At 44.2% G+C, this 569,710-nt stretch overlaps 9 protein-coding genes and 5 non-coding genes across 27 annotated transcripts; 2 read left to right on the top strand and 12 right to left on the bottom strand.

The window, feature by feature from the left end:
* Positions 1 to 28,369: 28,369 nt before the first annotated feature.
* Positions 28,370 to 58,069, bottom strand: MCCC1 (methylcrotonoyl-CoA carboxylase 1). 3 transcript variants are annotated; one of them, XM_030575481.1, is made up of 19 exons: positions 57,965 to 58,069; positions 55,442 to 55,488; positions 54,828 to 54,967; positions 54,150 to 54,245; positions 52,272 to 52,393; positions 51,213 to 51,360; positions 50,173 to 50,294; positions 48,709 to 48,820; positions 48,109 to 48,190; positions 47,170 to 47,297; positions 43,750 to 43,933; positions 43,080 to 43,189; positions 39,812 to 40,028; positions 38,761 to 38,847; positions 38,109 to 38,158; positions 32,375 to 32,512; positions 31,512 to 31,619; positions 30,877 to 30,948; positions 28,370 to 29,315 (listed from the first exon to the last, which is right to left on the bottom strand). In XM_030575481.1, the coding sequence occupies exons 1-19, from the start codon at positions 58,024 to 58,026 to the stop codon at positions 29,196 to 29,198; spliced, it is 2,145 nt and encodes a 714-aa protein (XP_030431341.1). In that variant the 5' UTR covers positions 58,027 to 58,069; the 3' UTR covers positions 28,370 to 29,195. The 3 variants fall into 3 exon arrangements, with proteins under 3 accessions (XP_030431341.1, XP_030431342.1, XP_030431343.1); XM_030575482.1 differs by lacking the exon at positions 32,375 to 32,512; XM_030575483.1 differs by lacking the exons at positions 28,370 to 29,315; positions 30,877 to 30,948; positions 31,512 to 31,619 and having other exon boundaries at positions 32,420 to 33,962.
* Positions 58,070 to 66,735: 8,666 nt separating this feature from the next.
* On the bottom strand, positions 66,736 to 101,329 carry LAMP3 (lysosomal associated membrane protein 3). Of its 4 annotated transcripts, none has more exons than XM_030576088.1 (7): positions 101,009 to 101,329; positions 90,194 to 91,041; positions 89,042 to 89,161; positions 79,424 to 79,481; positions 78,967 to 79,131; positions 71,376 to 71,536; positions 69,013 to 69,100 (listed from the first exon to the last, which is right to left on the bottom strand). In XM_030576088.1, exons 1-6 carry the CDS (start codon positions 101,052 to 101,054, stop codon positions 71,397 to 71,399), a joined length of 1,377 nt encoding a protein of 458 aa, XP_030431948.1. In that variant the 5' UTR covers positions 101,055 to 101,329; the 3' UTR covers positions 69,013 to 69,100; positions 71,376 to 71,396. The 4 variants fall into 4 exon arrangements, with proteins under 4 accessions (XP_030431949.1, XP_030431948.1, XP_030431946.1 ...); XM_030576086.1 differs by having other exon boundaries at positions 89,042 to 89,164; positions 101,009 to 101,326; XM_030576089.1 differs by lacking the exon at positions 71,376 to 71,536 and having other exon boundaries at positions 66,736 to 69,100; positions 89,042 to 89,164; positions 101,009 to 101,328.
* Positions 101,330 to 107,855: 6,526 nt separating this feature from the next.
* Positions 107,856 to 403,911, bottom strand: MCF2L2 (MCF.2 cell line derived transforming sequence-like 2). Of its 4 annotated transcripts, none has more exons than XM_030575473.1 (34): positions 403,514 to 403,911; positions 331,847 to 331,930; positions 307,789 to 307,903; positions 301,589 to 301,679; positions 299,548 to 299,667; positions 288,748 to 288,864; positions 282,826 to 282,975; positions 276,783 to 276,907; positions 273,739 to 273,853; positions 272,827 to 272,946; positions 270,958 to 271,149; positions 268,034 to 268,225; positions 267,000 to 267,177; positions 253,507 to 253,610; positions 248,696 to 248,784; positions 171,103 to 171,169; positions 168,064 to 168,179; positions 165,162 to 165,231; positions 149,361 to 149,453; positions 148,699 to 148,791; positions 142,605 to 142,730; positions 137,765 to 137,986; positions 135,156 to 135,248; positions 134,582 to 134,660; positions 132,864 to 132,936; positions 129,203 to 129,312; positions 126,829 to 126,924; positions 122,124 to 122,213; positions 119,581 to 119,652; positions 117,633 to 117,719; positions 114,505 to 114,623; positions 112,612 to 112,724; positions 110,382 to 110,485; positions 107,856 to 109,385 (listed from the first exon to the last, which is right to left on the bottom strand). In XM_030575473.1, the coding sequence occupies exons 1-34, from the start codon at positions 403,590 to 403,592 to the stop codon at positions 109,285 to 109,287; spliced, it is 3,795 nt and encodes a 1,264-aa protein (XP_030431333.1). In that variant the 5' UTR covers positions 403,593 to 403,911; the 3' UTR covers positions 107,856 to 109,284. The 4 variants fall into 4 exon arrangements, with proteins under 4 accessions (XP_030431333.1, XP_030431334.1, XP_030431335.1 ...); XM_030575474.1 differs by having other exon boundaries at positions 299,554 to 299,667; XM_030575475.1 differs by lacking the exon at positions 126,829 to 126,924.
* On the top strand, positions 203,920 to 245,790 carry B3GNT5 (UDP-GlcNAc:betaGal beta-1,3-N-acetylglucosaminyltransferase 5). Of its 3 annotated transcripts, none has more exons than XM_030575478.1 (2): positions 203,920 to 204,039; positions 240,933 to 245,790. In XM_030575478.1, exon 2 carries the CDS (start codon positions 241,277 to 241,279, stop codon positions 242,411 to 242,413), a length of 1,137 nt encoding a protein of 378 aa, XP_030431338.1. In that variant the 5' UTR covers positions 203,920 to 204,039; positions 240,933 to 241,276; the 3' UTR covers positions 242,414 to 245,790. The 3 variants fall into 3 exon arrangements, with proteins under 3 accessions (XP_030431338.1, XP_030431337.1, XP_030431339.1); XM_030575477.1 differs by having other exon boundaries at positions 203,921 to 204,043; XM_030575479.1 differs by lacking the exon at positions 203,920 to 204,039 and adding an exon at positions 238,253 to 238,364.
* Positions 403,912 to 413,366: 9,455 nt separating the features above from the next.
* RFC4 (replication factor C subunit 4) lies at positions 413,367 to 432,844 on the top strand. 2 transcript variants are annotated; one of them, XM_030575833.1, is made up of 11 exons: positions 413,367 to 413,451; positions 413,694 to 413,835; positions 414,916 to 414,994; positions 420,909 to 420,988; positions 423,592 to 423,711; positions 424,606 to 424,749; positions 425,017 to 425,137; positions 426,490 to 426,615; positions 428,317 to 428,397; positions 429,815 to 429,931; positions 431,975 to 432,844. In XM_030575833.1, the coding sequence occupies exons 2-11, from the start codon at positions 413,705 to 413,707 to the stop codon at positions 432,068 to 432,070; spliced, it is 1,095 nt and encodes a 364-aa protein (XP_030431693.1). In that variant the 5' UTR covers positions 413,367 to 413,451; positions 413,694 to 413,704; the 3' UTR covers positions 432,071 to 432,844. The 2 variants fall into 2 exon arrangements, with proteins under 2 accessions (XP_030431693.1, XP_030431694.1); XM_030575834.1 differs by having other exon boundaries at positions 413,413 to 413,504.
* Positions 432,845 to 438,378: 5,534 nt separating this feature from the next.
* Positions 438,379 to 446,919, bottom strand: EIF4A2 (eukaryotic translation initiation factor 4A2). Of its 3 annotated transcripts, none has more exons than XR_004001912.1 (12): positions 446,812 to 446,919; positions 445,737 to 445,782; positions 445,515 to 445,647; positions 445,087 to 445,226; positions 443,591 to 443,759; positions 443,047 to 443,156; positions 442,510 to 442,653; positions 441,933 to 442,070; positions 441,463 to 441,552; positions 440,970 to 441,049; positions 440,026 to 440,133; positions 439,122 to 439,189 (listed from the first exon to the last, which is right to left on the bottom strand). XR_004001912.1 is itself a non-coding variant. In XM_030574671.1 (11 exons), exons 1-11 carry the CDS (start codon positions 446,838 to 446,840, stop codon positions 439,045 to 439,047), a joined length of 1,224 nt encoding a protein of 407 aa, XP_030430531.1. In that variant the 5' UTR covers positions 446,841 to 446,919; the 3' UTR covers positions 438,379 to 439,044. The 3 variants fall into 3 exon arrangements, 1 of the variants encoding a protein (XP_030430531.1); XR_004001913.1 differs by having other exon boundaries at positions 439,174 to 439,189; positions 440,030 to 440,133; XM_030574671.1 differs by lacking the exon at positions 440,026 to 440,133 and having other exon boundaries at positions 438,379 to 439,189.
* On the bottom strand, positions 441,628 to 441,755 carry LOC115658146. The gene has a single exon (XR_004002179.1). It is a non-coding gene; the product is annotated as a small nucleolar RNA SNORA63 (small nucleolar RNA).
* LOC115658166 lies at positions 442,270 to 442,450 on the bottom strand. Its single transcript, XR_004002199.1, has one exon. It is a non-coding gene; the product is annotated as a small nucleolar RNA SNORA81 (small nucleolar RNA).
* LOC115658147 lies at positions 442,874 to 442,997 on the bottom strand. The gene has a single exon (XR_004002180.1). It is a non-coding gene; the product is annotated as a small nucleolar RNA SNORA63 (small nucleolar RNA).
* Positions 443,248 to 443,318, bottom strand: LOC115658169. The gene has a single exon (XR_004002202.1). It is a non-coding gene; the product is annotated as a small nucleolar RNA SNORD2 (small nucleolar RNA).
* LOC115658168 lies at positions 445,304 to 445,372 on the bottom strand. The gene has a single exon (XR_004002201.1). It is a non-coding gene; the product is annotated as a small nucleolar RNA SNORD2 (small nucleolar RNA).
* A 25,791-nt stretch (positions 446,920 to 472,710) lies between the features above and the next one.
* Positions 472,711 to 500,747, bottom strand: KNG1 (kininogen 1). Its single transcript, XM_030575666.1, is given in 25 exon segments — positions 472,711 to 472,785; positions 472,788 to 472,819; positions 472,822 to 472,907; positions 472,909 to 473,050; positions 473,053 to 473,076; positions 473,079 to 473,105; positions 473,108 to 473,196; positions 473,198 to 473,288; positions 473,291 to 473,359; positions 473,703 to 473,795; positions 473,798 to 473,885; positions 473,887 to 473,928; positions 473,930 to 473,956; positions 475,372 to 475,407; positions 475,409 to 475,456; positions 476,832 to 476,939; positions 480,805 to 480,977; positions 483,189 to 483,270; positions 486,811 to 486,918; positions 488,640 to 488,693; positions 488,696 to 488,817; positions 493,097 to 493,181; positions 493,729 to 493,839; positions 497,051 to 497,198; positions 500,716 to 500,747. Coding segments are annotated over 25 exon segments (1,992 nt in total).
* Positions 500,748 to 529,401: 28,654 nt separating this feature from the next.
* FETUB (fetuin B) lies at positions 529,402 to 546,823 on the bottom strand. Its single transcript, XM_030575665.1, has 7 exons — positions 546,602 to 546,823; positions 541,757 to 541,867; positions 540,043 to 540,130; positions 535,603 to 535,769; positions 534,409 to 534,522; positions 530,509 to 530,598; positions 529,402 to 529,959 (listed from the first exon to the last, which is right to left on the bottom strand). Exons 1-7 carry the CDS (start codon positions 546,821 to 546,823, stop codon positions 529,402 to 529,404), a joined length of 1,350 nt encoding a protein of 449 aa, XP_030431525.1.
* Positions 546,824 to 551,870: 5,047 nt separating this feature from the next.
* Positions 551,871 to 561,960, bottom strand: AHSG (alpha 2-HS glycoprotein). The gene is made up of 7 exons (XM_030575785.1): positions 561,706 to 561,960; positions 560,142 to 560,252; positions 557,420 to 557,504; positions 555,350 to 555,513; positions 554,947 to 555,057; positions 553,493 to 553,567; positions 551,871 to 552,369 (listed from the first exon to the last, which is right to left on the bottom strand). The coding sequence occupies exons 1-7, from the start codon at positions 561,922 to 561,924 to the stop codon at positions 552,097 to 552,099; spliced, it is 1,038 nt and encodes a 345-aa protein (XP_030431645.1). The 5' UTR covers positions 561,925 to 561,960; the 3' UTR covers positions 551,871 to 552,096.
* Positions 561,961 to 569,710: the final 7,750 nt, after the last annotated feature.

The raw sequence follows: 569,710 nt of genomic DNA, 5'->3' as shown, positions 1-569,710 counted from the left end.
CCCAAGGAATAGCTGAGGGTCCCGTCCCCCCAGTGCCATCGTTTCCATGGGGTGTGGTGGGAATAAGCGAGACACCCGCGGGACCCCCCCCCCCGGTGGTTACTGGAATGCAGGGCGAATAGGGGAGGCTCCCCCTGTCCTCCTAACTCAGGGCTCAACCTTTCCAGGCTACTGGCCCCCATGCCGAGTCTGATGTGTCTTCCCGACCCCACGTTTCACCTCACTGAAAAGCTACCTGCTTCCAAAATCGGACATAAACATACAAAAGTGTCCCAGCACACTGCTACTGAGACGCTGCTTCCCTTCTCATTTTTACCACATCATTAGAAAATGCCTGGATTGGAATATAAATATTGTACTTACATTTCAGTGTCATCCTTGCACCTGTTTTTCACTTGTGAACCGTTTTTGAAGCCTACGCCCCAGGCGGCAGGGCTGAAACATGTAACTTAGCTTTGTGGGGTCCCCAGTAGCATGGGGTTCCAGGCAATTGCCCTGCTTGCTTCCCCCTAATGTTGGCCCTGCACTTGTGATGGGGACACACTCTCTCTCTGCAACCCCCAGGTTGAGTAACACTGATCTAGTTGAGCTGAGTATCTCCTGGAAGACCTCTGAGTATCCCTGGAGGTATGTGTACCCCTGTCGAGAAACACCATTCTCAATTCTTAGAATCATAGGATCATCATAGAAGATGAGGGAGGTCATCTAGTCCAACGAGGATGACCAGATGTCCTGATTTTATAGGGACAGTCCCGATCATTGGGTCTTTTTGTTATATAGGCTCCTATTACCCCCCACCCCATCCTGATTTTTCACACTTGCTGTCTGGTCACCCTAAGTCCAACCACCTGCTCAAAGCAGGACCAACCCCACCTAAATCATCCCAGCCAGGGCTTCGTCAAGCTGGGCCTTAAAAACCTCTAAGGATGGAGATTCCACCACTTTCCAGGGTTACCCATTCCAGTGCTTCACCACCCTCCTAGTGAAATAGTTTTTCCTAATACCAAGCCTAGACCTACTGACTGATTACTTGATTACTGGGTGCTGGGAAATGGGAGAGAGACATTCACTGATGATTATTGGGGTGTAATGGGAACAGAGGGACCCTCTGAATACCCTAAAATGATTGTTGACTGCAGCGGAAAGGACATCCCCTAGAGTGAGTAATGGGTTGCAGGGGGCTGAGTGACAGATATCTCTTGTCTCCCAGAATGATTACTGTGGTGCAGGGAATGGATTAGGGTCACCTCACTCCTAGCATTGTACTGGGGTACAATTGGAATAGGAGAGGAACATCTGTTAGGATACAAGGATAGAGAGGGACCCTCCAGGGAGCTGCCCCTCCCAGCCATAAGTAGTGGTTATATGCACATGAGTTGAAGGGGACATCCACTTCTCCTGTTGATGTGAACTTGGAGTACATATACCCAGAAATGCTAATCAAAGTCATGGCTGCCATTTCCCAGCTCTCGGAGCAATGGGTGCCTTATCCATCTGCACTTTCTTGCAAGAGCTGCAAACCTAAGAGCATGAGGCTGTCATTTAACTGGTTCTGCAAAAACTTATTTTATTTTTAATAAATAATTAAAATAAAACATTTGCAACTGTTGTCTGAGGACATGGGTGGGGGAAGTAACTGCAATCTCAGACATCTTTCTGTTCTCAAGAATATTTCTGAGTATTTATTGAGGGCTGACAGTTTGCTTTGCTCTGTACAGAAGGAGAGCCTGCCCCAAGGTGCTTACCATTTTTAAGGCTTGAATTTACAGAGAGGTTAGTGGGAAATGTGACTAAATGAAAATGACATCTTCTCACCCAACATATCTACTCCCTGTGTGTATTCAGAGTCAGAGCTCCTTACATTATTGACAGAAATAAGTTTGCACTACTTTTGCTACTGTTAACTCTGCAGATTGAACATTCATAAAGAAGAATGAGCTGAATTATCTTGTAACGTTTTTATGATCAACAGAATTGTTAAATAAGTTTGAACAGCAGACTCTTTTTTTATTATTGGTGATAATGCACGATCCAGAAAGAAAGCAAATTGACTTTTGGATCTCAGGGTGAGTTTGCAGATCAGGTTGGACACATTTGCACTAGAAACAGACAGAATGAAGATGGAACCCCCTGGTACCATTTTTACAGTCACTTGTTAGCTTGCTCCTGAAGGGCACAGTGAGATTACAGATCTGTTTTTCTGATCCCTATTCTTCCATCCAAACTATACAAATGCTAAACAGATAGAGACATTGGGCTGAGCCGCTGAAGGGAGTTTGATCACACAATATTAGGAAGAGAGTAACATCCCAGAGTTGGGAACTAACAAAATATAAAGGAAACCTGGATGGATCACGTAGTTGGACACTACAATTTAAAATATTGTACAGAATATATAGACTCTTACCAGACTCAAGAAAGTTTGTCTTTTGCCAACAATGTATCTTGAATGTTCAGAGATGCTACATGTCCTTTGCACATATAGCATCCTCTCACTTAATCCAAAATAATTTAAGGGGTGGGGAGGGCTCTAGTGGAATCACTGGCGTTAAACTGATATGAAGGAGAGGAGAATCAGACCCTATGATGGAAAATGTAATGTTCCGGAATCGTACAATTGAGGGTCAGTTTGATATTACAAGTGGATATGGAGTTGAGCATGAAGTCAGTTATCCTGGGAGACACCAGTTGCCTGGTTACCTTTTGAGAAGCTTGTTTGTGACACCAGTGGTTGCTGCTAAGAGACTAACTCTCTCATAATGCAAACAGCCCTGTACACGGCACAAGATTAAAGTACATTTGAGCAGTAACTTGGTAGCTAAGTTTGAAAAACTACTTCATCAAATTAGCTAATCACCATCATTATAACATCATGTAGCAGCCCTTATGCAGTCTGGATACATATAAATTAGGCTTTCTTGAGCATTACTGCAACAAGTAACATAATCTGATAGATGAGTTTGAACTGAAATGTGTCCTTTAGGACAGAAACAGGCTCTGGGTGTTTGTTAGGCATTTTCTTCTCTCCCATTAGTGGGTTGTTGTTTCTCCTTGATGCCCATGATTCTTCTTTGTGTTTAATAGTACTTTGTAATTTTGTTTGCTTTTCTGTTTGTTTCCTCTTAATTAGTAGCTTAGGGGAGCAGAGGGGTGATCCTGAGGTTGTTATGTAATACAAATATTCAAAAATATAGAGCTGTCAAGCAATTTAAAAAAATTAATCGTGATTAATGGCACTGGTAAACAATAATAGAATACCATTTATTTAAATAGTTTTGGATGTTTTCTACATTTACAAATATATTTATTTTTGATTACAAGTATTTGCACTGTAAAAAAACCCAAAAGAAACAGTATTTTTCAATTCACCTCATACAAGTACTGTAGTGCAATCTTTTTATCATGAGAGTTGACCTTACAAATGTGGTTCCCGGGCACATGCGTCCATCCTGATGGTGGGTTCTGCTCGATAACAATCCAAAGCAGTGCAGAATGACGCATGTTCATTTTCATTATCTGAGTCAGATGCCACTACCAGAAGGCTGATTTTGTTTACTGGTGGTTTGGGTTCTGTAGTTTCCACATCGGAGTGTTGCTCTTTTAAGACTTCTGAAAGCAAGCTCCACACCTTGTCCCTCTCAAATTTTGGATGGCACCTCATATTCTTAAACCTTGGGTCAAGTGCTGAAGCTATCTTTAGAAATCTCACATTGGTGCCCAGAGGTGGCAGGTTTGTAGAAATTTTGGTGGTGGCCAGAACCCGCTGCCCCCAAACTTCGCCCTCCCCCCAACCTGCCTAAGGCTCTGGGAAGGAATTTGGGTGAGGGGAGGAGGTCCGGGGTGCAGTCCCTGGCAGGGCTGGCACTTCCATTGAGGCGAACTAGGCAATTGCCTAGGGCACCAGGATTTTCGGGGGGCAGCATTTTGCCGGGGGGGGGGGGCGGCAGGCAGCTCCAGTGGACCTGCCGCAGTCGTGCCTGTGGAGAGTCTGTTGGTCCACAGCTCTGGTGGAGCTGCCGCAGGCATGCCCCTGCAGATGGTCCGCTGGTCCTGCGCAGCTCCGGTGGACATCCCGCAGGCACGGCTGTGGCAGCTCCACCGGAGCCGCGGACCAACGGTCCCTCCACAGAAATGACTGCGGCAGGTCCACTGGAGCCGTGGGAGCAGCGCACGGGGCGGCAAAATGGCTGTGTGCCTAGGGCGCGAAAAACTCTAGCGCAGGTCTTGGTCCCTGGGCTGGGGCAGGGAATTGGGGTGCAGGAGGGGTGCAGGGTGCAGACTCTGGGAAGGAGTTTGGGTGCAGAAGGGGTGAGAGGTTGGGCTCTGGGAGGGAGTTTGGGTGGGGGAGGGGGTCTGGGGTGCAGGCTTTGGGGAGCTTGGGTGTAGGAGGGGGCTCCATGCTGGGGTAGCGGGTGGGGATGCAGGCTCTGGGAGGGAGTTTGGGTGCAGAAGGGGTGAGAGGTTGGGCTCTGGGAGACAGTTTGAGTGGGGGAGGAGGAGGTCTGGGGTACAGGCTCTGGGAGGGAGTTTGGGTGCAGGAGGGCGTGGGGATGCAGGCTCTGGAAGGGAGTTTGGAGGTGGTGCAGAGGAAGGGGATGTAGGGGTGAGGGCTGTGGGGTTGGGCTGGGGATGAGGGGTTCATGATGCAAGAGGGCTCAGGGATGGGGCAGAGGGTTAGGGTGCAGGAGGATGAAGGCTCTGGTTGGGGATGGGGGGGTTAGGGTGCTGGAGAGGCTCAGAGCTAGGGCAGAAGGCTGAAGTGTGGGGGTGAGGGATCTGGCTGGGGGGTGCAAGCTCTGGGGTGGGGCAGGGCTGGGGATGAGTTTGGGGTGCAAGTAGGCTGCCTCAGGGCTGGGGCGAGAGAGGAGGACTCCCCCCAGCCCTTTCCCCACCAGCAGCAGTGAGCTCTGGGGAAGGGCCCTCTCCCCTTCCCGACAGCACACTCACCCTGCACCACTGTCCCTGCCTGTGCTCCTAGGCCTCCTCTCAGGTCCAGGAAGCCCCCTTGTCTCCCCTCTAGTGGGTGCCAGGGTGGGTGGCTGCCATCACATGTGCACCGCCTCCCTGCTGCTGCCCCTCACCATAGTCTCACTGGAGGTGGGGCTGCCACTTGCCCAGTGTGGGGCAGGAGTGATAACTGTGGGGGGAGAGGGGCTGTGCTGGTGGAGGGTCCCACCGGAAAAAGGAAGGGTCTGAGGTAGAAGGGCAGGGGTAGGTCAGCCTGCGCTGCGATTCGTGGATGGGGGGCACTGATGCCGGGAGCCCGCAGAGCAGCCCAGAGCTTCAGGGGAGAGGCAGGGACACTCTGGGACCCTGGGAAGTGCACAAGGGCAGCAAGTGGGGGCTGGGGGGCACTCAGGGGAGGCGCATGGGGCAGAAGGCGGGGCCACGGGAGAGTCTCAGCCCCAAACATTTGTGGAGCTGGGTCTCCAGGCCCTAAACATTGCTGGAGCCCGGACACCACGGGCCCATACAAGCACTCGCTCCTGTTGGTACCTTCTTTGCATTTTGTCAAATCTACTGTGAAAGTGTTCTAAAATGAACAACATGTGCTTGGTCATCATCCGAGACTGCTATAACATGAAATATACGGCAGAATGTGGGTAAAACAGAGCAGAGGACATACAAAACTCCCCAAGGAGTTCAGTCACAAATTTAATTAATGCATTATTTTTTTAATAAGCCTCATCAGCATGGAAGCATGTCCTCTGGAATGGTAGCCGACGCATGAAGGGTCATACAAATGTTTAGCATATCTGGCATGTAAATACCTTGCAATGCTGGCTACAAAAGTGCCATGCGAATACCTGTTCTCACTTTCTGGTGACATTGCAAATAAGAATTTATCTCCTGTAAATGCAACCAAACTTGTTTGGCTTAGCGATTGGCTGAACAAGAAGTAGTGAGTGGAGTTGCAGGCTCTGAAGTTTTACGTTGTTTTGTTTTTGAGTGCAGTAATGTAATAAAAAAAAATCTACATTTGTAAATTGCACTTTCATGACAAAGAGATTGCACTACAGTACTTGTATGAGGTGAACTGAAAAATACTATTTATTTCACTTATCATTTTACAGTGCAAATATTTATAATAAAAAAATATACACTTTGATTTCAATTACAACAGAGAGTACAGTATATATTAAAATGTAGAAAACATCCAAATATTTAATAAATTTCAATTGGTATTCTATAGTATAACAGTGCAATTAAAACTGCGATTAATCACGATTAATTTTTTGAGTTAACCGCATGCATTAACTGTGATTAAACGACAGCTCTAATATTCACCATTACATACTAGAGATGATTTTATGATCTAATTCTTTTGTGTGAGCTTTCTGTATAGTCATAAAATGGTCAGTTTTCTTAAGGGGACACTTGCCAGCCCTTCTGTATGAAAATCTTTTACCTGCGTTTCTTAAAAGTGATACCTAAGGTTCTGTAACTGATAGAATGTAGAGAAAAATAATTTTATCTGTTTTTCAGTTTGTGTTTAAATTGTTTAGCTTTTAAAAATTCACTATAAGCTGTTTCAATGTTGTTACACTTCTTAAACCTCTGCTTAGTTAAAACCAGTAATTTCATCTTCAACTCAGGTTATAGCATTAGGTGCTTATAAATTAGCTGCAGTTCTAGCTGAATCTGCTTTCAGTAATTCAGTGCAGAAAGTCGCAGATAGAAAACAAAATATATCCAGTCCATTCATAACCATGATGTAACTAATTTCTCTTTTACTTTGAGTTAGCATACTACAATAGATAAAGTACATAACTGTGAGTCTATTTCCACTGACTTGCAGTTTGACCTTCAACAAGTCACTTCACATCTCTTCAGTACAGTTTCCCATCAGGTAAGATAAGGCTAAAACTACACGCCTGCCTCACAAGGTGTTGTGAGGCTAAATTTAATAATAATTGTAAAGTACTTTGAAATCCTCCAATGAAAGTAGCTATAGAGCCACAGAGTATATAATTATTGCCAGGATGTAATTGTATTTTCTGTTTAAATTAGGCCTGGTCTACACTAGTTGGTTATTTCGGAATTAGCCAAGTTAATTTGAGGGGAAAAAAAGATTCCATCTACATGACCAAACCAGTTTTTTCGATTTAAAGGGCTCTTTAATCTGATTTCTGTACTCCACCTCGGCAAGTGGTTAAAGGTATTGTGGATGCAATTCAATGTTATTGGCCTCCGGGAGCTATCCCAGAATGCTCCCTTGTGACCGCTCTGGACAACACTCTCAACTCCGATGCACTAGCTAGATGGGCAGGAAAAGCCCCGGGAACTTTTGAATTTTATTTCCTGTTTGGTCATCATCAGCACAGGTGACCATCAGCACCAGGGCCGGCTTTAGGACGTGCAGAGCCTGATTCAAAAGAGCTGCTCAGAGCCTCATTGGAGCCAGCGGTTGGTGCAGAGGAGTTTGGGGGTGTTGTGTGAAGTGATCATCCCAGAGAGTCCACAGGCCCTCCTTTTATATGGCAAACCCACCAGGCATTGCTTGCTATGGGAAAGAGGCCCCAGCAGTTTGAAAGCATTGAAACGAATGTGGAAGAAGCAGAATGCCGCGTGTCCCTAGGGCTTTCTGTGGCTCCCTGCAAGCTGAATTCTGTTGCCCACGTGTGATGGCTTACTCACACCAAAGTGGCAGACGCTTCAGTATAAGAGGCAAAATGCTAACTTGTACAGAAAGAACATGTGCTGTGTACTATGAATTGCCTGTTTCACTGAGAAAGAGTGTCCCCTTTGTTCTCTGAAATGTATCTTTTAAAATACTACCCCCACTTTTTCTCCTCCCACAGGTGCAAATGTTTCAACACAGCCCCTACCTACTCCATCCCAGAAACTGGTCCAGATTAGAAGGCAGAAAAACTCGGGATGACATGTTCGCCGAGCTCATGCAGTCCTCCCATACTGATAGGGCCCAGCTGAATGCTTGGAGGCAAACAATTGCGGAATCCCATAAAGCATTACAGGAACATGAAGAAAGGAGGGACACGTGATGAAAGCAGGCAGGATGCTATGGTCAAGCTCATGGGGGAGCAAACTGATATGCTCCACTGTATGGTTGGTCTAATGCGGGAAAGGTAGCAAGACCACAGACTGCCGCTGTAGCCCCTGTATAACTGCCCTCCCTCCTCCCCAAGTTCCATAGCCTCCTCACCCAGACACCCAAGAACAGGAGGGGGGAGTCTAAGGGGACCCACATACTCAACCCAAGAGGATCACCCAATCAGCAGAAAGTTGGCATATGTGAACTTTTGATTTGGTTTCTGGACTTGTCCTTCTCTCCTTTTCCACCCCCCCTAAACACATATCCCTCACCCTCACCCCCATCCCGGTCTACCTTCTGATTTCTCTCAATGTGTTGTGCAACAAATAATAAAGAAGGGTTTTTAAACAATTGTGACTTTATTTCCTTTCATATATATAGGGGGCAGGTAAGTTCAAGAGACACAAACATAACTGTCACACCGTACCTTGGCCTGTCATAGAACTGGCTTTCAAAGCTTCTCTGATGCACAGTGCACCCTGCTGCACTTTTCTAATTGCCCTGTTGTCTGGCTGTGTGAAATTGGCTGCCAGGCAAGTTGTCTCAACCTCCCATCCTGGCCCTGCCATAAACGTCTCCCCCTTACTCTCACAGATATTGTGGAGCACAAAACAAGCAGCAATTGCAATTAGAATATTGGTTGTGCTGAGATCTAACCGAGTCAGCAAACTGCGCCAGCGCGCTTTCAAATGTCCAAAAGCACATTCTACCACCATTCTGCAATTACTCAGCCTATCATTGAACTGCTCCTTACTACTGTCCATGGTGCCTGTGTACGGCTTCATGAGCCATGGCATTGAGGGTTAGGCTGGGTTCCCGAGGATAAGTGTAGGCATTTCAACATCCTCAACAGTAATTTTCTGGTCTGGGAAGTAAGTCCCTTCCTGTAGCTGTTCAAACAGACCAGAGTTCCTGAAGATGCACGCATCATGCACCTTTCCTGGCCATCCCATGTTGATGTCGGTGAAATGTCCCTTGTGATCCACCAGTGCTTGCAGCACCATAGAAAAGTAGCCCTTGCGGTTTACGTACTGGCCACCCTAGTGTGCCAGGGCCAAGATAGGGATATGCAGTCCATCTATCGCTTCACCGTAGTTACGGAACCCCAGCGCATTAAAGCCATCCACAATGGTCTGTACATCTCCCAAAGTCACTACCCTTGATAGCAGCTGGTCAATGATTGCATTGGCTATTTGCAGCACAGCAGCCCCTACAGTAGATTTGTCCACTCCAAACTGATTCCTGACTGAGCGTAGCTGTTGGGCGTTGCAAGCTTCCACAGTGCTATGGCCATTCACTTCTCAACTGTGAGGGCTGCTCTCATTTTGGTGTCTTTACGCTTCAGGACAGGGGACAGCAAGTCACAAAGTTCCATAAAAGTGGCCCTATGCATATGAAAGTTTCCCAGTCACTGGGAATCATCCCAGACCTGCAACATTATGCGGTCCCACCAATCTGTACTTGTTTCCTGGGCCAGGAATTGGCATTCCACAGCATGAACTTGGCCCATCGCCACCATGATCTCCCAATCGCCACATGCCATACTTCTAGGAACATCTGTGTCCATGTCCTCATCAGTATACTAATCATGCTGTCGTCACTTCTCTGACCGGTTTTGCAGGTACTGTACATACTGCTGGATAATGTGTGAGGTATTTATAATGGTCAAAACTGCAGCGGAGATCTGAGTGGGCTCCATGCTTGCTGCACTATGCCGCCTGCATGGGTAATCCTGGAAAAAGGGCGCGAAACGTAGGAGAGCTGTTATGTTCAAGATAGCCTATAAAAGGCGGTAAATGGTTGTCTTCTGTAGCTTTCACGGAGGCAGGAAGCTCACTAGAGCTGCAAGAGTGGGAGAGCAGAGTTTGCGGCAGAAACTGTGTGGCTCAGTTCACGATGGCTGAAAAACAGTGGGAAATTGTTGCCTTCTGTAGCTTCCACGGGAGCCCAGGACAGACAACATGGAGAAATTAACTAGCGCTGCAAGAGCAGAAGAGCAGAGTTTGCAGCAGAAGCTCTGTGGCTCAGTTCATGGTGGCCGAAAAAAGGCAGGAAATGTTAGATAAAAGAATAGATAGAAAGACGAGAGGACGTGAGGTGGAGTCATAGTACCAGGAGACAGGCAGTGCACCGTACTGCACCATTTGCTGGCAGTATGGCATCTGCCGTAGCTTTCACGGAGGGAGGAGTGAGTGACGACACACACCCAGAAACATCCAGAAGAATATTTTTGCCCCATCATGCACTGGGACCTTAACCCAGAATTCCAATGGGCAGCGGGGACTGCGGGAAAGCTACCCACAGTGCACCGCTCCGACATTCAATGCTAGACTCAGTACTGTGGATGCCCTCCGCCAAATTCATGCACTTTAGCGGGGACACACAACACCAAATGTATAAAATCGCATCCAAAATTTGGAATAGAATAATTTTGAATTAATTTTGTACTGTAGACATGCCCTTAGATTGGCGATTGGAGCAGAATTAGGAGCACCTACTGCCAGTTAATAAATGGGATTTTTGCCATTGATTTCAGTGGGAGCACAATCAAGCCCCTTTATCTTAATTTCTACATTGTCTGAAGTGCTATGTACACTTAATATGCTGTACTAAAATAAATACAGTATTATTCTGTTAAGCAAAGGACATCACGAGATGGAAGACCGATTATACAGAGTATATCTGGAAGACAGGTGTATACATTCAAAATGTAGTGTCTAAATTGAATTGACTCTGTATTATACTGCTATAGCTTCAAACAATATATCAAACAAATTCAGACGTGGTACAGGAGTATGCCATTTGCAAACAAGATGTGCACATCAGAGGTATACACGGTATGTAAATAGTGCATTATGCAATCTGTGCACTATATACTCATCATGACCATTGCAATGTTATGATTGCTCTTGCCTAAGATAGGGCAAACACCTAGACACTCGTTGTTTACTGCCTGACCCAGTCTTGTTTTTATCATTTTATATGAAAGCCAATTGAGGTTATTCCAGAACCAGTTTAAATGAATTTCAAATAAAAGTGAGTGTGGCTAGTGACAAATAGATAGCCCTGGATAGGGCATGGACAAGGCAAGCTTCTCTACATTGACTAACCTGGACTTTTTACTTCAAGGGATGACAGAGTAGTATGGAACATAGGAACTGTCATGCTAGATCAGCCCAGTGGTCTGTCTGCCCAGTTTCCTCTCTCTTAGTGTCCACTACCAGATGCTCCAGAGGAAAATGCATGAAGCCCCATAATGTACAATAACTTATCCTAGAAGCACTTTCCTAACCACCATCGGTTAGTGCATGGCTTATGCCTTGAAGCACGAGGGTTCATAACCATGTCCAGGGCCTAGTCAGTTCTTGACCTCTCTATTAAGGCCAGTTAGTGGTGTGTGTGATGTGACTACCTGACCACTAGAAAGTGAACTGAAACTACCAGTTCATTTTATACAGGGCAAAGGGCCATAAGACCTAATGACTTTCGCTTAGTATTGACTCTGGCATCCATCTTCAGACACTTGCCACGTGCTTAACTTTAACTTAACCTCAGAGCACAAGGTCCTATGGACTGTCCTCCAGTGAGAAAGCTGTTCAGCAGAGAGGCCTCAAGGTACCTGATTCCCCAATGTTCACAGAGAGGCCCAGCTGGCCTACTCCCCCAACCCCACTCCTACTCAGCTGACATTGTTAGAGTAACCCTTTTGAATCCAATAGCTGCTGTTTTAATGAAAATGTCTGAAAGTTTATAGGATAAGTAAGGAGGAAGAAAACAGTCTGTTTTTTCCTGTTGTAGGAGTCTGAGTGATTTTACAAGGAGATTGGCTATAGCCCATATGTGAAGGTTGTAATTAGTAGGTCACAGACAAGGGTGTTCACTCTTTATTAGGTTCCTCATTGTCTCTGCATGACATAAGAGCTTGACATAATTTATGATAACTGGTTTGTGGCATTGTTAGGAAGCTAATATTATCAGTAGATTCCATATGACAGAGTCACTGGGAGAGAGCAAGGCAGATCAGTATGACGTAGTGACAGAAATCAGGTCAATGAGTCTAAGATCTAAGAAGATGTTTAAAAGCCTCTTGTCACGCAGCTAACTCCTCATCAATTTAAGGGGACTTTATATAGGATGTGAATAAATCCAGTCTTTCTATGACAATATACTGAATACTTCCTAGAATTGATTAGCCCCTCTGAAGTGAGAAATCCATCTGAAAATCAAAACACTTCAAGTGGCTAGGTAAATTGTGAGGGGTTAAAGAATTTGATATGATAGTGATAAATCCTCATAGATGTTATCTGAAGCTGTAAATAGATCTGAACTTTTTTTACTTTAGTTCAGAATTCTTGTAAGCAAGCTGCATCTAAAGGAATATCACAAATCTGGGAGCCAGAATTTCTTGAGCTATATTCCTCGCTCTGCCTTCACACCTATGATTGTTTTCTGTCTACTATACATTTAAAATGTAGACAGTCTTTCTTCCTCTCTGCCAAGGGAGTAGGCTTGGGATGGGAAAGGAGTCAAGATAGAGGATCTTGCTGATGGAGAGACAGTCTATTTTCCATGTCATGGAGGTTTTACACTTGTACTTTCTTCTGTTGCTTTCCTTACTCTAAAATAAATCATGCATACTAAAGGTGCATATTTTGCTCTTTGTGTACAGGAAATATAGTAACTTCATTGGGAGTTATGCACATCATAACTCCAGTCTGAAGATGCGTGTTCAGGATTCTGTTAATTCTGTAGGAGTTGAGTAACACAGACACTCAGAGCAGCAGAGGGGCAGAAAATTTCTGAGCACAGTCATGAGGTCCTGCATGGGTGAAACAGATCCCACACCTGTTTTGGCAGGAAAAAGACCAGAGAGTTAAGATATGCCAAAATGGATACTTACATTCCTAAGCTATTCCCTCCAAAAATATATGGGACTTTATTTGCACCTACCTCCTTTAGCTGTGTGAATACACACACACATAATTTAACATTAAATAAGAACAGCATATACACAACAACAAAAATACATCTAACAGATACTATAAATATATTCTTAAACAGAACATTCTCTTTCATAAGTATCCTCTTTTGTTTCTAGCAACAAAGGTTGATATAGATGAAGCACATAGCTTATCATTATCTTTATTTCTTAAACCTCCATAATGGGTGCCGTGCTGCACAAAACTAAAAGAGATGTTTTCTGTTCTAATGAGTTTACAATCTAGAACCCTGAATCTGCCACGCTTATCCTTTTTGAGTAGAACTTTATGATGAAAATAATCCCATTGATTTCAGATAAAAGTTGCAGATGACAAAGATTAGTAGAGTGGTAAACAATGAGGAGGACAGGGGAGTCAGATACAGTGGTCTTGATTGCTTGGTAAGCTGAGCCTATTCAAACAAATGAGTTTTAATATAGCCAAATGCAAGACCATACATCTAAGAACAAAGAATGCAGGCCATAGCAACACAATGGGGAATTGTATCCTGGAAAGGATTTAGGAGTCATAGTGGACATATAACTCAACATGAGCTCCCCGAGTAAGCTTTTGGCAAAAAGGGCTAATGTGATTCTTGGATGTATAAACAGAGTAGTATTGAGTAGGAGTAGGGAGGTGATGTTATCTCTATATAAGGAATTTGTGAGACAGATGCTAGAATAGAGCGAATAGTTCCAGGGCTCATGTTTTTTAAAAGATGTTGACAAATTGGAGACGGTGCAGAGATGAGCAACAGCAATTATTCCAGGGGTGGAGAAAATGCCTGAAAAAGACTTGAAGAGCTCACTTCGTTTCCCTTTTCAAAAAGAAGGATGAGAGTTGATTTGATTACAGTATATAAAAGCATCTTGGGGGGAGAAAATATTGACTACTAAAGGGCTCTTTAACCCGAATGCAAAAGAGATAACAAGAACCAGTGTATGGACGTTAAACCAGACAAATTCAAATTAGAAACAGGCACCATGTTTTAATAGGGAGAGTAATTAATTATTGGAACAAAATACCAAAAGAAGTGGTGGATTCTCCATCTCTTGATGTCTTCAGACCAGACTGCATGCCTTTCTGAAAGATATGCTATAAACAAACACATGATTTTGGGTTCAATTCAGGATGAACTGGATGAGATTCTCCAGCCTGTGATATCAAGGAGGTCAGACTAGATGATCTAAGTGTCCTTTTGACCTTAAAATCTAGGATTATGATGTGACAGAATCAAATCTCCAATGGACAGACTACACAATCAGATACAACAGATAGTTACTATCCTAGAGCATTTTTTGCCACCTGTCCTGACTTTTTCTTTTGTTGTCTAGTTAGTGATATTCTGAATTGCTCTTTCAGAACTAGAGCTTACAGAGCTAGCTTGGAACATCATTCTTATAATTATTTGACACAAGAAGATTCTGGCCTGTGACAAGTTACCCATATTCATCTGTTATAATAATTGAAAGGTGTTATAACAACCAGCATTGGAAGTTAATATAGGAATGATAGATTTGAAGATTTAGATTTCCTCTAATTTTCAACATGAAGACAGAAATTTATGCACTGAACTGGCACCCATCAATAAACACCATTATCCTCTGGGAGCCACTTTTGAGGTACTCTGAATTAGAATTATGCCCTGAAAATCTATGTCCTGCAGTAATATTCAAGATGGACAATCATGAGATACGGAATGTTTCGAGAACACTGGTTTTAAAAAGACACAATTGATTATGGCAGGATTTTCTAAAGCTTTCAGCAACGGTCTACTCTGCTTCTGTTAAATCAATGGTAAAACTTCCCATTGACATCATCAGTGGGAACAGAGTTAGCCACATAATCACTTTTGAAAATACTTCTTCTGGTTTCTCTTGTACTTTTTAAATTTTCAAACTGATGCAGGTTTTTTAGATAACACACAATACACATCTTGTAGTCCATCGATTCAATGATGACAAATCTGTGCAGATCATCTATTGTTGGTCTCATAGTATGCCCTCTGATGATTATACAAGCCAATTCTACAGGTGCACATTTTGCTGCAGATGGTGTATGCACATACATTATTGGGTCACTGTTTGCAATTCTCATAGTTAAGGTTGAGTTGAGCTTTGCCCTTAAAGCAGTGGTTCTCAAACTTTTGTACTGGTGACCCCTTTCACACAGCAAGCCTCTGAGTGTGACCTCCCCCGCCATAAAAACTCTTTTTTATATTTAACACTATTATAAATGCTGGAGGTGAAGCGGGATTTGGAGTGGAGGCTGACAGCTCGCCACCCCCCATGTAATAAGCTTGTGATAATAACCTCCTGAGGGGTCACAACCTCCAGTTTGAGAACCCCTGGCAAAGTATATTGCCTATTTGCCAAGCTGTGACCGCCCTGCCTCTTCCCGCCCCATTCCCACCCCCTCCACTGAGCATGCCATGGCTTCGCTCCTCTCCATAGAATCCGCCATGCCATGAACAGCTCATTGTGGTGGGTGGAGGCATAGGGAGGGAGGAGGAGGCACTGATTTGGCTGGAAAAAAGTAGAAAAGTTACTCCACAGGTAAGAAGCAGGAATGGACACAAGAAGCAGGACTGAAGACAAGATGGAGATAACGATGCAGCTGCCTTTATAGTCCTTTTGCCCAGTGTCTGGTATTCCTTTGTCCAAACAAACTCACAGCACATGGCATTGAAAGGCCTTAGAATTCTCTCCATAGTAGGCCCCTGTACGTCTTTGCTGAGTCATAACGGTGTAGTCCCTGGCCCTTTTCAATGAGTTCATTGTACAGTTGATGTCCCTGATGGGCCAATAAGCAGGCTAGGCCTTGCTGATGCCAATGTGTCTGGGGGTGTTACCCAGATGCACAGCATAAATTTGGAAAATACAGATATGCCCCACATATCTATAACTTACATACACAAGTGATACAACCACCTCAACAAGATTATCATACTTGGATAATTATAACCTTTTTTGCAGATATCTCACATAGCATTTTATAATATCGATATCAACCATATCATAAAGTGTCCCACCATATTCCATGCAGTGTCACACACACCAATAGCTGATTTTTGGCTTATTGCAGGTCAGTTTCTCATTTGCAGTAGAAGTCAGTGATGTGGAGTCAGAATATTTTCTTAGTGGGAACTGTTGATTTACAAAGATACATATGCTCTATTTTCTTGAATGGGGGCAAGGGTGTAATAATCTGCATCCCCTTTTGCAGAAACCTGAGATCAGACACCAGAAAGCAGCTGTCTAGGGTTTCCTACAAATCTAGAGACTCAGCAAAACAGTTTTTCTCTTCCTGCTTCAATCCCTGAGCTTTCCATCTGGGAAAACTTTAGCTCAGAACTCCATTCTAGGACCACCATGGCCTTCAAAGATGAGCCTGGATGTGAACCCCCCCTTTGTGCTTTCTATTACAAAGGAATCTCAGTGAAGAATGCTTTAATTCACATATTTCCTGCAGAAGGTCTGGGTTGTTCATACATCGAGTGACCTATAAAGGGGCAAACTATTAGTAACTTTTGGCATAACAATGTCTATATTTGCATGTTCATACATGCGTACACAGACTTGTTTGTTCTTGTAACCAATTTGGTTTAAACAATTGATTACAATTCTCTAGAACTTCAAGACGAAATATTACAGGGATTAACTGTACTTTTCTTGCCATTTTTAGTCACCACAAATACATGAAAGGGTAGAAATCCAGTGCCAGAACTACATGCAGTTTTGCTAAAGGGGCTAATATGAAATAAATATTTTATAGTACAAAGTATTATGTTTCATTTTAAATTGGTTTACAGGGTTGGACATTTGACCAGTCCAAAATAACTGGTCAGTTGACTGGTCAAACATTATCGATGTCAAAAATGGTCAAATATTTTAATACACTAATGAATTAGAACAGCAACAAAAAAGAGTAAGACTTTATGGTCTCCAGTAGGCTTAGTCTTAGACTATGTCTACACTATAGCCGTATGCCGGCAAAACTTATGTCCCTCGGGGTGTGAATATTCCACCCAGTGCTTAATTTGTGCCAGGGCTTGCCAGGGCTGAGCACCTCTGGGCTTGGCAGTTCATAGCCCCGGCATCTCTGGGCTTGCAGCATCAGTTATTATTATGAATTAGGGCTGTCAAGTGATTAAAAAAATTAATCGTGATTATTCGCGCCGCTAAACATAGAACACCATTTATTTTAAATATTTTGGATGTTTACTACATTGTCAAATATATTAATTTCAATTACCACACAGAGTACAAAGTGTACAATGCTCACTTTATATTTATTTTTATTACAAATATTTACACTGTAAAAACAAAAACATTTTTTTCAATTCACCTCAAAGTGCAATCTCTTTATCATGAAAGTATAACTTACAAATGCAGATTTTTTTGTTTACATAACTGCACTAAAAAACAAAACAGTGTAAAACTTTAGAGCCTACAAGTCCACTCAGTCCTACTTCTTGGTCAGCCAATTACTCAGACAAACAAGGTTGATTACAATTTGCAGAAGAGAATGCTGCTGCTTCTTGTTTACAATGTCACCTGAAAGTGAGAAGGGCTTTGCCTGGCACTGCTGTAGCTGGTGTTGCAAGATATTTACATGCCAGATGTGCTAAAGATTCATATGACCCTTCATGCGTCAACCGCCATTCCAGAGGACATGCTTCCATGCTGATGATGGGTTCTGCATGATGGATCATGATAATGATCCAAAGCAGGGCAGACTGACACATGTTCATTTTCATCATCTGAGCCAGATGCCACCAGCAGAAGATTGATTTTCTTTTTGGTGATTCGGGTGTCTGTAGTTTCCGCATCAGATCGTTGCTCTTTTAAGACTTCCAAAAGCATGCTCCACACCTCGTCCCTCTCAGATTTTGGATGGCACTTCAGAATCTTAAACCTTGGGTTAAGCACTGATTCCACCCAGTGTGACATGAATGACACCAGCATAAGCGCTCGTGTGCACAACACTATGTTGGTGGGTTAGCTTATGCCACTCACAGATGTGGGTTTTTTATGCTAATGGGAAAGAGCTCTCCTGTTGGCATAAAGTGTCTTCACCAGATGTGCTGCAGTGGCACAGCTGGTATGAGAACAGCTGTGCTACTGCAGCACTGTACATATAAACCTGGCCTTAGGTAGGTACTTATACCTAATTCTAAAAACAAGTTACTTAACTGATTATTTAACTCAGAAAAATACAACACAATAAAATTAAGTTCCGAAAAACGAAGGAATTATTACCTTTTTTAGCAACATTAGGTGAGCATTTAAAGGTGGATGATATTCAAGACTGAACAATAGAAAAGAAAAAATGAGCTAAGCAGAATTAAAACAAACAACAACTATAAAAAGAAGAAAAGTAATTTTTAAATGCACTGATGCTATGTAGGCAGCAGGCCAGCTCTTCAAGAATGTTGCTTTTCATTCTCTTCTTTTTCTATGGCAGCTTCAGCTATTTTTCTCACCATCAAATCAATCTATCTCCTCCTTCCTTTTCACCTGCTGAATTGAGTCAACTTTCCATCTACCATTTTCTTTTCTAATTGTAAATTGTGACACAGTTGTCAGCTTCCGAGCAGTGGTTCTTCAGTCTATTTCTGGTTTTGGAATGGATAGTTCCCTAAACCCACTGATTTCATTCCACACATGCAGTAGCACATGGAATTGTTAAAAACATTTCTGCCACTGTAGCTAAAGTGCAAGGAAGACACAACCCTTTCCACCGTCATGAAGGAGCAAGCTGGGATCGTACTCCACATTGCTTTACAACTGAATGGGCTGCTTTTTCCTTTAGAATTTGCTACCTCTTTTTTGTTAATTTATATATCCTTTAAAATTTACAACAGCCTCCATGAGGTCGAAAGCTGAATCAAAGTAGTCATCAGAAAGGGCTTGGTGTGGGAAGTGTTGATAAAGAAATTAGGCAGCATCATGTGTTGGAGTGATTGATTTTTTTCTGTTATATATATTGTCTATTCTCTTTTTATCTTTAGCTTTTGGAAGTAGACTGTGCTCCGTATTCTCACAAATACGTTTCTTAATGTTCAGGAATTCATTCTTGACATCACACAGTGTATAATTATCATTGTTCATATTCTGAATGGTCTGAGCTACTAATTCAAGAAGTGAAATTAATTCTGAGTTTCATATCCAAAATACATAAAAATGTCAGTGTGGATTACTTGGGATCAATACCCAACCACTGCTTCTTCAACACCAGCTGATTGAAGAGTCTTCTTGCATATTTGAAGCTCTGCGATATTAACAAAAGATGCCCATCCACAATGACAAGGCATACTCAGTGTGGTTGAAAGACTGAGGTACTAAATGACTCTGAAAAATGACTACTGGTATGTTTGTTTGGGAAAAACTTGACAGTGTTTCTCACTTTTGACACGTGATGAGAAAGTAGTCAGATCTTCAACATCACCAATGAAAAGCTGCATCGTATGGGCAGCAAGTCCATAACACAGGAGATGTGGATGCTCATTTAGCAACAAAGCCTGAGCAGCCTTCATATTAGCCACGTTGTTCAGTCACAACTGAAATAACTTTCATTTATTATTTTTTAACTGATCAACAATATATTGGGCTAGGTGGTGATGCTCAGTTGTGCACTGAAATGAGTAAAGCACTGGTTGTGGAGGTGTTACCACGAAGTTGAACACCCTCATTGTGAATATTTCTCCACCCATCACACACTAGAAGCATGTGAGAAGCTTGCGATATGGACACCAACTCTATTTTTCACATCGTCCACTTTGCCATTCAGAACGCTTCCTGCAAGCAGTTTTCTACTTAATACTTAAACTGGATGCATCATATGAAAAATTCTAGCATATAAGGATATGACTATATGACATGGTGTATTGCTGGCATAAATTCCACTAGCAAACATACGATCAGGTTAATTTTCTGATCATGGGACATTCTATCCAAAAACCTAATACCAATATGATGAACATCTGAAGACTTTCCAGGAGTGGGAGTTTTTGGGGCTGACGCAGATGGAGTGGCAAAATTCTGATTAGAAGATGAAGAAATGAAATTAGCTTCACTTTCATTATCACTCATATCACTATCTTCATCAAGAGATTCTGCTTCCTGATGCTGCTCCTGAAAATGAAGGAGAAGGCACAGAAGAAAAATTTGGTGCAGACCAGTTTTCCCTTCTTGCTGTCGACTCCAGTAATCTCTCTCTGATAATAGCTGGATACATTGCAATAATTCAGCACATTTCTTCATGCTATCTTCATGTGTCACATATTCACAAGAACAGAACTTGCATATCTTTTAACAGTTTTTCTATGTTCCTGTCTAGTAAAAATTTCCAACAACTGATTTTGGCTCTCCTGACTCTGTATAATTTATTTCAGTGTTATTAATATCTTACTGCTTCTGGAATACTCTCTAGATAATGAAGTATCTCTTGTCTTTCAATCAACCAATAGCCATTCACTTTTATTTCTAACCGCTGCTGTTCCCAAAGATTTCGGCCAATCAAAGTTTTTGGTGTTGCTGCCTCCTTCCTCTCAGAACCCTTTCAAACTCCCAAATCCCATGCAGAGCGAGGGCAGAGGCAGTCCCTCCTCCCATCAGCAAACTCAGTGGACTCACAACCAACACCAGGAGGAAGAACAGTGCAGGAAGGGAGAGCCACTACAGAGATGTGATGTCATTAGCATAGATATTTCAAGGTTTGGCTGGGGATACGTGTTTGTGATGAGCGATGAAGGGGATTTTTGTACAGAAGGGAAGGCATGGGGATTATTTACATGAGCATTTAATGTAGGTTGTTTCCTTTGTTGAGGGTGTGAGGGGGATAATAGCTGTGATATTTGTTTATTAAGGGAGAGGCTTAAATGCTGTGCATCTTTTCTCTTTGTATTGGGGACAAAGTTTTCCTCTCCCTCCCGAACTCCCTTCTGAGTTAATTTCTGTATGTTTATATAGTCAATTTAGATTGTAAACTCTTCAGGGCAGACACTGTGGCTGGTGTTTGTAAACCACCATGTTCACTGATGACCTAGCATATAAATAAATATACATATATACATACGTTTGTTCTAGAAGATTCCAGCCATTCAAGATGTTCAGGTTTCAGTTAGTTCACCTTCCCTCCCCGGAAAGATGTCATTAGCACATAGTAAAATAAGTGATCAAGACATTTAAGTAGGCTTGCTAACAGATGGGACCATGATGCAATCAAAAAGGTAGACTACGGTCTACATTAGGGTATTCTTGCTGAAATATTGACAATATTTGACCATTGTGAAATAACAGGTGGTCAGCTGACCTGCTTGCCAAGCCTAAATTGGTAGGGCCCAAACCATTAAGGTTTGATAAAAAAGTCCATTCTTTTCTCAGCTACAGAAATGAAATTCTCATTCATGCCAGTTAAAATATCCACAAGAGGAAAATGATTATCATGAAAAATAGACACAGCTATTGTAGTAACAATACTACAAGTATAAACAAAAATGCCTTACATTTGCCGCTGAGGGAAATTTTCGATTAATTTAAGAACATATGGTTGTTATCTATTAGACATTTTTTAAAAAATTTACTGTAATGTTTAAGAAGAGTTAAAATTACATGAAAGACAGTAGAGGGACAAGGTGAGTGAGGGAATATCTCTTATTGGACCGACTTCTGTTGGTGAGAGAGACAAGGTTTTGAGCTTACACAATAAGCTCCAATAAAGCTATTACTTCACCCACCTTGTCTCTCAACTATCCTGGGATGGATGTGGCTACAATAATTGTGTACATGAAAGAGAGCAGTTCAATGTAGTATAGAGGTAATCTAGAATATAAACATAGCCATAGTAAGCATGTGAACTGTTCACTTATGTCTATATATTTATATTAGAATGCCATTCAAAGCCACAAAAAGAAACAGTAAATTTAGAAGTTCCATGAAGTCCAAACATGACTGCTCTCTCCTGGAGATAAAACTGCCATTGGATAATGACCTGAACTGAGAAGTCCAAGAAGTGATGGAACAAGTAGATACTCCCACAGAATCGTAAAAACAGCATCTAGATTTTACACGCACAGGCAGATGCAGGGCTGGCCTTAGTGGGTGGGAGATGGGTGACCGTCCAGGGCACTTTGGTCAAGAGGAAAGGAGTGGGGCAGGTTTAGAGTGTGAGGCCATGGAAGGGAGCTTGGGGCAATGGGCAGGGAGGCAATGGGGGTGGGGAGCCGAGGGAGGCAGCAGGGGTCATGGGTGATGGGTGGGGTGCCAAGGGAGGCAGCAGGACCCTGGAGCGATGGGGAGCCTAGGGGGGCATGGGCACCAAAATACAAGTTAGCCCAGAGTGCCATTTTCCCTAAGGCCAGCCCTGGATAGATGGTCAGATCCAGCCCCTTGTGAAATCTAACATGTTAAGGAATACAAACCAAACTTTTAGATTCAAATATTTTAAGGCCATATCAGAATGGAAAGAGGTTATTGACACACACACCCTTCTTCTGTCCCCCAAATTGTTGGATACGTGGGTGGTGGGTATTTTAGGTTATGCAGCATAGATAAAGGCCTGATTTTCCTCTCACTTAGGATCTGAGCCACAGCTCACTGCAACCAGCAGGACTTTCTACTGATTTCAATGGGCTTTGGATCAGATCATTACACTAATGTAATGGACTGAGTTATTTGGGATTTACACCATTGTATGTGAAATCACAAGCTCTTTGGGAGTGAGGAGACTGTCTTTTTGTTCTGGGTTTTACAGGTTCCAACACAATGGAGTCCCGGTTAATGACTGGGGCTTGTTGGCACTACAGTAACACAAATAACAATAATAATAATTATGCCCTGAGACTTATTGAAGGCTGTGTTGTGGGATAGTAGGGACGGGAAAAAGAATGTTTGCAGAAGTTGGCCACTAGAGAGAGCACAACATTTGCCAGGGAAATTTTTGATAAATGTAACTTACAGAGGACAACAACATCAACAAAATTTTTACCTTTAATTTAAGGTTATCAAATGCCAATATGGTGCATTCTGGAATGCTTTCAAAACTCGACATTAATGCAAAATGTCATAAAATACAGGCTTGGTTTTGGACATTGGCTTGAGAGGATGGTTTACAGTCTAAACATCAGGTTTCGAATGCAATACATAGATTCCTGGATGCTACATGTTTAAATCCCCAAAGGGCTATATTAGCTCTTCATCTTTCTTGATCACCTTGCACTTTACTTTATGGGTGGGCCCTTGGGTCTCATATGCTTCGCATGTGCTCTGATGACTATCTGACAACTTCTGGAAGAATGGGGTTTTCCCCCATATCTTTGCCCAACCTTCCCCCTCTTTCATATAGTCAACAGGAACTTGTTTGGGGAGCAGATCCATACAATATCACAAAGAATAGTTCCCCATTTTTGGCATAATCATGGCAAAAAGTAACCTACCTTTCTTGATATGACACGGTAAAGGTGCTGAGCCTGTAAAGAGTTAACATGTTCCACTGGTCACATGACTGCTTGGGGCAGTGTACAAAAGGAAAGAGAAGCCAGGTCAAAGGAGGAGGATCTCCTCTCCCCTCTTGGCTGGCTAATGTGAGGAAATCCTCTGGAGTATATTGCTCAGCGTTCTTTGTTAATTTGCTTTTGTCTCTACAACAAAGAGGTGGCAATTATAATGGGAACGTGGTTACATCGTAAGACTGATTCTGATCCCCAAAAGTGGCCTCTCCAACACATCCTCCTGTCTTCAGAGGGTCAGGAAGAGGGAAGCAGTCATCAGCAGCCTCTCCGTCACAAACATTCCCTGGAATTCTGCCTGGTAGCGCATACCACCTCCTGCTTTTCTTACTTCCCATGTGAGCAAGCTGGCTGTCATTTACAAAGAAAGCAATTACATTTCAAAAATAACTTTTGGCAAAAAATACAGCTATCTGGAGGACAGATTAAAGATAAATCCAACTATCATTATCACTTCAAAACCCAGGGGTATTAGACATACAAATGTGCTCTAGTTAATTATTAAATGCTATAGTAAAAAATATCAGGGTTTTCAATCAAACACCCTGTTTAGCTTACTGTGGATTCCCGTATAATAAACAGTGTTAACCCCACAGGTCTCAAAGAAGGCACTGCATTTTTTTTTAAAAAGCTTTTATTTAGTAAAATATAAATAGTCCAAATAAAACTGAATATAGTGGTCTCCATTAAGCATCATTTCTTTATTGCTGCCTTCAAAAACAAACTAACCAGAAGTGACACAAGCCAACATTAGTTTAACTAAGCAACTGCATTCAGCTTCATCATACTCAAGGACAAAACCTCAGTGTATTTGACATTACGTTCCAAAGAGAATCCTTATTGCAGAAAGCTGTCCCAGCATCATAAAAATGGTATGTGGCATCTGCCTGCATATCATGTGCACCCATCCGTTATACAAACACATTTACTTTATACTAAGCAGCTTAGACATCTATTAAGAACATAACATATTTTAAAGCTACATGCTCAAACGTTATAGGGTTGCTATAAAATGCTCCAATAAACTATTATGCAGAATACTGTCTAACCCTTTACAAAAAGTAACAGCAATCACAGTAAAATAATTCTTGACAGTCAGCTCCAGAGAAAAATAATCAGCAGATACCAGTACAGCTGTAATAAGTACATTGGTAGGTCTTCCCTGTAAAATGGCAATGTTTTTGCTTTGAGTATTAAACTTCATGCATTTATAAAGGAAGATGAGACTCTGCTCAGGGACAACCCCCTCCTTCCCACTGTTGGTGGAGCTTTAAAAGTCCCTATCAAAACCACTCAGGGTTCACTTTTTAATACTCTTGATGCTGGGAGCTGGGATTTACTGGCAACTGGAGACTATGACCATTACAGCCAAGGAGTTAATAAATCTAAAGAAGGGAATTTACAATTCACTAGTTTAGTTTTTTTTTTTCCTAAATAAAATGGCAAAAGCTTAAAGCTCTACAAGTAATGATGAAGACTGCATCTGAAAATTACAATTTTACCAGCACACATGCAAATAAGTACTTAGGCACTTCTATAACACATTTCTTTAAGGATCTCAATGTGTTAAGTATCATTATCTCATTATATATGAGGAAGTTGAGGCAAACTTTGGTTAAAATGACTTACCCAAGGCACACAGTGAATCACAATGGCTGACGTGGGACTAGAATCCAGCTTTCCTGCCTTCCATCCCATGCCCTATTTGCGAGACCAGTGTGAGTTTTCTGCTATTGCCTTGTATAGGAGTGAGCACTACAGGGCAAATTGTTAGCTGGTATAAAGTGACTGCTCCACTGAATGGAGCTATGACAATTTACACCAGCTGAGAATCTGCCCCTCTGAGTATATGCAAACGTTGCCCCGTGCTGACCAGCTACAGCTTAACAAAGGTATTTCTATAGCTGACAAGTAGAGATCTTCCTTAGCTAAGGTACTAGAACAGGGGTGGCCAACCTTTGGCTCCGGAGCCACATGTGGCTCTTCAGAAGTTAACATGCGGCTCCTTGTATAGGCGCCGATTCTGGGGCTGGAGCTACAGACGCCAAACTTTCCAATGTGCCGGGAGCTGCTCACTGCTCACCTCCTGGTTCTGCCACAGGCTTGCCTCCACTCCATCCCTTCCCACCCCCTCCCCCGAGCCTTCCATGCCCTCGCTCCTCCCAAGCCTCCTGCATGCCACGAAACAGCTAATTGGGAAGTGCGGGGAGGGAGTGGGAGGCGCTGATTGGTGGGGGCTGCCGGTGGGTGGGAGGCCCAGGGAACAGTGGGGGGGCTAATGGAGGGTTGCTGACGTATTACTGTGGCTCTTTGGCAATGTACATTGGTAAATTCTGGCTCCTTCTTAGGTTCAGGTTGGCCACCCCTGTACTAGAATCTCATGTTTATGAAGCTAGATGGCCTGCGTTCCAGCCCTGTCTCTGCAGTTAGGTTTCTACTACAAAGAGGTGGCAATTAAAGTTGTAAGATTGTTGCCTAAGATTGATTTTGATCTTCAAAACAATAAAGAAAATCCTCATGGTTTCAAATTTTTTAATGTCAGCTAGAATATTTTCTGAAAATGTGACTAAGTATGGCTCAAAAATGGCTCATTTGTGACTTTTTTTTGCAAGTGTTTCTCTACCTGCCTAATTAAATCACATTAAAGCACAACACTGGACAGATGGATAGATTTTGACATTGGCTCATTCAGGAGGCAGTTTAAGGGGCAGAAATAATAAAATGTTTAAGAAATTGCCATCATTTGAAAACTAGATAAGATTCTCTGTCAATGAAGCTTATGGAGAAAAAAAACATATCAACAGGGAATATTTTTGCTGCTAGCCTCCAAAAATCAGACAGGGATCATTTTCAGAAGTGAAAGAAAACTCTTGGATCTAATTAAAAACGTGTCCTTCTTCATTCCCCACCCAAATGCCCCTTTGGTCTATGAAAATGTGCACGTATCCATGTGTTAGATGGAGTAACTGAGGAACGAACGGCTGAGTAACAGCGCAAAGTGAATTAGTCAGACAGGAGAAGCTGGCTCAGAGAGTTTAAATGACTTGGTAAAGATTCTATAAGAGGTTTAAATGCAGAAATAGGAACAGAATCCTGGCGTATCTTACTTGCTAAAGCACAAAGCCTCTTATAGAGATTACTTCAAATTTCTGTATGTAGGTTCCATCCTGTGGGTCCCATTGAAGGCACTGAAGACACCTAACTGGAAGTAAATAGGACTGCCTACACTATTAGTAACCAGGCCAACATACAACTGTCCTAAAAGTCTGTATTCTAACATGTTTTTTGTCTGCATTGTGGACAGGTCAGCAGTCACCGAATCATGTTAGCAAACTCATCATGAGGTAGTGCAGTGGTTCTCAAACGTTTGTACTGGTGACCCCTTTCACCTAGCAAGCCTATAGTGCGACAAGTAAAAACACATTTTTATATTTAACACTATTATAAATACTGGAGACAAAGCAAGGTTTAGGGACGCGGCGACAGCTCGTGACCGCCCCGTGTAATAACCTCGCGACCCCCTGAGGGGTCACGACCCCCAGTTTGAGAACACCTGAGGTAGTGGCTTCCGCCCACAATGACTTCAGAGAGGCTCCACACAGGTACAAAGGCCATCTGCACAGATCTTGTCAGGATTGAGCACCTTCAGATGAGTGAGCCTGAGGACTAGCCAGGCTGATTAATGAGTTCAGCTGGATTGCGGTCGGACCACCTGATTGGCTGAAGAGAGCCTGCAGGCCTGCTTTCAGCTTAGCAGCAGGTCACTGGTTGCTCAATGCTAGGCCTGCTGCTGTGATCGCTCAGGATCCAGTCTTGCCTCCAGCTCACATCCCCTTCCTTGGTCCTGACTCCATCTCTGACTCTTGGCTCTGGTTCTCAACTCCTGATTCTGGCTCTGGTTCCTGGCTCCTGACTTTGGCCTGGTCTACACTAAGGGGGGGGATCGATCTAAGATATGCAACTTCAGCTACAAGAATAGCATAGTTGAAGTCAATGTATCTTAGACCGACTTAGAATCACTTACTTTGCATCCTCGTGGTGCGGGATTGATGACTGCCGCTCCCTGATCGACTTTGCTTCCGCCTCTCGTACTGCTACAGTTCTGCAGTTGACAGGAGAGCGATTGGGGATCGATTTATTGCGTCTACACTACAAGCCATAAATTGATCCCCGATAGATCGACCCGCTACCCGCTGATCCGGCAGGTAGTGAGAGGTACCCTTTGACTCCAACCCTTGGCCCCCAGTTACAGTTCCTGCTCCCATAGTCCAGTTTTAACCAGTGAGCCAGACTGCCAACACCTGGACCCCTGAGAAATCTCTCTGCACGACTAGAGTCATCATGTGTATGGTGATTCTCTAACATGGTTCTGTAACAACTATGTTGTCCTGTCTACAGTTCAAACTATGCCAGATAACCACAATGCACACATTCACAATAACCTGAAAGTTCATATGACAAAAAGCACTTCACATTGTATAAATTGTGAAAGGAATTTGAAAGGGCTTAATAATTAGTATGGACATTTTTATTAATAATGTGTCCTTTTCCTTTACCCAAGCATTTGGGGTTCAGCATCAACAAGTTAAAAATAAATTACAGTGTATAGCCAATATGTAGTATTCCGCTCACTTATACTGCATTCGTGTATAAAAGAACCACACATTTTTCTTCATGAAGAAATGTACACATGAAAGTAGCAATAAGTATTATCATCAGTCAGACATTTCATATCTTTATAATGATCTTGGGAACACCACATTCTGGCAAATGAACAAGATATAAGGTTCGGAGACTGAAACATGAAGAGATATGTGAAAAGTAATCTGAATTTTAAAATACATATTTTATTATGGCACAAACATTTTAATATTAAATAAATGTACAGTTTTTCTGTATTACACTCTGAGCTCTCAAGATAAATAATCCATCCTGAAACAGATTCAGTTTTGATTAATACAGCAATAATATTTCTTTTCCCTTCTACAACACCTTTCATCAGAGATCTTCAAAGTATTTTACAATAATTATGGAAATTCAATCTCCCTCACACACCCTGCCCCTCAGTGACATAACTCAGCACTATTATCCCCATTTACAAATGGACAAACAAGAGGCACCAAGAGATAAAGTGACCTAGCTAAGAGTATATGTGATGGGACCAATCCTGCATTCAATACTCAGGCCATTTATGGGAGTTTTGCCTCAGTAAGGATGATATCATTCTTATGCACTCATTTAAATTTGCCTATCACGGACAGCTTTCAAACTGCCTGACAAGGAGTCTGAAATGTAGGAAACTTTAAGGGCAAAAATATGGCAAAATGGCAGCTCACAATGACAAAGTAGGCAAGAACCAATATTTTGGAAGTTGGTCTCCAATCACTACAAAAACACCTATAAATACCAATTTAAGGACAGATCCTGCAGTCACTAATCAGGCAAATGTAATTGCTCAATAGGAATTTTACACTAAGGATTGCAGGATCAGATCCTTAGCTGTTTATCTTTTATTACAATTCAGTAATGTCCAGTTTTTAGGGGAAGTGGACATAATCTGCCATGTAACTATATCCATGGAATGCTGAACAAACTATAAAGACACCTTCTTTGAGAAAACCAAGAAAGCAAAAAATAGCACCTTCCTTGGAGTTCAATTTGATTCCATGTCTTCATCCACTAACTCAACTAGTGGAGCATGTCTGTTGGCCTGAGAGCCTTCTTGGTAATTAACTTTCTTTATTATTCCTGCCTTGGGAGCTCTTATGGTATGCTGCATAGAAATAAGCACACAGATAAATCAATAGACTATTTAAAAAATTCTCTCTTTTTTTAATAACAATCAAGCACATAAATCCTGAGCAGAGGTGAGATTAGATCAAATCAACATTTACCACTTCTTTTGACACAGTTCATTCTTCTAAAATGTTATTTTATTCTTGAAAGAACCTCATTTTCAAGTTACTTTGGTTTTTCCTCCTCAATATTTAACCGGAGAGGAAAACAAAACACTATTTGGGGTTACATGCTGAAGCACAGATATTTCCATCTTGTTTTACTTCATTGTTCCTTCTTAAAAATAAATTAGACATCTGTTAAAATAACTCAGTTTTAGTTCAACAATGTTAACCATTTAACAGGTCAGTTCCTTTGAAGGGACTGCTGATGCATTTAATATATTTTTGTTTGGTGGACAGGAAATGTTTTTATTTAACAGATCTTGGGCTAAATTAAGATGTGATTACCAACTGCTTACACACCAAGTCCAAATTTGGCTCATAGGATTATTATATCATGTTCGTTTTCCATTGTACCTTTTGTTGCCCCGATAGTTTCTAAATAGGATTAGTCTAATCAAAAACAAATACTTTCTTATATCTTAGCAAGGATTCATTTAAATTAATTTTGCAATTTAACCTTTTTATTTTAAATAGTAGCACAAATATTTAGGAACTACTCAGGTAAACTGTCAATGAAAGACACAAAGAGCCACACATGTAACATGGATACCAATGTTACAACCACCTAGCGATATACAATTACCAAAATAAGTTTTAATAATTTTAAATTTGAATTAATTTTCTTAGTATGCAGGATTTTACACAATGTTATCAAAATTTATAAATTATTTCAAACACTAGCTTAAATCTGTTACATTATTTAGTTCGGCTCCCATACACTGCACTGTAAAAATAAATCCAAACCCAACCAGCTCAAACTACAGAAACTGGGATAGTGCCGGCAATTTTAGCCAATGCCAAACAATGTAACAAAACATGACAGAACATCCCACGTGCTGCTACATTACATTTAATGTTGACCCTTACAAAGAATCTTTAGTCTACTTTCTGTAACGCTTTATGTAAACAATAATCAACAGGATTACACACAAGAAAACGCCGGATATATATTTAGAGAAAGAATCACTGCTTGCTGAATTTCAGCATAAAGTAACTGCAGATAGTAATATCATGTGTTTAAATCATGGCGAGAGAAAGTAAAGTAAAACATCCAGATTATGAAAGATGGTTTTGTATTGAAAATAATGGATAATTTATATCTGAGGCATTTAAAGAGCTAACAAAATGAGCATTTACAAAAATTACAGATAAAAATTATACATGAAAATATTATTTGATGATAATGTACCAGTAAACATAATTCTCTGAAATCTAGTCAAATAATATATTAGTTTTGCAATATTTCAAGTGGTGTTGATGATGAAACAAGACTGAATTGTACAATATTCCAATAAACCAATCCTGGATTCATTTCAGTATCATTGGAGTTTGTTTTTTAATTCCCAGTAATTAAACACTTTTAATGTCACTCACCTCCATTTTCATAGCTATCATAACCATTAGAGGGTCTCCAGCTTGTACAGTGTCCCCTGCTTTCACAAATACCTACAAATTCAAAGCAAGCAAGGATTAAAAAATCGCGTATGTCCATATAATCCAAATCACTTGGGCAGGATTTCTACCTGGACATCTGGCTAGCAAAAGAGGTGAAAGTTTCCTTCAGAGAAAAGCTAAAGAAGAGCTGAATAATAAAGGCTTCTTCTGGACTTGGGGATTGGTCCTGCTTTGAACAGAGGGTTGGACTAGATGACCTCCTGAGGTCCCTTCCAACCCTGACATTCTATGATTCTATGACTGGTACTTTTCAGTAGGCTTATCTGCCATGAGGGAATAGATCAGAGAGCCTCTAAGGTTTCAGCTCTAGAGACATGTGGCTGAAAAGCCAATTAAAAGGAAGAAATTTAATTAAAATGGCAAGTTTAGTCAAATGCTTAGAATTTTTAAAGAGCTCTTCCTGCGTTCTGCAGAAACAAGACAGGAAGTCTGGAAACCATCTGCACAGGTGAACAAACTGAGGGATTTTCTCCAACTGGAAGGAGCCAGGGCTGTGTAGGAGATGTTTAAACAGGTTTCCTTTCCCCTCTCCATCCCACATTTGTAACAATCACCTTTTCAATTGTCCCAGTCATAGGTGCTATAGCACCTCCTTGAGTTCCTGTTGCACTCGCTCCAGATAAGTATTTAGGTATTGGAAGCCCAATTTGTGCACTGCCTTTCTACAGAAAATTAATAAACCAAGATTGAGTTATGTCATTAACACATTACAATTGTACAAACCTTGATTTATATTTATAGTGACAGAAGTTAATACATTTGTTACTAAGTAATTAAGTAGTTTGTTTATTCGTGTGGATTTCATATGACATTTATCACAAAGTCATTTTAATTTCCTTTAATCACTTTTACTGGAAAAAATGGACCAGCTTTACAATGGAAACAGGGACATTTCTTCTTCATAAGTACTACTGCTAATGCAATGCAGAGAATGCCAAGGTAAGTTGTCATGTTAATCTGAATTTATTTTTCAAGGCTAAATTGGAGTTCTCCTCCTCAAGCTCCATCTTGATTACTTTTATTTTTCATTATTTTATTTTAAAAATGAAGTACATTAAAATAAAAAAATCATAATTACACTCTTCCTCATACATACTTTTCAGCTGCAAATTATAAGCAGTGTTCTAGGGAACCATTTTAAAGTATTTTTTTTCCAAATATCATTTTAATCTCTTTTGATTTGGTTAACTGCAATTAATTTACTCAGTTGTAGATTATTAGTTACCATCCTCCAATTATAGTTATAAATCTAGCAAGGATCTGAAGATTATGGGCTGCTACAAAATTGAAATAGTGATACATCTCACCCCCCTAAATTTAAGATTACTCGTCTAAGTCCACTACACTCCATTTCACAATCCTGCTTACCCCCCTCAGCTGGGATTTTAAATCTCAGATGATGAAAAAGAAACTTTACCAGTGAGAAGAGGCAAATAGTGTTGTCCAAAATGACCAGCTTAGCTTTACAAACACTCCCATTTACTGTACATCTCAGGTAAGTCGAATCTCCCTCATTAGAAATATCTCCAGAAACATGGAAAGCTTTATCTTTTATCTGAAATACAGTTGTTAACTGTTAAAAGATGTTATAGGCACAGAGCCTAATGTAAGTTTGTAACCAGTCAGCGGCACAATTACCTTGTGGGTTACAAGCAACATAGTTCATTTTGTGTCCACAAGAGTTTTTCTCCCATTCTCAGTTTGTGCATCTACCTACTATGTATCAGTGCATTGTGGAAAATGAGGGAAGCTATCTCATAGTGCTGCAGCTGTGGAACATGACCAGTGTTTCAGTACTCAGGGCTAAGAAGAAAGAATGGCCAAACCGATTAATACAGGCAGGATAAGGGGGTCCTGTCTGTATTGTATGACCCAGTAAGCCTAAATGTTATGCTGTAGTCATACAAAGGAGCATTTACAGTCATAGCACACATCTAAACCATGTTGCTGATGATTGACTATAACACTGCATTCTCGCTTTAGAATAGTATTTCCAGGGCAAAAATCACTGTTACAAATGGACATGCTAGTAACCATTTGCATTAAAGTGTTAACATACATATTTAAATATCCTTAGTCACTCCAGTCTGAGGTGGATAATATTCAGTTATATTCTACCATGTAGTGTCCCCCCCCCCAAATATTCTGTTTTGATTTTTTAAGGGTTTTCCTCACCGTAAGTGCAGATTAATTTCTTCGGTATCTCTAGAGACCCTAAGCGGTCATAACCCTATTATCTCCCAGGTAACATTAAGGGGACAAGACTTGCTTAACAATGCATGGTTAATTTCTTGAACAAAAAGTTTAAAAAGAAATTGCTAGAAAGAACTCCTAGTTTATGAAGAATGATTTATAGGCTGAATGAACTCCCCTTGGGAAGAGATACAAGTTACTCTCCATAGTAAGTACCACTTGTCATCATTCTCCCCCTCCCACCCACGCTTATGGGTGGCTCTGCCAAAGTTAGAGGAGGAAAAGGAAGGTTGCACTTGAAGGAGGAATACTGACAATGGAGGCTCTGAGGAGAACTTCTGGATTAGGGAAAGTGTCACAGATAAAACTTCCAAATGAAGTTAAGGAAGGACTGTAGAATCAGACTCTAAAATTGGATTATTTATGCCTAGAAGTCCTTGGTTATTAATGAGAATCCAGCCAAGGTTAACAGTAACCCAAATTAGTTACCATATGATGGCTGTTTGATATTCCACGTGAGTAAGATGATGGTCTCAGTTCAATTCCAAATGGACAGGCGTCCAGATTAAATAAACCTCCATTCCTACAGGAAATAAGTACCACCACTGTTGGGAATCGCAGCAGAGAGGTTAGTGATTGGTTCATTCTCCACAGCCTGTTCAGTCTGGGGCCCCTCCTCTTCCTAAGTGATCCTTCCACAACAGGGTTGAGACAGCACGGAGAATCTTACTGTACTTTTAGCATGCTATCCCTGTTCTGTACATAGAGGATTCAACTTTTCAGAGATGTTAATCTTGTACTTTTCCAGAATGCTAAAGATGAAAAATTGTGTACACGAAAATATTTCTTGGTTAACAACAGTTTCTCTCAGTCCTGTTCTTATGTTAATTGCATTAAAATTAACTTACTGAGCCAAGAGATCACACTTGTTCAAGGCCTAGATGTGCAGAGGTATTGGAAATGGACATAAAAATGAATATCTACTGTTCTCATTGCATAGGTTTTACTTCCTTTAAATCCTTCTTCACCTCAGACTCAGCAATTTGCTGTTCTAATATTAAGTTGTAAATTATTCAAGGAACTTGGCTGAGCTGCCTCCATCTGTATTAAAGATGGTGCTACGGAACAGAAGCAGTCTGTAAGATGTTCCACAAGCCTTGAGAATCTATCATGTCTAAAGAGCGAAAGAGAGAACACACACTTGTTTCAGTGTTCGCTTGTGATAAAACCATGTAAGAATGGCTTACATTTTGCCTCAATTTACTGCTTGATTTTGTATGCCCCAAATCATGTTGTAGATCTGATCAAGCCCTCTCGCCCACATGGGAGTTCACCACTAAAATTGATGGGGAAAACAAAACAAAAAACCCCCACAACCACTGTTCTGCTGCTGATAAAGCACCCCCCTCTCAGGAATTTCCCTAACGAGTTATAACCATCAAGGTTGTAAAGTAGACACACCCAGCACTGGGAAATTAGGGAGGAGACAGAAAGAGACTCAATACATGGTAAAATGAGCGCTAACCAGTGTTTTTATGCTGACCATCTGCATAAACAGAGAAGGTCACATCTAAGTTACAATTTGAGCGTGAAAGATACAAATGTAAAAAACTTGGGCAGCAAGGAGGACACCTAGGTGCCAGTATGTAACTGGTTAACATTTTTGTTATTTAGGAGTGTGGGATAATGTAATAGGATTAGTACATTTGAAGGCGGTAGCTAATTTTACCTATATAATGTATATGAAAAACAATGTTCTTTGGGAACCGTTTCCAGACTGCAGTTCAACATCAAGCTGCTGGAACTCTGATCTCTCTGCATAACCATGACATGTAGAGGTATTGCCGGGAACCCCCAGATGAATGGATCCTGACCGGCCATCGGGTGAAATAGATGTTTAGAGCACAACTGTGTAAAGCTCTTTCACTGGGAAAAGGTTCCATACACCCATAGAGCCCTGAGCCTGGTGGGTAGGAGCAGGTACTTAAAACTGACCAGGTTTCTTCCTGAGCCACGTGGGTAAGGATAAGTACCTTACACCCTGAGCTCTCGGAAGGGAAAGTGTGTGGGTCCTTAAATTGACCAGGTCACGTCTCGAGCCCTCGGTAGGGTATAGGTGGTGCGCCCTAAAGTGAGCAGGTAACAATGTGAACTCTTCTTGATTATGAGGGATGCTGGTGAGGGAGGGGTGACATGTTGGCATTTCAAAATGCTCAACAATGATAATATGAGTGTCATCAGGTGGATTCTTAAATTATGTGGTCCTGAGATACAGAATCCACAAAATAACCCTTGTATGTACCCTAAAGCAAGACTGACTAAGTGGCTACCCTACTATATGTAATTATGAACTTGAAGACTATGTCATACAGCATATGCAAAAGAGAGCCAAATTAAATTTGCACAAGCAACCTTAATAATGGCGTTTTCTAGCTTTTGAGTCCTTTGCAACCTTAATAATGTTCTTTAACATGATTTTTGTGTATTCATTTCCTAGGTTTTTAAACAAGCAAACTGAAAAAAACAGCAATTCCAGCATGTGGTGTCATAGTGACACCTACATGGGTCATCAGCAAGTTTGGAACCTTTAGACCAATCACACAGACCTCTGCCACTTGAGATAACAAAGAACTGATAGCAATAGTAGGTTGTCATCCTTTATGTGGGCCCGCCCTTGACGGGGAGGAGACACACACAATTTGACAGCGTGTTTCACAGATTTCGGTGGCAGCTCAGGAATCTTGGATTACATTCCTGACTCTAGAGTTGATTTTGCTCCAGTGGGCACTGACTCTTCTACCCTCTCCCAGCACTCAGGACATCTTCTGCTCCATTTTCTCTAATCTGTCCTTGTCCTAGTTCCTTAACCCCAGCTCCTCATACTAGTTCTATTCTCCTTGCCAACCCTGTCCCACTCTCCACTTATCATGCTTCTCATCGCAGTCCTAGTCTCCTTCGCTGAATGTCCTTCTCTGGACTCCCTCTCCCAGTCTCCTCTCCTCCAACCTTTTTTGTCCAGCCATTCCTACTTCCTCTCCGCTCCTCATCAAATCTGTCCCTCTCCTGCACCGTTCCAGTCTCACCCACTCATGTTCTCCACCCCAACTGATTTGATTCTCAGTCCCAATCTCTCTGACACACTCCTCATCCAATCTCAGGGTCCACTCCCCAGATCCTTGTCCCAATCTCTTTTCACAGCCTGTCCCAGTTTCAAAGATCATAAAGCCAGAAAGGACCATAGTGGTTATCTAGTCTCATCTTCCTGAATTAATTTCTATTTGAACTAGCGCATATTTTTTTAGAAAAACATCCAATCTTGATTTTAAAATTTCCAGTAATGGAGAATGCATCACAACTCTTGGTAGCTTGTTCCAATGGTTAATTACCCTCACTGTTAAAAATGTGAGTCTTATTTCTAGTCTGAATTTGCCTCGCTTCAAATTCCACCCATTGGATCTCGTTATATATTTGTGTGATAGACTGAAGAGCCCTATGACTGTGATCAAATCCCCCTTAATCTTCTCTTTGATAAACTAAATAGAGAGAGCTCCTTCAGCCTTTTACTGAGGAATGTTTTCCAAACCTTTATTTATTGGCATGGCTCCTCTCCCTCCATGTCCAAGCTTTTTGTCAGAACTGTCTCCGCTCCCCTCGATCTTCCTTCCTCACACCCCACTCATTTTCAGTCCAAGTTTCCTTGACCAGCCAGTCGCAGTCTTCCTCTCAGCCACTCCTCTGATTTAAGCATACACCTACTGGCTCCCAGTACGCACTCCCCATTTCCCTTCCTTGCTCATAGTCTCAGTCTCCTTCCTTAGCTAGCCCCAGTCACCCTCCCACACCAACTCCCAGTTTCCCTCTCCCATCCCACTAGTCTCCAGTCCCAGTCTTCTCCCACCCCACAACACCAGGCTCCTTGTCCCATTTTCTCTCCATCAGTTCAGCTCTAGCTCCCTGTGCATTTAAATGAGGCAGCTTCCTCCCCCACACTGCCTGGGATCAGCAGAGAAGGTCACTGAAAGGACAGGACAGACAGGTTCCTTGTTTTCCATTCAGATGTGGTTAAACACTGGAATAAATTGCCTAGGGAGGTTGTGGAATCTCCATCTCTGGAGATATTTAAGAGTAGGTTAGATAAATGTCTATCAGGGATGGTCTAGACAGTATTTGGTCCTGCCATGAGGGCAGGGGACTGGACTCGACCTCTCAAGGTCCCTTCCAGTCCTAGAGTCTATGGATCTATGCCTGGACCTGCCATTGCAGGGAAAATGCTACTCAGCCCTAGACAGAAACTTCAGGGAATTTAGTTTCTAAACATAAGAAGTCTCTACTAAGCATGTGAAATCCGTGGTTTTTCAAAGGCTTATAATATGGCCAAATTTGTTTGGATTTTTGTTGAGATGGCAAAAGGTACATTCCTGACACAGGCCACCTCTCAGCCACATATCAAGTCCCGCTCCAAAGCATGGGGGAGCTAGAGTATTCAACGATAAGACCGACAGACGTGTTTTTCCTTAGCCTTGTCCTCAGAAATGACAATCATTTTGGCTGAAACTTTAAAAAAAAAACCAGCATGAGGCAGACACCCAACATGGAAAATTTCAGACCAAACATATTAGATTGGCACAGTTAAAAGCAACTAAAAAAGGATCTTATAATGAAAAGTGTTGGGCAACATTAATAATAGGTGATGCAATCAGCCTACATCTAAATAAGAAACATACAAGTAACAGAGGGGTAGCCGTGTTAGTCTGTATCCACAAAAACAATCAGGAGTCCTTAAAGACTAACAGATTTATTTGCGCAGATGTATCTGAAGAAGTGGGGTTTTTACCCACAAAAGCTTATGCCGAAATAAGTCTTAGTCTTTAAGGTGCCAAGAAACATACAGTAAATTAACCCTACTCATCATTATGATGAGATCAGTTACTAAAGAGTATGAGAAAATAGAACTTTACCTGCATGTTATATGAACCGTCATGATTGTAATCTATAATTATGTCCACATCTGTTTAATAAAATATTAAAAAAACAAGATTTACTTGACTTAGAGAAAAATTAAACTTAAAAACAGAGTTCAGGGCATCTTTTTCAACATAAATATAAATTTCCAAACGAGAAGGCCAACAAAAACTGTCAGACTAGCTCAGCAAACCTCGTAGAAGGTTGTTCTGACATTTAGAGCAAAATTTTCAAAGCTGGGTGCCTAACCCTAGGTTCCTAAATCTGTATTTAGATACCTGAATAAACTAACTAGAGTTTCAAACCATCCATAACCCAGTGAAGTCAATGGGAGTTGCAGGTGCTTAAGTCCTATGAAAATTCAATCCTTTATTGAGGTATCTAAATATGGATTTGGAATCCTAAATTTAGGGACACTTTTAAAAAAATCTGGCCAGTGTCTCCAGGAATCTGAGTGTGAAATTAACCATGATCTTTGAAAATGCTGACTGGAGCATGTGATCTTTGCAGGTTACCCCTCCCCCATCAATCTCAAATAAACTTTTTCCTATATACGTTTGCTCTTCCCTCTTCCAAATCTTTACAACTTTATGCGTGTGCATGTTGAAATAACAGTCTCAAACACGTTACCCACAGCTAGTCACTTACGGTTTTCACCATCTAGGAGAGTCAGGTTTCTGGTGTAGGATATATTTATTCTTCTGCCACTGCTGGATGCAAATGGTGAGAATTTATCTACAAGACCAAATACACAAACAATTGATGCTGCATTTACTGTATTACAAATAAAGCACATAAGAATGCTTAGCATGTACTTAGTGTTTTACATCTTCAAATCACTTTATTAACATTATGAATTATTATATTGTTATTATATATTTCTGTTGCACCAAAAGGGCTGAACCAGGTTGGGGCTCCATTGTCATAGTTACTGTACAAATACATAGTAAATGACAGTCCCTGGTCCAATCAGCTTACAATTTGTACGACAGGCTATAATAAGTGGATGAGGGACAGAAGTAGACTGAGGGTAGGACGGGGGGACGAGATAACAAAAAATGGTAGCATAGCACACACTAGGTGCATGTACAATTCTCAGTCAATCATCGAACAGCAGTCACAATTTGCTACCAGTCTAGCCATTATCAACCATTTTAATCCTCTAATGTATAACTGTAAATATCCTCTCTTCTTAAGAGATATGAAAACAGATTTCAGAGGTCACTGAAGTCAATGGAAGGACTTCCATTGATCCAGATCCTGTCTGGGATCCAGTTGGTGTTTTAATCTGAAGGTCCCAGGGTTGGCTGAAGAAACAGTATTGATGGACATTGAAAAGACTGTGAGCTAGCCCTTCTCACTGGAGAGAAATTTGCAGACATTTTGAAGATGACAGGAGCAAAGTGGAAATGACGCACACATGCAAATGAAAAGTTGTGTTTCTATCTGAAATACATTAGAACAGTCTCTTTTTACCTAATTAAGAACACATGCATCACAAAGGTGTTATACTTAGTATCTGTCACCTAAAGAAAGCTATGTCCAGCCCTCTCAGTCGATGGTAGTAACCAGATGTCAGGAGGTTAAACAGTGAGGCAACAAGGGAGTACAAAATCAATGAAATGGACAAAAGCTCTGATTTCTGTCTCACCCCCTCAAAGGAAAAATAAACTAAAGGAAAGGGAAACAATTATCTTACCACCAGACTGAACTCTAAAAGCATCTGTTATCATTTTCTCTTTCAGTATGAGTCCCAGAGCAGCCTGACACAAAATTTCATTTGGGGTTGCCTGTTTGGCTGGAAACAGTTCATCATGGTGTTGAGAAATGAAATTGGTGTGCACGTTTCCAGCCTCAAACTGTGGGTGTCCTGACAGGCTTAGTAAGAAATCAATATTGGTGCTTAGTCCTACGATCTGTCAAGAAAAAGAAAGACAAGGTGGGTGAGATAGTATCATTTGTTGAACCAACTTCTATTGGTGAAAGAGACAAGCTTCCGAGCTCCACAGAGCTCTTCTTCAGGTCCATAGAGCTCAAAAGCTTGTCTCTTTCACCAACAGAAGCTGGTCCAGTTAAAGATATTACCTCACTCGCCTTGTGTGTCTCATATCCTGGGACCAACAGAGCCACAACAACACTGTGCCAAAAAAACAATGAAACAACAAATCCACACACATTCCCAAATGAAAACAAAGAGCTGCTAACGGACCTACAGCTGTCTGCTCCACTGATACCGAAAATGTCTTCTTAAAAAGTGACATCAGTGCAGTACAGCACTGAGAAGAGAAAGAGTAAACATTTCAATTGGTATATATCCCGTTATTTAAGAAACTATCACCTTTGAAGAACAAGGGTAGGATTTTCTAAAACACTAACTTTTGGCCTAACTCTTCCTTCGCTGAAGTCAACAAGAGTTTAACCACTGATGTTAATGGGAGCAGACTGAGGCCAGTGCTGAATGCTTTTGAAAATCCTATCTCAAGTATTTAAGAAGACTCAGTCAACCTGAAATGTAGTCAATTTAAAAATAAAATTTAAAAAAGTCTTTCAGGTGCTATCTCTGCACTTGACTATTACATTTTTTTTTAATTATTAGAGTCTCCCTCTTCTGTTGCTGTGCAAAAGACCCACACAAACAACAGAGGAAATGGATTAGTTAGGGGAAATTAGTGAAACTGAATTGTTACAATGTGCTGTCAAACATATAGACTTAATGAACTTAAAAAACAAAACAAAAAACAAAACAAACTTAGAAAAACATATTTCTCTGATCTCTGTCAATTATAATAATCTTCTGTGTTACTTCTAACAATAGCAGACAAAACATTTTCAGATGCATGATTTTTAAGTTGATTGTGTCCCTTAAAATTTATTTTTTATATCAGTAAATGTAAATAAACTACACACTGCAACTGGCTTCACTTCAAGTCAAACCTTTCGCATTAGAAATGTTATCTGCCTTGTCAATCTGGTTTGTTTTGCTTTGTTAAATAAGTTATAGTAAAATTTTAAATACTGAACAATCCTTTATAATTTTAGGAGTTACTACTTGACAAGGGCCTGAACGAGATGCCAATAGCAAAATTTTTTGAATTTTGAAAAAGTGCAGAGTGGAGTTTAAAACACTACAGTTTGGGCTCACCTCTTCAATAGACCCAAACAGGAACACCTTAATAATAGCCACACCGGGTCAGACCAAAGGTCCAGCTAGCCCAGTATCTTGTCTTCCAACAGTGACCAGTGCCAGGGCCCCAGAGTGAATGAATAAAACAGGTAATCATCAAGTGATCCATTCCTTGTTGCCCATTCCCAGCTTCTGGCAAACAGAGGCTAGGAACACCATCCCTGCCCATCCTGGCTAATAGCCATTGATGAACCTATCCTCCATGATTTTTTTGAACCCTGTTATAGCCTTGGCCCTGACAACATCCTCTGGCAAGGAGCTCCACAGGTTAACTGTGCATTGTGTGAAAAAATACTTCCTTCTGTTTATTTTAAACCTGCTCCCTATTAATTTCATTTGGTGACCTCTAGCTCTTGTGTTACAAGGAGTAAATAACACTTCTTTATTTACTTTCTCCACACCAGTCATGATTTTATAGACCTCAATCATATCCTCCATTAGTCGTCTCTTTTCCAAGCTGAGAAGTCCCACTTTTATTGCTCTCGCCTCATACTGTAGCTATTCCATAGCCCTAATCATTTTTTTTGCCCTTTTCTGAACCTTTTCCAATTCCAATATATCTTTTTTGAGAGGGGAGTGACCTCATCTGCACGCAGTATTCAAGATGTGGACATTCCATGGATTATATAGAGGCAGTATGACATTTTCTGTCTTATTATCTATCCCTTTCTTAATGATTCCCAACATTCTGTTCACTTTTTTGACTGCCACTGTAAATTGAGTGGATGTTTTCAGAGAACTATCCACAATGACTCCAAGATCTCTTTCTTGAGTGGTAACAGCTAATTTAGACCCCATCATTTTATGTGCATAGTTGGGATTATGTTCTCCAATGTACATTACTTTGCATTTATCTACACAGAATTTCATCTGCCATTTTGTTTCCCAGTTACCCAGTTTTGAGAGATCCTTTTGTAGCTCTTCGCAGTCTGCCTGGGACTTAACTATCTTGAGTAGTTTTGTATCAAATGTTGCCACCTCACTGTTTACTCCTTTTCCCAGATCATTTATGAATATGTTGAATAGGACTGGTCCCAGTACAGATCCCTGGGGGACACCACTATTTTCCTCTCTCTATTCTGAAAAGTAACCATTTATTCCGACCCTTTGTTTCCAATCTTTTAACCAGTTACCAGTCCATGAGAGAACCTTCGCTCTTATCCTATGACAGCTTATTTTGCTTAAGAGCCTTTGGAGAGGGATCTTGCAAAAGGCTTTCTGAAAATTTAAGTACACTATATTCACTGGATCCCCCTTGTCCACATGCTTGTTGACCCCCTCAAAGAATTCTAGTAGATTGGTGAGGCATGATTTCCCTTTACAAAAAACATATTGACTCTTCCCCAACAAATTATGTTCATCTATGTGTCTGACAATTTTGTTCTTTACTATCGTTTCAACCAGTTTGCCCAGTACTGAAGTCAGGCTTACCAGCCTGTAATTGCCAGGATCACCTCTGAAGCCCTTTAAAAAAATTGACGTCACATTAGTTATCCTCCAATCATTTGGTACAGAAGCTGATTTAAATGATAGGCTACCGACTACAGTTAGTAACTACAATTAGTAGTCCTGCAATTTAGCTGTAGCTAAGTTAAACCCTTTCAAAAAAGCCGTTTTTGTTCTATAATAGCATTTTGCTACTATTGTGATAGGAGCTGTGTAAACAGCTTATGTAGAAACAGACTTGAAATCGTATTAGGTTCCTTATATTATTTGTATTTCTGTAATACCTAGGATCCCATTGTGGTAGGTACTAAACAAACAAAGAACAAAGGATACTTACATTGTACTGATGGAGGCTGTACTGCAACTTTTTCAATGCTGCTTGGCGATCCTCTGCCCAAACAACTAGTTTAGCAATCATTGGATCATAATGTACAGAAACTTCATCACCTAAAGTATAAATATATAGGGAATGATTTCTAAGGACACTGACACTCACCTTCACATAGATATGTTTGATGGTATGCTTTATAAAGTGGTACTAGCACTATGGTAGCAAAATGATCTGAGACCCCCAATGGGCAGTGCTCCGCAATGGCCACGTAGGAGACTCAAGTTTGATTTGTGGACCAATCTCTCAATTCCAAGGCCAGCCTGAGTATGAAATGTTACAGAGGTGATACTATTCAACATCAACCTTCTTTGCTGAATTAAGGCATAGTATTGACAAGCTTTGAAAGAAATCCAATTTGCCTATCCCATAAGGGCAATAATTGGAGTGGGAAGATGATGAGATATTTAGGGATCCAATCAAGATATAGTGGAATTCTCAGGGAGAAGAATTCTGTAGTTTTTTATAATTACGACAATATCCTCTGGGGCAAATTCTGGCCTCAAGCTAAGCACAAGATTAAAAAGCTGCAGCCAGAGGGAACTTGCTTGAGAGCACATTTGTAATGAGCTGTTCTTTTTAACAGATATTTTCAGTTAATACTGTCTTCAAATTTTACCTTGTCTGACCCCAGTTTCTATCCTGGTAAAACTGTCAGGTGGTGGTGTAGACAAGTGGAGTAAGGGTCCAGCTCCTGGCATGAAGTTATTATTAGGATCTTCGGCATATATCCTGGCTTCAAATGCATGGCCACTGAGTGCAATTTCTTCCTGCATTAGGGGAATTTTCTCTCCTGCTGCAACCTGTAGATAGTAGAGTAATTTTCTATTCACCGGGGAGCAACCCTAACAGTTCGGGTCAGAGCACTAGCACATGGATGCAGATATCTTGTGTGTACAGACACACAAACTTTTGATTGTAACAAATGACAGATGGAAGCTAAATATGATAAAATTATACATATGCGATCTGCACAAAGGCAAGGTACTATTTACAATTACACAATAAGAACAGCTGTAATCTTCCATGTAAGACAATAGGTCAAGGAGCTACAAAAAACACCAAGTCAGGTGGTTTGGCTGTCCTGGCACGTGAATAAACATCGTTGAGAAAGGATTGCAATATATTGATCATTTTTGTCTTGTTTCAGGACTAGGTTTTCTCCATGACCAATATATCTTACATTTTGATGTATCAGTTGCCCAACCAAGGAATACAATGGCTGCAATATCAAGTAGGAAGGAACTTATACATTGTAACCAACTTAAAAAAACATTCACACACAAAACAGGTTAGTTCACTAGCCATTTTCTGTACTTCCTATTTCAAATGTGTATATTTGGATAACAATTTATTCCTCCAACTCAGCTTCTTGTTGATCCAGAGAGAACGTCATGATCCTGTTTGTGATATCAGTCTACTGTCCGGGAATGAGACCAACGCCACAAATTCTATATTGCTATCTGATAGCAGGATCAAGGAGAAAGAGAAGATGGACTGGGGAAGAAGGACTCTTCTTCTGAACACAAGTAACCTCACAAGTGATGAGAAACAAGTGATGGGTGAATAGTTTTAGGTTTTAATTCTGATAAATGTTAAAGTTATTCCTTCCTATCTCCCCAGGAAGAAAGTCACAATTTAAAGGATTTTGAAAGAGGATTATTTCCAAAGTTCTATTACCGTAAGATGATCTTACAACATTCCACAAAACTGAATCACAATAAACAATGCTTTTTCTTCCTCTTACTGCTACGGTCCAATAAAAAAAAATGTGAGCCTATAAAGCACTGAACAATAAAAGCCTGCTCATCTGGAAAACAAGATTTTATTAGGGAGAAGAAAATCCTTCTAAGTGGCTGGAAAAACTTACTAGCTGCCACTATTGCTAGACTCTAGTCCATCGCTCCCTTCTTTCACATACTCTGAAATCTGTACACAAGTTTAAGAAAAGGTTTCACAGGAGGAGTTTCTAATTACTCAGGATTTTTAAACTAATAGGTCAACAGGGACCTTTTCACTCCCTTGAATTCAGGAAAGAAAGCTAGAAAAGTAAGGGAAAATACACTAGTTTCAGGGTAAATCCAGGAAACATTTTAAGGTTAAAATGCCGTGGAGAAATCTGTAGCAGGGTCATGGTAACCAGCCAGCAAGGACAGCCACAATCAGACCCCTCTGCCCACACTGGTCTCAAAAGCACACACAATTTCCATCCACAAGGGGGAAGAAAACGCCTGATGATCCAAGTTGTAGGTATTTATTGTTCCTCTAAGGCAGTGGTTTTCAACCAGGGGTCCACAGACTCTCTCTTAAGACAGTGGTCCCCAATCTTTTTGTGGCCAGTAGCACACTCATGTTTTCAGCAGAGTGTGGCGGGCGTCAACAATTTTTCAAGGCTTATTTTGTATTTGTACATTAAATAATACAAAAAACATCATATTTAATATTACATAATATATGAATCCAGAGAGAAGAGAGAAGCCGGAGAGAAGCTGTGAGGACAGAGAAGGCCGGTGCCTGCAGCCCCGGAGTACTCTGTCCCCAGCAGGCGCGGGGCCACGGCTTCTCTCCCCTGCTGGGCGCTAGGCGGGTCCCATGCCTGCCTGGGACCGAGAACACCGGTGCCCGCAGCCTGCAGGCCCGGAGTTCTCTGTCTCTGGCAGGTGAGGCACCGTGACTTCTCTCCAGATTAAGCTGCGGCCCCGCGCCTGCCAGGGACCGAGAACACTAGCGCCCCCAGCGTGCAGCCCCCGAGTTCTCTGTCCCCGGCAGGTGCGGGGCCACAGCTTGTCTCCTCTGCTGGGCACCAGGTGGTGCCCCGCACCTGCTGGGAACAGAGAACACTGTGCCCGCAGCCTGAGTTCTCTGTCCCCGGAAGGCGCGGGGCCACGGCTTCTCTTCTCTGCTGGGCACTACGCGGGCGCACATAAATGCCCCGGCGGGCGCCATGGTACCCATGGGTACAGCATTGGGGACCACTGTCTTAAGATTTCAGAAAGGATGCCTACCTCCATTTGAAATGAAAAAAGGTTGAAAACCACTGCTCTAAGGCATAGCAGTGAACCCTGGATCTGTGTAATGCTTTTTCCCCTCTCTGGAAATAACATCCTTTTCTTTACACCTCCACTGGTACCTGACCATAGTCCTGACTCTTCTTTTAGTTCTTTCCACCTTCCCTCTCCTCCAGCAGAGTCTGACTTCTGTCCCAGGTCAGCACTCTTCAGTTCTCAACTCCCATTCCCAGATTAGCAATCCACAGCCTTCCATTTCCTGCCTTAGCATCTTTAGATTAACTGCCACTTTGGCTTTCTTTTCCAGCTTTAATTCGCCCCAATCACATGCACCATTTCTGAACATTGACACAACCCAGCTTCCCATTGCCCAACACCTGTGTACCCAAACCCCGACGCTCCCCACAGTAATCCCTTCCATCATCCATACCCTCCCCCCCCATACACTTGAAGGTTCAAAACATCTTACTGTCTTCTGGCAGATGTGAACAGAACTGTGCTTATTACATGTACGGTAGAATTGTCAGGCTCCTTCCCACATGAACTTCTGCTGGGGTAGAAATACACAGAAAGAATACCACCTCTACTCTCTGGAAAGGGTTTCTGTTTCTCTGACTCTGCGCCATGCATGGTTCCTGGGCCAAAGAAACACTTTGCATGTCAAAAATTAAGCTTCTAAAGCATATTCAGAAATTCAAGGATAAACGAAGAATCTTCTCCTCTCACTTCCCATATTCTCTATATCCCAGTTAAAGGCCTGAAGATCCCCCATCTCTACTTCTCCCTGAGACTTTGAAGCCCAATACTGCGAGGAGGACTGTGTGGGGATTCTATTCAAAGCCTTTCCACAATGCTCCTTTATTAAACAGGGAGAGAGGGAGGCTGCTGTGGAGCAATGGGAATCACTCCCAACCATGGAAGTGAGAGAGCAGCATCCTGCACACAATAACGCCAAGCATTACCACACTAGACCACTGGATAGACACCATCCATCCCTGCTACCCTTGCAACTAAAATTAGTTATCCCTTACCCTCAGCTGCCACTCCACCAAGTCAGTCCCTGTGATCATCTCAGTAACTGGGTGCTCCACTTGCAGCCTGGTGTTCATCTCCATAAAGTAGAAATTATGTTGAGAGTCCATAATAAATTCCACAGTTCCTGAAATATTTAATAAGCACACATTTCACTGAGACAAGGAGGCTTTCTACCAGGTGGCCACCTAAAGATATTTAGTGATTTGCAGTTTGACAAAAACATTTTGACAAAACTGGAAAGGTGTGTTAATGGTTGGAGCATCAGCTTTGAAACACCTAAATTGCCTGAAACCACTGGATCTTATCCCATCACACTTTTATTATCCCAAGACGTTCTGTGCTGGTGGACTGCTACTCTTCTCTCCAGAAGCAGCTGCATTTCAGTAGTGTTGTATATATGATATTTATAAAGTGCTTCAGGATCCGTCAGGAAGAATTGTCCTATGCTAATTTAAAAGACTTCCCTTCCAAAGAATATCTTAAAAAGAATCAGAGTTGTTAATATTTTTCTGAACTGATTTTCAACTAGTAACTATACTAGAAACTACAGCTGTTTTCCTTGGGATTATTTTTAGAGCAGGCCCTGAAGTTAGAACACTGACATTTTGTTGTTTGCAAGGTGAATGATAAATCACTTTGCACATGTAGTCTGATGTGCATTCAGAATATTCACCTTCAAATCTCAAGCTATTCAGCTGAATTATTTGCTTTCAGACTTCTTAGCTTTTTCTCTTCCGTAGTTCTATACTACTCTGCGCAGGGGATTCATGCTAAATTTCGCTAGCTTAGAACTCAATAACTATGTGACAACTACATGAAAGTTAAAAAAAATGCTACAAGCGTGTATCACATTCCAGAACAAGAAAATGTCATTTGACTTGAGGCTCAAGGCTCTATTAACTTAAGAGGAAGGCACTAGAAGGAAGTTAATGTACCTGCTCCCACATAGTTCACGGCTTTGGCTGCTTTGACAGCAGCTTCTCCAAGTTTCCTTCTCACCTCAGGCTCAATTCCTGGCTGTGAATGTAATGATAAAAAGAGATTGCACATTACTGAGAGTCTCACAGATATCATGCCTACTGTATGTGAATACTATGCCATCTTTAAAAAACAGCAGTAAAATCCTGAACCATGTTATATTTAAAATCTTTGCTTCCTGACCCAAGTAGCAATCAGCTTATGTCCTAAATCTTGACGGTAGAGAATCTTTGATAAATTGACTGAAATAAATAAAATATGCAAAATGTTGGACAACTAGAGGTTAAGAGGGAGTTTTTTCCCTTCTTCTGAAACATCAAGTACCGGCCATTTCCCAAAGTAGGACACCAAGCTAGATGCCACAATGTTTTAATTCAATATTGTAAAATCCTACGTTCTAACCTTCAGTTTTGTCTCTGGAGCTCAAAAAACAAATAAAATAAAATGCAAAAAGGTTCTGAGATTTATTTATTTAAGTAGCAGAAAGCAGACAGATATGTACAAAAAATTCAAAATAATATTACTTTATAAACTCCATTTAGGAACCCTCCACTTACCCCAGGAGCTTCTTCAATGATTTTCTGGTGTCTTCTCTGCACACTGCAATCTCTTTCAAACAAATAGACTGCATTGCCATGCTGGTCACCAAACACCTGGACTTCAACATGCCTGTTTCACAATAACAAAGGTTTCAATGTATATTACTAAAGATCGCTAAAGCCACAATTTTGCAATCCGTTCCACCGAGGCAGACACTTGCACAGCACCCCATTGACTTCAATAGGGTTTCATACAGCTGTAAGGGCCTGCCCTCTTGGTTCCAATTGCAGATCAGCATGATGCTGTTAAGTGATTCAGTGAAACATATTATAACTCCGAAAGCCACTAGTTCAAATGGGATTTTGAACTTCATGATCATCGTATTGAAACTTCATGAGTTTAAAAAAAAAAAAAAAAAAAAGAAGAGAGAGAGAAAAAAATATTTAGAGTCCGCTACTTCTATATTAGTTTTTGGACTCAAGATTTTTTTCTTTTTTAGTTTTAAATCTGTGAATTCTGCAACTTACACATAGGCCCTTTGACATCTCCTAGCCTTTGATGTGCTCAGGGGTAAACCACTTAATCTGTAAAATATTATTCCAGGAGGCCAAACACCAGCTTGTGGCAGTTCTACTTATTGATGAGAGAGGCAGACTTTTAGGTATTACAGTAATTTACCAGGGTCTTGATTGTCCCATTGTTTGCTGACACATGCAGTTCCCAAAGAAGTCAATGGGAGCTGCACGTGCATAACGGATAAGATAAGCAGGTCTATGTTTCTTTTTACAATGTAGGTGCTTTAAAGCTATATTTAGAGATAGGTCAGTCTAATCTCCTGGTACTTTCAGCTGAAAGTATTTATATGTACCTACCTACTACATGTTCAACAAGGTGTATGCCAAGAATATCACTGCTTTGCAATCTATAACACCTTGTATCTGTCTATGTCAAAAGAGCTTTATGAAAGTTAATGAGCTCAGTTTACAGCATAAATGTAAATGAAGTATTATCATCCCCATTTTACAGACTGAGGCACAGAGAGATTAAGTGACTTGTTTGAGTACATACAGGACATCTGAGGTAGACTATGGTTCTCCTCCTGACTCCTATTTCTGTGCTTTAAGCACTGCTACCCATTGCTTCCTTTAGACCTAAAAGAACGGTGAGGTCAGAAGGCTGATGTATTGACTAGGCATGTCATTGCCATAACATAGTATGCAATATCTAGGTGTCTCTCCACACCACCACCATTAGGATGCTGCCAATATGTCACCAAGACAGCTAGATTTGTTATAAATTATCATTCAAAGTCCCTGTCATCCACTTCACACTTTGTAAAATTAATAATTCTGCCCTATTTTATGCAAGTGCAGAAAGTGTGTGCAATGCTGTATAAGACACAAACTATCATCTTGCATAAAAATGTTGTGCTGGTTTTTTAAAATATTTTAAGTATTAAAAATATAATCCACTTCTCTCACCTTGGATTGTCTACAAATTTCTCTATCAGCACTGCATCATCATTGAAAGACTTCTTTGCTTCTCTCCTGGCTGATTCTAGTTGGTCCAGGAACTCCTTTTCTGACCGAGCAATTCTCATACCCTAAGAGACAACATAAGGATGTCTAAATAGCTACTAAAGAACAAGTAAATAATAACAGTTACAAAAAAATCTCCACTTGTGTGAAAACTGGTGAATGATTAAAAGAATAATTACAATATGTGTTTACCAATAAAAGAATTCCATTCCTTCTTATGCATCAATAGATTATTTACTAACTTCCAAACAGTTAATCTTTGCAAATCCCACAGAAAATAAAAGTGTCACTAAGGCTATAAATTAAAGATAATGTTGTTGCACTGGTGCGGTTAAGGACAGAACTCAATATGACTTTTGGATCTCATGCTAAGTTTTCATGGCTGGAAGACAAAACACTGTTTTTCTTTACAAAATATGTACATTTGTTATGGAAATCATGGAGACAAACCTGGAGCTCTATCATGAAATTTTTCTGCAGGCTCTTTTCACATTTCATCAGGGAGGTCATCAATTAATAAATAATAGCTATACACTGAAGGTATCCAGATATTTCAAAGATTTCTAAGAATCTATTTATGCAACACTCACAAATTTAAAACCACCATTAAAAAATATAATCACAACAGACATTGTCATTAAACAATGATTCAATCTCATACAACCTCACCAATACAACATAACGGACCAAACGTTCTGCTAGTGTATATTGCTGGAACTCCATTTGAGTCAATGCAGCTCTACCAGTTTATACAAGCAATTTGGCCCAAGAATGACTAAATAAAAGGAAAGCACAATGAAAGTGCTGGACATTATTTTATTAACTTCAAATTAAAATAATTTGCTTCCGATTACCTTTCTGATAAGATTCCTTTTATAGAATTCAGTTACATAAAACAGAAGGTACGATGTAGTAGTATTAGTACATATCTTAGTAGCATAACTTCAAATCAGATAAAACAAGTTTGCGTAAGTTTTCCTTACCTTTCCTCCGCCTCCACGAACTGCTTTAATCATTACTGGATACCCAATACTCCTGGCATGTTCCTTTAGACATTCATCAGACTGATCTTCACCATGATAACCTTCAGTGACAGGAACCCCAGCAGCAGACATTATAGCCTTGGAGGTGCTTCAAAAAAAATATTTTTTTGATATTTAAAATAGCAATGATAATAGCTGTTTCTTACAAGAGGCCTCTGATCTGTAAATACCGCATACACGCTTAACTTTATTCATGTGACTGCTTCCATTTACTTCAATGGGACTACTAAGATGAGTAAAGTTATGCTGGTGCACAAATGTTTTTAGGATAAGGACCCTAATTTGGTGTAGTTCAGCATGCACATAATTTTTTTTATACTTAAGAGCATAAAAGGAGCAGGGATAGAAAACATGCACATAACACTAGTTAAATCACACAGTACATTAATACACATTGTAAAATTAACCTTTATGCAGGTACCAAATTAATTTAGATAATGTGTTTTATGCTTGATTAATAATGTTGATTTATTTGTCAAAGGGTTATTGATTAAGCAGTCTTTAATTTCCACCATTCTATTTATATCTCATGCTCTGGCAATTTTCCTTTGGCCCAAGAACGGGGCATAGGCTTCTCTTCCCATCAACACCATTCAAGAACAGCTACAAGTCACTGCAGAGACATGAGATGCTTCCTTCCACCACCATTGAGAGCTATCAGTAGAGCTCCCACAGCGCTTTCTGACCTGAAGTCTAAAGACCTGGGTATTGAACCTAGGTCCTTCAGTATGATAGTGCAAAGCGTTAATCCTAGAGGATCCTAGACCAGCCTATGCAATTATTAAAATCTTATTAATGGAAGAATCTTGATTGTTCCTATATTTGTATTCATCCCAGAACTATGAACAGTTTGGAGCATTGTACAACAGGCTATGTAGAAAAATCAAGAATAATGCAGGGAGCAAAAGAGCTAAGTAAAAAATCTTCATTAATAATGAAGGCAAATTCACTGAACTGTAAGTTACACATTGAAGTGAGTAACAAATCAGAAAGAGATACCTCTTAATACCCATATCTCTGATAGCAGATGAAGGAGGGCCTATGAAGATGATTCCCTCTTGCTTGCATAGCTCGGCAAACTCTGTGTTTTCTGAGAGGAAACCATACCCTGGATGAATAGCCTAAAACAGAATGAAGGTTACCAGCCTACTTTACACCAGTGTAACCCATGTCACCCTAAAACTACAGGTTTATATAGAAGGCTTTCTGGGGGGACGGAGGGAAACATGGGATGGAACATACCATGCACAAAAAACATCAACCACCAGGAATACAATTAAGAAAAACTAAAGGGTAGGTGGGTAGGTTGGGTCGAGCAGTTAAGGAATGGGTGATAAGTAATTATAACAAGACTAGCAATCAATGGTTAATCTGAAGGAAATGTTTTATGTTGCTTCATTCCGCTGTGGTTTTGTGCATGCTGTCTATTTAGCACTTGATCCTGCAAATAGTCACACCCATGAGTATAGTTAGGCCAGGCAGAATATGATTTTTTTTTTAAATAATTTTAATGGATAATATCAATGTTTGTTTTAAGCATATTTTTATATTTTATCAATTTATTTTTTCACAGCTGCAAGAAACTATAGGGGGTATCAGGCAAGAGGGTGGGTCAGACCACTTTTAATGATCATAGATGTTGGTTTCAAAAAGTTGAAATTTATAACCATTAAAACAAATTCTCAACATGACATCAAAATATACACAATAAATATCCTTAAATCAAATTCTAATAGGTTCTCAAGCAGCATTTTTCTTACTTTGTCTATCTATAAATTTCAATTATTATTGACGGGAATTTTTTTTTTGGTCAATTTTTATATGGACGGTGAAATTGTTTACTGACATTTACCAATAAAAATCTGATCCCTCGAAGCCTAAGTATAGTTAGTCCTGTGCAGAGTACCCCTGGTGTCAGTGGAACTCTGCTCAGAAGTAAATATATCCGCAGGAATAATTAATTGCGGGACCAAGTCTTTAGATTATAATTTAAGCAATCTGGAGCAGGGAACTGGGCCTAATCCTGCAAATATTTCCATAGGAGAGTAATAATATTTAGTAAGTAGTCCCATTGAGTAAAGCAAACTAGGTACGTTTTGAGCTTCAGGTCCTACGTGAAGGGCCTACAACACTTTATGCTGCTTGGACAACATTTTCAAAAGTGCCTGAATGACCGAGGAGCCTAAGTCTCATTTTCAAAAACAATGTCAGAATTTAGGAGCCTAAATCTTATTGACGTTGCTTTTGAAAGTAAAACATTAGTATTTTTGAAGGTGTTACCTTATATAAATGAAATAATATCTCATGCATATAAGTTTTGATCAAAGCAGACAACCTTTAATTTAAAATGTCATTATTTTAACTATCAAAAGAAAGCATCTTAAAACTACATTGTGAGGTGAAAGATACAATAAGCTCAGAACAGACACAAAGAGGACAATACTACTGTATGTGTTGTTTAGAACAAAATAAGCTGCACCTTACATAAGAACAACTATACTGGGTCAGATGAAAGGTCCATCTAGCCCAGTATCCTATCTTCCGACAGTGGCCAACGCCAGGTGCTTCAGAGGGAATGAACAGAACAGATAGTCATCAGGTGATCCATCTCCTGTCACCCATTCCCAGCTTCTGGCAAACAGAGGCTAAGCACACCTTATATGAACAAACATTTAGAGCACTTTCCTCTGTAATTTTATCTTTATTTTTTAGCTCAAACCCAAAGGTTAAATTGGAAATTGAATTTTCCCATGTACTCAGAGGAACCCATTTAACTGTTCTCAAAAGCACAAGTACAGTTTTTCATAGGGAAACCACAGTACAAGGAAGGCCAAATCAAAGTGCGTAATTTGGTAGGGGCAGTGTAGTTATATTTACCTGTGCTGTTGATATTTTGGCCACTTGTATTATTTTTTCCATGGCTAAATAGCTCTGCTGAGAGGCAGCTGGACCAATGAAATATGCTTCATCTGCCTATTGTAAAAGAAATATACATTACTATTAGATCAAGTGTTAGACAATTGAACAACAAATTTAAATCTTAACTGGAGGCCCATTTTATCATTTATAAAAATGCTAACATGCAGCAATTTAAATTGTTTGCTCTTCAGAAAAGAACTCAATTGGGTGAACTTAATTATGTCATTTTTTATAGAAATAGAGACCAGTGGCCACTAACCTGGACCTTTCTTGAGTTTAGAAAGCGAAACTGTCTGCTGTTTTTGTGATGTCTTCAGAAGTCTAGAATAAAACTCAACATACTTTTCTTTGTGATTCAAGCAGAACCTGAATCTAGGTCTTCAGAAGTGAAAATCTACTGCACTAGCCCACTGGCACCACCTTTGGTACTGACAATATTTAACAAAACTCTTCCCCATGCAATTTAACTTTCATTTAATAATTAAAGGCCTGATCCTGCAAACTTATGCATGCTATTAACATTATTCACATAACCAGGCTCATTTAAGTCAATGGAACTATTCATATGAGTAAAATTACTTGTGTGCATAACTGTTTGCAGGATTGGGCCTTATGTTTTTAACTAGTATACTTCACCATTGCAACATGCATGGAATTCTTGTCTGCATCACTGTAAACTGCTACAGACTTCACACCCATCTTTCTGGCCGTCCGCATCACCCTGCATGCAATTTCTCCTCGGTTTGCAATGAGGACCTTCCCTATGTTTCTTCTTTCTATTAAAAGAAATAAAGTCAGGTTTTACATGTATATGACCAATCTATACCTTTCTATGTTACATGATATGAAAATACTGTCACAGTTTACATAATATTACAAACTTCTATTACAATATTTAGTATATTATTTAAATACTATATTGTTATGCTTTTTTAAAAAAATTACTAGCTATTGCATGGATTTTGTACCTTTTGTATCAAAAAGGGTCTTTGAAGAAAGAAAATTACAAACCTAAATATAACTAAAGGCAAATAAAATTCCATAAAATCTTTTCATGACATATTTCCAGGTGCTTCTAATTAGATCTAATATATTGAGTATTTCTTCGGAAACGTAATCAATCGAGCACTTATAAAATAAACTCTAACTTTCTAATTTTCCCTATAACTAATGTTCTCAAGTTAATTTCAATGCTATTAATGTTCTTAACATATTTACAGCATATATGGATAGAGAAAATAGTTTAATACCTGTTGCTGAAGCAAATTTCAGGCATCTTTGTCTCCAAATCCATTTTCTGCACAAAACAGTAAACAAATAGAATTATAATAACGAAAAAAACATTACAGTAGGGTATAATTGAGCTATTTCTATTCTTGGGTGCAGCAAGGATACTAATACAGTTTTGATGTTTTTAATCACTTAGTATTTATATAGTACTGTCAGGAGTATATATGAAGTGATATGCCAAACAAAAACAAGTCCCTCTCTAAAGGAAGTTACATGAACAATAGATCACAATCCAATCAAAATAAAAACAAGGTGGTAAGGGGCATTAAGACTGAAATACTTTGAGGATTAGGGTTTTTTTTTTAAAGCTTTTAAAGGACAGGGTGGTCAAAGTGTGGTTATTGAATAGGAGGTGTTCAAGGTACACAGCAGCATGTGAAAGAACACATGAAGTCCACAGAAAAAGGGTTAGGTGGAAGGTCACGGTGGACTCAAGAGAGATGTTGCCAAGAGAGAAGAAACAAGCAGAATAGAGTTATGAGAACTTTGATTCACAAACCTGCTATTCTGTTCCAAATACAGAAGTAGTGAGCAAGGCAAATTAGAGATATTTGAGAATGTTACATGGGCAGAGAGACATTTTAAGTAGTTCACTTAAGTGTTTTAATTAGCACATAAATTAAAAATTAGATTGGATCACTGGCAACAAGGTGAAAGAGATACACTTGAAACAGATGACTAGATCATGGTGGTTCAACTTGGGCAGTGAGTTTAAGACATAACTTTTGTTAATAATCCACACGTTTGCTAAACCACACCAGCTAAGGGAAATGAACAAAATTTTGGCAATCCCCTCTGCATGTAACCAGATACGAGATAGGTATAAACCATTGTTTAGGAATTGTCTACACAGCAACTAGACACCCATGGCTAGCCCGTGCCAGCTGACTAAGGCTCACGGGGCTCAGGCTGTGGTCTGATTCATTGCTGTATAGATGTCTGGGCTCTAGGACCTGGTGAGATGAAAGGGTCCCAGAGCTCAGGCTACAGCCCGAGCCTGGAAGTCTACAAAGCCATGAAACAGCCCCGCAGTCCAAGACCTAGCTGGCTGGCATGGGCCAGTCACAGGTTTTTGTTTGCTGTGTAGACATGCCCTTAAGATACCACTATGAGAGATGTCTTAGTAATCACCCAAGAGAGATACAAAAGTAATCACTGGGGGTGAGTTCTAAAACTGAGCTTGATGTTTTATGTTTTCTTTTGTCAGCTGTTAAACTATACCTAGAGGATGAACTGTACTGAGTTTTTATCACAGGGCTTTTAAAAATATCCTTGGTGAGGGGATTATTTGTCTTCACTGGAGAGAGCTATTTTGTTTGCAAATGTTAATGTTTTATTGAAATGTATCATCAATGGGCACATTACATACATTCAAGAAATAAAAATTTGTCTATATGAAACCCCCAATTTAATCAGCATCCCATTTTATCCGTTGAAGAAAGCAAGAACCTAAAGATGCTAACATGAACTGATTGAATCCATCACTCATTACACCACCACTAACATATGTGCTAGAACAGTTACGTGGTATTATGAATGGCCTTCAATTTTCTGCATGTACTTCCCTTTCCATAGTCAAACACACTTTTTATGCAAAAGTCTGTTTTATCTCCCTGATATGTCCTGTGTCATGTCTGCACGACAGCTGGAAGGCATCCATTCCAGCTCCAGGAGACATGTTCAGGATAGCTTGGGTCAAACTAGTGCACTAAAAACAGAAGTGTGGCCCTGCTGATGCCAGTATCAGGAGCTAGCCAGCCAGCCCATGGAGCCTGATCCCATCCAAGACCCTAGGTATGTACTCAGGGTGGCTGGTCCCTCCTGCCACTTAGGGTGACCAGACGTCCCAATATCTGGGTGGTTGTCCTGCACCCTGACCACAACTTGTCCTGATATTTCACTCCACCGGCAACACTGGTTGTTGTTGTTTTTTGGGGGCGGGGGGTTGGTTTTTTTTTTTTTGGGGGGGGGGTGGCTCCGCCAGCAGCACTCAGCTTTTTTTTTCGCAGACCCCCGTCCCCCTCCCATGTGTCCCGATATTTTCTTCATCTCCTCTGGTCCCCCGCGTCGCTACACTTCTACTTCCAGCGCACTAGTCGGATCAGGGCTGGCCTGGGTAGGTCTCCTCCAGCAGGAGTTTACACCTTCCAGCTCCAGCGCTTCGGGACTATTCTCCTCGGTCCCGGGGTCCCGGCGTGAGGGGGGCGGCGCAGGGCTAGGCCCTGCTGGCAGCTGCGCGGGACCCGTCACCTGTGCTGAGCGCTCCGCGCGCTCCCGGCAGCGGGGAGGCCCGCTCCGAGGGACGCTGAGGGGCCCCGGCAGGGCAGCGTTCAGCTCTGGCCCGGCGGGCTGGGGGCGGGCCGGGCACCTGCAGGCAGGAGACCGGGTCCCGAACCACGGCTGCTCTGCGCTTGGGGGGGGAGGGGACTGTCCAGAGGGGCTCCGGGCCGGGGCCCAGTGGCCGCCCCCCGCCCCGCACTCACTGGCATTGCAGCGCCCACAGGCACCGGCGGCCCCGCTCGCTCGCTAGCACCGTGGCCGCCATGTCTGCCCAGGGATGGGAGCCGAGCGGGCTCAAAGCAGTTGGAACTCGGAGTGGGCGCGGGGGCGGACCCGTGTCTGTCAGTCAGTCCCGGGGGCGGGGCGAACGCACAGGGCCAGTGGCCAGTGGCTGAGCATCGGGAGGGGGCGGGGCCTTGCGGTAGCTGGGGGCAGTCCTGGGCAGGGAGAGCAGAGGTGTCCCCTAGTTTCCAAGTCCCATGGAGCCTGAGGTGGTGCAAGCTGATGGGCCAGGGCTGAGCATCACAGAGCCATGCATTGCTCCCCAGGGGTCAGCCACCCCCAGGCTGGCAGCGGGAGTCAGAATGAGAGACAACTCCCAGGGCTGGCCTTGATGGGTCAAAACCCAGCCAGCCCCAGTAGCTGTCCTGATTTTATAGGGACAGTCCTGATTTTTGGGTCTTTTTCTTATATAGGGTCCTATTACCCCCCAGCCCCTGTCCCGATTTTTCACGTTTGCTGTCTGGTCACCCAACCTGACAACCAAGAGAGCGCCTGACCCACACTAAGAACTGGGTTCCCTAAAGAGATCAGTGCCCCGGTAGGAACCAAACTGCATGGGTGGTGAGTTCTGAGCCATTTGGAAAATTGGACTGTGGGTGCTGAGCCCTTTGGAGAGAGTTCACACCTATTCTTGATCCAAATTGCAGCCCTGAGCCCGTTTCCCTATTACACATTGGATTTTCTGCAGCTAAAACTAGGCCTTGGTGCCAGGTCACTTGGCTCTTCTGAGTGCCATCAGGCAGATCAGCATTTAGTACTCTGCCACTTCTCAGGTCATTTTTTATTCACACCGTAAAAAGCAAATTTTTTTTTCTCCGTTACTTGCTATGGGTAAATCACCTGTAGTTTCAGTGATCATCTGAAATACCTCCAAAATCTCTACCTTCCTGGTGCTTATTTATATTGCAGTAGTGCTCAAAATACATGTTAGGTGCTCTCCAAACACAGAGGAAGATGGATCCTGACCCAAAGAGCATACTTGCCATTAATTAACTTCTGATTATTTTTTAACGAGATATAATGGCACTGAAAACCTGGTTTCAGGTTTCTGCTGTAATAATTTGCATTGTGGGTGATCCAGGGAAGCTGCATCAGCTTTGGGAATTTTTATGGTCCCTCAGACGGAACCCAAAAGGAGGACCAGAGCACTGGCTATGTAGTTGGGATTATTTGACCTATCTATCTGTCAAGGCTGTTAATTTGAGCATACATTTATTTTATTCTCTTTAAAACACAGTGCTTTGTACTACATTATATTGCCTTAGAAAATCCTGAGACAGATCTATCATGTTTTTAATTTGCTTCTGAACACTAGAGGGCAGCATTTTATTAAGTTTATCATAAGTGGGTTTTAGCCCGTGAAAACTTATGCCCAAATAAATGTGTTAGTCTCCCAGGTGGCACGTGGACTCCTCCTTGTTTTTGCTGATACAGACTGACGTGGCTATCACTCTGAAATAAATTAAATATATATATATATATATTACAAAGCCCAAGTTATAGGTGGTGAAGTACAGAATATATTTTTAATCATAAAAGTAATGGAGATATACCTATCTCATATAGCTGGAAGGGACCCTGAAAGGTCATGGAGTCCAGCCCCCTGCCTTTACTAGCACAATTAGGTACTGATTTTGCCCTAGATCCCTAAGTGGCCCTCTTAAGCATTGAGCTCACAACCCTAGATTTGGGGGGGAAAGGCTAATGCTCAAACCACTGAGCTATGCCTCTCACTCACTCGCTGACCCACATCAGTGGCAGCCTAGTTTATTCTGCATTTCTTTGCTGCATGGATTAATTAATGTATCACCCCAGCATGTTTTTAAGTTATAACAAAATCAAGTGTATTATCAGGCATGGCTGCTCCATGACAACCCCAGCTGGCACTGCTTGCCTCAGTTTTCTTCCCTCAGGTTGATCTCCTCTGTTTTCTGCTGCAGATATGGCTTAGCCCTCTGGCCAAGGGAGAAACTTTCAGGGAAGCAAAAGTCCATCTAAGGAGTCTCAGCCAAACAAAAAAGGCTCCTGTGCTCTGCAGGGCTTTTCTTCAGCCTGCCTTGTGTGCCCTGTTCCCAGCTCCTGATGGGCTACCTTGAAAGTCTTCTCCCCTGTTCTGGTATAGAGCCCTGGGTCTCCAGGCTTTTCTGGCCTCCTGCAGACCTGGCCTCAGGGCCTTCCATAGGAAGCTACCTATCCCCCTGTAGTTCCACACCCACACTGATCTCTCTCAGTTCTTTTATAAGGCCCAAGTAAGAACATAAGAATGGCCATATTGGGTCAGACCAGTGGTCCATCCCACTTAACATCCTGTCTTCTGACAGTGGCCAATGCCAGATGCTTCAGATGGAGTGAACAGAACAGGGCAATTTATCAAGTGATCTACCCCTTTGTCATCCAGTCCCAGCTTCTACCAGACAGAAGTTTAAGGCCCGCTAGAGCATGGGGTTGTTATGCTTGACCATTTGGGCTAATAGCCATTGATGGACCTACCCTCCATGAACCTCTCATTCTTTTTTGAACCTAGTTATACTTTTGGCCTTCACAACATCCCTTGGCAATGAGTTACACAGGTTTACTGTGCATTGAGTGAAGAGGTACTTCCTTATGTTTGTTTTAAATGTGCTGCCTATTAATTTCATTGAGTGACCCCTGCTTCTTGTGTTATTGTGAAGGGGTAAACATTTTCTCCACACCATTCAACGTTTTGTAGGCCTGTCATATCCCCCCTCAGTCATCTCTTTCCCATGTGAACAGTCTCAGTCTTCTTAATTTTTCCTCATATAGAAATTGTTTCATACTGCTAATCATTTTTGCTGCCCTTCTCTGTACTTATTTCCATTTCTAATATATCTTTTTGAGATAGGGGTGACCAAAATTGCATGCAGTATTCTAGGTGTAAGCACAGTATGGATTTATATCATGGATATTTTCTGTCTTATTATCTATCCCTTGCTTTATGTTTCCTAACATTCTGTAAGCTTTTTTGACTGCTGTCATAAACAGATAGTTACGGGTTAATGTCTCTTTCACCTGTAAAGGGTTAACAAACAGTGAACTTGGAACACCTGACCAGAGGACCAATCAGGAGACAAAATACTTTCAAATCTCGGTGGAGGGAAGCCTTTGTTTGTTTTTTGGGGGGTTTTGTTTTGTTCTCTCTGGGTTCTGAGAGTGACCAGATGTGCAACTAGATTTCTTTCCAATCTCTCTGATACAGCCTCTTATATGTTCAGAATAGTAAGTACTAGGTAGATAAGGTGGTTTTAGTCTTTTGATTGTTTTCTTTGTTTGCAAATGTGTATTTTGTTGGAAGGATTTTAATTTGTATTTGTGCTGGGGGAAGGCTTCTCTCTAGTGTCTATAAGCTGAAAGACCCTGTAACATTTTCCAACTTGATTTTACAGAGACAATTTTTATTTTTTCTTTCTTTTATTAAAAGCTTTTCTTCTTTAAAAGACCTGATTGATTTTTCGTCTTGTTAAGGCTCAAGGGAATTAAGTCTCTACTCACCAGGGAATTGGTGGGAGAAAGGAGGAAAGGGAGAGGGGAAGGTGGAATTCTTCTGTGTTTTAGATTAACAGAGCTTGAATTTGTATTACCTCTTGGTGAGAGGAAAAGAGGAGGAGGGAAGGTGACATTCCTCTCTATTTTAAGATTGAATAAGTTTGAATCACAGTGATCTTCCAGGTAAACCCAGGAAGGGGAAGCCTGGGAGAGGCAACGGTGGGGGAAAGGCTTTACTTTCCTTGTGTTAAGACCCAGGGGGTCTGGGTCTTGGGATCCCCTGAGGAGATTTTAGGGAGCGGGACTAGAGTGTACCAGGCACTGCAAGTCCTGGTTGGTGGCAGCACTACAAGATCTAAGCTGGTAATTAAGCTTAGAGGATTTCATGCTGGTACCCCATCTTTTGGACGCTAGGTTCAGAGTGGGGGTTATATCATGACAACTGCCACTGCACTTTGAGCAGATATTTTTAGAGAACTAGCCATGTTGATTCCAAGATCTCTTTCTGGAGTGGTAACAGCAAATTTAGACTCCCTCATTTTGTATGTATAGCTGGGATTATATTTTCCTCTGTGCATTACTTTGCATTTATCAATATTCAATTTCATCTGCCATTTTGTTGCCCAGTCACCCAGGTTTGTGAGATTCCTTTGTAACTCTTCACAGTCAACTTTGAACTTAATTCTGTTGAATAGTTTTGTATGATTTGCAAACTTTGCCACACCACTGTTTCCCCCTTTTTTCAGCTCATTTATGAATATGTTGAACAGAACTGGGCCCAGTACAGATCTTTGGGGGAACCCTGCTATTTTCCTCTCTCTACTATGAAAAGACTATTTTATTTCCATCCTTTGTTTCCTATGTTTTAACCAGTTATTTATCCATGAAAGAACCTTCCCTCTTATCTCATGACTCCTTCCTTTTCTTAAGAGCATTTGCTGTGGGACCTTGTCAAAGGCTTTCTAAAGGTCCATGTGCACTCTATCCACTGGATCACATTTGTCCTCATGTTTGTTGGTAACCTCATTTCTAATAGAATGGTGAGGCATGATTTCCCTTTACAAAAGCCATGTGGACTATTTCCCAACATATTGTGTTCATCTATATGGCTGATAATTCTATTCTTTAATATAATTTCAATCAATTAGCCTGGTACTGAAGAGGAGCCTGTAAGTGAGATGATTACCTCTGGAGCCATTTTAAAATAAATCAGTTTACAATTGACACATCAGACTGGGACAATTCCTCAGATTTATCACCTACAAAGAATGGCTTGGGTGTGACAATCTCCCTCACCGCCTCTGCAGTGAAGACCAATGAAAAGTATTCATTTAGCTTCTCTGCAGCAGTCCTAAATGCTCCTTTAGCAACTTGATCATCCAATGGCCCCAGTCACTGTTTGACAGGCTTCCTGCATCTGATGTACTTTAAAAAAAAAATGCTGTTTTTTTGCTAGCTGCTCTTCAAATTCTTTTTTGGCCTGCTTAATTATACTTTTACACTTGACTTGCCAGAGTTATGTTCCTTTCTCCTTTCTTCGGTGGGATTTAACTTCCAATTTTTAAAGGATGTCTTTTTGTCTGTCTCTTTTATGCTGTTGTTTAGCCATGGTGCTGATTTTTTGGACCTCATCCTGTTTGGTTTTTTTATTTGCAGTGTGTGTGTGTATATATATATATATATATATATATATATATATATATATATATATATATATAATATAACTACCATAATAGAGGCTCAAACATTATATATATATATATATATATATATATATATATATATATATATATATATATATATATATATATATATATATATATATATATATATATATATAATGTTTGAGCCTCTATTATGGTAGTTTTTAAAAAGGTTCCATGCAGCTTGCAAGCAATTCACTCTTGTGACTGTTCTTTTAATTTCTGTTCAACGAGCATCCCCATTTTTGTGGTGTTCCCCTTTTAAAAGTTAAATGCTACTGTGGTCAGTCTCTTTGGTATTCCCCCCCCCCCATACAAGGATGTTAAATGTAATTACATTATGGTCACTATTACTGAGTGGTTCAGCTATACTCACCTCTTGGACCAGCTCCTATGCATCACTTAGGACTAAATCAAGAATTGTATCTCCCTTGCTAGGTTCCAGGACTAGCACCTGGCATTGGTCACTGTCAGAAGACAGGTTACTGGGTTATATGAACTTCTGATCAGATTCAGTATGGCCGTTCTTATGCTCCAAGCAGCAGTCATTAATAGCTTAAAGTTTCAATTAAGCTGTCACCTGACCCTTAGTCCTGCCCCCTCAGGCTGGAAGCAGCTAATTAATTATGGCACAGGTATGGCAGGCCCAGTTCCCCTTAAAGGAGACAGTCTCCCTGAGACCCCAAGAAATTGTGCATGGTACTGAAGTTGAAAGTGGAAAATAGTAAAATTACAATGTAAATAATTTTTAAACGCCCACAGGGTGCTTACCACTGTATATGACACAGATAAGGACATAGTTGCAGAACCAAAGGCTTTATACTCTAACTAGAATTGGGAGAATTAAGAGGGGGAGGAGAAAAGTTTGGCATATTTAGAGAGTTGGATTAGATTAATAAGGAAATCCAAATACTAGTCCCCTCTTCCCCCACACATATTTATATGTGTGGACTGTTAGCAGCATAGTCCATTTGAACTTTGAATACATTTTCCTTAAGAAGAGGAGAGATACTAAAACTTGTCATGTCATGATAGGGTAGACAGTATTAGAACTTTTAAAATATTGGTCAGCCCCATATGCATTATACATTAGAAACTTAAGGGAAACAGGAAAGTCTCTGCAAAGATGTGTGCCAAAACCACATTTCTGTGGCCCTGATCTGTATGGACTTTGATTTTCATGTTAAAAAAGTTTCCTGTTTTTTTCACAACCTTATATTCTTTGTGAAAAACAGGAGTGTAACTGCAACCTATTCATTTTTAATTTTTTTTTAAATAAACAGCGAAGTAAGCATCTGAACAGATGAGACAATAACGTGTTTTAGAATGCTCAGGTGTGAGGATCAGGAAGTTACATGGGGTGTGGTGAAGGAAGGGGCCAGTAGAAGAAAGGAAGTGTGAACTCTTGGATGTTTTGTGGCTGGCTGGAAAAGCACGGCTACCAACAGAGTTGTTCCTGTGGCCCAACACGCCTGCAGCAAAAGTACATCACTGCATCGCTGACAATGATCTGCAGAGACCACTGACCTGAGGAAGGCTGAGAGGAAGAGTGGGGGACCCATAAGCAATCCTTTATGTAATCTCTTTTGGCATAGACCATACTTCTTGTACATTGGCATAATAATTTTTTGTTATATGATTAAATACAAATCCATTCAAGTATTCATCTGTGTGGATCCCACTGTATGTATGAATGCATGCCGTGTGCATGAGATTGAAATCTTTGCATAGCTGTATCCATTGGACCTATATTCTGCATGTCTCCCCTCCACAACCTAGGGCTTAAACCATGCATCAGTACCTTGTCCCTGCCCATGGCAGCAAGACAGAACCAGGCTGTGTCTGCTTGCTACCCTTAACGCATTCACCAAATCCAGTTTTATCTAGCTAGATAAAACACTAGATTCCTCCCCCCTTTGCTTTTTTCCCTTTCTTTAACAAAAAAACCCAACCCCCTATTTTTCTCTCATTACTCTGCACGAAAACCACTCAAGTGACAGATTTGAAACATTTGGGCTTCAACCCTGTGACATTCCGCTTACAGATGATCATAGCCCTTGTTTAGTTATCTCAGAGAGAGCCATGTGCCTGACTATTGCTCCATCTGCCATTTGTTCTCCTTAAAATGAGGAAAATCTAGAGACATCCAGCTAATATGTCTCTAAAAGAACTACTTCAGACTCAGAAGAACAGGCATCAAACTCCCAGGTGGGAGCTTCTACCTCTAAACCCCAGTTTGTGTCTGCATCCGCAGCTGCTGAGAAGTGACTCTCAAGACCAGTACCAGTAAGAAGTCTGATCTGGCACCTACAGGCCATGAAGCAGCCACCAAAGAGAGCTCAGCACTGATAGTTGTCCAAAGACAAGGTAAATCCGACCACTAGATCATATATGGTTACTGGCACCAATCTTCCCCCCTGAAAAAGGAAAAGTCGAGAGGCTGAAGAAGAGCTATTCACCTTCTCTTTCCTTCAGAGAACTGAGCACAAAGCTCTTACTACAGGGATAAGTGCTACTGGTTCAGCTTCTGGCTCAGTGCTGAAGGGCACTAAGAATATCCTGGTCCCTGTGTCCAGTACAGATTTGTCAGCCCTGAAAATGGTAGTGTGGACATTGGAGCAGGCACCAACAATCAAGCACTAATGGTTCTGGCTGACTTATTGCTGATGGAAGTTGCCTCCCCTAGTACCTTCATCTAGCACTGACTCCAACATCCAAGTTTAGTAATCACATTACCTCACAGATTCACACTGCCATTGGAGGAGATCTATTTCTCCTCCCACACTCCTGACCAAATCTTCTCCCCTTATGGCCATGGCTCAGCAGTCTCAGTCTTGGGATGGCCTTGCCAGGTAATCTGAAGGCCTAGTGGTCAAGTTACAGTCTACCATCCCCTAATGCTCCCCAGGTTCCTCTGGTCAGGCAGAGCCTCTGGGGAAAAGGGGACGGGGGTGTCCCAGCCCAGGAACCAAGAGGGAAGGGAATCCCTAGCTGGTACAACTGCCCAGCTTCCTCTAGGCCACTTCCTCCCTAGCCCATTCTCTCCTGAGTTTGGGGCATGGTCATGGCACTCAGCTTCCCTCTCAGCAGAGGATCTCTCCGATGCCTAAATAGTTAAAACAGTCAGTTGGTCTTTCCAGCTCACTTTCCAGTGTCCACTTGCTCCCCCTTAGCAGGGGTGGGAAAAAAAGGGGGTCAGGCCCTTGGCCTCCCAGTTGGGACTTACCCAATCTAGACTCTTCCCATGTAGATCCCTCTGTCCTAAAGGCTTCAACTAGCCTCTCCTTCCCAGTCCCCCTGCTTGCCTCTCACAGTCTCCTTTTAAGCAGAACCACCGTTTGGAGCATGCTTTTCAGCTGCTGAGGGGCAGGGCCTTCTTCACCCAGTACTGCCCCATTACTCTTTAGTCTTAGTGAGGGGTCTGTAAACCCCATCACAATGTAACAGCACTCAACAGATGCAACAAATTCACAAAACACACACACTGAAAATGACTGAAAACAATCTTTATTACAAAAACTCCAACAATGGAAAAGTACAGAGCATACACGATTTTCATAACTGAGTAATTATGTTGGGACCCATTGATAATGGCAGGATAACAGTTAAGGAGATAAGTCTATAAGCTAATGGTGTCTGTAGTCTCAAGAAGTACATTTAAATCTTCCACCACTCTCCTTGCAGCACTTCGCAGCCAATTTTTAGATTGGCCTTTATTTGCCCTTTGTGGAAAAATAAGGGACAGAAGGAAATAAAGCTTTGCATTATGATCTTATTGGCCTTTTGGCTAAGAATAAGTATGGGTTTGGTATAATATGTGATACAACTTAACAAGAAAGGGGATATGTTGCATTTGCAGTAGGATGTAGTACATGATCTAGGTTGTGATTTTCAGTGGTGCCTAAAGGAGTTAGGGATTTTAGCAGAGTGTTTTTGTTTCTAGCATCTATGATCCTATACTGTGTGCTAGATGTTGGACAAGTGGCAGATGTTGGCAATGAACAACTATGACAAGGAGGAGTGGGGCCACTAGGTTAGGTAGCATTGTCAGCGTTGATCACCCATACGTATGAGCAAAAGCAAATAGAAGAAATGGATGATGTCAATAGTGGTGTTAGTGTGACAGCATGTCCAATATACAGAGTATTATATGGTAAGATTGTAAAAATCTCACTGCATGTTCCTCCTTTTCAACCCATACTTTGTATGGAATATTTCCTCAAACAGAACATTTGACAACAAAACCTTGCAACCAAGACCCACTAAATCTGTAGATTTCCCCCCTCTGAAGCTGGAAGCTCCTAAGAACAACATTATATGAACAATTTCTCAGAAGATAAGCCACCCACCAGTATTAAGCTAAATTCTGGCAGGAAATGAGCATGAGCAGCTGTCAAAAAATTGCATGTAGCAACTCAGGCAGCAAGTTTGCTGCCTGCTCTTACTTCCCATAAAACTCAACACTTCCTGACCAAGCAATTTCCTCTATCTACATCTCTACTGCCATTTGTTCATGCTGCTTGAAAACATCTGTTCATGGGATTGGGTTGATAGGGTGTTACTGCTTGTCAGAGAATAGATTCACATCCTCAGCAGCTGTAAAGCAGTGAAGGTCCATTGACTCCTCAGCTGCTGTAAAAATCATTGTATCTGCACTGGCTTTAGTTTGTGTAAATGGCCATAGCTCCAATGGCTTCAATGAAGCTTTGCTGATTTTACACCAGCTATCGATCTGGCCCTATGGCTGCATTTGTATTGTACGCCGCACCAGTGCCAGGTAGCACAAATCTATCATTTTACTCATTGCATGGAAAAGGATCGCATTTAGCTTTTTTTCCTTTTTTTTTTTTTTAATTTTAAATAAAAAAAGACCTTCCCCTTCCCCCACACACACTAGGGGAAAAAAAAGATAAACATGAATTCAAACATTGTTCACCACTAATAGTTTGATTTATAATTCTAGGCCAAAATATGCAATAAAATGTATTTATTATGCATCATCCATAAAAATGGCACAGGGCACTGCACAATGAAATTATTGTGTAATTAGTTAAATTATTAGTAATTAAGACCTGTTAAAGCAAGAGTGAATAGATCTCTCTTCAACTGGATATCAAATGTTAAGACTGAATAGTAACAGAGTTTCCCAGGTAAGGAACATAACAAGAAAATGCTTTGGTTCCCATTGATAAAAGATTAAAAACTGGACAGACAAGGAAACCCAATATTTGAGATTCTAACAAATGGCTAGGAACATACAAGAAAGGAGATCAGTTAAATACGCTGCACTGCAGCTATTCACGGCCTTAACTGTGAATAAAACAAACAAAATTTATATGTTCAAAACTTTAAAAGGACCCAGTCAGGAAAGTTTACAACCTGATCCTGTGAGATGCTACACTCCTTCAGCAGCCCTCAGGATTATGCCCTTAAAATGCCAGTAACGTGCTGAGAGAGTAATAGTTATATTGCATGTTCTTTATAAATTCAGTTTTCAAATTTACGCTCTTCCTTATATTAACTCATTTCCTACGTATGATCCATAAACTGTGTTGTAAAAACAAACAGTTGAACTGAAATAGAACAATGTAAAATGCCACAGTATTTTTAGTGGCCTAACAGTGTTATTAGAAGGAAAATTATGGTAGACTTGAAATTCTAAAATCTTTTCATTAAATGCTTCTCATTATTTATATGAAATTATTTTGATCCGCTAGATTCTCTGGTACACAGGCGATTTACACTTAAGGCAGACTGCATATAGGATGAGTGCCAAGATGCCGGCGATAAAGATCACGAAGAAACCAATCGCAGGAAAAATGATGTTGAAGTCAGCTGCGCACTCCTCCACTAGAATGGGAAAAAATATGTTGGGTAAAATTTAGTGATGCTGACACTGACTGAATCTTTCAGCCCTTCATGAAGTGATCTTTGAATACTGGAACATTAGAATCATTTGATCAGTTGCAGTCATTTGAAAGGACCATATCTCTTCTGCTTATTATGCTATTTTACAAAGATATCCAAGTACCTCTCCTTTTGCTGACTGGTTTTAAATTTAGTTTGATACTTTTGTGGACTTATGAGTGCTGCAAAATAGTCTTTCATTTTTACAGTCAAACTGAGAGAACATTTCTGGTAATGCACTGTTACTTTCATAGACAGATTTTAAGGCCAGAATGAATCATGATGATCATCTAGTCTGACCTTCTGCATAACACAGGCCAGCCCCACATCTCAGCATCCATGTGGAGGGAATTTTTCTCCTCCACTGTGTAAGTGAGTAAGCAATAATGGTTTAACTAAGCAGTAGTAAAATATCAAAACAACTTTTAAACTTTAAACAAAATGGGCCAGATATTGATTTGAGTTACCCTGGTGAAAATCCAGAGTGAGCCCACTGCAGTAAATGAAGTTACTCCAGATCTATGCTATTACTTAACGGATATAAAATATTGGCCCAATGTTATCTATTTATTATTGCTTTTTTTTTTCCAAACTAAACTAAGTGATGAAGAATTCTTTGTACAACACATTTTCTAAGATCCCATCCTGCAGTCCTTACCCAGGCAAAACTCCCACTCACAGCAAAACTTAGCTTGTTACCGTTATTAGTAGGGAGGATTTTTACTGTTCTCATATTTTATACTACTTTCTCATTTTAAAATATTTTCATATTTAATTTCTCCTCACTTTGATGTGTTTTGTCACAGGGAGTCAGGTTTTTTGGTTTTTGTATGTTTGTCTTTTAAACTTGGTAAATCTTTTGTAAGATGAAGATTTAAATCAACTAAAACCCACTTTAAAATAATCTCAAAATCAATTACTGTATATATCTCTCAGTCACCTGATTAGTAGGAAACAGAGACCAAAGCATTACGTACAGCATGCTTTAAAATTAATCTAAATTATCTCCATGTGCAGACCCAGCACTTCAGTTCACAAGCATGAAATTCATCCTTGTGCAGAGGGCCTACACCCCATTTAAGTCCCACAAGAACCTTCAAAAAGTAGCTTAAGTTCATCTTCATTTGTTCACAGACCTTTGTGGTCCCTCTGCAGCTGACACCATTTAATATTAAATATTCACTGATGGTGTGTTTTTAATAACCTTAGTGTCTTCCTATACTTAGAATAGGAAAAAGTATCATCATTACCTCAGCATGGCAATTGTTGAGTTTTGTGGCAATGACTGTAACTATTCTGAATAGGAAGTGATTTTACTCATGAGCTCCCAAGAGAATATTAAATATTGGTCTAATTGGATCCTCAAGCCCACTTGAACTCACCCCAACCTCAACCTACACATGCTCAGTAAAGTCTCATGACACTAGCCCATGTTTTCTGCCCTTCTGTATTAGATCTCTCTATGCTATATTGTGACAGAGGGTTAATACTGACATGCTCTTTATAGCCACAGATGGCTCACTCTATCCCCCTAGAGCAGACATTTTAAAAGAAATCCACTGTCTTAGATATATTTCTTATTCCTTATTATGTTTTTTTTTTAAATGGAAATAAAGCTCCTTAGAAAATTATCCAGGATTCACTCTGGAGTGGGCATCAAAGCAGCCCGATCTGTCTGTGAAAGTGCAACAGCACTAATATGTTATATCACATTGCCACAGCAGGACCTGTCACTCTGTTTCGCCAATGGAATTAGTAGGAAAGGGAAGAGATTAGTATAATACTACCCCTAATACTCATAAGGTGAGTGTGCACATTTTTGTGGAGGGAAGCAGAGGCAACCTGTCCAACCATGATGATACTTGTCCCAGGGCTTCTACACACATGGCTTCCCATAAAAGCATCACCAAGCACTGGTTCTACAGAATCTCCTGTGAATATAGACTTAGTCCTGTGAGAGAGTGTCTTGCATGCCTAATAGTTAATCATCTCCTTAGACCCTAACAGCATATCCCTAGACTCATCCCTTTATCATTTGTTCTGTCTTCTGAGCACCCATAATTTTGTTGGCTCTTTTTCAAGAACACATAAGATCTTAAGTGTTACCTTGTGCATGTGCATTAAACACATGGCCTCATCCCATTTAAAACTATAGGTCTTTGTATAGGTTTCACAACGGGAAGCCAAGATTCCCAAGGCCTCTATACTTGCGACGCACTTTTTGAAGTGTGTGGGCAATTCAGATGCGTTCATATCCTCTATTTGGCTTTCTTCTGGAAATTAGCCCCAAGGCAAGCACAATGACAAACAATCCCAGGATGCTCAGGCCCAATGCAATAGGGATTGTTCTCCTGTTTCTGTCAAGAGAACATTCTTCCTCTGCAATTAAAGTTAGAATATAGAGTAGGCATTAGATCAAAACAACACACTGCTAGAATGCAAGCCGATGCAGATACTTTTAGAACATAGCTACCAGGACAACCCAGAATTCTATGTCATTGCTGAACGCTGTATGTTTTTCTTAATGGAGGGATCACATCTCACAAAAATATACTTGCCTACATGGAAATAGCTATATTCCTTGTGGGGAATCAATTCTGCTTTATCACATACACACACACGGAAAAAAAAATCTGTTGATACACATTTACCTGTGGAGCACTCCATGCATACAGTGCAAGGTTAAAAATAATGAGTAAGACCGGTATCTGACATGAAGGAGAACCTCTGCTGTGCATCTTTCAATTACTCCTGCCTAATAGCCTGCCTGGTGCAAAGGTTGCAGATCTCTTGAGGTATCTAGATAGACTTATGTAGTGCTGGAGAGGAGCCGGTGGTCATTGTACATGTAGGTACCAGTGACATAGGGAGGGATAGGAGAGAGATCCTGGAGGCTGCTAGGTAAGAGATTGAAGTCCCGGACCACCATGGTAGCAATCCCTGAAATGCTTCCAGTTCCACACACATGGCCAGTTAGACAGGCAGAACTGCAGGGTCTCAATGCATGGATGAGACGATGGTGTAGGGAGAAGGGTTTTAGATTTATTAGGACATGGGGAAACTTTTGCAAAGGGGGAGCCTATACAAGAAGGATGGGCTCCACCGAAACCAAAAGGGAACCAGATTGCTCACACTCAACATTAAAAAGGTCCCAGAGCAGTTTTTAAACTAAGGGCTGGGGGAAAGCTGACAGGTGTGGAGGAGCATGTGGTTCGGACACAGGCATCCCTTAGGGAGGATCTATTAATGGAGATTCTCTATGTCCCAGAAAGAGGAGAGGATGGAAGACGATAAAATACAGATAGGATCTGATGAGAAACTGTCAAATGAAAAAAAGTCCCATTCAATTACATCATATAATGGCAGACAGCTAAAAAGTAGCAAGTTTTAAAAATGCTTATATACCAATGCTAGAAGTCTAAATAATAAGATTGATGAAATAGAGTGCCTCATATTAAATTAGGATACTGATATAATAGGCATCACAGAAATTTGGTAGAATGAGGATAATCAATGGAACACAATAATGCCAGAGTACAAAATATATCGGAAGGACAGAACAGGCCGTGCTGGTGGTGGAGTGGCACTATACGTGAAAGAAAGTGTAGAATCAAATGAAGTAAAAATCTTAAATGAACCAAACTGTACCATAAAATCTTTAGGGATAATAATTCCATGCTCTAATAATAAGAATACATCAGGAGCAATATATACGGCGGCCCACCTGTCCAGAATAGTGAAGTGACTGAAATGCTCTGGGAGATTACAGAGGCTATTAAAATTAAAAACTCAATAATAACGGGGGATTTCAACTATCCCCATATTGACTGGGCACATGTCATCTTAGGGGACAGGCTGCAGAGATACAGTTTCTTGACACCTTAAATGACTGCTTCTTGGAACCTCTAGTCCTGGAACTCACAAGAGGAGAGGAAATTCTTGATTAAGTGGAGCACAGCATCTGGTCCAAGAGGTGAATATAGCTGGACCACGTGGTAACAGTGACCGTAATATAATTAACTTTAACATGCCAGTGGCGGGGAAAACACCACAGAAGCCCAACACTGTAGCATTTAATTTCAGAAAGGGGAACTTCACAAAAATGAGGAAGTTAGTTAAACAGAAATTAAAAGGTACAGCACCAAAGGTGAAATCCCTGCAAGCTGCACGGAAACTTTTTAAAGACACCATAACATAGGATCAATTTAAATGTATACCTCAAATTAAAACACACAGTAAGAGAACCAAAAAAGAGCCACCGTTGCTAAACAACAAAGTAAAATAAGCAGTGAGAGGCAAAAAGGCATCCTTTAAAAAGTAGAAGTTAAATCCTAGTGAGGAAAATAGAAAGGAGCATAAACTCTGGCAAATGAAGTGTAAAAATATATTTAGGAATAATAGTTTAGTTATATACAGACTTAAATTAGAGTGAATGAATGAAGACTCGGCACAGCGCTTCTGAAAGGTTGCCAAACCCTGAACTAGACAGTTATAAGTCACCAAAACCAGATGGTATTCACCCAGGAGTTCAAATGTGAAATTGCGGAACTACTAACTGTAGGCTGTAATCTATCATTTAACTCAGGTTCTGTACCAAATGACTAGAGGATAGCTAATATGATGCCAATTTTTTAAATGGGCTCTAGAGGTGATCCCAGCAATTACAGGATGGTAAGCCTGACTTCAGTACCTGGCAAACTGGTTGAAATGATAGTAAAGGACAAAATTGTCAGACACATAGATGAACATAATTTGTTGGGGAATAGTCAACATGATTTTTGTAAAGGGAAATCATGCCTCACCAATCTACTAGAATTCTTTGAGGGGGTCAACAAGCATGTGGACAAGGGGGATCCAGTGAATACAGTGTACTTAAATTTTCAGAAAGCCTTTGACAAGGTCCTTCACCAATGTTTCTTAAGCAAAATAAGTAGTCGTGGGATAAGAAGGAAGGTTCTCTCATGGATTGGTAACTGGTTAAAAGATAGGAAACAAAGAGTAGGAATAAATGGTCAGTTTTCAGAATAGAGAGAGGTAAATAGTGGGTGTCCCCCAGGGGTCTGTACTGGGACCAGTCCTATTTAACATATTCATAAATGATCTGGGAAAAAGGATAAACAGTGAGGCGACAACATTTGTAGATGATACAAAACTACTCAAGATAGCTAAGTCCCAGGCAGACTGCAAAGAGCTACAAAAGGATCTCTCAAAATTGGGTAACTGGGCAACAAAATGGTGGATGAAATTCAGTGTTGATAAATGCAAAGTAATGCACGTTGGAGAACATAATCCCAACTATACATATAAAATGATGGCGTCTAAATTAGCTGTTAGCCCTGAAGAAAGAGATCTTGGAGTTATTGCGGATAGTCCTCTGAAAACATCCACTCAGTGTGCAGCAGGAGTCAAAAAAGCAAACAGAATGTTGGGAATCATTAAGAAAGGGATAAATAATAAGACAGAAAATATCATATTGCCTCTATATAGATCCATGGTACATGCACACCTTGAATAGTGTATGCAGATGTGGTTGCCCCCTTCTCAAAAAGGATATACTGGAGTTGGAAAAGGTTCAGAAAAAGCCAACAAAAATGACTAGGGGCATGGAAAAGTGCTGTATGAGGAGAGATTAACAAGACTTGGACTTTTCAACTTGGAAAAGAGACGACTAATGGGGGATATAACAGAGGTCTATAAAATCATGACTATTGTGGAGAAAGTAAATAAGGAAGTGCTATTTAGTCCTTCTCATAGCACAAGAATTAGGAGTCACCAAATGAAATTAATAGAGAGCAGATTTAAAACAAACAAAAGAAAATATTTCTTCACACAACACACAGTCAACCTGTGGAGTTCCTTGACAGAGGATGTTGTGAAGGCCAAGACACTAACAGGGTTCAAAAAAGAACTAGATAAATGCACGGAAGTGGGCAGGAATGGTATCCCTAGCCTCTGTTTGCCAGTATCTGGGAATGAGCAACAGGGAATGGATCACTTGATGATTACCTGTTCTGTTCATTCCCTCTGGGACACCTGGTATTGGCCACTGTCAGAAGACAGGATACTGGGCTAGATGGACCTTTGATCTGACCCAATATGGCCGTTCTTATGTATGGCCAAAGAAGGGAGTCCATAGCCAAGCACTTCGTTAGCATGATAAGGATCACACCTAACTCCATATTGCCTCAAACCTACTAATTCTCCATGCGCAGAATCCCATATTTAACTCTGAACACTTGCGAGTGAGGAAATTGGGGGTGGAGGGTGAGAGTTTTGGACATAGGACAGAGGATTATGCCTAATGCTGATTCTTACTTGGAGTCATACATAGCATCCACTATCATGGAGGCTAGAGCACAATAGCCCATAACAGAGGGACTTGCAGTATCAAGATCTTAGCTGATAGATCCATTTACTAATTAAATTATATTTGGGAAATTTATTATATATCTGATGGGACTCCACAGGCTTTTGTAGGCAAGTAATGTATATCTTTTAAATGTGCCTAAATATTAACTCCAAACATACCTCTTACCTGTAAAGAAGGGAAACAAATCTCGAAGTCCTTAGTCAGTCCCTAAATAGGCAAAACTCCCATTGAAATCAGTCATCGTTTTGCCCGACTGAGGACTTAGGGATTGGGCTCAATGAGACGTTGGCCTGAGGAAGAACTGAATAAAGACTGCAAAATTTAGGACATTTACTTGAATAGGACTTAAGGATCTGGCTCATTTAAACTTGCACTACAGTCAGAATAACATTAGAGATGAGAGGATAGTCTGAGTTTCACCATTGCCCAGTGCTAGCAGCTGCAGGAAACTGATCATAGATCCACCTGATCTTAATGCACGAGCTCACTCAGTGCTCCAGAGAAAGGCCTCTTATGTGATGCTTTGAGTACAGTAGTTTCCTCTGATCAATTAAATCCTTTATATATGATCACGAATCATCACAGCTCAGCAGCCAATCCAATTTACACCCAAAATATGCTCGGGTCCAAGTAACTTTCTTCCACTGTGAATTATGCCTAATAACTTGGGCACAGCAGGAAGGTCAGGTGTTGACTGTCCTCCAAGAAAGATAAAGTCTCTCCATGTCTGTGACATACAATATTAAATCTTAAAGTGTTAGTAAAACTGTATGATTCCTTTTCCTGCTGTTAATCTTATCTTCAATTCTTTTTAACCTCCTGGTCTGCATTGCTACAGGTTGTGGTGAGTTGTGGCTTGGTTTAATCTTCTTAGTAGGGGGCAATCATTACACCAGCAGCATTTAACTAACCTTGAGCATATTCTGGAGTATAAAATGTCATCTATAACTCCAGAACTACCACATTGCTTACCCTGCTCCTGATGCAGTTTTTACCTAGCTCAGTGGTTTCATCTAGGGCTGGGTGCTGCTTTTTTTAAAAGTAAGCCTTTGGCAAATTCAGGATTGTGGTAAAGCTACACAGCTTCTGTAATCTGCATTCAAACTCTCCACAGGTCTGCGGCTGTCTGGATCAGGGATGTTGGTTTGGGGGCAACTTTGGGTTGTGAGCACTGAGACCTATTTCCAGTGTATGGAAGTGTGATTCAAAAGTAACTTTTAGGGCTTTCCGAACACAGTAGAACAATCCAAACTCCTCCTTGATGTAACTCCATTGTGGCTTATGCAAAACCATAAGTATCTTGAAACCCACTGTCATTGCTGCTGGTGTTTTCTTTCTTTCTTCCTTTTTTTTTTTTTTTTAAAGATAAGCAAATCTGGTGCAATGGAAGTGAAACTCCACTGTCTCAGAGATGTGACGTAAGAAGGCCATTTGTGTGGCTGCTTTACAGAGCCAGCTTTCACTGGGGATTTTTCATTCATCATCTGCATACAGAACAGTATGTAATTTTCTCGTAACTTTCTTGGCCATTGGAGGAGTTCTTTTAACCAAAATTACCTGCCTTCTGGCCTTTTGGCTTAATTCCAATATAACATCATTTTGGAGATGTCCTTGATTAGCAGGCTATCTCCTGTTATAGGGAGACAGATTATGTGATCTAATAGGCCTTTTCTATGTGTTACCACTGGAGATGGGGCCATACCAAAATCCCAGGTCTGAATAAACCCATTCTTTTAGGAAGTTCAGATCTGAATTTGGAGACCAACTATGATCCACATCAGCTCAGTTTTGTTGTATGGAAGAACCCTTTGTGAGAATGTGTTTACATTAAAACAAATGACAACTAAATCTTGCAAATTCAGCTTCAATATTAAGAACTTTTAAAAATATGTATAGGGGAAAAAACATGAAGAAGATGATGTCATGAGGAACTGCAGGAGGTCTATGGAGAACCCAGTATAGTAAATGTAGTGAAGTCCCAATCACTTCATTGGACAGAGCATGTTGTTAGGATGATGGAAGACACACCAAACAAGGCATTTCTTGGAAGGACATCCTTGTGGTGTCCAACCTCATGGCTAGTAAGGAGAAGATGGAGGGATAACAGTGAGCAAAGTCTAAGAGCTTTTAATGTGAATTACCCTCAACTGGAAAAATATGCCCTTGAAAGAAAGAGATGGGGACAAATTCTGAGAATGGCCAAGGTTCTCAATAGTCTACAGAGCCAGGAAGCAGTAGTAGAGAGAAAAAAAACAGTTTCCCACTATATTACCTTCTGTGCATAATGAGACGTACTAGCCTGCCAGGAGGAGGAGAAGGAGCTGAAATGCTGAACTAGCAAAGGAAGAACAGTTCAGTTTTAACAGATTCAAAGGAGAGAATTAGACAGGGAAGGGTAATCAAGGAAATGATCTTTTGAAAGCAAGAAGAACATCAGAGGGTAAAGGAAGAGCTATGCGCCTTTTCTTTTAATGTGTGTAAATGGCAGGAGAAATGAGAAATCTGCTTGACTACTTAGGTTCGGGTATGGTGCCATGACCATAGAATATGCGCACCTTATACGAATTAAAAGCAAAAGAAAATATTGATCATCCTCTCTCTTTCTTCTGAGTCGGTAGCACTAAGCTACTTGACTGGCTTGTGTTTGCATGTCTGTATGCAAGAGGAACTTGTTCAAGGAAAGCCAACTTGAAGAGATGAACTTTGCATTTAGTGCTGAATATGGGCAGGCTGGTGGTCATTCTTGCTGCACCTTTTCTGATAGTGAGTTCCATAGTCTCTAAGTCAAGACCCACTAAAAGTTCCATCTCCTGCATGCCACAGCGGTTCCCTACTGGATGGCAATTTCATCATTCCAGTGAAGTGTAGTGTTGTGGGAGATCATGGTTCTAAAGGGGCAGATGTTCTCCCAGGTAACTAGTCCCAGGAACAGCTTTGACAACAGAGACCTTGAATTAGACTCTGTAGACAAAGGCCTAGAGGGCAGGAAGCTAATGCAATGGTTGTAAATACACTTTCAGTAGCATTGGGAAAGCAAGAAGAGGTGAGGGATACAACGGTCACTGAGAGACAGGTAGGGTCGAGGATGGTGAGTTTTTAAGGATGAAGGGGAATGGAGCATGTTTATAGGCAGAGGGAAAGGAGCCAAAAGTCATAGAGAGGCTTTCTCCTTCATGCCCTGGCCTGATGTGTGACTGGGAGAGACCGATGACACCAGCAGCTAACAGGTGGAAACACTGGGGAAGCAGTTTAACTTAGAGAGCCATTACTTTACATTGATTTTCCACATACTTAACAGAGCCACCATATTTCCAGCCTGCCAGCCCGCAGTGAGAAAAGCCTCCTTGCTATATTAATAAAATTGAAATGCTGCCCAGTTGCAAATCTTTAGCTCCTGGAGCCACAAAATAAGCCTGGATGAGCTAACTCTCTAACGTACCTTTCCCAAACTGGTCACCAACAATGGCAAAGGCTTGGAGTTGGGTGTTAACAGTGAGCAGCTGGAAGTTGTCTGCCAGGTTCACCATCTGTTTGCTGAGACACTTAAATGAATTCCCCATCGTAGCTGTAAACAGCTGCTTGCTTGTAACATTGTGCCATGAACCTGGAGGCCACAAAGAGAGAGAGACACAAGTAGGAATAGACAATAACTCTATGGAAACATTTCTGAGGTTGACTGGTGGCTGATTCTGAAGAGCCTTAGGTTACTGTAGCGGAACAATCAACAAAAGCACTGCTTTTAAGCTAAGGCAGCCTGAGTCCACCCTCAGATATGTAGACCCCAGATATGTAGAAAACTGAAAATAACTGATAAGAAAAAAATTACAACAAAATTAAATCAAGAATGGTTTGGAAATGAAATTAACACTGTGAATATAAAATACACAACCACTTACCCACAGAAGGTATCTTTAAGCTGGCCTCAACTGTACTGACGTAATAGACTCTATCTTTCTGCAAAATAACAAATTAATATCATTAGCTGCCATTGCGCCTTAATGTTTGTGAAATATAATACACAGTATACTGCGGGGCAGGGAAGACAAACCCAGCAAAATGGACTCATGGAGGATATGAGAAGAAATAGTTATTGTCTCGCTAAACAAAGCAAGTGTTTTGTGAAAGAAACTTAAATTCCATTGCCCTGTGGAGCTTCAAAATTATTATTAATTTTCCAGATGCTTTACAAGAGCAAAAAGTCACAGGGCCAGGTTATCATCTGGTGTAATTTCAGTTCTATTGATTTCAATGGAGCTGTGCTGATTTATAGTGATAGAGAGTCTAGCTAACAGTCCCGGCCCTGAAGAGTTTATGATTCAAATTTGACATGACCCATGAGAGTCATTAAAAATAAACCGAGGGTGAATGAGGAAAAATGGGCAAAGGTAGCAGTGACGAGATCACACAATTATTCAGGATTGGAACATATAAAAAAAAATCCTGCCATCAGATCCTGAGAATCAACTCCCTCAACCAGCCCACAGGGACTTTATTTTAACATTCTGGTGCCAGAGTCTGGCGCACGCACTCTGCCATATACACTGCAGCTAGTGCTCAGTTCAGTATACGTGGATCTTGTGGGTGCGATTTGCAGGTGTTGTACGTGAGTATAAGCCATATATATGCAGTGTTGTTGTAATCGTGTTGGATATTAGAGATACAAGATAGACGAGGTAATATCTTTTATTGGACCAACTGGTAAGAAAGACAAGCTTTAGAACTTACACAGGCCTGAAGAAGACCTGTGTAAGCACCAAAGCTTGTCTCTCTCACCAACAGAAGTTGGCCCAGTAAAAGATATTACCTAACTCACATTGTGTCTGAACATTTCCATGTCATTTGTGGTAACTGCATGTAGGGGAGGGTTCCACAAGTTTTGGTATTACGCAAGTTAATAATCACAAGATGACACCTTTTATTCTTCTACTCTGTGTTCTACTTTTATACTTGGAGGGAGACTTTCCACACTGCTCTCTTTAGTTGAATTTATGTAAGACTTGCACAGAGCTGAATGGTGGCTTTAAATCAGTCTCACAGCACTGAGATTCAAGGTGCTTGGGACAGGAAGATGTCTGCAACAATTTGTGCATTTCCACTGTGAGTTTCCAGTTTGGATTTTGCTTACCTTCCATTCGTTGTAACAACAATTTGAGGTGAAAGCACATCGCAAAACAAGAGAGGAAACTGTAACAGGAATGGTCCTTTCTGTAACTTCTGTAATTGCACACACCTCCCACAAGGCCAGTTTGATTTCACAGGCTTGCAGCTTTGTGGAGTGGAAAATACCTGAGATTGTGCCAGCTGACTGTGGTATTTTCAGCTGACCATCCTGCGTGGGTATTTCACTAAAGCCTGGTGGAGTGCAATTGTCTGATTGCTCTGCCCTGGGACCCTCATGGAAATGAGAGCTGTATCTTATGAGGCTATTCCCAAGGAGCAATATTTTAAATGAAAGAAACGCAAGTTTCAGGTTTAGAATTTTGCCCTCCTCTTGCAGCCATGTTGCAAGGCTGAATTACCAATGGCTTCAGCCATAGGCACCAACTCCATGGGTGCTTCAGCCCTGGAGCACTCACGGGGAAAAATTAGTGGGTGCTCTGCACCCACCGGCAGCCAAGCTCCCCTCACCCTCCAGCCCACATCCTCCCCCTCCCCTGAGTGGCGGCATCCCTGCTCCTCCACCTACCTCCCAGCATTTCCCACCTGGATGTCGCCAAATGGCTGTTTGGCAGCGTTAGCACACTCCGGGAGTTGGGGAAGGAGTGGGAACATGGTGCACTCAGGGGAAGAGGCGGGGCCGGGGTGGGGATTTAGGGAAGGAGTTGGAATAGGGGCAAGGAGGGGGTGGAGTTGGGGCAGGGACTTTGAGGAAGGAGTTGGAATTGGGGCCGGGCAGGGAGCTGAGGAGGGGTTGAGCACTCACAGGAAAGAGGGGAAGTCGGCGCCTATGGCTTCAGCTACAGTTCTATGTATGGAAGGACTGGAGGGTTAGACTGCTGGATAATTGCCAGCTGGCAACTATTCTCCTCTTGTACTTCTCCTTCTCGAACTAAGGAGAATTTTAAGCCTCAAAGGTTTCAACAACAATAATAGAAAATGTGTGAAACTCCATAGTCAGAAAAAGAGGAAAGAAGTTCTAATAATTATTCCTGGCACTTTCTATAGATTTCAAGCCCTTTACAAATGTCTTTTGCACCTCATCACACCTTTGTGGGGGAAATATTAGAAAGCCTATTTTACAGATGGTTAAACCAAGAGGGCTAATGATTTGCACAAGATCACACAGCAATCCTAGGAATGTTGACATCTAGTATCCCACTCTAACCACTATACTCCAGTGAGAAGCAGTTGTCAGTGATATTCCTGACAAACAAGTGTCCATATCACAAAAAAGCTGCCATCTCCATTAGCAACCTTGCATTCTGTCCAGACATAGGACCAATTCTACTCTGAGGAATAAAACGTGTGTTTTTACTGAATATATGGTGGGTACATTACAGGCCTTCCTGTTTTCAAACCTTGTGCAAGGACACCTGCCTGTGGGTTCATAGAAGCAGCTACTCATTTATCTGTCATCACATTTCAGCACTGCAGACATGTGACTTGAGGGTCTGATTCTGCTCTCGGCTACACTGATGCAAATCAGGAGTGACTGGAGCTATACAAGTGTAAAACCAGTTTGCCTGTGACCAGAATCAGTCCTTGAGAGTCTGAAGGTTGACCATACCAGACTGAAACTGTAACAAACGGAGTTCTGAACAGCTCATATTTCAAAGCCCTGACACTCTGGTGAGAGCTTATCTTTAAGTGAAGGATAGATTGTGCAATGCTGTGCCATTAATCTCATTGTTCTGGGGGTGAGCGCAAGCACAGCTCCCAAGTTTCATATCAGTATCCTTAGTGCTGCTGCTCCAGCTGATGCTTATAGGTACTTGAATCACAGGACTTGGTCTAAGGATCCTTGCAGGGTAGGAATGCAGCTCTCTGAGTGCAAGGAGAACACATCCAAAACAAACACTTAAAATATTAACTGATCCTTTGTTTTGAAACATTTCCTCTGTATATTTTCCTTCGCCTCACATTTATTCCTCTTTCCTCTGCAGTTTTAGAAATCTGTCTCCAGTCAACCAAGGGAGATGGGTTTCAGGATGGTAGCCATGTTTTTCACCAGAATCTAATATTGTCACATTGCCCAAATATTAACAACTTTGGGCAGTATAAACTGGCACTGCTTGCTCCAATGTCTCCAACGGACCTATGCCAATTTACACCAGTTGAGGATCTGGCCCTTTGTCCAAAGGTGAATTGTGAATGTTGGATGATTAACCACTTGCATATTCCCTAACACAGTTGTTGTTAACAGGGGTCTAGAATGATTTCCCTGACTAGTGTGGAGGACAGCGGTATTCTGTCCTGGAAGACTGATGGAACCAAAATCAAGGTTTTGGTTTGACCCATTAAAAAGATACAGTTCAGCTATAAAGTTCAGACCCAAACCCAAATGTTTCCAAAGTTCACGTGTGTTCAGATTTGGGCCCCTCTTCATGTAACAATCTTGTGGCTTTGTGAGATTAAATCACAAAGGCAGTTGATGATGTTACAGTTTTATTACAGTCTTTGTTCCATTTTAAAGTCCTTTTGTCGACTGTCTTGTCTATTGCATTCATAGTACAAACTTCTCTTTATAGCACTGCTGGAGTCACTGTACAAAAGACGGTTACTCACCTTTGTAACTGTTGTTCTTCGAGATGTGTTGCTCATATCCATTCCAGTTAGGTGTACGCGCCGCGCGTGCACATTCGTCGGAAAACTTTTACCCTAGCCACTCAGTGGGCCGGCAGGTCGCCCCCTAGAGTGGCGCCACCATGGCGCTCCATATATACTCCTGCCGGCCCACCCGCTCCTCAGTTCCTTCTTGCCGGCTACTCCGACAGTGGGGAAGGAGGGCGGGTGCGGAATGGATATGAGCAACACATCTCGAAGAACAACAGTTACAAAGGTGAGTAACCGTCTTTTCTTCTTCGAGTGATTGCTCATATCCATTCCAGTTAGGTGAATCCCAAGCCTTACAAAGGCGGTGGGGTCGGAGTGAAATATGGCAGAATAAAACTGCCGAGCCAGAGGCTACAGCCTCCCTTGACTGCTGAACCAGGGCATACTGCGAAGCAGAGGTAAGGACCGAGGACCAATGGAGCTTCGCGACAGGTCTCGTGGGTAGAAACACGAGCCAGCAAGGCGGCAGATGAAGCCTGAGCCCTGGTAGAATGCACGGTGATGTGGCTTGGTGAAATATGAGCCAAATCAGAACAAGTGGGGATGTCCGCCATCACCCAAGATGAGATCCTCTGAGAGGAAAACAAGCAAGCCCTCCCTTTGGCCCGCTACCGGGGCAGAGCTGGGGCACCTTAGGAAATGATTCTGTCAGCACAAGATAATGCGAGCACTCCACAGATGTCCAAGGAGTGCAAAGGTTATGCCCATTGCGTTGAGCTGTGGGTAACATGAAAGGCCAAAACACCTTAGGGAGGAAAGCCGGGTGCGGTCACAACTGCACCTTGTCTTTGTGGAACCTTCGTAAGAGCTCTGATCTCAGAGACCCGTCTGGCCAAGACTAGGTTGAGGCCCCAGGGCGGGGCTGGGCGGCGCACCCGAGGGTGCAAGCGCTCCAAGCCCTTGAGGGACCTCGAACCCATAGAGCGTGGGACACTGAACGTCCATCTTAGCCTGCTGGAAGGTAGGGACGGCTGCTGAGCGTATCCTCAGCGATGATACCGCCAGATCCTGCCGCTAAAGGCCAGAGGCAGGCCAGATAGAGGGGATCGAGACCTCAGCAGGAGCAAGATCGAGCGTACTGCAGCTGTAAAGGAAACGCTTCCACCTGGCTCGGTACGTTGACCAGGTGGAAGGCTGCCTGTCACCCCAACTCAGGTACGCAGGAGCCACCGTGAGGCGAAGAGGCTGCAGGTCCGAGTGACGAAGCCTGTCATTGCCCTGAGTGATGAGGTCTGGGCTGACAGGCCGAGCAACGTGGTATGTCAGTGCTGCCTGGACCACTCTGGAGTGATCATGATGACGCACGCTCCGCCCCTGCGGAATTTGAGCAGGACGTAACGAACCAGTGGGAACAGCGGGAAGGCATAATGCAGTTGGCCGTTCCACGGTATCAGGAATGCGTCCAAGAGCGATTCCGAGGAGAGACCTTGGAAGGAGCAGGACACCTGGCATTTCCTGCACTCGCGGTGAGCGAACAGGTCTGTGTGAGGAACCATTTCCACTTCCGGAAAGCGGGACGCCTCACATGGGGCAGAGTGATGACTCGTAAGACAGGAAAGACCTGCTGAGTCAAAGAGATAAGACGTTCCGAACGCCTGGGAGAAAGGACGTCGCCAGCTCCATCGAGCGGGCCATGCAAAAGACCCGGAAATGGATGGCCTCCTGACAAAAAAAGGGGGGAGGACTATGTCCCCCCTGAATGCTTATGAAGCACCTGGCCATTGTGTTGGCTGTAAACACCGAGATACAACGGCCTCGCAGCTGCCGCTGGAACCCCTGGCACGCCAGGCGGACTACTCTGATTTTTGGGGCATTAATGAGGAATGCCAGCTCTCTAGAAGACCGAAGGCCTTAAGCTCGGAGGTGACCATGAGCACTCGAGCAGAGAGATGATGCGTCCGCCGTCAGGGGCAGTGAGGGCTGGGGCGGATGAAACCGCATCCTGTCCACACCAAGGAGGGGGTTAGCCACCACTCTAGGGAGCCTAAGGCGTTCGAGGGAACGGTGACTACCATGACCATTGGCTCCCTGTCCAAGCGGTACGCCGAGGTGGGCCAGACTTGGAGAGGACGGAGGCGGAGCTTGGCGTATTTGGTTACAAACTTGCGGGCAACCATGGACCCAGGAGACTGAGACAAGAACGAGCTGAGGTCGTTGGGAAAGCCTTCAGACCTCAGATGATTGATGCCATCGCCTAAAACCGCAGTTGCGATAAGCAGGCTCCGGCTAGGTAGGAGACCAAGATAGCCCCTAGGAAGCCCAACCTCTGCGTGGGAACCAGAGTGGATTGCTCTATAGTAATCATCAGGCCTTGATCTGTGAATAAGACCGTGACGATGCCCACGGCTGAGTGGGTTGTGTGTCAGAGTCTCCTCGGATAAGCGAATCGTCCCAATACGGAAAACGCATATCCGACATAGCTACGGTAGGCGGCGACTATGGCCGTAAACCGGGAGTATTCACCGCTGGCTATAAAGCGGAGGCATCTCCCATGCGGAGGGAAGATGGCATTGCAAAAGTACGCGTCCTTCCTATCCAGGGCGGCATAGTAGCCCCCCGGAGGCAAGGATGGAATAATGGTTCCCAGGGATACCATGCAGAACTTCAACCTTATCCCAAACCGGTTGAGTCCATGCAGGACCAGGAAGGTCTGACCTGTGGTCGAGTGGGGGACTAGGGCATAACGGGAGTAAAACCGCTAGCCCCTTTTGTCCGCTGAAGGGGGACAGGGCTGGAGCAATTTTAAGGTGGTACCTATGCTCCATCGTGCGCAGGACCCAGCGACCTAAAAGTAACTGGGGCCATGCCAGGAGAAAGCGGGATCAGGATCCCGTCCTGCGACTGGTACACCGCCCTCCGGTGAACCTTGGAAGGTCCGTCTTTGGTCCCAGTGGTAATTGCGAGGGACCTCGACTTTGGCTTTTTAGGGGGCCTGACGTTTGTCTGCGACCACCTTGGCCTTGCCATTTTCCAGAGTTCTGCCTCTGGCTAGGCACAGAGTATGGCGGCTGGGGCCATAAAGGCCTGCGTTTGGTCGCAGGCGTATACATGCTGAGACGCATTAGGACCCTATTGACCAGCAGGCTTCGCAGTCTGGGGCTGTCTCTGCCGCGAAGATGCCTTTACCAACAAAGGGTAAATCCTTTCCCCCGTCCTCCAAGACGGCAGCGAACTCTAGGTGGGAGGTTCGAGGGAGAAACTCCTCCACCCAGGTGCTATAAGTATCGCAGCTAAGCAAGGCTTGTTGCTTCGCACCCCAGAGGTGCAGGGCCCCTGCAGAGTACACCTTGCATTCGCCAAGGCTCTTTCCGCTTCGGGGCTGGCGCCCGCTGGCCATGATATCAGGATCGTGGTCCTGAGCATAAAATCCGCGCATATGGGGTGACACGGATGCGTGTCCGGACGGCCATGGAGGTACTAAAAGAGGGCACGGGCCGAGTCCCTGACTCACTCGGACCTTGCCCAACTCGGCACCGGGGACCGGCATCGGGAGGCGTATCAGTACCTGGAACGAGATCCAGACCCGCAACCAGAACGGTGTCGGGAGGTCGACCGAGATCTCGAGGCTCGGAGAAGAGCTACAGGAGTCAAGGTACCTGCCCCGGTGCCAGATGTCGGAACGGTGCCGATAGCGGGTCGGCGAACGGGATACCGACCGGTGCAGTGAGTGTGACCCGTACCGAGGAAAACAGTACCGGGACTGCCAGTGGTGTCCGGTGTGCCGACAGGACTTGGCGCGTCTGCGGGACCGTGATCATAGACGGTGCCGCTCTGCTGTACTGACAGGGGACAGTCCCTTGAAGAGACTGTATTACCCGTACCGGCGGTGCCCGGGTCAGGCAGCACTGACTCCGTCATGGCACTGAGAGCCCTCGCCGTTGGTAACATCTCCGGCGCGCAGGGAACAGCAGGCTCAACCACAGTGCGTACTGGGGAGCTGTCAGGCACCGGATTCGACGGCCCTCGTGGGGCCGGGATCCATGGTACCGAGGTCATCAGAGCTTCGGTAGGTGCCGGTGCCGGGAGAACCGAGTTAGATAAGCCGTCTGGCTGGGGTGCCGTCAGCACTGAAGCAGCGGGAGTAATACGCTCAACCACGGCGCGTGCCGGGGAGCCGTCGGACACCGGATTCTACGAGCTGTCTAGCTGTGGTGCAGCTGACACAGAAGCAGCAGGAGCAGTAAGCTCTACCACGGCGCGAGCCGGGGAGCTGCCAGGCACCGGATTCCCTGGTCCTGGGGGACTGGAATCGACGGAGCCGAAGTCATCGGTGCCTCTGCAGGCCGGATAACGCAACTGAGGCGAGCTCTCTGGCTGCGATGCAGGTGGCACGGAAGTAGCGGGAGCAGGGGGCTCAACCACGGCGCGTGCCGGGGAGCCGCCAGGCACCAGCAGGAATCGTAGACTCTCTCGACCTCGGAAGAAGGGAACGGTGCCGAGTCGACATCGGTGCCGGCGACGGTCGGTGCCGGAAGGCCTTGGTGGTACCGGCGGGGTCCGGTGCCGAGGAGGCGCTTCTGCCCGCCGCTTGAACATCGCTCCGTGCCCAAGGTGGAGGGGCAAGTGAAAGTCCCGCACCTTTTTGTTCTCGGCTTAAAAGCCTTGCAAATGGGGCACTTATCTGTCAAGTGTGATTCTTCAAACAGGAGTCATGTAGATCTCTCTTCGGCCGCGGCTTCTGGTAAGCCGGGCCCCTTTTGAAAATCTGGTGAGCCATGCATGGCTCCGGCACTGGGCTCATGGAAGGGCTACTTCCTGAACCCCGCTAACTAAACTAACCATGTTAGCAAAGGAAAAACGTATAACCATACAAATATATATATATAAAAGTGTTATAACTGCATAATTATATACGAGAAAACGAGTAGCTAGGGAAGTGGAGGTCAGCTAAGCCGCGCTCCACTGTTCCAACGACCGACACGGGCGGTAAGAAGGAACTGAGGAGCGGGTGGGCCGGCAGGAGTATATATGGAGCGCCATGGTGGCGCCACTCTAGGGGGCGACCTGCCGGCCCACTGAGTGGCTAGGGTAAAAGTTTTCCGACGAATGTGCACGCGCGGCGCGTACACCTAACTGGAATGGATATGAGCAATCACTCGAAGAAGAATCCCTGTTAGCCATCATTGAATCTCTTCCCTCTGCACACCAAAAATCTAGGCACGAGTGCCCCATATAAACCAGAGTCCCTTGTCTCTTTAATTTAGGGCCCAGTGCCAAGTTCCTGACATGCACAGAGATGTATTTATTCAGAATAACATGGTCACTGACATGCCATACTGTATTCTACATAGATGTTTGGAATACAGATGGCCCCAAACTAAACCCTGGACCCAAACATCTCTGAAGTTTGGTGGTGGAGGAAATCTGAATTTGCAAATGTCTCCTCTCGTTATAATGGGCCAAACCAAAAATTCAGGTATAAACAGCCACATATTTTGAGCTGTGTGCAATCCACATCCAGGTTTTGAGTGACACCCTGTTGTAATATCAATATTTCGCCCTTCTCTAGTGTCTTCAACTAGAGGATCTGAGAGCACTTTACTGACATTAATTTATTGAGCATCAGAACACCCTGTGAAGTCTTTGCAGATGGAGAAAATGAGGGACAGAGAGATGAAATGACTTGCCCATGATCATGCAACGAGTCATTGAGCGAGCTGGGAATAGAACCCAGGAAATGAATCCCTATTCCCCAGCTCAGACGTCTGCCTTGCTGTAAAAAATAAGTGCGCAACAATTACTTTTGCAAAGGTAAAGCTTATAAAGCCACCGTTAAAAGTTAAGTTCAGATCTGATTGCAGATTTCCACAGCTTCCAGATATTTGTGTGATACTGGGATGAATATTGAAGTATCCCTTCTTCTGCTGTGGAGACAAAAAAAAAATTTCCTGTGTAGCTCAGTTAGAGACAAAACAAAAAAAGAAACCCTCAGACACTTAAGAGCTTTCTGAAATTGAATTGATGGGTCTGGATCAATAGCTTTGTGGCTGACTACATGCAAGAGACTGTAGGCTGCATGACCCAGTCTGATTTTGTGCTTCCAGGGACTTAGCACTGCAGATTGCACTGTTTGTCTCTATCATTTCTGCAGACCTGGACTTTAGTTTGACTTGGGCCCTTCAAGGCTGAGAACACTTCAATCTAACCCTCTGTGGGCCTTTCTCACATAATAAAACAATGCATCACAATCTGGTGAGGAGAAACCCCAGAGCAGACCAGGTCTGCAGGTTAGAAACAAGGTCCTTTAGTGGCGTGAGGCGCTATGCTTAGCTCTGGACCATAGTGAGTATCAGATACTTTCATCAGCACTTAGCAGTCATCACATTTAAACAACATTTAGAATCAAAATGAAAATATCTAGATTTACTATTGTTAGGATTAAAAACACAAAACAAGAAACCATTTGCTTTGGAAAGGATATAAATTCCAATACTTCATGGTATAATCCTAGCCTCTAAGTAATGGAAGTTAGGACAACCTTTTCCCTATGGCAGGTTATTCTGTAACCAACTAGAATGGGGTTTCTTGCATGTTCTTCTGAGGCGTATAGCTGCTGCCTGGAACATTGGTCTGATCCTCCTGGCAGTTCCTATGATTCTAAAATATCAAAGAGCCCAAATCAAAGACTTCCATCTTTGAAAAACTGATTTATAATTTCCCAACCCTCCTATGACTCTCCAGTTTAAGCATCTTTTTAAAGCAACTCAGATTGTAACTCACTTAACAGTTCTGGGGAAAAGGTACACTTCTTACACTGATGTCTAAGTTTGCGAAATGTGGTAATTGATGGGAATTGCTTTGAAGGAGGCAGGATAAACTCAAATTAATGAAGAAAGATTGGTACAAGCATCAGATCATGTATCTCTTTAATGCTAATGAATATTGCATCTCACCGTCTTAGAGTTTTGAACAATCAGCTCCAATCCCATTGATGCTTTAATGCAGATCACACTTCCATTGGAAACATTGTAGGCTCCAGTAGTGGGTGATGATGGATCAGGTGCGAGGGTGGGCCCCACGGTGGCTGTCGTAGCAGGTCTGGTTGTTTGATTCCTTGGAGGAATGGTTGTCATGTTGGTTCTGGCTGTAGTTTTTGCTGCTGTATGTGTTGTTTGTTTAGTTGTCTGTGCGATGGTCTTTACGGCTGTCTTCTTGGTTGTTGCTGTAGTTGTTACTGCAAGGGTTGTAGTTTGATTGGTTGGTGATGTAGGCTTTGCAGTTGTCTTCTTAGCTGCAGCTGTAGTTGCTACCCTTGAATGGGTTGTTTGGTTGGTTGGCAGTGTGGTTTTCTCGGTTCTCTGGATGGTTGTCTTGTTAGATGTTTGTGCTGTAGTTGTTACTCTTACATGGGTTGTAGTTTCATTGGTCGGCAGTGGGGGCTTTGCAGTTGTTTTTTTACCTGCTACTGTAGTTGTTAATATTAGATGGGTCGTCTTGCTAGTCAGCTGGGTGCTGTTTTCTCTTGCTTGCGTTGTCATGTTAGGGGCCAATGCTGTTGTTACCGGAAGACGGTTTGTTGTTTGAGTGGCAGGGAGCACAGATGTTCTTTGGCTTAATGAGGTGGTTATAATATTACTTGTTCTGCTGGAGAAAAGCGTGGTGACTGCATGGCTGGAAGAAGTTATCTGATATGGGGAAACTGACTGAACAGAAGTAGTTCTCTGTAGGAACGAAGTAGATTGTGGGGTTGATTTGAGCTCTATCTCATAATTCCCCGCATCGGCATGGCAGGATAAAAATGCTGCAAAGGAGTAAACAGGTCATTAGACCAGTAACCTTCATTGCTTATAACCTGTTGATATTTACAGTATCCCTCTGGTTTTGTAATAAAGAGTCTGGTATATTTTGATTCCTCCTGTCACTCCATTTATAATGCAAGAAACAGAGCTGACATTCTGTAGAACAACGCCTGTTAAAGAAACTTTTTATAACAATACTCGAGTCTGTTATATTGTTGCTAACTGGAGAGTTATGCAGCTTGGCACATTGGGACGTTTCATTTGAAGTGTGGCGCAATGGGGAGCAAAGAAACACCATTAAAATAGTCACAGGACATACTTTCAGCACCACGGGTCTGCTTGGTGCTGAAGATCTGGGATTTTGATCCTCATTGGAGCCTTTTTCTATTAGGAAGGCAATGAGTTTAGCTGAATCAGTAACACATGGGGAAAAAAGAAAATAATAAAGGTATTTTTCAGGTAAGTCAAGTCTTTTTATCAAGGAAGAAGGCAGGAATCTGTAGAAGGTACCGATTTTCATGGTGCTCAATCATCTCATAACATTTTTAAAGCTGCGGATATTTGTGTAGCCCTGTTAGCGTGGAGAGGGTGAGGGAAGGTGCATTTGCTCCATTGCACCAGTGGGAAGGTAGTGGTGACTGGAAGGCCCAGATTTAGTTGGTGCTGTGATAAATAAAGTGGTGGTGTATCTCCACCGCTGCCACCAAGCCAAGGTCAGAGAGAAGCTGTAACATTGGGAATTTAATACAAGCCTGGAGTAGCCAGTATTAATTTTTAAAATCCTTGCGAGTCCTCAGGTCCTGCACTCATGGTGCCAGCTCCCTTTGATGGACAACCAGCCAGCCAATTAACTGTATAATCCCACTTCTGCCACCATATCAAGGCTGAATCCCCACTCTGGCACCTCGAGTGCAGGAAGTGGGGACTCGCAAGGATTTTAAAAATTAAAACTGGCCATTCTGGGCTTGTATTAAACTCCCAAGGTTACAGCTTCTCTCTGACCTTGGCTTGGTAAATGCTGCCACCACCCAAATGCAACAAAACCCCTTTGAACCCAGGAAGGAGCACTTGGGAATTCCTCCTTGTGGGGTACCCTCAAGCCTTTTCACCCCCCTTGGGGGAAGAGCTGAGAAAGAAAACAAACTTTATTTATCACAGGTGCGCTTGGTTGTTGCTGTTGCTGGCTGCTCTGGGGGAAGGATCCCGAGGGTGCAGGACTTCCATGGTCCTCCCTCTACAAGCTGCCTCTGTCTGGAAGGTGAATGGGGAGGCCACTGAGGCTAGTGCCCCAGGCAGCTACCTCTTGTCTAGCTTCAACACAGAAATAACCTTCCCTCTGACTGCACAGCCCCCTAGTTGTCACCTACCACCCCACACTAGGATCCATATGGGGTATAATCAAACAACTACAACCCACATCGATGGGGACCCATCCTGAAAAAAATCCTTCCTGAACCTCCTTTTCTGGCCTCCAAACAACCCCCCAACCTCTCCAAGCTCATCCTCAGAAGTAAGCTCCCCACAGAAAAGGACCCATCAACTCAAAGTGGCACCAGACCCTGCCAGAACACCAGATGCAAAACCTGCAGCTGTATCTCCACTGCTACAGTGATCAACACCCACCCACAGCACACCTTTCAAGATCCATGGATATTATACGTACCTAGCACAACATGCAGTGTACCTCATCCAGTGCACTCAATGTCCCAATAACAACTTTGTGGGTGAAACCAGACAATCACTACATGCTCAGATGAACTCAGGCAGGAAAATGACACAAGACAAAAACACTCTATCACTGGTGGGTGAACACTTTTCACAAAGTGATCACTCTATAGCTGACCTATCAGTCCTCATCCTCAAAGGAAACCTGCACGACACTTTCAAATGACTAGCTTGGGAGCATAAATTCATCACTCCGCTAGACACTAAGAATCATGGACTGAATAGAGACACTGGATTGACTTAGTACAACAATCTGTAACCCACTTACAGTACTCTCCCAGCTGATTTCTCCAGGCCGTTCCTTATTTTCCTCCCTACGACTGGAGGAGTGTTAATGGGCCACCTTGAATGGTCCCTTGAAATGTGTGTTACCTCCTTATGCTAACCAAGCTATAGTTAGCAGTGCTGTAAGTAGCATAACTCCTTATGCTAGACCTTGTATTTAGCAGTGACACTTTGAGTTAGACCACGTATACTCTAGAGAGCGTACAGCGGCTCAGCTGTACCGCTGCAGCTGCACTGCTGTAAGATCACTTGTGTAGCCGCTCTATGCTGACAGGAGAGAGTTCTCCTGTTGACATAATAAAGCCACCTCCATGAGCGGCAGTAGCTCTGTCAGTGGGACAAGGGATCCTGCCGACATAGTGTTGTGCCCTCTTCCACTTATACTGGCATAATTTATGTCACTCGGGGGTGGAATAGTCACCCCCTGGAGAGAGAGACATTTTGCCGACATAAGTGGTAGCATAGGCTCCAACTTGTTAGTTTAGTTAATTAGTTAGTTAGAACCCACTGGCAGCCAAGCTCCCACCCCCCCACATCCCCCACCGAGTGTTCTGCACCTCCCCTCCTCCGCCGACCTTAAAGTGCTTCCTGCCCGGCCGCCACCCAACAGCTGTTTGACCGCTCCGGTAGGTGGGGGAGGTGCGGGAACTTGGTGTGCTCGGGGGAGGAGGTGTGGCCTGGGCCGGGATTTGGGGAAGGAGTCAGAATAGGGGCAGAGTTAGGGCAGGGACTTTCAGGAAGAGTTTGGATTCGGGGCAGGGCAGGAGTGGTAGGGGTGGAGTCAGGGTGGGGCTGGGGGCAGAGAGGGGTAGAGTACACACCGGCGGGAGCAGAAATCAGTGCCTATGAGTGGTAGTGTAGACATGGCTTTAGTTTCCCAGACCTGAACCGGAAGAAGAGCTCTCTGTAGCTTGAAAGCTTGTCTCTCTCACCACCAGAAGTTGGTGCAATAAAAGCTATTACCTCACGCTCACCATTGTCTCACCATATCATAGGCATCCTACAGTGTACACTGGGAAGAAGGATTTTATTATCCCTAGATGGGGCAGGATGTGGTGGTAAGTATCCTTTTGATTAAGCTGGCCAAAGACCACAGAAAAGGTTAATTTCATCAGTGTAGCACTCCACTTCTGATCAGGGCTTACTTTAGGAGGAGTATGGCAGGATCAGATGAGACACTTTAATGGTCAGCCATGTAGCAGCCAGCATTGGGGTCCAGCAGACAGACTACAGAAGCTTTCCCTGGCAGACTGCCTCTCTATTCCCAACCCCTCGCCATCCTCCCCCCCCCCCCCGATTTTTTTTAAACTGCTTAACAGACTCGGGCTGGGCAGGATCAGCACAACTCCATTGCGTAAGTGAAATGGCTGTGAGAGACAAAGTCCCAAGGAATGAGTGCAAAGCATGTGTCTACACTGGACAGCCTACGCTCAAAAAGGGAAGTGGTGCGCTGGGCGTTCCCAAAGGGATAGTCCCAAGGAAGGATCAGGCCTCTAAAGTAGCTCTCCTTAAAGAGAAACAATCTTCAAAGTCTAATGTTATGTTGCTTTTCGGTAAATATCTAAAAAGATTCAAGGGGATGAGATTTCAGACTTTGCAATGTTTACAGAAAGTTTATATTGTGCCTCTTGCAGAACCTATGAGGTGGCTACAATCTCACCACTTGCACACCCACTCCAGGCATACACAAAAAAAGCTCTTCAGCTCCTAAATCTACACAAGCAATTTAAAAAAGAACATTCTGAAGTATAAAAGGGTTGTTAGTATAACTCTGTGTGAGTGTAGGGGTGGGGGAAGGGGACAGGCACTGTAAAAACACAGCCACGTTAAGAGAAGTCATAAGTGTCCTACCCAATTATATATTCTTTGAAGTGCAACAAATCCAGGAAGTAGGTAAAGTGGTTTCCCTTCTTGTTTAGCTGAAATAGCAGAACAGATATCGCTTCCCCATTAATGGGTGAACAGGTACCCTTAGATCCAAAATGATTCATGTTCCAGGCAAAGCATGTGGTCTATGAGAGAAGATCTTCACGAAGTTAGCTGAAAAGTTTATTTTAACTTAGTCCATCTGGAGGGGGGCTATATAAGAATCTGCACCCAAATTATACAGAGGCTGGGATTTGAGATTCAGATTCTAGGTTAAATCAGGCCTAGAGGGAGGTTCAGATTAATTGGTGCTGGAATCTCATAAACTGTTCTTTTGTTTGTTTGTCCAAAATGGCAGAACATCTGATCTTGCAAAATGTCCACCGTCATAAGTCATATCCAAATTGGATCCAGAAAATAAGACCTTTTTGATTTTGGATCCAGTCTTGAACCAAAACCATTGGAGTGGATCCAGATATATGGGTCTGATTCTGACCCCACCGCTACCCCTCATAAAAATTGTTCACAGAATGGAGGGTTGTGAATTACATGCCCCAGATCAGCCTTGCCTCTAATCTTGACCTGTTTTCATTTCAGTGTTGAAAGGACTATATTTCATGTTAGCTCTAGCTATTACTATAACCTGAAAATACAATTGAATGCAATAGAAAGGTCACATCTAGTTAGCATGACTGACATCTCAGAAAATAAATATTTGTTATCAGTAGAGATCTAATTATGCCAACATGCTTTTATATCATATTTGAACTTATCTTCCCAGTTCAGACTCTCCTGGACTTTAGTTTAGTTGCTCTGGCAGAAGTTGTATTATTCCCTTGCTTATGGTCATATTCACCAGGGCCCATAGAGAGCAAATGCAGTTGCTTTGTTCTATCTACTGTGAGGGGGAAAGGCCAGATGACTATACAAAAGTAGTGAGAAACAGGTATCTTAGCCCCAGGCTAAACAAATCCCTGTTACCAGGGTAACCAAATGGCAGTTGCTCCAGGTTAACCAAGACACCTGGGGCAATTAAGATCCTTCTAGAAAGCAGTGGAGATAACGAGGTTGATTGGGACACTTGAAGCCAATCAAGGGCTGGCTGGAAGTAGTTAAAAGCCTCCCAGTTAGTCAGTTAAAGGTGCATGTCAAGAGCTGTAGGAGGAAGTTGTGCTGCTGGAGAAACTGGGCAGGACAAACCCCATCAGGAACAAGGAAGGATGCCCTGAGGTAAGGGTGAAGTAGATGTTGAAGAAGCAGGAGCTGCTGTGGGGAAGTGGCCTAGGGAATTGTCCTTGTCCTTGTCCTGTTTCAAAAAGTCAGCTACCAATAGCTGCTACTATCAGGTCCTTGGGCTGCAGCCTGGAATAGAGGGTGGGCCTGCACTCCCCCACATCTACCCAATTAATCACAGAAATAGTGAGACAACTGAGACTGTGCGAGGGAGGGTTGCTTTTTTCCACCACCCTTACTGGTTTATGATGAAAATGGGTCAGTAGGCTGTGTCCCTTGCCTCTAGAGCAGGGGTCTCAAACATGTGGAGTTATTTGCTGTAGCCTGCCAAGGTCTCTGCCCGTCCCCTGTGTTATTTCTTGTGGCTGGGAAGCTACCCTCCCCCACCATCTCCCCTGCCCCCCTCAGAAAGCTGTGTCCCTGCTCCTCTGCCTACCTCCAGGTGATTCCTGATGCCAAACAGCTGTTTTGCTGCACTTAGCACTTTCCAGGAGGGAGGGGGGAGCAGCGGGGAGCTGCACGCTCAGGGGAAGAGGCGGACAAGAGGTGGGGTAGGGGCGGGGATGTGAGGAAGGGGTTGGAATAGGGGCAGGGAGGTGGCAGAGTTGGGGTGTGGACTTTGGGGAAGGGGTTGGAATGGGGGCAGGTAAGGGGCAGGGGTGGGGCCTCATGGAAGGGATGGAGTGGGGGTGGAGGCAGAGCAGGAGGCTTTTGTATCTTTATATGAAAAGGTGGTCAGTGATGCGGCCCTCGGGCCAATGTACTACTCCTCATGTGGCGTGCGTGGTGATTTGAGTTTGAGATCCCTGCCCCAGAGAGAGAAGGGCTACGTGGAGGGTCACCGTGAGCCTCTAAGGCTAGCGTAATCTGCCTGGGAGTGTGGGACCCACTGAGACAAGGTCGGAGCATTGTCACACTACCCAGAGTTGTGGTTTGATGCATTAGCCCAACAAAAATAGAAAAGAGGAAGATGTAAGTTAACTTGTTTTCTTGAAGGCTGTGAAACAGCCTTAAATTTAAATTAATTTAGATAGAGAAGACACGACAAGAGTTCAGTACTGCTCAGATTTTGGTACACAGAACAATTTCAATATCCATTTTGATAATGTTTTCAATTTAAAATTCAGAGGGAAAAATTAAGAGGCAGGAAATTTTTCACCAAAAAGGAAACATTTTCAAAACATATTTTTCATTAAAATGTCATTTTTGATGGAAAAATGTTTCCTTTGAAAAATTTCAACCAGCTCCTCTAATTAGGCTAGAAAAGCAAAAACGAAGCCATCACTTGATGAGTCTCCACATGGCCTGTCCTGGTCACTAGCAAACCCCCAGATCTCTCTGCCAGACTAACGTCCATAGCCAGTCCACAGTGAGGTGGGGGAGTGGGTTGTGCCTCTGAGTCAGTGTTGCCACTCTAACATCATTCAGGTGGCTTGCTCCATCTTCTGAAAAGACTTGGACGAGCAAGCTTCATCCCAGAGAACATGTCCCATTGCTTGCTGGGGGAGCTTGGCTCCAAGTGGGTGCAGAGCACCCACTAAATTTTCCCTGTGGGTGCTCCAGCCCCGGACACCCATGGAGTCAGCACCTATGCACAGCTCCAGCTTAGAACAAGCACCCATCTTATGGGCCTCGGTAGCCCCAATCCTTCCAACCCTTCTCTAAGGATTGGGGCCTCCATGAACCAGGGGTCCTGTGTGTTGGCTGGATCAGGAAGAAGGCCCTGAGCCTGAATAAAATCAGCCTGTGTACATCTAAAACTCCTTGTCTGTTGGTCCCTGAAGAATCCAGTTCGAATTACCCTTTCTTCAAGGGGCGGGGGGGGGGGCAGGGTTGTGGCTTCAATGGGCTGATAATGGAGGAAATACATTACCCTCCCCCTTTCACTACAGGAGTTGCATATAATGACACAGACACAGCTGCATTTTTAATACAATGTACCCCAAAGGTAATAACCCTAATTCAATCAGGTGTAACTTAAACTGCTGCATATTGAATTATCTTATTTCTATAAGACTTATTCAGGATATTGTCAGTCTGTCACAGCCCCCATCTCATTTTTGTGTCCGAATGACTCAAAGCTGGAAAGGAGCAGCAGGGAGTTTATACAGACTCTCAGCACCCCAGCAGTTCATTTTTTGAGAACTTTTAACTTTTTTAAAGCCTCTTTCCGTCTTGGCTGATGTAGGAGTCATTTTGTGAATGTTGCAGACCCTGAACTGCATTTCCCCCCCCCCCCCACTGCAGCTCTTTTATCTTTAATAGAGCTCAAGAGTTCTGAAATCGAAGGAATGGGGCAGTTTTCAAAGTTCCCTTTTACTAATCCTGGTTTGAAATCTCCATTTTCACGCATTGATGGCAGAGAAGATGGCCACTGATTCAGGCTGCGATTGTCACTGCCATCAAAGGAATTTAGACAACACCCAATTTTCATGAATGTCAGTGGAGATTGTGCATCTGAAGCCCTTAAGTGGCTCTGAAAATCTCAACCTTTGTTCCTGTAAGTAAGACAATATCCCATGGTTTTTAGAGTGATCTGAGCCCTTCTACTCTCTTCTCCCCCCTACCTGTTCCCCCTCATTCCCCTTCCTTTCCCTTACTTTAAGATATCTCCTCCTAAGTAAACTATCCCCACCTCACCCCCCCAAAAGTGTGGAACTAACATGTTTCCTGCCATCGCATTCTTCTCTCAGCTTGTGTGTTCTACTCCTTCCCCCACCCTGTGTCTGGCTGGTCTATTTTGATTGTAAGATCTTTGGAGCAGGGACTGTTTGCTACTCTGTTTATATAGTGCCTAGCATGATGAGGCCCTGATCTTGCTTTACCCTTAGGCACTACCATAGTAAACTGGATTAATAACAGCTATAGGGTGAGGCAATAAAGAAATCTGCCAATATATTTTTCTCTCATCCAAATCTCTTTGTCCAGCTTTACGCTCAGAGACACTAACTGCTCAGGGGCCACTCAGGGCAGGGCTGGCGCTTCCATTTAGGCGACCTAGGCGGTCTCCTAGGGCACCAGGATTTGGGAGGGCGGCAGACTGCTCCGGTGGACTTCCCACAGGCATGCCTGCGGAGGGTCCGCTGGTCCCACGGCTCCGGTGAAGCATCCACAGGAATGCCTGTGGCAGGTCCACCGGAGCCGTGGGACCAGCGGACTGTCCGCAGGAATGCCTGCGGGAGGTTCACTGGAGCCGCGGGACCGGTGAGCCTGCCCTGCACCTAGGGTGCCAAAAACCCTGGCACTGCTCCTGACTCAGGGTTTTCCCTTTTGATGCTGAACCCAATACATGGCTGCTTTTAATTGATGGACTTGGTAATAGGGACAAAAAGAAGGCCTGATCCAGCATTTATTGCAGTCAATGGAACTATTCCCATTGGTTCCAGCTGGCTTTGGATCAAAGCCTTCAGGAAGTGGGCAGGGCCAGCTCCAGGCACCAGCCCAGCAAGCAGGTGCTTGGGGCGGCCAACGGAGAGGGGTGGCAAGTCCGAGAGGGAGTGAAGGACCAGCTGCTGAATTGCCACCGAAGACTGAAGCAGTGGTGGTAGAGCTGATTGCAATCGCAGCATTTTTTATTTTTATTTTTATTTCATTTTATTGTTGTTTTTGCTGCTGGGTGGGGGGCAAAAACCCTGGAGCCAGCCCTGGAAGTGGGACTCCACCTAATTTAGTAGTTGTATAAAGGGCCAGATCCCATGGGAGCTTTTCAGGCCCCCAAACACTGGATCAGGCCCCCAGCCTTTGACTCCAGGCTTCCCTTCCCCCAACCACGCACACATGTTTTACTCTGCAGACTTTTCAAAAACTCATACAGAATTTCTAAAAGGGAAACTCTGAACTAGGAAAAAATCCTAGGGAGCAGCTTCCCTCTGATTAAAGGCAGCACAACATTATCTGCTCAGTTCATTTCCCCAGTCTCATTCCACTCTCCTTTACAACGATGTACATTCAGAGCAACTCTTGTGAGCGCCAGCGGAGCTACTCCTGAGATACCCAGGAGACCAGAAAGCAGAATTTGCTCAGGTTTATCCCTGACGTTGCTGTTCGTACAATCGATCTGCCGTTTCTCCTGCTCAGCATATTGCTGTGGTCAATGCTGCTCAGGGAAAGATTTTTGACACTATTCTTATAAGCTTCCTGCACATTAGGTGCTAATAATCAGTGCAGAATGACACGGCAGAGCCACCCAGCCATTATTCAAAGGCTAGATAGTTTCATCTCTTTCAACTGATATTTTCTAGTTAATGCGAGTATTCAGAGATGTCTTAATATTTTGGGCTAGACCCTCAGCTGGTGTAAATCAGTGTAGCTCCACTCTTCAATGGAGTGATGCTGATGTCATGAATGTCAATGGAGATTGACTTTTATTTACACTTTTGTTTAGATTAATCCCTTGTAACTGGTCTTCCCCTCGCTCCTGTCCTGGTACCATATAGATGAATGTCTCTCCATTAACTGTACATTAGCCAGTTTAGGTGCCCAGCAAGGTCTTTGTCTAACTCTTAATATTTTCTGTGAGCTCTGTAGATATGCATGGGGATCTCTTTTACTCAAACTGCCTGCTTCTTATTCATGCATTTACCTTACCTACCATAAGCTCAGGGTTACTTTCAACACAGAATGCAAGGAAAAATATCTAAAGCAAAAACTCAGAACAGGGCTTAAGTTATAATCATATTTACTAGCACATTTCTGAGCAATGGGAACATATTAACTGCATTGCTATTTATAGGAGCAAATTTGTTCTCCAGGTGCTAATCTGTTATTAAAAGTAATTTTTTTAATGCAAAGAAACACAAAACTTGCAATGACCAGAGGTAGCATTTGATGCTATAAAGCACTAAGAAGGCTATAACTCACCACAGGCGACGTTTAGCAGGACCACCTCCAGAGCACGCCTGCCCATGGCGGAGGCAGGATCGAGACTAGCTGCAGTTGTGAAGTAAGGTGCTGCTCTTCCTCTTTGCAGAGCTGAAAGGTAAGGAACAAATGCCTGCCCAAAGGCAGATACCACCAAGTCACATGAACAGAGAGACTAGGGTGGAGCAGGGGGGAGTTAGTGTTAAGCCACCACAGAGGAAAAGGTTGATGATGGCTGGCAAGTGAAAACAAGAATAAGGACTGGTGTTCTAAGCAAGGTGTTTCATTCCCTCCCGGCAGACCATCAAGTGGGTAGCAAGAGTTTATACAGAGTGGCTTAATGTTGTCCCTAGGTTTCTAGCTTCTAGTTATGGCTGTCTGATGCCTGTCTTGGAAGGCTGCAGTTTTAATGATTGAAAATACTGAGCATTAAACGGGGACCAGCGAGAGAAAGTTACTTTGCCCCCATGTGCTTAAAAAAAATTGGGGGTGTAAATTCCTTATTTAAATTTAGGGCTAGGAGAGGTAGAGGTTTGCACATTTACAGTGCACTGAGCAGGGCAGGTGCAAGAAGCCAGGTCCATCCACCTCCACCCAGACAGAGCCCAGCGAGAATGAGTGTGGCGGGGGAGAGCAAAGCCTAAGGGCTGGCTAGCTGAGAAGCCAGAAGGAAGGGAATGGCCTGAGTGGAGGGAACAATGCTGACAGTCCCATCTAATCAATGGCTTAGATGGGACTAGAACCCGGGAATCTTTGGCTTCTTCTAGTCCTTTGCTCTAAGCAGTTGACAACACTACCTCATTCATCGCACACGCTTTAATGAAGTGCTCATCATAAATTACACTGCACCAAGAAATGCTCCTGCCAAATTAGTAGCTGCAGGATTCAGGGCCTGGTTCGCCTCTGAGTTACGCTGGTGTAACTCCATGGCTACTTCTGATTTATACCAGCATAACTCTGATTCTCATACGGAGAATCAGGTCTTTCCTATACAATAGGAGAATTTAACCATCCACATTTGCATAAGATGATAGGATGATTTCACCGTCGATGTACTTATAAACCGCTACTGCACTCTAGCAACACGAACTCCACCCTCAGTTCTGTTCAGGGCCTCTGGAATAGTATCTGGACTGTGCTTTCCATATCAATCTTTGCCATGAAGGGCTTTAAAACTAAGCTAGTGTATTTCCAACGCCTACTTTATGGTTAACAAGAGAGCTGCTACTCTCTAGTGGACAATGGGCTGTATTTCAGAGAGCACAGTCACTGAAGGAGGTTAGCATTTCTTGATTGGTTTGATTTTTAAACAGGCTGCTTTTGCTCTCTCTCCCTTATGCACCTTATTTTTAATTATTTGCATTCAGATTTATAAACAACCCACCATGTAGTCTCTGGGCACATGATCAAAAATTTCAAACAACGTAGCGTCACATCACTTGCTGGCAAATACCAACCCGGGAAAACTCACCACAAAATTAAAGCTCAGTTTGTTTTTTACAGCTGACTCCCTCACCTCACGCTGCACCTCAGATAATCCTCTGAGGAGAGAGATGAGCTCTACCTCGACTCTGAGGCTCTGTGGAATCAAAATGGAGGCAAGTCCTAGATCAGAGGGACCTTCACTGGAAAGTCTGTCTCCACACCTGCAACATCCATGTGTAGGGTCTGATGGCAGAGGTGCCTCAGCTGAGCTCAACTGTCAGGTTGGAGCACAGGGTGAAAGTCTCAGAGGTAGACAGGGCCCCAAAGTGCACAGGTTTTATCAGTCTAACACTGTGAATCCCACCCATGTGTAGATATGGAGCCAGGGCAATTTTTGGAGAACAAGGGTAAACGTGCTCCATACACGGCTATCACTGAACTCGTCCTTCTTACCCAGAGCAGTGCAAAGCCTTCTGGGAAGTGGGGAATAGGGAGGGGAAGCCACAAAACAGCCGCCTAAACCTCACACCTGCAAGGAAAAGGACAAGGAGGAAAATGGCTGAACAGAGGGAGAAATAGAAGAGAAAAATAGCCAGAAAATAGAGTGTGAGGAATATGGTGTTGCCTGTGATAATTCATGACTCGCATATGTTGGTCTGGGTTTTGCTGTATGTATATTTTGAGTGAATTCAATAGTAGGATTGCCCAGGAGCACACCAGGAAGGGGGAAGGGAATCCAGACATATGCTGCACAGCAAACACTTGAGGGAGGATGCCAGAGCCGGTTGTTTTGCTGCTCTCGTGCGAGCCCCTGCTGGGATTGCCAGACAGGCTTCCTCAGGAAAGAGTCAGTACCTCTGAAGGGCAGAAATCAGAAGATTCAGGAAGGTGTAAAAGAGACACAAACTCCCTTAAGGCCAGAGACATGGGTTTTTGAGACTAAGAACCCGCAGCCTGTTGTGTGGGTTCTGGGGGAAGTTAGACCTACTTGGGTCCCCATCAGGAGGGCCATTAGACTCTTGGTAAGACAGACAAGGCGTTGTTTTAAAATCCTTTTGCTCTTATGTTTTACTTTGTTCCTACTGTTAAGATTAAACAATGTCTTGGTCTTGGTCTGAGATGGCCATCTGATCACTTTATGCTCCACTGGCCAGCAACTCCCAAAGGGAAGAACCATGGGTACCTAACCCAGTCATACTGGCTGGGTAAGCAAGGAAGATAAACACGATATGGCAATCCTGGGCCCAGTCTAAAGAAATGAGAGAACTGCTTGATTCTACCACAGGACAGCAAAGCTCTGAGACCTGAGAAAGTTCATTCAGACAGACCAGAGGGGTCGCCATCTCTCAACTGGGACAGATAGTGACAGCTCTGCTTAGGGCACCTAGAAAGGGGGGACCCATCCAGCCCAAGGTGGGCTGTAGCACAAAGGTGAGTGCAGAGGTTCCCTCCCCACTGCTCGATCCTGTGGCTGGACCCCTTTAACTTCTAAGTTCTTTTATGCCCTGAGAATCCCTTGTTTTGTGATGGGGGTGTGAGTGAGTGAGTGGGAGATGGCTGACAAGGGAATCTCTTGGGTAATCAGTGTCTTCTTTTCTTTCAGTCACTGCAGCCTTCAGTCTTTTCAACCTTCTTCAGAGCAGAAGAGACCTTCTCTAATTAAAAGGGTAAACAGAGCAAGGTGGCCAGGGACAATTCCAACGAAGTTGGGGAGAGAGGCTAGCATCTCTTGCTAAAGGCAGATTGTTAACCGGGTGGATGTTCCTTTTAATCAAGGGAGGAATCAAATCTTTCAGGGACTCCCAGATCATTTCTTGCCATATGCCCACAAATAGTTCAGCAATAGCTACTGTTATGACTCACAAGCACAACAATAGGGGGTCAGTCAAGCTGACTCCTTTACTGGCCTGGGTAAGCCCCAAAATGTCACATAATGGAGTTACACTAGCGTAAAACCAGTGTGAGATGAGAAATTTTTGGCTCATACAATCTTGGGGGAAAACATATTCCAGGTTTAGTTGGCTTAATAAATTCTGACACTTCATGCATTTTTACCTCCCTGTCCTTTTGCAGCGTTCCCCATGCCGTTGGCTCAGGCTCTGCAGATAGCTTGCAAACACCCAATTAAAGTCCAAATGACACACTGCAAATACATTGCTTAGGGCCTGTTTATAAATGGGTCAGGGAACCCAGCTACAAATTGGGTTTGTTCCATGATCTGGTTACAGTCTTAGCTTACAGGAGTCTTAACCATGCTGTTGAACTCTAAGTAAAGCCTTTGACTTCTCTAAGGGTTTAACATGATTCAGGGCACAATTAAGGGAGATCTGTAAAGGAAAAATGGTTTCATATGTGATGGCCATAACTCAGGCTAAACTCAACATAAGCATGAATTTTTCAGCTGTGTAGATGGAACCTTACTAAGCCCCCTCATGTAAAATGAATGGCAAGCTCATATTTTCTCCTTACATTATGCAGAAATACCAACTACACAGAGTGTTTTGTACTACAGTATTTATACTTTTTATAAAGACCAAAGTGTGGTTTTACACAGTTCAGAATGGCCTATTTACAGAAATTCCAGATTCACACACTTGGTGGTGGTTGTTATAAAGTCATACGTTCTGTCCTGACTGGGGTGCCGGGGGAAGGGGAGACAGGCAATTTATCAAGAGAGTTCTGTGCTTTTTCTCTGTCTGATTATCTCTCATCAATCACAAATAAATACATCATCATCAACATGGAAAATATGTAAGAATTACAAACCGTACCAATTCTCAGCTGGGCAGAAGAAATCTTAGTAGCAACTTTCCACTCCAGCTGCTGGTGGAAATACACAATTTGGCTGCTTTAAATACTTCTGATCATCTAACAGCACATCAGACCTGAAGCACTTTTTTTTTTTTTTTAAAAAGGAAGCTCCTGACCTTTCTGCCACCCAAGCCTGGTTGAAATCTCAAAGGCTAGCTATTAAAATGGCTAAGCAATCAGAACACCAACCACACAAATCTCGATTCACACTGGCAATGAAAGCCACCGTTAGAACATGGTTGGGCAACAAGCATTTACTATTGTGTGTCAAGATTGTGGGCCCATGTCTCTACTCTATAAAACTAGTGGAGGTTGAGGCCTGGTTATTTTTATAGCATAGACTGGGCCTGAGACCTTGAGAGGTGAAGCCAGTGCTTAACGTGTGCGAGGGCTTGCCAGGGCTGAGCCCTGGCACCTCTGGGCTTGGCACTTCATAGCCCCGTGACCTCTGGGCTTGCTGCATCAGTTATGAATATAAAAAAAATGGCTTGAGCCCTGGCACCTCTTGCATTACAAATGAAGCACTGGTTGAAGCCTGTTAGCAACCACCATTTTTAAACATCCTGGCAGCTACCCCACCTTCTCCATAAACGTGTTATGAGACTGATTTCGGGCTCATCTACTCAACAAATTGTCGTCAGCTTAAACTTTGACTCCTCATAAAGCAAAAGCATTTGAACTTTATCATAAAACCCTAACAATACAGAACTCAGGCTAACGTTGGTACAACAATGTAAAACCCAGCCCTCTCAGGGTACCCAGCTACAACACGGTGATGGCCAAGATGGATAAAATATGGTCTGAGCTTGTAAAGTGGATGGGAGGGGACCATACAACTGCCTTGGGCGCTCCCATGTGGTAGCAAGGTTCACAGACACGGCTAAAACACTGCTCAAAACTTGCTATGCAGCAAGAGCATCAAGCATCTAAGCTGTAGCTGTGACCAGCTGTGTTATAACCAGCCCCCAAACATGACTGAAACCTGAGTGCTGTATCCAATTCACACAGCCAGATGGTAGCGAATGATTTGTCCATTCTCTCCCTCTTTGGTACATTCATGGTATCAGCGTGACCTACAGACCTCGGTCAAACCAGGACAAACTTTGTTGAAACAAAAAAGTGTCAGAAATGTGCAGAAACTGTTAATAAAAAAAGGGGGGGGAACTGTTTGTTGCCTTGTTGCACTGAAAGAAAAGAACCTGTTCCCCCACTAGCCCCAGGGCACCCAAGTAGGACCCAGGCAGGATGTTATGCTAGTGCTCCTTGAAAGTAAAGGGGTATGTGGGGGGGGCAGGAGACACCTATCAAATCTGGTGATGCTTCACCGCCCAAGAGGGCACAGACTGGGTGCAGGACCGGGGGTCCCCCACCTTAGGTGCACCTGCTGACACCCAGTTGCAGGTCTGAGTGAGGAGAGTGTGTAAGCTGACATCTTCTGCACATGACAAAATGTCATCACCCCATTTTACAGATGGGGAAACAGAGGCACTGAGGGGGTAAATGACTTGGCCCAAGTTAACACTGCAAGAGGCAGAGGCAGGAACAGAACCTAAAGGATTCCTGATTTCCTGTCCTCTAAAAGATAGACCCCGCTGCCTCCCATTTCTGAGAGTCAGATATTTTATCAACAACAATATTGATTCCTACCCTTTCATCTAGAGAGATTCCAAAGTGCAATTTTTGGCCTTTCCACAAGTCAACAATAAATCTTAGGTTTGGCAATTTCGTATAAGCCCCCTCCACATGAACATGCAATAAAAACTCTCTCACCTCACTGTTTGGGGAAAGGTGAGGGTAAGAGAGAAGCAATGTTACCAGACAGTGCATACACTACCGACAATAACAAGGACGTCGCAGTGAAGTTATTCTGTGGGGAAGAAAATGACTTCACTCAGAGAAGATTTCATTGCATTGGGGACTGGAGGAGGGACTCAGCTTTGCCCTCAAGTTGCTCATATGACTTCAGTGGACTTCAGCAGGAGCTGGGTGTGTGTTCCTCAGGGCAATATTGAGCCTGAATGTTATTTAGTGTAAATGAGATCTATCCCCAGGACAACATGGGCCAAATCTTTATCTCAGTGCAACAGCACGGACTTCAGTAAAGGAGGGAAGGCTCTGGCCCACTGAATTGTGTTTCCTCTCGACACAAATCAGCAAAACAGAAAGCAGCACAAATCAAAGGAGTGAGGTATTTGGAGGCTAGATGAGAAACTTGGTGTCCTAAGCCAGAATCCATTCTGTTTGGTACTGCAGTCAAACTCATCATTAAACCAATAAGCTCTCTAGGACTCCAATTCAGCAAGGTATAATTAAGCACCTGCCTTCATTTTATCTTCGCTGGGACTATTCACATGCTTCAATGATTTGCTATATTATGGTAATTGCACCACCAAAATCCCCCAAACCTCCACGATACAAAGAAAAACACTTGTGTCCCTGCAATTAAACCATTGTTAAATCTTTATATCATTGTATTATTTTATCCCATGGTAAATAATAATATAATATATGGAGATATGCCTATCTCATAGAACTGGAAGGGACCCTGAAAGGTCATCAAGTCCAGCCCCCTGCCTTAACTAGCAGGACCAAGTACTGATTTTGCCCCAGATCCCTAAGTAGCCCCCTCAAGGATTGAACTCACAATGCTGGGTTTAGCAGGCCAATGCTCAAACCACTGAGTTATCAATTCATAATGAGTATTTTGCTTTTGATTTGGCCTTTTCTCCCTTTTGAGTGCTATGATAGCCTTTAACTTACATGGAGCATCACTAATCATGGTACAAAAAGGGTCTTGTTTAGTCAAAATCAATCATTGACTTTTGAGTCTCTAGTGTAATTTCTTCCAGGCCAGGCTTTTTCTGTTTTCATGTCCTAGGTCAATATTTACAGTTGCAAAAGTTAAGGTTCTAGCAGCTTTGTGGGATCTAAAACCCATTTTGCATCAAAATGCCTCCATGCAAATACCGTCAGACCTGCTCTGAAAGAGCTAATGGTTTCTGTAGGAATTTTACAGATCTACATTATATCCTTATGCTGCAGAGATTTGGTACAGTCTTTAATAAAATATCCTGGAAAGAAGCATTGAACAATAACACTTTATCTACTCCTCAGTGCTTCTAAAGCCCACCTGCCCATTTGCAAATGCCTAAGTAGAGTCCGATACCATATGGGGATGAACCGTACCTACTCCAGAGTCCAGCACACACAGGAAGTGTACAGCATGCAGTCTACTCAAATGTAGAATGTTAAATGAAATTCAGCGGAATTATCAGCACCAAATGTGGAGGGATGTGATCCAAAAACCACGGACTGGGGGAAAGAATCTGTTTATACTGCAAAAAAGACCTCAAAATGTTACAGTAGTTGCCTCATCTTGGTTCCTGCTTAACCCTGAATCGCCACCTCTTAGTCAAAAGTTGCCAGTCTGTCTCCTCCAAAGATCTTGTAAACAGAAGGCCATTCATTGAGAGGAAGCAGTCAAGCCATCGCTGTGCTAAGCTTCATTGATTCGGGACTTGTATTTCTCCCACCACTACCCTGCAGTTTCCTGTTCCTGATCAGTTAGAAATGACTGAACATATAATTTTCTGTCCAGTGGAATTAAGGGAGACAGCGGAAGGCACAGCAGCAGAGCCAAATGAACAGAAAAACTCCAGGACATTCCCATGCTGGAGCAGTGATTGGTGACCATGTTCTTCTGAAGTAACCCAACGTCCAAGTGATGTCGCCACAAGGTGAGTGCATAGTAACTTTCCACTCTGCTGTCGACCTAATTTAGGCCACATCCTATCAAATGGTTCAATAAACAATGCGAGAAGCATTTTTTTCTGTTCAATGCTGAAGATGATTTTGATGCCGTTTGAATTTTTAATGCTCCTTCAGTTTTTCAGCTCATGCCGTGGGCCTAGCAGCTTTCCTGTCAATGAGGTTGGAATGAATTCTGAAGCTCAGAGCTTGTGGGAAAGGTGACTTGATCCAGCATCCACCAAAACAAATAAGGAAGAGGAAGGAGTCCTGAGGAAAACCTGCCCTGCAGTTCAACTCCCAGCCCTCTGTTCTGCCGTTAAGCTTCTGGCCAGCTTACTTTCTTTCATTTCAGTGTCTGCCAGGGTCGTGCTGCATGTATCATTGTACACGTCTGAAAAACAAACACACACATGTTGTCACTACAGTGATATCTCAAGGACTTGTAAGCTACAATATGAAGGTTTGTTATTAATATCCCAGAGTACACAGCAGTAAAATAAAATTTAAAAAACCTAATCTCAACCTTCATGCTTCAAGGCATTTGCTGATCATCAGGTAGGGTCAGGAAGGAATTCCCTTTAACAACTGGCTTGGTACACCATGTGTTTTTGGTTTTCTTCTGGAGCATCAGTTATAAGTTAGTGCCAGCAGCAGGACAATGGTCTAGGTGGAACATTGATTCATTAGGATCCAGCTTTAACTACCCATGTGTTTCTCTTAAACTGCAGCAAGAAAATCTTGTTAATTTTCAAAAGTGCTTTCCTAAATCTTAGCAAATTGAAAAACAACAACAACAACAAAACCATCATTAGCTCTCACTTTCAGATCTCAAATAAATGGCTCATGACAGGTTCTGCTCTCAGTTACATCTTGCATTGGAAACAACATGTAACTGAGGGCAGAATTCAGCCTGATATTATAGAGATGGGCCCAAACTGTCATGTTCAACCTTTTAATTTTCAGAGGGTGCTCAGATGCAACTTTCCAAATCCAATCACTGCCCTATGGTTTGGGTGTTGGGTCACATCCAAAACTGGAAAAGGACTATTTCTAGTGCTGGTTTGACTGAAATCTCACCAGGGCAGCCCTTCTTGAAACACGTTAGCCCAGAGTGGTGGAAATATTGTGAGAGCACCTGCTCCGCAACAACAGCTTGTGAGATTTTGGTGTCATCAAATCCAAAGCATAGCCCTGATCGTGGGTGTGAAGCTTGAACTCCAGCCGTGATTGAAATGCCACCTCTAGCCCTGCCCTAGTGAGACAGTTAGATTGAATACCTATTGTACTGTCACGTGTATGTTTGATCAGGTGCCAAAGTACCTTTTCATTAAACAAAAAGGAAAAATCGGGGAGCTCTTAAAACACCATTAGAAACTGTCTTTATTACCTGCATTGTTCTTCCTAAGGATACTGTTGCTATCGCCTTCTGCTGGCTGTAACACACTGGAAGGAACCCAATCGCTTTTCTCAGAAGCCAGCTTCTTTACTAACCTGGAAATTCAGAGTGAACAGTCAGTGCATTTCCCCACCTCTCTTCCCACTGGCACAGCTCTTCATGAAAATGCACGTTACGGGGTAAGTCCTCAGCTACGGCCAGAGGGCAGCAGGGGTGGGAGGTGTAGATTGCTAGGGTGGCGATGTAAAGCTCACCTTAGCACTCCTCCAATTCTGGGGCAGCTGTGCATGGGGCCAGTGCTAAGTGACAGCAGCCTGAGGGGGTGACTGTGCTACAGAGTGTCTGAATCTGCTCACTGCAAAGCCTCAGCGTGTGGCACTGAAGCTCCAGATCTGGCCAATGGTTTTGAGATGGGGGGCAAATTCAGAGGCTCAGGAGGTGCCTAAAATGAGGTATCTGACAACTTGTCATCCCCTTCAGTATCAATGTGACACTGACTAAGCCCCCCTCACACCTGACTTCCAACATTAAACTTACCCCCACCCCATCTCCTACACGTCACCTCTGAACGTGGCCCCGAGTCTGTCTGTAAGGCAGCCTAAAGGAATGTAACTCTCACATTCCAGAACTAGTCAAAGAAGAGCGTGACAGGAAAGGGAACTACTAGGACAGTGCACGAAGTCAATTATAGGGAGCCACTCTAGAACTTACACCGTATCCCAGCTTCTGGGCATGCAAGTTACATCAGTTTAGAATTCCTGACAGTCATTCATCAGTAAACGGGTATGAGGAGGTCTAAGGGCGTCCAAGTCTCGGGAGCCTAGCGCTATTGCTACGCCGAGAGCTAGGGGTGTGATTCCCAGCTTGTGTTGACATTCTCGTGCTAAGCTCGGCACCTCGAGTACGTGCCAACAGAGTTCAGGCGGGTTGGTACTCAGGGCAGTAGCCTGTGCAGCTGCAGTCACTGCCCATGCTGCTGGGGCTTCGTTGCTATTTTTAGTATCCTCGCTTGACGAGAACTAATGCGAGTACATCTGTGTGAGCTGGGAATCACGCCCGTAGCTCGTAGTGCAAATGCAGCCCAACTAACAGCAAGGGAATCTAACGTACCCCACCTTGCACATCGCCTTTGACACAGCTCTATTCAAACCCTTGGGGGCAAAGGGCACTCTCAGTTACTCTGGTGCAATGGAGCCAATGGAGTTGCAATCATGTAAGTGAGAGCAGGATGCAACCATTGGTATATTTTCCTCTGTTCCGATGGGTGCTCCTCACCCCTGCCAGCGGCCCAGCTATTTCCCATCCTTTCTGTTTTCATGTCTCTCTCCACCCAAGCCTCATGTCCAGCCACTACTGGCCAAAGAGGACTAGGTGGGACCAGCCAAGGTCACTGCACTTAAGTCATACAGCACCACTGTATGACTGCTGAGTGATGGGAGGAGCCTCTCCTGTCACACTGCTGTGAATCAGAAAAAAGTTACTAGTAGATTACTTCATTGAACTGTGGGGGTATTCGTAGTGACCCCTTTGTTAAAGATGGGTTGTGATCCATAGAATCCAGGGCCAGAGGGGACCATTGCGATCATCCAGTCTGACCTGCAAACCCAGGCCAGAGAACTTCCCCAAAAGTAATTCCTAGAGCAGATCTTTTAAAAAAAAACATCCAACCCTGATTTAAAAATTGCTAGTGATGGAGAATCCACCAAAACCCTTAGTAAATTGTTCCAGGGATTAATTACGCTTTCACTCTGGAAGCAGGACTAAAATCCCTCTGTTTCATACTTCGGTGGTTGGATTTAGACTCCACATCTGACACAGCAACTTTTCAAATACATGTTAACCTCATACCACCCTCAATATACAGCTGATCCAGAGAGGGGCTGAGCCAGTGGACAGCAAAAGTTCTTGACTTCAACAGGAGCTGCAGGTGCTAGGCATACAATGGTCCCATTGGTATAAGTGTACAATGGTGCCAATGTATTTCCTTGGTGCAAATGGGTTATGTGCATGTATCACAGAGGGAATATATCCCTTGTACATAACAACCCATCGTTAGGCCATATTAGACTCTGCCACAGACCTTATAATGGGAGGTTCTCTTTGTTTTCTGCAGGTTTTCTCCTGCTGTGGGTTTCGTTTCTGCAGATGTTTTCAAATCCTTCTAATTAGTTTTTTCACCTCCTACATGTGTCCTAGCTGCTATTTTCTCTTTTGTACTTACCATTGTCCATTTTCTCCTTCCTGTACAAAATGCACTAAATCTCCATTCTCTAGAGTGAGAGACTCTGGGAAACAGGTTTCATAACTGCCTTCTACCCGTAAAAGATTGGACCCCTAGAACCAACGAAACAACACAGCACACAGTTACTATGAAGAAAGGAAACAAAAGAGAGAGACTTTCTAGTTAACGTACTGAGCCAGGCATTGCAGAGATTTATTCTTCTGGGACTGTCGTTGCTTTTTCATTCTTTTATTTTTGGTCAGTGCGTGAGGTTAGTGATATTTAGGTATCAGTGCAGGACTCACCGGCCTATTCAAAAGCTGCAATTAATAAATCAGCCATCACTCTGACAGTGGGTTTCTGTTTGACTTTTCTGAGTCCTCAGTTTGGGTGATCCAGATATGTTTGAATTTACTTATTTTTAAAAGGAATGTCAGGTTCCCAGATGCTACAGAAAGAGGCACTGTGTAAGAGCCCAAACGAATGAATAAACTTGTACTGTAGTTAAGGGCTTCTTTCTCCATTCCTGGGTTTGCTTCTGCTCTCAGTCATGCTGGTGCAGATCAGGAGTAAGGCCCATTGATGTCAATGGACTAGTACAAAACTGGTATAAGTAAGAATGGAATCAGCACCCCACACTGCTTTATTTATGGGGTTTATAGCAGGGACTGAGATAGTCCAAAGAATCATAAAAGATTAGGGTTGGAAGAGACCTCAGGAGGTTCTAGTCCAACCTCCTGCTCAAAGCAGGACCAACCCCAACTAAATCATCCCAGCCAGGGCTTTGTCAAGCTGGGCCTTAAAAATCTCTAAGGATGGAGATGCCACCACCTCCCTAGGTAACCCATTCCAGTGCTTTATCACCCTCCTAGTGAAATAGTGTTTCCTAATACCTAACTTAGAGCTCCCCACTGCAAATTGAGGCCATTGCTCCTTGTTCTGTCATCTGCCACCACTGAGAACAGCCTAGCTCCCCATCCTCTTTGGAACCCCCCTTCAGGTAGTTGAAGGCTGCTATCAAATCCCCCCCTCACTCTTCTCTTCTGCAGACTAAATAAACCCAGTTCCCTCAGCCTCTCCTCATAAGTCATGTGCTCCAGGCACCCCAGTCATTTTTGTTGCCCTCCGCTGGACTCTCTCTAATTTGTCCACATCCTATCTGTAGTGGGGGGCCCAAAACTGGACGCAATACTCCATATGTGGCCTCACCAGTGCCAACTATAGGATGAAACTGACAATATCTGAGCTTGGGTATAATATTAATGAGAACATATTGTTCCAATCATTGGGATGAATTTCTCACTTTGGAGAAAAGCAAAACAACTGTTGGTTTTAGACCCTTCTAAGTTTTGGGAACCAAAAAAGGCATAGAGATGGGAGGAAGGGACAATGCTATTTCCCCCATTTCTGTATCTAGTGTGTTTAAACGTAATTTAAATCAGGGGGTTAAAAGTGGGGGAGGCTTCCTGTGATTCTGGCTGGCAAAACAACCTAGGGAAGAATTCAGTGCATCCCAAAGCAATGCCCGGGCATGTCAGTATGTTTAGAGAGCTCTGGTGCTACCAGTACCATGAAACACTATAGGTGCAAGCTGGATGGGCATTCTGGGCACTGCTAAATCATATACCTACATACAGCAGCCGAGTCTTAGATCTTAAGGTTCTTGAAAGCCTAAGATGGTCTCAAACCAACACCAAGAATGTGTGAACTACCCTGAACTTCAGGGAAACCTGCACCCTTTTCCAGTTCTGAACTTTTGCACACATCCTAGAACCAAACCAAACCCCCATAATTGAAACACCGCATAACATCGGAAATGCATGGATCCAAACTGCTGCAGTTTATGCCCATTCCAGGCTAGGCTTACAGTCAGGCAGATGGGGAAATAATTACATTGTTAGGATTGGTCTCTTCCTCCATGTCAGAAGAGTTGGAGAGTTCATCCGTGCTGGATGGGATGGCTTCGAAATCCTCAAAGGTGTCTAGTGAGGGCATCTGCCTGCTGGGCCAACCTTTACCAAGGAAATGAAACAACAGGATTTAACTACAGGGCATCCGCTCTTAGAGGACTCAAACATTTAAAGAGGCAGTTCATAGATTCCACCCACCACGCCCCCCACCATATTACATATGTATTTCACATTGCTAAATATCTTCAGTTGAAGAATCAGAGAACATAGGGGACAAGGAGCAGAGAATTATGGCAAACGATGACTTTGTAAAGCCACTGTGGGTTTTTCAGGAGCCTTTCAGGTGGGCTGTGTCTGTTTCAGTTTTTAAGCTTCTAGCTCACCTCCCACTGTGTCTAATATTTGAGGCCAAAGGGCTTTGAATCACAGTCCACCCAACTCCAACCTTCAGCTGATCTTATGCCCAAACAGCTTCCAAAAACTGGCACATATGCCAAAGGCAGAAGTTGTGAGGGAGGGAAAGGAGTCAGAACAGGGGGGCACAGGTCTTTTGACACAGCACTGAGATAAACAGAGCTAAGGTGTCAAGAAGAGATGGTCTGCTTTACATGCCTAATGTGAATACATTTTTTTGACTGATCAGGGTAGTGTATATCTGATATCAAGCAAAATCAAACGAATGGTTCCTCTTGCTTTTATAGGCAGTAAATATACTGTAACGTCATAAGAGAGAGAAATGTGTAATGGCTGTAAATATACTGTAATGTCTGTCATAAGTGAGAGAAATGTGTAACAGTCACACATCTGCAACCACTTGGTATTTCATTGCTGTCATGGTGCACATGGCCACTTGGAACCTCACAGCTTTGGACTCAGATCTTCCTGTGCAGGCTACTAATAGTTCAGGTAAAGGAGACTCTCTATTAGCAGTACAGAGTCTGTGACACACAGCTGAGCCATTCTAATGCCTCCCAGGGCAACACTCACAAATGGCAAGATGCTGCACCAGGAAAGTGAGCACAAATGCTCCAGCACTCAGCAATTTTTTTTTAATTAATAAAAAAGTTCTCTCCTCGGTGACTTGCTTTCCATTGCACACTGTGGTGCAAAGGCAGAGACATTGCCATGGATATGTATCGAAGAAAGATGACCAGCGTTCAGGCTAACCTTCATGAGACTTACAGCAGGAACAAGTGAACAGATTCGCTGCCTCTCCCTCCACACCCTGCCTCAGCCTTTGCCCAAAACTTGAATCTGAACTGAATGACTTTCTTGAAACCGTTTCACCTTTCTCTCTGCTATTCTTCTGCAGGCACCCATGGAAGCAGAAGTGACCTCATCCTGCCAGATGGGATTCTCTTGGGGTCCCTCCAACAGTGCCACAACAAGAAATACCAGGGATCTAACGTTAGAGGCAGATTTTCAGCCCGGACACAACCATCTCATCCTAGTGCCCTCGGACACGTGACGGGGTGTCACAACGTCGTGTTATTTTATATCCCAAGAGGAATTCTGGCTCAGTCATCCAAAACCACCCTCCCTCCCCCAGGAGGCTCTTGGGATGTATATGTTGGAGTGGCAAATCTGCCACTCTGGGACAGGGTGTAATGTGCCCCCTGCTTGGCCGACTTTGAGGGTGGGTGTGGAGGAGTGGGTGGGGCCATTGCCACCCCCTTTCAGACAGGTGTGGAGTATGAGTTTATTAAGAAGAAGCAGGGACACTACTGTTCACAAGGGCACTGGGCAACCTCTGAACAGGTGCATGCTGGGGGGGGGAGAGGTGGAAGAACCCACGTAGGGGCCCAGCAGATATTTCCTTCATGTTAATAGATCCAAGAGTGCAGGTAGCTTAGATGCAGGTTCAAACTTTTTACAGCTTGTGGGTCATTGCTCCTACTAAACACAAATTAGTCCCATGGCAAAGACAAGACGCAAAGGCAGATGCTCTCACAATAGACTTATGCACAACCCAGCCATGTATGCACACTCTATAGCAAAAGTTGGTTTAAAACAATCAAACCCAGAACCAGGGTTTCTTTATTTATATGTTACTGAAAAAAATCCCCTGCCCCACAAATAGGTGGCAAATGGGGGGAGGAAGGAAAGGCGAAAGAACAGAAAGGTAAAGGAATGGGAGGGAACACCAGAGTGATATCTTGATTTCCATCTGGTAGAGATTAATCAAAGATTGCTAAAAAGTTAGACCAAATCTTTTCACATTTGTCTGAAGTCCCTCTTCTTCTAAATGTTACTGGCTCTTTAGCTGGTAGGTCAGCCAAGGCGCTGTGCCAAGCTTCTAACCTGTTCTTCCATCATTCGAAGCAACAGACGCTGTTTGGCCAGAAGCACTGCTCTGGAGAACCAAGCGTAGAGAGATGCTTTAAAATGGGGAGTGGTCTGACGTAGAACAATTCAGGAAGGTACATCAGAGGTCTTGTTGACATGCGAAAGTTTTACCAGTTATTCCGATAGAGTTACACCAATATAACCCCCTGGGTGGACATTCTTCTTCCAATATGAGAGTGGGGTTTTGGTTTAGCTTAAACCGCTCCCTGAGCTAAATAAACTAACCCATTGATTTAAATTCACACATTAGATTATAGCCACACACAAAAAAAAAAAACGTTCCTAGGCAGACAGAGCTTTGGTGATCTCATGCCATTGTCATTCACAGCCAAGAGTCAAGATGTTCACTGTAATACTTCCCAGCAATAAAGATTCCTACAATAACTCCATCGCCTTGTCCATCCTTTTCTCTGCTAATTAACATTGCAATGACAGGATTTCAGAGATTTCAGCACATGTTCAGTAGGTTTTCATACGCTGCAGAGATGCTATAAAATAACTCAGGCCAGATTCTGATCTTACCAGAGTTAAATAAAATAGTTATTCTGAATCCACTAAATAAAATCAGCATCCGGTCCATTATTTCTACATTCTGCAGTGACCTGGGCTTATTGTTATGTTTCTTTCCAAGGAAATAATGTTTCCTTTAAAAAAGAATGGGGAGAGGAACTAATGAGGACTCAGTTTAAGGTAAAGACTGTTTAACATAGTCATAAGTATACTCAGATTTGCATGAAGCACTGTGAACATTTTAATTCTGTTTACCTGTCTGTGAAGCAGATCTGGGAACTGGTCTTGTGATGGAACCGGCATTACATTTAGTCTGGGCTAAGATGGTGTTCTCAAAAGCATCTGCGACAGGAAGTAGAATTTTGCAACTTACTGAGATTCTTCTTAAAAGTGAAAAACTGAACATGGACCAAATGTATTCCTCTACTGCCCCCCAAAAAAGCAAGTTTTATCTCTGGAACGCAAACACTGCTGCAATCACATCGGCATTCCACCAAAACACAGATGCAATGTGAGATGTGCAGAGAGCAAACAGAACAAACCAAAGGGAAATGTGGATGTAATTTATGGTCTGAAAAATAATTGTCAGGTGAATGGAGCAGTATTCCATTCCTCCAAAGTTTCCTTGTTTTCCCCTTAACATAGTGTCCTTGAAGCATCTGCAATACTTCTGTAACTCCTAGAGTTTGTTTTGGGTGGTTTTTAATGACCATCCAAATGGCAACTGTTATAAAATGGACTCATAAAAACCATAAATTGTTCCTCCCAACCAGAAATGAATGACATAATTCCTAATCAATGGAGTTTGGTTGGGGAGGGTTAGGGTTTTTCACAGCAAAATCAATCCCTTAATGTTACTAATTGCATCTCACTTGGAGCTCTGGAAGCAGCAGCATCCACTAGTAAAGATGTGACAATGGTCATTGTTTCCTGTTCAGAGGGACTCAGTGTGCCGGGGTATGCTACCCAGTAGGGGATCAGGATGATCCTGCACTCGGGAGCTGGAGTCCCCAGGGAGAAGAAAACTGAACAAACCCTTTTTCATCTGTGCCCTGAACCACAGCTCCTTGACTGTACCCAGGACTGTTTCCTCCATCCTCTGAAGTCCAACTTCCTCTGCTGGGGTTGACAAGGCAGCTGGCCCCAAACATCGGATTGGTTCTATCACTGACCAGCCACTCACGCAGATTTCTGCAGAGCAGCACAGATGAAGGAAGCGGTCTGCAGTTCACCTCTCCCTGGATAGCTCTGGCTCATGAGTCTTCCCCGTCCCCTGACTCTATGCCCTAACTCTGTCACAGCCAGCCATTAACCATTAAAAAGGGACACGGCGCCGTGTGAGCATGTGCTGTTCCAAGTAATGGTGGTGAATGTCTCCCTGAATTGTGAACTGTTTAGCATCCTTTGTTCAATTCAGATCTCTCTCTCCCCAGTGGAAGAATATGCTGTGGGTAATAGCCTTAAACTCTGCGTGAAAGAAATGAAACACTGCACCTTTAATGGACAAAAATGCCTGAGTCTAGCCTCCTCTCTATGCAGCATGCACATACCACCGGCTACCATTACAAGTGTGACGTCTGGGGAGAGTGGAAAGAGACAGGAATGGCCACACTAGAATTTACAGCTCAAATGCAGCATAGGGATTATCTAATGCTGCCAGTGCCCCTCTCCTCTTTAATGTGATGGTGCAGCTCAGTGAGACTTTATATTAAAACTAAGGCAGAATGTCACTGACCCCACTTAATGCCAATTAAGTGCCATTCCCTTGATACGATGTCAGCAGGGTTCCCATCTGGGCAGACCTACAGTTAATTTCTCCTACTTTGGGTCGATGAGATGAAGAAGGACCCAAATGGGATCCAGATTCTGCTTTGGAATAACTCTCTGTCCCCACCAAGTCAGAGGGCTCTAACCCTTATACAGAAAGAAAGCAGCCACAAAATCCAGATTTGGCCCTGGGTCCAGATTCTGGAACTTCACCACTTTCCCAAAGGGAGTTTGGACCTGGGACTTTGATTCAGGCCCATCCCTAAACGAGACTCTTTAAACATAGCTCAAGTAAGGAAGTGACAAATATAAACTGAGACTCCAAACTCATAAATCCTTGTGGATTTTAATGTAATCTACCACCAGTGATGAAGAGAGATGGATGGTGTCAATGAACTATGGAGAAGAATTCCATGCATGATGCCAATACTTGTACCTTCAAACCCCAGGGGAGTTGGATCACTCTTTATTTCATGTCTCTTGACTTTAACTGCAGAACTCAGAGGACCTGTGTGAAGTTTGCAGATGCACAAGATTATAAATATAGTTAGAGGCACAACTTGTTTTCCCATTATCTGTTTGCAAGAACCATGATCTGGAATTGCTGGAACGGACCAGTGTAAAGAGCTTAGGATAATGCATTTACTAAACAAAATCCAAAAAACCAAAGCAACCGACTAAGCAATTCTGTAAAAGGAGAAGAAAAACACTTTTGTGATATGCACCAAGAAACAACCCCCCTCTTGCAGCTTTGATCATTTACAGTTTAAGTACAATCGAGAAAAAGTAACTGGCTCCAACTTAATGGACTTTCATCTCCTGTTTGTTTGGTGGCACTAGGCCATTCAAAAGTCTCAGGGAAGACACAGCTTTGAGCCTCTGCCTTGGATCACCCACAAAAGCTCATGCTCCAAAATGTCTGTTAGTCTATAAGGTGCCACAGGATTCTTTGCTGCCTTGGATCGGTGAATGTACCAGAGGTATACTCTTGAATCAGAAAGGATGCCATTGTATTTTGGGTTGCAGGGTGCCCCTTGCAAGTTGATTTACTGATAGTCATCCTGTGCTCTGCTTCACATCCCCAAGGTGAGGTGATATGATGGGGTTAGTCTGTTAGCAGGGAGGAGAAGGGGACAATGGCAAACAGTGGCCCTTGAATGAGCAAATGAGAATCTCAACTGGCTCTGTAATTGGGTAAGGGCGAGGCAAAGTTTATGCTTTGGGCATGTCACTCAAAATCTTTCCTTAAAGTAACTGACAGCAATAAAATATGTAATTGAAAATCATTGACTCTGCCTTGCATCTCTTAAAATCATTAGGAATCAGGTTCCATTTCTCACCTTCCGGCCAAGAAACCTGCCCACCAATCTTGTTTTGATTAGAATCTCCATTATGATTTTTGGATTGAAAACTCTAACAATGCGACTGATATTTCATTATCATTTATACATGTTTTCTTTAATAAGCCAATCCACAAAACAACGCCGGGGATATGACGTCCCCTCTCTGCTCTTCCGTGCAGCTATGTTTTCCCTTTTCCTCTCTTACCCAGTCATACCATACATCGCACCAGCCTACCCACAGCTACAACGGCAATCAGGATTCTCGCTCCGCAGCCACAGTCTGAATGAGGATAGGAGATGAAAAGCTCTTTCTCCATGCCATGCCCATTACATCCAGAGCATAACACGGGTTTCAGGAGCTCATCATCTCTTTGCTCAGACAATGGCTTAGCTCATATTCTCCAATGCAACTCGAAGGCAACTGTGCGAAGAACAAGGGCCTTGATCCCATTTAGAGTTAAGCAAGTAAATTGTAGCAAAGAATTTTACAAAACGAATTTAGCTACTTTTTCTGTTTGCGAATTGCCCATAAACAGCTTACGCCAGGGATGGCCAACCCGTGGCAGCGGAGCCACATGCGGTTCTTCAGAAGTTAATGTGCAGCTCCTTGTATAGGCACCAACTCTGGGGCTGGAGCTACAGGCGCCAACTTTCCAATGTGCCAGGAGGTGCTCACTGCTCACCCCTGGTTCTGCCAGAGGCCCTGCACCCACTCCATCCCTTCCCACCCCTTCCCCTGAGCCTGCCGTGCCCTCGCTCCTCCCAGAGCCTCCTCACGCCACGAAAGAGCTGATCGGGAGACGTGGGGAGGGAGGGGGAGACACTGATTGGTGGGGCTGCCAGTGGGCAGGAGGCTCTGGGTGCAGGGGTGAGAGCTGTTGGGGGGGCTGCTGACATATTACTGTGGCTCTTTGGCAATGTACATTGGTAAAACCTGGCTCCTTCTCAGGCTCAGGTTGGCCACCCTGGCTTACGGTTTTCTCCAGTTTCTTCATTAGCTCTGAACACTTTCTGCAAATAGCTCTTGGCCTATAAATTGTTCTGGAGTGATTTGTTGTGAGGACTGGGTGACCTGAATGCACCCACACATCTCATGGTGACAAGCTTCAGTTTCCTCACTGTTGGGTGAACACGACTCTTACAATCACGTTTTTCGTGCAAACCCTTGCATTTATGAGCTCAAAACTGACTACTTCCATTTGGATTGTCTGTTATCCATGTCTGCTGTTTCTATGAACATTCCTGCCAGGGAATGTGTCTGATAGACTATTCACAAGAAGAAAACTCAAAATGGGTGCCAACTCAGGCAAAGCAAATTCAAATTCTGTGAATAGTGGTGGGACTCGTTTAAGGTATGTTCATCCAGATTGACTATGAAGTCGACAACAAAACTCCCATTGATTTCATTGGTCTCATATGTATGCATATGTTTCAGATACATAGGCATAGCTGGGACTCTCTCTCTCTGCAGATGACATATTCTGGCCCTGATCATTCTCCCTCTGCAGCCCTCTGCATATATCAGACTTGAGCATGATGTACAGACTTATTCTTTAAACATAAGTGTTTGGCAGTAGATGTCTGACAATCAGCAGGAAGGGGAAACAGGCTCGCTTAGCAGGCAGCACAACCGTACCTTTGGTCAGAGCGGATGTGGTGACTGTGGTGCTGATGGAGGAGGCAAGGGAAAAGCGACGGGTAACGTCTCTCTCTTTAGATTCTGGATCTGGGAGAACAGAGAGATGCAGTGCAAGGCAGGGTTAGAGGTTAGTAAGGAGGAAAGGTTATACAGGTCCAAAGCAAAGCAGCAGTTGAAAAAGAGGAAGAAGGTCAGTTGCCAAGCAATGTACAATCTAGTAAGTGACATGCATAGAAAAATATATATTTAAAACGTTTCTATTACACCACCCTTCCTGTTGCAGCGGGGAACCAGTACCAATTAATCCCTTAGCACCAAACAAGGGTAAGTACAATTGCAAACCACACAGAGATGAACAGGACAGTTAAAATGGCACCGTTTAATAGATGGGTTATGTGGATTTTTAAAAGAAAAATACTGGAACGGTTCTGTGATGACTGATTTACCAGTGGCTGAAAAACACTGACAAATAAACACTTCTGAGCTAGGTAGGGTTACCAAATGTCCCGATTTTACAGGGGCAGTTCACATTTTGGGGTCTTTTTCTTATATAGGCTCCTATTACCCCCCACCCTCTGTCCCGATTTTTCACAGTTGCTGTCTGGTCACCCTAGAGCTAGGGCTCAGGTTTGTTAAGGTATTTAGGGATTCGTTGCATCTGAGGAAGTGGGTATTCACCCACGAAAGCTCATGCTCCAAAACGTCTGTTAGTCTATAAGGTGCCACAGGATTCTTTGCTGCTTTTACAGATCCAGACTAACACGGCTGCCCTCTGATACTAGGGATTCATTGATACTCAGCGGATGTAAATCAGCAGAACTCCACTGGAGACAAAGAAGTTTCACTGATTTACATCAGCTCAGGATCTGGAACCCTGAATCTTTTCTTTCAAGGACCCAAATTCAGTTCTGGAGAGAGGACACAACTTATACAGATTTTGATGGGAGCTGCACCCACCTACCTCCAGATGACTTTGTCTTAAAGTATTTTATTAAATGATAAAATAGACCTGTGGACTAATTAACTTCCAGCTTCAGAAGGCAGGTGGCATTTCTAAACTTATTGAAAACCCGCAAACACTTGTCCTGCGAACAAGTAGGCCGGGGAGGAACTCCGACGACACTGACTTCAATGGGACCACACTTGTGATAAAATGTGCTCACTTCTATGTGTTTCTGGATTGGGTCCTTGGGCCTCGATCCTCCAGACACTCAAGCACACAAGTGACTTGACTCAGTCAAGTAGTTGCATTGATATCAATGGGCCACAACCCATATGTGCATAAAACCTCGATTCAGCAAAACATTTAAGGTATGTTATTTACTTTAATGGCACATGGCCTCAGTGGGACTTAGCATTCGAACAGGGCTAAAATGTTCTGTTGGAACTTTTTCTCCATGAGAGATTTTGTGAAAAAAATTCTATTTTCATCCAAAACCTGAAAATGTGTTATTTTCAGATTTTTGTCAAAACCCTCAAAACACTCAAAGAAAAATTTAAATGAAAACAAAACTGTTTTATTTGCACTGAAATTTCCCATAGATTCTAAGGCCAGAATCACGGCCTAGTGTTCGCAGGATTGCAATTGTATTTCAGAGACCTTTTTGTTCCAGGATTCAGCAACTGAGAAAATCAGTGCCCCAGATCTGAGGAGGAAAAGGGAAGGAGTCTCTGGCTTTTCTGTTGCTATCCTACTTGTAGCTATCCTAGGACTAGTAAAACACTGGAGTGCACTTTAACACTAGTAAAACACTTTATGGTGGTTTCTGACTTACAATGTTATAAATATCTCAGTGTGCTATACAGAAAAACAGTACTGTAGAGATTTAGTAGTGACCTCAGAAAAAATCTTTCACTTTCCTTTCCTTTCTTTTCTTTGTATTTCCCCATTTCAGTGTTCAGACACTCAAGGGGTTTTTTACGCCCTCATTTCTATTTGACAAACATCACTTCTCACTGCGTCTTTCCCCGGGACAGAAATTGGTGTGACTGTTTTAACAACTGCAGCTTCTGTAGCACCTTTTCATGCCAAAACATCTTATGAGGGACACTAGCACAATGGAGGACCCCATAGCTGCCCAGTAAAAAGCTTAATGCAGCCTTAACTACTGTGAAAGCAGCAAAGAATCCTGTGGCACCTTATAGACTAACAGACGTTTTGGACCATGAGCTTTCCTGGGTGAATACCCACTTCCTCAGATGCATGTAGTGGAAATTTCCAGGGGCAGGTATATATATGCTACATGCATCTGAGGAAGTGGGTATTCATCCACGAAAGCTCATGCTCCAAAACGTCTGTTAGTCTATAAGGTGCCACAGGATTCTTTGCTGCTTTTACAGATCCAGACTAACACGGCTACCCCTCTGATACTTAACTACTGTGGTGTTGCTACTGATGCCTCCGTAATATGCTTGGAAATTTGATGCTTCAGAGATTATTATATGAATTTACTTGTAAAAGCACAAACATACTGTTCTGCATCAGGTGTATACACATTTCTACACTCACTTATAATCCCGAAAAAACACAACAGGCAAATTCTGCTGTCAGTTGCAACGCATAACTATAATTGAATTACTCCAGATTTATGTTGCTGTAACTGAGAACAGAATTTGGCCCAGTATTTAGTATGGCCAGATGCAATTAAAATTCCACTTTCTATTCATGCTCTTAATTCTTTAGTGTTTCCTTTTTTCAGGATACTGATGGTGACTTTTTTTCTCATCCAGACACCAGCATCCCTGCAGATACATGCTGGATGACTTTAAAAGATCAGGGAGATTACAGACTTCAGGGCAGTTTTGAGGGTGGCAGGAAAGCAGAACTGGGACCTAGAGAGATCAATACCAAGATACCTACTTGCGTTTAAATAGGACTTTTCCTTCCATGAGCTATGCAACCTGGTGAGAGTTGTTCAGCAAAGGTGTCCGCACAGTAGCCACAATGCTTGTACTGTCCAGGTCAAATCCACTGAGCAACACAGACTACCCCAATATAGTCCTGTCACTGTTATTGATCAACCCCCCTCTTCTAATGTGTACTGTATCTTGATGAGCCATTCTTTATAGTACTAGCAACAACCCATCACTACACAGGGAAATGACAGCATTCTGCAGGACATCCTTACATATATACATATTGCAGTTACCATCATGGGTTTTGTCCACGCCAAGAGAGGATCAAATCTAGCTCCCCTGAGCTCACAGAACAGAACAACAAACTGAAATCAATAAACACATGCATGATGTAGCATGTTTTAGATGTGTGAAAAGAATCATAAGTCAGAACCAGATCCTGCAAGTCAACGATTTGAGGGTGCTTAGCATTTAAAGGGAGTGGACTGTAAATCAACAATATTTTGAGTAATGCCCATGCTCCATAAGGAGAGTACTGTAAGCACTACAATATTCTCCTTTGCCTGGAAAGAGAAGACAGATCCCACAAGGACTGAGATGATTGCAGACAGAGGAGGGAAAAAGGCCCAAAACAAAACCCAGGGTTCAAACAGCCCCAAACTGAATTTGCAGTCCGAACCTGACTCTGATTTTGACTTTTGCAAATGTTTCTGTAATTGACCAAACCAAGTCTGAAAACTGCCATTCTCTGGAGTCAAAATTCAGAACTGGATTTTGCAGCTTAGACCCTCTCTCTTTAGTGCTGCCTGATCTTAGCCTAAAGGACTTTGGGGCTGCTTTGGTTATTGGTGTGTTCTCCTCTGTTATGCCCCTTTTTAAATGTAATGCTTCCGCTTTGCCTCATTCTATTTCTTGACATTTTCCTCTCCTGATGCATCCACTCTCCATTATCCTACACCAACCTTTGGCCTCGTGGTGCACTTGGAAAGAAAATGTCACTTATCAGAACAGGAGAAAAGCAAAAAATGTCACACAGTCAGAGGTTCTGTGGCCTGCAATGTGAAGGACATCAGACTAGATGATCATGATGGTCCCTTAAAGTCTATGAGTCTATGAGTCATTTCAGAAAACTGCTTGCAAATTTTATTGCCCATTTTCACTGTCCAAATTACTTCCTCTTCCTCCTGCTGGCAAAATGGCCTCAGAAGCGTACAGCACATTCCTTCCAGGGATCTTAAATGCTTTCCAAACATTCATGAGTCAAGACTCACAACACCCCATTTCACAGATGAAGAAATGGAGGCACAGAGAGGTGAAGGAATAATTTCCAGATCTCCTGCATACCAGTCCCCTGACCTAACAACTAGACCATGCTTTCTTAACCGCTGATCACAGTTTCTTACTGAGCCTAAGTGATCCCACAAATGAAAATTTAACACATTACACCAGAAAGAGGAACATTGCAGGGTGGCTGGGTGTTTCCCTCACCCAATCATGAAACGACGGGAAAAGTTATTGTTGGGTGTGTGTGTTTGTTTTGTGGTTTAATAGAATCTTTCACAATTAGGGTTCCTATGAGAGGCTTGAAAACAAAAATGAACGTTTCACGCCAAGTCAGTTACGCTTTCCATTACCACACTAAAGACTCAAACATTGTCGATACTGCCACGGGAGCAATTTTGTAAAAAAAGGATTTGACCAGAGAAGCATGTGCGTGCGTTTGGATGGGATGCAGCAGCACTTTAGGAGGTCATGATGGATGGCACCATGGAATGGAGAGAACATCATGGGATTGTACGCAGGAGACAGATGGCTGGAGACTAAATGCTGCATGGGGTGATTTTACCTTTAGGTGGAGCTCTGCGGTTGGAAAGACCTTGTAATGTGAATCGCTTTCTAGCAAGAGCTGAGCACTCAAGGTTAAGGCTGGTGGAAGCATCAGCTAGGAGAGAGAGGCAGAGGGAAAAGAAATAAGGCAGGAAGGTTCACCCTTTCACCTTATTGGAAAGGAAAGGGTAGAGCTGGATGGAAACCAACAAAAAAAAAAATCCTTTAGATTAAGTGCAAGCTTGCGCAATAGCTGAAAGGGTGACATGAAGCCAGGTAAATCAAACTAGCTGGGCCAAGCTGATCACTGGTATAAATCAACTGAGTTGCACCAGGGATGATTTTGGCTTGCTGAGTTTCCATGGAGAGTAAAAACAGAAAACTGGGGAGGAATGTGGCTATTTGAAAAGGAAAATAAATACAGTTGAGCAGCAAGCTAATTAAACACATAACATGGTGCCTTGTGCCGCGAAAAATGTCACTGTGATTTTAACAGGCAGCAGCTCCCGGCTCGAGGGAAATAAGAAATGAAGCATTATCGTGCAGGAAAAATATTGACCGTGAGTATTTGTAGCCTCAACTCACTAGGCCACTGCTGTGGTATTTCACTTGGAAGTCTAAATCGGTTACTCAGATGGTTGGTGTGATTTAAGCCTTACCTGCTAGCATCTTTCCAACAGCTTCCATGCAATTCAGCTAACATACAGTGATGCACTGTATCACTTGATTAGCTGGGATATCTTCTATGCATTCACATGCCAATAAAACTGACAAACCAATCTCCTAACTGAATAACCAGTCAAGCTCCCTGATAATTACACTTTCTGGGAGAAGTCACAATCACCCACCCCTATATTAATAGAAGAAATGGACCTGAACCCAGGCCCCAGATCTGAACACAACTGCCAAACTTTGCATCTGTCTTCTATCTCTATAATGAACATGTCACACAGGAAAGTCTATGGCAGAACAAGGGCTATAAACCAGGTCTCCTCACTCCAGGCCCTGTGTTTTGACCACTGACCATACATGCCCTCTGCCTTGCACCGTCACTATTTCACTGCCAACTGATTATCACCAAGGAGACATAAATGGAGACCTGAAGTATCAGGGAAACACAGAGAGACAATGCATCCAGATAATATCCAGACTGACAAGTGACAGACACACTGTGATTCCAAAGAAAAGCACATCCCATCACTTCCTGGTTTGCAGACAAGCTGCTATACAAAGGAAATGATGCATAATTGTGTGTGTGTGTGTGTGTGTGTGTGTGTGTGTGTACCAGCATTTTGCAAAGAATGTAAAAGGAATAGGCTCTAAAAATGCCAAGAACAGGGAAAATAAGGTTTATGTACATTCCAACATTTTAAAACAAGGGACATTTGTTCATGGCATTTGGTCACTAAGGAGTCACAAGGAAAACTGTAAGACGTGTGTGTATGTGGGGGGATGGTTCACCCTAATTTTGAAGTGTTTATTCACGTGGGGAAAAGGAGAAAGAAATTGAATACTTAACTTCAAGTCATATCTCTGCATGGATGGGTGTACTAGGGCATTTTGACCACAAGTTTCCATTGTTTCCCAATGTTCTATGTTGCTTAGAAATGCCATCTTGGGTTGTGCCACCTTGAGTGGCCTCGAGACCTTCACTTTCTTCTGCAGCCATAGTGAGTTGCAACAGGCCGGGTTCCCATACTGAATGCAGCCTCTTGGCCAGCTGATATTGGCACTTCTGGCTGCTGAAGTCATTTGGGCTACTCTGTGTGTGTGTGTGGGGGGGAACGGGATGACTAGAGTTTTCTAATTTGCAAATACCACAACTGCACATGCAAATCAGGTAACTGCCTGCAGAAACTACCATATTTAGCTATTTGCATGCACAAGTATATGATGTGCGGCTACAACTGCATGAACAAATTAAATGCCAATTGCACATGCAATAGCACATATGCCTGATTTAAAAATATGGTCTTATGCATAACACCTAGGCTTGAAAGGGTTAGATTTTTATCAGTAAACCAACAAAAAAAAATTTCCATTGATAATAATCAAGATTTACAGTTAGGTAAAGTCAGAAAAATGCAGCTTGATAACTTATTATAGACTGTCATTAAAAAATTATGGTCTGAACCCTGTTAGCCGATAGCCCCCAGCTAAATAATCAGCCAGTTCTCTTCTGAAGTTTACTTTAGCTTACGCTGGGATTTTAAAAAATAACTATGACCATAATTGACTACGTTCCGACTGTAAGTTCTGTAAAACTTTGTTTTCAGTGTTAAGCTTGATTTATCCCAACAGTGTCCCTTTGAAGAATCCAGAGCTGGATATGCAGAGAGATAAATATCAGCACCATGGTGGGGTAACATTCCGCACTGCCGCAGAACTCCTACCTCTCTTTTGTCTAGCACTGGGACTGGAGTTTCTGCTCCTGTCGTTAGATGTCTCCCAGTTTGTTGGCTCAGATTTATTTTCATACGCAGTTGATGACTTCCTGCTATATCTTTGGACAAAAGAAACAAAACCATCATTAGGTTATCACACGGTGACTGAAGGTGCACTCTTATGTGAATGTCATCCTCAGCGGGCTACCGTGGTGTTGTAGCTATGGCATAACCAATCATTCCAGCCCCCCGTTCCCCACACACACAACTTGAGCACCGACTCCAGCCTTTCATATTACATCCTGTTGGTGGGAAACAGTAATCAGAGATGGAGTGCGACTGGAACCTCAGATCAGAACCAGTTCAAATTCGGGGGGAAGGGGTTGGTTTGGATAGAAATCCCTAGCTCCAAACCCACCCGCATGCTTTTGGTGAGTCAGATCCCAAACTAGAAGGGACCCATTTCTGGGCCAGAATCATTCTTGCCAGATTTTGGCACAAAATGGTGGAAATCTCAGGAAAGCAGCCAATCTTGTGAGATTTCCACCATTCTGGGCCAAAATTTCATCAAAAGCAGCTCAGGAGATTCTGGTGCCACTGTCTACAAGCTCAGGCACTGATTCGGCCTATGAAGCCAAACCCCGAATACCAGACCAAACCTAATCCAGATCTGGATCCAAATCACCCCTAGTCAGGGAAAAGTGACTTTACATCAGAAAATGGGGGGAGGGATAGCTCAGTGGTTTGAGCATTGGCCTGCTAAACCCAGGATTGTGAATTCAATCCTTGAGGGGCCCACTTAGGGATCTGGGGCAAAAATCAGTATTTGGTCCTGCTAGTGAAGGCAGGGGGCTGGACTTGATGACCTTTCAAGGTCCCTTCCAGTTCTAGGAGATTGGTATATCCCCAATTATTATTATTAACTTCTGGAAGCAACAGCAGAGAGGCATGGTTGTCATCATTTTTTCAGAGTGTTTATTAGTAGCAGAATGAGAATTCTGCTGAAAGAACAGAGCATTTGGATACAAGATGATCCCCTCTCTACACTATGCTCTCTGTTAGGACACTTTTTTTCCCCAACAGTAGCCAGTCCCAGCTGCTCTGGAGGATGGTGCAATGGCCTTAAAAGTGCCCAATTCTGGAATAACCTGCCCCTAGGAAAGTTTCTAAATGACCACATCAGTTCAGTGTTTGCTTACGCTGTGATGCATGAGGGGTTATACCACTTCTAAACATGTCTTATCCCACCCAGGGTAACTGTGGATATTCTCATTATCCTCACTATGATTTTTCTAATCCTACTAAGGGCTTCACCCCAGTGATGTCTAGCAACATCACCTGCCATCTCTGTGCCTCAACTTTCCCTTCCATAAAATGGGATCATTTCACCATCACTGAAATGCCGTACCTCTTGGATGAAACAACTACTTAACAATGCACAAAAGCAGCACATAATTGTCCGGGATAGGAACTGAAGCTTAGGATGAATTTAGATAAGCAGAATTTAAATGAGCAGAGTTGCAATTTAGCCAAGACACAAAAGTTCACACTATTCCTCTTGCAAAAAGTGTCCAGCAATCTTTAATTACCACAAGCATCCAGGATAGTGGTTTTGCATGTCTTTCTCTTCTGAAAGAGTGTTACATCATTTGACTACAGTCCTGAAAGTTGCTGGTTTGAGTCTCACATGATCTCATACTGAAAGGCCATCTCCAATTCACTCAGAAGCTATATGGGTTCCTGATCCATCAGGTTAGGGAAGTCACAGACAGTTGGATGCGATACTGGTCACGTCACTCCCCTGTGTTCTGGTAGCTGTGAAACTGATGTTCCTTTACTGTGTCAGCCGGATAAGCCACTGCCTTGGGGAACTCTGACTTGGACTACTTCCTGCTGAACACTGGGTTTTCCTATGAGGTCTCTGCTCCAAATACTGACCCAGCCCAACTCTGCTTTATCTTGTGGAATCACAGCACAAAGGGGGTGTGGCTGCATATGACTAGATGAAAGAAAGCATACTGCACAACAACACAGAGATGGCATCATCCGGTCAGACTTCTCTGATGTTGCAATGAAGGTTTACTGTATTACTGTAAATAACATAACTGCTGTTACATTTTAGATATGAGCAACTCAGGATGGACTGTATTTCCGTGGATGAAATGCAGTCTAATGAATTAATTAGTTTCTAGCCACAGCTGGAGCACTAGTGATACTGGTTGTTCTTCCGACGATACTGTTGCTGAATTTGAATTAACCAGTGCATCTTTTCCAATCACAAGGTTGCTCAGGCTTGTCACAGTCATAGGGAGATCATCCTCTACATGGGAGCAGGCCACAGGGTGTGGCTATCCTCTGAATCCATGTCTCTTTACCTCTGGGTCCACCTGTGAAAATCCATGGAACCCCGACCATGCAGAATGGCTATTTATGGACATCAGCAGGCTCAGGGAAAGGTTCACTCCTTCTCTTTTGTTGGCTCAGGACATGTTGTACCCTAATTCCTGTGTTTTTAATCCCATCGACCCACATAATAGAGAAGATCATGGTCTCCTTGGTTAGGATAGCTGCCGGGGCAGACTGTGTCAGTGTTCCTAAATAAACGCCTCTCCTTCTCCCCACTGCTCATATAAGCAATCACCATACATGGGCCTTGCACTGTTGTGACAATTTGGACAAAGGGTGTCTTGTTCAACATCCCCAAGACAGTAAGATCCTTATTTTTCCTTCTGTTTAATCTGCTGTAGGTTAAACTACCATATGCAGCCAGTGGTTCCTTCAGTTAATTAACCATTAGCTGTAGTATTGTACCTAGTATTTCTGCTTTGGAAACACAAGCATTTTACGTTGCCATGTCATAGGGTTAAATATCTGGCTTGGTTTGATAAATTTCTTGGGTTGCATTTTACTTTCATTGGAATTGTTCTCTCTTTCTGTCCTCTGGACAATTTTACCCAGAGATCTTCAGCATGGTTAAATCTTAACCAAAGAAAGCACCATCTCTCAAATACTTCCAGGTCTTCCAAAACTAAGGAACAGGAAGAACAAAGTCACTTCCATTTAAAGTCTCCGAAATGGTATTGCAGAGCACTAGCAAGTGAGCCAACAGGCTGTCTGTGTCCCACAGGACCTTTGGGTTTGGTTGATAGTGTTAAAAACAAGCAAAAGCTCCAGAAAACATTCACACAAAATCGGCCCAGCATCCCCTTTCCAAACTCAGGCCTTATTTGTTGATGACTTCATTTAGGCCAGGGTGACCAGACAGCAAGTGTGAAAAATCGGGACAGGGGTGGGAGATAATAGGAGCCTATACAAGATACAGCCCCAAATATCAAGACTGTCCCTATAAAATTGGGGCACCTGGTCACCCTAACCTCATTAAGTCCATGATCCTTTTCAATGGGTCGATTTCAATTGATCCTGGTGTCGATTAAATTAATAGGTGTCTGTGGCTCTTTTGGAGAAGGAAACTCCAGTCTGTTGAGTGCATTTTGCTTCGAGGTTATGGGTTTGTACAAACACAAAATATTTGTCTGCATTTATGTGGGTATGCCTGGGAAGCAACATAGCACACTCATAATTCATCTGCACCTAAAGATACTGAGATTGGAACAGGTAAAAGATATTCTGATATCAATGCCAGGCAGGTCACCATTAAGTCTGTGATTACCTGGTTGAGTTGGTGGAATTCATTGGTGCATGGTACACGCTCTCTGTGATTCTTTGGTGTAGCTGGCTTGCTTCTGTTAGAGAAAGAAAAAAAATAGCTCCAAATTGCACTGATCATATCCTTTTTGTGGATACATCAGAGCACATGGCAAAGGAGACTGACTCAGGTGTTCAATTAATAAAAGTAGAGAAAGATCCAAACCAGATTCCTGGATCCAAATACACCTGAAATGTCATATGTACTGCTTAGGTGAAAATCTTCCCGTTAAAACACAGGGCACAATATTTTGGGAGCATCACTAATGAGTTAGACAATCAGTGAAATTCTGCTTGAATCATGGCTTAAAACCTAAGGAAATTTTGATAGAACGGGCAGCAAGGGTGGCTCTGCCTCAGTGACCCAGATAACCCACTATACTAGCCCTGAATGGCTCAGCCCAGATTCCCTATTGTATGTCCTATGGAATATAAGTTTTCAGATCACCACTTGAACACCTCCTCTCCACTGATGTCTTCACAGCATTATTCGACATTTGTTAGGGGTCTGCAAATGAAAAAAGATTGAAAACCACTGTTCTAGAGGTTTCAATTATTTATAATTTCTGTCTCCCTCTGAATGCGGTACAGTTGGAGTAACAGTAAGTAAGGCAGCCTGATTTACAGATGGAGGGGGTGAAGAATATGATAAAAGGCACCACTAATATATATTTTTAAACCTCTCTATGCTATTTCTAAAAGACTCTTTTTCTGTAAGATATGTGGCACAAACAGAATGCATGGGTGTGTCGTGAGCCACCCAGACACTCACTTGGGATAACCTGCATCATTCACTCATGGCTTCACCACTCACGCAGGAATCCACCCCAAACTCATACCAGCAAAACTTTTACAGCATAGTGCATTCACACACACCCTCTTTTAGAGTTTCGCTGCAAGCTACTTTTCACTGCTGAGTTCATCCATTTTCGTGGCCAATTTTTTTTTTCACCTGATTTTATCTCACTGCTGTGTCATGCTTCATGCAGGTTAAAGCATAGGTGCTGGAACTAGGTGTACTGCCACACCTCCTGGCTTGAAGCGGTTTCTCTCATATTCAGGGTTTACAGTTTGATTCAGTGGCTCTCAGCACCACCCCCACTCTACAAATTGTTCCAGCACCCCTGGGTTAAAGGCAACAGTTCATAAGGAAAAACTATACAAGACCTCGCTGGACAGTCTGCACTGCCCAGAGAGTCACAAAGCCTAACATATTAATGCTTCTTTATATATTCGAGCACCTCACAATCTTTCCTGTATTCATCCTCACAACACCCTGAGAGATATGGAAGTGCTACTACTCCTATTTCAGAGATGAGAAACAGGCCCAGAGATATTAAGTCCCTCACCCAAGATGACACAAAAAGTCTGTGGTAGAGCAGGTAATTGAACCAGGATCACCTGAATCTTAGACTAGAGCCCTATCCAGTGGACTATCCTCCCTTTCATCGTCATGTTTTATGAGCAAGGCAAAAGACTGATGCTCACCAGTTTAATAAGGGTCAAACTTCACTCATGTATTTCACTTACAAACAATTATGTTGGTTTTCAACATACTGGGCCTGCTCTTGCTGATTTCATTTGGCAGCGCACACCCGTTCAATAACCCATTTTAGCTGCCCCCTGTTGAATATCAGATACCGAGCCATTGCAACACCACAAAGATCACACACTGTGTCCTACCTCTGCATGCTTCTAGTTGTCCTGTCAGGACTTTTCTAATCTCAGAAACCCAGATGTTTTTCAACTCGATGGAAGATGCCTGTAAACACAGGAAAGGTACAAAGCAGATATAGTCCAATACCACTGGCAATCCTATAGTTGCTTTAACCTAAAATTAACTGTTAGCCCTTTCTTGTGATAAACCTCTATGACAAGAACTGGGACCAAAAAAGCAAAGGGCCCTTTACAAAATGAAAAATTACATTGGATCTAAAAGTTCCCATCATTATTTTTCTATCTGGACTCCTGAGTCGTTTTCCATCATTTCATTTTCTTTTTCATCCACATCGAAATCACGACAAATTTCCTCAGAGATAAAGGTGACATTAGAACTTCATGAGCAGCGTGACTAGGCAGGCTCAGGATCACTGCTGCTCTAATAATGTACTTATTCTGAGAAAGGGAGTAACATTAAGATCACAATCTCGTTTCCTTCATATTCTCGTTGTCTTCGCCACTACAGGAAATTACATCCTGGCTAAAGGAAACATGGCTGAAAGGAAGCAAACTCCTTTATAGAAAACATTGTCTTTACCTGAATGATATAGACCTCTTCTCGGCCATTATACCAGATCTCAAACTTCTTGTTATCGCCCTTTACATTTTCTGTGATGCCAACCGTACTCATCTGTTGCAAAATAAAAAAGGAAGACTCGGAATTTAATATTAACTTACTTTTAAATGATATCCCCTCTGAAGGGCACTATACAATGGACGTGTCCTATTCTGGATACTTTAACAGAGTGCATAAAATATGTTTGAATTATTTTTTAATCAACTTAAAATTCATCATTGCATCCTTTTAACTGTCAGTATTTCTCTCTAACAGATTACAGAAAGCAATCAGTAGCAGCACATTTGTTAAATTCAAATGTTGACCCTGTGAGGCACTGATCACTGTGTTCCCAATCCAGCAAAGAACTTAAGCATGTGAATTGTCCTAGCGACTCCATCATCAAATTGATGTGCTTTGCTGGATCAGGGCCAGGATCTTGCAGATCACTCCCCATGGCTCTGTGAAATGATCTCTCTTCCTACGTGCAGACCTGTTGACTTCAGTGGTATTCCATGTCAATGCAGGACTCTGCCCGCACAAATCTTATTGGGGAACTGGGGCCTAAGATGCTTGTGGTAAGGATTTGAGTGCTGAGCATCCACAACTCCCATTAGCTTTCATGTTCAGCATCTCTATGGATTAAGCCCTAAGACTGCAGCTTGGCAAATCATATCACATAAGAATCTGGAGGCCAAAAAAAGGATTTAGGGCAAACAAAACTGTAGGTACTTTTGATAGTTTCCAAACGCATGAGGACAAAAGACTGAAAATATCAACACAACAAAGCTAATGTCTATAATCCCATAAAACTCTTAAACTGTATTTTTCATCTCCCATTTCATCAGGCTGGATAGAGTCTGTATTACACACTGCACTAATATAGTCAGGTATATGCTGTAGGTGTTCTCTATAAAAGGTTGCCTCAGAAATTCCGCTTTGTACACTTGTTCAGATTGCAAGTCGAATGCAATGATAGAAAGCAAGGTCATATTTTAAAGCATATACACGCGAGGTGGGGGGTGGGGGGCGGGTACAGCTAAAGTTGGGTGATCAACCTTAACTCTGCATTACCTGACTCTTGAGAGCTTGGTTACTCAACCTTAACTAGACTGTTGCCTAGCAAGTAAAGGGCTGCTTGGACAACCTTACTAATGAAAGGAAGGGCTGTAGGACTGGGTGCTCATTTTCTATAGGGTATATACAGCAAAACTAGCAGCTCTTCACCTCTGCCCCTCAGCATGGGGAGGGGAAATTCTTTATACGTAGGCTTGGAAGGATTCAATCTTTATCAGTACATGCTGATAAATATCAATTTCACCGGCCACATCAAAACCGCCGAAAAAATATTTCCATTAACGATCATCGAAATTTACAGATACGCAGCATTTTTTTGTACTTTGCCTGACAAACCCTTAGTGTTTGATTTAAGAATATTTACTTTGTATATTTTGACATGTGATGGGGACAATTTGTGTTTTAATGGTTAGAAAGCTTGAACTTTTTGAATCTCAATGTCTAGTATCATGAAATAATTACTAGCTGGCCTCCCCCAATTTTGAGCAACTGAAACATTGAAATAGATAAAAATCTTTTAAAAATGCTTAAAATACACAATGATATTATCTGTCAAAATTTCAAAAAATAAAAATAAAATTCTGCCAAGTGCACTTATAGGGAAGAGGCCCTGCACCTACAGATCCAAAGAGCAGGAGCACGCTCACATGCTATAACATAAGACAAATTGGAATTCTTATCCCATCTTACATACAAGACACACATACTCTATTACTTTTATGTTTTTGAATAGCTGATGCCTTCATAAATAGACATGGTTAACGGCCGGTGTATTGCAGCGTCACACACATAATCTTGTCCCAGATGTTGCCAGCTGAAGTCCAGAGGATCAGGCCATTGTACTTGATGGGAGAATTTGACCGCCAGGAGTGTAACAAATGTTAATAAACAGTGTCAGGATTCAGGGGTTGGAACCTCACCTCAGTGAATTTCAAGAGTCATCAAGTTTTTGGGGGATTCATTTGCAGATATTTTTGTAACACAACATAGGTTGGAGTTCACAAGCACAGTCCTGCTCCACCGACATCAACAGGAAAATGCCCAGTGCCTAAAACTAGAGCATGATGGGGCCCTCTATCTAGAACAATCAGAGACGGACCCAAAAACTGCTTATCCCTGCGCCTCGCTCTAGGATGTAGCCAGTGCAGAACACTTACGTCTTCACTCTACAGTAAGCTAACTAACTTCCCCTGGAATTTGGGGCCCTTTCTGCTACAGATCTAATGGAGTTCAGACGAAAATTCAGATCCAGATGAAAAAATTCAGAGCCAGACCTAGGTTTGGATTTCAAAGATGCCTGAAGTTCCAGGGTTCATTGGCCCATCTCCAACTGGTGTTTCACTCAATTAAAAATGAGATCATTCCCAGAGCTCCTGCCTTATTCAACTTGCCTCCATAGAAAAGGTCATTCATACTTCTAATCTTGTCTTTAAAATGTCCACCTCCATGCTATTTTAAACTTGCTTCAATAGCGGATATATACCTCTCCTCTCCTTCTCTACCATGCACGTTACCTTTAAAGAATTCTTAAAGCTGTATGAAGGAGACTTCTCATGGCCGTCCGTGTTTTCATCCCGTTTCTTGCAGAAGAGCAGGATCTTTGTGTAGAGAAAGAGGTGCCTCTGCATCGGTTTGAACCTAGCCAAGTCCTTCACCTTGCTATGGCCCTTCTTGTGATCAGTCCAGACGTTGAACGAGCCCTGCATCAGCAGCTTGCCAAGCTCATGCACGTCACCCTGTCGGACAAGAGTGGGGAAAAGAAGGGTTTTCACATGGGTGACGTTCAAACCAGAAAAATGGAGGGCAGATTCATTTTCCCCAGTTAAAATCAAAGGATTGATGGGTGTGACTAGGGAACCAAAGGTCCCCATTGTGGGCCACAGCACTGGGCTATCTAGGGCGCTCGGAATCAGCGTGCAGCCAGGGCTAAAGAGTCAGCTGCGTGCTTCACTGTCCAGCTCTACTCCCCAGCCGTAACCTCTGTGGCTCATAAAAGGGTTCACAAGCCCAATACTGGGCATAGGCAGAAGGGACAGGAGCAACTGCCCTGCTTACAGGTGGCCAGACTGACCACACTCCAACACAGCTTCAAGAACGGCCGGTCATGGAGACATGCACCCACAGCTGTGACCAATAAAGAAATCAAGACCGGCTACACAGGAGGGAAAACAGAATGGGATAGCAGAGGGGCAAGGTTCCCCAGCCAGGCTGCCTCTAAGACACTGACACGGAGACAAAGGAGGCCTGCCAGCCCTGGAGTTAAAGGGATGATAGACTCAATTTAGGTTAAGAATTTAAGGACTGGTCTAAGTGTAGGTGCATTAAAGGGGACCAGTCAGGAGAAAACTGGGGTCCCTAGAGAGACTCCCCGGGATCAGCTGACAGGCTCCCTCACTTATCCATTCCCCCTGCCATTTTCCATGCCCACAACATCTAAGTCGCATCCCTCCTAGTTAAGACAATCAGCTCCGGCCTCTCTGAGGGACTTCTGCAGCTCTGCTAGACTGGGGCTCTTGTCTGATGACTCCCAGGAGTTTGATGAGAGGGAGAAGCTGCCTCTATCAAAAAATGACAATCTGGGCTCCAACATCCCTCCCCTCCAGAGCAGTGTTAAGGGGCCTTAGGGCTTGTCTACACTGCCCCGCAGTGTGCACCATCGGGGGACTGAACACCAGTGTGCCTCCAAGTGCTGCGCAGTAACTCACCTGTGCAAACTAAATGGTTCCTAGCTCGCGCTGATGTAACCCTGTTTGAAGAGGAACCTTTCAGTCCATGACCACCACAGCCACGCAGAGGAGTTACAGGGCAGCACTTTGGTGTGCACTGCTATTCCTACCCATAGTCTGAACTGCGGGACAGTGTAGATGTATCATTAGTGTCCAGTAATCTGAGCACAAGCCTGTACCCTGGGAGACCATGGTCCAATTCCTGCTCTGTCACAGACATCCAGGCTGACCTGGGTATGTCAGGTAGGGCCAGATGTGTAAAGTTTTTCACCTGCCTATCTGCATCTCTGGGCGCCTGGATTCTGGCCCTTAGTCTCTCTGTGCCTCAGTTTTCCATCTGTAGCCCGGGGGATAAAAGCCCTGCCCCATCTCAGAGGGGTGTGCAAGGATAAATACATTAAAGATTGTGAGGTGCTCAGATACTATGGGGATGGGTGCCAGATACGTACCAGAGAGAGCGAGAATAAGCGTCAGACCTGCTTTAAGAGCCTGATCCAAAGCCCACCCATGTCAATGGGGGAATATCTGTATCAACTGTAATTGACTTTGGATCAGATCCTAGGAGCACAAGATGTGTAAAATATTTTAGTACTAAAGAGTGTAGGAGTAAAATGGGTGAAAGGAGTGTCAAAGTTATGCGTTAATGGACATTAAGAAACAGAGAAGGGACCTATTATACCTGCAAACTATTTTATAAGGAGTAATTTGTATCTGGTTTCAGAGTGGTAGCTGTATCAGTCTGTATCAGTAAAACAACAAGGAGTCCATGTGGCATCTTAGGACTCCTCGTTGCTTCTTTTAATTTGTATCTGTGATACAGGATTATAGAACAAGCAACGATTCCTTTGACACGGATAAGTTTTGGTCCCAATCCTAAGACTTGTACAGGGAGTCAATTGCAGGACCTGTACAGGGAGTCAATTGTTAGGCCAGGGCTGCCCAGAGGATTCCGGGGGTCTGGGGCCTGGGGCCATCAGCGGCAGGCGGCTCTGATGGACCTCCCGCAGGCGTGCCTGTGGAGGGTCCGCTAGTCCCGTGGCTCCGGTGGAGCATCCGCAGCCATGCCTGCAGGAGGTCCACCGGAGCCGCGGGATCGGCAAGCAGCAGGGCGCCCCCCATGCGGATAAATGTCTAGACCCGGCCCTGTTTGGCGGCGGGGTGCCGTTCCGTTCTGGGACCTGCCGCCGAAGTGCCCCGAAGACACGTGGCGGGGGCCCTCCGCCGGCGAATTACCGCTGAAGCGGGACCCGCCGCCGAAGTGCAGCCCGCTCTTCGGCAGTAATTTGGTGGCGGGGGACCCCTGCCGCGGGTCTTCGGGGCACTTCGGCGGCGGGACCCGGAACGGAAGGGCCCCCCACCGCTGAATTACCACCAAAGACCGGTTTGCACTTCAGCGGCAGGTCCCACTTTGGCGGTAATTCGCTGGCAGGGGGGTCCTTCCCCCGGAGCAGAAGGACCCCCCCGCCGGCAAAGACCGGGAGTGGAAGAAGCTCTGGGGCCCGGCCCCGCAAGAGTTTTCGGGCCCCCTGGAGCAAGTGAAGGACCCCGCTCCAGGGGCCCCGAAAAACTCTCGTGGGGGCCCCTGCGGAGCCCAGGGCAAATTGCCCCTCTTGCCCCCCCCCCCCCCCCGGGCGGCCCTGTGTTAGTCTGGATCTATAAAAGAGGCAAAGAGTTCTGTGGCACCTTATAGGCTAACAGACGTATTGGAGCATGAGCTTTCATGGGTGCATCCGATGAAGTGGGTATTCACCCACGAAAGCTCATGCTCCAATATGTTTGTTAGTCTATAAGATGCCACAGAATTCCCATTTTGTTACTCACGTCAATGTTGTTTTTCAGAACAAAGATGACTACTACAGTACAGTAATTAGAAACTATTCCTATTCTAATTGCTCAACAATGAGCTGAGATCTGTTAATCAACTGATACTGGGTGAAATTCACCCATGCCCAGGGCCACACAAGGCATCATTGAAGTCCTTCAGGCTTTGAGGGCTTATGTGGGACTTAAACAGTGCATAGGCTTAGCGCTAGTCCTTTGTACAGTGGGGAAGAGACATTATTATATAGTGTATGTGTTTGCTACTATTGTAACAAATCCACAGCAAGGCAGAACTTCAGTATTGTTGCTCCACCTTGTACACACCCTGGCCAACTTAAAACTTTTTGCAACCGCAGGGTTAGCACTCAGATCCTCCTGTTCCACAAGCATTTGCTCCACTACGTGAGCTGAAGGAGCATGTCCATTAGGTGTTGACAGGACATTATCTATGACACACGCTGGGCAGTTCTAATTCCATCCTGTAAAGAGCAGCACTGACCATAGGTTTCTACCTATTAGCTAATTCATTACAATATCATCTAGTGCTCTTAGCTCCCAGATACATATATAATTGGTGATATATTATGAATCACAGAATCCTAGAAATTGGAAATTGCTAAAGGCATGTTAAGAACCTAGTCCATCCTGTCGCACAATGAAAGATTACTTTTCTGATCCAGATATTACAGAATATTCTCCGGTGTTTTGTCCCATTATACTTGACACTAATAGGCTTTCCACACTTCCTTTTGGAGACTATTCCCCAACTCAACACAGCTTCCCAACACAGTTTTTCCTGACATTCAGCCTAAATTTTACTTTAATGTCCATTCCATTATTCCTACTTATAAATTGCTTGAACCAGACTAAATAAATTCTTCCTTAGTCTTTACATCCTTCTGATATTTCTAAATGATGAGCACATCCCCATCAGTCCACACTGGTCTAACACCGCGTTATTTAAAGTCGTTCTTTTAATAGTCATTCTTTTCTCATGCGGTAATCACTGCTACCTCTTAATCAGCGACTCATTTCTCTTTGTAGATGAGGGCCACATTCATCCCTGATAAAAAGCGACCAAGAGTCCTGTGGCACCTTATAGACCAACAGACGTTCTGGAGCATGAGCTTTTGTGGGTGAATACTCACTTGGTCAGATGCATATGCAAAGCTCATGCTCCAAAACGTCTGTTAGTCTATAAGGTGCCACAGGACTCTTGGCTGCTTTTACTGATGCAGACTAACATGGCTACCCCCTGATACATTTATCCCTGATGTAACTCAGCTGACTTCACTGCAGTTACCACTGATTTGCATTGCTACTACTGTTGTCATCAATATATTTGAGTGTAGGCTTCTATTGCCCAATTTATACACCAACCAGCTTTTCCTGGCCCATAGCTAGTGCCTTGGGATTTTGGGGGTCTGTACTGGGGTCACATACAGTTTTCAACCACTACCTTATTCTGGACCAGTCAAGCCTGCTTCTTCCCATGTACAAACTTCAGTGTCAAACTCATTGCTCAAAGGAGCTGCATCCTGCTGTCACATCCCCTACCCCCACCTCCTGCACATATTGCTCAGTTGAAATTTTGTCATTTATATTTGATCACTGCTACATCTCATCCTGTGTCTTTCTGTCAGAGACCTGTCACCTGGGCAGGCTCTGAGTTAGAGATCAGAAATCTGGACGCCTGCAACATGCAATAGTGGTGTGTATGTCATGATTGGATCTGGTTGGAACATTGCCCAGTCCATGACTAATAATACAAATAATACATAATACAAATAATAAATAATAATAATACCTCATATCCCGTGATGGCTATTTGATGCATGGAATCATTCACTGACTTGATGATATCAAGCATTGTGGCCAGCGCCTCTTCCAATTCGGCCGTGCCTTCAGAATTCTTGCTGCATTTCAGCATTTCCTATTTAAGCAATGAAGACAGCCATATCAAGGGACATCTCAAAAGTCCATATCCTTGATCAGAGAGCTATGAGAAGACCACTACACATGCTGTACACACAGAGGAGTGCAGTTATAGGAGTGGCAGGAGAGAGCCCTTTTAAGCTTTTGGACATTTGTAAGTTTCATGGATTCATTTATGACCAAACAGGGCCATTGTGATCATCTAATCTGATCACCGGCTTTAACCCAAACCATAGAATTTCGCTAAGTGGTTCCTGCATCAAGCCCATAACTTCTGACTGAGCTAGAGCATTTCTTTTAGAGAGACACCCAGTCGTGATTTAAAGACTGCAGACGATGGGGAATCCACCATATCCCTAGGTAGATTGTTCCAATTATTACCCTCACTGTGAAAAACATGCTTTTAATCTCTAGTCTGAATTTGTCTAGTGTCAGCTTCCAGACACTGGATCTTGGCTTTGTCTGCTACGTTAAGGAACCCTCTCTATTATCAGAAATCACTTCCATCAGTGTACTTGCAGACCATGACTAAATCACCTCTCAATCTTCTTCTTGATAAACTAAGGCCTGGTTTACACTAGGGGTGGGCGGGCGAGCTAAGTCGGTCTAAATTATGCAACTTCAGCTACGAAAATAGTGTAGCTGAAGTCGACGTACTTAGAGCTACTTACCACAGTGTCTTCACTGTGGTAGGTCAAATGCTGCTACTCCCCCGTCGACTCCGTCTACATTTCTCACTCCAGTGGAGTACCAGAGTCAAAGGGAGAGCACTCGGCGGTCAATTTATCGTGTCTTCTCTCGACGCAATAAATCAACCCCAGTGGCTCGATCACTCCGGAGGCAAGTGTAGACATGCCCTAAGTAGATTGAGCTTCTTTAGTCTCTAACTAGAAGGCTAGCTTTCCAGACATTGAATTTTCAGTAGGAGCAGGAAAGATGCAGAGAAATCTTCCAGCTCACTTAAACCCTCCCTCCACCCCAACTATTGACTAACCCACAAATGGACATTTGAAATGTCTTTTTAAAGGATGATCACTTCAAAAGGACAACGTTAATCTCCAATCAAAAATGCATTAAAATTGTACTTTAAAAATGGGCTCATTCTCAGAGATAAGAGATCTTCCCTCTGTATGTCCCCAGCATGGGGCATGAGGGGCAAAGTCCTAGGCCTGCTGGGGAACAGGTGGCCAAAAATCACGAAAACAAAAATAAAACAGTTAAAAGGCCAAAATGTGCAGTCTCTCCATGTATGGATCTTCTGCTTTGGACCCCAAATATCTAGGGTACACAGTGCTCACAGGGTCCCCTACAAGCACCTCTCTCCTGTCTTTCATTCTCTAGTCACTGGTTATCCCTGAAGAGTTCTAAGGAAAGTTTGGGACTTAATTCTCTTCTCATTTATTGCAGTTACATCTCTGTAAAAGCTGAGAGGAGAATAGGCCTTTTGATTTTAAATGGAGCCTTCTCTTATATCAACCCTTTCCTCTTGTACATGTGGAAGCTGTAACTCCAATGCTGACATCATTTATTCCAGTTTTGCAACAGTGCAACTCCATTGCAATTAATGGAGTTGTTCCTGATTTACACCCATCTGAGATCAAAATCAGGCCCTCTCTGTCTTCACTCAAAGTACCTATCTAAGAAAAAGTCAAAGCATTTAAAGCACTGAGCATTTAAAAAGATTTTTTAAAAATTGGCAGGGTCAATGCTGAAATCCTGAAGCGAAAAGGTGCTGGAGGCTCTTAACTCCACTGAGGTCCACAGCAACAACTCAGCACCCCATAGGATTGAGCTGATAAAGCATAATTGCTGTATCCCATGTTGCTTGGGGGATTCACCTATTAACCTGTTGGGTTCCAAGAATATGTTTTTCGGCTACCAAGTGATGAGACGAAAGTTTCAGTGACTCACCTTATTTCTAGTGACCCCCAACAAGCTCAGGCAAGTTCCTGCTTGGTAACTCTTCACTAGTCTTTATGAGTTTATTATCACTATGACATGAGCGCTTGGTTGGGTACCCATAGGCTTCATTTCAGAAGCACAAAGGAATGTCACAGCAGGGTCTGCACTAAATATTATACCAGTAAACAAACAGCACGTCCAAGGAGTTCATCCAACTTGCCAACTATAAAGCCAGCTACAGTACAGTGCTGTATCTACTAAAGCAAATGGAAATAAAGATTCTGGTTCGTCTCAGCAGTGTTCTTCACGTGCCACTGGGAAGTCCCCCTGACAAAACCATGACCTCACTGTTACTTCTGAAAATCCGCCCCCTCCCTGCTAATTTCTATTTACTAGGTAGGAGACAGACTCCTTTACCAGAGCTGTGTGAACCTTCACCTGGTTTAGTTACAGACCTGAAATTCAGGCCAGACTTGTGAACCTTTTGCCGAAACAGGGTCCAATTTCAGCCAAGCTGGGCCAAGTCTCAGGTGAGCAGAAGTAAAGTTGTGTGTAATATGGCGCTACATTTTAGGTGGAAACCACGCAACAGTCAGCTGTTTCACCTAGTTTTGATTCAAAACTTGGCAAAGATAAGCCACAGATGCAAAGGCTTGAACTGGAATCCCCCTCTATGGTTTTGGTTCAGGCTCATGTCTACTTCCCAAACGCGGAGCAAAATGCAGCTGAAATTGTTCAAACCCAAAAACTCCAGGTGAAAAGGAAACTGAAGAAAGGGGTTCACACAAATCCCAACCTGCTGACATCATATGGCGCTGCCTTTAAATACAGGGCTGTCCATGCCTCAGAGGGAAAGGGCAAGATGCACTTTATGTTACCTATTGTGGAATCCCTACTATTATGAGCAATCTCGACGACCATTATCTTGTTAGGTGGCTGCCATTTAAAACTAGCTAAACTGATTGAAACCAAATAGAGTTTAAAAAAAAAACATGATCCAGGAGCTAAAAGCTGATCAGTCCATTGCTCACCAAGACTAGCCTCCTATGTATTGCCTCTTCCTTACTATCCATTTTTTAATTGTGAAAGGTTTCAGAGCGGTCGCTGTGTTAGTCTGTATCAGCAAAAAGAACGAAGAGTATTTGTGGTACCTTAGAGACTAACAAATTTATTGGAGCATAAGCTTTCATGGGAGAAAACCCACTTCATCGGATGCATGCAGTGGAAAATACAGTAGCAAGATATATATACACAGAGGACATGAAACAACAGGTGTTGCCATACTAACTATAATGAGAGTAATCTGTTGAGGTGGGCTATAATCAGCAAGAGAAAAAGAACTTTTGTAGTGATAATCAGGATGGCCCATTTCCAACAGGTGACAAGAAGGTGTGAGTAACATTGAGGGGGAGGGGGAAATTAGCATGGGGAAATAGTTTTACTTTATGTAATGACCCATCCACTCCCAGTCTTTATTCAAGCCTAATTCAACAGTGTGCAGTTTGCAAATTTCACCTCCATATCTACCAATGTGATATATGCCATCATGTGCCAGCAGTGCCCCTCTGCCATGTACATTGGCCAAACCGGACAGTCACAATGCAAAAGAATAAATGGACACGAAGCAGACATCAAGAATTATAACATTCAAAAACCAGTTAGAGAACACTTCAACCTCCCTGGTCACTCAATTACAGACCTCAAAGTTGCAGTACTCGAACAAAAAACTTCAAAAACAGATTCCAACAAGTAGCCACAGAATTGGAATTAATTTGAAAACTAGACACCATTAAATTACTCTTGAATAAAGACTGGGAGTGGATGGGCCATTACAGAAAGTAAAACCTATTTCCCCATGCTAATTTTTTCCCCCTACTATCAGAGCAAAGCAGGTGCTTGGGGTGGCTAAGGGGAAGGGGCGGCACATCGGGCTCTTCGGCATCAATTTGGCGGCGGGTCCCTCGGTTCCTCTCGGAGGGAAGGACCTGCCGCCGAATTGCCGCTGAAGAAGAAAGTGGTGTGGTGGAGCTGCCAACGATCGCGATTGTGGCTTTTTTTTCCCCCCTCACTGCTTGGGGCGGCAAAAACCCTGGAGTCGGCCCTGCCTAATGTTACTCACATCTTCTTGTCAACTGTTGGAAATGGGCCATCCTGATTATCACTACAAAAGTTTTCTTTTCTCCTGCTGATTATAGCCCATCTCAGCTGATTACTCTCGTTATAGCTAGTATAGCAACACCTGTTGTTTCATGTCCTCTGTGTATATATATCTTGCTACTGTATTTTCCGCTGCATGCATCCGATGAAGTGGGTTTTCACCCACAAAAGCTTATGCTCAAATAAATTTGTTCGTCTCTAAGGTGCCACAAGTACACCTCGTTCTAATTGTGAAAGGTTCTCCAGAGTCACTCCCCAACTTCCTCACCCTCAGAGATGCTCCTTCCCAAAGGGGCTTAGTGTGTTGCTTCTACGGTGTGCTCAGAATTCTTTTTGTGTTAAGCATCCTTCCAAATGTACTGTGAGGTGTGCACAGAACTGGTCTGACCTGATTTGATCCCAATGGCTGTGCCTGTTCTGCTTGAGAAGTGTACTCCTTGATCTAATCTCACTTTTGCTTACTTGCGCCTTTCAAATTAAAAGGAGAGCACAGTTTATTCTTCTTCTACTGGAAACCTTGAACGTTTCTTTTAAATTCTCTCTCTCCCTTCTACTATTACAGTTCCTGGAAGTACCTGAGTCAAATTTACTGCTGGAATAAGCAGATGCAACTCTATGAGAGTCAATGAAGTTGCACCACGGTGCAATCTGGCCCACTTACTGTACGAGGATTCTTCATCCTACATATCCTAGGGTTTCCTAGATAGCCCATCACTTGGATATTGAGGTGCTGCATAAGTAAATGATTGGCCAGATATTCAGATGACATAAACAGGTATCACTTTATTGACTTCAATGGAGCTATGTACGTTTGCACCAAGACCCTGGTTCTAGATAGTATACTAAGTTCCATAGTGGACTTCATAATGCTAATTAACATTTTTTATCATCAAAATGCTTCATAATATCAACCAATTAACCCTCAAAACATCCTGGTAAGAGAGGTGAGAAAATATAATCCCCACTTTAGAGATGAGGTGCTGGAAACAGAAATTAAGACCAACATCTTCAAAAGGGGGCACTGGTCTTGGTGCTTCAATTTTGGATGCTCAGTTTGGACCTGAATGTCAAACATGCTAAGTACCCACAACTTCAGCTGAAGTCAAATGTGAGCTGTGGATGTTTAGCATGTCTAATAATTAGGGCCAATCAGCCCCAAGTTGGGCCCTGAAAAAGGGAAAACACCCAAAATGATGTCCTTTTGGGAATTTTGGTTGGAGGAATTTATTCACAGAGAGGAAGTACAGTAAGTGTAAAATCCTGGCTGCACTGAAGTCAAAGGGAGTTTGGCCACTAATTAGAATGCAGGAGAGCCTGTGCTCAGATAGTTAGACCTTCCTTCTGCCCAATTAAAGATTCATGTAAACTTTTATTTTCTTTTTTCCCCTAACAGATTTTTGCCCCAGATCCCTAAATGGCCCCCCTCCAGGATGGAGCTCACAACCCCAGCTTTAGCTGGCCAATGCTCAAACCACTGAGCTATCCCTCTCCCCCAATTAAATTAGATCATTTCTAGTCTGTTGTGGAAAACCGAAAAGTGACCTTATTGTTTATAGTGAAACAGTGCTGAATCCAGAACCATGCTGCACTATGTAAGCTCTGGTCTTCAGTGCCTGTTTTAGGGCATGATCCTATAAAGTACCCTTAACTTTCACGAACTTTAGTGAGAGTTGACAGCATGTGGACCCCCAAGATCAGGCTCTTATTTTGGTTCAACAAAGAATCCTTACATTGACTATGCTTGTTCATCTACCTGGTCCACTTACCCTTGCAAAGTATTCATTTAAGGTGTCGCCTTTAAGTGGGTACTGCTGTGTAATTTCTTAAGCAAAACAGACAACCAATAGGAGAGTCAAAATGCAACAACAATCGTCTCATCACAGAGAACGTCCTTTAGATTTATTTACCTTCAAAAGCAACTGGTACTTGGTGATCCTCTGGACTGGCTTTAAGAGATAAGCATCTAGTGACAGTTTATGATCCAGTTTACGCTGGCATTCCTGAAAGAGACAAAAGAGGAGGAAATCATACTACAACTCTTAGAAACAGAACAGGGGTACAAAGCCTGGAACTAAGGTTTAAGGTCATTTGAGATTGAAATGTCTGTTAATTCAACAAGACATATACTCTGTTCCTCGCACACCAGACTTCACTAGCCAATTTACAAAGCGACTTTCCCAGCTGTTCTGTGTGCAATACAAACATTTCTGAACGAGAGCCAAGGTCTGGATTCAGATTAGATGGTGTTGAAATCCTGCAAGATCTTCTTGAGAGATTTCAATCAACCTGGTTCTGTGAAAGAGGTCCCTTCTGGTACTAGATCTGACCTGGAACCAAAACTGAAGAGACGGATTCATAGCCAGGAATTCCATCTACCAGCCTATTGAGTCTCTGATACACTATTCATTGACATGGTTGTCAAGCGCCTCCCAGAATTATAAAGTATACACATAAATATATTTTCCTCTATAACTTTTTTAAATGGACATGAATACAGAAACATTCTAAAGAGAGATGGATGGGAAAAGGGGCTCTAACAGATTTGCATTGCCAGTTTGTAAAACTCTACCTGAAAGAAGAGGCTATCTCCACATTGTCTCCAGAGGGCTTCAGATCTTAGCTTGTTCTGACAGTATTTTTCATATACTTGGAGGTCCTCTTTCTGCAACAAAAAGAAAAGCTTAAGTAACTCAGGAGGAAACAATTCATTGAACATTGATCATTAACCAGATCTCCTCTACATCTTCAATTCCAAATACATGAGATCAAACCAGTCCTGGTAATAAGTCTTTATGGAAAAACCTATTGTAGAAACTATTTTTACTCTTTCAGATTTCATTACACTACTAAGATTAGCTTGGTTGGATTGCTTGGGAGGAGGAAGCTACAACGTAGTGGGATAGGCACATGAGTGCTTAGAAGAGAGGGCTGGGAGTTGAAAACTGTCAGTTCAATTCCTGGCTCTGCCACAGTCAAACAATGTGTGACTTTGGGCAAGCCAACCAGGTCTGCATTTTCTCAAGTGGCCACTAAATTTGGCTTCCTCAGTTTTTGGGTTCTGAACCTGAGACAGCTGCCACATGAGCACCCACAGCTCCCACTCACTTCACCTGTGAAAAAACTGATCCTCTGAGTCTCATATTGGGCACCAAAACTGCCTATCATGAGTGGACATTTCTGAACATGCTGCCTCGAATTCATGAAAGTTTGTGGCGCGCTTTGAGATCTTTGGAAATGCAGGTATTACCATTACTTGATACAAACCTAACAATCTTGGCCAAGATTTTCAAAAGCAACTAGTAATTTTCGGTGTCTCTGTTTTTGGATCCTTAACTTGAAGCACCTGATTTTTAGAGAGCAATTGTTCAGTACTTTCTGAAAAATTAGTCTCCCTTATGTTCTCTCAAATGGGGCATCCAAAACCACTGCACACTTTAGAAAATCTTGACCAACTTTTCTATAAGGCCCTAAAAGGGAATTACCATGATCTGAGCGATGATCTAAATGAACTAGGCAGCAACATCTGAACATTGCAGGAAATCTAACAAAGTTTAATTTAAATCCACAAGAGGGATTTTCTTATCAAGAAACTTTTCCCGAGGTAGCCTTCAGAATTCTCTGTCCTGAATGGTGCTGGAAGAATCCATCCTTCTGGGATTCAAGGGGGAAAAAGATGGATAATTACTTGGACAGCAATGTTACTTTGCGGTATATAGGGGATTAGATAATCAGTAATGCAATTTCATATACACAATGCATGTAGTTCAATGGACTGGCACATAATAGTACTTAATATTTATCTAGGGCTTTACATGCTCAAAACATTACAGGGCCCAAACCTGCTCGCAATATCATCAGTGGCAGGCCCCTACTAGGCTTAATCAGGTAGGTAATTCTTTCCCAGTGTCACACAGGCCAGGTCTACATGACAAACTTTTGCTGTCACAAGTTACATTTGCCTAAAAGAGTTGCAGTTAGTATATCATTTGTGAGCATGCAAACTTGGCTCCTTGGGTCAGTGCTGTGCATATTCACCAGGAGCTTTTATTTCGATGCACAGTGAGTAGGTAGGTGTCCCAGTGTGCAACTCTGCACCATCCAACGCTCTGTCATTTGGAAAGTTTGAGCAATGCCTTCTGGGGCAGAAACAAATCACGCAGGGGTAATTCGGAATGCAGAGTCAAGTTCCCACCTTGCAAACTTTCTCTACCCCATAATACCATCTCTACCCCATAATTTTTGCTCCTAATGTTAAGATCCCACAAACCCTTGCAGGACTGGTCACTGTCTGCCATCTCCAACCAGTGGTGGATTAGCCAATGAGCCCATGCCCAGCGGCCCTGGAAAAAATCCGCCACCAGGTGGTGGCAGTCTGGAGCCCCGGCCACCACGTGAGTGGGGCAGGGGAAGGCCCCATGCCCTGACCCCCACTCCTTGGCAGCAAAGCAGGGCAGGAAGAGGTGGGGTAGAGCAGGGGTGGGAAGAAGAGGGGCAGGATCTTGGGAAAAGGGATGGAGTGGGGGTGGGGCCTGGGGCAGAGTGGGGGTCAAGCATCCACTGGGAACAGAGGAAGTCGGTGCCTATGCGTGGGGTGACAGGGGAAGCCCTTGCACCTGATCCTGCTCTCCAATAGCAGCGCCAGGCAGACACAGCAGGAGGAGCCCCAGCACCCTAGCCCTGGTCCGCTGCAGAAGCGCAGGGCGGTGTGGGGGGGTGGCGGCGGAAGCCCCAGCATCCGGACCCCTTCTGTGGCCCTGGGACTGGAGAGGATCTCACTTCCCACATGCCCCAGCACCATGGTGCACGGACAGAGCTTCTCTGGTCTTGGGGCTGAAGTGGGGGGGGGGGGGCAGAAAGGAGCAAAAGAGGTTGTGGGGTAGCAGTGGAGGGACAGGATGGGGGGACTGGGTGGGCACCAGGGAAGGGACAGAAAGGGGTGGGGCTCTGGGCAGGGCCACAGGTGGAAAGGGTGGAGTGAGAGCAGGATTGCAGGCGGAAGGATTGGGGAGGGGCCCCAAGGCCAGAGGAAATCTTAATCCGTGGCTCCACTTCTGTCTCTAACAGAAGCTTGGAGCCTGCAGAGCTCTGCATTATTGTTGTGAGCACTGCAAGTACAGGGTGCACAATCCTGCAGTATTTGCAGGCTGCAAGAACCACCAGATCAGTGGGGAACATGACGATTTCCTGAAGGGCAGATTGCTGTGGGACATAGTGAGAACCAATACAAGGTGCTCACAGAGCAGCTGCAAATGGTGGAGCACCACTTCTGGGCCCAAGAACAAGCACCAACAAATGGGACCACATCATAACGCAGGCTTGGGATGACGGGCAGTGGCTGAGGAACTTTCAGATGGACAAGGCCACATTCCTGGATCTGTGTGCCAAGCTCATTCCAGCCAACCAGTTCAGGGACACCAAAATGAGAGTTGCACTGACAGTGGAGAAGCAAGTGGCGATCACACCATGGAAACTTGCAACACCGGATTGCTACCTGTCAGTGGGAAATCATTTTGGAGTTAGAAGATCCACTGTGGGGGCCACTGTCATGCAAGTGTGCAGGGCCATTAATCATCCGCTGCTCTGAAGGACTGTAATTCTCAGCCACATGCAGGACATAGTGGACGGCAATGGGGTTCCCAAACTGCAGTGGAGCAATAGATGGCATGCATGTCCCTATTTTGGCACCAGCATACCTTCCCACAGAGTACATCCAAGAGAAAGGACTACTTTTCTATGCAAGTGTCGGTGCTCTATGGTGTGGTGGTGAGGTCTCCTCTAAGTACAGCACATCACTCTTTATTAAAGCAGCAGGTCTGTGTCTCAGCACCGGAATGACTTCTGATATGCCTCCTGCAGTTCCTTCACTTTCACGTAGTCCTGCCACTGATCCCTGTGGCACCCTTTCTCCTGCGTCTCCCGGGCAATCTGCTCATAGATGTCCTAATTTCTCTGGCTGATCCGTAGCTGGGCTTGCAGAGCCTCACCTCTCCACAGGCCCAGGAGATCCAATAGCTCCTGCCTACTCCAGGCCAGAGCGCATCTGGAGTGTACAACCGGCATGGCTGGTTGGGTAGTTGCACATAACCGTGGAGAGCCACTAGGTGCTTGCCAATATGGACAATCAGGAAAAGGTATTTCAAAAATTCACAGGGTTTTAAAGGTGGGGGGGCTTCTGATCTCCATGACCCCTAGTCAGTGGAGTTCACAACTGTGACCAGAGCAGTCAGTACAGGGCATTGTAAGACAATGGCTGGAGGACAGTTAGGGTCAACATACGTCACTCATTGACATCATCCCTGCTGCACTGACCTCAGTACATGGACCATGGCTCCATGATGCTCGGGGAGGTGCCGTTACTATGTCAGTGTAATGGAGAGCCATGGTCCAGAGATGGAAGACAAATTTAAGTGTACATACATACACAACTAAGTCAATGCAAGGCGGCTTATGTCGACATCACTTTGTAGTGTAGACCAGACTACTGTGAATCAGAGGCAGAAGCAGGAGTAAAATGCAGGAATTCCTGGCTCTCTGTCCTGTACTTAGTCCACTAGACTAGGGGTTGGCAACCTTTCAGAAGTGGTGTGCCGAGTCTTCATTTATTCATTCTAATTTAAGGTTTCGCCTGCCAGTAATACATTTTAATGCTTTTAGAAGATCTCTTTCTATAAGTCTATAATATATAACTAAACTATTGTTATATGTAAAGTAAATAAGGTTTTTAAAATGTTTAAGAAGCTTCATTTAAAATTAAATTAAAATGCAGAGCCCCCTGGACCAATGGCCAGGACCCGGGCAGTGTGAGTGCCACTGAAAATCAGCTCGCGTGCCGCCTTCAGCTCACGTGCCATAGGTTGCCTACTGCTGCACTAGACAATGCTGCCTCTTTGGGGTTGGCAAGGAATTTCTCCCTGAGGAATAGTTTTTGGCAGGGATTTTTGTTTTTTTTTTTTAGCCAGATGACAGATTTTTATTTCAATCTTTAAGCTAGCACCATACTTAGTATAGCTGCAGAAAAAACCAAAAGCGAACAACAACGAGCATCAGTTGCCCTTTTAAGGGAGGTTCTCAGAACAGGACACTTCAAAGCCCAGTGGATCAGTGCCATTCAACCTTCAAAAATAAAATAAAAACCATCCTTCACTAACATTCCTTGCCTGCTCTTTCCTCCAACCATGGGCCACCCCACACGGCAACAAATGCTCATCTGCTTTAAAGAAACCTCCAAGCTCAGCCCAGCCTGCAAACACCTTTTAAGCTGGGATCACCCATTAGGATCAGATCTAAAGGGGATGGGAGAGGACAGGGGAAGGCCAATGCCACCCTTCACTACGTTTCAATGATTATGCACTCGAAACCAAAGCACTATTTGTGGTGCAATTTCAAAGTGAGGTGCAAACTTTCCTTTGCCTGAATAGGATTGTTTACATATGTTGCCATGGAGGGAAAGTGGCAGTGGGTGTAGAGAACACAGAACTGAAAGGAATCAAAAAGGGTAATCAAGCATGACTACTTGCCCCTTGCTTAAAGAAAACAGATACGCTTCAGTGAGGAAGATGGTGATGGTCAATTCAAAAGCAGCAGCAGAGGACAAACAAACAAACAAAACAAAACTGTTCAGACTGGAGAAAGACGAGAAAGCAATCTTCAATCTATCGGTTACTTGCCCTGAAGTAGCAGCCCTCTGTGTAAATATCATACACTGCGCTGCACAAATCAAGGGGACACCAGCTGAGACAAATGTTCTGTATCCTTAAAACTAGCCTTTCATTATGGCAAGGACCGAGAGTCACAGTCAGAAATGGGATTCCACAGAGGAATAATTAGGGCTATAGAAGCAGAGCCAGATCTTGAACATCTCAAAGTTCAGAAATGTTCAGCTCCAGGATTTCCAAGCCCAGATCTGCCTATATATTTATATCATACTCAGAGCCGGAGCAAGGATATTTTGCGCCCTAGGCGAAACTTCCACCTTGTGTTCCCTTCTCCTCCTCCCCCCGGAGCATCACTTATTATAAACTTTCAAAAATGAATATTGCATAAGGTGGCATTGTTCATTAGAATTAATACATGTTTGGCTTGAAAAATTATTAATTTCATTATTTAGGTTACATATCTAGTCTACATATCTATCTGCCATGAGGCTGCATCAACTGAAAATGAAAAAAAATGAAATTTTATTCCTATCAATCAGTTCTTTTTCTTGTTCACTATTAAAAGTAAAGGATAGAGAATACATGTCACTTACTGTGAATCACTATTTGAATTTCATCAACTGTTTGATGTGAACATTGATTAAGAGATCAAGATGACTTTTCCTTAAAATTAAGCAATGTTGATTGTAATTGGAAATTCATCCTTTTTAGTCACGCATACGTCCTTCCTTCATTCTTTCATATCAAAATCTGCTACATTTTATTCTACCTTTAGAATATCCAATTATTGTTATTAATAAAATTTATAAAATTAGAATGGTGGATACGCCATCATACAACAACTGATAATATCAATATGACAAATTTCAACAACCTACACACACGTATTCACACATGATAAACATATACACTCAGATACTTAACATACACACACAACTGGCACAAAGTATTAGCAAAATGATACAGGAGTAATTGCCAGAATCTTAGATCTGAAACAACTCAACAAAAATAGTTAGCCTCAGTCAACAACCTCTGAAAACTAGTAAACTTAGCATTATAAACAGCCTTTCATAACGGCTAACAGCTGCGCATGACAAGAAAAATGACATCATTGCCACTTTGTACCGTAGTGAAGCAGTACGCTTGTGCCCGCAATGCAGAACTGGAGTAGGTAGGATTACCATATTTGTATAAAATGTGATTGTCAGAGAGGGAGGACTTGCCCCATGAAACAACAACTGTATTAAGATGCGGCCTGTGAAAAAGTTTGGGAAACCTTGACTTAAATTTCTTTGGTGACATGATGTAATATTCAGTATTGCCAACCTCAAACATTCAGAACTCATGAGTTTGGCCCCCACAAAATCACTCCATATCTGACCTATCAGTCCTCATCCTCAAAGGAAAACTGCAAAACACTTTTCAAAAGACGAGCCTGGGAGCTTTTAAGCTGGGATCACCCATTAGGATCAGATCTAAAAAGGCGTCATATAAAAAATGGAAACTAGGTCAGATCACGAAGGATGAATATAGGCAAATAACACAGGAATGCAGAGGCAAGATTAGACAAGCAAAGGCACAAAATGAACTCAAACTAGCTATGGGAATAAAGGGAAACAAGAAGACTTTTTATCAATATATTAGAAGCAAGAGGAAGACTAAGGACAGGGTAGGCCCACTGCTCAATGAGGAGGGGGTAACAGTAACGGGAGACTTGGAAATGGCAGAGATGCTTAATGACTTCTTTGTTTCGGTCTTCACTGAGAAGTCTGAAGGAATGTCTAGTACAGTGAATGCTTACGGGAAGAGGGTAGGTTTAGAAGAGAAAATAAGGAAAGAGCAAGTAAAAAATCACTTAGAAAAGTTAGATGCCTGCAAGTCACCAGGGCCTGATGAAATGCATCCTAGAATACTCAAGGAGTTAATGGAAGAGGTATCTGAGCCTCTAGCTATTATCTTTGGGAAATCATGGGAGACAGGGGAGATTCCAGAAGACTGGAAGGGGGCAAATATAGTGCCCATCTATAAAAAGGGAAATAAAAACAACCCAGGAAACTACAGACCAGTTAGTTTAACTTCTGTGCCAGGGAAGATAATGGAGCAGGTAATCAAAGAAATCATCTGCAAACACTTGGAAGGTGGTAAGGTGATAGGGAATAGCCAGCATGGATTTGTAAAGAACAAATCGTGTCAAACTAATCTGATAGCGTTCTTTGATAGGATAACGAGCCTTGTGGATAAGGGAGAAGCGGTGGATGTGATATACCTAGACATTAGTAAGGCATTTGATACGGTCTCGCATGATATTCTTATAGATAAACTAGGAAAGTACAGTTTAGATGGGGCTACTATAAGGTGGGTGCATAACTGGCTGGATAACCGTACTCAGAGAGTAGTTGTTAATGGCTCCCAATCCTGCTGGAAAGGTATAACAAATGGGGTTCCGCAGGGGTCTGTTTTGGGACCGGTTTTGTTCAATATCTTCATCAACGATTTAGATGTTGGCATAGAAAGTATGCTTATTAAGTTTGCGGACGATACCAAACTGGGAGGGATTGCAACTGCTTTGGAGGACAGGGTCAAAATTCAAAATGATCTGGACAAGTTGGAGAAATGGTCTGAGGTAAACAGAATGAAGTTCAATAAAGATAAATGCAAAGTGCTCCACTTAGGAAGGAACAATCAGTTTCACTCATACAGAATGGGAAGAGACTGCCTAGGAAGGAGTATGGCAGAAAGAGATCTAGGGGTCATAGTGGACCACAAGCTTAATATGAGTCAACAGTGTGATACTGTTGCAAAAAAAGCAAACGTGATTCTGGGATGCATTAACAGGTGTGTTGTAAACAAGACACGAGAAGTCATTCTTCCGCTTTACTCTGCGCTGGTTAGGCCTCAACTGGAGTATTGTGTCCAGTTCTGGGCACCGCATTTCAAGAAAGATGTGGAGAAATTGGAGAGGGTCCAGAGAAGAGCAACAAGAATGATTAAAGGTCTTGAGAACATGACCTATGAAGGAAGGCTGAAGGAATTGGGTTTGTTTAGTTTGGAAAAGAGAAGACTGAGAGGGGACATGATAGCAGTTTTCAGGTATCTAAAAGGGTGTCATCAGGAGGAGGGAGAAAACTTGTTCACCTTATCCTCCAATGATAGAACAAGAAGCAATGGGCTTAAACTGCAGCAAGGGAGATTTAGGTTGGACATTAGGAAAAAGTTCCTAACTGTCAGGGTAGTTAAACACTGGAATAGATTGCCTAGGGAAGTTGTGGAATCTCCATCTCTGGAGATATTTAAGAGTAGGTTAAATAAATGTCTATCAGGGATGGTCTAGACAATATTTGGTCCTGCCATGAGGGCAGGGGACTGGACTCGATGACCTCTCGAGGTCCCTTCCAGTCCTAGAGTCTGAGAGTCTGTGAGCTTGAATTCAAAACGTTGCTAAACATTAAAAATCATGATCTTCATAAAGATACTGGATTTATGGTTAATTACAACTACCTGCAACCCACTAATCTCCCCTTTTGTCCTGGGATTACAAGGGAGTTAATGGGCTACTTCAGCTTGAATGGTCTCCTTGAATATGTGCTAACTACTTGTGCTAAACTATCTGTTAGACACTGTTAGTATCTTTTCAGACCTGAAGAACTCTGTGAAGCTTGAAAACTTGTCCCTCTCACGAACAGAAGCTGGTCCAATAAAAGATATCACCTCATCCACTTTGTCTCTTTTAAATAATATGACAGCACAAGGGACTGAATATAATCATGTGTCCCTGTAGCTAAACCCCATCACCCTGGTCCTTTTCAAGTGTTCATAGTAATAAGTTCAATAACAGATTTGCAGACCTTTGCCATCTCTACTTAAAAATGACTTGACAACTTTCCAACAACTGCTGAAAAGTGCTTTTTTGAAATGTTCTTTATAAAATAGGCCCCCCCATATGATTTCATATTGTAAAGTTTGTCTTTAAGTTTAAACGATTATTTACTGAAACTTCTGTTTCTATTTGACATTGACTCCGCTTAGGCATAATAGGTGTTTCTTACTTTACTAATCACTTCCTTACGTGGGAAGTGTGAAGCCAACAGTCGTGGCATGATTTTCCTAGTTTTGTGGCTGTGTTTTCTAATCAGTTGAATTACTTTTTAAAATGTTAGGTATCAGAGGGGTAGCTGTGTTAGTGGTTGGGTGCACCAAAAAGTGGAGCCCTGGCTCGGCAGGGAGACGCTGCCTTCCCAAGGCACCGGAGAGCCAGAGCGTTAGCTTGTGGGGACAGCAAGCCCCAGCCATGGAGGAGCCAGTGCGGTGGAGGGGCGAGGGGGGCAGCAGCCCTGCAAAGGCGGCGGCACTGCTGGCAGGGAGCAGCCGCACCCCCGCCCCTCCTGCCTAGGCTGCGGCCCAGCGCCCCCCCACCAGGGAGCTTCTGCAGCCTGCAGCAGATGCATGAGGGCGGCAGCACCCATGTGCCCCCCAGCTCCCCTCTCACTGCACTAGGGCTCTGCGGCTCCCAGGCATGTGAGCCGCCGTCAGGGTGCAAGGCCCTGAGCCTGCTCCACCCCTGTAGTTTGCCCACCCCTGACCTACAGTAAAACTTTTAACCATCTGTCTCCGAAGTAGTGGCATGGCTGGCACTAAACATGTGTCCAAACATGGTTACCAGGCAGTAGTAACAACAACAGTTCATTGTGTTTCACCCCTTCCAGAGGTTCTGGCTGGCACATGATTGCTGGATGGCTTACACCCTTTTGTTTTGGGTTTTTCTGCAGCACAGACAGAGCACTCACCATGTTTGTGCCTTGGGAATCCCTCCATCCTCCCAGCTCTCTTTATGGTCAGACATCTATCCTATGATAAGCAAACCCTTACCCATTAGAGGAATCCCACTGACTCTAATAGCGTCCACTGTCCCACGTGCTATTGATACTGCTCTGTGGGATCAATCCTGCAAGGTGTTAACCCTAATCCAGCAAAGCACTCCAGTACATGCTTAACTCTAAGCATTTGAGTAGTGCCATCCCAGACTTAAAATTAAGCAAATGTTGAAATGGTTTGCTAGGTCAGGGTCAGAGTGATCAGCACCAGAAAGGTGCATGACTCTGGGGAATTCTACAGTAGCCTGGCCTACTGTGGGACCACGTTTCCCAGAATGCATTGACGCAAATGCAGCCGGGCAGTGGCTGCACAAACACCTTTGTGATGGCAAAAAGGCAGTTGTGTGGACACAAACTCAGCTGTGGTAATTGTGACCCAAGTTACGAGGTGATCAAGCCTTTAACCGGTTACAAAATCAGGTTAAAAGTTGTAGTGTGATCAGACCAGGCCACAGGGAGCATTCATAAAACAGTGCCAGTCAAAAAAACAGCCACAACAGGCTGTATTCTAATCATACGCTCATTGGACTTGATCCGCTCCTGTTTGGTTCCCACTGGAGCTCCACTCCTCCTAGCAGGGCTTCACCAGCGTAAAGCTGGAATAAGTCACTGGTGAATCAGCACGTTGTTTGCAATCAACACTTTATGATCAATACCTGTTGTGTTTTATTTGTCTGTAAAATGCCATGACAGTGTCATATAAGTATGATTCAGAGGGAATAACGAATAGCAGCTGGCACGTTGAATAAATCTAACGAACTCTTTACTTGACTGAAATCTCACTTCTATTACATACACTAGCTGCAAATAATTTGGGCCCCAGTCCCGCTCCCTTTGAAGGTATTGTGAGTTTTCCCATTGATTTCAGTAGGTGCAGAATCAGACCTTATGTATTGTTTCACATATGACTAAGAACAAGGTTTGTTTCCACACAGAAGGAAACAAACCTCAGAAGGAGCTTCACCTTCAAAAGCAGCCCTTTCGAACTATACGCTGTGCCAAAGCAAACACTGCTGTAACTACAGGAGCAAGCCAAAAAACCTTTTCTCAGTGAGAAGAAGCAGAAAGCTGCCACATCGCTGGGAATACAAACACACAGCCATGTTTCTGTCTGCGTCTCGCCCTGGGCACAGGCCAATTTTCTTGGAGCTGCTGTGGCTCCTTCTAAAAACAGCCCAACATGAGGGAAGTCCTTGAATCAGAAGAGTCATTGTGTCAGAAAGGAGATCCCAGGGTGAGGATTTTGCTCTTAGTGAGGGATTTGAATGATGAGGTGAAGAAAAAGTCTGATGTGACCTCTTATTCAATAGATTGTTTTAATGATTTATTTGATTGGTTCATAGAAGCTGACTGATAGAAGAGACAAAGGGTCTGTCATGGTATAATTCCCCACTCTGAACCTTAGCGTCCAAAAGATGGGGTACCAGCATGAATTCCTCTAAGCTCAATTACCAGCTTAGTACCCGTAGCACTGCCACCAACCAGGAATTCCAGTGCCTGGTACACTCTGGTCCCCTCAAAACCTTGCCCGGGGACCCCCAAGACCCAGACCGTCTGGATCTTAACACAAGGAAAGTAAACTCTTTCCCTCACCGTTGCCTCTCCCAGGCTTCCCCTCCCTGGGTTACCCTGGAAGATCACTGTGATTCAAACTCCTTGAATCTTTAAACAGATAGGAAAATTTACCTCCCCTCCTCCTTCTCTCTCTCCCTCCCAGACTCTCCCTGAGAGAGAAAGTAATCCTAACACAGAGAGAAAATTAACCTCTCTCTCCCCCGTCCCTCCTTTCTCCCCACCAATTCCCTGGTGGATCCAGACCCCGTCCTCTGGGGTCTCACACCAGAATAAAAAAAACAATCAAGTTCTTAAACAAGAAACTTTTAATTAAAGAAAGAAAAAACAGTAAAAATTATCTTTGTAAATTTAAAAAAATGGAATAGGTACAGGATCTTTCAGCTATAGACACTGGGAATACCCTCCCAGCCTAAGTATACAAGTACAAATTAAAATCCTTTCAGCCAAATACACATTTGAACTCCTTCCAACCAAATACACATTTGCAAATAAAGAAAACAAGCATAAGCCTAACTCACATTATCTACCTAGTACTCACTATTCTGAACTTATAAGAGCCTGTATCGGAGAGATTGGAGAGAAACCTGGTTGCACGTCTGATCCCTCTGAGCCCCCAGAGTGAACAACAACCGAAAAACTAACAGCACACACAAAACTTCCCTCCCTCAAGATTTGAAAGTATCCTGTCCCCTGATTGGTCCTCTGGTCAGGTGACAGCCAGGCTCACTGTTCTTGTTAACCCTTTCCAGGCAAAGAGTTATGAAGCACTTTTGTTCTATTAACTCTTACTTATCTGTTTATGACAGGGTCTGATTTTCTTTTCACTTTATACGAACTACACCCAGGTAACTCTATTATAAACATCACTGATTTATGCTGGTGTATGTGAGAAGGGAATCAAGCCTAAAGTCTTGTTGTTCACAGAGAAGAGCTACAAGCTGCAAAATTTAAATCCAGATTTTGCGGTTTGTGGATCTTCAGACCACAGCTTTCGCTGTGGCCCATTGTAAAGACAAGGGGCATTTGCAAAATTTGGATCCTTTGTTGGTTTTTGAACACCTCAAAGTTCTGGCCTGTTTGGACCTGAGGTTTGCGATTAGTCCATCTCATCTCTGATATCAACCTTAGTAGGAGTTTTGCCCAGTTAAGCTCCTGACTAACACGGCTACCCCTCTGATACTTGCCCAGTTAAGGACCTCAAACTGCCCCTTACAATATAGATTGTTTTATGCTTTAGAGGCTGTTTTCATTCATTACAAATAAAACTGACAATAAGAAGCAGCTTAGAAAAACACATATTTTATTGATTTTTATTACTAAAACCCTTTGGACCTGAATATTTGTCATGAATCCAATAGTGAAGGGCCTAATTAACTTCGTTTAATTATAATTAGGGTCTAATTATAGAAGTATAATAGTCCCATTAGTACTATTCCCCTCATCCCAAACAATGTTGTAAATTATGGGCCTGCTTTTTAGAAGTGTTGAGTACCCACAATTCCAGCTGAAGTCTTTGGGAGCAGAGCGTGCTCAGCACCTTTGAAAATTAACATATGTATGTTTCACCCACACAGATATCTATATAGTCCTTAAGGCAGGAATTCCTTCACGTACCATGGAAATGCAGCCATCCCTGGGGTGGGACACAACAGACTGTCAGACAGCTGGATGATATTAGAACAATGGGAGAAGGAAAGGTTATGACCAAAGATGGTAGGACAAATCTCATCTCTTATGAAAAGTGGTGAGGGTTCTTTCATGGTTACTTAGAGCAAACAAGACCTTGGCTTTTAACATCCCAATCAAAAGAACCAATCAGAGTAAACTGCAGGGAACTAAATCTGGGTACAGTTTTGCAAACCCTTACTCATGACAGTAATTCCATTGTCTTTAATGGAAATACTTTAAATGAATCTGCATTACTCACGTGCGTAGATGATTGCACAATCAGGCCCTTTATCCCAGAAGGATAGAAGGCTAAATCAGCTCTTAGAATTTGACCCTGTAGCTCTTGAAAGTCCAGCTAGTCTGAAAGCAACGTCTAACACATGATGCTAATTTTCCCAATTTAGCCTGTAGAAAACTGGTCCCAGAAAAGGGAACTGCTTTGAAAGGCAAAATCTTATCACGGTTTTAAACTCCTTTTTCTTGGTCAAACCCTCTATTTTTAATAAACTAACATGTTTTAAGACCAGCGTGTCTTAATTATGTTAACTACCTTTTAATTTCCTTGGAGTAGAAGGCAGGCTGTTTTCCCACACACTTCATTCCTGATTACTGTGTAGGGCCATGCACATCAGCCTTAGATATTCAGTAAACATCAGTTAGTGGCTTGTTAAAGAAAAATTAACAGCCAGATGGCTTTAGGAACATCAATAATTCATCACACACTGTTTTGCCTGATAGACCCCAATAACCAAGGAAATGGAAAACCCAACTGTAAACGTTGTGACACAGAACTGCGGAGTGTGTCACAATCTTTTGTGGTTAACAGATGCGAGTTACTTTCACAAGCTTCCTATTCTGAACATAATACCCTGGTTTTGTGAGTTAGCCAGAGGAAGAAAGTATTCAGGAGGAAACCAGCAAAGCAGCTTTTTGGAATAACTGCACTGCCAGCACCACCAGCTTCTGACGTGTCACTTACAACAATGAGGCTGTACTAGATGAGGTGTGACTTGGGAAAGCTGGCAGGGGAGCCGGAATTACAGGTGGTTACCCACAAGGAGCCATTTTCTTAACTTGCTCTGCACTTTAGCGTATACATCAAGCAAAGGCAGAGGTGGCTATCTGCATGCTGGGCTTCCCAGTGAAGAGAAACAGCACTGCCTGGTAGCCTTGGACTTTCCAGTGAGTGGGGCTCACTTCACAGGCTTAAACAATCAGTTACCATCACAAAAGAAAAGTACAGTAGACCCATGCTGATGGGTAGATTCCATGTTTATTCAGCTGGAACACTGTGTACAGTTCCGGTCACCCGTGTTCAAGAAAGATGAATTCAAACTGGAACAGATGCAGAGAAGGGCTATTGCAGTGGGATGATCAAGGCAATGGCAAGCCTATGCTTGTGTCTACTCTGCAATTAAAAATCCACAGCTGGCCCTTGCCAGCTGACTCGGCTCATGGAGCTCGGGCTGCGGGGCTGTTTCATTGCAAGGTAGGCTTCCGAGCTCAGGCTGGAGGCCGGGCTCTAGGACCCTGCATGGTAGGAGGATCCCAGATCTCCAGGCTGCAGCCTGAGCTGTAATGTTTTCTACACTGCAATTAAACAGTCCGGTATCCTAAGCCCTGCGAGCCCAAGTCAGCTGGCATGGGCCAGCCACATGTTTTTAATTGCAGTGTAGACATAGCTTAAAAGAGGTTGGTTTGGTTAGCCTAACAAAACAAAGGCTAAGAGGGGCTATGATTGCTCTCTGAAAACACATCAGTAGGTTAAACAGCAGGGAGAGTGAAGAGCTATTTAAGCTAAAGGACAATGTTGGCACAAGAATAAATGGGGATGAAGTCATCATGAATAAAATTAGAAGGAGGTTTCTAACCCTCAGAGGAGAGAGGTTCTGGAATAGCTTCCCAACAGGAGTAATGGGAGCAAATAACCTAAGCAGCTTGATAAATGTATGAATGGGATTATAGGATGGGTTTTTCCTCCGATAACAGGGGACTGGACTCTGTGACCCAAGAGGTCTCTTCCAGTCCTACGTTCCTAAGGATTGCTGAATTCTGTGAATATGTAAGAACCCAATCTCATCTCAATTAGTGGTAAAACTTCGACGGACTTCAAAGGGAGCAAGCCACAGACCTGATACGATTCCACTGTCTCAGAGAGGAGGCAGGATTCCAGGAGTGGCCCTAGGAGAGAGAGCTTCCTGTGCCCTGGCGAGCTCAACATCTTTGAGCTTGACGGGATAGGGCCTGGGTGGAGCCGGAAGATCTCCTGCTGAGCCATTCTCTTACCTGTGGTGGGGCTGTGTTTGGGGTGCACAGGGCTACTGTGACCACAGAGTTGCCTGGGGCCAGTGTCAAGATCCCTTCCTGTCACTAAGGCAACAAAAGGCTCCAATTCAAAAACCTACATTAATTAACAGTATCAATCTTTTCTAGACCCGGGCTCAATCCAGCAGCATTTACTCATGGGAGCGTGCCTTATTCACACAAGCAGATCCATTGATGCAAATAGGATGATTCAGGTGAGTGTGAGCCAAGCCATTTATGTAAGCAACTGCTGTAGGACCAGACTCTCAGTTTTATACAAACCCACTGTTTACTTACTCTTTTTAAAAAGCACCGACCAAGAAGCTCAGGGTTCTCAATGCAATTTTCCAGCTCCTTAAGGAAAATTCTGAGAGGGAGAGAGGAAAGGCATTTCCAAGAGATCAATACATTTACACGGTGTGGGCGATATGACACTCTGGAACCCCCATATTCACCACTGTGATAGGATTATATGTTTTGTACAAAGTATGCCCTCGTGAGGTAAAGTCATGATTTGCTGAAACTCATTGTTCTGTCAACATAAGTATATCACCATTGTACATCAAGTTATAAGATTTTGCTATATGGTTGTTATTGGAATATGTTGTGTGTCTGGGAGACATCCACAGCTAGCTCTCCAATGGCAACAAGGGAGGTGGCTCACACTCAGATGGGTGTTAAGCGACCATCGCCAGCCATTGACCAGCAGAGGAATTGTAAACAAGAGATTGACAATTCAATAAGAAACAGTTGCTCAAGCACTACACAACGGGGATTGCTTAACTCCGTGACTCAGCAAGGTATCAGGACATGTGATGCTTGACTCCATGTTTGAGCCAGTATTTTTCTGGGCACATGAACTGAGTATAAAATAAGAGACAGTGGCATCATGAGCCCGCCTCTCTCCTCTCCCACCTATTCTGAAGGCAACAAGAACTTTTGGAAGAAAAGACTTTGAACTGGGGAGATTGGTCCCAGGCTGAGCAGGGAATTCAGCCTGTGTATTAAGAACTGTGAACCGCTTACAATACCTGGTGGGGTGAAAAAAAACTGCTTGATTCCCAATCTTGCTTAGTCTGATAAAGTTTAGGATTTAGACTGCGATTTTACCTTCTACAGGCAAGTCCCATCTTATGGGGGGTAACGTTCCGCCGTTAGCGCGTAAAGCGAAAACCGCGTATAGTGAAACACTCATTGAGTTGAATGGCAGGAGGAATCGCCCACACTACAGATGCAATTTTTATATTGTTATTTTTCTTTTTTTCCCCTGTTTTTGCCGACCACGCAAAGCTGATTTGAACATGTTAAATGCGCCTAAGATGCAACTTGCCTGTATTTCTTATGTAGCCAACTCCGTCCTCTACACCTCACACTTATAAGCGTGTAAAAATCTACCTTTATGTAGTTAATAAACTAATTTTAATGTTTCAACTTTACCAGTGAGTTTGTCTAAAGTGCTTGGGGAATCTGCTCAGATTATAAAGGCTGGTGCATGTCCATTATCCTTTGCGGAAGTGGCGAACTAATTAATGAGTGTGCTTGGTTCAAGAGAAGGTCTTGAGCAGTGAAAGACGGTACAATTCTGAGGTGTAAGGCTGGGGGGATTTGTTGGAGTCTCCCTCTGTATAGTTCATGAGTGGCTTAGAGAGCATTCACGCAATTTAGCTGTATGTTGTTGGCTGAGTGATCACAGTGCCTGGAGGGATTTGCTGCTTGTCCCTAGCATAGCATTGCAAGAGGCAGCCCAGGCTGGAGAGTTAAGGAGGCTCAGCCATCCCAGAGTTCCAGGTTGTATCCGGGGGTCTGTCACAGGAGGCCCCATCTAAACCCATCTAAATAGGTGCCATGGTTCCCTCGCAAGGGAGATTGCTGAAAAAACCATGAGGTCCCTGATCCAACTACTGAAGATATACATTATTGGAGGTGGGGTGGGAAGGGGCCCTTTGGAGAAATGGGGCCCTCTTCAGAGTCTGGTGTCTGAATCAGACAGTTGTTGGACCATGCTTTAATCTGCTAGTAATGGGGTTATGACCTGTCTGGGTCCCATAGCCATTGGGGGTCCAGTTCCAGTTGGGTGGCCTAACTTCTGCTTCTCAGTTGGTTCTGTAGGGATGTAGGAGCAGACACGGAGAGGGCAAAGGGGTGCAGAGCACATGCAGTTGGACTCAGTAATCCATCAGGGCCAAAATGCTGTATATGAAAGCAAGGAGTGGGAGTTTAGGGCCAGATCCAAAGCCCATTGAAGTCCGTGGGAGTCTTTTCACTGACTTTGATAGACTTTAAATCAAGCCTTTACGTGTGGGGAAAGACAAGGCTTAGGGGAAGGCCGAATGTCTCTTTCCAGCTTGAACCCAGAAAGGAAAGAACTTTCATTTTAAAAAAATGATGGATAAGGCTGGAGAACATAAAGACTTTTATTGGAATAATTATTATTCCTTGGAAAAGGGGAGGGTCTTTTCTTTTTTTGTTCAGGCAGTTGTTACACCTTATGCATGCCTCCTCTACGCAAAGGAATTTGAAATCCCTGCTGTTGCTAATGTCAGTTCTGCTGCACTGGGGTTAGCAACAGTAGGAAATGTTTAATAGGTTTCCTCAATCTCCTGAAAGAACGTTGAACGTACTTTAATCTTGTCTATTAAATTAGGGTTTTCAGCAGGAATTCAGCTGCACTGACTGCTGACAACAGGTATACTTCCCAGTGTAGACAAGGATTTTGGAGGGGGCATCGTAGATGAACATTTGACAGATGTAAACACCTAGCAAGGAGTGCAACAAATCGGATTATAGCTACCAGTAATGAGAACACATAAAGACAGGAAAAATTAGGCTGAATATTAGGAAAAATTTCCTGACAGCAGAGGAAAATGAGAGTCTTGTCTAATAAAAGGCTGCAGGATTTGGGTCCACAACATCTATTATGTTCCAAGGAAAGGGATAAAAGACTTCTCACAAGGGACATTTAAAACCACTGAAGTTACGACAAACCATAGTACATGCACAACGGGGTACAAGCCCACAGTGACAAGGAGATGAATTAAATGACCCCACAGGTCTTTTACATTGTTCAGGATTCTATAGTGGGAGATGCACACACAGGTAAGGTGAGGACTACATTTCTTGGCTGCTTATTTGTGGGACAGATAAAGCATTGTAACTGCTTATTCATTGAAGTGTAAATTACTAGACAGTAAGCACGTGCCTGTTGTGGAATTCGTAGATTTCTGGGAGGTTGCCGAAAAGAACTTCCTTTTTGTTCTGAAGAGCCGATGGGATCAGATGAATTAAGTCAGGATTGTCCATTTCTGAAGCATAGCCCTGTGTAGAGTGAAAAAACAATAGGCTAATTTTCACCAGGAAAAATAAATAATCTGCTTGAGATATTTAATATGGTGATACTGTCGCTATGAACTGCTCATAATTGCACAATCTGACCCAAATCCTATTTGCTCTTTGGTCTCTAAATACGACAGGGGTCAAATTGAGCTGGTTCATGGTGGCTTCCCATACCAGCACTTCTCTGGTGGCCCATCAGTTCCTGTTGATTTTAAGTTTCCACTGAGTACCTAGCCCTCAGAGTTGTGATGATACTGTTCCAACTCGGACAGAGGTGATGCTGAGTCTACAGACAGAATGAAACAACAGTTCTGAGGGTACATGTATGCTTTGAGCTGGAGATGTAATTTCCTCTTTGAGGAAACATACACAGGCTAGCTCCGATCAAGTTAGTACACTAAAAACAGAAGTGTAGCTGCAGCGGTGGGAGCAGCAGGAGGGGCTAGCCACCCAAATGTGATCCCATCCAAGATGCCAGATACGTATCTGGGCAGATAGCCCCTCCTGCTGCTGTGATTGGCATGGCTACACTTTTATTTTTAGCGTGCTAGCTTGATCAAAGTTAGCAAAGGTATGTCTCCTTGAGCTGGAAATTACCTCCAGCTCGAAGCATAGATAAAACCTAAAAGTCAAAAGTTGACCCTGCCCTGTGGGAAAGGAAGGCCTTAAGCATAACAGGGTCCTTGTAGTTCTGCGGCACAGAGCTCTCCACACAGAGAGAGGTTATGTTTGTTGGGGTTTATTGGATTTTTACAAGCTATACGAGAAGAGGACTCTGGGAGCACTTGACGGGCCTTTAAAAATACACTAATAAACCAATAAACAGACCCGTCAATTCCCTCAGCTCAAATCAAATGACGAAGGGATAACATAGGTATGAAAGAAGTTAGTCAATCCCACACACACAGTTCCCAAAGTCCCACATAACCACCACCACGAGCCCTACCCAACACCTATCTTCTCACAGACCCTGGAGAACAGGTGGGCCTTTCAGTGTTCTCTGAAGGCCGCCAAACTCAGGCTGTTACAGACCTAAGGAAAACATGAGTTCCAGCTGCCCTGCTGAGAAGAAGCCATTGCATAGATCTGCCAATGTACGTTGACCACAGACCCAAGCCCCACACAGAGGGAGCACACAGGGGCTTTAATAACAGCTAGGGTCCATGCTTTGTATTAGCACCAGAAGAATGGCTATACAGCTGCTCTATGCCAACACACTGGATTAGGGGAAGAATTTTTTTCCCCTCAGCCATTCTTAGATCCTCTGTGCAAAGCTCATTTATGTAAGTTTGGCGCAATGAAGTTTAGCATTTGGTCCTAAGACAATGTGAATCACCCACATTCACCTCAATGGAGATGGTTTTGTAAGGGAGATGCTCTAGTTGTCAAGGAACTATTCTGGGGAAGTTCTATGGCCTGTGTTATACACAGGCTTGCAAGGATTCAAGTTTTATCAGTAAATGTACACTGTACACATAATGACAAAAATATTTCCCTCAATAATAATCAAAACTTACAAATATGTAAAGTAAGAAGAATGTTGCTTGAGAATTTATCAGAGTCAAAATCCAGTGATTTAGACTTTTGAATTGGGCTTAGTACAAGTGTACTATCAAATGAATAATAAACAAAAAAATACCATTTGTTGATTTAAGGAAGGTACTTGGTATATTTTGACATGTGACATTGACAATTTGTGTTTCAATGGTTTATAAGATTCTAACTTTTTGAATCTCAGCATCTATTGTCATTAAATAACTGCCTGAGCCACCCATAATTTCATGCAACTGTGAACATTTAAATAGCTTAAAATCTAAAAAAACGCTTTAAAATAAACACCAATATTATCCATCAAAATTATTTTTAAAAAGAAATCAAATTCATAGAATCATAGGGTTGGAAGGGACCTCAGGAGGTCATATAGTCCAACCCCCTGCTCAAAGCAAGACCAATCCCCAACTAAATCATCCCAGCCAGGGCTTTGTCAAGCCTGACCTTAAAAACGTCTAAGGAAGGAGATTCCACCACCTCCCTAGGTAACCCATTCCAGTGCTTCACCACCCTCCTAGTGAAAAAGTTTTTCCTAATATCCAACCTAAACCTCCTCCACTGCAACTTGAGACCATTACTCCTTGTTACATCATCTGCTACCACCTGAGAACAGTATAGATCCATCGTCTTTGGAACTCCTTTTCAGGTAGTTGAAAGCAGCTATCAAATCCCGCCTCTTTCTTCTCTTCTGCAAACTAAATAATCCCAGCTCACTCAGCCTCTCCTCATGAATCATGTGCTCCAGCCCCCTAAACATTTTTGTTGCCCTCCGCTGGACTCTTTCCAGTTTGTCCACATCCTTCTTGTAGCGTGGGGCACAAAACTGGACACAGTACTCCAGATAAGGTCTCACCAATGCCAAATAGAGGGGAATGATTCTATAATTCCTATGAATTTATCCTATAAATTCTGCCAACCCTAGTTAGATGGAAGGTCAGACCTGATAATCACAATGGTTCTTTCTGGCACTGGAATCTATAAAAAAAAAAAAACGGGATGTAGACTCTGAAGCCTGATCATGATGTTTCCAAGTTAACATTGTTAACTATTTCACTGCTGATCCTTTAATGAGAAACATTCTGCTCCCACAGCACCCTGACTGCCCCCACTAACCTAACTCCTGAAGTAAAATACGTAGAATAGCCTTAATTCTTCACCTTCTTGGCTGAAGTGCCTTATAATGGAAAACCTGTGCCTTCGAAACAAGGAATGGGAAGTGTGAGTGCTCAGCACCTCACACAGAGGGTCCTACCAAGGGTGAAAAAATCACTGCAAAGAGTAAGCGTATTACTCATTCATTAATAACTCAGAAGAAAATAAATACTGGAAGTTTGCACAGAAGCATTCACCTTACCTCTATTATACTTTGAAGTTCTTCTACATAAACCCGCTCTGTTTCTATCAGTTCATTTATTATGTGGCTAAAAGAAAAAGAAAGGGAGAGGATTATAATAGTCACCAATGTTGCAAAGCACAAAATATCTGTTCCTTTTATAGCCCCAATTCAGGGCTATCCACAAATCATCTATAACATTGAGGGTTACCCTACCCTCACTCTTCAACACCAGGTGTGGAAAAGAAGCTTAGAAGGGCCAAGTATCCCATTGGATTGGTATATTTCTCCAGCTCAATTTTAAATGTCTCCTCTGCTTAAAATGCATCTTGATTATTTGTGTCACTTTTAGATCTATCTAGGTCACCCTGAGGTTGCTCGGGTGGGGAAGGGAGGAAAAGAGATTTCCTCTGATAGTTTCAGTGATAACATATTAAGAGGCAATAAGACAGAGAACTTTATCTTCCTAGGTTAGGTTTATTTAATTTCTGTTTTGTTTCCTTGCTATAAAATAAGAAGAGAAACTAATAATGTTTTCCCCCACAATGCATATGGAAACAATTACGTCAACATACGTTTGTAATGTAGACATGGCTTCAATGGAGAAAAGGCACTTGTGGTGTTAACTGAGAGGTAACTAGAGGAGGTCAGTACTTTATATACCCCACTCCTTTCCACCAATCATAGCTAACTTGCCTAGTTTACCTTGTAGGAAAACAACAATGCTTTGTTTCCATTCTGTTTACTTCAGAGAGATCGCTAACATGTGATAGATATCCTACCGTAAAAACGCATCTCTTTTTTAATCAGTGAAGACATACCCCTAGCCTGGAGTACATATGCTGCTGGTCACCAGTGGCATTTTATGCACTTTGTTGATTTGACCTTGTGTTGCCATCTCTGAGGTATTAAAAAAAAAAATCAAAACATCTGGGATAATCCTTAGCCCACATAACTGAAAGCTGGCACTCTATACTGAGCAACCCTACAGTTTTCCCAGGACAGCTACCTCAAAAAAGGGACGATCCTTGCACAGGTGGCAACCCTAATTTCACCTGCTCTGAGGAGGATTAGATCACAGTGCTTGAAATGATGCTGGCCCATCTACACTAGGCCTCCCAACAATGAGGACACTAGCAGGGCTGAACCAGCATTAGCAATACTGCGACTTTTTTTTGACAAATTTCAGAGATTCATAGACTCTAGGACTGGAAGGGACCTTGAGAGTTTCCTGCCCTCATGGCAGGACCAAATACTGTCTAGACCATTCCAGATAGACATTTCTCTAACCTACTCTTAAACAGCTCCAGAGATGGAGATTCCACAACCTCCCTAGGCAGTTTATTCCAGTGTTTAACCACCCTGACAGTTAGGAACTTTTTCCTAATGTCCAATTTAAATCTCCCTTGCTGCAGTTTAAGCCCATTGCTTCTTGTTCTATCCTTAGAGATGAACAAGTTTTCTCCCTCCTCCTTATGATACCCTTTTAGATACCTGAAAACTGCTATCATGTCCCCTCTCAGTCTTCTCTTTTCCAAACTAAACAAACCCAATTGTTTCAGCCTTCCTTCATAGGTCATGTTCTCAAGACCTTTAATCATTCTTGTTGCTCTTCTCTGGACCCTCTCCAATTTCTCCACATCTTTCTTGAAATGCGGTGCCCAGAACTGGACACAATGCTCCAGCTGAGGCCTGACCAGCGCAGAGTGGAGCGGAAGAATGACTTCTTGTGTCTTGCTCACAACACACCTGCTAATGCATTCCAGAATCATGTTTGCTTTTTTTGCAACAGCATCACAGTGTTGACTCATATTTAGCTTGTGGTCCACTATAACCCCTAGATCCCTTTCTGCCGTACTCCTTCTTAGACAGTCTCTTCCCATTCTGCATGTGTGAAACTGATTGTTCCTTCCTAAATGGAGCGCTTTGCATTTGTCTTTACTAAACTTCATCCTGTTTACCTCAGACCATTTCTCCAATTTGTCCAGATCATTTTGAATTTTGACCCTGTCCTCCAAAGCAGTTGCAATCTCTCCCAGTTTGGTATCATCTGCAAACTTAATAAGCGTACTTTCTACGCAAATATCTAAGTTGTTGATGAAGATATTGGACACAGACAGTCCCAAAATAGACCCCTGCGGAACCCCACTTGTTATACCTTTCCAGCAGAATTGGAAACTACTCTCTGAGTACGGTTATCCAGCCGGTTATGCACCCACCTTATACATGCTTAGTTTATTGATAAGAATATCATGCGAGACCGTATCGAATGTCTTAATAAAGTCTAGGTATACCACATTCACCGCTTCTCCCTTATCCACAAGACTTGTTAACCTATCAAAGAAAGCTATCAGATTGGTTTGACATGATTTGTTCTTTATAAATCCATGCTGGCTATTCCCTATCACCTTACCACCTTCCAAGTGTTTGCAGATGATTTCCTTAATTACTTGCTCCATTATCTTCCCTGGCACAGAAGTTATACTAACTGGTCTGTAGTTTCCTGGATTATTTTTATGTCCCTTTTTTATTTCACTAGTATAGACAAGGTTTATGGTGGTTCGCACAAATATCTGTGCAAATAAGATACGAAATACGCTGTGACTCTCACATTATCTGATTGTCAATAAAGCATAACTGGATTTTTTTCCAAATAAACCCATATTGTCACAGTCAAGTTGTGAGCGGCCAGACCTAGTAGTCAGAGCCAGCGTCTGCAGTCACAAGACTGGAGTTAAGTGGGTCAGGATGCCAGGAGGCACAGGTGCCGGCTTCCTCCTTTCTCCAGGAGTGCTCATCCCCGGTTCAGCCGCAGGCTCTGCCCCCACTTTACCCCTTCCCCCAACAGCCCAACCTCCATCCTGCCTCTTCCTACCCTTACCCATCCTCTTCCCGCCCTGGTCCGCCCCTGCCTTGCCTCTTCCCACCCTGTTCTGCCCTTTCCCCTGAGCACGCCACATCCCCGCTCCTCCCCCTCGTGCCTCCTGCATGCCGTGGAATAGCTGATCACGGCGGGCAGGAGGTGCTGGGAGGAAGGGGGAAGAATTGATCAATGGGGCTGCCAATGGGTCGGAAGCACTGGGGGATGGAGGGAGCTGGCTGCTGGTGGGTGCTAAGCACCCTGGAGCACCCACAGAGTCAGCGCCTATGCCAGGAGGTCAGAGTCAGGCAGGGGCGGCTCTACGTATTTTGCTGTCAAGCATGGCAGGCAGGCTGCCTTTGGTGGCTTGCCTGCGGGAGGTCCCTGGTCCTGCGGATTCGGTGTCATGCCTGTGGGAGGTCCGCCGAAGTCGCAGGACCAGCAGATCCTCCGCAGACAAGCCGCCGAAGGCAACCTGCCTGCTGCCCTCACGGCGACCGGCAGAGCGCCCCCCCGTGGCTTGCCACCCCAGGCACGCACTTGGCGTGCTGGTGCCTGGAGTCACCCCTGGAGTCAGGGGACAAACTGGAGGTCAGGACCACAGCTCAGATGCCAGGAAATCAAGCAGCAGGAGCGAGGAGCACAAGGCACACAGTCCAGAACAGGGTGGAGCCCAGTTGTTCAGAGAGCCTCCTCTTTCTGCTGCTTGCTTAAGTAGGGCCGGCAGGCCAGCCAACTTCTTTGGAACTCCACCAATAGGACTGTAGGGGCAGAGCCTCAAACCGGGCTGAGATTCATAGGTTCCAGGTAAGCAAGCATCAGCAGGCTGCCAGATGGAGGGTTGGAGCATGTCTGCTCCTGAAGACCCATTTTTGAGACCCATGGGTCATGGCACATATGGGTAACCAGCTCTATCTAAGCAACCCTATATTTGTAATAGCTTTATTGCTGCCTCTAAGAGACCCAGGACATGCCCAATATACCAGATCCAGCCACGATGAAGTGCCAGAGGGAAACTGGCATTTAAATAAGACAACTCATTACTCACACCTGATCAGATACACATTGGAAATTATTAACATATCTTTTTACTTCTGCTTCAATTCTGAAAGTGTCCAGTGTTTGTAGGTTTATTACCTGTTCTGATATATTGTGTGTGCAATATATAAAACTATGCTGCACTCCAATGCCATCTTTAATACTACAATCTCTTGCAATGTCATCCTACATATGGTGGTAGCTTGATCATGTTTGTTTGCTATTACTGGTATTAATAAAAAGCGCCATTAAAAACCCAACACTGCAATGGAGTTCAGCAGAGCTCAACAGAGCAGAGATTGGGGATTGAACCACCTGATCTTCTACACACAGTGTGGATCATCTGACCTAAATTCCTGCAGTGGATGGGAAGTAATGGGCCACCTCTTCTAATCTTGTTCAGTGCTGATGGTAGTGGCTGCAGGACAATTCTCAACTGGCTGCATGCTGGGGTTCAAATTCCATCCCTTCCTTATAAAGATATACTACAGAAGTGATCCTCAGATCTCAGTGGTTCAGGAGTGAAACTAGCAGCCAACATGACCCAACTGAGTCACAGAAGTGGGAATTCATTGTTTCATTTACTATAGTACTATGTATTCATATTTCAACACTAGGACAAGAGAAATACTTAGTTCATATATATTTTTCTCATAGCAAAATGAGTGACCAAGTTATTTGATCAACTACAACTGGTTAATAACACAGTAAAAGCATCCTGATTGGTTAATAATTCAATCACACGGTGTTTTAATATTGTGTGCTGCAAAGAGCAGCAGGAGACGCATTAAAGAGTCACCTGCGGCTTGGAAGCCTCAGTCTGAGTATCGCTGTATTACAATATTCTACAGTGACGGTATAAAATACACCATCTTAGAACAGGGCTATGTGTGTGCTCTCAGTGATTACTGTAGAATATGGGAGTAATGGTTTATAAAGGGTTCTTCAGCCCTGTGCACCTTTTCCTGCATGCACGCTCTGTTTGACTTGAGTCGTGCACTCTGTGCCAGGCTTCTGCTTTTAGAGCCAAGATTTGCCTCAAGATATACACATAAAACTCCAGTGGACTTCCGTGAGAGCTGCACACACTGAGCTGAGTGTGGTATTTGGCCCAAGAAGTGTTTTAAGAACATAGTGTGACGTGCTTTACTTACCAGTTGCAAGAAATAAAGCTGTTTCTGGTTACTCTGGTCTTTCTTTCAGTGCAAGCAGTTACTGTCACTCACCTTTGTGTTTTGCTAGCTTTTTAATGTTGCAAATGATAGTAAAATTAGAAAGAAATAACGAAGACAGCATATGGATAGGTCCTGGAGACAATCATTAAAGACAGGTCCAAGCCAAAGGCTAGTGATCCTAATTAATATAATTTATAAGTCTCAGAGGACCAGTTAAAATTCAGCTAAGATCATTAGTGGCTAAACACTGCTACCATCTGATGGCTGTTTGGTGGCCTATTTGAAAGGAGTTGGGTGGTCCCTGTTTGGTTCACACTGGACCAGCACCACATTTGGGACCCTTGCTAGCAGTCTCAGTGGAGAAGCTCAGGATTACATTGTCCATGAAGACTGAACTAATAATACAGCCTGAGAAGAAATGCACACACACATCATGTGCGTGGATAAATGCATGTGCAAACCCCATATCTGCATATGCAAAGTCATATTAAAATGCATGGTCACACAGTTTGTACACACAACTATGGGTTTTGCACATCCAGTCACACACATGCATATGTTATATGTGGGCACACTTTAGAGGTCAAGATCCAGGGACTGTTCTCAGTTACATTTGTGTACATCCAGAGTAATTTCATAAAGTCAGCAGAATTATGCTGAGTTTATTTTAGTGGTCTTTTGAGAGCAGAAATTTGAACACAAGTTTTTGAAACGTGTCCCCACAAATCAGATTTTTGAAACATTGTTTCTGAATCAGTTTCAAAGACGAACTCATTTTAAAGAAACCTCTCTCTCTCTCTCTCTCTCTCTCTCTCTCAGGGAAGGCCTAAAAATAGAATAAGAAGTCACTACATGGGAAAGAACGAATCAAGCGCCTGTGTCGGTGCAGCAGCATTGGGAGCTTCAGGGGTTTTATTTAATATCCACAATATAGATGTTTAAAGAACTGTTGCACTGTGTAAAGATATCAGTGCATAAATGTGTCATTTGGGAAGCTGGATACGGTCATCACAGATCAACTTTATGTATTTGCATACTGCGTGCAATGATGCTGATTTATCTGAAAACAGGATGCAGATTTTCCATACATCTGCCCTCTTACAGAGCAGGTTTTACTAGGTCTGAATCTCAAACTGGTGCAGACACTTAGCTTAGGAGTGACTCTGAAAAGCAAATTATTGGTCTGCTGGTTTCCTAGTAACCTGCCATGATAGACAAACAATAGTAGGGTGCCTCTCAAAGACACAAATCAGAAGAGTCCAACCAGGAAAGGAAGCCTTTAAAACACGTTATTGTCTATGTATAAATGATTAAACAGAAGAGCATGGTTTGAAAAGCTTGACTCTTTTCTGGATCATAGTTTATGTAGAGATTGTCAGCTCTTTACTTCATTCTTTTGAATATTGATTGATTTTTTTATATTTACTTATTCATTTCCCTCTAATCTTGTTTAGAGAGTAATCTCCAAGCAGAGCATTTAAAACTACAATTCTTCACATGAACAAATAGTTGCATTAGTAGAGATTCTGTAGGGATGCCTGGGATACGTCCATTAACATTCCAGGGACCTCATAGAATCTGACAGACTTTTCTTTAAGTAGATTTAATTGCATTTAATTCTATAGGTGAAACAGACACACAGATTTATTACAAATAATAACTACTTTAATATTCAAAGTGTTATACACAATTTAGTTAACTAATCTTTACATCACCCCATAAGAGACAATGTAGGTGAGGTAATGTTTTAGTGGACCAACGTCTCCATTTTGGGAGAAGTGAAGGGGAATTTTTTGGCTTGCTTCTGGCTGCCCAACTCCTTGAGTAGCTGCCTCTCCATGCTGCCCTACTTCCTGGAGAGCCCAGAAACATAGATGACTTTGTCTTTCTCCTTCAAAGACAGGTAAAGTGAATACCATGTAGGTTACTCTATGTTACTCTGTGTGCTCTTCATACACGGCTATCAACAGACATTCTCTATTAGAGGAGAGATTTTCCTTGTTCGCTTAGCCAAAATTTTCCACTCTCTCCACTGCAGTGCTGTATGATCATCCATGAAGTAGACATGTTTAAGTGGTTATGTGTGCATTATATATAATCAGTGGGAGTCTCTCCATTGGCTTCAACGGGACCTTGTGATTGTCACACACCCAGGTGTAGGTGGTAAGACCTAGCGGTCAGAGCAGGAGTCTGGGCTAATGGTCCAAGCAGAACCAGAGAATGGAACTCGAGGTGTAGTTAGGAGGCAAGCCAATGGCTGAAGCCATGAGTCAGGAGCCAGAACAGAACCAAAGGGCGGAGCTGGAGGCATGGTCAGGAGACAGAACCAGGAGTTAGGAATCAAGAATTCAGAGGCAGTCAGGGATTAGGGCTGGAGCGGAGCAGGCACGGGGGGAGGGGGGGGGCGGGGAGCAAGGGTGGACAGGAAGCAGGTCTGGCTCAGCTGCGGGCATGGAATGCATGGAGCAGCCACTGTGTGTGCTGCAGGGCTTAAATGATGATCTCTTGGCTCTTCTGATCAATCAGGGAGCACAGTCCATTAGTGCAGGTTTACTGGGGCCAGCCAATCTCACTGGGTTGCTAGTCAACTGAGTCCAGAGGCAGCTGAGTTCCTGACAGCGATCAGCATTTCTTTATTTCATCATCTTTATTTTTCTGTTATGGTCTTTCAGATCTTCATTGTCTGGTCTGCTTAAACCTTCAGTTAAGTATGCAATATCCAACAATAAAGGCTTGATTATGTCCCTGTGCAATAAGAACAGCCTTACTAAGTCAGACCAATGGTCCATTTAGCCCAGTATTCTGTCTCCAACAGCGGCCAGCACCAGAGCTTCAGAGGGCATGTACAGAACAGGGCAATTTTTGGAGTGATTGCTCTATCATCATCCCTTCTTGGCTACTGGCAGTCAAACAGTTAAGGCCATCCCGAACATGGGGTTACATCCCAGATCATGTTGGCTAGTACCCACAGATGAACCTATCTTCCTGAACTTATCTAGTTCTTTTTTGAACCCATTTATACATTTGGCCATCATAACATCCCCTGGCAGTGAGTTCCATAGATTAATTGTGCATTGTGAAAAAAATACTTGCTCTTGTTTGTATTAAACCTGCTGTCTATTCATTTCATTGGATGATCCTGGTTTTTGTCTTCTGGGAAAAGGTAAATAAACACTTCTCTATTCACATTTTCCACACCATTCATGATTTTACAGACCTCTATTACAGTGGTTCTCAAACTAGGATCGCCGCTTGTTCAGGGACAGCCCTGGCAGGCCGGGCCAGTTTGTTTACCTGCAGCGTCTGCGGATTTGGCCAATCAAACTGCAGGCCCTAGTTTGAGAACCACTACTCTATTGTATCCCCTCTTAATGCCTCTTTTCTAAACCAAACAGCCCTAATCTTTTAAGTTTCTCCTCCTATGGAAGCTGTTTCACACTCCTGATCATCTTTGATGCCATTCTCTGAACCTTCCCAGTTCCACTATATCCTTTTTAAGATGCAGCAACCAGGACTGGACACAGTACTCAAGAGCAAGGGCCCACCATGGATTTGTAAAGAGGGATGATGATATTTTCTGTCTTCTTACCTCTCTCTTTTCTAATTCTTCCTAGCATTCTGCTAACTTTTTTCCCTGCCACTGCACACTGAGCTGAAGTTTCCAGAAAACTCTCCATGATGATTCCAAGGTCTCTTTCTTGAGTAGTAACATCTAATCTAGAACTCATCATTATACACGTGTAATTGGGATTATTTATTCCAGTGTAAGAACTGTGTAGCGGTCAGGCAACTCCCCAGTGTTTCATTTCACTTAACATTCTTCTGCTATTTCTTCCATTGTGATTTGGCCTTGTAAATAAATCCTATACTGATAATCCTCTCTGACTGCTCAATTTAAGAGAGTTCACTCTTGGCCTTTTGAAGTCACATTAAAGGTGCATCTGTTAGTCCTCATTAGCTGGGACAAAGAGGAGGGCGTCTGAATCATACTTCAGCACCTAGGGCATTCCTGTGTTTTAAATTTAAGATAATCCAGTGAGCACACTCTCTGGTGTTGTAAACTAGAGAGTCCATAACAATTTCAGCCTACAAGATAAAAGGCTATCCTCAAGCAGGGGTGTGGCGGGGAGATGTCCGGGAAAGAAGTCTATGACAACTAGATATGCAATGTGCTGAGATTTATTTAGGAGGAGTGGTCACCAGTGAATAGCCACTGTCACCTTCTTGCAATTCTTTTATTGAAGAAGCCCATTCTTTCCCTATTCAGCTATCAAGGCAGGTCCACTGAAACCAGTCATGCATGTACTGAGCATTTGTTCTAGTGTTTGCCATATAAATACATTGTTTTCCTTCATCAGAGCAGTGATAAACAGTGTTAAACAGAGCTGATGCTTTCTCTCTTTTGCTATCCAAAGGCTCCATTGGTTGTCACCAAACTGGACTCAGAGGCTACATGCATTACCACCTGCTTATACAGGATTTGACACTGAAGGTGCTAGTTACAGTACGTATAAACAAGCTCTGGCATGGAACAGTGTGAAGTCCCAAAAGTTGGATTTGAGAAATTTATGTTGTTTATTCAAAGGACAAATGAACCATTCAATTTATTCGATCCAGTTTATTGGTTGAAGTATCATCTAAGGACTTGAACCAACAAGGAGCAGCAGAGATATCATGTGCTTCAGCAGAGCTAGAGAATAATCTCGTACCTGGGAGTCCTTACTTTGTTAAGTTTCCCATACAATGCATCCTAGTCCACTTTGGGAACTGGAGGATCAAGAAATCTGCAAGTTGAACTTATCTCCACTGAGGTCAGGAATGCCCTAATTTTATTCTCACGTCTGACACTGACTCCCTTTGCAACCTTGGACAAGTCTCTTAACTTCATTTTGTCTTGATTGTCCCATTTGCATTACCTAGTTGCATTAGAGCTGCCTAGTCCTCAGCCCTCAAGAAGCAGATGGGTCGAGCATCAGCATGCTGGGCGAAGTCCATTGTGCAATTATAGATATGTGCAATTTGAAGATGAAAAGTGGGAGCATAGTTAGACCCATGTTGAATGTTTAGCTTTAGCGTTAGGTTTTAAATACTGAAAATGTCAGGATGCAGACATTGCCAGAACAGGACATATAAGGCCACACCATTTGAACTGGACTTATCCATCATCTCTGAATTGTCCCCTCAGTTATGCAAGGAGTTTTTCATATGGAAGCATATATCAAGTAGACAAGCCTGAACGACAATCCATTAAATATGCAGTTTACGTAATAGCTTACTTCACTATAGTATTCAGCACGATATTTAAAGTCAATAAGTAGGAGTTTTGATATAATTTCCCCACAACTTTAATTACTTACTAAATGCTCAACTACCACAGTGATATGTGTGGGTTAGATAGTCAAATTTTTTTTATCACCTCTATGCAGATGAAAAAACTGAGGTAAAGAGGTTAACAGACCAAGATCACCGTGTCAGAATCAGGATTAGAATTTGGTAGTTCCTGGCTTACCATCCTCTTTTCAGGTGATGTAGTTAATTTAGTTGCTTACTACCAAACTATTTGCTAGTTAGGTCAGCTAATTATGAGATATAAAACAGTTCCCTGTAGCCAGTTATTTTGAGAGCACTGTATGTGGGGCAACTTCTTATATGCAAAGGGATCCAGTCATTTTGGAAATGGCAAAACCCTGAGTTTAAAAAAAGGGGCACCTGTGGTGAGATTTAACTACAACAGAAATATTTCTTCTCTTTCTAGTTTCAGTTGCAGCCATGTGTATATCTGACAATATAATGCTGCGGTTCATTAGGAACTGCCTGTACCGAATAAACTTCATTCTTCAAGAAAATGTCTTTCTGTCATTTGGAAAGAAAAATAAGTCCCAGAGAAAGATCTTCAGAAAGTCTCTTGGTATTGACATCTCCTCATCAATTACTGGGAGAGGACCACATCTACCCTAACTAAATTGATCTTCAACATTGATTCTCCACTTGTAAGGTAAATCCCTTCTCTTCATTTACCAATGTATATTTATGCCTGTATATATAATTTTCACTCCATGCATCTGAAGAAGTGTTTTTTTAAAATCTGTTAGTCTTTAAGGTGCCACCGGACTCCTACAAAGTTTCTGTGTCTATAGTTACAAGATACCAAAGTCAAAGTTCCACTTGAATGAATTTGTTAGTAGTCATGAAGATCTTTTACCCCTGTTTAGGGAGAAGATTATGCAGGACTGATCCATGACACAAGTGTCTCTTGAATGTTGGACAGTGGGCAGTGTTTTTGAACTAGGAAATGAACTATTAGCATGAGGAACGAATGCCAAACATATCTCCTAAAAGCAACTTTCTTGGTGGAATAGAAGTTTCCCTCACACAGCAGCTGAAAACATGAAATCTCTCCCATCCCACATTGTGCAGAGGACTAAGAGTTTTCAAAATAAAACCAATTTTTAAAATTTCTAGTGGCAATTAATACTTGTAAACTGCTTTGAAAATTGAAAGGGTTAATATTATTGGGCTTGATTTTGCTCCCATAGAAGACAATAAGGGAAAGTCTCCACTACAAAATTAAGTCGACCTAAGTTATGTTGATGTACAGACACTGCGAATTTACATGTTCATGCTACGCTCCCTGTGTCAGCGGTGCACACCCTCACCAGGAGCTCTTGCACCCATTTAACTGCCTGCGTGAGGCATAGTGGGGTGGTTTCTGAAAGGCAGCAACAGTTTCTGTAAGCAATGCAGTGTCTACAATGACACTGCGTCAACCTAACGACACCAACTTAAATGCTACACCTCTCACGGTTTACATTGACCTAACTCTGTAGTGTAGACCAGGCCTATGATTTTTGCCATAGTACTGTACATATCAAAGAGATCCCTCTGTGAAAGCTTTGACCTCATTAAACTTCATTTGCATCTCAGGATTGGAAACAGGCAGTCGAACTGTTAAAAACTTTGGTTCTGTTCCGGGTCGGGTTTATCAGTATTTCTTAACTCTCCCGTTCAGTTCCAGTTCAGACACTAAATTGTTGGGTAACCCGTTCATCCACTTTGAACCAGTTCAGATACGTTTCCTGGAGATAATGACTCGTGCTCTTACATTTGCATTATAACGCCTAGAAAAAGAATACAATGATAAACATTTCTTTCATTGCAGAAAGATTATTTACTTTCTAAACAAATGATTTGCATGCACTATATTCTCCAGAACTCTGTCAGTCATATTTTCCTGCTAAGGTGACAAAATGAATGTCAGCCCAGAAAATGCCCTATCTACTCTGACTTGCGTAGCAGGAACAAACACTCAGCAGGAAGCGGGAGCAAGGAAGAGTCAAAGAGGGGAGGGAAGTGTTCTAGGTGGTTTCAGGCAGTCCTCCACCTGGGCATAACAGACAGGAGAACTACTAATCCAAGAACCACTCTCTTCCTCTTTTTTCATCTCATCCAATGACTTTGTAGGAAGTGTATTCTCTGCCCTTCTCTCTCCAGGACTGGAACAGAGAGACACCGTGTCGCAGCATCCCCAAAAGCGCTCCCTTAGCGCCTCATTATTGAACCTGTTATTTTGAATCAGTTACCAGTTTTTGTAGTTTTGGGTTCAGTTCCAGTTAAGGTTCAGTACAACTGAAAGGTTTTCAGTTTTCGTTCAGTTCTCGTTAGAGTGACCAGACAGCAAGTGTGAAAAATCGGGACAGGTGGGGGGGGGGGGTAATAGGAGCCTATATAAGAAAAAGACCCCAAAATCAGGACTATTCCTATAAAATTGAGACATCTGGTCACCCTAGTTCCGGTTCACTCAAAAAACCTCTCTGAACCAGTTTCAGGGTAAGGTTCGGGTTCAGTTCGACTCCTCAACTGGAAACCCGAGACCACTTGGTTTGGGCCCTGTTAAGAGCTCTAGATGCTGAGATTTTTAACTTGTTGATAATCCCCTGAGAGAAAGAATGGACATTCATTTTTAGGATCAAAGCTGGTGGGTACAGTAGTGTTATGGAGTATTTCCAGTAAACCACTAAGTTACCACTTTAACCCTTTTTTCCTCTGGCCCAACTCCATTCCATTGGTAACATTCAGTTTGGATATTTCTGTTTCTGTTGCACTGGACTTCCTTCCTTTTAATCTTTTGTCTCCCACTCTTTCCTGTTCAGCTCTCAGTTCCAAAAGCTGCTGTTGAAGCCTCATTTCTTTACAAGTCAAAATTTTGATTACCACCATGAGTCAACAGAATGATACTGTTGTAGAAAGAAAAAAAAAAAGCATGCACCATTCTAGGATGCATTAGCAGAAGTCTTGTAAGCAAGACACGGGAAATAATTATTTTGCCTACTCAGCACTGAGCCTTCAACTGGAATACAGTGTCCATTACTGGGCCCCACACTTAGGGAAAGATGTGGAGAAGTTGGAGAAATTCCAGAGAAGAGCAAAAAAATGTAAGGTCTAGAAGACATGACCTACAAGGAAAGACTTGAAAACATTGGGTTTGTTTAGTCTAAGAGAAGACTAATAACAGTCTTCAAGCACATAAAAGGCTGTTATAAAGAGGAGGGTGATAAATTGTTCTCCTTATCCACTGAAGACAGAACAAGAAGTAATGGGCTTAAATTGCAGCAGGAGAGATTTAGGTCAGCCATTAGGAAAAACTTCCTAACTGAAAGGGTAGTTAAACTCTGGAACAAATTATCTAGGGAGGCTATAGAATCTCAGTCTGTCAGTCACTAGAACAGAGGTCGGCAACCTTTCAGAAGTGATGTGCCGAGTCTTCATTTATTCACTCTAATTTAAGGTTTTGTGTGCCAGTAATACATTTTAACATTTTTAGAAGGTCTCTTTCTATAAGTCTATAATATATAACTAAACTATTTGTTCTATGTAAAGTAAATAAGGTTTTGAAAATGTTTAAGAGGCTTCATTTAAAATTAAATTAAAATGCAGAGCCTCCTGGACCAGTGGCCAGGACCCGGGCAGTGTGAATGCCACTGAAAGTCAGCTTGTGTGCCGCCCTTGGCACGCGTACCATGGGTTGCCTACCCCTGTACTAGAGATTTATAAGAACAGGTTAAACAAACACCTCTCAGGGATGGTCTAAATAATATTTAGTCCTGCCTCAGTGCAGGGGACTGGACCAGATAACTTATCAAGGTCCCTTCCAGTCCCACATGGCTATGATTTTATTTTATTTTTTAAATCTTTAATGCTAAAGTACTTTCTTAGTACTAATGTTTATGGTTTCATTCTTGTTAAATAGATTTAATAGAGCATCTTAAGTCTTGCAAGCAGAGCTTCTCCTGTTCAGCTATTCCAACTGTTAAACCTATAAGGACTGGTCTTCTTTCCATGAACCGTCAATTAAAAAAAAAATTAAGCCTATATTTTACCTTTTCAAAACCATTTCCTAAAACCTGTTCATTTCTGCTAGACAGGCGTGGCATATTGATCTGTTGTCTGTTTCTGGCTTTACACTGGTAATGGAGACAGGTATGCTACATGATCAAATTTAGTGACTTCCAGTGGTGAGTTGGCTATATTCCACTCTGAGGGGATTCCATACAGGTACAGGGACCTGTGTCAGCAAATCCTGACGCAGAAACAAGGCATCAAGACAACTAGAAAAGAAGTCAATGGGATTGCACACAAGTGTAGCCAACACAGGCTACAGATGGCAGATCTGCTTTGGCATCTGAGCAGGCCACTACTGACTAAGCTGTTTTGAGAATAAATAGTGACTGTGTGATCAGAAACCCAGTGAGGCTTGGAGACAGCTGTTATTAATTTATTGTTTAGTTTTAGCTATTTGAATTTTTTTTTTTTTTAAGGGAAGATGTACCAATGACCATTGGAGTCAGTGGACACTGATTCTTGCCATGTGACAGGGGTATCAGCCTTTGTAACCTGCCCCAATTAGGTGACAAATAAAGTGGGGTTGTCTTTTATCAGCACTCTTGTAAGACAGGCTTTTACTACCAATAGTGGTGTTTTTAATAATGTAAAAAGGGCGTATTCTTTAAATAGGATTCATAAATGCCAGCTTATGTTGGGTGGTTTGTGCTGAACAGACTTTCCTAGCAACATGCTATACAGGGATCCTCGTTTAATTCTCAGTTAGTACAGTGCCTGGCACAATAGGGTCCTGTCTATGACTAGGGCAATAGAAATAATAATTGCTCCAAGAGGAAGCTAGCGTATATGCACACCCAGTGACACACGTTACTAATCCAGCAAACGCAAACTGTGCCAGAAAAGTGACTTGTTAAGATTATGTTTGACTAAGCATCAAGAAGGTAACTAGTTGCTATTTATGTAGGCAGAAGCTATATAAATAGCAACATTAGGTCCAAATGTCAGCACGAACAGGTGAACAATCCCATCTACGGACACAGAAATGCACAGCTCGAAGAGACGGGTGCTGAGAAATACTGGCGTCTATCACAGCTTCAAGATTTTATTTATGTCCTTGGATAAAATCGATTGATCCAATGCACCCCCTGCTGCCTCTACCCTCATAGTCTGACCCCTTCAGCCTTCTCCAGCCGGCCCATCCTTGTGCAATGTTTCCTCTGCCTGTCCTATCGTGCACTCTATCCCTGCTTCCTTTGTTACGCTTGGACTCTTCACCCCCGCCAGCTAGTCCTTTGTGCAACCAGCTGTTTCCTTTTCCTCTTCCTCCTCCTGGCTGTCCATTCCAGGCTGGCTGGATGCCGGCTGGAGGAGCACTGAGAACAGAGGAGACGTCTCCCTGCCCCCAGTGCTGGCACCACTGCATGCCCCCGAGACGAGGAGCAGTAATTGCAGGGTATCTGGAGCCCTGCTACATGAGTGAGATCCCGGCAGGGCTGCAGGAATGCATAATGGAATGGCTGACAAAGGCACAGGTGTCCAGCTCAGCCTCCATACCAGCATAAGGGGTCCATATTTGCAGATCCCTTTGCAAGGCTGGGACCTCTAAATGCAGGATTGTTTTATGAAATAGTTCAGTCATCAATGAATTTGTAAGACACAGAGGACCTACAACATTCCAGAAAGATGTGAAAAGCTTTTGTTTTTTTTTAAAAGATCAACTATTCAGTTCATCGTTCTTCATTTCTCATTGATAAACAGCTTGATGGAAAACTATACCGCTGAACAAAAACCCATTTTAGAAAGCAGAAAACTCTACACTCAGACTTTCAAAAGTGTCTAGTGATTTGGATGCCTAAATTTCTGGCTACAGGCCCAGATTAAGGTATAAGTACATGCCTAGAACCCCAGTCTCTGGGGTCAAGTGTCTTCAGACTCTAAGCTTTCGTTAAAAAAGGAGAAGAAAAAGTACAAGTTTCTAGTGTTTACTGTTGCAAACAAACAAGCCACTATTGAAATGTGAACTGAATGTAACATAGTGACGTTTCCTGAGTCTGAAGCCAGCCTGAATCAACAGCTCTGAGAAATGCCCCTTCAACTTAATAGCTTATTCACTGTGAAACCTCCTACTTTGGGGGAAAACACTGACCACACTAGTGGAGGACTCTGTATGCGTATGTGTGTGAGAGCCCTCACTGTCATGACCTCGTCTTAACTCTGCTGTGAAAAGGGCAGCAAAAGTTCTGACATACGAAGTCCTCTCCTAGGTTGCATGAATCCTCTCTCCTTCAAGACAGACCTCAGCCCACCTGAAGACAGGTAGAGGTGGTCCACAGCCTCATAAGACATAGCCCAGTGCTTTATGCCCCTAAAGTGCCAAAAAACCAATAGAGGGGCAGGAATGTCCACAAATTTCAACGCATGTTTTTTTTCCCCCATTTAGGAGGATATCCTACTTGTTTCATTTGTGGAGGGAATGAGAATACTTTGTGTCCTCCCTAGGAATAAAAATTTAATGGCAATTAGGAGGCCTCCCTTTTTGGATACCCATGAAAGCCGTATACCATCAACTCAGAGGTCTGAACCCACCACCTAACTGCCTGCTCCTTCCACTGTTGCCTGGCCTTCTCAGGAACTGTGCAGTCCCTGCTGTCAGCTGCTCCTGAACTCCCACTCAGAGGGAGGTTTATTGTCCAACCCTTTCTGTCTTATAAGTCCAAACCATATAGGAGCTTCCATGGGATTAAAGGCAAGGGTGGGATATGCCATAGAAGTGCAGTGTCCGTACCCCTTGATGGAGCTCATCTGGCTTCCCTCTGAATATAGTTGCCCAGGAGACACTTGTATCCTTGGTTAGTATCTTGTGCCACAGTGCTGAGGCCACAGTTAAGGTTACAAGACCCTTTCTATTCTGAATTGTAATTCTGACTTTCCATGAAGGACCAAAACCAACCTTCTGATTGGTCTGAAATTCCTCATACTTCTGGAAGTAGCGTGTTGGAGGTGATTTTTTGGTGGGTGCTTCCTTGTTGAAAATCTGAGGTGAATTAGCTGAGCCAGTTTTCAATGTGAGAGCTCTGGCTTTTGCAGGAAGCATCTGGCAATTATTTGCCCACACACTTAACCTGAACTTGTCACGGAAGCTTCTGCCAGATCACGCACAGTGAATGGTTCCATTCCCTTGTAGTCATGGCAATGGTGCTATCCTATCTATCAGTTAGCCTCAGTGAGGACGAGAGCTGAGGGAGGCTGGTGGTGGAGGGGATTTCCCCAGACTAGGTCAGTCTAATGAACAACTGCTCTATTTAAGAAAAGGGAGTTTTGATCAAAGTGAAAGCGTGGGAGAGGGGGGGCTTAAACAAACAAACAAAAAAAGCCTAAACCTTTCCAAGTGGTACAAAAGAATTAGCAAAAGAAAAATGATAAGCAGGTGACATGGGGTGTACAACAAACAACATCAGTAGAAAATAGCATCTGAACGTAAGGGTTACGGCTTTAATCACACTTATGACAGAAACTCAGGGTCAACTTCAAAGGTACTCATTAGATGACATAGCTGGCATGTCAGTGAGTGGGTGTGAGTGTGAGAGGATCTAATTCTATTCTATTTGATATAGGTTCCATGCCACTTTCATCAGATAGCATCTCACCACCTCCTAGTAGTGTATTAAATCAGGGTTTCTCAATGACTGGTCCGTGGACCAGTGCCAGTCCCCGAGATCTCCCTGTCCCCAATATCAAAAAGGTTAAGAAACACTGCATTAAATGAGGTGACTAACATCTGTAACATATGGTTTGTTCTTTCTCCCATCCTCTCCCCAGGGGAAGAATTGTGTGTGCAGTGTAGGGCTTTGTTAGGGTTTTGTTTTGTGGTTTTTTTTAATTTGTTTTTTAAGGACATGTTGCTGTTTATGTTAAGCTATATCTACATGGTGCAGCTTACAGCACCTTGCCATAAGGCACGCAGTGTAGCCACTCTTTGTTGGCAGGAGAAGGCTCTCCTGCCAACAAAATAGAACCACCCTCAATGAGAGGCGGTAGCTTCGCCAGCGGGAGAGCAACAGAAGTTTTACCAATGAAAGTGCAGTGTAGTCATAGCTTCAGAGAAGGAAGGACGGAGAAGTGCACCTTTCACTTGGAAAGAAAGGTGCTGAGGAGCGTGACCCTGAGAAAGCTTTGTCTCCTGCACAGATGAGTTTTATTATTATTATAGTAGATCAGGTCTGCACAACTCAAAGCGGCGAGGGCCATATTACTCCAAAGAAAACAGCTGAGGGCCAAGCCCACCCAGCCCTGCTGACACGCCCCCAGAGTCGCCAGGCCCCCTCCGAAACACAACACCCCCCAGAGCCGCCCAGCCCCCCTGAAATACTCCCCGCCCAGCACCAAGTCACCCTGAAATACTCCCCCCGCCAGCACCGCCCCCCTGCAGAAACAAACCCTCCTTCCCCAGCGCTGCCCCACCAAAACAGCAATATTGAACCTTGGTAATATGTTATACCAGGCCCGTAAGGTAGTATAATTAAGGTAAAAGAAAAATGTCTTTTTGCTAAAAGCAGAATAAGATCTTCCCCCAACGTTGTAATCAATTGCCCTGTTGAATGAATGAGGTGTGAATGAGGAAGGTGTGGAAGGCAGGCACCTCCAGATAGCTGCAACCCTTGGAGAGGAGATGGGAGCCAGACCAGATCAGTAAAACAGGTCAACCAGACTCCTCGCTCGCCTCCTCAGTCCCACCCCCACCCCCCAGCTTGCCTACTCAGTCCCCACCAGTGCCTGCCTGCCCGCTCACCTCCTCAGCCCTCCACCCCCACCCCACCTCCTCACCCCCCTCCACTGCCGGCCTGCCTCTTCAGCCCCCCTCCCTCACTCACCGCTTGCCTACTCACCCCCCGTGGGCTGCACAGTGAACCCATCTTCTCACCCGCCGCGGGCCACACAGTAAGCCCATGCAGGCCGCATGTTGTGCAGGCCTAAATAGATGGTTCCACTGTGCCTGAGGCGTGGCGTTGTCAATCACAGTCTTCATCCTAGAGCTTTAGGTAGTCTTTTAGATACCCTGGGCCAAGGCCACTGAGTGCCCTGAAGATAAGGACCAAATCGTTGAACTTAACTCAATAATCTCTAGGAGTACAAAGGTTTAATATACATGCCACAAAGGGTGTAGCAGCAGGAAAATAACTAATAATAGGAGGTGCAAAGTTGTACCTTGAAGTAGGCAGCGTGCTCACTTTACTTTAACTGATTCCTTCTTCTTGGCATGTAAATTACAGCAGCTTATAGACACATAACAACTTGCTGACATATAGTTTAGGCTACCTTTCACATCACCTGAATTTAGCCCGCAGAATTTAGCGGCAAGCTTAGATAAAGAGGAAAAGGCATTGTTTGCCAAGGCTGCAAAAGGTAAAAGAAGAGTGAAGATTTCTTAAACTTTGAAGATTACTTGAATGAAGCCACCCACTCTACAAAGTTAAGGTCCACCATGGATCTGGAAGAACAAGAACACCACAAGGGTCAGGAAGCCTGACTTATCAGGCTCAGAGGGAGTGACAGATCTAACACAAAACTTGTCTACACTAGACTTTTATGAGACATCTCCAACCATTGCCCTACCAGAATGCAGCTCGGGGGAGTAGCAGAGGGAGGACTCAGGCAGTCACTGGCATTTTTACCCTTTATTTAGATAGCATGAGTTTAAAAACACCTATACAAACTATATATAAACACCTATATAAACTACTCTAGTTTACCAAACACAGCTGTCACCAATGGAGCTGCATCAGAGGGAGATTTCATCATAACTTGTGCAGACACAGATAGTGTGCCTAAGCTATGGCCAGCAGAGAAAGGGTTGCTGATGATCTGTGTGTGTGTGTGGTCAAGCTTGAAATCTTCTCTCTTTTACCAACAGATGCTGGCCCAATTAAAAAAAAAATAAATTACCTCACCCACCTTGTCTCCTAATAGCCAGGGACCAACACGGCTACAATAACATTGCATATTTATTGGGGAGATAGAGTTAAAACCTTAGTGAAATCTAGTGTGTGTCTTCTGGCTGGCTGAAGTACACTTTACTGGAGAACAGTACTATAATTGAAATATTTGATGTGTGAAATAGAGTGGATGAGTCTTTGAAAAGGAAATGCAGTGTTATAATTATGAGATGGCTCATCTCTTCCCAGCCCAACCTGATATGTCCCTGGTTATTGAGTAGCTCCTTAAATCAAGGAACTGAATTCAATAGTGAGCTTCATAACGATGCGCTTTATTGTGGATGGGACATCCCACACCCCAGGCAGCATATCCCCTACGTACTGTGTACTTGGTGAGGTCTCAAATGCCTCTGACGTGTAAACCAAACATTTCAGAGACACTGATTAAAACAAACTTCTTTTATTGTGATCGTAGTCTCTCGGTGTGGCTTCGACAAACAAACAGATTGATTCTCCGATGTCTGCATGGCAGGCTGCATTCCACAGTGTGCAAGGACTGACCTGGCTACGGCACATTTGTACTAAAGATGGGCTGAGGAATCTCTGAAATGTTTTAAAATAATCCTGTTGTCCAGTAGAAAACTGGTACCAGAGTTAGCGGAAGTGACAGCTTGTTCTGGATATCGTGATTGGGTAAGATGGTCTGAATAAGAAATATCATGTATGGTGAGACCGTCAGTGTCATCCATTGTTCAGACTGCAAACTTTTTTGGGTAACGATTTTGTTGCCTTATAAGCATCTGGTATATTCTGGGTGCTACCACAATACCAATAAATAAATAAAATAAAATAAAAAAATTACTACTACTACTACTACTACTACTATTTCCTCTGTGAATGGAAATTCACCCTCCCAATTGCCCAGAACTTCTTGAAAATGTCAGTAAGAATGCAGTCCCATTTTGTTACTGTACACCCATCTCTATCTGCCTCCAGATCTCTCAAACTTGCAGAACAGACTTCACTTCAAAGGTTTTCCTAACTCATTAAGCTGTAATTAGAGTTGGGAATGATGGAGTCAATCTGCCTGGCAAGAAAGCTTATCTGAAAACAAAACAAAACAAATCTGTATCAAAGCTTGCAGGTTTAGGAGAGATTACGGAGAGCAGGCAATGGTTTCAATATACTATATTTGGTTGTGCGTTTCAAAGTCTCTCCTGCTGACTAGTCATTGACAGAGTCACATGAAAGAGGATAGATCTTCAGGTCAAACAACAAAGCACAGAGTGCTCTTTTTCCATTAGATCTATACTCCAAGTCTTTATTCTTAACCAGCTGGATTTTCACAGGACGGGATGGTAGATAGAAAAACAGTACTTTTAGGCCTCAACCCAAAAGCTTCTAATCTCCAACATTCAATCGTCCCTTTCCCAAAGAAAAATCACCTTAAATTTAACCAGATTCAAATCAGTATTATATCACAGTGTAAACCTCATTGCCCCAGATCCTCCTCCCAGATTTGCATACCGGGAGGGGGGAAGGGGAGACAGGACACCTACCCAGGGACCTCACTTCTTCCAGGTGAAAGTGGGGGCTCAGCTATCTCTGGCTCAAGCCTAGCCTCTCTCTCCTACAATACAAAGTTAGTAGTGAACACTGTGCTGACTATCACAAGTATTGGACCAAAATACTTTCATTGGTCCCTTGCACTAAATAGGCCTTTTTTGGCACTGGTCCAGGCCTAAGTTTAGCAATTCCCAGAACTAAGGTCAGTGCAACTTTGAAATTGCTGATTCAGAACAGAAATATGACACAACTGTCTCAGTTTTAAAACAGACTTTTTCTTCCCCCACTCCACCCTCCTAGAGAATTCTATCCAATTCACACATTCCAGCACTCAAAAGGTCAGAAGTAATACTTAGCCATTTCCATACTGAGTTATATGAAGCCTCTCGAACCATCTTGTGTGGTAGATTGGTGTTATGAAAGATGGACCTGATCTAAAATCCATTCATTTGAGCACCTCTGAATTTAGAAGTTCCATTTTAAATCCAGATCCAAATTTTGCAGCTAGCCCCTATCGCTACACTTTAGAGTAAGAGTACGACTAAAGATGAACCTGACCAAAAATCCTGGATCTCAACACTCCAGAGGTTTGACTCTGGATATAAACAAACTTCAGGCCCCTCTCTGTTATCTCCATTTAATAGATGGGGGAGAATAGAGAGCTTACGTGAATTGCCTGAGGACACACAATAAGAAAACGGGAGAGGTGAGAATAGTACACAGAAGTCTTGTGTCTCCCAGAACTTATTTTGAAAAGCAGTAATTATGGTGATGGCAGGACATGCCACCATATGATGCTGAGCTTGTCCCTTTCCCAATAACACTTCTTTAAAATGCTCCAGTCTGAGTCATTATTCAATAATAATGGAATGTATTGGACTGAACTAATTATGTGATTGAAATTTATCAACAGAGGTGATCCTAAAATTCCCCAAACACAAACTATACACACATATGTACGTACAAACACAGTTACAACCTTCATTACAGGTGTTGCTATGCTCAAAATAAATTGATTCACAGGCCAGAATGGTGGCCCATTGGCAGCATTACTAACACGTTGAAAAGCCAAGTTCAGAGCCTAGGTGAGATCTTGCCAAAAGACGCCACGATTGAAGTAAACGCAGCATATTCAGAGGTAGGTAAGCCACAAACCTCTTCAGTAGCAATCTGTGATGCACGGCTAGAAAGGGTTAAGCATCCTGCAAAATAAATAACCCTCAAAAGGTATGTGGGGAGATAATGTTTATATTTCTGTGAATTTACATATGTATGAGTAGGGTGGACAATGTAATCAACAGTCCCTGTGTATGCTGTATTCAGATAATTCAGAGGTCAAAAGAACATCTGAACATTTAAATGAATTGTAAACATGGGATATCTCAGTATTCATCTCTCTTTGAAATGTACTGTGAATGGTGGAGGAACAAGCAAATGGACTTGTGTTAATTCATATAGCTAAGTACTGGTGAAGGACCTCCTTCAAGTCATCCTAATTACCTTTTGTTCCATGAGGAACTCCAACTTCTCAAGAGACATGAAATTGTATAAAAGATCCATGAGTCCTGATTCTGTCATCTCAGATCTGCTTAGGCTTCATCAAGGGAAGTTTGAGTCGCAAGACTGAGGTCTCAGTTATACTGGTACGCCCTGAATATGATATTTGGCCATTGGACTATAACCTATGAACTAAATTCTAAAGAAACTCTTTGCAACTACAAAGCTCACCATCTCTGCTATGAATCTGAACCTCAATGGACTGAACTCACATCTGTATTGATCTTTTAATCATACTCTTTTGTTTTTTAATAAATTTTAGTTTAGTTAATAAGAATTGGCTGTAGCGTGTATTTGGGTAAGATCTAAACCATTCATTAACCTGGGAGGAAATGTGTCTGATCCTTTGGGATTGGTAGAACCTTTTCTATCCTATGATGAAATAAGACTTCCAGAAATCATCATATTTGACTTAGGTACCTGGATGGAGGCCTGAGGCTGGATCACTGTTGTTTGGACTTCTGCGTAACCAGTGAGGTAATAAAGAAGCTGTTTTATGCTGGTTTGGTAAATCTAAGTATATGAATATCCACCAGCTTCATGGGGATTGTCTGCCTCATTCTTTAGGGTTCACTCTAATTGAGTGACCATAGCTGGCGTCCACGAGAACCCTGGTCACAGTGGAGTAGTCGTGCTTGGATATACATTACCACAGGTTAATTGGGCTTCTGGATCAGACTTGTCAACATTTAATTTTGATATTGGAGAGTTTAAGGGTTAAAAACCAGTTACCATGAGTGACCCAGGATCAAGATGAGAGAAAGCCTGGAAGAATTGTGCTCACAGAGGGGGTTGGCTTTTAAGAAAATGCCTCCAGAGCAGGAACTGAAAAATCTGTTAATTGCCAGTGATAAGGAAACAGACCCAGGGAAAATGCTTACGGTGAGAAACCAGCAGCTAGAACTTGAACAAGACCAAAATATACCTAATATGGAAGGAGAAGCTCCTGAAAGAGAACACTTGTGTTTTGAACATGAACGAAGAATGGCATATATTTGATTTCAGGAACTAGAAGCTAAGGCAAAAGTGGACAACTCAAGAGAATAAAGGAACAACAGGAACTGTAGCATTCTGAAAAGCCAGCTCCTCTCAACAGCAAATATGGGGATAGAATCTCTCCAGTTTGTCACAAGGTTGGTATGTTGTTTGACTCTAGCAGTTGTCTGTGTGTAACCAAATTTACCCCAACACTGCCACCTTTTCTGTAAATGCTTTTACTGTGAGCCCAGGTAAAGGCAACGCCGTAACTTGTGCAGAGAATGTAAAAAATCAACAGTAAAAGCTGTTTAGGGCAAATTACAGCTTCTAACATCACTCTTGTTAAAGCAGGTTTTGTCAAAGAGGAAGATTGTTTACCAAATCAGAGTGTGAATATTGTAATCCTCAGACGTGTGCCTTTAGCCAGAAGCCATCTTGAATGGAATGGTCTAAACATGAAGTTATAGCTGGTGTAAGGAAGTTATTGCCTAAGGATCTTTTGATTGAGAATGATATTAAAACTTAGTTGATGACATAAACCAGTCACAGGAAAGAAATAATCTTGAACCTGTGTCTATTAGGGGCAATGATTTGCCTATGGAGGGTTTCTCTGAATGTTTGTCTGAGAAAGATAGCTGTTTATCTGTGCAAAGAAGCAGTGTGTATGTGGAAAAAATTCTTAAGTGTCTGTCTGGTATCTGAGAAGTAAATCTGGCATTAGATAAGGCTCAGGGAAATGTTTCTCTAGAGCAAATTAAAGCTGGTAATCAGGTTAAAGCCCTAACTGAGGAAGGAAAGGGTACAGAATTAGTGAGTGATGACTTGTTGGCAAGTAAAGTTTGTGAAAGTAAGCCTAAAAAAAGGAGAAATGATTTGTTTAAAGCAGCTCGGTGTAGTGAGACACTAATTGTGAAAAGCAACAGTTTATCTGTTGAAGGAAAAACTGTTTCCAATTGTTTGTCTGTTGCAAATAGCAGTCTGCCTAATGAAGGAGAATGTACCTCCAGTCTTTTGTCTGTGGAGCAGACAGAAAATGCTTCTCAGTTTATGCTACTTAAGAATTTGTCAGTTGGCCGGGAGCTGTTTCTGGATACAAATAAGGCCCAGGAAAGGAATGTTCCTAAGTTTGTGTCTGCTAGGGAGAATGGCATTGTAACTAGGTTGCAACCAGTTAATGTAATAAATCGTTCCCAGAGACCAAGCAGTTCCGGTGCTTCTATTTTGCCTGTTGCTAATGTGTTGCTGGGTGAAGATATGACAACCTTGTCTGATCAGGGTGATATCATAGCTAGCACACAAGGAAAACATGAATGTAATTTGACTGTTACCTACTGACACTGTGGAAACTTGTAACAAGAAAGAGAATGCTTCTCATCTTTTGACTATGAAGTCTAGCAGTTTACCTGAAAGGGAGTTGTGTAAAAATCCTCCTGATGGGCCAGAGGTGATTCTGGATGTTAGTGAAACTCAGAAGAAGTTTGGTAATTTGTCTGTTATGCCAAAGTTGGTTCTGGACATAAATAAAGCTCAGAAAGAATCTGTTGCAGTGCATGATATCGCAGAAGGAAAGGAATTTCTTGGCGAAGTCTTTAAAGTCTGTGAAAAGGAATTGTTTCCATTGACTCTTAATGGGCCATTGTCGATTGTAAATAGTTTCTCTTCGGAGGAAAGTGTGTTAGTGTCTAATGGCCAGAGTCTTTCAAACGTGTATGAATCCACTGGCCTTCCTTCAGAAAGACCCAGTGTGGATAGCTTTGAAAAGATTTCAGATGAAATAAAAAATGTTAGGGATTTTAAACAACCCTACAGGCTTAACCAGCTTCTTGGGGAGACAATGTTGTTGGAACATGAATGTCTCCATGTTGATTCGTTAAGTAAGCAGTGACTCAGGTATTGAGGAAAGATCGGGTTACTGGTTTTTCAGAGCAGAACAGCCTTATAACTGAACCCATAGGCACCAACTCCGAGGGTGCTCTGGGGCTGGAACACCCACAGGGAAAAATTAGTGGATACTCAGCACCCACCAGCAGCTCCCTGCCCAGCTCACCTCCACCTCCGCTCCACCTCCTCCCCAAGCATGCTGCGTGCCCGCTTTCCCCCCCTAGCTCCCAGCACTTGCGCCATGAAACAGCTGTTTTGGGTGGCTGGGAGGGAGGAGGAGGGGGAATGCAGCGGGCTCAGGGAAGAGGTGGTGCCGGGGCGAGGATTTGAGGAAGGGGTCCAATAGGGGCAGGGAGGGAAGGGGTTGAAATGGGGGCGGGGCAAGGGTACAGTCGGGGCAGGGCCAGGGGACGCGAGCACCCACCGGTGCCAGGGAAAGTTGGCACCTATAACTGAACCCACAAGAATGCAGCAGAGAGGAGGCAAACTCTCATCTCTAGATATTTTGGATACGACCTGTAGTCTCTTAGTGGACTTGACATCTGATTCCATGTGGAAGCAGAGGATGGGTAATGGAAGGACAAAAGAATCTTGAGTCTAACATGCTAGTGAAAATGGATGGTATCTCTTTAAGACAGAGTCCAGCCTTGGAAGTGCTAAAGCTTGAGGATCTGAACACTAGTAAACAAATTACCTGACTGACTGAGGGGAGAATGTCTTTGCTAATGGCTATAGACAAGTCTATGCACCCAGCCAGCCAATGGATTCTCGTACACAAAAGAGTTCAGATTTTGACCCTATTGGACAGGGAGGAAGGGAAGGATTAAATCTTGCAAATAAAAGCCACAGGTTAACCCTAAAATACCAAACCCTGAAGGAAGTGGTTAAACTAAAAATCTATGTTAAGGAAGACCCTGAGGTCAAGAAAAAGCTACAAAGGTTCAAAACGAATATTGTACAAGCTGGCCTAAAAATAATTTTGAATGTACACTTGTAATAAATTTAATGTTAATATTAATGAGAAAGTTAACTTTTGTGACTGTGCTGCTGATACCAAGAACTGTAAAAATGTACACTGTGCATGATCTCTTGAAAAAACAAAACAAAAACAAAAAACCTTCAACATGTTAAGAGAGGTGAATAACAGGAACCCTTATGATTATGCCGTTTCGTTCAACAAGAACACACTTTGTATTAAAAAGCCTAACAATGTTAAGGTTTTACAACTAATGCATAGACACATTTCTAAAACTTTCCACAGTAGAAAAACCACTACAAGCTTAACTACTGTCCACAAAGGGAAACTGGGGTACAACACCTCACAGCCTTCATGTATGGACTAAGTTTTTAACTTGGGCCAGAGCATGGATCAATAATTTGGCCTCACAAAGAATTCAATGTAAACACAGCTCATATCAATGTTGGAAGGTCCTTAAGGTGTATACAGAAGCTCTAATTTCACCATTCCACACCAGTCTCCTGTTGGGGATGTGACACATGGCTAGAAAGGGTTAAACATCCTGCAAGATAAATAACCCTCAAAAGATATGTGGGGAGACAATGTTTATGTTTTTTTGTATTTACATATGTATGAGTAGGGTTGACAATGTAATCAACAGTCCCAGTCTGTGCTGTATTCTGATCAGAGGTCAAAAAAAATCTGATCATTTAAATGAACTGGAAACATGGGTTATCTCAGTATTCATCTCTCTTTGAAACGTACTGTGAATGGCGGAGGAACAAGCAAATGGACTTGTGTTAATTCATATAGCTAAGTACTGGTGAAGGACCTCCTTCAAGTCATCCTAATTACCTTTTGTTCCATGAGGAACTCCAACTTCTCAAAAGACATGAAATTGTATAAACGATCCATGGGTCCTGATTCTGTCATCTCAGATCTGCTTAGGCTTCATCAAGGGAAGTTTGAGTCGCAAGACTGAGGTCTCAGTTATGCTGGTACGCCCTGAATATGATATTTGGCCATTGGACTATAACCTATGAACTGAATTCTAAAGAAACTCTTTGCAACTACAAAGCTCCCCATCTCTGCTATGAATTTGAACCTCAATGGACTGAACTCATGTCTGTATTGATCTTTTAATCATTCTCTCTTTTGTTTTTTAATAAATTTTAGTTTAGTTAATAAGAATTGGCTGTAGCGTGTATTTGGGTAAGATCTAAACCATTCATTAACCTGGGAGGAAATGTGTCTGATCCTTTGGGATCGGTAGAACCTTTTCTTTCCTATCATGAAATGAGACTTTCAGAAATCATCATAATTGACTTAGGTACCTGGATGGAGGCTTGGGGCTGGATCACTGTTGTCAGGACTTCTGCGTAACCAGTGAGGTAATAAAGAAGCTGTTTTATGCTGGTTTGGAAAATCTAAGTAAATCTCTACCCCATTATAATGCTGCCTCGGGAGCCAAAAAATCTTACCGCGTTATAGGTAAAACTGCGTTACATCGAACTTGCTTTGATTTGATGGAGTGCGCAGCCCCATCCCCTTGGAGCGTTGCTTTACCAAGTTCTATCCGAATTCATGTTATATCAGGTCGCGTAATATCAGGCTAGAGGTATATATGAATATCCACCAGCTTTATGGGGATTGTCTGCCCCATTCTTTGCAGTTCACTCGAACTCAGTGACCATAGGTGGCTCCCACTAGGACCCCAATCACAGAACCCTTGCAGGAAAATTATGGCAGTGCTGATGGCCCCCTGGAAGACCTTGCAATCAATACAAAAAAATGAATGTGACCTCCACTTTCCCTGTCCTCCTTCAAAAATTTTTCAGTACACATTTGAATAGCACAGTGGATGCTCTATTTAAAATACATTTTCCATGGCACATACACCCTGAATAATTCAATGTATTAAGTTCTCAAAACTGGCAGCGTGTCTAGTTGCTAGAATTAGAACTGGGGGTCAGAGCCCTTGGGTTCCGGTCCTACTTGCAGATCTGACGTCTTTGTATTTTTACTTCCTTTCTTATTGCGGAAGCATTACAGGATGAAATGTCAACATTCTGGCCCTTCTTCCAGACAGATTTCAGCAGTTCAGTCTGTCTTGGGAAAACTCAGTCTGCCTGAATCATCAACTTTTTGCTTGTCACACTGACTCGGGGGAAAAAAAGACTATACATAGAAGTGATGAATGTTGATGACTTCATACTAAGGCCCTGAGGGAAGCTGCATGCCAGATATACCTGGCTCGCCACTGAGAGTGTAAAAAGCTAATGATGAAAAGAGTGAGCTTTAAGAAGCGCCTTTGACAGCACATTCATATAGTCAATTTCATTTTCCCATGCACCATTTATTCAGTTTATCCCCTTGCTGAAAATAATAAACATAAACAGGGGAATAGAAAACTCCTTATAAACAGGTTTTAAAAGAAATTTAACAAAACAACCAGCACCTAAAATACAAAGGTTGCTCTGTCAGAAACTGAGATTTTAAAAAATGAGTCATTTTCAAAATATTCCAGTTGACTGTTTCGCTTTCGAGTTTTTAAAAAATAATAAGTCTGTAGAACCTAGTTTGCCATTAGTTGTTGGCATGGGTTTGGATAAGGCAGACCACGCTTAAAAAAAAAAAAAATCACTGGACTCCTTTGTCATTAGAAAAGGGGAAATTTGGGGGAATATAAAGGAATAGAGAGACAAATATGAAAACATAGGCCAACCTAGTTCTAACCATTTCAAACTGGGAACTAAATTAAATATTAGTTTTGGGAAGTTGTTACTTCATAATTAAGTCAGCAAGTTTGTCAAAATAGGTCAGTGAATTAGTTATGTGCCTTTTGTAAAATAACACCAAAAAATTCCATTTTTTTCATTTCAATGTTGTCATCATTGAGTACTTCCAGACCACTACTCTGATCAACTCAATTCCCTTGTCATAACCATCATATATGAACTACAAAAAATACAGTTGGACCAAGTCCAGAAATACACAAATTTAGGTTCCTGCATTAACTGTATGTGGCACCATTGCACACATACAGTTCCAGAGCTTCAGGCCCCTCATGGTGCAAAACCAATCTTAACAGCAGCTCTGCCAGACAGTGGAGGATTTCCCCCTTTGTTAGTGATGTAGGGCTGCTGCAGTGACTTTTACATTCTTCCTTATTATGAAGTTTTCAGAGTAGCAGCCGTGTTAGTCTGTATTTGCAAAAAGAACACGAGTACTTGTGGCACCTTAGAGACTAACAAAGTTATTTGAGCATGAGCTTTCGTGGGCTACAGCCCATTTCATCCGGTGAATTTGTTAGTCTCTAAGGTGCCACAAGTACTCCTGTTCTTATTATGCAGTGTTGTAGTTGGGATTACAAGTAGCAATTAGAAATGAGTCACGCTGTTTTCACAGTTGAAAATTCCAGTTTGCTCACGCTGTTTTCACAGTTGAAAATTCCAGTTTGCTGTTTTAATTTATTCTCAGTTTACCTATTTAAATGGAAGGTGAAAATAGGACAAATTGGTGTCCCTAGTGAAGAAACTACTGATCTGAAGCTCTTCAGAAATCTATCACCAAGAAGTACCTCTTTCCACAGTGAAAGGAATCAGCGAAGGGGATAGACCAAACCTATCAATCCAATAGCCCATTAAGGAAGAGAAATGAAAACTGAGACTTGTTTTTAATCTTAAAATAACCAAACCGATGAACTCTGGCAGAAATCACAAAAAAATAAATTTTGGGGGGTAGAGGGATAGGAAAAGTGTATTTTAAATTATTTATAGATTTTTCTTTATTATTGTTATTTAAACATCACTTAAGTAGCATGGTAAAATTACACAGCACTCTACATATAAGTTCCCTGGCAAAGAGAGTTAGCCATTACAAATAATCACATTTTATATTGCTACAGGATCAGACAGAACTAAAAAGTACCTGAGAAGGAGACTATGAGGCCCTAGTAATATTAAGAAACACAGCAGGAAATGAAAAAAAAGTGAAAGGTCCTTTAGGCCTTTAAAGATTTCCCCTAATAAAATCCACCAAAGGAAAGCAACATAATTTAGCAGGCTGGAAAAGGAGTTCTCACCCTGGTACTGCCTGTACCTTGCTGTGTGCCCTTGGCACGACAATTAACATCCCTAGTTGGCTCCATATCACTATTTACAACATGAAGATATCACTTATTTCACAGATGTGTTGTTGAGATTAATCGGTTAATGATTGTAAAGGTATATGAGCACTAAGGATTATTATGATCAGTGTGAAATTCTCTATTAAGTTGCTGACACTGTCAGATATCAGTCACATTCAGTATCATAGTCACATGAAAAAAATAAAGATAGGCTAACATCATAAGCCTGTGCTCCTTATAGCTTGGCATTTAATAGCACATCTCCAATTGCCACATCTATTTCCTTTTAGAAGCACCTGGCACAGTGTTATAGAGACAGTTTAATTTCATCCTACCGAGTTATTTCCCCTATGTATTTTTCCTTTGTGAGAAAATTTGGGTCAGATATTGTAGAGCCTTTTTTAAAAACAAAAATCACTCTTATGGCTTTATTAAAAAAAAAAATCACATCTGAAACATTTACATGTATTTTTTTTCTTTAAACCAATTATTCCAAATCAATCATTGCCTGAGACTGATTTAACTTTGACCTACAAGCATTAAAAGTGATACCCTCAGGTCAATTTAAATTGTGTTTTTTGTAAAAACCAGGGAATCAATTTCAAACGTGTTTGGCACCTACTGTTACCAGCAGCCAGCACCTTTGAAAATTATGCCTAGAAAAGATCAATAGAAATATTTCCAGGGGTTTTTAAAAGTCAGGTTTAAAACAGTTTTTCTAAACACTCCTCTCCCTCAAATTTCCAACCCAAACATTGCAACACCATGCTGGTGCACAAATGCCAGAATTAAACTGGTTTCCTTGTCTAATAAGAGAAATGCGATAAGAAACCAGCCCCAGCAATGGCAAGTTAAGAAATCTGATTGTCAAAGGCTTACCACATAACTGATCTAATTTATGGTCACTTACACAAGGCAAGCCAATTTCCCCATGTTTTTAACTTTGAAAGGGAACATTTTATCTTTTAGAGTTCTTCCCTGCTTGCCACTTTTGTTAAAGAGCATAAGGGAAGGCGCAGGAATCATTTGTATAGTGAGGGTGCTGAAAGCCATTGAACCAAACCATAAACCCTGTATATAATGGAAATCTCTTCAAGCCAAGGGGTGTGGCAGCCCCCCTAGTTCCAGCACCTCTGTAAGGGATGAAATACCTTTATTGCCTCGACTGAAAAGTACTTTCAGAAAGCACCAGGATTACCAAGCAAGAGAATCTCAGCATTGCAAACACTCACGGCTGTGTGAGAAGAGCGAAGGGGTTCGAGTAACGCCACAGGAGCCACAGCTCCATTCGGAAACCGCAATATTTTTGCAGAAAGAGATACTGACATCTAAATTCCTCCGCTTGCGTTCTGGAGCAAGCTGATTGGCTAACGACCTCGCTGCTCCTATATGCTGGATCTGTGTGTGAAAGGAGCGAGCCAGATTGGCTGTGGATGGTTAAGAGGGCAGGGAGCATGGGGTTCTCCTCTTCGGTTTTATTTCTGTTTGATCGGGAAGGGAAAGCTAATATCCAGCCTTGCTGATTGAAGGCAGCTGACTCTGTGGTGGGTAAGTGTCTTTCTCTCTCTATAAAGTTTGCTTGGTTCATGAACGTGATCTTATTGTTCAAAAGACCGCCTAGAAAATAGTCCGCCTTTTGTTTAAAGTGAGCATTGTTTTAAAACGCTATCTCGTGGGAAAACAAGTATCTGAAACTAACTTGAACTTGTACTTTTAACTCTTACTTTTGGAGGGACGACGGTGTTTTCCTCTGTGTTAGGCTCATGTTATGACTCAAACAGTTAGACGACTTTTTTGTCCAAGGTGTTTCTTTTTTACACTCTTCCTGTTCTTAACTTCGCAGCGGGTACCTGGGTTTGTTTTTTTTTAAAAAGCGTGCCCTTTCCACGTTTTAAACACGTTCCACTCGAGTTACTCTAATCTGAATCCAGTGAATCTATTCGAACTTTATTTGGTATAGACTTCTGAAGTAGAGATGTAATGTACTACAAGTTAGCTGATCCGACTCAGCTATTTCTCTTCATTGGTGATCATCTAAACCTCCTTCTAAAACAAAAATCTTTCTATGGCCCCTTGTGGATTTTTTTTTTCTTCCAAACCTGTGAAACAAGCCATTCAAAGCGGCGGTAGTATAGGAAAGTGCCTTGCTTCCCCCCACCATTACCCCATAATCTTTCTCAGCCTCCTAGCTCTTCTGATTATTTCTGCTGTTCCTGCGTCTACCCAGTGAAACAAGCAAATCCGGCTGAGAGAGTTTATTTGCTGCGAGGTGTATTGCAAAATATAACCTCACATCTGAGCACCGCTGAAATACTCCCAGTAAACAGCAACAGTGTGAGTCAGAGAGACTCTCCTGCCCAGAGACTCTTGTATTCCTTGAATCTTTAGAAACGTGTCTTTTTCCCGCTTAGAGGGGTGGACAAAAGAATCCTGCCTCTCAGTTGTAGCTCAAAGTAAAGCATTAAAGTGGCATTGGAATAAAGCGAAGCAAATGTTTTTGTCATCGCATGTGGCCGGACACCTGATTTTCAATCTGAATGCAGGTTTCTATTGTGTGTCGGGGATATATCTGTTCCCTAGCTGAGAGGGAGGGCGTTCCCTCAGTAACCTCCTGTGTTTCTTCCAACAACAAAAAAGGGACACTGTAGCTGGCTGGCCACGTGGTTGCAATTTGTTAGGCGCCGCTGCAGTCTCTACTCCTCCCTGCCGATGCTGAGCACCCATCCGGAGCTAGCTCAGCAGCAGGCTGGGCCACCACATCAATGGGTGCTTTGCTACCTTGATTGCGGTTCTTCCGCCGGATGAAACCAGTGTGCTTGCTACAGATCTACTCTTGCTACAGAGCTACTCTAAAAGCCCCTAGAACTTAATAGAGAGATTTTCTAGAGGGGTGTTCCTACCATCCCATATAATCCTAGAGCAGTGATACTCTTTCAAATTTTGTAGGACTTTTCCAGTAGGGTGGAGCAGAGGAGGCTGAATGAAACTCAGCAGCAGCTTTAGCTAGAGTTGCAAGGATTGGAACTTTAAGCAGAAATAGGTGTGTGTCTGTGTGGACAAGGCTTGGAGTTCATGGCTTCCGATTAGAGGTGGAGGAATTTGTGTGTCACATTTTGGGGGATGTGGATCAAAAAGTGGCGGCTGGCACAGTTTTCTGCTAGTTTTGAATTCCTGCAGCCCTGTTTGGTCTGGGCTAATAGAAAATGGTGGAAGTTGTGGAGAATCTTAAATCCTAATCTGCGTTGGGTCTTTGTGGTTGGAACTGCGGAAAGGCTGCTTCCAATTCCTTGGGGATTTGAACCAGACAATGTTGTTTCATACAGCTTTCCCCTCTGCTCAGTGAAATCCTGACTGAAATGGCTGGCAGGGGTAGAGTGGGGGCATGGATTCTGTGAAAGAAATGGGTGCCCAAGAAGCTGTGGAAGGCCTTGCTTTGTTCTTGGGACTGCCGTGAAAGCAGTGCAAGCAGGCTGTGGGACAGGAGTTTTTGGAATGCAGAGTTGGGTTTCCTTTGATCATGTGGTTAGTGGGCTAGGAAATTAGTCAATGTAAACTCCCTGGACCTGATTCTCTACAGGGTTGCATTTCATGGAGTTGATTTACACCTGTGCAAAGCGGTTCTAAAAAGCCACTATTCTGAGTTAGCGACACACAAGCAGTGGAGGATTGGGACCAGTGAGCTTTCCGCCCCTAATGGGCTTTTCCCATGTGCAGGAACATTAGTTTTGTGACTACAATACCCTTTATGTCCGATGATGCAGTCCCTCATAGTAGCAGTGTGTGTAAGTGCCCAAATCCATTGCAATTACTAGGGGTGGGGAGGGGCGTTTCTTCTGTCCTATCATCTCCAATGTTTTATTTTTCACCACTCTCCCACCCCCACCAATCTTTGTTTTTCTCTTTGCAGTTGGAAAGGGTCATCCTAGAAAACAAAGGCGCAAACTTCTAAAATTCAAAATTATTCACTCCTGTGGGTTTTAAAAAAAAATTTGCGTAGAAATGCTAGCGCATAAATGAGGGAAAAAAAGACAGCTTAAACCTTGCTGATGTGACAGGATGGGTAGTGTGGTTTCACACCTGATGCAGTGAGCACAGAAAAATCTCACAAGTTCGTCACTGGTGTCTGGCTGGAGACAAGTTTGCTGCGTGGCTGGACTGATTTCAGTGTGAAGTTTGGAGGTGTTTCTGCTATTAAAAAATATTAGTTACAAAGACCCTGTTGAAGACAGCTATGATGGTGGCTAGACAAGTGAACAAAAATAAATAAAATAAATAAAATAAACCTCTGCACCCATAACTTTTTTTCAGTGGTTGTACCTACTGCTTATAAGGTAGAAAATCTAATTTGGAGCCTCTTTTAATGGAACAGAGATGTGACTTAGGGTATGTCTACATCTACAATTTTGCAGCGCTGGTTGTTACAGCTGTATTAGTACAGCTGTATAGGGCCAGCGCTGCAGAGTGGCCACACTTACAGCAACCAGCGCTGCAAGTGGTGTTAGATGTGGCCACACTGCAGCGCTGTTGGGCGGCTTCAAGGGGGGTTCGGGGAACGCGAGAGCAAACCGTGGGGAAGGAGACCAGCTTCGCCGCGGTTTGCTCTCGCGCTCCCCGAACCCCCCTGCAAACCGCAGGGAAGGAGACCTGCTTGCTTGGGGATTCGGGGAACGCGAGAGCAAACCGCAGGGAAGGAGACCTGCTTGCTCGGGGATTCGGGGAACGCGAGAGCAAACCGCAGGGAAGGAGACCTGCTTGCACGGAGGTTCGGGGAACGCGAGAGCAAACCGGGGAAGTAGACCAGCTTCGCCGCGGTTTGCTCTCGCGTTCCCCGAACCCCCCTGCAAACCGCAGGGAAGGAGACCTGCTTGATTACCAGACGCTTCCTCAGGTATGCTGGGATACCTGCTTATTCCACGGAGGTCAAGAAAAGCGCTGGAAAGTGTCTACACTTGATTACCAGCGCTGGATCCTCTACACCCGAGACAAAACGGGAGTACGGCCAGCGCTGCAAACAGGGAGTTGCAGCGCTGGTGATGCCCTGCAGATGTGTACACCTCCTAAGTTGCAGCGCTGTAACCCCCTCACCAGCGCTGCAACTTTGTGATGTAGACAAGCCCTTAATAGTGCTGTCTTAAACTGCTGTAGAAATGTTTTAGTTAGAAGCAAGATGTTTCGTGCCACACTACCTGAGCCTGGCCATACTGGACTAATGACTACTGAAAAAACTCAGAACAGTAATTACCCAAAGGCTGGGGAGGAGTATGTGGAAATTCCTGAATTCTAGTGTCTGAAATACTGTAAACACTGGGCTACTGCATCTATTGTTTGTTTCTACAGCAACCGAAACAATTTAAGTTCTTTACGTATGAAAACAAGTGAGATCCCTGTGCTAAAGAACTTGCAATCTAAATACTAATCCTAATTGAGGGCCTCATCTGACACCTATCAAACTGGTTGTTTTTGACAACATTGAGCTTTTTCTTAAAACCTCCCACTGTTCCTTTGTTCCTGGGGTGGCCAAAACTACTACTTCCATTGAAAGTAATGCAGGTGGAACTGATGCACTGGAACTGCAAAGAAAAGGTAAGTGTAGCAACTGAGGCCTTGTGTACATTGCCACTTTACAGCCCTGCAACTTTCTCGCTCGGGGGTGAAAAAACACCCCCTCCCCAAGCACTGCAAGTTTCAGCACTGGAAAGTGGCAGTGTAGACAGTGCACCAGTGCTGGGAGCCATCTCGTGAGGGTGGCTTTTTTTATAGAGCACTGGGAGAGCTGCGACTACACAGCCACGTTAAAGCGCTTTAATGTTGCTAGTGAAGACATACCCTGAGTACCTTACTATCTATGGCCCGCATAATTGTTGTGTCTCCAGTAGTTATGAATAACCCCATGGAGGACTCTTGAATGAGACACCTTTACTGAACTCTGTATTCAATGGGGAGCCAGTGCAGAAAATATAGATTGGGTGTTGGAGATGTGTTCACTAAGCAAATGGGCTGCTGCATCTTGTACCACATGTGTGGCTTTGCTCTGAGTTACTATAACAAAGTCCAGTGCTCACATGAGGACATAGATCACTGTGGCCACATCTGTGTCCGCCAGGATGGGGGTGTAATTTTCTGGTTGCTTGCAGATGGAAGTGAGTTTCCAAATAGCAGTGGAAGTGTCCTAAAACAGCGGTTCCCAAATCTTGTCCTTGCATGACCCCATTTTCAGATGTATTGCTTCCTGTGATCCCATGCCACATGGACATGCTATTTTACTTTACAGAATGGCTTCCTTAGCATGGCATGACCTTGCATGCCTATGGTGTGCGTGAGGGTCACGCTACATGATGATCACCATTGGTAAAATGGCATCTTTCATACTCTGATTGCCACAACCACATCTGTTGAGGAAGTGACCCCATTTGTCAGTTCAGTGTGGGAACTGCTTTCCTAGAGGATTCCAATGCTGCAGATTGACCTAACAGCCTGAGGACACTTTCCCTCTCGTGGGCAATGTTCTAGAAAAGGCAGATTTTTGAGAAGCACTTGCCTCTTACCTGCATCACCTCAGGCTTCACATCGTATCTATATTTTTGGACCTATTGTGTGGCATGATATTCGAGTGTGTTGTGGAGCACGTACGCTAGTCCTGTTTGTCAACTTTGCCAGGTCAGGCTTGGCTGGCTAGTGGGTCCTTCAGATACTGACTTCTTTACAAAAACGTGGACAAAACATGATTGTTCTTGTGAAATTGCCAGGGATGCTAAAACATGCTATTGGAAGGTGGACCACACATCCCTGAATGTTTTCAAGTCCAATCAGTCACTCTGTGCTCAGCATAGCCCCTGCCATCTTTAACACTGGGTCCTGTTTTGCTGAGGCTGTGGTAGAGGGAGATATCCCTTCACCAGTGACATCTTTAACTTTCCCAGGGATGCCTAGGATATGGCAGAAGAGATCTAAATCAAACTACTGCACTGCCTTAATTTAAGACACTTACTCAATTTGAGACTTCAGTCTGAAAACACTGTCTCCCCACATGTTCTGTTCAGTTCACTTCTTCTGTTCCCAGATAGCCTCACCTGTACAACATCTTGTGAAAACTACCATAAATTATCTTAAAAAACATACAGTCCCTTGTTACATGCGTTACTCTTCTTATTTGCTTAAGAACTGCCAATTATCCCACAGTTAATCAAGAGAAGATTTTTTTTTTTTCTCCAAGGTAAAAATTGCTATCCTCATTGGATAATTTTTTTATTAGACTCCTGCACTGGTGCCTACATATTACAATGGTGGGTGCAGTATTTATACTTCTATAAACTAGACTAAGGGAATATACAGAAATTATTTTTTCATCAGATTACTGATTCATAGGGGAGTGACTAACTTTCCAATGTCTGTATAGCTGCCTTAGTGTTAAGACATGTCACTTGGTCTCGACTAAATTATATATACTTGAATACATCATTGTTTGATGTTAAATTTCATTTGCCAACCTGACTCTCTCATCATGTACATCTGTTCTCATTTAATCTTCCTCCCCTTCCTGCTGCCTGTCTCCCTCATGCCTTTCCCTTCCCCCATTCTGTATCCTCTGTTCTCTCATCCTTGTCCCTTTCTCCCCTGCGACTTATATTTAGTGCCCGCTTCCCTGCTGTCTCTGCCAACTTCCCTTTTCCATTCAAATCCTTCCTTTAATATATTTCTTTCACTGAACTTTTCCATAGTGATTCCCCTCCCCCATCCTAAAGAGGTGCCAGTATCGACTCGTTTTGTAGCTTAACTGTATTTTCTGTCTGACTTGGATTCAGAACTGCCAGTTTGTTCAGCTCCATATAAACCTGAAGGGAGCCCTAGCTCTTACTTCAAAGAGCTCACAATCTGTCTCTAACTAATGCATGTAGCCACAAAAATACTGTCTGTCTTTCTCCTTTGGTATCACTCCACTTAGCAGATATCTAATGTAGTAATGGGAATCTAAATGCTGTGACAGAATAAGCATGATGCAGAAGGAGGTAATTAATTTATACAGTTACAAGCTGTTTCACTGTATTAGTGAAGATCAAAGTCTCCTGTTATTTGTGTATGTGTATAAAAGTAGTGTGTGTTTGACTTTCCTTGCCTTGTTGTGTTAGGAAAGTTCTAAGGGCCTCTTTGTAATTAGTTGAATTTCCTGAATTGAGCCTAAAACATACTGTACAATGAATTGCTTTATAGGGCACTACCAAGCAATAAACTGCTCACTGCTTATTAGAAATAATGAGAATACTGTGGCAAGCTGGAGACTATATGAGAGGGCCAAACCAGGAATTGCAGAATGATGCCTTGAGACCCCATTTCCACAACATGCTCAGCTTCAAGCAGCGGACCCTTTGCTGTCTTGGCCGCTCTGTCCTGGGCCTGTTCTGTTTTCGTTCCTAGTATCTCAGTACTACCTAGAAGTAGAGTGACCTTTTTGTTTTTAATATTCTGTCTACCTGTCTTGCAGAAAGGATTGGGTAAAATGGGGAAGTTTGCAGCAAATGGGGGATATATTAAGGGAATTTACCCCACCCAATCTGCAGGTAGGCTGCAAGAAAGCCCCTGCAAAGTTGTTATTCCACTTTATAGGCTGGAATACTGTCTGCAACTCCTCCTTACCCCTTGTGGGGTAGGTCCAGTCCACTAGGTCACAAAACCTGTGACACCTGCCCCATGGAACCCTTTCCATTCTGGCCTATTTGAGATAAGCATAGAGAACATTAGATGTGGAGTCCCCTCTGCACAGCTACTCAACCCGTATATCCTACAGGGGACTCAAGTGGTGTGACGGGCCTTGTTTGAAAGTTATTTACATGAGAAGCAAAGAAGTCTGAGGAATTTCTGAACTAAATGGGCCAACAGGCTTCTGCTGCTCTGCAGAGATTTGGCTGGTCTCATGGTGTTGACTCTCCTTGATACCGGCTGCCGCTGCAAGTGTCTGGGCACTTCACTGCAGTAAAGAGTCTAGGGCCCTGTGGAAATGGCTGGAAATGGGGAGCCAGCCTAGCTGCTACATAGGAGGAAAACAAAATTGATTATGATTATGCCCTGTAGGTACCAGCCTCCAGTATGAGAAGCATATATGAGGTGAAGGAAGTGAGATAGCATGGACAGTGGGTGGATATGATCAGGCAATAGATCTTAACTCCTGCATGCAATCTGGGTCTATGCTGGTTATGTATATGTGTGATGGAGTAGGGACTGTCTGTGTGGGGGATGGGAGAGCCAGGGATGTCTTTAGGTGAGGGACAGGATCTTTAAGCCTGTAACCTGAGCCAGGTAGGGGGAGAGGGGGTCAGCACCTTTGCCCGGGAAGCTGGACAAAGGAATTGGCCGGCTGGAGAGAGTTAGTTCAGTTTCGGTTTAGGGCTGGGTGGTTGGAATTCAGATTATCCCAAGCTGGTATCCAAGCACCTGCACCCCCAGAAGGACTCGTTTGAGGGGTCCTGGTTGTGCCTCCAAGCTCTGCTGTAACCTGCATTCCTGTTGTCCAGTAAACCTTCTGTTTTACTGGCTGGCTGAGAGTCACTGTGAGTCCCAGGAAGAGGGGTGCTGGACCGGACTCCCCCACACTCCGTGACAACTGGTGGCAGGGGTGGGATCTACTGCACCCCGTGGATGGCGCTTCCTGCAGTAAGTGACTTGGGAACAGTAAAACGAAGGGACGACTTCAGGGTTGATTAACCCCTGGAAGTGTGTGCCCAGTGAGAAGGACTTTGCAGTAACAGGGTCCCCCAGGGGATTGCAGCGAGCGGTCCCAGGGGCGGAGGAGTCTGCAGCTGGTGCACTAGGGGTCTCCCTGGAAACCGTGGGGAGCAGCAAGCACCCTGGCCTGTGAGTGGCCAGCAGAAAGATGTATGCCAAGTGGCTTAAGTGCGACCTGGTGGAGTTGTGCAAGCAGAGGGGGCTGCGCAGAGGGTGGCTCACCAAAGACCAGCTGATTGCCCAGCTGGAGGAGGGAGACAGCTTGAATGAACTGATCCCTGTGTCGGAGGGAAGCAGCCTGGCAGATGCAGCACAGGCACCCGTGTCTGTCCCTGCTAGGAGTGGTCAGCTGGCGGCTGAGGACTTCCCGAGACCCCCCCATTCCTATGCCCAGGGGAAGGGTGGGGAGGAGACCAGTGAATGCCGAGGGCACCGTGACACCCCCAGCCAGCAGGGGATCATCCTGGCGAAGCTCACTCAGCAGCAGGAGATTGTCCCGGCGATGCTCCGCATCCGTGGAGTGGAAGTGGCTGGAATGGGGGAGAGAGCTAAAATTGAGAGAGCTGGAGGATCGTGAGAGACGGAGAGAACATGAGGAGAGACAAAGACAGCAGGAACTGGAGGAGAAAGACAGAGAGAACGTGACCGCGAGGAGAAAGAGAGACTGCGTCAGCATGAGCTAGAACTGGCGAGGCTGAGGGGCCGCAGGCCCCTGGCTGCGGTGAGTGAGGAGGGGCTCAGGACTGCGTGGAGCTTTGATAAGTGCATCCTGGCCCAGCGTAAGGAAGGGGAGGACATGGAGGCCTTCCTGGATGCCTTTGAGATGGCCTGCGAGCTGCATCAGGTAGACCCTGTGGACAGGCTCCGGGTTCTCACCCCTTAATGGACCCCAGGCCATGACATTGTACCGCCAGCTGGGAGAGGAGGAGAAAGGGAACTACGAACTATTCAAGCAGGCCCTGCTGCATGAGTTTGGGCTGACTCCTGAGATGTACCGGGAAAGGTTCCAGGGTCAGTATAAAACCCCTGAGGTCTCATATCTGCAGCTAGCTGTCCGCATGGAGGGATACGCCAGCAAGTGCGCAGATGAGGCCCAGACGAAGAGGGACCTGGTTAAACTGCTGGTACTGGAGCAACTGTGTATGAGCGGTGCCCATCCGACCTGAGGCTGTGGTTGAGGGACCAAAAGCCAGAGAACCCACGACATGCAGGGTGGCTGGCTGATGATTTTGCAAAGTGCCAGTCGGGGGTGGCAGGGAGGAGTTCCAAAGGAACAGGCCCGCCACAATGCAGAGAGAGAGTCATCCTGGGACCTCCCAAAGGGGGAATAGGGAGAACCACCTCCCAAGGGGAACGCCCAGCGTCGGGGACAACTGACCGGTTCGAGGGGACCAATGGGACATGAGCTGCTATCAGTGAGGCCAGAGGGGCCACATACGGTCTCAGTGCCCCAGGCTCAAGGACAGACTGAGCAGACCAACCCCACACCGGGTTAACTTAGTAGATACCCAGCTGGACGAGGGGCAGCATTCGCAGGAAAGGCAGGCTGGCCGCGTACCGCCTGTGAAGGAGGGAGGAGGGCCCCAAGTCAGCTCCTCTGTGGGGCTGGATCCTCCAGGCTCCAAGTTTTTTGGTTTACAGGGTGGGCCCGGGACTGCCTCTCCAGAGAGAGTGCCTTGTTCCCCTGGAGGTAGATGGAAGGAAGGTCACTGGGACACGGGTGCAGAGGTGACGCTGGCCCAGCCTGAGGTGGTGGCCTCGGATCGGATGGTGCCCGACACCTATCTGACCCTGATGGGCGGGGGCGGGACCCCATTCAAGATGCCCGTGGCAAGGGTACACCTGAAGTGGGGGGCCAAGGAGGGCCCCAAGGACGTGGGGGTACACCCACATTTGCCCACAGAGGTGTTAATGGGGTGGGGGGAACCAAGCAACGCCCAGGATGCCCTGGTCGTGACCCATAGTCAGTCGGCGCAGGGCACTGTGCCCTGACAATGGGGAAGGTACTTTGCCCGAGACGCAGGACCCTAACCTGGTGGGGAGGGAACGCCCAGGGACACGGCTCAGAGAGGCTGTAGCCTCAGACCCAGCTAACGAGAGAGAGAGCATGTCCCCATCCCTGTCCCAACTACTGAATTCCAGGCCGAGTTGCAGAAAGATCCCTCCTTGCGGAGGCCAAGGGACCTGGCTGACCTCCGTGCGGTACCGTCCATGAGAGGTTGCAAGGAGAGGTTCCTGTGGGAGAAGGGGTTCCTTTACCAAGAATGGGCTCCCCCAGAGGAAGCAGAGTCATGGGGAATCAGGAGGCAGCTGGTGGTTCCCCAGAAGTTTTGCCACAAGCTACTGTACCTGGCCCATGACATCCCTCTCACTGGGCACCAGGGAATATGGTGCACCAGGCAGAGGCTGCTACAGAACTTTTACTGGCCTGGGGTCTTTACTCAGGTCCGACAATACTGCCAATCCTGTGACCCCTGCCAGAGGGTGGGGAAGGCCCGGGACAAGGGGAAAGCGGCTTTGAGGCCTTTACCCATCACAGAAGAACCTTTCCAGAAGGTGGCCATGGACATAGTGGGACCTCTCAGCAAGGCGACTCGGTTGGGGAAGAAATACATTCTGGTGGTGGTAGATTTCGTCACTCGCTGCCCTGAGGTGGTGGCCTTGTCCTTGTCCTCTATCGAAGCCGACACAGCGGCAGATGCGCTGCTGACCATTTTCAGTCGGGTGAGGTTCCCCAAGGAAGTCTTAATGGACCAGGGGTCCAACTTCATGTTGACCCTACTCTGGTGCTTGTGGGAGAAATGTGGAGTCTGGCACAACTGGGCCTCAGCATATCAGCCTCAGTCCAACGGGCTGGTGGAAAGGTTCAACGGGACGCTGAAGATGATGCTAAAAACATTTATGAACCAGCACCCGCAGGACTGGGACAAGTACTTACCCCCTGTACGCGAACAGCAGGTGAGGTACCCCAGGAATCTACTGGGTTTTTGCCTTTCGAACTGTTATATGGAAGGTGGGTAAGGGGGCCCCTGGACTTGATGAGAGACGAATGGGAGGGGAAGGCTGCTCCTGATGGAGAGTCAGTAGTGGAGTATGTCCTGACTTTCCGGGAAAGACTTGCCAAGCTCATGGGCCTGGTCAGGGAGAATCTGGCCCGAGCCCAGAGGAGGCAGAAGGTCTGGTATGACCGCACGGCATGGGTCCGCGCCTTCACCACTGGGGATCAAGTGATGGTTCTCATCCCCGTGAGGAAAAACAAACTCCAGGCTGCCTGGGAAGGGTCCTTCAAGGTTGTCAAGCAATGTGGTGGAGCTGTCAAACCGGGCTCATCACCGTCAGGTGTACCATGTGAATATGATGAAGCCATACTATGACGGGGGAATGTGGTGTTGGCTGTGTGTGGACATTGGGAGGAGCAGGGAGATGACCCTTTGGTGGATCTATTCCCTGGGACAAAAGCTGGCTCCCCCCCAGAGGCAATTCCCCTCTCTGATCAGCTGACCCTGGCCCAGCACGCTGAGATCAGAGGGGTGCTGCATCTATACCGACAGCTGTTTTCCAACCAGCCTGGATGCACTAATTTGACTGTCCACTGAGTGGAGACGGGGTCACATTCCCCTATAAGATGCTCCCCTTTTCGGGTCACCGGGAAAACTGCCCAGGACCTAGAAAGAGAGGTCAGGGATGTGCTGGCTTTGGGGGTGATCCAGCTGTCTTCCAGCCCTTGGGCCTCGCCAGGGTGCTGGTCCCCAAAAGGGATGGGTTGATCTGGTTCTGTGTGGACTATCGAAAGCTCAGTGCCGTCACCGTATCTGATGCCTACCCCATGCCCAGGCCTGACGAGCTCCTAGACGAGCTGGGAGGTGCTCGGTACCGCACCACCATGGATCTTACAAAGGGCTACTGGCAAGTGCTGCTGGACACAGATGCCAGGCTGAAATCGGCCTTTATCACCCCTCTGGGGCTCTAACCTTGCCCTTCAGCCTCAAGGGAGCACCGGCCACCTTCCAGTGCTTGGTGGATCAGCTACTGCAGGGGATGGAGAGTTTTTCCGTAGCATATATTGATGACATCTGTGTCTTTAGCCAGACCTGGGAGGACCACATGTCCCAGGTTAAACAAGTGCTGGACCGACTCCGGGAGGCTGGGTTAACCGTAAAGGCTGAGAAGTGCAAGGTGGGGATGGCTGAAGTATCTTACCTGGGCCATCGGGTGGGGAGCGGCTGCCTAAAGCCAGAACCAGCCAAGGTGGAGGTGATCAGAGACTGGCCTGCTCCGCAAACCAAAAAGCAGGTCCAAGCCTTTATTGGGATGGTGAGGTACTATCGAAGGTTCGTGCCCCACTTTAGCACCATAGCTGCCCCCCCTCACTGAGCTGTGCAAGAAGGGGAAGCCAGACAATGTGGTCTGGACCGAGGAGTATCAGGAGGCTCTCCGGGTGCTGAAGGAGGCTCTGGTTAGTGGCCCAGTTCTGGCAAACCAGACTTTGACAAGCCCTTTATGGTGTTCACTGACGCCTCAGACACAGGACTGGGGACGGTGTTAATGCATGAGGATGAAAAGGGGAAGAAACACCCCATCGTGTACCTGAGCAAGAAGTTGCTACCCCGGGAGTAGAACTACATGGCCATCGAGAAGGAATGCCTGGCCATGGTGTGGGCCCTTAAGAAACTGGAACCATATCTTTTTGGGCGACACTTCACCATGTACACCGACTACTCTCCCCTGACCTGGTTGCACCAGATGAAAGAAGCCAACACGAAGCTCCTAAGGTGGAGCCTGCTCCTGCAGGCCTATGACATGGACGTGGTCCATGTGAAGGGAAGTGCCAACCTGATAGCGGATGCGTTGTCCCGGAGGGGGGGCCCTGAACTTCCCCAGGTCACTGGGCAGAGTGACCCTGCTCAGTTCAGTCTCAAAGCAGGGAGAGATGTGATGGAGTAGGGACTGTCTGTGTGGGGGATGGGAGATCTGGGGATGTCTTTAGGTGAGGGACAGGATCTTTAAGCCTGTAACCTGAGCCAGGTAGGAGGAGAGGGGGTCATCACTTTTGAAGCTGGACAAAGGAATCGGCCGGCTGGAGGGAGGGAGTTCAGTTTCGGTTTAGGGCTGGGTGGTTGGAATTAGGGCTGGGTGGTTGGAATTCAGGGTATCCCAAGCTGGGATCCAAGCACCCTGAACCCCCAGAAGGACTCAATTGAGGGGTCCTGGTTGTGCTTCCAAGCTCTGCTGTAACCTTCATTCCTGTTGTCCAATAAACCTTCTGTTTTACTGGCTGGCTGAGAGTCACTGTGAGTCCCAGGAAGAGGGGTGCCGGACCGGACTCCCCCACACTCCATGACAATATGTATATCTTGTGAACCTTGTAAACGACACTTGTAACCTTCCATAACTTAAGGCTGATCCCAGATGTACAGTACCTTCCTTCTTAACTTGTGTAAATTTGACTTTAAACATTAATGTCAATAAAAATTTTACATCTGTGTAATTGGTGAAGGGAGGTAGGCAGCAGAGAAGCATATATAAAGGTGCAGGAAGCAGGAGATGAGATGACATAAGCAGTATAACCCCTTTCAAGGAAGGACACTGGGCTAGTAAAAGAGCTAAATACAGATTAGTAATATTTTCTATGCAAATAACTTCCATGGCTGATACAGGCACATATGTAATGGTCCGGTCTTCTGTGTTGAGCTGTCTTTCCGTGCACAGCGGACTTAGGGATTTTTTTCCTAGCTGTTTATAATTCATTTCCCCCTCTCTCTTTGCTATTCCTTTCCCAAAAAAATACTGAAGCTTTTTCTCTGTGCTTTTTCTTTCTGGTTTTAACTGCTGTTTGCACTTAAGCAATTCATGCTGCTACAGAACCCACATGTGCTTTCATTATATATGTCACAGTTCAAGGCAACTGCACCTACACTTCTGCCTCAGTGGAGAATAAGCATCTTACTCCCTTCTGACCAGAGTATTGCCAGGCTACACAATTCCCTGCCTTCACTGTGCTATTTCCAGCAGAGGCAGGCTACGCACGCACATTCTCTTGCTTTAGCTTCAGAGACTGGTAACAGAGTGATTGTAAAAGTACCACACAGTTATTTCTGTGCAAGCCTATTTTTTTTTCTTAAGGTAAAAGCACAACGGAGAAAACATTTTAAAATCAAAGAGAGAATCTACACACATGCTAATAAGCTCACCAGAGTTGACCCTAAGGTGGATCCTGGGAGCAGCAGTCCGTCAGCCACTACTCTAGGGGTTTCCTTGTGATTACAGGTTCATCACAGCATCAGCTCAGAGCAAACACCCGTTTTATGGGGCCTCAGGAGCCCCAGTCTTTCCAACTTATCCTAAGGTTTGAGGTGCTCTGTGGACCAGGGGTCCTATCTGTTGGATCAGAAAGAAGGCCATGAGCTTAATTAAAAACCAGGCTATTTACACACACACCCTTTCTTTGTCTTTGGTCCTTGGAAAATTCAGTCTGAACTAGTGTATATGCATATCTCTCCAGGGGAGCGGCTTCAAAGGACGGATAAAAGAAGTGCATTAGCATCCCCTTCCTACAAGAGAATGTACCTACACAGCTGCATTTTTAATACAGTGTACCCCAAAGCCATTAAACTATATTGAATTTAGGTTCTCTCAGTTCCATAAACTTTGTTCAGGATATTGTCAGTCTGTCCTAGGCGTGACCTATAAAATACAGTGTGCCTCATGGAGTGTTGTTAGGCTTCATGAGTCAGGGTTTGTAAACACTTGGAGATCCTTGGACAAAAGGAGCTATAAGAGTTATTTGGTGTCTGTAGTGAGCAATCGCATACAGGTCTGCTTGTGAGTCATCACTTAATATAGGGCACATCTTAAAGTGGAATGCTCAGGGTGAGGCCAAATGAAAGAGGAAAGGATGGGAGGAAAATTATTTATACGTGTGAGGTCTTCCTGTGACTACTGCAGATATCTGGGTAGAATTAACTTTTTCTCTCTGGGTGATACCTTCTGTCTGAGCTTGCAGTGAAGTCCTAATTTTGTGGTCACTCCATAGTAAATACTAGGACTGTGCTGAAGGATTAAATTAGGACAGTTAGGCGTTGTACAATCCTCCGAGAAAGAACTGAAGATACAGCAAGTAGTTGTAATAAACAATAGGAAGGAATTTGAGGGGAATGAGAACACGAACATAGTCTAGTTCTGTGGTCCCCAACCTTTTTCACAAGCCACTGCGGACCGTGTGCTGTGGATGAGCATCTGCCGAAATGCCGTCAAGAAGCGGCAACGTCAGTAGGTGGCGCCGCTGAAATGCCGCCTCTGGATGATGATGCTTGTCGGCAGCATTTCAGCGGGTGCAGTATGTGGTTGCACTTAGATGCCCCGGCAGGGACCACTGGTCTAATTAATGTGCTTAGCTAGACAGAATTAAGAGTTAACCAACCCAATCTAAAATATAACATAAGATAAAGATCAGAAGGCCCTGCTGGCCATCTACCTAGAGGGACTGTAGACTTTCAGCTGTAGCAACTTGATTTCTCATGCCAGCTTTCTTGAACTTGTGTTCCAAAGAAACAGCCTATGTGTGCACTTCCTTTACGGTCTCTGCCAAGAGTGAATCCATACCACCAGACACACTTACCTGTAACTATGGTGTATGTTGCTTGATGTAACCATCAGAGAGTAGAGTCTGACATGCCCTAGGAAGTTCCAGAGCCTGGAGCTTTTTTAGTTTTCAGGGTTGGATTAAAATTTAGTGGGGATTAGAGCTATCTAATTAAATATTATGTTAATTCTTTTCAGTTGAATTTTTTTGATTTAACATTTGATCTATTTAAAATTTACACTCGGACCTTCTATAACTATTTAAAAACAAAATCAACCAACAACCTGTTTGTTTTGGACATCTCCTTATGTCGCTAGAGAGACACTTGCCCATTTTTCCAGTACACCTCCAGGTAGTTGTTTGCCAGCTCTCTGAGCAATGAGAACCCACCAGTTTCTCCATCTCCCGCAGATCACTGTGCCTGTATTCTACTCTGTTCAGGTCTGGTTTATATTGTTTACTGTTCTGCATTGATGGCACCCAGCTAACTGATAAAGTTCAGGAGCAAACAGAGCTATGTAATGAAATAAACTGTCTGTATTTGCATTCTATCCTAGAAAATTAAAGTAACTCCTAAGGATGTGGCACCTGTGCTAACAGCAGAGACTCCTCTTAAGCTGCTGCCTCTCCACATGAGATCTCGGGTGGATTTGTGCTGTGCACCAGATTGAGATCATTTCCCCACAAAGGACAATTAACTACAAAGACAAACAAGCTTGCCCCCAACCCTCTCCTGGCTCATTTCTTTGAATTGCTGACCCAGAGTCAGGGGATGGGGTGGGATGGGGTGAGGGGACCCATATGTAGATTTCTAACGGTTCAGGTGCTAAACCAAAGCAGGTGACAAGGTGCTGGGTGGAGGAGGGGTTTATATAATACACACAGATTTGAGAGTAGACATTAGTACTAGTGCCATGCATAGTGGTTAGCACCATGAACTATTTTCTAGCAATGTGTAGCACTATTATAGATATGGCCAGTTTAAAGATCCTTCCTGAAACAAAATCAGGTTATTCCATGTTTTAGGTGTTTGTTTTTTTTTCCTAGTGTCTATAAGCTTTAAGTGGTATTAATTTTTGCTCCTGCACAAACAGTTTTCTAATGGGACTCTTGAAATGGATTAATAAAGCTGGTGGATTTATGTACATAAATCCAATCTGACTGCAGCAAAAAAGTTAAAGAAAACAAGATTCCGTTGAAAGCTGGCTAAACCAATCTCTGTAATTCAGCTGCATCCATCTTAAGTTCCTGGAAGCCTCCTCTCTGGCTTGGTGTTTTAGCCTGGAAAAGGTCTATGGTTCACATTTATTTAAAAAAAAAAAAATTAATGCTTGGTCTTATGGTTTACAGATCTATAGCCCATGGAATAGAAATCGCTTAGATCTGTGGAAATAATGTGCCTAACAAATCTAGTTTAGATCATTAAGGACATCCTCAATTACGTTGCTGCCGCCAGCCTTGCTCAAGTGTTGGGGTGTGGGAGTGGTGGCCTTTCCTGTGTTAGGGAACTTCAGAGCTGCTAGTGCATATGGGCACGTTTTGCAGTGGCAAGGTAGGAACCTTTGTTTTTATTCCCATCTGACTGTGGGCTTTGGGCCTGATTCTTTACCACAATGTTCAGTTACTCCTACTTGTGGGAAGTAGTTGTGAAATGCTCTCAAATCTGGATCCTTCATGCAAACTGATCCCCTTGTGTGCGCTATAAAGTTCTATGCTAATAGTGGTGTCTGGAACCAAAATGACTACATTGGGTGCAATGCAAAAGAGAATCAGGCCCCAGTGTAATTCAGGCATGTCATTTTATACTTCTATCTGTAAAGTGGAGATAATACTTGCCTAATTCATGAAGGGTAATGCAACTGAATTAATGACTAGCAAATTATGTACAAAATACTTGTGGTTTTAAAGAATTTCTGCAAAGATTGTAAAGTGATGCTGTCATCTTCTCTGGGACCAAACCTCAGCCTCTGAAATTTTAAAAGTTGCCTCTTTTTGCCTTGTTTGTTTGTTTAAAAATAAATCAAATGAATCACTTGTCTCCCAAAATAACTAAAGGACAGTGGGAGTGTGCTCTCATCTACTTTGAAGTGCAAAGAAACCTTCCAAAACTTCACATCAGCAATTAGCACAGAAGTGGGCAAGGGGACTTAACTTAAAATATGCTTCTACTTTTTTTGCTTCCAATAAAAATACTGAATTTTGCTTCTACCCTGTCCCCCCAAATTTGTATTTTCAGTCAATGAATGAAATTTCATACTGACGCAGGCTCTCTTCTCCTTGACCCCACCCCATTAGCTTCAACAAGGTCCTACTTATATTAAGATGGGGCATAACTACTTTGTTTCAATTTCTTTGAACACAGAACTACATTTATCTTGGATGAAAAGGCTTGTCACCACTAAAGTTGGAGTTGTATCAGCTTATTTTAAGGTTGAATGTGGTCTTAATATATATTTGACTGCTTAATCCAGCTTTAAATATTTTTCCTGCTGGGAAACTGATCACATTTTATGCGCAATGACATTCTACTCTGTTGAATGGATTCCTGTTTGTGAAAGTACTGTCTTGATAGCTCTCACTGACTTATTTACTATGCAAATTTGAAGTGTGCGTGCGTGCGCGCGCCTATCTGTAAAGGTGATGCACACCTCTATAAAGCAGGGAAAACTGGACACTGTTTCTTTATGATGAGGATCTTTTTTTCCTATTTCATTAGCAATTCAGGTCCAGTCTAATATGAAAGACTCCATGCATGGCTTTTACACTAGTTAGTAAACTTAAGGGTAACTAATTTTAAAAAAAAAAAAACACCCCAAAATTTTCCATAGAGGCATCAAGAAAATGCTAGCCCTTCCTTCAAGAAAGCATTAGATAGACAAAGCAAAGACACTGACCACGTATTCGGAAACAGGACACAAGCTCTGCTGTCACTAACTTTTTTTTGTTTAGTGTAGGTGCATGCTGGTAACAAATGTCTACACCCTGTGCCTATCCATTACTGCTTCCACTGGTGGAGTTGCATGGTCTACAATAAGGTCTAATTGACAAAGTGGTTGCAAGCCAGTGGCTAATCACCACCAGCATTCCCATTATTGTTAGTCCATACCAATTCAGTTTTGTTTATGCTATCATAAGAAACTGACAAAAAAAAACCCTTACCTGCCCTACATCCCTGCAGTGAAAGCAAATTCAGATTCCTAGTGTACACAAGATTGTACTAATTTCTTTGAAAGTTTTTTGTATGCTAGTGGTATTGGAATAAAAATATGAATGTTTAATTCTTAAGAGTTGTTTGCTCTGAGATTCCAGTTGTATTTTATGGTAATACCTGGCAGACAATCTCCACTGTAGAAGGGAAAACTCAGCAATTTAATAAAGTTGTAACAAATGTGGCTGGCTTTTGAGTTTTTCCTCTTTCTGTCTAGTGACAAACTTATGGAGATATGCCTATCTCAAAGAGCTGGAAGGGACTCTGAAAGGCCATTGAGTCCAGCCCCCTGTCTTTGCTAGCAGGACCAAGTACTGATTTTGCCCCAGGCTTGAAAATGAGCATAAGGTTTAAAAACTAGAACTAGACCTCCTAGCTTTGTTTTAGTACACGTCTCCACTCAGACGGCCTGCTTTGGTCTTGTAAGCAGACAGTATATACGAAAGTTTTGCCTTAAGTCCCTCTACCTAGCTCTTTAATATATGTATTTAAAAAAAAGCTTTGAAGGAATGTGGTTGCAGAGAAACCTGCTGTCAGGGCCAGCAGCTGGAACTCTAAATATGTTTCTGTTCTGAGAAGCAGATGCTTGTTTTAACTGACATCCAGGCTCAAAAAGTGAGGAAACGAAAACTTTTTTCTTTTCTTTTCTCCCTAGTAGAGGCTTGTTAGGCCTGCCATCTTATCTTCAGATTAACATTATTATATGCAGTGTACTTGTAGCAATGTGTGTGTTCCAGGATATTAGACAGACATGGAGAGTGAGGGAATATCTTTTATTGGACCAAGTTCTGCGGTGAGAGAGACCAGCTTTCGAGCTTACACAGAGCTCTTCTTCAGGTCCCAGACCTGAAGCACTGCAATATCTGAGGCCATGTCTACATCTAAAATTTTGCAGCGCTGGTTGTTACAGCTGTATTAGTACAGCTGTATAGGGCCAGCGCTGCAGAGTGGCCACACTTACAGCAACCAGCGCTGCAAGTGGTGTTAGATGTGGCCACACTGCAGCGCTGTTGGGCGGCTTCAAGGGGGGTTCCGGGACGAGAGAGCAAACCGGGAAAGGAAACCAGCTTCCCCGCGGTTTGCTCTCTCGGTCCCGGAGCCAGCCAGCAAACCGCAGGGAAGGAGACCTGCTTGCTCGGGGTTCCAGGACCGAGAGAGCAAACCGGGAACGCCGCGGTTTGCTCTCTCGGTCCCGGAGCCAGCCAGCAAACCGCAGGGAAGGAGACCTGCTTGCTCGGGGTTCCGGGACCGAGAGAGCAAACCGGGAACGCCGCGGTTTGCTCTCGCGTTCCCGGAGCCACCCAGCAAACCGCAGGGAAGGAGACCTGCTTGCTCGGGGTTCCGGGACCGAGAGAGCAAACCGCGGCGAAGCTGGTTTCCTTTCCCGGTTTGCTCTCTCGTTCCCGGAACCCCGAGCAAGCAGGTCTCCTTCCCTGCGGTTTGCTGGGTGGCTCCGGGAACGCGAGAGCAAACCGCGGCGAAGCTGGTCTCCTTTCCCGGTTTGCTCTCTCGGTCCCGGAACCCCGAGCAAGCAGGTCTCCTTCCCTGCGGTTTGCTGGGTGGCTCCGGGACCGAGAGAGCAAACCGGGAAAGGAAACCAGCTTGATTACCAGAGGCTTCCTCCTTCCACGGAGGTCAAGAAAAGCGCTGGTAACTGTCTACATTAGATTACCAGCGCTGGATCACCAGCGCTGGATCCTCTACACCCGAGACAAAACGGGAGTACGGCCAGCGCTGCAAACAGGGAGTTGCAGCGCTGGTGGTGCCCTGCAGATGTGTACACCTTCAAAGTTGCAGCGCTGTAACTCCCTCACCAGCGCTGCAACTTTCTGATGTAGACAAGCCCTGAGTTTAAATACAAGCAATTCCCGTGGGGGGGGGAAACTCTGTTAAACTTAAAGTTGTAGAAAAACTTAAATCTGAAGTTCTGCCAAAATGGGAAAGCTTGCTTTTAAACTGTTTTTTTGTTTTGTTAAATTAGTACAAACCCTTGTGTTCACATTATTTAATTTTGAGTGGCTTAAGTCGGTTAAAGTGGTTTATTGACTGAAGCTAAACCAAAAAGAAGCTGGCTTAAATCAAAGTAAGGCTGTCTACACAGCCTCTGTGCTAGTTTAGTTTCACTTTAACAATATAAAAAACATGTTTTTAAAAAAAGTAATTCTTTGGGCTTGCCTACATGAGAGAGCTGCACCAATTGAATTTAAGAAGTGATTTACCTAATGTCCCTGACAATAGGTCTACCAAGTCTATATCCCTGATAAATGGCAAAAAGACTAGTCCTTGAAGCATGACTGGGGTACGCTTCCTGCTTATGGTCTGTGAAGGGCTCCTTAATGTTTTCTGTGCGCTTAAAAAAAAAAAAAAAAAGTTTGAGGCAAAATTCTACTCACAATTAATCCCTGGAAGTTGATGGTGTCTGCATCAGAAAGCCTTATGGTGTTACACTAGGAAAATTAGTCAAGAATAGGTGCCTGTAACAGGTATAGGGAAGTAGTTTAACAGGTGGTAAAAACCTGGAAAACTGTGAGCACAACTGCCATACTGGATCAAAACCTGCTCTGAGTTACATACAGCAGGCTGAAAGCTATAAAAAATTGAACAGTGTTGTAAAAACACACTCCACGGCTGCCTTGAATGCTGAGAAAGCTGGAGGGTGGGTAAATATCAAAACGGCTCTGGAAACAGAACTCTCTGAAGAACAATTCCAAATATGGCACAGCAGTTGGATAAGGCAACACAAAGCAACTATCAAAACTGTAGTAGAGTGTCAGTTTTCTTTATAAGTCAGCTCGGGTGTGCATGCATAGTTGGGGGGCAGGGGGGGTTGTTTGGTTTTTGTTTTGTTTTACAGTAAGGCACTTAATGTTTAAATGTTAGGTCATACTTTACTCAATACACATGCAAGGCATAGGATGTATGGCTAAAGCAATTCTTGCTGTGCCTCACTGCCGCAGACCTGTAACGTAGCACCTCTCCCCCTCCAAAAAAACCACCTCCCTTATTGATAGGTCTGCAATGTTGTATCAGAGAGTTCTGTTTCCAGATCTCACTGCTGCAGACCTGTTTAACCGAAACAGCTGAGCCACATGCACGAAGTGCCATTTCTATAAACTCCCACGCTGGAGGATGGAAAAAAATAGGGAAAGGAAACATTTGTGTGTATAGCTAGAGCATAAAGATGTATGAAACTAAATATTTTTATGTGATTAGCCACTCAAATTCATGGGTGTCTGTTCAAAAGCATCTAGGCCCGTATGTTTCAAATGCAACTCACTCAAGTTCTCCTAGGGAGAGGGTGTTTATCTTTATTGAGAGATCAGGCATGTTAAATGCCAAAGCTACATTCAAATAAAGCGACATAATGTTCTTTTTAAGCAGTCAAAGAATGTTGTCTTTACAGCATGTGAAGCCTCAATCTGATGGTTCAGGCAATAGTTCAAGGTGATGAGTTTTTCACCTACAGGCCGTGCCAGACTACAGAGAAATAGCTGGGCCAGTGAACGACTACAAAACAACGAAAGTGTAGAAGACAAAGTAGTGCCTTGTACTGCATATGTCTAAGGCCAGTGCTGTGTTTTGTGCACAAAATTATTTATAGACCTCCATGTTATTGGCACTTCACAGAAAAGGTCCCTGACCTGAATGACTCCATGGTCTTATGATCTAAACAAGTTGGTGACAGCAGAGCTTGTGTCTTTCTTTCCACAATATGTGGCCGGTGTCTTTTGCTTTATCTATCTAATGCTTTCTTAAGGGGAGGACGAGCATTTTCTTGAAGGCTCCATGGAAAATTTGGGGGTGTATTTGTTGCTGTTTTTGTTTTTATTTTATTTTATTGCCACATCGCTAGCTGTGTGTGGTGCATGCTTTACAGAAAGATATAAAGTTATGGTCCTACCTCAGTAAAACCGATGAACCAAAAGGGGATGGGGGAAGTAATGGACCTTCAAGATCTTCATGTGTAAGAGGCTTATGTCAAATATACAGAAATCAAGGGGAGGGAGGACACGTGGCTTGGTTTGGGGGGGGGGAGGAGCTAAGAGGCAGAAAAAGAACTGTTAGGAGTGAACTAGGTTGGGCAAGATCTTGTAGACAAAAATGTGAGCAGCAAAGGTAAGCTAATGAGGCCTTATCTTCACTGGGGGAGGGGAAGGTGTATGCTTACTGCCTGTTACCCAGCTCCATGTAAAATCCTAGTGAAGAGAGTGCAGTTTGTAGCATTAGTGAATTGAGATAAAGACTATGGGGGAGCCTAGGGTTTACCTCGAGCTGCTGCTGGTGCTAACAACTTGAGACAAACTAGGATTTTTACCATGCTTTGTTAGGTCTGACCTTGTGTTAGCCCACACATGGTAACTATCGCTCCCTAGTGAACACGTACTGAGAGATTTTAAAGAGGGGCTTGTAGGAAGCATGGGGTGGACAGGATGGAAGCATTCTAGACTGATTGATTTAAAAGGGAGCAAGGATTGACTAGAAAGCTAGAGAGAAGAAAGCACCGATAATTGTGTTTGAAAAAATAATCGAAGCCTGGACAAATATACCCTTCAGGGTTCATATGGAGGAGCAGACAGATCAGAGAGCTGACTACTCCATACAAATTCACCTCTACTAATTTATCTCCCCTTGTAAGTATTCTCAAACTTCTTATCAAACTGTCTGTACTGGACTATCTTGATTATCACTTCAAAAGTTTTTTTTCCTCAGAGTTGGTAAGACAACTGCCTCCTTTTCATGCTCTCTGTATGTGTATATATATCTCCTCAATATATGTTCCATTCTATGCATCCAAAGAAGTGGGCTGTAGCCCACGGAAGCTTATGCTCAAATAAATTTGTTAGTCTCTAAGGTGCCACAAGTACTCCTGTTCTTTCTACGTCTACTGACTCAGGTTAAACACACAGTGCTCTGTACAGTAGATGACCTGTGCAAAGATTTTTGCTTCAAAACATGCAGTATAAAATGGTGTAAGTGGATACAAGGTGACAGACTCTGTGTGGTGGAGGGGGGTGTCATTTTATCTCTTGAATGTTCCAGGGAATAGGTGCATGCAAGGTTTCTGGATAGTGTGATAGTGTTAAAAAGAGCTTTGAAGCTGAGGAAAATAATAGCTTGGCAGCTACGTAGCTTAACCAGATAGAAAACCCACAGTTTTTGTTTCCTTCAGAAAGTGATGTATCTATTTTTAGTAACCTTCCACTGATAAAACTACCGTAAACAGTTAGCTTGTTCAGATATGGAAACTTTTTATGGCAGATCGTCTAAACTTTGCAGCAGCATGCAAGAAAGTGAAACTCCAGAGTGTGACTCACACACACTCACACACACACACAGCGCTAGTTCACAAATACCTTGTAATGCTGGCTGCCACAGAGCCTATATCTGCAATCCAGATTAAAGACTGCATGGCAAATAGAATTGGAATAGAAAGCACTGTCTCTAGGAACTTGAAGTGGTGGGGACTAAGTCCTGCTCTCAGCTACACCTGTCCAGTCCCCTATTGCCCTCAGTTGGGATAATTAATAGAATTTGTCCCTTGATTACTCCTGATCTTATGAATTTTGAGGGTGATACTAGGTTAAGCTATGTCTATACTTAATGTATCGCTATAATGTCCGTATGTTTATAGCAAATGTCCTACATTTTTATGTGGATTATGCTTTGCTCTCTTGAATGCTTTTGCAACCTTGGTTGTGTGTGGATCGTAGTTCAAAAACAAAAAACTTGGTTAAAACAGGGATTTATTGTATCAAGAACTTTGGGGTGAGGAAATGTGCTAACTAACCAAAGGTATACAAAAATGACAGAGTGGGAGACCCAACAGAAAAATCTGAGGACCATGATCTGTGCCCTAACTCCCCTCCCATCTGTTAAGGAGGATACTGGTTTATCTGGGTGCCAACCCAGGACCCTGCTGGGGGATGTGTGCTCTCTAATAGTCATACCAGCCTTTGGAAAGTAGGGTTGTGTTGTCAAGCTTTACTCTGCAACCACAAGGGCTAGAAACTTTTTAAATGAAAGCTGAGACTCTCATGGTAACCACTCAACTCCATGAACTGGAGTTTTAAGAAAAACACCAAATAAGAGACTTGTTAGGTTTCACTGCTGTTTTTCAGAACTCTATCTCCCGCTGCTTGGCAAAGCTGTGAGAAGTTTCAGGGGGAGGCACTACAGTCAGCAGATTGATTATATTTGTGGTAAGGAAATATGCAGCTGCCCTGAAAGAACTGACTCTCTAGCTATATTCCCCTGAGGATAGAAATATGCATCATATTCCCCCTTCATATAAACACAGTCTCTTAAATTACCTGGAACAGGATGAAATGTGTTAACCTTTCACCCTTAGCAAATCTTGTGTAGACTTAACAAAGGAGAACATTGTTATGATTTGATGGTACTCTGGTAGAAAATGGCTCTTTTGGAAGATGATGCAAGCTAATCTATGGCAAAATGTAGCTTACACACCTAAAACTTCTTGAAATCCAAACTTAAAAAACACATGTCCCCTTCTAAAGAGAGAGAGAATACTTAATGGGGAATCTAATATAGCTTTTACCTCCTGGAATATCATGTCACTACAGATAAGGCAAAAGGTGCTTATAAAAGAAGTTCATATCAAAGTCAGATCCTCATCCTACAAATATTTACTCCCAGGAGCAGTCCCACCAAAGTCATGAGGCTGTGTATAGCTTATATAAATAAGTGTGAGGTTTTAAGGGACCAGATGTCCATTTCAGGCTAATGTGGCTTAAAGTTTAAAATGTTAAACCTACATGTACCTAAAGTTAGGCTAGTAATGCCATATTTTGAGCTTCAGATACAAGTCTGAAAACTTTTTTTGCTCTTGAATCCTAAACATGCTACAATTTAAAAATGAGTTCAGATGGGAGTGTAAGTGGGCTCTGCAGGCCCCAACTGATAAATGCTAACTCATAAGATGAACATGATGATTATAGGAAACTATCATTCTCTTCTGCTCTCCCTCCCATGCCTATTCACCTACTACTTTGTTCATCTCTCTGCTGCCCATCCTACTTCTCCCCAAAGTAGGTTTGTTTTGCACTGTGGTCAGTTGGTCTAACATCCTTCGTGTTTTGACATCCTCAAGGTTTAATGAGAGGTTTAGGGAACACAAAACTGTAATTTGATTGTGGAACAACAGCTTTTATCTTATCTACATTGCACAAATGTGCTGCGGCCATTCAGAAAATACATGCAGTACTACAAACAATAGCTTCTGAAATCTTGCATTACTGTATAATGCCATAATCAGATCAACTGAAGTGGGCCTGGCCAATTCTAGATGTATTTTAACAGATGATCATATTCAGTTATTAGGTAGCCAGAGCTACTTCAAGAACATGGACAGCACCCAGGAGGGTGAGGAGGGGAAAACAAATACCCTACTGTAGGTGCTAGAACTAGGGGTGCTGCCATATCCCCTGGCTTGAAGTGGTTTCCATTATATACAAGGTTTACAGTTTGGTTCAATGGCTCCCAGCACCCTCACTATACAAATTGTTCCAGCGCCCCTGTGCCCTACAAATCCTAATCTGTATTTTAGGAATGTTGCCCTGTGAATTGATGATGGTGTCTGCATCACACTGTCTTCTGGGGTGGACTGGGAAGCTGGCAATTCTTCTTTGCTCCTATCATCATCTTGCACAAAAGATCTCAATCTCTTAACATGTTGAAGGAATATGGCCACTTACATGCATCTTGCCATTTAGTGCTGAGAACAAAAGCAGCAGTACAGATGCCCAGATTCTCTTGCTGCACTTTTTTATGCATGTATTTTTATGTGGGTATGTCTGTTGTGCAATCTGAGGAGAGACTGTGGCTCAGGGAGGCCTAATCCAGCTAGCACTGCCCCCTCCCTCCCTCTCCCCCCCCCCCCCAAAAAAAAAAAAAAAAGTAATGAGGATACAGCAGCATAGACTACACAAGCACGCCTGGAATCCTGGTTACATACTTGCATTCCTAGTGTGTGCCACCATGTTGTCACTGCTGTTTTTACTGAGCTAGTTAAGATTGCATCAAGGGAAATACCAGATTACATCAATTTTTACTTCCAACTGGAACATCCCCAGCTGCTCAGGTTGAAAAGAAGGAACAATATAATACAAAGAAAGCTATACTCTCATATGGTAGTAAGAGAGACAATATCGTTGTTGACTTGAGGGTTGAAAGGGAAACTTCCTTCCTGAGCAAAATGTGAATTCTCCATCTGGAGTCCTTTTTTCTTTGAGCTTTTAATAGAAATTTAAACAATTACAACCCAATCTTCATGGGGACCCCATCCTGAAAGAAATCTTTCCCAAACCACCTCTTTTGGCCTTTTAAAGAACCACGCCAAGCTCATGAGGAGGCTCCCTGCAGACTAGATAGAAAATGCCAACTCAAAGCAGCATCAGACCCTGCCACAACAGATGCAAAATTTGCAGACCTATCTCCACTGCTACAATGATCCATACCTCCCACAATACAGTTTTCAAGATTTCTGGGTCCTATGCATGTGTATCACAACAAAAACACCTTATCACCCATAGGCAAACACTTTTCACAAAGCAATCACTCCACGTGTCATTGTGCAGGATTCCTTTGTGAACAGCACCTTCAAAAGATGAGCCTGGGAACTTAAATTCATAATTGCTGGATCCTAAAAATCATGGACTAAGGGACACACTGGTTTTATGGCTCGTTACAAAATTTGTAACTTAAGAACTCCTCTGCAGTCATAGGACAAAGTAGGATTAATTGCCCACTTGACTTTAAAGTAGTCTCCTGCAATGTGCTAGGCTTGACAATCTGTCTCACCTTTATTTAATTGTGACACTCTGATTACTTTTTCCAAGGCCATCCACACGACCAGGGAGAGGATGTTGGCCGATGGAGACTCCGGTGACTGTGGGACTTGTTTCCAATCCATGGTCCGCTCACGTATCTGGGCGGAGTTCCTCTGGGCGGCGTCCACTGGCTCCCTTGACACCTTTGAGGAGCAGTGGGCGCTATCCGGGGTTCTCCGCTCGGTGTCCCCATCAGGTCCCCTTCTTATGACCCTTTGACTGCACTCCTGTCCCTGTTCTTTTATTAGTTGTCCCCCGTAATCAGTGGGTTCTGTGGTCCTGTGGATCCTCCCCTTAGGCTGGAGGGGGGATCCTTTAGCAGTGGACGGGCAGAGGCACTTCCCGGAAACCCAGTAGATACTTTTTCCAGACCTGTGGAGGAGCTCTGTGAAGCTTGACAGCTTGCTTCTTCTGCCAACAAAAGCTGGTCCAGTCAAAGACATTACCTCATCTACCTTGTCTCTCTAATAGAAATCAGCTTTCTTCTTCCATGTTGCACACATTAGTGTGTAGGGTAGGTGATTCATGAGTGCTATACTATTGGAAAATCCTCCAAGAATACTGAAGCATATGTGGGAAGATGCCTGGTCATTCTGGGGATAGGAAATTAAATGGACAGTAAATGCTCTTCTCTGAAGCGGGACTGACTTACTGTTTTTAATTAATCCTTGGGGAGTGAATGCAGATACTGCAATAGAGAGCTACAAATTCCAATGCTAATCTACATCTATCTACTAAATAAACTTTGCTAGTATTCCTTATTCAGCTTTTGCCAGCAGCGAAAGACTGCCCTGTACATACTCTGATTTGATAGAGGAGTTTTGTGTTAAAAAGGTGACCTTGTTAAGCCCTAATAAAGGTAAATTTCACAATGGATACACCAAGATAATCTCTCTGATAGCAACAGTAATTCAACTCTATAAATCCAGTGAGGCAAAGTTGTATCTTTCATAGGTAGAACTAAGGTGTTTGCATAACACCTATAAAAGCAAAGGAGTGGGGAGGAAGAAGCAAACTCTGGAGGTGGGAGAGTATAACTCCTCCTGTATCTCTCCCCCGTACCTCCCGTCAGTCTTCTTCCTTCCTTTCTTTCAGCATGGCTACACTTGCAGATGTAGGGCACTGTGAGTTAAACCCACCTTTGTAGAGTGCAGTAGGGAAAGCGCTGCAGTCTGTCCACACTTACAGCTTCAAGCGCACTGGTGTGGCCACATTTGCCGCACTTGCAGTGGCATTGGGAGTGGTGCATTATGGGCAGCTATCCCAGCATGCAAGTGACTGCAACATGCTTTTCAAATGGGGGTGGGGTGTAGTGTATGTGGGGGAGAGAGTGGGTTTTTGGGGTGCTGAGTGTGTCAGCATGCTGTCTTGTATGTTCAGTAAAAAATACAGTAGGAAGATATATACACACACACGACATGAAAAAATGGGTGTTGCCATAGAACTATAATGAGAGTAATCTGAGGTGGGCTATTATCAGCAGGAGGAAAAAAAACTTTTGGAGTAATAATCAGGATGGCCCATTTCCAACAGGTGACAGGAAGGTTGAGTAATGGGGGAGGGGAATGAGCATGGGGAAATAGGTTTTACTTTGTGTAATGATCCATCCACTCCCAATCTTTATTCAAGCCTAATTTAATGGTGTCCAGTTTGCAAATTTTAATTCCAATTCTGCAGTTTCTCATTGGAGTCTGTTTTTTAAGCTTTTTTTGTTGGAGTATTGCGACTTTGAGGTCTGTAATCGAGTGACCAGGGAGGTTGAAGTGTTCTCCAACTGGTTTTTGAATGTTATAATGTTGTTATAACCTATTCTGAAGGACGATCCCTCACTCTCACAGATCTTGGGAGACAGGCCAGTCCTTGCTTACAGACAGCCCCCCGACCTGAAACAAATACTCACCAGCAACCACACAACAAAAACACTAACCCAGGAACCTATCCTCGCAACAAAGCTTGTTGCTAACTCTGCCCACGTATCTATTCAGGGGACACCATCATAGGACCTAATCACATCAGCCACACTATTGGAGGCTTGTTCGCCTGCACATCTACCAATGTGATGTATGCCATCATGTGCCAGCAATGCCCCTTTGCCACGTACATTGGCCAAACCAGACAGTCACTACACAAAAGAATAAATGGACACAAATCAGACATCAAAAATTATAACATTCAAAAACCAGTTGGAGAACGCTTCAGCCTCCCTGGTCACTTGATTACAGACCTCGGTCATAATACTCCAACAAAAATACTTCAAAAACAGACTCCAATGAGAAACTGCAGAATTGGAATTAATTTGCAAACTAGACACCATTAAATTAGGCTTGAACAAAGATTGGCAGTGGATGGGTCATTACACAAAGTAAAACCTAACCATGCTAATTTCCCCCCACACACTGTTACTCTCACCTTCTTGTCACCTGTTAGAAATGGGCCATCCTGATTATCACTACAAAAGGTTTTTTGTTTTTTGGTGGTTTTTTTTTGTTTTTATCCCCTGCTGATAGCCCACCTGTCATGGTATCTTTCCCCAATCTGAACCTTAGCGTCCAAAAGATGGGGTACCAGCATGAATTCCTCTAAGCTCAATTACCAGCTTAGTACCCATAGCGCTGCCACCAACCAGGAATTCCAGTGCCTGGTACACTCTGGTCCCCTCAAAACCTTGCCCGGGAACCCCCAAGACCCAGACCCTCTGGATCTTAACACAAGGAAAGTAAACCCTTTCCTTCACCGTTGCCTCTCCCAGGCTTCCCCTCCCTGGGTTACCCTGGAAGATCACTGTGTGATTCAAACTCCTTGAATCTTGAAACAGAGCGGAAAATGCACCTTCCCCCCTCCTTCTCTCTCCCCCTCCCAGACTCTCCCTGAGAGAGAAAGTAATCCTAACACAGAGAGGAAATTAACCTCTCTCTCCCCCTTCCCTCCTTTCTCCCCACCAATTCCCTGGTGGATCCAGACCCCGTTCCCTGGGGTCTCACCGGAATAAAAAACAATCAGGTTCTTAAACAAGAAAAGCTTTTAATTAAAGAAAGAAAGAAAAACAGTAAAAATCATCTTTGTAAATTTAAGATGGAATATGTTACAGGGTCTTTCAGCTATAGACACTGGGAATACCCTCCCAGCCTAAGTATACAAGTACAAATTAAAATCTTTTCAGCAAAATACCAATTTGAACTCCTTCCAACCAAATACACATTTGCAAATAAAGAAAACAAACATAAGCCTAACTCGCTTTATCTACCTAGTACTCACTATTCTGAACTTATAAGAACCTGTGTTGGAGAGATTGGAGAGAAACCTGGTTGCACGTCTGATCCCTCTGAGCCCCCGGAGTGAACAACCACCAAAACTAACAGCACACACAAACTTCCCTCCCTCAAGATTTGAAAGTATCCTGTCCTCTGATTGGTCCTCTGGTCAGGTGACAGCCAGGCTTACTGAACGTGTTAACCCTTTACAGTCAGAGATATAAAGTACTTCTGTGCTATTAACTTTTCTTATCTGTTTATGACACCACCATAACTGATTACTCTCATTATAATTAGTATGGCAACCCCCATTTTTTTTGTCCTCTGTGTGTGAGTATTTTCCACTGCATGCATCCGATGAAGTGGGTTTTAGCCCACAAAAGCTTATGCTCAAATTTTAGTCTCTAAGGTGCCACAAGTACTCCTCGTTCTTCTTACAGCAAATTTTGTAGCTCCTTTCATCCCACTGCATCCTAGAGTCCCTTTCAAACAAAGTACAAAATTTCATATCCTTTGACCTTCAATTGACAATCAGCCATATATGCATGGCATCACTTCTTCTTCCTCCTCCCCCCAAAATCCACCTAATATTGAAACTGCAGGGGAAACTATAGTTCCTGTAAGAAGAACACCATTTCTCTAATTGGAGTTGAAGCTAGATTTTGGTTTCACGTATATTAGCCTGGGCATCTCCAGCAACAGAATTCTCCCTAGCCCTATATCGAATGCTGTGGAATGATGGTGCCTTTCTTATCCTAAGCATTTTAAGGCTTTCCACAAAGTAACACGTTTAGCAGTAGGGTAGTAAGATCTAACCCATATCACTCTGGACCACTTAATTAGTTAACTCATTGATATCAGAAACAATTCTAGAGCCTGGTTCTGCCTTCACCATGGATTAAGGCCTACTGTTGTAGGCAGGGAATTTCAGGAGCATCAGATTGATCATGCTGCTTTTCATCCCACCAGAGAGCTTGTCACCAACTCTCTCTCTCAATTCAGAGGGATGGAAACGAATACATTTTTCCAATAATGAATCAGCTTGGTTTTATTTTGTGGCTAGTGGGGGAGAAGTGAGACCAGCTCCAAAAGAGCAATGTCTGTACTTTACGTTACAGAAAGCTATGATACTGTTTTGGTCTCATCAGGCACCTGGCTCCAGAACAGTAGTAACTCAGAGGGTACTGTTACTGTCGCTGAGAGTTTGATTTCTAAACTTGGTTTGCACCTCTAGTATTGCTGGAAACTGCATCCCCATTGGGTATAAGTACTGCCTCCCCTCCTATAGGCTTGGAGGGACTTCCTTCCCATCATGGCTACTCTGGGGGCGGGGGCATAGATCAACATTCATGTCGCACTCCCCTTTAGTACCCAGCCCAAGGAAGCTAATGATCCAATTTGCGGTTAAATTTGGTGATGAATCCTGGTGATGTGCCAACAAGGCAAGTTGCGCATACATTAAGAAAATGGCTACTCTGTTAATTAGCCAGAGTTGACTGGCTCCATAGTGTCCGCATATTGGTTAACATAACTCAAGACCTGAACTCTGATCCACTACAGCACTGAGCTGCCCAACAATCTAAACTGAAGTTGATCTACTTTGTAGCAAGAGTAGTCTTGAAAATTCTACTAGCATGAGGACTAAACCTGCCTCTCCTGTACATAGAAAATACAGATGTGGGAGAGCCACCCACCTGCAAGAAAAGGATTAAACTCAGCCCCTCCACAGTATACTTCTGCCCTACTAGCTTCTTAGGAAATAGGTTCTGGGACTTCTTCTAGGGTGCTGCCCCTGGGTTTTCATATGTGGCTCTGGTTAGTAAGCATCTGCAGCTTGACCCTGTTAGCTTTCTGAGAAGCTGTTTTGTCTATTCAATTCCAGAGCCTCCTGACTATTGTGAAGGGGATGGGAGGGAGGGAGAAGCTTCTGCTACTTACTTTTTTGGGGGGGAGGGCTGGGTCCTCCACCTTCAGTTAATGTTGGTTTGAAATTGAAATGTTAACGTTTTAAATATGAAATTGACTTTGACAGTTCCTTGTTTGCAAGTGGTCCATTTCACCATCACTTTTCCAACCTAAATAGTGGTATTCTCAGGCTGCTGCTTGGTAAACAGACACCAAGCTGGCAAAATTGATGACAAGGCAATGCCATTGTCTCAAGGGTTATTTGAGTAACTGTTTGTTTATGAAAACTTAAACTCTCCCGGAAATGGCAACTTGAATTTCCCATATTCACCAGAAGGGCTTCTCACTGGTACATAAATTGTTCGTGCTCTGGGTTAACTTTAGATTCTTGCACAGTTAGTTAACAACACTATTTTCAATAAAAAAAAAAATCTGCTTAAGCTACTTAGGGTTACATTTCGCGCCCCGCCCTGCCCCGCCCCAGAAGAGGGAAGTGGGCAAAAGGTTTTTTTACACTACAAAAATCTAGTCTTGTCACCATGGTGATAGCTGAAGTATATGTCAACAAGAAGTTTCTATTCAGCCTGTATATTAATTGCGCGAGAAGAGTTGAGGAAGAAAAAGAAGGTTTTCCTGTCCTGATAAAGCATGCAGTATGCTGTGCAAAATGTTGCCAGTTGATGAGAAAACGATTATAAATGGCTTATTGCTACTTTACAGAAACCACTTCTTCCCTGTCAACCCCCACCCCAAGCAAAACAACACAACCACCAACCAGTTCATTTTGGGCTTAAATTCTTTGAGTATTTCCTGGATTCTCTCCCTATGCACCCCACCCCCACCCCTCTATGCTATTAAAAACTGCGGGACAATTTAAAATATTTACTGGAGCTCTGCTCTGGACAGCTCCATCTGAATTTAAGCCCTGGCTCATTTAATATCTGGATTTCGGTGACCCTCCAGCTTCTCATGTGCATTCTGCTTACCCACTGAAATAAGAGTAAGCCTTCCAATGGCATTCTGTTGTAGAGAGTTGCTGAGTTTTTAACTCAGTGGAGGTGCATTGTGTAACTTATGTATCCAAAATAAAAAGGGTTTAAACTGATGCTATAAAAAGTGCTGATTGGTTTATTTATCAGACTGCTCATACAGCTGTTCTGTTGTGCACCACAGTCTGCAAGCCTTAGTTCTACGACCCCGGGCTATGATTTAGCAACCTGGCCTTTCCATCAGAAACTAAGCCATGGAATTGTTCCAAGTTTTCTTCTAGCTAAGAGGCAAGTGACTGTCCACACTGTGGTATCTATTCTGTCAGCTCAGGGCATGAATGTTGAGATGCAAAATACACGTGTCCCAGGTAGTAATAATGCACGCTTGCAGGAGTAGAAATAATTAACTCCACTTTAGGAGGCTGCATTTGTGATGTGATTTGGTTAGTGTGGAGGAATCTTACATTAATCTCAAAAAGGAATTTAGAACTGGTAAATCTTAATGGCATGAGCACCCTCTTTGTTGGATTGCTAGGTGGCTTGATTTATCTAATGGTTAGCCTTTTATTTGTTTTGATATCAGTGGTGACGAACTGGAACCGCTTACCTACTCAGTCTGTTTTGTTTGTATGTGTGTGTGTGTGTGTGTGTGTATATGTATGTGTATATGTATGTGTATATGTATATGTATATGTGTATATATGTATATGTATATGTATATGTGTATATATATATATGTATATGTATATGTGTATATATATATATATGTATATATGAGAGAAATCATATAACCAATTTCTCTCCATTTAAAAAAAAATCATTCATGGGGGGGGGAGGGAGAGTGGGCAAGCTTACTATGCTTTAAAACTTTATTAAAGGAACAGCAATGTTTGACACCAGTGGCAACTACTAAATTGCTTTTAAAAACTTTATAGACTTGTAGATGACTGGAGATGCATAAACTTAAAATGAACAAAAGCAACATCCACGTGTAGAAACCTGGTGCTTGATGAAGTTTTACTAGGGTAGTGGATAGTTGCTACCTCTGAAAGCACTCTATCTAGGCCAGTTCATGCCTCCTACCACGTCTCTAGGTTGCCAGGTAGCTGAGGTCCCCTTATCCCTTGCTTAGGATCACCAGACAGCAAATGTGAAAAATTGGGACAGAGGGTGAGGGGTAATAACCTATTGAAGAAAGACCCCCAAATCAGGACAGTCCCTATAAAATCGGGACATCTGGTCACCCTAGCCTTGCTGGATCAGTGAGTAGGGCTGGCTTTGCAGGTTTAGGACTCTCTTCCCCCTCCCCCCTCCCAAAGGAGGCATAGATCTTGAATAAAGTGAGGGGACAAGGTTGGATACTGATACTTGTAATCTGAACGGTGCAAGGCACGTTACAAGTGTGTGCAGCCCTTGCCTCACTCTTCCAGCAGCACAGGAATCGCTCCCCACACATCACACACCTTCCCCATGCTTATTACAAGGCCGGGCCTTGCCTCCCCTAAGGGAGAGACAGGCAGTCCCCTCCCCCCGCCGGAGCTGGGGGGCCGCACCCCTTAGTGCTGCGGGGGGAGGACGGAGCTGAAGCCTGGCTGGCCAGGCTCTAAGGGGGGGCGGCGAGCCCCGCGCGGGGAGGGAGGGCTGTGCACCCCCCCTCACTGTGCACCCTCCCTCCCCCTTCTCAGGTGCGTGCAGGACCCCGCCCCCGGAAACGCTGTCCCCTGGGTGCGGCGGGGGGCAGCGGCACCGGAAACGCCCCTCCCAGCCCGAGCGGAGGTAACTGCGGGGCGGCGGTGAGGAGCCCCCGCGGGGACCTGCAGCACGAGCCGCCGCCGCCTCAGCGGCGCCTGGGCGCCCCTTTCCCGCGCTCTGCCCGGGGCTGTCCCGCCCCGCGGCCCCCATCGCGCCCCGCCTCGCTGTGCCCCCCAACACAGTCCAATCACCCCCATTTCCCTCAGCCCCATGAGCGTGCAGGGCGGGGGGTGCCGGCCCAGGCGTGTTCCCCAGCAGGCGCGATGCCCCCTGCCAGCCTCCCACTAGGCCTGTGCCCCCAGGGGTGTCTGTGACCCATCCTGCCTTGGGCCCTTGGGTGGGGCTGTTAACCCTTTATATGTCCTCAGTGCAGGGAGGGTAGGAGTGTTTAGCACCCTGCTCTGATCTAGATTTAAAAGAAACCCCAGTGCCTAAGGGTCGCCTTGCTGTCCCTGTGCCTGGAAAAACCCTGGCTTGATTCAGGCTGGATAAAGTAACAGGCAGAAGCCTAAGGGCATGCTTTGCATGTGGAAGGTAGCAAAGAACGCAGGTATTTGGAAGGCGTTCACTATCTAAAGACACAATTTGTAATCAGACTTCTGACCCCCAATAGTTGCTAGCCTAAAAGTCACATTTCTGTCTGAATCTCTTTTCCCTCTTACTGTTGAGAACTTTTGTAAGGGTGTAAGTGCAAGGTTAGAGAGGAAATCTTCCCATTTTCCAAGTTTACTTTGCGCCTTTGAAGGTGCTTTTGACAGCAATTTTGCTATCTCTTCCCCTCCCCCCCATAATCAAATCAGTTTTTCTTCTTTTTAAGAGATCCATGTAACCAACAGTGAGCAGCTACATGGGGGTAGATGTAAGAATGAGACCTGTATAGAGCCTGGAAGTGGGGGATGTGATTTCCCTCCCCTAAAAGTCTCTGGGAACTGATAAGCCTTCCAGGTGAAGATGGCTGTCTTTTTAGGAACCCTCCATGTGTATCATTTTTGCTTTCTCTGACCTTTTCATTCTTGTGACAGTTGAATGTATGTAGAGGGTGGTTCTCCCTGCTCTAGATGTGCACAAAGACCATGGCTCTCTACTCATAACTTGCTTCCAAAAAGAACAATTGAATCTGTATATATAATTGCTTTTAGGTCCTTACTAAAACAGTTTTTTTTTTCCCTTCCCACCTTTGATAGATCTCCGCCTCTCTGAAGCAAAGGAGTATGTAAGAAAACATCAGTTTGGAAGTGTGCAGTTTGTTTCAGCTAAAGATGGTGCAGAGGAAAAAATCTGCTCTGCAGGTGGTGGTGTCCTTTAAACGCTTCTGCATTCTTTCACTCCTAGCAAAATGGCTTTTAAAAACAGATGACTTGTGAATCTGTGCACATAACTGACATTATAAGGATACTGTACAAAAGGCCACATGCATTCCAATGGACATCTCTTGTGAAAGGGAGATTCTATGCTTTCAAACAAAAAGACCACCACCCTAAACACACTGATCCTTAACTGGAACAAGAATTAAAGGGACGGCCTCAGAATGTTTGTTAGTTCCAGGAAAGTCAGAAAATGCCAATTTGTGCAGATACTTGCCACTTGCTTTGTACTGTCTCTCATGATTTTCTGGACACCACTGGATAATCATATTGTGAGCCATATGAAGTCCTATTCTTACAGATACCTCATAAATAGCTACAACTTTGTGAATGATAGCCTGTCCCTTAGCAGGGAAAACCTGGACAGGGTAGCAAGATACCGATATTTGATCAACCACAAGGAGAAATGTCAACAGCAAGAGGTCCTCCTTCTATTGTTTGTAAAGACTTCTCCAGAAAACCGGCATCGGCGAGATGCAATTCGACAAACCTGGGGTAATGAAAAATATGTATATTCTCATCTTAATGCCAACATTAAAACTGTTTTTGCTTTAGGACGACCAGCAGATCATATGCAGAGAGCACAGATGCAAAGAAAACTTCTAATGGAAGACCAGAAGTATAATGATTTGATCCAACAAGACTTCTTGGATACTTTTCACAATCTTACCCTTAAGTTACTTTTGCAGTTTGGATGGGTGAATGCATACTGCCCACATGCCAAGTTCATCATGTCTGCAGATGATGATATTTTTATTCACATGCCAAATCTTGTTGCGTATCTCCAAAGTCTAGTGGAAATTGGCGCTCAAGATATCTGGATTGGGCGTGTCCATCGTGGAGCTCCTCCCGTAAGAGATAAGACTAGCAAATACTATGTTCCATATGAAATGTACCAGTGGCTCTCTTATCCTGACTACACAGCTGGAGCCGCATATGTAATATCAAGTGATGTAGCAGCTAAAGTATATGAGGCTTCACAGACCCTTAATACAAGTCTTTATATAGATGATGTTTTCATGGGTCTCTGTGCCAATAAAATGGGAATTGTACCACAATATCATGTATTCTTTTCTGGGGAAGGAAAGGCTCCATATCATCCCTGCATCTATAACAAAATGATAACCTCTCATGGACATGTAGACGACCTTCATCACCTTTGGAAGCAGGCAACAGATCCAAAAGTCAAAAGCTTTTCCTCTAGATTTTTGGGTAGACTATATTGTAAAATAATTAACATTATGCTTCTTTGCAAACTACGGTATGAGGACACATATCCCTGTTCAGCTGCATTTTCCTAATACTTGAATATCTGCATAGAGATTCACTGAGCCAAAATGGAGTGACAACTTTTAACTGTTTATCCAAAATATACATAAAGTATAACATGAAAAGAGGTAAGATTAAAATGTGAATAGCTTTTAGGTCCCAAATTATTCTGCTCAGGAACTTTATCAGAATAACCTCTATTGCTGTATTAGTTTCCACATACTGCACCCTGTATTTTTACACTCCTTATTCAAGGGATTTAAATCTTGAATAGATATTAACTGACTTCGTTTTTTAGATATTGAAAAGCCTGTGAAAAGTAATTGAACTTGGGAGTATAGAATTTGTCAATAATCCTTGTTAATTGCATTTTTCCATTTGAAAACCAGTGTGTAAATTAGGGCACATCATTTCAAGGCAACAGCTTGCAGTTGATGCGCCACTTAAACATCCATAAATAGCACTTTTCAAACAAAAGGAAGTGATAGTTTTGACCATGAGTAGAAGGGTATGATGGCAATTTAAAAAAGTCTGAGTAAACTAGTCAAATGGTCCCCATTTCTGAATGCAGTTCAGCAAAATGACTCTTTAAAAATCAAAATAAGCCACAAATGGTGCTAGTGATGAAAGCTTGCTAAAACATTTTGTTCTCTTGAGATTACCTAAATCCTGCACAACATTTGGGGGGGATGGCATGCACACTGTCTTTCTAACTGGTGCTTTCAGGTAATACACGAGCTCTGTTTAGAACAGGAATTTACGTGAAGGTACATTAATAACTTCTGCAACACTGCTTCAACTACAGCAATATTTTGAAATTAACTATTTTTTTTAATCTGAAAACACTTTCTGAAGTGGTATTTTTAAACACTCCAATCAGTCATTGGTAAACTAAGAGCACATGTATTGAGTATGGCCTTCCAGTTGTATCTTTCAAAAATACACTTCTGTCTCCCTAGTTAATTTTTCAAGAAGGAAGACAAGTTAAACGTCTCCATTAAATAACTCAAGGGAAGTCTGTCAATGTAGTTAGTTCAGATTATTCAAAAAATTGAAGAAGCCAACTTTGTACAAACCTGAGCACTAACAGAGAAAGATGTGAGGAGCTAAAAGTAAGGGTAGACCGCACAAAGAAGGGATAGGGTGAAAATATTGATAGTAACATGTAAAGATGAAACATTTATTAAGAGAATTACAAAGCATCCACTAAATTGTCCTCTCAATCTAATTGGTTTCAAGCATAGATCTTTGTCTTGTGGCCATGTGAAGAAGTCAGTGTTAAAATAGAAAATCTGTATCTTTCTCTTCAACCAAATCTATTTCATATATTAATCTTGCCTCTTTAACATGAACAGATAGCCTTGTAAACTGAAGGTTAAGCTAGAAGTAGGTGCTATTAAGACCCGGACCACCACCACTGCTTGTAATCTGATAGTTCATAACCATGTCCAAAACCTCTAAAGTCCAGTTCTGGGAGAAGGACTCCACACTGTGTTAGTCTCGTTGTAACAATGTTTCCGCATACTTTATGGACAGGTATTTGTTAGCAACTCCAGTAGCCAAAGCCATGGTAGCTGCTTGGATACTGGTAGATGTGGATGCAAGTGGTGGTTGTCTCTTATTTTGAGAGCTGTTTGACATTGATATTAGTTCCAGTGTGAACAGGGTCATAAAATCACTTCAGAATGCTTGAATTAAAATTTTCACCCAGTGGCATAGCAGCAGAAATGCAAAACAAAGGCTGGAAATGACAAGGAGTCTGTCATTTTTAGTGGAGCTTTGTCATGTTCTAGGAGGTGGACTCTTCAACTTATTTGCTTTCTAAGAGAATATTCACAGTAGCCTCTTTCCCTAAATTTCGCAGCATCAACACCACCAATGCTGTAGATGACAATGTGAGGGCACTAAAGTAGACCAGTCACCATATTTAATTTTAACTTTTTGCTCAAAGCAGGTCTAGATCTGCTCATTTACAATGCAGGCAGCTGCATGTACCTTCTTGTTTAAGATAGTGCTCCCTGTATTGAAACCACCTGTAGGGCTGCATCAGTGGTAATACACAGGCATCTTAGGGGGAAAAAGGGCTAGTGTCAACAAGATCTGTCAGCTGGTTATATGAGCATGATTGATATTCGCCTCTTTGCAAGCCACTCTTCCAGCTGGGATAAGAGCTTGATATCTATTAGAATGAGTAATCATACAGAAAGTGTTTCTCCAGAGTGAAGGTGTAAGGAAACCACTGGACTGACCACAGTTGGATCCAGGTATTGACTACACAGAGAAACCTGTGAAGCGAGACTTAGTCCATTACCACAGTGCATAAATGATGGCTGAAAAATGAGAAAATTATCCCATCCTGCTGGATAATGTTACATAATTCTGCAGCTCTAAAATGTTTACAGCAAAACAAATCCAGTTAATCCATGCTCTTTAGTTAGAAAAGAGGTTGATTTACACTACTCAGAACTAGCTTTGCTTAACCAGTATTGAAATTGTAAAGGCAAAATAACTAAAATATTACAAGTTATAGATGTAAATTCCTGAGAAATCTAAAAATACATTGCACTGTGGAATTACTTTTATAACTGGCAGAAATTTTTTTGATTGCGCTAGCCACTTTGAACTGACAATAACCTGTGGCAGAAATGACATAATAGAAATCCCAGCTAGTATAAAATAGTTAAAATGCAGTATGCTTTTAGATGTATACAATTAAGGCTGTGATCCTGCAAGCAAATGTAGTGATTAACTTGACTCACGTGAGTAAAGTTAAGCATATACTTACATGTTTGTAGGATTAGGGCTTAAATTAGCATCTATAACTTGTAATTTTATTTAAAAACTTTTTTCCCATTGGATGAAAAGATCACTGTCCCTCTTGACCATTGAAATGCTTTTGTTTACAGGAGGTCTGCTTTGTTAGGAATATTCCTTATCTTAAACGACTTTATAATTTGGCTTTTTATTTTTGCTGCTGTTTAAGAGAAAGGGTTTATTAATTTGAAGAAAATATGATGGCACTCCTTTCAAAGAATGGAGAAGCTAGAAAATTTCTTAACTTTTGGCTCTAAACATTGATTTAAAATTCGTACTCCTTCATTTAGTTTTTGTGTTGAGAGAGACAGACATGTCGGTGCTCCAATGCAAGGCTTTCATGTTTTATTTTCACAATTAAAACATGCACCAGCCTGAATGGTCACTTCTCAATTAGCCGTTTTGACATTGTTGCACAAAATGTTTAATGCTGAAATTTGTTTTTATCTGTTTGTTGGTTTGCATCAAGTTTCCTTTGATATTACTAATTTTTATACAAAGAATTAAATATTTATTCTTGAAACTTTTTGCTCTATCACAAAAGACAATTGTTTTTGTAAAACTTTTCTGTTTTGAATAAACAGCCGTTTATGTATTTTTTTTTAAAGTGGTAAACTTTTTTGCCTTTCAGAATTTCACTTCTTGTACCTGACATCAGCTTTAGTGCTTAAAATTGAATTTCTGATTACACTGTTCAGTCCCTTCCTGCGAGAAGACTTGAAGCCCACATTAGTATGTGCTGGGTTTTATTTTTGTTGTTTTTTGTCTGTTCTCCGTTTAATGTGTCAGCCTTTTTAACTTCTTCTCCTTTTGGCATGTCATCTCTTATGAAACAATCTTTTTGATCACCCCTGAGGTCCCATGTTGCATTCATCTGCCTTCCACCGGAGGGCTCTGTGGAAAACTCCCTTAATGATGCAGTGATATGGGCTTTGTGTTTCTTGTTAACTGACAAGTGGGATTGCTGTTCATCTTACAATGTGTTCACTCCCTAAGGCCTTGGCTACACTGGCGCTTTACAGCGCTGCAACTTTCTCGCTGGTGTGAAAAAACACCCCCCTGAGCACGGCAAGTTACAGCGCTGCAAAGTGCCAGTGTAAAGAGTGCTCCAGCGCTGGGAGCACAGCTCCTAGCGCTGTAAGCTAATCTCCACAGGGAAGTGGAGTACCTGCAGTGCTGGGAGAGCTCTCTCTCAGCGCTGGCGCCGCGACTACACTTATTTCAAAGCGCTGCCGCGGGAGCGCTCCTATGGCAGCACTGTACAGCTGCAAGTGTAGCCATACCCTAAGATCTGAAAGCTCCTCCAGCTTGCTTTCCAACAACATTAACTTTTTCTACAACTTTCTTTTATGGAACTCCTCATATAGTTGCTTTATTTTAAAGCCACACAGAGACCTTAAGTAAGAGAGGAACAAATGAACGTTCGTGTTTGGAAGAGGTCTGTTCCTCCCAAACGGAATTTTTAGGTGTCGGTGAGGTAGTTCTTCAACTCCAGGAGCAGTGCTGTTTGCATTCTAAGAGAATGTGTCTGCTAGCCTTATTGGGAACAGAGAGTGTTAAAGATCCACATTGCTGCTAACCTTCAAAAGTGGTATCCCTTGCAATACTAGGAACAAAATTAAGTTAGTTTTTGAAAATTCTTTAAAAATTGCTGTTCTTGGAACTAAACAGAGCAGTAGTGTGGATGCTCTAAACAATAATCTCTGCTCCTCAGATTTAATAAGTTAATGTTCAAGACTGCTACTTGTCTCTCAAGGCTTGAAGACTTTTTTTTTTTTAATATTTTTAAAAGATGTCAATATTTTTAACTCACTACCTTTTAAAAAGAAAGCATTTTTTATTTGATAAAACTCCCACTGACTTCAGTGGACGTTAGGAAACTAAATACCTTTTGTGGATCTGGGACTGTGTCCTGAAGCTTTTTTTGTGGGGGGGGGAAGCTTTAAACATTGGGTTTTTTCCCTAATCCACCTGTTGATGATGATGATAACGACAACCACTGATAGTCTTTTTAGTGACACACACCTTCTCCCTTGCTAACAGACTATATACTGGGAAGCTGATATTGCATTTGACAGCATTTTGTATATAAATTAAACTAAATGAAAAGAGAAAATGTTTAACTTTAGGTGTTACTAGTAATCCAGCCAGAAACATGGCTCTTCAAGTTGAACATCTCACATTCACCATAGATAACTTTCAGTCTTATTACAGTCTTAAATCCATATTTATTGTGGATTGGATTTGCAAGTCTGGCCTTGAGGAGAAGAAAATCATTGAGAACTTAATCTCTTCTAAGGTTTTGACTTGTGCCCATCCCCAAGGGGATAAACATCTGACTAGGGGATATGAACATGGAAATGACATTAGTTAATATAGGTTCATTTCAAAGAAATAAGCCTTGCACCTTTAATCTGCTGCCTTTATAATGGTATAGGCTTCAAGAACAGCATATCTTCAGCACCTGCAATGTTATGTAAATGGGAATCTATGCTTTATTTCCTATGCTTTATATTGTAAAAACGTTTGTATTGAATAGTAGCACTTTTAACAGAAGTGACCATATGGGATAATAAATAAAACACCCACATACAGTAGAGAGGATTGAAAAATGCACAGGGAATATAAACCAGACTGTCTCCAATAAAGTTTCAATTCAACACACCCACTTAGTGTTTCACAAGTAAACATACTAAAATTACCTTTCAGATTAAATATTTACCTGTTTTTTAAATCTCACGCAAATCTAAGTTAATTGCTATGAAAACTATAAGCCCATTAGACAATTTTGTATGAATATCTAGAAGATAAATGGACAATGAAGAGTCATTGAGTCTACACCAAGAGGAAAATAGAGGGAAGGAAGGCTGGATCAGTTGAATTTCATTATCCTAGATTTAATTAAAGTAATTCTATTATTTCACATAGAACTATTGGGTATTTTTTCTGTCAGTATGGTTTGTGTTCAGGATCATACACTCAAACTTAATTCCAAGTTTATTTCACAAGTCTTCCTAAAATGTAGAGACAGCAAGCCAGTACCACGTGCACTAAAAATAATAAAATGCCCACATACCTTTAACGTTTCCTGGTCTCACACAATCTTCTCTTGCTAAGGAGTTATTTAAACCCATGATGCTTCAAGATATTTCTATATAAACTTCTTGCTGATGAATAAGCAAGCTCATTCTTAGTTAAGACCACAACTGTCATTTTATATAAATATTCCTAATTTTAAATTTAATTGATTCAAATGCAAAATAAGCCTCCTTTTATTTGCAAAAATATACTCTCCCCATGCCTTGGTTTTGATGACTTTTTTCTTGGGCAGCATCCCAAATGTTTTTTAATAGGGTGGGTGACTCACTCTCTCCTAATGAATGGCAAATCTAGTCTTAGTACATCCCTCAAAAGTACATGTTTTCTCTATCACTGCCTTCTATTAAGACAAAAGGAAAACGTTACTTCCTGTCACTAACAAGACTCATCTGTAACCTTACCTCCTCCTAGTGGAAAGATTCTCCTCGCTTTCACTCATCACCAAGACTCTGCTGGACCCACCTTGACTGGCTTCATGCATCACTTCAATCTGAATTAAAAACAAATTTTAAAAATTAAATAGTTGCAGTTTGCTGACTGAAGACTCACCTTTCAGTGGCTTTTTAAAAAGCAAAAGCAGAATTTGACACTTATTTTAGTAAATCAGTTGTCAGTTTATATATTTAACACAACTTTGACTTCAATAATTAATGTATAACAAACTTTTTATTTAAAGCTAACTTCTTACATTTTCTAGAATATTTTATGACCATATGTATTACCTGTCTTAGCTCTGAATTGTTCCATTTATCCTACAGTGAGGAAAACTACTCTTGATACTAGAGATATTCTTATAAAGTTTTTATAAATCTTCATTCTTAGCTCATAACATATGGGATCAATGTTGCTCTTGTATCGGGAGCAAGTCTTCATGCTTATCTGCCTTGAATAGGAATATCACAAACTTAATTCAGTATTTTATGGTTGTTTAGCATGTTATTAGGCATGGTGGTTTTTTTGTCTTGCCTGAATGATGTTCCTGTTCTTTAACTGAATGCAGTTTAGCTTGTCTTCAGATTTCAAACTTTTTATATACAGTGAATTCCAAGGAATTATGGGGTTTTCTTGTTCTTTTTGGAACTTTTAGAATAGTTTTGCCATTCTTTTGATAATGATACTATTTCACAGGTTTCTAACATCTTGGATTTATAAAACGGGAAAAGGTGGATACTGAAATTACTCATAGTTAAGCATTGCACGATCAATGATCTTTCAGTATTTAACATCATGAAGTAGCTTTTATACAGTGTAGATGAATATCAAAATACTTTCTACACAAATAGCTTGGTAATTCTCCCATCGGCTTCAGTGGAAATTGGGGGTTCTCTGCCCTTTTCTGGTTCTGAAGCCATGGACCAAAACTTGCTTGCCTTACTCTCTAAAGTAATCCCCCTTAAATTCAGTGGGACTACTCGTGAGCAGAATTTGCTCTTTCAGTAGTGTCTTCCATGAAATTCATTCTAGTAATTAATCTCCATCCTTAGAGGTTTTTAAGGCCTGATTTGACAAAGCCCTGGCTGGGATGATTTAGTTGGGGTTGGTCCTGCTTTGATTAGGAGGTTGGACTAGATGACCTCCTGAGGTCTTTTCCAACCCTAATCTTCTATGATTCTATGGTCCCTGACTTGAAGAGCTACCTTAGCAACTAACTGAGATGAGAGAAAATAGGACAGCAGTTCAGGTAAGGGAGTGTTTGCGAAGACCACTAAAGGAAAAGTTTAGGAAAGACATACACGTTAAGGAGTCACTCAGAGGGGGACTATATACTTAGCAAACCAAAAGTTAGATGCCTTATGGATATAGAGGATCACAGGAGAGGGTGTGAAGCTGAGGTGAGGGAAAGGACCGGAAAAAACAGAGGACTGTCAGCAGAGTAATAGTTAATTATACTTGTATATTGAGCTAGATTCAGGGAGAAGGAATCTCTTCTTCCCTTTGCTTAGTATTCAGCTTTTAAAATCATGTCTGGTCAGGAGTGGGAGAAAGCACCATGATGCAAATGAACTCCCTATGAGTGTTTTTTCATCTTTGTACAAGTGAAGTCATAGTGGTGAGCCATACTTTTGTCTGCCAACTAATGGTCCGGAGAAAAAGAAAACAAGAACTAATCTAACAACTAACACCACATGAATGTGACTCATGCCACTTTCTAGGAGTGTTTCAACAATGCAGCTGTATGAGTACTCCAAGTGTCCAGTAAGAAGCTGCAGTTGTTTGTGGGTGCAGCAGAAAAGAAAGTTTGGAAATACTGTACATCTGGAATGCAGATCAGAGGAAAGAATGGACTTAAAAAGAAAAGGTCACTGTTAGAATGACATTCAGGCATTCGTCATTTCCCTCTAGTTACAAAATAACAGCGTGCTAGTGTGTCACCTTTTGCCTCGCTAATTAAACTAGTTTTAGCTTTTTCTTCAGAAATGGATGTATATGCAGCCCAAAGTACAAAGAAATATCGCCTAATATGGAAAAATGCGACAACTGTGATTGGACTCACGCTTTTATGGGCCATGCTCAAAACTAGATGAACACCACCAGCAGCCCCCTCTCCTGCTTTTACCACTGCTTTCTGAACCCTAGCTGTCCTTGTGATTTCCACCTCCCTGACCTGACCCGCTTCCGTACTTTTTAGGTAGACTCCAACAGTTAATGGAGAAGTAGATCAGGCAAAGAAGGTAAACATTACATTGAAAAGTCCTTACATCCCAGTAGGCAAAGCTTTGTACAGGCAACTTTGGGCTAGTTGTGTTAAAGAATCAAATTGTCATGTAAAATTTAAATGAGGCCTAGGGATGTTGCCTGGCTGCATGTCTTAGGACAAAGTAAAGATAGACATGGACTAGTCTACATAGCGGGTTGCATCATATAGATTCACTAATTCAGTGCTTTTGTTTCAAACTGTTGAAAGATGTGAAACTTTTAAACAAAAAAAAAAAATCATGATTTATGCATCAAGTAAAACCTTTGCTCAACAGTCTAAGCTCCACAGAGAAAGTACAACTGCTTCAATGCTGTCTCTCCTCATTTTGGCCCAGATATTACTTTCACCTTTAGTCATTCATATATATGCCTCTACCCCGCTATAACGCTGTCCTCAGGAGCCAAAAAATCTTACCTCGTTATAAGTGAAACTGCGTTATATCGAACTTGCTTTGATCCACTGGAGCGTGCAGCTCCCCCCCACCACCAGAGCACTGCTTTACCGTGTTATAACACGAATTCGGATATATTGGGACATGTTATATCGGGGTAGAGGTGTAGGTATACATATGCTTATAATTACAATTAAATATTTTTAGAGCTTTGCTCTATTATGAGTGGACTGACCCATTTTCATGCAAGTTTCAGAACTGGGACATTTTCAGTTATATCAACTTTTTAAAAAATCACAACTGCCATTAACCTATCTATAATGCAATCCTTGAAGGGAGGGATAGGCTTAGTGGTTTGAGCATTGGCCTGCTAAACCCACGGTTGTGAGATCAATCCTTGAGGGACCCATTTAGGGAACTGGGGTGAAAAAATCTGTCTGGGGATTGGTCCTGCTCTGAGCAGGGGGTTGGACTAGATGACCTCTTGAGATCCTTCCAACCCTGATATTCTATGAATCCAGTACTAGTGGAATCTACAGCAGAAAGGAGCCACATTTCCAATGCATTTGGACGGATAGTGCTTTTTCTAGATTTTTAGTTTGAACAGGCAAGTAAGAGATGCCTGCTGCTGGCTTCAGTCAAGCTCTGGCATCCTCTTAAGTTCAAGGTGAGAAATTTTAGCGGAGTTACTTATTCAATGAGTACCCAAAAGCACGCAAGGTGCCATACAGACAAACTAAACACCATCTCTGCTCCAAGCAGATTGCAATTTCAGAAGCCAAATGACACCGAGGGAAGACCAAACAAAGGAAAAGGGCACTGTAGGGGAATGGGTCAGTGTCACAAAGCTATGATTAAGTCACTGGTGGTGCATATATCTTAACTCTTTTTGTAAATGTGTAGATTACTGTGCACTTGACCTTCTTTTGCCATGCAGCAGCAGCTATTAGTTTGTTTTTTATTTCTGAAAAGTATTTAATGAGTAAACTTCTCTTGGGGAGGAGGGGGGAGAATCCACTTGATAAGTCTCATTGTTTAATTTTTATCACTGGAAGGGGCTTGGATACCACAGTGATGTGTGATATGAGATCCTGAATAGAACAGAACACCAGTTTTACAGGGTTAATTTGACTAAGGTGATGTTAGAGTAAGATTCCCACTTTAGGCAAAAACCTACAGTGTAACATGGGTGTGTAAATTTTTTGGTCTAAGGGCCACATCAGAGTGTGAAACTGTATGGCAGGCCAGGTAGGGAAGGCTGTGCCCCCCAGACAGCCTGGCTCCTGCCCCCATCTGACCCCTCCCACTTTCTACCCCTTGACTGTCCCCCTTGGGATGCCCCACCCATCCAAACCACCCCCCTGAGAGGCCCCCCAGGACTCCATCCCCTGCCCCCCTGAACCTCTGCCCCATCTAGCCACTCCCTGTCCCCTGACAGTCCCCCAGGACCTCCTGCCTCATATCCAACCCCTCAGCCCCCTTACCATACTGCTCAGAGCAGCGTGGCTGGAGCTGTGCTTCCTGGCCAGAGCCAGACACACCGCTGTGCTACGCTACCCTGCATGAGTGTGCAGCCCCGCCGCCCAGAGCACTGCCCCTGCGGTAGTGTGACTGTGGGAGAGGGCAGACAGCTGGGGAGGGGCCGGAGGCTAGCTAGCTAGCCTCCATGGCCAGGAGCTCAGGGGACAGGCAGGACGGTTCCACGGGCCACCGTTGTTTGCCCACCTCTGGTATAACACCTGAGAGCTAAGAGATACAAAGTGAGTGAGGTACTATCTTTTACTGGACTAACTTCTGTTGATGAGAGAGACAAGCTTTTGAGCCACACAGAGCCCTTCTTCACAGCCCAACACAGCTAAAACTACACTACATACCTGTGAGCTAATGCATTGTAATATGAGATACATAAATGGCCAGATTCTGCCCCCTCCCCACCCAAAGGAATTTCAGCTTTCACCAGAATGCTTATGCTCATGAAATCCAGTATGAAACTGATGTAGAATATATGGGAATGGGTGGTGGGTAAGTAAGGTATTTTAAAATCGTTTGTATTGCACCATACAGTGATGTCACCTTGCATTCTATCACAGGAGAGACTGTTTCAAAAACAAAGATGCTCCTACCTTAATTCCGCCTTTAGTCTTCTTAATACTTTTCTTTTTTGATAATTCTACCTCAGAGATGGACTTTGGTGGACAGGGAATTTCTGCTGATCTCCTATTGGTAGCTGAGGGAATCAATAGAAACTACCATTAGAAAACTTGTGCCAGCATGCCTAAATCCTAGTTTCTATTGAAAACAATGGGAAAAGTTGAAATGGGGACTAAGATCTGGCCTTCAGTAAACTGGGCAATGGCAGGTCGTTTTAGCTTCCGGCATTATGCATAATATTAGGGGGAATAAATCAGAGCATTGTCTTAGGTGAGCTGTTAATAATTGTAAAAGCACAAGAATAAAAACACCTGACAACTATCCACACACAACAGGACTGCTTGTCAGTTCCAGTCACCAGAGAATTCCCAACCATTTTACGAGTTATTTTTGGCATGGAAGTGGATGGGAATCTTGTTCAATTGGGTACAGTAGAACTGGTCCCAAAAAGAAGACCTGAATACTTTAACAGGCTTTCAGTGCACAGCAGTAAGAGAACTGGTTTTCTTTTGCATGCAAAGTATCTATGCACTAGTGAATGATGAATGTTACCACAGCTGCTATGCCAATCGAAATATAAAAATGTAGTTTTTTTTGTTGTTTTTTTACTGTGGTCTTGGAAAAAAAAAAAACTGGAATGGATATTGCTAAATGCTCAGTGGCTAGAGACTAGGGTGACCAGATGTCCCAATTTTAAAGGGACAGTCCTGAATTTTGGGTCTTTTTCTTATATAGGCTCCTATTATCCCCCACCCCCTGTCCCGATTTTTCACATTTGCTGTCTGGTCACCCAACTAGTGACCACAGTTTGACAAGCGACACCATTGTGTTAAGCTTCTTTAGTATGGCTCACAGTGAGTGAAACTGCCAGTAAGCCAACTGATGCTACGGAGAATCAGCAGCAGCACTTGAACTGTGTGGCCTATGACTGCCATCCAAAAGAAAATGTGTTAGAATGTGCTGAGGGAAGGCGATCCCTAATAAACATGAATCCAGAATGCAATTATTCCTGTTATTTAATAGTAATTAAATAAGACTAGACCAGTAACTCAGCTGTCACACAGCAAATGAAAGTGCATTTAAAAATGTAAGGTAAAAATCAGTCCTGTTTATCCTGGATCAGCACATTGATAAAGGCATAGTTGCAGGTACTTTAGAAATAAATCTGGACATCAGATGGAATGCTTAAAGCAAGTCTGTGTCAGGCAGCAAAGGCCAAACTTGCTCCTAGTCTACTGTGCAGCCCTTTCATTGTTTGCTCTGGGGAAATTTTTTAGTTAATTCACCTAAAGACCATCAGAAAAAATAAAAGCCAATTATTTCAGATGTATTCCCTAATTTTGAGTGCCTCCATATGTAGGTTCCCAAAAATGAAGCTAATTATGCATCATGCCTGTAGGCCTGTCTTGCCGTGCATAATTAAGCAAGGGGGAGGCCTGGTTTCTTGGACAACAGAATTAGGGAGGTAACTAGGTCAGCAGGCCAAAAATGGAATGTTTGTGCTAAGGTAAGTAAAGGAGCCAGTAAGCTAAAAGACAGAATGCCTGAGCTAGCTAATATAAGAACACCACCCAGGGAACCATTTACAGTAGTAAGAACAATGGGCAAGAGAAGTTAGGGGCATAAAGATGAAGTAAAGAGTAAAACCGAATATTCACAGCATATGGACAGAGCATGCTGTACAGGGAGTGGTTCTTGCAAAGTAACTAAGCCAATTCCAAAACATGTGATGCAATATATATAAAGAAACGGGGTTTCTGTGTAACTTTGGCTGTGTGGTGTATATACCTTGTACTCACTCCCTATGTTTGAGGTTGATCAACTCAACATAGTGTTGGTATATGCCAAAAAAAGGAACCTGAATGACGAGACTGGAGGCGAACTGCATTCTGGGGGAACTGAGTGGAAAAGGTCTTAGAGGCTACCCCAGCACTGTTCAGAGATGTTATAGACCCACAGCTCTCACTGACACCTGCCCATCCTTCTTTGTGGGAGGCTCAGGGCAGCTCGCTCTGGATGGAGAGGGCACAGCATAACAGAATCAGTAAAGAGAAGAACTGAAATGTCTTTCATTTTTCATAAATTTATAGAAAATCAGGATGACCGCACCCAATTATGCAGTCAGACAGAAGGATAATGTGTCTATCCTAGAAATGCATCAGAGAAGAAATACTCATCTTGTTATCTGTATGTACTGCCTTTCCTCTTACCCAACTGCGCGATCACTGCACTTAACAAGAAAACTTGAGATGGTCTTTCCCTAACCCCTTCACTTCTCTTTGCAACTCCTCACCCTGCATCCTGGCCCAAAACATACAAGGAATTTGCAAGTGTACTTCTTGTGAATTTAATTATTTACACATGAAGATTTTACAAACTTCCTGCATAGAACAATTGAAGCCGTTACCATAACTACAAAACAACTGAGTTGTACAGGTCCCATGACCCAGTTGAAATCCAACCACTGAGTGCTATTTGGTTTTCTAGTAGCTCCTTATCATGAGATACAGTGGGAATCGTATTTGGTTTTGAGTACTATTTCCAAAAGCTACCTTCTCCAGCCTTGCAGAAAGACTGGTATATGGAAACAGCTGTTCCCTCTGGAAAGTGGTATAATTTCACTTAGAAAATGGTCTAACTAATTTTTTGAGCGGGAGGAAAAATTTATAAAGATTGAGTTAGTAAAATAAGAATAATTTCCCCATAACTTTGAAAAGACCTCCCAAAAAACTTTCATTTTATTTGAATTTTGGGGGGGAATTCCTTCCCTCCCTCCCACACACAGTTTCAGGTATTTCCATCCCTTTTCTCTCATATTGATTCACTTTTCTTGCAGTAGAAAAGTGCAGAGAGAGAGAGAGAGAGAGAGTGCGTGTGTGTGTGTGTTATTGAAATTAAACACATTTTGAAAAATTTTGTGGACAAATCAAAATTTTCAACAAACATTTTCTGTGAAAATCCTAAGGTTTTATCAACAAGCCATTTTGTGTCCAAAAAAAGTTTGATGGAAAAACATTTCAACTAGCAGCTTGGCTAAAATAGTCTAGAACCCTGTTCATGTTGAACTTCCCTCCTACCTGAACCAGTGGTTTAGTCATCTGGATTGCTCTGGAAGGCCTGCTCATTTTCTAAAGTTGTGTGTGTTAAACATGCAAGAGCAGGACTCAGAGAAGAAACAATGATATGAAACGTAAGACCTTTGCCTAAAGCAGCACTGTCGGCAATATTGGCTACATAGAGCTAATCATCGCTCTGAAGGCTAGAGAATACTCCTATAAAAGTCCTAACTAATAACAAAATGCAGTCAGCAAGGAGAAAGAAAAATCAATTATTCCTTTGATATCTTGACTATGACTTGAAGATTCGGATGGCTCCAGTTGATTCAGATACATTTGTCTTGGCTATTTAACTTAAAGATGAGTTCCTAAAAAGCCTAACCACAGCTTGGTCTCTGACCCAGCACATCCCTAGGATCAGTATTTTAACTCAGAGGTTGCTTTACCAGTAGAGTTTGTATTTTAAATGATGGTTGTAGAGAGAAGCGAATAGAAGAAAGAAGTCCACACCGTAAGCTCAAAACCAGCCCCCTGAATTTCAGAAAGGGGTTTCAGATTAGATCTTGCATTCCATCCTCATGGGCAAATTTAATTTCCACAGACTGCGGATTTACTACATTTAAAACTGGAATGGAAAAAAACACTAGTAAATGTCCCAGGCATTTTGGGCTGCATATAAAGAGAAGTCTCAAAAGGGGGAACAGTGGAAGCCTCTTGTTTTTGCTGATCCACTGCCTGGGAATGAATTTTACCTGGGGCAAGGAGCTAGCACCTATGTCCTCAAAAGTCTTAAGGCACCTCACTCCTACTGAAATCAGTAGGCACCTAAACACCTTTGAGGATCTGGGCCTAGATGGCCTTAAGCAGAAGGTCTTTTCTACCTCTAGACTCTGATTTTTGAGCCCAGTCCTGCACTCTGTACCAAGTTAAAATTGCATCAAGAGCAAGGAGAACAGAATGAGGCCCCTCATATAAGTATCCTTCTGTAAGAAAAAAAAAACAATTAGTTTCTCAGTCATTGCCATACGCTATTGCCACAAAAATGAAAGCCTCTTTTCTTCCGCTCCTCTGTTTAGAAATATTGTGGGCTGTAAGAAGCTGGTGGTTTCCTAAAGAGGCACTAATGGAATTCACATATTCCTATACCATATAATCTCTCTTCTGTCCAGCCCACCTTCTCCTTCCTCTCTTTTGTGTTATGTATGAGTGAGTAAGGAATGCCAAAAAGGATCCAATTAGCAGTCAGCTATATATAGATGAGATGTTGTTTGTTTAGATTTTATTACTTAAAGGACTGAAAGGGGTTCAGGTGTGCTTCCTCAAATGAACTCAGAGTTCTAAGAGGCCTGGAGTATGAGTCACCTTGTTTGTCATTTGTGTATAACGGATATAATCTAATGTTGGATAGCACCTAGCTGATTCAAAAATTTTTTATCCACATTGTTCAATGTGTGGCCCTCGGCCTTATTTCTGGAACATTATTCAAACCCTGCCCTGAAGACAGAATTATTTATTTCCGCATGGGGCTTTTCAGTAGTGCTCTTCACTGTTGAACTGAAGTGCTTCAAAACCATAATGTATTTTCACAATATGCCTGTGAGGTGAGGGGATGGTATTATCTTCATTTTACAGATGGGGACCTGAGGCAAAGAGATTAAGATCCAAAGTGTCCATTAATTTGGGGTGTCAAATGTGAGATGCCCAAAACCTCATTTTTCAGAGTACTTAGAAGTATATCACACGCTATATGTTCAAAAGGACAGAATCTTAATTATGGCATTTCCTAATTTTTGAGTGCTTGACTTTGCATCACTGTAATGTTCTTCTAATGTAGTTTTTTGTGTGTAGGTTCTTAGGTTTTTTAAAAAGCAAACTGAAAAAAACCATTGTATCATGTGGAATCACATTTACACCCACATAAACCTTGGCAGGGTTGGAACATTTAGACCACATACTTTGTCAGCTCAAGTAGCAGAGCAACTGGTAGCAGTAGCTAGGTTGTCATCCTCCATATGGTTCACCAAAGGATGATGACACATACTTTGTTAGCAAATATCTGTGAAACTCACTGTCATGAAGGAACACAATTTTAGGAGAATTCAACTGCCAATTCTAACAGGTCTCTGCTGAATGTATGTAAACTGAGATTTTTTTTTTTAAAGGCTTATAACTTGTAGACAAATTTGGGCATTTTTTAAAATAGGAAGAGCAAAAAGGGCTTGAATGCCAGGGCAGGGCTTCCTTTTGCCTAATTTCAAGCCCTTGATCTAAAGTGCAGAGGTGCCTGAGCTTCTCAACTAAATGGTTGTAAGAATTTTTTTAACCTGGGCAAACTAATATATCTTTCCCTAATCGCATTCAGGAAATGGCCAAACCATTGCTGCTGAAACTTTCCAAAATAATTCAGCATGAGGCAGATACCCTATAGGGAAAACTTCAGCCCAAATGTGTGAACTTTAGCAGCGTTATAAGCAACTGAAAACAGGGTCCTACAATGGGAAGGGTCAGGCAACATTAACTGTGGATGGCGCTAACAGTGCCACCTATAATACTTCACAGCTCAGTAGGTTCCTTCCCAAAGTGCTTTACAACTGGTGTGCCAGACTGATCACACTAGCCCTATGCCAGTTTATGTCAGCTGAGGATCTGGCCTTCTATTTACAGGAATTCCATCAAACACTGCAATGCAGTCAGCAAAAATTTAGCCAACTCATCAGCATCTCAGAAATTGAGTTAATTGGAGCACAGAAGGAACCTATTAATTTTCTTGTTGGGTTGCATCTCTTTCTTCCCAACATACATGCAGGGATGAATTCTGCCCTCAGTAACTCCCATGAAACCCTCAATGGAAGTTAACCTCAACAGGGAATAAACTGAGCTAACCTCAGAGTAACATGCATCTTTATGTAGTATTAAAATATAAAACTCAACAAGATTTACAGGGAAGTCTGTCTGAAGTGACCACCCAAAGGGCCAGCAGAGGGCTGTTGCCTCCTTGAGACTGGTCTATAAGTAAAGCATGAGCACGTTTCCACAGGCAAACCTCTCCCTCAAGAACAAGAGGAGTGGATGTGGTTTTGTATTGAGCATCAAGTCTGTTCCCCTCGTGGTTTTTATTATTTGATTAGGTAGGTGCAGGCATTTGAGCAAGCTCGCTGCCTGTGTCTAGTTGGTAGATCAGTTTGTGAAATGAGATGTTTCAGAATGAAAGAGGGTATGAATTTAAATATTAAGATTTTGTCCCTGATTCTGCAGTCCAGCAGAGGAGCACTTGGCATAAGTCTAGCGAGTGAGGAAAAAGACAGTTTTGAGCCACTTGTCCATGCTCTATCCTCTCCTGAAGGCTTCCCTAAACTATGCCTCCTGCCAACAGCCCACTGAGGCCATTATGACAGCTGGGGCTCAGGTAGGCATAGGTCACACCTCATTTTCCGGGCCATGTCCCCTGTGCTGGCATGTAGGAGTGGGTGGCCCACATTTCTGCCCCGTCCCTCACACATGGCAAAGAAGAATTTCTTTTTACCTAGCGGTGTGTGTGTATGGGGGGGAAATGTCACAATAAAATTCATGAGAGCATTTCATGTATGACCCTCAGCACCACCACTTATGCCCTTTTTTTGAGCATTCTGCATTGGGTGAATTTCACTTTTGTCCCTTTCCCTGGAGGATCAGAGTGGGGAACATGGTCAGGATTTTGCTCTGGAAATAGGGACTGTCTTTCCAGAGAGTTGGCAGGTGAGAAACGTCTCTGGATTTTTTTTTCCCTGCACAGGGGAACTCAGATAATAGTCATCATGTGGCACTTCTGTGGTCTAGTTAGATATGCAGGCTATAGAACATGAGCCTTACTTTCAGGCCTCCAGCAGCTATTAACCACATCTTATTTATCCACTTGCCTCCTTATTTGCATAGAAATTTGATCTTTGAATGCAGTAGCTTCCTGTTGATATAATATGCTTTGCATGTGATCAGGAAGATTCAGGTGCCTCAAACAATGATGAGTTACAATATCTGCCATAAACAGCACTGGCACCCTCTCCTCCTTCTTCCCCAGTTGGTGCTCAATAAATCCTTCCAGTATAAATCCCCAACCCTGCAATGTGATTTAATGAACCCTTACTGACTTCAGCTGAGCTTCACAGAGGTACATGGGTCTGCCCACATGGATCAGATCGTTGGACCATAATTCAGAGAAAAATAGTCAGCTACTATATTGGCTTAAAGAAAAAGTGGGACCTACATTAGAAGTACTGTGCCTGGTAGTACTGATCCTCTTCCAAGGATGTTAAGGAAAGCCCAAGAGAGATCCCACACTGGAGCCGTTCTTTTTAGGTGATGAGTCTGAAGAACTGTCCCAGACTGAGATGTCGATGGAGGACATTTTGGAACAGATTGGTAAACAATCAATCACCAGGACCAGATGGGATTCACCCAAGAGTTCTGAAGCAACTCAAATATGAAATTGCAGAACTATTCCTATAGTTTAAATTAGCTTCCGTACCAGATACTGTAATGCTGATTTTTAAAAAATGCTCCATAGGAGATCCTGGCAATTACAGACCACTAAGCCTAACTTCAGAACCAGGCAAATTGGATGAAACTATAGTAAGAGCAAAATTGATGACCATGGTATGTAATGGGAAGAGTCAACCAGACTTTTGTAATGGGAAATCATGACTCACCAATCTAGTGGAATTCTTTGAGGGGGGTCAACAAGCATGTGGACAAGGGGGATTCAGTGGATATAACATACTTTGACTTTCAGAAAGCCTTTAACATGGTCCCACTCCATAGGCTCTCAAGCAAAGTAAGTACTCATGGGATAAGAGTGAAGATCTGCTAGTGGATCATTAACTGGTTAAAAGATAGGAAACAAAGGGCATAATGGAATAAATGGGCAGTTTTCACTGTGGAGAGAAATAAATAGCAGGGTCCTTCAAGGATCTGTACTGGTACCAGTGCTGTTAAATATATTAATAAATGATCTGGAAAAGGGGGTAATTAGTGAGGTGGCAAAATTTGCAGATGATACAAAGTTACACAAGATAGTTAAGTCTGAAGCTGACTGCAAAGAGTTACAGGGGGATCTCATAACTCTGGGTGACTGGGCAACAAAAAACCAATGCTGATAAGTGCAAAGTAACACACATTGGAAAACATAATCCTCATAATGCAAAATGATGAGGTCTAATTAGCTCAAGAAAGAGATCTTGGAATCACCATGGATAGTTCTCGGAAAACATCTGCTCAACGTGCAGTAGCAGTGAAAAAAGCTAACAATGTTAGAAACCATTAGGAAAGGAATAGATAAGACAGAAAATATCGTAATGCAACTACATAAATCCATTGTATGCTCACACCTTGACTACTGCATGCAATTTTAGTTGCCCCATCTCAAAAAAATTGTTATAATTGGAAAAAATACAGAGAAGTGCAACAAAAATGCTTAGGGGTATAGACAACTTCCATATGAGGAGAGATTAAAAAGACTGGGGGTATGGCTACACTTGCAGCCGTACAGCACTCCTGCGGCAGTGCTTTGAAGTGCGAGTGTGGTTGCGGTCCCAGCGCTGGAGCACTGTTTACACTGGCACTTTGCAGCACTGTAACTTGCTGCGCTCAGGGGGGTGTTTTTTCACACCCCTGAGCAAGAAAGTTGCAGCGCTGTAAAGCGCCAGTGTAGCCAAGGCCTAGAACTGTTCATTTTAGAAAAAAACAACTAAGGGTGGATATAATAGAGGTCTATAAAATTGTGACTGGTGTGGAGAAAGTGAATAAAAAAGTGTTATTTACCCCTTCACATAACAAAAGAACCAGGGGTCACCCAATGAAATTAATAGGCAGCAGGCTTAAAACAAACATTAGGAAGTACTTCACACAATGCACAATTAACCTGTGGAACTCATTGCTAGGGGATGTTGTGAAGGCCAAAAGTATAACTGGGTTCAAAAAAGAATTAGATAAATTCATGGCGGATAGGCCTATCAATGGTGATTAGTCAAGATGGTCAGGGATGCAACCCCATGCTCTGGGTGTCTCTAAACCTCCAACTGTCAGAAGCTGGGAGTGGACAACAGGAGACAGATAACGTGATCATTGCCCTGTTCATTGCCCCTAAAGCATCTGGCAGCAGTCATGGTTGAAGACAGAATACTGGGTTACATGAACCATTGTTCTGACTCAGTATGACCATTCTTATATTCTTGTCTTCAAGGCAGTGTGGTCACAACTACGGCTCAGGAGTCAAAACATCTCTGTTCTAGTCTCAGTTCTACCATAGACTCACCGTGTAAACTTGAGTGAGTCATTTAACTTCTCTGTGCTCAAAGGAGTCAATGATACAACATCCCCATTAGTTAGGGAATGTTGCTGAAGTGCTTTGGGATTCTGAGACGAAAGTCAGTTCAGGAATCCAATGAATGACATTTTACACACTGAGCAACTGTTGGAGAAGATAGTGCCATTTTAAAAACTAAATTGTCACTTTCTGGTCATGGTAGTTGAGCTCTGGTATTTCCTGTTCCAAGCCCAGAAAATACTGCAGAAAGTCAAATACTGCCATATGGGCAAGTTTTATTTTTATGGCACCCATTCTGGGTCAGTACTATTTAGAGACAGAGCATCAATATTAATTATTTGCCTTACCAATAAATCATTGAATATCAGTCTTTGGTCTGACCCGTCAGGCTCATCTGTAGAAACATTCTTAGGCTTTGTCTACCCTTACTGGTGGTTTGACGCATGGCGATCGATGCATTGGCGGTCAATTTAGTGGGTCTCCTGCTAAATCGACCGCAGATCGCTCTCCTGTCAACTCCTGTACTCCACCTGAACGAGAAGTGCAAGGAGAGTCGATGGGAGAGCGTCTCCCGTCGACATCACGTAGCATGGACCCCACAGTAAGTAGATCTAAGTACACTGACTTCAGCTACGTTATTCACATTGCTGAAGTTGCGTAACTAAGATCGATCTCCCCCTGTAGTGTAGACAAGGCCTTAGTAAGCTAATCATTCATACACGCTGTATATTGCAATCTAGGTATTTAATTAGCTCTGGCCACTGTAGTATATGAGCATCATCATATGAGTAGCACTACCCTGGTCCAGTATGAGGAAGGTGGTAGTGTGACTTTCAGGACCAGTAAACACTGTACATCTCCCCACTATATCACAGTTCTAGAAATATTTGTCAGTAACGTGGGCTTGCTGATCATTTGCAACAATATGCACAGGGTTCAACAGTCATCTGTATGTTTTTGTCTCATCAGTTTTATTTTGAACTCTAACATAAAATTCACAGAACCACATTCTAGAATCAGTTAGGCTTTCTGTGTAAATAGCTGATGGCATCAGATGGCCCTCATGAACAAAGGCTCCAGATTATTTAAAGGGTTGTAATTTACACCACCTGCAAAGCAAATATGTGCTTTGTTATATATATTTATTCCCTCTGCTTCGCTGTACATTTAGAATATTATAAAATTGTACAGTTTGTGTGTGCTCTGGAAATGACTAAGGTGCTGACAGAAAGGCAGTAAAATTACGTCTTGGTCCACACTACAGAGTTAGGTCGATAAGGCAGCTTATGTCAACCTAATTATATCAGCGTACACACTACAGTGCTACTACAACAACATCATAATTGCATGTCCACAAGAGGTGTAGGGCTTATGTTGATGGAGTTCAGGTGACACGGTGTTGTTGTAGTCACTGCATTACTTACAGCTGCGATTGGCTGTCATTCTTGTCAGCTATATCCTAGAGCTGTGAAATTGACAAGAAAGCCGGGCTGTCACCAGGGCGGGTGGGGGGCTCCAGCTAGAGCCTGGCTGCCCATAGGCTCCTGGCTCCCAGCTGGGCTGTGTCCATCCCGCTTGGAGCACAGCTGCCCTCTGGCTCCCAGCCCAGCTACCCAGCCAGGCTCCCCATTCCAAGCTGGGCTGTACCTGCCCCGCTCTCTGCTGCTATCTGGGCTAATGCCCAGAGGCTCCTGGTTCCCTGTGGGGAGCCCTGGCTCCCACCGCCTCCCCAGAATCTCAGCTCTGTGCTACCATTAGCCAGGTTGCCCCCTCTGCCCCCCACGGCTCTTGGCTCCCCACTGTCCGCTGCAGCTAGGCTTCCAGTAGGGAGCTCTGCACCCAGAGTCCAGGCACTCCCGGTAGAGAGCCAGGATCCTCAGTGCAGCTGCCAGGCTCCCCACAGGGAGCGGGGAGCCAGGAGCCTCCAGGCAGCAGCCCGGCTGCCAGCCAGGAGTGGGGAGCCTGGGTAGCAGCTGGGCTGGGAGCCAGAGGGCAGCTGAGCTCCAAGGGAGTGCACGCACCCTAGCTGGGAGTGAGGAAACCCAGGAACAGCCAGGCTCTAGCTGGAGCTCCCCATCTGCCCTGGTTACAGCCTGGCTTTCTTGTCAATTTCAAGTCTCCAGCATAGTGGTGAAAGTGATAGGAATGACAGTCAACAGCCGATGTATGTAATGCAGTGTCTACACAGACACTGCGTCGCCCTAAATCCACCAACATAAGCCCTACGCCTCTTGTGTAGGTGGAGTTATTATCTTGCTGTAGTAGGGCACTTACATCAGTCTGTAGTGGGTATGCTGCCATAATTAGGTTGATGTAAGCTGTCTCTGTAGTGTCTACCAAGCTTCAATTTACACAAACCGGACAGTCCCTTCGTAAAAGAATAAATGGACACAAATTGGACATCAGGAATGGTAACATACAAAAGCCAGTAGGTGAACAGTTCAATCTCCCTGGTCATTCTCTAACAGATTGAAAAGTCACTATTCTTGGACAAAAAAACTTCAGAAACAGACGTCAAAGAGAAACAGCAGAACTAAAATTCATTTGCAAATTTAGCACCATTGACCTGGGTTTGAATAGGGACTGGGAGTGGCTGGCTCATTACAGAAGCAGCTTTTCCTCTCCTGGAATCGACACCTCCTCATCAATTATTGGGAATGGATCACATCCACCCTGATCAAATTGGGCCTGTCAAGACCGGTTCTCCACTTGCGAGGTAACTCCCTTCTCTTCATGTGTCATTATATAATGCCTGCAGCTGTAACTTTCACTCCATGCCTCTGAAGAAGTGAGGTTTTTTACCCACAAAAGCTTATGCCCAAATAAATCGGTTAGTCTTTAAGGTGCCACCAGACTCCTTGGTGTTTTTGCAGATACAGACTAACATGGTTATCCCCTGATACTTTTAAGACTCTTTGCTAGAGACTTAGATTTCATTTTTAAAATATAGTGAGGTTCCTCTTTACATGGCCCAAAGGGTGGCTCTGTTAAAAAGGGGCCCCCACGAGACACAAACTAAGCTATTTTGAGTCGACTTAAGCTATGTCTTCACTGCAAAAAAATAAAAAAAAATCTCTTTGCTCTTTTTAATCGAGATAGCTAACTCGAGTCAGCAACCTCACTGCAGATCCTAGTGAAGACAATGCAGAGGTAGTTTTTACCGCAAGGTAACTATTCAAGGTCTACCCCAGAGGAGGAGGAGAGGATTATACAGAAGAAACAGGCGTAGAAAATACTCCATGTGAGCGATGCACAGGAGTTAAGGTTGTCACTGGAGCCTTAACGTTTGCGTTGTCTGACTGTGGGATAGTGTGATTTTAAAGCTAAGAATTTACAAGCAATTTTACAAGCAGAAATGCATGTGAATAATTTGCACACACTCAATGAACAATTAGACATCATGGTCACTTGGAAGGAAGACTAAAGAGTAGAAGATAAGTCCCTCTGAGGGACAGACCATCTCTGGCGGGAGCTTAACTGAAGGGAAGAAACTTTCCAGGAATGGGGAAAGTGACAGAGTAAGAATAGCCTGACTGACTCATTGCTCTGTGCACTTGGTTAGTGTCCCCATGTGAGCCAAAGTGATGAGATAATTGATTAAGTATCAGGTGACGATTAACCAATCAGCAAGTGGACTCAGCTCATCAGCTGAGGAGGGCTAAAAGGGAGACAGGAAGAGAGAAGAGAGGGGTAGGCCAAAAGGGAAGCCCAGAGAAGCTCAGGATCTCAGGGAGATGAGAGCTCTCCCACCTTCTCCCCTGGGTCTGGGAGAAGGTAAAAGTCATATGCTGTGGGGAACAACCACTTGTTTAGCTTGTTGTAAATAACACACATGGTGTTGAACTTGCCACTGGAGTATGTGAGGATTGTGTACAACATGGAGTATAGTGTGAGGGAATCCTGCCCTGTGACAGGGAGTTGGAAGTGTTCTTGGTAGATCCATAACCCGATTCGCCCTCACCTCATGAATATTTCACAGCTGACTCTGAAGCCTGGGCTCATGGTGCCGACACTAAATCTCAAGCATAAGCTTTCAGTTTGGTTATTGGACTGAACAGAACTGTGAGAACAGAATGGGTGTGTGTCTGAAAACGTTCTCTCTGAGGCTTACTTAATGGTGCTGGTCTGGTGTTCTTGGGTGATGCTCGCTTGGGGGAGGATTCAGGATGCGGGGCGACAGGTTGTACCGGCCGAGTCTGCTTGGCTGCCAGCTTCTTCAAACTCACTTGCCTCTTGTCAAACATTTCTTGCACGTCTTCTAGTTTTTGTAGAACTTTTTGGACATTGGCCTGTATGCAGAACAGATGTGGAGTAGATGTCATTCAGGGCTGGACAGAACACTGGGGTGGGATCCTTGCACCCAAACCTCAGACTAACAGCATTAGGCAGTAGCACACTCTGCATTCTGTCTTAGAATAGTGCAGCAGCTGCTCTCTGCAGGCACTCTGCTCCCACTGAGTACCTGCCTCTGCACAATCCCTGACCCAGGCTTTGGAGTGTGTGAGTAAGGACCGTAGGCAGCAACTTTTCATGGCACCGGTGGGTGCTCAACCCCTCCCCCCATGGTCCCGCCCCACTTCGACCCCTGCCCCACTCCCATTCCGACCCCTTCCCCAAAGCCCCCCCAACTCCGCCCCCTCCCTGCTCCATTGGACTCCTTCCCCAAAGCCCCACCCAGCCTCTTCCCTGAGCGTGTCCCGTTCCACCTCCTCCCCCCTCTCTCCCAGAGCTTGCCACTGTGAAACAGCTGTTTCGCAGCAGGAAGCTCTCGGGGCTGGAGGGAGAAGTGGAACTGCGGGGCACTCAGAGGAGGAGGCGAAGACAGAGGTGAGCTGGGCCGGGGGGGGGGGGCGTGGGGAGGGGAGCTGCCTGTGGGTGCAGAGGACCCACCAATTTTTCCCCATGGGTGCTCCAGCCCTGGAGGACCCACAGAGTTGGCACCTATGGTAAGGACTCCTCGTATGAGTAAAGGCTATTCCCCCAAGTGTCCACATTTGTGAATAGTTTGCTATCATAGATCTCCTTTCACATTTTCATCTGAACAGAAGCCAGGAGTTAATACAGTATGTGAAGTGTGTATTTTGACATTCACTGCTGGTTTGTAGGAAGTTTAAATTGGCAGAGTAAAAATTCAACAAGCTTTACCTTTATTTCAGCGGTTAGAATCATGTCGAACTGGTTGTAGAATTCCTTAGGGTTAGACACCTGGTGTTCCTTAGCGGTTCCCAGGAATTTCTCTATGTCACACAGCGCAGTTTCAGCTCCTTCCTGTGACTGGCACTTGTCCACAGCTTGAGAAGCTAAGAGGTAGATTCCAGTTTCACACCATTGCCTGGCCTTTAGAAGAAAACAGCCATTAGGACGTTGTAATAATGGTACAGACTGAGGCTTCAATGCTGCTGCTTCTTGCCCACTATTTGAACAGAAATAACACTCTTCAATACCACCCACGTGCCCATGCTGGTACAAGAGAGTCAAGGCTGTAAACAGTTTTCAAGATGCATTGTGCATTAAAAACAAAGGAGCTACAATGAAGTCTATGGGGCCAAATATGACCCAGTGTAACTCCACTGACTCAGCACCGTGCTTCAATGGAGCTGCACAGAATGGGACTCACTGTATTGAATTTAGACAAAAGCAATAAAGTCTGATGTCTATCATTCTATCAATAATCCACGTTGTTGTGCCTACTCACTGAGGGGTCTCAGGACAGTTCCTTCAGCAATCCACCTTCACAACAGGCTAAGCAGAGGATCAACTGACACTCAGCTCTGATTCTCTCCTTACTGGTTTTAAAATATTGCACTATTGATGATGACTTCATTATATTAAATAATTGAATGCCCTTCCATTTTTGGAAACAGCAGAACAACGTTAAAAAATAGTTTCTTTTTCAGCTAGCTACCCCAAAACATGTCCGCGACACTGTTAACATAGCCAGGTGTCCTATCTTTACTGCTGCAAAAACACTAAGTTATCGTGCAAAAGAAAAGAAACTGCACTGAAGCTTAAGTTGTGCGCCAAGTTTCAAGCCAAATTGATTTTAAAGCGAGGGAGTCAAAGGTTTCCATTATAAACCTGCTGTTTCAAGACAACAGCTAAACCTTCCTAGATGTTAAACTGTACAGTTCCTTGAGACATCAGATTGTGTACCGTAACTCTGTCTGAGTAACTATACTCTACACTGTGTTACTTGAAAAATACCTTGAAGCAACCAGACATACTCTTCTGTATGATAAAAACAACAAGGAGTCCGGTGGCACCTTAAAAACTAACAGGTTTATTTGGGCATAAACTTTTGTGGGTAAAAAACCTCATTTCTTCTGTATGATGAGTCACTGCGAGCTGAAACAACAAGGAGACATCTGTTAGTCTTTAAGGTGCCACCGGATTCCTTGTTGGTTTTGTGGATACAGACTAACATGGCTACCCCCCGTTATTGGGAGCTGAGAAAGCTGGGCAACTGGTAAGATCCAGCCCACAGCTTGTGTGTAAAGTAGTAGAGAGAATAGCTATTTTTTCTTGATAGCAGTGATTTATGCTAATGGAGTAAATAGCTGATACAGTGTAGATAGACTCTACTGGCTGAGGGGTTTCCATTCACTTAGACCAAGTCATCCATGAAACAACAGATTGGATTTGACGAGCACAGTATTTAATGGCCCGGTTCACTTCAGTTCCAAGAGATACTCCCACTCTGCAGGGCACATGCCTACGGCCGCACACGCAGTGATGCTTCAGCGCCTTCTTGTGTCTGGCACTTCTCCAGGGTGCATCTTGGCTTGCCACCCCATGTGGAGTTGGCTAAGGGATGGTAGAAGCTAAGTGCACTGAGCAGGAGGCATCAACTAGGACAAATTCCCAGCACAAACATCTGTAGCTTTTCCTCTGGAATCTCTTTCCTGATGAAGCCTAGATCTTCTTGTCGCAACCTCTTTTCCTGCATTCCCAATCACCAATAGCAATTTGTCCCATTAATAACCAGTAAATAATTTGCACATATACCTTTCACCTGCAGGCCTCAAAGCCCTTTACAAAGGCAGATAAGTACAGGACCCCAAAGTCACACAGGGGCAGAGCTAGACATGGAAGCCAGGACCTGTCATGCAGCATTGTGGTCAGTCCATCTGACCACTGCTGTCCTCATCAAATGGAAACAGGAATATCCTTAAGTATATTAACAGTGCCCTGTACCTAAGCCCAAATTTGCAAACAATCTCTACATTTACAGATCCATCCTGTGAGGCACTGATCATGTCCTGTGACATGCTGAGCACCCTCACCTCCCATTATATTCTAGATGTAAAGTGCAGCAAGCCAGAATTCACTGTCACACCCAGTAACTTCAATGAGGTTGTTGGCCCAACATAGGAACTAAGAATAATCTGCCCAGATAATAAGGGTGGTTACAGTATTTGCTTCAAATCTCCCTTGGTACTAGCACAAGATGATTCATATGGGAGGCCAAAGGTTTCATTAATGCCGTCTCACTTTGTTTAACATTCAGTTCAGATAAGTACCCATGAGTCCAGATAGATAACTGAACGTTATCTGAACCCCCCAAACATCTTGGGTCTATAAAACTGGGCTAGGAATCTCACAAATAGGTTTTCTGGTAATTCTTGCCTCAAATCCGGCTGAAAATACCACAAGATCGTCACTTTCTCATGACATTTGAGCATTTCTCCTTCCCATTCCAGCCAGATCATGGAAGCATAGAGGAACTTGGAAACAAAAGAATGTAACAGGCAGTGAACAGATCATTGGCAAGCCCCAATAGAGGCTTGGGCCATGTTTTAGGTTTAGATGACTTCTTATTTTACCTCAAACCCTAATTTCTAATCCTCCTAACTGTATAATTCCAGGAAACCACTGTTCTCTTTTATGCTAACTAGTCTCTCTTCCCCTTTCTGAGGCTGATACCACAACTATTTTCCCGCAGCTGTGCATAGTAGCTGTTTGGGGGAAATAGCGAACATGCTTTTCTCTAACCCCAAATATGTGATCCTTTAACCCATTATTTTTTCATTTAGCATTACTAGTGCTTTCCTACATGAAGACTTGCTTACCTTGTCTAACTGCTTATGCAGCTCAAGGGACTTTCCCAAAATATCGTATTTCTTCTTGGTCTCATTGGTAAAGTCATCGCAGATACGCCTGAGTTCAACACATTTTGGCCTAATGGAGTCGACTGCATAATGGTTGTTTTGGATGAGCTGGTCTCCATGCAGAGCTAGTGACTGGGCCTTTTCCAAAGGTTCCTGTGCAAACAAGAAGAAATGAAAAACCATCACACCCTAAAGGATGAGCCTAGTCTAGGTGGCTCCTCTATAATTTCTGCTGAAGCCTAGAGCTGCAGGATGGATCATTCTTTTGGATGACACCTTGTATTGTTTCACACCTGCCTTGAAGTCTGACTTCATGATGTGTGAGGTTGCCTTATTTTAGTTGCCTTACAGATGTGTAGCTGACTCTGTAGGCTAAATCCAGAAGTCAGTCTAAAGGACTCTCAGTTGGTGTAATTTATACCATAGGCACCAACTTTCTAACGTGCCAGGATGTGCTCCGCCCAAGGCCCCGCCTCCTCCACCCCCTTCCCCAAGGCCCGGCTCCACCCTGCCTTTTCCCACCACTACTCTGCCCCGCTCCACCTCTTACCACCTCCACTCCTGATCGGTGGGGCTGCCAACAGGCGAGAGGTGCTGGGGGGAGAGGGAGGTGCTAATAGGGGGGCTGTCGGTGGGTGCTAAACACTCACCATTTTTTTCGGTGGGTGCTCCAGCCCTGGAGCACTCAGAGTCCTCACCCTTGATTTATGCTTGCTTCTCCCTGCTCACTGTGTACATTACGCCAATTTAGACTCAATAGGCTACGCTCAGAGGTGATGTTTAAGAGGTGCAAGTTATACATCAGTAAGTATGTGTGGTGTCTAAGTTGATGTAAGAAATTACACAACGAGGAGAGTGGGAAGAAGGTGCAAGCTATGCCACTTTGCACTCATTTAGACTTCCATGGCAGAACCAAGAAGAAAATCTAAGCCTACTGGATCTCAGCTAAAAGCAGCAAAGAATCCTGTGGCACCTTATAGACTAACAGAGGTTTTGGGGCATGAGCTTTCGTAGGTGAATACCTACTTCGTCAGATGCATGTAGTGGTCCACTACATGCATCTGATGAAGTAGGTATTCACCTACGAAAGCTCATGCCCCAAAACCTCTGTTAGTCTATAAGGTGCCACAGGATTCTTTGCTGCTTTTACAGATCCAGACTAACACGGCTACCCCTCTGATACTGGATCTCAGCTGTACACTTTAGACACAAGATCATCTTGTGCTTTTGCAGCTGTTCGTGTGAATTTGATGTTATTTAACTGATTCATTTCTTTGATGTTTCCTAATGACAGCAAACCTACTGCTCATCACAGCTGCCTGATGGAGTTATAAGGCCAAAAGATCTGGAAAAGGAAAGGTTGTTCAATGCATGCTGAATCCCTTGCTGGAAATAGCTGCTCAGGCAATACTGACTTCTAGTAAAACAACGTTTAAAGATGTTTAACTGGAGAGTCTTTCAAACTTTGCTCACTCTGTACTTTCAAGTTCCAAGGGATGAACACAACCCAAAACCTCAGCTCCAAACCCTCCTGAGCTTTATCGGGGTTTGAATTCCAAAAGCAGATTTTGCAAGGGGCCACTATATTTATCATGGACCAAATCAAACTGCCAGATCTTAATGCCCTAGGAGGCTGGACTAGTCAACATCTGGATCCGAACTTTAAAAGGCTGAGCTCATGACATGTTCCTTTGTAAACATACCTACGCAGTAGTATGTAACTGCATTTTCTGGTGGTGTCGCACAGAACAGTAAGTGTGGTGTATGGACAAAGTGACTAATAGTAGCAATCTACAATAATTGAACTATAAAGTCCAGTAAAGTGCAAACCTGTCCTTTCTCTTCAAGTTGTTTCTGTTCCTTTAGGAGGTGCTCCACTCGAGTCACGCTGTCTCCAATATCTGTGAAACCAGCTTGCGCGTCCATCAGATTATCCAGTTCCAGTTTTACCTACAAGAAACACAAATAGCCTCATTTTATAACAACTCCACAGCCTCCTAGGACTTTATAGCTATCACTATGCTGTACACCATGGGCACTCAGAACGTCATGGTGACAGCAGTGATAGAACTCAATCCTCCTGCTCCACAAGCACCAGCCCGTCAGGGAGAAAATTCACGAGTTGTCCTTAGGATTTATGGGGCCTTATGCAGTATTATTAAACTAGTGCCCCTATGCCCGACAGCAGCCTGGGTTCACGTATGCATTTTAGATAAGGGGGGTCTTTTGAAGGATTTATTTTAAAAAAATGATATGTCCGAAGATCCAAGCATTTAAGGCTAAAGATGAATACTCAAATCTAAAAATCTATGCAAGGATTTTTAGAGAGGTGATTTTATAATATTCAGCAACACACTAATTAAATATTTTTAAAGCACATTTTAAACTAAGGTCCTGTAGATTAACATGTTCCGAGTAAATATTACAGTAATACACAACTGCTTTTGTCAGTAAATTCAGAAACTGAGGGCTTGTCTACACTGCCAAGTTGTCAACAAAAATTTTTGTCTCTCCCGGGTACTTAAAAAAGCCCCCCCATGAAAGACAAAAGTTTTGCCAAAGCAAGTGGCAGCGTGAATGCGGCTTTGTCGGCAGGAGTGCTCTTGTGCCGACAAAGCTAACGCCAACTCGTTGGGTTGGAAGTATTTTGTTGGCAGAAGTGCCGATAAAGTACCGAAAAGGAGCATTTACACATGCTGACTTTTAGAGACAAGTCTATTTTTAAAAAATAAGCAAAAATACCTCTCTGAAATCATGTTCAAAGTGTCTTAGCTGAAGGCACTGTTCCAGTTTTAGGTGATGTTTGGACCAAAATTGATCAAAAGCCTTTTCTGTTTCATCCAACTGAGCCAATAACCTGTTAAGAAATTAATTGGAGAGTGAAAATCACTTGATATTTATGAGTGTGTTGTTGTTTAGTTAGTTAGTTATGCAGAGAAGGTGAAATTCAGCCAGGTGTTTGGGGATTACAGAAGGCGTCTCCAAAGCAGAGCAGACAGACTCTTCACCACACGTATGAGGCACAGCTGGGCTTCATGCTGATTCTGGAGAAGCAATGTGGAACAGAGTTTTGCAATGGGCTAGAGGAGGAGGGGACCAATGAGTCTGTGACTACATGGATCCAGTGGCCACAAACCGTTAGGTAGGGGATGCTCCAGGGCTGCAGTCCCTCTTGCTGGGCTAGAATAGCAGGCAGCTGCAGAACTATTCCATACACAGCGTGTGGCCATGGGGGTGAATTCTCTCTCCCTCCCAGTTTCCACTTAGTTCTTCAACAAAGTTAATTTATTCCACCTCTGTGCAAAGTGTGTACATTTCACTCATTCACTTAACAAAATATTTAAAGTAGGTGCCTCTCGCTTGTCATTCCAGATTGCTCCATCAAGCCCAGTATCTTACCTGTGGCAGTGAACTGTTCCTAGGGCAAGTACTGTAGGTTAACATAGCTGGTCAACTGTGCAATGCTGTAGGAGGGGCGTGGTGTGAAAAACGTCCTTCCCGCGATGCAACCAACTGATGCTCTAAGCACGCAATTTGCCCCCTATTTTAGCATCAAACTTGGACTAGTAGTAATGTGCTCTGCTTATATGTGGGTGTTCTTTTGGCTTTTGCATCAAATGCCTGTAATTTTCAAAGGTTGGGTGTTGACCACACTAACAACTTGAAAGGTGAGCAGAAGTCAATGGAAAATTCCCTAAACATCTTTTGCTCACAGCCCAGCGTAAGCCAGTTGTTTAAAGGTCACACTAAAGGAGACTTCAAACAATAATCCCTGACATTGAGTCAGAACACCTACAAATCAAGGTACAGAGGGCTTATACAGAGCCACTGGCAAGCCAGCAAGCCAGTCGGTGGGAGTTTTGCCAGAAGCTTCAGTGGAAACCAAGAGTTGTCCCTATGTATTTAATGTAACCTGAAGGATAACCTGAAACGCAAGGAAACATGTTCTATGCACTGTTCTACCCACTCTCAGAAGGAATGCTGGCTATACGGCACACTTTGACTCTATGGTATGGCTCACTCACTCCGAACACAATCCCTCAGCTGCAGACAAACCTAGGCATAACTAGCATTTCACAGCACTTGCTAATTTCCAGGGCCGTCCCAGACAACGCTGCTTCACCCCCACTGGGACAAGCTGAAGTGTCTGCATGATGTTTAGCGCTTCGCGTCCACTGCAGCACGGCATGTATTACAAGCTGCTGCACAGTGACTGTCAGCTCCATGACACTAAACAGAGCCCTTCGGGGGAAACAGGGAGGACAGATCCATCCTGACTGAAGCTGTGGATGAGGCGCATTTCAGATTCTTCCATGCCCCTTGTGATGCTGTATAGAAGGGAAGGTGACCGTCTACACTAAGATGGTCACCGCTGTTGTAAAATTGTGGTAAATCATGGACAAAGTATGCCTTGTGAGGTATCACTGGAAAAGTTGTAATCCACTAAGTATTATTATCCTGTTTTGATGTGTGTATCATCATTGTACGTGACATTATGAAACTTTGCTGCGTGTTTGTAACTCAAACTGTGGTGAGTCTGGGAAACACCCCCAGGTTAGCTCTTCAGGAATAACAAAAGGATCTGTGAACAGGAGCCTCTGCATGTCAATTCAGAGACAGCGTAAGCAGTATGTAGCATGCCAAAGGTGCAAATAAAATTTGCAATTCATATGAAGAACTGGTGGACCAGCAAGTACATCATGAAGTTGCTTAACTCCATAACGCAGCCAGGATTTTTCCAGGAGGGGAGTCAAGATATAAAAGACAAGAACAAAAGTTGCCCCTCCTACATCTTTCCCCCGACATCTCTGGACTGATGAACTTTGACAACATTTTGAACAAAGGATTGAGGTCCCCAAAACTATTTTGGCAAATCCAAGATATAAAAATCTACCAGATATAACAGCCCTGTTAGCATTTTGGATTTACAAGCTTTAATTCACCGTAACTTAGCAGCTTTAAACCTCTGCATAACTGTCATTTATTTTCTTAGCTAATAAACCTGAGTTAGTTACTGACGTAATTGGCTGGCAGCATTGTCTTTGGTGAGATCCTGAGCATCTGGTGACCTGGGGTGAGTGACCGATCCTTTGGGATTGGAAGAACCTAATGTGTGGTGATTTTTGGTTTTAATAATCTGTCACCACTAAAGTTCAGTTTATCTGTGTGATGATATAGGCTGGAGGGCCTAAGGGGACTGCCGGTGGCTTCCCCGATGAGCTAGTATTGTAATCCAGAAACACGTCTGTTGGTGGCTTGGTTAAATCTAAGTATAGAATATACCACCAGTTTGAGAGTGTCTGCCCAGGTTGGGCAGTCTGACCTGAGATGGCTCTCTCAGCTGGGACCCATTCCAGACACCACTGACATCTCTGTTTAAGGGGAGCTTCTTCATCCACTGACACACACATACACATTCTGTTTTAACATGCACACAGGAACGCCCCACTCCCACCTGGATTAGGAGAGTGTGTGCGTGGGCGGGACAGGGAGAGCAACATTGCACGTCAAGCCTTGGGCCTTGCAGTCAATAACCTCATCAAACAGAACTGAGGAGGCTCAAGGTTTCTTTGAACTGGCCCTGTTAGTTTCACCAGTTAATGGCTCCTACACCTAGACCTTCCTCACACCAAACATGCAATAGCATATTCCTAAAAACTCACTGTGAATTAATGATTAAAAAAACAACTACCTACCAAGACTTATTCAAATTAGGATTCAAATCACATTTGCATGTTTCAGAGGGTCAGTTAGCAACCTGGAGGATGTAATCCCAATTCACCAACCTTTCCACCGTCGCTACATTTTCTAGCTCGTCTTCACTGAGTTTGCTAGTGGAGCTCCGTGTGACTGGCTCTCTAATACACGTCAGTAGCGTGGCCCCCTGCTTCACAGCTAGTTTCAGCTCATCCTGGAGAGAGACAAGCAAAACAAACAAACGCACCAGTTCAAATAAGGTTTTACCAAATCCCAGGTTAAGTTGTTATTTTTCTCTCTCAGAGGAGAAGCACTGCCATTGCCAGCGGAGGGTATTTCTGTAGGAATTGAACATTGGAACAAATCAGGGATGCTTGACGAGGAAGCTGCATTTAGTGACCTGCCTAGAAAATGAAGAGATGCAACCTGACGTGATAAGTGACAATAATGATTTTGGTGTCTCTTGAGGGACAGAATAATTCTGGAGTTTTCTGGGGTTGTGACTGGCCAAAATGCTCCTTCTGTCATAGAGTTTAAGGCTAGAAGGGATCTCGTCTATATATATCACAGGGTACTAACACCCCCCAGAACCCAAGCACTAACCCCAACCATCAGAATTAGACCGAAATATTGCAGACTATGGGAGACTAGATTATTCTGTGCCATAGGTAGAGAATAGGTAGGACTGAGGTGCACCAGTGCTCAAGACACCCACGATGGCAAGAAAATGATTAAATGAGCTATACCTGGATAATCCTGGCAAGTGACCCATGCTGCAGAGAAAGGTGCAACCCCCTAAGATCACTTGACAATCTGTCCTGGGGAAAAATTCCTTCCTAACCTCACATATGGCAACCATGAGATCAGTTACGACTGCTAACCTTGCCCATCTATATTCTGTTGTTATCCCCCGTAATCAACAGGTGTCACCTTCCTTTACACAAATTATTTTGCCCATTTATAAACAGTTAAGCAGTTACAAAATACCAAGAATGGACTCCCAATAATTTGGGAAATCAAATGCTGGGCTCAATTTACCAAAAAAAGGGCCCTACCACAAGTGGGCCCACTCACAAAAATGTGATCTCTGTTAAAAATTCTCCACAAAAAGGCAGCCTGGGACTTAGAGACCAACATTCGATTCTCTGCTTCACTCTAGACTTCCTGTGTGACCGTGGGCAAGTCACGGTGTCTCTGTGCCTCTGTTCTCTACCTGTACAATGGAGATAATAGCATTGCCATGGATGGATAAAAATCAATGATTTTTTTTTAATTAAAAAAATTGGATTTTTTTAAATTTAAATTAGATTTTTTGATAAAATGCTTTTTGAGGAAAAAACCTATCTAAAGACAGTTTTTAATTAAAATAGTTTTAATTAAGATACAGCTCAAGATATCTCATCATGGAATAGGGATTATAAATTCTAATTCTATAGTACGAGACAATATATTCATGTCATGTTTAAGAAAAGTTTTGTAAACGAACAAACAGGAAAGTGAAGGTGAAGTCAACTGAGTTAGCCGAAGAAGCCAGTATTTTCAATTTCTCATGTTGACCTGGCTGACATAGTCAATTCAATTTTTTTTTTTAATATTTCACTTAACTATTTTAGCTAAAACCAATTTTAACAAAAACAAAATGGATTTTAAAGAACTTGAATGTTTAATTACATTCAAAAATTCATATGCTTGTTTTGTTAAAATATTATATGTTTACCATTGAAGAAAAAGAATCCAGAATACATAACGTTGTTGTTTTAGTTAAATAAAACAATTTAAATGTCTGTCTGGTGGTGATCTCCTCCTAATACAGCATGGCAAGAAAATCCTCCAAATATTAATGATTAACCTGTTGAACTGGAGATATTTATGAAGCCATTGGGAGGTGAACTATCTGCTTCAGTTATGTTTGGTAAATGAAATAACCAAACAATCATTTCTGATACAGTTATACAACTAATCTGAAAACTTTTCAAAATAAATCACTTTGAAAATGTATAGTGTGCACCTTCTAAAAATGAAACCTACATCTATCTGTGTATGAGTTGTGAAGAATATGTATTAAGGTTATAACAACCAACAAGAATGCGCTTTTCCATAGAAATCCATGATTAAATCAAGTCTTCCTGACTAGTGATTTAAATCAAATCCACCCTGAGCACCGCCCTAACCTAACAGGCGGTTTGTGAGGATAAACACATTAAAGATTGTGAGGTGCTCAAATACTGTGGTAATTGCGGCCAGATAAGTACCTAGGGTGGATGATAAGTAGAGACACCAAGCGAGTAGTTGTTTAAAAAGTTTGTTTTGACCAGAGATTAAAAGGAGATTGATTTGGTATCGCCGGTGGCTTTGTGCAATTTGCGGCTGTGGCTGGGTTTGAATTCTAGTGTGCTCCTTTTGTGTGGCATGGCACAGTAAGGAACTAGAGCATAAAATTGCTCTGAAATGCATATTAAAGTCTTGTGAGGATTTCTGTGAAATAGCCTTTGCTACACTTGCATAAGTTTTTGTCTCACTGGGCTTCATTCTCACTCTCAGGCTGAGCCGGGCTGCACAAAGGAAAGTCGCCTTCATTTTAAATCGCTGGAGGAGGCGGACGCTGTAGTCAACGCTAACTGAACAGAGCAGGAGTGAGCTGATGCAATAGCTATTTGAGAACACTAGAGGGAGCTCAGGGAAGGAGTCCAGGAAGAGGGAACAGCAAGATGGCCGAGAGTTGTTTTATCTATTTTTGTGAATTAATAAAAAAATCAATTTCGTTTTAGTGCTTCCCTCCTTCAGACAAAATTTTAATAATAGATCTTCCTCCTCCGGCTATGTATATGAATTAGTTTCGTTGACGCAATCTGCCTCCGCTTTCTGCAGCAAAGCTCCTGAGACGCAGAGTTACCTTACATGGCATGCTCCCGTCTTTAATTTCTTTAATTAGCCCCAGAATAAGGGCCTGATCCAAACCCCACTGAAATCAGTGGAAGTCTTTCCACTGACTTCACAGGGCTGTGAATCAGGCCCTATGCTTTCATGGGGGTTGCCCCCTTTCTAATGACTGGTAACTGGACCCTCGAGGCCCCACCCCTGCCGTGCCTCTTCCACCAAGGCCCCACCCTTCTCTGCCTCTTCCCCTAGGCCCCGCTCCCTTCTCCGTCTCTTCCCCAAAGGCCCCACCCCTGCACACCGCGAGCTGCACGAGCAGCCTGGCCCCAGAGACGGCGGTGGCAGCTGCTGCGCTGTCTCCTTCCTTCCGCTTAGGGTTGCCACCTTTTCGAAAGACAAAAAAAATCCAACAACCAGACATCAGGGCTTGTCAAATGGCACCCGGACACACCAGCCAAAACCCAGACTGTCCGGGTGACAACCCTAGCTTTCACCAATCTAGTCCATGCTGACTTCAGGACTGATTTCCAAACGTGGTGCTTCCAAGGCTGCCAAGAGAAGAGGGCACTCTCTTCAGTTCACTCAAATAACTATTTCGCATCCTTCTAGTACAGTTACCTCTGCCAGAGCCATCTCAACAGCACATTGACTAATTAAGGTCTGCTCCTGCTTCTGCAGAAGTCAGTGCCAAAGCTCCCATTGATTTCAGTGGAGCACCGTCTGGCCCTACTACGACGCTGTTGTGTCCCAGCCAAAGGACAGAATAGATCCAGGCGAAAAAGAACAATATCCAGTCTCCTAATGTCAACTCTTCCTATTAACTAGTTTCTGTCTGTTCAATGTCTTGAAAAGCTAAATCTACATGCTATTATGAGCCCTGAGACAAACATGCAAGGGAAGGACAAAGAAAAACAGTGGCAAATATAGAATGAATTCAGTGGCAGGAGTGGAGTCAATGATTTCTGCAGCTCTAGGTTTGCTGAATGGTAGGAGTGCTGGTGAGAGAGACTCCTGTTAATCCTATTCTATCAGTAACACCGCTTTGAAGTCAGCTGCATCTGCCCAAGAGCCTATCAGAAACTCCTGAAAGGTGTGGTACTGGCAGTGCAGTGGATGCAGCTGCAAAACCCGAAAGCACACAATGGACCTGTCCAACAGCTGAAAAAATCCACTCAGAATGCAGGACCTGAAATGCAGCGAGAGAATGATTCTGTTCAACTCCAAGGAGAGAGAGGATTGTACTGAATTTTAAGGCATCCCCCAACCACACGTGTGGCCTGGAAGACCGGTATTTAGGTTCCCGAGAATTCCCACCAGCAAGTGGACTTCATGGCTTGCCGCAAGAGTGCAATAGGTCTGCAAGAACAGCCACACTCCCGTGGTTTTAACCTTTGTGCATTGATGTGCAGGGAGCGTGTTTCAACCCTTATTGATACAACTGCAGCAACCATTCAGAAACATTCAAGTGCCTTCCAATTCCCAATCTGCATCGCCCAGCTAAGCTTCAGGCTCAGCAGAGATGCAGCACTAGCATTTACAGCTGCAGCTTGCACTCATCTGTGCTGAAAACTGTTTGATTTACAACAGAACAAGAGTAATTAGTAATATTCTACGCTTACATATACGTGTTTTAAAACTACAGATCATGCGCCCATTACAAAGCTTCTGGGTGTATTCACAGCTTAGACCCCCTCAACACGCAACAGCTTCAAGGATCCCAAAGCACTTTACAAACTACGGGTCAGATCGTGCCATGTGCTGAGAGCCTTCATTGCATGCTGAAGTCAATGGAGGCACATGGGATTGTGTCCTTTATACACATAGCCCCACTGATATGCATCTACCCAGGGGATAGGACAGCAGCTGGTATACTTCATCTTATAAGGGAGAAGGGATATCTGGGGCCCAAGATACCAGGGAGAAAACCCTATTCTTAAGAAATCTACCATGGGATTTTTAGGGTATGTTTACACTGCAGTGTAAGCCCAGGAGTTGAACTCAGGCTCAAGCCTAGCCCCCCTTACATCCACCCATAAATCGCTCTAACACAAGGCTCAGATCCAGGGTCCCAGGACCTTACGTGGGTGGAGGGTCTGAGCCTGAGTCAAGCTGGGACCCTGCGTTCAAGTCCTATTGGTTTGCAGTGCAGACACAGCCCCCCTGGACTCAGGCTCTGGGAGTCTGTCAAAAACATCCCACAATCCTACGGGTCAACCTTTGTCCTCTGGACAGTCAATTTTTCCCACACAGCACCACAAACTAAGGGCTAGAGTGGCCACATATTGGGAGGAATTCTGGGATACGGGTGATTGGACTTGGGCTGCATAATGTACTGTAGATGCTGGAGCCCCAGGCTGGGACCCAGGGTTCAACAATTCCTAAGCTGGGGTTACAAATGAATGTAGATGCTCATGCCCTAGGTTAACAAACCAACGTTGGGCATATATTGCATGGTAGACATACCCTTTGCATGAGTACACCCAGCAAACAAGAGCTTGTTTTTAAAGTTCTCTTCTGGAACTCAAACGAACGCGCGCGCACATGCACACAGGCACACGCACACGCACACACAGAGTAAACTGCACACTTTTTCCACCACAGAAGGTCTTGGATGACACTGCCAGGAAGTGACTGTGTGTTTTGAGGGGCCTCATCTGTATCATCCTTTTTTGGGGAACTCTCCGCCTCTGGCACTAGCCCTGGTGTTAATAACAATGGCAGTGCTGGCGTAGAGAAGCACTGGTGCTTTCTACCTCCACCTCATCTACACCTGCTCTGAGCTGCCAGGTTTTCTGAAAGAGACTAGCATAGCCAGGGAGCACAGGTATTTCATACCCGAGTCTTAAACCATTCTGCCATAACGTGGTAAGTGAAATTGTTAATGCCAGGAATTGCCGTCTGAAAGGAACGAGGCAAAACCGACTTTTAGAGCCAATCTACAGCACGAGGTAACACTCGTACCCATTCTGCCTTCAACCAGCACAGGAAAAGTCAGTCCTCTACCAGGCAACCCCAAAAAGTCAGGACTCTTATTCTAGCACATCTCTTGGCCAGTCTCTAGCATTAATTTAATGCCAGCTTCTGTAGCTTAGGTAATTACTAGTTATGTAGCAACTGGGAAAAAAAGAAAGGGGCACTTTATCTTTCACTCCTCCCTGGAGCAAGCGAAGGCTGAATCAATGCAGAGAGCAAACCTGCTGTTGGGAAATCCAACAAGGCACCCATGGGGCAGGGCTGTCATGCAGCATTACTCACCTTCAGCTTGTTGTGGTGCTCCGTGTGGGAGGAGAGGAGTTCCTCCGTGCACTGCACATCGTTGGGAAGCTCAGTCTCTGCCAGGTCCGTTCCAAAGGTCTGTAGCATCTGTGCTGTCGTTTTCACTGTCATGGCAAAGTTCTCAATGGCCTGGAACAGCAGCAGCATTATACAGAGTCACAAGCTGGTTATTTCGCAGTTCAATAGTATTTCTTAGTGTATGGTACCATGCTCTGAAGTGGTGAATGTAACATACTGGTAAAGGGTGTCACGTCTCCTTCTAGTGCAGGGGTTCTCAAAGTGTGGGTTGGGACCCCAAAGTGGGTCGGGACCCCATTTTAATGGAGTTGCCAAGGTTGGTGTTGGCCCCAGCAAGTCTGAAGCCAAAGTGTGAGCCCCACCGCCTGGGCCTGAAGCCAAAGCCAAAAGCCCACCGCCCAGGCTAAGGTTACATGCCCCCCGCCCAGGGCAGAAGCCCTTGGGCTGCAGCTTTGGCCCCCCACCCATGGCGGAGATCAGGTGGTGGGGTTCGGGCAGGTTTAGTCTTTGGTCCCCTCTCCTGGGGTTGGGTAGTAATTTTTGTTGTCAGAAGGGGGTCACAGTGCAATGACATTTGAGAACTGCTGCTCTAGTGGATGGTCTACTACGGGATAACAGGTTAATACTGCTACTAGCTAATGGAGTTAGTCCTTTAGCTCAAGCTGTAGAGTTCAGTGCTGCGGTGCTGCAGAACCCAGGTGCAAGTCTTGTTGACAGCCCAGGCAGCACATCATCACGAGGCAGATCAACAATTACAATCACCTCCATTTCCCTGCTGGGGAAATTCCCAGAGCTAATGTGACTTGCCTAAAGCCACAGGGTGTCGGTGTGGGAGCCAAGATCAGAATTTAAAGAATCCTGGCTCTCAGTCCTGTGTGAAGCCCACTAGAATATTCTGCAATGTTGAAAGCATTTACGTAAGGCCTTATCTAGGCTGAGGGGAAATTGAAGTACTCAGCAAGGCCTTTTCCAGTTAATGTTTTTATAGTCAGATCTTCACTGAGGGAGAATATCTGTCTACATCTCACGTATCAGGAGGCACAAATCCAGAATGCCTATCTGTACTTGAAGCAATATTCCACAGTCATCCCCTTCCATTCTTTTGCCCGTATTGCAATGGTCCCCAAACTTTTCGTGGCCACGGGCCCCCCTTACCTCGTCCACGCTCACCCACCTCTGGGACCGGAAGCAGGGATGGGGCTCCTGAGGGGGAGACGGGCATGAACAGGGGTAAGGGGGCTGAGGTTTGTTGGCATCGAGGTTTGTTCAACAGCTTCCACCCCACCATCAACCTCAGCCTGGACCAATCTACATGGGAGATCCACTTCCCAGACACCACGGTGCAAATAAGTGATGGTCACATTAACACCACCCTATACTGAAAACCTACCGACCGCTATGCCTACCTTTATGCCTCCAGCTTCCATCCCGGGCACATCACACAATCCATTGTCTACAGCCAAGCACTGAGGTACAATCGCATCTGCTCTAACCCCTCAGACAGAGACCAACACCTACAAAATCTCCACCAAGCATTCTCAAAACTACAATACCCGCACGAGGAAATAAGGAAACAGATCAACAGAGCCAGACATGTACCCAGAAGCCTTCTACTGCAAGACAAACCCAAGAAAGAAACCAACAGGACTCCACTGGCCATCACATACAGTCCCCAGCTAAAACCCCTCCAACACATCATCAGGGATCTACAACTCATCCTGGACAATGATCCCACACTTTCACAGGCCTTGGGTGGCAGGCCAGTCCTTGCCCACAGACAACCTGCCAACCTGAAACATATTCTCACCAGCAACTGCACACTGCACCATAATAACTCTAGCTCAGGAAGCAATCCATGCAACAAACCTCGATGCCAACTCTGCCCACCCATCTACACCAGCAACACCATCACAGGACCTAACCAGATCAGCCACACCATCACCGGTTCATTCACCTCCACGTCCACCAATATAATATATGCCAGCAATGCCCCTCTGCTATGTACATCGGCCAAACTGGACAGTCTCTATGGAAAAGGATAAATGGACACAATTCAGATATTAGGAATGGCAATATACAAAAACCTATGGAAGAACACTTCAACCTCCCTGGCCACACTATAGCAGATCTTAAGGTGGCCATCCTGCAGCAAAAAAACTTCAGGACCAGACTTCAAAGAGAAACTGCTGAGCTTCAGTTCATCTGCAAATTTGACACCATCAGCTCAGGATTAAACAAAGACTGTGAATGGCTTGCCAACTACAAAACCAGTTTCTCCTTCCTTGGTTTTCACACCTCAACTGCTAGAAAAGGGCCTCATCCTCCCTGATTGAACTAACCTTGTTATCTCTAGCTTGCTTGCATATATATACCTGCCCCTGGAAATTTCCACTACATGCATCTACGAAGTGGGTATTCACCTACGAAAGCTCATGCTCCAAAATGTCTGTTAGTCTATAACATGCCACAGGATTCTTTGCTGCTTCAACGATTATTAACACTCTTATATGATGTACGTATGGCAAATCCACGAAGGACTTGTTATGCTGGAAAGATGGGACCAAAATGTGCTTAAACCAGCCATGTCCAGAAGAGTTGATAAGTAGTTTTTCTCCAGAGAAAGAAGAGAGGCCAACACCTCAAGCCAGGTGTGTCCAAATTCAATGGGCTATTCATTTGTGAGAGTTGCAGGAACAGATCATTTGCATTGTAAAAATCACCAGTGGGGGAGTAGACTGCATGGAGTCTACACCAGACAGCATGGTGACCACACCCAGCAGGGAAAAGGAGCCTTGTCTTGGCTGCCTTTTCACAGACTACATTTCAAAGGTTTACTGGACTAGAAAAAGAAAGGGGAGAGAACCCCACAGTTATCCATTACTGGGCAGATACAAGAGGCCAGAGCTCTTCTACATCTGAGAAAAGGGGATCCTTCAACCAAGGGGGTTGAAGTCTCTGGGAACTGAATATAGGTGAGAAAGCTGCTCAGGTAAAGATTGTAACTTGCTGAAATTAAGTTTCAGAAGTGGGTTTTTTACTGTGGAACACTGGAACAGTTTGCCTAGGGAAGTTGTGGAATCTCCATCTCTGGAGATATTTAAGAGTAGGTTAGATAAATGTCTATCAGGGATGGTCTAGACAGTATTTGGTCCTGCCATGAGGGCAGGGGACTGGACTCGATGACTTCTCGAGGTGCCTTCCAGTCCTAGAGTCTATGAATCTATGAAAGCTTATGCCTAAATAAATCTGTTAGTCTTTAAGGTGCCACCGGACTCCTCGTTGTTTTTGTGGACACAGCCTAACACGGCTACCCCTCTGATACTTAGTCACAGAGGTGTGTTTTTGCTTTTGTTTGTAACCATTTGTCTCTTTATCTCTCGAACCTGAACTCGCTTTTTTTAACCGAATAAACTTGTTTTATATTTTATCTAAACCAACCGAGTGCTTTGCCTGCACTGAAGTGATTGTTAATGCCAGTCAAGATAACAGGCTGCGGTGTCTGTCTCTTTAAAGCAGAAGCAAACGTAATTGCTTCTGCACATGTCCCAGGAGAGAGCTGGACACTGCAGGGAGACAGATTTGGAGAAATTCGGGATGGGGGGAGTGTTGGAGTCACTGTGCAAACAGTAGCTGGGCTGTGGAAGCCAGGGTATGATCTGTATGCTTGTTTGCTGGCTGTTCATGTCTAGGTTGTGAGCCACAGCTGCACAGCCCTGAAGACACCCAAAGCTGCAGGGCAGGCAGTGACACTATCCTTTACTGGTCTGGGCTGAACCCCAGAACTTCACAGCAGGGGACATGAAAGTCCCATACAAAAGCAAGAGGCATGAAGCAATGAGGAAATCAGTCCCTGTGAGAAAATCATGCCCTTCGCAATGTGGTTTGTCATAAGGAACTAGCCAGAAATATTCAGAGACATTTCTTCTGAGAGTTTTAAGCCTGCATTGGTGGTCAATAACAGAGTTCGGCCAAAACGACCACTGAGCTCAGAACACTTCCCGACTTAGGGCTTAGTTCCACACATCCCCAGAGGTCCCAATCCTACAGGCAGATCTGCCCAGATGGACCTCGGCACTGCTCACAGCCCCAGTGAAATCAATCCCTTTCCAGATCAGGGCTCAACTTTGCATCTTGCTCCTTTCTGCATAAGAAGATGAACTAATACCTTGGTTCTTAACAGTCCTGAATTTGAGATAAGGTCTTTGCAGCTGCCATCCTTTCCTAGACAATAACATATTCTTGTATATGGATGATTAGCCACTGGAATATATTAATCAACCCAAGAGGGGTGATTAAACATCCAAGCAAGTAACAAGTTCTTTCGAGGTCAATAGAAGAGAAAAGTCTTTCTTCGTGCCTTCCAGTTGAAATTATTACTGCCATACTGTTCTTGGGTTATTGAAGAAATCAGACCCACTCTGTCATGCATTTTTACATAATGAAGAAATGAAAACAAAGGCAAATATACTCCAAGGGGATTCCATGTCATTGCACATGCGCAGAGTTCATCGCCTCCACAGATTTCTTTGCTTCCCCGCAGAAAAATGACTTATGATGGGGAAGTAAAGGGAAGGCGCAAGAGCGATCACGCACCCTCCCTAGCAGGGCAGGCAGGTCGGTTTGGGCACCTGGAGCAGCTGGCAGAGACATAAATCGCTGCCGGAGTAGGGGGGCTGGGCAGTCATGCATGTGAGAGAGAGAGACACTCTGTCCCTCTCACTCCCTATTGCAGTATGCTCATGCTCAGCGTGGAGGGGCTTGGCTTTGGGGTGTTTCTGAAGAGGTAGGTATGGGGCAGGCTCTATCCCCTCCGGCAGAGCAGAATGTAGCAGCCTGCCTGCTTAGTGAACTGTTCCCATTGTTCTTAGTGAATTCTCCCAGGAGTATAAACAGATGTAAAAATTTTAAGGCTCCTTTACATTGTCAGAGTGGTGTAAAGGACTCTTATTGTAAAGGACAGGAAGGCCTTATAAATGCTTACGGTGCTTTAGTGATTAGAACTGGTCTAAATTTTTGGACTGGAAAAATTTCCTATCAAAAATGTGCTCCATGAACTGTTTGCTACTGACCTCTCCGGAGATGGTCAGTAGCCAATATAAATTGTGAGTTTGAGTCCCCAGCCCTCACTTGCTCTTCAGTTGCCTATGATGTAACGCTGAGCATATGGCTGCTTATATTTGTTGACTAATAGCTAGAAGTAAAGGATGAATACTAGCTACATTACTATTAGACAAAGGGGGCTTGGGAGTTTCCTCCAATGCTCCCCACTCCCATTCTCCATCCATTGTACTGTAGAGTTAAATAAATGATCAAAATAATTGAAACCAGAGTGAATATATTGAGTTGTTTTAACAAATAAAATATGCAGAGTTTGGTAGAATTTTAAAATATTGTGCATAGAATTTTTAGTTTTTTTATTCAAAATTTTTAATTTTTTGGCACAGAATTCCCCCAGGAGCAAAAATAAAATCCAGTGGCTTCAGTGTTTTTTTCCTCACAAACACAGGAATATTTGATTCTCGTTAAAGTGAGATTCTTAGGCTCTGATTCAGGAAGACACTTAAGCACATGCTTAAAGTTAACCATGTGCTGAAGTCTCATTGCTTTGCTGTATAGAGATGCTGTGTTGAACTGGGGTCCTATTACAGAGAAGCATTTAGATGTAAGCTTCACATACCAGTCTTGTCAAGCCCCTACAATATTTTGGAGGGTCTTTTCTCTCTCCATTATGTAGTGGATTTGGGTGAGTAGATTCCATTAAGCTCTAATAAAAGTCACAGGCCTAACTTTAACTGGAGAATCATCCTTTAATATTTAAGTTTAAATCATTGCCTGAAGACTTCAGGGATGCAGAATTGAATGAATACAAGACACAATACTCACAGTTCGATGGTGTATCCATTGACTGTGGCCATACTCCAGGGTTCCCCCTAACTCCCGGGTTAGCTGACTTTTGTCAATATAGCCATGTAGATCAGAAACTGAATTTAACATGATGATCTGCAATGATGAATCCAAACACAGTGTATTAATTGAGAGAGATAACATGGCACTTTAGATCCTTCCTCCTAGGTTCCCTATTCACCGTATATGTGTATGGCCAAATTCCATGCTGACTTAGACCCTGCGCATTTCCAACAAAGCCAATAATTTGACATTATTTATAATATATATCTGCACTTTCATCAGAGCACCTCTGTGATATATAGATAAATATACTTGGTCCTGCTGGTGAAAGCAGGGGGCTGGACTCGATGACCTTTCAGGGTCCCTTCCAGTTCTATGAGATATAAATATATATATAAATTTACACCACTGTCACTCCACTGCGTTCAGTGAAGTTACTCCTCATATACCCTGGAGTCATGAGTCCTGATTCCTGCTCTAACCCTTACATGAGCTACCTTCCCAGCCCACCTTAAAAACTAGAACTGCATGATGAAAGAAAGGCCGATTTGCATTAAGCTTCAGATTCATGGATTTCATAGACTCCACGGCCAGAAGGGACCACTGTGATCACCTCCTGTAAAACACAGCCCATAGAACTTCTCCCGCAATAATTCCCACAGCATATCTTTAAGAACATCAACCCTAATTTTCTGCTACAATCACGCGCAAGCAGCTATGCAAATAACACTCATTTCAATGTACAGTGTTGTTTTCTTAGCAGCTGGAATGCACAATGACTTGAGGGGCAACAAGGAGGTCCTGGGTAAGCACCATTAGAAATCTGAAATACCAGATTTTGATTAAATACATGAAACATCCTTGTTTGCTGCATCATTCAATGTAATAATATAATCTAGCTTTTCTGTAGCTCTTTTCCTCTTTCGCTGGATTTGCCTCAAACACCCCACCCTGCTAGCAAATGTTGATCCTTTTGGGGAAAGTTGAGGGGATTCTGCAAACATTCTGTGCTAGTGGGTTGTTATTCCACCTGGAGAAAAGGGAGATGGGAGCGGGTGTCTGAGGATAGAGGATAGGTGGTATGGGCTGAGCAGCTCTGCAGGAGGAATTTTAGGAGCAGCCATGCCTGCGGAGAAGGGTTGAGTTGCTCTTGTTTAACTGATTGTTTACTTTGTTAATAAAAGCCATACACTGGGTATGGGCTGAGTTTTATACAGCAGGTTGAGAAAGCCAGTTTACCTTGCCTTAGCCAATAAAGCATAATCAGCCACAGATAAGAAACACATTAAAATGCAAATGAAGGCTAATCAGTAGAGGGGAGCTTTGGCACGGAGAGAAGCACTTAAGAAAGGTACCAGATTAAGGGCCCTGGAAACTGAAGTCCTCCACCTACAGAGCATACACAATGTGTCAATAACATTTCTCCTCTTTGCGGCCTTGTCCCAACATGCTGCGACATGGACAGAACGTCTGGGCAGAGAGTAACTCTGGGTATGTCTACACTACAGGATTATTCTGATTTTACATAAACCGGTTTTGTAAAACAGATTGTATAAAGTAGAGTGCACGCAGCCACACAAAGCACAATAATTCGGTGGTGTGCGTCCATGTACCGAGGCTAGCATCGATTTCCGGAGTGTTGCACTGTGGGTAGCTATCCCGTAGCTATCCCATAGTTCCCGCAGTCGCCCCCGCCCATTGGAATTCTGGGTTGAGATCCCAGTGCACGATGGGGCAAAAACAGTGTCACGGGTGATTCTGGGTAAATGTTGTCACTCATTCCTTCCTCCGTAAAAGCAACGGCAGACAATCATTTTGCACCCTTTTTCCCCTGGATTGCCCTGGCAGACGCCATAGCATGGCAACCATGGAGCCCGTTTTGCCTTTTGTCACTGTCACCGTATGTGTACTGGATGCTGCTGACAGAGGCGGTACTGCAGCGCTACACAGCAGCATTCATTTGCCTTTGCAAGGTAGCAGAGATGGTTACCAGTCGTTCTGTACCGTCTGCTGTGCCATTGTAAATTGGCGATGAGATGACGGTTATCAGTCACTCTGTACCGTCTGCTGCTGTCATGGGTGCTCCTGGCTGACCTTCGCTGAGGTCGGCCCGGGGCGCAAAGACAAAAATGGGAATGAATCCCCCGGGTCATTCCCTCCTTTATGTTGTATCTAAAAATAGAGTCAGTCCTGCCTAGACTATGGGGCAAGTGTACTAGAGAACCAGTGTATCAGAGAACCAGAGAGCACAGCCGCTCTGTGTCAGATCCCACAGAAATGATGAGCTGCATGCCATTCTACGGGGTGTTCTTGCAGCAACCCCACCCGTTGCTTCCCTCCTCCCCCAACCCTTCTGGCCTACCATTGCAGCGTCCCCCCATTTGTGTGATGAAGTAATAAAGAATGCAGGAATAAGAAACACTGACTTTTTAGTGAGATAAAATGAGGGGGAGGCAGCCTCCAGCTGCTATGATAGTCCAGGCAGGACATTAAATGGTGGAGGGGAGAGGAGCGCAGCCTCCCGCTGCTATGATAGTCCAAACAGTACAGAATCTTTTCTTTAGACATGAAAGGGGGGGGGGGCTGATGGAGTTCAGCCCCCAGTTGCTATGATGAGGACGGTTACCAGCCCTTCTGTACCATCTGCCGGGAATAACCGGGAGTCATTCCTATTTTTACCCAGGCGTCCCCGGCCAACCTTACCTGAGGCCAGCCAGGAGCACTCATGGGCTGATGACGAGGACGGCTATCAGTCCTACTGCACTGTACCGTCTGCCACTGGGGAGGGGAGGGGAGAGGATGCTGTTGTTCATTGCTCCAGCACCGTGTCTACCAGCAGCATGCAGTAGACATACAGTAGACATACGGTGACATTGAAAAAAGTCAAGAAATGATATTTTTTCCTTTTCTTTCACGGGGGGGGGGGGGATTCAGTTCAGATTGCTGTCCAGAGCGGTCACAGTGGTGCACTGTGGGATACCACCCAGAGGCTAATACCGTCGATTTGCGGCCACACTAACCCTAATCCGATATGGTAATACCGATTTCAGCACTACTCCTCTCGTCAGGAAGGAGTACAGAAACCGGTTTAAAGAGCCCTTTATATCGATATAAAGGGCCTCATTGTGTAGACGGGTGCAGCGTTAAATCGGTTTAACGCTGCTAAAATTGGTATAAACGTGTAGTGTAGACCAGGCCTCAGTCTTCCTTCCCATTTGATTCTTGGCTTCTCTGCTAATGTTGCTAACAGGACTCAAGGCCACTAGGAACTCAAATAAGACCCCTCTGGTTGTAGGTCTACAAACTGCCAGCAGCTGGAAAAGTCAGCCAGTCACTACGGTACCAGCCTGGGCCAGATTCAGATCAGAGATTCCATAAAAATCTCTGAAAATCTCCATAATCCATTTCTAATCCTGTGAACTATCCAGGCCCCTGGCAATCCTTTATTTGACACTTTTAAGCCTATTGGTAGTTATGCCCTTAAAACCCTCAGATGATGGATAATGTCATGTGGGTAAACCAATTAGAATGGACTCATTCGGCAAATCCTCAGTCGTTCATTTAGATACAATGTTTATTTCAGGCCGGTGGGCCTGACCACTTGGAGCAGAAGAGGAACTGGAACGTCAAAGGCCATTTTTATTGCTACAGGTATAAATGTCCCTTTCAGAAATTGCTATATTAGACTCCTATAGCACCTTCCATCTAAGGAGCTGAAAGCAAGTTACAAACATTAATGGATCTGCACAATGCCTTTATGAGGTAGGTAGCTAGCTAGTAGGCATCATTATTACCTCTGTTTTACAGAGAGGTTAAAGTGGCTGATTTTCAGGCAGCCTGATTGCCCAGAACTCCATCTGAAGTCAATGGGAGATGCTCAGGGTCGCTGAAAGTCATGTCCTAAATGACTCACATTGTAAAGAACTGGGAATGGAACCCAAGTCTCCTGACTCCCAGCCCTCTGTGTTAACAAAGGAAGTATGACGTAGGGATTAAGAGCACAGGACTGGGAAATGGGAGTTCTGGTTTTATCCCTGGCACTGATCTTCTGCGTGAACTTGGACAAGTCACCTAACCCTTCTGTGTTGCTGTTTCCCAAGCTATACAGTGGAGATAACAGCAGCATGCTCAGGGCATGATTCGGAAATTGACTCACTATGGATGGACGCTTCCACCTGTGTGGAGATAAATGCAGGCTCATGGCCTCTGGTACTCTATTAGCTAGCACTTTATACATCCAACAGGTTAGATTAGATGCTTCAAACAGGTTGTAAGTTTAATTTACCAATCTTTGAGTGCTTTGAGATCCTCAGGCTCCTTGACCCTGAACTCCAGGATCCTGCCATAGTCAACTCTGTGCACAGTCATGGGATGTTTCATCCACCCAAATGAAACACATTCAAAAGAGAAAAGTCAAAAGAAAAGCTATGCCCAGAATGTTCATCCAGAGCCTGCTTTGTGATGTTGCAAGTTGGGAGGCTCACAGAGACTAGCTCAAGTATAAGGGGGGATCCGTGTTAGTCTGTATCCACAAAAACAACAAGGAGTCCGGTGGTACCTTAAAGACTAACTGATTTATTTGGGCATAAGCTTTCATGGGTAAAAAACCTCACTTCTGAGGTTGTATCTGAAGAAGTGGGTTTTTTACCCATGAAAAGCTTATGCCCAAATAAATCTGTTAGTCTTTAAGGTGCCACTAGACTCCTTGTTGTTTTTAGAGACTATCTCAATTTGGATTAGCATCAGCCTGGAGCGTGAAGATAGGGGGCTGATTGGGAACTGCAAGTCACTTAAGAAATGTCAGTCTGAACGGCTTTGCTGCTGACTTGGTGACAGTGTTCTGCTGCTCCAGTCTTCTACGGACATCAACATGGAACACTGGCATGTGGGAAGGGTTTTACTTGGCACACTAGGCAAACAGCAAAGCTGTTAACGTAGCCAGGCAGAGTGCCAGTCCAGAGCCAGGTAAATCATGCAGCAGTGGGTCCTTGAAACTACAAAAGCAGGAGCGGGAGCAATCTGGCATGTTAGGGACCTAGTCCTGTAATGCTCAGAACACCCTCAATTCCCACTGTCTTTGATCAAACAGAATGAAGAGGCCACCATGGCTGGTGTTGAGGAGGCAGGACAGGAGGAGGGAGCAGTAGCTTAGGTTAGAGATTATGAGGGCCTGGATAAATTGTTTAACAATGAAGATAGGGCAGGAGGGGGCATATTTTTGAGGCAAAACCGTCAGTTTTCAGTGCTGGGGTCTATGTGAGCGGAGACAAACTACACCGAGGTTGCAAAGCTGGGGAAGTGGGAAGTTCACAGAATTGTCAACTGCATGGACCTAAATCAGTCTCTCCTAATGGACTGAGCATGCTGTAAAGGCAGCTTCACTTTATTCAGCTTCAGTATTCAGCAGCCAGAACGAAGGATCATTTAGCTGCACTTCCTCTCATGGAAGATCCTGGAGCTACTTCCTGAATTCAGTTTAGTGTCCTGAACTGGTTCTGCTCAGGTAAACCCAGGCATAATCCAGTATTGCTACATTATGCATGAGAAACAAGCCATGGTTCCCACCCAGCCAAATACTGGTATAACTCGGCACACCTATTTTATTAACCATATTTACACACTGTATCTTGTATCAATCCTACTTTTCCTTTTCATGTTTGCAGCATATTTTGTTTCAGCCTCTATAGTCTAGTCCTAACTCAGCTGCCTCTCTGCAGAGGAAATGCACCACCTATGAGCTGCATGATGAAACTACTGTTGCCAGCCCAATGTCTTTCTTTAATTTATACAAATCTCCAAACTGTTGAAAGGCAAAGGGACAACTAATGTGATCTGGTGGATAGGGCAACTGGGTTCTTTTCCCGGATCTGACACTGATTCACTGGGCAATCGCAAGCGAGACACCTGGGAGGAAATTGTTTAAAAAAGTCTCCACTAATTTTGAGTGCCCAACCTGAGACACCTTGATCCTTATTTTCAAAGATGATGGACACACGTAGCTCCCCCAGACTTCAGCCTGAGCTGCGGGTGCTCAGCAATTCTGAAAATCAGACTCCACAGTGTCTGAAGCTGGGTACCCAAATATGGAGGAATCTAAAATCTATGAAAGTTTTAGAAAATGTAGGCCATAACTGCTCTATGCCTCAGTTTCTCCATCTGCAAACCAGCTGCATCATCCTTCTATGATACGAATAATAATGAATAACTCAGTGCCCCATCCTGTGAACATCCTCAACTCCCAGACATCAAAGTACTTAACTCTGATTTCAACCACCCCGCAGCATTTGGAGCAGAATCTTTACTTTTCTCTTAAAAGATTCAATGAGTATGAAGGAGGCTGAACTGTTGGGAAATGTAATTCTGTAGCAAACCCATCCCTGTCTGGGGAGCGACATCTGATGCAGCAGCTGCGGAAATATCTTGCCGCTAATTGAGGACAAGAGCATGCCTTTTTATAAGCAGCGTTCTGTCACGCTTGCTGGGTGTGATGGGAACATTTTTCATCTTTAATTTGAGAATGGAATAAACGGTGGGTATTTGCATTGGGTTTAGGACTATAATTCCCCAACACAAGCCTGCACCGCTGCCATCAGTGGGAGAAGGACCAGGCCCAAATATTTCAATGAAAATGGAGGCTCTAAGCCGCTGTCCACGTTGGAGTGGAGATGAGGGAAGCTTGCCCACTAGACATCATTCCCATAAGCCTTGTGATTGGCTGAGGTAGGTACCAGGTACCCACGCACACAGAGGGAATGCAGCACCCACCACTCCATCCAGTTACAGGATGCAGTGTGCGCACCTCTGTGCGAGCCCAGCTCCGTTGGTCCGGACGGAACCACTTTCAATCCACCCTTCCAAGTGCCATTTAGAAATCCTGGGACACCGCTGGGGCTAGACTCCACCAGTCCTCATGTACCAAAAGGATTGTGCCTACAGTAACCCACTGGTAAGTATATGTTTACAAGTTCCCTTCCTCTGTGCCCAGTCCGTGGAGTATCTGAGTTGGTTACAGCCGCTGTTACAAAGTCTCGGCTCACAAACTCAAGCTGTAGCAACTGTTGGTGTTAGCTCTGGAGGTCTCCGATTCAGTCCCCAATGTGGGGGCCAGCATGGTAGCGGTCACACTTGCCCCTACACCTGAACTACAAAGGGGAAACAAGACTATTTGTGCTGTCTACCCGCACCCCCTTGCACATCTATACGGGACATGGCACAGCCCAGCCCACAATGAACACATAATAAGAAAGGCTACGATTTAGTCACAGAGGTCACGGAATCTGAGACTTCCAAAGACCTCCAGGACTTCCAGGGGCGGCTCTAGCTTTTTTGGAGCCCCAAGCATGGCAGGCAGGCTGCCTTTGGCGGCGCACCTGCGGGAGGTCCCCAGTCCCGCGATTTCAGCGGCTTGACTGCGGGAGGTCCACCCGTCCTGCGGCTTCTGCGTACCCACCGCCGAATCTGTGGGACTGGCGGACCTCCTGCAGGCAAGCCGCCAAAGGCAGCCTGACTGCCGCCCTAATGGCGACCGGCAGGAGGCCCCCGTGGCCTGCCGGCTCAGGCACGTGCTTGGAGCGCTGGTGCCAGGGTTCCGCAGCGGCAGAGGACTGTGAGGTACTCCCGCCGCGTAAGGCAGTGGTGCCCCCAAGCTCCCAGCCGCCGCAGGTGAGATACCCCAGGGTTCCTGGCCCCTGCCAGTGGCGTGGGGGATCTCCGCAGCTCCCCACCCACTGGCAGCAGCATGGGGGGACCCCCACAGTTCCCTGCCCGTTGCCGGCAGGGGATCCTCGCAGCTCCCCACCCATTGCTGGCAGTGGCAGGGGATCGCTGCTGCCGGCAGCAGGGGGATTTCCGCAGCACCCTGGCCACTGCTGCATGTCCCAGAGGGATTTCCGCGGCTCTCCACACAGCTGGGGGAGGCAGGGGACGCTGCAGCTCCCAGCTACAGCTGGTGAGGGTGGGGTGTAGGGGGGCCTGGAAGCTTCCAGCCACTAGGCATCTGCTCAGCTCCTTCCCATTTTATCACAGATATTTTTAGTAAAAGTCAGGGACAGGTCACAGGAGTCTGTGAATTTTTCTTTATTGCCTGTGACCTGTCTGTGACTTTTACTAAAAATATCCGTGACAAAATCTTAGCCTTACACATAAGCAATAACCGTTCTGCTCCTGCTTGTAATGAGGTCAGTGGACGTTTGCCATTATGCAACTAGGCTCAAACACTGAGCTATCAACCAGACCTAGCAAGGTGGGTTCTTTTGCCAATCAATTTAAACCAAAAGTCCCGTGGAAAAACAATTAAATAAAAGCATGATGAAAACTCCCTGTATAATCGTTATTACTTACTTAGCGGGTTCAGCAGTGTACAGAATATGAATTAAAACAATATGAAATAATAATAACTATTATACATTTTTATTTGTAAGAGACCCCATATCCAAAGGCAAATACACAATTATGAGCAGATTTGAAATAAGCTTAGGTAATATGGCTTAATACGTAAACCTCCGAGCTGGCACAGAATTCTCTACGTGTATCACATTATATTACACTCTACCCCTAATACAATGAAGGAAATGAACAAACGTGCTTTGGGTGGTGGGGAGGGTTGGGGGCAGAAGAGTCATTCTGAACAGATAGAATGGCATTCAGACACACAACGGGGGCTCTGACAAATTGTTAGTGGATGACAGGGCCTATGGGAAAGTACTGACTACCGGGAAATATAATAACCCGTTGTGACTGGATGCAGCTGGCCCTAAAGGAGACCCCCATGCTCTGATTACACCCCATCCAAGGAAACAGCAATGTGTGAGGAAAGGAGCAGTAAAGATTGGTCCTCCAGGCCTGCCTCGAGAGGACTAGCTGAAGTAGCCATCTCGGAAACTACACAAACGAGGTCGTCTGTGGGCTAACGACAGCCACACCCAGCCAGCTCCATTGAAAGAAGCTGCAGGGCCATAGATAGCAGGACAGTCCCTGGCTGAGATCAGAGGAGCAGGGAAGGATGCTCCTCTCCGGCCAAAGGAGCCTGGGGATTAGTCAGGGTGATCTCTGGCTACACTTGCATAGCTGAGTTTGCAGGTAGAGAGGGACTGGGAACTGTGGCCCTGAGCAAAGGGTGAAGGATAAAGGGGCCAGGTGCAAAGAAGCCCAGGGAAGTAGAAGAAATAAACTGAACTGAGCAGTATGTAGCTGCTGGGTATAGGGTCCCTGAGTTGGAACCCAGAGTAGTGGGCAGGCTCGGGTTCCCGCACCAGCAAAGTGGCATAAATCCAGAGAAGTAGGGGGAGGAGGGGAGAAACAGGCCCAACCCACACCTTGAGAAAGGGCCAGGGCTCATTTGTAAGCCCGAGCAAAGGCCTGAATTTCAAGGGCACACAGCCAGGGCTGAAGACCCTGGTGTGGGCAGACTGACTCTGGCTGAACTCTTTGCTACCCCAAAAGGAACTCATTTGATTCTGTGACCTGGCCAGAGGGCTAAGCCACTGAAATGCACCAAACAAGGCTGACAACCTACAGGGGGCACCAGGAGTGGGAAACAGTCTGCAGTGCAGCATGCAGCCACAAGGAGGCACCCAAGCGGTGAGTGTCCCCCTTGACACCCTTCTAGAAGGAAAAAAAACTATTCTACACTATTCAACCCAAAACACCCAGTATCTGGACCATTTTTGTAGTATTTGCTTTTATAAAGGAGCACTTGTAAAATAGTACAAGAGTATTTATCAGGACAGGAGATTTTATAGGGGTTTTATGGTGATGGACTGCTTTGCTGATGGCATCATCAATATCTTTTACCTGCCTTAATATAAAAGGTCACTGGCATTTATGACTTAATGACAACACGACTGAAAGCCTGGGTCTGCTCTGAAAAGTGATTCCATAACAATGATATTGTGGGCTTCCAGGTTGATTCATTATCAAGGATTTCTGTATCAAATGTTCTCCATTTACAAGCCTACAGTCAACAATTTGTTGTAGCTGGCAGCTTTGCACTGGGATCTGAGAGTCAAGCTGGTTTATTTCCTTCTCACACATCATGACCTGTAACAAAGGTTCTAGTCAGGCTCTGGGTGACACATTTGCAACCCCACTGTCTTCAGTTGGTTTGCCCAGGTATAACCTACTGGAACGTACACAGATCTGTGGGTGATCCACGAGATGGAAGAGAACCCAGCTTACTCCCTCTCAGCTGCATTAGCTCTGCAGAACTAAAAATTAATTCTCATCACTCAAGTGAGACCACTCCGCATTCACTCTGGGCACAGCTCCATTAAGGAAGAAAGTGTTAATTCTACACAGTTTCACATTTCAGAGCAAGACTGCACTTTGATGTGAAGTCATGTCCATTTTTCATCTTATGGCAGCTCCCATGGCTTCTCATGGTTAACCCATCAGTATTATTGTGACTGATAGTAGCAGAATCAATACATACTATTTAAACAAACCAGTGCAAAGGTTACAAATCATTTACCCTCTCTCCCCCCAATATGTGAATCTATCCCTGACACAAAAAAAAGGGAACAAAGAAACCATTTGATCAAGACAGCGGGATTAATTTGAAAATCCCCCTGCCCTCATCATGGCTTGTTTGATCTTGTCCGAGTTTCTTCCGGGGCTTTTAATAATTGACCTACGCCCAGGCCTGCTTGTTGGTGTGTGGAGCCCTGATTGCCGGTGCAATTAACCTGCAACAACAGGGTTAAAAGAGAAGTTGGCTGACACTAAGCAACAGAAGACACAGAAACACAGAGAACACGGGGACAAAAAGTGCATGCTTACCGGTACCTTCATTTTAAAGTCATCTCGATAGAGTTTAATGCCGATGTCAGCGATTGTCCTGTGAATAAAGCGGGAGGGCCGCAGGACAAAGACCAGCTGCAGGTTCCCCGGAAAAGCTCCCTGGAAAGAGCATGCAAATGTTACAGAGCGTAGCAATTAAACCTCAGGCCCACAAAGCAGCACAGCACCATTTTGGATAACTTCTGCCTCAGAAATTCCTCAGGAAGCAAGTAGCGATGGGGGGTGATGTGACGATTCTGGAGCTGACCCGACTGCATGGCTGTCATCTGTTCCGCCCACCACGCTCCTGGCCCATCGCCGACTGAAGTCAATGGAATGACTCCCACTGGCTTCAGTGGGCTTTGGCACCACAGCTAGATATTACCAAAAATGGGCAGATAGCGGGGACACAACTCAGAACCTTCTGCATCAAAGAACCCAGACATTTGCAGGCCACTTGAACTAAAGGAGAATCTCCTTGAAGCTACTATAGTATCAGGGCTTCTCTCTTTGTTAGACTGGAGCCACTGGGGGCGACATAGTCGCACACATTTGAGCAAGGCTGGCATTCCATCTAGTACCGCAGTGGTTCTCAATCTTTCTGGGCTTAGGGCCCATTTGCAAACCTAGATGGCCTGTTGCAACCCAGTAAATAGCTTTAGTACAAAAAAATCTTGCTTACTAAATATTTCTTATCCACAATACGTAACACACACTAATGTAATAAGTACACAGTGTGTACTATAGTGGCTGCTCCTGTCCTGCTGAGCTTGACTCCTTGCTTCGGGCATTGTGACCTCTGGGGTCCCAGCACCACTCAGGTTTGGCCCGGCCCGCCTGACCAGGGGCTAGCCAGGCCAAATCTGTGCGAGTCACATAATGCCTTGGCTACTCAGCTGACACCCCCACACCCTTATCATCATGACTGAGGAGCAGGTGGTCCAAACCGCTGCCACCGTGTGCACCAGGCTGCAATGCCCAGAGCAGAGAGCCAAGCCCAGTCACCCCTCAGGCCTGGCGCCACTGCTGCGGGGTGAGTGTGGGCAGTCTCTGCAAACCCTTCCCAGGGTGTCTGGACCTCACCTCACCCCCTAGAGCCTCCCACCCCTCAGGGACAGACCTGACATACACCCAAGCTTCCCGTTCAACCCTTTGATACATTCTGGTGACCCAGCTTTGACCCACGGATTGAGAAATCCTGCAGTATAGGTGGCGGGCGACATATGCACATTAAAAGACCAGATCTACCCTTCATATCTTGGAAAGGTTTTATTTACCCCCCAGGGTTTGTTCAGATAGGCACACACCACCTTCCCCAGACATGTGGCCATGTTCACAACAACCAGCCTGTGACATTTGTCTGTGTTACATGGTCCTCCGGGGACCACGGGGGCAGCTGAACAGAGCAAGGAATGGAAAAAAAAATCTGTTAAGAGATTCTGCATCCCCAGGAATTAACTTAAATCAAATTCAGACACCCAGATAGTCCAAACTCTAATTCTAATTCTATAGACGTTAGAATTAAGTATTGCACATAAGCATACAGTGCATGTTATATAAAATACATATATTCATCTGCTGCTCGTCATTGCTAACAACCACTTTCTTACATCTGACTCTCTCCAGTGAAAGCAAGAAGCAGCATTAAAGAGTTTCTATCAGATCTGCTGTCAAGAAAACATGAGCCTTTAAAGATGTCTCCAGTGGGCCCCTTTGCCATTCCTAGCAGCACAGGGACTATCTGTTACTTCGTTCATCTTGAGCAGCCCACTTTAAATCATTACAATTTGTCACACATTCATCCCAGCGAATGGCCTCGCATTCTAATTTAGCAGGACACAAGGCGGTCGCATTCATTATTACAGGCTAAACTGTCTCTGCCAGTTAACATGCGAGTTTGGCACAGAGCTCCAGGGTGGGGAAGATGCTGCATGAACAGCTAAAAAGGAGTGCAGGAGATCGTTCGCTGTGCTGAAGGGGCAGCGGAGAGTTCTAATGTCTGGAAGGCAAATGGCAGTAAACACAAACGCCGGGCACTTACAGCTATCCGTGTCAAGGATGCCTTTACCGCACTCCATTTGTCCCGTCGTCGGTCTATAACGATGATGAATCCAATGCTGGCAGCCTCCAGACTGCAAAATAGATGAAAGAGGGATGCTGGGTTACATGGGGGTGGACCAGTTCCGAGTAACTGTGCTGCAGCACAACCCAGCCTCCTCCATGTCACAGTCCAAGCCCATGATTAAAATGCAGTGTACAGTCGAGAGCATGAATAACTGGCACTGATTTGCCCGTGCAGGCAAGCCAGCAAATTTCCTCCTTCCAGAACCAGGTTAGCAGCCTCCACAAAACATGAATATTTTATCCGTTATATCTCTCGGCTGCCTTGCTACTGGCTGCCAAAATTCTGTGATGTGAACAGTTTAGGATCACATATGGCTTTGTACTGGGCCTGAAGTGGAAGTACAGATCTTCCTTGCTTTGCAAAATAATTCAAGTTATTAGATACCCATCTTCACGCCTAGGCAATTTGCTTCATTCCCCTAAGATGCTGATGACGGACAAGTGCACTTATCTCTCACAAGGAGTGGAATTTACCTTTCCCCCACAGGATACCCAAATAATTAGTGACAAAGCGGGAGTTAAGGAGACTGGAGTCTCACACCCACCCAACTCACAGGCAGGCAGTGGGGCTGCAAGCCATTCAGTGGATGTTATGTCAGCATACGGGCTAGAACTGTGGCTACAGTCCCTCCAGGCGGGTGCTGAGCTACCAAATGTGTGGAACTGCAGAACTGCCTATTCAGGGCCAGCACGGAGCCCACCTCTGTGAGGTGCAGGCACGCCCAGTATTCCGGGGGGGCTGCTACTCTCACTCTGCCGGCCAAGAGAGCTCAGGGTATCCTTGAGCAGCGTGGAGACTTTTCGGTGAGTAAGCGAGTTTCCCCTGCAGTGCACAGGCAGCACCTCCCCCCAGTGTCACAAACCAAGAGTCTTACCGCAGAATCACGACAGATCTGGGGCGCAAACCAGACAGGACTGAAACAAACAAGGCAGCTGCTTACAACTTAGTCACTAATGTGCTCCAAGGAATGGCTCAATATTAAAGGCATCGCTCAGATTCCACCAGTCACCCCCCAACACACACCTAGAGTCAAATAATTAGTTTTACTGGGGAGAGGTGCTAGATAAATTTGTCCCCGAGACTGAAATCTTCTCGCCTAGTCCAAGACTGAGCACAGCATGGGAGGCAGAAGTGAAAGCTTCTTCACACCAGCCTGCCTCAGTCGTGTCCTGGAGGGATCACCTGAATCCTCCTTGCATGATCCATGCTCTGGAGAGCCCAAGGGCTGCTCCCACCCTGCTCTGCTACCACTGTGTGGCTCTCTCAGGGAATCAGGGAGTGATGGGCAGGAGGCAGGTCATGGGGGCCAGTCTTGCGGGTGGTTTTATGATGAGATCGCCTGACTTACCACCACCCGACCTGCGTCACATAAGTCACCAAAGAGCCATCGGATGGTAACCATTTTGAACCACAACCTATCCAGTGCAGGATGCAAACCAGCAAACTGGAAGCAAAAGTGCCATGCATAGTTATGATGCTGTATAAGTGATTGTCGCTAGGATTAATACTAAGCCCAGGAAGGATCCCTGAGCAACCCCGTCCCTCAGATCAGTGGCTTTTACTGCTATCCTCTGATGAGAATTAGGACAGTCAAAGGCCAGAAAACTTTTTAAAACATAGAAAGATTTTCTTTTTTCTTTAAATAAGTCAACGAACAGCCTGAAAATCTATTAATGCAGAAGAAGGGTAGTGGCTGTAGCAATTACTGAAGTACCTCCTGCCTCTCACATGCAACAAAAATACTCCCCAGTTGTTTCTTGTCAATAGCTAGCCAGGCCTTTCAAGAAAGACTCTAGTGTGCATTTGCTTTAGAGCGGAAAAGAAGCACCACTGACATTTGGTTTGTTGCTAAACTGTTACAAGAAGTGGGTGGGGGGATGACTAACCCCAGATCTGCGCACTGGCACTGTTTGATCTTACCAAACCTTTCAGCCAAATGGGACTAGAAACCCCTGTAACAGTTTGTCAGTCCCGATGCATATGGGCAAATCCGCTATCAACTTCCAGCTGGAATGCTGCGTCCAGTCTTTATGCACAGGCACCCTGTCAGATCAGATGGAGAGGTGCAAGGATGTGTGGTTTGACTGTGTCTCTCTGCCACAATGATTGATGCTGCTGCACCACAGATGGAAGGCCAGGAAATCGGGTTACAGTCCTAACGTCCAGCAAGCTCTTTGGCCCGAGCATACTGAAAGCCTCCACAGCGGAAATGGAGAGGTTGGAGGTGAGCACGTGGGGAGTGACAGGGCTAACAAAAAAGTTTGGAAAGTTATAGTAACTTCAGGTGAGGGAAGGTTTTCAGGGCTATGTCTGACAATACGGCAAGAGAAGAGGCCCCTTCAGCAGCACTGTTCATAGAACATCCTCATTAGCACAGTTCCTGCTTGAATTAGAAACACTGTAACACCTGGCCTGTGGAAAGGCCTTGTGACATCATTTCAAATTACACTTCTACCCTGCTATAATGCAACCTGATATAACACGGGTTCGCATATAGCGCGGTAGCAGCGGGGTTCCGGTGGCGCTTTAAAGGGTCCAGGGCTCTGGCTGCTGTGGGGAGCCCCGGGGCCCTTTAAGTCACCGTTGGAGCCCTGCTGCTGCTACCCTAGGGCTGCAGCAGCATGGCTGGACTGGCGATTTAAAGGGCCTGGGCTCCCCGCAGCGGCCGGAGTCCTGCTGCTGCTATCCTGGAGCTGCGGCAGCGGGACCCACCAGCGATTTAAAGGGCCATGGGCTGCTGTGGGGAGCCCTGGGCCCTTTAAATCACGGCTGCAGCCCTGCCGCCTTTACCCCGATATAACAGCGTTTCACTTATAACACGGTAGGGATTTTTGGCTCCCCACGACCGCGTTATATCGGGGTAGCGGTGTACTCCCTCCTTTGTGTGTTTAATGCACATTCATTTTTTCTCTTTTGTTTAGTAGCTTGTAAAGAAACACTCAGGCCACTGTGGAAAGGAAACAAATCCTCAAATAACCGCTCGATGTAACCAATCTACGTGCTGCACAGAACATATGCAATTACTTACTGATCTCGCACATACGTAGGGGCCAAAACCCTGATTTTTCAGCTTAGGGAACCACAGACCTGCTGGAACGTGTGCCCGGAGAACTTCCTTAGCTTGCTACAGTAGCTGGTCCTTTCTTATTCCTGCCACTCGAGGGCACCATCGCGGACTCACTGACATGCACAAAGCTAATACCCAGCAGCTGCTGCAAACTGAACAACCTTGAAGTTCTTCTCTTTCATTATAAAGGGGCAAGGACAGGGCCGGCTCCAGGCACCAGCCCAGCAGGCAGGTGCTTGGGGCGGCCAACGGAGAGGGGCAGCAGGTCCGGCTATTTGGCGGCGGGTCCCTCACTCCCTCTCGGAGTGAGGGACCTGCCGCCGAAGTGCCGCCGAAGACTGAAGCAGCGCCGGTAGAGCTGATTGCGATTGCGGCTTTTTGCTTTTTTTTTTTTTTAATGCTGTTTGAGGCGGCAAAAACCCAGGAGCCGGCCCTGGGCACTGAGAAGCCTTTTAGATAACAAAATTTAGTTAACAGTGCTGACCTGGGCTGGGTTCAATCCACTGGCCTAGTGATTAAGCTACCTAGAAATTGACCCTTATTGATCCATCCCAGCTCCATTTAGTAGATCAGCAATGTGGTTTGTTAAAGATAAGCCAATATTCACTAGCAGATATTTTAAATTCTTCTTCTGAAAGCAATACCCAGGCTGAGGCTAATTTGAAAGGCAGACATTTGATGTTTCTGGTGCTAAATGCTGTCAAAAACACAATGCTCATCAAAACAACCCGGCAGCCTCAGTAATTCATTCATTTCAAATGCTGACACATGCAGACTCGGTCTTCTAATGAGTTCTTTCTCCATCAGTTTTTGAAATGAAAATTGAAACGAGTAAATACATGAAGGCTCTTGTGACGTTCAGGTTCCTCTGTTCAGACTGAGGGAGAGGACCAGGGTTGGACACGTGTATGAGGAGGGATTCGAAAGATTGGGACAGCTCAGTTTAGAAAAGAGATGACTCGGGGGGGAATATGGTAGAGCTTTATAAAATCATGAAAGGTGTGGGGAAAGCAAATAAAACCATAGAAGATTAGGGTTGGAACACTCCTCAGAAGGTCATCTAGTCCAATGCCCTGCTCAAAGCAGGACCAATCCCAACTAAATCATCCCAGCCAGGGCTTAGTCAAGCCAGGCCTTAAAAACCTCTAAGGATGGAGATTCCACCACCTCCCTGGGTAACCCATTCCAGCGCTTCCTCACCTCCAACAAGGAAGTGTTATTTACCCCTTCACATAACACGAGAACCAGGAATCACCCAATAAAATTAATAGGGAGCAGGTTTAAAACAAGCAAAAGGAAGTACTTCTGCACACACAATACAATTAACCCATGGAACTCATTCCCATGGGATGCTGTCAAGGCCAAAAGTCTAACTGGTTTCAAGTTCACAGAGCATAGGTCCATCAATGGCTATCAGCCAAGATGGTCAGTGACGCAACTCCATGCTCTGGGTTTTCCTAAACCTTCCCCTGCCACAGGCTGGGACTGGACAACAGGGGATGGATCACCCAATAATTGCCCTGTTCTGTTCATTCCCCTCTGAAGCGTCTGGTACTGGCTACTGTCACAAGACAGGATACTGGCTTAGATGGACCATTATGGCCATCCTTTGTTTACCAGAGCAGCTCAGATAACTAAAATGTTTATTTGTGAATAATTATTCAATTAAAACAAAGCCATAACTCACAATCAATATAATTTATAATGTATTATTCCAACTAGTACTGATATGTATAATAGGTCTATTAATAAAACACTGAGATTTTGGCATTTAAGTCAATGCAACTTGCAATACTAAAAAATTAAGGATATTCTCCCCTCAAGAAGTACATTTTTGGAGGCCCTTAGAAAATCTAGCCCTGCAAAGCGCTCTGTATTTTTCTGCCTTGAAAGATGTGCTAAAGCAGCATCCAGGTGGAATGTACCAGGATGTTATTTCAGAGAAGCCAAAGAAACAGAGAAAATACATCATTGCCATCAGCATCATATTCTGTCTTCTCAGTTTAGCTTCACTTAGCCAGCTTGCAACAGCTGTACATCCTTCAGGCACCAATAGCTCTGACTTGACATACAGAGCCAAATTCATATTTGGGGTAACTCCTGGTGGAACCATATGTAACCTTCCCCACAATCTAATAGCCTGCACCCTCTTCCTGGTCAATTGTTTTCTACCTAGATGTCTCCCTTGACTTTGGGAGCAAAATGAAAGACAATCTACTGCCAATGCTATAACGTTGGCAGGAAAATTGTTCTAGTACATATAGCTGCACTGTTATAGTATATTGTGTAAAGACCATACTATAGCCCTCTGCTACTCACTCTGTGCTGGGAAGTAGGGAAAGACAGTTGCTGAGGGTGAATTAACAAACTGCAGAGTAGCAAGGCTCTACGGTGTACCAGTCTCGCCCTTGGCAGTTCCCCCCTTCTGTAATCTTGCCATAAAGCACACATCCAGAGTCAGCTCTGGTTCTTCTGGGCTTAAACTGCAGCAAGGGAAATTTAGGTTGGACATTAGGAAAAAGTTCCTAACTGTCAGGGTAGTTAAACACTGGAACAGATTGCCTAGGGAAGTTGTGGAATCTCCATCGCTGGAGATATTTAAGAGTAGGTTAGATAAATGTCTATCAGGGATGGTCTAGACAGTATTTGGTTCTGCCATGAGGGCAGGGGACTGGACTCGATGACCTCTTGAGGTCCCTTCCAGTCCTAGAGTCTATGAGTCTATGAGTCTTCCTCTGTTGTGCGTGGATGAGAGGGCAGGGCTGCCTGGGGGAAGCCTGTGCTGTATCTGTTCTGTGTGGGTGAAATTCACTCATATACAGAAGACCAGATCCAGGCCTATGCACGGCTGAAGTGGGACATAAGTCGTGCATATGGCGTGAGCTGGTCTTTAGCAGAGGAGTGAATTCCATGCTGGATGACCTGGTTCTGCACGGCCACCAGACTGCAACCTCTCAGAAGTTCTAAAACAGTGAACACAAAGTAAAACAGTGACCCACTTAGGAAGTGAAGCTGCAGGGAGACAGCAGGCCTTTGTGATTCGGCTCACCTGGGAATGCTGGTTAAATACGTCACAACGTTCAGAAAATCCTCGTCGGGTATATCGCTGAACCCTGCATACTCTGGGAAAGTTATAATGGGTGCCCCATCCTTCCCTCTGCCTCCTGCAAATAAGAGAAGTTTTCAAGAGGTTAGAAATGTCCCGAGAGCAGAGGATCAGCCAATGCAGCATGTCATGAAACGGTAGCATGTTCCTCACCGAGAAGCACTGTGATCCTGTGGATAAGGCTCCAGACTGGGACACAGGAGACCTGGGGACAGATTCTCAGTTTGTATAAATCAATGTAGCTCCATTATGCCAATTTACACTAAGAATCTGGCCCAGGGGTTCTGTTCCTGGCTCTGCCACTGGACGGTTGTGTGACCTTAGCCAAGTCACTTCACCTCTCTGCCTCTGCTTCAAGTGCTCATTTGTGAAGTTTTCGTGATTCACAGACACAGTCACCAACCAGGACTGCAGGTAAGCTCTTTGGGACAGAAACCATGTCTCCCTACGTATTTGTGCATAATGGGATGTGGATGCTGAACCTGACTAGAGCATCTGGATGCTAAATATTAAATAATATTTGAATAATAGAATTCCAGGAACAAACCAGGCTTTGGGGCTTTCATTCACAAAAATACTAAAAAAAGGACACACACACACACACACACACACACACACACACACACACACACACACACACACACACACACACACACACACACACCTGTACAGGCCAGGGACCTCCAGGTCACATTCATGCCTAGCCCCCACCTCTTGGATCCAAACCCAGGATCCAACCTCCCCCCAAACTTAAGAGAAGTCTGGGTGGAGATCTCAGCTTTGTGGCTCATGCCCATCCCTGGTTTTCCTGTTACATTAGTGGCTTAATTCTGCGTTGGATTGAGTAATGTAGTAACATACATAGCGTAGGATAGTAACTTAGCAATCAGGCTCGTCACTCTTCTGATGGGCCTAGTGTCCACTGGGCAAAGCATGAATCCCCAGTTCAGTCCCCAAACCAGGTTTCTGGATTAGCAGCTCTGCAGCTCTGCGGAGGAATAAGGATTTAATCCAAACCCCATTAAAGTTAATGGGATTCTTTCCACTGACTTCCATTGGTGTGGAAAAGAGCTTAAGTGAAAGTATAGACAAACAGGATGGCAATAAGTAAGGGAGTGAAAACGCTAGGGTTTTTACTGCAAGTGTCTCATCCTGTAATCGCTGCTAAGGGTCTTTGGCAAGTCCCTCCCACCCACCTCAATAAAATCAGCTGTTTGGTCCTGACTGCAAACCCAGTAAAGGGTTAAACCCTGCAGCACTCTTTCTGATCTTCCTGAGGCAAGGGGAGATCTGCCTAAGCCGGGATTGTGCTCCACATCACTCCTGCCGGAAGGTAAACTCTGTGGCCTTCTCCTTGGGGAATTTCCAGGGAATTATCCCTTCGGGGGTGGGGCCTGCCAAACCCCATGGGTTCTGTGGAAGAGTCCCCATCATCCTCCCACAGCTCCTGCCCTACAGGCCCTCCTCTCTCCCCAACTTGGCGGACTGGTCTAGAGGAGCCATCTTTAGCTGGGTCCTCCTGCTGCAGCTCGGTGGCAGTCACAGAGGGAAGCTGCAGCCAGGGGTTAATACGGGTCATTGCCACCCAGAAACTGGCATGAGCAACGCAGGGAAGGAAGTTCTTTGCTCTTCCCCATCCTGCCTTGGCCCTGCCCCCAAAGCGCAGCAGGTTTTATCCAGGGGATTAGTGCCCTCATGGGCAGCAGGAATCATAGGCTGGGGGAGGCTGTGCCTCTCCAAACTGCCAGGCGTGGCTCCACTCCCAGGACCCTGCTCCTGCTTCCTGCCTGCTCTACATGCAGCAGTGAGGCTCCAGTCCCCCTGTGTGGCAGCCCACCCTGCCGGCGCTCCGGGGCTGGGGCTGCACGACCTCCCGGCGCTCTGGGAATGAGGACGCTGGGGACATGTGCTGCCCACCCTTCCGGCACTCTGGGGCTGGGGAAACTAGGTTGGGGTGTGAGCCAGTGGCTGTGGATGGGGGGTGTCCGGCAGTGGGAGTGTGTGGAAGGGGCAGGGCTGGCCTGGAGGCTGGCCTCCCCCAGCCTGCGGTTCACACGCTGCCCAGGAGTGCCCACTTCATGCTGGACCATCTGTGGCCAGCGTCTCACCACATTAACTGTTCCATTAACATAATGCTATGACGCTGGCAGACCAGGTGTCAGCTTATGACACAGCCCCAGGCCAGTTTGCATGTATATCAGCATAGATCAAAGTGATTGTTCAATGTATAAGAGTGTATTTGATGTTTCAACTGCATAAGAACCAGAGCAGTGGTCCCCAACGCGGTGCCCGCGGGCGCCATGGCGCTCGCGGGGGCATCTGAACGCGCCTGCGTCCTGGCCCCCGGGAGAGCACCCGCCTAAATGCCGCCGAATTTCAGCAGCATTTCGGCGGGGACGCCTCTCGATGACGACGCTTGTTGCCGACAAGTGATGTCATCGAGAGATGTCGCCCCCGAATTTCGGCAGGGACACCTCTAGCTGACGCCACATGCCATCGACAAGTGACATCGAGAGGCGTCCCTGCCGAAATGCTGCCAAAATTCGGCGGCATTTCAGAGGTGCTCCACCGCCGCAGTGGTCCTTTGGCTGGCGCCCGCCAGCCAAAAAAGTTGGGGACCAGTGAACCAGAGGGATGTTACATGAATTGTTTTCATTTATCTCAGGGGTGGCCAATCTGTGGTTCCAGAGCCACATGTGGCTCCTTGTATAGGCACCAACTCTGGGGCTGGAGCTACGGGCGCCAATTTTCCAATGTGCCATGAGGTGCTCACTGCTCAACCCCTGGCTCTGCCACAGGCCCCACTCCACCTCTTCCCACCCCCTGCCCTGAGCCTGCCGTGCCCTCGCTCTTCCCCCTCCCCCCAGAGCCTCCTGCACACCACAAAACAGCTGATCGGGAGGTGGGGGGAGGGCGGAGGAGGGGCTGCTGGGCGGGGCTGCTGGTGGGGGGGAGGTGCTGGGAGCGGGGTTGGGGGAGGGAGCTAATGGGGGCTGCTGATGTATAACTGTGGCTCTTTGGCAATGTACATTGGTAACTTCTGGCTCCTTCTCAGGCTCAGGTTGGCCACCCCAATTTATTTGTATCCTGTTATAATGTACTAGCAAACATTTACATTGTGATACTCCTGTACCTAAATCACCCATCAAACGAGAAAGAAGCCTTGAGGAATGCAAATGAAGAACTATAACAGAAAAGGGCTAATTTCAAAGCACAGGGTCAGTGTGTGTGATAATTGGAAGTTGAAGACTCAAAACACATTCCTTACTCTCTGTCAGAGGAAAAGCCCACGGAGGTAGAGAAGGGGTCAGCTTTTTTCTGTGAGAACAAGCTGTAAGTATGGATTCAAGAAAAGATCCTGCATCTCGGGACTCTTTGGACTCCTACAGGGAAATGTACCAGATGCAAAGCAGAGATCCCCAGAGACAATTTGGGTACCCTGAAAAGACTTTTGGGAAACTGGGAGTTTATTAGATCACTGTCACCATTTGGAATGACAAACTGTGACTTACTGGGCATATATTTTACCTTCTTTAACCTCTCAATAACTCTTCCTTTTCTTAGCTAATAAACCTTTAGTTAGTTAGTTACTATAAAATTGGCTGCCAGCATTGTCTTTGGTATAAGATCTAGCGTGCCAATCGATCTGGGGTAAGTGACTGGTCTCTTGGGACTGGAAGCAACCTCAATGTGATGGGATTTTTGGTATAAGTGAACTTTTATCACAAAGTCCAGTTTGTCTGGCTGGCGAGATAGACTGGAGAGTCTAAGGCAGTGGTCCCCAGTGCGGTGCCCGCAGGTGCCATGGTGCCCGCTGGGGCATCTATGTGCGCCCGCGGACTGTCTGGTGGACGCGCATCTGCTGAAACGCGCCATCAAGAAGCAGCATCATCCAGAGGCATCACCGCCGAAAAGCCACTGATTTTCGGCGGCATTTCAGCGACGAAGCCTCTGGATGATGCTGCTTGTTGGTGGCATTTTGACGTTGCCGCTTCCGGGCGGCATTTCGGCAGATGCTCGTCCACCAGCCAGGGTCCTTGGTGGCTTGTTGCCCGGCACCCGCCAGACAAAAAAGGTTGGGGGACCACTGGTCTAAGGGGACGGTCTGTGACTCCATGGTAAGACTGGAATAGTGAGCCAGCAGTTCACATTTGTTATTGGCTCAGTGAAACCTAATTCTAGAACACACTGTCAGTTTGGGGTATATGCCCTGTTTTCTGACAGTCTGGCCTGAGGTAGGCACTCACAGTCCTGAGCCACTCCAGAGAGCATGACAAATGCTTCCTCGTCTCCCCAACTCAGTCTCCTCGAGTTCCGCATAAAAGCAGTTTTTCAGTCGAGATGCTTGGCAAAGGGGTGGCTTTGCTAGGACATTTTCAAATGTTGACCCCTTTTTGCTCCCTTCTAATCCTCAGGATCACTTTAAAAGCAGCAAAGAATCCTGTGGCACCTTATAGACTAACAGACGTTTTGGAGCATGAGCTTTCGTGGGTGAATACCCACTTCCTCAGATGCATGACTGAAGAAGTGGGTATTCACCCACGAAAGCTCATGCTCCAAAACGTCTGTTAGTCTATAAAGTGCCACAGGATTCTTTGCTGCTTTTACAGATCCAGACTAACACGGCTACCCTCTGATACAGGATCACTTTAGTTACAGATGGAAAAGACCACCTACTGTATTAACTCATCCAGTAGACACTTCCTGCCAGGGGAGAACACAGTCCCACAGCTGTTAAACCGCATCTTGGCCAGACAGCAAAAAAAAAAAAGTGGTTATCATCAATGTTGCACTGAACTTACTTATAGGCCACTGACTCCACATAACCCTGGTTGATGGCAAACCTCAGTTCCCTGTCGGTTCCATCACATCCAATTTAGCTGTAGGCAGCAGTGGGCTGGAATACGTCACCATCCAAAATTAATCAGAATTTTCCCTGGACAGATTGTTGCTGCGATCTGCACTGATCCAGATTCTGTTCCTGGTGTTGCTTATGAGGCTGAAGTGTGGCAAACCACTGGGTACTTAGTTGCAGATAGAATATTTAGTGACATCTTGTGGGCAAGACAGGTAACATCAGAGGAAATCAAACACGCTTCATAGGGTGACCAGGAGTCTGGTTTTCGACCAGAACACCCACTCGAAAAGGGACCCCGGTGGCTCCGACCAGCACCGCCAACTGGGCCATTGAAGGTCTGGTTGGCAGTGCTGCGGACCTAAGGAAGGCTAGTCCCTACCTGTCCTGGGGCAACGGAAGCGGCCAGCAGGTCCAGCTCCTAGGCGGGGGGCCTCAGGGGTCTGCGTGTTGCCTCTGCCCCGAGCATCAGCTCCGCACTCTCAATGGCCAGGAATTGACCAATGGGAGCTGTGGGGGCGATGCCTGCAGCCGAGAGCTTCCTGCTCCGCCTGCCCGCCTAGGAGCCGGACCTGCTGGCCACTTCTGGGGTGCAGCACAGTGTCCCAGGACAGGCAGGCAGTCTGCCTTAGCCCTGCTGCACCGCTGATTGGGAGTCACCTGAGGTAACCCCGTGCCCCAGCCCTGAGCCCCCTCCTGCACCCCAACCCCCTCATCCCCACCCTCGAGCCCACACCCCCAGCCAGAGCCTTCACCCCCATTTAGAGCCCTCCCCTCCCCCTGCACCAGACCAGTGAAAGTGAGGGTGGAGGAGAGTGAGCCACTGAGGGAGTGAGAATGGTAGTGAGCAGGGGGCAGGGGCTTAGGGGAGGGGTGGGCCAGGGATGGGGCCTCTGGGAAGGGGCAGGGCTAGGGTGTTCGGTTTTGTGCCAATAGAAAGTTGGCAACCCTCTTCATTGCTTCTGTAGGTCAAGCTCACTGCACACCTCAGGGGCTCTTGGCACCCCTCCATCAATCCCCACCTCAAGTTGTCTGTGTACCACCCTCTCCATTTCAGCCCCACAGCTGCTCAAAGGTTCGTCTACTCTTGAAAGGTATTTTGGATTAAAGTAGGATGTGACTTTGAAGTGCAATAGCTATTTTGGTTAATTTCCCATTGTAGACAAGCCTTAAATTGGCACCTGCTCCAGCAACCCCACCCCAGAAGGAGTTTGGTCAGCTGGGGATCAGTGCAGTTCATGGGCAAGCAAGCCAACATCACCTTTTCCTCAGCCACCTCTCCTCTGCCGGGGCTGCAAGGGGGTGGGGAGATAGAGCCAATGTAGCAAGGTCTGTGCTACTGGAGGATTCCTTTACCGAAGGGAAATCCAGTTAAACCAGCTTCAAAGTGTATGCAAAGCAGAATTAATGAGGCCAAGGAAATTGGCCCATTGCCTGAAGATGTCATCCATGCTCTGAGATGGGGAAAAGTACATCATAAAGTTATCTCAGGAGACAGCCATGTGGCCTAGCAATCTGTGCAGAGGACTAAGAGCCAGGAATTCCTGGGTTCTGAAAATGACACTGAAACCAACTCTCTGGATTCACCTAGCATCTCTCTGCCTCAGTCTCCTTTTCTCTGAAATGGGGATGACTGGTACATAGGAGTGTCTGGAGTATTAATGGATTCAGTAATATCTGGAGAAAGAGGAAAGCTGAAATCTGAACACAGATCCTTTCCTGCACAGAAATCAGTGAGATTGCTCGGGTGTAAGTGAGGACAGATTTGGGACCAGAAAATGCTAAGCATGATTATTATGCTGGAAGACTCAGACCATCAGGTATACAATATGACAACTGGCAGTGGAAACACATGAGACGTGGTCTGCCTCAGCCTCACCCAGATCTGAATCGGCAATAGCTTCTGGGGAGATGGATTACAAGGAAAAATCCTGCTGTCAGTTTATTTAACGAGATAATGACAGGGGAGGGAAGCTCATTACACACAAGAGCTTGGAAGGCGCCCTCTGTTTCTGGCAAAGGATTTCCAGCCATCTCGAAATGCCGGGGCTGTCAATTTCTTTTTTTAAATTACACTAGGTGTGGCTGCAGCGTTCTCTGTGTTCACATCCTTATGCTAATTTCTGCAGATTCTGAACAGGCCAACTGCAACCCTTCTGGGGAGCCAAGGGGCGGGCTTATGTTAATATGATTTGTCCTGAAGACAGGGGCACAACCAGAATTTTGCTAAGCAGTGGGCCCAGCTTACCAGACCAGCTGCCTCAAAATTGAGTGTCGCTGCAGCAGCCCTGTGCCCCAGGTTACAATGTCCCTCACTGAAACCATGCTTGGCCACTCTGTCATGATGGGTTGGAGGTCACCTCACCCAAATTTGAGTGAGTAGCATTGCATTCTGGCAGACAAGGTCGCATCATTACTCACTTAAAGTTGTTCCAGACAGCCCTCTATCATCCAGTTAGGGTCCCAGGGGAGCCTGGGCCCGCTTCCCCCATCCCCAAGGCACCCATGCCTGAAGTCACTGGGAGGGCTGAGGACATGAATTAAAAAAAACAATGAGAATATCATGGGCCAGATCCTACTGTCCTTACTCAGGCAAAATTTCCACAGAAGATCCACTAGCATGAGGACTGAGTAAGTGCTGTGGAATTCGGCCCAAAGCAGGCTAAGTACATTCTACGGATTGGTGCACAGCACCTCCCCGTACTTCATTCTAACATCACTTACACCAGGGTGAATCCAGAGTGACTCCACGTGGTGTCCAATTCTGTGCTGCACTTGCAGGAAGTGCAGCGCAAAAGACACAGCCCAAGAGAGAAGGAACAAAGGTGGTCTGTAGTCGCTTTTGTTCCCTCTGGCTTCTGGGCTGTTCTGGTGGCTGACATGGCCACCCAGCCCAAGTTAGAGATGCCCCCAGCTGCTCAGACCTATGACAGCAGAGCCTGCACAGAATCTCTAGCAATGCACCCTTTGGGCCTACCCGCACCACACCCCGACACTGGAGCTTGTGAGATGGAACAGCTCAGGGTTGATTCCAGCTGGACCTGCACCTAAGGGACTGCTCTCCCTGTCCCTTATGAGACCTTTATACTCTGCGCACTGCTGGGGTGAGGACAGAGGCTGTCCCAGGCTGGACAAATAAACGGCTACAGCATGCAGCTGTAACGCCATGGCCCCATTGGAGCTCCTGCAGCTCTCTCACCCTTGTAATGAGTGCAGCCGGGAGTTAAAGTAATGGCGATCTATCTTCCCCCTCAGCCCCTCCTTAAAAGCAGACAGGCGCTCTGTCTCGTCTCCTGGGCTTGGGCACACTCAGCAGCTCCCCCTCCTCCATGGCTGGTGTCCTCACTGGTCAGAAGAATTAAAACCCCAGGCTAAATAAATAAGCCCAAACCAGCATCCAGCAGCTGAGCTGTGGCAGGGGGAAGGTTGTTGGTGAGGAGAGCAAGGGGAGTGTCCTCAGGGGTTTAAGGTGAGAGGAGAGAGGGGGTACATGGCAGACCAGGACAAGGAGGGAGGTTGTTCCCAGGATAGGGAGCAGCACAGCTCAGGCAGGGAGCCAAGAAGAGAAAGCGTCACAGAACCGAGAGCAAAGGAGAAGGGCACGGGCCTCTGAGGAAATCAGGGCACTGAGGTGACCAGAGGCTGAGATGTCAGGCCGCGAGAGGGAGCAGCGGGAGTTTGAGGCGAAGTGACACCGGGAAGGCAATGAAAGGCTGGCAATAATCGGGAGGGAAGTAACGTCTTCTGGGCTGCCCTCATGTGATGCTCACACTTGGCAGCTCTGTCATGCCTGCCCGCAGCTCAGCTTGAATTTCACACACCCTGCTGAGCTGTGCATGGGCATGGATGCCAAAGTGGAGCATGGCTTCAGGCCACCAGGCCTCAAGGCTGTCTCCCCATGGCTGCTGCTAGATCCAAGTGGGTAAGGGCAGCTGGCAATAGCAGCAGCAAGAGCAGGACCCCAGTCCGACTGCACACTCCAGTCCCTGAAAGAAACGCCAGCCAGACTCCTGAATCCCCTCTGCCACCAAGCTGGACCCCAGACCTCTGCCCCTCAGAGAGATTCCAGACAGCTCCCAGACCCCTATTCTCCAGAGACACCTCAACCACCAGATTCCAGCTATCACATCCCTCCAAGACAGACCCCAGCTCCCCTCCCAAACAGCACTCCCCCCTAACACCCACAGCACCCAGGCACTGCAGCATCCCCTGACATACTCCAGCACCCACCAACTCAAGCACCGTAAAACCTCACCCAGCAATCCCACGCCCTCTCGCCCCCAGCACCTCCTACACCCTACTGGCCCTAGTCTCATATTTTCTAAGTTTTACACAGCATCAAGTCCAACCCTCGCCACTGCTTGCGGAAGGGTGTATTAAACAGAAATGGAAATTTACGGTCACATGCAGCTTATTTGCAAATATGCAAATTAGCTGACTGGCTCATTTGCATTAAATGTCACGTGTGTTGCTCGGCAGCGTGACTGCCCTTGGAGAAGTGGGAGAGGGTGACTGGAGGGAGGGGAAGGAAGTCGTCACAGTAAGCTAGGTGAGAGCTCACGAGACTTGGCTGGTGCAGATAACACTCTTCTCAGCCCTTCATCTTGACTCTCCCTTACACCTCCGCTCCCATTTCCTTCAGCTCTACCTCTCTCTCTCCGTGCCCCAGTCCTCTCTCCCGCCTTCTCCCTTTGCGGCGTGGACTAGGGGAACAGTGAGGAAAGGGGCAAAATGAAAGGAAAAAAAATCAGGATGCTTTATTAAAAAATGGGGGGGGAGGGATAGCTCAGTGGTTTGAGCATTGGCCTACTAAACCCAGGGTTGTGAGTTCAATCCTTGAGGGGGCCATTTAGGGATCTGGGGTAAAAAACTATCTGGAGATTAGTCCTGCTTTGAGCAGGGGGTTGGACCAGATGACCTCCTGAGGTCCCTTCCAGCCCTGATATTCTATGATTCTATGCTGAAGTATGAACATGGGAGGGAGGAAAGAGAAGTGCTGGAGCTGCCAGGCTGAGGGACAGGAGGGGATGGGGCCATCCGCACTGTCAAATCAGATGATTCCTTGTGCTTGGTTTATACTGGGATTTGGAACATGTAGCAATAGAACTCCCACACCGCAGCTGACAGAGGTGGCTCAGCCTGTCTCATCTCTGTGCCGATGCAGGCTTGTTCCCTGGTGTCTACGATGAGCAGGGGGCTGGTAAAAGCACCAGCGTCACACGAGCAAAGGCAGAAGGAAGATTTTTCCATTTTGTACTTTTCTAAAAATTAACCCGTATTATGAACGAGGCATGAATGAAGTGGCTGCGGGTGGCCTGCAGGAGGGCTGGATGCTGTTCGTACTTGACTGCGAGGTTGCCCTTGGAGTTACATCAGCGTAAAAGTAAAGGGAGATTAGAATTAGGCCCCCACTGATTAGTTGGGATACTCATCTGAACCTTGGAACCCCCTCCCCCGTCCACCCCAGACTATCCAGGGACTGAACATTCTCCATCTGACATTCTAAAACATTCGGCTCCCCCGACCCTGGGGACAGATTACAATTTATTTGCTTGGTGCTTGGTTTTTAGAAATGCTCAGAATTCCCACTGAGGCCCCTAGTTCAGGGCCAGATTTTCAAAGATGCGCAGCAGCCAGCAACACCCATTGGGACATTTACCGGCCATGTTTTTAAAGGAGCTCATTCCACAAAACTGCACCCAACATGCTGAACCCTTTTATAAACAAACCTGCTTGGTTTGGTGACTAAATAGACAGGGTGGATGAAAAAAACCAATGATTTTTTAAAAATAAATTTAAAAAAACAACAGATTTTTTAATTGAAATTGGATTTTTTTGATAAAATGCTTTTTGAGGGGAAAAAATCTATCTATCTAAAGATTGTTTTAATTAAGATACATTATAACTCAAAGATATCTCATCATGGAATAGGGATTATACATTTTAATTCTATAGTATGAGAAAATATAGGCATGTCATGTTTAAGAAAATGTTTTGTAGATTAGTTCCAATAATTCATGGATTAGGGACCTAATCTTATGTGGTTCTACAGGCTTCTGTATAGATTATTTAGGTTAATCTTTCTATCTACCCACTGGGACTCAGTGTTCAGTCTCTAAAAGATACCATCAGAGATGCTTAGTTTTGCCGTTCTCAAACTGTGGATTTGTGTCTCCAGAGGTAACATGCTTGTTAACAGCAAAAATGTTTTAAAATCAATAACTATATAGAGGTGAAAAATAACAGCCCTCAACTCTATTGTCTCTCTGCAAATTTTTGTACACAGAGTCAATCCCTTACCTCTCTCTCTAAAAGTGCAAAGTTTCAAAAAGTTCAATGAATAGAAAATTGTTGGGGACAGAATAGATCTGGACAAGGAGAAGAAGTCTGGAGATAAATGTGAGAAGTGAGGGACATACGCTTTTTTGTGAAATTATTATATGTTTGCTGTTGAAGAAAAAAAATCCAGAATACTTAATGTTGTTGTTTTATTTAGTTAAGTAAAACAATTTAAATGTCTATCTGGTGATGTTCTCCTCCTAATACAGCATGGCAAGAAAACCCTCCAAATATGAATGATTAACGTGTTGAAGTGGAGATAGTTCACCTCCCAATAACTTCATAAACATCTGCTTCAGTTACCTTAGGTAAATGAAATAACCAATCATTCATTTTCTGATATAGCTGTAAAACTAATCTGAAAAGTTTTCAAAATAAATCACTGTTTAAAAATGTATAGTGTGTACCTTCTAAAAATAAAACCTACATCTATCTCTGAGTTGTGAAGAATATGTATTAAGATTATAACAACCAACAAGAATGCACTTTTATGTAGAAACCCATGATTAAATAGAGTCTTCCTGACTAGTGATTTAAATCAAATCCACCCTGTAAATGGAAGCCAAGATGTTTTGATAATCCAGCCCTAATCCAGTGAGATCCTCCAGAAGAAATGAACCTGCTTCATAGACCAACCATTTGTGCTACTAGTTTAAAAGCTTCCCTACCAATCTTGCTGCCACCTATGGGCAAATGCTCAGCCTGCCGCTCCGCCATACACACAAACTCCAAGTCAATGGCAGAGCTGAATGTGGCTCAGTTGCTCAATAGGCCAGTGAGAAGGTACTAACTGGTCTTTGCAGAGTTGTTTCACCTGCTTTTTCATTATCTTGTACACTGGGACTGAGATTTGTAAATTGCTTAAGGGATTTGGATGCACGATTTCCATTAATTTTAATGACAATTGGGCATCCAAATTCCCTACGTCGCTTTGAAACTCCCAACTGAAGCATTTGCACCAAGCTTATTATACATACTAAAGCCTTCACCGTCCACTAGTGTCATTAGAAATGATGAATGAGCAACTCCAACATATACAGGAAGACAAACATAAGATGCTGAGCAGAGCCTCAAACACCTGAGCTACTCTCAGGCAAAGGCCAAGGATTAATTTCTTGAAGTCACATGCTACCTTAGGGGATCAGCATGACACACTCTCATCCGATGGAGCTCATTCTTTCCCTATAGGTTATTGCCCCACAGGACTTGGCACAGATGTGGGATCAAAGCCCTACCTGGGGGAGAGCCACAAGGAATGGATGTAGTTACTAATAATACTTAGTACTTACATAGTTATTGGCACCATCCTGGCACTTTGCAAACATGAACAGAAATTCCCATGAGGCCGCTAGGCCTCACTAGCCTGATTTTACAGTGGGTAAAAGGGAGGGAGACACATGATGTGCACAAAGCCCTAGTGAGAAAGGAGCAGCCCTATCTAAGGTGCTTATATAGTATCCGTTACCACAGTATCCGAGCACCTCACAACTGGTTTAATGAATTCTCACAACACACCTGGGTGGGTTTTGAAGTTGATGGGTGCTGCAGTGTGTCTGGAGATGCTGAGGTATCTGGAATAGGGGCGTGGGTGCTGGGTGCAATAGGGGTTGTGTGGGGGCCAGGATATCTGGGAGTGCTGAACTCCTGTTCATCCCCAGTTTGCAGACAGGGAACAGAGGCACAGAGACTATGTGATTATGCAAGGTCACAAAGGCAATCTGTGGTAGAGAAAATCAGAGCTTAAGGGCTCTAACCACTGGACCATCCTTCCTCTGTGCTCAGACCATCGGACTGTCGCTTTCTCTGACATGCATATAACCAGCTTGTCTGCACTTCAGCAAAGTGTCACTAGAGCCCAGATGAGGACTTCAAGAAGACAGCAGGGCGGATTAAGAAAATCAGAGAATCAACACTTCCATTCTAAGCCCCCAGCTGAGAGGCTCACCCCTAACCTGCTGCTTTCCCTTTACTTAGGATTCTATTGTATAGAGATTGCCAGGTCTGCTGAACTGCTCTGAATGTTTTTGCAGGCCTGAAGAAGGATTCTGTGGAGCTCGAAACAGAGTCTCTCTGACCAGCAGAAGCGGGTCCAATAAAAGATATTACCTCGCCCACCTTGTCTCTCTGAACAATGTGGTAATTCTTTGGTGCTCACCAAATGAAGATTGGGTTGAGACTATTTCCATTTTTCTTAGTCATAATTTGTGGATTATAGTGTTTTCCATATGTGATGGACTGGGCCCTAACCTCCATTTTCACTCCCATACTGTAACATACTCAAGAGAGATCCTTCACCAGACATACTAGATTTTTGTCTCTCTAGCTCACCACTTTAGCACCTTAATCATAGAATATCAGGGTTGGAGGAGACCTCAGGGGGTCATCTAGTCCAATCCCCTGCTCAAAGCAGGACCAATCCCCAATCACTGGTGATGCTGCCAAACAGCTAGTTCAGACTTCAGTATCAAATTAATGTGTCAAACAAAGCCATTGCAACCAGTTAATTCCACATAGCATGCATCTTTTTATTCAAGGGTTAATATTCAGTTTGTGCTTCAATTACAGGGACACTGTCAGCTTAAATAAAAAAAACAAAACCTGGATATGATTCTCCCCTACCCTGCATCTTGTGTCATTTGCAACTGTGCAAACTGAGCGTAAAAAGGTGCCATCCAAAAGTGGTAGTGTTTGATACACTCACGTTGCACTGGCATAAATGTGCAAGGTGCGAAGCAGTGTGAAAGACCAGGCCTCACATACAGTATGTATAAAACAAAGTGTCCCAGCTGCGTTACTAGACAAGAACAAAGATTGTTAAATAAGGAACTAATTTTTAAATCTAATTTGCAAACACCACATATGCTCCTTGGTTGATTCTTGCCTTTACTACTGGACTGGTCAGTTTCAGATTCCCATCCGCTAGCACAATGTAGTGATGTTTGGGCTGCAGACAGGAAAAGGGAGGGTTTTATTTGTTTAAAACACTAGTTCTACTGGAACTTAAATGAAAACACGCATGAGAACGTTTGTATTGGTTTTGTTAAAGCGTACTTTTACAAAACCTAAATTTGGGGCTACAAGTGACCTGACAATGTTTAGCAAGTAAAATACTGCACAAGGCAACAAGAAAAGAGCTATTAAAAAAAGAATCCTAACACTCAGCTCTAGCTCCTTTTCCCTCCACTCCACCCAAAAATCGTAGATAAAGATAAGCAAGAAAGTAAACAAACTTGCTTTCCATTAGCCAGCTCTGTCTATTTTAAGGCCTAATCCTTCTTCTGCTGAAGTCGAACGGAATGTTGCCATTGATTTCAGTGGAAGCAGTCTGGGCCCTTACCTAGGTTTGCTAGGAAAATGGAACTCTGCTAATACACTTCGTGACACTTTTTCTAAGGAGCTTGTGATTTAGTAACAGGCTACATTATTGTCAGAACTGACAGACTGGGTTCTTCTCTGACAGAGTAATTAGAGATAATTGCAACACGTGAAACAGCAGATCAAACAGAAGGAGGGCAGTGATACTCCCTCTTTTAACAGCATATTTCCACAGCACGTTATTAATCTATCTGCACGTCAGGAACAGCATCTGACCAATGGTCTTCCATTCCAATACGCACCTGCTTTGGCCTAATAGCAGCCAGCCTTTTTGCACGACCAAACTCTATGTAATCTGTCCTCCTTAATGCAGCACTCTCATAATCTATTACATAAAAGTGCAGATAGTTTATCTGTGTTGTTCCTGCTGCAATCACATAATGGAAGTGTTGTTTTTGAAAGAAGGAAATGGAGGGTAGTGACTTATAATCAGGAATCTAATCATGTGAACTTGCGCTCCCGTCAGACCTCACAAGCTAAGCATGGCCGGGTCAAGCTCTGGGATAGGAAACCACCAAGGCATCACTACATGGTGCAGAAAGTGGTCCAGGTGCTTCATTATGTGGCGCTCGTCTTTGAGTCAGTGCCCTGTAGTGTTGGCTGCAGTCCTTTTCCATAACTGCTGAGTCCCAGACAAGGCTTGGGGAGAGCCTCTCTTCCTGGCATAGGCCGGACAAACTTTGTTAGTCTGGCACCCGCGCAGCCAGAGAGCACTACGGGATCTGTTTCCAGCGGCTTCAGTAAACAGTCTCCTTTCATTCATTGCCATTAAGGGTTTGTCTAAAGGGTGCATTAGTTCATGCTGCACAGGTGCAAATTCTAATGTACACTAGCGTGTTGCATGACATGCACTCAGTGTTCCCCATGCACAGGAAAGTAGCCCTGTTTGAAATGGGACTACATTTACATGCACTAGGGAACTCCGGGTCTAAACCAGCCAGATACTGCGCATACACTAAAATTTACACCCCACTAGTACGGACTAACACATTGTACAGACAAGTCTTTGGTCCTGAATCACCTATGCCATGTAATCAACACAAAATCCTCTTGTTAGACAATGGATGATTGCTACCATCTGCTCAGAGCCCAGACGAGAGCCTGTGTGCGTGTGTGTGTGTGGTATATCCATACTAAGATGGCTCAGCAAAGGCACAGGGAGCAGCTGAACGTCAAAGAGTCAGGGTCACAGCAGATAACAGAAACTTGGAGTGCTGGTCTCCCAGTCCTCTGCTCTAACCCCTCTACTTTCCTATTCGGGTGCCCCTATGTTTTAGATGTAGTTGCTGAAGCCAAAGTAATGCATAGCCAAAAAGTTGACATTATACCATATATAGGTCTATAACTCAGACTTTCATAAACTTCTGCTGGCCTTCCGACACACTTTTATACTGCAGACCAAACACATCTTTTGTTGCCAAGACTGCGCAGAAGACCTCTGTAAGGAAACTGTTAGGACTTTTTTTGCAAGAAGTGCTAGACTGCAAATATCAAAGGCTTTCCTTGGCTCTTCAACACTGATGCTAGGTTGATGGAAGAATTCCTATCAGCCTGAGCTACCCTCTTTCCATTGGCATAGGTAGCATCTATACCAGTAGTTCTCAACCCCTGGGCCACCTGCGGCCCAATCAGCACACAGTGGCGGCCCATGTGACATCCTCAGGGCCATACAGGTAGTATACATAGTGTGGATGCAGCCCACACAGTACACAGAGAGCTGCATATGAGGTCTACAGTGGTAAATAGGTTGAGAACCACTGGTCTATACTGAAGCAATAGCTATAGGATTTGAAGTGTAGACATACCCTGAGATGATAGAAGCCTTAGAAATAGGATAGGTATATATGGAATGATGGCCCTATGGTTTAATATCAGTGGGCGGATGGGCTGACTGGAATAAGAATGGGGTTAATTTGGGGGTGACATTTGTATTTCAAGGTGCCACTTCTGACCACAATCAAAAGAAGAAGTCCTAAAATAGCCCAAGGAAAGTTAGCAAAGAATCCTGTGGCACCTTATAGACTAACAGACGTTTTGGAGCATGAGCTTTCGTGGGTGAATACCCACTTCGTCGGATGCATGTCATGCATTCGACCACGAAAGCTCATGCTTTAAAACATCTGTTAGTCTATAAGGTGCCACAGGATTCTTTGCTGCTTTTACAGATCCAGACTAACACCGCTACCCCTCTGATACTTGACCCAAGGAAAGTTGTTCCTGCTGAACTGTACTCACCTGTGTACGTTTGTGTTCACGTCACCTCTAGTGGCTACCGCCTACAAAGAGATATCTAAGACTATACCCTTGCTGGTATAAATCACCATAGACTCTGTGACTTCAACAGATAGACCAATTTATATGAGCTGCGGATCTGACCCATAAGGCTTGAGACTACTATAGGTAACAGAGACATTCTCTTTTAGTGCAAAAGACAGGAGTCTGCAATTTTGGAGAAGGTCTGAATTGTTTCCCTGCTGATGGCTAGTCAGCCAAGAAATTGGTACACCAGAGCATTTGGAAGCAGGAAATACTGTAAACCTCAGGAGATTTCCAGTCTGAAAGCAGACTACATCAAAACTCTGAACCATTTGTGGTTCCCCTATCATTAATGAAAAGCAGCACGTTGGTAGGAAAAATGGGTGAGGTCACCTAAGTAAGTATTACTTTAACAACAGAATGGGGGAAAAGAGCTCTCAGACCGGTTTTCACTGGATGAAAAACGATCGCTTGGCGGGATGAAAAGGAGGGTTGTATTTACATAGAGAAATGCACCTTTGAGAATCTGGCCACTTTTATCTAGGTGCCTACATGTGGATTTGAGAGCCTGGCCCTGGGCACCCAGGTTTGAAAATCATAGAATATCAGCGTTGGAAGGGACCTCAGGAGGTCATCTAGTCCAACCTCCTGCTCAAAGCAGGACCAACCCCCAACTAAATCATCCCAGCCAGGGCTTTGTCAAGCCTGACCTTATAAACCTCTAAGGATGGAGATTCCACCACCTCCCTAGGTAACCCATTCCAGTGCTTCACCACCCTCCTAGTTAAAAAGGTTTTCCTAATAGCCAACCTAAACCTCCCCCACTGCAACTTGAGACCACTACTCCTTGTTCTATCATCTGCAACCACAGAGACAGCCTAGATCCATCCTCTTTGACACCCCTTTCAAGTAGTTGAAAGCAGCTATCAAATCCCCCCTCATTCTTTTCTTCTACAAACTAACTAATCCCAGTTCCCTCAGCATCTCCTCATAAGTCATGTGCTCCAGCCTCCTAATCATTTTTGTTGCCCTCCGCTGGACTCTCTCCAATTTTTCCACATCCTTCTTGTAGTGTGGGGCCCAAAACTGGACACAGTACTCCAGATGAGGCCTCACCAATGTTCAATAGAGGGGAATGATCACATCCCTTGATCTGCTGGCAATGCTCCTACTTATACAGCCCAAAATGCCATTAGCCTTCTTGGCAACAAGGGCACACCGTTGATTCAAATCCAGCTTTTTATCCACTGTAACTCCAAGTCCTTTTCTGCAGAACTGCTGCCTAACCATTTGGTCCCTAGTCTGTAGCAGTGAATGGGATTCTTCCAGCCTAAGTGCAGGACTCTGCACTTGAACTTCATCAGATTTCTTTTGGTACAATCCTCTAATTTATCTAGGTCCCTCTGTATCTTATCTCTACCCTCCAGCGTATCTACCACTCCTCCTAGTTTACTGTTATCTGCAAACTTGCTGAGAGTGCAGTCCACGCCATCCTCCAGATCATTAAATGATGATATTGAACACAACCAGCCCCAGGACTGACCCTTGGGGCACTCCGCTTGATACCGGCTGCCAACTAGACATAGAGCCATTGTTCACTACCCACTGAAGCTGATGATCTAGCCAGTTTTCTATCCGCCTTATAGTCCATTCATCCAGCCCATACTTCTTTAACTTGCTGGCAATGTTGATGTAAGTGTCAAATCCTTGCAAAGAAAACTTACATGCTATGAACCAGGCATAAACTGATGTCTGTATGAGTCTTCCGACAGTTCTGTAATGATGGCTTGGAGCAGTGTGAACTGCCCATTTATCTCACTGGGGTGCTGCTGATTCTAGATTTTAATGAGGATAGCTGGTAAGTGATCTGCAGATGGATGCGTTTCTGACTTTTTGTTATGATCATGCAAGAAAACCTGGTAAAATCTCCCCCCATCCCCATGTTATTGTGAATATTCACACATTGATTGAAGAACTGGTATGGTGGACCGTTAACAAAGCCATCCTTTCTCCAAAATGCTCGTTAGTTATTTGAGTTAGATAGCTGTTAAACAACCCCTCCCCCCCCCATGATTTAAAATAGTCTGGCTTAAAAATCCTTGCCACTTTTAGTTGCTCCCAAGTGCAAAGGAATGAAATTGTATATTAGAATTGACTTCTGCTGAAGGTTCAGAAAAAAGGCATTGCTTGCTCTGACTGGTATAGCTGGGTAAGAAATATTTGAAATGTACTCTGACACCAGCTGAGTACCTCCGCTGCCACTCTTGGCCCCGCTCCAAAGGGTGTGGTGCAAATAGGGTGACCAAGTGTCCAGTTTTCAACCAGAATGCTTGCTCAAAAAGGGACCCTGGCGTAACCGGTCAACACCGCCGAGCGGGTTGTTAGAAGTCTAGTCGGCAGTGCTGCAGAGCTAAGGCAAGCTAGTCCTTACCTGTCCTGGCTCCGCGCTGCGCCCCAGAAGCAGCCAGCAGCTCTGACTCCTAAGTGGGGAGGCCATGGGGCTCCGCATGCTGCCCCCGCCCCCTGCACCGGCTCCACACTCCCATTGGCTGGGAACCGTGGCCAATGGGAGCTGCAGGGACAGCGCCTGCGGGCAAAAGCAGTGCGCAGAGCCACCTGCCATACCTCCGCCTAAGAGGCAGACCTATTGGCTGCTTCTACGGTGCACAGTGCCAGAAAAGCCAGACAGCCTGCGTTAGCCCCATTCGCTGCTGACCAGGAGCCACCTGAGGTAAGCCTGCTCCCCAATCCTGAGCCCCAAATCCCTACCTCAGAGCGCCCCCTCCACCAAAATGCTTCATCCCCAGCCCCATCCCAGAGCCTGTACCCACTGCTTGGAGCAGTGTGAACTGCCCAATTTATCTCATTGGGGTGCTGCTGTACCCAGAGCCTGTACCCCCTCCTGCACCCCATCCCCCTGACCTAGCCCTGACCCCCCTCCAAACCTGGAGCCCCTTCCTGTAACCCAAGCCCCTCATCCCCAGCCCCACCCTAGAGCCTGCACCCCTAGATGGAGCCCTCACCCCCTACACCCTAACCCTCTGTCCCAGCCTATAGCCCCCTCCCACACTCTGAACCCCTCTGCCCCACCCCTCATCCTGTTGCCCCCTCCTGCACCCGAAACCCTTCCCCATCCCCACTCCAGAGCCCCGCACCCTCAGACGAAGCCCTCACCCCCTCCTGCACCCCAACCCTCTGGACCCCGTCCCAGCCCAGTGAAAGTGAGTGAGCGTGGGGGAGAGCAAGCCACAGAGCAGGGGGCAGGGCCTTGGTGAAGGGGACGGGGCTAGTGTGTTCGGTTTTGTGCAATTAGAAAGTTGGCAACCCTAGGTGGAGAGCAGAGCTGAGACCAGCTGAGTGCCCGCTGCACAGGAGTGGCTGGCCAGACCCATGGCTCTGAGCCTACAAAGCAGTCACTGATCGGGGGCAGGAGCACTGTGGGACTGCCCTGAGTGGACTAAGTTCATGGTTGCAGTTGCTGCATCAGGATTTGTCATCTACGCTGACCCTGCAATAGTAGACAATATGGTGCTTGGAGCAATTGCAAGCGCATTGGGGTGTGTGGGTGAAAGCCTGTGCACAGATGCAGGCACTTTTATGTGTGGACTTATGTGGGATAAGAGGGAAGGTCCTCTCATGGATCAGTAACGGATTTGCCAGACGCTGGGAATGGACAACAGGGGATGGATCACTGATTGCCTGTTCTGTTCATTCCCTCTGGGGCACCTGGCATTGGCCACTGTGGGAAAACAGGATACTGGGCTAGATGGACCATTGGTCTGACTCAGTATGGCTGTTCTGATGGGCGTGTGTTGTGTAGTTTGTTAGGCACGATAGGGGGATGCAACAGTGTTGGCAACACCAGAATGAGCTAATGCAGAAGAGGAGCCAATTCACTCGTCACACCATCTTTGGCCTGCTTGCGGACTGAAGATAGTTATCAGTGGTGAATGTGGGATGAACACTGGGAATCAGACAGAAACTCTTTGAACCAGCCCGTCTCCCATGGAGATAAGATCTAACCATCACTCAATGACACCATTTAAATTATGAGCAAAAGCCGAAGTCTGGAGTGCAGAGAATTGTTTTAAAAAAGCTGCTGCGGCTGTCACCACCAGACAACCACCACCAACTCCCTTGGCTCTCAGTCATGGCCAGGCTGTTTCTCACATCAACATGCAGTACCGTATATTTCACACTGAAACAGGTCGCTGTGGCGAGGGTTGGACCAAACAAGTTTATAGTTACAGAGCTGGGCTCACGGATACCTGGCTTCTCTCTTCCCCAAAGCACAGACAAACTGACTGCTCCACAGCCTCATAACACTGCCAGCTGGAGTGCAAAGACTCTGCCCTCCACCTAATCCAGCCTGGTCTAGAGCCAGTCGGTCGCTGTTTGATGAACAAGGCTCTTCTTCAACCAGCCCTGTAGTCGGGGTGGGGGTCTCTGCCTGGTTCTGGTCCATCCTCAGGGCAGGGGGCTCTGTCCTCTGAACAAGAACGGACTGGGAGGGTGGCTTTAGCCCCTGCAAACCTGCCTTTGGGCATGGAAAGAAGCAGCCAAAGGAAGTCCCTAACTACAGGACTTGGGGTGGAGGTTCTGGGGAGAGGTCACAGGGCCCGACGTTGCCTATGTTGCCCTGTACAACAACTGCAGGTACACCCCTACCCCGATATAACGCTGTCCTCGGGAGGCAAAAAAATCTTACCGTATTATAGGTGAAACCATGTTATATTGAACTTGCTTTGGTCCTCTGGAGTGTGCCTCCCCCGAGCACCGCTTTACCGCGTTATATCCAAATTTGTGTTATATTAGGTCGTGTTATATCAAGGTAGAGGTGTACTACAATTACCTGCTGGGGGAACTCTTTGGCGCCTTTGCCAATTGACAACTCCAGAGAGGTCAGCTGACTCCAGTGTTGGGGGCAAAGTATGGGGGTGCTTTTGACTCACTGGTTCTCTTCCCGATTATCACTCAAGAAAGGAAACCCAAACACCCATGCAGAGATGACCATAGGGCACTGCCACCTCCTGGCATCACTTTCCAGCAACCTCTCCCCCATATATGGCAGCAGAGGAGGTGCCTGGATCTCCACCTCTGGGGAAGAGATGGGGCTGGGCACAAAAGAGAGGCAGTACCTGTACAGTGGGCCTGAGTCAAGGTTTGTCCCTATGGGACTTGCACGCATGCACCTACCCCCCCCCAGAACATCTTGGGAAGTTACCCAGAAAGCTCCAGAGACTCCTGGCTCTGAAAAGCACTGAGATACAGCACTGCAACAGCAGCACAGGCTCAAATTATCTGGTTGCAGTACATTAATCTCTTGCTAAACTCATCTACCCAGAAGAGTAGAAACATTTCTGCAACCTGCATTTCCTACTTGTATCTTAGCTGGTTGCACAATTTTAACTTTCTGTCATTGTAACAATTATCCATGTTTCTGTCTGTAGATTATTAAAGAATTTTTTTTTAAATCCTGTTAACTTCATCATCATTGCCCACATTTTAGAAATGGGAAAACTGAGCCTCAAATACAGAGTGACATATCCAAGGTAACACAGCAGCATCAGAACTCAAACTTAAGATTCCTGATTCCAAAAAACTCAGTCAAACCTACCAGACTTCCTAGACACATTGTTTAGGGCTGTATGATCCAGCAAGGTGCCGAGTAAGGCTGGCTGGAAAACAAGAATTCCATTTTGTGACAACTTCAAGGTTTCGGAATTTGTTTTCATTCTGCATTGGAACAAAACCAAGATCTTTTGAAATGTTTCATGAAAAAAATTTAAAAAAAAATAGCCTGTGGTTAAAGTATTCATCAAGTCTCCACTCCACCGGAGTCTCTCTGGCCCAACACATATTTCATAAGTCCCTGCTCTCAATCAAGCAGATCAGAGCCTTGAACCTAGGTCACCCACATCCCACCTAGTGATCTAACCACTGGGCTACAGATGATTCTGAGATGGACCTCTCACATACGTATTTTGAACATAAATTCCATCCTGGGCAACTGAAACCAAAACATTTCGGTTTTGGCAAATAGACATTTCCAACAAAAAGCATTTTGTCAAGAAATTCCCAACCTGCCCTTGTGCTGAGCGCCCTCAGGTTCATGCCTCTCACTGGAATTGCTCAGCACCCTGCAGAACAGGGCTCTGAACTTTTCTGAGCCTCGGTTTGGTAAGCCAGAAGAGGTGGTATTTCCCTACTATTTGAGAGAGGCAGTGCTAAATCGTAAGAACGCTCATCATTTGCACTGATATGACACCCTCAACAGGCCGATCTGCACGAACAGAGCTGGATGAATCCTACGAAGTGCAAGAACATTCGTTTGAATAAAAGACACAAACTTGCTGTAACGCTTTCATTCTGTGCTTGAGAACATTCAGAAAAGTGAATCTTTGTTTGGAGAAAGAGAAAGTGCCTTAAATTTGAGGATCTAAAAGCATATTACAGTTATGAATGAGTTAAACCTCAGGCAGGGAAGTAAAATCTCCATTTTATCAATGAGGAAACAGGAAGAGAGGTTAAGTGACTTGCCAAAGGTCATACAGGCAGTCAACGGCACAGACAATTCAAGAATCCATACCATAATTCTTAGTCCTCTGCTGTAGACAAAATATTGATGCTAAACTGTTGGTTACTTAACTAAGTAAACATTTAAAGATCAACTAGCTCTCTTAGGAATCACGTCCTTTTGGTGTTTCTGTAAAGTGTCATGCAAACCTCTGGAGCAATATAAGAAACACACAATCATCACAAATCATTTGAAAAGATGATAGTCTTATATTTCAAGTGAATCATTCCTAAAACAAAACCAGTTGGAGGATGGACACATCAAGCTCCCAAACCAAATACATCATGTGAAAAATACACACACACACACACACTTCTTGAAATATAAATAAATGCTATGTTAGTTTTTCACCTTCTAAATCTAATTGATATCTAATTGATTTAGGGGGGAACCGTTGCCTGAAAATCAAGAACTATGAGGTGGTGTTTATCAATGCCACATACTACCAAGGTTTAGTATTAACCATTCCGCCCATGGACAATATTAAAAAGGTTGTTGCAACTGCAATGCAGAGCTGGGAGGATGCGGAACAGCCAATGTGGCAAATCTCAGCAAGTTTCGCAAGGAATCCAAGAACACAATTTAAATTCAGTCCTTACCTGACAGGATGGCAAATTGCCTGTGGAGCTGCTCGATTATATCCACTGCGACCAACGGCCTTATCTCCTGCTGCATGATTTCATCTGTACAAGTGAAAAGAGAAACCCCTCACTGAGTTAACCAGACCCTTCACTAGAGCTCCATTAGAACCCAGCAAGACAAAGGATGTTCTCAGAGGTTAAGAGCCTGGCATGAGCATTGGCTCAGATCTTATCATATGACTCTTCGCAGTGGAGGAGCTTATGATACAGAAAGTCCCGTCTCCAACCCAGTTACTTAATCTATTGTCCTGTGTTTGCAGAGAGCGCTTTTCATAAAGCGACTCCAATAGATTTAGCAGAGCTTGTCACAAGTTTGCTCAAGACGACGGGCCTCTCCTTGCAACTTCATGTTCCATATTAAGCCACTGCATCTGGGCTCCCAGATAAAGCTGCTTTTCAGTCCTTTGAAACAGTGATGGTTCTTTTAGATACAGTACCATGTTCCACCCCGCTTCGCTCTGCACTCCACAGAAGGGCTTTTTGAGTAACTGACCAGCATCCTTCCCCCCCTCCCTGCCCCGCTTCCTTTGCTGATGCTTTTTTCGCAACAAGAAAATACATAGCAAAAGGAGGAAATAAGGAACCATGGGGCTTTCTTCTCACCAGAACAAACCCTGCTCTTTTGAAGTTGAGATTTAAAAGTAGCTAAAGACAGAAAGGGGGAGGGTGCAACATGCTGAGGATTCTAACTGGATGCATTTAGTGGTCAGGAACCACAATCTTACATGGAATTTCTTAGATTCTTTCCTCTCCAGAATGTGGGGCCTCAGTGGCTTTTTTCAGCTTGAATCTGAAATGGTTTATTTACAGGGGGATAAATCAGAGTCTCTTAACGTTTGCCAGCCAGGTCCCATTGTGCTAGGTTCTGTACAAACATATAGTAGGAGACAGTCCCTGCCCCGCTGAGTGTACAATAGAAATAGACAAAACAAAGAATGAAGGAAGGAAGCACAATATCCCCATTTTACAGATGGGGAACTGAGGTCCAGAGAGACTAAGTGACTCGTCAAAATCACATAGGGCCTGCATGGCAGAGCGCCGAATTAAACCTATTTCTCCAATGTCTCAATCTACTGCCTTAACCACAAGTCCATCTTTCCTCTCAATATGCAGGCATTAGAATGTCAGAACATCAAGTGCTATCTATAATCTGCCAAGACGCTCATAGTGACTCATCTCAGCAGCTTTCCAAAAACACTGGGATTATGGTGCTAGTCTTTAAACTGAGCAACCTCAACTGGTAAAACATCCTGCCTCCCCTCGTTCTCTGCAAACGTGTGTCTGGCCTGTTTTCAGCAGATCAGTTGATCCCAGTGAATCCTGCCAAAGCTTTAAGACAGGCTAACTGGAGGGCGCTAGGGTCATTGCCCTCTTACAGAAAGAATGTGATGATGAGTAAATATATGCAGAGAATGCTGAGTAGCTTCTGCTCCATGCATTAAATGCAAAGAAAAAAAATCCATGCAACAGAACACTCTCTCTCTAGGGACATGATCGTGCACACCCTCACCCACAAGAACCAGGGTCTGCAGAACTGGGCCTCTACACAGTCACATAAATTAGTCAAGGGGGCTATGATGTTAAATTAACCCCCCACTCACGATCTCCATTTGGCCCAATCATTTACAATGGCTGCTGAATGCTGCTATCCTCATTTCTGTGGTTACTTAGGTATTCTTCTCACTGAAAAAGCAAAGACTTAGAAAAGTCCCAGGATACAGACCTTCTGGCTACAGGCAGACAGGAGGTTTAGTATGATGATGGATCTCTCCTTTACAATTACTTCCCAGAACTGTGTTTTGGGCTAGATCCCATCGTCATGGAAACTCGCCACCTCACATAAAGACCCTCGTTGGAGCAGCGCTTGTAGTCAAACAGGGAGATGGGAGAACAGGCTGCCTCCATGGACAGAAGCTTAGCACTGTGCCATGGCTGACCGGGCAGCTAACGCTGCAGAGAATTGGGACCTCCGAGAAATATGAAAAAATTTGGTCTAACTTTTTAGAAATCTGATTAATTCCAAGTGAATGGAAACAGACAGGTCACTCTCCTTTCCCCCTGCACCCTGGGCCCCTCTTCCTTCCCCCTTTCCTCCCATTCTTTTCCTTTTTTTGTTCTTTTCGTCTTTTTTCCAAAAACAAGGGGAGCTCAATAAAATATAAATTAAAGAAAAGTCGGGGGTGGGGGTCTCCTCAGAACAGCCGGGGTCACGCTAGCAAGGGAGCAGAAAGTCAATCACAGGGAGAGGAGGGCTGGTGCAGGGAGTAAAAAAAATCAGTGTTGCTGAAAGGTGGCAGGCTTGAGATTAGCTGCCCTGTATTTATTCAAAAGGACACAGCTTGGGCAGTGGCAATCTAAGGTTCCACACCAAGTGACCCTGCTAGTGGGCCACAACTCTACCTAGCAGGGATATCCCGAGAGTGGATCAGCCCCTCTGAGCGGTCAGCGAATAGCCCCTCTGCTGAGGCTGGTAACAAGAGTTGGTGGGTTGCAAATACCCATTGACTTCAAAAGGCGCAGGATGGGATCCTCCAACTATGCAACATCCTCCCTGGGCCAAGCGTTAGGGACAGACGCTATGTGGAACAACATTAAACTGAACTGTAGTGCTTATATAACTGGGCACGTGAGCCAACAAGGGGCTCTGCAGGCGCCTCCCATCATATACACAGCTTTGCCAACTCTTGCTGCTGCAGGATGCCAGTTTCCTAGGCTACATTTAGCCCTGGTGTAAGTGGGCACAACTCCTGGCAGCCACTGGGCGTCTCACGCGCTGATGCTGAGGTTTACTTTGGCTGCCGTTAGTCCAAATCATCGTGGGAGGAGCTCAGCTTTATGAAATACTTCCCTTCAGATTTAGCAGCCACACCAGCTGTTAGACAAGATCATTATAGCTTGCAGGCACTGCCAGCTGGCTTTCCGGTTAGGCTTAGCGAACAGGGCTCATCAGAATGTCTGTGACACAGTGGGGAGGTGGAAGGGTGGGAGAGAAGAGGGGACAAGAAAGAACTTACAAAAAATGTATCAAAATCATCATTAAAACATTGCGTACAAAACACAGTTTTAATCTATTTTGAAAAGTACGACAAACTAGCTCTTTGCGGCCGGGATTGTCCTTCAGTTCTGTTTGCACAGTGCTGGTACAGGGGCCCATAGTCTAGGACTGGGGCCCCTAGACAGTGCCATAATACAAACAATTTTGGAAAAACCCTCTCTCCCCCACCAGCTCCATCCTTGGTCTTGAGGATCTGCCTCCCGGTGGGATTTAAACCAAAGAAATCAATACATCTGGAGTGAAGGACAGCAGCTGAGGCCATCCATGATTGATGGGTACATTTCCATTCTGTTTACACAACCAATTAGCAATGTTATCAACCCCTGCAGCTCCTCTGGCACTGGGCACTGTGGATGGCTGGAAGAAAATAGGGAGATGGTGCTAATGAATGATTGTGGAACCAGCATCCACCAACAGAGTGGCTAGTTCAAGTGAGGCACGTGGGGCAGGTGAGGGGAGCTGTTTTACTCTACTGCCCAGAGGCCTCACCCAAGATCAGGGCCCCAGACACACTGTAAGAGACAGTCCCTGTCCCAAAGAGCTTACAGTCTACACAGAGAAGAAACTGAGGGTGGGAAGGAACACAGAGGTGTGAGGAGTCTTGCTCAAGGTCACACAGCTGGGAAGCGAACCCAGGTCTCTTCCTGTGTCAGCTGGCAGGATCTTGCCTTTAGGATGCCGACTGAGGCACCCTGCACCATTGAATCACCCCTTGACCTGAGGCTGGTGAGGCTGGGTTGATTCTGTGTCCCACATCTCCACGTGGTATTACAGCAAAGCAGTTTGTGGCTTTTCTTAAGCCTGGAGTCTAGTCGTAGGGATAGCGCTGTGGAAGCCAGGACCATCCTACTCAATGGGGGTTGGGTGGGAACTGCCTTGGCACTGATGACAACCAGCTAAATTGCCACAGCCTCTGCAAGTGGAGACGGCAACGCAGGTTGACTCCACTGTATAACAGATGTGTTCATAGTTTGGCACCAGATTATTTGGGTTCATCCCCCCGCCCCATACAGACATCAAACACAGCCTTCGAGCAAACTCACGCATTAGCTTTGTAGGTCACAGAGCAGCAGGGTTTCCCTTCTCTCAGTGACAAAGGGTGCTGCCCTGAACAGCCAAGCTAGACTCTCTCTTCCATCGAAACATGCCTCCCACGTGGTTTGGGGTTTAAGACACTTTTTAGCCCCAGCTCTAGACTGCCTTGTCATTGTCAAGTGAAAGGAAATTACTCCTGCTCAGCATTGCTGCAAAGCCTTGCCTCAGCGGTTCCACTGTGTATAAAGAATTTGTAAAGCCATTGAAGCAGGAGGACTGAAGCCCAGGTTTCCCACCTCCCGTGAGTTACTGTAACCAGCCAGCTATAGAGCCACTTGCTCTTGGTCTGTCTCTCCATCCCAAATGACTCTTTCAGGAATATGCATTTTGCTTCCCCTGGTAAAGCGTTGCCCAAATTTGGCCACGTTACCAGCCAGGCTCCCACCTGCTCATTACAGACTTGTTAGCGTTTAGCCTTTACATCCTCCAAACAGTCCGTCCGCACTGAGCATGCTCCATCCTCTTGTGGCTCTGACTTGTGACCATACACTGTCCGCACACAGTGACTGGGCATATTCTGTTTTAGGGCTGCGGGGACAGAGCAGGACTGTCCTTTCAATTGATCTTCCCATCTGCGGGGGCCACTATGGTTACAAGCACCAGAATTGAGAGCAGGGACTTTGTCTCTCCTATGCTTTCAGTGATCCCCTGCTGGTGCCCAGGTGGCACGGAGAAAAAGCAGGAAACAGCCTGACTCAGATGCAGGAGAGCGAGGAACCCACAGGTGAGGTGCGGTGGGGGAGATCTCAGAGGGTGAGGAGCAGGAGTTAGGGACAGGACATGAAAATAGGAGTGGAATGGTGGGGAGGAAGCAGTAGTCAGGAATGGGGAAAAGGCCGGAGCCAGGAAGTTCTCAAAAACATGAAAATGGCTTTAAAATTATAATAAAATTTGAGGTTTCAGAGTAGCAGCCATGTTAGTATGGTAACATCTGGTTTTCAAACTTTTCTCTGCAACCACAAAGGGTAGAAACTTCCTTTTCAAACGAAAGCTGAGATTCTCAGTTAATCAACTGACTCCAAGAACTGAAGCTTTAAGAAAAGTTTCAAGTCTCATGAGAAATCTCATATGGACTATAAGGAAAAATCTCACCTAGTCAGTAGCATTGACAAGACCTAGGTCCTTAGCAAGCCTCATTTCTATGACTTCATTTTGTCCTTTCCCACAAAAATCCATTAGTGCGCAAAAGAACCTCAAAACCAGAAAAATTCTATTTTAAAAAACAAACACATATAAAGCAACTATAAGAGGGAAAACCAAACCAAACCAAGGCTGGTTAGCATTAGTCATGCATTTTACAAGTTTGCCAACACAATGAAGGCAAATCATTTGTTGTTTTTTTAATAATCTCCAGTACCCTGGAGCAACAGTAGCAGAGTCTGTCGTATTAGCGATGGGAGTGATGTTTGAGCTCATGTAATCCGCCCACCAAAGCCTAGCTAGACTCATGGGAAGTGAGTAGTTCTGATTAACTCTGCCACAGACGATGCCCAAACCTATGTCTTGTTTTCACAACAGTGTCACCAAGCTGAGCGCTTTCCATACGAAATCAAGAGCAATAGTGAAGTTCCTAGAAGATTTCGTGGAGACTCTGAGACTTCCTTCTTTTGGGGGTCAAAATTCTGTTTGGAGGAAGGTTCTCATTTTTATTTGTTTGTAAGATTTTATTCATTTATTGCATTTTATTCTCTCATCTCACATTACCATTAGAGATGCCCCCTCAATTAATGTGGAGGTGCCAAAGTGGGTTTTGGTGATGACGCATCTCTGATAATGGTTGAGAAATTAAGGGGAACTTTGAAGTTAGACCCTGACTGGTTTGGGGACATAAGAGATCCTTGAACCACCAAAGGTTTGGAGAAGCTTGTCCGCATATTTTGAAGTCTGTGCCCAGGGACTGCGGATCTCTCTCTACCCGGGATCATTTAATCCAATCTTTGCTTGACCATTTGCTGGTGGAGCTGTGCACCCCGTTGCTCTGAGGCTGGACTCTGGAATATAAATCAGGCTGACTGATTTCGGTTTCTTTTATGAATAACTAAACCATGCTGGTTTCGCTTCTATTGTAACCACAGCACCCTAAAAACCTTGAGGAGGAAACATACCAAAAGAAAGATTTAGGTTTTTCTTAGGACGTGTGCTCATTGGGGAAGGAATTTCCCTCCTTAGGTTTGTCCCAGGCATAGTACACGGAGACCTTCAAGGCTAGGTCCCCTAAGTGCTACCACAGCTACTGGAATGTCCACTTCGGGGCAGTGGCAACCAAGCCTCCGTTAAAGTGTTCTCAGTCAGCTCTGATTTATGTCAGGTGAGACTGGCCCCGCTCCCTGGGTTCCTACACAGGGCAGATCTCAGCCAAAGCCAATCCCACATCAATGGAAAATCCAAGACCATGACAAATCCAGTCATTAGGACATTGACACCTAACAGCCAATGACCCAGAAGGAGATGGATTTCCCCACCTCTCAGCAGGGAAGCTGAGCAAGGACCCCAGCTTGAGAACAAAATATTCAAGAGCTGTGAGGTGAAGAATAGGAGCTGGCTGCTGGAAAGAGTCAGGACTCTCACCTGGGAACTGACCAAGGAGGTCAGACAGAGAGAGACACAAGGTCTTTATAGAAAGTTCACTACAGCTTGGCTGGGCTCTGGGTTATCCAGAATGGACTTAGACTATGTTTTAACCTTCATTTCTCCTAAGGATTCCTAGGCTGTTTTCCAGTGAACTGATAAGCCCGACTGCTTTGACAATGCTGCCCGAGTGTCACTGCGAATACTTGGTGAGGTGCATTAATCCCTGAACAGTGAGCAAGTCTCTACCGGGAGGCTACCTCGCCTGGACTCCCTGAAGAGAGTTCATGGCATGAAGCGGGGATGTTGGAGCTGCAGACGTTCAGTCAAAGGAAGTAGTGAGGCCACATGGCCTACCCTGGAGAAAGGGTGAGACCCCTTACGGGTCTGGCACTTGAAGGGGTTCCTCCAAGCAACGGTTCCAAATCTGGGGGCATCGCACGACACTGGGGATCCGAGACAACCACACCTACATGTTTATCTGGGAATCTAGCCTTTCGGCCCCATAGAAACGTAGGACTCAATGAGTCTGATTCTCCTCTTACACCACTGGGAGAGCAGAGTTACTCCAGCAGAGCCACCAGACCAACACCAACATAAGACTGGCATAAGTCAACAGAATCAGGCGCCATAAATTAGTTCTGCATGCGCGCACACACACACACACACTTTTTTCTTCTGTAAAAATAAAAGCAATTACCATACCCCTCTGTCTAGCCCTGCTCCTCTTTTTGATTCCCTAGGACAGAAGTTGCAGGGATACAAACTCATCTCTAAGGCCATGTCCACACTACCGAGTAAAATCGAAATTAATAAAATCGATTTTATAAAACAGATTTTATAAAATCGATTTTACGCGTCCACACTAGGGCACATTACTTCGGTGGTGTGCGTCCATGGTCCCAGGCTACCATCGATTTCCGGAGCGGTGCACTCTGGGTAGCTCAGTAAAAGAATGGGACCAATGACTTCGATTTCCATCCACACTAACCCTAAATCGATTTAGTAATATCGATTTTAGGGTTACTCCTTTCGTTTAGCTGGAGTACAGAAATCGATTTTAAGACCCCTTAAAATCGATTTTAAGTGCCTTGTAGTGTGGACAGGTACAGCGTTAAATCGATTTAACGCTGTAGTGTGGACCTGGCCTAAAAGGGAAAATTGCTCAGTCATGCTTTGAGATTCCTAAAGGAAGTTAGTCAGACATGGTTCTTGGTGGTGGGTTTTTTTTTTCCCTTTTAATCATGGTGCTACATTTCTGATTGGGATACTTGCACGCTCTCTCTCCTGGCAGGTTTGGAGCAGAGCCCGCAAAAAACCAGCTCCTATATGAGCGGCACCATCAACTGCCAATTACAAACATCATCTTGTTCCCCTTGCCCCATCCTTCGCTGAGCAAAGCTGAATTAGTTTATATGCTAATGACAACGAATGGTTTCCAAATGAGTGTCTGAAAGGCGAGCTGCCAGAGTGAAAGACCCGACTGTCTAGCAGAGTGACACAGCAGAGCATTATTGCTTAATGAAAGACACTGAGGCAGCCAGCCATAACAGGACACTGGGGTTTCTTTGTTAATTAGTGACTGGCCACTACCACTGCCCTTAACCTTGGACTCACAGGTTACAAATTTCCAGTGCAAAGTTCATCCCCTCCTTAATGAGGGTGGAAAGACGCCTCTTGCATTTATATCATGTTATGCGGGTGTGGGGGGAGGCAGGCACCCTGAGGGCGAAAGAAAACCTTTGTCAAACTCAAGAAGGATCTCACCCTAATTCCCACTCGCCTTGTCCACGATCTGAGTAGAGATCAGCCTTCTGCTCTCGAGCCAGCACAAACCTGTGATTCTAATCGGAGTGTAAAAGTAAGATAAACACAGTGGGGAAAAAAAAACGAAACAGAGAGGCAGGGATGTGTGCAGGGTCAGAGATTTCATCAGAAACACGTGGACTGAAAGGTTAATGTGGGACTTAAAAAAAACTGAAGTACAATTAAGATACAGGCCCCGAGTTTTCAAGGCTACTGCTCGCTTGTAGTTCCCAATTAACTTTGGTCAGGAGGTGCAGGTGTCCAGCCCCTTTGGAAATAAATCAAATCAACCACACTCTATTTAGCCTGCAAAGAGAAAATAAAATGAAACATTTTTTGAAATAAAAACCATCTGCTCAATTCATGAACAAATTTTCTTTTGCCTTGTTTCAAAGGATTCAGGCATCTGAAACATCATGGTTAAGATTTTCAAAGCAGGCTAAGGGATTTTAGGCATGCATCTTCCATTAATTGTAACAGAAGATATCAATCTAACCCCCTCCCCCCATGTACTGTAAACAAACTAGTTCCCCTCCCACCCACCCCCATCTATAAATGCACCTTGGATTAGTAAACCAGAAAGATGTGTTTTATAGCCCTGTTTATGCTCTTTGTTTACTGTTTGCAAGTCTCTGAGACCATGAAAATCAACAAGAGCAGTTCCACTTGTTCGTCCATTGAATCACTGATGTCATTTTCTCTTACAGGTTCCCCAGCCTGCAGTATTTGGGTTGCAAATGCTGCAAGGGAATATTTATTTTCGAACAAGCAACTTCCATCATGAATGTTTTTTTAATAATTTTGTGGGAGCATGGTAGGATGCGGATAGAGTAAAAGCTTCTATTTTCAAAATAATTCTCAGCCCCTTTCAAATCCTGGTTTTGTTTCTAGGACAGAATGGACCAATCTAGAGGTTTAGGAGCAACACCCCCATGGGCTGTAATGCAGCAGGAAAGCAGCCGTTAGGCTAGGACGGGGTGGGCAAACTACAGCCCACGGGACTGTCTTGCCTGGCGCCCAAGCTCCTGGCTCAGGAGGCTCACCATCACACCCGACCCCTCCCCTGCTGTCCCTCCTCCCCTGCATTCTCAGCTCGCTCGCTCCGCCGCCAGCGCAATGCTCTGGGTGGTGGGGCTGAGAGCTCCTGGGGCAGCGCAGCTGCAGAGTCCAGCCTGACCCGTCGGCTCTGAGCTGTGTGGTGGTGGTGGCGGCGGCAGCGTGGCCCAGCACGAGCTGGGCGGCATGGCTATAGCGCTGCCAACCATTGGTACTCCAGGCAGCGCAGTAAGGGGGTAGGGAGGGTTGGGGGTAAGGGGGCAGAGGAGTTCGGGGTGGTGGTCAGGGGGCGGGCGTGTGGATAGGGGTCGGGGTGGGGAATAGAGGGTTGAATGGGGGCAGGAGTCCCAGGGGGGCAGTCAGGAAGGAGGGGGGGTTGGATGGGGCGGCAGAGGTTCTGGGGGCAGACAGGGGACATGGAGAAGGGGTGTTGGATGGGGCAGAGGTCCCGAGGTGGAGGCATCAGGAATGAGAGGAGGGGTTGGATGGGGCGGCCAGGGTCTGGGGGTGGTCAGGGGACAGGGAGCGGGGGAGTGTGGATGGGGCGGCAGAGGTTCTGGGGGCAGACAGGGGACATGGAGAAGGGGTGTTGGATGGGGCAGAGGTCCCGAGGTGGAGGCATCAGGAATGAGAGGAGGGGTTGGATGGGGCGGCCAGGGTCTGGGGGTGGTCAGGGGACAGGGAGCGGGGGAGTGTGGATGGGGCAAGAGTTCCTGGGGGGAGACAAGATAGGAGGTGGGGGCTGGGCCACAACCCCCTCCCCACAATTTCCAAAACCCGATGCAGCCCTCAGGCCAAAAAGTTTGCCCACCCCTGGGCTAGGAGGATTAGAGGCCTGGTGCTACACAGTCCTTCCTCAGACCAAATTCCTATTTACTTGAAGGATGCATTGCAGATGCACTTATAGTCCCTTGGGGAGCAGAGGCAGCCAGAGGATAGCGTGAATGGGATTTCTACTGTAGCACTCCCCATCATGGGACGGAACCAAGGCAGTCTTGCAGGTGGCACCCTACGACACCCATGAAACAGAAGGAAAAGATTAAAAGGAAAAAAAGCTTCTGATTATTCAGAAAATTGTGTCCCAGAATGACTACATGAGCAGGAGCTGAACTAATGCCCACGCAGATCTTTCATCACCAGGCAAATCCTCTCTGAAGTTTCTTCTCCCTGTCATGCTAAATCCGGACCAGCGTTTCAATCACTGGGAGCAGCTAATGACTAACACAGAGCTTTGCCTCGGCTCCTCATCGTGGGAGGATCTGTGAACGTTTCTTCCCAGCCAGAAGCTTTCAGCAGAGATTGTTCAAGTTACATTTGGTTCGTTTCACCATGTGGTCTGCTTTGCTGGCTCAGGAGCTTCATGTTGTTCATTTTTAGCTCTAAATGACAGAGGCACAGAAGTCAGAGATGAAAGTGACCTACGTGGCGGTTGTGTTTTTCCATGCTCAAAGAGCAGCCATAGTCTTCAGTTTGAATGACTTAACATGGAGTGTGTCTAGTCTAACCAGTGACCAGAGACACACCCAACTCCTGAGTATTAAGCAATAAACTACTGCATGACCTATCTGGACATCCCTCGTTTTAAGTTCCTTGTATTACATACCCTGGTCCACTCTGGTAACGGGAGGATCAAGAGATCTACATGCTCAGCTCAACCCCAGAAAAGGAAACAGGAAGGAGCAAGAGTGAATCTCCATGAGGGAGAACACTAGGTTGGTCTCTTCCGTCATCTGAGTTGCATCTGTTCTGCCTCACAAAATGGCAGCTGACAGCAGATGTCCAGGAATTTGATGGTGCAGAATACAGCAAATTATATCAGTTGGATGGTGTCCCTAGCCTTTGTTTGCCAGAAACTGGGAATGGGTGACAGGGGATGGATCACTTGAGGATTACCTGTTCTGTTCATTCCCTCTGGGGCACCTGATGTAACACCAGTGGCGGCAGGCGGGATCAAACCAGGGACCTCTGGAGCTTAGTTCACAAGCCTCTACAGCAGTGGTCCCCAACCTTTTTCGTCTGGCGGGCGCCGGACAACGGGCCACCGAGGACCATGGCCAGCGGACAAGCGTCTACCAAAATGCTACAGAGAAGCAGCAACATCAAGAGGCGTCACTGCTGAAATGCAACTGAAAATCAATGGCATTTCAGCAGCGAAGCCCCTTGACGTTGCCACTTTTAGGTGGCATTTCAGCGGATGCTTGTCCGTGGGCGCAGATAAATGCCCCAGCTGGTGCCATGGCACCCATGGGCACTGCGTTGGGGACCACTGCTCTACAGGATGAGCTAAAAGCCAACTGACTGTTAGTTAAGGCTCTCACTAAGTGGTCTTGGTGCCACTAGATGGGACACACCACTACACACAAAAGGTGTGTGGGTTACACTGGATTGGCCACTGTCGGAAGACAGGATTTTGGGCTAGGGTGGGATGTCTAGCTGCCATATGACTTGGTCCTGTTAGCTGAGGAACTACGGGTTGAGAACTTTGGATAAAACGTACTACGGCGGTGCAAAGCACTGCCATTAGTGTCAGCCTCCAGGGAAGGAATTTGAATTCTTTCCAGGCACAAGGATGACCATTATGGCTTGGGTCATTGAAGGTGAGAGGAACAGCGAGGAAAAAACGATTGTCCCCAGTGTAACGAAGTCCTTGCTTCCCAAGCACAAGAGCCAGGTAACTTGTCACAGCAAACTGCAGCCATGCATTTTCACAGAGGTAGCTTGTTCTGATCAGACCTGTTTCCCCTACTACCTATGTGTTTGTGTTTCCACTGAGATGGGACAGAGCCAGAAAATCTGGATCCAAACCCAAACTTCACCCTCCCACCCCCGAGTTCAGGGGTGTTTGGATCATGTCTCAAATGTGTGCTAAATTTTAAGCACAAATGTAGTTGTGCTGAAGCCAAAGGAAACGCTCACACGCTTAAAGTTAAGCGGATATTTAAATAAATTCACTAGTACAAGTTTTGTAGACGTCAGGGATGGCCAGGAAGCTCCGATCTGGTATGAGATCCAGACCCAAAACTGTCCTGAAAGAGGGGGCCAGATCCAGAATTCTAGTTCAGGCTCCTCTATCATTTTAATAAATCAGTGAAATATTTATTCTTGGGTCATATGCCAATGTAAAATAGGTGAACAGACTGGAAAGGCAGGCTGACTGATGCAGACTTTGGCAAAGCCGATCATTACTGCTGCTATATATACAGTACTGCTGCTAGTGTGCGCTCTTCCCCGGTTGTTTTAGTTGCAAGAGAAGAGAACTTTGGCACAGACCCTCTCTTTAATGGGAAGGAAATGCTGGGGTCATTTTTTCCAGTCTAACCATCTCTAGTGAAATGGTCTGTCGATGTCTGGCTTTTTAAAGAAGAAAAATTTGAAAGCCCTCAGTAAATCAAATTCATTCCTCCAGACACAGGAGGCTTCTGGAAAGAAAGTGAAAATAAATCAGATTCCTTTTTTTGCTAGAGAGTTTGTGTCTTTAGGATTTGCGAAAATAATTTCGCTTCTGAATTTGGGCCAGGAGGCCATATGAACTTAAATATGCACCTAGAGTCTTAGATTAGTCCTGTCACAACTCAGTTCAGACAAGATGATTATGGCAGATTATTAGGCAAATTAATTGTGGCCGTGTATGTATTCATTGTTCAGGTTCTCTCAAACTCTTTGCTTTGTGACACAGATGCTTCTAATCATAACCGATAGTGGTGTAATAAGATCATACAAGGCTGTAGCTGTAAAGAATGCAGGAAACCTACATTATGCTTATTATGAACATGTTTATATTGTGAAGAACCCCCAAAAAGAAACCCCCACCCACACCATTTCAACGTCTTTTGGCAAAATAAAATAGGAATTAGTCTGAAATGGAGAATTCAGACAGTTTCACAAAGCTCAAACAACCCTCTAACTAGCAGAAACTTTCCTAATTGCAAAGACATTAGAGAGCGGGGTCTAATCTGTTACACCTTCAGTGAATTTACTCCAGTTCTAAAGCAATGTAACTGAGATCAGAATCTGGTCCCTAGACAAACAAACAAACATTTCTTAATGGTTTTTAACAACTTCTTTCTCCTGAGCCAGGTTTATTTCACCCTCTTGGCTAAAATTCTAGCTACACGTCTATGCAGAATAAAGGGAACACTTTAAAAACTCCCCACTCAGTAAACAGGATGCAACAAGAGGAGGCTTTATATTTCAACACCAGCTTGTTAAAGTCAATTGTGAATGACAAATAGTATTCAGCAGACTCCAAAGCTAGCAACAAATGCATAATGCCTATTACATTTGCTATATTACTTTGGCACGCCACTCAGCCATTCAGGAGAAAGAGACTGGACGGCAGAAGTCCTTGCACATCACTCCTGAACCTCGTCAGCAGATTGTTTTGCAGATGGAATGAAATCTTTAGGGATCCCCAACCATCAGATTAGTTCTTTATCTTCCCACAAAGCATCATTTTATAACCAATTTTTAAAAATGATTCCTGCACAAGGCAGCCCTCCAGCCGGCGAGCAGAGGGAACATTCTGCTGCTGCCTCCAAAATATTTCCTTGTTCCTGTTATTATATGACACAATGTCGAGCCCCAACAGCAGCAGCCTGCAGTGCCTCTTACATATGATATGCCTCAGTAACACGACACAGTAAGTGTGATCACAGAAAGCCAACCTGTCTGCCTGAAGAGATCCAGCTGCCCTTCTTGGGATCTTCAGCTCCAAGCTGCCCCCACCATCTCCATTCTTAAGTCAGTTTAAAAAGCTGAAAAAGGGACGCCTCCCCGTTGGAGGATCTCACACACAGCCATGCGCCTGCCTCATCTCACAGCTGGCTGGCTGTTCTGCAGTCTCTGTGTAGTAATAAGTTCACATTAGGCAAAGGAGAGACTCAGCCCCTGTGGAGGGCAGATCTGTCCTGGATTGTAAGGGGTCTGCTGGCTGCTTGGTGCACACTCAGAGAAGGAGATCACAAAAAGTGCTTCCTAACCTACTGACACAGACCGCCTGGGGGGTTGACTTACACAATAGCCAATTGTTAACCCTTCCTCTGAGAGGCACAATTGGGCTTCTCATTCCCGTCTGACTCGGAATATGGATGTTTAGAGAGGCTGAGGGGCAATGAGCTCCTGCAGGGATGAGCAGTATAAATTCAGACACAATAAACTGAGCCTTTACTCAATGGATTTAGTCTAAACAATTTGATGGGGGCACCATTTAAAGAAAAATTCCTACTATGACCCCAAAATACTATGGATTACAACAGCGCTAATACAGGGCCTGAGGCTGCGGCTGCAGTTACAGCGATGTATCTTTACTATCAGAGGGGCAACTGTGTTAGTCTGGATCTGAAAAAGCAGCAGAGCCCTGTGGCACCTTATAGACTAACAGATGTACTGGAGCACGAGCTTTCGTGGATGAATACCCACTTCGTCAGACGCATATATCTTTACTGATGTTCTACCTATGTCACAGTAGTACTGCTCTTTCATTATTTATATAAGGGTATCTCCACACCACAAAATTAAATCAACCTAAACTACATTGGCATATGGTCCCCGCAGAAATTACATGACTTGTGCATGTCTACACTTTGCTCCTTGTGTCAGTGGTGCACGTGCTCACCAGCAGCGCTTGCATGACTGAACTGTCAATGTGGGACGGCTTCTGAAAGCCAGCAACAATCGATGTAAGCATGCAGTGTCTACACAGACACTGTGTCAACCTAATTACATCAACATTGACTCTAAGCATCTCGTAGAGGTAGAGTTTCTAAGTCGGTTTAGCAGGTGATTTACATTGGCAGGAGTGAAAACAGTGTAGACGCTTAGAGTTAGGCGGACGTAAGTTGTCTTGCGTTGACCTAGCGCTGTAGTGTAAACCAGGGCTAAACATTTCAATGCATCAATTGAATTAACAATGTCCCTGATCCTACAAACATTTAACCCCGTGCATTAATTTTACTTACAAGTGAACTTTTCAGATGCTTAAGCATTGGCATGATCAGGGCCAATGTATTGATACCAATCGACTGAATGACAATGTTACTACATTAGTAGCAGTTTTACTGCCAAGGCTTCCGATGAGGGGCACTATGTACTCTACATAACCCATAACCCAGCATGGCTCTTTGTCCCCCTATGGTGGCTAGGACACAGATCTGAGTCTGTGGCTGCCTCCATGCTAATGGCGTGCATCCTTTAGCTTAAATTGCAGAGAAGCCTGCTTTTAGATCCAGTCCCCACAGGCAGACCCAGGCTGGGAATTGTAATAATACCACAGATAAATCATCAACTGGGTTTTATTATACATTACTGATACAGTGCTGGCACCTAAGGGCCCCAAATCATGAAGCAGAGCTCCACTGTTTATATGCAAACCAAAAAGATTGGGGCAGAGACAAAAGAGCCCACAGTCGAAGATAACAGGTAACAGATCGATAAGACCAATAAAGGGAACACAAGAAAACAATGCAAGACAAATGTTATGTTGCTGCATTAATTTTCTTCCTAATTTTTCCCTTAAATTGTGTGCGAATGACATGACATGAACATGCAGTGATGAACCAGTTTCTGTGTATGTGAAATATGGCCCTCCACTGGTTGGTGAATTTATATCAAGCTTTTGCATATCAGCTTCAGACTAAAAGGGGCCCTTTGTTCCCTGGGTAAGAGGCTCTGTTAGAGTTGCAGGTATTAAGTTCTGGTTCAAATGCTACTTGCATGCAGTTACTTGACTACGGTCAGGTCTGTGTACCCAGTATGCAGTTCCAGTGGTTAGGCTGATTGTGTGAATATTTTGGGGTTCACACAGAGAATAAGTCTAAGGCCTGGTCTACACTACACAGTTAGTTGAAGTACGGCAGCTTACGTCAACCTCGTTATGTCACTGTACACAGTGCAGCTTTGTCCTGCCGACGTGCCATACTACACTGACATCTTAACGCTACCTCCATGAGAGGCCTCCCCAAACACTGCCCCTCTCCAGTCAGTGGAAGCGTTCCTAGCAAGGACACGAACCACCGACAGGAGAGTAGTGTGGACATCAGCAACCACAGTAATTACTGCGGTGGCTGTAAGTTGACTGAACATAGGTCGGCTTAGGGCTATACCAGTGGTTTCAAACTTTTGTACTGGTGACCCCTTTCACATAACACACCTGTGTGTGATCCCTCTCTTATAAATTAAAAACACTTTAACATATTTAACACCATTATAAATGCTGGATGCAAAGCGGGGTTTGGGGTGGAGACTGACAGCTCACGACTCCCCATGTAATAACCTCATGACCCCCTGAGGAATCCCGACCCCAAGTTTGAGAATCCCTGGGCTATAGTGTAAACATGCCCTAAGTGCGTTAGGGGAAAACAGGTAATGAATGCTTTGTGTAGACCGCTGCCCTCTACTGGACAGAGCATATAACTTCTGCTGAAATGCTGTAGTGTCCTCCACTAGTAGGAGTTACTCACTCTATGGAACACTGAATAGTTACAAATTCTACGCCGGACGCCACCTATACATTGTTAGCTGTTGGCTAACAAATGCATCAGATCATTGCTCGAGTGTGCAATGATCCTTTTCCCTCCTCCCAGAGTGTAGTCTGGAATGAAAGGCGTGGAGAGGGAATGACAGGTCGGGACAAAGCGTCAGAGGCTTCACCCCCTATATTGCAAGTGAATTTAGCGGCTAATCTTTCAGAATGACTCCAGTAAGCTCAAATGGCTTTGAATTTTGCAGACCATTAAATCCTTCAAATAGGAACTAGAAACCTCAGCAAAGCAGCCAGCCAGCAATTCCTGTTAATCCAAAAAAAAAATACTTGAAGACACCAGTAAGAGTCACCTTCAGATTTCATCATCTAGATTTGTAAGCGTCACTAGACGTTCATCCTTTGAATAATTGAATAAGGACCATTTCACTGTGCATCTCTGCCACTGGATGTTTGAACCTTAATGGGCTAGGTTCTCAGCCGATGTAAGTCATCAGAGTTTGAGCAACTTCAAAACAGAGCTACAGCAATTTACATTATCTGAGCATCCTCTAACTCAGTGTATTTAATAAAAACACTGCTTATTCTTTAGTGGTTTGTTTCACAAACAAAAGATCCACAATACCAAAAAAAATAGGAACATTTTTTGTCAAAGGGACAGAGCAACTGGTGTAAATCAGGCCAGCTCCAATGACAACAAGGATTGACACCATCTGAGGAGCTGGACTCAAGATTAAAACTCTCTAGTTTGTTTTTGCAGGTATGTGTGTCATGACACACACACAGTGCAAACGATAAACAGAAAAGCAGATACAGTGTAGAAGTTTAGAGTTACAGACAGCCATTTCAACCCCGATATTTTAATTATTTGTTTCTAGTAGATTCAGTTGCTTTATAACTCAGTTTTGCAGCAGTGTCACTGTGTGTGTCAACAGTGCTTAATGTGTGACCTGTGGCTGGGCACTGAGCCCCTCTGTTTACTCATGTGCCTCGACCCCCTCGCAGTGATGTTTTCCACCACCTAAGCCAAGTCTCCTATTGTGAAACCATTACTGGAAAGTCTTCACATACAGGGTCAGCATATCCTTACCGTGCATGATCCCCATACACCTGAGAAGGGTTGATGCCACAGATTAGCCATCCCTCCCTACCTGACCCAGTGCACGCCTGTGGAGAAACTTGCAGGGGTTTGGGGAAAGAGGCCACAGAACCAGCTCTGTGAAGCTTTCTTCACCCCATCCCCGAGCTTGGATTCTCCTGATGTGAGTCATTACCACTCCTGGAGCTGAGGGGATGATTACATTCTTATTTATGAAGGGCTCCAACGTCATTCTGGTAAGCAGAGCCTCAGGCACGTATATCCTTGTGCCTCAGAGACCCAACACAAGCCAAAGCAAAGGTGCATCATTCCAGCAGGAGAGCAGGACGCATCCAAACCAATGACTCAATAGTTCTGACAAATTAGCTGAACTCAGCAGCCTCCTTCCATTATAACCAAATAAGCAGAAATAGACTTCTGAATAGGAATGAGATGCCATGTCTGCAAGGGTTTTTGCTGAGCTTTCTTTGCTAAAGCTCTTCATCAACACATCTTTGCCTGCTAAAGGCTGTTTCACGTGCCCTTGAAGGAAAAAAAAATCCAGTTATGAAGAGAATCAAAAAAGTTCATGCAACTGACAGAGCATAAGGGCAGTCTAAATGTACCGCAGGTACTGCACTGCATTCATTTAGTAATGGTAATACCCACAATGTCCTAGGTGCTTTCCAAACATTCAAGCAGGGATGGTCCCTGCTTGGAAGTCACAGTCTTCCCCCAGTTAGCTCTGCAAACAGAGGTTGAGAGGGACAATGGGAAATTCCTATATTGGTCAACTAGATTGACTCTAAGCAGCATGGCAGGAGCCGGTCCTTAATGGGGACTTGGATCTGAGCTAGGTAAGGGACTTACAGAGGAGTGGGGAGGTTGTACCATGCATATGGTGGCATGTGGAAGAGGCATGGAGGTGACTGCACAAGCAGCTAAATGGGAGGACAAGGCTGAGAATGCTGGTGGGATGAAGGGGACAGGGGAAAACCATGAAGCTTGACTAAAAAGGTGGGCTTAGCACAGTACAGATGACACAAGAAGACTTCTCTGATCTTATATCATGCCCATCACCATGATAGCTGAGCACCTTATTCCAAAATTGCTTACAACCTTGTACGCAGAGTATGGGCAAAGCTGGAATAGGGTTGCTAATATCCCAGGGCAGCAAATTCCACAGGTTAACAAAAACATTAACAGTTGTTTCCTTCTAGCCATGTTGAAGGGGTTTCCTTTTAATTTAACTGAAGTCTTTTTTGTTCTTGTATTATGGGATGGAAGGAAAACCAGAAGCACTCAAAGGCCTTCTCTGTACCTCACCGAGATTTACCTCTATGGTTTCTCCTCTTACTCTTCTCCCTCCTACACTCAGTAGTACTAATCTGTTGAATCTCTCCTCGTATGGAAGTCAAGCCATGCCTCCATCATCTTCATTGCAATTCTCTAGTCCTTGGTGAGCTATTATTGAACAGCTGCTGCATTTCAACCCAGAGGTGCTGCATTTCAGTGGCAGGAGAACTGATTGGTTCCCACCTTGCTTTGGGACCCTAGCACTTTTCATGATTTATTATATTCATCAGGGCCAGCTCCAGGCACCAGCCAAGCAAGCTCATGCTCGGGGCAGCAGATTCTACAGGGCGGCATACCATCCAATCCTAGGGCAACAGGGACACTTTTTTTTGTTTGTTTAGTTGGCTTTTTGTTTGTTTGCTAATCCAGCCACCCTGCAGGGGGCGGCGGCGCAGAAGAGGGGAGCGCCCTGCTGGGAGCGGGCCGCGTGTTCTGTCTGCCCCAGCCGATGCCAGGTCTGTAGCAAGCCTGACAGGGCAGCCCACGTCCTTCCCTCCCCGCCGACCAGAGCGGCATAGAGCCCTCCCGGCAGGCAGCGTGATGGTTGGGGCTGTGTGGCGATCGCCTCGCTGAAGCCCTAGCTGCCCTCCTTATCTTTCTCCCCCCACTGCCTCTCCCCCCCCCCGCCACTAGCTAGGGCATGTTCCCCTGCACCCCGACTTCAGCCACTCCGCCTTTTTTTTTTTTTTTTTTTTTTTTTTTTTGCGCTTGGGGCAGCAAAAAAGCCAGAGCCAGCCCTGTTTCTGCTGCCCTGGGATCTGATTGGAAACAAATGAGATTTGCCATCTTATTGTGTTGAATACACACAAATCAAGAAAAACAAGTAGTAACTTAAAAGGCAGAAAACTAGAAAGGGTCCATGACTAAATGCTCTGTGGCTTTAGAAACATTTTGTGCTTACACAGCTGCTGCAGATTTCAATCTCCATGTTAACACATCAAACCAGCCACCCTCCTCCAGTAATGAACATCCTCAGGAAGGCACTGGGCAGCTGGGAAGAAAAGAGGCTCTCAGTTAACCGCTGAAAAAGGAGGAGGGTTTTCAAAAAGGACTCAATGAAATTCCAGCAGCCTGGTCTCACTAAGATGGGATTTCCTCCTGGAGAGAGTGATTAGTCTTTCAGGCTCAGATCCACAGAGGGACTTCGATATTGCAATGCCTAACTTTTAGATACCTAGGAAAAAAATTCACTGGAACAACAATGCAATCCATGAAACCTGAGTTAGGCACTTAGGCTCCCGATAGAATGAATGAGGAGAGTTAATTGATTAGTCTCGTTAGCATTGTTATGGCAACAGCCATTTTCACATTCTCTGTATATACACCTCTGCCCCACTATAACACGACCCGATATAACATGGGTTCACTTATAGCGCAGTAACCTCAGGGCTCTGGCAGTGCGACACCGGTGGCAATTTAAAGGGCCCGGGGCTCCGGCTGCTGCGGGGAGCCCTGCCACCGCTACCCCGATAGAACAGGGTTTCACCTATAACATGGTAGGGATTTTTGGCTCCCGAGGACCATGTTATATTGGGGTAGAGGGGTGTGTGTGTGTATATATCTTACTACTGTATTTTCCACTGCATGCATTTGATGAAGTGGGTTTTAGCCCATGAAAGATTATGCCCAAATAAATGTGTTAGTCTCTAAGGTACCACAAATACTCCTTGTTCTTTTTGCTGATACAGACTAACAGGGCTACCACTCTGAAACCTGAGGAGAGGTAATCTTCCACAGCCAGGTGACTAGTGAGATAACTGTCTAAACTAGCCAATAGGAGATGCTGAGTAGAAGGGTGTGTCCTAAGCCCCACCCCTTTCTGAGTAATTCCAGGCTGCAGGGGGGCACCTATCTGTGCTTACAATCCACAACTGAGAACCCCTCTCCTGGAGTTGGGGATCTAAGTCATTTCTTGAGGGAATGAGTTACGCAGGCACCTAACTTGGCACTAAACAGCCAGAGGAGGAGGTGGTGCCTGCGACACAGATGGCAATTTCCTGCTATGTCTTTCTGAGAGCTCACTGTATTAGGTTTATGTAATTGTGTGGAGCTGGGTGACCACAGCTCTCCAGGAACTAAAAACAGTGTGTGTGTAGAGTTGGGTGACCACAGCTCTCCAGGAACTAAGAACAGAGAGAGAGAGAGAGAGAGACAGAGAGAGAGTGTGTGTGCGTGTGTGTCTGTGTCTGTGTGTGTGTGTGAGAGAGAAAGAGAGAGAGTTAAGCAAATTCCCTTGGGTTGTAAAACCTCCAGAGAAGCCTGGAGAGGCACACATATTACTTGTTCAAACTGGATCCTCAAGAGACCAGTGTGACAGAGGCAGTGGTGAGCTGGAGCCAGTTGCCACCGGTTCACGGGAACCGGTTATTAAATTTAGAAACCCTTTTAGAACCGGTTGTAAAGGGCTTTTAAATTTAACCAAAGCTCCAGCAGCTCCCTGCCCCCGGCCCCAGCTCACCTGGCTCCAGCTCTGCCTCCTCCTCTGAAGGCTCCTCCTCTGGGCTTCCTGCCAATCAGCTGTTAGCGCAGCAAGCCTGGGAGGGCTGAGCAGGAAGCAGCAGCTTCCTGCAGGTGAGCTGGGGTGGGGGGCATGAAGAGGGCTCTAGGCACTGCGCACCTCCGTCTCTGGCCCAGACTCTGGCCGGGCGGGGCGGCTCCAGGCCGGCCCCGACTCCGGCCCCCAGCTCTGGGCCGGCCCCCGGTCCTGACTGCGGGCCGGCCCCCGATTTCAGGCTGGCCAGCGGCTCTGGCCCCGCCCCCAACTCCAGCCTGGCCCCCGCAGCTCCCAGCCCCGACTCTGGGTGGCACAGCCCCCATCTCCAGGCAGCGCGGTAAGGGGGGCAGGGAGCAGGGAGAGGGTGTTGGATAGAGGGCGGGGGGTGAATTAGGGTTGGGACTCAGGGCGGTCAGAGGGTAGGGGAATTGAATGGGGGCAAGGGTCCTGGCGAGGCAGTCAGGAAGGACCAGGGGTTGGATGAGGCAGTGGGAGGCAGTCAGGGGCAGGGGTTCCAGGGGCAGTCTGGACAGAGAAAAGGGGTGGTTGGATGGGGCAGGGGTCCCAGGGGGCCATCAGGAATAAGAGGAGGGGTTGGATGGGGCAGGGATCCTGGGGATGAGGTGTCAAGGAACGTGGGCACGTGGGAGGTTGGATGGGGCAGGAGTCCCGGGGGGGGGGCATGACCCCCTCGTGGGGTGAGGAGGAGGGAACCGGTTGTTAATATTTTGAGCTCATCACTGGACAGAGGCCCATTGTTTTTTCATGACTAGGTCTGCAACTCTCCTTGGGCCTGGCACACTCACTATACCTAACAAACTTGTCATTATATACACCCAAAAGTTGGCACGTAATACATCACTGGAGAACTAATGACTCACTCTTCATTAATATTCTTGCATGATGTATGTCGGGGTGTGTATGCAGAGAAATGAAAATGTGTTAGAAATATGATCCTAAAGTGTGGTTAGCAAGCAATGCATAAGCACTGCGCCCTAGACAAAGAAATGGGTATTTGTTTGTCTGGCCAGCCTAGGTCGTCAGCCAGATGCAACGAAGGTATATTTTTACGTAAAAAAGTGATCAAAATCTAGCAAGTGGGAGACAACCTCTTGCGGGGGTCTGAACCTCAAATCAAATCAACTATTACTGTATTATAAAAATGTATTGAGTAACATCTTTTATGAAACAGCAAAACTGCAGCTCTGGGATTTTATTTCTGCTTTGTTTTATATTCCAGCAGTATTTCTCCCTATCAACTCTCATGTCTTCCTTCAGTTCTGATGAAGGATTTTGCTCAGTGCTGGGGGGGTGCTGACTAGCTATCCTCAGATATGTTAGATCTGAGGAAGAGAGCACATGAGGATTGAGAAAATGACTGACAGACACACACACAAAAGCAAGAGCGTGGGGGCGTTTTCTCTGCCACCCTACGATGGTGAGAAGGGCAGAAGGAGGGAGCAAGGGGTGACCAACAGTGGTTCAGATACAGGACTTCTGGTTCCCACTCAGGTCACCCACAATTGTCCCGCTAGGACCAAGATATAGTTAGCAAACCCACATGCAACACCCAACCACCTGCCATCTTATTGACTTCAGTGGGCTCTAGGCTTGCTAACCCCCTCTGCAAATCACGCCAATAGCGTAGGGTACTGCATTCCAACACTTGCACTCTTTGGGCAGGGATTGTCTTTTTGTTCTGTTTGTACAGCACCTAGCACTCTGGGCATCTTGGCCCGTGACTGGAGCCTCTATGCACAACAAACAGAATAAATACAAAAGCTACAAGAGAATTCTGCAATCATGGTCCAAAACCCTCCTGCTTATAATGCTCTTAGTACAGTATTTAGGTTATTATGGTCATGCCCTAGCATACCTTGTTTAAGTCGACCTGCACACAACAACGGCACTTAACATTCTCAAAGTGCTAACTGAGCATTAACTAATTAGTCCTGGGTGCTAGGCAAGCCTGATTCCCACTTTACAGATAGAGAAACTGAGGCACAAAGTAAAAATGCAGGCAACTGAAGCATGCAGGCAGGTATAGAATTCATGAGTTACAGATGCCCAAACCTGCACTCTGTCCTGATCACATCACCATGGAAGTAGAGGCTTCTGAGAGTAAAACTTAGTGTTTTTTGAAATCTCTTGGCCTGTTCTTTACTTCTCCCATCAGCTCATTCCTTGGGCATCATGCTTTCTCTACATGACCTGCTTCTTTACCAAATATCCCCTCCAGCTCCTCTGTGGTGCATTCCCCTCACCCAATCCCCATCTCCGCAGAAACAGCAACCTTACCTGAAGGCAGACCAGCTCTTTAGGGATGCTAATGGCATGCAGATTCATGACCCTTTATTGCCACTGAACTCTGTGTAGCAGATCCAGGGGCAGCAGGGAGCAAGTAACAGCTGCTCTTCCAGGGAGAAATCTTTGCTGGGGGAAGCAGTGGCAGCAAAAGAATTATAGGCCAGGGTGGCAGGAGCTGTATATTCTTTGGGGGTCAGGATCATCTTTTTGTGCTGTGTTTGTGCAACACTTGCACAACGGAGCCTTAGTTGTGGACCAGGGATCCAAAGTGCTACTGCAATCAAATACGTCATCATCATCATCATCATTTTGTTATTGGGGTTCGGCTTATCAGTGCTGCAGTATGATGCTAGTCACTTAGCACTTCACATCAGAAGATTTATGAAGGTGGGTAAGTTACATTAGCCCCATTTTTCAGATGGAGACACTGAGGCACAAGAAAAGTCAAATGACTCACTCAAGGTCAGAGTGAATGTCTCAGAGCAGAGTGTTGTTGCTACTGTGATGTGTCTTTGGCCAACCTGCTAAACTCTGAAACATGCAGCTAAAGACAACTTGACCCGAAGAGTCTCCTAAACAGCTGCTTGGTGTCAAGCCCTCACTGCAGCTTCAGTGCAATGGGCCACGCTGATCTTCAGAAGTGCAGAGGGATTGCCCACTACACGAGGTAGCAGTAGATATGCTGTTTGTGTCCCATAGCAGATGGAATTGAAGTGGTTAATGCAAACTGGCCTGGGTTGAGTAAACTTAACATAACACACCTCTTTTTCTATTTGATTTGGGCAGGGGGGAAAAGGGAGTTTCTAGCCATAATACTATGCCAGGTCGTTTCTCTGAGCACAACCCAGGCATGGAATGTGTTCCCCGGGAACTTTAACCATGGTAAAACTCTTAAAGCATCTTCCTTTACTTACAGGGAAGAAAAATAGCAGAGAGGAACAGCACCAGTGCAAGTCCAGGAACTATAGGGAGATCAGAGGATAATCCTAAGTGTGAAGACACGGTGATTAATTAAGGAACTTTGAATAAATCGAACGACGAACACAATGCCTCTGCAACTCCAACTGATCTCTACAAATAAACGACCACCTTTGGCATGCTGCAAAGTGGGCTTGCAGGGTCCAGCCCTACAGAGCACAAATGGAAATGCCAGTGTTACAGGACGCTCAGCCAAAACAATACAGCACATATGGCAGGCCTGGAACCCAAAACTGAGGCAGCCAAATAATAACGGGAACAATAAATGGAAGCAGAGACACAATGTGCTGGCTTTTCAATTTCGAATCTTCGAGAGCAATGGCCATTACAGTTCTATGGAAGAAGAGGCCTTGAACAGACCCAGTTTCACTGCAGAGAGCAGCTGCAAGCGGATGATCTGCTTTTGATCTATAACTGTTTCAAACACAATATTCTCCATCTCCTGATTGCATGCAATATATTTTCAAATGCAATAAGCTTCCCAAGTTTGCATGCCAGCTGTGAAGTGTGGCGTTATCAGCGCCTGTGATATTGTGAGTCTTGCAATATTTGGTGTATTTCTTTAAATACCCAGCTGCTGGACTCAGGCAATTACAGGAGAATCTCAACTTTCATTTAAAAATGAAAAAAAAAAAAAGTTTCTCTCTTTCACAACCTGAAAATGTGAACCCTAAACACTCAAAAATCAGGAAGCAAATTAAAAGAACCCCAAATCTATTTTTTTAATTATTATTATTTTTTTAAGTCTCAGGATTTTTAAACCAATTTCATGTTGTTTCAGGACCTGAGTCGTGATTTTTGAATGACTGGGGTTGGCAACACAGAATTTGAGAGGAGCTGGTAGAGTTCATTAGCATGTTTAGATGCAGGATGCAGCTACCAGCGCTTTCAGCTATTTTGTGCCTTTCATCGCATCAGGGGCGCTGGAACAATTTGTATAGTGGGAGTGCTAAGAGCCTTGAATCGAACTGTAAACCCTGTATGTGATGGAAACCACTTCAAGCCACAGGGTGCAGCAGCATCCCCTGTTCCAGCACCTATGCATCCCATGCTCTTAAAGCACTGTATTATGATGCTTATTAACATCTGTACATACCTCTGGTGAGACAGGAAACTATTAGTCCTATTTTGCAAAGGGGGAAATGGAGGCACAGCAAGTTTTAGTGACTTGCCCAAAAAACAGGAGTTAAGCAAGTGGCAAGAAAGGACTTCCTTCACACAAAAGCACCACATACCACTGGGTTTGTCCCAGTTTTCAGACTGCAATATTGCAGTGTGGCAATGTTTCCTTGTGGTTAGAGCACAGCGCTAGGAATCAGGACTGCTGGGATGAAACCCTAACTTCACTGACGTCAGTGGGAGTTTTGTCATTGACTTCAATGTGCCCAGGAATCCATCCCTGGTTTCTATTCCCAGCACTACCACTAAGAGTCTACATCACCTTGGGCAAGTCATCTGCACTCTCTGCCTCAGTTTCCCCATCTGTAAAATGAGAACAAAGATGCTTACCCAGCTCACAAGTGTTATGCAGCTTAAATAATTAACACCTGTAAAGCACTTTTATTATCTGATAAAGTGCATTATAACTACAGATTACATTGTTAAAATCTGTGACTTCTATACCCCTGTAGCAATTGTAACTAGGCTTTGTCAGGCTGTTGTGGCTCTCAGCTGCCCTGATAGAATATAGGAGAGAAGCTCTGCTCCCTATAGATCTTCTCACTATCTTCTCTGAGACTGCAGTTTCCAAGTCGCAGTGCCCAGCACAAGAGGGCCCCAGTCCTGACTGGGCCTCTGGGCACCACCATAATATTAACAAATAACAACAAATAAATAGATACTACACAGATAGGTGAGGCTTCTTTCTTTCCATCTAACCCCTCTCCATGCCATTGTTTGGAGAGGATCTGAAGCCACCACGTTTGGGTCTGAACAGGGAAGGTTCTAGGCATTTTGCTGCCCCAAGCATGGCAGGCAGGCTGCTTCAGCCTGTGGGAGGTCCTCCGAAGCCACGGGACCAGCAGATCCTTCGCAGGCATGCCGCCGAAGGCAGCCTGCCTACCGCCCTTGTGGCGCCGGCAGAGCGTCCCCCGCGGCTTGCTGCCCCAAGCACGCGCTTGGTGTGCTGGGGCCTGGAGCACCCCCTAGGTCTGAAATTCCTTTAAGTGTGGAACTGGAGGAGAAGGCCCAATGAGTTGTTCAACTTTGGATCTAGACCCAAACCTCAAATTTTGGAGGCATTTGAAACCAGGATGTTAGGTTGTCACCTAATACACTAACTGGATTAAATCAGACACACTAACTTAAAACAAGAACCACCGTATGTACTCTTTTGATATCTGCTTCCAGCACATGGTGGCTGCTGGGTATTTTTATATGAAAAATAAACTGGGAGAATAACCAGGGGCTTAGAATGGTCAACATTTGCATTAACAAAATGAGAAAAGCAACATGAAGAGCGCTAGTGGGTTAATCTTTTCTTTACATTTTTTCCTCTCTTATCAGACTCTTCCCACAATCTCTATGGATCGGAATGTTCTGCCACAATGATCAGCCATTGGACATCTAACAATGTTGACATTTAAATTAGCATCATTCTGCTTCAGAGTTAAACACACCATAAGCATGTCACAACTGCAAAGGCAAGAATTTTTTTAAAAAACATGAACACTCAAATTCTGCAGAAAGTAACAAGGACATTGGAAAAGGCTGGAGTGGTGCTGAGAACAGTGCCAAGTCCTTTGAAAAAAAATCATAGATTCCCAGCTAAGCAACCACACCAAAATTTAACTCTTGGGTTCCAATAATTACTGATAAGGGACACTAAATAAGGATGTCCATCATGTTTCCTTTAAGAAGAGAAAATCAAAAGGTACTGAGCACTTGAAACTCCTCTTGACTTCAGGGTGAGCTGTGGGTATTCAGCAACTCTAATAATCAAACCCTGGTATTATAAAGCTGTAGTGGGGTGACCACCAGCTCCAGCCCGGAAGAGGCTGGAAAAGCTCTGCAAAGGGCTGGGGTTGGGCAAGGTAAAACCCTGGCTGATTAGGGGAAGTGGTTGCAGCTGGGGCCATGCCCCAAACAGAGCAACTAGGCCTTATAAGAAGGCCTGGGCAGCCAGAAGCTCAGGAGTCTCACTCTGACTGGAGAGAGACACAGGCCTGGCTGCTGGGGAACTCACCCCGGGACCTAGAGTGAGGCAGGGCTGGGGAAAGGCCCGAGGGCCTGGGAAGCCCTAGACCAGCAACTCCCCAGGCAGCAGGGCCTGGTGCTAGGCCCACATAGGTATTAGGTTGCAGAGGGGCAGCCAGTCCAGACCCCTTTGCCTGTGATGAGTGGCTGATACTGCAGTCTGCCCCAGTGAACGGGGGTGAGGTGGAGACTGGGCAGTAGTCAAGACTGAGGTGAAGTGAGGATAGTGGGTGTGGGGTTCCCCAGGGAGGGGAGACCCAGATTGGTGGGGTACTACCAGGGGGCAGCACCCCAGTTAAAAGGGCACCGAGGTCCAGGGAGGGACATGGGGGCTGTAGTAAGTAGAGGCCCTGAGATATAAACTTTGGTATGAGGCCTGAACTAAAGTAATGGTCAAGACTTTGCTAACATAAAGCAAAAAGTTAAGCTGTGAGCCAGAGGCAGGCCCTGCTCACAGAAGCTGGCAAGGAAAGGGCCGATGCTGCAAGAAGATACGGACCTAAAAAGGTATTGAACACTAGAGATCAGAACATTCACATACTGGCACAATCCACACAGATAACAAGGAACAGGCGGACCCATCCCACTGACAAGGCCAAAAGGGGAATATGATGGACAGAGTTGTTTTGTTCGAACCAACATGTACAAGGTGAGAGGCAGCAGCTGATTACATAGAGGGGTTGTACCTGGCTACGTAGAGGGGTTGCACCTCAATACATCAGGAGTGATGTGTAACTTGTTTGTACCTGTGTATAAGAATGCATCCCTGGGGCGGTATCTTTGTCCGGCCGAAGGGGCAGTGGAAAGTCATTAGCATGACATAACAAAAGAAAAGCATATAAAATTAAACCAAAATAAATTTTAAATACAGACACATGCAAATACTTTGAGAGTATTTGAGGGTATACTTTCATGATGCTCTGCTATGTTTGGGAGCCAAAGGTGGAAACTTGTTGAAATTGTGGAAACCTGTTGAAATTGTTTGGTTAGCTTTATGCATAAATTGTTATTTTAAAACATTTTGGTTATGATATTCTTTTAACTATATTTAAAAGTGCAAACAAGTTTATAAAAAGCCCAAACAAGAAATTAACATTTTGTTAATATTATTTTTACCTTAATCTTGAGGTTTCCCCTCACATTTTTTCTTTGAACAACAAATTAAAAAAAAAAAACTTAAAAAACAAAACTGCGATTGATAAGAGAATTCTTTTTGTTTGCAATTGCATTATTTGTTTGAGGCAGAAATATATGTACATATATTTGTAACTGAAACCTTTTTGAACTTTGCACAAAAATTGGTGTTAATAATACTATGATTATACCCCAACCATGATTTTAAAATAGTGTGGTACCACATCTACATTTTTTTTAAAAGGGTATAAAATTGACTTTTGTAAAAAACAGTCACGTGACACACACAACATAGATACAAGATACACACGACATACAGGACAAACTTACAATTAAAAACAAATGGCACTAGAATTCTATTCATAACTATACAAAATAACACAACCAAAAATAAAAAGTAAAAAGGGTTACACATTTGAATAAACAAGTTATTACCTTATGTAAAACTTGTAACATAAATTGATAAAAATATATTAATATTTGCCAAATGTATTGTATTAATTTGGTAACAAGGAATTTTGCATTACTTTATATGTAACATTATTTTAAAACTCTGCTATATGGAAATAAGAAAAGCCCATGTTTTAAATATTAGTTAGTGGTTAGGATTAGAAGCAGAGAGTGCATTTCTGTTGCTTGGCAACCATATCTTCAAGAAAGTTAGGAATAATTACAGCTGTTGCATTCCTGAAGGGTTAAAATAATTAATTTACTGGATTTAAAGTTTTTACCTTGTTTTCTTTTTTATTCTTGTTTTGTTCTGTTTTCAATTGCTTTATCTTTTGGAAGTTTCTGTAAAAACTATAACTTTTAAAACAGAGAGAGAGCAGAAGTGAGGAAAGGTGGTGGAAAAGGGAGGGTGAAGAGCAACCTAGGAAGGTAGCGAGACCTGAGCCAAGAGAGATTAACTCTATCAAGGTATTTGAAAATATGGGCAGCAGCAGCAAGTTTAGCAAACTGAGAAAACATATAAAGGACAAAACTTAACTGGTATGTAAAAATATGAGAAAGAAGGTTATATTTTCAGATATGAGTGCAGAGTGTGGTTCCATGGGTCAAAGCAATTGGGAACCTGCACAGTTGGGAATTGAGCCCCTGGTTTTCATCCTGGCTCTGAGAGGAGATACCTGCTCTTGTAAAACCTGAATTTGTTCCCCCAGTGTCTGTTGCTTTTGTGTGCATGCCAAATGGATAGTGGGAGTGCCCTTTTTTGCTGCAGTTAACGGTTTCTGGGCAGCTCCATATGTTAATGCATCAATTCTAAGTGTTAGCCTGCTTAATTTCAGTTTTTTACTTGGAAATTCTTTTTTATTCACTCCTCTGCAATCGAGCCGCAGCTCCTGTCTCCTAGTGTGCTCTGTGAACTGTTCCATTTTTTCCTTCATTTTATTTACCAATTCAATGAGAGCATTGTTTGCTACTCTTTCCTTCTGCACACTTACTTGTCCCATTCTGACAGGCACCAGTCTAGGTTCTGGTTTAAGTTTAACTGGAACCTGGCTTTTATCATAAGGTGATGGTTGCAATGCAGTGGACCCCGTTTCATCTTTTAATTTTACTAGGGCCACCTTTTTCCACTTCTGTCCCCATTCTTCAGGCATTGTAACAGCACTTGAAGTGCGTTGAACACCAGAGGGTGGCACTTTTTGCTTCTGCAGGTTTTTTACAGCTGTCTCCCATTTTTTATTTTCCTGCTTTACTTGCTCAAGCATATTATAAGTCTGGACCACCTGCTGCCCTGCTAAAAGAGCTTGGGCTTTCCAGTGCTCGACTGCCCGGATTGCCTCTTCTGCTTCTCCTGTTTTTTCTTTTACTTGTTTGGCCAGCATGCTGTCTAAGCCATCTCACTGCCATAGACATGAGTTGCAAAATTTTTGCTTTTTTACTGTTATTACTATTTCTCAGAGCCTCGGTTTCTATCATCGCTCTACATATGCCAGTCCATGTTTCCCCACTCTCTTTTAAAAATTCATATGGACCCCCTTACTGGCAATCCAGCGGGTCCATGAGTTATCAAACTCCGTGGGGATCAAAAGGGAGGGGAATCAGAGGGTTCCCTAGCAAGAGGTTTTCTGCCATGTTAGATTGCGATTCTTACAGCGGACAGCTCTCTTGGTCACCAGTGTTGTTAGATGCTACCGGTGTGGTGCTCTGCTCTGGTTCAATGTTGGTATCACTCGGCTGTGTGCGTGTGTTCCCTCTGTGTGCTGCCCCAACTCTGCAGATAGCTGACACAGCAGACCCGAAGAGAACCCCCAGAGTCTAGTAAGGTATTAAGGCACGTCGGCCAGGTTTATTGCCGTATTGGACACACTGATAGTTCCCTGTAGATTTTTACTCTAGCTCAGGGCATACTACAAATATGTGCCCACGGTCAATGGGCTCGTCTCAGTCAGTGGCGGGACTTTCCACTGCCCCCTTGGCCGGACAAAGATACTGCCCCAGGGATGTATTCTTATACACAGGTACAAACAAGTTACACATCACTCCTGACGTATTGAGGCGCAACCCCTCTACGTAGCCAGGTGCCGCGCCTCACCTTATACATGTTGGTTCGAACAAAACAACTCTATCCATCTTATTCCCCTTTTGGCCCTGTCAGTGGGATGGGTCAGCCTGTTCCTTGTTATCTGTGTGGACTGTGCAAGTGTGTGAATGTTCTGATCTCTAGTGTTCAGTACCTTTTAGGTACGTATCTTCTTGCAGCATCAGCCCTTTCCTTGCCAGCTTCTGTGAGCAGGGCCTGCCTCTGGCTCACAGCTTCACTTTGCTTTATTTTAGCAAAGTCTTGACCATTACTTTAGTTCAGGCCCCAAACCAGGCCTCTGAAACCAAGGTTTATATCTCAGGGCCTCTACTTACTACAGGGGCCAGAGGACAGGTGGATCACTGGCCTGCAGAGGTCGCTCTGGAGCTGGAACAAGCTAATTCCCAGAAGTCACCCCTCTGGTGCCTCCTGCTGGTGAGTCCACGCCTCTATGAACGCTAACAGCCCATTTACTTTTTTGCCATTTGATCCTACCCAAAAGCATCTTGGAACTAGCTTAAGTTCTGCCCTTGTACCAATACACAGTCAGCCTGCATATATAGACTGACATAAATTACTTTGCCTTGTACCTTAAATGTACATCCTTTTCCTAACAACCCACATTGAGGGACAGTGAAATGCTATCCCTAAGCCACACAAGCCTGAATCATACAGAACATGGGAGTGAGGACAGTTTGGGCTAGATTCATTTCTGGCATAAGCCCACTGGAGTCAAAAGCATCACATCTGGAGAAGGAAAAAAGAGGGCCAGATTCCAATTTAATGCCCAGTCTTGCAGCCTCCTTCACTCACAAAACAAACCTCCAGTTGATTTCAGTGAGAGTTTTGCACGCACAGGCCATTCACGTGGAGTCCCTAATATTTGGGCTTTTAATCTTATTTACATCATGCAGGATGTCAAATATCTATTTATGTGGATTTCAAATACTTTGGTCACCTGACCCAGTATTTGCAGATTATACGATCTGTTACACTCTTATAAAATCTGCTGTTGAAGTCAGGCCAGGTATAATAAAATCAGAATCTGGCCTGTTCTCTTAATTATTGACACCTGGCTCCTAGCATTAGAAGATTAAAGAGCCCTTTCAAGGATAGTGGAGATTTCTTTGCAAATCTGATGATAAATTGAACATGGACACAAGCAAGCAAGGGCGCTCTCTCTTTCAAAGAAATGGTACATACCTTTCCTCGCCATGCACTCAAGTTTAACGCATTTCTTTAGGAAATCATAGTAGGATCTCATTTCTCCTTCCGTTATTCGGACAACGGTGAAGGGCAAGTTCCTGAGCACCTGTTGCCCGCATCGCTTACACCAAGAGGCCATTGACAGAGTCAAGAAGAATCTCGCGATCAGAAATGTGCTCTGTTTCTCTGCCAGTATCCAGCTTTGCTCATAGGCTTTCAATCCCAGCTGGTGACTTATCCCACTTAAGTTCATACAAGGTCAGCGTAATATGCTGAAAGCTCAGTGGCAATTGGCTGAGACCTTTATAGGCTTATTGACTGCGTTTGCTTCCCCCCACCCCCACCACTCACCTTCAATATCAATTTACTTTGCTCTCTCATTTAAAAATAAAGAGCTGAATTTAGGCACAGCCCATGCCCTGAATGGCTTCCTTATTAATTTATAGCTATTACAAATTAGAATGCAATTATAGTACTAAAGAGCATCTCTTAAATGAGTGTCAGCCATGATCTCTAATAATTTTGCTTAAAGAGCATTTCTATTTACTAGCGTGTAGTAAAACCGGAGATCACTAAAATGGAAAGAATTTTTAACACCTGCATCTACTTGTCACCGTTGACCCTGTTTTATTTGCTTTTGCATTTAAGTCAGCTTGGACAATGGAAACAGACTGCCCTATAAAGTGGCTCGAATAATTAAATTATGTATTTGTAGTACAGGAGCAGTTAGAGGCCCCAACCAAGCCCAGAGAGCCCTGTTGTAATAACACGTAGTAAGAGACAGTCCCTGCCCTGAAGGGCTTACAGTTTAAATGAACTTAGACTGGCAAAGAGGCAGGCGGGAGAAAGGAAGTATTATTGGGCTAGAATCTCTGCTGGTGCAAAATTGGTACAGCTCTGATCAAGAGTGAAAAATCAGGCTTAAATAAGGCCCCTATTTTTGAAGATCCTAGCTGTTTGCCACCAGTCCTCTTTAAGATAATGCTGGGGTGAAGAGGATGATGGGACTCGACTGAGGTACTTTGGCGCTGGTGGACCCTGCACAGGCAATGAATCCTGAGAAGGAATTGGAATGGGAAGGTGATTAGGGCCGACGCACTAGGATAGGAAGGTCACTCCATGGATGGGGGGCATCATGGAAGGAGGCACAAAGAATGGAGTGGATAGCAAGACTGGCAATGGGAATAGGGGGGCGAGGAGGGAGGGCAGTGGGGAGCCTAATAAATAAAATCCCAGGTGTCAGCCGGAGCCCAGCAGTGCAGGGACTCGCAGTGCCGCCCAGAGGATTCTGCGGGCCTGGGGCCGTCGGCGGCAGGCAGCTCTGGTGGACCTCCCACAGGCGTGTCTGCGGAGGGTCCGCTGGTCCCGCGACTCCGGTGGAGCATCCGCAGGCGTGCCTGTGGGAGGTCTAAAGGAGCCGCGGGACCGGCAAGCGGCAGGGCGCCCCCTGCCCGGCGAAATGTCTAGAGCTGTCCCTGCGGCGGGGGCCCCCCGCCAAACAGATCTTTGGGGCACTTTGGCAGTGGGTCCCGGAACGGAAGGCCACCCCCCGCCGCCGAATTACCGCCAAAGACCGGGTTGCAGTTCAGCAGCAGGTCCCGCTTCGGCAGTAATTCACTGGTGGGGGGGTCCTTCCGCCCTGGAGCAGAAGGACCCCACCACCGGCAAAGACCGGGAGCGGAAGAAGCTCCAGGGCCCGGCCCCACAAGAGTTTTCCGGGTCCCCTGGAGCGAGTGAAGGACCCCACTCCAGGGGCCCCGAAAAACTCGTGGGGCCCCTGCAGAGCCTGGGGCCTGGGGCAAATTGCCCCTCTTGCGCCCCCCCCCCCCCCCGGGCGGCCCTGGGGACTCGAGGGCAAAGTTTAAATTTGACAGAGTTGAGGCCAATGGAGCTGGTGCGGTCTGACAACTGATGGACCAGGAGATCAGACAGGAGGTGGCTGCAGTAACTGAGGGTATGTCTACACTGGAGCTGTATTTTCCAGCTGGGGAAGACATACATGCAGTACCTGGCTCTGACTGAGCTCACACACTAAAGATTGCAGTGTAGTTACAGCAGGGTGGCCAGTGGGACAGGCTAACTGCCCAAGTACATACTTATGGCCTTGGACAGGATTGCACTCAGGCGGCTAGCCTACACCACCACAGCTGTTTTTAGCTCGATTAGAGCCAGCACACGCATGTCTACACAAGCTGGACACACTCTGAGGGGAGAGAGAACCTACACACGGGCCACGGTGGAGCACTGGTGGCTAGACCCCGGAACTAGGAGTAAGGAAATCTGTGTCCCATTCCTGGCGTGGCCAGAAAGCAAGTCGCTTAACCACTCTGTGTCTCTGCGTCCTCCCCCCACCCACCATAAAACGGGGATAATGCTTCAGAGGGGCGTTGGGAGGCCTAGTTAATGTTCCACGTGGAGCACCTCACATGGAAGCTCCCAGCAGAGCGCAAAGTACTTTATAGCTGGGAAACAGGCATGGAGAGGTGCAGCGAGTTGCCCAGAATCGCACCATAAGACAGGGGAAGAGCTAGGAACAGAACCCAGAAATCTTGGCTCCTAGTCCGGTTTCAACCCCTGCACAGCATTGCCTTTCCCCCAACCTCAAGCGCTCGAGCTGCCCTTCCACACACAGGCATAACACGCTGCGTAGTTTGTACACCCAGCTACTCTGCCTGCACACGCATGCTGCATCTCTAAGATACCCCTCGATGCACGTCTATATCCCGGAGAGCAGGATCCAGCACCCAGAGCCAAACTGCCCTCCCAGGTCTGCAATCCTCAGCTCAGTTCTCCTGCTCTCCCCACCAATGCCAGGGAGAGAGCACAGTCCCAAAGTGCGGTAACTCCATGCGGCTCTGCATTGCATGGGAATGTGACTGCCAGCCCGGGGGAGAGGGCGTGCAGTAGCTGTAAATCCATGGAGCATATCAAATCCCAGTGCACAGCAAACATTTTGAAAGATTTTAATCCTAAACCTTCCACAGGAAATACTGATCCTTCTGGTTATTAATGCCCAGCACTGCTGATCCCCTGAGACATTACTATTGCTTCCCGTCCACCCCCAGTTCCAAATAAAAATAGTCACAGGCTGATTGCGTCTACTACGCATTTAGCAACGGGATTCATAAAGCAGCTGTAGTATCCTTGGGGGATGGAAAGCTGCTATATTTCAGTAGTTATTTGGGACGCAGAGGGCCAGGCTTCTATATTTTTACAGGCAGATCAATTTTGTTCATGTTTTGTAAGCAGCTGAGCGGGATTCTCCAGCACATTCAAGTGCCTCAAGGGAAGAGCCAGTATCATCTACTGGTTAAAGCACAGCAGTGGGAGGCAGGACTCCGGGATTCTTTCCCCAGCTTGGCTGCTAGCTTGCTGTGTGAACTTGGGCAAGTCACTTTCCCTCTCTGTGCCTCGGTTTCCCCATCCCTTACAGGGCGCTAATACTTACCGACCTCCCCAGGGATGCTTTCAGGCTGTTAATATTTGTAAAATGCTTCAAGATCCTCCAATCACAGGTACAGAGTAAGCACTGTATGAAGTACTACTATAAAACGACAGTTCTCCCCAAGACAGAGACTGAATCAGCTGGTCTCAATGCATATTCAATAGTCTGTTCCCACTCCCCTCCAAGCAACCTCAGCCCTTCCAGTTGACAGCAGTGGTGTATAGCACATCCTTCTAGCAGTAGTTAGGTGAGCTGCTCCCCAACTCTGCCCGCATTTCCAGAGACATGAATAGTTTCACTGTGTCAATACACCCAGCCCAACTGCTGCCCTGGTAAGCCAGGTGCTCTGTGAAACACAGCATATTGAGCTGTTCACTTGGCCTCCAGGACAATGCCTTTCATCACAGCTCCCTGTTCTAACCGATCCTATTTTACACTGCAGGATTCTCCAGCACATCACAAGCCAAGTACACAGAGCGCTCAAATGCAGCCTTCTCTGGGGAGGAGGTCAGGAGCTAAGTCAGTACACAGCACACTAGGGGCAAGAAAAGGATTCTTGACTCAGGAGTCTAGGGAAAGCTGCTCTTACAGAAGTGACAGAGGCTCTTTAATGTCCATGAAGAGCAGACTGGACCTTGGGGTTTTACAGGCTCATCCAACAGACCCACACCACAATGAATTGCATTGTTTGCATTTCATCCTGCTTGGAGGAACGAACGGCTGAGCTGAGCTGAGCCAGCCAGGATTTGAACCTGGAATTCCAGGTAAACAAAGGTATTGTAAAGCTGAGGCTTAGCACACTAAGCCACCCCATCCTAGGTTAAGAAACCTGTATTTGCTGCGCAGTGCAGAGGAACGGGCATGTGTTCCAAACAGTGACGCGCACACCTGGCTCCTAGGCGCTGGATGCTGGATTTGGTTTTTAGAAATACCAGCCAGGTTGGTTTTCTGCCTGTTTGGGGGACAGAATTAGCAGCAAACAAACAATAGGCTCAGCTTGGCAGCCAGAGCCACCGCTGCTTGGCCCAATTCCAACCTCAATGACGCTGGTGTAAATCTGGAGTATCTCCACTAGAGTCAGTGGAGTTACTCTAGATTTGCGCTGCTGTAAGTCCAAGCAGAACATAGCCCATTGTCACAATGAGCCGATTCTCTGCTCTTGTCAGCTGGGGAAAAAGTTGAAGGTGAAACTAGCAGCTCCTTTTCTTTGGGTCTTCCATCACCATTCGGTCTCCTCTCATTTGACTGAATGGAGAAGGAAATGCCACTGCTGGGTAGAAAAGGTCACTGATTTTTTTTCCAGGCAGTTATTTAAAGGTAACACAAACATCCGCAGCCAGGACATTAAGTATCAGAGATACACCATGGGACTGATTCTGCCTTGGTTTACACCCTACCAAGTTGGGGGCAGAGACAGAATTTGGCCCTATGACTTTTAAAACAAGGCACTGGAGCCCTCAACACCTGTTGATTTCTTTTAGCAGGAGTGGGCACTCACTGAGCTTTAATTGATGAAGCCCAGTTGAACGCAGACCATGGGAGCAAGACCCAGAACCAGTGGCTGTGTCTGTCCTTTCTCTTTGGTCAATGTCCTCTTGGTAATTAGGTCTGGGGCTGTGCTCTGCTTGAGAAGAATAGCTTAAGGCAGTAGGGTAGAAAGAGCCTGCTCCATTATGTCCAATTGCTCACATTTGCTAGTTATTCTGCTCATGTAAATCTTCATCCCATTTATCTATCCCCAGGTAACTGTTTCAATCTCTAAAGGAGGAGCCAATACCAAGCTTCCACACCCCAAACACTCTAGGATTTAAATCATAAATTCCTCAAAGTTCAGAAATCTATGAGATTACTAGAGATTCTAGAGATAACTGCACACGCTGCATCTATTATATTAATTGCTTCTTCTGTACCTTGACAGCTCACAGGCAGACACTTTAGAAATGTAATTTTGCAAGGCAGGGCTGATGTAGCATGTTACTGAGATGCACATGCTATGTTCTCTCACATATACATGATTTCTTCTCTCATTTTCTTCCCATAAGAGTCATTGTAACTCAGGGGTGAGCAAACTACAGCCCAGGGCCACATCCGGCCTGCCAGCCGATTTAATCCAGCCCTCGAGCTCCTGCTGGGGAGCGGGGTCTGGGACTTGTCAGTGGAAGCTGCAGGGGCTGCACCTGTGGACGGGGGAGTGCGCAAAGCTGCCTGGACGTGACTCTGAATAGGAGCCGGAGGGGGGACATGCCGCTGCTTCTGGGAGCGGCTTGAGGTAAGCGCTGCCCGGAGCCTGCACCCCTGAACCCCTCCTGCATCCCAACCCCTGCCACAATCCCCCTCTAAGCCCTTGATCCCAGCCCAGACCACCCTTCTGCACCCCAAACCCCTCATTTCTGGCCCCACCCCAGAGCCCACACCCCCCAGCCAGAGCCCTCACCCCCTCGTGCCCAAACCCTGATCCCCCTCCCACTCTGTAAAACCCTGTGTCAGCCTGCAGCACCATCCTCCACCCCAAATTGCTCATATCCAGCCCCACCCCAGAGCTCGCACCTCCAGCAGGAGCCCTGACCCACCTCCGCACCCTAGCCCCCTGCCTGGAGCCCCCCCTCCCACATCCTGAACTCATCATTTCTGACCCCAGAGCCCACACCCAGAGCACTCACCCCCTCCTGCACCCCAACCCTAATTTCATGAGCATTCATGCCCTGCCATACAATTTCCATACCCAGATGTGGCCCTCAGGCCAAAAAGTTTGCCTACCCCTGTTCTAACTGAAAGCACATTGCTCTTTGCATATGGCAGAACATTGTAACTGGAATAAATAGTATAGCTATATAGACAGATGTGCATATATTTACATTGATTCTGATCACTTTAATAGATGTCCCAACATCTGCACTTAAATCCTTGAAAAAACTAATGAGCATGCTTTCTGCTCATGAACTGCTGCTATTACCTAGCAACAGCAAAATCCAGATCCAGGCTGGCTTGGCTCTGAACAAATAAAGTAACCGTCAGCAAGGAAGCCTTGTCAGCAAGAAAAACTAAATATCTTGGGCCAGATCCTCAGATGGTGTCAATGGGAGTCGCGCCAATGGAATGACACCAGTTTACGAGAGACTCTCTTTAACTCACATGAAACTGTAGATCTCATTACCCCATTACATCTGAGATTGTATAATTACTGTACCAGCTATGCTTCGGTGCATCTACACTGAAGGGGCTGCTGCACCAGTTTCACTAGGTCTGTTTTTAAGTCAGTTGAGTTAAGCACCTTTTAGTACAGACAAGCCTCGCATCTCCTCTCAGGAAATGGATCTCCCATCCCCGTCTGGGTACCACAAGATGAGTCACCAGGAGTTAGCTTAGTTGTCAAGCAACGAGTGTTTCAGGTCTCAACAGTACCCCCATCGTCCTTGTGGATTATAATCGTTGTGAAAAGTTGAGCCTTATGGAGTTTGGCGGCAGCAGCAGCAGCGGGCTCTGCAGTTGATTGGATCTGCCTTCTGCTGCCCATATAAGTGAGGTGGCAGGAAAACACTATTAAGTGCTGCACGGTCATAACGTATCCTTACGCACGTTAATTAAAACAATCGGAGGGGAGGTAGGTTTTCCATTTCTCATCTCTAAATCGAGCCTTGCAAAAACCTGCATGGAAATGTACTAGCCCAGGCACAACACCGACTCCCCAATCCCTTACCAGAATTATGATCATCATTATCTGATGTATATAATTATCAGATTTTCCTCAAGGATAAACACAAAAACAACTCATTCCCTCCAGCCAGGCAAGTCTACAAACAAATCTAAGCCCATTGCAGATATTAACAGAGGAGATTTATTTATATGGAAGCCAGGGAAATTCCTGATCCATCCCTTTAAATAGTTCCCTGGCTCTGAGCAGTCCTATGTGTTTTCTTCCATTTTTTTATATGCAATAATTCTAACAGCAGATAAATACTATTTGTTTGGAGAGGCTGCTCATCTCGAGCTGTAACTTGATCAGAGACTTTTTTCTGATCTTCCCCACCCTGGGAGCATGTTTAATTATTGATCATTTTAAAAAGCCTGAAATAGCGATGCCTTTTCACAGTACAAACAATACTTCTCACTAGTACAAAACCCTAAGAAAGATACGGTAGATCAGGGAGGTTCGTTAAAAGTCAAAACTCTCCCCTTTTTTGATTATATTCTATTGATTAATAGTAATGGAAGTAGAGTCAGGATAAGATCTACCCTGACATCTGGTGGAAAGAATTTCAGAGAGTGTATTTGCATAGGCACGCCTACCCATCCCAGACTGCCGAGCTGTGGGACTGCTTGGTGACAAATGATTCACCCTCAGTTGGGTGGTACTCGCTAGACAAGGGACATGGGTTCCAAAACCCAGTGAGGAGAGAGAGGCTGGGGACAGGTATCTGTGCCTGGTGGTGCAGTCTCCTTGTGGAGCCAGAAGCACCAGTTCTACCCCCTCCTCTCTCCACTGTGGAATGTCAGAGTTGATTTTTTTATTCCCTCAAGAATCTAAATACAGGTTACTGAGCTGAATTCACTTTGAGCTAATGGTGCACTAGCACTGGGGCTCCCCCACTAAGAGCTGAGATCACTAAGAGTTGAAATCACTATAAGAGCTGAAATTATTGAGCTGAGAGCACTGAGTACTGTGCTAACTAGTAGGGGAGCCTGAAGATATAATGTGGAACAGAGCGGCTGGCGGAGTGGAGCAGTTGCGGGGACGGCTGGAGCGGATCACGGGACAGCTGGTGGCAGCGGAGCAGCTGGCAGAGCGGAGCAGCTGTGGGACGGGTGGAGCGGCCCACAGAACGAGCAGAGCCGAGCAGTTTGCAGAGAGAACTGGAGCAGCTCATGGAGCAGAGCAGCTGGTGGAGCAGAGCAGTTTCTGAGGACGGCTGGAGGAGCAGCGTGGAGCGGCTGGTAAAGCGGAGCAGTTCATGGAGAAGGCGGAAGCAGAACCCATGGAGAGGCAGGGCAGTTGGCCCCGGACCACGTAAGGTGCCCCTTTCTACCCAGGCTTGGGGGAGGGACCTCTACAGATAAACTCTCGAACTCTGGGGTGGCATTGACCAGAGACTTTTGGGTTGTTGGACTTTGGGGTGATTGGACTTAAAACCCTAAGGGGAAAAAGGACAGTGCCAAACGTATTTGGAGGTGGGTTTTTGTTTATGATTTGTGTTATAACCCTGCTTGTGGTGTTTCTCCAATGGGATGCCGCATTGATTCCTTCCTTTATTAAAAAGATTTTGCTACACTCAGACTCTGTGCTTGCGAGAGGGGAAGTATTGCCTCCTAGAGGCGCCCAAGGGGGTGTGATATGTGAGTGTCCCAGGTCACTGGGTGGGGGCTCGAGCCGGTTATGCATTGTGTTACTGAAACAGAACCCCTGGATACTGAACCGGCCCTTGTGCTGCCAACTCAGAGGGGCAGAAGGGTTACAGTAAAAATGTTAAAACAAACAAACTGTAATTCTCACAGCCATTTGTTTTACAATCTCCACAGCTGACAAAGGAAGACTGGAAAGCTCCTGGCATTAGGACTATGGGGCAGCATTGTTTGGGTCTCCCTGCTTTGCACTCCAGTGTACAATTGCTGGCATTACTGCTTTCTACTCAAGCACCATATGTTAAGCTCTGAAATCCCATTACATTGATTTGCTTAAAGAGATTGTCATGGACAGGCAAAACATTTTTCAGTGATCAGAATACAGAACCTCATCAGAATTCTCCTTGCATGGGTTGCCATAGGCTAGGAGCAAGAGAGACTGAAGACAGCCAAGCCAAAAAAAAAAGATCTAGAACTCTGAAAGGCCGTATTTGTAAAATACACCACCAGTGGATTAATGAAGTGGCTGGAAGCCAGGAACCGAGTGGAATTCATGCCAGGTGAGCAGAGAGGTCACCGCAGCCTGCAGAGGGTTTATTTTGCATAGGCTTCTTGACCTCTATGTTTGAGTGCGTGTGGGTGAGTGCGCAAGGCAAATCTGCATGTCCTACTTGGCATCCACTAGTGAGACAAGCAACAGATGCCCAAGATTACCAGCCTTGTAGGCGGCACAAAGATAAAATGCCAATAGCTCGGGGGGTTGGGCTTGGCTGCAAAGTTACCACCCCTTTTCTATTGGGACAGAGCCTAAAGGACCCAATCAGGCCCCACTGTGCTAGATCAGGGGTTCTCAAACTGGGGGTCAGGACCCCTCAGGGGATCACAGGGTTATTACATGGGGGGGTCGCGAGCTGTCAGCCTCCACCCCAAACCGCGCTCTGCCTCCAGAATTCATAATGGTGTTAAATATATAAAAGAGTATTTTTAATGTGTTGGGGTGGGTGGTGTTGCACTCAGAGGCGTGTTATGTGAAAGGGGTCACCAGTAGAAAAGTTTGAGAACCCACTGTGCTAGATGGTGTATACATTTAATGGAAAGAGGGCTCCCAAAGTGCTTAGGGGCTGAGTAGAAGACAGGAGACGACAAGTGGGTAAAAACAACCAGATGAAGATGGAGCACAAGGTAACAGGATTAGTGAAGAGAGCAGGGGACACTGCACACCAGCTCCATTGCCTTGATATGGCCCAGACTCCATTGCAGGGATCTGGAATTTTATTTTCTAGCATTGACAGAGTTGCTAGAGACCCTAGGTCCTTGTCTGAGAAGCTGAAAGGAGCAGGATTGCACTTGGCCCTGATGCACTGCCTCTGCCTCTGACTGGGTAGCCTTGCACCGGTCAGTTAGCCTCGCTGTGCCTGTTTTTCCATGTGGAAAAAGGGGATGATACTCACCCCGTTATATCACATATGGGGAAACAGACTAAGGACTAGAAAACAGGTGTTCCTGGCTTCCAGTCCTGTGATTCAGTCATTGAGTCACATCATCTCCTGTGATATAGAAATGTATTTGGCCAGAACTGAGCAGAGCTTGCTCAGTTTAGCTCAGGAACCGGGGATTAGCCTCGCCTTCCAAGTTTAGCTTTGATTTTCAGGCTTGGGGGGGAAAAAAAAAAAAAGGGTTATCAAAAGCAGATCACTCATTGCCAAAGTACGTGCAGCCCACAAGGAAGACTGAATATTGGCATGAGTCGCACTAGGCCACTCCGATACTGTTTGTACAAGTGCTAGGGGAAATTCATCTGTTTTTGAGTCCCTGTGACTACCCCCACAGCAGGATGACATTTCTGACCTTGGCAGGTTTGGGATAGGATTACAGTCTATATTACTGTAGCACTTAAGAGCCCTAGTCCTCTTCAAGGGTCCTGTGATTTAGAGAAACTGGCAATACCTGGGAGATTTATGCCTCTTCATTTCTGATACTGGCTGCTAGCAGTTTGAATTCAGGAGCCTGTGAAGATAATTAGTGGTCAGTCTAGTTCCCACTTCACAAGCAGCACAACGGCCAAGGGCTGAATGGCCAGAGACACTTGGCTGCCACATCGCACTCTAGACACACCGGGCCTTCCTGAGCCAAGGTGAGGAATGTGGTTTTTCTTGCATTAAGTCACGAGTATCCGAATTGCAGACTGAGGGTAAAGGTGACCCACAGAATCCACCTAGCCTCCCTCTTCAGACAGCTGCTGCAGGGCAAGTACAGAGACAAAGGCAGTCAAGGGCAGGATTCTATTGCAGGTGAGCACAGACAAGCCGTTTTGATTAATCCACCAGGGAAGCCACAAAGGCAAGCAAATTCAATTCGATACGGGAGTAACTGGATGACAAGTCTCTGGCCTGTGTTATACAAGGAGGTCAGACCAGATGATCACAACAGGCCCAAAGTGACAACATCTATTAATATTATCATGTGATTGCTTTTATTTTAAGATGCAAATCAGGCAACACCCTCACAACCCTGGTAGCTGCCTTTGCGCTGCAATGCTTTAGCATCCCCTGATCTGCCTATGCTTCCTTCCATGCTCTATACCGAGGTCTCAAACACGCAGCCCGCAGGGCTATTTCCTGCGGCCCACCAAGCGGCCTGCCCCCACCCCCCGGCCTACCTCCAGGCCAGGGGTGGGCAAACTACAGCAGCAGGATTGCCCCCCTCGAGCCCTGCGCTGCTCCCTGAAGCAGCTGGCATCACATCCCTGCGGCCAGGAGGGGGAGGGGGCAAGCAGAGGGCTCCATCTGTGTCTTGCCCTGACTTCCAGGCACCGCCCCCCCGCAGCTTCCACTGGACGTGAATGGGGAACCATGGCCAATGGGAGCTTCGGGGGAGATACCTGGAGGTGCGGCAAGCAGCGCGTGGAGCCCTGCATCCCCCTTCCCACAAGGTCTGCAGGGACATGGTTCCAGTTACTTCTCAGAGTGGAGCGGGGCTGGGGCCAGCAGCCTGCCCTGGCCCCAGTGTGTGCCGCTACCACCCCGGAGCCTGAAGCCCTCCTGCACACTGCCCTTCAACTCCCTGCCCTGAGCCCCCTGCTGCACCCCACACCCCAACCCCATACCCTGAGCCCCCTGCTGCATCCCACACCCCTTCTGCACCCCAATCCCCTGCCCTGAGCCCCCACCACATCCCTCATACACCCTCTGGGGGCAGGGAGGGGGTGGAGTTGGTGTGGGGACTTCAGGAAAGGGGTTGGAATGGGGGTAAGGAAGGGGTGGGAAGAGGTGGGGCCTCATGGAAGGGGTAGAGTGGGGGCAAGGCCAGGAGAAGTGAGGGGGTGTGTGTCAGTGATGCGGGCCTCGGGCCAATGAACTGGCCCTCATGTGGCCCTCGTGGTCATTTGAGTTTAAGACTCCTGCTCTACACAGAGCTACCCCTGCAGAGCCCGATAATGTGGAGGTAACGACTTCATTAAAATTACTATTGTGTTCAGTCTGATTAAGAATAATCTAATTGTTTAACATCTTGGCAAATAAAGCATAATTGTTGTTTGGCTCCCTGGGTTCCGTCATGTCACCTTCTTGTTGTGTTACAAATAATTATGGCTCTTCCTTACTGAAGTCTAAGTCACTTTAGTTTAGTAGGTGGAGTAGCATCAGAGTTCGGTTTGCAGAAACAGGGATAGCGCTCATCTCCTTCAGCATCTCAGATCACAGGACCTGGCTCAGGCAGGAATAACCTGTCTCACAGATAATTTTATATTAAAATGCAAATAATGTGGCAATATCTTATTAAGGGCTATGGCCAGCTTCTCTGCCCGTGTCTCAGCAAGGAACTCCAAGTCAGCCCAAGGAGGTAATCATAATGCTGCCACAAATAGGAAGTTAATCAGTTTGTTATGGTCTCTAGCACAGGCCAAGGGCAGAGTTGCCAGGTGTCCGTTTTTTGACCAGAACACATGGTCAAAAAGGGACCCTGGCAGCTCTGGTCAGCAGTGCCAACTGGGTCGTTAAAAGTCAGGTTGATGGCAAAACGGGGGCCTGGGGCTAAGGCAGGCTCCCTACCTGCCCTGGCTCTGCGCTGCTAACAGAAGCAGCAGCCAGGTCCCTGCGGCCCCTTGGCACTAAGGCAGCCAGGGACTGGGATGCTCCACGCGCTGCCCCTACCCCGAGTACCAGCTCTGTAGCTCCCATTGGCCAGGAATCGTGACCAATAGGAGCTGCTGGGGACAGTGCCTGCGGATGCAAAGGCAGTATACACCATGCAGAGCCACCTGGCTGCGCTTGTAACCTAGAGGCCATAGAAACCTAGCGGCCATTTCCTTGGAGTTGCAGTAAGCGCCACTCGGACCCCACACACCCCCTCCCCTATCCCCAGCCAGAGCCCTCACCACCCCACACATTCATCCCTCCAGAAACCGGCAGTAATATCCTCCCTCACAGAGCATAGGGGACACAAGCATTGTAGAGTGGCATCGTGAACTCAGTTTATCTACTGAAGAAGAACGAATGATGGAAATGAACCCCATGGGATTTGAACCCACAGCTGGAGAGTTGCTACCCAGTCCACAAACCAGATCCTATGCCACTAAATTAATCCCTCTGCAAACGGGGACACTGAATAGCTACAATGGGGTAAACTCCTTAGGGTGTGTGGGAGGCTTTAGGCCCAGTTTTCTTAATGTTGGGAACATGAATTCAACTGCACAATAATCTAGAATATGAGTAAAGTCCCGGAGTGACATTTGCTCTTGGCCCAATCAAAAACTTTTGCCCCCCTCTAATGCTAATAAAGGGTGTTTCACAACTGACACTAGCACCACTGTGGTTTTTAAACATTACATCTCTAGCTTGCAGTTAAGGTTACCAAAACTTTGACAGACCAATACATTCATTGAGATGAATGCAGCACAGTCAGCCATCAGATTAGGATCTATTTCTTCTAGTCACTATAAAACAAACTGAAGTTGTGCATATTTTCTTTAAAAGGTGAATACAAATTCATGACCTCTGTATGGAATTTGGACTCAAACATTATCAATCTTCTCCAGAGGTTAAAAGGTTAAGCAGGTATGACCAATAAATGTATTTCTGGAGCCCCATCCTCCTGAAGTCAGTGGAACTGCTCATGTATACAGGTTATATGTGCATCGGTCTTTGCAAGATTAGGGCTCATAAGAATTGCCATACTGGGTCAAATCAAAGGTCCAACCAGCCCAGTATCTTGTTTACCAACAGTGACCAATGCCAGGTGTCCCAGAGGGAGTGAATCTAACAGGTAATGATCAAGTGATCTCTCTCCTGCCGTCCATCTCCACCCTCTGACAAACAGAGGTTAGGGACACCCTTCCTTACCCATCCTGGCTAATAGCCATTAATGGACTTAACCTCCATCAATTTATCTAGCTCTGTTTTAAACCCTGTTATAGTCCTAGCCTTCACAACCTCCTCAGGCAAGGAGTTCCACAGGTTGACTGTGGGCTGTGTGAAATAAAAGAAATTTCTTATTTTAAATCTGCTGCCCATTAATTTCATTTGGTGGCCCCTAGTTCTTATATTATGGGAACAAGTAAATAACTTTTCTTTATTCACTTTCTCCACACCACTCAAGATTTTAATATACCTCTATCATATCCCCCCTTAGTCTCCTCTTTTCCAATCTGAGAAGTCCTAGCCTCTTTAATCTCTCCCCATATTGGACCGGTTCCAAACCCCTAATCATTTTCATTGCCCTTCTCTGAACCTTTTCAAATGCCAGTATATTTTTTTCTGAGATACAGAGACCACATCTGTACGCAATATTCAAGATGTGGGCGTACCATTGATGTATACTCAATACTGTAAGCTCTTCATTTCCAAGACCAGGTCTTCTTATGTGTTTGTACAGTGCCAGCTAGGTTGGGCCCTGATCTTGATGCTACTGCTATATAACATCATCATCAAGATATTAATTACTAAAACACTACTTCAATCATGGGATGATTGTCAAAAAATTGCAACTAAGTTATGGACAAGCCATGGAAAAACAAAATTGCAGAAAAGTAATAACGGACCTTATTATTTTTAGTAATAAAGTCCATCATTAATTTTCTGTGATTTTCCACAGTTGGCCATTTGGGGCTGAGAGCGGGGGCTCCCGCTTTCAAAATGGCAGTGGAAGCCTAAATATTGCAGTATCCACAATTCCCGCCATATCATGAATTAAGTAGGGCCTTAGCTTTTATGTTGCCTATGCACAAAGAAACAAGTTTACTCTCTAGTGGCTCAGGAGCAACAGTGAAGTCCTATTCATCGAGCAGTACAGATGTCTGTTGAAACCCTTGGTCATCTTGGCCCACAGCAGAGCCATAATTAGCTATTTTTGCACCCGAGGCAAGAATATAAAATTGCACCCTCCTCCCGTTTGGTGGGTCTTAAGCGGATCTGAGAAGTCCTAATATGTAAGTGTGTGCTCACTGGGAATACTAGAACTTGATTATTGCAATGACAGTTGTGGTGTCTGCAGACAAACACACTGACGTCATCCTTTTCCGTGCCCCTCAACTTTGCGCGCCCGAGGCAGGTGCCTCACTCGGCTCGCCCTTGTTACAGCACTGGCACACAGTGCAGAGACTTCAAAGAGTAGTCAATGCAGAGCTAGGCTGGGCCCCACCTCAGTGGAAACAGGAAGCTGAACTCAGGGCCAACGAGGACCGGGGCGGGGATGGGGGGGACGTAGCTGGTACAAGTTACCAGGGCCCAGTAGTCTAGAAGGGGGCCCGGCTTCGTCGGCCCTGGTTAGCTGGTCCACCCTTGCTGGAGGGCCCCCAAATAATTTTTTCACTGGGGTCCAAACCTGCTCTCGGCAGCCCTGGCTGAACTACAGCTTCCAGTGAAGTCAGTGGAAACTGCAGGTGTTTGTGTAGGCCAAGAGTGTGTGCAGGGCATCAGAGAAGGAAATCCTTAATTTTGCGAGATGCAGAAGTATAAAATAAGAAAATTATATTGATATTTAATTCTGCTTTCAATCTACAAAGAAGGTCTTTCCCAGAACCAAAGGAGGGGCTCTGCTTTCTAGTGCTCCCAGGTGTGATTTATTTTGTAATAACCTTTCCAAATTAGTTTGTAGAAACAGCTCAGCAGAACCTCCAATCAGGGACCAGGCTGAAAAGCACAATGCAGATGGGGAAATCTGGGGTTCAGCAGGTGAGAGCAAAGAATTTGGGGTGAATCTGGGACCCGTGACAAGAATAATCCATATGCCCAAGTATGATTGATTGACTTCCTTTAGCTTCGGCCTACAACATGCTCTGCTGCCAGACAGCATATTTAATCGCTGCTTTCCTTCCCTAAGGATGCATACGAGAAGGGGAGAGGGACTATTCCATATGCTCTAACTTGCTAAATGGACACCAAAAGGAGCTAATTGTTTGAGGCTGTTTGACTTTAGGGCATTTTTTAAAAATCCCACTAAGCATTGATTAGCACCTAAATACCTTTGTAAATCTGGCCCCAGAGCAATACCCACCTCCTACAAAGCATGCCATGGGATCTTTCATGTCCACACAGAGGAGACATGACACTGGGTTTTAATGAGTAGCTGAAAGATTCCCCACACAGTGAGCATCTGCATAGCAGGATGCTGTATTTATCTTCCCCAGAGGGAAGACGGATTGAGTTAAACCCATGGTTCCAAACCTCAGGCTCAATTCTGATATGCTTTCCTGGTCATTCAGGATCCTGTCTACACAGCTAAAAGATGCAGTTACTTACGTGGTTCTGTATTTAAACATTATACCACCAGCTCAAGTCAATATAAACTTCTGTTACAGGGAGAGGCACAATACTGATATCCCAGTCTACCCCTCACCCAAACCAAGAGGAGGTACAAATACAAATCTTAAAAATTTTTTAAAAGTCTCCCCCAAGTAGAGTTGGGAGGCCTGCCAGAGATTCCAGAAAGTCCGCTATTGCCACTGATTTTAGATGGAAGGTGCTCAGATACCACAGTGATGGGCAGCAATGTAAAAACCTAAGGGTTCGTCCACACTTCAAGTTGGAGGTGTGCTTCCCAGCTCAAGGAGATTTTCTCACCCAGTGTGCTAAAAGACTGCCATGCAGCCACAGCAGCATGGGCGGTGAGATGGGCCAGACACCCAGAGGACCCACCTAGAGTTTCAGACAGGATTGTAGTTGGGAGGGGCTAGCCCCTCCTACCACTTATGCTGCCATCAATTTTTAGCAGGCTAGCTATGCTCGTTCTGAGCAAGCCATGTCTCCTCAAGCAGGGAACTACACTTCCAGTTCCAAATGTAGCCATACCCTGAAATAGACAGACAGGCAGTGTACAGGTCTTTAAACCCTCTCAAAAAGCAAAGTTCAAGTCTGTGCATCCTGGTACTAAGTGATCAAACTCATAATAGAGATGAACAGGATTTATCTAGCCAACCCTGTTGTACTAAAGTTATGCTTCCTAGATGATACCTAGTCTCTAACACACCTGGCAGGAATTTAGCATCACATGGAGATTAGATCAATTCTTCTGTTTGAAATAACCTTTTCTCTGTACATTATAAGATCAATAGGACAGCTTCTGTGTGTGTCATCAGTTTTGTTGTTAGCTTTCATGCAGCAAACACCAACATTGATCAATTTAGAAATGGAGCTCTCAGTTCCAAAGCAAAGTGTATTGTGTAACTGCAAATTTCAGACTCAAAGGTGGGGGCGGGATATTTAAAATCCTCCTTTATTGTGATCTGGAAGGTTATTGATCGGTTAAGAGGCAAACGCTTGAGGGAGTAATTATAACCATAGCAATCCCATGAGGATACTGACTCCAGACCAAATATACATTTTAAGCAGTATTAAGGCTGTAACATAAATGACTAGGTTTGGGAGAATTTGATTTTAATTTTTTTTTATTTATTTCAAACACATAATATCAATGTTTATTTTTAAGCATGTATATCTATTTAAATGTTCACCAGTTGTGGAAAATTGGGGAGGGGCATAAATCAGATATTTAATGACAGTAGATGTGGAGACTCAAAAAGTTAAAGCTTTATAGCTATTAACACATAAATTGTCAACATTATGTGTCAAAATATACAAAGTAAATATCCTTAAATCAGACTGGTAAGAAAAAAAAGCTGCCTGAGAACTTATGTGCCTAGCTCTAAGTTTCCATCATCAATGAAAATGGTTCTGTTTGTGTTCACAGTGAAATCAATGTTCATCAACATTTGCCAATAAAAAATCTAACCTTTCCAAGCCTATAAATAATCAACAGCCAGCAAATCCAAGCTTCTGGTTAATCATCATGTCTCTGCCACCCAGCCCTCCCAGTGCTTGTCTGCCTTTAGATTGCCAGTGCTTTCGTTTCTGTCCAGAAGAGACCTTGCACATTGTGACCACTACAGAAACTTGTTTTTAATATTTATATCGCTGCAGCACCTATCATCATTGCTGTGCTAGGCTCTGTACAAACACAACAAAAAGATGGCCCTGCCCCAAAGAACTTACAGTTTAAGACAACAATAAAGTCACCATCCTAATACTATAGAGAGGGAAACCATCTTCTGTTTTTAATTTTTGTGTACTTGTCATAGTTACAAGTAACATCTAATTCACTAAAACAGAAAGGCATTAGATGGGGTGAGGAGGGAAGAGACGGTCTCTCTTTTTCAATTTGCCTACTCCAAGCATTTACAATACCTTGTTCATAGTACGTTTCATTGTTTCCCAGTATAGCCAATTTCCTTGTTTGCGTGGGTCATGCCAACAGGAGCAAGGGAAATCTTTTAAAATAACCCCTGCCCCCCTCCCTGCACCCCAGAATGGACTATAAAACTTGAGATGTGGGTCTCAGGTAGCAGAGATAAGAAGCTACCTTTTAACCTTTTTAATTTTTAACAGCCTCCATGTGAAAGTGCCATCATATCAACTTTAATTGACAAAATTTCCTTGTTACAACAGTTTAATGAGAGCTCCAGTCACTTGGGCAGAGTCACATTTCAACTTCTAAATAATTGTGTTTTTCAACTCACAAAGCACTGTGTGAGCCAACGAACCCTCATGCCATCCGTGTTGAGTAGGCAAGGCTCCCCTTGACAGATGAGAAGAGCGAAGGCGTTTACTGGCCTCAGGAGTACCATGGTATAATGGCTCTATCGCGGTCTGGCACCCTTTGCCGACAGTTGCTCCAGTGGTCTCACCTCCCATGACAGGTCACAGATTAGCCCACTTCATCTGGGGTAATTATAGCCACACTCAAATTTGACCCTTCCCAGCACCAGCCAGGGCCGCCCAGAGGATTCAGGGGGCCTGGGGCAAAGCAATTTCAGGGGCCCCTTCCATAAGAAAAAGTTGCAATACTATAGAATACTATATTCTCGTGGAGGCCCCTGCAGGGCCTGGAGCAAATTGCCCCATTTGTGCCCCCCTCCCGCCCCGGGGCAGCCCTAGCACCACCCCTCTGCATTACTCTTCACCCACCCACTCATGGGCTCCTCCTCATTCTGCCCCTGAGCTTCTGCCTGTAGCCCCACTCCTCCCAAGCCACGGACCCTCCAGGCTTCTTCCCTAGAGTCTCTCTTCTCCCTGGCCTGCTTCAGGAGTCTCCCTTTAGGGCAATGGTTCTCAGCCTGGGGCACTCTGGGTGCTGCGAGCAGGTGTTAGGGGGGCTGCCAAGCAGGGCCAACGTTAGATGCGCTGGAGCCCAGGGCAGAAAGTTGGAGTTTCACCACATGGAGCTGAAGCCTGGGGCCCTGAGCCCTGCCACCTGGAGCTGAAGCAGAAGCCTGAGAACTTAGCTTCACAGCGCCCCCCGTGGGACGGGGCCGCAGGCAATGGCCCTGCTTGCTACCCCCTAACGCCAGCCCAGGCTTTTATATGCAGAAAACTGATAACTGTGGCGCAGGTGGCCCATGGAGTAGCAGGTTGCGGGGGCCGCAGAAGGAAAAGTTGAGAACCCCTGCTTTAGGGACATACCAGTTCTTTCCTGCAGGCCCTTCTATTGCTCCTTGCCCCTCTGACTGGGCCTTCTTCCGCAGCCCAGCTTGCGTCTCTCAGGCCTGGTCTACACTACGAAAATACATCGACTTCAGCTACGCTATCTTATTTCGACTTCCCTCCCGTCCTCACGGCATGGGATCGACGGCCGCGGCTCCCCCCGTCAACTCCACTACCGCCACTCGCCCTGGTGGAGTTCCGGAGTCAACGGGAGCGCGTTCGGGGATCAATATATCGCGTCTCGTCTAGACGTGATATAATCGATCCCCAATGAATCAATCACTACCCACCGATCCAGCGGGTAGTGTAGACATACCCTCAGGGTTTAATTCTCTTTTCAACCCCGCCCCCGTCAGGGCCTGCTGCCCGAGGATGTTCCCTTCCCCTGAAGGCCAGCTTTTCTTCCCAGCCTTCTCCTAGCCTGTCCAGGATCCCAGGGCTTATCCCTTGCCCCTGGGCTTCCTCCTCACTATTCCTAGAGCGCGACTGCAAACTCTCTTCCTGCAGCCCATTTTTAAATGGTGACGCAGACCTGACTAAATAACCTATAGCTACCAACAACTATAATCCCTGAATACTTAGTACGTTTATATTCTCACTGCTCTGTGTCCAAGCCTCCTTCTGCTACAAATATCCTCTCTTTATATTAACCAGCTTGCTTCTGTCCAGCTGGGCTTCACGGTCCATTAAGCCTGGCTCCCACTCCAGGTGCAGTTAGATAACATAATTGGCCTCTCAGGCCCATTCAGGGACTGTGCAGGTACACACCCCATCAGAGAACCCAAAGACAGAGAGGGGTTACAAATCAAGATGTAGGCAAGTCATTTAGGTAGAAATATTCAAATATGGGGGCTTCTAGTAAGGCATCTAAATTCAGCTTTAGGCAACTAGCGCAAGAGGCCTGACTTTCAAAGATGTGGGATGCTCTGAGTTCTACAGTGATACGGAGGGTCTTGATCTGGGACATCGTACAGAGTTAGGAATACATGGAAAGACAGAGAGAACAGATACTGAACAATGCAGAAATAGAAAGAAAAAATGGAGTGAAGTCAGAAAGGGAAGAACTAACAAAAATTCAGGGGGAGACAGCACATTACGTTATTAATCAGAAAAGAGATTGGTAATGCTACATTAAATACAGTGCTTGATAAACAGTACACTACTGCTTTATTCCTTTAAATTACAAGGGATGTGGCTTGGGGGTGGGGGTGTGTGGCCTGAGGGGCACAAGTATCTTTCATCCTGGCTAGTAGGTCTAATCCTTGGACTAGTAAGTGTCAGGTACGTTTCCCAAGCCATGGTGTGTGCATGAATGGAAACTAGAAAGAGACCATGACATTTAATTTTTGGTTGTGTTCTTAACTGTATCAGTGTTCACACCTAGACTTGCTTTGGAGGTAAAGAGCCAATGCAATCACCTGTCCCACAGCACACTCTCAAGCAATAGCTAGTGTCTATGACTATCTGATCCTGGCCCCACTGAGGCGAATGACAAGACTCCTAAAGACTTCAGTGGGGCTAGGACTTGTCCCTCCCTACCAATCTTTCACTTTGCTAGTAGTATAATGAACACCCAATCTGGGGCTGTCTTGCTGCTGGGAATCTGCATATAACAAGAACCATGGGGCCTAGTTCCCTAGTGTCAGTCAGGAGTAACCCCATTGAACTCAATGGAATTACATCAATGTAAACCTGACATTAAGTTAGAGGAGAATCAGATCTCATTTGTCCAGCTGGCAGCGGTTGCTACAACATCTTGCACATCAGCGTTGTTTGCATTGTATTTATGAACTGGCATAGCAGATGGCTGCTCCTGTATACAGGGCCAGCTGTAAAGAATTCATTGCCCGAGTCAAACTGGAAATCGTGTGGCCCAGCCACTTGCAATAAGCCATAGCTAAACGTTTTCCAGCCCCAAGTATCTTGTTTCCCTAGGCAACCGCCTAAGCTGCAGATATTTCAGAGCCAACCATGCTTGTATGAAATCTGTAACACAAAAGACTTAAATATGTGGATCAACATTCTGAAAACTCTTTCATAATTATAGGTGCCCAGATATTATCGTGATGAAGGACATATTGGTAGGTGGATGGATAGGCAGGCTCTCATAGAGTCATTGGGGGTCTTTTCCGGGCTCTGAATCAGGCCCACAATAGCATTTTTCATCCACACATCTCAACAACACTTCACGAAGATGAATACAACACCCCCGCCCCTGCATTTTAGCATTGGGGTAACTGAAGAGCAGAGAGAATACGATCAACATTTGAAAAAAAAAAAGTGTCCACTAATTTTGAGAACCCAGCTTGAGAAACCAGGCGCCTGACTTGCAGAGCCACCGAGAACACACAAATCCAATGGAAATGGGATTATATATGATTTATCCAAGGTCTCAATGCAAATCAGTAGCAGATCTGGGAATATAACACAAGTCTCTAGACTACCAAAGTGGCACATGCAGCACATTGTCTCCCAAAGCTGTTTGCTGCCGTGGTTATGGGCCAGGTCAACTGTGTTCAAAATCCTAATGCTTGCCTTTGTCACAGGATAAAGGGCTCAACCTGGCTAGTTGCTGAGTGCCATCAACTCCTATTGTCTTGGATAGGATGTAAGGACTCTCAGCACCCTACAAGATCAGGCTCCAAGCTATGAAATGGTTATTGCCCAAACAATAAGTAATAAGATTCTGTACTATTTGTAGTGCCTAAGAGATCTAGTCATGGACCAGGGCCCCATTGTGCCAAGCTGGAAAAAGGATTTCAAGCCTGAGAAAAGGCAATGTATTGAGACTGTCAATGACTCATTGATACGATTTGGCCAGATAGAAGAAGACTGGAGAAAAATGTATAGTGGTTTTTAAAAAGCAAGAAACAGCCAGATACTGTAAATCTCTACATGCTTTTGGCAGAACATTTTAAGCAGATAATGTGTCAGCAGCACTACTTTTGATTTCTTCTGAGGTTCCCTCTGTAAACTAACTGTCCATTCTGTGGTTGCACGATCCAGGTCAGGAATTGTGGTAGCCTTCAGCATCACAGTCTGAGTTAATAAACATGGGAGAGCCAGGAATGACTAGCAGGTCTCTGTTAAAGCTGCTCGATATGGTTAGCTGTGCATTCATTGTAACAGAGTCCGGTGACTCCTATAATGCAGTCCTGAGAGAGCGCTACATTCCCTGTGGCATACACATACCTCAAAAGGCCTGGAATTGTTGTGACTGACCCTATAGCAGAGGAGCACTACACATGGCTCCCTCTAGCCCTGACGGCACCACACAGCTGCATGTTCGCAATCAGAAGAGCAACATGAGATGGTCCTTCTCACCAGGGACTAAATGTGCTAGGCCTGATTTGCCTTTCAGTCACACGGGGTGTGGATCAGGAGTCAGGGTCTCAAAAAACACCTCACTTTCTCTCTCTCAAAATACTCTAGTGTAAATGAGAGAAGAATCAGGCCTGTTGTCAGTTGGGTGCTCCCCGGGGCAGTCAGCACCCAAATTTTAGGGCAGTTGTTATTTTAGAGAGGCGTTTTCAGGACCCCTCTAAAACACATGTGTAGGAGGAGCTAGGCTGCTTTGGATTTTGCAATGCCTCAGCTGATCCTGTTGAGCAAAACGGATGATGTTGGTCACTCAGCATCTACATGCACTTTATATACAGGCAGCTTGGCCTCCCTCTTGACCATGTCAGCTGGGACCTGCAGTTTTGTGCTGGCTGGGAAACGTCCCGCTAACAGCTGCAATGGATAGAGGTGAAAAGTGACTGTTTTGTATACTACACTCTTGAGAGCACCATAGATTTAAGTTGTCTGCATATATCTACGTGGCACTTAACCTAGAATCTAGCACTGCCATCCCTGTTGGCTCTGCTGAGTAACACAGTTTCCAGCTCTGCTTCACTTTGCTGCTGGAAAAATAGAAAATTTCCCATTCCTGGGAACAAAGAGAAAAAAATTCTGCCTCTCCAAGGGAGGGGGTACGTTCTTGAGCTCTGTCATCTTTATAACTGTGCAACGCTCCTTCCCACTTCTATTCTCTTCCACTCCCTAGCATTCAAGAGATTTCTGTCAGTGAGCAGGTGGAGAATCTGAACGCATGACAGACAGACAACAGGGGCTCAACACAGAGCGACTGATTGTCCAACAGATGATTTGGTTCTAGGCATGGTCACCCAAACCTTACAGTCCATAAGCGTCAGCTGTTGCCTAGGCCTAGAACTTCATTCTGTTTCTCCCATTGCAAGGAATATAGCAATAATGGTCAGAGGCAGGATGCTCATCCCATCGACCATGTGTTCTTTGGATCTCCCTTTACTAAAAGTGTGTCAAATCTACAGTGTGGCCAGATGTCCTGATTTTATAAGGACAGTCCTGATATTTGGGGCTTTGGCTTATATAAACACCTATACCCCACCTTCTGTTCTGATTTTTCACACTTGCATGTGTGGTCATCCTACCTATTTTTTGCCTTCTGTAGGGCTGAGGGGCAGCTAGATGCCAGGAGGAGAGGGAGACAAAGGATGTGCTTTTGATCTTAGTAACATCAGTGTAAATCCACCAAAAATGAACAAAGGTACTTTGGAATTACACAGGTCTAACTGAGTTCAGAAGTTGGACATGGATCTCCAGTAATACACAGGAGCAGTCACTTCTCAAATGCACATCTCTTATTCTCCTATTGCAGACAACATATTCTGCACTCAGATAGCACATTGATCAGAGGAACACGGATGGATCTCACACTGACCAACCCCACACACTGTTCATTCCCCGATCAGGTGGGTCTTCCACAGCAGAACCTGGTATGTGATAGTGAAGGTGTCTCTCCCCTTATATGAGGCCAAGGAGAATTTTGTTGCAAACACAGACTAACCAATGAACCAGTTCCTGCCATCAGCTATTGCAGTATTCCCCTATCCCATCCCTGGCCATTATTTGCAGGTGTCAGGGTTCCTTCCCCACTCTGAACTCTGCAGTACAGATGTGAGGACCCACATGAAAGACCCCCTAAGCTTATTTTTACCAGCTTAGGTTAAAAACTTTCCCAAGGCACAAATTCCACCTTGAACAGTATGCTGCCACCATCAAGTGATTTAGACACAGAACCAAGAGAAGGACCACTTGGAGTCCTATTCCCCAAAAGTATTAACCCAAGCATTGCACCTCTCTTTCCTGGGGCAGGCTTGAGAATAACATCCTCACCAACTGGTACAGGTGAACACAGACCCAAACCCTTGGATCCTAAGAACAGTGAAAAAAAAAAAAAATCAATCGAGTTCTTAAAGGAATAATTTTAATTAAGAGGTAAAAATCACCTCTGTAAAGTCAGGATGGTAAGTACTTTACAGAATAACAAAAGACTCAAAAACACAGAGGATTTCCCCTCTAGCCAAAACTTTACAAAAAAAGGAATAAATCTCCCTCTTAGCACAGGGAAAATTCACAAGCTAAAACCAAAAAAGATAATCTAACACATTTCTTTCTATTACTTACTATTTCGGCAATAGTAGATGCTTAGTTCACATATGGCTTAGGGAGATATTTCTGTTTCTTTGTTGACTCTGGGAGACACAGACAAAAGACCTTCCTCCCCAGAGTTTAAAGCATCTTCTCCCCTTATTGGTCCTTTTGGTCAGGTGCCACCCAGGTTATCTGAGCTTCTTAACCCTTTACAGATAAAAGAAGAATTAACCCTTTACAGGGTAAAGAGGGATTTTATGCTACCCTTAGCTGTATGTTTATGACAGCAGGTTACTGTGGTCAGTGGTGTGGGTTCTGCTGTGCTAAGAAGTGGTATTTTTTCATCCATTCGTTTTAAAGGGGGCTTAAAAACAAAACAAAACAAAAACCCACAATGCCTCTTTCCCCCTCCTCTCCAGATACCTGCACTTCATTTCCAGGTACATCAGTTTCTTTGCACATGGTGAGTCACATACAATAAAGAGTGATGCATCATACCAGGAATTTTGGTCCTTCTAGAAGATGCATCATTCTCTAGCACCATTTACTGTCTGTCCAGAGAGCGACATCACTGCACTGAATTTATTCCCCTGCCCAGAATGAAACAGACCCAATGGTGCAGTGTTATCCGGTAGACGGAGCCCTAAGCTGGGAGCCTGGAGAACTAGGTTCTGTTCTCAGTTTTGCTAATGATTTTGGGCAAGGTCATGTTTTTCTGAACCTCAGTTTCCCCAACTCTGATGTGGGGATGACAGTGCTCCACCGCCTTTTCTACGCCACTGTGAGATATGAGAGCTAAGTAGTATTGTGTAACTCAAGCATTCATCTTTCCTTGGTCCCTTAACTAAGGTCTGAAGAGATGAATTCCTGCAGCCAAAACATTTAAGGCTGTAATCAGAGAGCAGGAGCTCATTAATTGCGGTTACAAATGTTTTTGACAGTCAAAGAGCACTGTGCAGAATGTCTCATTGTGGTTTGGATGCTGAGTCAGCCCCCGATACAAAGGCCCTGATGGGTAAGACTTCAAGCACGTCGGTAGAAAGGGCAGGAGGGCTGGAGACCAGAGCAGAGCCATTAAGCTACTCAGAGCTTACTTTCCACTCAGCAGGGCTGCAGCCCCTTCCATTGGCCCTACACCCTCTCCCCCAAAGGAGATGCCCTCTCAGGGGATTCCTTTGATGCAGACAGTATTGGAAGGCAAGAAAAGGGATTAAATAAGAGATGAGCAGAGAGATGGAAAAAGGCTCTCCACCTAACGAGCTTTCAGGCATTTTGATTGAGCACTAAGTGGCATATTTACAGTGGGGCTGTTTCTTGAGCTTCTCTGGGACACAGAAATTTGGAACGGAGGGGAGCACTACCATCTCTTTCTCACACTCCCATGGATTTTAATGACCATTTATACCCAGACACCGGGATGCAGAATAATCACACCTACCCTTGCATCCACCAACCACTAAGCAAGCCCTGCCCTCCAGTTCAAACTAATGAGTGACATTCAGTGCCCACAGCTCAAGATAGTTTGCACAGGATGGTCTTTCTCACTCCACCAATCCAGAACTCCCCTCCTCTGGTCCAGACAGCAAATGTGAGAAGGGGGAAGTGCTGGGAAGCTCAATTATCAAGTGAGCCTGTCAGCAGCTGATTTGCTCCAATGATGGTGACCCAAACTGCAGAGTTTGCTTCCCAAACTGAGCCCCCCAGAGTTTGCACAGCCCCTTCCCATAAGCTGGGAGAGCCTGCTTTCTACTGCACGAAAGCGTGGGTTCCTGTTCATCTCAAACCTACGCTTAGCAACAGAGCAAGGCAGACAGTTCCTCTCCATTCTTATCTTTATGGATTTTTTTTTCCTGTACATGATATTTCAGTAAGCACGACCATAAAACACAAATGGGCTGAGATGAAATTCTGAACCTACAATGATGAGTTGCAGGATTTGGCCAAGGTTCTATCAACCCCTTCTCACCTTCCAGCAGAAGATATATGTCAATCAGTTGTAACCCAAGTGTGCAACTTAGGGTATCAAGTTACAGCCCCATCTGCTTTTATGTGGCCAAAGAGCAGCACCACCCAGCACCACTCTTTTGCACCTGTGTCTAGCAAAGCACCTTCCTCTCCAATACCAATCTTTACATCACAATTCACATGTATGTCACCTCCAAAACGATCACGGGGCTGCACCATAAATCCATTTGGAGGTAAAAGCTAGTGCAATTTATGGGAGCTCATGGTACCTAACCAGGAGCACATTACGCTATGTTCAGGGATTTCCACGGGCTGCCCGTTGGTTTCCTGGGTAACATTAAGGTCTAATTCCCTAAATGCCCTGGAGATGTCTTACCTGTGCCATGCCACTGCAGCGGAGATCAGTGTGAGTGACTGGGAGTAGGAGAGATGGGGCTGCCAGCCATGAGTTCTCTGTGTGGGCCCCTTGGTTTCCAAATTAATTCTGCCCATAGGCCCCAATCCTGCAATGCCTTGCACATAGGTGGACCCTCATGCTCACGTGCAAAGCATTGCAGGATAAGGGCTGTTGTCTGATATAGCCCAAATCTGTTGACTTGCCAAGGCCCATTTGTGGGAGTTTGGGAGGGCTGAAACAGTTGTGTGTGTATCTGTGCTTGGCTCTGGTTTCGCTTGCTCGGAATGGGAGCTTTTACTTGGCACTACGCCTTGTAAGTCTTGCCTCTGTCACTGCAGTTGTATTCTGTTTTTAGTTAATGCACCTGTGGCACGGGTTCTTTACTGCTCTACTGCATTTAAATGTATATGAATAAAAGACATTAAAAAGGTACCATATAGTACACAAAGGCGAGGTAATCTGGAACAAATATTAGTAAAAATGGTATATGACTGAAAGAGGATCAGTAAACTATCTAGATTTTATTAATGTGAGACAGGAATGGTCCAATATCATACGACTGGAAGGACCTTGAGAGGTCATCTAGTCCAGTCCCCTGCACTCATGGCACGACTAAGTGTTATCTAGACCAGCGTTTCTCAAACTGGGGTCTGCAGACCCCTGGGGGTCCCCAAGGGTTCCCCAGGCCTCACTGATCAACTCTTCCCCTTCCCTTCCAGCAACTCCTGCACACTAGAAGTCCAGCGACGCAGCACAGCTGGGGCAAGCCTCTTATCTGTCCTGGCTCCGGGCTGCTCCCAGAAGCAGCCAGCATGTCTTTGTAGCCCCAGGGCGGGATGGGCAGGGGTCTCCATGCATTGCCCCCTCCCCAAGTGCCAACTCTGCAGCTCTAATTGGCCAGGAGCTGTGGCTGCATGGGTGGTACCTATGAGCAGGGGTAGCGCATGGAGACCCCCATGGCCAGAGGGATGCACACCCAAACTCACTCCCTCCCAGAGCCTACACCTCTCATCCCCTCCCGCACCCAAACTCCCTGCCCCAGCCTGATGAAAGTGAGTGAGGATGGGGGACAGCAAGTGACTGAGGGAGAGGGGAGGGAGTGAGCAGGGGGTGAGGCCTCGGAGAAGGGCATGGCAGGGGCGTGGGCTCGGGGAAGGGGACAGGGCACAGGCTGAGTGGAGGGGCTTCAGGGTCCCCAAAAATGTGTAAATCAAAATGGGGATCCTCAGGTTGCTAAAAGTTGAAGAACTGCTGACAGGTGTTTGTCTAACCTGCTCTTAAAAATCTTCAATGATGGAGATTCCAAAACCTCTCTAACCAATTTATTCCAGTGCTTAACTATATGCAGTCAAATTATTCCAGGTTATTGTATAATCTATACATCACTCCTTCCTACAAAGCTGTTTCAAGTAGCGATGTGTCCCACTGGTTTATGCTAGGCGGTAAATCAGATTCTCAGACTCCAGTTCTGCTCCTCTGTTGCTTTATAAAGAGTTAGTACATTTTAAAAGAGCTCTAGTTATTGGGCTGAAATATGCATATTAAGATGACCAGGTTACATGGCTGTAAAGAAATCCCAATGGGAGATCTGGGAAGAGTGCTTGTTTATACCCATCTCCTTTTTTTTGAGTCAAGCCCTGCATGGGAGAGGGGCCCCAAAGCCTAGCAGAAGGGAAGTCACTTCTGTCAGTGATAAACAGCATGCGTTTGTGGTGCATCCAATTGCCTGTGTCTGCACCCCAAGCACACTAGTTCCAGCTCCGAGGGGTTCAGAAGGCATGGAGAAGTGAAGGCTGCTAGGAAAGGCTTTCACTGCCAGAGACTTCTCTAATGGTATATCTGCTGCATTGCCAGAGATCCATGCCACCTTCCAGCTGTGGGGTCCCAACTGCAGGGAGTTCATACCAGTGGGCTACCAGGGAGGAGGGAAGTCGGTCCTCCCACTTGAACTGAATTCAGAGGCCCATATGGGGTACTGCCCCTACAGCTCTAAAGCCCTCACCTGCATGTCCCACTCCTCAATGGGTGTGTCTATACTGGAGCTAGAGGTATAAATTTCAGCTCGAGGAGACACCTGCATTAGCTCTGATCAAGCTAGCATGCTGAAAACAGAATTGTAGCTGCAGCAAGAGAGGCTCATAGCCTCAAGTACATCACAGGGTCTCAGAGAAGATCATACTCAGTACTTATCATAGAATATCAGGATTGGAAGGGACCACGGGGGATCATCTAGTCCAACCCCCTGTTCAAAGCAGGGCCAATCCCCAGACAGATTTTTGCCCCAGATCCCTAAATGGCCCCCTCAAGGATTGAACTCATAACCCTGGGTTTAGCAGGCCAAGGCAGGCAGGCAGCCCCTCCCGCTGCTTGCACCACCATGGCGGCATTTCTGTTTTTAGCAGACTAGCTTGATCAGAGATAGAGTCATAGATTCCAAGATCAGAAGTGATTGCTGTGATCACCTAGTCTGACCTCCTGTCTAACACAGGCCATAGAAACCCCCACCCCATCCCCAAAATAATTCCTAGAGCAGATCCTTTAGAAAAACATCCAATTTTGATTTAAAAATGGTCAGTTAGAGAGAACCCACCACGGCCCTTGGTAAATTGTTCCAGTGGTTAATTACTCTCTTAAAAATGTTATACCTTATTTCCAGTTTGAATTTATCTAGCTTCAATTTCCAGCCATTGGATTGTATAATACCTCTCTCTGCTGGACTGAAGAGCCATTAGATATTTGTTCCCCATGTAGATACTTACAGACTGTAATCAAGTCACGCCTTCTCTTTGTTAAGCTAAATAGACTCAAAGAGCTTCATCACTCTAAGGCTGGTTTTCTAATCCTTTAAATAATTCTTCCGGTCCTTCTCTAAACCCTCTCTACTTTATCAACATCCTTGAATTGTGGGCACCAGAACGGGACACAGTCTTCCAGCAGCGGTCACACCAGTGCCAAATACAGAGGTAAAATAACCTTTTTACTCCCGCTCAAGATTCCCCTGTTCATGCATCCCAGGATTGCATGAGCTCTTTTGGCCACAGCATCACATTGGGAACTCATGTTCGGCAAATTATCCACTATGAGCCCCAAATCTTTTTCAGAGTCACTGTTTCTCTTCCCAGGATAGAGTCCCCATCCTCTAACTATGGCCTACTTTCTTTGTTTCTAGGGTGGATACATGTACATGTAACCATATTAAAATGCATCTCTCTAGTGCTGGTATGTCTACGATTTACACCTTCCAGCTCTAGTGTAGACATACCGTGTATTATTCACCACCTATAAGAAACCATAGAGAGAGCCGTTGAGACTCCCTGGGCCACAGCACCAGCAGTGTGCAGAAAGCATCTCGCTCTAGGTCTTCTTTACATCCAATGGCCACAACTCCACCTCCAAGCTCTCCTGCCACCTGGCCCAAATCAGCACCTGGGGAGGCTGAGCCCAGGAGATGGGGTCATGAGGCCAAGAAGGGGGAAGGGATTTGAAGAATTTATCTCCCACTGTCTGTTGTCAGACTGTTACGTCAATCACAGCCCTGAGATCCATTTGGACTCTTCGGTGTAATTGGTGCCCAAATAACCAGGCAACAAAAAACAAACCCCTCCACCTATGACTGGCCCGAAGACTGTGCCCCATCCTACCAGACACAGACCCAGTCACAGCGACTTACACATTTGTGACCTCCAGGCTCAAGTACTGCAACTTGTTATACGTGCCCTGGAAAAGCTTCATCTGGCTGCAAAATACAGGCCAGTGAGAGCACACAGCCCTAGTGCTCTGGTGTCTGTGCCAGTTCCCCACTGAGCACAGAGTATAATTCATGATCCTTCCTTTCATTCATTCAGATATTTCTGACTACCTGAGTGATCACCTCTCCTTATGCACCCACAACCTCCCTGACAGCCTACATGCCGCTGGGAAAATGAAACCATGATCAACTAGAGGAAGGTGTCCAAGTATGGGAGCAGAACTTACACAGGAGCGGGGACCAGTGTACTCAGCTCATTGACACAGGAGAGAAGAGACTGCGGGCATCACCAGGACTAACTGCAAGACTCAGCTCTGCCATTTAGCTTTCCCTCTGTAATTGCTTCGCACACCAACAAACACCCACTCAGCCACAGAAACGGAAACAAAAACACCCAGAAACTAATCAACTATTTCTGCTATTGGCCGGAAAAGAGGGGAGAGACTGTGTTAGCAATAGCACACACGCTATGTGAGGCCTGTAGAAATAGGAAGATGGGCCTTGCCAGACTGGATCAGACCCAAGGTCCATCCAGTTCAGTATCCGGTCTCTGCCAGGGGCCACACCAAATGCTTTAGAGCAAAGTAGAGTATAATCTGCCCCCATCTGTCCTGTGTTTGTACAGTCCCTAGCACAATGCAGTCCTGGTCCATTGTCACCTTTGCTGTATGTGGTCCCAATTATATGGTTAAAATAAGGAATGAGGCAGTTAGGGATGATCAGTCCCTATGTGAGGGGAGCGGGTAAAACCCTCTCTAATGGTTCCTTGATGGCAGATACGCTGATCTTTAGATTAGACATGCCTGCTACCCTTTTTATAGCCAATTATAATAAACGCCCCATGTTTTACCATGCCTTGCTTGACTATCGTCAAGCCTATTTTTAGCCAATAGATTTTCGGGGCTACTTCTAGTTCAACACATTTCTATAGAACATGAACAAGCAGCATTTTATAGGCTACACCATGTCTGGGGTTCCTAAGAGCTACAGTAACACAATTCATAGCAAGAATATCCAGAGTGGTGGTTGTGAAGTTCTTGGCCTCAACGGCTTCCTATGGCTGTGAGTTCTGCAGTTTAATCGCACACTGCATGAAAAAGCATTTACTCTTGTTGGGTTTGAATCTGCCACTTTGTAATGCCATTGAATGTCTCGTTGTTCTGGTGGTAGGAGATGGAGACAACGTGCTGTGGTGTTACCATTTCCACTGGTTCTGGAAGCCGGTTAGCCTCTTTATTTCCCCCCTACATTCTGAGTCAAATGACCATATAACTAGGGCCCTACCAAATTCATGGTACATTGTGGTCAATGTCACAGTCAAAGGATTTTTAAAATCATAGTTTTCATGATTTCAGATATTGAAACCTGAAATTTCACGGTGTTGTAATTGTAGGGGTCCTGACCCAAAAATAAAGTGTGTGTATGTGTGGGTGGTGGTATGGGGAAATCACAAGGTTATTTTAGGAGTGAGAGGTTTGCGGTACTGCTACCCTTACTTTGGCACAGCTGCCTGCAGACCTGGGCCCTCAGTCAGCAGCCGCCACTCTCCAACCACCCAGCTCTGAAGGCAGCAGCGCAGGAGTAGGGGTGGCATGGTATGGTATTGCCACCCTTACTTCTGCACTGCTGCTGGTAGGGTGCAGCCTTCAGAGCTGGGCACCTGGCCAATGGCCACTGCTCTCTGGCCTCCTAGCTCTGAAGGCAGCACAGAAGTAAGGGAGACAATACCATGACCCCCCCCTAAAATAGCTTTGTGACCCCCTTGCAACTCCCTTTTGGGTCAAGGCCCCCAATTTCAGAAATACTTGTCTCCCCCATGAAATCTGTATAGTATAGGGTAAAAGCACACACACAAAAATCAAATTTCACAGGAGGAGACAAGATTTCACAGTTTGTCACGCATTTTTCACGACCATGAATTTGGTAGGGCCCTACATATAAGTATCTTGGGTAGGTATAGGGAAGAATCCAGAACACTATTCCAGATCCATTGTTTGACAGTTTCACATGTTCTTTATTTCCGAGAGTGACTCAACAAAAATGTATTAAGTGCATTTGTTTGTTTGAAGTACAAGGTGTTACTTAAAGTCTCATGAATTTGCACATTTTGGGAAATAGAAAACAAGCATCAGAAAGATTTTATAAGCTACACTGGTTATGTTTACAAGCTTTGCTTACTGTTTGGTTTTTAAAAAGCCAGGGAATATTTTTTTAATAGCTCCCCTTCTATCTTGTAATGAGTTAATCTGATTTTGCAATTAAACAGGCCAATGAAGCACAACAGGAGAAAACAGAGTGACTGACCTGGGAATAAAACACCCCATCACATTTTTGCAGATTTTGCAGGGAAACCCCTGCAGATTTAGCAAACATTTCTTTGCAGATTTCTGTTGTCCCTCTTCATGGGCAATGGAACAAAGGACACACCCTCTGTCTGCATCAGAGAGCAAGGTGAGGAAAACCAATGCTTTCTGGCTGATGCAAAAAGGTCCGTCATCACTAGTTGCTCATCAGGTCTAGAACAGATCCAAATAAACGTACTTGAAATGAGATCCTGAATTGCGTGAATACTTGGAGGTACTCTGAGACTAAGGGGAGAATGATCCATGGACATTGTGGTTTTCTTTGACTTGACTTCAGTGGGGTTGCATTTGCACAGGAGTAACAAAGGGCTCAATCTGATACAGTACGTTTAAGGAAGATTGCATAAGAAGTTAGCATTAAGAGTGCTGTACACCGGACACAGATTAGCAATGTTACTATGCTCTACGCAGAGCTGTGATATATATTAAGATAACTGGTAGTTTTGCAGCACAAGACAGATATTGTGATACTAGTATGCGAAAAATTAAAATCATCAATCTCGGCCAATTCCATCTTGGATTATTACATTCCGCTAACCTAATTTCCTCCTGCACATTCAAATGGATGCAGTATCCTCCTTCACTTCCTGTCCTACCCTGTAGCATGGCCTTGTGCTACAGCCAAATTTTACCCAACTGTCCTCTGCCAGAGATGGAACCCAGGTGACAGGAATTGACATCCTGTGGTGAATTCATAGGCCTGGGAGTCAGGGGATCTCAGTTCTGTTCCTGGCTCTGCCACTGACTCTCAGGATAACCTCAGCTAAGTCACGTCACCGCTCTAAGCCTCAGTTTCCCCATCTGTAAAATGGACAGTATTTACTTCACTGAGCCATGAGAGGGTACAACTAAATATTTGTAAAGCACCCTGAGACTGCAGATGAAAACTGTGATATAAGTGCAGGTCCTTCTTTTTAATTTCATGTATAGTTTATATAGCAGGTTGTACACATGTTAAGGTTTTAGATCAGTGCTTCCGCTACATGAGAAGCTAACAAACCAGCTCATTTTGACCTGGTCCTCATTTTCAGAGGCAATGAGCACCCACAACCTCACTTGAAGTCAAAGGGTGCTGTGGATGTTCAGCATCTCTGTAAACCAAGCCTCTATGGTATAGAGCAGTTTAATGGAAACATAGGGTACAAATTCAGTTGCTTCCTAGTTAAGCTGCTGACATCTGTCCTGGTGGTGTTGCCTCATTACATAAGTCATTTTAAAGACTAAAATCTTGTCACAAAAGTGGGACACTTGGTGGGTGTGCCCATCTGCAATGCCCAGAGAGCTTTTTCCATTCACAGCAGAGCTGGGAACAGGCTGCCAGGCGTGGGTGGGATTGTGGGGGCATGCAGGTTTATTCCTGTGGGTTTCGCAAGCCGGAAAAATGAAAGAATTCCCACACAAAGACACAGCCACTGTCAGCCCCAGGCCCCAAGCGTGGGTTCTTCTCTCCATCATAACAAACAGCTTCTCACCCATCTACCCAAGGAACACAATCTTGCAAGGTCACAAGTGTCGCTCAAGGAAAGTATGTAAATTTTTCTTTTTTTAAATCTATATCTGTTGTTGAGACAATTTCTGTAGCGAACTCTGGTGACATTTCCAGTGCTCTCTGGACCCTAAGGAGAAATGCTAGAAGAAAATATACAAAGTGCACAGTTCTAGTAACCTTAGGCCCCTTTTTGTTCTCATCAACCCCAGTGCAAAGCAAGAGTAACTCCACTGAAATTAGAGAAAGCACACTGGTGCTAAACAAAAAGACACACCAAATCAGGCGTCTGTTGTTCAGCACTGAGAAAAAGACACTTTACAAGGTGCAGGTCATCAAAAGGGTATGTGCAGAGGTAAACTAGTCACTGTGCCCTACATATTTGGACACTGATCCTACTATGGGCTTTAATGCATTGACTCTGTGCAGGTACAGGGGACAATTGCATGGAGCTCAGGGAAGAATCAGGGTTTGTGTTTGGAAACACAGAGTCCCTGGAACCAACACTTAGATCCTAGGAGACTTAAATCATCCTTTCCAAGCAGATAAGCTGATTTCCATGTAGGAGTTGGCTTCTAACCATTAGAAAGGAGTATGGTTCTGAAACAGCCTTCCAATACGAGTTACAGGGGCAAAAAACCTAACTAGTTTTAAGGTGGAGCTTAATAAATTTATGAACGGGATTACAGGATGGGATTTCCTGTGATAGCAGGGACAGGACTCAATGAAATAGGAAATCCTTTCCAGTCCTGTTCTCTATGTTCCTAGTTTCATATGCATGTGACACTCCCATATGAGACATTTAAAAACGGAGGTCTTGTCTACTTTGCCTGGACATTAAAGATCCCATGGTACTTTTTGTAAGCAGAAGAAGCTAGCTCATATTCAAGTTTCCTCTTCCGCCACTTCTCACTATTGTGCTGTATTTCCACCCCAGAAGTAGCTGCATCGGACTAGGGTTGAGTGTCGACAAGTGTGAATAGTGCTTTGGGTCTTCTTGGAATTTTGAGAGGTTCTCAGTGCACTGAGCTTGCCCACAACCACTGCCATATAGAAGGACTTTTTTATTTAATAAGCGGCTGCTGATTCAGCTAACATGACTCACATTAGAATATGTGATTCAGAAAAAACAGTGCATCAGCAGAGGGTTATGAAAAATGTTTTTTAAAAAAGATGGATTTTGTTTTTAATCACTTCCTTTTTTGTACAAATATATTTTGGTTACATTATTTTATATAAATTTGCACTCTCTATGGAAACATTCAGATCAGATTTCCAGGCCCTGAACTATTCAGCAACAGAGAATTTAGCTCTAGTACTCAGAGCAAGGTTTAGAAATCTGAGTTTTATTCTCCCACTAGCACTGAGCTGCTGCAAGATCTTGGGAAAACCACTGAATTTCCCTGCACCTGGGTAATATAGATGTAATACATCCTCAGCTGCCAGGAGACATGTGAAGATTAATTAATGTTTGAGAAGGACTTTGGATGAAAAGAGCAAAGCAATAGTCTTACCATTAATGGTCAAAGCAGATTCCTACATTTCTAAAGTCCCCAAATTGAGGCTGACATACCTCTAATTTATATATTACCAAATCCTGGCATTCATCTTCAAACATATCAAAAGGTTCTACTTTTCTGTGAAGGGAAGAATTAAAGTGTTAATATAGCAGATGCGGGGTTTCAAGAGAGCCTAAGGAGACAGAGGAAGGGAAGGAAATTGATGAATGCTTAAATCCCATAAGCACCTTTGAAATCCCAGCCTTACAAAATAATAATGTTTGCCTCAAAATTAATGCCAGAGTCTTTAATTCTATTTTTCTGATTGATACAAATTCAGACAATACATAATTAATATTACTGTTACGTAGTAGCTTTCACATACATCTCTCTGTCTTCTTGGTCTAATTCCTTATCCTGCAAACTCTTCTACAAGGCCAAACCCTAGCACCCCCATCAATTAAGCCACAATGAAGCCAGGCACAGAGCCCCATCCATTTGGAACACATTACAGGACTGGGTCTTAAATTTAAATTCTATACATTTTCAAATGTAAATTCTATATGTAAACTTATCTAATGCAATAATCAGCACAAGCCCACCACCAACCATTTAGCTTCTACAAGAAGGGTTAACGAACACACAGAAACATCTGGATCTAAAGTGTTATTGTACATTACTTGAAAGCCAGGCTTTGAACCCACCCTATTTTAGCACAGATATTACACAAATTCAATGTGCTTTCACTGTCCTTTGCATTCATAATACATAACCCATTACAGAAATTGAGAACTATAAAAATATGCCTAGTCAATTAAAAAAAAAAAAGTGTTCTCTTCGCCTAGTTTAACCACCACAATCGGTTGTTACTCAATTGTATGCCTCAAGAGAAGGGTACAAAAGGCACACTCCACTGTCTTATTAACTTGATTATTTTCATCTGGTAAAATTCATGCTTTGAAACATTGCAGGTGAAGTCATTAATGGGCAGTTTCTTGCAGTTGTTTGCTCGTCATTGTCAACACCTGGATAGCAGGTTAAACCACCACCTCCTCACACAGCGTGCCCAGAGGGTCAGTGCATCACAGGATTATTAATCCTTCAGATATTAACAAAAGAAAAAAAAAAGCTACCAGGCGCCTGGGATTGAAAACAGTTCTCATTCAACTGCCCTACGGTCTGCCAGAACCCTTCAAACAGCACTGACAGTAAATATACAGAAACACATTTTAACTGGCTGCAATTTTAGTTTCACAAGATAGCGCTGTGAAGACTAGCACGATACATTTTGTAGAGAGCCCCTGACCCAGCCCCTGCCTTATGGCATTTCATCTGCAGACATTACTAGCAGTGGAGATTTAATGCAATTCAATTCACAATAAGCACATATGCATTTGTTTTAAAGTCAAAGAATTGCACATTGGACAAATGCATTAACCAAACGATATTTTGAGGGCAGGATGTTTGCAATTCACTGATTGCTCCGAAATCCCCCGCAAGGTGTGTGTCACAGAAAGCTGCAGCCTAACGCACAGCAGCCTCGCCTCCCAGCCTGTGGAGGAGGTGAAGAGAAGTGAGCCCAAAAATCCATGCAAAAGGTAGGGGGAAGAAAAGATACCTTACCCACATGAGTGATGACTGTAGCCAGTCGCTGGGTTAGCTCCTGATGTGACATCTCTTCTTCTTTTAACCAAAAAAGCATTTCACAGACGCACTGCACAGCATTCAAAAAAAAGGCAACTGGAGTGGGAGGCTACACACACACACAAAGCAAGTACCACTCCCAGGGTGGGATTTTTCCAGGCTCCTTACATCTCCTGGGTACTGGCCATCTCCTGCAGTTTGCAACCCTGCATGCGTGGGAATAACCGCCTAACAAAAGTTCTTTGACATGAAAGGTAACAAAATAAAAAAGCGGAGTTAATTGCTTCTGGGTTCCCCCCCCCCCCTTAAGAATGAGGCAAGGAATAAAGAGAAAAATCAGCAGCGAGATACCTGCCTCCAGGGAGGCTTGGGGATGGTAATGCTTTTGAGTCAGGAAAAAATCCTGGAGCTATGGAATATTGTAAAGAGGAGTGGCGCTTGCAAAGGGAAATCACACAATCTCTCCTATCTCAGGCGTGGCTGGGAGGAGACTAAGAGCCACTGGTGCTTCTTTGCCCCCACCCTCTCTACCTTTGGCAGTGAGAGATGTATGTCCATTTTAAGTCTCATGCTTGGTTGACCTTCAAGGATAAAGCGCGCACACATACTGAGCCTAGGGAGTATGTTAAAATCCTCATCACGTCTCTTCAGGAAACATTGGACAAAGAGAGAAGTGCGGTGGGCTGTTTAAAACGTGAGCTCATGCTATGGATCTGACTATTACTCTGCCCTTGGGTTTGGCAGGATTTTTAAAGGCACCTTCCCCATTGCAGAGAGTGAACAAAGCACCAGGTGAGGACAGGGGGCAGAAAGTCAGCCCCTACCCCACTCTCCTGCGAGGTGATATTGACAAGCCCTGTGCCTTGGCTTTTTCTACCAAAATCCTCCACTGATCCAAACCACCCCAATGTTATTCTCTGCTCAGGGAATTTTCCTTGGGGAGTGGGAGGTTAATCTCAAAAGGCCCTGGTTTTAATAAGAAAGAAATAAAGATGTGAAATATCAGTTTACAATGGAGACACCACTTCACATACGAAATAAATATCCAACACCAAGGGAGTATTTACATTTGCCCTTCTGATGGCAGTGTAATGTTATTGCCCATCCTGGGACTTGCCTTGCCTGCTGTTTTTGCCAGCATCTACTGTTCTACATGTAGACAGATCCCTGCACAGATACAAAATGTGTATCCACTTCTGATCTGCCAATATCCACATCCGTAGATATAAAGCGGATAGCTGCAGATTTGCAGGGCTCTACCTATAGGCATAGGCTGGCAAAAATAAACCAAACTAGCGCTTACAGGGGGCCAGCATCTTAGGTCCAGAAGCCGAGCTGAGACTCTAGATGGTGCAAGGGAAAAGAAGCTGTCTAGTGGTGGATGATAATGAGCCCCCTGAGCGACTAGCTGCCCTTTTGAGCTGCAGTAATGGATAGTGAAGCCTTCAGCAGTTTCTGGTTATGGATCCCAGCTGCTAACCAAGAGGAGTAAAAAGGGGAAGCAATGGCCCCAAAGCCACAAAACATGATCCCCCAGCTGCAGGCAATACAAAGTCTGTGCAGGGAAGTTAGAACTCCCCCACTTCCAACTCCCTTCCAATCAGTACATTTTCCTCCTTCAAAGCCTGCCTAGAGATCAATGTAAATTGAATTTTACTGGGAAAATGGGACAGCTGAGTGGAAATTTATTAGCTATTTAAAGTTGGAAAAAATGGAATGCATTTCCTAGAGATGGGTCCCACTCACAAGGTGTGGCTGCAGATCACATTCCAGATTTTTCCAAAACTCAGGGTTGTTTGGATCCAGGGTTTTTGTTTGGACTCACCTCTTTGCAAACTGCTAGAGCATGTAGGTAAAATGTGCCAATATCAGCTGCCACCTACCAGATCTCCCAACAGTCTTCGGTTTTGCAGGAGTCTCCTAATTTGATCCCCAAATGCCCCGGGTCCTGTTGAAGTAGCTCCTGTCCCCCAGGGCTGGCTGGGCTCAGCTCCCTGCTGTGGGCATTGCAACTGTTACCTGGCCCCTGCTGGTGCACAGGGTCGCATTGCTGCTCAGCTTTGTCTTGGCCGCCTGGATAGGGAGGCAGCCAGGATACATCTGATTAAGTAGTGTCACAACCTGGTGGGACAGGAACTGCAGGAGTTCCTGATACGGGGTGAGCATGGGGTGGGCTCGCTCACGCTTCAACTCCCTCTCTTTGGACCTTCCAACCCCCAGGCATCCCACCCACACCAGGAACAGGTGTCCTGCTTTAGCCACTTGAAACATTGGGAACAATTAAATACATCTACCTGAGCATACATGTTAGATTACAAAACCGTTCGTGGTTAATGTTTATTTGATGTTCATTTGCACAGCAACTACAGTGTTGCTAGGGGTTTTGCATACAGGTAAGAAGACCCTGTCTCTGCTAATGGGATTTCTGTAACTGTGGCAGAAGTGGGGTGCTCTGTAATAATCTATGAATAGTGTCTTGTTGATGTGGTTATTGGGATATTTGCTCTATTAATATGTTGGGTTATTTTAATAGCAAGGTGTTGGAGAAACAAGCAGGGACCCAGACAGTGGCTCAAGATAGCTACCCATTTGCCAACACTTAATGCAGGAACCATTTGCCTTCATGTCCTATCTACAACCCCCTATAGAGCTCACCAAACTGGTTTTGGGCAGAATGGTCCAAGACCAGGAAACTGAAGAGAACAAAGATCCTGATTCCTGACTAGTTTTAAAAGGACTCCATCAAGCAGGGAGGAGACACAGTGTCAAGGACCTGTTTGGAAGGACAGACTGACAGCCAAAGCCACCCACCAGGGTGTCTAAAGAAACCAGGCCTTCCTAGGCTCCTTTCACAATGTAGAAGCACTTAGGTAAGACAGACTTGTGTGTAGACCTTTCATTGGTTTAAAATCTTTTTACTCTTATGTTCTGCTTTGTTCCCACTGTTAAGATTAAACAATACTTGGGTTTGAGAGGGCTGTCTGGGCACTGTATTGTTCACTGGTCACAGCTCAAAGGGAAGAATAGCAATAACGTACCCAGTCAGGCCTGATAGAGAAACATGGGTGGTCTATAAGGTACTGTATATCAGGGCCTGGTCTAAGAGTGGCACCATCATAGGACTCCATGCCAGGAGGGGTAAAGGGGCGAGGCCTGAAACCTGAGGGGCTGCATTGAGAGAGACCAGAGAGGAGTAAGAAGTGCAGCTAGCCCGGTATCGTGACAGTAACTTTCTCCATCCTTGGGTTGGTCAGGGGGATTGAACCCTTCCGCACCAAAAAACACAGACTCCCCCTCTATGGGATGAAAGTCTTCTCCGGAAAGGATAGTTTAGCAGTGTCCATTATGATGATTTGTATGATAGTTGTGAGTAGATGCCTGACTGAGACTAGGGCACTCTTGTGGTAGATGCTGTACAAACACACACAGACAATCCCTGTACTGGCTAGCAATCCACTGGAGTAGGGTTTCTCCCCCTTCCTCCCCCCCGCCATTATACCTGTAAGGGAAACACTATATACTAATGTCAATTTCCTATAATTCAGAAAAACAGACTGAAGAGTGTAGGAAGAGAAAGATTAATATAGATTTTGCTCTTAGGTTATCGGTCCATGGGCCAGATTATTGATTTTGGATACAATTTGCAAATCTGGAGTAATTCCTTTGAAGTGGATACTCTAGATTTATACCTGTGGAAATGAGATCAGAACCTGGCCTGTTTTGTTTATATAGTCAAACAGAATTTTATAATCTGGACAACTCAGCTGATAAAATGATGTCCAAGAGGCAAAAGAATTTGATTTCTCCATCCAATGATAGCCTGATCCACTAACAATTATCTGTTAGCTCTAGAATGAAACAGATGAGGCCAAAGCATTGTAACCAGATTTAGTAAACAATGTACCAATAAATTACACTTTGCACACAAGAAAGATTTACAAACTCTTATGGCCTCACCAGATGGGTTTGAAAATGATTTTGACCTGCAGGTCACTAGGGTTGCCAATTTTGGTTGGACATATCCCTGAAGGTTTCATCACATGACATAATTTTAAATTAAAGTTTAATATTTAATTCCTGGAGACTCCAGGACAATCCTGGAGGTTGGCGGCTCTACAGGACAGCTGGGATTCTCGTCATTTTGGTGAAACATTTTAAATACCTCCATCAAGCACTTAAAGAGAATGAACTCATTCAATTTATTCTAACAAGTCCTTGCTTACTAGCACCTACCTGGCTACCAACATTTTAAAGGGACCTCTCTCTCACACACACATATACATGTCCTCCTTACCTGTATCACTAATAACAATTTAGTGTATTGAAACTGGAAAATTTTTAAAAATCAGTTTATTTAGATTCATCCCTCCATCAGTTCCCCCTCCACAGAAGGTCAAGTTCCTGTTGCCACTTGTAAAGCCCTATGTAACCATGCCCCTCCATTAGTAGGCTCATCTGACCATTTCTTGGCTTCTCTGCAAATACCCCCATATGCATGGAATGCCTTTCCTGAAAAAGGTCACTACCCCCTCTGCATTCTAGTCCCTCCTGGACATGCGGTACCCTCAGATGGCCAATCACGGCAAGCTGGATAACAGAATAATTTATTAATTAACTAGCTATATGTTGTACCTATTCCTCCAACCTCTATCTATAGACTGTGAGCTCCTCGGGTCAGGGACTGGGACTTTTAGTCTGTCTGGGAAGCACCTGGCACATTGTGGCCACTACAGGAACTAAATAATTTTGACCTGACCAGTTAGCCAATGTCCAGGGTTTTACAGGTTGTTTGTTAGAGGGAGAAATTGATGATGAGTCAGCCATTTCTTTGATGCAATCCTATTTATTTACAAAGTCCTATTTCTCTGAATGCAGTAAGAATCAACCAAAAAGAGAACGTTTCATTACTCAATATTCCAAGCCTTTTTTGAGCCAGTACTCTACCCCAAAAGCTCTCTGCTAGCTTTCTCTCAGGCTCATGCTACAAGTGCTTCTTTGGCTGTCCTTGGCTTTTTAATACCTCCTCTGTCTGCTTCTGTGTTGTTTCTGGCTGCTTCTCCTCACACACATACACAGCTCCGCTAAACAATACCTGGCTCTCTGCATTTGTACTGAGTTCCAGGTGAAACCTCTCTGCCCATGTAGCTCAGCTCCTGATCCACCTTGTGTGTGACGTGTGTTTTAGGCAGTGGCTTTTCTCGTTTAATCTCTTATTCCAAAAGGAGTTTAACTACTTCTTACATATATCCTGAATGAATGACATGTATTACTCCCACCAGCTTAAATGAGGTTTCACCAAACCACCAGCATAACAATACTTTTCACCATGGTTTATATCATTCATTCACTGATTGCATTTCCCTCAGCTTGGACATTGAAAAGTGACCAGTCAGTGTCACTGTCTGGTCTCGTGCACTACCATATTGCTGAAAAATCTTGGTTTTCAGCACAGAAAAGCTAAAATCTAAATAAACCTGTTTTCTATTATTTTTTTTAAATTCTATATAAAACTTTTTATTCACTTTCAGTTTTTCAAAACCCCCATGCCCATCTCTTTCCCTCTTTTTAGACAAAGCCTGAATTTTGGACAAAACTACAGGACAGTGTCCCTTTAATTTGAAGGGCCAGGTTGAATCCTAAAGGCATAGCCATTCTACTGTTTATCTTAGGTACTCATATAGCCCCCATAACCTGGGCACCTCAATATCTTGAATGTGGTTATCCTCACAATGCCCTTGTGAGATAGGGATTTGTAATGGAGGCACAGAGAGGTTGTGTGTCTTGCCCAAAGTCACCCAGGAAGTCTGTGGCAGAGCAGGGGATTTAACACGGGTCTCCCAAATGTCAGCACCCTAATCACTGGACCATCCCTCCTCTCAGATATAACAGGTGATTGCCCAGAAGGTACTTATAGGTTGTGACCTAGAGTCTCCTTTGTGCTGATTGGAGAAGTGCTGCATCCACCCCTGAAGGGAAATATGACTGAGACTCAGGAGGGAGACCAGACTTCCTGGCTTGGCCTCTCTTTGTAGAGATAAGGGTTAAAAGACAAAGGCCTGAGACAGCTAAAGCTTATGAGCCCCTCAGGAGACCAACCCCGGTAGTGTAAAAAGAGAAAGAAGCAGGGAGGACAGCTGAGGCTGTCAGGAATGGTTGGGTAAGTACAAGTGTTTGGAAGTTACTGGGTATCAGAAATGGCTGGAGAGCCAGAGTGGTGTGAAGGTTGCCTTCAATTGTGTTTGGCTGTCTATTCAGGCACACAATCAACATCAATTCCTTGGTGTTCACTATCTCATTGTTTTACATGTCTTTATAAATATGTATATGTGGTGTGAGAAAGGTTTGATTGGAATGAGTTTGGAATGGCTGCAATCTCAAGGGTTAAGGCCATGACTGATTGATCATCCCTACTGAATACCAATGAAACTTTTATGCCACATCACACCGTAATGTATTCCGTTTATGACACATCTTAGAGAATTGAACACACGTGTATAGTGCCTTAGTGAACAAGTCCAGCACATGCTGGAGCTTGACCAAATGATTAGAATTTGAAATTCATCTAACCTAGCTTTTCTACGTATCTGGGTGTTACCCTCTTATCCGTGCTGATAGGACTAGATAAAAATGTTGTCTATAGCACTAGAAATCCTAGGCATCAGTGCTCTGTTTTTTAAGATGGGGAGCAGGGAAGGGATAGCTCAATGGTTTGAGTATTGGCTTGCTAAACTCAGGGTTGAAAGCTCAATCCTTGAGTGGGGGCATTTAGGGATCTGGGACAAAAATCTTATTTGGGGATTGGAGGAGCAGGAGAACCTTTGAGCAGGAGGTTAGACTAGATGACTTCCTGAGATCCTTTCCAACTCTGATATTCCATGATTCTAAGTCTGGACCTTAATTAAGAGGGTCATAAGTCCGAGACAGAATATAGCAAAAGTTATTTTCAATTCCTGCTTTTACCTGATCCATAGCAAAGTGGGAAAGGGAACAGTTTGGAGTCAGGGTTGTGGTTATTTTTGTTATATAGGAATTGCTATATTGCATCAAACCTGAGGTTCATCTAGTCCATAAACTGGAATCTGTGAAATAGCCCTACTGAGTAGAGTGGATAGTGTACAGCTAAAGAGATCATGCAGGTTGGTGAAAAATAAATGCAGTTTCATATAGTTACAGAAATAAAACTATCTGAATGTAGTAAATTCTTTATGTATCTTGGGCATTTTTAAGGTGCTTTTACCATAGTGTCAATGTACTAAATGTAATCACCATACAGAGGGTATAAACAACACTATACTTACTATCAGAAAGAAAAAAGAGAAGAATGTTAACCAGCTCAATAGCACCAAGCAGCTTAAATTCTTACAAATACTAATATCTGCTGTTAGCAAGGCTGTGATCTGGATTTCAACTGATTTAGTAGTGGATGTAGCCACTGTGCCAGATAACAGGAAACGATTTATTTCAAATTGCCCACACAAAATTATAGACTTCTTTCCTCAGTAGAATAATGCACTTTCAGTTTAATGTCTTTCCTGCCGTGTCCTTTCTAATAACTGTTTTTTAGTTGCCATAGAGACTGTTTCCAGATCTACTTTCCTCCTTCATACAATTCTAATTCTGAATGATTACTGCTATTGTCATCCAGGCCACTTGCTGTCTTGTGCCTTGTTTTCAGCAATATCTTGGTGTGAGCAGTAAAACAATACATCTGCAATCAACCTTAAAGCCACCCATTCAATCACAACAGCAACTGACTCTCTAGGTATAATATATCACAGCCTGTGAGTTAATCAATATGTAACAGCTGCATTGTTTGATCAATATATCCACAGCTCAGATACGTGGAAGCATAAAATGAAGCCATCAATAGCACCAAAATGTGAATATATGTAATGAGTAACAATGTTGCGGTGCATTTTTGTCCTTAAAGGGGCACTGTCATATCAATTTACAAATTATTTGTCTGATCAATTTTCCTCCTAATTTTGTTGTATTTTCAGATTACTAGAACAGATTTTTTTTCTAATTGTCAGTTTGTTTTGTGCATTTGATAGCATTTTGTATATAATCTGTCCATGAGTTTTCACAGTTATCTGTGTGGGTCTTTCACAGAGCAGCAGTATAGAAGAAATGTTTTAAAATAAATAAATAAGTGTAAAATCACACATAATCAGAGGCATTTAAGGCATAAGACCTAATATACATTTTAGCTCACTTTCTTTAAATGGACAGTATTTCAAGTTGATAGCGTCCCCTTGTAAGAAATAGCATGTCATCCCTATTGTAGTTGCAGTCTTTGTTTACATTTTTTATTTTATATTTTCAATTAAGATCATCCTTAATCAAAATTAGAGTTTTTTTCATAGGAAACTGTGCAAAAAGTGATATTCCACTCATGGTAAAATTTGATCGTATGACTATTATGAATGCTTGTATAGTGCCCATCAAAACAGGATCCATGGTACAGGATGCAATGCACAGTACAACTTTCACCATAGCAGGCCCCCACTTTTGAAATGTGCTCCCAATGGAAAAGCAGTTAATCACAAGCCTGGCCTTGCCCATATGTTGTGAGAGGATGCACCACTGTTCTGTGGCAACATTCTAGTATCATACAGAAGTGTTCCTTTGTGCCAAGGAGGCCTGGGTGGCAATGTCATAGCACAATGTGGGTGTGAGCCTGTCATGCTGCAGACCCACTGAGGCATGGCCCCATCATGGCATGTGGAGAGAAAATGCCCTTCTAGGGGAAGCTGGGCCCACTGCAGCCCCACATAGGAACGTGCCCTTTCAGCAGAGTGGTGTCTGGCACTGCACAGGAGCGTGCCTTTGCTGTAACAAGATTGCATTGCTCAAACACTGCTCATGTAATAATAATACCTATTTCTTATATTAGAGAAACAAGGTGGGTGAGGTAATATCTTTTATTGGATCAACATCTGTTGGTGAAAGAGACAAACTTTTGAGCCACACAGAGCACTTCTTCAGGTCTGGGAAAGGTACTCCCAGTGTCACAGCTAACTGCATGGTGCAACAGATTGTTTAGCGTAAGTAGTTAGCACATATTCAAAGGGGCTGGTGCAAGGCAGACTTGTCCATGAAGACCCCTGCAATCATTGTGCAAAAAAAGAAAAAAAGGGGAGGGAGGTAAGTAGGTTACAGATTGTTGTAATATGCCACAAATCCAGTCTCTACTCAAGCCAGGATTTTTAGCATCTAGCAGGCTCCAGTGCTTGTCTCTCTCACTAACAGAAGTTGGTCCAATAAAAGAAAGTGATCTCCCCCACCTTGTCTAACCACATTTCACAATGCTAGTCCAACGCTTTTCATCAGTGGCTCTCAAAGCACTTCACAGTCTTTAATGTACGTATCCCCACAACGGGCTGTGAGGTAGGGGAGCATTATTACCCCCGCTGTACACATGGGGGAGAGGGGCAGGTGCCTCTGCAGTGCCCCAGGTCACACGGGGGGGGCATTGAACCCCCTGGGTCTCCCACCCTCTTTCCCCATGTTACATCACGTACCCGCTCCCCAGTGCCCTCATGTAGAAGACACGCCTGACAGAGCGGTAGCAGGAAAGAGACCAAAGCCCCAACACCCGCTACACCACCTCCTCCAGGAAAAGACGCAACTGGCCCCTGACCCGCCATATTTAGTAACGTTGGCGTTGGGCGCATGCGCACCGCACGCCCCGACGCTGCCCTCCGCCATGTTGGTTGAGGGCAATCGGGGACCGCGCCTAAGGCCGTCCAATCACGTGACGTAGCTGCGTCGCCCTAAACCAATAACCCGGCGCCGAGGCTCAATCTCTATGGTTACTCCTCCGCCCACTCTCCGGTCTGTCCTCCCAGGCGGAAGCGGCCCCGCCCCGTATAAAAAAAGCGCGGGTTGGCGGGAGTTGGGCGGCTGGCGCGGGGGTAGGTCCTTTCCCCTGGGCCTTCAGGGTCGGTTACCGCGGGGGATGCCTCAGGTGGGGGCGGCCGTTTGTCCTCCTGGGAGGGGAATCCGAGGGGCCGCCGGGGCAGGGGCAGGGGCAGGGGCAGTGGCGGGGCCGGGGCCTGTCCCGCTCCCTGGTGGTGAGGTGGGCGCGGGGCCGCCTCCTGCCCAGCTCCTCAGGGCGCGGGGGCGGGGTGACGAAGTGTCTGCTGCTCTCGCGCAGGGTGACCAGCTATGCAGGCGTTTCTGAAAGGCCCGTCCTCCGTCAGCACCAAAGCGCCCGCATCCAAGGAGCGAGGGGCGGCGGCCGCAGGAGGCAGCGGCGAGGGCAGGAAACTCAAACCCATCCCTTGGGTGGAGAAATAGTAAGAGCTCTTCGGCGGGGGCTGCTGATGGCGAATGGTATCTGCGGGGCTGAGAGTCATTTCCCCCGAGGGAGTGGGGGGCACCCGAAGTGTGCAGCGCAGAGCTGTTGTGTTGAGTGCGGAGGGTACTGGTATTGGCACTTGCTTCTGAGAAAAAGGGACTGGGAAAACTGGGAATCTGTTCTTATTCTTCCACACTCAGGGACATTCATGGGAAAGCTTCCTCCGTGCAGAACTTAAAAGGTGCTTCCCCCCCCCCCTTTGTTGTAAGTTAAAAATTTAGCCCAGTTCTCTATGCTTCTCAAATCATCAGAAACTCTTCGGTCAGAATGTAAATTAATAAGTACGCAAAATCCACCTTGCCTACCTGCAGGTATATGTCTGTGCAATGCTGATGGGCGTAAAAGGTTTTGTCAGTGCAGTCAGCACCTTTTGATACATGGAGCAGTAAGGTGGGTTGTGGGGGTTTTGTGCACATGCACTCATGTTGCTCTTCTCATAACTGCAATTTATCAAGACACAAACTATGTAGTGTTTTTAATAAGGTTTTGCACCAGCCTTCCAAGCAGCAAAGTTGTTCTAGATTCTAAAATGTAGTTGTGCTTCTGAAAGTACTTGTATGTACGGTATAACTGGATTGGCATCTACCTGAGAAACTGGATAACTTTAGCATTTTTCAAGTATCAGAGGGTAGCCGTGTTAGTCTGGATCTGTAAAAGCAGCAAAGAATCCTGTGGCACCTTATAGACTAACAGACGTTTTGGAGCATGAGCTTTCGTGGGTGAATACCCACTTCCTCAGATGCATGCATGCATGTATTCACCCACGAAAGCTCATGCTCCAAAACGTCTGTTAGTCTATAAGGTGCCACAGGATTCTTTGCTGCTTTTAGCATTTTTGTGCAAGATACTACACAGTTTAGAAGTATTGTGCACAATTGCCCACTCACTGTCTTACAAAGCTTTTCATAACCCCCCCCCCACCCGTGAAACTTACAAAGAAAACATTTGTTTTTGTGTGAAAGTGATACTGAGACTTTTTAGCAGATACTAAGATGCACTTAACTGTGTTTTCATCTAGTCGTCCGAAGTGTGTGGATGAAGTTGCATTCCAAGAGGAAGTTGTTGCTGTGCTGAAAAAATCCTTAGAGGGAGCTGATGTGAGTAACAAAGACATTTAATCAATTATAGCATGTTCAAGAAAAAATTCTGATGTTCTCTGCTGCTGCAGAACCTAGTTTTATGTGCTGCTGACTTACGAGTATCGTACTTGGAGTAGTTATCAACAGCTCAGTGTAAAATTGGGAGGGCGTATCAAGTGGGGTGACAGTCCCCAGCCCCACCAGGCGCAGGGGAGGTTGCACTCAGAGACTTGCTGTGTGAAAGGGGTCACCAATACAAAACATTTGAGAACCACTGAAGTAGAATATGCTTATAAAATCTGAGGCGATACCAAGCTAGGAGGGGTTGTGAGCACCAATTTAAAATTCAAAATGACATTGACAAATTGAAGAATTGATATGAATTCAACAAGATGAAATTCAGTAAAGATAAATGCAAAATAATTCACTTAGGAAGGAAAAATCAAATGCATAACTACAAAATGGGAAATATCTGTCTAAGTGGTAGTACTGCTGAAACGGATCTCGGAATTATAGTCGACCACAAACTGAATATGAATGTCAATGTGATGCAGCTGCAAAAAAAGCTAACAATAAACCCCAGAATCCTAACAGGATTGTTTTATGTAAGACACAAGAGGTAATTGTTCTACTGTACTCCCCACTGGTGAGGCCCCAGGTGGGCTCCACAGTTTAGGAATGTTGTGGACAAATTGAAAAGAGTCCAGAGGAAAGCAATGAAAATGATAAAAGGTTTAGAAAAGCTGGCCTATGAGGAAAGGTTTAAAAACTGGGCATATTTAGTCTTGAGAAGAGAAGACTGAGGGGGAACCTGATAAGTCTTCTGGTATTATAAAGAGGATTGTGATAATGTTCTCCATGTCCAGTGAAGATAGGACAAGAAGTAATGGGCTTAACTTGCAGCAAGGGAGAATTAGGTTAGATATTAGGGAAAAAAAATTCTAATTATGATGGCTTCTTGAGGTCCCTTCCAAACCTATATTTCTATGATTCTGTGTTTATGACATTTCCAGCTTTCTAGCCATTCCAAAATCAGTAGCTCTGTGTTGTAACTTGGAAGCTTTACTGATTGGTGCTCTCCCACCAGTTTCTGTCATCATAATCTAATGTCTATGCATTCGATGAAGTTGGTTGTAGCCCATGAAAGCTTATGCTGAAATAAGTCTCTAAGGTGCCACAAGTACTCATGTTCTTTTTGTATAATCATACAATAACTCGTCACTTAACATTGTAGAAATGTTCCTGAAAAATGCAATTTCGAGCGAATCCAATTTCCCCATAAGAATTAATGTCAATTAGGGGGTTAGGTTCCAGGGAATATTTTTTCACCAGACAAAAGACTACACACACACTCTAAGTTTTAAACAATTTAATACTGGTACACAGTGATGATGATTGTGAAGTTTAGTTGAGGTGGAGAAGTCAGAGGGTGGAATATTTCCCAGGGAATGCCTTGCTGCTAAATGAAGAACTAGCAATTGGCTGAGCCCTCAAGGGTTAACTCGCACTCTGCAAGGCAGCAGGAATGGAGGGAGGGGAGACAGCATGGCAGACAGAGACACACTGTGTGTGTTTGTGAGATGCGCATTTCCCCTTTAAGTACAGAGCCTTGTTAATTAGATCAGCTTGCTGAGACTGCAGCTGATGCCAGCAAGCTCCCTCCATCCTGAGCCCTATCGTGTGGCTCCCCTGCTCTATGAAAGATGGGATAAGCGGGGTGCAGGGGGAAGGGAGATACCCTGACATTAGCCCCCCCATTGCTCTCCTCCCTCCCTCCCCCCGCACAGCAAGCAGGAGTCTCAGGGAACAGCTTCAAGGCAGAGGGCAGGAGCAGCACATGGCAGTGGGGAGAGGGACAGCTGCAATTGCTAGCCTGCTGGGCAGCTGCTGCACAGGGAACTTAGGGGAGTGGGGGCCTGCTGGTTCACTCTGGTTCCAAGCCCCCACCAGCTAGCTGCAACCGACTGCTCTTCCTGCAAGCATTGGACAAAGCAGGCAGCTGCCAAACAACACTGGAAGGGAGCATTACACAACTTTAAACAAGCATGTTCCCTAATTGATCAGCAATGAAACAACATTAACCAGGACAACTTTAAGTGAGGAGTTGTTGTACAAGATTGGAAGAACCTCAGCTACCTTGTTCTTACCTAGCTATAGTCTGTACTGTTGAACGTTCAACTTTAAAAATTTGCTGCAGAGGGAAAAACAGTTTAAAAAAAACCACACTTATATAAATGTACTTCTAGTAATTTTTAATTCATTAGCCTCTTAGAAGCATTAAGTATCATTTTACAAAAACCACTTAAATAACAAAGGAAGCTTAAAGGTATTGACATCTTACTGAACTATAGATCTAGAATAAATTGTGAGAAGAGCAGTTCTTGAGGTTTTTTAAAACACACAGGTTTTTTTAAACAGAAGTAACTTGTAAGGTGCTGTGAAGAGTATCAATCTAAATTTGCGTGTGTGTTGCATTTCTGATCTTAGCTACAAAATGCTGTGATCTATATGAACAGTTGCCATTTTTCTTCTACCTAGTGTTTCAGGAAACAAGTAAAAAGAATATGAAAGTGTAGCCAGCAGGGGGCTGTATGTCTGGGCTTTGGGTCTGGGATAGTCTCATCCTCCCAACACAGACAACCTTTTTCTGCCTCAGTGAAGTTCTAGATAAAGATCACTTAGAATTGAGAGGATAATTTCATTTCTGTGATCCACTTATGATTCTGAAATGACTGACTGAGATATTGGTAAGTTGTCTTTTATGATGTGGACATATTCACTAGGAATTATACTGAATAAAATGTTTTCTGCATTTTTCAAAAAGGTTTTGAATTGTAATGACTTTTTTCCCTTGGGTGCTACTTGAATTGGCAGCGTGGAGGGTGAAAGCTTTTATATCCTATTTCATTCCCCATCACTGTCTAGAATTCCATTCTTGGCCAATTTTATAAATATTTCTGAAATGATCAATTTAATCCATGTTACATTCTATTTTTTGAAAATAAATAAATTGTAAACTATTTGTGCTGCTTAATTTCTTTTACAATTGTGTAAAATCAGTGTGATGGACTAAAGAAGTATGTTCTTTAATACATGCCAGTAACTCATACTTTCAGGTCAGTATAGTTAATGCTCTTAAAATCTAGTAGCAATTCTACTATATGTTAATAAATATACTCAATACAATTGTAATGTTATTTAGGACCTATTAATGTTAATGAGAAATGAAATGCTGTCACTTCTTGTTATAATACTGATAGTGCAGTGCTGTAATGTTACTTAGGTGGTGGGTTGGACAGTTCTATTTTGAGCAATGCTATTTAAATCCTTTATGGCTTTTTGACCAGCTAGGTTTCTGGGATTATGATCCTAGTACATTAGTGTTGAAAGGCTGAAGTATAGCTCCTATTTATAGTTACAGGTTTTATGTTTTGTTGTAGTTACACTGCTCAAAACCAGTAAACCATTAGAGGGCAAAATAATTTAAGTAGCTTTAGTTTCAGAACTAAAAACACTTGGCAGTTCTTTGAATTGTTCACTTCTCTAAAATAAGCCAATATAGAACACTGCAATAAAAGAATCTTCTGAATTATTTAAGCCAAAGCCTGAGACTGCTGATGTTTGTTCCAAACTGGATCCCAGTGAATTCTGAGGCATGCCTCTCAAATGACTTTCCTGGCCACGTACGGCTGCTACTCTCTCCATCCCATGCTGCCAGTCAGTACTGCTATGTGGTGGATACAAGAATAACTAGATCGGGAGTCTCAAACTTAATGTGGACTTTGTCTAAATAACAAAATGATTTTGTGGGCCACTTCCCTTCCCATTTGCTGTCACATAACATAATCTGTAGTAAAGTTGACTACTTCCCAGATATAATGTGGTTTTTAGGTAATGAGAACTGGTGCCATGTGACTAGCCAGCACTTTATAGACCACCAGTGGTCCCTGAATCTATTTGAGAGCTAAGTCAGACATACCCTCCCCACCCAAAAACCTCAATTTATAGTGACATGCAGAGGGCTGAGCCTAACTAGTTGTGGTGCATTCAAGGACTTAAGTAGTTTCTTTGCCATCACTGCAGTGCCTGGCCTGGGTAGGAATAATTAATGTAAACCATAATATTCTGACATGCTCTAATTGGATCTCTGGAGGCTGTTTATAAGAAAGCTCATCATAGAGCTGCCAGCCATTTCAGTTTTCATCTCCACTTGTCCAGCTCCTTAGAAGGAACTGTGTGAGAAACTTTCTGAAACAGACTTAAGGTTTGCATTGTATGTAATTTGCCAGTAGCTGTAACCTTCCCATAAGACACGCTTATAGGTATCATAGCTTACCACTGGCAAGTGTTGAAAACTGGTTGGATCAAGTTACAATTCTGCCAAAAATACTGCCATTAAGTTATATAAAGGATTAGATATACTTTTGTAAGGCAGCAGTGTAAATGCTGGTGATGATTCTGATGTGAAATTGAAGCACAAACAGTCTAGAGTATGGATTTAGTGTATTTAAGTGGAATTAGTCAAACATGGAATCTCATTAAAACTCTTACTAAAGCCTATTCACAGGACTAACAGGGAGTGGATTAGTGATTTGGGGTCAAGTTACTGTGTACATCTTCAACACAAAGCTCTGCAAAGTGTCTGCCTGCCAATACAGTGCTCTTGTCTAATGTGTCATCTGCTATTCACTTATGAGAACTAACACTCATGATGTTTCCCCTTCCCAGTACAATCCTAAAAACATTCTGGAGGATGTTGACAGTTATAGTAGATGATCAAACATATAAAGGGTGTTTAGTCTTAAATTTGAGCTAAGCTTAAGCTGTTAATTACTTAGTATGTATTGTGTGTATGTATAACCTGTGGAATCTGTCAAAGGCATAACTTCTAGACAGTGTCCTTTTTAGAGGGTTTATGTGTTTCATGCTCAGTTTTATTTATATATAAAAATTTACTTATCTTTAAAAAAGCGTCCCCCCCAAAAAGTTTTAACATGACATCTGAATTCAACCTATAAATTCTGTTGTTTTTCATATACACTTAACCACTTGAAGCTTTATATAAATATCTGTATTTAAATACATGGTTTTACTATGTGCAAATCTATTATCACTACACAGAAGACTTGCTATGTACTTATTACAGTCTACATATTAGCCAGTAGAGATAAATGACTGTTACTAAATAGGTTTGCCAAAACAATAAGACTCCAAATCCTGCTCGGTAGTTGGCAGGAATATTTATTTACCCTGTAAACCTTCATTGCTGCTTTTTATTTTTTGTTTTTACTGTTCCTTTTCTGTCTGCATTACTGCTATATTTTAATTATGGGAATATCAAATCTTTCTTTTAACTGTTAAACGTTTTAGTTCTGTGGAATAGATTTCTTTTTTACAAAGCATCTCTTTTAAAAAAAGAAAATAATGTATTTGGGACTATAAATAACAAGTCTGACTGAGAAGCTCAGCCTTTTTCTGTTTGCTGTTTTTGTTTGGGCTGGAAGGGACTCTTGTGTCCTAGGGCAGAAAAACTTGCATAAGTGCATAAAACAAGCAGCCCGTGCACATTCCAGGTAGTCATTGGAAACCTCCCCCATGCTGTCATAGCTGTGTGCCTCAATCCTGACCTGGAGGCACTGTATCCAAGTACCCCCCTGAGTGAGGGTATCAGTTTTGATAGAACATGTTAGATCATAAAATGCCAACTTGTTCTCATGGCCTTATCAGTAACAGGGGTTGGCTTGTGTTCCTTTGACTGTTACCTACAGTGCCTAATGACCTAGATGTTGAAAGGCTTTGTATTGCACAGCCATCCAGTCCCATTTCTCTCTACGCTGGAGTTCAATAATAAAGGGTGAAGTGAAATTTCTATACATTAAATATTTGGAATTAATAACTTGTGCTGTAAATCACCCCTTTTCTGTGTCTACAGCTTCCCAATCTCTTGTTTTATGGCCCACCTGGAACAGGAAAGACTTCTACTATTTTGGCATTAGCCAGAGAACTCTATGGGTAAGTTGGAATCTAACTGCATTTATGTAGGTGTTGTAAAAGCTTGCTGTCCTGTGACACTTTTAGTCACTTCCTGCTCCAGTTTTTGTGGTGTTCTAGTCTATAAGAATCTAATTTTGAGTTGAGCCTTCTCTTTGGTGCTTGTGTATTCCAAACTTCTATTTCTTGGTGATAAATGTAATATTGTGGGGAGGGAAATCTGTTAACACTGAACCACTTAAGTAAAACATCTGAATGCTATATTAAGGGAGAGAGCAGGGATGGGAGATTTTTTTGTGGTGGTCCAGTTCTATCTGGAAATCCTCCTCACTTTGAAAGATTTTCTGATACTTGTGTACACTTGTCTGTTACACCACTTTGTGTTCGCACCAGGGTTTTTCTACTGTCTGATCATGTCATTGGACTGAGACTATGCTGTCTATTGATGAAGCCTCAGTCGGTGCTGTGATTCAAATCGTGCAACCATGTCCCTTTAACAATGGTGAACCTATGTGGCTTCTTCATCTTATTGTTATCTGATTTAATGTTCTGTATAAACCCTAGTGAAACGAAAAAAAAATCAATCTTCAGTGTTTACACACACAGGTAAAAAACAGAAATCCTTAGTATTTAGAACTTGTAGTGCATTTTATCTGTAGATCTCAATGAACTTTACAAAAATGGATAAATATTCTTGCCATTGTACAGCTGGGGAAACTAAGGTGTTGGTTGTGGCTTGCCTGGGAGTCTGAGAACTAGAAATAGTAGACCTGGGAGAAATAGAACCCAGGTCTACTAATTCCCCATCACTGGACCACAGTTGCGTTGCATTGCCTTGCCTTGCCTTCCTTACTCCGCCTCACCCCTCCCTCCCTACCTCAAAGGGTGTTATGAAAATTTCTTTGAGCTAAACTCCTAATGGAGTGACTATGGGAAAGATCTGAGGGTGGAGAAAAGGAGGAGAGTAATTGCTTTTGAACACTTTTTAAAAACTTGTGATACACAGATAATGTAGCATGTTCTTTTTCCTTAAATCCTGTGTACATTAATTGATTCCTTTTTTGTGGCTTTTGTGTGATTAGAGGATTTTTTGAAAGGGTTATAACTAAAATAAGAGGCTTGGCTGACCTGCATTCAAATTGAATGCCATAGGAATCTTAACTAGTTTTACTTCTTGTGTGAGTTAAATAGCATCTTTTGTTCTTCTTTTTACTTCTCTAAATTCCATGGCGTAGAAGGAGAAAGAACTACCAATAATCTAAGTTAATATAGAAAGAAAACTGCTAATTAGTATTCAAACTCTTTCTGAAGCATAGATGTTTCAGGTTCTGGAATCTTACAACTGTTAATCTTTTGTGGCCTGTTGTGACTGATGTCCTGTTTTAGCAGCACTTTTTGTATGAAATTAAATCTTCCAGCAGTATAGTTCCTGGAAGCATGACAGCTGCAGAGCATTGTTGGTGGCTGCAACAGAGGATTTTACAAGTTATTGTACAATTTGATTTACAGAATATTTGTGGAAATAGACATAGCACAGAAAAATCAAGTGTCCTTGACCTTGAATGCTCGCTCAATGTTTTTGCCTGGAGCAGTGATGTGACTTCATGTATCAATTTTTCCATAGTCTAGGGGACAAGGTTCTTGGTATAAATAGGGCTTCTGTTTTCAGATTTTGGGGGTTTATTAGCAATTTGAGTTTTATGTAGATGTCCAGAAAGCACAAATTTTGGGGCTCTTTATATATTCTATAACAAACAATCTCTTTGTAATGATTCCTAGTGTGCTTTAACGTAGTACTGTTTCAAACACCGTTATTTTGAAGCACACTAGGGAATCTTTAGTGCGCACCAGCAGAGTCTATGCAGACCAATTAATGCACAACATATTAGTGTGCTTTAGAAATCACAACCCCAGCCCTCTTTAATGCTGCATGTAGATGAGACCTTAGATACAAGTGATCATTTCAGATGCTTTTTGGTATTTACTGTGTAAACAGAGATTTCATTTTTTGTATGGGGGGAGTTTATTGGTGTGTGTTAAAACTGAAAATCAGAAGCTCTGGGTATAAACTAGATTATGGAATTCTAGACCTTTGCAGGACCAGAATTTTAATGAACTCTTAACATATACTCTGCTGTTAAAAAGATAATTACTGTAAAGCAGCATTAATAAGAATGATACTAGATTAAAATCCTCACAAACCCGAATGATTACCGGGGAATTTGTAGATTCTAATGCCAGAAGAGATCACTGTGATCATCTAGTCTGACCTCCTGTGCAACACAGTCCATAGAACTTCTTCCCCAGAATAACTGTTAGAGCAGATCCTTTAGAAGAATATCCAATCTTAATTTAAAAATTGTCAGTGATGGCGAATCCACCACAACCCTTGGTAAATTGTTCCAGTGATTACTCTCACCATTAAAAATATTTACCTTATTTCCAGTCTGAATTTGTCTAGCTTCAACTTCCAGCCATTAGATTGTTATACCTTTCTTTGCTGGATTGAAGAGCCCATTAAGTATTCCCCATGTAGATGCTTTAGAGACTAATCAAGTCACTTGCTTGTTATAAGGCATTACAGGAGTTAGCAGCTCATGCAACATGTTTTAAACTCTTCACAGACCCGAATTGTTCCGACAGAGAGTTCTTGAGTTAAATGCTTCTGATGAACGTGGAATACAAGTGATTCGAGAGAAAGTGAAGACATTTGCTCAGCTAACTGTGTCTGGAAGTCATTCAGAGTAAGCAAGAGATTGAAGCCAACTATCTGATGGATTGTATTTCTCAATGAAGTGTCATATTTATTTAGATTAATTTTAATTAATTAATTGCAGATTTAAGCTTTGAGTCACTACAGAATAACTGAAATTAGAGCAAAACTGCAGGCCAAAGGGTCTTCCCCTTGATACCCATGTGCAAGTTGCCCTAAAGTCACTGGGAAGAATTTGTATGGAGAGGGGATGCAATTCCAAAAAAACCTAGTCTTGTAGATTTGGTAATTCAGTGTATGTGACAGCAAATGTTGAATGAGTGAATAACTAGTGTAGGAACAAATTTTATAGCTTGTGATTAAAAAAAATCACCAATGTGTATCAAGCAAAATCTGTGTCAGTTGATAATTAGTTAAGGAGATTCTGGGGCTGGGGAGAGGCCCATATGGATGAGGGAGCAGAGGAGAGTGTGATTAACTAGAGGTAACAGAAGCCCAAGACTAGCTGGAAGGAGAAATCATCCCATATCATGTACTGAGATAAGCCTGCCATTGTAATTTCTAAATTTTAGAAGATCCCATAGGGATTAAGGAAGCCTGCAAAAGAAGAATTGCATAAACTATTATAGGAAGCAATTGAAAGTATGAATAAGAATTTCAGCAGAGGAATCTTGCAGTGTTCTCAAGTGTCAGGCTTGGAGATAAGAAATGTGAAAATATTAATTGCCCCTCATAACTGCTAGTCCTTTGGCAAATGGTAGATAAGCGAAAGGTAATACATACCACTTTACATCTGCTCTTCTAATATTACCTATCGATAGTGGTAGTGCTGTGCAACAAGCTTTGACTTTTAAATATTAATGCACGTTATACTTGAAAACAATGAACTCCCTTTTAATTGGATGATGGGCATTTATTTTTTTAGTGGTAAGGTTTATCCTCCTTTTAAGATTGTGATCCTGGATGAAGCAGACTCCATGACTTCAGCCGCCCAGGCAGCCTTGAGACGCACTATGGAGAAAGAATCTAAAACTACACGCTTCTGCCTTATTTGTAATTACATCAGCAGGTTTGTGTGGTTCTTTGCCTTCCCAGGTTTTGTCTACTACTGCAAACCTTTCTTTTTAACTTGTAGTTTGAGAGGAGTTAGCTCTCCAGCTGTTGAAATACAAGATCTAACAAATCTGAAGGGTTTAATCTGTAATTCATTTATCACTAAGGTGTTGCAATTTGAAAGTCTATTTTGTGTTACTGCTCTAGTAATCTAAGATGATAGATTCCTGAGGAGTTTTCTGCATAGACTCATTAATATTTTTTCCTTCCTCCTTTCTTCTAGGATAATTGAACCCTTAACATCTCGATGCTCCAAATTCCGTTTCAAGCCCCTGACTGATAAAATCCAACAGCAGAGACTATGGGCTGTTTCTGAAAAGGAAAATGTGAAAGTTAGCAATGAGGTAGCTTTATGGTCACTGTATAGATTCATTGTTTTATTGAGTGCATAATTACATTGCAGTGAAAGGAGTAAATAGGCACTACCCATGCCCGTTCTGCTTGGTTATAGCTATTACTAAACATAGTACCTGAGCTAATTTTAGTAGTATTCTAACTACGCAAATTGAGGTAACAGTTTCAATGACCAAGGCCAGAGAAAAATTTGTCAGAACAAGGATTAGAACAGTCTGAGTTTCTGGCTCTATGCTCAGTCCACTAAAGTGAAGCCATGTTACAACCTAAAATGGTCACAATATCAATATGAAGTTGTTAATTTTAAATAGAAAATACAGGGTGAGTGCGTATTGATGAATACATTCTGGATTTCACTTCTGACTATTCAAGCTTTGTGTTTCCTGTGTGAATTTTTTATACTAGCTAACATAGGTAACATCCAAAGAATTACTACTACTCCTATCTGACATATAGCTCCACTATACTTGGTTTAGAAACCTTCATAAATTTGCTTCAAAATGAAAACCCTCTGAATTCACTTTAATTCATGCAGAACTATAGTTTTAGAATATAAAGAACAAATTACCTGGTATAATAAGCACTCTTTCCTTAACACTAGTTTTCTGCTCAAGCTGCCTATACAGCCAGTGGATGTCATGCTAGTTACATCCTTGTATTGAAGCAAATGTTGGTTAAGGTGAACATATGTCTGGAATAGATACTGGATTTGATTTGACTACTCTGGGGGAGTATATGCAGCAGGGAATGTGCTCCAACACATGCAAGTAAAGACTAAACTTTATTGTGCCCATGAGTAAGCATTAGGTATAATTCTTTGCACTGAATGGAAAATTCAGCTCTCTTACACTTGAGAGACAGATGGTTAAAAAGGGGATAGGGCATGGGAGGAGATTAGTCTGAGACATGTTAAGCATGAGCTCTACCATGTAAAAGAGGGGTTTAATAGTCCATTTCCCTCTTTGGCCTCACTTCAGCTACATGACAGGAGTAACTTGCAGGGTGCTCAGCCCTCTATTCATTAATACAAGATCAGGTTTTCCTGATAATTGCTTTCTACTGTGAGCATGTGTACGCAGCATTCTGCTTACCTTATGTGCAAAGTGCAGGATCAATCCCACAGTGCATCTTTGTTACAGCTTCTAATATAAATGCAGTGTATGCACATACATATCTGGTATTTATATGAAATGTTAAAGGTTGCTTTGTGACTTCCTGCATACTACTTTCTGTCTGCAGCCTTCGGCGTTACATGATATTTTTTAATCACTTTTGCCCACAAAGTGTACTTAATTTTTTTTAACTAACAATATAATTTGTCATTTTTTTCACTATTCCTCAGGCAATATCTTGTCTTGTTCAAGTGTCAGAAGGAGACTTAAGAAAAGCAATCACATTTCTTCAAAGTGCTACTCGATTAACAGGTGGGAAAGAGATCACCGAGAAGGTTGTCACCGAAATTGCCGGGGTAGGCTATCATAATGATACATGGTTTTGTTTAGTTTTTCCTGTGGCAGTGTGGTTATGATCAGAAAAGTGACTATGTAAACTTGCTGATTTCAGTAACTGATCTTACTCCTATTTGTCCCTTACGTAAGATTCTACACTTCATAATTAAATTAATTTTGCATATTAAGAATGTTGCAAAATTTAGTCTACAGTTGTCAAATGACAAGTACCTGCATTTAGTAGTAACTTCAGGGATATTGTGCAAACAGAAAAAAGTGTTTTCACTTGGTAAATGTTAGATTATTACCTTTAGATTATTAAAACTGAATTTTTTTAAATACAAATTAATCTATTATGGACTTTATTTTTTGCGCCTCATTTAGGTTGCGCATTTGAACTAATAATTGCATTTTCAGGTTCTCATGCACTGGAACAGTGCTGCAAAGTTTTGTTTGGAAATATTGCAGGGGAATGGCTCAAAGAACCGTTCTAGTTCTTGTTTACGTACGCAGGCCAACAGTGTCCCTGCAAGTACCTATGTGGCCTTTGCTCTGTAGGATAACTAGCTAGGTAATGCTGACAGGAACGGTAGAAACTTGAGGGAAGACCAGCTTACTTAAATTTCAGTATGGAAGTGTTGCTATGGCAAAATGACACTTATCTCCTCAAGCAAGAAATTTTAGACTGAGTGGAGAGGAGCTGAGAAATGAATAGGATATTCATATTGGACACTTGGTATTTGTGTTTATATGTGCTACCCTCATAGCACAATTCCACTCGCCCTTCTGAAACCATGCATTTTTGTGCTTTGAGAGGAAGGGACCAGAACTGCTTTCCGTGCATGTTTTTCAAGTCACGTTTAAATAATTTTTTTTCCCCTCTGGTCAACTTCATAGAAGATAATTAGTTTTTTGTATCTCCAGCTATGCAAAAATGGCTGAACTTTCACTTTGAAAATAACATCCAGTTGAAACTGATGATAGGGGAAAACTCTCCAATTAATGTTTATGCTCCTGTGAGCATAAAGCTTCAGTTTCAACATAATCTGCTAAAAATCAGAGGAACCTAATTTGCATTTAAGTAATATATTTGAGATCTTGTTCATTTGTTACTGTTGCAGACTAGTGGTAGCCTTGGTACTGGAGACTTTCAAAGAAATTCCATTAGTGGTGAAAAACGTGCAGTTTCAGTCTGCAGGAATATTGTGTCAAAAGGAAAAGCTAACAGTGCTTTCTGAGTTAAATGACTTAATCTGTTGTAACAGTTCTCCTCTCTTCTGATTGATCATCTAGTTGCTTCAGGCTAATTTTAACACAGTAGAAACTAATTTTCTGTTCTGCTAGACCATAGGACCCTAGAAAAATGTATGAAGCCTGATCCATTTGTTAATTGGTGCTCCACGTAATCACACTAAAATAACAGCAAAATACTAATATCAATGCATACTTATCCCCATCTCATATGATCTTAATATCAACCCTATTCGTTTGCTCAGCCTTTGCCTGAGAGAAGCTGGTGGGGGGTGGGGAAACATTTTATGTATGTGAGGACAGTTCCGGTAACTAGCTGTAGCATTGTTTGAGTCTATACTTACTGTTCTGGTGGTGAACTTGGGTAATAACTTAGTCAGCTGTTAACTTTTAAACTTTTTTTAAGTTGTAAATGCACCCAGAGACCTGGACAGTATGTGGATGCTTTGTATATGTCACTTCTGTTGTAGGTTGTCCCTAAGGAAACAATTGATGGACTGCTGTCTGCCTGTCAAAGTGGCTCTTTTGAAAAACTGGAAACTGTAGCAAAGGTAGAGTTGCTCGCATGTTTTCTCTCATTCTGTGGTGTGAATTCAAAATAATTGTAGTGTGGTCTTTTGGTTTTAAAATGATGTGCTGTTGGCTCTGAGCTAGCTGTGGGGGATAAACTTAAATAATAGCACTCCTGTTAGCAGGTTGAAACTGAAGACTATTTGCTGAGGCCAATTATAGTGCAAATGTAATACAAGCTTCCTGACATTAATCAGTCCAGTGACCTAAGCCTTGATCTGAAGGAGAGCACTTTTTTAAGGTGATAAGAAATCTTTCCCTGCTAACTTGACTATGGACTTCTCCTGAGCTAAACTGACAATATATGAAGGTGTCCTGCTCAGTTGTGGAGAATAAGGATTTTTGTGAGGCAAACTCAGCTCTTCTTGGGTCTCCTGTGAGACCATTGTCTGCTGAAGACTGTGTACCCCAAAAGGTAATGGACTGAAGTGTCCCTAGCCTTTGTTTGCCAGAAGCTGGGAATGGGCGACAGGGGATGGATCACTTGATTATTTGTTCTGTTCATTCCCTCTGAAGCACCTGGTGTTAGCCACTGTTGGAAGACAGGATACTGGGCTAGATGGATCTTTGGACTGACCCAGTATGGCCATTTGTATATCCAGTCTATGATTTCAGCAAATTCATCTTCTGCTGATCACCACAAACACTTTTTAAACATGACTATCTCATTCATATCTTCTAGAAATAGTATTTAATGTGTGCTGCAAGAATTGCTGGTGTTAATGTCTAATCTATGGAGAGTACCTTCAGTGTTTAATTTTTTCTATGGAACGCTATGGGTAAGCCTAGCTGGCAAACTGCAGTGAATGCACTAGAATAAAAAAATTATCTGTATATAGTTTAATCATAGAATGTCAGGGTTGGAAGGGATCTCAGGAAGTCTAGTCCCACCCCCCCTCTGCTCAAAGCAGGACCCATCCCCAGACAGATTTTTCCCCGGGATCCCTAAATGGCCCCTTCAAGTATTGAACTCACAACCCTGGATTTAGCAGGCCAATGCTCAAACCACTGAGTTATCCCTCCCCGCCAGTAATTAGATAAAAAATAAATCTAACTGTGCTAGGTCATGTATTTTTAAAGTAAATTTTTAGTTCCCCAGCATTTTGTTGGGGTAGAAGGCACATTTAAAGGGGGCCCAGTCACTAGGCAGTCCATGATCTGGGGAGGGGGAGGGTGTGTCATAGGAATGGCAGGAGCATAAGGGGGGAAGAGGGGGTCCCCTTTTCTTTGTTATGCATCTCCTTAATGGACTTCACAGCTTCAAAGTGGTCTTAATGATTTGATAGTGTCACTTTCAATGATACTCGTCCCCACCCTCATGTCTTTTACTGCTACTACTTAAAAGCTATAAATTCAGACTAATGCTATCTTGTTTCCATTCCTCCTTCCCTGTTACAGAATCTGATAAATGAAGGGTATGCTGCTGCTCAGCTTGTAAACCAGCTTCATGATGATATTGTTGAGAGAGAGGATCTCACTGACAAGCAGAAATCTGTTATTGCAGAGAAGCTGGCTGTAAGTCTCCATTAATTTGATTTCATCAATTAGTGCAGCAGTTACCTAGTACTGGTACTTCAACTACCCATACTTCCTTTCCCCCGCCCCTCCCCCAAAATACTTAACTGTGTTGATCCTGTGTGCACCACAGGTGCTTGCGTCTCATTCAGTATCATGTTCCACATGTAGACCGTCAGCCTGGGGCTTGCCAAATTGCATTAGGCTGAAAAGGAGTTGAGGTGCTGGTTGCTGTCAATGAATTCTTAATTTGGTCAAACTGGTACATTTCCCTAAAAAGCTTGGTGTTTAGACGCATTGAGAGGACATAAATGTGCAAGTTAAGTAGCCATCTCTATAGGAATGTAACTGAACAGGAGACTTTCCTGTGTTATGGCAACTTGAGATATCTTGTGCCCCTTCTTGATTCTAAAAAGACTAAACTACTTCTCATGAGACAATTGAGCTAATCATTTCTTGAAATATACCTCTTGAGAAATCCCCAGATAGAGATTTCTCTCTACAGTAGATAAATGAGGAGAAGAGACCAAGGTAAAGGATGTCTTTTAAACTTCCTGTTGATTTGGACCAAATGCCTCTTCCCTTGGGTTGATTAACTCCTGTGTCAGTTCCCCAGAAACTACATAGATGTGGCTTGCTCTCTTGTGTAACAGGGAACCCTGCATGGGTTCATGGCTGTGCAGCAGCCTATTGAGTGCCATGCAGGTGTTCAGGGAACCGACCTGGCTGGGACTTGCCACAGCTGGGGGAGGGGTGCCCCTCCTCTGGCCCCAAATCAGCCATGGCCTGGACCAGCTGAGGAAGGGACACCTATCCTGCAGCCCCAGCTCTCCCCACGAGCCAAGGTGCTTTTGCAGGGGGAGAGAGCTGGGGGAGTTCTCTCCACTGTAGCCCTAGGGCAGCCTGAACCCCAAACCCCTCATCCTTGGCCCCACCCCAGAGCCCACACCCCCAGCTGGTGACCTCACACCCTGGCACCCGAGCCTTGAGCCCCCTCCTTCACTCCAAACCCCTCACGCCTCCCCCACAAATTTCTGTGCACCAATATGGAGGTGATGTGTCATAACAAAATTCATACCACATGTGTGGGAAAAATTAGAGGGAACACTGGTGCAAAGTTCTGCGTTCCCCCTGCTACAGTTGATGATGATGATGTGAATCGGAACATGTTCCCCTATTGATAAGCGATGGCTATGCCAGATATTGGTAGGCTGCAGCCCACCCACTTAACATCCAGACCCACCCTCCCGCAGTCCCGGCTCTGCTCCCATCTGGCACTCCAGCTGGGCAACGGGGTTGGGGTATGGGGGCTTGCTCAGCTCGAGTGTTTCAGCTGTGGAGCAGGGTCAGGGGCGTGCCCTGCCCTGCTCTGCTCACCTGGTCTTCCTGCCAGGGGTCGGAGCGCAGGGGCTTTGGAGGTGGGGCAAGTCCGCTCCCCGGCTGGAGCAGCGGATAGGTAGAGCGGGGCAAGTGCCGGGTGGGGGTGCAGGGTGCACATTTTTCTAGGAGCCCCTGGCCAGACCGTCTATCTCTTCTCTTCCCCTTCTCCCCTCCCCCCAGCCTGCTGGTGGGGGGAAGGTGCCGGATCACTCCTACCCTTCTGCTCCCTGTCATTGCCCACCCACCCGGGGCCCACCTAAGTGTCCCCTCCTGCCTACGCCACTGCTGTACCGATGGGTCTCCAGTATACGTTTCGGTATCCATAGCCCTTTTCAGGAACACAACCCTGATGTATACTGGGTCCCCGCTGTATACTAATGTTGATGATGAAGCAGACAACATGGAAACGTTCCCAAGAAGATTTGTACAACTCCTCTGTCTGCGCACTGTTGCCTACATGATGGGATGGTGCAGGAAAGAGCTGCAGCTCCACTTCAAGCTACAAATCTTCACATTCATGAATCTCAGTAGAAATGCCAATTCTCAGTGCGAAAACTTATCTGACTTTTTGCATAGCTACTACCTCTCTGAACTTAGTGTCAAAGCACTGAAAACCTCGGTCCAATTTTAAAGGGATTGTTTATAACTTCTTTCTCTTTGCAGGAGGTAGACAAATGCTTGACAGATGGTGCAGATGAGTACTTGCAATTGATCAGTCTCTGCGCTGTTGTGATGCAGCAGCTAACTCAGAATGGCTAGTTCTTCAGGGAGAAATTGTGCCAGCTGAATTTCTCAGTTCTGATCTTCAGATTGCTTTGATGTTACTGCTCTCTCAAAACTGCAATCTATACATGTATTTTTGTGGTTTTGTAGTAGTAACAGACTGCCAAACAACTGAAATTCATTCTAGGAAAAGAACACTTGCTATTTCGACACAATCAATGCTTCGCACTTGTACCTACACCTCACAATTCAGAGGGCTTGAAAGAAACAGCTGGATGAAGAATGAGCAGGGGCTGGATGCCACTAATTGAGTTCTAATACTTGCTGTCATCTCCTAGTGGTGAGGGTCTTGGAAATTTAAAAAAAAAAACCTTTCAAAATATGTTGTGTGGAGTGTTTGTACAGTGTTTGGAAAATGGTTAGAAATCTGCACTTTGATGCACTATCATAGCAGCTAAAGATGCTGTAGCGTATTAATTACATCAGTCACTTCATTATACACTTGATTGGTGGGGTGCTGGTCTGACACACCACTATGCAAACTCCTTAACTGTTAAACTGTTTACCAGCAGTGACAGAAACAAAAGTCTTAAATGCGATAATGTTTAGTTTTAACCTGTATTGAGAAGACAACTGCCCCTTCTGTTTTTAAACAAATCTGTTGTGTGTGGGTGTAAAAACCCTGCACCCTAGGGGAAGGAGTTGTCAGAGAAAAACGAAGTTCTCACTTTTTCTTTGGGTGCAGCAAAGTCAGATACTTTATTCTGTTTAGCAGCTACTGCAGGGAGAGAGTGCACTAGGACATAGGGTCTCCCCTTCATAGACAGGTCTCTCAACAGGTAAACAATTACAGCAGCATTTATACTTTTGTTACAATAATAAGCAACAGCTGCATTTTGTTTTTCTCACTTAAGAGACTCCAGTCTACATTTCATATTACTGTTCTTTCTCTACTTCCACAGAGCAGATGCCCCTTTAATAGAGTTGAAGAGAGACCTACCATTTGAAAACATAACTCTGTGGGGTGAAATTATACATTTTCTTGTATAAAATACTTTTAATGTTAAAATCTCAAACCCTTATAAACTCCTTACATGCTGCTTTGTTACATGTTTAACAAACTTGAGGCTACCCAAAAGTACATCTTTTTTTGTAGACCACTTGAAAATTACTGAAGGTCTTGGTGGACCACTTAATGATCTTTCCAATTGTTGTTTGTATCATTAGCTAACTCTTGTAAAGCACTTTGGATAAAAGTGCTATTTTAAAAAAAAACAAACCTTAATGTTTTTTGTTATACAAATAAAGGCACACAGCTCATATTTTAATATCTGTAGTCTCCCATTTCTAATGGGATGGATGTGCCTTCTCTCCCCTGCTGCAGCAGCCATTGAGCTGGGAAGGGAAGGGAGGTTTTCCCCTCCTGCAGCAGCACAGAGCTGAGGCTGGGAAGGGGTGGGGGGTGGGTTTCTCCCTGGCAGCCACAGCCCTTGAGCTGGGGAAGATTGCATCTTTCTCTGGCTGCTGCAGCCCTGCACATCTCAAATTCCCCCCCACCCCGTCTTCTCACCCCACTGCCCCCTCCAAGGCCACCACCTCACGCCTGAGCGGCTCCACTGATTAGGTGGGTGGTCCTTCATTCTTTTGTGTGCAGCTGCCCAAGTGTGCACCTTAGACTGGAGGGAACTATCTGCAGACCACCTGAATGGAGCTCATGGATAGGATGACCAGATGTCCTGTTTTTAGGGACTTTTTCTTGTATAGTTGCCTATTCTCCCCCAGCCCCCCATGTCCCGTTCTTTCACAGTTGCAGTCTGGTAACCCTATTCACGGACCACTGGTGGTCCACGGACCACAGTTTGAGAACCTCTGGTCTATGTGAATACCCTTTTTAAAAGCAAATGAAAGCTTTTCCTTAAGTGTATATAGTAAGTGCATTGGGGTATATACTAAGTCTTTTAATAGTGTACAAAATTAATTCTGGTGGAGTATGGGCTGGATATTTAAGTACCTAAGGATGCAGGTTAGGTGCCTAATGGGATTTTCAGAAATGTGTGGCTCCTATAAAACCTCCCAACCTCAGACTATTTTCAATGTTGAGAGTAAAATTTCATTGCTACACTACTTTTACATGTAGAATCCCTCAACATTTTGATTTCAGTAGTCAGTCAGATAGGGTGAACTAGAAGCTTAAACTAGAAGATCCTAATTGTCTTCAGTCATCATGAAATATCACGGTTGGAAGGGACCTCAGAAGGTATTCTAGTCCAACCCCCTGCTCCAAGCAGGACCAACCCCAACTAAATCATCCCAGCCAGGGCTTTGTCAAGCCGGGCCTTAAAAACCTCTAAGGATGGAGATTCCACCACGTCCCTAGGTAACCCAGTCCAGTGCTTCATCACCCTCTTAGTGAAAAACTGTTTCCTAATATCCAACCTAAACTTCCCCCACTGCAACTTGATACCATTACTCCTTGTTCTGTCATCAGGTACCACTGAGAACAGTCTAGCTCCATCTTCTTTTCAACTATCTGAAAGCGAGTTCCAAGCAGCTATCAAATCCCCCCTCATTCTCTTCTGCAGACTAAACAATCCCAGTTCCCTCAGCCTCCTCATAAATCATGTGCTCCAGCTCTCTAATAATTTTTGTTGCCCTCTGCTGGACTCTTTCCAATTTTTTCACATCCTCCTGGTAGTGTGGGGCCCAGAACTGGACACAGTACTCCAGATGAGGCCTCACCAATGTTGAATAGAGGGGAATGATCACATCCCTCGACCTGCTGGCAATGCTCCTACTTATACAGCTCAAAATGCCATTAGCTTTCTTGCCAGCAAGGGCACACTGTTGACTCATCCAGCTTCTTGTCCACTGTAACCCCTAGGTTCTTTTCTGCAGAACTGCTGCCTAGCGATTTGATCCCTAGTCTGTAGCAGTGCATGGGATTCTTCTGTCCTAAGTGCAGGACTCTGCAATTGTCCTTGTTGAACCTCATCAGGCTCCTTTTGGCCAAATCCTCTAACTTGTCTAGGTCCCTCTGTTTCCTATCCCTACTCTCCAGTATATCTGCCACTCCTCCCAGTTTAGTGTCATCTGCAAACTTGCTGAGAGTGCAGTCCATGCCATCCTCCAGATCATTAATGAAGATATTGAATAAAACCAGCCCCAGGGCTGACCCTTGGGGCACTCCACTGGAAACTGGCTGCCAACTAGACATGGAGCCTTTGATCACTACCTGTTGAACCCGATGATCTAGCCAGCTTTCTATCCACCTTATAATCCATTCATGCAGCCCATACTACTTTAACTTGCTGGCAAGAGTACTATGGGAGACAGTATCAAAAGCTTTGCTAAAGTCAAGGAATAAAACATCCACTGCTTTCCCCTCATCCACGGAGCCAGTTATCTCCTCATAGAAGGCAATTAGGTTAGTCAGGCATGACTTGCCCTTGGTGAAACCATGCTGACAGTTCCTGATCACTTTCCTCTCCTCTAAGTGCATCAGAATTGATTCCTTGAGGACTTGCTCCATTTTTCCAGGGACTGAGGTGAGGCTGACTGGCCTGTAGTTCCCTGGATCCTCCTCCTTCCCTTTTTTAAAGATGGACACTAGATTGGCCTTTTTTCAGTCATCTGGGACCTCCCCCGATCACCATGAGTTTTCAGAGATAATGGCCAATGGTTCTGCAATCACATCCACTAATTCCTTTGGCAGCCTTGGATGCAGTATATCGGACCCATGGACTTGTGCTTGTCCAGCTTTTCTAAATAGTCCTGAACCACTTCTTTCTCCACAGAGGGCTGGTCACCTTCTCTCCATGCTGTGCTGCCCAGTGGAGTAGTCTGGGAGCTGACCTTGTTAAGTAAGACAGAGGCAAAAAAAGCGTTGAGTACATTAGCTTTTTCCACATCCTCTGTCACTAGGTTGCCTCCTTCATTCAGTAAGGGGCCCACACTTCCCTTGACTTAACATACCTGAAGAAACCTTTATTGTTAACTCTTAACATCTCTTTCTAGCTGCAGCTCCAAGTGTGATTTGGCCTTCCTGATTTCACTCCTGCATGCCTGAGCAATATTTTATACTCCTCCCTGGTCATTTATCCAATTTTCCACTTGTAAGCTGTTTTCTGTGTGTTTAAGATCAGCAAGGATTTCACTGTTAAACCAAGCTGGCCACCTGCCATTTCTACACATAGGGATGGTTTGTTCCTGCAACCTCAATAAGGATTCTTTAAAATATAGCCAGCTCTCCTAGACTCCTTTCCCCCTCATATTATTCTCCCAGGAGACCCTGCCCATCAGTTCCCTGAGGGAGTCAAAGTCTGATTTTCTGAAGTCCAGGGTCTGTATTTCACTGCTTTCCTTTCTTCCTTGTGTTAGGGTCCTGAACTCAACCATCTCATGGTCACTGCCTCCCAGGTTCCCATCCACTTTTGTTTCCCCTACTAATTCTTCCCTGTTTGTGAGCAGCAGGTCAAGAAGAGCTCTGCCTCTAGTTGGTTCCTCTAGCACTTGCACCAGGAAATTGTCCCCTACGCTTTCCAAAAACTTCCTGGATTGTCTGTGCACTATTGTAGTGCTCTCCCAGCAAGTATCTGAGTGATTGAAGTCCCCTATGAGAACCAGGGCCTGTGATCTAGTAACTGTTCAGTTGCTGGAAGAAAACCTTGTTCACCTCATCTCCCAGGTCTGATAGTCTATAGCAGACTCCCACATCACCCTTGTTGCTCATGCTTCTAAACTTAATCCAGAGATGCTTAGGTTTTTCTGCAGTTTCATACCGAAGCTCTGAGCAGTCATACTGCTCTTATATACAATGCAACTCCTCCACCTTGTCTGTCCTTCCTGAACAGTTTATATCCATTCAGGACAGTACTCCAGTCATGTGATTTATTTGACCAGGTCTCTTGTTTGAATCACATAATTTCTTGACTATGCCAGGACTTCCAGTTCTTGCTGCTTGTTTCCCAGGCTTCTTGCATCTGTGTAGAGGCCCTTAAGATAACTTCCTGCCTTACACTGCAAAAGCAGGATGATCAGCGAGTCCTCCCTTCTTGCACTTTCCTGTAGGTGCTTCCTCCTGGCATCCCACTTACCTTAGGGCTTTGATCTCCTTCCCCTGCTGAACCATTTAAAACCCTCATCACTAGGTTAGCCAGCCTGCTTGCAAAGATCGTTTCATTAAATGGAGCCTGTCTCTGCGTAGCACTCATTGGAACACCATCCCATGGTCAAAGAATCATATACAGTGTTTTAACTGTGCTGGTCATTGTGCTGCTCGAGCAGGGTCATTTGACTATGTAGTGCAGTGGTGAGTTAGGAGTAACCATGCTAGTTTTCAGTATGCCTCTTAAGCAATGTTCATGGAAGACAGGTATGGGGACTGAAGCCCACACTCAGCTGCCACTTATTATCCTCAGCCCTGCCAGCCCTCAAGCTTTGGCCTCAACAAATCTAACAGCAGCCCTGGCAGCTCCATCACAACCCAAAGTTGTTACCACCATAGACCCCTGGTTTACAACCTGGGAGCCAGACTGTCTAAGATAACCAAGGGGTCTGCACCTGCATTTGAAATTTTTTTTTAAGAGGTCCATGAATGAAAGGTTAAAAACCACAAGAGCTTGCCTAGACTAGCTTTTTAAGTACATGTGCAAAGCCCTACAGTTAACAGATAGCTCTATTACAAGTTATAGAAATCAGACTAAAAGCTGTACTCATATAAGCTATTTAGCATAAGTGTAGAAATTGCCTGTAAATAAGTCCAAAGCCAGGGGTTCACAAGCTGTCAGCCTCCACCCCAAACCCCACTTTGCCTCCAGCATATAATGGTGTTAAATATATTTTTATTAGTGTTTTTAATGTATAGGGGGTTGCATGCAGAGGCTTGCTGTGTGAAAGAGGTCACCGTGGTACAAAAGTTTAAGAGCCACTGTCCTAAGCTTTCCCCTCCCTGCCCCATGCAGTTAGCAGTGGAGCTCTTCCCCACTGAAAAACAAAAAAGCTCTATGGGATGTCTAGCTACTTTAGTGAGACAGTAGTCCAGACACCCTTGACAAGGAGCTGCCCTTGGGCTATAGCTGAGCTGGGCCTGCAGGCTCGTTATTGGCTTAGCTGTTCCTGGGCCAGTGGTAGAGCTGTAGTTTCACTTCTTTACTAGTAAGTGATTATGGAGCCCTCTCTACTAGCAGCAGAAAGAATGGTCACGACAAGCAGTACTGGTGATTATACTCAAATGCCAAGCTTGGAGAAGAAATAAGATTACCAGCATTACACTAGGCTGATCAAGATGAAATGTTACCTCCACTCAATGAAAGACACTGTCAGTCAAAAACAATTTACACTTTAAGTGAATATAGAAGTTCTTTTTAATTGAACATTCAAACTTCATTAAGACATGTGCAATATGGCATTTTACTGGGTTTAACCCTGCCTAAGATAATAGTATGATTGCTTGCTTGCTGGGGCTTGACAGGGTCCAGATCACACTTACCACTAATTAAATATTTTATTGAATAAATACATATCAAACAAAAATGCATTGGAATACTCTATATAAAAAGTTGATATATTTTTTAAAGGCCTTTCCACTTCAATCTAAAGTATAAGTAAAAAACATACAATAAAGGAAGGTATGCTAGTTTAACATAATTGGCTGACTTTATACAGCACTTATATCGTTTAGTCCATAAGTAAATTATTAAATGATAAAGAACATCTAATACAACCACTTCTACTGAACTAGGAAATAAATTTAAGAAAAAATGTACAGACCCCATGACTTTCCACCCAACCCCAACAGTCTAACCCTAAAGTGGATAAAGCCAATGGCTTTCACCACAAGAGCTCACGACAAAAGTGTCGCTTTGCTGATCAAAAAAAATCTGTATTTCAGATCCGTTATGAGCATTGAGACAAGATTCAATATATCCCCAAAGAAAGAAGCACAATGCACGTTGTGAATGCCTATTCAGCAACAGCGGGCACTGCATTCAAAAAAGCTCTCATCCCAGGGATTAAATGAGATCAGCCACATTCATAGGCATCTCCTCCACTGTAGTATTGTAGAAAGTCTCAATATCCCGAAGAATTCTTTTGTCCTCCTCGGTAACAAAGTTTATAGCCACCCCTTTCCTGCCAAAACGGCCACCTCGTCCAATTCTGCACAGAACAGAAGACATTTAAAAAACGTTTTTCTAAAAGATTCAAATTCCTAGGGGAGGGTGAGACATTAGGGCCAGTATTATACAGGACATCAAACTAGATGATTACTATGGTCTCTTCTGGCCTTATTTGCCAAAGGCCAGTTTATCCTTATTTACAGTACTAGATGCTAGTCAAAAAATGATATTTTGCCAAGAAAAATTAGCTGTTAGTGCCAACCTTCAGAAATATCCAACCTGTAGACAACAGTAGAGAAAGATTACTGTTTTGACTGCAAAATAATTTCAGTGTAGCTCTTTGGTGTTGTGATATGAAGTGCAAAGTCATTCCAACCCTCTCACTCTTGCACCTTTGAGAATGGCTAGCAATGAAACTTACACATCCAGCCACCCTCATCCATTTCCCAAGTGTGGGCAGAGAGCTTGGTCAGCCTAGTGCACAGGTAAATGTTCAAGAAGGCTAAATATTAAAGTCAGCAACAGATGTATTCCAATTACATTCTGTAATGCAGAATAAATGTTCATATTTCACTGTGAAAACATCAAATATTTGTATTTAAGATACTGTTTTCAGTGGGAAAACTTATCAGTTTGACACGGAAACCCAAGACAAGAGTCAATATAAAGCTAAAAATCACTGCTTTTGTATAAGTGTTTTAAGTAAGAGACAGATTACACCACCACATTAGTTTTAGTGAGTTGACAGCCCACCAACAGTTCTGCTTCCTTCATGGAAAAACTGGACAATGTGAAACACCTTTTCTGTAAGAGCTAAAATACATGACAAAACAAAGTGAATAATCATGACAAAATAAAAAACAAGTATATAAATACCAACTCGCTCTTTATTCAAACAGCGTGCCGCTTACGAATCCACGTCCTAAATTAGGTCAACGCCGTTTCTGAGCACCATCTTGTGTCATCAACTGCTGCTACCGACTCCTGTATTGTTTTACATCAAGTAACAGAGTACAATTTACTTAATTTAAGGACAAAGCCACTAGAAGTATTTAACTAGAGCTAGGGAAACAAAACTGAAATTGCTACCAGGAAGGAAAAACCACCACAGAAGAAAGAATCCCACCGTAAGAGAAATCACCAAGAACAAACAAATGAAGGCACAAAAACAGCACAATTAGACCTCTCAGGAAGTCAACACATTCTTACTATCCCAGCTGAAGTTGCTAACAATATGGAAGCCTACTAAGTGAACAGCAGCAGCAGTCCAGGAAAAATGAGCTATGGCCTAAAGCAGTAAGATGTGGTGGACAAATCAATAACTAGACTTGGCATAAACACTGCAGTTAGAAATGATTTTTTTGCCGTTTCTGAGGCTCCACAAGATATAGTGCAGAAGATTCTAATTCAGCAGCAGATGCCAATTGGACTACACCTCAGCAATGAATTGATCAGGCAACAATGCTAAGACAGACTAAGACATCTAAGTTTTCCCACTGCTTTGTTTCATTGACTAACCAAGAAGCTCTGCCCCTCCCCCATTTCAGAAGTGTTATGGAAACAACTGTACTAGTCAGTACTTAGTGTTTGATATTTTAGATGGGTATGCCCTTCCTGGTATGGTTGGATACACACTCTTCCAGTCCCCCACCGCCCCCCCAGCCCCACTGAGTGGGCTAAGAAAACCCAGAGCAGTGGGTGGGTTTGTTCAAGTTACACAGATAGAAATGTGTAGAAAATAGGATGCAAGTTCTTGTGATTTAGTCTGAAGCAGTGAAATTAGGAGAAACATTCAGTGATGTAACACTACAGCAACTAACCTGTGAATGTAGTTTTCACGATTGGTCGGCAGGTCGTAATTTATAACCAATGAAACCTGTTGCACATCAATGCCACGAGCCTGGAAGCCAATGCAGAGACTCTTTAATACAAGCCCATACATTTTAGAGTAAGATATTTACTCCTTATTTTGTTGACCACATTATAGTGATGAACTACAACCGTGTAGCCCATAGTGGAGTGTAGTCTTTACTCTTCCAAGAGCTTGAGTGGTTCGGTTACAGTAACCTTCACCAAGTCAAGAAGCTTTGGGCAGCAAGTGTGAACATGCTAAACACACACTGGGGAGATGCAGTATTAAGGTAATTGAGATGTTTAGGGGCATGGATCAGTGTTCACACTGCACCCCCATCAGTACCCAGCCCAAGCTGAGGAAGCTAATGATCCAACCAATGGACCAAATTTGGTGATGAATTCTGGTCACATGCCACCTGAAGCACATTGTGCGTATGCTAAGATGACTGAGATAGTTACCAACAAGTCAGTAGTGATCAAGACACGGCTTGATCCCGATCTAAACTCTCTCATGATAACATCTCGTTCCTTCTGGTCCATGTCACCATGCTGCAGAAATCAAAAAATGAGAACTTTTACAATCTCAATATTCCAGAACAGAAAAATCTATTTCTTATTTTAAATGTGTATGAGACCAAGCGTCCCCATCTGCTATGGGATCAAGGCAGGCAGGGATAGTATGAAACATTTTGTTTTGAGCAGGGGGAACGACAATACAGCACTTCACAGCTACATTGTAACTTAACCTGCTTCTCACTTTAAAGAGCACCAGTTTTGGTGCCTAGAACGAGAGTTTCTGAATTTGTTAGAATCATTACCACTAAAGTGTCTATCATTGCCCAAGTGAAATGGAGATTTGAATACATTAATCAGTCCTACAAGATCACAAGCATGAGATGTCTTAGATAAGATGAAGCATCAACTCTCACCAGAGCAGAGACTGTGAAGTCCCTTGCATGCATTTTCTCTGTAAGCCAATCCACTTTTCTTCTTGTATTCAGGAAAATAACAGCTTGTGTAATGGTCAGTGTCTCATACAAGTCACAGAGAGTGTCCAGCTTCCATTCCTAAATATATGCAAAATTTATGAAAAAGTGCCAGGTAATTAAATTTGTATTAACTAAACAAGTTCAGTTACTAAGTAAAAAAAATCTTAGTATGGCAGGGCAAGAACTACAGAAAACCCCATCATCAAATTAACGTTTCAGTATATAGAATTATGTAGGTACAACATGAAAAATAAGCATATGTGCAAGTTTCCACAAAGATTATTGCACCAAATCCTAAGACATAGGACACTGGACATTAAGAAAGAGGTCCACCCAAGTCATTCTGGATCTAGTGCATATTTATTCTTCTTCTTATGTGTACTCTGCTAGCATTACTACAAAAACCAAAGCTCAGCCCTAGTTTCTGTAATTTTAGCACAGTGCTTTAACAAGAAGGTGGAAAAAACGAGAGATCTTCTAAATACTTCCAGCCAAAGGAAATAAAGTTAGCACCTACCTCTCTTTCAACATTAATATAGAATTGTTTGATACCCTCAAGGGTCAATTCTTCTTTTTTCACCAGAATACGTATAGGATCTCTCATGAACTTTTTGGTCACTTCCAACACATCCATCGGCATGGTGGCTGACAGCAATACAACCTAAGCGATACAGTACAAACCGAGAAGAAATGCTTCTAAAATTGTAAGAAAAACCACCAATATTCAGAGGTACTATACTAACCCTAAATGAGTAATACCACCAACATCCAAGAGATCGCTTTGTGCAGTAAGCACTCAAAAGCAGAAACCATAGTTAAATATGATTCCCAACTGATTAACATTGAAATTAATCTAACATGGTTAAGTGAAGACAGATTACATGTATGAGACTAAGCGTCCCTGTCTACTCTAGGAATCAAGGCAGTCAGGGATATGAAACAATTTATTTGAGCGGGGGAAGGACAATACAGCACTTGACAGCTACATTGTAACTTATCCTGCATTTCTTAACACAAGCTGCTCATCTTAGTGATAACTTAATTCTGATTTTACCTGAATATTTGTGCTTAACTTTTGAAAAATTTCATAAATTTGATCTTTAAATCCACGGCTCAACATTTCATCTGCTTCATCCAAGACAAACATCTTGATCCATTTAGGTGCTAGGAGAAAGGGAGAAGTGTTTCATAAAGCATGCTAAGGAGACTGTTTAGTGCATCTGAAATGGCTGTGAATCACTACCTCTTCCTTTATGAGTGATCAGTATAAACTTTTATCATCATTTCTAAGTCAGTCCCGAAAGATGGTAAAACATCACTTCACTCCCCTTTTAAGTTTCACACCCTGTAAGTTATGTATCTAATGCAAAGTTTTAAACATTCTTAACTTCTCCAACTGCTGAACAGTAATATTTTTTAAATGGAATGTTCAGGTATATCTATTGCCTTTAATATGCATTTCTTCCACAATTTACTTGGAAAGTTGAACCCCAGAAATTACAAAGCCTGCTTTCTGCATTGTCAATTGAAACCATCAAGCAGCTTCCACATGTGAATATACTGGTTGCTAAAGTAGTGAAACTAAATTCAGTACTTACAAAGATATCGTCTGTTTAACATATCAAAGACCCGACCTGGAGTTCCAACCACGATGTGTGGAGCCTCAGCCTGAAGCTTCTGCATCTCATTACGAACATTTGTGCCACCAATACAAGCATGGCAAGTTGCACCCATATAGTCTCCAAGAGCCAAAATTACCTTTTGTATCTAAAATAAAAATCCTTAAGTCAGTACTTCCAGTATGTTTTTTAAAAAATCCAGTTAAGTTCCAAAACACTAATTTCTATATTCACTATTCAGTTCTGAACAAGGACCATGCACTTTTCTGGTATGGAAACTGGGTCACAGTTGCTGCTAATCTCCCCCAAATTCACCAATGGCATCAACATGGTAATTTCTTGGGTTGATTTATTTAAGCTAGTTCTTTTCTTAAGAAAAGAGTCAGTCCTATTATCAAATGAATCCTAGATCTTTTCCTTAAGATACCTTAAGGAATTTTCCCTTCAGAGGCCAAACTGCAGAGTGACGGCAGAGTTGAGAAAACTATCACTAGTGTTGTGCACTAGCAGAACAGCTTGCAAATAAGTTATGACATTTTGTTGTCAGGCAGGCAGAGTACACAACTATGCAGTAAACTCAGATTTATTAGGCAAGAATCAAATATCCTCAGGTTTAAGGCCAAATGTCCAATTCTGTTCCCAGTGAAGTCTCACTTTGCTACTGCTTTAACTGAGAGTATAGGATTAGTAAAAACTATAACTGATCTGATACCACAATTTTTTCTAGATTCCAAAAGGTATCATATTTAGACAACTCTACCTCCAAGCACAGTTGACTCTAATATTTGGTCTGAGGAAGTAAAAATTCTCACTTAAGAGTGCTGAGCAAATTATATATAGTATAAAACCAAATTGCAAAACATTTTATAAGTCTAGTACCTACACTTTTATGTATCACATTAAACCTTAAATCAAAGAATTCTTGGAGCCACTTTTAACAGTACAGGATTTAATGTAGTCTGGAGCTTCACTGAAGCAGCTCCATTTTAAGGAGAAAAAAGTACTGAAACTGTGAGGTAAACATGCAACATAGCATGGGTCAGACAAATACACCACAAGACAATGAACTGATCACATGTGCACTGCAGTTTTCATGTTGCACAACTGCACACAAGTTTGAGTTGTTTTCAAAAAGTGCATTTTATTTCCACTCAGAACATGTTTTAATATTTCATTTTTTAATATTTCACCATTTGCTGGGAGATGCCCTTTCAGAACTACACAGCATATCAGCTGTTACCTGCCCCTTATCCCAGCATCACCTCCAAACAAATCACATCTGAACTCCCTTCATGTGGGCAAGGAAAACCTAAAACAGAAGCTATTTTGTTTCCCCATTACACTCAAAGTGGCAAGGATTCTGAATGGATATTAGTTACAGACCCCTTTGAAAAGTCTGTTAACTGTCCTACACAGTTGTGAAACCTGAAACTTATGCAATGTGCAAGCAGCTTTTTTAACTACACTATCAATACCTGTTGAGCCAGTTCTCTGGTAGGGGCCAATACTAGTGCTTGGGTCTCCTTGAGATCAATCTCCAATTGCTGCAGGATGGAAATAGCAAATGTGGCTGTCTTGCCAGTACCTGACTGAGCTTGAGCAATCACATCATACCCTAAAAAAAGTAGGATATATATTTACTGCTCCTACACAAGTTATTCATATTTAGTTTAATTCTATTCCTTTTGAAATAAGTGATCAGCAATTAAGAGCTCTCCATTTCAGATCAGTCCCGAAAGATGGTATATCATCATCTCACTTGTTCAAGCAAGGGTTAAAAGTAAGTATCATCACCACACTTTAAAAATAACTACATAGTACATACATTTAAAAAGTTCTTTTCTAGTTAACTTGTCTTGTCACCATTAGCAGACAGATGCAGTAGACTTTTGTGCTTGCCTACCTTTGATACATGGAATAATAGCTCTCTGTTGAATAGCTGAAGGTTTCTCAAAACCATAAGCATAAATACCCCTGAGAAGGGATTCTTTTAAATTCATATCATCAAAATTGTCAACAATTTCATTCCAATTGCTCTGTAAGAAAAAAAAACAAAAAGATTACTACATGGATCACCTACCTCCATATTTGATTTGAGTCTAAAGTGTATTGTACAGTTGCTCACCTCAATGATACCATCAGGGTCCATTCCCTCTGGGCCGCCATGGTCTCTGTTGCCAAGAAAAAGCAGGCTGTTAACACTCTGCAACTAACAATCGAACATCAAGACCTCAGTATCTTCGATAGCATTAACACTGCCCACAACAAACTGGAACTTGAACCAGGGATGGATAACTCTAGAATTTGCTTTGGTATTTTCCCAGCATGAGAACTAGTCTCCTCTCCTCATTAGCATGGATGCCATTACTCCATCTTTCTGTGCCAGGCTCAGTCACCCTATAGCCACAGTGTAAAATCAGCAAAACACCTCTACCCTGCAGCGACCCCCAGAGCTAACTACAGCAGCACAGCACGCGTCCCCGCAGCAAGGCCGATAGCAGGCCTCAACGCGCCGCACCGCCACAACAGGCGCAGGGCAGAGACTACAGTTCCCAGCATGCAGCACTCCCAGGGCAGCGAAAACCCCTGCTCTAAGAGCGTTGCCGGCTGGGCGCTGTAGCCCCCGCCGGGGAGAAGGCAAAAAAGAGCTGCCCTACCTGGGCCACCTCGCCTGAAGAGCCAGAAGAGAAGTTTTCTCCGGCTTCTATGTGCCGCCCCATCTGCCTCAGCCAGGACGAGCAAACTCTCGCGAGAGCTCCACCCCGGGACTGCGCAAATCGGAGACGCTAAGCAGGCGGAGGAAGGCGCCCGGCAATCGCCTTAAGCGTCGAGCCCCTCCCGCTCTGCGTGAAAATGGACTCGCCCGAAGCCGGGCCCATGAAACGCCGGAGTGAACCAACGGGACACCGGGGAAGGGGGGGTTCAAAGTTGAAGCGTCATGGCCGGCTCCTCTCGGAGCTAAATCATGCTGGGCCGCACGGGGGATGGGTCCCCGAAACGGACAAGCTGCGAGAAGAACGTGCCTACCAAGAGACAACTGGACGGAACCACCTGGGATGGTATTTCCCACCAACGGCAAAGAGCCGGCGTCACACGCCCCACCTCGTCCCGCGTTAATCGCGCTGCCCTTTAAAATCGCCTCAAGAGAAAAAAAAGCCACGAAGGCCCTGACTAGTCCCCCACCTTTCAGCCCCCAATACCTGCTATAATCCGTGGAACCACCTGACATGTTCCAGTCTCCAGCCCCCACCTCTGTTCTCTCCTCAACTGAAAAGACAGCGCCTCCGCGACGCCTGGTTTATATACCCATGCAGCCGCCGGAACTCGAACCGCCTTTCGCCGCGGAGGAATCCGTATATCGTCCCACAGTCTAAGCCACAAATATACCCCGTTTAGGGCTCGCCCGTGTCACGGATGTCCCCATTCAAACTGGGTGTGATATTTCCCGTGGGGGTTCGTAAGGCTGCCAGAGCCAGAAGAGCGGGCGGAGACTGGAACTATTTTGTGTGCCGCGAAGGCGGAAGGATATTGCAGCAGTTAGAGATATGACCGTGTCCTGCGCCTTCCTTCTCTTGCTCGTGCCCCCACCATTCGCGTACGGGGTTTCCCTGCCTGACCCCTGCTGCAGAGTGGCGACAGAGACTCAGTTCGGGAGGGGGAAGGGAGAGACTGAGTGGGGCAGGGGGCTGGGTCGTCGGAGGGGGGAGGGGAGCTTGGCGAGGGGCCAGAGGAGGGGAAAGGGCAGCTGAGACCCGAGGAAGGGGCAGAGAAAGAGGGAAGGGAATTTAGGGCGGGGAGGGCAGCTGAGGGGGAAAGGGGGCACCAGGTGAGGAGGCTTAAGGGATCAAAGCCTGAGCATCACCTGTGAGGAAGGCAGGGTTATCACAAGGTTGCCATGTTGGTGTCAAACCCAGGCTCCAGGAGTCATGGGATTATGGGAAACTCTCCACTTTCTTTCATTTACCCCTCCCCCCTGCCCCTACATACACCCCCCCCCCAACAAAATAAGCTTCTAGCCTTTGTGTTTTGGGGAAAAAGCTGGAAAACTGTCCTGGGAAAGCCCCAAAACAAGACCATCAGCAAAAGAACTGCAAATAGAGTCAAAAGAAAAAAACCCTTTGGTGATTGTTAAATCGATTTTGGGATGGGGGAGGATTTGTAGTTTTGAATGTCTGGAGTAGGAAATACTGGAGAGGGACTAAGGGAAGGACCTGTGGCGCTCTGGAGAAATGGATGTGTGGAAGCAGCTCAGGGAAGAGGTACCAGGGGATGCAGGAGTGAGGTGGAATAGGGGAGAAGATCGAACCTAGGGGAGACGGTTGCAGATAGGATGAGGTTGCAGTCTATATTGTTTGGCTAGAAGGTGATTTCTACTGTCATACTGCTGTTTAATTCATGTGCTCAGATACTGTCGTGATGGGTGCTTATAAAAACCCAGATAGGTTAAATAGATTAGCTTCACACACTTTTACTGGTGGGCCACATCAATGTTTATGTTTGGTTGGTTTGTTTTTGAGGTAGCAGAAACTGGCTGAGGGGATTGTAAAGGAGAGTTAAAATGTGGGTAATGTATTCTAGATCAGTGGTTCTCAACCAGTGTCTGAGGCTGTCGGGGGGCCCGTGCATAGGTTTCAGGGGGCTGCCAAACATGGCCAACATTACACTCGCTGGCGCCCAGGGTAGATAGCTGAAGCCCCACCATATGGTGCTGAAGCCTGGGCCCTGAGCCCCACCACTGGGGCTGAAGCCTGAGCAATAGAGTTTTGTGTGGGCCCTATGGCATGAGGCCCCAGGCCGTTGCTCTGCTTGCTATCCCCTAATGCCAGTCTTGGCTTTTATATGCAGAAAATCAGTTATTGTGGCACACGTAGGCCGTGGAATTTTATAGCATGTTGAAGGGGGCTCAGAAAGAAAAAGGTTCAGAGACCCTGTTCTAGATGAAGGTATATTTGGGGGATGTTTGTGTGGGAGTTAACCCATGCTGTTGCTAGGATTGATGCAGATTTATTCATATGTGATGGAAAAGTTGTGTTGTGACAGATTGCAATTGACAGTCTGACAATGTGAATACTAAGTTGTGTCAGGAAATACTGTTGTGATGACACAAACTAAAATAAAACATTAAATAAGTTAATTTTTATTGTGCAAGCTAGATCAAAACGGTCAATGGTATTATGCTAGTTATGGGGTCGCAATGTGGGGTGTCATGAGCTGTCAGCCTCCACCCCAAACCCTGTTTCACCTCCAATATTTATAGTGTTAAATATAAAAAAAGGTGTGTTTTTTAATTCATAAGGGAGGGGGTGTCGCACTCCTAGGCTTGCTGTTTGAAAGGTGTCCCAATACAAAAGTTTGAGAATCGTGCTAGTTCAGGGGCTAACATTGTGCTAGTTCATGGGGAACCGCGGCCAATGGGAGTTTCAGGGGAGGTACCCACAGGCAAGGGCAGCACGTGGAGCCCTCTGCCCCCTCGCCACAGGGACATGGTCCCAGCAGCTTCCGGGAGCAGTCCAGGGCCAGGGCAGGCAGGGAGCGTCCCTTAGCCCCGCTGTGGGCTGCTGCCACCCCGGACCCGCTCCAGGTAAGTGATGCTGGTCTGGAGCCTGCTCCCCAAACCGCTCCTGCACCCCAATCCCTACCCTGAGCCCCTTCCCATACCCTGCACTCCCTCCTGCACCCCAAGCCCCAGCCCTACATTCATGGCCCTGCATGCAGTTTCCCCACCCAGATGTGTCCCTCAGGCCAAAAAGTTTGCCCACCCCTGTGCTAGTTGCTTTCATACCAATAAAAAAGAAAAAGTATTGCTGCATTTACTAGACTTATCAGGTTTATTATAATTGTTTCATACTGTTACCTGTGTATACAAATGATATAACATACTAATTTCATTTGGGGAGGGTGAGTGGGGTTGAGTGTGGCAATTCGAGAATTTGTTTCCATAGTGAGCATATGTGCACAAATGCAGGTGATGTTTTGAAAATCCCGCCTTTTGCTTTTAGGATATGAATATGTGTAAAATATCCTTCAGAGGATTCAGTTTGAAGAGAGACCAAATATACACTGGTTCTGCAATGGCAGCACTTGCAGGGACAGTATGACCTGATGAAATGCCAGAATTTTAGGTGACAAGGTGAGGAAGGTAATATCTTTAATCGAGTCAACATCTTGACAAGCTTTTGAGTTTACACATATATTGAGTGTCAGGAAGTCCCAAGTTTTATATTCCCAGCTCTCTTATTGATGCACTGTAGAGATCTTAAAAGCCTGTTTTATGGAGTGTTATGCATTTAGCGAGGAAAATTGAAAGTGCTTCTTTCTCTTCACATGTGTGACAATGGAACTGTACAATAAGGGTAACTAACACTCATCTTTGCGAGAGAGAGAGTTTTATCAGGGGCCAGATTGAGAGTGGAATTAAATCCCCTGGGAATTAAGAAATCATCACAAACCTCACCACCTTCCACTCTGAGTGCAAGGTGCATTTCTTTGACCTTGTCTTCTCTAACATAAACACATAGCAATGTGTATATTTAAATAACAAAAAAAAAAACCTTCTCCCTTCCCAAATATTGTTAAAACAAGACATTCCATTCCATGTGGAAGTATTTCTTCCCACAACACACAGCCTGTGGAACTCTTTGCCAGAGGATGTTGTGAAGGCCAAGACTATAAACATAAGGAAGTACTTCTTCATACAACGCACAGTCAACCTGCGGAACTTGTTGCCAGGGGATGCTGTGAAAGCCAAAAGCATAACTGGGTTCAAAAAAGAATTAGATAAGTTCATGGAGGATAGGTCTAACAATGGCTATTAGCCAGGCTGAGCAGGGATGCAAAACCATGCTCTGAAGTGTCCCTAGCCTCTGTTTGCCAGAAGCTGGGAATGGACAAAAGGGGATGATCACTTAATGATTACTAAGGCTATGTTTTAGTCACAGGTATTTTTAGTAAAAGTCATGGACAGGTCACCAGCCGTAAACAAAAATTCACGGGCCAGTGACCTGTCCATGACTTTTATTAAAAATACCCTCCCTGAGTAAAAACTGGGCGGGGGGGGGGTTGCGAGTGCTCTGGGGAGGGCAGTCTAGGGTTGCTGAAGGTGCTGGGGAAGGTGGCCCAGGACCTCTGCTGGTATTGGGGGCGGGGAGAATTGGTGGGGCTGGCAGGGGCTTCCTACCCTGCTCTGCATCCCTGCAGCTCCTAGGCGGTGGAGGGAGGGGCTAGGGCAGGGGCTCTGCTGCTCCTACCACAAGTGCTGGCTGCCGCAGTTCCCATTGGTTGGGAACTCCAGCCAATGGGAGCTGCAGGGGTGGGGCCTGTGGGCATAGGCAGTGCGTGACATGGAGACCTCCTGCCCCTCTGCTGCCTAGGAGCTGCTTGGGGGCCATGCCAGTGGGAGCCAGGCAGCCACCCACCCTGAGGTAAGTGCCCCTGCCCAACCGCCTCCCCCTAGCACTGGGCCCCCTCCCACCACCCAACTGCCACTGCTGGCCCAGGGGCTGCCTGCTTGGGGCAGCCATTGAGCCAGCACGCAGCTGCTGCAAAAGTCACGGAGGTAACGGAAAGTCACGGAATCCATGACTTCTGTGACCTCTGTGACAGAATTAATGATTCCCTGTTCTGTTCATTCCCTGTGAAGCACCTGGCATGGCCACAGTCAGAAGACAGAATACTGGGCTAGATGGACCATTGGTCTGATCCAGTATGGCCCTTCTCATGTGCTTCTGCCCCAGGGAGAGGATGAGAAACACAACAATGTGATATACTGGAAGGTGCTCAGATGAGTGCAGTAAATACAATGTTGCCTATTTTGATCTGAGGAGGTATTCCAAAGTTTGTGTCCTGAGGATGTTCCAGTTGAGGGAGAAATTGAGTGGAGTCTCATATTTTCTTCGATGCACTCTTGTTATATTACAAGTAGGGCTGTCAATTAATCGCAGTTAACTCATATGATAAAAAAATTAATCATGATTAATCACAATAGCACTGTTAAACAATAGAATACCAGTTGAAATGTATTAAATATTTATTAAATTTTTGGACGTTTTTCTACATTTTTCAAATATATTGATTTCAGTTGCAACAGAATTCAAAGAGTACAACATGCTCACTTTTTATTACAAATATTTGCTCTGGAAAAATGATAAAAGAAATAGTATTTTTCAATTCACCTCATACAAGTAGTGTAGTGCAATCTTTTTATTGTGAAAGTGCAACTTAAAAATGTAGATTTTTTTTTGTTACGTAAGTACTCAAAAACAAAACTATGTAAAACCTTAGAGCCTACAATTCACTCAATCCTACTTCATGTTCAGCCAATCACTAGGATAAACAAGTTAGTTTACATTTGCAGGAGATAATGCTGCCCGCTTATGTACAATGTCACCTGAAAGTAAGAACAGGCCTTCACATGGCACTTTTGTAATCGCATTACAAGATATTTACATGCCAGATATGCTAACCATATGTATGCCCCTTCATGCTTCAGCCACCATTCCAGAGGACATGCTTCCATGCTGTTGATGCTCATTAATAAAATAATGCGTTAATTAAATTTGTGACTGAACTCCTTGGGGGGAGAATTGAATGCCTCCTGCCCTGTTTTACCTGCATTCTGCCATATATTTAATAATATAGCAGTCTCAGATGATGACCAAGCACGTTGTTCGTTTTAAGATAGCTTTCACTGCAGATTTGACAAAACACAAAGAAGGTACCAATGTGAGATTTCTAAAGAAAGCTATAGCAATCGACCCAAGGTTTAATAATCTGAAGTGCCTTCCAAAATCTGAGAGGGATGAGGTATGGAGCATGCTTGGTTTTAGGATTTTGCTGAAAAACTTCTGCAAAATAACTTGAAGCCCAGATCTTCCGTGGATTATGTATGCTAAGAACAATGGCACCATGCATCTTATGCTTGTGGCTACTTGCAGTCTACGGGGACCCTATGTCCCAATAATGTGCCAAAAGGCAATTGAGCCCAATGGTGCTCAGTTCAAATGAGAAATAATCACCAAATCATACCATAAATCAAAATAGTCATGTAAATAGTTAATGTGTGTGGGTCTGCATGTTAGAGCCATACTGCCAAATCCTGCTCTCCCTGAAATCATTAACAAAAAATCACCTTTTGACATCAATGGGAAGAGCATTGGGCCCAGTGCACTCATGGGAGCAAAACTGGGCTCATAACTATCCATCACATTGGATGATCACTGCTATCCACAGATGTGTCCTGAGCTTTTTATGATGGGACTACAAAACTAGGTTTATAAAACAAACAAACTCTCAGTTCCCTTCTCAAAGGAATCCTCTTTATCAGAAAGATATGTAGAAGGGAATCCAGTCCCTCCTTCCAAAAAAGCCATTGACTTCATTTCACGAAATGAAAGGAGGAGGAGACTATATTTCCATTACTTTCAAATTAATGGGATAGGAGACTCTCAAGCCATTCTGCATCTCTGGGACATAAATCATTATCTGGTCAAAGAAAGTTCAGGATAGCCACTTTGGAAGCCATTATGTCTCTTCTAGAGGAAAAAAATATAATAAAAAAATATGTGAAGATATACCTATCTCATAGGACTGGAAGGGATCGTGAAAGGTCATTGAGTCCAGCCCCCTGCCTTCACTAGCAGGACCAAATACTGATTTTGCCCTAGATCCCTAAGTATCCCCCTCTAAGATTGAACTCACAACCCTGGGTTTAGCAGGCCAATACGAGTTGCTATTTATTACCTCTGGATGACAGATGGACTAGGTGACTTGGCAGCAGTTTAGATTGGATTTCCAGTCATTTACTCATTCAAGTTGAAGTCACTAACAAAGCATTTAAAGCAAGCAATGGAACTCAGCATCTAGAGAGGTTGGTTTCTTGAAGAACAACAATTGCGCATCAAGTCAGACTTCCAACTTGCCCCTGGAGAACCCTTTCTGGTCTTTTTTCCTTTGCCCTCTCAGCCTTCTTTTTAGGCTGTTTTGCAGAGAAAAGGTACTTCCTGCTTCCTTTCCTCTCCTCTCCTCTCCCCGGTTGGGCTCACCCAGCACTTTATGGAGACAAACTCTGCTCTCCCTTATCTGGGCTTTATTTCTGTTTAGGTCTGGCCTACCCTCCAGGTGCACCCAGGACTGGTTAATTTCTCCCTCAGGCCCTATTAACCCTTTAACAATCTGTGTGAGGTAAACAATCCATCACACAAACTCAATATAGTAGTTTGGCCGAATTCTCTGCTAGAATAATCTTGGTGCAATTCCATCGAAATCAAATGGAAACAAATTAAATAACTTACACATGAACTGCACCTCTGCTTCTTCACTGTCGCAGTCTAATTTTAAGCCTACTCCTATGGGATACATTCAGCAATGATTTTAGTATATCATGAGCTACCTTTGTCTATAATCTATTTGGTCTTTTTGAAGTAGTTCAGTGTCTTAGAGCCCTGTCATTCTGTGTTGACAGGACTTCACATTTTTTGAAACCCCAACTTTTGTAATTCCTTGCCCTTGCAGGGGCCTCAGGCATTGGTGACACCTCAGTCTCTCCTGTTCTATGCCTGTACACAACAGTTTAGTCTCCTGAAGACTGAAATACCCAAGTGTGAGGAAGTGGGAAATTTCTGTAATATTTTTATGAATCCTGGGTGTGCTTTTGTTTCCCCTATAAGCTGCATTGTTACCCAGAGTGGGGAAAGGGACTGTTTGCTCTCAGGGCAGGCTAGGTGACATGGGTATGGATATTGCCTAGTTGTCTGAGTATTAGTCCTCATATCAGTGTAACCCCTGAGAAGACAATGGCAAATACAGTCACCAGACCATTGATACCTAGCAACCAAGGATCCAGAGTGATATGGATTTCCCTGCCTCGCCACAGGGAAGCTGAGCAACAATCCCTGGCTTGAGAACAAAGGACTGGAGAGGTGTGAGGTAGGGAATAAGAGTTGGCTGCTGGAAGGAGTTAGGGCTCTCACCTGGGAACTGACCAAAGATGTCAGACTGAGAGAGAGAGAGTGCTTGAACAATGGAGTTCACTACAGCTTGGCTGGGCTCTGGGCTAACCACTATGGTCTATGCTTTAACCTTCATTTCTCTATGCTAACCTAAGGACTGCCTATGCTGAGTTCCAGATGACTGAGCCCTGGTCTGCACTACGAGGCTAGGTCTCATTTAGCCGCATTAGGTTGATTTTATAAGCAATATGTCTACACAACCAACCTCATTCCGTTGACCTAAAGGGCTCTTAAAATCAACTGGTGTACTCCTCCCCGGCCAGGAGAATAGCGCTAAAATCAACCTTGCTGGGTCGAATTTGGGGTAATGCAGATGCAATTTGATGGTATTGGCCTCTGGGAGCTATCCCAGAGTGCTCCAATGTGACCACTCTGGACAGTACTTTCAACTCCGATGCACTAGCCAAGTACACAGGAAAAGCCCCAGAAATTTTGAATTTCATTTCCTGTTTGCTCAGCGCGGTGAGCTCAGCAGCACAGGTGACCATGCAGTCCCAGAATCGCAAATGGGCTCCAGCATGAACCAAATGGGAGACACTGGATCTGATTGCTGTATGGAGAGAAGAATCTGTGCAGGCCGAACTCTGATGAAAAAGAAGAAATGCTAATATATGTACCAAAATCGCCCAGGGCATGGTGGAGAGAGGCTACAATAGGGACACATAGCAGTACTGTGTGAAAGTTTAAGGCGCTCAGGAAAGCCTACCAAAAGACAAAGGAGGCAAACAGTTGGTCCGGGTCACAGCCCCCATACATGCTGCTTCTGTGATCAGCTGCATGGCATTCTAGGGGGGGACCCTACCACTTCCCCACCACTGTCCATGGATACCTGCAAGGGAGGAGTCTCACGCAACAGGGAGGATGATTTTGAGGAGGAGGAGGAGGAGGAAGAGAATGTGCAGCAGGCAAGCAGAGAATCTGTTCTCTCTGGCAGCCAGGACCTTTTCATCACCCTGGAGCCAATATCCTCCCAAAGCGGGTTCCTGGACCCTGAAGCTGGAGAAGGTACCTCTGGTGAGTGCACATTTGTAACTACACTATAGGGGTTAAAAGCAATTGTTTTTAATGTTTGATTTGCCGTGAAGAATCGGGATGCATTCATGACCAGTATAGCTACTGGAAAAGTCTGTTAATGTGCCTGGGGTGGAGCAGGAATCCTCCAGAGACTGCTCCAGGAAGCTCTACTGGAGGTACTCTGAAAGCCTTTGGGGTGGACTGCCTTATTTCATTCTCCATGGTAGGACACTTTACCACACCAAGCCAGTAGCAAGTAGTTTGGAATCATTGCAGCACAATGCATGGCAGCGAATGGTCCTGGGTTTTGGTTCCATTCAAGCAACATTCCACCTATATCTTTCTGTGTTAACCTCAGGAGAGTGATGATTATTCATGGTCACCTGGTTGAAATAGGGGAATCTTTGTAAGGGAACAGGAAAAAGGACCCTGTTCATGCTGGGCTGTTTGTGCTTGGCTAAAAGGGATCATCCCTGAGAATAGCCGTGCGGTGGGGAGAGAAGGTGAAGGGATCATCCCAGAGAATAGCCACGTGGTAGGATGGTGGGAGGAGTGTACTGGACATCCACCGAAAAACCACAGCCCCTCCTTTTAAATGGCAAACCCAACTGGCATTGCTTGCTATGGGAAAAGAGGGCGCTGCAATTTGAAACCATTCCCACATGTTATGAAGGCAGAAGAAGCCAACTCCCCGTACCGTTTGGCTTACCATGGCTGCCTGGAAACTAAATTCTGTTTCCCAGCCGTGCGTGATGTGTCACCATACCGGCGAGCGCTCAATATAAAAGGCAAAATGTGACCTTGTAGCTAAAGCACATGTGCTGTCTGCTGTGAATTGCTTGATTCACTGTGAAAGAGTCCCCTTTTGTTCTCAGAAATGTATCATCTTAAATTCTACTCTCCCTTTTCATCTCCCTGCAGACGCAAATGTTTCTATGCTCCCCCTATCATCTCCATCCTAGAGGTTATCGCAGATTAGAAGGCGAAAAAAATGCACTCGCAATGACGTTTTCCGAGCTCATGCAGTCCTCCCGCACTGATAGAGTACAGCTGAATGCATGGAGGCATTCAGTGACAGGCCAGGAAAGCATTAAGTGAGTGTGATGAGAAGAGGCAGGAGGCGATGCTGAGGCTAATGACTGCGCAAATGGACATGATCAGGGGCATCTGGTGGAGCTGCAGGAAAGAAAACAAACTGTATAACAACCTGCCCTCCTCCCCAATTTCCATATCCTTCTCACCCAAACGCCCAAGAATGTGAGGGGGAGGCTCTAGGCACCCAGCCATCCACTCCAGAAGATGGCCCAAGCAACAGAAGGCTGTCATTCAAACAGTTTTGATTTGTAGTGTGGCTACAATAAGCAGTGTGGCCTTGTTCTCCCTGCCTTCCCCACCCCACCCGGGCTACCTTGTCAGTTATCTCTCTTTTTTTTTTAATTAATAAAGAAAGAATACATGGTTTCAAAACAATACTGACTTTATTTCCTTTGCCTGCTGTGATCAAAGGGGGAGTGGGGGTGGTTGGCTTACAGGGAATTAAAATCAACAAAGGGGATGGGTTTGCATCAAGGAGAAACACACACAACTGTCACACTGTAGCCTGGCCAGTCATGAAACTGGTTTTCAAAGCCTCTTTGATGCGCAGCGTGCATAGCTGTGCTCTTCTAATTGCCCTGGTGTCTGGCTGCTCAAAATCGGCTGCCAGACAATTTGCCTCAGTCTCCCATCCCACTATAAAGGTCTCCCCCTTACTCTCACAGATGTTATGGACCACACAGCAAGCAGCAATAACAATGGGAATATTGATTGCGCTAAGATCGAAGCTAGTCAGCAAACAGCACCAGCGAGCTTTTAAACGTCCAAAGGCACATTCTACCACCATCCTGCACTTGCTCAGCCTATAGTTGAACTGCTCCTTACTGCTGTTCAGGCTGCCTGTGTACGGCTTCATGAGCCGTGGGAGCAAGGGATAGGCTGGGTCCCCAAGGATAACTATTGGCATTTCAACATCCCCAGCGGTAATTTTCTGGTCTGAGAAGTAAGTTCCTTCTTGCAGCTGCTCGAACAGCCTGGAGTTCCTAAAGATGCGAGCACCTTTCCTGGCCATCCCACATTGATGTAGGTGAAACGTCCCTTGTGATCCACCAATGCTTGCAGCACCATTGAGAAAGTACCCCTTGTGGTTTACGTGTGGTTGGCAAGGTGGTCCAGTGCCAAGATAGGGATATGTGTTCCGTCTATCACCCCACCACAGTTAGGGAGCCCCGTTGCACCAAAGCCATCCACTATGACCTGCACATTTCCCAGAATCACTCCGCTTGTTTGCAGAAGGTCAGTCATTGCACTGGCTACTTGGATCACAGCAGCCCCACAGTTGATTTGCTCACTCCAAATTGATTCCTGACTGACTGGTAGCAGTCAGGCGTCGCAAGCTTCCACAGGGCTATCACCACTCGCTTATCAACTGTCAGAGCAGCTCTCATCTTGGTATTCCTGTACTTCAGGGCGGGGGAAAGCAACTTGCAAAGTTCCAGGAAAGTGGCCTTACCCATGTGAAAGTTTTGCAGCCGCTGGGAATCATCCCATACCTGCAACACTATGCGATCCCACCTGTCTGTGCTTGTTTGCCGGGCTCAGAATCGCCGTTCCACTGTATCAACCTGCCCCACTGCTGTCATGATGTCCCAATTGCCACATCCTGTGCTTTCAGGAAAGTCTGTGTCCATGTCCTCCTCATAATCGTCCTTGTTCTGACAGCTCCTAGCCAAGTTCTGCATATACTGCAGGATAATGCGCTAGCTGTTTACAGTGTTCACAACAGCAGTGGTGAGCTGAGTGGGCTCCATGCTTGCCGTGCTATGGGGTCTGCACAGGTAACCCAGGAAAAAGGGCGCAAAACGATTGTCTGCCATTGCTTTCATGGAGGAAGGGAGGCAGGGAGGGGAGACTGACGATATGTACCCAAAACCACCCGTGACAATGTTTTTGCCCCATCAGGCATTGTGAGCTTAACCCAGAATTCCAATGGACAGTGGAGACTGCAGGGACTGTGGGATAGCTACCCACAGTGCACCGCTCTGTGAGTCAATGCTAGCCACGGTATTGAGGATGCACTCTGCTGACTTAATGTGCTTAGTGGGGACATACACAATTGACTGCATAAAATCACTTTCTAAAGATCAACTTCTATAAAATCGACCTAATTTCATAGTGTAGACCGGGGTAGGCAACCTATGGCATGGGTGCCGAAGGCGGCACCCGAGCTGATTTTCAGTGGCACTCACACTGCCTGGGTCCTGGCCACTAGTCCGGGAGGCTCTGCATTTTAATTTAATTTTAAATGAAGCTTAAACATTTTTAAAACCTTATTTACTTTACATACAACAATAGTTTAGTTATATATTATAGACTTATAGAAAGAGACCTTCTAAAAATGTTAAAATGTATTACTGGCACACAAAACCTTAAATTAGAGTGAATGCATGAAGACTCGGCACATCACTTCTGAAAGGCTGCTGACCCCTGGTGTAGACATACCCTAAGAAACTCAACTGTTTTGACAATGCTGTTAGTGTTGCTGCAAATGCTTGCTGAGTTGCATTAATTGCTGAAGTGTGCACAAGTCTCCACCAAGAGTCTGTCTCAATTGGATTCACTGAACAGAGTTTATGGTGTGAAGCAGAAGTGCTGTAAAGGTCCAGTCTAAGGAGAAAGTGAAGCTGTGTGTCTTACTCTAGAGGAAGAATGAGATCCCTAGGGGGTCTGGCACATTGAAGGGGTTCCTTCTAGAGGATGTTCCAAAGCTGGAGGCGTAGTATAGGTCTTGTGGATCTGTGGCACCAAGGCAACTGGTGAAATTTAATGCCCTCTGATATACAGCAAGTCAGACTAGGTGATTTATTGGTCCTTTGCAGCCTTAAACTCTATGAAACTGAAATTCTTTGCTCAGTGGGGTTCTGAACAAGTTATTGAGAGCTCTTTGATTTCAGGTCATTGAGTAGTTATGCTTTAGACGTAATAGATAACATTTTCAAAAGTCACTGAGTGATTTAGGAGCCTGCCTAAACAAAAGTCAATGGGATTTAGGCTCCTAAATCACATAGATACTTTTGAAAATTTTACCTAATATCTACTCCAATTTATACGAGATATTTGGAATATTGCACTAGCCTTTCTCAGGGCACTGGGCCTCACGTTAACAGATCCGTCATAGTGCCAGCCTTCTTCCCACATCCACATCCCCAATCCAGTCAGGTTGTCCTGCCTTCATAGACCATCATGATCATCTAGTCTGACCTCCTGCAAGTTGCAGACCACAGGTCCTCACCCACCCACTCCTGTAATAAACCATAATCTCTAGCTGAGTTACCAAATTCTGCAAATCATGATATAAATACTTCAAGTTACAGAGAATACACCATTTACTTTACTTTACACCTGCAAGTGACCCATGCTCCTAGCTGCAAAGGAAGGCAACCTCCTTCCACCCAGGTCTCTACCAATCTGACCAGGGAGGAAAAATTCCTTCTGACCCTTTCCTTCCTTAAACAAGGAAAATATTTACAGTACGTCTGGGGTATGCTTTTGAAATACTGTGTTTTAGTAGAGGATTTGTGATGTTCTTATGATTTTCCAAGTTAGTAGTCAGCTAATCGGAAGCATGCTGACCCAATCAAATCTCAAATCATATGATTTTTTCTGCTGAAAGTATTTAGGTCTTCCCTTTCTTCTATTTTATTTTTCTTTTATCAATCATTAAGTCTCTAACATACTGTAGACACAAGAGATGTAGTTGTAATAATAGCTAGATGTCTTGAATCCTCAGTTTGATTTGGGGTCAAATTCTACCCTTCAGAGTCTCACCAGAGAATAGAGGGAAAGAGTTGGGTGGTTCAGGCCCAGGACAGGGAGTTGGAAATGTTGGCTCTATACCAACTGTGTCAGACACTTGTGTTGTGGCCTTTGGCAAATCATTTAGGGGCTGGCAGTGCACCACTGAGGTAAATGGTTTTGTCATTGGTTTCAACTGGACCAAGATTGTCCATACTTTAGTTTCCTCTTCTAAAAAGTGGGGATAGTAATACGTCTCTCACAGGAGATTTGTGAGGGCAAATTAAATGTTTGTGAAGAATGTGAGATCCTTAATTGGAAGGTGCATTAGAGTGCAAAGTATAATTAGTTAATGGGAGTTGTGTGCACGTGTCTGAGGGCAGAGTTTGTCCTTTAGACTGCAATGCAAGAGAAAAGAAAGCTAGAAAAATTAAGCAAGTGACAGCTGCTGCTAACATCCTGAAAGAGTACTGCATTTACATTTATTTTGCAGGCCAAGTGTAACACTTCTGCACTATGGTGGTACCACTGTACTTGTACATCCGTCAGAAGCAGTCTGCAAAAAAATGAGTGGTGGCTGCCTCAAAAATTCTGAGAAAAGGTAAATATGAACATATTGATTAATTTCAGCAAAATCTTGACATTGACCTGGTTTTCTTCTCAGTACAATTTAATCCTGCATGTCATATATTTATTCTCTTGGTTGTTCAATTTGGTGTCCACAGATGATACCCAAAATTATAATCGCCAGGTTACATTAGCTTCAGTTTGTACCAAAGGAGTCACATTTACTTCTACTTATCTAACAACTGCTACAGCATGGGCCTCTTCACCATGTTGGTTCCTTTTAGTGTGGGGTCTTTTTTCCTCTGTTCTGCAGCCATACAACTCTGTCCTACTAACAGTGAAATCTACTGATTGTTCATTGGTAATTAGAATTATAATAATTTACATGGCACAAGACTCCATAGATACAAAATTGATGGCAATTATTTAGTGAAGAAATGAAATCTTGTTACAATGCTGTATACTATGAAATTTAATGTCTTGTGTGACTTCTGATTGTAATAGGCTATATACCCAATATTAATTATGGAATCAAATATTTAAAATAGAGTGCGCTCTTAAAGTAATATATAGTTACACCATAAAAGAATAATAGATACTTTTGCTGTTTTAAATAAATGTAAAATAACTTACAAGTGTCTCGCTAACTATGGTGCTATATAAGTAAGAACATAATTGTGAGTGGTTAATCAGACTGAAAGGAACAACTGGTAAAACACTGCACAGAAAAGTTCAGTGTTTAAATGTCTTTCCAGGCTTTTATTGTCAGAACATTAAAAAATTAGCTTTATAACCATCAGAAAAGAAATGACACAAAGTATTCACCTCTCTGGATTGCAAGCGTTCTTTGCTTGTTTTGCCCTTTGTGTGTCAGCCAAGTGTAGCAAAAGTTTCCAGCCTCTAGAAGGACAATTTTACTTCCCTCACTGAGTATTCTGCAGTTTATACAACCTATCACAATGAGTAAGTGTTAACAACAAAGATAGATCGCTGCCTCATTAACTGTAAACAAACTATATATTTGGAGCCAAAACATGCACCATCATCAGGGCTAACCTAAATTTCTACTGGATCAAAGTTTTTTCTGTTGAACCTTTATTTTTCTAACAAAATATGAAGTAGTAGTTAGAGCAGGTGACTGAGGATCAGAACTCCTGAGTTCTATTCCCGGCATTGTTACAGACTCACTGAGACTATGAGTGAGTAATTTCGACTCTCGGTGCCTCGGTTTCACCTGGTTTATAAAATAGGAATAACAATCCTTTCCTGCCTCACAGGGATTTCTTAGACTGTGAGCAGTTCAGGACAGAAATCATGTTTTGTATGTGTGTGTTCCCATACTGTCTGGCCCAATGGAGCACCCAGTTCTGAGTGGGGCCTTTAGGTACTACCACAATCTAAATATTAATAAATAACAATTAATAAGGGATGTTGTGAGGCTTAATTATCTGATGTTTGTAAAAACTCTTTGAGATTTTGGATGAAAGATGTTATCTAGGTTTTGTCTGTGTTACATCTTTTTAACCAGTTAGTGGCATAGGTGGCGGTAAATGTGTCCACAGAACGAAGGGTGTTTCACCCAGGCTTTCAGTAGTTGTCTTCCCGTAACTTTCTGGTGTACTGCTTATGTGGTGTTTTTAGGAGTGTAGTTAGGGCTGCCAAGAGATGCCTTTGGGGACCAATTCTCCTTTCCAGCTGTCTGTGCAGTAGGATTTTCTAGAGTTCTGTTTGTCCCATGCTATATGCATGGCCTTTGGGCACAGAAGTCCTGACTGTCTTACGAACAAATAGGTGTAAATGATTACATGAGGTGGTCACGACAAAAAGTAATCACTACAAAGATGGTACTCACATCTTGTTGTCAACTGTTGGAAATGGGCCACCTTGATTGCATTGGCCTCATTAGCACTACAAAAATAATTTTCCCTCCATTGGTATTCACCCTTTCTTGTTAACTGCTAGGCCACTTCCACCTTAATTGAATTGGCTTGTTAGCACTGACCCCCGACTTGGTAAGGCAACTCCCATCTTTTCATGTGCTAGAATATATATTCTGCTTACTGTATTTTTCACTCCATGCATCTGATGAAGTGGGTTTTAGCCCATGAAAGATTATGACCAGATAAATTTGTTAGTCTTTAAGGTGCCACAAGGACTCCTCGTTGTTTTTGCTGATACAAACTAAGACGGCTACCACTCTGAAAAGAGGAGAATCAGTCCCTCTATTTGTAGCTCAGGGACTATATAGTTCCCCAGATTTTTCCAGAATGCACTAATACAGACTCAGCAATGTGGTAGGTGTAGATGTACAAACATGGAGTTGTGTTGTGAAAAAAGCTGCTGTTTGGACACAACAGTGTTTACAACAGCATTTGTTGTAAATGATTCAGATGACAGTTTCACAAACTAATGACCAAAATAGAGCCCCAGGGCACAGGATAACTCAAATAATAAACTGCTCTGATGGCTCAGTTTTGGACCATAATCATCATCCAATAATTTGAATCTTTTTGCTAAGAGTTTTAATATAGTCATATGCCAAATATTTCTTTGAAGCCAGGAAAACAAAACTGAAAAAGCCCTGCAGTCTCTCAAACCTCATATGCTGCTATCCAGATTACAGGGTATAGTCTCATTGTAGTGTGCAGAACTTTATGCACAAAATACTCCGAGTAGTGCAGCAAATTAGGACATTAGCAATTAGTTACAGTGGCAATCGTTAGCTCTAACCCAGGGCTTGCTCTTTAGCGCAACATGTCACAGCCGTCAGCAGTAACCAGTAGCCTTTGTTCCTAACACAGCAGGTACCAGGAATGACAGTTCACATTGGGCTACAGAAATGTATTGATTACTTTATCTCCTGTGTGTCACAGTGCTTCCCTTTAAAAGCCTCTCGTGATGTATGTTTCTAAGTTTCATATAGTGATTTATTTGCTCTCATATTTGGCATTTATTTGCACCCCATTTTTGATTAATTTGTAAGTGGGGGAACCTGGGAAATGTCCATTTCTAACCAATCTGTTTCCTGGCTGTAGATGTTCATTAGCCTCTCAGTCAGAGAATATTGTGTTTCCCTGCTAAGTTCTGCTCTGTATCTTGTATTAGTATTTCCAAATAGACTCTGATGCACAATTTACCTTGGTCTGAAACTGCAAGACCTTTGTGTGGCTTTACGCTTTTCTTCCTTCAGGAATTTCACAACTAAATCACTGATCTCATATAGGTGTCATGGTGAATAAAGACTCATTCAGTATTTGCACACAATATTTAAAACTGTTTCCATTGGACACGATATTTTATCTTTTGGCCATGGACCCAAAGCTGATAGAATTTCCTTTTCATATATGTTTGACTAAATCTGGGAAAGCTCAGTATATATCACAAATGAAAATGGTTATGAATGGTTTATTCTAAATACGTTAAAGGAATTTTCTGATTTCCTTTAATGCCTTTCATTAGTGAGAGCAACATTTAGCTAGGTGGGAAATACATCTTGGCAATCCTAAGGAACAAATTCACTTGCAAAATGCACATTGAAATTGTATTTATTAACATACTGTGCAAACAAATCATGCCTCTGTTTGCTGATTGAAGGAAATGAAAGTGAGAGATGCAAGGAAGGGATCACTGCCTCCAAGTTGCTGTTGCCATAGAACTGCTGCTGCTCAAGAAAAAACTGCAGCATGGATTTCCTCTGCCACTGAAGGTAAGAAGAGGGCACAGCAAGGACTGGGGGAGGGGTAGAGAGCAAGTCGGTGTCCTTGCTGTCTAAAAAAGGAAATTGTTTCAGTGTTTGTGAGGCAGAAATGCTGGTGCAAAAGAAAAAAAACTATCTCAACTGCTTAGGGTGGCAAGAGTGATAAGGAAGCACACTCCCCTGCTCTCTGGAGGAGACACTGCAAAGGAAGGAAGGAGAACTTAGAAGAGCTGCTACTTTATCGTTTAGAAACTGCGGTTGCTTCTGAGATAATTACCATTTGACACTGCTGTACTATAAATAATATCCTAATGAGCAAAGGCAAGTGTGAAAGAGATCCAGTATGGTGGATCAGCAAGAAAAAGTAATGCTAAATACCCAATATAATATTGAACACAGCAGTGCTGTGTGTATAAAGATGGTTTAATTGTTGTTTACTATTACGGCTATTAAATGTTCAGCACCCTGAGTGCCTTCCTAAGAAGGGTGGACATGATTTGTAATACAATTGTTATGATGGATCGATCTTTGGAAATGCCTAGATTAGATACAATGAGAGTGAAAAAATAATCAAAAACATGTCACTGCTAAATATTGGTGAGTACTCAAAAACACTTTTGTCGGTTGTTGAGAGTCAAGAAGTGGCTTCAGATTTGCAGAGTGGAATTCTGCGAAGTGACTGAGGTTTGCAGTGTAGAGTCCTCAATGAGCCTTCCATAAGTGGCTTTTGTTGAATTCTCCACATCTGCTTAGCCTCTCTGTCATATCTAGCAGTCCTTTGCTCTCCACATCTCCCATGGGATCTCACTGGTTCTCCACTCCATCAGAGATCCATTGCAGGCAGATTTAGCCCTATGTTTTATGCAACAGATTCTATACGATAGGAAGCCAGTTCTGTCCCCTGCTAAAGCCAGTGTATGTTGTTCTGGTGGCTTAATGGGGCCTTAAAGATGGTAAAAGCAGACCTAATAGATTATTTCCAGTGTAGGGGGAGTGTACCAATTCCCCATGCCACCCTGAGTGCAGTGGCATGTGGCACACCAAAAGTGTCGCCAAAGCAGGAGGAATCAGATGATAATTTGCTGCCGTCTCAGGTCCTCTCCTTCTAGGACCTCCTTTTCTACCAGTGTGCCCCCTAGGACTGCCTTTAGCGCTCATCTCCTTCCCCTCAATCATCAATGGGACCTCTGTTTCTGCTGGGGTCAGAGAGGTAGTGAGCAGAGCATTGTGCATTCTAGCCATTCTGGCCTATAGATCAGTCAGTTGGCAGTTTGGGTATGTTCACACTGCAGCTGGGAGGTGTAATTCCCAGCTCGGTAGACATGCACAGGCTAGTTCTGCTTGAGCTAGCACACTAAAAGATAGCAGCATGGCTGCAGTGGCTTGGGCTAGCCACCCGAGTATGTACCCACGTGGGTCAGGTGGGATTAGTATGAGTTAGGTGTCCAAGTACAAGCCTGCCCAGGGTGCTGCGTATGCACTCTGGTTGCTTGCCTGTGCTGAAGCCCATGCTGCACTACTACTCTTACCGATGCTGGCTAGATTAAAACTAGCACACATATGCTCACCTGAGCTATAATCAGACCTTCTTGCCTGAACAATATACTTTAGTTTAACCGTTTTATGATTGCTAAAGTGACCCAGTTTGTGTTATCCCTAGACACATTCTGTAACCTAGTTGTTTTATGAGGCAAGCACTATGGTATCAGATACTTTATGAATTCCTAGGGAATGAAGGCATATTCTAATATGTCTTGTTTTTGTTTGTTTTAGCTAATACCCAATTGTGTGGGTGGAGGGGGATCTAGCTACAGAAGATTTGCTGCACACTGTGACATTTTACAAATAAACCTCTTTCATTGGAAGTGAGTGGCAGGAAGTATATTTCTGCTGGCACCCAAGGTCAAAATAAGAAACAGAAGAGTGTTCATCTCCATTTAATTTTTTTTGTATGTGTCTGACTATTTTTTTCAGGCTGGTGAGCTACAGGATTTGGATACATTAGCCAAACTCTTTGTTTAAATGAGTTATTGCTGTCACTGTTCTACTGATGAGTGCTTGCATTCCTCCTTGAAGCCATTACTAAACTTGAATCAATCCTGACAGTTGATCTTAAAGTAATCTGAGCACCGCATTAAAAAAAGTCCTCTTTGGGGCAAAGGAAGCTAGAAAGGTGTCCCTCTGTCCCAGTCTCTTGGCCAGTTTTGTATGTTCACTGTTTCAATTTTTTGCTTTATATGTGTGGTTTCCAATCCAACCTTAGGTACTGTTTGACAGCTGAGTGGTTTACTTCAGGCTCCAAAAGTAAGTGCATCTGGTGGAACATGTAGCATTGCTGGCTGAATCCTTTACAGCAACTTTTCACAAAAGAAAGTTGTTTTTGGTTGCCAGTTCTTCGAGTCATGAGGCAAGTACACTTCTTTGGCACAGATCCTGTCTCTTTGAATGGTTCTGATATGCTGGGAGCCACTCTGAACCAGAGCTAGGCTTATATACAAAGTAAGCACTCTGCACTTTTGAGGGCCCGGGAATTTAATGCCTGTCTTTCAACATGCAGGCCAGCTTCTGATTTGGAATGAAAACAATAGAGCCAGAGGTAGAATAATCAGTGCCAAGCCTCCATGACAGGCAGCAGATCTACAGTGTGAGGCAACTCATACCCATCTCCCCATAATTCATAAGGGTGGCCTTACTCTGAAGTTTGTGTCCAGTGTTTCACTAAAGAGCAGACTGAGTCCGGCACAGTAGCCCTATTAACATCAGTACTTATTGTGACAACATGCCTTACCTAATTAGGGAAACCCTCACTTTTTCCTGCTTACAGTAGTCTTCCTCTTTTATTTTAGTGTGCAATAGAATCATATAGTGAAGTCAATTTTTAATAGACCAACTTCCCTTTAAGCAGATATTCAGTGTAATTGAGATTGCAGGGGCCGATTCATCCTTATATGGTTTTGCAAGAGGAATAGAATTAGGGTTGTATTGTATATAGCCCACACAGGTAACCAGGCTCTGGAATAAAAACAAAACAAAACAGATCTTTCCAGCATTTTGTAACTGAGAAACCTGAGCACCAGTAACTGCAGGGCAGCCCCTGCCTATAGAGCAGTAGGGGTAAAATGTAATTGTGATTTGGCACCTTTTAAAAACCCACTTTGCACTCATGGCTGCGACTCCTGACTCAGGAGCTGGTATCCAGCTGAGTTTGTCATTCTTGAAGGGATGACTGGAATACATGTTTGATTCTATCATTCCGCTTTGCATGGGATCATGTGATGTTTTCCCTGTGATGTCATGATCCGTCCAATGCAATTACCAATCAGAGTAGAGCTTCTCAGACCGAGGACACAGTTCAGCAGCCCTTACACTCAAAAGTCCCATCTCTGGTTTTTTGTAGAAATCAAAATGAAAGTTTTCTGGTGCAGGGACTATGTCTTAATTTTATAGTTATAAAATGACGTACACACTTAGTGTGGCATTTTGTACATAATAATTGGGCAAGCTTTCTTTGCATGCTGAAAGAGATTCAGCATTAAACAAGGAGGTGCATAGGTGTGGTATGTTTATATGCATAAACACATGCTGATAATACACTGGCACAGAGGACAGTCATGAGTGGTAAGCTTCCTGTCTTTTTATCTGTAACCAGAAAGTCCTACTAAATAGGAAATTGTCAAATCAGTTCAGAAAAACTGCCATCTACTGGCTAAGCTAGAGATGTACTTGCTCAGGAATGAGGTCTTCTCCTTTGTCTTATATATATGTACAGTTTTACCAAGCATGACTTACTATAATAATAGCTTTTAGTTCATTAAGTCAGAAATAGAGCTGATCAAAAATGTTCAGATGGAATGTTTTTCTGCCAGCAACTGCCATTTCCCCTCATTCAAAACTTTGCAAAGAATGTCAATTTTGACAATTTAATTTTGGGGCAAAATAAATCAAACCAAAGTATGTTGATAATGATGAAACCTTTGACATTTTTGAAATATAACATCCCTGTACCCTTTTGCTCCTATTTCACCCCCAATGCCAGTTCTTACCCTTTTCTTCTCCACTACTGCTATCCTCCCTTGCTCTTGCCAGTGACCCTACCCAACTCCTGCCCTCATCTCCCAACTTTGCTTCTATTTTCCTCTGCCCGAATCCTGTCCCTGTTCTCTACCCCGTGCTCCTGCCCTGTCCTCATTCTCTGCCTGTATTCCCCAACTCCTGCTCTGATCCCCCCAGCTCCTAAACCCCTTTTTCTCCAGGCTTCTATTCTCTTTCCTCCCTACCAAGCTCCTGTGTCTCTCTCCCTGCATCCAGTATCTCTTCCACACACACCCCATCTCCCTGTCCTCCAGTCAGGGTGCTACTTCCTGGTCCTCTTCCTTGCTGCTTGGGGGTCAGCTGAAAGAACATTATGAGCACAGGAGAGATGTTTTCTCTGATACCACTTCTGGTGCTGGTGCCACAGGCAGCCAGGAGGCACAACTGTAGGGAAAGTTCAGCTCAGCCCCTGAAAACCTGGGCTGGAGCATGAATAGTCCAGATGGAATCCTCAGAGAAGTTAGGTGCCAAATGCTGACAAACCTCTACGGAATATGTGCCATCTGTGATTTTTCAGAGGCTTATAACTTGGCCAAATTTGGTTGGATTTTCATGGGCATGGCAAAAGACACATCTTTGACACCAGTGTGACCCCTTCCCCCCAGTCTCTGTCAATCTTTAAGTCTTTGTTCCAAAGCACTGAGGTTCTAGAGCTTCTCAGCAAAATAGTTATAATTTGTTTTTTTTAACATAGGCAAAACCATGTATTTTTCTCTAACTTTGTTCTCCAAAATGGCTGAACCATTTTAGCTGAAACTTTCAAAATAAGTAAAAAAAATTAGCCTTTGGCAGACACCCAGTATGGAAAATATCAGCCTGAACAATTTACATTTGGCAGAGTTATAAGCAACAGAAAACAGTATTTTATAGTGGAAAGTGTCAGACAGCCTTAAGTATAGATCGTGTCACCTATAATGAGGGCCCTATGAAATTCACAGTCCATTTTGGTCAATTTCACAGTCATAGGGTTTTAAAAATCATAAATTTCATGATTTCAGATATTTAAATCTGAAATTTCACAGCGTATAATTGTAGCGGTCTTGACTCAAAAAGGAGGGGTTTTTTTGGTGGGGGTGGAGTCCACAAGATTATTGTGGTGGTGAGGAGTTGCAGTACAGCTACACTTATTTCTGTGCTGGTGCTGGAGGTGCCTTCTGAGCTGGAGAGCGATAGCTGTTGGCTGGGAGCCCAGCTCTGAGGGCACAGCCATTGCCAGCAGCAGCACAGAAGTAAAGATGGCATGGTATGGTATTGCCACCCCAACTTCTGTGCTGCAACCTTCAGAGCTGGACTCTTGGTCAGCAGCCACCGCTTGCTGGCTGCCCAGCTCTGAAGGCAGCACAGCAGTAAGGTTGGCAGTACCATAACCTCCCTAAAATAACCTTACCAGTCCCCTGCAACTGCCTTTTGGGTCAGGACCCCCAATTTGTGGGAAACACTGATCTCTCCAGAGAAATCTGTATAGTATAGGCTAAAAGCATATAAAAGACCAAATTTCACAGGAGGAGACCAGATTTCACAGTCCATGATGTGTTTTTTGTGGATGTGAATTTGGTAAGACCCTACCTATATTACTATAACCATATCTAAAGTGTCTGACCACGTCTGCCACATGAAAGTCTGTCAGTTGCAGTGTCAGTTCCATATAGAATAGTTAATATTTTATATACAGAAAATAGTAATATAGCTTTGAAAATGTATTCTAGTAGGAACATGCATGAGTGAGAATTCTTTATCTTGGATTCTCTGAACTGCCCTTTAACCTCTCTTCCAAGAACGGAACCTGATAAGTGAAGTACTGGCGGAAACGTTAATTAGAGTAAAGAAATTAACTTGTCATACGTTTTCCTTTTATTTTGTATTCTCCAAAAATTTGTCAGTCCTGCAGAGATGAAAACTATGGTTTTAAACATCTAAGGAAGGGATTCTCACCCTGTTTCATACTGTACCCTCTTTTCAAGCTTCATTTGACTGGGTTTCTACAGATGACTCCCAGAATTCTTTCGGTTCCCACAATGTTTCAAACATGGTGCCATGGAATCAGTGCAGTGGTTCTTAGTGTGTTTCTGGCATCTGAGGTGAGGACGATGAGTTGCAAGTAGCTGAATAAATCCACTTCAGCAGAAAGCTAGAGCAAAAGTGGCCTTTCCTCTCACTTATACTTTTTCTATGCCAGTATAAGGCCTGGTCTACACTACGATTTTAGGTCGAATTTAGCATTGTTATCGTGATTTAAGCCTGGAACCATACCACGACAAGCCCTTTTTTTTTACTTAAAGGGCTCTTTAAATCAATTTCTTTACTCCACCTCCGATGAGGGAATTAGCGCCGAAATCTGCCTTGCCAGGTCGAATTTAGAGTAGTGTGGACGCAATTTGATGGTATTGGCCTCTGGGAGCTACCCCCAGAGTGCTCCATTGTGACCGCTCTGGACAGCTCTCTCAACTCAGATGCACTGGCCAGGTAGACAGAAAAGGGCCCCGCAAAACTTTTGAATTTCATGTTCCTGTTTGGCCAGCATGGCGAGCTGATCAGCACAGGTGGCCATGCAGAGCTCTCAGCATGATGTGCACTTGCTGGGTCACATTGCCCAGCCCATACTTTGTGAGAAGTCTATGTCCTCATCACTCTCGTTCACCCGCACTGCCATCGCCTCCTCACCTGTTTTGCTTTTGCAGCTTCTGGTTCTGTGCTGAAGAAAAGGCATGAAACAAATTGTTCTGCCATTGCCCTGACGACGTAGGGGTGACTGATTACATGGCGTACAGGGGAATTGAAATCAACAAAAGGGGATAGCTGTGCATCAAGGAGAACACAAACAACTGTCACACAGAATGGCCCCCTCAAGGATTGAACTCAAAACCCTGGGTTTAGCAGGCCATTGATTTCACAAAACAAATCAGGTCAATTTCTTGTTTTGGTTCACTCCATCTATCTTTACATCTTAGCTGGCAGCAGATGGTGCAGTACGACTGCTAGCCATCGTCATCTCCTGGGTGCTTGGCAGAAGATGCTGCAGTACGACTGCTAGCCATCATCATCTCCTGGGGTGTTTGGCAGAAAATGGGATGACTTGGCTGAGTCACTCCCATGTCTGCCCAGGCACCCCTGACCGACCTCACAGAGGTTGGCTAAAAGAGCACCCAGAGTACAAACGACGATGGCTACCAGTCATAATGCACCGTCTGCTGCCAAAAGGCAATGAGCTGCTGCTGTGTAGCAATGCAGTCCCACATCTGCCAGCATCCAGAGACTACGGTGCTGGTGAGCGAGCGGCTCCATGCTTGCCATGGTATGGCGTCTGCCCAGGTAACCCAGGAAAAAAAGGGTGCAAAACCATTGTCTAACCGTTGCTTTCACGAGGGATGGAGGGAGATGGGGCCTGACTACATTGTACCCAGAACCACCTGCAACACTGTTTTTGTCCCTTCAGGCATTGAGATCTCAACCCAGAATTCCAATGGGCAGCGGAGATTGCGGGGAACTGTGGGGATAGTCCACCCAACAGCTTATCCACAGTTCAACGCTCCAGAAGTCGATGCTAGCCTCGGTACTTCGTATGCAGTCCCCGACTTAATGCACTTGGGGAGCATTTTGTGTCGGGGCACACAAAATCAACGGTATAAAAAACGATGTCTAAAAAAGACTTCTATAAATTCGACCTAATTTTCATAGTGTAGACACTAACCCTAACTCATTGTTTTTAATGGAGTTACTCCTGATCTACACCTGTATGAGGAGAGAGTCCAGGCCACAGAGAATTGGCTCATGCTCTCAATTCCTCCAGAAAACTACTGGTGACCCTTTTAAGTATCATAGCTAACAAGATGAGAACCACTGCCTATAGTATTATACATTTACAAAAAATAATTTTATGATTTTCTGTTTGTTGCCTAAAAAAAAATGGACCATAAATCCATGAGATCAAAATCTGAGCACCATGGGGTAGGTGCTTATTTTTCTGGTGTTTGGGGTGGGTGCGTTCAGACAGATGTGGTAAAGATCCTCTTTTGTCAGTACTTTAGGTTGTTAGTAGTATTGAGAGGTCTATGATTGGTTCCATGGCTTTCCAGGACACTTTGGGACGATGTTCTGGGATATCTGGCAACCCATCAAATAAAGAATATCAGGAATAATTCCAGGGCTTTCTGTTTTTCTGCAGGGAATCAGGGATTTCTATAGGTAGATCAGGGATCTCAATGAAACCATCTGTTAGATCTGTTGTGGACGCGTAGTACTGGATAGCACATCTAGCTCTCCAGATCAGGCTTAGGAGATTGTGTACCTCTGATATTTCAGCTACTGCAGCTAGCAGTGTCTCCTTTTGGTTAGTGACCTTCTCATGGAATTCTTCAGAAGACTCATATTTTGAATGTTTATTCCTTTATCTTCTTTTGTTTATCCTTATGTTTTCCATGCCCGTGCCCACGTCCATGGTTATCCTCATGTTCATGTTCTCGTCTACACCCATATCATGTCTGCGCCTGTGTTCATCGTCATGTCCATGTCCACGTCTATGTTCATGTTCTGGTTCACGCCCGTATCATGTCTGCAGCCCATGTTCTCCTCACTCCATGTGCATGTCTATGTTCATGTTTGGTTCACGCCCATATCATGTCTGCGCCCATGTTCATCCTCACGTCCATGTGCAACGTCTATGTTTCATGTTCTGGTTCACGCCCAGTATCATGTCTGCGTCATGTTCATCTTCATGTCCACGTCTATGTTCATGTTCTGGTTCACCAAGCCCAGTAGCAGTCGCGCCCATGTTCATCTTCATGTCCACGTCTATGTTCATGTTCTGGTTCACGCGCCCAGTATCATGTCCTGCGCCCATGTTCATCTTCATGTCCACGTCATGTTCGTTGTTCTGTTCCACACTCAATATCATGTCTGCGCCCATGTTCATCTTCATGTCCACGTCTATGTTCCTGTTCTGCTCCACACCCAATAGCATGTCTGTGCCCCTGTTCATCTGCGGTTCATGTCTAACATCTTTTCTTGGCCCTGTGGTAGAGGTTTGTTCTTCTCTAGGTCCCTTTTCATTTTTAATTTGGGGTGTATGTTTAGGCGGTTTCAGCTTTCACAGCTAGAGATCGGAAAGGAGTAAAAACCTGGAGGCCTTCTTGCTAATACAGTCTAAAAGGAACAGGAGATATTAGACAAAGTACACCATTTGGAACAGATTCTGCTGTGGTTGCAATGTAAAAGGTAGACATCTCTTGCCACCTTTTAAAAAATAGTGCTTAAAAGAAAGTGCAGACGGGGGGAGAGAGGGTTCTTTGTTGACTGCCTGCCTCAGTTTCAAATAGTTGAGAACTAGCAAATTGCAGATTATGTGTAAATGTGTCAATCAGTTAACAAAAAATATGTTGTTAAGAGATCTCAATGAACAAGCTGGACAGCCATGTTGTCTATAAATGTGATAATAAGCACTTCATAGTGTTTTAGAGATTCTAGCGAAAGAAAACGCTTCACTCATCACTGAAATCCGGCCACCTTTAGGATAGAATAGTACGTACAGTAGTACAAGTGCTGACACATTTATAGTGTATACGTTGGTTTTAGACTGTGAACAATACTTTTGAATTCTGGAACTAAAATGCTTCCTCTATAAGCACAGAATATCGTATTGATGAAGGATTGTGATGCACATTTCAGTCTAGTCCTCAAAGCAAGCACGAAACAAAGACCTGGATTATTTTATTAAGGTGAAGTATCACTTATTTGAATTTTAGCTTCTGGTTGAAGATCTGTATTGTATGAGGGCACTAGAGAATAATAAACGTAGGTTATGTCCTATGCTACAAAACTTCTGTGTTTGATACCTGGTGACCAAAACGTCTCCCTCTCTGTCTAACTAATATAGAACACCCTTTGTAAGAATATCTATTCATCTGACCCACAGAAGTGTAGTGCTCTTTCCACATCAATATCCAACATCGTTTGGTTCCTTCCAACACAGTTTGCAAAGCTCAATCACATAGATGTCTATGGAGACTGACGGTGCTCAGCATCTCACAGAATTGGCATGACAGATCCTACAAAGAACAATCATCATGCAGGCAGAATAATCTCTATACTCAGGGTAATGTGGCTTTGCTTATTCTGCACTTTCTGCAGTTTCTTAGTGTATGTCTAAACTGCATCTGGAAGTGAGCTTCCCAGTCCAGGACCACAGTCTTGTGTTAGCAGGACTCCTGCTACTGCTTTGAAAAATATCTGTGTAGACAGTGCTTTGATGTTATGACTTGGGCTGTGAGGCTTGCTTCCAGATGCAGTGTAGACGTATCCTTACTTAGCCCAGCATCTCACCTCATGCATTGCATTAGTTGAGCCTAGGTCAGTGAGGTCAGAGGACGAGAGGAATGGTCACATTACTAAGATGATTAAAAAGAGACCATTTCCCTTTCTTTAAAAATACAAAATATGAGCTAATCTGAGAACTGGATGTTTTGGGAGACAAAGGGATACAAATATTTTCCCCACTACAAATTTCACATTAGAGGTTGTAAGTAGTCTGAAATGAAATAAAATTTATTGAGAATTCGTACCTCCTCTTCGGTGCAGCTAACCTTAGGGCGTATTGTCCTTTGTCCAGGGTATCACATAAACTTGTGCTGTGCATAGCAAAGGTTTCTGTCACCAAATAAACAAAAACAAACAAATAAATAAAGCCAACATGGGCTCTTAAACAACATGTCACAAAACATGGGAACAGACTTATGTATGAATAGGCTATACAATTTTTGTGACCCTTTTAAAGACCTTATTATATTTGGAGCTTTATGTGAATATCTGTGGAATCCATCTGTCTTATCTGTTCAACTCATAAACGCTAATTCTCAGTACTTTTCATCTCCAAAAGTACTTTATAAGCATTAGCTAGTAATCCTTATAGCACCCCTGAGGGCAGGTAAATGTTGATGTCGTTATTGCTATTTAAGATGGGGAAGCTAAGGTACAGAGAGGTTAAGGTCAAACATTCAAAAGTGGCCTTTGTTATTGGGTGCCTCGGTGGAAACTGACTTTACTGCCCCTTGGTCATAGTATTTTTCAACCCTCAGAAATGAGCTCTTCCAGGTGGGAAAAGGTGTGTGTTGATGGGGAGATCCACCCACCACCACTCTGCTACAAACAGTCCCATCATCACCATCCACCTGACCAGGCCCTCTTCTCCACCTTAGAGTGCTCTCTCCAGCAGCCCTAACCCATCGTTCGACCCCAACAGCAGCCAACTGGCATACCTCCCTTTGCCCCAAGTGTGCCAGCCCCTAGCCATGGGAGCACTCCACTCCAGCCACATCAGCCTGCCCGCATCCTGATAGTACCCCCCCCCCCTTTCTTTTTTGAATCACAACCCATGAAATGGTCAAAAAATATCTAATTAGCTTTCCATTAAGCAGACAGATTGTGCAGTTGGAGTGACTCCACCGAAGCAACTCTTTCTGCTGTCCTTGGCAATATCTTGGGTCACACACAGAGCTAATGATAAAGGTAAAGATAATGCTAAGAGAGAAAACTCCCTCAGTTTATTGAGGAGTGATTAGTATTTATTGATCTGGCTGACTAGTGGTAGCAAAGGCCAATTGAAGTTATCTAATAAAAACACCAAACCTGTGTTGCTGGTTTGGTGAGGGTTATTTATTATTTATTTTATTAAACCAACATGATCATCTCTGGTGCAATTCAGTTGGATTAATTTTGGAACCATCCCTCTGACTTGGTGGTCTACAGCATCCCAATCACAGTGGTCCCCAACCTTTCCATGTGGCGGGCGCCAGATGACTAGCCACTGAGGAGCATGGCTGCCAGACAAGCTGCCGCCAAAGTGCCGCCGAGAAGTGGCAATGCCAAGAAGTGTCATCGCTGAAATGCTGCCGAGAAGTAGCTTCATCAAGAGGCTGAAAATCAGCAGCATTTTGGTGGTGACACTTATTGATGGCTTGTCCAGCGGCCATGAGGCAGGCGCACATAGATGCCCCGGGTACCGCATTGGGGACCCCTGACTTACACCGTCTATTGTTGCCGCACAATCTTCATTCAGTTTCTTGACATCTGTCTTTGAGCAGTTCGTCTTCCTAATGCTAAATGTTATATTATAATTTAGTCCAGCAACCACCTGAAAAAGCAGTAAGAAGATTTTCGTCATTAAATGTGTCTTTATTACAAGAGGTTACAGAAAAGACAGTGCTCTAAAAACGTAAACCTTCCCACTAGGGGTATGTGCGTAAAACACACAAACAAAACTCTTTCACAGTAAAAGTGACAATCAGTATACTTTTCTAATTGACCTATCTTCTTTACTCAAAAATCATCATAGCACTGAAATTGGAGGAGACAAAAAGATCAAAAGAAAGTGAACAAGTTTGGCTTTGTTTTAACTGCATGACTGCAGTAATTTCATTATTATGAAGGAAAATGTTAAGAGACACCACTGTAGGGAGCCAAATATAAGGGAAGGGAAATTGGGTGAGGTAAAATTAAGAATCTGATAAATATAATCTCAGTGAAAAAATAAACTACTTGCCAAACACATTAAAGAGCTGAACTGTAATGGTTCATTAATGTGCCTGGGACAGTTGATTTGTTGTAGTAAAAATATCACATAATAACAACATCTCAGAGGGTGGTAGGACACCTCACAGTAGAAACAACAGACACGGGATGAAATTCTGGCTCCACTGAAGTCAGTGGGAGTTTATCACGGATTTCAATGGGGCCAAGATTTCACTCACCTTTCCTTCCCTGAAACTATTTATATTCTGATTTCATTCATGATATAACAAGGGGGCTTCTAGACAGTAGGGCAGAATTAAAGAAGGAAGCACAGGTAAGATCAAGAAGATCATGTGGATTGCTCTGCGAGGCTAGTACATGCCATGGCGGGCTAGAAGTGTTTTTAATATTGTGATATTATTTAACAAATCTGTTAGCTGGCTAATTCTGTGTTGGGTTCACAGAAGAGTTGGGCCTTGGGGCCTGATCCAGTGCCCACTGAGGTAATTGATTTTCCATTGACTTCAGTGAGCACTGGAACAGATCAATAAGGAAACATGTCAATGAGGAGAGAGTGGATACAGACCTTTCAGACCAGCTCAGGAAGGAACCACGTGTCTGGAGCAATGTGGAAGAGGCACACAGACTTTTGGGGGAGAGGCAAACAGTCAGGGCATTGAGGCTGATATTTTTGTTGAAGTGGAGAAGATGAGGATTGTTTTGTTTTAATCATATATCACGTGTAAACTAGGGCTGTCAGTGATTAAAAAATCATGATTAATCGCACAATTAAAAAATTATTCTCAATTGCACGATTAATTGCGGTGTTAAACAATAATAGAATGCCATTTATTTAAATATTTTTTGATGCTTTCTACATTTTCAAATATATTGATGTCAATTACAACACAGAATACAAAGTCTACAGTGCTCACTTTATATTTTTGATTAGAAATATTTGCAATGTAAAAAACAAAAGAAATATTATTTTTCAATTCACCTAATACAAGTTCTGTAGTGCAATCTCTTTATTGTGAAAGTTGAACTTATTAATGTAGAGTTATGTACAAAAAAACCCTGCATTCAAAAATAAAACAAATGTAAAACTTTAGAGCAGAGGTGGGCAAACTACAGCTCCCGGACCACATCCAACCCACCAGCCAATTTAATCTAGCCCTCGAGCTCCCACTGGGGAGTGGGGTCTGGGGCTTGCCTCACTCCTGTGCTCCAGCTGGTGAGCAGGGTCAGGGGCTGCTCTGTGTGGGTGTGCTGCGGATCTGCGTGGCTCCCAGAAGCAGCGGCATGTCCCCTATCCGGCTCTTATGCGTAGAGGCAGCCAGGGGGCTCCACAAGCTATTCCCGCCCCAGGTGCTGCCCCTGCAGCTCCCATTGGCTGGGAACTGTGGCCAATGGGAGCTGTAGGAGTGGCATCTGCAGACGGGGCAGTGCACAAAGCCACCTGACTGCAGCTCTGCCTAGGAGCCGGATGGGAGACATGCCCGGGGCGGCTCCAGGCACCAGCGCATGCCTGGGCGGCAAGCTGTGGGGGGCGGCAGTCAGGCAGCCTTCGGTGGCATGCCTGCAGCAGGTCCGCCGGTCCCGCGGCTTCCGTGGCAATTCGGCGGTGGGTATGCTAAAGGTACGGGACCGTCAGATCACTCACAGAAACACCAGCGAATCCGTATGACTGCCGTGCTTGGGGCAGCAAAAAACAGAGCTGCCCCTGGACATGCCGCTGCTTCCAGGAGCTGCTTGAAGTAAGTGCTGCCTGGAGTCTGCACCCCTGAGCCCCTCCCATGCCCCAACCCTCTGCCTCAGCCCTGATCCTGCTCCCACCCTCCGAACCCCTTGGTCGCAGCACAGAGCACTCTCCTGCACCTCAAACCCCTCATCCCCAGCTCCACCCGAGAGCCTGCACCTCCAGCTGGAGCCCTCATCCCACCCCCTACCCCCTTCCCCAGCCTGGAGCTCCCTTCTGCACCCTGAAGTCCTCATTTCTGGCCCCACCCCAGAGCCTGCATCCCCAGCCAAAGCCCTCACCCCCTCCTGCATCCCAACCCCAATTTTGTGAACATTCATGGCCCATCATACAATTTGTGTACCCAGATGTGGCCCTTGGGCCAAAAGGTTTGCCCACCCCTGCTTTAGAGCCTACAAGTCCACTCAGTCCTACTTCAGCCAATCGTGCAGACAAACAAGTTTGTTTACATTTACAGGAGATACTGCTGCCTGCTTCTTATTTACAATGTCACCTGAAAGTGAGAACAGGCGTTCACATGGCACTTTTGTAGCCAGCATTGCAAGGTATTTATGTGCTAGATATGCTAAACATTCGTATGCCCCTTCATGCTTCAGCCACCATTCCAGTCTTAGTGATTGGCTGAATGAGCAGTAGAACTGAGTGGACTTGTAGGCTCTAAAGTTTTACATTGTTTTGTTTTTGAGTGCAGTTATGTAACAACCGCCCCCCCGACATTTGTAAGTTAAACCTTCATGATAAAGCTATTGCATTACAGTACTTGTATGAGGTGAATTGAAAAACATTTTTTGTTTATCATTTTTACAGGACAAATATTTGTAATAAAAATAATATAAAGTGAGCACTGTACACTTTGTATTCTGTGTTGAAATAGAAATCAATATATTTGAAAATGTAGATAAACATCCAAAAAAATTAATAAATTTCAATTGATATTCTATTGTTTAACAGTGCAATTAATTGCAATTAATTATTTTTATCATAATTAATTTTGAATTAATTGCTTGAGTTAACTGGGATTAAATCGACAGCCCTAGTTCCCGCAGCTCCTATTGCCTGGGAATGGCAAACCGCAGCCTTTGAGAGCTGTGGGTGGCCGTGCCTGCAGACGGTCAATGTAAACACTGTCTTGCCGTCCACCAGCGGATTACTGTGATGGGCCTATCGGCCGCAGGTTGCCCACCACTGCTCTGGAGCGTTACTCAGGATGTAAGTTAACAGAGTCTTAAGGTAAAACAGTGAAGGCTCAATTGCTTGGGATTTTAAAACCTACTATAGGATAGACAGAGAATATATGGTATAGAATGCTGACCTGGAGGATGAACTAGATGATCTTACTCATAGGTCTTTTCTAGTTCTGATGCCGTAAGAAATGATGCCAAAAGGTTTGGTAAAGAAGAGGGGTGTAACAAACATCAGATTCCTTAATTGGAATCCTGCCCTGCCCTATTGTTTTGGGTCCAGATAAGACAAAAAATATGTTGATGGATTTTTGGTGAGGGGGAGAATCCTTTTGAATGCATCCTAAGAGGGCTGAAATTTGCAAGAATGGGCATTCAGATACCCTGGTGATCAAAGTGGTAAAAACACTTGGGCAGATAGCTCCCAAGATTTCAAACCCAAATCTAAACCTTAACCCTGATTCACCATATCCGTGGCCCATCTCTAAGAAATATTGAGAGGTGATCCTAAATAAAATTGAACATGAAAAGGAAAGAGGAATCCCAACCTGCACGGTGGCATATGATATTGCTTCAGCTTTATAATAGAAGTCATCATTGCTCTCTTCGTTATACTTCTCCAGGGAAGCTCTCAGTGGTTCCTCCAATTCTGTACTGTCAGTTGGGATGGGCTTTGGACAGCCAGCACAAATGGAAATGCGAGGAGGTGCAGTTTCATCAACTGAAAGAAACAGCATGGTTCAAGTAAATCTAAGGAACAAACGATTCAGTGTGCATTGGGCTTGGGCGAACCGTCGAGGGAGACATCTCTCTCTGCCAGGCCTGGCTGTGTTTGAGTCTGCTAGGGTGGGACCTAAAATATTTTGGGGCTTGATTTGATAGATGTTTGTGTTGTAACATCAATGAGGTGTTCAGGAGAAAGCAGAATTTAGGCACCGAGGGTCAAAGAGTGCATTTGATCAATACACTGCTCCTCATGGAAATGAGAGTACAAATTGAGGGTGGCAAGTGGACTGTTAGAGGAGAAACATCTGAACTTGGGTGATGGGCTGTACTAGAGGAAACAGGAGGCTCCTTTCATCCCTGAAATCTATGAGTGCACACTATGTGCAATGAGTGATTGTAGTTTGAAGAATTACATAATCATTCCTTGAAGCAAAACAAGTCTATGAATGGGTGAGGAAGCAGAACATGATACATGTAGTGACCCTGTACCTGCAGATCTAAAGTCTTGGAATGGTAACAATCTATGTCCTAACAGAAGACTAAAAAGAACTGACAACAGACAAAATGGTCTGGTCAGAAGTATGGTGTTGGGTAATAATGAATCAGGTGTAGGTGGGATAATTTACCCCTGAAAAGAAATTGTTTTCAAGTTTTCAAATTTAAGAATCAAATGAAGGACAGTGATGTAACATGAAATAAAAACAGCGATAGTGCTAGATGAATTATTGAGTCCAGTTGACAGGCTCTGAGAGCACCAGCCAAAGTGGGTATGGCTCTTTGATTTAAGGAGGTGCTGTACATACAAAATCAAGTTGTGAATGTGGAGTAATAATTTGTGCATGTTAAAGGGGTTGTTCCTCTATGCCTTTTTTTTTCCTTTCTTCATGTATCTGTATCTTTGTGAAAGTTCTTTAAATCGGTGGTTCTCAACCTTTCCAGGCTACTGTACCCCTTGCAGGACTCTGATTTGTCTCGCGTAGCCCAGTTTCACCTCACTTAAAAACAACTTGCTTACAAAAATACAGTCATAAAAATACAAGTGGCAGAGCACACACTTACTGAAAAATTGCTTACTTTCTCATGTTTGCCATATAATTATAAAATAAATTGATTGGAATATAACTATTGTACTTACATTTCAGTGTATAGTATATAGAGCTGTATAAACCAGTCATTGTTTGTATGAAATTTTAGTTTGTACTGATTTCAATAGTGCCTTTAATGTAGCTTACTGTAAAACTAGGCAAATATCTCAACCAGTGGTCCAGGGCCCCCTGGGGGGCCGCCAAGCAGGGCCAGCGTTAGACTCACTGAGGCTGAGGGCAAAAAGCCAAAGCCCCATCACATGGGGCTGAAGCCTGGGGCCCTGAGCCTCACCACACAGGGCTGAAGTCAAACCCTGAACAACGTAGCTTTGTGGGGGCCTCTGTGGCATGGGGCCCCAGGCAATTGCTCTGCTTGCCACCCTTAATGCCGGCCCTGGCTTTTATATGTAGAAAACCAGTTGTGTAGCACAGGTGAGCTGTGGAGTTTTTATAGCATATTGGGGTGGGCCTCAGCAAGAAAAATGTTGAGAACCCCGATCTAGATGAGATGATGTACCCCCTGGAAGACCTCTGCATACCTCCAGGGTACATGTACCCCTGATTGAGACCCACTGCAGCTCTACTTCTATTTGGAGGGGTAGATCAGATCTCCTGGGAAAATACAGTTCTTTTGGAAACACAACAGACAAAACTGCTTACTGAAGATACTATGTGATAATGACTTCTCTTTAAAGGATATCTCCTGTGATAGTGGTGATGGTGCAGGAGGAAAGAAATAGTGGTGTTTATTTTATCTGTAAATAAAGTTTAGAGGGAAAAGTATACTCTCTGAGCTGCCTTGCTGATCTTCATGGTGGGTTTGACCTTGAGCTCAACCCTGCTGATCCCCATTCAGCGGCCAGCTTCACATGTCATAGACATATGGCAGTGTAAAGATCAGAGAAGAGAACTTTCCCCTGCATTTTCAATACTTGTAGGAAATGAGAAAATTATCTGTTAATATTCCATTGTGGGGGAAAAAGGCCTTATTGTTTTGCTGTGCCAGCAGAGTAGCTTTTCCCCTTCCCCTTTTTTTAGTTTCTTGGCATTTTTGTTGTTCTTCAGTTTGTATTTGTAACCAACTGTTAACATTTGTGAATTGACAGATGGTTGTCACATACCTGGAAACTTGCATTTCTGTGCAACATCCACAATTGTGTTATTAAGATCCACATAGGCCTTGGCTTCACAGGTACCTATATGCTGAGTTGGGGGGAAAAAAACTCTTTGTTTTCTCTTAGAAATACTTAAGAAGCACATTTGTAAATATTTTGATGCCCTCCTTCACAGCAAACAAACACTGGGTTGTGCAGAGAGATGAGAGACCTACTTGTGCTGTCTTTTACATTAGTCGGTCTCCATTGTCTCCAGTAACTTTTCTCCTGATCTATGCTAATGTGAATGAGATCAAAATCAGGTTCAGTGATTTCTGATCAGGAGAAAAGATGATCTTGGGAAATCTTTTTGAGAAAATGGGAAGAGGTCTTTATAGATAGATTTTGATAAAAGATTAATGGGACCGGTTTTGAGTTGGTCCTGAAAGGTACTGAACAACTCCCTTTGACTTCAATGAGAGGTCAGAATGCTTAGTACCTACAGAATCATACCCTTGGGGTATGTCTACACTGCAGTGTAAGACCAGGGTTCAAACTCAGGATCAAGCCTTACCCTCTTCTGTCTACACACAAATCATACTAACCCAGGGCTCAGACCCAGGACCCCCCAGGCATGGAGGGCCTGAGTCAAGCCAGGACCCAGGATTCAAGCCCCATTTCTTTGCTGTCTTGATGCAGGCCCACAGGAATCATGCCCATGAGGTTCTGGGAGCCTGGGTCCAAGCCCTGGGTGAGTGCGATTTGTGGTCAGACAGAAGGGGAGTTAGGCTTGAGCGCGAGTTCAAACTCTGGGCTTACACTGAAGTGTAGACATACCCTGAGGGGCCAGTCTTTCTAATACTGCTGTGAACAATTTCCAGGGTGCACGCTAGTAAAACTTGCAGCATAAGATAGCAATTCAGAACTACTGGAAACGTGCTGAAGGGACTTGCTTATCCTGCTAATACCTACCAATGAGCAGCTAAGTTCAATGGTTCAGGTATTATATGGCTAAGGCCCAGTCTTACAGGCCATTTGTGGGTCGATCTTACATGCCATTACTGGTAGCCCTCCTGAATACGTGTGACATAGGCAGATATCCCATTTGACAGATGGGGAAACTGAAGCTCAGACGGGTTAAGTGACTTGTTGAATGTTAAGAGCAAGTCAGTGTCAGAGCCAGAAATTGAATCCAGAAAGAAGAGGGGGGCAGGGTCAGACTTTCACTATGCAGTCATTGCTTATCCTTTCCATCAACACTTCTAAAATTGAGTAGCATTCTCAAGGTACCCGTGAGCAACAGGAAAGGTATTCTGCGGAGGTGCTTGTTGGGAACAACTAGTTTTTGGTGAAATATGAGTTTTGGTAGCATGGTCTTTTCCATCCACAAGACAATTTTTGCCACCACTAGCCCCAGTTAGGGAGAAGAAGAATGACTGTTGCAACCATTCTCCTGAAAGATGTACCTATAACCAAGGCAGTTGGTGACTTATGGCACAGCCTAGCTGGAGCATGTGTATTTATTTATCATATCCTTAGAAGTTTTCCCATACAGACTGCAGTGCAGATAACAGTAATTTAGCAACTTGCTTTTCCTAAGAAATATCTGCCTGAAGCATTTGAATTTCCACATTACTGCTCTCTCAGTGCAGCTCCCTTGGCCAGGCTGCATAAGAGAATTTGCAACACTTCAGGGGCATGGCCTTTTTAGGCTTTGATTCAGCAAAGGATTTAAACATGTGCTGACATCCATTCCTAAGGAACATGGCACTTAAGCACATGTTTAACTTTTAAGCTTGTGGTTAAATTCCATTGACTTTAAGGATATGGCTACCATGGGCAGCAAGCTATATACCCACGTGGTGCCTGGGCACCAGCAATATTCAGAGCCCAGGAGCCCAGCTCCACCAATGTTTGGGGCCGGGTCTCCCCACCTCGGCCCCACCGACTGCTGCCTCCCCCAAGTGTCCCCCGGCTCCCCCTTGCTGGCCCTGTGCATGTCCCAGGGCCGGAGGGAACAGAGTGTCTGTGCAGCTCCATGCTTCCTCCCTGCAGCAACTGTTGCCGCAGGGTCCTAGTGCCCCACACATCGACTGCCAGGGCAGACTGACTCTGAGCCTGCCCTTCCACCTCAGACCTTTCCCTTTTCTGGCAGGACCCTCCACCAGCACAGGCCCCCCCACCCCAGTCACTGCTCCTGCCCCATGCTGGGCAAGGAGGCAGTCCCATCCCTCACCCCCAGTGAGGCTACAGTCAGGGGCAACAGCAGGGGAGGAGGCGCACGCAGCACCCCCTGGTACCCACCATGGGGGAGGCGAGAGAGATTCCTGGACCTGAGTGGGGCCCAAGGAGCACATGCAGTGACAGTGGTGGCGGTGAGTGTGCTGCTGGGGGGGAGCAGGAAAGGGAGGCTCCTCCCCCAGTGCTCGCTGCTGCCGGCAGGGAAAGAGCTGGGGGGATTCCTCCTCTCTGTCCCCTGTCCTGGAGCAGCCTGCCTGCACCCCAAACTCATCCCCAGCCTTGCCCCACCCCAGAGCCCACACCCCTAGCCAGAGCTTTCACCTCCCCACCGCACCCGCAATCCTCTACCCTAGCCCTGAGCCCCTCCACACCCCAAACCACTTATCCCCAGTCCCAGCCAGAGCCCTCATCCCCCTGCACTCCAACCCTCTGCCTTAGCCCTGAGTCCCTCCAGCATCACAAACCCCTCATCTCCAGACCCAGATAGAACCTGCACAGCCCTCTGCACCACAACCCTCTGCCCTAGCCCTGAGCCCCCCCACACCCCAAACACCTTATCCCCGTCCCAGACAGAGCCCTCATTCCACCGCACCCTGACCCTCTGATCTAGCCCTGAGCCTCTCCAACACCCCAAACCCCTCATCCCCAGCCCCAGCCAGAGCCCTCACCCCCCAGATTCCTATTCTTGTCCGGAGCCCCTCCCACATCCCAAACCCCTCATTCCCAGCCCCAGACAGATCTCTCACTCCCTACACCCTAATTCTCTGCCCCAGCCCTTAGCCCCCTCCTGCATCATGAAACCCTCATCCCCAGCCCCACCCCACAGCTCTCAGCCCACACCCCAACCCTCTGCCATAGCCCTGAGCCCCCTTCCACACCCCAAACCTCTCATCCCCAGCCCCACCACTGCATCCCCTCCCTGCCCGAAACTCCCTCCCAGCGCCTGCACCCATCCTGCACCCCAGACCTCCTCCCCCACCCAAACTCCCTCCCAGAGCCTTGGGCAGTTGGGGGGCGGAGTTTTTTGGGGGGCAAGTTGAGGTGGGGGCACCACCCAAATTTCTACAAACCTGCCACCCATGATGGCTATGCTGCAATAAAACACCCATGGCTGACCTGTGTCAGCTAACTTGAGCTTGTGGGGCTCAGACTGCGGGGCTATAAAATTGCAGTCTAGACATTTGGGCTTGGGCTGGGACCTGGGTTCTGGACCCAGCCAGAGCCTGGACAATTATGCTGCAGTTTTATAGCTCTGCGACCCAAGCTTCATCAGCTGACATGGACCAGCTGCAGTGTAGACATACCTTAAGTTAAGCAGGTGCTTAAATACTTTGCTGAATCAAAATCTTAATAATTAATTACCAGCATAAGGAGCTGTTTTGATAAACTGTACGTGACCACCACTTACGCCTCCAACAATGGGTTTGCACTCAGGACTTAAATCCTGAAAATTATTCTTGGTGCAACTAGTCTCCTTGACTTCATATTCAATTGCATAATTCCATCCAGCCACCACCTGAAACAAATATTTAGGAGATAATAGTTTTTATTTCAAATATATATTGAATTAAATAAAATCACCAAATAAATAGCAAGAGGATAATACTTGCCCATCTGTAATGCCTTCCATTCAAGGGTTTCACATTGCTCTGCAATCAGCTTAAGCCAACACAACAGCCCAGTGCAGCAGGAAATTATTCTTCTCATTTTACAGTAGGGTAAACGAGTCCTAGGGGTAGCTGGGAAATTTGTAACCAGATCCAGGTCAGATCCAATCCGCTCCCCGCCAAATTCACAGTGCAAGGTTTCTTACATCTTCCTTTGAAGTATCTGATACTGGCTACTGGACTAGAGGATACTGGTTGCTCTGGTGTGGCAATTTCTATGATCCTAGGTATAGCACATGGCATAACAATATCTGAATAATGCAACTTGAGTTGTAGGTGTCATTTATTAGCAGGGTGCTGCCATTATTATTTACTAAGAATTGTTTCATGCCGTGGGCATTTTCTTATGTCTTGTCAGGATTTTAGTCACTTTCTTGTTTGTTAATGGCAACTTCCAATAATATCTGCGTGTAAGGGTGCAGTTCATCTAATCCACATGAATCCCAAATACTCTGACTTTATGAGTGAAGTTTCTGGAAGGAGGGGAGGCAAAATCCATCCCCCAGCCTGGACCCAGGATGGCAGCTCACTGTTTGTGGCTACTGCACCCAACTCATGAACAGCAGAGTAGCCTTATCCGCTCTGCATCACAGCAGACCAAAATCCCATGGACTTCATTGGATCAGGGGCCCATATGCAGAAGTGATAGGGGATCCGGATCAACATAAAAGATACATAATAATCCTTCCTCAGTCCATCTCAATGAAATCCTTTAATTTATTCTAGTCTGACATGAAGACTGTTTAGCGTGCGTAGGTGGTATAGCAATCCCCTCTCTAGCTGCTCCACTGCAGCCCCCCTTGGATTAAGGAATGTGTAGGCCCCTGTGTCTTGCAGCTAAGGTGATCAATGCCATTAACAAATAAAGAGTGGAAATTGGTTTCTTAATACAATTGATTTGGTTCATGATATTTTGAGCAAGTTAAACTGTTGCTCAAACTGACTTGTGGAACAATATAAAAAGATAAATGCATTAAAATATGCAAAGGAAAAGTAAACTTAGATTGCGTTAAGTTATATAATACTTAAAATCAAATCAGAACATATCTTAGAGCTCTGTCATACCAATGCCTAAGCTGAGTCCCTGGCACAGATGTGTACCCTTTCATGGAACACAAATTGACATGTAACTTTGAGGACTTGAATGTGCATTTCTTGTACACTCAAAATTCCCACTGAAGATCAAAATGAAAAATCCACTTTCTGTCTCACAGCCAGAGTGTGGGCTTTTTATTTTTCTGAACCACTTTCTTAGCCTTGTCTAAACCACAAAATATCCAATTGCTGACGATATACGTTGGTGATGTGTACAGCTGTACCAGTGCTGAACCCTTTAGTTGAAACTGGAGACAAGGACAAACTATGTTCAGTAGCAGTTCAGAAGCCATGTGTAAAACCACTGAAAAAAACCAGGCATTTAGGCCTTTTGTCCCTCAGTGTCCCCATCTATAGAAGTTAAATTGTTATTTTATATTACATATTTTACTATCGTAAATGGAACTAACTACAGGTAGATAGAAGGTACTGTGGTTTTTTATATCTTTATAAAATAAGAAAAAATCTGATATACAAACCTGCCTGGAGCATTTATTATTTCACCAACTTCAAAAAGGGTAGGATTGGTCACCTCTGTTTATTAAAGATCCGAATAGCATAGCTCAAAATGGGTAACAATTGTAGGCTGTCCCCCGGTATGGGATGATAGCATCCAAGACACGGGACATGGGAAAGAGTCACCTTTCCTTCAACTGAAAAAAATACAAACCAACCAAAAAATTCAGCTTTTTGCTTAATAAAACAGCTTCAATTGTTTAGCTCCCAATTTTTTTTTGTGAGCAAGCGAGAGAGTTTAAGGAAGAATCCTCATTCCTTTTGATTGGCGAAGAGCTTGAGCAGCAAAATACAGATCCAGATTTCAGCCCCCCGTGTTCAGAACCAGACTTTTTGGCTCAGTTCAATATAGTTATATGGGGCACCTTTGACATCTGGATCCAGATCTGAGTTCAGATGCCAAAACCTTCACCCACCGAAGTTCAGGAGTCTTTGGATCTAAAGTTTAGTTTCTGGCTCTTCTCTACTTTTAATGTGAAAATACAGCATGCAGCTTTGAAACTGTGCAACAGAGGAAGTCATCCATCAGCCCCAGGCAGCAGCTGCAGTGAAGGGAGATTCCCCAGGAGGTTGTGGTTTTTACCAGAGAGTTCATAGTCAATGTGCAGCAGCTTGTACTCCACACCACACTGCAATGGAAAACTTGACATTACAATTTCAGATGGCACCTTTTGAGGTGGGCCATCATGACTCAGATCTCCCCTACAGATGCAGGTCCAGCTACTCTTCAGATGCATTGTCTGAATTGCCCCAGCGTAGGCTGCCCACCACCTACTAAGTGAAATCAACTTTCAGGCACCACCAAGATAGGCTGGATTTGAATAGGCAATCTGGAAGGAGGAGGCTCCAGATTCTGTTCCCTGCCACTAATCTTATTAGCCCCCTTTCCTGCCTTGTAAGCAGGAGTTGGATTTTCATAAATTAATTTCATAGTTCAGTGCATAAATTAATTTCATAATTCAGTGACCTTGAGAATCAACGTGAGACAATATCAGATCTCTGTGGAATTTAAGTAAAATCTGTGGGCCAGATCCCCTGCTGGTGGGAACGATGCCAATTTACACTAGCCAAGGAACTGGCCCAATATCTCTTTAAGGACAAGTTCTACTAGTGAAGGCTGAGCAATATATTACTCATTAGAGACTGAGCTGTGAAATCCTTCACCAGACTGATCTGATTGTTTACCTCTTCCTGTGGGGATCATTGGACAACATTTTGCTCTCACCAGTGCAAATCTGCAGTAACTCCTCTGTAAGTAATTTACCTACTCCTCCTTTACACCACTGTAGCTGACCTTATTGTCATTGTGTGCAGTCACAAATCAGAATGCCCAAAAACATCCAGCACATCCTGTTCTAAAGCGACTGTGGCCTTACTCACAATTTTAGCTCTTTTTACGAGCAGTGAAGAACATCTACACTTTTTGCAAAACTGCAGCTGTGCCTCTGATGCTGCACAGCTGATATATTCAATTCAAATGTAGATTTTCAGTTTTCAAAACCATCCCTTCCTTGAGTTAACGAAGGAACGCACATCCCGCTTATTAACCTTCCTGGCAACTAGATGTCACCGTTGCCTTACAAATGCATCTGAAACAAAATATGATGTAGTTGGTAGTAAAATATGGACACTGAAAGAAAGAATCTCTGCTGTGATGCTTTCAATCTCTGTAACTTGTTTCTAGTAAAGGAGTTTACACATAAATTTAATCACCACATATGGGGGGGGCTGGGGAGGGGGATGTGCTGATTATAAGCAGACAATGTGGCACCAACTAGGGTTAAGGTTGCCTAAATATTTCCATTCCATAGGGCCTTTTTCAGATTATTATAATCCTGACAGACTTTTACTTTTTGGGATGAATTTTTCCTCATTTTTTACTCAGTCAGAAGAGTCATTGGGGGTTGGGGGGAGTAAATTTGAGCAAAACCAGTTCAGCCATTTTTGAGTATGAAGAAAGTGAAAAAAAGATACATTTTTGCCCTATAGCAAAGCTTTTTGCTACCTTTATTTGAACATCTGTTGTGCCTCAGGGGGTGGGGATAGAGACTTATAATTTGGGGGATATCCAGTCCATAGGTCACAGATGTACCTTAGTCCAGTGAAAATCAGTTTTGATTTAGCTGAAATGTAAAGGATTAAAAAACATTCTTCATGCAGACTCTGGTCATGAGCAGCAGGTATAAGAGGCCAGGGAGGCTAGGCCTCACCAGACAGGATGTGGCGCACCACCCTTTGGAGGCGTGCTACCAGCACGCCATCTTTGGAGTGCAGCCACTGGAAGGGTGCCCCGTCCATGCTATACCCCAAGACCCCTCTCTCGTGTCCCACTCTTCCTCCGTGGTCCTGACCACACTGCTCCTTTTCCTGTCCCTGCTCTACTTTTTTCCTGAGGTACCCACTGCTTGCACTTCTCCTTTGCTTCCCCCACGGCCCACCCACCTGCCTGTCATCTCTTCACCTCTTCCCCACGGCCCTCTGCCTGCTGCTTGCACCTCTTCACCCCCAGAGGCAGAGAGGTGTGGGCAGGGGGACCCTCACTGAGGGACGGAGCACAGAGTTGAGAACAGTGGGTATGGGAGGGTTTTTGGGGGAGGGGGCCAAGTGTGAGCGGGGTCTGGGGCGGAGTGGGGGTGGGCCTCAGGGTGGAGCAGGGGGCAGGACCACACTCTGGATACCGGTGCCCCCCACCACACTTTTAGGGAGCTTCTGGCACTCAGACCCAGCCTCCCCAGATGCGGGAGTCACATGTCACCCATGACTCTGGTTTTCATTACATGATAATAGGTATTTTTAATGGCAACTTTCAGTGTTCCATTGGCACAACACATGCTTGCATAAGAAAGTGGAGTGGAATTTCATTTTTAATGTGTAGTAGCCTGTGGAAAATAATTTGTGAGGTAATGAATAGAATGATGCAGGCTCCTACCTTTAAAATTACCTGAGAAACAAGATAGGTGAGGTAATCTCTTTTCTTGGAACAACTTCTGTCGGTGGAGAGCAGAGAATATGCTCTTAAGTGAGGTATAAGAGGCCAGGGAGGCTAAGCCTCCCCGAACAGGCTGTGGTGCACCTCCCTTTGGAGGTGTGCTACTGTCTTTGGAGCACACTTTGCTTCACTTCCACTAAACAAGGACACTCTGCCAGAGAAGTAGATTGCATCATGGAATGAGTCACCCGAATACTTTGGGAGAACAGAAAAAAAAATGCCCACTAATTGCACACTTTCAGTTGTTAACTACTACCAGACACTAGAACCCATATGGATTATCATCAAACAATTACAACCCATACTTGATGGGGACCATATCCTGAAAGAAATCTTTCCTGAACCACCTCTTCTGGCCTTCAAAGAACCCCCAAACTCATCATTAGAAGCAAGCTCCCCACAGGCCAGGACATGTCAACTCAAGGCAGCACCAGACCCTTCTAGAGCAACAGATGGAAAACCTACAAAGATCTCTCCAAGGTTATGTTGGTCAGTACCCTCACAACACACCTTTCAAGATCCACGGGTCCTTCATCTGCCTATCACAACATGTGGTGTATCTCATCCAGTGCATCAAATGCCCCACAACAACTATGTGGATGAAACCAGACAATCACTATGCTCTTGAATGAACTCACACAGAAAAATGATAAAAGACAAAAACACCTTATCACCCATAGGCGAACGTTTTTCACAAAGCAATCGCTCCACAGCTGACCTATCAGTCCTCATTCTCAAAGGAAACGTGCACAACACCTCCAGAAGATGAGCCTGAGAACTTAAATTCATAACTCTATTGGACACTAAGAAGCCGGGACTTAACAGAGACACTGATTTCATGACTAGGGCCCTACCAAACTTACAGTCCATTTTGTGGAATTTGACGATCATAGGATTTTAAAAATCATAAATTTCATATTTGCAGATATTTAAATCTGAAATTTCACAGTGTGTAGTTGTAGGGGTACTGACCCAAAAAGGAGTTGCGGGGGCGGGGAGAGTCACAAGGTTATTGTAGAGGGGGTTGCGATACTGCTACCCTTACTTCTGCGCTGCAGCTGGTGGTGGAGGTGCCTTCAGAGCTGGATGACCGGAGAGCAACAGCTGTTGGCCAGGAGCCCAACTTTATGCTTAACAATCTGTCCCACCATGTGTTTAGTTTGGTCACTCTGGTGACCTTCTCTAGACCTGAGGAAGAGCTCTGTGAAGCTCAAAAGCTTGTCCTGTCCACCAACAGAAGTTGGTCCAATAAAATATATTATGTCACCCACCTTGTTTGTCTCATATCCTGGGAGCAACACAGCTACAACAACACTGAAAACAACAATTTAAAATCACCCGGAAATCTCAACAAAGTTATTTTGCAGTTTGTAGTTGTTCATTTTATTCAATACAACTATATAATGCCACTCTGAGCAGTTACATACCTGGGATAATTCTGCATTCCTGTGTAACATTACTGATTTTCTCAGTCTTGTCAACGTAAACTTGAGCTTTACATTCACCTGATTCCTATAAACATAGATGACACCATTTTCTTTAAGCCACCTGATGCAGTAATGCAGTTAGCACCATATTTATTGCTGTGAAATACTCCTGTGGTAGTTTATTGCAATAAATAAAACACAACTGGGAAGTGTGACAAATATTTAGTGGACAAAAGGAATACAAACTGATAGCATTTACACCTGTGCAATCCCATTGACAGCAACAAGAGTTGTACAGTTGTGAATGAGGGCATGACTTGACCTGCAGGACCTTAATTGCTGTCATAGCATGCAAGAAGGGATTGCCCAGCTTGACTCTCAGACACTAGGTTGGGTTTGAATGGCTATCAGTTAGGAATAAGTGAGAGGAGAATCAGGCTGCATCATTTTACTTGTAAACTGAGCACATTTCCTCTGCAACTCCAGTGAGAAGCAATAAATATGGAACCCCGCAATACTATTTTCAGAGTCACTTATAGCAGAAGTGCACTCTATCGCCAAGAGTCTGGTGTCTTGCTGGTTACATTGCTACTTCCATATACAGAATTTTTTAAAAGAAGACAGACACTTACAGCTTCTGCAGATGCTCTGTAATCACAATCATGCCAGAGTTTATCTCCCCCAACAGCACAAGAGCTCTCTCTTATTCGGTACAGCACAAAGAACTGTTTGCCAGGGCCCGCCTGGAGAAAACAAGATGCAAGTCATCATTTGCATAGTGATAAGACAGCAAGTCATTGGATGGGATAAGGGTTTCAAAGGGCTTTCACACTGAACTGTGTAGAGCAAGGAATGATAAAAGTGTGCTTTAAATTAGCTAATGTCTTTATTGAGCAGATCTTCAAAATCTTTCTGATTCAGTAATTAACATATCTAATTATATCATTTGTTCTATTTAGCCACTGCCTAGGTTGTTCCACATACTGTCTCTAGGATGAAAAAATAGTGCAAGAAAGCAGCCATGTTTTCAACTCCTTTGTATCCTAGTATTTCAAGGGCTCTCTGATTCAGCAAATATAAGCTGCTGCTTAGGTGGTCTGCAGCTCTACCATATTGGATTGTGCTTGTGTCAGCCTTTATTAATAATAGTTGGGGCTGGTCGGTAGAAGGATGGGATGGATCCTTCTGAGAAAATCCTTGAGATGCTGTTAATGTGATGTTGGTAATTCAGTAGGAAGCACTTCCTCCTACCCTCCAAATTCAATGGTGAATCAGTGCCCTCAGGTGGCATCAGAAGGCACTGCAGTTCTTGAAGTATCTTTTGGATGGCTATTTTTAGTCACTAGGAATCCTGTGGCATTTAATAATAAAAGATGAGTTATTATATTAACTTCTGTTCAAATTTGAACATGGGGAATTACATTCAGCAGAATTAAACTCTCCCTGCAGTTTCAATTGGATATAGCAAGAGGGTTATTGTCTTCATTATACCACAGTTAACTCTGTTAAAGTCTAGTTGATTTTAGTGGAATTATGATGGATTTGCACTGGTGTTACTGAGAGCAGAATTTGGCCCAGTGTTCTTTCTCACTTCCTGTTCTGCACAAAATAGCAGCTGCAGCTCAGTGACGCATGAAATAATTTCCACAGGCTGTAAAGCCGGATGAAAAAAACACAATGGGCTGAATCCTCAGCTTGAGTCATTGACCTTAATGGAGCTATGCCAATTTATACCAGCTGAGGAGCTAGCCCATAATGGGCCAAATTCTGCTCTCTGTTACATTGGTGTAAATCTGGACTAACTTTACTGTGGCAAGTAACAGATGTAAATGAGAGAAAGGGCTGGCTCCCTATGTTATGTTGTTTGTCATTTTGATAGGGGGGAGGGATAGCTCAGTGGTTTGAGCATTGGCCTGCTAAACCCAGGGTTTATGAGCTCAACCCTTAAGGGGGCCACTTAGGGACCTGAAGCAAAATCAGTACTTGGTCCTACTAGTGAAGGCAGGGGGCTGGACTCCATGACCTTTCAGGATCCCTTCCAGTTCCACAAGATAGGTATAATAATTAATTTAATTATTATTGCCACCAGCTATGTCTTTAATTAGGGAAGGCTCAATCTTCCACTAGACAGCCTTTATGTTTAATTATCTTATCAACACTTAATGTACATGAACATGTAATAACAAGCCATTTACTTGATGAATGCAGCACTGCAGGACAGGTGATAAGAGAAATCTAGACTATAGTCAGAAGAAGAATTAAGAACAGATCAAATCTCTCTTGTGAGCTTTGGCAATCCTCCCTCTTGCTCCTCCCTTTCTCTCCCCCCAACATAGACAGATCAAAAATTCAAAGCAACACATCATTCTCACTTCAGATCTTCTGTAAAATTAAATCAGTGTGTCTAGATAAGGAAAGGCAAAGAGTGACTGCAATAAACATGTATACATTAAAATTAAAATGTCCAGCATAGACTGTTATGAATATTAACAATTTGTATTACCAGAAGACTAGAAAGGAATGAGGTATCATTAAGCTGTGATTCTACAAGGACTTATGCATGTGCTTAACATTAAACATGTGAGTTGTCTAATTGAAGATGATTAGACTTATGTGCTTAACATTAACAAATGCAGTGTTTGCATAATCAGGACTTTAGTACTTGATACTGTGCTCTGGGAGTCTCTTCAAGTCCCTCCACCCACCTTTCTCTAGCAGGAAGTGGTTCATAGCAAGTCTAGAAGACACAGGCAATATTTTTTACTCTGTTTCCGGAAAAGACAATGTCATCTAGTGGTTAGAGAAAGGGGGTCTAGATGTCAGGATATGTGGGTTCCAGTCCCTCCTGTAGCAATGGCTTACTGTATGACCTTGAGCAAGACACTTCACCTCTCTGGGCTCAGTTTCTTATCTGGGTAAAGTGCTTTGAGATCTTTGAGTGCTAAATATTCTTATTAATATATTGTTTCTAATGATCTACATTTTAAAATCCAATGCAGTAGAAAGACGTTAATGTTGTTCCCAAGTAAAATAGTGCTTATCATTATCCTTATAGCAACATCATCACCGTGTGGCCCTCAGGAGTAAATACTCTTTTGTTAGACTTGTCACCATATATGAGCAAGAAACTGATTGATGTTTTAGGTAGATATGTGACTCAGGACTGGAGACCATCATAATATTCACAAATGATTCAAAATGTTTCTATCGTTTGTCAAATCAGTTATTTCCAAATAGATTTTCCACATTGCAACCAGCTTTTTTCAAGACAAGATCACATCAAGTTTCTTTTAATAATAAGTATGCTTCTGCTATAGGCCTCAGAGATTTCCCCATGACGGGTAAATGTTAGTATCCCCACGTAGTGACTTTGTAAGGTGACAGTGTTGGGTCAGTGGTATAGTTGTGAAAAGAAACCAGGTTTCCTTACTTAGTCCTGCAACTTACTGACCTTTTAGTACTGCAAGCGAAGGCACTTGAGAGACCCTGCCATATAGTGCAAACACAGGGCCAGATTCTGATGCCATTTCTCATGTTGAGTCGTTCGTTACTCCTTGAGTATCCCCCTTGATTTCAGTGGAGCTACTTTACTTATAGATCTTTTAGTACTTTCCTCAACCTAGTTACAAGAATTTAATTTTTTTTTCGTAGGGCCAGATTTTAAACCCTTTTCTCACCTTGGTGAGCATTCCCTGGTCGAAGTAATCTCACTGACAGGAACTGCTTACTAGTGTGAGTAAAGGCTCACTATTATTAAGGAACAGCAGAACTACACAGAACCAGATTCTGTTACCCTTTTTCATGGTGATTAGTACCTTACTCTGCAACCAGTTCCTTTGATATCATTGAGACATCATGCAGACCAAGGTGCGATTCCATGTGAGGGAGATGGGTAGAATCTAGCCATAAGTGAAAAAAAAATATTCAAAGATGCATTTTGCAAAGTTTACTTACCAATCTCTTGGCTTCCATCACCATGTACAGAGCAAACTGGTTGCCATCTGTTTTGTCTCCGTTATATTTTCTCAGTGCTATGTCCACAGCTTCAAAGACATCAGGGTCATCGCAGTCTGCATCCTGGGTTGAGAGAGGCTTGGCTCTGCTAGAGAAAAAACTGCAGCAGAGAACTAGCACAGTGGAAAGTTTCATAACTGGACAAAGAAGCCCCCTCTGAAATGGGGGGACTCTTCCAAATACAAATGAAAAAGGAACCCTCTGGTAGGGATTTAATAACCTCTTGGGTTTTTTTCAGAAGCGGTCGGTAAGTAAACAGGCAAATGGGGTGGGTGGACTCTCATCATATCCTGTTTGCCTAGCAAACAACCCTCTGGGTTTATCCAAACAAAGTTTGTGCAGTAACTTTAATGACACCAAGGTTGTCCACCTGCCATCAAGATAACAGGTAGGCCTCTGCACATTAGAATCACAGGGTTAGATTGTAGAGTTGGAAGGGACCTCAGAAGATCATTTAGTCCAACCCCCTGCTCAAAGCAGGACTGATCCCCAGACAGGCTTTTGCCCTAGATCCCTAAATGGCCCCCCTCAAGGACTGAATTTATAACCCTGAGTTTAGCAGGCCAATGCTCAAATCACTGAGCTATTCCATTCCAATTAGGTGTGCGCATGCTGCGTGCACGGACATCAGAAACTTTTCCCCTTAGCATCTCCCTTCGGGACGGCAGAGGAGCCCTGTAGAGTGGCACCCTTATGGCACTGTATATAGTACCCTGCCGGCCCAACCCCCCTTCAGTTCCTTCTTACTGTCCGTGGCGGCATTGGAACTTGCTCACTCACTTGTGAGTGATCCCTTAGCATTCTAGTTTTACCAGTTAGACAGTTTGTTGTTAAATAGTTAGTAAGTTAGTTAGGTACAGTTTAGTTAGAGGTGACTGGGATTTAGTTCCAGCCGCTTGCGCTACCTGCCACAAATCTATGCCCAACAGCGACCTCCACAACTCCTTTAAGCCCCAAACTCAGAAGGAGAGAGACTTTCATCTTAAGCAGCTGCTCATAGAGGCCGCATTACAACCAACGGCCCCAGACTGCCCGTTACTGGGCCCAAGCTCCTCAGTGAGCAGTGCCCTGGCATCGGTGCGCGATTCAGCACTGGGCTGTAGAGATCCACGGCACCATAAATCCCAGGCACCAAGACAAGCTGACCAGCCTTGGCACCGCTCAACCTCCCCGGCACTGGCCAAGCAGCATAAGAAAGGGGAAAGAGGACAATCTCCCCAAAGAGTGACCAAGACACTCAGACAGGCTCCTACACTGAGAGGCAGGACTCTGTTTCCCATCAAGAGCCAGCACGGTTGACTCTGACACTGCAGGCGCCATTGAGTCCAGCGCCTGGTGACTTCAGCGCAGACCAGTGTCTAGAGGAGGTCTTGGAACCCCGCTCCATGCCTGACACATTTGAGACTGCAAAGGACCTCATTGAACTGTTGGCCCCAATCCCCTCCCATGCAGGAAGAAGCCTCCAGCACCATCCAGATGGGTGCCACCCAGAGGGATACCGGCAATGGTGCACCACTCGAGGTCACCAAGCCGGCACTGCTCACAGCACCATTCCCGTTTGAGCTTGCCTCAGTACCACTCCCCGGCACCGACAACCCCACATGTGGTTACAGCACTGGAGGAAGAAGCACCCTCAGCACCTACACTTTCCCGGCACCATATTCTCTAGGACAGTCCAGATCTTGGGATAGCCAGTGCCGCTCACTATCCTGATCCTCTTGGCACCGGTCCCTGTCCTGCATCTCTTGGCACCCCACAGGGGCACAAGGATCATTGGCACCACTTTGGTCCTCCCCTTCAGCCTCCTCAGACTCTAAAGCCGACTCAGGCCGCTCAAGTTATAGCAGGCACTGGACCAAGAGCATGGTGGTGGTAGCATCTCTTTTACACAAAAGACAGGTTCGAGTGTACTCATACCTCGACGACTGGCTGCTGACAGGGTGCTCCAGAGAGCAGGTGCAGTCCCATGTTACACTGGTCAGGGACACCTTTCACAGACCGGGTCTCCTTCTCAACATAAGCAAGTCATCACTCATACCTACCCAAAGGATAGAATTCATAGGGGCAGTATTGGGCTCAGTACAGACAAAAGAGAGCCTCCCAGAACCCAGGTTTCAGGCCATAGAACAAATTGTCAAAATGATATTACAATACCCCACCACAACTGTGAAGGGTTGCCTGAAGTTAATAGGGCATATGGCAGCCTGTACTTATGTAGTCAAGTGTGCCAGACTGAGGCTCAGACCTCTACAAGCGTGGCTCGCATTATGTACCACCCGGCACAAGACAGCCTGGACATGATAGTAATGGTACCCAGGCAAGTCCGAGAGTCTGTATGTTGGTGGATGGACCAACCCGTAGTCTGTGCTGGAGTTCTCTTCGTCACAGCCCAGCCTTCACTGATGATAGTAACAGATGTGTCAGATTTGGGTTGGGATGCACACCTAAGGGAACTGAGAACACAAGGTCTGTGGACACAGGATGAGATACCCCTCCATATCAACCTGAAGGAGCTCAGATCAGTTCATCTGGCCTGTCAAACCTTTCACGCCACTTTGCAAGGTCACAGCATGACAGTCCTGACAGACAACACAACCGCCATGTTCTACATAAACAAACAGGGCGGAGCTCGCTCCTCACCCCTCTGTGTGAGGCTCTTCTCCACTGGGACTTCTGTATAGCCCAGTCCATACAACTGGAAGCATCCTACCTTCCCGGGTGACGAATGCCTAAGATTGCCTCAGCAGGTCCTACCAAGCTCACAAGTTGTGAGTCCAATCAGATGTCCTGCAGTCAATTTTCCAAAAGTGGGGTTATCCCCAAGTCAATCTATTCACCACCAAGGACAACAAACGGTGCCCTCGGTTCTGATCATTCCAATAACCACAGTCAGGCTCCATATCTGATGCGTTCTTAATACAGTGGGGAGAGGACCTGAAGTATGCCTTCCCTGCAATCCCACTGATCCACAGGGTCTTGCTCAAGATTTGCAGGGACAGATCAATGGTGATCCTGCTTGCCCCGTCCTGGTCACGTCAGCATTGGTATACAACACTCCTCAAACTGTCAGTAGACACCCCAATAGTCGTATCCCTGTATCCGGACTTGATCACTCAGGACCACGGGCGCCTTCTCCACCTGAACCTATAGTCCCTGCAGCTCATGGCTTGGAAGCTCCATGGCTGAACTTGATTGAGTGCCAGTGCTCTCAGCTAGTGAGACAGATACTTCTTGGCAGCAAGAAGCCTTCCCTTAGGTCAATGTACTTGGCCAAGTGGGAAAGGTTCTTTTTCTGGTGTGAACTCAGATGTTTGTTACTGCTCCAGGTATCTATCCCGGTTATACTGGACTACTTGCTTGACCTCAAGCAACAAGGCCTATCACTTTCATCCATCAGAGTACACCTGGCAGCTATCTCAGCTTTCCATCCAGGGGAATCTGAGTGCTCAGTATTCACAAATCCCATGGTGGTGCATTTCCTCAAGGGGTTGGAGAGGGTATATGCTTACTCTTGATCACCAGTACCAACCTGGAATCTCAACCTGGTCCTCTCCACGCTCATGGGCCCACCGTTCAAGCCCTTGGCCATTTGTTCCCTCCTTTACCTTTCATGGAAGGTAGCGTTCTTGGTGGCCATTACATTGGTGAGGAGAGTGTCTGAACTGAAGGCTCTCACCTCTGAATCCCCTTACATGGTGTTTCATAAGGACAAGGTACAACTTAGACCGCACCCTAGATTCCTCCCCAAAGTGGTCTCCGAGTTCCACATGGGACATGACATCTGCCTACCTGTGTTTTTTCCAAAGCCTCACACAAGTTCGGAGCAGCAGCAGAGCGTGCACATGCTAGATGTTTGAAGAGCCCTAGCATTCTACATAGAGTGCACAAGGTCTTTTCACAAATCAACCCAACTGTTCTCAGCCATAACAGATAGAATGAAGGGCCTTCCAGTATCTTCTCAGTGCATCTCATCCTGGATCACAGACTGTATTCGCACGGTCTATGAGCTCGCTACGTTCCCAGCTCCTGCAATCACAGCCCATTCGACGAGAGTGCAGGCGTCTTCGACTGCCTTTCTGACACAAGTACTGATTCACGAAATCTGCAAAGCAGCTACCCGGTCCTCAGTGCATATGTTTACAGCTCACTATGCCATCAGCCAACCGGTCAGAGACCATACAGCGGTTGGCAGGGTTGTCCTCTAATCAATCATTGCTTGACTCCTACCCACCTCCGATGGTCAGCTTGGAAGTCACCTAATTGGAGTGGACGTGACCAAGCACTCGAAGAAGAAAAGACAGTTACTTACCCCTCATAACTGTGGTTCTTCGAGATGTGTTGTTCACGTCCATTACAATACCCACCCCCATTCCCCTCTGTTGGAGTCAATGGCAAGAAGGAACTGAAGGGGGGTTGGGCCGGCAGGGTACTATATACAGCGCCATAAGGACGCCAATCTAGGGGCCTTCTCTGCCATCCCAACGGGAGCTGCTAATTGAAAAAGTTTCCGACATCCAGGCAAGCAGAATGCACACACCTAATTGGAATGGACGTGAACAACACATCTTGAAGAACCACAGTTACAAGAGGTAAGTAACCATCTTTTCTATTGCACAGACCTCTGCCCCTTGAGCTAACAATAACTGATAGCAATAGTACACTGTCATCCTCTCTGTAGACCAGCATGAGATGGGGTTAAGACAAACACGGTGCCAGTGGGTTCATAGATATTTGGTGATTGCAGAGGGGTGATGAGCCTCAGGAATCTTGAATTACATTCCAGGCACTAAAAGGGAATATTCTCTAGTGGGCACAGACTCTTCTGCTTGTCCCCCAAAAGTGTAACCCCTTTTGTGCTCTTCCTCCATCCCAGTCCTGTCTCTCTCCCACCCCGGCTCCTTGTCCCAGTTCCATTGTCCTTGCCTATCAGGTCCCAATCGCCACTCGTTAGGCTTCTCATTCCAGTCCCAATCTCCTTGCTCAGGCAGTTCAGATCTCTCCCACTGGGCTCATTGTCCAAGCCCCAATTTCCCCCCAACTTCCATTCTGTTTCCTTCCTCACATTCAGTTTCATTCTCTGTGCACAGCCAGTCCCAGTTCCTCCTGCCTGGCTCCTCATCTGATCTCTCAGCTCCCCTACACAAAAATTCCCAGTCCTAGTCTACCTCTCTGAGCTCGTCATCTAATCTCAGTCCATCCCCAATACTTTACCTGATTCTTTGCACCATAAATATCAACTAGTTAAATCTTACAAGGTCCCAGTAAGGTAAGTAAGTAAATATGATTGTAGATGGGTGTGACTGGGGGCTGGGCAAAGGATTGCTGATTCAGCCCTCTGTCACACCAGCTCCCGTTTAGGGAAATAAATTAGAGCTGGCTGGAGATAAACTGGCCCTAATTGGGGAAGCAGAGACAGCTGCCACCTAATTAGCCTGGGTCTGCATGAAAGCCTCAGAAGAAGGGGGCTGGGGCTGAAAGGGAAAAGGCAGGGAGCAGATGGTGAAAGGATGGTGGGAACAAGTCTGTGAATAAACTGCACCAGTGGTTATTAACCCCAGGGTCTCAGAGTGACTTTGTGAACCTAGCCAAGGCGAGAGCCAACAGGGCCCTGCTGTGCTCTGCTGCAATGGGGCTGGTACCACTGCGTCATCTATTCCTGCATGAGCAAGTCTAGACAATGGGGTGGTCAAACCTTTGGCCTTGCAGTGTCAGTCGATCTACAGTAACTTTCCTATCATTGCTGTCTGCCATGGAACTGCAGCTCTGAAAAACCAGGCCCATAAAGTGATGTGTTTCTGCATCAGGAAAAGAAAACATTTTATGTGTTTTATTTGCTTTGAACACTTTTTGAGAAATGAAAGCGGTGCTGGATTAGCCAGAGTGGGTACAGTACTGGCTGCGCAAGCTCCCCGCATACTGCCCTGCCGTGGTGCCTTAACTGTGACTGGAGGGACTCGGTCTACAGATCAGATGGCAGTGGGAGCTCAGTTTCCATGCCTATGCAAAACTTGCTGAGACTTCTGAGACTTCTAATAATAGCACTAGTGGTGTGAACCAGACACCTTTCCAACAGGAGTGAAACTAAGTTCACTTCATGTAGGACCCCGAACACCCATCACATGGTAACCGTTTTCAGTTTGGACCTGGGCTGGATTTGACCTTGTGACATTCTTGTGAAAAAAAGCTCTTTACCCATTAATAATCCCCGAGCTATGAAACCTTTGTGAAGTGTACTGGCTCCAGCTTCCAACTTTTCCCAGGGTGCTCAACCTCTGCTCAGCCCTAGGCCCTGCCCCCACTCCATCTCGTCTCCCAAGCCCCTACCCTGCTCTGCCTCTTCCTGCCCCCACTCTGCTCTGTCCTGCCTCTTCCTGCCTGTTCTGCCCTCTCCCCTAAGAACACTCCTTCCCTGCTCCTCCCACTCCTTCCCAATGCCTCCTGCATGCTGCAGAACAGCTGATCCGCTGCAGGTAGGAGGTGCTGGGAGGGAGTGGGAGGAGTTCATTGGAGGGCTGTCAGTAGATGGGAGGTGCTGGGGCAGGAGGGAGGGAAGGTTGGCTGCCAGTGGGTGCTAAGCACCAATTAATTTTTTCCCCTGGGTGCTCCAGCCCTGGTGCACCCATGGAGTCGGCGCCTATGAAAGACAGAGAGAGACTGGATAATGAACTGCAGAGCTTTATGGGCATGAATTTGCAATAGATGCATTTGTCATAAGCAGTATACCACACATGTATATAGAAGCATGTATTCTAATTTTCACTATGAAAAATTGTAGTTTAATATTTTCTTTCTCCATGTTACATCTTTGGGGCTACGTGTAAATCAGTATAGCACCACTGAAATCAATGGAGCGAGACCAGATTACACTGATTGAGGGCTTGAAACAATGAGCATTTCAGTTAAAAGAAAAACATTCACTGTGTAGATCTATGGGGAAATAAAGGCAAAAGGTCTGGCAGGTCATACTTGGGTTTTCCTGGGCATGATTTAGATTCTGAAGGGGCTTGTGGAAAAGGCTGAATTGCTGGTTTCTCACTTAAATATTTGCAAAATGGATCCCGGGGAGCTGGCGGAGGGTCAGGGAAGTTTGCAGCAGGAGCTGGGAGGACATCGTGCTGATTTAAAACTGGAATGTGATGGATGGATCCAACCTGTCTTTTATGGAAAGGATGAGGTGTTTTGGATGAAATGTGCCCTTCTGAGGAGCTGCCCTGATCTCCTCTTTCCTGGGAAAAATTGCTAGGCCCCTGATGGTGTAGATGGATATGTCTATGGTGGGGTTTGCAAACATAAGGAGGGGGAGGATAATGAGGACCAGGTGGAGGAGGAAGATGAGGAGGCCCATGCTGATATTCCTCTCCAGAGAAATTGTGATGATGCTCAGATACTTCCGGGTGGAGGACCCTATTTTCAGGAGGTGGGCATCTATGGTAATCTCTCCTAGGATGTCCAGGAGCAAAGCTGGGATGGTGATGTCTGTGATGTGGTGTGCCAGGGGGTGGGGAAGGATAATGAGGACCTGATGAAGGAATATGAGGAGGCCCATGCTGATGTTCTTCTTCAGAGAAACTGTGATGATGTTCAGATCCTTCAGGGTGGAGGATCCTATTTTCAGGAGGTGGTGGGCATCTATGGTAATGTCTCTTAAGATGTCCAGGGCCAAAGCCGGAATGGTGATGTCTGTGATGTGGTGTGCCAGGGGGTGGGGGAGGATAATGAGGACCCGATGAAGGAAGATGAGGAGGCCCATGCTGATGTTCTTCTTCAGAGAAACTGTGATGATGTTCAGATCCTTCAGGGTGGAGGACCCTATTTTCAGGGGGTGGTGGGCATCTATGGTAATATCTCTTAGGATGTCCAGGGCCAAAGCCGGGATGGTGATGTCTGTGGTGTGGTGTGCCAGGGGGTGGGGGAGGATAATGAGGACCCGATGAAGGAAGATGAGGAGGCCCATGCTGATGTTCTTCTTCAGAGAAATTGTGATGATGTTCAGATCCTTCAGGGTGGAGGACCCTATTTGCAGGAGGTGGTGGGCATCTATGGTAATATCTCTTAGGATGTCCAGGGCCAAAGCCGGGATGGTGATGTCTGTGATGTGGTGTGCCAGGGGGTGGGGGAGGATAATGAGGACCTGATGAAGGAATATGAGGAGGCCCATGCTGATGTTCTTCAGAGAAATTGTGATGATGCTCAGATCCTTCAGGGTGGAGGACCCTATTTTCAGGAGGTGGTGGGCATCTATGGTAATATCTCCTAGGATGTCCAGGGCCAAAGCCGGGATGGTGATGTCTGTGATGTGGTGTGCCAGGGGGTGGGGGAGGATAATGAGGACCCGATGAAGGAAGATGAGGAGGCCCATGCCGATGTTCTTCTTCAGAGAAATTGTGATGATGTTCAGATCCTTCAGGGTGGAGGATCCTATTTTCAGGAGGTGGTGGGCATCTATGGTAATATCTCTTAGGATGTCCAGGGCCAAAGCCGGGATGATGATGATGATGTCTGTGTGATGGACCTACAGGGGGATGTCCTTTCCCAGAGAAGATGTGGTGGTGATGTTCTCTGGAGCGGGGGTGATGGTGGAACGGAGGTCTGTCACACTTTCCATAACCAAACCAGTGTAAATAGTCATCAACGATGTTCATGTCACATACACACACACACACAAAGAGAGAGAAAGCAATAAAAGAACTTATTTACAAGGCTTTCAGTAACACCTGTAAGTTTCAAACATAGGACTATAATAAAGTTGCAGAAGTGGAAATACCATATGAAGTGACCAATCTGTAGTACACAGAGGCAACTAGAAATAACAAACAACAAAGCAATGAAATGAAACAATCAATTAGCCAAAATTTTCATAAACAGCTTTTTGCAAAATAATTACAAAAACAAAATTAGCAAAATTTTACTTGTGAATGGCGGAAGGGCCATGCCTCCATATGTATTTATGCAACATCTAGCATTAGGGGACCCAGATCCTGATTGACACCTCTGAGTGCAATCAGAAAATAAACAGCAATAATGAGAAGAAAAAGAAAAAAGGCAAAATGTATTCTTTCATTTCCTCATTGTAAGTAGTTTGCTCTGCTCTGTTCCTGAAACTTTTATCTGTGGTACATCTCAATAATAGGCTACCAAATCGCTCAAGATGCTGGGCCTGAGTCTCATTTACAATAGGACCCCTTACACCATTCTGGCAGGTTAATGATGTCTTACAGTGGATGTAAATGTAATTAGCAGTGTAAAGGTGCCTTAATGTTAATGAGAATCAGGCCCATTATTTCTATTTCTTTACCTTATTAGGCCTTCTACAGGCTGCTCTATCTCTTATGCTTATTTGGACTGGAAGTCTTTTCCCTTTTACATATTTAATAAACAGCATGTCACAAATTCATGTTTGAGGTAACTCCAATGAACACAGTGACAAATGCAAAGTACTCCACTTAGGAAGGAACAATCAGTTGCACATATACAAAACGGGAAATGACTGCCTAGAAAGGAGTACTGCAGGAAGGATCTGGGGGTCATAGTGGACCGCAAGCTAAATATGAGTCAACACTGTAACACTGTTGCAAAAAAAGTAAACATCATTCTGGGATGTATTAGCAGGAGAGTTGTAAGCAAGACACGAGAAGAAATTCTTCTGCTCTACTCCACGATGATTAGGCCTCAACTGGAGTGTTGTGTCCAGTTCTGGGTGCCACATTTCAGGAAAGATCTGGACAAATTGGAGAAAGTCCAGAGAAGAGCAACAGAAATGATTAAAGGTCTAGAAAACATGACCTGTGAGGGAAGATTGAAAAAATTGTTTTTGTCTAGTGTGGAGAAGAGAAGACTGAGAGGGGACATGGTTTTTAAGTATGTAAAAGGTTACAAGAAAGGAGAAAAATTGGTGTCCTTAACCTCTGAAGATAGGACAAGAAGCAATGGGCTTAAATTGTAGCAAGGACTGTTTAGGTTGAACGTAAGGAAAAACTTCCTAACTGTCAGGGTGGTTAAGCACTGGAATAAATTGCCTAGGGAGGTTGTGGAATCTCCATCATTGGAGATTTTTAAGAGCAGGTTAGATAAACATGTCAGGGATGGTCTAGATAATACTTAGTCCTGCCATGAGTTCAGGGGACTGGACTAGATGACCTCTCAATATCCTACAATTCTATGTTTCGGGTCTTTTAGCACTCAGGAAACTAGCTAATCCCTAAATAGACGTCACCAGGAGGAGAATAATTTCCAGGATGTGCATGTATATATTCTAGCAGTTGGTGTAGCATGGAGTAAGGGAGTCTGTTGGGAGGCAGAGGTAGATTGGAATGCTTGCTTGCAGTGAGTCACCACTGTCACTGTTGCTTGCTTTCTGGGAATCACACATTCCTGTCCCTTCACCACACTCTGCTTACCTCCATACTAGGTCTAACATCTGCACTCAAGTCAGAAAACAGCAGGAGATAGGCAGTGCACAGCATCAGCTGAGATCAGGCTTCTGGCATGGAGCCCTTGGCTGCTTCATGAAGGTAGCTCACTCAGCCAGAGGATACATGCATGTAAGCTATAGGTCAGGGGTCGGCAACCTTTCAGAAGGTGTCATAAACAGATAGTTAAGGGTTAATGTCTCTTTTACCTGTAAAGGGTTAAGAAGCTCAGTAAACCTGGCTGACACCTGACCAGAGGACCAATAGTGGGGCAAGATACTTTCAAATCTTGGTGGAGGGAAGTCTTTTGTTTGTGCTCTTTGTGTTGTTGTTGTTCACTCTTAGGACTAAGAGGGACCAGACGTACATCCAGGCTCTCCAAATCTTTCTGAATCAGTCTTTCATGTTTCAAACTTGTAAGTAATTAGCCAGGCAATGCGTGTTAGTCTTATGTTTGTTTTCTCAACTTGTAAATGTTTCTTTTTGCTGGAATGATTTTACCTCTGTTTGCTGGTACCTTTGAACCTAAGGCTGGGGGGCCCCTCTGGTCTATAGAAATCTGATTATCCTGTAAAGCTTGTCCATCCTGATTTTACAGAGATAATGTTTACCTTTTCTTTCTTTAATTAAAAGCTTTCCTTTTAAGAACCTGATTGATTTTTCCTTGTTTTAAGATCCAAGGGGATTGGATCTGTGCTCACCAGGGAATTGGTGAAGTCCCTCAAGGCAACCCAGGGAGGGGACGAAGTTTGGGGGGAACAGAGAGTGCCCCAGACTCTGGAATTCTGGGTGGTGGCAGTGTATACCAGATCTAAGCTAGTAGTTAGGCTTAGAAGTGTCCATGCAGGTCCTCACATCTGTACCCTAAAGTTCAGGGTGGGGAAAGAAACCTTGACAGAAGGTGTGTGCTGAGTCTTCATTTATTTACTCTAATTTAAGATTTTATGTGCCAGTAATACAGTTTAACATTTTTAGAAGGTCTCTTTTTCTATAAGTCTATAATATATAACTAAACTATTGTTGTATGTAAAGTAAATAAGGATTTAAAAATGTTTAAGAAGCTTCATTTAAAATTAAATTAAAATGCAGAGCCCCCTGGACCGGTGGCCAGGACCCTGGCAGTGTGAGTGCCACTGAAAATCAGCTCGCATGCCACCTTCGGCACACGCGCCATAGGTTGCCTACCCCGCTATAGGTTATCTGCCCATTTATTGGGAGTAAGTTTCTGGCATTCACATGGGTGTTTGTGGGAAATGTCTCATTATGAAGGTGAAGGAAACAGAAGTGACAGGTAGTGTTCATTTTGTGGGGTAGACTATAGGAAGAAAATATTCTTCCTCGATAGCTCAGCGCAGCCTGCCTTACATGAATATTCTTGTCCTAAGGCTTAAGTATGATTTAATGTTTACTTTTAATATTTAGAATATAGACTTGTACTCCTGACACCTACTTACAATGTGCTACTCAGCCTTGCATTATATCGAAGATCAGGGTTGCACTGCACAGCCCTTTCATGTCGGGTTATGGTATGTGATTTTGAATTTCTGTTCGTTATAACAAGTTGTATATTGCGGATGTCAGAAGAGATGTGAGGGCGTAGCTGGCTATAGGTGGCTCATCCCAGTTTAGACAGATCCTTTAGGTGGCATAGAGCCAGTGAAAGGGGGATGACTGAGAGAAAGAGAGCATAGCCAGGGCTTCCTCGTACCCTGGCAATCCTTGGCTGCCATGTAAATCCCATGGAGCTGTTAGTACCAAGCACAGTTTAGAGCAGCCCTCAGTCTGCTTAATTTATTCCAGGGGAGTGGCCTGGTACACAGGTGACATAGAGGAGAACACAGAAGTGGTATACAGCCACCCTTGTACTCTTCTCCCAAAATCACTCATCGGCTGCAGCAGTCAGTCTGGGCCTATTCAATGTGCTTCTTTCCATGAAGCCTCAGGAGCATGCATTCTAAAGTTGCCAGGGATATTTCTGTAACGTTAAGATAATTGACTACATACCCAGGGACCGTAGATTTCACAGGATATCTCAAGTACATCAGGATTTTTTGTGTCTTTCGCAAATTTCCCCCTGCAGAATCCCACGCGCTGTGCAGAAAAACAACATACATTTGGGTTCTTATGATGTTGGAGCCAGTGGAAACTATTGGATTCTCGGCTAGTTGAAAATCAGGCCACTTATTTAGATATCTGCCTCTGGTCTTAGGAACCTAACTTTAAGCACCCATTTTGAAAATATTGGCCGATTATATTTACCTATTAAATCATTTCTAAAATGCAAAGAATTATTGAGGCCAGATTGTTCCCTGTAATCATGGACATCCTTTCTGCATCAGTCTATAAGGCCATTACTCCATTTCCTTCAAAACCTCCTCAAGACCTACTTTTAGGTTTATGTCCATGAGCAATTAGCCTGCTTACTTTGGTTCCCAGTGGGGGTAGTTGATCTGTTTTTCAAAGGAAAAAAAAATCCTTTGAATGTATGATTTTATCCCTCTCCCTTTTCGTTTACTTGTCCCTTGTCTCACTAGATTGGACTAGATTGACCCTTTGCTCAAAACCCTGAGTAATGGGCCACATCTAGCCCTGGGAAGGAATTGACTGCCCCTCACTGCCCCTTTCTCCTGAGGGAAATAACTTACTGCAGATGTTTACAGAGGGCAGATTAATGTCCCACTCATGATAGCTACACTCTCTTGGCTAGGGCATTGGAGAGGGTGACAAGGTTCCCTTTACACACACCTCTCTGCCCACTCCCTGTGCACTTGCTTGTGTATGGAGGAGTATGGACCCCTTTGAGCCTTTCTTTGCACATGGACTCATAACCCAGTCAGGCTGCAAGGCGCATGTAAGAAACACTGGGACATATTGTGAAAATTTACCCTTGTCCCAACACGTAGCAAAAATTCCTTCTCCATTGCTCTACTTACAGCATGTTTGTCATGCAGAAATTCACATTCAGATACATTTGCATGTGGTGTGGATTTGGAGCAGCAGGTCTCTTTTATAGTAAATTCGACAAAGTATCCTGCATGAGGTGTGATCTGGAACAAACAGGCTGTATGAGCACCAAGTGAATAACCTAATGCATTTGAAATACACTTTATCATTTTAAAGAATACCATTAATTTCATTACTGTAGCCCAAATGTCACTCACAGAACTCTTCGACTAGCTATGCTGTTTTATGTTTTTGCACATGCACCCATGATGAGTAAGGAGTGCAGGATTTGATACTGTAGCATAATTATCTCGCTAATAATTTTTTTTGCATGAATGTCTGCTTCTGTGTCTGCCACGTGCTGTCCACCATGTCTCCTGTCCCTTTCTTGACCAGGGCTTTTTTCAGAAAGTAGAGCCACTAGATTCTTCACCCAAAGCACAATTTCTACTTTCTTAATAATCCAGAGGCTGACTGAATGGGAGTTTCTTGTATCCAGTGATGGAAGAATAGGATCTGATGTTAACTTAGGACCAGATTCTGCCACTTCAGTGTTTAATTCACACTGAAATCAATGGCACTGTGTACAGAGTAAGGTACTACTCAGTATGAGTAAGGGGGCAGAATCTGGCCCTTGCTCCTGCAGAAATTTAAAAAAACCCCAAACCTTCTGATACTATTAGCTCCAGGACAGATTTTTCCCATGTTCAATTTCATCTGGAAAAAAAAGTGTTATTTCACCTCTATATTGGGAATTACCTCAGCTAAGGGCTTGCCTACACATAGAAGTTACACTGCTTTAAATAAATTGGTTAAGAACTTGGTGCAAACCCATGAGTAAGGTGAGTGGGATCTGGGTTATAGTAATGAAATTAACATTTTTTTTTTGGTGGATGATCTGATTTCAAACTAAGAACTCTATATCAATTTTACTTAAATTGGCAAAATAAAATAAATTGATATAAAACACATAGTCTAAGTGATTATCCAAAATAAGTGTGTCCACACAAAGTGTTTTCAGTGATTTAACTAAACTGGATTCTACACAATGTTCAGACGTAGGTAGACTAAGTCAAAGTCTATACTGGATAAAAGGGCTGGAGCAGCATGCAGGGACTCTAAAAGCCCCAATCTGGCCAAGGCAGGAACCCCCATAAAGCTAAGGGTAGGAGAAGAGGTGTGTCGGGGTGGGCCCACAGCACACAGTACTATGGAGATTCCAAGCAGCATTGTGGTCCAGAGGCAGCTGGGGATGGGATGCTGTTACTTTAGGCTATCAAGGCTGCTTACGTTATTTGGAGCTGTGGAGCAGCCCAGAAATGGGGAGACGCAGAGGTGACGTAAAGCCACTTTAGTTCCCCCTTTGTCTGGGCTGCATCCCTTAGAATCTGTGTCTTTTACTCTAAGGGCCTTCCCTGTATTGCAAACACGAAGGGGGGAAAGGGAATAAATGTATTTTGTTGACATTTTGGTTTTCTTATGGGTGAAATATAAACACAAGGAGAAAAAGATGGAAAACTTACAATTACTGCAAAGCTATGTGCAGAACTAAAGACCCAGATTCTGCTGTCACTGAAGAGAGTTTTGTCCTTGACTTCAGTGACAGGAAGATAGGTTCCCAGGTTTATTTCACAGCATGGCAAACAATCCAGGTACTACAGGGCTGATCACTAATTGCTAGCTGTTCACGCCAAGATAATAATGTACATGTTCATTATCATAGACTATTAGGGTTAGAAGGGACCTCAGGAGGTCATCTAGTCCAACCCCCTGCTCCAAGCAGGACCATCCCCAGATTTTTACCCCAGTTCCCTTAATGGCCCCCTCAGGGATTGAACTTACAACCCTGGGTTTAGTAGGCCAATGCTCAAACCCCTGAGCTATCCCTCCCCTCAATTATTCTCCAACAAGTTTTATATCTTAATTGTTGTATATTTCAAAAAAGATTTTTAATTAAAATATTACTATAAAACAGATTGTTGACAAAAATAAAAGTACACGCACAAACTGAGGCCCTGATCTTGCAGACTCTTACACATCTGCATAACTTTAGGCAGATGAGTACTCCCCTTGTTTTCAGTGGCACAACTCATGCGCTTTAAATTAAGAACACATGTAAATTGTTTGCAGAACTGGGGCTTAAAAACATAAAAGAGATTAATTGCATTGAATGTTTAAAAACAATAGGCTTGATCCTATGAGGTGCTGAGTGTCCTCAACTCTCTTTGAGGGCCAGAGTGTTAAGCACCTCACAGGATTTTGCCTTATGTTAATTAGTTTGAAGATATGATGTCACATACCTGCATTGTAGCTCTTTGTACTTTATCCACCTTGAAATACTGTGTGTGGTTACTATCTTCATTGTACCTCTCCAGGGCTCTCTCAGCCTTGCCTCTGTGCTGCTCAATGTCTTCTAAGGTTGTTGCTCTTCCAGGGCAGTGTTCACACTTGTATAACTGTGAATGATCTGTGACAATGGCATGGTTATCAACACGGTATTATGTCAACACTGTGTCATGGATGGCACTGTGTATGTTTTTAACATCAGCTCACAATGGGAAATTGAGCAGATGAGGATTTTCTCTCAGGTAATCCACCCACCTTCTTCCCACACAGGAATTTATTTCTACCGTTTGGGGGGAAAAATCAATTAAAATTTACTTATGCATTTTTTCTGTTCCATTTTAGCATCTCATCACCGCAAATAAGTCCACTCCATGGGTCTATCTACCTTTTCAGCTGGTCTCCATGAGCATGTTTTCTTAACATTAATTTTACTCTTTTACTTTATTCAAATGTGAATTGTGAACAGATTAACTAATCTGTCATATTTATCCTACATTAGTAGCACAGCTGTTTGTGCATCTGTATTGGGAATGGTTTATTCCAAATATGTTGATTCATTGAACTGGTTATTGTACCTGGACTCACTGTGCAGTTATAGCCATGCAGTATTTCTTTCTTCAGCTGTCTGTTTATATACACGACAGTTTTACATTGTCCAAATACCTGAGAGGAAAAAAGAATAATTATTGACTGTGTAATATTCCAGAATAAGGCATATGATAGAATTTAAGAGAGCATGTGGCTCTTTCATTAATTTCATTGGAGTTATTCAGATGCAACTGAATGAAGAATTTGTTTCTCCTTTATATATACTGTAAATACATTTAAGAATCACAAGGCCCTTTAATCTGATTGCATCTGGAATTTGGTAGTTCAGATAAAATGGCACTCATTTCTAAAAGTGGTTTAGTTTTGGTTTTGCCCAACTGAAAAGGCTTTGCAAAACCAAAACTGACACCAAATACAGCTTTCTCAGCCCATCACTAACTTTTCTTGAGTGTAGAATGTTTCTAGCCACTTGGAATAGTTGCAATTCCAGAAGCACACGGAGGTTGCAAAGCTCATTAACAAAGAGTGGATATATCTATCTTCCCTGACATGAAAAAGGGCGGCAGATGTCATCCCTTCCATATGATCTTGATGCTTTCCCCCACCTACCGGCTTCACCTCTATCTTGTCTTGATTAAATTGCAGCCAGTTGGCTTCCATCTCAGATCACAACATATGGGTCTGGTGTAAAGAAGATGTATTGCTGCATGTCATCTGCATACTGACGGCACCACAGATCAAGCCAAAGCATGACGAGATCACAAAGACATTGAAAGGGAAGGGTGACAAAATGTAACCTCCCACTTCTGCCTAACATACCAGGTATATGTGGAAAAATGCTCTTCCAGTGCTGCCCTACGTACCTGGTATGACATCTTTGGATTATCAATGTTCCTGAGCTGAACAAGTTACCAGCAGTGGAATATAAGAGTATAGCCCCATTTTGCCAGACTGGTTAACTGAAGCTGTATTTAGCTGCTAGAGCCATATGACCTTTTCTCAGCCAATTAACTTGGGTTTGACAATCCAAAGATATAATAGGTATTATTGTACTATAGACAGACATTGATGCTTGGTTTCCACAAAGATTTACAATAGACTATGATACCCATTGCCCAGAGGTTCACATGGAGGAGGTGTTTGTGTTGAGACGTGATTGACATACAGCTATGGAGAGATACTTTTACTTGCCATTTCATTGTGCTGTGGGAGTTTACAGGCCTCCCAATGTCTCCTGGATAATACAGAACACTGGGTTTCCAGCACATCCAAAGTCAAATAAAAGACTAATGAATTCCCCTGGAAAAAAAGAGCAGAGAAAGTACATTTGTATGTGACAAGTTTGTTGTGAAGGAGGCGATCTAGTTTTTTTTTTTTAGATTTGAATTACCCTTTATCCCTCAATTGGTCTTCCCAGACACCTCGTTATGGGCTTACCTGGGCTGGCAAGGATCTAGGGTATAGGTGAGTGAGAATGGGGGTTGCATTTTGTTCCTTTTGGTTTTTAGCCAACAACACATTAGCCCTCGAACATAAATATCGCCATTCTTTACTGTATCTGGCCCATGCTACAGATACATCAGTTCCTGCTGAAGTCAGTAACCAGACCTCCCATCTGAGCAATATTTCCTACCCAGATTATCCGAGAAGGGCTGCCACAGAAGTGCACTTACTCCTCCAAAATCAAGAACCTGGACTCTGCAATGCATCTAATCTGTGCTGGCCTGGAGGACTCTGGAATCGAGATTGAAACCACATTCCTTGTGTGATAGCATGACTTGTTATCAGTTATTACTGGTCCACTGAAACAATCTGAAGTGAATATTTAATGAAGAATTGCGGTAGTATAACAGAATAACTCTGTATTATTGTGATGTCCACTAGTGCAGCAGAAGTTAAACTAACACCTCTATAACGCCTTCCATCCAAAGGTGTTAATGTTCTTTGCAAACACCAGTTTAGCTTCAGAGAACACCTGTGTAGAGGGCAAGTATTATTATCTCTTTTTTACAGATGGGGAAACTGAGGTTAGATAACTTGCACAAGGTTAGAGTCTGTGCTAATCAGGAACAGAACACAGATTTCTTGATGGTCATGTAGAACTGATAAATGAAATTGTTTTTAATTGTTCATTTTATTAATGTAACTTCTGTTCACCATTCACTACACTTGCCTACACTGTAACTTCTGTTCCATATTGTAATTCAAACCCCATTTTAAAACACTCACTCCATTTTGTAAAAGCTTCCTCCAACCTTCATTTTTGCAAACCCTGCTGTAATCTTATTAGTTTAGTTTAGATGTGTGAATGAGGTATGTATGAATGATGGAATCAACCTCCAGCTCCAGCCTGTCCTGATGAGATAAAGTTCAAATACCAACGGCTGAAGACCTAAACATCAGCCCTAAACAAAGTAAGAAGCATCCACCCTAAAAAGAAAAGGACAAGAGAACAACAGAAGGAAGATCAAAGCCAGGTTCAAGGCTGAAAGTCACGCCCGCAATTGATGGGTGATCAATCTAAACCCAGAGGCAGAGTGACACAGCAAGACCTATAGACTTTGAATCCAAACTAAAAGCCTATAAAAAATAAGGGTGAGATGAGAAACTCTGGGTAACATTCTGCTGCCAACATGGAAGGACATCAGTGCCTGTCCAACAAAGATCCAGCTCAGCCTTGTGCCCAGCTTTCCTGGCCAGTTAGCTGCCACAAGCTATGAACCCAAGCTGCAAAATCAAGCCATGAACTTAAGCTATCTTCAGGACTGGTAACTATGCAGCAGCTGCAGAACACCTGATGAATGTAGGTGTGTGTGTGTGAGAATGTGTATATGTGTGTGTGTATAGGTATTAGGTATAATGTGAATGTGTGTGTGTGTATAGGTAATAGGTATAATGTGTGTGTATAAGAATTAAGATATTAGTTATTAGTCATAAATTGTTATAATAATAAATGTGGCATCTTTGCCTTGTCCCCTTTAATAAGATCCTGCTGATTTTTATTGGTCTAATATAATTGGTACGACAGTCAGTCCTGTACATTAATCACAAGATCACTCTTCTTCTAAGGTTTGATTTGATTTTAATATTTAGCCTATAAACCCCAAAATTAGAAGATGTCAATTTAATCTGTTGGGAAAATGCAGGTGGGAAGATAAAGCCAAAGAGAGGGAAGCGGGGGAGACGATCAGGATCAGAAATATCTTACTCTTCCACATTGTGTGTATGGAATTGCATTGGACAAATCAGTCCTTTTTATAATATAATGTTCAGCAGTCTGAACCAGAAGGAACTCTCCAAAACTGAAATAATGGAATAAAAAAATCAGAGAAACTTGATAAAAGCAAGTAGGCCAAATTCATCCCTGGCCAATGTCCATTAATTTCCCCAGGATGGGTTTGTTCCATTATATCTAGTGACTAAAAAGCAAAGGAATTAGGAATCAGTACTCCTAAGGTCTCTTCCTTGTTCTGTCACTGAGGCCTGGTCTACACTACGCGTTTAAACCGAATTTAGCAGCGTTAAACTGATTTAATCCTGCACCCATCCACACAACGAGGTCCTTTATATCGATATAAAGGGCTCTTTAAACCGGTTTCTGTACTCCTCCCAGATGAGAGGAGTAGCGCTGAAATTGGTATTGCCATGTCGAATTAGGGTTAATGTGGCTGCAAATCGACGGTATTGGCCACGGTGCACCATTGTGACCACTCTGGAAAGCAATCTGAACTCAGATGCACTGGCCAGGTAGACAGGAAAAGCCCCGCGAACTTTTGAATTTCATTTCCTGTTTGCCCAGTGTGGAGCTCTGATCAGCATGGGTGGCCATGCAGTCCCAAATCCAAAAAGAGCTCCAGCATGGACCGTACGGGAGATACTGGATCTGATCGCTGTATAGGGAGACAAATCTGTTCTATCAGAGCTCCGTTACAGAAGATGAAATGCCAAAACATTTGAAAAAATCTCAAGGCTATGATAGACAGTGGCCACAGCAGGGACTCAGCACAGTGCTGCGTGACAAGCGTAACAGAAAGCCAAAGAATCAAATGGACGCTCATGGAGGTAGGGAGGAGGTACCGAGGATTCCAGCTATCCCACAGTCCCCAAAAAGCATTTGCATTCTTGGCTGAGCTCCCAATGCCTGAATGGTCAAAAACATTGTCCAGGGTGGTTCAGGGTATATCTCGTCAATTTACCCCCTCTCCCCCCATGAAAGAAAAGGGAAAAAAATTGTTTCTTGCCATTTTTCAGTGTCACCGTATGTCTACTGCATGCTGCTGGTAGACGCGGTGCTGCAGTGCTGAACAGCAGCATCCCCTCCCCTTCCTTTCCTGATGGCAGACTGTACAAAATGGTGGAAAACGGTCATCATCCCGTGAGTGCTCCAGACTGGCCTTGGTGAGGTCAGCTGGGGGCGCCTGGGTAAAAATGGGAATGACTCCCTGTCATTCCTGGCAGACAGTACAAAATGCTTGGTAACCGTCCTCATCATAGCAGCTGGAGCCTGAGCTCCACCAGCCCTCCTCCACCCCTTTCGTGTCTAAAGAAAAGATTCTGTACTGCCTGGACTATCATAGCAGTGGGAGGCTGTGCTTCTTTCCCCCGCACCCTTTAATGTCCTGCCTGGACTATCATAGCTGCTGGAGGCTGCCTCCCCCTCATTTTATCTCTCTAAAAAGTCAGTGTTTCTTATTCCTGCACTCTTTATTACTTCATCACACAAATCGGGGGACATTGCAACGGTAGCCCAGGAGGGTTGCGGGAGGAGGGAAGCAACAGGTGAGGTTGTTGCAGGGGCACCTTCTAGAATGGCATGCAGCTCATCATTTCTGTGGGATCTCTGGGGCTCTGACCCGGAGTGGCTGTGCTCCCTGGCTCCCATATTCTAGGCAGGACTGACTCTATTTTTAGACAAAGCATAAAGAAGGGAATGACCCGGGGAGTCATTCCCATTTTGTCCATGCGCCCACGGCTGACCTCAGCGAGGCCAGCCAGGAGCACCCATGACAGCAGCAGATGGTACAAAATGATTGATAACCATCATCGCCAATTTCCAATTGCAAACAGTGCAAAATGACTGATAACCATCATGTCATCGCCAATTTACAATGGCAGATGGTGCAATAGGGATGGTAACCATCTCTGCTACCTTGCAAAGGCAAATGAATGCTGCTGTGTAGCACTGCATTACCGCCTCTGTCAGGAGCATCCAGTCCACATACGGTGACAGTGACAGAAAGCAAAACAGGCTCCATGGTTGCCATGCTATGGCGTCTGCCAGGGCAATCCAGGGGAAAAAGGGCTCGAAATGATTGTCTGCCGTTGCTTTCATGGAGGAAGGATGGAGTGACGACATTTACCCAGAATCACCTGTGACACTGGTTTTGCACCATCATGCATTGGGATCTCAACCCAGAATTCCAATGGGCAGGGGAGACTGCGGGAACTATGGGATAGCTACAGGATAGCTACCCACAGTGCAACACTCCGGAAATCGATGCTAGCCTCGGTACATGGATGCACACCACCGAATTATTGTGCTTAGTGTGGTCACGTGCACTCGACTTTATACAATCTGTTTTACAAAACCGGTTTATGTAAAATCAGAATAATCCCGTAGTGTAGACATACCCTGATTTGCTGTATGACCTTTAGCCGATCACTCAGAAAGGATGGTCTTGTAGTTAAGGCATGGGAATGGGAGTTGACTGATCTGGATTCTCTACCCAGCTTTGTCAGTGACTTGCTGGGTGTTGCTTCACCTCTCTGTGCTTCACTTCCCCCACCAGCCAAAGAAGATCATAATATAATATCTAGCTCACAGGGGTGCTTTGAGGCAGTTAATTTAATGCGTGTAAAGTGCTTTAGAGATCCTCAGATGCAAGAAGCTCTAAAGTTAAATATTTATATAATGCCAGAAACCTATCACCTAGTTGCAGTTTAATTTCGGACACCAGACAAAGCTTTTAAGGGTGTAGCCCAGATCCTAAAGCACCACTGAAGTCAATGAGAATTGAGGGCACTCAACAAATTGCAGGATGAGGTTCATACATAGCAAACCAGGCCATTTTTCAAATGAACCAGAGCCAGATCCTCAGCTGGTGTAAATCAGTGCGGGTCTATTGATTTACATCAGCATAGTGCCATTAAACTAGGGTTGCCAACTCTAACTGAAGCTATTCTGGGAGATTTTCCCCCCGCAATATGACGTAATGTCAATTTCTTAAAATATCCTATTAAAATCTCCTGGATTGCTTTCAGTGGTCACCAGGAGATCGATGCAGATTCTGGGAGACTCCAGCCCAATCTTGGAGGGTTGGCAACCCTACCTTAAACACAATGGAACTATGCCAATTTATACCAGGATCTGACCCATGGTTTTTAAACTAGAGTAGTTTGTAGATCAACCTTTAAATTGATACTTACTGTCTGTTGTTCATGGGCATCAGCAACACGGAACAGAGTAAAAATGTAGCCATCTCTGCGGTCTTTATTGATCAAATCCAGGGCCACCCCTGCATCAGTTTCAACCGTGTCACAGTCTGCAGAAGTTACAGGTGTTTGGCTTTGCGCATCAGAACAGAGCAACAATGTGAGACAGAGTGCTGTAGACAGCAGCTTCATTTTGTTTAAAATAGGAGATCACTTTCTCCTCTCTTTGCTTTGCTAAAGCCTGTAATTTGGGTTTACATCAGAAATGCCCATGAAAACCTGAATATGTCTGCTAAAATAATGTGGTCATATGAATTTATAGCTATTATGTAACTAAGGCTAATATCTTGACCCTGGATTAATATCTGCAAATAGGAAGTAAATGATTAAATGATGCTTGAACAAATATTGAGGAAAGCAGGCTAAGCCAGTGGTTCTCAAACTTTTGGGGCTCGACCTATCTGTAAATGTCACGCCACATTTCAGGAAAGATGTGGACAAACTGGAGAAAGTCCAGAGAAAAGCAACAAAAATGATTAAAGTTCTAGAAAACATGGCCTATGAGAGAACATTGAAAAAATTGTTTAGTTTGTTTAGTTTCGGAGAACATTGAGAAAATTGAGAAGGGATATGATAACAGTTTTCAAGTTCATAAAAGGTTGTTACAAGGAGGATGGAGAAAATTTGTTCTTGATCTCTGAGGGTAGGACAAGAAAAATGGGCTTAAATTGCAGCAAGAGAGGTTTAGGTTGGAGATTAGGAAAAACTTCCTAACTGCCTGGGTGGTTAACCACTGGAATAAATTGCCTAGGGAGGGTATGGACTCTACATGATTGGAGATTTTTAAGAGCAGGTTAGACAAACACCTGCCAGAGGTGGTCTAATAATACTTAGTCCTTTCATGAGTGCAAGGGACTGGACTAAATGACCTCTCAAACTCCATTCCAGTCCTATGATTCTATGACCCAGTAAATAATCTGGGGTTGGCCCTGGGGTGGTTTCGGTAAGATCCTGCTCCCAGCTGGGTGCTGTCTGGCACTCACCCCACAGTGAGCGCTCTTGCAATTCCTGTGCTGTGGGGCTGGCTGGGCGTGGCTTTGAAGTATTCTGTCGACCCAATTTTGGGTCCCAACCCAAGGGGTTGAGAAATCCTAGGCTAAACTGTATTGTTGAAATCACAGGTGTGGCACAGGTAGAATTGTCAGTGTGTGGGCTGCAAACAGAGCAAAAGCAAAAGAACAGCGACCAAAGAGACTATTTTTGCTGGCTCTTATGACAAGGCTTGTATAATACAGTGCTGTTAATATTGAGGAGCTGTCATGAGGACTGCTGTTGACTGGCTCTTAGGAGCCTTGATCCTGGTTAGCAGGTGACCTTATGGCAAGAGAGGAACTGGGCCAGATAGATTAGGGTAATGGACTTTTCCCTGTAGGTAACCACTTCACTTCCAGCCCAGATTTGTGGTTATAAGTGATTAAAACATCAGGACTGCATATAGATATATGGATGACATATGTGAAAAGAGCTTGTGATCTCACCCCACTTCTTAGCTGATAGTTCATAACATCATAGGTGGTAGCAAAGTGCTTAAGACAACTTGCAGTTTTGCATACCTTTAATAATATTTGTGCAAAATCGGATGGACATTATTTTAGCCATCCATTTGCAAATTTCCATAGAAAATTAGATGGATGGCATCTTATGCATGGACAAATTTAGAAGTAAAAAGGTAGCTATTAATTATTGGAATTGCTATAGTAAATTTGTCTATAAAATACTGTGGTGATGTACACTATATGAAACCTTAAAATAGATAGGTAGATGGATAGATCTGACAAAGATAATTCTGGATTTGTCTATAAGGATATATGAAAAATCAAAAACACAGGACCTAAGCCTTGCCCATGACTGTAAAATACACACTTGGGCTTATTTTAAACAGAAGCATTTTTCAGACATTAATAATGAAAAATCCTTTAAAAAACAGTAATAAACCACTAGCTATTCATCATGTTAAGATGACATTAATATGTGATTAAGAATGCAATTTTTGGGATTTAATAGCAACATTATTTCATATGATTGAATTTTACAGCATAGGCCAAAATTTTCAAAAGTAACCTCTGATTTTGGGTACCCAACTTGAGAGATCTTGGGCCTGATTTTCAGAGGTGCTGAGCCCTCACAAATCCAAGTTGTTTAGGAGAGACAGGAATAAAGGTTAAGGTGATGGGGTACCACTGTACATCATGGAAATGGTAAACTGCAAAGTAATATGAAGTGATAGTACGGATAAAACAGAATCTGTCTCGGTCAAAATCACTTTGAAGAAGGATTGTAAAAAGAGGTTCAGTTGGGATAGTATTAGGGGTCTGCCATAGACCCCCAGGGTCAGACTTAGATATGGATAGTGATCTCTTTAATATTATTAGAGAGAGAAATACTTTTGATAATTGTGTAAGAATGGGAGACTAGCTTCCCAGCTATAGCTTGGAGAATAAATGCTAATAATAGTGGCAGGACCCACTTATTCCTGGATGTGATAGATGGCGGTTTTCTTCATCAAGTCATCACTGAAGCAACAGAAGGTGAATGTGCACTGTTAAACAATAATAGAATACCATTTATTTAAATATTTTTGGATGTTTTCTACATTTTTAAATATATTGATTTCAATTACAACACAGAATACAAAATGTACAATGCTCACTTTATATTTTTTATTACAAATATTTGCACAGTAAAAAACAAAAGAAATAGTATTTTTCAATTCACCTAACAGAAGTACTGTAGTGCAGTCTCTTTATCATGAAAGTTAGACTTACAAATGTAGAATTATATACAAAAAAACCCTGCAATCAAAAATAAAACAATGTAAAACTTTAGATCCTACAAGTTCTTCTACAAGTACTTCTTTTTCAGCCAATCGCTCAGACAAGCAAGTTTGTTTACATTTACAGAAGATAATGCTGTCTGCTTCTTGTTTACAATGTCACCTGAAAGTGAGAACAGGCACTTGTCTGGCACTGTGGTAGCTGGCCTCACAAGATATTTACATGCCAGATGAGCTAAAGATTCATATGTCCCTTAATGCTTCATCCACCATTCCAGAGGACATGTGTCCATGCTGATAACAGGCTCTGCTCGATAACGATCCAAAGCAGTGCGGATCGATGCATGTTCATTTTCATCATCTGAGTCAGATGCCACCAGCAGAAGGTTGATTTTCTTTTTGGCGGTTTGGGTTCTGTAGTTTCCGCATCAGAGTGTTGCTCTTTTAAGACTTCTGAAAGCATGCTCCACACCCAGTCCCTCTCAGATTTTGGAAGGCACTTCAAATTCTTAAACCTTGGGTTGAGTGCTGTAACTATCTTTAGAAATTTCGCATTGGTACCTTCTTTGCATTTTGTCAAATCTTCAGTGAAAGTGTTCTTAAAACGGACAACATGTGCTGGGTCATCATCCAAGACTTCTATAACATGAAATATATGGCAGAATATGGGTAAAATAGAGCAGGAGACATACAATTCTCTCACAAAGAGTTCAGTCACAAATTTAATTAGTGCATTTTTTTTTAACGGGCGTCATCAGCATGTCCTCTGGAATGATGGTCAAAGCATGAAGAGGCTATATGAATCTTTAGTGCATCTGGAACATAACTATCTTGTGATGCTGGCTACAATAGTGCCATGCAAATGCCTGTTCTCACTTTCAGGTGACATTGTAATTAAGAATTGAGCAGCTTTATCTCCCATAAATGTAAATAAACTTGTTTCTCCTAGCCATTGGCTGAACAAGAAATAGGATTGAGTGGACTTGTAGGCGCTAAAGTTTTACTTTGGTTTTTTTTTTTTTGAATGCAGTTATGTAACCAAAAAAAAATCTACATTTGTAGGTTGCACTTTCATGATAAAGAGATCACACTGCAGTACTAATATGAGATGAATTGAAAAGTACTATTTCTTTTGTTTATCATTTTCACAGTGCAAATATTTGTAATCAAAATAATATAAAGTGAGCACTGTACACTTCATATTCTGTGTTGAAACTGATATATTTGGAAATGTAGAAAAACAACCAAAAATATTTAAATTTCAATTGGTATTCTATTGTTTAACAGTGCAATTAATCGCAATTAATTTTTTAAATCGTGATTAATTTTTTTCAGTTAATTGCGTGAGTTAACTGTGATTAATTGACAGTCCTGGTAATTAGGCATTGGAATATCTTGCCAAGGGATGTGGTTGCTTCTCCATCTCATAAAGACTTTAAATCGAGATTGGATGTCTTTGTAAAATATATGCTCTTGCTTAATCAGAAATTATAGTCTTGATGCAGGAATTGATTGATGAAATTCTCTGGCCTATGTTATACATGAGGTCAGACTAGATTATCTTAATGGTCTTCTCTGGCTTTAATGAATCTGTGGAAAACCAGGCAGCCAGAAACAGAGTTCACTTTTTAAAACATTGGCCACATTGTGCAAAACAATAAAAAAATTGTAATCTAAAAAGTGCTTTACTATACTTTACAAGTACTAATATTAATATATGTGACAGCGACACTTTAAATCTTTAGAATGATTTACTTGGCAAAGGAACACAGTGCAATAATCCAAATGAGCAGAAAGCTCCAGCCACTATAGGGAGAAAAAATATTATACCAGTTAATACATTGGATGAAAATTTGATGGATCTTCTCTTAGGAGGCATGAAAAAGAGACAGCTGCCTCAGTGGCATTATTCCTGGCTTCCTGTGCACTCCACCTGACCATTCTGCAGGCAGGCATTTGTACATGGATGGTAGCTCTCTGTGTGTTATTCCCCTCAAACCCACAGGAATTCTACCCCAAAGTTAATACTCATTGAATCATTAACTTTGGCTTGCTCCAACTTGGTGCTTTGGATCCCTTCAAGTGGGATTATATGGCAAGGGGTGACAGGAGAGTCCATGGTGCTGAGACTATTGGAGTCACATTGCTACTGAGACAAGAAGGAGACAAAAGCCCTGGAGACAGCTTCAAGGCACAGGACCTCACCCAGACAGTCCTGATGTAACTTGTGAGGGATGCTTCATATTTATGGGAGCAAACCCTACTGTCTTGAAGGAATAATCAATAGGGGAACCTTGTAGAGTTTTCTGCCTCTGACATGAGATTTTCCCACATAGGGGATGATCAGAACTTGAATAACTTCCATGTATATAACATGTAGGCATATGCCTGAAATCAGAGCAAACAGGTGACTACAATGTGGACTCCTATTCTGAGAGGAGAAGTATGTAGAATCATAGAATATCAGGGTTGGAAGGGACCTCAGGAGGTTCTAGTCCAACCCCCTGCTCAAAGCAGGACCAATCCCCAGACAGATTTTTGCCCCAGATCCCTAAATGGCCCTCTTAAGGAGTGAGCTCACAACCCTGGGTTTAGCAGGCCAATGCTCAAACCAGTGAGCTATCCCTCCCCCCAAACATCAGTGTGCAGCAGATTTCTGAGGGCTTGCAAAAACCTCCATGCAAACGTGCATGTGTAAATGTACCATTATCTTCATAACCTACTGCACATCCGTCACAGCATTTAAAAATAAAGCACATGCCCCAATGCACTCACACACTTCATCTAGTCAATGCACAAGCAAAATTACTTCCCCATGTGGTTTTAGAAAACTATCCTCTAGAGTCTATTTACCTTAGACCAGTGGATTTGCGTTGCTAAAGCTAATGTGAGTCTCTGGCTTAATGGTATGGGTTTTGGCTTCTTCTGAGAAGGCCTTTCCCCCATGTAGTAGTGTAATGCTTGTCTTCATCTGAGAAATTCAAGCAAACAGCTCCGTGGTTTCAATGTGTGTTTATGTCAGGGAGGATAGCCCCTGTTCTCAGTGGGGAAGCATACTTGACTGTAATTGTTACCTTCGTCGGTCCACCAGAATCCAAGTTTGGTGACCTTTAGGACATGCTGCAAGGCTCACCTGTTCACTCAGGCCTTTTCAGGATCAGGGGAGTTAACTGGGGCATGAGGGTGTGTCACGGAGTGTATGGGGAGACTAGGCCCAGTACCCCCGGCTTCCTGTGATTCACCGCGACTCTCAGCCAGCCAGTAAAACAGAAGGTTTATTTAGATGACAGGAACACAGTCCAAAACAGAACTTGCTGGTACAGACAACAGGACCCCTTTTAGTTAGGTCCATCCATATTGTAATGGACTTATAGAATGAAGAACTGCCAACTCTTGTGATTTTTATCACAATTCTTGCAATGTTTGGTGTTTTTCTTAAAGCCCCAGGTGCTAGAATCAAGAGAATGCATGAGAATCTCTGCTTTCACTAGAAAAATAGTTACGTTTCTCACCCTCATGATTGCAGAGACAAGCTTGAAAATATGAAGTGAATGTAACCCGAAGGCTCAGAACTGAGAAGGCAAATAACAAGAATTCTGCATTTACTATTTTTTAAAGATCTCATGATTTTGAAGCCAGTCTCAGGATGTTAGGGGCCTGACTCATGATTTCTGAACACTTAGGGGTGGCAGTACTGAGATGGGGGTAACTGAAAAAGCTAAAGAAATAATTGGCTTTTCCATTATAGCTTCTTCCTATAGATGTCCAGCAGGCTCAGATTGTCACTGACAACTTCATCCTGTGTTCCTACAGACTGTGTATTTAGGGACAAAACCTTGAAAATGTTAATTGACAATGCCCAATGCACTGGAGTTCATCAGCCGTTGGCTCTCCGTTCCTGAGTGAGACACAGTGTCCATGTAACATGTGCATGCCACCCCCGTCCCCAAGAATAAACATTTCAGACCAGATTGTGGTTGGACTTTTCCCAAGTGGGGCCTCCTCCACTCTGCCCCACATCAAGGCACCAGATACAACTGCAGTCCCTGGTGCTCTCTCCTGAGTGCAGGAACTGCTCTCAACAAGTACCACCTAGGGCACAGGCCACACCAAAATGGGCAAGGAAGGAGTGAGGCCATGACTCTAAGATGCTACACTGGCCACCAAAGGTGCAGGCTATCTAAGAACATAAATGAATAGCACTCCCTGTCACCCTTCTGCATTTCTGCAAAACCCCATGTAACCTTCAGAGATGTGTGTGCAAGGTAGAGTTCAGTCCAGTCAGTAACCCCATCCTATTTGAGTTGCTGCAGGAATAGATTCTTCTGTACCTTTCAAGATACGAAGGGTTGTGGCAGATGTATTGAGAGGAATGTGTGTGTTTCCTATCTGTTTATCCAAAATATCATAGACAGTCAAAACACTTTATCACATAAGAACATAAGGCATAGGACTGGAAGGGACTTCCTGGGTTACCAAGTCTAGTCCTCTATTGCAAGCAACTCCATCATATTATCCTTCCATAAGCATATCAAGCTGCATCTTAAAACTAGTTAGGTTGTTTGTTCCAGGAGTCCTATTGGACAACTGTTCCAGAATCTCACTCCTCTGAAGGTGGGAAACCTTCTAATTTCCAGCCTTAACTTATTCATGGCTGATTTACAGCCTTTTTTTTCTTGTGCCCACATTGTCCTTTAGCTTAAATAGCTCTTCACCATCTCTGGTGTTTACCCCCCTGATGTTTTTACAGATCTAAGCAGGATCTGAATGAGCTTTCCCCTGACATCTAGTGGTGAACTGGGAGAAAAGCTTTCAGGATCACTCCGTATTTGTGTGGACATGCCTATTCTACTAGGTGTTCAGGAGACAAAGCTGCTTTGCCAAAGGGATCAGTTTTGTCTGTTTTGGGGTTACGATTCACTTTATTACTGAATACAGGGGTAACGAGATGTTATCTGTATTGTATGAGTAAAGGGCAGCAGAACTGTATTTAGCATGCTCTGACTGAGTCATCCTAACCTGAACATCATTTGCTACCAGGCTAAATCCCAGTGAAAATAAGAGGGGATGAGAAACGGTGTTCTTAGCTGTTGGTGTTATTGCTGCCCCAAGAGGCTTTGACAGCATTTAATCCTCCTCTCTAGTGTTTAAAGACAGAGGTGATTGGACTCAATTGAGAGTCTTTGTTTCTGTTCAGATCTGAATCAGGCCCTAGGCATTCAGATGATGAAATGTTTCCTGAAATAGGCTACATCCTAAAAATAGCAAAAGCGAAATGATATAAGGAAGACTAGGGAGGAGGGAGAAAAAATCCTTTTGCAAACTACTGTCCCCATCACAGGCTGCTGTTCCACTGCCATTGTCCTTTGGTTCAGCAAAGCTGACGAGCTCTCCCCAGAAGCTAATGGAATTCTGTTTGAGGACATGCACTGAATCCTCACATCACCAGAGTCCAAACTTAGAGCCTAATCTTGCAGTCCCTACTCAGAAGAGTGACCTTTAGAAACTTTAATAGAATAAACTGATCAACTGGTAAATTTGGTAAATCATGTTGATAGACTTGAAAACCAATCAGAAAAAAATACTGCCAATGCCTGATGATTCAGTGAAAAGGGAAATAGCAAAACAACTTAGGTTTGAGGAGTCCTGGTGACTCAGCAGCCTGCAAAATTGGAGAAAAGGTAAAATATTGCTATTTTTGCTTTTTCTGGGAAATATACAAAGGTCTGCTTATAACTAGAGAAAGAAACTGTGGCTTTCCTCTTATCTATTAGCAGTCAAAACCATCTCCCTTCTACCTGGCCACAACAAGAGTTCTCTTTTATTTTTCCTTTTCTTTCTCCTGTCTTCTCTTTCATTTATATTTGTCCATTGGCTGTGTCTGCCTTTGGTGAAATAGATTAACAAACCATTTTTTCTGCATGACAGAGTTAGTAAAGCACGAAGGTTTTGAATACTTGGGGCCAACTTGAACCTTGTGTCAAGACATCTGTGCAAATAAAACGTTTTACACTATTTTGCCCAAGTGTAAGTGGTGGCACAAGATGCCAGGCAATGGAGAATTGGGGTTATGAGTTTCAGAGCAGTCTAAAGGATTTAGGCACATCTCTTCCAAATGTGTGTCTAAATCCCTTAGATTGCTTTGAAACTCTCAGCTTGGACTGCCGGTGTTATTATGGAGGAGTTAAGCTGGAAATCATCAAAAGAACCCTAGTTTTTAGCACCAGATGATACACCATAACAGGATCTTCTTCCCTATTTACAGACTATTGCCATACTCAGCCAGTGTTCTGCCACTAGTGTTTCTGGAACACTGAATAGCTAGCATGCCCAGGTTTCACATGCTCAAAGGTCTGTGCGCAGTAATGTTGAGACTAGCCAGGGTGCTGTCCAACTTGGACTCCTGCTAGCATCCACTAACAGATGTTAGGGGAACTCAACCTGCACCTTTTCAAGGTGGCAATAGATGTTGCTTAGTATGCTCTTTCCTGAGACATTCGGACTGTATCTGTCCAGCATTCTGCCTTCTTCAGGCTACCATGCCTTGGTCACTGCTCTACAACTGCCCTTCACTAATGCTCTACCCTGTAGGGAAAAGCCAGTGTTTGACCCAAAATTCTCTTGCTGGAAAATGCCTAATAAAATTCTTTATCTTAACCAGTCCCTAAGATCACTGTAAGTCAACACAACACGAGAGAACATAACTGTAAAGAAAATTTTATTTATTGAAAGTTTTTACACGCCAATAGGAAACATGAACTTTATTCAGTCACAGTTTGTCATGGTGATACTGCTATTTTGACAGGGTTTCTGGGAAGCAAAGGGAGGATGATAAAATTAACAAACTTGGGCTCTCCTGGGCATGCATCTGATTGCAAAGGACCTTCAGGGAAAGGGAGAATGGCTGGGCCAGTAGCAGGCTTGGTCAAGCCTGGCTTTCCTTCTGACGTGTCTGTCTGAAGCTTTTTCACATCAGCGACACCATGTGTGTCTGAAGGGGCTGGCACTGGGTTTGCCTTCTCCGGGGGAACAGGCTTTCCATCTATATGTTCCTTCTGATTTTCTGGTAAGGTGTGGAGAGACACATGCTCCTCTTTAGGAGGGAGAACTTTAACCCAACCCACTGTTTTTTCCAGATGTGGGGAGAAGTGACTGGCTTCAGAAGGGGAAGGATGCCGATGCTCATGTCCATGCCCTTGCTTATGCTCATGCTTGTGGGGGTGCTGGTTCTCCTTCCTTCTATGGTGGTGACGATGTTCATGGCTTTCATCGTCATCTTGATCGGGTTTTTGAGATCTACGGCCAGGGTGCTGCTCCCGTTCTCCAAGGGCAGGAGCCTAAATTGGCAAACAGCAAATACATGCATATATTAGAGCTACGTAAAAACCTTTCTCTGATATAAAGAAAGGCTCAGACCTAGTCTCTACTCAGGATCCATCTGAATTCCAGCTGTCAGTGCCAGCCATTGATGCAAATGCATTAGTTAAAACTCCTGTGGTAGACAAGCAAAGCAGCTGCAGTACACAGGGGAGATTACTCTTGTTTGGAAGCAGGGTAATTCAGCTATTTCTTAATTTCACTCTCGTGCTATTATTATTATGATTCTTGCTTTAGTTTTGTAAATGTATTTGCTTTGTAAAGCGTTTGGGATACAGCTTGGTTTAATGACTATGGGTATGTCTACACTGCAATCTGAGGTGTGACTGCAGCACGGGTAAACATATCTGAGCTAACTTTGATCTAGCTAGCTTGAATAACAATAGCAGTGAGGTCGCGGGCACATGGACTGTGTGAATAATCCTAACACAGAATGATCAGACGTTATTCATTCCAATTTTATTTTATAAAGGAACTTTTCGCAAACTTTTAGTTGGATGGAGACATACCTGTGGATCATAAATTTCGCAGGATATGCTGACAAACTGATGATGATCAATTTGACTATCTATTACAGTGCCTTTGCAGAGACCAGTATGCTGGAAAAAGAAATGGCTAATTAGGAAAAGTGAACATCAAACCACATTGCATCACTAATATTTAGATTTTAAGATTATAAAATAGGAGATTATGAAAGTCCAACCAGATTTAGCGCCACAAATACAGATGTATAGCTAGTGCAAACTTTTGATTTTTGTGCTGGCAAAGTTACCTAGGAGGACAGATTTCCCAGATGATTTTTTTGTTATCTCTGAGTAGGATTAGATGACATGAGGATAAAAATGCTGACAGCTGCCTGTGCACCATCTACACTAACTCTGTTGTTATTACCAGTGTGGAAATGCTTTGGTGATAGGGGACGTTTTCAGAAAATGCCATTAGAGGCCAGGCCTATAAAAGAGTATTAGATTACAGGTCTCAGAGAAAAAAATCTCTGTTCACACTTATCAAGGAAACCTTGGTAGAATACCATGCATCCGACGAAGTGGGTATTCACCCACGAAAGCTCATGCTCCAATACGTCTGTTAGTCTATAACAGGGGTCGGCAGCCTTTCAGAAGTGCTGTGCCGAGTCTTCATTAATTCACTCTAATTTAAGATTTCGCATGCCGGTAATACATTTTAATGTTTTTTAGAAGGTCTCTCTCGATAAATCTCTATATTTTATAACTAAACTAGTGTTGTATTGTAAAATAAACAAGGTTTTCAAAATGTTAAAGAAGCTTCATTTAAAATGAAATTAAAATGTTGATCTTACGCCGCCGGCCCGCTCAGCCCGCTGCTGGTCTGGGGTTCTGTTCACCGAGGCCGGCAGCGGGCTGAGCGAGGCCTGTGGCTGGGACCCCGGCTGGCAAGGGTCTGGCAGCCAACCCCAGACCAGCAGTGGGCTGTGTGGGGCCAGCATCCGGGACCCCCGTCTGGCAGTAGGCTGAGCGGCTCAGCCCACTGCCGCTCAGGGGTTCCATCCGCCGGCTCCTGCCAGCCAGGATCCCGCTCAGCCCAGTTCCGGTCTGGGGTCCCGGCCCTGCCCACATATAGTGGGTACCTACCTTCTCCCTGGTTCTGGCCATTCTCTTCCTCTCTCTGCACTGAGCTGAGGGTGGGAGTGAACTGACCACAGAGCTGAGGGTGAAGGGTGTGGCCAGGAGTTAGAATGAGGGAGGGGGCTGAGGGTTGGGGCAGGAGGTTCAGGTGTGGTGCACTTACCTGGGCAGCTCCCATTTGATGCGAGGGGTGCAGGTGGGAATGTGAGGGGGGGGTGCAGGAGCTCCCATTTGGTGCTCTGGGTGGGGGTGGGGATGTGGCGGGTGCATGGGGTGTGGGGGGGCTGGGGATGTGGGGGGGTGCAAGAATCATGGCAGACGGTTGGGGGCAGAGGGCTAGAGTCAGGGCTGGGGGCTGAGTATGTGGGGAGGGTGCAGGTGTCAGGGCAGAAGGGGGGCTGGGTATGTGGGGGGCTGCCAGAGTCAGGGCTAGGGTTGTGCGAGGGGGAGGGATGAAGGAGTCAAGCAGAGGGCTGGGTATATATGAGGGAGGTACAGGGCTCAGGGCAGAGGCCTGGGGGGTGTGCATGGGTGTGAGGCTCAGGGCAGAGGACGGGGTGTGTGTGTAGGGGGGTCAGGGCTCAGGGGAGAGGGCTGGTGACTGCCCCCTTAAGAACTCCCAACTCCCTGCTCCTTGTCCCCTCACTACCCCCTCCTGGGACCCCTGCGCCCAACTGCCTCCCAGGACCCCACCCCCTATCTAAGCCTCCCTGTTCCTTGTCCCCTGACTGGATCCTACCCCCTAACTGTCCCCTGACTGCCCCGATCCTTATCCACACCCCCAGCCCCAGCCAGACCCCTGGGACTCCCATGCCTATCCAACCACTCCCCACCCCCCGACAGGACCCTCAGAACTTCCAACCCATCCAACCCCCACTGCTCCCAGCCTGCCCCAACCCCTCTCCACACCCCTGCCTCCTGACAGGACCCCCAGAACTCCCAACTCATCCAACCCCCCACCCCAGCTCCTTGTCCCCTGACACCCCCCTCTAGAGACCCCCCCACCCTAACTGCTCCCCTCAGGACCCTCCTTGCTCCCAGTCCTCTGACTGCCCTGACCCCTAGCCCCCTCCTGCCCTCCCACAAACCCCGGGACTCCCATGCCCCATGCAACCCCCCCTGCTCCCTGACTGCCCCCTCCAGAGACCCCTGCCCTTTGCCACCCTCCCCTGGGATCCCACCCCGGGATCCCACCCCCCATCCAACCCCCCCTACTCCCTGTCCCCTGACTGCCTCCATCCCTTATCCAAACCCCCATGGCCCTGGACTCCTTACCATGAGGCTCCACGCAGAGCTAGATACGCTGCTCCGTGGGAGCACACAGCCCCGCCCCTCAGAGCGCTGTGCACGCGGCGGCAGAGCTCCGATTGAACGAGGAGCATTTCTGCCTCCCCGCAGAGCCAAACACTTCCCTGCGGGAGTGTGCAGCCCCAACCCCCAGAGCGCTGCGCGTGCGGCGACAGGGCTCCAGGGGAGGGGAGAAGGTGGGAGAGGGGCTGGCAGCTTGCTGCGCTTGGCCCAGCGCTCTGGCCCAGGAGCGTGGACCCTGCGGCTTGCCGCGTCGGGAGAGTGGGGCCATTTGCCCATCCCATGCGCACGGCTATGCTTCTGCTCACTGCCCCCGCGGGGGGAGCAGAGGGAGAGGAGAGCGGGCCGGGCTGGGCAGGATTTTTAATGGCATTCTGGAGTCCCGGCAGGCTCCAGCGCACCATTAAAAATCGGCTCGCGTGGCATCTTTGGCACGTGTGCCATAGGTTGCCGACCCCTGGTCTATAAGGTGCCACAGGACTGTTTGCTGCTTTTACAGATTCAGACTAACACGGCTACCCCTCTGATACTTGGTAGAATACTGATAGTAACAACTGTGGGCTTGTCTACATGGTGCCACAGTTCTGACTACAGGGGTCTGAACTGTAGAGTGTTCTGATGTGCTGCTCTCGAACTTCTTCATGTGGATCCTGCTGGTGTGAACTAAAAGGTACCTAGTGCATGTGAATGCAGTCCTGTTTGGAATGGGACTACATCAGTGCAAACTAGCTGCCTTTTAGTTCATGCCAGCAGGGTCTACATGGGGCAATGAGATCGCAACACGTTAGAGCTCTCTACAGTTCACACCCCTGTAGTCTGAATTACAGTGCCATGTAGACAAGCCCTAGATTTACACATACTGGTAGGCAGTACAGTTCTAATCTCAGTGCAGGCCAAGGTTAAGAGAACAGAACCGATTGGCTAATGTGTTAATTTAACCTTTCAGATGTCTCCAAGTTCCTTTTTCTAATTTCTAAAGGTTTTCTATATTTGACTTCTTGAGCACAATGTACATATACTTTTATGTATTCTTTATAATTCATTATTTGTGGCTGCTTGTACTGAAGAAGCCCTTGAGAACTAATAACTTTTGCAAAGCACTAGCTACTTTGCTCATTCTGTACTGTATTTTTCTGTGCCATTCATGTTCATACACTTCTGGACAGTTATCCAGAACTTTATCTGGGATACTTGTCTTAAACTGTAAACAATTTGAGCAGAAACTGTTTTCAGTTCTGTTTGTCCAGCCCCTAGCACAATGGGATCCTAATGCATGACTAGAGCTCGGAGGTTCTACATTAATATAAATAATAAATAATAATCTTATATAGGGCTTGATCCAAAGTCCAGTGAAGTCAATGAAAAGACTCCCATTGACTTCAGTGGGCTTTGGATCACGTTCATAAAGAAGAAAAACAGAAGATGATATGCAAAATGCTTAATGCAAAAATCATAATATCCACAAAGTTATGTATTTCTGCAAACAGAATTACTTACAGCCAATTCAGATGAGAGGGGCTTGCACTTGGAGACATCAGCAATGGATTCATTTTTGGAGCAGGATGTCTCCTGAATTGTAAACTCTGCAAAGTGTGAAGGACCAACGACCCACTGTCAAAGTTTTGTATGAGAAGAGAGAGAGAGAGAGAGCATTGACTGTTAATTTTAACCTTTGCAAATTTGCCAGCAAGAGGAAAAGAAATTCATAATCCCAGTCCTGCACCTTTTGCGTTGAATGCAAAATTCCCATGAACAACAGAAGGAGTAGGGTTAGACTTCTGAGTTTGTTAGCTGTATTGCAGGAGAATATATTTTCCATATTCTCTGAATGCTGCCCTACAGCCTGATCCTCACCTTTTTTCCAGAATTGTCACTGAACTATCACTCTAGCTCATGCATCAGTCAAAGCTGAAATTAGATTAAAATGCTTTTTTTCTTTAAAATACTATTAATACTTGATATTTACACAGAGACTTTCATCCAAAGATCTTCATTGTGGCTCAACCAACTTTTTATCTATAGGTATCACTTGACCCTGTCCTGAAATGCAGCCACTTCTGGGTTGAAAAATGGAAAAATGTAAACAGCACACAGTGTGGCCTGCAATATGCAAAAAGTCTGACTAAGATGACCATGATGGTTCCTTCTGACCTTAAAGTCTATGAGTAACACTACACAGCTGTTACAGATAGAGAGTGAAGACTATCCAGTTGAAACGAATTTTAGAGAGGCAAGATATAATTGTGAGGAACACATGGAATTAACCAGGACACTGATAAATAGCACCTCCTCACTGTGCAATGATATTTTAAATTATGTTTAAGCTTATTTGGTGAGTTGCAGGTGTGCACAGAGAGGGATCTCTATGCTACACTAAATACTTTATCATCTGGGCCTTTTGTTAGAGGTAGGCCTGAATCAAAAGCCCAGGGGCAAATTGCCAGCAGGGACAATGACTATGGAGTTCAAACTAGCTCTGAATTTTGTAAATGGCTCTTCTCTCTATAATAAGATGAATCAAAGCCACAGATCTACACAGCCTCAAACTTTGAAGGGTTCAGAATCCTATCCTGAACCAACTGTTGGTGCTAAAGCCCATCTTTGCACCTGATAGAGCAACTTGTAAAAAGTGCAGCAGTTGTATCAACGCTTTCCGGGGTCTAAAGTGGGCTATATGAATCTCAGCCTTACCTGCATTGAAGCTTTGGTAACATTGAGGACAGAAAAATGATGAACTTGCTGACTTTCCTTGTTGAATTTGGCCAGGCTCACAACAGCAGTTTCCAGATACTTGGGCTCCGTTGGACAGCCAGGGACTGGACAGTCAGGGCAAATCCTTAAAAATGAGCTTGATGGAACTTTGTAGAAAATAACAAATACACGTTGATAAGATAGGTTTCAAAACACTACAGTTCCATTGACAGCTATAGATAAGTAGGCAGGTTGGTGTGCATATTTCGTGCTTATTTATTTCTTAGGGCTTCAAGCCCCGCCCCACACATGCCCTTGGCATTTCAAACAACAATATTTGATACAAAGCTTATAGCCATTGCCTAGTAGTTGAACTGTCATGTGACACACACCCTCCACGAATCAACCCCCACAAATCCACCTCTTCAGCTCGCCCCCTTGCCAAACACTGTCACTCTGGAGCAGTGGTTCTCAACCTATTTACAATTGTGGGCCACATATGCAGCTCTATGTGTTATGTGGACTGCATCTACACAATATATTTTCTACCAGTATGGTCCTGAGACTGTCACATGGGTTGCAGCTGTGTGCTGGTTGGGCTGCAAGCAGCCTGTGGGTTGAGAACCACTACTCTGGTGACTCTGATGGCTTTTGCCTCAGAGTTCCCCACCCCACTGCTTAGAGAGAGGTTGCAATGGCACAAAGGGCTCAGAATCCCTGCTCTGCTTGGCAGCCAACCAAAGAAAGCCCTTAAAGTGTGCAGCTCTGGCCAGGGAAGGGCATATAGCCAGAGCACCCAGAGGATCTAATTGGCAGTCTCCATCACCAAGTCTCCCTTAGAGCACCAGATGCACTTTAAAGTTTATTTCTCCTCCTGGAAACGGCAGAGAAGATAGTGGTGCAACACCCCTTGCATTTCCCTTGGGGGTGCCTCCCATGCACCCCATACATACACATCATCCCCCCTCACAGAGGGCTGTGGTCCCTGTTGGCAATTTGCACCCCCTGCATCAATGGGGGCATATCAAACCCAGAGTTTGTAACTTATTGAGAAATGTCAATAGATGAGCCCAAACCCTAATGTTCCAATCTGGGTGTTTGATTCAGCCCATTATAGACCTAAGAGTCAGTTGTGAAGGTCAGATCTAGATACAGACACTGGCAAAGATCAGGAGTGTTATATCTGTGGTTTTGGCTTGGACTCATCTCTAGTGTGAAAAGTCTATCAAGGCAGATGCTCCAACGGGAACGAAGAGATCCTGGGAAGTTGGTCTCTCCAAAGCTCTTGTGGCATCATCCTGATGGATTTCCCGCAGAAAAACAAAAATGTGAAAAAAACCCCTGAAGAGAGTGACATAAATGGAAGTTTTGCCTGAATATGGGTGAAGGATCCCACCTACTTTTGTTTAGCAGAAACATCATGAAATAACACTAATAATTTGGGGGGAGTTTGCTATCCCATGTCCAGTGCTGTCCCATGCCATATTGATTACCAGAGGATACATGCTGGAAATAATAATAATACATTTCATTTTTCTGCAGCATGCTAGGTGCTTTTCAGAAATATTCAATAATCTCAACTGAAATATGAGAAACAATGCGTCTAGTGGTTAAAACAGGAAAGTGAGAATGAGGAGAAAAGGGTTCTACTCCCAACTCTGTCACCAACTAGTTATAGGATCTTAGATAAATTGCTTTGTCTCCCTGCTTAGTCTCTTTCCCTAATAGTAAAATTGGGATTATGATATTTAGCTGCTTTTGTAAAGCATTTGGATGTCCTTGGATGAAAGAAACTGTGTCGATGCAAAGGAATTGCATCATATTCAGAGTGCCATGCCAAATGCACATGTAAAAAGTCCTTCATCCTCTTTTCAGTTCAAAGTCAGGACCTGTCTAGTTATGTGTACCCACGTTGCAGTGCCGCAACAAGGGCGAGGCGAGTTAGGCACTTGCCTCTGGCGTGCAAAGCGAAGGGGCGCAGCTCTACCGTGATCAGCAGAACTTCGGTGGCAGCTCTACTGCTGCCGCTTATTCGGCGGCAATTCGGCAGCGGGTCTCTGAATCCCTCTCGGAGGGAAGGACTTGCCACTAAAAGGACCTGCCGCCGATTTGCCGCTGCTGCTTCATTCATTCTTCAGCGGCACTGCGGCGGCGGGTCCTTCTTTGTGAGAGGGACTCAGCGACCCACCACTGAATTGCCGCAGAAGGGCATGGAGCCGGCCCTTGCCTCGGGTGCAAAAATTCCTTGTTACGGCTCTGCCATGTTGGTCCTAAAAGTCCTCAATATCAACAGCTTGTATCCTTCTGCCCTGAGAAAGTGACGTAGGGCAGATGCCATTGAGAGGAAATTACCATGAAACACCATGATGCCATTTTTACAGTCACTTGTTACAGTAGAGCCACATTTTAAGTAGAGCCCTGCACAGATACAAAATTTGTATCTGCATCTGATCCATGATCCACAAAAATGGTCCCTGGATATCTGTAGATTTGCTGGGCTCTATTTTAAGCATTAAGAACATAAGAACTGCTTATTAATTTCATTTGGTGGCCCCTCGTTCTTGTGTTATGAGGAGTAAATAACACTTCCTTGTTTTCTTTCTCCACACCAGTCATGATTTTATAGACTTCTAACATATTCCCCCTTAGTCGCCTCTTTTCCAAGCTGAAAAATCCCAGTCTTATTAATCTCTCCTCATATGGCAGCCGTTCCATACCCCTAATAATGTTTGCTGCCCTTTTCTGAACCTCTTCCAATTCCAATATACCTTTTTTGAGATGGCGCGACCACATCTGCATGTATTATTCAAGATGTGGGCAAACCATGGATTTATATAGCGGCAATATGATATTTTTTGTCTTATTATCTATCCCTTTCTTGATGATTCCCAACATTCTGTTCACTTTTTTGACTGCCACTGCACATTGAGTGGATGTTTTCAGAGAACCATCCACAATGACTCCAAGATCTCTTTCTTGAGTGGTAACAGCTAATTTAGGCCCCATCATTTTATATATATAGTTGAGATTATGTTTTCCAATGTGCATTACTTTACATTTATCAACACCGAATTTCGTCCACCATTTTGTTGCCCAGTCACCCAGTTTTGAGAGATCCTTTTGTAGCTCTTCACAGTCTGCTTGGGACTTAAGTATCTTGAGTAGTTTTGTATCAGCTGTGAATTTTGACACCTCATTGTTTACTCCTTTTTCTCAGATCATTTATGAATATGTTGAATAGGACTGGTCCCAGCACAGACCCCTGGGAGACACCACTATTTATCTCTCTCCATTCTGAAAACTGACCATTTATTTCTAACCTTTGTTTCCTATCTTTTAACCCGTTACTAGTCCATGAGAGAACCTTCCTTCTTATCCCATGACTACTCACTTTGCTTAAGAGCCTTTGGTGAGGGACCTTGTCAAGGCTTTCTGAAAATCTAAATACACTATATCCACTGGATCCCCCTTATCTACATGCTTGTTGACCCCCTCAGATAATTCTAGTAGATTGGTGAGGCATGATTTCCCTTTACAAAAACCATGTTGACTCTTCCCTAACAAATTATGTTTATCTACGTGTCTGACAATTTTGTTCTTTACTATCGTTTCAACCAATTTGCTCAGTACAGAAATCAGGCTTACCGCCCTGTAATTGTCGGGATCACCTCTGGAACCCTTTCTGAATTGGCATCACATTAGCTATCCTCCAGTCATTTGGTACAGAAGCTGATTTAAATGATAGGTTACAGACTACGGTTAGTAGTCCTGCAATTTCACATTTGAGTTCCTTCAGAACTCTTAGGTGAATACCATCTGGTCCTGGTGACTTATTACTGTTTAGTTTATCAATTAGTTCCAAAACCTCCTCTAATGACATCTCAGTCTGGGACAGTTCCTCAGATTTGTCACCTAAAAAAATGTCTCAGGTTTAGAAATCTCCCTCACATCCTCAGCTGTGAAGACCGATGCAAAGAATTCATTTAGTTTCTCTGCAATGGCCTTATCATCCTTGAGTGCTCCTTTAGCATCTTGATTGTCCAGTAGCCCCACTGCTTGTTTAGCAGGCTTCCTGCTTCTGATGTACTTAAAAAATTGTTTGCTGTTACTTTCTGAGTCTTTGGCTAGTTACTCTTCAAATTCTTTTTTGGCCTTTCTAATTATATTTTTACACTTCATTTGCCAGAGTTTATGCGCCTTTGTGTTTTCCTCACTAGGATTTAACTTCTACTTTTTAAAGGATGCCTTTTTGCCTCTCACTGCTTGTCTTACTTTGTTGTTTAGCCATGGTGGCTCTGTTTTGATTCTCTTACTGTGTGTTTTAATTTTGGATATACATTTAAGTTGAGTCTCTATTATGGTGTCTTTAAAAAGTTTCCATGCAATCCTTCCATGCTCCCCCAATATTTTATTATAAGAAACATATTAAGAATAACATACCTGGCTGTAAAGTGCACTCATAGCTATGAAGGTGAACAATTCTCCTTGGCTTGTTAATGTAGAGGGTTGCTTTACACTGCCCAAAAACCTTAAGAAATATAAATATGTGCTGTGACTGTAGGCGGAATTTAGTTTTGCAACCTGTCAGTAGCCACAGAGCCTCTAAACAGTGCATTCTTCTTCATACAGTTATATAATTCTTTACAAAGACAGATTTTGCATTAGTGTTCAGTTGAGAATTAACATGTTTATCACCTGAAAAGACTTTTGAGAAATAAAAAGCCAGATCCTCTGCTGGTATAATTCTATTGACTTCAGTGGAGCTATGCTCATTTGCACCAGTTTAGAATCTGACCAGTAGGTTCAGATTCTCAGCTAACCACTAAATATAGCTGAGAAGAGGGAGCACAAAGGAGCATCCTGATCATAGGGCTGGTGTTACATCTGCACACTGCCAGTTAGCTGCCCGGCCTCCCCCACTTCTTCTGGCAGCTGGGGATTGCTGGGGTGCACTGGCACATTTCCTTTTCCCGGGCTTTGCCCCCTCCACTGGGGACCTTTAGGGGTGTATAGACAGAACCATCTGAAAACAGCTGGAGCTCAGCACAGTGGAAATGCCCCACCCACTCCCACTATCTTCCAGCCATGATTCTGACCCTTTTCCATGCTGTGTTGGTAGCAAGGAAGGGGAGTGGCATAAAAGTCTGTACATCAGCTCTATGGCACTGGAGGATCACCCTCACACTACAGTGAGCCTGGGTTGATTACACTGGCTTTAGAATCAGTTTATACCAGCAGTATTAAAATAATCTTACCCAGTATGTTCATCCTATCAGTGACTTTAAATGTTAATGCTCAGGTGGCCTCTTCAGAATTTCCCTTTGTGGGATCAAGGCACATGTGCTGGGAGCTTCAGAAATCTTCTGATGAATAGTGTCCATTGGGAGCCACTCACCCTTCACTGTTTCTCCCTTTGTGGAGGGCTCCAGAGGTATAAAAGAGATGGAATCCAACCGCCCATCAGTTCCTTCTAACTGCCAAAGGAGCTGCTGTGATGGTCAGGAAATTTTTATTTTTGAATTTCAGGTTTTTGTTTAAAAAAATACAAACTGCTTGACAAAAAACAAACATTTTAGTTTGTTTGTTTTTAACCAAAACCTGAATATTTTCATCAGATGCTAAACAGTCTTTCATGCAAAATTCCTTTCCCATGAAAATATTTTGTCAAAAAATTGTTGACTGGTTCTAGCAGAGAGCCCAGGTTGCTTGCTGCATCTGTGAGGCTTAACTTGTTGTTTGTTCTTTCTCTTTATTTTTTCAGGCCTTTAGTTAGTTAGATTGTCAGAACAAAAAAAAGCATTAAGATGAGTAAAGTGAGTCTCTCTCATTTCGCCTTTGTCAGGCTATTTTCAGAGAAACCCTTACAGAGATTCTAAACATGCATATTTACCAGTAGCTGCTTATTAGATCTGGTTGGAAAAAAATTGTAGAAATTTTGAATTTGAGAACTCTTATAAACTGGTTGGAAAACAGTGAAATATTTTCATGGAAATGTTTTACAAATATTTTGTATTAAAAAGTTACAAATTTTTAACCAGCTGGCAACTTATAAAAACCATCTGTGCAAGGATCTTTGCTTCCTTCAATAGTACGTGAGCCACACGCTCCCATGTACACTTAAATCTAAAAATAAATAAATAAAACAAATCCTTACAGTCTCATGCATAGCTCTGTTCGTACAATTCTTCCACAACCTTCTGCTGAGTACATGGCATTCAGTTTCTACGACATCCAAGGTGAGATAGAAGACAGAACCAGTGATTTTCTAAACACAGCAGAAAAGGGGTTATGTCACAATTTCACCCGTCACGAAGAAAAGAGAACAACGAGGGATAGACAAATGTCAAAAAGTTCATACAAGCACCCTCAAAAAAGCTGGAAATGTTGTGGGTCAAATCTTCAGCTAGTGTAAATCAGCATATACCAGCTGAGGATCTGGCCTGTAAAACATGCTGTCTTGAAATATGTCTAATGCTTCCAGCCCTCAGTGAGGTCAGAATTATTGCAAGAACAGCCTTTCTTTGAGTTATTTTCACACTTCTTGTTCTGATGCAAGCAGAACCCAAGAATGAGGATGAACCATGGTAATGGGAAATTGTTTTTAAAATAGTTAACAGAACTTTATGGTTTGGCTGAAATTTAGGTCTGTTCTAATTTTAGTGAAAACAAAAAAATTATCTACAGGTATGTTGTGTCAGTAAATAATGTACATTGTTGAAGTTGAAGTTTCCTAGCATGCATGGGGCATATGACATCAAAAGCATGCTACAGGATAGTGCACTGGACTGGGACTCAGGAGACCTAGATTCTATTCCTTGCTTGGCCCTGGCCTGCTGGGGGACCTTGGACAAGTCATTTCCCTCCTCTGTGCCCAAGTTTCCCATCTGTAAAATGTGATATTGATACTGATCTCTCTGGTAAAGTGCTTTGGAGATCCACTGAACGAAAAACAGCAAAGAGTCCTGTGGCACCTTATAGACTAACAGACGTTTTGGAGCATGAGCTTTCGTGGGTGAATACCCACTTCGTCAGATGCATGCATGCATGTATTCACCCACGAAAGCTCATGCTCCAAAACGTCTGTTAGTCTATAAGGTGCCACAGGATTCTTTGCTGCTTTTACAGATCCAGACTAACACGGCTACCCCTCTGATACTGAAGGAAAGTGCTGTATGAGAGCTAGGTATTATTATTATGGAAAGAGGCACTGCAGGCATCTCCTGTGCTTTGCCATCACTGTACAGATACACTATCATGTTTATTTGCTGCTATAAATGTTCCACTGGAAGAAAACCATCTCAATGGTTCTCCTCAGGACAATGGATGTAGTGCACATGGATTAGAGAATGCTGGTCCTTCTGTGGATGAAATCAGATGTGACTTTTACTTTGTGCATGGCACCTAGGCACTGCAATGACACACGTCTTTAAAATGTAATGGCTAGTGGCTAATTTAGATTACAGATTAGACCAGTGGTTCTCAACTGATTTACCTTTGTGGGCTGCATATTCAGCTCTCTATGTGTTATATGGGCTGGTCCACTCAATATATATATTACCTGTATGGTCCTGAGGATGTCACATGGGCCACAGCTGTGTGCTGTTTGGGCTGCGGGTTGAGAACCACTGGATTAGACAGACAGTAGAACCAGTAAAAGAGTATTTGTCAAGTTCTGCAAATTTCAGTGTTTTTTGTCTCTGTGTGCAGCATTTGGGAGCCAGATTCATTATTTTTGAATATATCTTGTCTTAGAAAAACATTCTTCTGAATATCACAGGTGAGCAGATAGGAATGGAGGGATATACAAAGAATCTGAAGTTGGTATTTGAGCTTCCAAATTAGTCATCCAAGTATTTTGCACACGCATTCTGCTGAATCACACAGTTTTGAAGCTTGGGGAATTCAGGAATATTTAAGTGTTTAAATACAATCAAACTGAACCAAAATCCTTCTCTTATCCTGCCCAAGCTCCAGTACTGGACCAGTTCTAACAGACAGAAGGGCTATGAGTATACTGTACAGTCCATGTCAGTTTTATGTACTAACTTTCAGATGCATCAGCCTCCAGTGAGGAAAGGCTAGTTCAGGATTTATTCAGTGGTGAGCAGATCATGGAGCATTTCATACCCTTATTTTTTATCTCATAAATAAAATTATTAAGAAGGAACCTTTTGAGATCTGTTCAGTATTGGATAATGCCTGATTTCTGTTTTCTACACAGGCATATCCCTTGCTTTGATTCTGCTGATGCTAACACCACCCAGGGGAGAAAGTAACTTAAGGGACTTACTCGTATGCAGGGCCAGGGTCCTGAGAAAGGGGCGGGGTGGTCTCAACTAGAAGATGAGAGGCCTCAGGCAGAAGGGCCAGGGCCTTTAAATCCACAGACCCATTAAATCACCAATGCTACCCCGTGGCTCCGGCAGCGATTTAAAGGGCCTGGAACTCTGGCTGTGGTAGCGGCGGCCAGGAGCCATGGGCCCTTTAAATCACTGCTGGAGCCCTGGGGCTACCACAGGGCTCTGGCAGCAATTTAAAGGGCCAGGGGCTCTGGCCACTGCCAGGAGTCCAGGGCCCTTTTAAATTGCTGGCCTGGGGAAGCTGCTCCCTGCCAGTATGGTTGGCTGTGTACTGGCTCTTGCCGGTACGCTATACCATACCATACCGGCTTACTTTCACCTCTGACACCACCAGTCTTGGAGCCAGAAGGGAATTGGCAACCACAGGTCAGCAACTCTTGAGGGGAACAGGGGAACTGTTAAAAACAGTAAAAGAAAAAAGTAAATATGTTCCAATATCTAATGATGACAAGATCTAGTTAAAAACCTGTCACTGAAGTACATTGATCATCATTTCTTGTGATTGAAGGGCTCTGTCCTACTCCCATTTGAGTCAATGGCAAATGTCTTAGAGTAGGATCAAGCCACAAATCAGTTAGAGGCAGATTTGAATCTGAAGGTATATTGAAAATGTTTTCATCATAGGTAGTGATCACAAAAGTGAGGGGGAAAGAGCGAGTGTGACTTTTCCACTGATTTAAAACTTAGGCAAAGAAAAAGTTTCTCAATTCTTTCTGAGGAACAAAAGTGTCAATGAGATCTATTAACATTTTTGAATAACATGGCCTATTTGAATGCCCACAGTATGTTCCATTTTCACAGCGACACAAATGTGATACAGCCTCAGTAGTGCTGTTTGTGCTTTCGGCTCAGCTGCTGGGTTTGGTTGATCTATTTTGCTCTTATATACCGCGTTCTGTACATTTTTTAGAAATAAAAGAGTAATAATCAGTAAAAATAACCAAACAAACCAGGATGCAAGCTATGCCTTAAAGGTAAAGTGTGAAGAGGCAATGGAAGTGAGTGAGAGACAATATTGAAAAGGAGGCCCAGATTCTCCCCTGTGCTGAGACATGCCTGGCACAGGAGGAGGGGGATGGACCCATCAGGGAGGAAGTGCCTAATGGCACATCTGCATCAGCCCTGTCATCAATTAGAGTAGCCTAGGGGCTGCTCTAATTTATGTCATCTGGCAGTAGGCCCCAGTGGACCATTCTTTAGCTGGGGATTGCCAGAGCGCACTGTGCTCTAGCCATACCCACACCATACCTCTGATATGCCGATTGTGATGGAGTCTGTTCAGGGAGTTGCACTGGTAATAGCTGTGCTGGTTCTATGCCAGCTGAGAGTGACTCCGAGTGGGAAACTCTCAGCTGACCTATTATGGTTGCTTTCTGGTCATTTTGAGCCACCTGAGCAGTGCAAAGGGTAGAGAATCTAGCTCAACGAGCAGTGGAATATGTGTGCAACTTTATTGACCCAGTTCCTGATCACTGGTGGATACATTTAACCATGGCATCTTCCTGTGTGGGTTGCTGGAGAAGCTGTGTCTTGGTGGGTAGGAAATAGTGAGAAGTCCTAGTAGATGTGGGAGATCTTTAAATATCTGGCAATGGAATTTCTGTTCAGGTACTGCACTATAGCCATTAAACAATGCAAGTGAGTGCACAGATATATCAGTGTGCAATAGAGGAAGGGAGTCTTACTACCATGGTTATACAGCACCTTACATACTGGGGCCATATTGATCCTGGCTGGGCCTCCTACATATTTTTGCAATACAAACAATAATAAATAAAATAGTCACACACAGAGATATACTTTTCCCTCAGATCTACATTTATTTTTAAATCGAGTCTGATTTTTACCTGTGACCTGGTTTCAAAGCTCTCTTGGCAAGTCAGTCTTCAATGAGGTGAAAAAGTTCCCTGGGCCCAATACACTATTGCAGGGGTTGGCAGCCTTTCAGAAGTGGTGTGCTGAGTCTTCATTCACTCTAATTTAAGGGTTTGTGTGCCAGTAATACATTTTAACCTTTTTAGAAGGTCTCTATAGTCTATAATATATAACTAAATTATTGCTGTATGTAAAGTAAATAAGGGTTCAAAATGTTTAGAAGCGTCATTTAAAATTAAATTAAAATGCAGAGCCCCCCGGACTCATGGCCAGGACCCGGGCAGCGTGAGTGCCACTGAAAATCAGCTCGCGTACCGCCTTCAGCACGTTGCATAGGTTGCCTACCCCTGCACTATTGCTTTGCACTTTGTATAAGCAAGTACATCTGAGCCAAGTGGGTGTGCAATGTTATTAAATGACAGTGGTGGTGGTTCACTCCCACTGGACAGATGCCAATGATGGTACTAGGTGCGTGGCCAGAGAGAATCAGATCCTCCTGCTTCCAATTGTCGTACTTGCTTTAAATTGCTCGTGTGAAATTATTTCCATTCATTTGTGGGTGAAGTTGCCACTGCTCTAAGAGTCTTAGGAAAATTTAGCTCTTCACATTTTCTACACATAAGAATTAATTCCCAGCCTTTGTGAAATGTCTTCCTGAGCATTCACTGGTTCAAACCCACATTGCTAGGGCAACTGGACACTATGCACAAAGTATACCTCCCTCCCCAGGACAAACACTACCCTAGAATGAGTGGGTTCCTTACCTGGGGATGTTCTTGGACGCTGAAAATTCGATAGAGACCGAGCACGTAGCCTTCTCTTTGGTTGGCATTGATCTGGCGCAGAGCCAGATCTGCAGCTGCCTCTACTGCAGAGTCATTACATGCAGGGGAAAGTAACAGAGATGGCGGTTCCACGACTGGAGGAGAGACAGCCCAGGAGCAGAGCAACTGACTGCCAAAGAGAAGCAAAATGAGCAGGGTCATTCTGCTAAGAAAACCAGTGAGGCAGATCAGAAATGCTATAACCTCTAGGAAGTCACAAGAGAGAGGCCAGGGCCAGAATAAACTTTTGAAGTGGAATCAGGCCTCTTTATATACTATGTTGTGTCCTCCTTAAACAACACACTGACCATCACCTTTAAACCTGCATACATGGCAACTGCAAACACCAAGTCAATGATTAGAACAGGAGTCGGCAACCTTTCAGAATTGATGTGCCGAGTCTTCATTTATTCACTCTACTTTAAGGTTTCTCATGCCAGTAACATATTTTAACCTTTTTAAGAAGGTCTCTTTCTATAAGTCTATAATGTACAACTAAACTATTGTTGTATGTAAAGTAAATAAGGTTTTTAAAATGTTTAAGAAGCTTCATTTAAAATTAAATTAAAATGCAGAGCCCCCTGGATTGGTGGCCAGGACCTGGGCAGTGTGAGTGCCACTGAAAATCAGCTCACGTGCTGCCTTCGGCATGCATGCCATAGGTTGCCTACCCTGGATTAGAAGGTTGTACATTCAGTGTAGCTGCTTGTAGACCAAGGCCAAATTCTGCTCTTGGTTTCACATGTCCAAGATGGATTTCATTGGGCAGACCACATACATTTAACCTCACTGATTGAAATCAGTCTGTATGCGGTACTCTGAGAGCAAGATCTGTTATAAAACCAATGACCAAATTCCCACTGACTTTAACAAAAACAGGATCAGGACCAAAGTTTGGGTCACTGAATTTACACTTTTTATTTTATAAATTAAATATATATAGAAAAAATAAAATAACAAGCCTTCGTAAAACATACAGAGCCATCTGCGTTTGAGATGGAGAGTGCAGACCTGCCTCACAGTAAGATAATATAGTAATAGGGACTTGGCCTAAAAAGACCTATGGGCCATACCATGTTGCTTGTTTTTAAGCAGAACTCTCCACTGACTTCGGTGAGGAGTTATGATAATTCATTGCAGTGAGCCTGAAGTGCAAAGTGCTTCCCAAACATATAGATGGACACAGTCCCTGCCCCAACAAACTGAAATACTGTTTGTAGACATGATGCAAAATGAGATCTACTGCCATAGGTGGGAGAAGATAGGAAGATGAGTAGACAAAGGTTATCAAAATAAGGTCATGCAATTACATGTGTTGTTACAAAGCAACTTCTCCCCAACCCATTAACGTCTCTTTCCTGGGGCTGTTGCCCTCTTACTCAGCCCACACATCCTTCTTCACTGTCTGACACCCACCTGCTGCCTGACCCTCCCAGCTCATCCCTCATCCTCTCTGTCATCATCCAACCACCTCTCCTCACTATGCAAACCTCCAGCTTTACCCCACCCTCTCCTGCCATCGACTCTCCACCCTCACTCCAGGGACCCCCTCGGCAATTCATCCTGCAAACATGCCATCCCTACCCCTGACAATCAGCGCAAGTCCCCCTCCCCTCCACATTACTGCTGATTGCGACGGCTGCTCCCATTTCCTCCTCTCCCTTCCCCACACGTGAACAGATACCTGGAATTGTCTCATTGTGGTGCTGAGGTGGAGGCAGGTGCCTATTAGCAGAACACCAGATAACCCCTATACTAATAAAAACACACAATGACATTTCTGTTAACCATAGGCCAAACCCAGCGCTGATACTGCTGTAAATTACACATCAGGCATGAGTTGGCCAGAAACCGGGTGTACATGGTAAACTGTCTAACGGGCATTGATGAATGTAAATTTCCATGCTCAGGGTTTGCTGGGGAGGAGAGCCTTCCTTACCCAGCCCTCCATACAGTTGCACAACTCCAATGTGGCCCTCGGGCCAAAAAGTTTGCCCGCCCCTGCCCTAACACCATCAGCAGACTGGCTCAGAGGAAGAACCACTATCTACTGAATCATTAGCTCTTTGGACTCTCACATCTGCCCATGCACTGACACAGCCTATCCCGGTTTAGGCTGAAGGATGCAACAGGAATATCATGGTGTTTATAAGGCTACAAGCCAAGGGATCAGGTAGATTGCTGTTGCAATGCCTCTATTTTAGTTTTAAGTGTCAGCACTGATTAATGTACTGGCTTTGTTCTTTTTCAGCAGCAATAACACTCATATAAAATCTTATGAGCTTGTTTCCCATTACTGATTTTTGAGGTTTATCCATCAGCCTAAGAAGTTGCTCACTAGTTACCTATTAGCTCTCAGGTGAGTTTCAAAATACAAACAGAAGAAGGCCACAGAAATTCCTTCCAAAGCAAAACTGGTTTGAAATGATCCAAGGGTCGATTGTGGCTAGCCCTTACATTGCTGCACTGTGGGAGAGGATTGGACCATCGCTCTGACCCAGTGTGGCCAGTCTTATGTTCATAAGATCCTGGGAAGGAAGGGTGCTATGGAAGGGGAGAGATGAAAATAGTAATGTTTTTTAAATGATTTTAGTGCAGGTGAAAGGTGCCAGAGAAACAGTCCTGGCAAGCGAAGGCAGCAGCAGTGTTGCAGACTCCCTGACACTTCCTCCTGCCAACTTGCTTCTACCCTGCCTTGGACAGTCCTCCCTCATGGGTAAAAGGTGATAATTCACCCTCTGTTTCCATGCATTTCTTGGCCTGTCTGCTGACACTGCCGACAGGGTTGCCAATTAGTGCTGGCTGTGCTATTGGCTCTTATGGTGGGGAATTGTTACATGCTTGGCTCTGTTTTCATTCCCTCCCAACTGAACATAAGAACAACCATGCTGATTCAGACCAAAGATCCATCTAGCCCAGTATCCTGTCTGCTGACAGTGGCCAATGCCAGGTGCCCCAGAGGGAATGAACAGAACAGGTAATCATCAAGTTATCTATCCCCTGTCACCCATTCCCAACTTCTGGCAAACAGAGGCTAGGAACACTTCGGAGCATGGTTTTGCATCCCTGCCCATCCTGGTTGATAGCCATTGATAGACCTATCCTCCATGAACTTAGCTAGGTATAAACGTAACTGGGTATAAACAGCTTCCTTTCTGTTAAGTAACTGATCTTAGGGCACCAACCGAAACATGGACATAGCCAGCAAAACTCAGCACGTTCTGCTGGGATGCACACAGAATACCCAAGCAGTAACAAAGCAACCTGGCACTCGAAACTGGCGAAAAGTGCAGTGAGTTAACGATGCAGATCTGACACGGCTGTTGGCTCTGTCACTCAGAGAAAGGGAACATTTTTAATTGATTTGTTAATTGTCATTTCTAGATCACTCATCACCATAACATGAGTGCTAAGCACAAGGGCATCAGCTAGAGCAGTTGGGGTACATACACGCAGGACAATATGCTGCCGAGGGAGAGAATAACAGTGTTTAAAGCCAGTGGTTTTAAAAGGGGCAGGTGTCAGGGAGAAGGGAGGGGAGTTGTGGTTATTATTTGCTACATTAGATCAATAGAAACATTTGCTGATTCTTCCATTTTATCGGTAGGAAGGAGAGTGAGTGTGTACGTCAAGAGGCGGAGCGGAGCGGTTCAGGGCCTGGAAACAGCAGATCTCCTCCTTTGTGCCCTTGTTGTGCTACTGAGAAAATGATTCCTGCTACCATATTTTTGCATAGGGATCTTCAGAGATTCCAGCTACAAACACATGCTCCATTCTGCTGTGGAAGGGAAGCTTTTCCTGAGCATGGGGAGCATCATATGTGCCCCCGGTAGGTTAACACACACTGCACTATGCTCAGGACACTCACTGGAGTTTAGTGAAGGGAAATCCAGAATGTAAAAATACAATAAGATAGTCCTTGTGCTGAGGTTATGTGACTGAAAATAAAACAGTAACAATCTAGATAGGGCCTGCATTGTGTTGCACTGATGTGCAAGAAATGAGTGGATATGATGAGGGTGTATGGAATTCCCCCGCCCCCAAAAACCAGCAGGGCAGAATCTCTTTGAAGGACATAGTAGGTGACATGGTTATCTGGTCCACTCAACTAGTGCACCATGTCACCAAGGACAGGTGTTAGTTGTGTTGCTTAATGCTCTACTACCAAGGCAATGACTCTGAGCAAAGTATAGAATGGAATAGACGTGTGGTCTGCAGAGTTGGCAGCAGGTCCAACTGGTTAGCATGTATGCTGCAGCCAGTGCTACTTCTCTTCAGAGGAGCACCAGTGTGTGCCCAGCACGTTCCACCCGGCCTGTGGAATCCTGGCCTGGCTGCCAGGATTCCCACAGAAAATTGCACACTGGCCATTTTCTCTGATCATCGTCACTGCACTAGCCAGGGTATAATTTAGCCCATACATATGCGAGAAAGGCAGAGAGAGACCTTGTCTTTTAACACAACAGTAAATGGCAAGCATGATCCTGTTACAGTCGCATGGAGCTGCGTGCAGATAGCATTTACTTTAAATAGATACCCCTTCGCATACATGCACATACACAGCACATCATAATCTCCTGCCAGGAGAGCGAGCGCCATCAGGCGTGCCTGGTCCTGAACTGCAGATGCTACCAGCATGTGGCACCACTACAGAGCAGCCTGCAGCAAATGTCAGATGTGGTTAAGAGACTCAAGGCCTTGCATTTTTATTTATTTAACTAGGGAACAGGAGGAAGCCTGGCCAACGTATTGTTACATTATGTGCATTCAGCTTCATATTCCATCTCTTTGTCTTTGTAAATGAACACTGATGTTATCACTCGTGATGTCATGCCCCAAAAGGAGTTAGGTGCTTTAAACAAATATTAAAGGCAGGCACACGCCTCAAAGAAACTGTGAACTAAAATAGACAAAGGATGGGAGGGAAAGCAGAAGACCACACTTCCAGTTTCCCCCAAAGTCTTTTCTGCCTGTGGATTAAGAGCTGTATTGGCCTGACTTTCAGAAGTGCTGAGCATCTACATGTCCCACTGACGTCAATTAAAGCTGCAGGTGCTCAGCGCCTTTGAAAATCAGGCCCAATATATGACTCATCACCCCATGAAGCAGGTTACTGAGCAATTAGGAGCAGTGATGCAGATAATGCATATGGATAGAAATAAGGCAAAGAGGCATTCATGTTTAAGTTTTATTTGTGAAGCACCTTTGATTGGTTTTCGTATCATGAAGTTATGGGTTTCACAGCAGCCAGAGTATGTGGTCACCTACTTTTCAGAGCAGATTATTGTGAACGTTCTATCACTTTCATATATCGGGTTGAAACCCATTGGAGCTCAGGGATTTGAGTACTTTCAGATGCTTATACTTGGCAGTGTGCTCTGCAAGTGGGTTATGCCACCAGCTAACCCTTTATCAGCTGGCTAATGTATCTTACCCTACACTTGGAAATATCGTATCCTCCCGGGACACACTGGGGGTTTAGGACCTGGACCTACAATGGGAGCAAGGATGGTTGGTTCAACTGATCTTTTGACCACAGGAACTGGTGGTGGTAGACCAACAGAAGCTTCTGCAGAGCTGGACTCTGATTTACCAGGGACTGAGCCGTGGTGGAAATGCCTGAGGTCATGATGCGTGAAGCCTTGTACCACGGTGGGAAGCTGTCCTCCCAAGTGATCATGAATCAGGTGATGGTGGGTCACTCCAGGCTGGAAAAGAAAGCCATCTGTCCTGTTTGTGTGCTCTGTGACTTAGAGTTTATCATATATAGGTACTACGGTTTTGACAAGAGATAGACCCAGAAGCAAAGCCCCAGATCCAAAACATCTCTGAACTTTGGAAAAGATTGGCTCCAGATTCGAATGCAATGAGAGGACCTGCTATTGCACATTCTTTAATAATTAGTAGCTCTGTGGGGTCTACTTGCAGTTGCACCAGAATAAATCCTGAGCAATTCCTATGAAATCAGTGAAATACTCAGATCCAGATGCTGTCCTCACTTGATGTTACTTCTCTCCCCTCCAATAAAACTTCCACCATTGCTACCACTGATACAGCACTACTTCTGGTATCAATGATGGGGATGCTAGGCTAGAGACCAGCATTTTGACCGCCACGTCATCTAGACCTGCTCAGAGCAACATGGTGGCTAAAACACAAGCAGATGCCTGGGCCCCAGTCTACATGGGCACTCTTGCTATTGCTATCACCAGTGGAGCTGCACCTGTTTTAGCAGTGATGGTAAATTTCAAGCAAAATGTCTAAATGTAAATTTAATTCAACCAAATCTAGCGACTGTTACCAAAAGAGCCCCAGCTGATCTCATCTTCTGAGATGGTTCCAAGTAGAAGTGTCAATCTCATGGCCCTTTTAATGTCAGATATGGTTTACTGCTAGTTAACCCTCAACCCAAGTTGAACACAATTTGTCCACTAGTATGGACAGGACCAAAGAGTATTTAACAGCTAATTCAGAGAGCATGACAGACACCTGTTAGAATGAGGGACTGACATGCTTTGTAACAATGGACCTTGAGCATAAGTTGGCCCAGTTGGCACATAATTATAACCACATTCAGTCACGGCTAAGGGACCAAAGTGGGACTATGTTTGATGTCAGGTGACAAACATGGCTTAATTTCCAGCATAGAACACTTTAAGGCAGCCGGGAAGGAACTCAGACCAAGCTTTATAGATTAAAGTTAACCCCTTATGTTGCACCTAGAAACTAGTGCAATCAATGGAGGAAGAGCTTGCTCTTGGACAGGTGCTCCAAATAGTTTTAAGATTGTGGAAATATTCTGAAAATAAAGAAGGTAATTAGATTTGTTACCTGATGTTCATAAATTGTGCAGGACACTGTGATGTTGTTTTTGGTGAGAACTGCTGCATTGCAGAAGCCAAATTGCTGTCAAAATTAGAAAACAATTAGTTAAAGAATCTATAGTTAGAAAGTAAAAGATAGTTGCATTACAATACCTAAGGGATAGTACAGTCTTCAAAAAAACCCTAACATCTAAACATTGTTTACATATTTAAGCTGTAAAATGCTTCCTTTTGAGGCCAGTTCTGCTCCCATTGACGTGAATGGCATAATTGTCTTTACATGTACAATCAGGGTATGTCTACACTTACCTTCGGAGCTATCGATCCAGCGGGGGTTGATTTATTGCATCTAGTGAAGACACGATAAATCGACCACCAAGCGCTATCCTGTTGACTCCAGTACTCCACCGGAGCGAAAAGCGTAAGCGGAGTCAACAGGGGAGCTTCAGCAGTCGAACTACCGCAGTGAAGACACAGCAGTAAGTAGCTCTAAGTATGTTGACTTCAGCTACGCTATTTTTGTAGCTGAAGTTGCATAACTTAGACTTAGCTCGTCCCCCCACCCCTCACCAGATCAGGCCTCAGTGAGTATGTGTTAACTCCCCGTTAGCACTCTTCCAGTGCGGTGCCCAACTGTCCGTGTGTGCATGCAAGGAGGGTTGCATGGACAGCCAGCTAAAAGACCCACACTGTAAAACTGCAGTTAATTGCTATAGATGAGAAAGATGAAGAGCTGAGTACATACAGTATTTGATCGTAAGGTGCTATATAGCTTAGGTATCAAAATAAAGTGCACTAACAACACGTAGTCTGAAGCGCTTCAGGGTAGGGACCACAGGCGCCGACTTTCTTCTTTCCAGGTGAGTGCTCCACCCCTGCTGTTCCCGAAGGCCCTGCCCTCAGTCCACCCCTTCCTGCCAGGCCCCAGCCTTGCTCCACCTCTTCCCCCCCCACCATACCCCCTCCCATGAGTGTGTCCTGCCCTTGCTCTGCCTCTTCCCTCCCGCCCTGCTCCTCCCTTTCCCCTGCAGCGCCTCCCAATCACCACCAGGCAGCTGGTCGGCGGGTGACTAGTGGGGGCTGAGACCCACTATTTTTTTTCTGTGGCTACTTGTGGTATGTTTGTAAAGTGCCTTAGCACAACAGGGCTGGGTCTCTGGGTGCTAGTGCAGTACAGATAATAAAGGATAACACACACCATGTTTAATAAAATGTTCTGTGCAAATGATTCCCCTGGCCTCACCCTTTAAAACGGTCTCCACTAGAGTACATCAAAGTATAACTCCTGTATGATAAAGGGGGGAAAAGATTTGATGTGGTCTTGGAAATCATGTCATGGACAGGATATGCCCTTTGCACCCTATATCCATGTAGGGTCTTTACAGAATCAGGTCCAATATAAGCTGGCTCATTTCAACTTCTGAGTTGGATTGATCAGGACTAAAGTCTCAGCATACTTACAGTTTGATCCTTAGGCAGCAGCTGACAGGCACCCACATGATCCTGGGCATCTTTGCCTGAGCAGTTAGTGGCAACAATGGCAAACTCGACAGCGACAATGTCTGGGAAATGCTGATAAAACATTAATACCATTTAATTGTCTTTGAAGCATGGAACTACAGAACTGCCAAGGAAATATAAAGGCATGAATTTTCTAAGAGATCCATGTAGGTTTTAGCTCTGTGTCTCCCTCTGAAGTCTGTGGGAATCATGTGGCTAGCTGCCACAGAACTCTTGGGAAAATAACACCAGGTTTAGTGCAAGCAAAACTTGTTTGCAAACACAAGCAAATGTGCGTTGCATAATAATCGCAGGAGGGATGTTCTCTTTGTAATATAGCAAGGATCATAGCTTCAACAGTTACCTGAATTTGAGCTCGTCCAATTTCAAGGAGTTTAAAGAAGGCACCATCCTGTCCTCTGTTATACTGAGCGAGTGCGAGGTCAACCACAGTTATCACCCGAGTGTCATTTAAAAGTGCTAATATTGGACAGTCGGGGCAGATTTGAGTAACATCTTCAGCTGAGTCTGTAGATGAAACAAGACAGGTTATGTTTTGACAAGATTACAGGAGATACTTGAATGCATTGTAGATCTGTTCTGTGGGATACGGACGGTATTATTTTTATACCCTGTTCCAAACTGTGCAGCTGGTGGTTGTGTGTTATGGGGAAGAATCACTGAATTCTGGCCCAGAGATGGCAGCCTTTCACAGATTGAGGGTGGAGTGTGCTTCAGCATGCCAGCTCCTTAAGTCTTTATTTAAAAAAATTTCTCCTGATGTTCAGTAGCTCTCCAGGTTGTTATTCAGTTTTAATCCATCCTCACTCAGACAAACTACCAGTGACACCGATGAGAGTTTGTCTGAGTGAAAATGAGTGGGTTTCAGCATTTAGCCCATTATTATTGCTGAAGGAATATGAGAGAAATTAAATGAGATTCTAAATTACTGGAATTCGGAGTGTGTGTGTGTGTGTGTGTGTGTGTGTGTGTGTGTGTGTGTGTGTGTGTGTGTGTGTGTGTGTGTGTGTGTGTTTCTCTCTGACTAAAATTAGTGCTTCTCTTATGAAATTTGCCAGGGAGGGAGAATGAGTGGATGAGGTACTAGAAACTGTCCATAACTACAGCTGTCCAATTCCATTGACTTCACTGGGGTTGCACAAGACTACGTGAATAATGGGTCACTCTGGGGCAGCAGTTAGATGGTACACCTCTGGCTGAGGAAGCAACAAATTCTCTAGGTAACTAGAACCACCACAGGGACCCAAGGCAGTGGGAGCAAGGAGCAACTTGCTTTCCCACTCTACTCCCCTTCCTGATGCTGCTGTTCTGGTTGCTGCTTCTGACCCTGCTCTGTTCCTTCTGGCTCAACACCCAGTCCCAGAGCAGCTTCTTAGCTCTTCTGTCCCTCTCACAAAACACCCAATTCTAATACAGGAGAGCAACACTGTAGGGGCTCCTTGGAGCAATGCTTCTCATCACTTCTGAAAATCAGGCCCAAGCTGTCTTACGATGAACACCCCAAATAGGAGACACTTTTCAATGGCTCCTTTTGAAATTTTTGAGCTTAGAGAATACGCTGAACCTTGCAAAATGCCGTGAAGGTCAACAAACGTAGGTGACACCAGACTAACAAGGAAGCAAATTCCAGAGGCATGAGTGAAAATGCCGTGCTGTCAGCCACCTCAGGCTCAAACTTGGGATCTGCTCCAGAGATGGCCTGAGCAGATCTCAACTCTCAGGATGAACACGAGTAAAGACAGAGGGATAAATTCATAGGATAATGACCTTGTCCACATATCCCATGACCAATTTGGTTATAGGGTATGCAGTTTTGCTATAGCCATGTTGGTCCCAGAATATTAGAGAGACAAGGTCAGGGAGGTAATATTTTTTATTGGACCAACTTCTGTTGGTGAGAGAGACAAGCTTTCATGCTTACACAGAGCTCTTCTTCAGGTCCTGTGTAAGGTTGAAACTCTCACCAACAGAAGTTGGTCCATTAAAAGATATTACCTTGTCCATAGAGCATCAGTTCAAGCTATCCTAGCAGTGCCCATCTCCTGAGGTAAGGAACCATTATCAGCCTCATTGTACAGATGTGGACCAGAGGTGCAGAGAGGGTTAGTGACTCGCCCGAGGTCACATAGGAAGATCACTGGAGAACAGGGACTTGAATGTGGGTTTTTCACAGCCTGAGACCATCCTTCCTTGCTAGTGGACTTACATCAGGGAGAAAAAGGACTTCTAAGACAGCAAATCTTGGGAAACCCATTAACTTCAATCTCAGAATGTTTATACATCTCACTTTGCAACACGTTAGAAGCAGAAGGTCTAGAGAACCATAAATACCCCCAGAGTTTATGATGATAATATTCCTGTTTCCCCATCACTACTGCCAAGCATAAACCCTGACAAAGAACAAAGACTTAACCTGGAGTTGAGTGACATTGGGTAGATAATACAGAAAAGCGTCCATCCAACTTGAGCAATTTAACATCACAGTCAGCTTCAACAGCCTGGAGGTACAAAAGCAAAGGGTTACATCATTCACATAAGTTAACAACTTCTCAGAAAGAAAGCAGGATTAGAAGGGGGCAAATATTTTATTAGTGAGTTCAGGGGAATGAGGCTTGGCATGGTGTTTTCCTGGCAAACCCAGTCTGATTGCTTGAGTACCTGCCAAACCATTCCCAGTGTGTGTGGTTTATAAAAGGCAGAGGTAGACCCTGAGCTGCAAAATTTGGATTCAAATCTGGATGTCAAAATTCTTGGTAGTTAAGAGGCCTCCAGGACTAGGAGTTTAATTCAAATATTTCTCTAATAAACATGTTCCAAGAAAGCAAACAATTTCAACACACTTATTTGTAAACAAAGGCTTCCTGCAGAGCCGCCACTAATGCTCCCATAACCCTTTGCTAGTCATTGGTATGGTGGCAACGTAATGTGCTGACTGCGGATTCAGACCCAGCCCTGAACTGTGTTGCTTGGGCCCATCACTAGAAACAACAAGCGAAATTCTGGCTCTGTTTTCCACTCAGCCCTCACTCAGACAGAACTCCCATTGACTTGTTTTGGCTCAGAAAGGTTTTCAATTTGGTCCCCATAGTCATAAGAGGTGAAATTCACCCCTATGCAGAGGGTCACTTAAGATTCCATTGAGCCTTACTTAAGGACTTTAGCCTTGTCTGTACTTGGGATTTGCTCTGATTCCACCATAGGTGGCCAGTAGGGTGATCAGATAGCAAATGTGAAAAATCGGGATGGGGTAGGGGGTAATAGGAGCCTATATAAGAAAAAGACTCAAAAATCAGGACTGTGCCTATAAAATCGGCCACTGGTGTACCTGCACCAATACAAGCCCAGGTGCAGCCAAGGAAAGCTGTGGTTTGCACTGGTGAAGCTTAGTATTATGCGAGGGTGAGCTCAACTGGTGCAAATCACAGTTTCCCTCCTCTATAATTCGGGATTTACTGATGGCTGAATCCTGAGCGCATACAAGCCTTAGAATGTGCACAGGCTGTGTATGTGGAAAGTTTCACCCAGATTGGATTGATATTTGATCAAAAGTACTCTAGTACTCTTCCCTCCTGTTGAAAGGTGGCATAACAAGACCAGATGGAAATCCAGGAGATAATCAGGGGGTGAGCTGGGGTGGAACTATAGAGGGTGAGGGAGGGTGAGAAGGTAGTTTCAGCGTGAAGGTGATGATTGCTCATATTTGAATGGCTGGGAGAAAGAAAGGGCACCACACTTTTAAGTGATGTTTGCATTGCAGTCCTTCATGGTTCCCCACCAGTGTTGCAACACACTGAACTCTTTGGCCTGGAACAGGCTGTGGTTGAAACCATTCCAGAAACAACAGCAGCACCGACTCCCTGATCTGTTCAGTGATCCTTTCCCGAGAACTATGTTATAGTTTAGCCATCTATTCTCCACCACCTTCCACACCCCTAGACAGTTCCACAGTTATAATATGGGGGGTAGGAGAGAGCCCTTCAGGGGAAGGGCGCTAGAAACATTTTGGTTACGTTCACAGTTTTAACCATACATGGATAGGGGCAGTCTGTGTTTTCTTAGGCTATCTCTGTACTGTAGTTGAGAAGAAGCCTCCCAGCCTGGCTAGACAAACTCACGCTAGCAGGGCTTAAGCTGGCGTACTAAAAATAGCAGTGAGGATGTTCTGGCTCAGAATGCAGCTTGGACCATGAAGCCTAGGGGTTGGGTGGACTCGAAAGCCTGAGCCAGAACATCCACAATGCTACTTTTAGTGCACTAGCTTGAGCTCAGCTAGAGCGAGTCTGTCTAGCCAAGCTGGGAGCAAGGCTCCCTCCCAGATGCAGGATAGGTATATACCCTTGGAGACTGATGGAGAAAGAATGTAAGTGAGGAACTTAACAAAAGATTAACAGAATGGGCTCCCTGGATGGTTACAGTACGCTACAAGGACATCAACTGCTTTTGCTGCTGACTTTGGGAAGTAAACTAGAAGTTTTCCCATCCATGCAGTAAAACAGCCAGCTTTCCCTCACTCTGTATCAGTGTCGTGGTGTGGAGATATGTAAATGTCTTTCTTAAGGCTCTAATTTTGCACTAGCTGTCTTAGAATACTGGCCTCCTATCTGATATGCATGGTAGTGGTCAAATTTGTTAATCAGCTGTGTTTTTTTTCTATGATGTGTGTGGATTTGCCATTGATTTTTCCCTTTGTTTGGAGGAAGGAGGGCAGCTCTTTAGGGCAGAAGAGCTGGTTTCTATTCCTGGCTCTGCCACCGAGTTATTGTGGGTTGTTCAGCAAGTCACTTTAATCTCTTTGTGCCTCAGTTTCTCATACCTGTAAAATGAAGATAATGTTAATTTGTTTCACAGAGGTATTGGAAGGTTTAACTAATGAGTATTTGGGAAGTGCATCGATCTTCTTGAATGGAAGCCATCAGAGAAAAGTAAAATGCCAAATATTATTATTATCTATGCATATAAGGAGAGCAGAATATCAGCTTTGAACTTTACGATATGAGCTTTACAAAGCTGATCTCAGAGGAGACTTTTGCCCTGGAAGAAGAGAAATACCCAGTGAAAGCTTGTCTTGCCCTGCTATAATCAACACATACAATTCACATTTACCCACAGAGCTAATGATAATTTCAGACACTTACGTGATGTGTCAGTGGCCTTACGGTACAATTTTCAACGGGCAGGGGGTTCACGATGTGGCATACAGTCTCTAATAAGTCAAGTTCGAGGTCAAATATCTCTCCAGTAGGCCTCTGGAAGGAAAAGAAGTTATTTTCACTAATTACTTCTGTAAACATCACCGGATTTCTCTCATTGAGCTAAATTCTAGCTGATTTCAGTCGCTGATTTCAGTTGAATAATTCTAGGTTTTCACTAGGGTAGCTGAGATCAGGAACTGCCCCATAATGTTGAACTCTAGAAAAAAGATGGGCCAGATCTTTAGCTGGTGTGAATCCACATAGGTGCATAGACATCAGCGGAGCCATATTGTTATGCACCAGCTCAGAAATGGGCCTCAAGTGTCTAAAGTGACCAATCTGAATATAGTGGGTTGTAAGAAGAAGAAATCAGAAACCAAACCCAGTTTTCCTGAGTCATTTAGTTTCCTACTGCCTGATAGTCCTTTAAAAGTGACATGCAGCTTTGCTGGCACAAAAACTACAGCTGAGTAATTCCAGTGTTAGGCAAGGTACCTGACAAACTACTTGCCAGGACAGGCTTACTTAGGCAAAAGAACATATCATCAGCTGGAGAATACTGAGCTAGTTCCATTAACTTTAATGGAGATATGCTGAATTACAGCTGCTGAGCATTGGCTTGGACACCCCCATTGCCTTAGGACTGCAGGACCTGTTTCAGTTACACCTACATTTTTTCAGCTACAGCATTAGTCATCTGAGCACAAAACTAGGCTTCAGATACTCCTGAGTTTTAAGCTTGGCTCTGTCACTGATTCTGTCTGTGGCATTGGGGGTCGTATCTGGGGTCTGATTCTTTTCTCACTTACTTTTGGTTTACACTTGAATAATTCCCCTACAGCCAATGGAGTTATACTGGTGTAAAATGAGTATGAGTAAGAGGAGAATTAGGCCCTGCTGGCCCAGTGAATTATTGTGTGGCAAGCCAGGGTGTAACTCTAGGGGGCACCAGCTTGCTGCACAGTTACATCCCGAGTGGACATTGCTACAGTGCTGTAAAAGGCTCATCACATAAATGAAAATTCAGGCCACAACTGCTTATTCTCAGTTTCCCCATCTGCACAGGGAGGATACTGGGCCAAATTCAGACCTGGTGTAACACCATTAATGTCAGTGGAGCTACACTAGGAATAAATTTAACCAAATAACGTTTACATACTTCACAAGGGTAATCCTCACAATGCGGGTGCCCAGATTCACTGGTAGGCACCCTAACAAGGAAATCACATTTGTAAATTGGGCCCCTCATATTACTATATTAATATTGCTCAACACCTGTCTCTCTTTTTAAAAAGACACATTCCATCCTAAAGATAATGGGCCCAATTCTCATCTGGTGTAAATCAGTGTACCTCCATTGATATCAATAAGGCCAGGCCGATTTACACCAGCTGAGGCCCTCACTTAGATTTATCTCATCAATCATTTCTAAGCCTTTTGTGTCTGAAACGTTTGACTTCCCAGACAACCTCACTGCAATTTTTCCTTTTTTTAATATAGCACTTACCCTGCGCAACACCTTGATCTTCTCAATGCTGTTCAGTGCATACTTGTATCCATGATGATGATGGGCATTGATGTAGTCCACAGCTATGGCAGCTGCTTCTTCAGACTCTGGGTCATCACAGTCAAGGAACCGTGGATGCAGGGGTTGAAAGGGATCAAAGGGTACAACTTTGCAGCTTAGGAGCTGCACAAGCAATAGTAAAGCTACTAACACCTTCATGGCACAATGAGAACTGCTGCTCCCTTTCAGTATAACAGAGCTAGGAACAGTGTTCTAATGCCAAGATGGAAGAAGCGAGAGGAAAGTCTCGTTTATATAATATACCACAACAAAAATTTGCATAAGTGCAGGATTAATATTTGTTCCAGTTCCAAGAAACTACTGCAAACAATGAAAAAAGAAAAGTAAATATGTTAGAACATGAAACTTGCTGATTAATATTAGCCAAAGTAAATTTTATCAGGGAGGACATTGCAAAATCTGCTAAAAAGAAGATAGCATCAGCAAAATGTAAGACAGTTTTAGGAACTCTGTTTACCATGAAGTGCAGTACATGAGGGAAACAAGTCCTACTGCTGAGTTATACTGCAGAATTCAGAAGTATTGTATATGGGCCCAATCCACCGAAATCCTGAGGTGTGAGGCTCATCTCACCCTGCTGTAAATCAGGAGTAAGTCCAACAAGATCAGTGGAATTAGCCTGGCATAAATGAAATCAAAATCAGTACCATGGGGTCAAAATCAGTGATGAACTAATTATTATATGAGTTTTGCCACTGACTTCAATGGCAGTAGGAGTGGGTACATAGGTTCCTAACTCTATGGATTACAGTACATTCAGATTTCAGGTTTCAGAGTGGTAGCCCTGTTAGTCTGTATCAGCGAAAACAACGAGGAGTCCTTGTGGCACCTTAGAGACTAACAAATTTACTTGGGCAAAAGTTTATGCCCAAATAAATTTGTTAGTCTCTAAAATGCCACAAGGACTTCTCCTTGTTTATTCAGATTTCTGTTATCCTGGGGTAAAACTGGAATAATGCCAATGACTTCAGTACACTTACTCTAAATTTACTCTGATGTAAATGAAAGCAAAATTTTATCCCAAGTCAGTGCAGCCAACGGCTTTCAGTTTAAATTGTATTGGAATAAGGACTACAGAGGATTGGGGATTTGGCCCATGGAGTAAGACACGTTCCCCTTTCCTCTGTGCTAACAAGCCAAGGGCAAAATCCTGTAACCATTCCTCGCATCTACAGTCACATTTAAATTAGTGGGACTACATAAGGATGGCAGATCAAGTCCCAAGATACACAAGACAAACAAAAACACGACGCTATCAACACTGTAAGAAGAAGCCCAGTTAATACAGTAATAGGGGCAGAATAATAAACTAGACCAGGGTTTGGCAACCTTTGGCACATGGCCTGTCAGGGTAAGCCCCTGGCGGGCTGGGCCGGTTTGTTTACCTGCAGCGTCCGCAGGTTCAGCCGATCGCAGCTCCCACTGGCCGCAGTTCACCGTTCCAGGCCAATGGGGGCTGTGGGAAGTGGCCCAAGTGGTTTTGGGCCAGCACATCCCTTGGCCTGCGCCACTTCCCGGAGTCCCCACTGGTCTGGATCGGCCGAACTTGCGTACCCGGCAGGTAAACAAACTGCCCCGGCCTGCCAGGGGCTTACCCTGATGGGCCACATGCCAAAGGTTGCCCATCCCTGAACTAGACAAATAGCTTTAGATGTAAAATGAGGTGTGGAGTTATTTGTGGTGAGGTGAACCAGGTATTCCTTGAAGAAATTGGTTGGCATTGTTCAGAGTGTTATATGCTAGCAGCAAAGAGCATGTAATTCTAGCAAACAAAAACCATAAACAGTGGTTTGGTGTGGACATACTGGGCCTCTTAAAATATTAGCAGATAAAGGTACAAGATCCAATGACTGAAAGGTGAAGCTAGACAAATTCAAACTGGAAATAAGACATTTATAACAGTGAGTGTAATTAAACTTGTAAACAATTCACCGAAGATTGTAGTGGATCCTCTGTGATTTGAAGTCCTTAAATCAAGGCTGGGCATCTTTCTCAAAGATATGCTCCAGTTCAACCAAAGTTATAGGCTTGAGGTAGGAATAACTAGATGCATTTTCATGGCCTGTGTTATGCAGGAGGTCAGACTAGATGATCATAATGGTCCCTTCTGGCTTTGAAATGTATTAATCTATATGTCTATTAAGCCCTTTTAAGGAGTTAGGTAACTAGCTTCAGAATCAAAATAAATGAGGAATGGATTTCAAGAGGTTCAGACATTTAATTCTGTTATCTGCAGATAAATCTCTCTGAGTGCTTAGCTGAATTTGCTAGGTCTGTAAAACTGGGCTGGAGACAGGGATGAAAGTAACAGTCAGCTCTTACTAGTACAGGGCCTCGCTCCGGGCCCCAGAAGGCACTGGGTCTTGGGCGGAAGGGGCAGGCTGGGGATCAGTGTACCCCATCCAGCCCATCCGCACTGCCTGGCCTGCGCCTCCCAGGGCTCCAGCAGGAATTTAAAGGGCCCGGGGTTCTGACTGCTGCTGTGGTGGTGGCAGGAGCAACCAGAGCCCGGGGCCCTTTTAAATCATGGCCCGGGGGCAGCTGCTTCTTTTGCCATTCCCCCGCATTGGCAGCCTGGAGTCTGGGGAGACAAGAGAGGCAGTGACGTTAAAGCACTTCCGCGGTGGCGTTTTAGGCAGCGTCCTTAGAGTGCTGCCGCAGCAGCGCTTTAAAGTCAGCTGAGTTTGGGCTGGTACCGGTGGCCACTTTTTACCAGTATGACGTACCAGCCCATACCGGCTTACTTTCAACTTCTTGCCTTCGAATCTATGAGTCTTGTGAATTAACCTTGCTACATCTGTTAATCTGTCATAGTCCGTGGTGTGGTGCCCAACAGGCGGAATTTAAACAACTCCCTCCTTAGCATACAGAATGCAACTCATCCCACTTTTTGCAATCCACATTTCCCCATCTGTACAGTAATGTACCCAACTTAATAAAACAAACTTTGAAACAGAGTGCAAACATATTCACATAACAGCTAATGTGCAGTCAAATGGGAAAATATTTGAGTCCAGGAGGATCACAGCACGTGGGTGCTGTTGCACAGAGCATTGGTCCCAGTCGGTCTCTTGACCTTTCAGGTATTGTTTTTGACCTGTACACCCTTTAATGGCTTGAGAGCTATCTGCATGAGACATATCTCTTTCTACCATTTGATACTGCTACAGTGGAGATCAATGGAGGTGCTTGAGTGACAAGGCACCTTCTTCATGACCCGTTCCCTTGTCCATGAGGGTCCTTTGGACTTTGAATTTCAGTCCCCACCTTGGTCTGAGTAGCTTGAATCTGCTGGCCTTTCCTGCATGTTGTAAAGCCCATATATTTGGGCAGGCATTTAGGGGAGGCCTGAGGTTTGCTGGGGCTGGATAGAGATGGGGAATTTTAATGGCGAGAAAAGCATTTGAGAAACTAAGGGGGAGAACGTTTGGAGGCACCTTGTCTTTGTGCAAAGAAAGGCCCCAGCAGTAGCTACTGCTGTTTTTGTCTTGGTTTGATTGTATTTTAGCTATTCTGTTGGGCACCAAGAACCTGGGACAGACCTTCCTTTTGATGTTCACAGATTGAAACTGAAACGGAGAAATAAAACAAATAGTACACACAGCAAACTAACATTATTCTAAACACCCTTTGAAACAGCTGTTGTGTCTGAAGTACTAGATAGTCTTGTGGTTGAGGCAGTGCACCGGGGCTCAATAGATTTGACTTCAGTTCCTGCTTTTGCTCCAGACTTCTGTTTGAGCTTGGCTAAGTCACTTGGGGCAGATTTGTCAAAGTATTGAAATAGGTGGGAATTAGGCACTTGGTCTCTGTGTGTCAGTTCCTCTCTCAGAGATGTTGCAAGGATAAAGTCAATAAAGTTTGTGAAGTTGTCAGATATTATGCTGCTCATGTAAGTAAAATATTATCTCAGACATTATGGGCCCATATACGTAAAATCATAAAGTCCCTACCACTCATACAGTGCTTTATATCTTCAGTGTATTGTCTGTTCTACAAGTCATTTTTTTTTTTCAAATTTCTAAAATGTCAGTATAGATGGCTAGTCCTGTAAGGGGAGACGGGCCTCAGTTCCACCAGTGACAGCCAGCTCTCCTCTCCAAATGGGGAAAATGAAGAAGGTCACATGGTTCTAGTGAGTCATATGACCCAGTAGAGTTCTGGGGTAGATGAGGGAGAGGCCCAGGGGAAGACTTTGGGTGAAGTAGAGGTCAGGGCAGGGAGGCTTGTGCAGCAGACCCTGAGACACTGGGGAAGGCTGCTTGTTTGCTGCTTGGTGGGGTGACCCAGGGCTGTGCCGTGGGTCTTTTATTGCAATGTCAACATATCCTTAGGCTTGAATCATTAGATGATGCTTCCTAGCTCAAGTACGGTAGTTTTTTATAAATCAGGCATACACAATAGTGCGTACACCAGAAAGAAATTTAACAACAGCACATTAAGTGTTTAATCAACTACTTGGACCATCTTCTGCACTACCGAACACTTCCAGTCTCTGCATTAGAGACTGCTTTTTCCTTACCAGATTCTGCTGGCCTTGTGTATCCAGCCTAGTGCAGTTTTGGTTTAAACTGTGTGTATGAGTGTGTGAGTGGGGGAAGGGGGACGTCATCTTCCCATTTTTAGATCCAAGGGACTTGGGAGCTTTAAAAATAATACATAAAATAATTTCAGAATTTCATACATGTCCTTGTGATTAGGAGCCATTCTGTGGGAGAAGTGGTTTTTGTCTGGTTACGTTAGATTCAATTCCCGTTCTTATCCCACTCTCATCATCATCAGAATTATCTGAGTACCTTCCAGAAGGGCATTGAGTGGAGATCAGTGGAGGTGCTTGAGTGACAAGGCTCCTTCTTCATGACCCCTTCCCTTGTCCATGAGGGTCCTTTGGACTTTGAATTTCAGTCCCCACCTTGGTCTGAATAGCTTGAATCTGGTACTCGTCCTGCATGATTCTCTTTTTCTTTTCCCAGGGAGAAAATTATATGAGGTTGTCTGGTTTGGGGGTTTTGATTTTGAGTTTTTTCTTCCCATTTCCTCATTTTCTCTGGCATGTGTTGCTTCTGCAGCCAGTAGGAATAACATATTTCTGATTTGGAGGTTTCCAACCCCACATTGAATTTTGCCACATGTTGTTCTGTCCTGACATGTAGGTCCTGTCCTTCTGGTTTTCTTACTATAAATGCAACCTTTTCAACCTTGTCATCGAGGCATATCTTGCCATGCAATTGATTCCACATTGCAGAGCAACCATCACCACGGCTATTGCATCAGCCCTGCAGGTATTTCAGAGGGCTATTAAGGTCTTGCTGGTCCAGCTAGAAGGACAGAGGGCAAGCTCCATCCATAATGGGATGAGTGGCAGTTCTGACAGCGAACACACGTCTACATATTGTGGCTGAAGTTAGTCTTTAGGCTGACCATTGACTCTCCTTATTCTACAGTTAGGGTTTCCAGCCTTCATGGTTGCAAATACTGACAGTTGCTCACCATCCCAGCATCTAGTACAGTAACATGCAACATGACTTTAAAAGGAATTGCAGAGCAGAGGGGTACTGAAACAAATCTACTGAATCTTCAGATTACTCAAACGAGCCCTCCAAACTAAACATGCCTACTAGCTAAGCAAACAAACACCCACGGATGAAACTGCGCTCTTCCCCTCCCACTGAACAACATAGCAGCCCAAGAAAATGCAAGACAACCTATAAATGTGGAAAATCACACAACTTTTGACGAGGGGAAAGGAACAAAACTGGCTGCTGTGATGTCCCAAGAGACTTGTAGCTTCTTAAATTGAAAGACCCTGTTTCAAGATATGGATGGTTTCCAAAGTTCCACTCATCCCAAGGCTTATTGATCATGCCGTCACTGCATGACTAGCCACAGATCACTGACTCATCTCCCCAGTTGAAAGAGGAAGATTAGTGTTCGGGACACTTGAAAATACAATGTTAGATTCTTCTACTTAAAGGAGTTTCAGGAGACTTAAATGTGCAATTTACATGGAGGCTGTCATGTCTTATGATGCAGTCAGTCTCTGCCGGTGAAATCTACATGATAATCCTGGCCTTAGTGAACCAACGCCTGAAATTTACTAACAGTGTTAGGGAAACCTAGTGCACTATACTGAACCATACATTGTCAACTAAGGCTGGAAACCAAGTTCAACCTTGGTGTGAGCAGATGTCATTCCCACTAAGGGTCAATGGGAGGAGAAATGCACTTTTACTTCTGGGCTGGATTTGACCTTTAGTTTATTAGGTGAAATAAACTACTCATAAGAATACATAGTTACTGCTTAGAAACAATTGGCTCTTTTGCAAACTTCTCAATTTGCACATGCAGAGTTGCACATACAAATGATGGGAGGTCCCACCCTGTTAAAGTCCGTGGTGACATCAATGCTGGTGGATGGCCACAGGGAGGATGGCGAAACTGGATTTCTCTTTCCTGATTCCCACCTGGAAAAAGGCAACACCTTAGTCTGGGGAACTAGATGCAGAATATGATAAACCCAAATGAAAACCCCTGTACAAGACTTACACAGTTCTCAGAAGTGGGATTTTGGTTTAGGGGGAGGGAACAATGTGCAGAGTGGGTCCCACTCCTCTATCACACACGTGCTCTTTCTGTTGCCCTTCAGCCATGTGGCTGGAAAAACTAGGAATAAAAAAGAAAAAGAATAAAAGTAATAGGAACATTTTAGTTTCCTTGGGCAGGGATTGTTTTGTTGTTTAAAAAAATATTTAGACTATGTTGGGGGTTAAACAAAGTGAGTCTTTTCTGCTTAGTATAACTTTTAAGTTTCATGTTGACTTTTTTGCTTAGTGAGTTCACTAAGAGAATTCACATGCCAGATTTAAAGCTCTGACTTATGCTGCAGCAAAGTTGTAGGACATGTTGCTTTCTATGAATTTATGAAGAGTCAGAATAACAGCAGACATGGGCTCCACGCTGTCTGGCGCAATAAACGTGAGGCACTCTGACCGAACACTGGTGACCTCCTCCTTAGTACCTACAGAAAAAGGAGTCGTAGCATTGGCTGATTTCAGGCATCATGCACTGTTGCATTTGTACAAAGAGAGGGGCATCGCCTGCTTTTCGTTGGATAGGATTGGTCATTTGTTAAATCTTGTAGTATCTGGTAAGTGAGATCTGCATCAGTGTTCACACTGTTCAGCCAGAAATGCAGAAACTGAGAGTGGTTAAGTTCTACTAACTAAAATGAGAGATAGTGTATGTGTAAATAAACATAACTGGCAATAGTAGGCCACTGCTTTTATGCTCACTGGCTTCTGAATATGATGAGAGAAAATAAATCACCAGAACCAGATCTGTGAGGCTCATGGGCTTGGCAATAGACATCTTAGCAACTTAGCCTATCCCTTTGAGCTCTCCTTTTCGATATCTGGCTGTCATCTTAAACTGAGCAGTGCCCTAAAAAGGCCCCTTATCTTCCTACCCCACATTTCCATTCTTTGTCACTGCTGATGGTGCCACCCTCCTCTCTGCTCCCCAGGCCTGTGACTGTGAGGGCCAAATCTGATTCCTCATGTCCAAATTATGTCCAAATCCTGCTCCTCTTCTTCCAAAACATCTCTAAACCCCATATCGTCTCACTCTATAACTAGAGCTATAACTCTTTTGTCCAGACCTCTGATCACCTCTTGTTTTGATTACTGCAACTTCCTCTTCTGGCTCCCCTGACACCCAGGTTGACCTTCTCAAGTCCCTACCAACTACAGCCACCTAATCTCCTCTCCCTAGCCTGTCACTGTAACCACTTTCTCCTTCTCTTTGAATGATTCCCCTTTCCTCAAAAGCATCAAATTCAGTTTTCTGTCCTTACCTTCAAGGCCACAACTGACTCCACACCTCTGCGCTCATCTGTTCTTGTCTCTGACCACATTGTCCACCCTCC

The sequence above is a fragment of the Gopherus evgoodei genome, chromosome 9 (assembly GCF_007399415.2).
Source record: "Gopherus evgoodei ecotype Sinaloan lineage chromosome 9, rGopEvg1_v1.p, whole genome shotgun sequence".
NCBI lineage: Eukaryota > Metazoa > Chordata > Testudines > Testudinidae > Gopherus > Gopherus evgoodei.
This window is presented reverse-complemented; position numbering and strand designations above follow the sequence as displayed.

Excerpts from the sequence above, each read along its gene's own strand:
- AHSG (XM_030575785.1), bottom strand. The coding sequence starts at position 561,924 with ATGAAGGTGTTAGTAGCTTTACTATTGCTTGTGCAGCTCCTAAGCTGC. Across the intron at positions 560,253-561,705 it reads AGATCAAGGTGTTGCGCAGG|AGGCCTACTGGAGAGATATT; the intron begins GTAAGTGCTATA and ends TTTTCCTTCCAG. Across the intron at positions 555,058-555,349 it reads TTGGACGAGCTCAAATTCAG|CATTTCCCAGACATTGTCGC; the intron begins GTAACTGTTGAA and ends ATGTTTTATCAG.
- B3GNT5 (XM_030575478.1), top strand. The coding sequence starts at position 241,277 with ATGTTTGTTAGTTCCAGGAAAGTCAGAAAATGCCAATTTGTGCAGATA.
- RFC4 (XM_030575833.1), top strand. The coding sequence starts at position 413,705 with ATGCAGGCGTTTCTGAAAGGCCCGTCCTCCGTCAGCACCAAAGCGCCC. Across the intron at positions 413,836-414,915 it reads ATCCCTTGGGTGGAGAAATA|TCGTCCGAAGTGTGTGGATG; the intron begins GTAAGAGCTCTT and ends GTTTTCATCTAG. Across the intron at positions 424,750-425,016 it reads ATTTGTAATTACATCAGCAG|GATAATTGAACCCTTAACAT; the intron begins GTTTGTGTGGTT and ends CCTTTCTTCTAG.
- MCF2L2 (XM_030575473.1), bottom strand. The coding sequence starts at position 403,592 with ATGCTTTTTTGGTTAAAAGAAGAAGAGATGTCACATCAGGAGCTAACC. Across the intron at positions 253,611-266,999 it reads CACCAGACCAGCACCATTAA|CTACCAATAGGAGATCAGCA; the intron begins GTAAGCCTCAGA and ends TGATTCCCTCAG. Across the intron at positions 135,249-137,764 it reads GCTTTAAGAATTCTTTAAAG|ATGAGTACGGTTGGCATCAC; the intron begins GTAACGTGCATG and ends ATTTTGCAACAG.
- LAMP3 (XM_030576087.1), bottom strand. The coding sequence starts at position 101,054 with ATGGGCAGGCGTGCTCTGGAGGTGGTCCTGCTAAACGTCGCCTGTG. Across the intron at positions 91,042-101,008 it reads CCTGCTAAACGTCGCCTGTG|CATTTTTATCCTGCCATGCC; the intron begins GTGAGTTATAGC and ends ACTCCTTTGCAG. Across the intron at positions 89,165-90,193 it reads TTGTTCAAAACTCTAAGACG|CAGAAGAAGGGATACTTCAA; the intron begins GTGAGATGCAAT and ends TTGTCTCCACAG.
- MCCC1 (XM_030575481.1), bottom strand. The coding sequence starts at position 58,026 with ATGGCGGCCACGGTGCTAGCGAGCGAGCGGGGCCGCCGGTGCCTGTGG. Across the intron at positions 48,821-50,172 it reads AAATTTGTAGACAATCCAAG|GCATGTTGAAGTCCAGGTGT; the intron begins GTGAGAGAAGTG and ends ATTGTGAAACAG. Across the intron at positions 31,620-32,374 it reads CTATTTGCCTCTTCTCACTG|AAAGGCAGTGCACAAATTGG; the intron begins GTAAAGTTTCTT and ends AATTTTCTGTAG.
- FETUB (XM_030575665.1), bottom strand. The coding sequence starts at position 546,823 with ATGACCCTGCTCATTTTGCTTCTCTTTGGCAGTCAGTTGCTCTGCTCC. Across the intron at positions 534,523-535,602 it reads TTACCAAAGCTTCAATGCAG|TGGGTCGTTGGTCCTTCACA; the intron begins GTAAGGCTGAGA and ends AAACTTTGACAG. Across the intron at positions 530,599-534,408 it reads CCCTCTCATCTGAATTGGCT|CATACTGGTCTCTGCAAAGG; the intron begins GTAAGTAATTCT and ends TTCTTTTTCCAG.
- EIF4A2 (XM_030574671.1), bottom strand. The coding sequence starts at position 446,840 with ATGTCAGGTGGTTCCACGGATTATAGCAG. Across the intron at positions 442,071-442,509 it reads ATATTAATGTTGAAAGAGAG|GAATGGAAGCTGGACACTCT; the intron begins GTAGGTGCTAAC and ends GCATATATTTAG. Across the intron at positions 439,190-440,969 it reads CGTGAAAACTACATTCACAG|AATTGGACGAGGTGGCCGTT; the intron begins GTTAGTTGCTGT and ends TGTTCTGTGCAG.